Source organism: Chlorocebus sabaeus, chromosome X (assembly GCF_047675955.1).
Source record: "Chlorocebus sabaeus isolate Y175 chromosome X, mChlSab1.0.hap1, whole genome shotgun sequence".
Classification (NCBI taxonomy): domain Eukaryota; kingdom Metazoa; phylum Chordata; class Mammalia; order Primates; family Cercopithecidae; genus Chlorocebus; species Chlorocebus sabaeus.
In genome coordinates, this window is record NC_132933.1 from 110,873,405 (window position 1) to 111,450,120 (window position 576,716).

General features: G+C 40.7%; 4 protein-coding genes, 1 long non-coding RNA gene, 1 other non-coding gene and 3 pseudogenes across 23 annotated transcripts; 4 read left to right on the top strand and 5 right to left on the bottom strand.

The window, feature by feature from the left end:
* The first annotated feature begins 34,778 nt into the window (after positions 1-34,778).
* CASK (calcium/calmodulin dependent serine protein kinase) lies at positions 34,779-436,102 on the top strand. Of its 11 annotated transcripts, none has more exons than XM_037992948.2 (27): positions 34,779-35,448; positions 105,635-105,765; positions 166,714-166,819; positions 207,739-207,816; positions 213,938-214,010; positions 284,759-284,861; positions 291,460-291,635; positions 296,460-296,582; positions 315,874-315,957; positions 325,837-325,936; positions 330,557-330,574; positions 341,176-341,297; positions 362,530-362,607; positions 365,743-365,823; positions 373,379-373,567; positions 381,314-381,392; positions 389,436-389,521; positions 390,910-390,978; positions 393,654-393,722; positions 395,119-395,154; positions 396,833-397,029; positions 408,142-408,257; positions 415,944-416,024; positions 416,131-416,211; positions 419,701-419,903; positions 426,914-426,997; positions 430,492-436,102. In XM_037992948.2, the coding sequence occupies exons 1-27, from the start codon at positions 35,390-35,392 to the stop codon at positions 430,666-430,668; spliced, it is 2,799 nt and encodes a 932-aa protein (XP_037848876.1). In that variant the 5' UTR covers positions 34,779-35,389; the 3' UTR covers positions 430,669-436,102. The 11 variants fall into 11 exon arrangements, with proteins under 11 accessions (XP_037848876.1, XP_037848882.1, XP_037848878.1 ...); XM_037992950.2 differs by having other exon boundaries at positions 34,780-35,448; positions 105,635-105,747; XM_037992954.2 differs by lacking the exon at positions 395,119-395,154.
* On the top strand, positions 39,068-39,163 carry LOC119622049 (U6 spliceosomal RNA; annotated as a pseudogene).
* Positions 204,294-205,395, bottom strand: LOC140710791 (small ribosomal subunit protein uS8 pseudogene; annotated as a pseudogene).
* On the bottom strand, positions 224,196-227,904 carry GPR82 (G protein-coupled receptor 82). The gene has a single exon (XM_073013787.1). The coding sequence runs from the start codon at positions 226,863-226,865 to the stop codon at positions 225,855-225,857; it is 1,011 nt and encodes a 336-aa protein (XP_072869888.1). The 5' UTR covers positions 226,866-227,904; the 3' UTR covers positions 224,196-225,854.
* On the bottom strand, positions 260,643-269,157 carry GPR34 (G protein-coupled receptor 34). Of its 7 annotated transcripts, none has more exons than XM_007991447.3 (4): positions 268,861-269,157; positions 268,111-268,203; positions 266,685-266,772; positions 260,643-262,290 (listed from the first exon to the last, which is right to left on the bottom strand). In XM_007991447.3, the coding sequence occupies exon 4, from the start codon at positions 262,282-262,284 to the stop codon at positions 261,139-261,141; it is 1,146 nt and encodes a 381-aa protein (XP_007989638.1). In that variant the 5' UTR covers positions 262,285-262,290; positions 266,685-266,772; positions 268,111-268,203; positions 268,861-269,157; the 3' UTR covers positions 260,643-261,138. The 7 variants fall into 7 exon arrangements, with proteins under 7 accessions (XP_007989638.1, XP_037848889.1, XP_007989636.1 ...); XM_037992961.2 differs by having other exon boundaries at positions 260,643-262,363; positions 268,111-268,200; positions 268,861-269,154; XM_007991445.3 differs by having other exon boundaries at positions 260,643-262,363; positions 268,861-269,154.
* LOC119622038 (uncharacterized) lies at positions 291,642-331,990 on the bottom strand. Of its 2 annotated transcripts, XR_012092042.1 has the most exons (5): positions 331,519-331,990; positions 301,220-301,381; positions 298,201-300,158; positions 296,673-296,746; positions 291,642-295,638 (listed from the first exon to the last, which is right to left on the bottom strand). It is a non-coding gene; the product is annotated as an uncharacterized lncRNA (long non-coding RNA). The 2 variants fall into 2 exon arrangements; XR_012092041.1 differs by lacking the exon at positions 291,642-295,638 and having other exon boundaries at positions 296,589-296,746.
* Positions 380,164-380,270, top strand: LOC119622048 (U6 spliceosomal RNA). The gene has a single exon (XR_005238644.1). It is a non-coding gene; the product is annotated as a U6 spliceosomal RNA (small nuclear RNA).
* A 41,551-nt stretch (positions 436,103-477,653) lies between the features above and the next one.
* NYX (nyctalopin) lies at positions 477,654-479,210 on the bottom strand. The gene is made up of 2 exons (XM_073013117.1): positions 479,156-479,210; positions 477,654-479,062 (listed from the first exon to the last, which is right to left on the bottom strand). Exons 1-2 carry the CDS (start codon positions 479,208-479,210, stop codon positions 477,654-477,656), a joined length of 1,464 nt encoding a protein of 487 aa, XP_072869218.1.
* A 674-nt stretch (positions 479,211-479,884) lies between these two features.
* LOC103231824 (gem-associated protein 7-like) lies at positions 479,885-480,279 on the top strand (annotated as a pseudogene).
* Positions 480,280-576,716: the final 96,437 nt, after the last annotated feature.

The window sequence follows — 576,716 nt, forward strand, 5'->3', positions numbered from 1 at the left end:
AGTGATGATTTGGAAAGTTGTTAGTAGGCCTGATAGTCATAAATAAATCATCTTGCAGAGATAATTTAAATGATACATCATTGGTAATGATTATTCAGGTTTAATGAATTTAATTGATTACAAGAGAGTGGCTTTTTTTTTTTAAGATGATGTAGTAACTACCAGTGCTAGTTCACTGTTTCAAGTGCACACTGGTGGGAATGATTTAAAATTTTAAGGTATCTGATTTGCATTCATTGTGAAAGATATTTTAAAATATGTAAACAGGATTGATGCTCTCCCATAGCCCTGGATTGCCCTATCTGTCACTAAAAGATAAGGCTTTGGTTAATGCCCAAAAGCTCCTATTTTAAGGCAGTTATCTCAATCAAATTCACAAAATCCATTGTTACTGGTTCTTGTCTCCCCCAACCAAAGAGGGAAAAAAGAAGAAAGAAAAGAAAAGAGATCTTGCCACCAACCCCTCCTCAGTTAATTGAGGGCAGGCCTACAACCCCCAGACACAGTGAATTATTATGTAAGCCTGCCTTCCCTGTTCTTTCTTCCCCAGTCCACCATGGACCAATTTGGAGATCCGGGAGTAGTCAAAATAATAACCATAAAGTGAGTATATGTGGCAGTCATAGAGGTGTGCTGCTCAGATTGTCCTTCAAGAAGAAACTTGTCATTCAGCTGCAAGAAGCTCAGGCAGCTGACCACACCCAGATGTAATGTCTTCAGGATCTGCCTCAGCTCAGGCAATCCCAGCCAATGACGCATCATGGCAGAAGGACCAGGGACCGACCATTTCTGCTTAGTGCAGGACTCCTCTAATGGCAATCTTTGATCCATAGCTTATGGTTGGGTTGATTCTTATTCAACCCATGGTTGGGTTGATTCTTAGCTACATTTGCATAGCAATCTGTAGGTTTTCCCTACTCAATCCTGTTTCAACTCCCTTTTATCTTTCACAAGCTTTGCCCTCAATAAACCTACTGCCCTCCTAACTCCATCTCCACATTGACTTTGCAGAGGACCCAGCTGACATAGTACGATTTCACTTTTGGTTGCTCCCGTCTCTGTGACCAACACTATTTTCATAAAGACTTGTTAGACAGGAAAATAACTTGGATAAAAAAAGGCTTACAAAATCTTCCACTATTGATTTTAAGCCATAACTAACCCAATATTCTGGAGGTTTGAGTCTACTGGGACTCAAACGAGGAGACAGTTGCAAGCCTAGCTGGACGCAGGTGGGCATGCGCCAGGCCAAATAGCACTATCTGGCTTCTATGCTGTTCTGGATTCCTTGGATTTAAATGAATGCTCTACTTGGAAAAGATTCAAATTTTAGTCATTAGAATGGGAATATCATGGAGGAGGCAAAGGAACTGAAAAAGTCCAAACCCCGGGACTCCTCCAAACCTCTGAGTCCTCCCAGCTGGACAAATATGATGATTCCTCCAAACTCAGACCAAGCCTGAGATGCAGCTGGACTGGTTACAAGCAGGAGCCACTGAAGCTCATTCTATGTGTCAAGTACCAAGCTAGGCACTGAAGGTGCAGTAAGGGAGAAAAAGAAAAACCTTGCCTTCATGGAACATGCATTCTAGCAGGGTGTTGGGGGATGGAAACAGATAATAAAAAGGTCAAGTATATTATATGTTAAACAGTTATAAATGCTGTGGAAAAAATTAAGCCCAGAAGGGGGCTAGAAATGACTGGGAATAGGGCTTCAATTTTAAATAGGATGGCAGGGAAAGTCTCACTGAGGTGTCATTTGAGTAGAGGTAAGAAAGTGAGCCATGCATATATAGAGAGGAAAGGCATTCCAGGCAGAAAGAATCTGCACAGACCCTAAGATGGAAACATGCTTACCATAATTTAAGAAACATCCAGAGGCCAATGTGGCTACAGAGGAGTCTACAAGAGGGAGAGAGGTGGGATATGAGATCACAGAAGCAACTAAAGTCAGATCATGTAGGGCCTTGTAGGCCACAATGAAGACTTTGACTTTGACAAAAGTGAGGAGTCTGGGAGGGTTTTGATAAGAGGAGTAACATGATCTGGCTTATCAGGATCACTCTGGTTGCTCTGTGGATGGGGAGCTTGAGTGGAAGAAAGGAGGCCAGTGGCAGTTTGTTGCAACAGTCCAGGAGAGAAAGGTTAAAATTACATTGGTTTGAAGCAAATGGGGTAGCAGTGGAAGTGAGAAGAAGTAACTGGATTCTGGATATATTGTGAAGGTACAAATGATAGGATTTGCTGATTGATTGCATGTGTATGGTGTAGAAGAGAGGCATTAAGGATGACTCCAGGGGATTTGGCCTGAGCAACTGGAAAGACAGTTATTTCCTGAGTAAGGGACACTGCAGGAGGAGCAGGTTTAGAAGGAAGACTGGAAACTCCGTTTGGGACATGTTATGTGTAAGATGACAATTACACACCCAAGTGGACCTGTTAAGGAGGCTGTTGTATCATCAGAAAATTCTCAGGATCTGAAACAACACAGCAGACAGTCTAGCCAAGTAATTGCTAGGCTTCAATTCAAAGGATGCCAACCCTTGCCAGAAAGATACGTTTTGATGATGTATCTCCCTACAAGAGACTCCTTGCCAGTTTTCTTCCTCCAAAGCTGAACTTGCTCCAATGTTCTGTATCTCAGTAAGTGGCAACACCATCTATCCTGAAACCCAGGAGTCACTATCTTTTCCCTAAATATTCCTCTCACACATATCCAGTCAACCACCAAGCTCTATTTATTCTCCCTCCTCTACATGTCTTAAATTAATCTATGTTTTCATCATTGCTCCTATCTCTCTGATTCAAATACTGCCATTGTTCACCTGGACCACTGCAGGTAGTCTCCTGTGTTCTTTCACATCCCTTACATCCATTCTGGATTCTACTGAGAAAGGGAAAATTAACACACAAGTTTTCCCAGGAATACCCAGGATCCCACCCCACCTTGGACTCAAAATCTGGGATGAACAGTAGAAACTCAGATAGTTGTGTGAGAATCCAAGAATATCAGGAGTGGTGTTGGATGGTGGCAAATAATGATAATTGACATACTTTTGAATTGGGTAGTGACAAATAATGGTCATTGAATTTGGGGAAATATTTAATAAATTGGATCAAGCGTAGTGGAAAATGATAAAAACAAGTTATCTGCTTTAGCTAAAGTTTCCTTGATCTAGCTTGATATGGTTTGGCTCTGCATCCCCACCCAAATCTCATCTTGTAGCTCCCATAATTCCCATGTGCTGTGGGAGGGACCCTGTGGGAGATGATGGAATCGTGGGGGCAGGTCTTTCCCGTGCTGTTCTTGTGATAGTGAATGGGTCTCTCGAGATCTGATGGTTTTAAAAACAGGAGTTTCTCTGCAGAAGCTCTCTCTTTTTGCCTGCTGCCATCCCTGTAAGATGAGACTTGCTCCTCCTTGCCTTCCACCATGATCGTGAGGCCTCCCCAGCCATGTGGAACTGTGAGTCCAATTAAACCTCTTTCTTTTGTAAATTGCCCAACCGTGGGTATGTCTTTATCAAAAGTGTGCAAACAGACTAATACATAACTAAAGTTGAGTTTGATAACAAAAAAATGATGTTATATTTATTTGCACATTTATGCCATGATATGTGATGTGAACCTGGCTCAATGAACCATTATTACCTTCTTGTCTGTAAGACACACACCATTGCTTCTACACAAATGCTCCTTCCCCACTCCAAATGGATTGCTATTTATCTTTCATAGCTCAGCTTCAATGGCCCTTCCTCAAAGAAATATCCACCTCCAGGTTCAGTGGGTTCCCTTTCTACCCATTCTTAACACCTTCAGCATGTCCTTTCCAGTACTTACTACAAGTGTAACTGTATAATCATTTAAGTCACTCTTTCATATCTGTCTCCTCTAGAATGCAAGCACCTAAACAGAGATTGTACTTAACTTGTTTACAAATTGTATATTACAAGGGCATAGCACAGTACCTAGTATATAGTAGATACTCAATAACCATGTGTCAAATGAATAAGTGAATATGGATATTTTGCAATTTCGTAATTCCAAATTCATAATCTGGAATTTCTCCTTTTTTTTTTTTCATACACACCTTCAATCAGATAGCCAGCTCTGAACCTCAAGGTAGAGAGTGGAAAAAGCCTAGAAATCTTCCTGACTTTTGTTTTCTAAAAGCCTAACTCTTTTGGAAAAGATTTGTAGGTCTATATAGAGTTTCTTGAAGAAACATGTAAAGAAAAGAATTTCCCTCAGACTAGAAAGAGATTTCCTCAAACTGGCGGAAGTAAGGGCTCATGGGACCTTAGAGCAAAGGGATTGGTGCCCTGCTTCTCAGCAATGCCCTTGGGGAAGGAGCAACACCTAAGAAACTAATGACCACCACATAGTCAAGGTTAGAGTATGTCTCAGTGTGGACCAATCACAGAGCACCAGATGGACACTTTCACATACACAGTATATTGACTCGAGGTAGGATCCCAGCCATGGGAATTAAATAGGCTTTAGGGAAGGCAAACCCAAAAATGATGAAAGTGACATTTTAGAAAAATTTACAAAAGGTCATTTTTTGCACACATGGGTTTGTGGACTGACATTCATTAATGCTACATGCTTGCTTTACCAAAGAGGCATTTACATACAGTTTAGCTTTCATGCCATACATGGTTTATTTTAGCCCAATCATTTAAAACTGACCCCTTGCATATGGTGTTGAAAAAACCTTGTATTTACAATCACGTTTGTTTCTTACAATAATCCTGTGAGATAGAAAGGGTATGCATTATTTCCACCACTATCCCATTTTACAGGTGAAAAAAAAAAAACCAATTTGGAGAGGTCAAATGAATGGACAAATGTTATCCAGCTATCCCAGAAGCAGAGTTGATCTTCTGAACCATAATTGAATAAAATTCTTTATGTAATGCCATACTACCTTTATTAATCAAAATGTTGATTTACAAGAACATTCCATCTCCTGACCCTATTAGACAACTGTGAGTTTTCTGTATTTTGGATCAATTTTTCCCAACAAAGTTAACTTGCATTTTCCCACATTCAGTTACAATTTTCAAATATTCTTTATAGAACTGATGTCACATTATTTGTTAATTGTTGCTAAATTATTGAATATACTCGTCTGTTGGTACAACTAAACTTTTTTTCCCTTTTGGATGAGATACATTCTGCTAAAATTACCTGCTGTTGTTTGTGATTCTGGTGATGATGCTGCCAGCTGGAAAGAGGGACGACAGCTTGAGTGAAATTTTCATGTTTGATATCTTCAAAGTGAGGCCTACAATTACTTCTTTCCATTTTAAAACTTAAAACACGGTAGGGCTGCTCAAATTGCACAATGCGGTCCTGAGGTGTTCTGATGTTTCCTCAAATTCTAAGACTTGTTTTATAATCATGACTGTATAAAATCTCTCGGTGTCTCCAGCAGCAAACATGGCTACAAAGGAAGCTCACTTCATGAAATACTAGTGGAATAAAAAATATTTTCTTTGGTATTCAGCTATGTTGATGTTACGAGGACGATAATCCCACATCAGCCCTTCACCTTAAAATTGTGTATTGTTATAATAGCATTCCAGAGGCATTTGCCAAAAATAAAAATATGATAGACCACTTCATTTCTTTCTAACATCTTCACATAGATGAACAAAAGAGGGGACAAAGTCTTAACAAAAATGGTTTTGTAAACACAAACATTGATCAGTGACTATTATAACAATATGATAAAAACAGTATTATAAAAGGTCTGCTTTGTCTGGTTTTCTATTTTCACCCCCAAAGCAAGCATGTGGTTAATGATGAAAACTAGTTTCACTGGAAGTATGACTGCAAAGGCAGAAGTGCGATGGTGTGGAGCAGAGAATGCTGGGCTAGGAGAGCTGCCGTGAGGACCGGTTTTGTTGCTGGCTTGTCAGCAAATCATTAAACTCTTTATGTGTACGAGTCTTATTTGTGAAATGAAGATACTACCACCTGTTCTTAATCAAGTGTAAATGGATGTTAGGAGGATTAATTGTACAATCCCTTGAGCTCCAAAGGGAACAGTGAGGTACGTAGACAACAGTCGAAGTCTATTAACTAGATGCTAATAGACCACTATAGAAGCAGATGGCCTGTGCGTTGACATTTTCATTCTCTTATTTAGGAAAGATAAGCCATCAAAAACTAGTTTTTAAAGAATCAATAGCTTTAAGAATAAAGAATAACAAACATAAGCACCATCTATCATTGCCAGATACAGACATCTATGTTAGAAACTCCTAATCAGTTAATTCATCAAGTTAACAACCAGAAGTAGATGTGCCATCTAGAAATTTGCTCCCCCTCCCTTTTTTTTTTTTTTTTTTTGAACCCTCTGGAAGAGATAGAGATTATCCAAGGACACACGCACACCAAATCCTTTTTTAAGTCGTCCAAATAGCTCAGAGCATAAGGTTCCATGTTACCCTATGGACCCAGAATGCTAAATTGTAGATATAAAATTTCATACATTGTGCCCTAAAATGTAATCAGTTTTCAAAATTGGACAAAAATATCTGATTATTATATTGCTCTTATTAAATATATGTTTAATGAATAATAATTGTTTTAATTTTCTGGGGTTTAAAAAACCAGACTAAGGTGATAATTTGAAAAGTTAAGAAGTCTTAGCCAGCATACTTAAAACATTTATAGGATCTATCAGTTTTATCTTTCAGATAATTGTTTCTATATAATAGCTGGTCTTACACCCCTCATAAACTTTCAAATTAAGCTTCTACATGCTGTCCTGATTCATAATTTTGTTCTTATGGATACTACTGATATCAGTTGAAGTCTAGTCACCTAATGCCTTTCTCTTAAGAAAATGCACAACTAGCTGCTCATCTTACTTAGAATGAACAATTATGTTTGTAAGAGATAGAAAATGCACTAACAAATACAAAGTGAATAGATAATAAAGAACAATAACAAAATCAGAGCATGGAATCCTTAGCCTACTCTTTGACAGAGAGGGTTAGTTCTACCATCCCTGAATAATAGAATGAAACGTAGCAAAAATCACATCAGTGCATTTTAAGTCAGATTTTTGTCATTTGAAACACAGTACAGTTAACTTACAAATTAATCAAAAATTATGTTAAGAAAAAGAAAAGTAAAAAGAGTTTTCTTAGAAGCAAGCAATGGGCATTTAGTCAATGCAAGGCCCTAAAAATGTAAAAGGACTATTATGGTGCCATGCACATTCTTCTGCTTGGGGAAATTGGCTACTAGAAAGAAGATAATAAGCATTGAATCAACTGAAACACAAACTAAATGATGCTAATGTCATGTTAAAATACAGCAAATACTAGTTTTTGTTTTCCATGGCCTCTATTAAATCTCATCACTGGTTTATCTCCCAGACCCGGGATTCATATCATGTATTAGTGTTCTACTGCTGCACTGCAAATTACCACAGATTCAGTGGTTTCAAACAACACAAATATATTATCTCACAGTTCTGTAGGTTAAAGCCTGGGCACAGGGTACCTGGATTTTTCTGCTTACTGTCTCACCAGGCTGACATCAAGGAATTGGCCAGGGCTGTGGCTCTCATCTGGAGCTTGGGGTCCTCCTCCAGGATCACTGGCTGTTGGCAGGATTTATTTCCTTGCAGTTATATCATTTAGATCCCTGTTTTCTTGCTAACTGTTGGCTGGGGACGGTGCGCAGCTTCTGGAGGTTGCTCATAGTTCCTTGCCATATAGCCCCTAGGCACTTCATGTGGATGTTTGCTTTCTTCTGGGCCAGCCAGACAGTGTCACTCTGCCTTCCTCTTCTGTGACCATCTGGAGAAAACTCTTGGCTCTAAAAGGCTCACTGCACTAGGCCAGCCCCACTAAGGATAATCTCCCTTTCTTACAGTCAACTGTGTCATATAACATAAAGTAATCATGGGAGTGATATCCCATCACATATATAGCTCCCTCCCACTCTCAAGGGGAGATTATATAAAGGTATGAGCCATTGTGGGTCATCTTAAGAGTTCTGCCTATCATACATAGTCTACAAAACATTTCAATATAGTTATCATTTCACAATCTCAGAAACCCAATGCCTATTTTTAAAAATAAGAAAATCAAGATAGGAATAGGACAAAGAGGGGGAGGAACCATCAATTATGGAATTCCTACTGAATTCCAGGACAATACTGGGTGCTTCTTATGTAGTGCCTCTTAATTTTCACAAAGCTTTTGAGATGAGGACTTTATCCAGCTTTATACATGAGAAAAACTAGGTTCAGAGTAGATGAGTAATTTGCCCAGTGTTACAAGGCATGTAAGAAATATAGCTAAAACTTGCACCCAAGTCTTTTGATCCCAATTTCCTTTCTTCATTTTATTTTTAAATTGTTATTCATAATGAGAACAAAATATTTTGTGTGATGTGTGCTTGACAAAAAGAAGAAAAGAGTTACTGATGTAAGAGCGTCCTGGGTGTGGTAGTTGAAAAGAACATGGGCAAATGTGCAAGTGTGATTCAGACACAGTGATGGTGCTCAGAAGGCAATATAACACCAACAAATGGGAATAACTCTGTGAAAGACGATTGGACCACATCTACCCAAATTACAAAAGTATATGACCTTTTTTTTTGTTTTGTTTTCTGAGATGGAGTTTCGCTCTTGTTGCCCAGGCTGGAGTGCAATGGTGCAATCTCGGCTCACCGCAACCTCTGCCTCCTGGGTTCAAGCAATTCTCCTGCCTCAGCCTCCCGAGTAGCTGGGATTACAGGCATGTATCACCGCACCCGGCTGATTTTGTATTTTGTTTAGTAGAGACGGGGTTTCTCCATGTTGGTCAGGCTGGTCTCCACCTCCCAACCTCAGGTGATCCACCCACCTCGGCCTCCCAAAGTGCTGGGATTACAGGTGTGAGCCACCACCCCAGCCCAACAAAAGTATATGACCTTTAACCTAGCAATTCTACTTGTAAGAATGATTTCCTACTTCTAAAAGTAAAGTATGTGGTAATTCACAGTGCAGCACTAGAAAACTAATGCACGATATGAATCCTGTGTCTGTGAGATAAACCAGTGATGAGATTGAACAGAGGCCATGGAAAACAAAAACTAGTATTTCCTGTCTTTTAACCTGACACTAGCATCATTTAATTTGTGTTTCTACAGATAGATTTCCTCACGGAAAAAATGAAACACATACCAAGTTATACTTTTCAGTACTGTTTGTTTAAAAAAAAAGAATGGGGGCTGAGCATGGTGGCTCACACCTGTAATCCCAGCACTATGGAAGGCCAAGGAGAGCAGATCACCTGAGGTCAGGAGTTCAAAACCAGACTGGCCAACATGGTGAAAGTCCATCTCTACTAAAAATATTTTAAAAATTAGCAGGGCATGGTGGTGCATGCCTGTAATCCCAGCTACTTGGAAGGCTAAGGCAGGAGAATCACTTGAACCTGGGAGGCAGAGGCTGCAGTGAGCCAAGATCGTGCCACTGTACTCCAGCCTGGGCAACAGAGGGAGACTCCATCTCAGGAAGAAAACAAACAAACAAACAAATGGAAACATTTTAATTTTTCATCAGTAAGCGGCTGGTTAAATAAACCATGACACATCCATGCAATAAAGTGCTATAAATCCATAAAAAAGAATGAGGTGGCTCTTTATGCATTAAAATGGGATTATTTCACATTTTGTTAAGTGGAAAAAAGCGAGAGGCAGAGCAGTATGCATGGCACGTTACCATTTTTGTAAAAATGGGGGAAGAAACATAGATACATGTTGGTGTGTGTGTGTATAAAGTATATATGTGTGTGCATGTGACTTGTGTATGCTTGGTTATCTGGAAATACACACACACACACACACATACACACAAACTGCTAACATGATCACCTCCAGGCAGGAGAACCAAGTGGGTGAGAATAAGAATTAAAAGGAAACATTTTGCTATGTAGACTTGTGTATCTATTTGACTTCTGAACCATGTGGATAAGAATATATATATATACACACACACACACACAAGTAGGTGGTCTACTTGCATGGTGGAAGAATACAAGGGAAAGGGAAGAAGAGGCTCGAGCCATGGAAGATATTTGTATATAGAAATGTATTTATTTGACAAGGGACATGGAGGTGTTTCTGAAATTTTTGTTTGAGGGGCCAGTGTTGAAATTTATGATGTCACTGGCTATTAAGTTCAAAAAGCTAATAGCAAAGAAAAACAAAGGTGAATAGAAGCCACTAAGAGAAGTATGAGGCACAGAACATTTAGAATTTAAATAAATGAAGAATGAAGCAATGTAAGAAGTCTAATGGAACCAGGACTGGAAATATGAGAAAATCACTTTAATGAAAGAAGTTACTGCTTTCTGTCCATGCCAAGGAGGTAGAGTAGATTCAGTTTATTCTCCTGAAACTTGTCATTTCCTACGTAACTTACATCTTTATACTTTTAACTAAAACATAGTAAATAACCATCCTCTGTTTTCTTAACACAACTACAATTTTGGGAGCTGAATCAGGTGTGGATCCTGTCACAGACTTGGTGGCAGAACATGGGACAGAGAAAGAATTTAGGTATCAGTCATGATGCTCCACATGGGGTCTGTTTAGTGCCAAGGAAACCAAGTTTATCCTCAAACCTTCAACATAAAATTTTCAAAGCTTGTGGTTTCCAGACAGCATCTGCATTAAATGCTTCCAGGACTTACACCCAGAAACTTCTGCAGATCACAGTCCCTTTGATCCCCTCTCCTCCGAGGCAGCCTGGTGGTATTTAACACTACAGGGGAAGGGCCAGATGGGGGAGAAACTAAGCATAGAGAAAGGAGCAAGCCCAGAAGGTCAGATAAGACACTTCTCTTTCTCCTGCTTGCTCTGTCCTTAAAGGAATTGTTGCTTCCTTTCACAGTCAAGAAACTGGGAGATTCAACTGCAACTGGATTATGCCCTCTGTACCTAGACTGACACCAGAGAGTATCTAGCAAGCAACATTTCTTGTTCTGTTATGCCTATGCTGTCCTCATAACCCTGCATTTCCATTTTGCACCAGAACCAAGCCACCCAGTACACCTTCATGAATCGTCGGTGGTTAATTACCCTCCCCCAACATTTCCTTGAGAAGGTCTCCCTTTTAAATTTATTTTTCATTTGCAAATAAAAACTTTTCCTGTAGATGCTATGACAACAGTAGTTCAGGTCTGTTTGCTCCTGAAATTGTGTACATCCTTTTCACCTACTCTGTTTCTAAAGACCTCAATTTCTGAAACGTTCTGTTTATTTTTGGCCCTTCTCCCTCACAACCCTCAGGGGGTGGAAATTTAAGTAATTAAAATCTTAAAGAAAAAGTCTAATTTGCATTATAGCTTTAAAATGAAATTATTTTGCTGCAGAAAGTGCCACTGCACTATATCTAAAAATCATGATGTATAATGGAGCCTATAAAGTTTTGTTGAAACAAATTAACTCAACATATTGTCAACTCACAGTTCACAGGACAGTAGTAGCTTTATGAAATTCCATGTTTAATCAATTCACTAGGGACAAAGAAATCTTTTCAGTTTGGTCACTGACTGCTTATGTGATGGGTTTAAGTTTGGAGAATCCAAATGAACCCTAAATATTTGCACTCCCATTGCTTGGGCAGAATTAGCAAAAGAAAAGACCATAGCAAAAAAAAAAAAAAGCAGTCAGGTAAGGCCATAAAGGGTTGTAAAGATATAAAACTGGAGGCCATGTGTGCCAATTGTTGCATATTTTAAAATCTCAGAAGACAAAGGGCACAGACATCTGTCACATCCAGGATGCTAGAGGGAGAAAACACCACATTCAAATGAGACCAACAACCTCTACACTTCAGGGCAAGATTATTTTTGAGCTATGGAAGAATCAACAGCATTATGACTGTTCTCAAAAGTTTCCTTTAATCATTTGAAACTAAAATCACCAACGCTTATTATGAACTCTCTGAGTTTGAGAGACATTCGGAAAGTAAGCTCTTAGGAATCAACTCTACTATTGTTTCATGGATTGTAAATGGCAGAGATTATAAAAACAACATCTAGGAATAAGGGTTAGTTACAGGACAATTCATCAGGGTAAAATGTAGGCTAGGCATAGGCCTTAATTTGGGGTCCCTCCAAAGTAGACTCTGAGAAAAGAACTGGAGTACAAGTCATTTATTCGGAAGGCAAATGAAATACCCAAAAGCAGAGTGAAGAAGTAAAACAGGAAACGGAAAGGAGCCAATAAAACTGCCTGTTTTCACTGTTGGTGACTTGAATTCAGTTTCACTGAGGAATCCTGATAGCCAATGGAGCACATACACTGAGAGTTGTTTCACACAAGGGGCCAGAGAGCTGGGGTATTTATACACCAATTCCTGTTATTTATTGAATAAGCAATACTCCCAGGGAAGCATTAGTTTTCCTGTACTTCTGGCCTGCTATATGGATGGCAAAGTAGGCCCTAGAGGTCAGAGAAAACTTTCAGGCCAATGTGATTTAAGGTTGTAAGGGTGAGGGGATTCAGGCAGGGTACCATTAGCAACCGTTACCCTCTCTTATTGTACACTCCAATTTGCCACTGAAGTAGTGACTATAACTGTATTTATAAATCCTTAACAATGTGATTGCTAGCCTCCAAGTCCCAGCCTTTTGTACCATGCTGTTATGTGTAGTTCCTAAAACATATTGGTTGAATGAATCAACAAATGATTTATCCCATCCGTTATTATTATTATTGGTGCAATATTTAAACAGCAAAAGCTCATCACACAATTTGAAGATTCTTTCCAAATGTGCTCTACTCCAAAAATAGCATCTAAAAAACTAAGCAGCACAGCCAAATGTGTGAGGAAATAGCAATTTGCACACTGTTAGTGAGCGTGCAAATAGGAGCAAGCTTCTTGGAGGCCAATTTGTCAATATTTATCAAAATGTTAAATGTACATATTTTTGGACCCAACAAATACGCTAGTAGGAATTTATCTTACAGACATACTTGCATAAAGGTACAACAATATGTATATAAGATTTCTATTGCAACATTCTTTGTAATAGTGATAAACTAGAATATAAGTTAACTATCAACAGTGTAAAGATTAAATAAATTTAGTAAATCCATAGAATGAAATGCTGCACATAGCATGTAGGCATTAAAAGGAATGAGATATAGCCATATGGGCTGACAGAAAAAAAGTCCAAGATATATATTTTTTTCAAAACACCAAATTGCAAAACAGTATGTTCCGTATGATCCCATATGTGTAAAACAAAGGGAAGGCTGGATATTCACAACATAGGTATGCTTATTTGTGCCGATCAAATACCTAGAAATCAAACCACTGAGTTTCCAAATCCATGAGACATCATAGAATCTTTTGATTTAATCTGGCCCTTACCCTCCAACTAAATTGATTGGCTATTTTGACAACTATATATTATATATACTTCGCCCTTACCAAAAACTCCACAAGCTGGACAATAGCATCCTCTAGAGTAGTCACTGTCAGTGCCCTCTTCATATCCAATGACCCACCTCAGAGGTGACCTACAGAAAATTCCAGTACAGGCCCTGTTTCCTGCATCTCTTTGCCTGGGGACATTCCCTGGGTACAGGAACCTTCCGGACTTGCAGGAGGTGTGGGCTAGAAGTGCCAGGAAGAGACCCTCATCCAATGAGTGACAAGAGTTGGTGGATAAATACCCCAGCTTCCTTGGCTTTCACGGGCAATGTTTTCAAGGTGAGTGCTACACAGTCGCTTAGAATGTCCACAGTAAGATTGAGCCCCAGTTGCCCATAGCAGTAGCCTGCTCATCAACACACTCTCTATTGGCTTTCTCCTTTCCTTGTCTCACTTTCCCCACTCCTTCACTGGGTTTGCTGCAAAATTCTCCGAAACAAAATAATTGCACCTAAATCTTTGTCTCAGAGCCTACTGACCAAATGTTTATCTCAGGGTTCTTCGTAGGCTACAACATCACCATGTAATAGGTTAAGAAACTGAGACTCTGAATGGATGGGTAACACATACCACACCACATAGCTGCTAGGTTAAACTAAATGAAACTGTTGTTTCTGCAGGTCAAAATGGTCAAATATCAACAATTTTATCTGATTGAAACCAATAGTAAATATTAGAGTGCAGGTTTGAATCCAGATTGAGAACAAAGCTTGTGGGTTCAAAGTGGTTCTAATAGGTGTGGCCCAGGGTTGAATAAACTGTGCTTCAGTAGACAATAAAGGTTTGTTGTACACATTTAGCATGCTGGTTATAAGTATCAGCTTTGGATTGAGTCAGACCTAGGTTCAAATCCTGCCTCTTATTAGTGTGCAATGTTTAGCACATTCCCTAATCCCGCAGAACTTCCACTTCATCACATGTACAATTTAGCTCCCTCATAAATTTCCTGTGAAAACCATAAGAGATACCATGCAGCAAGTGCCTGGCACATAGTAAGTGTCCAATAAATAAATGGCTACTTGCTCAAAATGAAAGAAACAAAAATTTTGTTTTTCTTTTTTCTTTTTTAAAAATGTTATTTTTATGTTATGTTCCAGGGTACATGTGCAGGATGTGCAGGTTTGTTACACAGGTAAACGTGTGCCATAGTGGTTTGTGGCACTTATCAACCCATCACCTAGGCATTAAGCCCATCATGCATTAGTTGGTTTTCTTTTGCTTGCAATGGGCAGACACCCAATTCAAACAAGCAGACACCCAATTCAAACAAGCTTAAGCAGAAAGGGGTTTGTATTGGGCTATGGAACCAAACAAAGAACATAGGTAAGCTGGCCTCAGGTTACTGGATGCTGGGACTTTGGACACCCTCTTTCTGCCCATTGCTTCACTCTGCTTTGTTTTTTGAAACATTCGTCAGGTTTGGGGGCATGGCGGCTGGTAGAAAGAGGGCTTACTCCTTTCTCCCAGCTCCAGTTTGAAAAATCCCAAGGAAGGTGTCTGAGAGGTCTGGCTTTGACTCATATGATCTGGACCAATTCTTGTGACCAAAGAAGAGTGGCCAGGTCTGGGTCACTTAACCACTTACAGAGATGGGGAAAGGGGTCTGGCTACCAGCAGAAGTGTGGAAGAAGGAGCTCTTGGCAAACAAAAACAAAAACTGTTCCTATCAATTTTAGCAGTCATTAACATAGACAGAAACAGGGTTTGTTTATTTTTAAATTAATTTATTTTTAGAACAGTTAAAGGAAAATTGAGCAGAAAGTACAGAGAGATACTATATATTCCCTCTCTTCCCCTTCCATTTCCCCTATCTTGCATTAGTGTGGTACATTTGTTGCAACTGATGAATCAATATCGGTACATTATTATTTACTAAAGTCCATGGTTTACATTAGGGTTCACTCGTGGTTTTGTATATTCTATGGGTTTTGCCAAATGTATAATGGCTGTATTCACCATTACAGAATTATACAGAATAGTTTCACTGCCCTAAAAATCCTCTGTGCCCACCAGTCATCCTTTCCTTCCCTCCTCCCATCCCTGAAACCATTGATCTTTTTACTGTCTCTACAGTGTTGACTGAAACATTGTTTTGAACAAACACTTGTAAAGGATTTGAAAATGACATTCTATTTTATCAAAATTTCTATTGTTTTCAAAGGAAGAAATGGAGATTATTTTACAAACTGATAAACTTGCTTTTTTGAATTTGGCAACCTATATATCAGATCCTGTTGTGTTCTTGCAAATTTAGTCTTACCCCAATTTGTCTCTTCTTACTCTTGTGCACTTTAATACCCCTCTCCCTCTACTTCTGGCATCTTTTAAGCTGCAAACACATGGCATTTGGATTAATTTACTGTCTATTAACTGGAAATCAAATCTGGTGTACTTGGTATGATGTTAAATGATTGGGTAGGTACATTTTTGTGGCTTTAGGAGAGGGGTCTTCAGGAGGATGGTTGTAGGGGTGCTGTTTGGCACTTGCTTTGTTTTCTTTTGATTTTCCCTTCAATTTTATTCCCTAACCTAAATGCCATGGGAACTGATATAGCAGGTGTAACGTCACTCACAGCCTCTTGACGTTGCTCACAACTTGTTTATTTCTTTTCTTCATTGCTTCCTTCAGATCCTCCAACCTGATTTCTCTTCTAAAGCATCTTTTTCAAAAACAAACAAACAAAAATGTATTACAAGGAAAACCCACAGCTAAGAATTCATGCTGCATTCTTCATATTAAAAAAGCACTTTGGGGATCGCCTTCATTTCTATCAACAAATAAACATTTTCCCAAGGCTTAAACAAAGGCACTGCTTTAACAGTCTATAAAGAGACTGGCAAAGTCTGATACTATATTAAAATGCTGATGTTACCATGTTAAAAATTATACAGATAACACATAAAGATTATATTGGCTGAATAATTTGTTTAAAGATATTTCAGTACCACTTTATTACATTTTTCTTTATTGGTTGTATGTTTAACAATGTTAAAAATCTTCACAATGATTTTCATCGTATGATGCTCTGTGGCAGGGGAGAGAAAATCAAGAATAATACTGTTTTTTTAAGTCCATAGTAAACCGTTCAGTTCAAACAGCATTTATTGGGTGTGTACTGTGGCCTTAACAAGGTTTGGTTGTTAGTGATCAACACCTGTGAAAGGAATATGGGGGAATTGGGATTGAGCCGAGAGAGAAGTTGAAGTACAATCCAAGTCTGACAGTCTCTCCCAACCCAGCAGGGAGCTCTGGAGCAAGAATTGTCCATTGAAGTTGTTCCGAATCTGGCTGAACTGGGTGAGGCTGAATACCAGCAGCTTGATCAGTCATTGATTGTGGGCTGCCTAGGAAGGAACCCAGGGCAAGAGAACGCTACAGCAGAAATAGACCCTGAAGGGGCTGGCCATCCTCCCTGCAACTGGACAGCAAGTCCTCCCTCAAAGGAGGATCTGGGCAGTGCATCGCTGTGTCTATCATAGTATGGTGGAAAGGACATAACCCAAATATAATTCTAATCACAATATGGGGAAAGCTATGATAGAGCATGTGTAGGTTGCTATAGAAATACAGAGCAGAGTCTGGGCCAGAGAGCGGATCAAAAGATGACTTCTAGGCTGGGCACGGTGGCTCACACCTGTAATCCCAGCACTTTGGGAGGCTGAGGCAGGTGGATCACAAGGTCAGGAGATGAAGACCATCCTGGCTAACACGGTGAAACCCCATCTCTACTAAAAAATACAAAAAAAAAAAAAAAAATTTCTGGGTGTGGTGGCAGGCACCTGTAATCCCAGCTATTCGGGAGGCTGAGGCAAGAGAATGGCGTGAACCCGGGAGGTGGAGCTTGCAGTGAGTGGAGATCACGCCACTGCACTCCAGCCTGGGCAACAGAGTGAGACTCCGTCTCAAAAAAAAAAAAAAGGCTTCTAAAGAGAGGTACCCCTCAGCTAAAAAGTAGCCAGGGCTGAAGAAGTGGAAGAAGATTTGCATTTTCACAGCATATTTGATTTGAGACTCTCTAAGCATTGGCTTCATTTGGTTTCTCTCTGGATTGGGACTTTGAAGAATTTAATTATTTCCCTTTCACAGCGGGATGAAATAAGTTATTCAAAGTCATTTAAACACAGAGCCAGAAAGAAACTTCAGCAGTCTTAGGAGCTCATATTTTAACCACTAACTTGATGGCCAAGGTGTTTGTTAGTTGAAGAAGATAGTCCAATCTGTTGGCAGGCTTGGTAGGAGGCAATACCCTGAGGTTGAGTCTAGTTATTGAAGGTTGAGCACCCTTTGTTTGTTGCATAATATGAAGTATCTAGCTCTGGGGAAAGATCCAGGTAACTAACTGAATGTTTCACACTTTTGTTGTTGTTCGTTTTTTGTTGTTGTTGTTATTGTTGTTTTTCAAGACAGAGTCTCACTCTGTCACCCAGGCTGGAGTGCAGTGGTGCGATCTCGGCTCACTGCAACCTCCGCCTACTGGGTTCAAGCAATTCTCCTGCCTCAGCCTCCCAAGTAGCTGGTATCTGGGACTACAGGTGCCTGCCACCACGCCCAGCTAATTTTTATTGTTGTTGTTGTTATTATTATTATTATTATTATTGTGTGGTATTTTTAGTGGAGACGGGCTTTCAGTGTATTAGCCAGGATGGTCTCGATCTCCTGACCTTGTGATCCACCCACCTGGGCCTCCCAAAGTCCTGGGATTACAGGTGTGAGCCACCGCGCCCGGCCCTGAATGTTTCACATTTTTTATGAATTTTGGTGTCAGGTAGACACAGCCAAACTAGTAATTATTATCAAAATGGTACAAAGAAGAGGAAAATACCAAAAATTAGCAAAGGTAATTATTAAAGTTTGTTTCTCATCACTGAAATTTGCAAAACTTAGTTCCAGCTCTCAGATTTTGCCTAACGTAATGAATAAAACATTGTATCTATGTGTGACAGTAAATATAACCAGGGCTGGTTTCTTGGTCAGACCACCTATGCAGTCGAACAAGACCCTGCAATTAGAAGGGGCCCACACTTCATTTAATGCTCTGCTGTTGCTGACTTGAAATTCTTAATAATTTTTTTAACAAGGTTTCATTTTACACTGGGCCCCACAAATTGTGTGGTCGGTCCTGATTATAAACAACTGCTTAAACTATGAAGCAGGTCTGTTTTCTGGGTCTATGCAAAATCTAGTGTTAGTTGCTTTTAGGAAATTTGAATTTTAAGATCTGGAAACTGAAAATATTTTGTGTTTTTATTTTGTATTTTTTAAATTAGATAACTATGTTTATTGTAGAATATTTGGTAAGTACATAAAGCATAAACAAAATCACTCAGAAATATACCTTCCTCGTGCCCCATGTGACTGCAAAGATATTATTAATCATGTCATTGATTAATCTTTCTTTGATTGTTTCCTGCAACATTTAAAACGTTACTAGAGAAGTATGTCTTGTACCAGGTTCCAAAACTAAAGGGGATGAAGAAAAGAAGACCCATGCAAATTCTAATTAGCCAGGGTGCAGCGGCAGATGCCTGAAGTCCTCAGCAGACTCAGGTTGGAACATCACTTGAGCCCAGCAGTTCAAGCTTACAGTGAGCTATGATCATCCCACTGCACTACAGCCTGGGCAATGGAGGTAGACCTTGTCTCTCTCTCTCTCTCAAATTAAAAAGAAAAAAAAATGCTGAAATGATTAGGGTGGTGAGAACTTGAAGAGGAGATGTGTATTAAAACCCAGAGCTCACCTCCCATCCTTAGCACTCCCTGCCAAGAATAAGCACAGTGGGGAGGTTTCAGAGGGAATGAACATATTAGCAGTGTCTTGTTCACCACTGCACCTCCAAATCTAGCACTATACTCAGAAAATATTTGTTCAATTGCCATAGAATTGAAGGAAGATTTTGATACATGGAGAGGTAGTAGCAGAACACTTATGCAATAGGAGCAAATGAGGTGAATTTGGGTAAATGACGTATGTTTAGAATAGACAAATAGGAATGAATCTGGGGTAAGTCAAATAATGCCCTCTCTCCACCAAGATGTCTACATCCTTATCCCAGGAACCTATGAAGATGTTACCTTACATGGCAAAGGGGACTTTACAGATGTGATTAAGGGAAAGATCTTGAGACGGGGAGACTATCCTGGATTATCTGGGTGGGTCCCATGTAATCACAAGGGGTTTATAAGAGGGAGGGAGGAGGGTCACAGACACAGAAGACAATAGGCAATGTGATAATGGAAGGAGAGACAGAGAAACAGAGAGAGAGGGAGGGAAAGAAGATGCTACACTGTTGGCTTTCAATATAGAGGACGGGGCCGTGAGCAAACAATGCAGAAGTCAAGGAAGCTAGAAGTCAAGGAAACACATTGTTCCCTAGAACCTCCAAAAGAAACACCTCCTTGCCAACTCATTTGAGGACTTCTGACCTCCAGAACTGTAAGAGGGAAAAAAAAGTATGTTGTTTTAAGACACTAAATTTGTGGTAATTTGTTACCGCAGCAATAAGAAACCATTACAGAAGCTAAAGGTTAACTCAAGGAAATGGAGCAGATAATTCTGGAAAGATCAAGTTTTCAAGCAAATGAACATTTTTTATTCATCGTATAATGGCAAGCTAGTCTTAATCCCCATAGAAATCAGGAAGAGGCATAGATTTGTAACATCATTAGGCATTTTAATTCATCAAAGAAAATTGCGGTGTCTTCTTCAGAAGGAACTTAAACACTGGGGGAGTTTAATTTACCACTCTGGTATGGTTTAGGTGCAATCCAGCTGAAAGCAGAATCAACACCAAACATTTATGAGTTGCGCAGATCACAAGCGACCTTGCAGTAGATTTGCTTATATTTCTCTATGATTAGAAAGAGTTTAGGAGCAAAGCCCAGGGGATGCCACCAGGGAATACGTGTTACAAAAACAGGTAGAATAATTGGAGAAAATGTGTGCCTAGAATTTGGATCTAAAGTTATATGACTCACTTTCCTGTTAAGATATTCAACAACAGATTTATGGAAGGAGAAGACAAGCAAATTAAAAAGGAAAAAAACGGAGGGTTGAAGTGGAATTCCCAAATAGAACTTTTCCATCCCATCACTGTCATCTCCCTTTTGCTATTAGAATCTTGCTGCTTTTGAAAATCATGATTCCTGTAAATGACAATGAATGCAAATATTATTATTCTCAGCTAATTGTCCATGGCATTTATTTTGTTAGTAATAAAAACAGAAGTACTATTACTTTAATATTTTTATGCCTATAAATAATGTTTTTTATGATCAGCAAATCTGTTAACCTCCTAACTACATCTCTAATCTGTTCATTTCCCTTCATACCCTGCCACCACCTACATCACTGAAGGTACCAAGTGAAAACATGTGACACACTCAAATTAGGAGAATTGGAAAAAGGTTTATTTACAAAGGTGTGAGTGTAGAGAAACCACACCAAATAGAAAATATAGAAACCCTTGGCAACAAGAGCAAAGCTTTTACCACCCCCAGTCCTGAAGGGACCTGAGGAGGGAGCAGTTACAAGAGCCTGGAAAGAGAGTCATGTGTAGGAGGTAAATTTGAGAGGAATACATCTCTTGTTGAAGGACACAGCCAGCCAGACGCAGCCCAGGAGGAAAGGAACTGGGGAAATAAATACCCTGACCTCATTCTCTTCTACAGGGGCTTCCTGTTGGCCAAACTCAGTCAGAAGCCAGAGGGCACAGAATGCTGTTTCTGTAGTTCATACGGTTCAGCTTCCCAGGGCATAAAGCAGGATGAAGAAGGTGGAGAGCAAAACGCGGAGTGGGGGGGATGGAGAATGTCCAGCACAGCCCCCTCATACCATCGATCACCATCCCTCCACCACACGAAAGTCTAAATGCTTTCTCACCATCCATGCTGGCTGCCCTCCAGTATGTACTCCAAACTGCAGCTGAAGTGATCTTTCCAATATGCAAATCTGATTATGGTAAATCCCTGTTTAAAACCCATCAATGGCTTCTCCAAAAGGATCAAAATCCTCAGTATATCCCCAATCTCATCTTGGGTCTATTTTCTCCTCACTCCCGTTGTTCCTGTCACCACAGGCCTTCTTTCAGTTCTTACAATATGCCTTGCATCTTCCAGCCCCAGGGCCTTTGTACATGCTATTTTTTTCTGTCTGGACTTCCCCACTCCCCAACCCAACTCTTGGCCTAGTCCAACACCTCCTCTGGGGAAGGCTTACCTGACCTCCCACTGTTACATCCCCAGTTCTAGGTTAAGTTTCCGTTTTATATACAATGGTGTCTTTCCTGAGTGCAATCCTTTATCTATTTGGTGTGATCCTTTGATGAAGTTATCTTCCTCTGTTTTGTTATCCAATGTGTATCCTGTGCTGAGCACTGTGCTAGGAACTTAGCAGGCACGAAAAAAAAAAAAAAACAAAAGAACGAAAGACTAATATTAAATAGATTTTGTAAATGTAAAACAAGTCTAATATTAATAAATTACCTTGAAATTTAGTTAATTTCTTTGAATTCAAGCAGAAGCTAAAGTGGATATGAGAAAGAAAATTAGCTTTAAAATCCAGTTATAGAGGAACCTGCTAAAGAAAGCAGTTCTTTCCTTGCCAAAATGTGTTCCATCCCTTCATTTCTGAGAGCTATGATGCCTTCCATCATTCTCCTGCAACCATTTTCTCCAGCACAGCCTCAGCGCCTGGTCTCCCAGAGGAGGCAATGCTTCCCACAAGTGCCTGGTAAGGTACAATAAAACTGCCTCCGTGTTCTAGACATAAATGATGACTTAACCAGGAGCCTCTCCCTGCCTCCCTCCTCTGCATTTGTCCTACCTCTCAGGTCCTGAAGGAGAAGAATTCATGACTCAGGAAATTTCAACTTATAGACCAGCTGCAGTATTTATTCCTCTCAATCTAAAGGCTGATATAAAAAGAGATCATAGTACTTGGTGGTATAATTATTTGTGTGTATATTGATATTTAATGAATTTTAATGGTGGGTTTTATGACTTCCAATAACCCCAGGCTTAAAAAAATGACCCCCTATGTCTTAGAAGTCTGTAAATTCTAAACATTCAAGTTTAGCAGGTTTTCCACAAGCCTAGTACTAATTTAGTTTCTTAGGGGTTTTTTTGTTTTGGAAACAGAGTCTCACTCTGTCGACCTGGCTGGAGTGCAGTGGCACGATCTTGGCTCACTGCAGCCTCTGCCTCCTGGGTTCAAGCGATTCTCCTGCTTCAGCCTGGGCAGGAGGGATTACAGGTGCCCGCCACCACACCTAGCTAATTTTTGTATTTTTGGTAGAGCTGGGGTTTCACTATGTTGGCCAGGCTGGTCTTGAACTCCTGACCTCAGGTGATCCACTCACCTCAGCTTCCCAAAGTGCTGGGATTACAGGTGTGAGCCACCGTGCCCAGGCCAACTTAATTTCCTTAATTGAAATATTTATAAGGCAATGGGCATCATGTACTTTGGCTGGAGAGCCTCAACTTACTATTCCAAGTACTCCATATGATCTTTTGTGTGATAAATCTGCTCAAATGATGCCTTATCTCCTGAAAAAATTTATTCCAAACCATTGTGGATTCAGCATTCTTTTTAACATTTCTTACATTGCTTTCAGAAAAAGCAATTGTAAGGAAAATAGCTCACAGGCTAAAGGGAGGACAGTTTGCCCAGGTTTTTCTTCTTATTGAAAAGCATCACATTTGACAGAGAAGCTGTTTTATCGACACACCCAGATTCTTCTTCCAGCCATTTTTATATCCTCAAGTTCATGGCCCTAAAGAATTTCTAGAGATTTAGGCCTTCTGGGAATTAAGTTCTAACCTGCGTGTGCAATTGTGAACTCCATCTACCACCTCCATGTTACCCCAGTATTTGTGAGCTTATAGAGGAACGGCAGGACTACGTTCCTTCACTTGACCCAAGGTCTGTCCCTGTTTTGTCCCACTTAAGCCAGTAGCAGGTCCATCTCTCCCCAGCTCCATTCTTGACACCCACTGCCTGATCCCAGGCTGCCTGTCAGTATTTCTCCTTTGGCCTAAAGCACAGTCCTCCCAACAGCATCCATCAACCTTGCTCTGCTCAACAACTTTGTGTGAATGGCTTTTTCTTTTTGTTTTCATTTATTTATTTATTTATTTTTGAGATGGAGTTTTGCTCTTGTTGCCCAAGCTGGAGTGCAATGGCACAATCTCGGCTCACTGCAACCTCCACCTCCCGGATTCAAGTGATTCTCCCGCCTCAGCCTCCTGGGATTACAGGCAAACGCTACCACGCTCAGCTAATTTTTTGCATTTTTAGTAGAGATGGGGTTTCACCATGTTGGCCAGGCTGGTCTCAAACTCCTGACCTCAGGTGATTCGCCCACCTCGACCTCCCAAAGTGCTGGGATTATAGGCGTGAGCCACCGTGCCCGGGTGTGAATGGCTTTCTTTAATGTCACAGTAGCTTCGGCCTGAAGTGCTTCAGTAGCTCCAACAGGTCGTAACCCCCACACAGTCCCCATGATTATCCAGCCAGGGCATCTGCATTTTTTTTCTCTTTTCCCTGGGAGAACCGCTCTCCAGCTCACACCCACCAACTACCTTATTTAAGTGAAAGCAATCTGTGATTTAACCGGAACTCTGGCATGTAATCAAGGGCTTTGTCTTAGGAAGTCATGCCCTCAGTTGCCACTCTGCCCTGCCAACAACAGGCTTTTAAGGCAGCTACTCTACTTAAAAAAAAAAAAAATTCTAGGCTCTACCTTCACCAGCGTTTAAAAGTGTTATATCTTTGGTGCAGAAGGAAAGAAAGTTATTGGAATAACAACAAAGGAAACCAAAAAATGTTATCCTGATTCCCCACGTAGATGCATTTCTCATTGTTGGGGTAGGTAGAAGGACTGTCATTATTATTAGAGATAAACCTTTATGAGCACCCTTCATATCCACTGGTACCCATACTCTAAACTTGTTGCTCTGTGATCTCTTTAATGGCAGTGATTCAACCCAACAAGAGGTGGCTTTGTTCATTCATTTGACGGCCTGGTTATCTAAGCTGGGTAACAGTTTAGAGCATGAACGTTAAGCGCAGGAAATGGGCTCAAATTTTATCTTCACCCATGACTAATCATGTCACCTTGAGCAAGTGACTTGGTCTTTCTAAAACTGAGTTTGTTTTATAAAATGAACACAATAAAAAGCTCTCACAGAGTTGTTTAAAGATCAAAGGAGGTAACTATTTTAATTTTACATTTTAAATTTTTAAACAGCTTTTAATTGCAATAATTGCAATAAACCACATTTAAAATTTACCATCTTGGTGGGTTTTGTTTTTGTTTTTGTTTTTGTTTTGTTTTTTTCTGAGATAGGGTGTTGCTCTGTCACTCTGGCTGGAGTGTAGAGGCAAAAATCATGGTTCACTGCAGCCTTGAATTCCTAGGCTCAAGTGATCCTCCCACTTCAGCCTCCTGAGTAGTTAGGATTACAGGTGCATATCACCACACTGGGCTACTTTTTGTATTTTTTGTAAAGACAAGGTCTTACTATGTTGCCCAGGCTGATCTCCAACTCCTGGCCTCAAACGATTCTCTCGCCTCAGCCTCTCAAAGTGCTAGGATTATAGGCAGGAGCCAGTGGACTCGGTCATCATAACTATTTTTAATGTACAGTTCAGTAGTGTTAATTATATTCACATTTTGCAACAATCTCCAGAGCTTTTTTATTTTGCAAAATTGAAACTGTATACTGATTAAACAAGTCATTAAACAACTTCTCCTTTTTCCATCCCCCTAGCTTCTGTCAACCACCATCCTACTTTCTATGAATTTGACTTCTCTTGATGCCTCATATAAAGGAAACCATAAAGTGTTTGCCTTTTTGTGACTGGCCTCTTTCACTTACCATAATATCCTCAAGGTTCATCCATGTCATAGCATGTGTCAGAATGTCCTTCCTTTTTAAGGCTGAATAATATTTCATTGTATGTGTATACCACATTTTGTTTAACCATTCATCCGTCAATGGCCATTTGGGTTGCTTACACCTTTTGGCTATAGTGAATAATGCTGCTGTGAACATCTGTGTACAAATATCTCTTTGAGATCCTGATTTCAATTCTTTTAGATGTATACCCAGACGTGGTACTGCTGGATCATATGGTAATTCTATTTTTAACTTTTTGAGGCACCCACCGTACTGTTTGCCATAGCAATTGCACCATTTTACATCCCCACCAATAGTGCATAAGGGTTCCAATTTCTCCACATCCTCACCACACATTATTTTCTGTTTTTGTTGTTGTTGTTGTTTTGTTTTGTTTTGGAGAGCAGCCATCCTATTAGCATAAGGTGATATCTCATTGTGGTTTTGATTTGCATTTCCCTAATGTTGACCACCCTTTCATAAGCATTTTGGCCATTTGTTTATCTTCTTTGGAGAAATGAATATTCAAATCCATTTTTGATTGGATTATTTGGCATTTTGTGGTTGAGTTGTAACTCCTTATATATTCTGGATATTAACCACTTATCAGATATGTGATTTGCAAATATTTTCTCCCATTCTGTAGGTGGCCTTTTCACTGTGTTGATTACACAGAAATTTCACTCTTTTGATGTACAGAAGTTTTACTTTTGATGCAGTCCAATGTATCTGTTTTTGCTTTTGTTGCCTGTGCTTTTGGTGTCCTATTCAAGAGATCATTGAGAAATCTAATATCATGAAACTTTCCTCTATGTTTTCTTCTAATAGTTTTATAATTTTAGGTCTTAGATTTAGTTCTTTGATCCATTTTGAATTGATTTTTTAGTATGGTATGAGGTAAGGCTGGCTCCAACTTCATTCTTTTGCATGTGGATATCCAGTTTTCCCAATACCATTTGTTGGAAAGACTATCCTTCCACCGAGCGAATGGTCTTGGTACTCTTGCCAAAATAATTATACATTTATTTTTGTGATTATTTGATTAATGTCTGCCTCCCTCACTGAGCTATAAGCTCCAAGAGGGCAAGAATCTTGTTGATTTTACTCACTTTTGTACCTTTAGTCCCTAGTACATAATAAAGGTTCAATAAAGTTTTATTGAATGAGCCAATAAATTGCTTGAAAAACACTTAGCAGAGTGCCTGCCACTAAATTAAACTTCAATAGACAGGAATGATTATTGTCATTGCTTTTGTTATTCAACCTGTTGTACCTTTTGCCTGGGGCATACATTGCTTAATATGAAGAAAGTGAAGATAAGACTTACTGCCTCAGAGAAATACACAAAAGCCAAAGGCAGAGTGTACAATGATTCAGCCTTTGAGATCTGGCAGATTTGGTTCAAACATTGGTCCTATCTCTTTCTTGTTGTGTGATTCTTGGCATATTAATCAACCTCTCTCCAAGTCTCAGTTTCCTCATCTGTAAAATGAAAGTGATAATATTTATCTTATAAGTTTGTTATATGGGTTGAATGAAACATGTGTAATGTCTTTGCATAGTGTCCGGCATTTACAATAAGCCTCCAGTAAATGATCCTTCTGTTATTTCTTTACAAATCATTAGAATCTCTATCTTTTCCCCTCAGTTTGGTTTTGCTACCATCTCTAAAAATGCTACTTTCTTGGTTATTGTCTCCATTTATAAGACAATTTAAAAGCGATGACAAGGGTAAATAAGCCAGAATGGGAAATATTTGATTAGGACACTTAAGGTAAAATATTACTAAAGAGTTCCTAACAGACCTGGAAATTAGCACAAACAGCCTATGTATTTTTTTCTCTTGACCAAAATGGAAAACATCTCATTAGTGCAGATCCTGACATTATAGATTACCTCTGTGAATAAAGATTTTTCAGGAAGAGCGCCTCCATTTTTAAGAAGATATCATTTTATGAGAAAGTATGCTAAGAAGGAAATATCTCCTTAAGAGTTTTATAGACTCAAACTGCCAGAAAAGACCCCCTGAAAGGATCTGTTTCACTGAAGCCCCAAGGAGGGTAAATGATTAAACCTTCCAGTGTTGATAGGCTTGTATCTCATATTGGTGACTTATTAATTACTTGACCTTTTCCACAGTGCACTTAGCATAGCAAATTATACTCTTTTCTATTGGGACTTGGGTGACTTACATGACTCTTTGCAACTTACTCAGGGCTGGGCTCAATATAAGTCACCCAGTGAACATATTGTAGCTGATTGCATGTTTTTCCCATGTGGTGTGACAGTTTCATGGCAACTTGGAAAGAAAGCACCAAGAAATACAGATACAAGAATTTAAGGGAGAGATTTAATTTCTCACATTTACCTTTGCAATCTTTCATAGCTAAAAACAGAAGGAAAAATTCCAGTGATGTGTGAGATTTTGTTTTTCTACATAAAAGATAGCTAGTAGAACTATTTTCAATTAGTAGAAACAAGTCCTGTGCCCTCTTTCCTGTCTCTGTTCTCTTTGATACCTTTTTAGCTCTAATACTGTTGACTCTCCCCTCCCCTGAGAAAATCTTGTTTCTTCTGTTAGGCGTTTTCTCCCCAATAATTGAACCATTTTGTTTCTGTTGACTTCTCATTCTTTTCCTAAGTATGCATAATTATCTAATTCAGTAAATATATAGTAGTTTATTTCTTTACTGAATATATATGGAGTACCCACTATGCTTCAAACACTTTCTAGGAGTTGGTGGTGAAGGGAAAAAAAAAAAGGATATAAACAAAATGAATAAAAGGGAATTCCAAGAAGTGATAAGGGATATGAAGTCATCCATTCATTCCACATTCAACAAATGCCTTTAGAATGCTTACTACACATCAGGCGTTGTTCTAGATGCTGAGAATCCTCTCTCATGGACATGAATTGAGCCTCCCCGGGTGAGTAGGATAGGACAAGCAGTTGGAGGGAGAGGTCCAGTTAGTAAAGTGGAGTGACATTTTAGTATGGGTTGATGGGGAAGTGGATTGGGGTGGGGACTGAAGAAAGGGGAAAGAAAGGAGGATCTAAATGAAATTTTGAAACAACAAATTGACAGGGTGTGGTGACTAGCTGAACATGTAGAAAAAAATAGAGTGCTAAGAAAAAGCCAATACCAGTGTTTGGATGACTAGGAGAGTAGGGAGCCTTCCCACCACCCATTCTGCTCTTCTCCTGCTGAAAGTGTCTGGATTTTCCTTTGTGGATTTTTCCTATCCCCATTCCCACCCCCAGCTTAATAACTTAACCCTGATTGGTTAAGTTATTTAGTGATTCTCATTTCCCAGCTACGTTGATTCGTTCAGGGATAATCATGTGCCCCACTATCAAGCTGATGAAAGAAAGTGAATCCTAGAACATTGGCAGGATCTATTGGAGAAGACTCCTTTTCTCTTGTCCTAGATGTATAAGGAGATGAAGTCTGAAACAGTGGCAGCTGGTTTGCTGCCTCAAAGGGAGAGCCTGGAGCTCTGGGGGCTACGTTGCTGCACCTAAGTAAGGATAAAGCCAATACCACAGAATGCATAATGTTGAGACTGGGAGACGAAGTGGATCTTCAGTGATATTACTTGAGTCCTTGATCAAGCCTCACCTGAAGCTAGCCTACATCTCAATTTTCAATTATGTGAGCCAATAGATTATTTGTATTTTTAAGCTTGTTTAGGTTTTCTGTCACTTGCAACTCAAAGAATCTGACACTGTGCTGTTTCCAAAGGCAATGTTGTTTCCACTGTCAAAGTTTCCAGTGACTTGTTCATTGATATTAAAGAAAGAAGGGCAAAATGACTCATTTTTATTTGTATGGTACTAGTACAATTTGTTACACGGATACATCACATAGTGGCAGTGGGGAAGTCTGGGCTTTTAGCATAACCATCACCCGAGTAATGTACATTGTACTCATTAAGTAATTTCTCATCCCTGACCCCCTCCCACCCTTCTGAGTCTCCAATGTCTATTATTCTATATACCATGTCCATGTGCACACATTATTTAGATCTGACTTATAAGTGAAAACATGCAGTATTTGACTTTGTTTCTGAGTTGTTTCACGTAAGACAATGCTTTCCAGTTTCATCCATGTTGCTGCAAAAGACATGATTTCATTCTTTTTATGACTGAATAATATTCCATTGTGTGTGTATGCATATGTATGTATATATACCACACAAAATGAATCTTTAGACAGAGGTTTACAGGACTGGCACCAGAAGAAATTGGGAAGGAATCACATTTGTAGTCAGGTCCTCTTCTGCTCCCTGGAGTGTTCTTTTGTATTTCTTACATCTTCTCCACCCTAGTGATGAGGTCAACCCTGGATCCTTTTTTCCAGAGAGCTTATTCAGCAGCCAGTGTTAGGACAGTGGTTCTTAATTTTTAGGTGTACTAGACTTACTTGTGGAGCTCATAAAAATACAGATCCCTTGGGAGGGTGAGGCAGGAGAATTACTTGAACCTGGGAGGCGGAGGTTGCAGTGAGCCGAGATTGTGCCACTGCACTCCAGCCTGGGCAACGAGAGCAAAACTCCGTCTCAATAAATAAAAATAAATACAGATCCCTGCAACATGTTCCAGGAGATTCAGGTTCAGTATGTCTTGGGTGGGGCCCAGGAATCAACATTTTTAACATTTTTCATAAGCTTCCAGGTGATTCTGAGGCAGTTATCACTTGGAGAAACACCACTGTCTTAGAATGGATTCCCCAAAAGCTGATCCTGATAGGGTATTCATGAACAAGTGATTTAGTAAGGAAGTGCTCCCAGGAGAAACTTGGTAGGTAATGAGAGAAGTAGGAAAGGGAACCAAACAAGGGTCGGATTTCAGGGAAAACCCTAGGAAGGGTACCTTTAGCCTGATCCCAGGGAGGACTTCTGGAGTGTAAGTAACCCCTCAGAGTTGTCCTCTCTTCCCCACTCAAGGCTTTCATATTCTTGCACTATGGGTCATTGGCTAACAGCTAATCAACCTAAACTCCCAGGCACTTCTACGTGGGCAAAATGATTCCAGTAGCTTGCGGGAAGTCCTCTGGAGTCACAGGCACGGACTTTGGAAGCAAAAATACACTGAAGCTGGAGTAAGGCACACAGAAATGGTAAAGGGGATCTGAGGGAACTTGAGTGAAGCACCTACAGTGTCTGCTGAAACAATTTAGAGGATTTCATATTTACTACAAGGGTATCTGGATTTTTAAAAGTAAAGGAGAGAACAACATGCACCCAGTGCAAAGGGAATGATTACTTAAAAGTAGAATTCTGTTCATGCTTGGGATTTCAGGGTAACTCAGTCTACACATAAGACTTCAGTACCACTGAAATCTGTAATCTTTCAGTGAGTGAACTCTTTAAAATGGTAATTGATGCCTTTCAGTACCTGGCCCCTGCCTATTTCTCTAACTCCCTCTGGCCTCTTTCTTCCTATAGGCTATGATCTAGCCATGACCTACTTCTCCAAAAGAGCATGTTCTTCTTCTAGAAGAGCATATTCTTGCTCACCTCCAAGACTTCACAAATGCTGTTTTCTCTACTGAAAATCAACTGGCCCCTACTCCCTTCACCTGATTAATTTCTATATTTTCTTTAGTCTTGGTCTAAACATTTTTTCAACTGGGCCTTCCCCAAGCCATAAGTACTCTCAATATGTGTTCCCCGTACTTCCCAAACCCTAACAAATATCACTCTTCAGTGTAATTACTTGCCAACAACTTGTTTTCTTTTAGAATGAAGTTCAGAGAAGGCAGGAATCATTTGCAGCTATAGCCCCCATGGCTAACACAGACATTCATTGAATGAATACAAAATAAATAACTTGCAAAGTGATGTCAGAGTGTAAGTCTAATATATGTAGCTTTTTCTGGAGAGAGGGAGGATGTCTTTCATTTTAGCTTAGAACATCCTGTTTATACCATGAGGCAATAACTATTCCAGTTGAGAACAGTGTCATTCTTAATTTTATTCATTAATTCAGTAATAATTTATATCCTTAAACAATCATACTACAGAGTGAGGCTGAACTCTAAATTGCCTAAATTAGCCCTGTGCCACACTGACCTCTGTGTGTGGCCCTCATGCTATGATTTCTCTGGAGTGTGTTTTTCCCTTGTATATCTGTGTCATGCTGAAATGATGTGGGAGCCTGACAACCTGAGAATGTCTAGTGCAGTTGTGATGAAAGTCCAAGACCTCAAAGTCACTGAAAATTTGCACTGACATCTGAGAATCAAATTTGTTTAGCACCAACTCCATTCTTGTGGGGTTTTAGATGTTTCTACATTTTTTAAGGCCTATCAGTTATATACTAGAGGTATAGCTATATTATGATGAAGACGTAGTTCTGTTTTATTGGTAATTTTCCTAGCATTAGAAATTGGCCGGGCACAGTGACTCAAGCCTGTAATCCCAGCACTTTGGGAGGCCGAGGAGGGTGGATCCCTTGAGGTCAGGAGTTCAAGACTAGCCTGGCCAACATGGTGAAACCCTGCTTCTACTAAAAATACAAAAATTAGCCAGGTATGGTGTTAAGCGCCTGTAATCCCAGCTACTTGGGAGGCTGAAGCAGAAGAATCTCTTGAACCCAGGAGGTGGAGGTTGCAGTGAGCCAAGATTGTGCCACTGCACTCCAGCCTGCTGCCGAAGCCCATTTTCCCCCTACTTCTCCCTTGTCTACTTCCCAAGAGGAGGCAGGAGAAGACAAATACCTGTGTCCCCAGCTTCCCTTGCAGGTAAGTGTTGCTGCCTGTGACTCTGTCCTGACCCATGATTTGAGAAAAAGATATTTTCTTTCCCGAATAGATGAGAGAGGGAGCAGAAAGGCCTCTCCTGTCCTTACTGCCCTCCTTCTTCCTTCCTTTAATGTCTGAAATTGCAGCAGTCATCTCATAATGATGAGGCAACAAGCCTGAGGATGAGATGCTAACATTACAAGAATGGCAGAGTGGAACGAATAAACCTAGGTCACGATGATACAGTTGAATAGCTGATCAATGTTAGTAACCATACATCTCCAGGCTCCTTGCTGCTTTGAAAACAGCAACATGCCCCCTTGCATTTGTTTAAACCACTGTTAGCTGAATATTCAGTTACTAACATCTGAATACAATCTAATAGACGCACTTACTTTAACATTTTCTTTGTGGAAACGAAAACAGAACCAAATTATTGACACCTGACTCACTAATACGTGGGCTTAGTTGTTGGAACAGTATTGGATTTTTGGAAGACATCCAGAGAAAAATTAATTTAAAAGGTTTGGTTATTTTAGTCCCCGAAGCAGAGAGGATCTACCTCTAGCCATCATACATGGTACAACTTCTGAGGGATGTGTATTGCAGAGAATTTCTGTATGACTAAATATCACACTGGGAACTGGGAGATCTAAGTACAGATTAGGAAAAGAAGTCCTGAGCTTTGTGCTGATTGGCAGACCTCGAACCACTCAAAGCTTGTGGCCAGGGAGTGCCAAGAGCTGATTAAATTAGGCTTATGGCTGTAGGAAGGGGGCTGGATGTGTTAGTTTAATTAATCAGAGCCCACCTCTCCAGTTAAGATGGTTACAATCTCACCTCAAGCTCAGAGCTGCTACCCTATGGTGGGGGAGAGGGGTGGGATGGTTTTTGGGAGAGCAACCACTGCATTCTTCCATCTGTAAGTGAGGGAGGCTCTTTCCAGATCCAAACCAACTGTGATCCCATGAGCAGAGCGCTTACTTATTTTTGCAATCGTCTCTCTCTTTTATTCACCTGCACTTTCTTTTCTGTTTTACTTTATAATTGTCCTTTTCTACCTCTGAGCATAGGTCCCTGTGGAAGATAAGAAACCCCAAAATGAAGTCGACAAGGCTTGGTATAGCTCAGTCTTGGGCTGGGGAAAAGAAGTGAAGCTGACAAGGTGACTTGAGAGGGTCCCTGTGCACTTCAGGGCAGAATGGAGTGACGCCTTATTCATTAGACATGAGCTGGACATGCCAACTTGTGGTGAGTTACTCTTGTACCCTTAAAGGAGGCAATGTTTCTCAAGTTCTGAAGCCCCCATCTCTAGAGAATGCACAAGCTCTTTGAGAAAGGAGGAAAACCGTGTGCAATTACACTTGTCCTCTGGTCTGCATTTTTTTTGTTTTAAAGGTTTAGTACCCAAATCCTTAGCAGGCAAATCTCTCAGCCTTTTGAGGGAGTGGTCAAGGGTTTGCACGAAACGTTTCTGAAGAGAAAATAGGCTGTGAGTCTCCACATCACCCCCTCTACTTTGGTATTAATAAATACTTTTTTTAAAAAATTACCACACTGAGAAATTTACCAGACGATTTCTGGAAACTGACTTATGAACTAATTGGGCACTTTTGCTATGCGGAGGAACAAAGACTCTATTGGTCTTCAACTGAGGCATATACCTGTCTGATGGCGTTGGCTCATTCCGCACATGCTCAGTTGAACAGAAATCTTCATATTGAATGCAACCTAGCACAGCGGCAACACCCAGAACCTCACTCCCTGGCTGCTCCTGTGCCTGCACTGCCTCTAGTTGCATTTTGTTCCTGACAAGTCTAACATGTATAGGGAGTATACAGAGCAGAGTAGGTGCTGGGAGTTTGAGGGCAATATACAAAGGAGCTTAAAGTCGCGGTTCGTCCCTGTCTTCCTGGCTTCTCTCTAGGTTGGTCTCTAGTGAGGGTAGGCGCTGGATAGGTATTTGTTGAGTTTGGGGCAGAACGTGGGAGAAGCTGTCTCTATAGATGACCGTTTGCTGTCGCACACCTTCCTAGGCAGTTTTTGTTTAGTCCTTTTCTCGGACGACCTCCCATTGCCCCCAGCCCTCATCTTCATTAAGGAATGACAGGGTAGCACTAAAAGCATCCGCTGACAAGCACGGATTCAGTGACAACCTCTCTCCACCTCTCTTTTAGCTTTCTCATTCATTAGCACCCTATCCCTGCCTCTTTTCCCAGCAAAAAGCTGGGAAAGGCTCCCTGCGATTACAAAAGAAGGAAAGGGGAGCGGCCAGAGTTTCGAGCCTCTTGCGGGACAACGAACGTACAGCCGTGGACCTTTTGTCTCCAGCCCCTTTCGCGGCTTGGTCGCCGCTAGGCGCGGAGGCGACGACCCCAACCAGCCCCGCCTCGGCAGCTGCAGCCGGCGCGCCCCGCTCAACCCCCTGCGCCCTCTAGAATCCCGGTGCCCGCCCGTTCGCCCTGACGCGGCCCGCGCCGCGCGCATGCGCCGCTCAGCCCGCTCCCCTTTCCCTGGGCCACCGCCTCCCGACGGGCTAGAGTGGGCGGAGTCTGTGGTTCTGGAAGCCGCGCCGCCGACGGGGGAGGAGGGCGTGTCTGCGCGAGGCGGGTGCGCGGGGCTGGCTAGCCGGTCGGCTGCTGAGGCGGAGGGGCGGAGCAGAAGGCGGCGGCCGCGGCTCCCGCCCGCACAGAGCGCTAGTCCCGCGAAGCCCCCTCCCACTCCCGGGCGGGCGGTGGCGGCTGCGGGAGGAGGAGAAGGAGGAGGGAGCGTCTCTGCCACCGCCTCCTGGTCCCCAGCGCCGATCCGCCGCCGCCACCTCCCTCCGCGGCGATCCTCCCTCCATGGTCCTGCCGCGGCCCCCTCTGTAGCCCGAGCTGCTCCGCGACGCGACGGAGCCGGCCTCGGACAGAGGGAGCGGTCGCGGCCTCGCGGCCCGCGCGGGCTGACGAGCGGAGAGCACGACGCCGCGCGGTCCCCGAGGATCCGCACGCCGGGCAGCGCGGCCCGAGCAGCGCGAGGAGCAGCGGGCGGGCGGGCGGCGCCGGGCCCGGGCCGCCCTCGCTCCCGCGCCCCGGCCCCGCCGCCCGCGCCGGGGCGGTCGCCTGCAGAGGAAGGCGCCGCAGTCTCTGGGCCTCGCGGCCCCACTCGAGCGTCCTCGGCACCGAGGGCTCGCGGGTCCTGAGGGGAGGAGGCGATCCCGGGGCTGGGCACTGAGCTCTTGGGCGCCCCCACCCCCGTTTTCGAAGCCCTCCACGCTGCGGCCGCTATCCCCTCCGGACCATGGCCGACGACGACGTGCTGTTCGAGGATGTGTACGAGCTGTGCGAGGTGATCGGAAAGTGAGTCTCCACGCGAGGGAGCGGGAGTGTGGAAAAATGCATTTCAGTGATGCCCCGGTCTTCCCGCACCCGCTCCGGGCCTGCCCCCTGCCCTCCCTCCTTCCCCTCTTCCCCTCTTCCCCTCTTCCCCTCTCGTCCTTCTCATCTTGGAGTATTTATAGACGTGTACCTGGAGCTCCTGCCAGGCGGGGGCCTGGGGGTTCTCAGCGGTCCATTGAGGCCACCGAGCCGAGGCTGGCCACCCCGTAAGGCGTGGGACCGGCTGCCTGCATTTTATCTGACGGTTGCAAAGGGACGTGGCACAGCCGATTTTATAGTTGCTTCAGTTGGGGTTTTTGTTACCTTGCATGTGCCATAGACCATTTTTGAAAAGAGCAGCTTGCATTTCCTTTGCTTGTGTGGTGAGAGAGAGAGAGAGTGAGTCCAGGGTTTTAATTGTGGGGTGTGTGTCTATTGTGCGGGATATTAGACAGATGCCTTTGTGTACACCCCATGCCCGGATTGGAGGGGATCATTTAAGACGGGGTGCGTTCAGTTTCAGCACATTCCCTCCTGGTGTACATGAACGTGGAAAGAGTTGGGGGCATTCGAATTTTTAATGCTTCGTTATGCAATGACTGTTCAATCAGTGCTCGAGGCTCCCCTCGACTGTTGTTGGGATGGTGGTTAGCGTGGTAGAGCCGTCTGCTTTGAGTCACCGGGCTGGTCTAGAATATAGAACTGACAGTCCAAATGCTCATCCTTTCATCTGTGTTGTATAATTACGCTGGGGAAAAGCAGGGAATCAGATTAATCACAGTGCTGATTGAGAATTAAATCTGCAGTTCCTCATCTAATTGTCCATTCCTTAAATCTATTTTGAATAGTTTCCTTTTCATTCTTGTCAAACAGTATTCCAAGTGCACAATCCTGCTAATTTGCTTGTGAAGGAAATGCTGGCAATCTGAAGTTGATTTCCTAACACAGCGTGTATTCTGTGGCTTTAGAAGTTGAGGAGATAAGATTTAAGAGCAAATTTTTGCTTAATAAGGATCGCTAGAGCTACCATTGAAATATCTTACCTCTTTTTTTTTTTTTTTTTGGAAGCGGTGCTTTATTGTCTATTTTAAGGTCCACAGTTGGGAAATGAAACCAAGACCTTAGAGCAGTTGGCCCTATCTCTTTTAAGTTGTCTGCAGTACACGATTTCAATTTGAGTGCTAATTTGTTTCCTTTTCTTTCCATATTGAGGTATTACAGTGTTGCCTCACATGGTGAAATTGTGGGTAGAGCTTGCTACACACTTTACTCAGACCCAATTGATATGAGGACATGTTACTCCTTGCCCTATTGTTACATGACCAGCCAGACTGTTAAAAGGAAAGTATCCAAATGTGTCCTGTTAAAGTGGTTGTGAAGTGTTCTAGAACAGCACTGTCCAAAAGATATATTATGAGCCACATTTGTAATTTAAAATTTTCTAGTAGCCACATTTAATAAAAACATATAGGTGCAATTAATTTTACTAAAATATTTTATTTAACCCTGTAGATCCAAACTTAACACTTAAACATGTAATCAGTATGAAAAAATACTAATGAAGTATTTTACATCTTTTATGCTAAGCCTTTGAAATCCCAATGTGTATTTTACACTAACAGCACATCTCAATTCTGACACTAAGCTACATTTCTGATAAAAATCAGAAATACTTAATCTGTATTTAGGTTTCATAAAATGTGCATTTACAAAAGTAGATTCACATACCCAAGTTACCCAATATACATACCCAATATACATAAAAGTTTTCCAATAACTGAATCAAGTACGTTTTTCTAAATTTAAATTTTAATTAATTAAAATTAAATAAAATTCAAAATTCAGTTTCCCAGTCGGACCAGCCACGTTTCAGGTGCCTAGTAGCCACATGTGAATAGCACAGTTCTAGAGAGAAAAATGTATCAAAAATCTCCTTGGTTTCCTCATTCTTAGCAGCACCCAGTGAAGATAAATTAGGTGTTTCCCAAGAGCCTCCAAATGACCGTATGTGTGGGTGAATTACGTTTGTTGCATCTTAGTTATAGCTGATGTAAACGAACTAACAAAGTCATAATTGGAAAATGTGAGATTAAAATGTTAATTATATTGTGAAGATGGAAAATAGCCATCACTGAATCAGTTTTGGTAACCAGTTCTGATTCCTTAAGGTTTGGAAGGGCGATGATGTGATCTCTTTGGATATCAAAAAGAAATGGTCAGAATCACATTAACACAGTCAGTATTCCGCCGATTTGTAATTGATAGAATATTTTCAGGAAACACCCCTGGGAGAAGAAAATTCATCTTTTCTGGCTGTTTCAGAGCTGCATAAAGAGGGGCAGCAAGCTAATTTTGAGGTGATAGGTACTCTATGGCTACCTTAACTACCATGAACTGTGAAATCTCATTCATATTTGAAACCAATTCAAATCTGACTTGGTCAGTGCCAATTATAAAATGCCATTACGTGAAATAATGAATTCAAGCTAGCCTTATTGTTAAAGAATGTAATAATAGTGTTCCTCAACCTGAGTAAAGGTTGAAGGTTTCTCTAGTAAATCGTCTCAGTATATATTGATCTGGAAATTGAAATTAGCTTGAGATTTTCTTGCAGGGACCTTGACAGCATACATTTTTAACTCAGAATTTGTTCACCTCTGAATTTGAACAGAAAGCTCTTGAAGATGTTCACACGTACTGAAAACCTTTTTATTGATTTCTATCCAAGTTCTATGGAATTTTGTTTTCTTTTTCACCAAATTAGTATCACAAGTTGTTTTTCACCACTAGATCTTAATAGGTTTAAATTTTTACTAAGGTACTTTAAAATAGATTTCACTTTTCAAGACTAATTGACCTCCCACTCACTCCTCTACCTACGCAACCACCTACTCACTTACCCTCTGTGTACTTGGCCTTAATTGATGGCATAAATGAAAGTTCTCGTCTAATTTAGACCCTTCAGTGTGTTTTTTTCCCCTGTTGGTTGAGAAAGACAACTTCTAGAGTTAATGAGGTTTTGAAATATAAGATCATTATTTGGAATATGTTTTCTTTCCAGTGGCTGCAGCCTTTACCCTTGTTAAAGCTGTCTTTGAGGGAACATGTGCCCAATTTGTTACAAATATTGGAAGGATGTCGTTTCCCTTTTTAAAAATTAAAACTCTTTTCCCTGTGTTTCTCATTTTTGAAAATCTTGCAGAAACTCCTTTGAATGCTTGTTGGTTCTATAACATTTTCTACGTAACTATCTTTCAAATGACTGAAACAAATCTCCAATAATACGACCTTATCGTAGTCCCAAAACTTCTTGTCTTAGCAAATGTAGCAATTACTGGAAAGGAAAGGCGTTATGCAAATAAGGTTAATGACTAATTTTTATGTCATGATCATTTACTGTATCTTTTACAAGTATAAGTAAGTGTACAACCGGTAATACTACATGAAGGAAATTTAAGACAATTCATCCAAATTAAAACATAGAAAAATGCCTACTTTCTTGGTACAGCAGTGTCTATGAAAGAGAATAACAAAATACACACCATTTTTACCTTGTGTTGGTACCTTTGCCGTATTATTTAGTAACCTGTAGCTTCTGACTTTCCTGCTGTGATAGGACATACACTAAAATTGGAATGATGCAGCATGACCCTTGCTTAAGGATGACATGCAACTTTGTGAGGCATGCTGTATTTGCTTACACCTCGAGAGCACTTATATTTAATTACAGTTACTTATTTATGGATCTCTCTAGTTCACTAATAAGGAGCTTCTTGAGGGCAGGGAATGTTTCTTACACATCTTTCCCCATTAACACAGTGCTTGCAATGTAACAGCCTTTCATTAGCTGTGGAATGAATTGAGTAGTTTTAATAAAATCTCATTAAAAGGCAAAAAAGCATGTTTATCAACCTCAGAGCAATTATTGTCCCAAGAACCTGCATTAAAGTAGTGGTTCTCCACCTGGCTGCATATTAGAATCATCAGGAGAGCTTTTAAGAAAGATCAATTCCAGAGCCCTGTGTCAAAGCAGTGAAATCCGAGTTTCTGGGAGTGGGTCCTGGTCAGTGATATTTTTTAAAGCTCTCTGTGTGATTCTAATGTGCAGCTCTCATGGGGAGTCATTGGCTTAAAACTTAGATTATGTATGTAATATTTTGGGACTGGCTTTTCAGAGGCTTGCAATTCTTACAAAGTGGAATAAACTCTTTTTGGAAGGTATCGAATGAAGCTAAATGGCTAAAACATGGATTTTATCTTCTATGCACTTGTGTTTCTCAGCCTTATTGTGTAAGAATTTAGTTTTAGCTGGTGTTTGGCTTTGATTTCTTTGGCCTTTTAAGATCCACATTGATTTATGACACTCATCTAATGCTAACATGGCGATTGTCTGATGTTTGGAACAACACAGAACAAGGATTGCTTCAATAACAGTTGATGATGGTTTTCCACTATAATGGCTTGATTTAATATTAAGAAATTTATCAGTTTAGTATGGATTGTGTTTGTACATACACTCTATTAAAAGAGTATGGTTAAGTTGCTTGTATGCTTTAAATTACATACTTGTGATTCCGGTAATGCTATTAGCTGGAGAATTGAGTTAATGCAGTCTTTATGTAAATACTGGATTAATATGTAAAGTATATAATTCAGCATACAGAAAAATTCAGCTTTACTAATTTGTACTAATTACTATGACTTTCACATGTATTGATTCACGCAATGATTTGGGTTTCTAGTACCATGGGGAGAATGTCGCATTGTGTTGAAAAAATGTTTCCTGGAAATTTTAACTAGACTTTGTAGGTAAACTAGTTTTTAATGTTAGGAAAAGATCAAGTGTTTGCCTGAAGGAACCAAGAATTTTCCAGAAATGAGTAGATATTCCAAAAATACCGGTGATCGTGAAAGAAGTGCATGATCACAGTGACAGCCAAGTAACAAGGTAAAAGAAGTAATCAGCAGCTAAATTGTTGGTAGCCCAGAAAGAATGCAAGCCATGGGAGTTAAGCTGTACCTCTACAGAGGAAAAACCTTTTGAACTCAGGATGTGGATCCTACAGATAGCAGGCCTCAATGGGAGTAGGGAAGCAATATTGATTCCTGATGACGGAGTTTGATCCTAGGACCATTTGGAGGGAGAAGAGAGCTACTCCGTTGCTTTTCTGCATGTATACAACCTTCTCGAGTCTCTGCATGTCTGCTTTTTACAGATTGCTTTAGGGCATGTTATTTGAAGTTGTCTTCATAAATACTTCCTGTGGACTCCCTTAATTTTTATGACCGTAACACGCTTCTATGTACTTGACATAAGCAGTTCAGCTCCCTCCATTTTTTCCTTGTATCTGCAACAGTTTCACCTGATGAACTATGTCTCAAATGTCCCTAAATTGTGTTCCTGGATATTTCCTTTAAGCTGAAAATTCTTCTGTCTCCAGCTGTAGTTCTACTCAATACATTAAAGAAGCAGGTATACCTTGCTTCTTGAGATTATTCTTGAATTATTACGTTTTTGTAAACATTTTCACATTTTAAATGTGGTAGGAGTACTGACTGCATTTAAAGGAACTTTGACATAAGGTTGTTTAAAAAGCTTTTATAACTTAAAGCTTACTTTGTAAAGGGAATTGACATTTATCCCTCTAATGTTAGGCATTTTGGATGTATTATTTCATTTAATCGAACCCATTTTACAAAGAACACTGAGATTCAGAGGGGGTGATCAGTAATTCACCCAAGATCACATGGATTCCAACACGGTTCCATGGTTTTAAAGTCTATTCATTTCGTGCTGCATTCTGCTGCTAATTCAAGTTGTGAAAATACTGCGTTGGATTTTCTTAAAGACACATGTCTTCATTTTCAGAGTTTCTATACTGCAAATTTTAGTTGTTTGACTTTCTGGTTAAATTTCTTACCTCTTCAGTAGAGGTTCCATATACTATTATTTTTTCATCTGTTTCTTTTTTATTTTTGTCTTTCTCTTTAATAAAGCATCAGAATTTGTTACCAGACTAACTGGTAAATCTATGTATTGTTTAGCAATGAAAATATAGACTCTTGGCCATCTGTCCAAAATATAATTTGTTTTGGAACTTTCTCTACTCCTTTTACTCTCCAGATTTTTTCTTTCATTTCCCCTGCCCCAGCAGACAGGATAGTTGATTAATTACTCCTAACTTGCCAGACCAGAAGTAATAAGGTTTCAGAGGTAGATGTTTGTTGGGAGTTGGGTGGAGTGGTTTCCAAAGGATAGTTATTCCTGTATCCTGTGATAAAAATACGGAAATTGTTCTCTCTAATTCTGAAAACCATGTAGTGAGCTGCAGCTGCTGAGTCTGTGAGCTTCTAGCTGTTTGCCAGCACTGTACACCTTCAATAATCAAGAGACTGAGTTAACTATTGCAGAGCAGGTACCTGACCCCAGCCAACAAGCTGATGGGGTGTGCTGTTCTCACATTTTTTGGTTTTATTTTTTAGTTGCAAATGACAGTGAAGATTCTGGAACCACCAAATATGGCTCTGGATTTATGCTATAGGATTTAAGATGCTACAGAACTTGCTCTCCTTTCTTTCTGTCCTGGAGCCACTATGGTATTGGTTGTAGAGCCCAAGTCAGTATATAGTCTCTGACTTCTACCCTGGGAAAATTTCATTTCCGAAGCTAGTTTGTTTTGAAGTTAATATGTATTTCCAACATTTAGATTTAACAATTTTGTGTTACTTTTCTTTATTAATTAGTTTTTATACAGTAAATTATAAAAGTAATGATGCACATAGTAAGTTTTATTTTATTTATTTATTTTTTTTGAGATGGAGTCTCGCTCTGTCTTCCAGGCTGGAGTGCAGTGGCACGATCTCAGCTCACTACAACCTCCGCCTCCCGGGTTCAAGCGATTCTCTTGCCTCAGCCTCCCAACAAGCTGGGACTACAAGTGTGCACCACCGTGCCCAGCTAATTTTTTTATTTTTATTTTTGACGGAATCTCGCTCTGTTGCCCAGGGTGGAGTGCAGTGGCACAATCTTGACTCACTGCAAGCTCCGCCTCCTGGATTCATGCCATTCTCCTGCCTCAGCCTCCTGAATAGTGGCACCACAGGTGCCCGCCACGATGCCCAGCTAATGTTTTTGTTTTGTTTTGTTTTGTTTTTTGTATTTTTAGTAGAGACGGGATTTTACCATGTAAGCCAGGATGGTCTCGATCTCCTGACCTCGTGATCCGCCCGCCTCGGCCTCCCAAAGTGCTGGGATTACAGGCGTGAGCCACTGTGCCCGGCCTAATTTTTGTATTTTTAGTAGAGACGAGGTTTCACCAGGCTGGCCTCTAACTCCTGACGTCAGGTGATCCACCTGCCTTGGTCTCCCAAAGTGCTGGGATTACAGGCGTGAGCCACTGTACCCGGCTGTAAAATTTAAAATATAGGTGATACAAAGATAAGCAGTGAGTCTGTCTCAATTCTCCTGTCATCCATATCCCCATTCTCTAGAGGTAACCATTGTTCAGTTTCTTCTACATCTTTCTGGAAGCTTTTTGTTTAAAAGTGAGATCATATTTGAATACTACGCTGAAATATTGATTTTTCATTAATAATAGTATATACTTGATGATCTTGTCATATCCGTTAATGTATCTGTCTGTCTCTATCTCCTCTTTAACTGCTGCCCGGTATTCTGTCATATGGATTGTTACTTTGGCTTTGGATTGAGTGCAAGCCATTTGTAATTGTACATTGCTGGAAATGCTGAACTGGAATTTGGGTGAGAGGTATGGAATGGCAGTGAAGATTTGGGAGTCATCTGTGTGGAAGTAAAACTGAGTGAACAAATTCTTGGGGATTGACTGCTCTGGGGCTTGCGGTTTGGAGTATAACTCATAGAGTTAGAAGAATCAGGATAATGAACTGCACAGAAGTTTAAAAGTGAGGGGAGGATCAATAATGTAAAATGCCAATATTCTCTGAGGACTAAGAACACGCGTGGCTATAACGGAGAGACAATTTAAAGCACTTATCAAAATGAATATTATGTTTAATATTCGATTCATGATGTGTCTGAAAAGCGAGGTCTGGCTTCTTTTCTGTGAATACTAGTAATTTTATCCTCTCTCTCTGTAAATCTGTCTCAGAACCAACATATTTAGGGTAAAAACGAAGATTTCTTTTTCACTGTAACTGTGTTTTGCAGATTTCTGATGGCTGGCTTTTAGGTAAAATCATTTGGTTTTCCTAAGATTATGTCCTTTTCATTCCTGAGCTTGTGCGTGACTGTCAATTAAATGGAAGCCTTTCATGAAGTGACAAAGTAAATTTTAGATACTTTACATTTACTCTAAGTTCTTGGTATGTGTCAAACCACTGTTATTGTCTTGTGTCTTTCTACGATAGGAAACTGAATTATTTCTAGCCTCAAGAGTTTTTGTCCACGCTGGATGAGTGTAGTACTGTCCTTCTCTTTCACATTCCTCCTCCCGTCACCTCCTAACTAAATTTGTTTATTGGCTATTTTTGGTTGCCCACATCCATTCACAATAAGAAATGATTGCTTCATTGTACGTAAGCCAGTTTTTTGGTACCTAAGTGCATGTTATTTCACTTCAGCTTCTTGTATTCTATTTATTACTGGGCTGTTGTACATTGTTTTCCCCCCCAGTCTTTGTGATTTCTTTTAATATACTTTTTTTCCCCTTTTTGCTTTGTAATCATTGTTTTGAGTATTTGAATTATTTGCAGGTAAGAATGAGGATTGTTCTGTCTCTCATGCAGTTTAATAATATCCAAAATATACTATGTTCAGTCTGTATTTCAGGCTTTTAACTCTGAAGTTAGAGTATTTTGGTATATTTAAATCTAGGATAGAAGTACACTGTATTACCATTCACCTACATGCAGATTTTAATGTTTTCTTAAATTAAAGGATGATAATATTCATTCAGTTACAGAGGTCTCTCTATAGTCCTTCCATGGTGTGCAGATTACCATTATACTACTGCTATTTCATAGACTCTAATTTGTGTTTTTAGAAAACATCATTGATTCTCGGCCTTTTTTCTTACCCTTGGTATGTGATTTCCCCTAAACATATGGATTGCCGTTGCTCCGTGGCTTGTTAGGCAGCCCTTTTCTGATCTGGTAACCTTTGGGCACAGTGTGGCTCTTTTCTTCTTATTTATAAAAGGAATGATAGCTGCTTCACAAACCATTTGCATGGATTAGTGGATTGTAAAGTGCAGCATAAGTATTTTTTATTTCTAGAATGTCTCAGATACTCAAATTACTTTTGGCAGTTATGTACGTAAGTTTCAACAATTTCCAAATGTGCACATTCTCAGTGCTAAACACAGGCTCTATTACATAAATAATATGGTGAAATGAACATTCTTTTCTACCATGTGTGTAAAATTGTTAGTGGTGCTAACTTTTATTCATTGTTCGTTTTTGCATTCATTTCTAGCTGTGAGGCCCTGGGCAAGTTAGTTAGCCTCTCTGACCCTCAGTTTCTTTAGCTGTAAAATGTGGTTAATGGTATGTACCTTGTAAGGTTGTTGTGAGGATTGAATAGCATGATCTATGTGAAATGTCTAAAGGTTGTTATTATTTTAATTGCCATTGTCATTATTATTCACCAAACACTTGAGTTCTCTGGCCTCGAGGAGCTCAAATGACTTATTCACACACTCATGCACATATCCTCTGTATCACTTGGTAGCTGACAGACACATAGTAAAATATTTGGTCAGCAGTTGTTGAATGAGTGAGTACATTAACTGAGAAATCCAGAGACTGTGTGACCACCTAGTAGGAGAAGGAAGTTGGGGAAATCTTTACAGAGGAGGTGAGGCTTGAATGATTTGCCAGTCTTGTCCTTGGGTAACTCATGTTATCTTTGTAGGCCTGTTTCCTCATTTATAAAAAGGAGTAGAGGAATACAAGTAGGGAAAAATTAAAGAAATTTTAATAAAGTTATATATATAACTTTAAAAAAGTATGACTTTCATAAATTATATATATAAAAATTACTTGCGAGAGAGGGAGGGAGAGAGGGTCTCACTATGTTGCCCAAGCTGGTCTCAAACTCCTGGCCTCAGGCAGTCCTCCCGCCCCAACCTCCCAAAGTGCTGCGATTACAGGTGTGAACCACTGCACCCAGCCTAAGAAATATGTTGAAGAGTGTTTTGTGTCTTTTTAAAAACCATCCAGGCCCAGTGCAATGGCTCATGCCTGTAATCCCAGCACGTTGGAAGGCTGAGGCAGGTGGATCACTTGAGGTCAGGAGTTTGAGATCAGCCTGACTAACATGGTGAAACCCTGACTCTACTAAAAATACAAATATTAGCTGGGCGTGGTGGTGCATGCCTGTAATCCCAGCTACTTGGGAGGCTGAGGCAGGAGAATTGCTTGAACCCGGGAGGTGGAGGTTGCAGTGAGCCAAGATTGCGCCACTGCACTCCAGCTGGGGCAACAAGAGCAAAACTCGTCTCAAAAAACAAAAACGAAAACAGAAAACAAACAAACAAACAAACTGTTCAGTGAGCAGTAATCACTTCACTGCACTCCAACCGAGGCAACAGAGCAAGACGCTGTCTTAAAAAAATTCTTTTAAAACTGTCATTGCTCTCATTGTTCAACTCCCACTTATGAGTGAGAACATGCAGTATTTGGTTTTCTGTTCCTGTGTTTGTTTGCTGAGAATGATGGTTTCCAGCTTCGTCCATGAGAACATATGGGCACAGGGAAGGGAATATCACACAATGGGGCCTGTTGGGGGGTGGGGGGCAAGGGGAGGGATAGCATTAGGAGAAATACCTAATGTAGATGACGGGTTGATGGGTGCAGCAAACCACCATGGCACATGTATACCTATGTAACAAAGTATAATTTAAAAAAGTAAAAACAAAAACAAAAAAAAACAACAAAACTGTCATTGCCTCTTATGTACATAGAAAAGATAGTATTGAGTTATAGATTTTCATAATTTGTTTCCAAGTCTATTCTAGATTATAATTCTGTAGTGTTGTGAAAAACTCCCAAGATTATGTTAAAAGAAGGAATTTTTTATCACACTTCTTATGTTTGCGTTTAGACAATTGACAGATTAATTAATTGTTCATCGTGTGAAATTTCAAGACTGAAAAAAGGAAAATCCCAGAATATATATTTCAGAAACACCCATATATAGGATTTATGAGTATTATAGTGCTCCTTTATGTAACTTCCCCAAATTTTATTACAACAGCAATTTCTACATCTTAACAGTGAGCAAAATGAGGTGGAAAGATTCTGAAGTTGTAGTCTCTGACATGATTGGGCACTGAATCTAAATAACCTAAATCCACAGAACAGCATTTCATCTACTAATTCTTATTACATTGTCAGGTATAAGAATGATCATGTTGAAATTGAGTGGTTGGTCTGTTTAGATCACTTCTATGGAAATACTGCTTAGGTTGATTTCAGAAATCCTTGGACAGTATTATTTATATTGCATTATTTAGGTTAGAAATTTTTGCTGACTTCCATCTGAGTTATTAGTTCAAAAGCAGAATCATCAGTCTTTACTTATATAGAATCTCCGCTGGTCCTCATCGTAGGCTTAATATCTTCTTAACTGGCTTTTTGTTAGCAGTATAGTGTGGCATTAAATTTGAGACTATCTTTTTAATAAATTTTTTTAAATTTTGTCAGTTGTGGAATAATTAGATACTTGTAAAACAAGCAAGAAGCTGTTTTCACTGAGGACTTTCTTTAATTACATTTCATATAAATTTAAGAGAACCGTTACTAGAATATTAAAATCACAGGTTACAGTGAGAATGTATTTCACATAATCAACATACATAACATTTTTAAAAGCATGCTAAAGACAGAAAAAACCTTTACCAACCATACATTATAGGCAATGCTTTTAAAAAAAAAAAAGAAAGAAAGAAAGAAAACATTTTGCTCTTATGGATGTGAAAGTGAATCTGTGTAAGTGTGTATTCAAATGAAAATACTCATTATCATTGCAGAAGGAGTGTGGATATCTGGAGAGGGAGCATTCTAAGCTTGCTGCTCTACTTTTTGGATTATCTACATTAATATTTCTCCCACTGCTGAGTATTTCTGTTATACTGCTGGATCATCACACTTCCATAATCTATGACCCACTTGCTCTAATGGTAGAATGGGCTTTAAACTGGCATCTGATTAAAGTTCAGGCTTCTTAGTTAGACTTGCCTGGGTGGTTTCAGAATTAGGCCCACAAATATGAATATGGACTTGAAGATCTTACTAGAACAATATTTTCCCCGATGAAGACACATTCATAAACATGGTCCTAAAAAGATATGTGTAAGTTGGATTTGAAAAATGCAATTTAAGAGTTACTAGGAAAAAGGGATTTTAAGGAAAATTTTTAAATAATTTGCGTGATATCACCAGTTGATTTTTCTTCAGTTTCTTCATCTTGTAAAAGAAGGATAGTAATGGCTATATTATCTACCTCGTGAGATTCTCGTGCACATAAAATTGCATAATTCTTAAGTCTTAAACTACCTTACATATATTATTGTTTCAATTTTATTGAAATAAAACACTTTTTTTTTTTTTTTTTGAGACAGAGTCTCACTCTGTTGCCCAGGCTGGAGTGCAATGGTGCGATCTCTGCTCACTGCAACCTCTACCTCCTGGGTTCAAGCGATTCTCCTGCCTCAACCTCTCGAGTAGCTGGGACTACACACATGCACCACCACATCCGGCTTATTCTTGTATTTTTATTACTGACGGGGTTTTGCCATGTTGGCCAGGCTGATCTCAAACTTCTAACCTCAGGTGATCTGCCTGCCTCGGCCTCCCAAACTGCTGGGATTACAGGCATGAACCACCATGCCTGGCCCAAACTAAAACACTTCTAATGGACTTGTACTTTGGCCGGGCGCGGTGGCTCACACCTGTAATCCCTGCACTTTGGGAGGCCAGAGCAGGTGGATCACTTGAGGCCAGGAGTTCGAGACCAGCCCAGGCAACATGGTGAAACCTCATTTCTACTAAAAATGTCAAAAAATTAGCCGGGCATGGTGGTGCGTGCCTGTTATCCCACCTACTTGGGAGGCTGAGGCAGGAGAATAGCTTGAACCTGGGAGGCAGAGTTTGCAGTGAGCTGAGATCGTGCCACTGCACTCCAGCCTGGGCAATAAAGCGAGACTCCGTCTCAAAAAAGGAAAAATAAAAAGCAAGAACATGGGCTTTGTTGACTTTGATTTTCTAAGAATCATTTACATTTGCCTTTAAAACTGATTTTATTTTCTTGTTTGATTTATAAACATTAATACTTCTCAACTCCTTATAGGGCTTAGAACATGTTAGGTGAAAATATTGAATAAAGAGATTTGAGAATGAGTTATGTTTATTTTACTGGTGGGGCAATGATAAATTTACACTGAAGTCAAAGTAAAGAAAGACTCCTGAGTATTTTTTTCCCCCAGCTTCTTTTTAAATTGCTTAATTTTGTTGGAGCTTTGATGTTTGGGACTTACTACAAGTGAAAAATGTTTGTAGCCAATCAGATGGAACATTCTGTTCCATCTGATACTGAACATCCTGTTTAGTCAGTGAGGTTTAGATCAGTGGTTTTCAAAGTGTGGATCTTCTGACCAGTAGCAGCATCTGGAAACTTGTTAGAAATGCAGATTCTCAGGCCCTGCCCTGGCCCTACAGAATTAGAAGCCCTGGGGTTGGAGCACAACTATTTCTGTTGTAACAAGCCCTTCGAGGGAATTCTGAGGCACACTCAAGATTGAGAACCACTGTCTTAGAACTCTAGATCAGGGGTCAGTAAACTATGGTCCATGGGCCAAATCATCCTACTGCCTGTTTTTGTAAATAGTTATTTGGAACACAGCCACCGTCATTTATTTAAGTATCATCTGTGGTTGCTTTTATGCTATGGGGCAGAGTTGATTAGCTGTGACAGAGACCAAATGGTCCATACAGCCTCAACTATTTATCCGGCTTTTTACACAAAAAGCTTGCCAATCCCTACTCAAGATGAAGCCTTCATGCTGTTTTCTTTCCTTTAATTCTGAACTGTGAACCGCTAAAATCGTTAGGTAAACACTTGTGTTTGCCTTTACACCTGACCCTCCTATTTCTACAGGTCCATTCTTCTCTCTGATATCAAATTATTAATTCGGTAACTAGAGACTTGTAAATGAAAATAACATACTACTCTGCCCTTTCCTTTTCTGTTAGGTAATGGTGGTAGCCTGTTTAACAATTCTGTGACCTTTTCTCACTGATTTTGTGCTGGTGTCCTTGGTTTTTCTGTACTCTAGTGTAATCTAACTTAATCATGTATTATAATCTTCATTTTTCCCAATTTTTACTGCCTTTTTACTTCCTCAAGAGAAAACCCACCTTGTGACTCCTAAGTTTAGGGATTCATGTGAGCTGTTTGGTATGGGTTTTTTTTTTTTTTTTTTTTTTTTTTGAGACAGAGTCTTGTTCTGTCACCCAGGCTGGAGTGCAGTAGTAGTCTCAGCTCACTGCAACCTCCACCTCCCAGGTTCAAGCAATTCTCCCTGCCTCAGCCTCCCAAGTAGCTAGGATTACAGGCACCTGCCACCACGCCTGGCTAATTTTTCTAATTTTTGTATTTTTTAGTAGAGTTGGGGTTTTGCCGTGTTGGCCAGGCTGGTCTTGAACTCCTGACCTCAGGTGATCTGCCTCCCTCAGCCTCCCAAAGTGCTTGGTGTGTTCTAAGCCAGGGGTCCCCAACCCTTGGGCCTCTGACCAGTAATGGTTCATGACCTGTTAGAAACCAGGCCACACAACAGGAGGTGAGCAGCAGGCCAGCCAGCATTACCGCCTGAGCTCTGCCTCCTGTAAGATCAGTAGCGACATTAGATTCTCATAGAAGCACAAACCCTATTGTGAACTGCGCATGCGCGGGAACTGGGTTGCGTGTTCCTTACGAGTATCTAATGCCTGATGATCAGAGGTGGAACAGTCTCATCCCGAACCCTCCCACCCCCACCCCTGGTCCCCGTCGTCCATGGAGAAATTGTCTTCCACAAAACCAGTCCCTGGTGCCAAAAAGGTTGGGGACCACTGTTCTAAGCCATTGAAATAGTGCCATCCCTTCTGGAAAATTGTTACCCTTGTCCTAGAGTGCTGTAGTCACTGGTATTTCACCAGGATGTTAGTGAGCACATAGATATTGAATATTTTGGGCAATCTTAGACTGTTTACTGGGACAGTTTTAAAAGTTAGCCTTCCCACATCCATCCAAGGATGGCTATTTCTCTTTGTAGTTGGAATGTCATATTGTACTCTTGATTCTCCTTTGTACCTGCTCTCAGCCGTTAAGGTGATTGGTGGTCAACTTCGTGTAAAATACAACTGAATTTTACCATTGTTCTTGTTGATGCACTTGAATGTTTCTCTTTACGCATATCACTGAGGGAAGTATAATAGCCTTTGAAAGAAAGGCCTTCTTATAGTCTCCTGGCTCTGGTAGCAAGGTCAGGCAAAAGTGGTGTTTTTGCAGTTGTGACTCCATGGTTGTATTTTTCCTTATGTAACTGATGTTTTAAGTCGGAAAATATGACTTTGCCAAATGATGCTGAGCTATATTACTGGTGAGTTTGTTTGGTTCCTGATTGCTTTCAGTACATCTGGGTTGAATACTTTAGTAGTGGATGCCGGGGAAGATACAGGAAATAGTGAGCTGGAGACTGGAAATTATTGAGTTAGACATTTAATTTAGGCTTTCCCAATCAACTTACTTCATACCTTTTGCCCTGCTTACTCATCCTAGAGGTGAGGAACAATGAGAAGAGGGGTCAGGCAAAGGCCATCCCTCAAAGTGTGGTTACTTAGGTCTGTTACCAAAAACAACCTACCTACTGGAAAATTTGAGCTTTACGGTCTTCTGCAGTATAGTGTTGGAAATGCAGTATTTTAAAAATTAAATTGTTATTTATAGCAGTGAATAAAATGTGAACTCTTTAAAAGAGAGTAGTGTTACTGTCCCAGCTAGCGCAGTAGCCACCCACATGAATCATCTGAACAACCTCCTCATTTCTGTTTTATCTACCTGAAATAGGGGTCAGTGGTAGGTGATGATGAAAGTTTGGGAAATCATGCCATGCATTAGGCAAGAGAAATGCTCTGGTGACTCTTGCTGTGTTGTCCTCCCCTCATGTGCGTAGGAGTCTGGGGCAGCCCTAAGAGCTAGAGGTAAGCTTTAATAATTTCCCTGGGTTCCTTGGCAGCTGGCCATGCTTAGGAGCTGGGTGCTACTTCCAGAGTAGCAACTGCTGTAGAAAAGTTCTGCCAAATGTGTAGATTTTGAGCCATTTTAAAGGCTATAATGTATAGATTCAAATTTTTTAGTAGGCAGAGAATATTATTTAAGGGTAGTTTATGCTGCAGTATTGGATAAGGTTCATTGTGAAATAGATACTACAACAAGGCCTCCATGTGACATAAACCTATTGGAGCTTGTGTACTTTAAAAACCATATGTTTAATACATATTTTGAGCTTCATTAGGTCAGGATTCTTGGCTGTCATAGTCATTGTTGTATCTCTGCAACCTAGAGTAGTGTCTGGTACATAGTAGATGTTCAGTATATAGTTGAACCAGTTCAAACAAGGGGAAGAAGTGCCTGAACACGTTAGAAAAGATAAAATTTATGGCCTATAATGCACAAAGTCAGAAGTTCATATTTTCTTTTAGTGCTAATGTCTTGCTGCTTCAAAACCATTTAGTTCTCATAATGTTCTTTTGAAATAGGTTAGTAGACTTAGAATTGTATAGTATATGCCAAACATAGTAGTGGAATTCTGAGTAATACCTGGTTTCCCTAGTTGAGATCTGTAAGACCAACGCTCTGATTAAATCAGATGGAGAAAAGAAGTCTCTTAAGGTTGAAATGGAATGGAGAATTTTATAGTGAGTGAAATTACTAATGAGTGGCTTACTTGATCTATCTAAAACTGTTTCATTGTTTGTAAAATGGAGACAGTAGACTTTAACTGATAGTATTGTTATGAAGATTAAATAAGATACTGAGTATGAAGTCTTTGGAGCCTTGCAGGTGCGCAGTGAGCGTGAATTGTTTTCAACATCAACAGTAATTTTTTAGAGCTTCCTAATCAGTCACCTAGCTAGTCCCACCCAGCCTTGGGCAAAGTGAAGGGGCCATACGCCACATCCTGCGTCTGGTTTATATTGCAGCCACTAGCCAGATGTGGCTATTTCAAGTTAATTAAAATTAAAATTTAAAACTCACTGAACAGACATTTCTCCAAAAAATTTATAAATGACCAATAAATACACAAAAAGGTGCTCAATGTCGAGTCATTATGGAAGTGCAAATCAAGACCAAATGAGATACCACTTCACGTACACTAGGATGGCTAGAATCAAAAAGACAATAACAAGGGTTGGCAAGGATGTGGATAAATTGGATCTCTCATACATTGGTGGGAATGTAGAATGTTGCAGCCACCATGGAAAACACACTGGCAGTTCCTCAAAAAGTTAAATACAGAGTTTCCATATAGCCCAGCAATTCCATTCCTAGGTATGTGCCCAAGAGAATTAAAAATGTATATTTACACAGAAACTTACACATGAACATTCATAGCAGCATTTCATAATAGCCGAAAGGTGGAAACAACCCCAGTGTCCATCAGTGGATGAATGGATAAACAAAATGTGGTAGTTGCACAAAATGGAATATTATTTATAAAATTATTTATAAAATAAATTAAGATAAAGACACATGCATGTGTGTGTTCATCACAGCACTATTCATAATAGCAAAGGCATGTAATCAACCTAGATGCCTGTCAATGGTGGACTGGATAAAGAAAATGTGGTACATTTATACCGTGGAATACTATGTATGCAGCCATAAAAAAGAACAAGATTATATCCTTTGCAGCAACATAGATGGAGCTGGAGGCCATTATTCTGAGTGAAGTAACACAGGAACAGAAAACCAAATAGCGCATGTTCTTACTTACAAGTAAGAGATAAACATTGAGTCCACATGGACACAAAGAAGGGAACAATAGACACTGGGGCCTACTTGAGGGTGGAGCATTAGGATCGAAAAACTGTAGGATGCTGTGCTGATTACCTGGGTGACAAAATTATCTATACACCAAACCCCTGTGACATGCAATTTACCCATGTAATATGTGTCCCCTGAACCTAAAATAAAAGTTGGAAAGAGGAAAAAAGATCACCTTGGGAAGAATTAATAGCTTAAATTATTGCATCATCCAATATATGAACAAGGTATATCTCTATTATTTAGGTATTGTTTAATTTCTCTCAGCAGTGTTTTGTAGTTTTAAAAGTACAAGTCTTGTACATCTTTTGTCACATTCTTAAATATTTCATATTTTATGCTGTGGTAAATCTGTTTTTCATTTGAATTTCTGATTGTTGTTAGTATATAGAAATGTAATTTATTTTTTGTGTATTACTCTTGTGTCCTGCAACTTTGCTAGACTCACTTATTCTAGTAGAATGATGTATATTGCATTTGATAGTCTACATAGATGATCATATCATCTGTGAATAAAGACTTCCTTTCCCCCCAAAAAGAAATAAAGTACAGATACACGGTGCAACATACATTAACTTCAAAAACATTATGCTGAGTAAAAGGAGCCAGACACAAAAGACCACATATTGTATGATTTCATTTTTAAGAAATGGCCTCAGTAGGTAAATCTGTTGATATAGATGCTAGATTAGTAGTTACCAGGGACTGGGAGGAGGAGAGTGTGGGCAGTGACTACTGATAGGTATGGGGTTTCATTCTGAGGTTATGAAAATTTTAATGGAATTTAGGTAGTTCTTAGTGATCATGGCACAACTTTGTGAATATACTAAAACCCACCAGATTGTATACTTAAAAAGGGTAAATTTTATGGTATGAATTATATCTCAATAAATGTTATTTTTAAAAATTCAGTTCCTTAGTTACTTTAGCCACATTTCAGTTGCTCAGTAGCTACATGTGGCTAGTGACTGCATGGTAGACAGTGCAGATTTAGAACGTTTCCATCATCACAGAAAGTTCTGTTAGACAGCACTGATCTAAGAGTCTCAATCTGAGACCAAAAAATAAAGGAAGAAAAAACAGTCTAAAAAACACAGGGAATGGAGAACAGATTATGTTTTGAAGAAATGTTACTTTGGGGTAGTTTCACCCTTTGTTGCTCTTTGACTACTAGGAGCGCTCAACATTATTTTCATTTTATTCTCAAAACAAATGCATGTGGTAGGTACTGTTATACTCACATTTTATGAATGAATTAATTGAGGCTTTAATGAGTTTTAAGATATTTGTGTGGTAAGGTAGAACAAAATTTCTAACCTAGGTATATAATCTGTTACATTGTTTACCTCTGTTTATGGTATTTTATTTTCTTACCAACCATCCTCTACTCCCACTTTGTTGCTAACCCAATAGAGCTATTTTCAGTACCCTAAATGCACAGTTCTTTTTGTGCCATAGCAGGTGCTAGTCCTCCTTCCTCCTTCTGCCATCTCCCCACACTGGTATGTGCATGTGCACACATTTACTGGCCCCACTTAACCTGAAAGCATAGTGCACATCTCTCTTCCTTTGTGAAGCTATCTGATACCACAGTTTTAGGGGCTACTCTCTCACCTGGTTAAGGTTACATAATGTTGCAAGATATAAGCAAGAATGCTGACAGAATTCTTGTTGTGACACTATGACACATTGAGCCCAATTCATAGCTACTGTGTTGGTGACTCTAACAAGGAAATGGTCTTCTAGTCCAGGCCCTTGGCTCCCATTTATACATTATCTCCTTTCCACTCACAGCCTTCTTTAATCCCCACCCTCACTGCTACAGTACCTGACTGAACTTTGCCTTTCTTTGCCTCTTCATATGTTTTTCTGCTTAAGCTTTTTAAACTTGATGAAATACTGCCATGTTTTTGTATTTTTCTGCTCACAAAACTCTTAATGGTAAAGATACCTGACTGAATTCTGAAGTGTTTTCATGGCTTTGCCTGATTCTGAGGTCATATTTTGTAACTTTATGCTAACATCAGTTTACTCTCTTGTTTTATATGGAGCATGTATTCCTGTAGCTTCTGAAGAAAGGTTTAATGGGAAGCAAATTTTGAGACTCATGTAGTAGGCTAAATCATGGCCCACCAAAGATATACACATCTTAATTACTAGAACCTGTGAATATGTTACTTTACATGGTAAAAGGATCTTTGCAGATGTTATTAAATTTTGGATTTTGAGATGGGGGATTATCCCAGACTGTTTGGGTGGGCCCAATTTAATCACAAGGGTCCTTATAAGAGGAAGGCAGGAGGGCCAAAGTAAGTAAAAGGAGACACGACAATGGAATCAACCAGAGTTTGGAGTGATGCACTTTGAAGATGGAGGAAGAGGGCCATAAACCAGGGAATGCAGGCAGCTTCAAGTAGATGGAAAAGCTTCTCCCCTGAAGCCAACATCTTAATTTGAGATTTCTGATCTCTGATCAGAACTGTAAGAGAATAAATTTGTGTCATTTAAAGCCACTAAGTTTGTGGTAATTTATTATAACAGTAATAGGAAATTATGAATACACCATGTATGAAAATGTCATTATGCCCTTTGACTTGATTGATAGTTTATGTAGACCTAATGTATATGTACATATACTAGTCTCTATGGCTCCATGCTGCAGTGGACCCAGGACCCAGGCCCACCATCCATGGACTCAGGTTCCAAGCCCACCCCAGCAGACTTGGCCTCCAGACTCACCCTGGTGTATCTGGGCTCCAGGATCATCCCTAGTTGTCTCAGACTCCAGGCCTGCCCCTGCATTCCCAGTCTTCAGACCTACCTTCATGATCCCAAGCACCAAGCCTGCTTCCCTGAATCCAGGTGCCAGGCTCATTCTAGCACCAGGCTAGTCCCTTAGGACTCAGGCTCAAGGCCCAGTGCAGCACCAGGTTGAGCTTTATGGACCCAGGATTCACGCTGACCCCTGTGAATACAGGCTTTAGGCCTACCCTGCATGCCCAGTTGACAGGCTTACCTGAGTGGACCCTGGCACTAGGCTGGTCCCCATGCACACCAGGATTCAGATCCACCCCAGCAAACTCAAGCCGTAGGCCTGTCCTAATGGACCCAAGTTTCAGGATAGCCTACCTGAGAACTCCAGCAGCAATCCCACCTGCCAGACAGCCCTCCAGAATTTCTGGACAGGCTGACTGCTAAAAGGCTTTTCCTGCCAAAGCCAGTCTGTGAAGACTGCAGGTGCCTACTTCTTTTTTTTGTTTGTTTGTTCCTTTTTCTGAGACAGGGTCTCACTCTGTTGCCAAGGCTGAAGTGTAGTGGAGTGATCACAGCTCACTGCAGCCTTGACCTCCCAGGCTCAAGCAATCCTGCTGCCTCAGCCAGTCCTACTGCCTCAGCCTCCTGAGTAGTTGGGACCACAGGCAAGTGCTACCAGGCCTGGCTAATGTTTGTATTTTTTGTAGAGACAAGGTTTCTTCAAGTTGCCCAAGTTGGTCTGGAACTCCTGAGCTCAAGCAATCCACCCGCCTTGGCCTCTGAAAGTGCTGGGATTACACGCGTGAGCCACCATGCCCAGCCAAGTGCTGCTTTGTAAAATGTGCAGACACTCATGCAAGGCTGCAGGGATCACCAATAATCAGGGAAACATGACATCACCAGAGGAACAAAATGAAGCACCAGTAACCAGTCATAAAGAAATGGACATCTATGAATTGACTGATAAAGAATTCAAGGCCAGGTGCAGTGTCTCACATCTCTAATCCCAGCACTTTGGGAGGCCAAGGTGGGTGGATCACTTGAGGTCAGGAGTTTGAGACCAGCTTGACTAACATGGTGAAACCTCATCTCTACTAAAAATACAAAAATTAGCCAGGTATCATGGCATGCGCCTGTAATCCCAGCTACTCGGGAGGCTGAGTCAGGAGAATTGCTTGAACCCGGGAGGCAGAGGTCACAGAGAGCCAAGGTCATGCCACTCCCCTCCAACCTGAGTGACAGAGCAAGACTCTGTTTAAAAAAAAAAGAAAAAAAAGATTTCAAAATAATCAAATAATCGTCTTAAAAGAAGTTCAATGAGTTAAAAGAGAATCAAAATCAGGAAAACAATACACAAACAATATGAGAAGTTCAACAAGGAAACCTCAAAAAAAAAAAAAAAGAAAAAACCCAGAAATTCTAGAACTGAATAACAGTGTCTGAACTGAAAAATTCCATAGAAAGCTTCAATAGTAGACTTGAAGTAAAAGAAAAAATTAGTGAGCTCAAAGATGGGTCATTTGAAATTACCCAGTTAGAGGAAGAAAAAGACAAACAAATGAAAAAGAGTGAAGACAGCCTATGGGAGTTATGAGATACCATCGAACAAACCAATAAATACATATGAGATTTCCAGATGAAGCAGAGAAAGAAAAAGGGGAAGACAGCTTAAAGTAATAATGACAGAAAATGTCCCAAATCTGAAGACATGAATGAACATCGAGATCCATGAAGTCCAAAGAACCTCCAACTAGATTAAAGAGATCTTCACTGAGACACTTTATAACCAAATTCTCAAAAGTCAAAGATAATTTTGAAAGCATCAAGAGAAAAGCAAACCATCACCTACAAGGAAACCTCTATAAGACTGTCAGTGGATTTCTCAGCAGAAACTTTCCAGGCCCGGAGAGAATGGGATGATATATTCAAAGTGCTGAGAAAACAAAACAAAACAAAACCTGTCAACCATGTATTCTACACCTGGAAGGACTGTTTTTCAGAAATGAAGTAGAGATAAAGACTTCCCTGTGGGAGTTCATGTCCCACTAGACCTATTTTACAAGAAATGCTAAAGGCAGTTCTTCAAGTTGAAACAAAAGGACTCTAACAACACGAAAACATATGAAAGTATAAAACTCACTATACAAGTAAGAATATAGTTAAATTCAAAATACTCTAATGCTGTAATAATGGTGCATAAATCTCTCTTAATTCTAGCATAAAAGTTAAAAACAAATATTAAAAATGACTATAGTCACTATAATTTGTTGACATGCAGTATATACAAGATGTAAATTGTGACATCAATAATAGTGGGGCAGAGGAGAAAAAATGTCGTACTTTGTATGTGGTCGAAGTTATCAGCTTAAGATATTTTATAATTATAACATGGCTTATGTACACCTCATGGTAACCACAAAGAAAAAATCTGTAGTAGATTCACAAAAGATAAAGGAACAAAGCATACTCTTACAGAGAAATCATCAAATCAGAAAGGAAGGGAGCAAGAGAGGAAGAGTGGAACAAAGGAACTACAAAACAGAAAACAAGATATCAGTAGTGAGTTTTTACCCATCAATAATCACTTTAAATGGCTTAAATTCTTCAATCAGAAGACACAGAGTGAATGATTAGATAAAAAGAAATAAGATTCAACCATATGCTGCCTACAAGAAACTCACTTTAGTTTTAAGGACACACATAGGCTGGAAGTGAAGTGGAAAAAGATATTTTGTGCAAATGGTAACCAAAAGAAATAGAGGTGGCTATATTTATATAAAACAAGATAGACTATTAAGTCAAAAACCACCACAAGAGACAAGAAGGATAATTATATAATGATAAGGGGTCAATTCATCCAGATGATACAACAATTATAAATATATATGCACCCAACATCAGAACATTTACATATATAAAGCAAATATTAATAGAAGTGAAGGGAGAAGTAGATAGCAATACAATAATACTAGCAGATTTTAATACTCCACTTTCAACAATGCACAGAAAATCAATAAGGAAATAGCAGATTTGTACTACACTGTAGGCCAAATGGATCTAAGAGTCATCATCTACAGAATATCTTATCCAACAGTAGCAGAATACAATGTTCTTTTCAAGTGCGCATGGAACATTCTCTAGGATAGATCATATGTTAGGCTACAAAACAAGTCTTAACAAATTTAAGAAGGTTGAAATCATACCAAGTGTTTTTTTCTGACCACAGTGGTATAAAACTAGAAATCAAAAGAAAATGGAAAATTCATAGATATGTGGAAAGTAGACAACACACTCCTGAACAACCAGTGGATCAAAGAAGAAATTATAAGGGAAATAAAATCTTGAGGCAAATGAAAATGGAAACACAACATACCAAAACTTATGGGATGCCATGAAAGCAGTTCGAAGAGAGAAGTTTATAATGATAAATACCAATACATGAAGAAAAAAGAAAGATCTCAAATAGACAACCTAACTTTATACCTTGAGGAACTAGAAAAAGAACAAACTAAGCTCGAGGCCAAAAAGGAAGGAAATAATAAAGATCAAAGCAGAAATAAATGAAATAGAGACTAGAAAAACAATAGAAGTTATCAACAGAACTGAGTTGTTTTTTTGAAAAGTAAAATTGACAAATCTTTAGCTAGACTGAGAAAAAAGGAGACTCAAAATTATAAATAAAAGAGACATTACAACTTAAAGAAATACAAATGTTTATAAGAGACTGCTATGAACAATTATATACCAACAAATTTGATAGCCTAGAAGAAATTGACAAATTCCTAAAAATACAGCCTATCAAGACTGGATCATGAAGAAATAGAAAATCTAAACAGACCTATAATGAGAAAGGAGATTGACTTAGTAATCAAAAACCTCCCCCAAAAGAAAATCCCAGAACCTGTGGCATCACTGGTAAATTCTGTCAAACCTGTAAAGAGGAATTAATGCCAGTCCATTTTAAACTCTTCCAAAAAATTGAAGAAGAAGAAGGAATACTTCCAAACCCTTTTATGAAGCCAGCATTACCCTGACGCTACAGCTAGACAAGGACAGTACAAGAAAAGAAAATTACAGAAAATATAAGAAAAGAAAATTCCTGATGGATATAGATGCCAAAGTCCTCAATAAAATATTAGCAAGCCGAATTCAACAGCATATTAAAATCATGCATGCTTGGTACAACAAGTATATCTGAAGAGACTCTTTTCTCTATGGTTGGTTTCTTCTTGATTGTCACTATCTCTTAGTGTACAGGAAGCTCAAAATATTACTGTGTGACCTTAACAAAATAAATTTACTTCTCTGGTCTTTAGGTTTTTTTTCCAATGGGAAAATGGGAAGGTTGGCTCCAATAATTTCTAAAGTCCCTTTGAGCTCTGAAATGAGTAATTTTATAATTTCTAAGTGTTTAATTCATTAACTAGATGACTTTACCTTTTTTCTTCATTATCTGTCAAATTCACTTAAAAACTATTATCACACTTCATTTGCTTTCTAATACATTTCTGACAGCATGAATGGGAGAAAAAAGGGATTATATAACATGATCAAAGATGATTTATCCCTGGGATGCAAGGATGGTTCAACATATACAAATTGATAAATCACATTACCAGAATAAAGTACAAAAACCATATGATCATCTCAGTAGATGCAGAAAATAACATTTGACAAAATTCAAAATCTTTTCACGATAAAACTCTCAAGAAGTTAGGTGTAGAAAGAACATACCTCAACACAATAAAGGCTGTATATGACAGGCCCACAGCTAACATCACACTCAATACTGAAAAGCTGAAACCCTTTTCTCTAAGATTAGGAAGACAGGGATATCCACTCTCACCACTTATATTCAGTATAACATGGGAAGTCCATCCTAGCCAGAGTACACAAGAAAAATACATCCAAATCAGAAAGGAAGAAATAAAATTTTCGGTTTGCAGATAACTTAAAATTACATATAGAAAACTCTTAAAAACTCCACCAAAAAAACCTGTTAAAACTAATAAAATTCACTAAAGTGGCAGATACAAAATCAACCTACAAAAATTAATAATGGGGGAGGAGGGAGTAGAGATGGTTAATGGTCACCAGAATATAGTTAGATAGAATGAATAAAATCTAGTATTGGATAGCACAACAGGGTGATTACAGTCAACAGTAATTTATTGTACATTTGAAAATAACTAGAAGAGTATAATTGGAATATTTATAACACAGAGAAATGATAAGTGCTTGAGGTAATGGATATCCCATTTACTCTGATGTGATTATTGTGCCTCTATCAAAATATCTCACATACCCTATAAATCTCTACACCTACTATGTACCCATAAAAATTAAAAATTAAAAACAATAGCATTTGTATGCACTAGCAATGAACTAAGAAATCACGGAAGTCCCATCTACAATAGAATAAAAAATATATAATTCATTTCTAAGAGGTTTTTTTGTTCTCTTTTCCTTTTATATAGCTTCAAGATTTTGTTTCTTGTATGCTATGTCTAATGTCCTCCAAGAGAAAGAGAGGGAAATGGAATTAAAATTAATTTGACATTGTCTTTTCCCTATATTATCTGTTTTCTCTGATTTTTTTTTTTCCTGTTTTTTAGCTTTGGTACTTGTCTGTCTTTCATCTTAGAGGTATTTCTCAAGCATCTTTAGCTGTTTGTTGCTATTAAGGAAAAGTTTATTGGAAACTGTGTTCATGACTGTGGCTTGTTCAGTGATGGACCTCATGTGGTGACTGGGGGAAACCTGGGTGTTTATGGGGAACCTATCAGTTCTTTTTTCTTAAGCCACTCAGCTTTTCTAAATAGGATTTCTAAATTGAATCTCTTGTGGGAGGGAGTTTGGGAGTAATAAACTCACATCTAGAGCTGGATCCTTAATCACTGGCTGCAAAGACTTTTATTTAATCTTTGTTTTCAGTAAGGCATCCCATTTTTGTTCTCAGTTATGGCTGGTGTTCCTGAGTTCAGGGGCTCTGATTCAACCTCTCCAGTGAGTAACTTAGGTCCTCTGCTGTGTGGAGAAAAGGCAGTTGCCAGATGCTCTGGTTGGGGTGAGAGTATGTGAAAATCTTATCTTTTTAAAATAATTTTTCAACATCCCCCCACCACTTGCTTAAAAAAAGGATTATTTTCTTCAAATGTGCCCATAAGCTGCAATTCCTGAGCTTTTACCTTCTGTTCTTCCAGGGCGCTCAGGAGTAAACTGGCTTACTTGCCTCAATTTAGATTTCCCCACTGCAGGTACTTGGCACAAAGAAGAAAGATAACAATCAAGTCAGTTACCTCTTTCCCAAATGCTTTTCATTTTAAATTTTGTGGACATATCTCCTTTTCTGTCATCATCTCCCCACTCTCTTAATCTTGTTGGTTTATATCTTTTCCAATTCTTCAGTCTTTTGATTTGTAGAGGGAGTTAGATAAATGCTTGTATCTGATCAGTTATGTTTAAACAAAAGCCCCTCCCTCCCTTGACACCTTATCTTTTTCTTGGACTTCTGTTTCTTAGACTCTGTTTCCACCATTAGAATAAGAGCTTGTCAAGGGTAGGAACCAGGGTGTTTAATAGCTCCAGCATTTGTATAATGCCTGGAGTGTAGTAGGATTATTAAATCAATGAACATACCTTTATTTTCAATTATAGATTTCTCTGACTTGAAAAATAAATTCAAATAAAACAGTGAAGTCTCTCTTACGGATAAGTTAGGAAGCTCTCCTGTCTCCTTGATTCTTGCTTATTTTTATCCACAGTGCATCTCATGAAGGAAAAGAATGGATCATTCTTTCTTGGTTTTCTCATTGGTAAAGTATTTGGCTTTAAGAGCTATTCAAAGTAATGTGCAAAGTAAGAGTAAGTTGGATGTATTTCTAGCACTAAGTTGTTGAGGTTCTAGAAAGGTAGTTTTGTGCCTTCTAGATACCATGTCTACCTTTCCTAATGAGCCTGGTATGTACACTGTTCTGCCTACCATAACCAGGAGCATTAGGATAGAGAGGTGGGATATACGATTTCAAAGATTCACTGATGCTGCTTAGAAACAAAAATCTAAATGAAAACCAATGTCCATAAATTAGATAATTCACATATACCATTAGAAATTCCACTTAAAGTAAGTACTGGTAGAAACCTTGTCATTACCTTGCTTTAAATGCTAAGCGCTTTCTGGTTAATTCTTTTTCAGTTTATTTACCTGGGAGGTATTGGATCTAAACACCACCATCCCTGCCCCCACTTTTATCTCTTAATATTTACAGGTTTCTTCCTCTATGAAGCTCCCTACTGAATTCTGAATGACTTTGAACTTGGAATTGTTCTGGGTCTGCTTTTCACCTCCTTTCTCTACCTCCCACCCCTGACCTTCACTAATTTGCTTTGTTGTTGTTGTTGTTTTGTATTTGGGTGGTTTCTTCTTGCATTCTCTTTTTTCTATATGCTCCATGACAGCCTGGACCACATTTCTGTTACTCACTGCTGTATCCAGTGCTTGGTACATACTGGGCCTTAAGTCACTATTTATTGTAAAGAATAAATGGATTACTCGTTGACATTTTTAAAATTATGAATAACAAAAATTAGTGATCTAACTATATATTATCGATCTTTTGCTGTCTTATCTTACAGGTTTTCTTTCTGTTTTTCATACTGGATAGTCTCTATTGACCTAGCTTCAAGTTTGCTGATTTTTTTCTACTGTCAGCTTAAATTTACTGTTGAGTCCTTCTAGTGAATTTTTTGTCAATTATAGTACTTTTCAGCTCCTCAATTTCTATTTTTTTAAGAATTCTTTTTCTTTATTGATGTTCTGTATTTGGTAAGTCATTATCCTCATACTTAAAAAAATTTTTTTAAGTATAGTTTCCTTTAGTTCTTTGAATATATTTATAATAGCTAATTTAAAGTCTTTACTAAGTCTAACAGCTGAGCCCCTTCAGGAACAGTTTCTGTTGGTTGCTTTTTTTCTTCTGTATGGGCCATCTTTCTTTGACTGTCTCATAATTTTTCTGTTGTTGATAACTGAACATTTTAGATAATATATTGTAGCAACTCTGGATTCTGATTCACTCAGGTGGTGGTTATTGTTTTTACTTTTATTTTTCTATTGCTTAATGACTTGCCTGGACTAATTCTACAGAGGCTGTCTTGGCTGAAATGTGTGGCCACTGAAGTTTCTGCTAGGGTTTTTTGTTTTGTTTTATATTCTTGTTTTTATTTTTAAGCCTGGCTTCCTAGGGTTTTCCCCTTGGTCATCCAATGGTTGGCCACAAGTTTTCCTTAAACACTTAGAGCCAGTAAGCCTTCCATCTTTTGCTGAGGGAATCTCTGTGTGGGTTGGGGCATACATTGAAAGTTCAGACAGTTTAAAAGTCTGCCTTGGCTTTCACCTTCTGCTTGTGCAGGGCTTCACAGTCAACCAGGAGCAACATGCATGCATGCACACAGCCCTCCAAATGGACACAACCTTCCAGAACCCCCAAGTATGTCAGAGCTTTAAGCTTTCTACGGCTGTCTCATTCCCCACATCTTCCTTTTACATGTTTGGCTAATGTCTTGCTTACCCCAACCAGTATTGCAGATTTAAGCAGCTGTGATTGTTTGCTAATGATTGCCATTGTTTTTGACAGTGCCCCTGGCCATGGGGCTTTCTCTTGGAGCTCCAGATCAAATCAGCTTCCTTCAGTGGAACTGTCCACAAAGCTACAAGGCCAGCAAATTGTGGTAGAAGCGGACCCAAGTTAAAATGCCACAGATCCTGCTGGTCTTACCTAGGATCATTAGTAGCTGAGGTACTCACTCTGCCATTCCAGAAGTCCTGCCCCCCATCTCTGCCTTAGGTTTTCAATGTGTTTTTATAGCTGTTTATAATTTTGTGGCTTTTCATTTAGTATAAATATTTTCTCATGTTCTTGATAACTCATTATAACTAATTTCTACTGGCTCTCATCATTTGAATGTCTCATAATTGATTTGGTAATTTCTCCTATTGTTGGACTTCAGATAATCACTGGTGTAATTTGCCTTTCCCAACAGGCTGTAACCTGAATGAGGCCTGGGACTGCTTTGTTTACTACTTCATCCTCAGTGCCTGACACAGTAATTCTTGTTAAATAAAGTCACCCCACAATTTTTAAAATGTTATAAATAACACTTTGAGGTGGATTTTACTGCCAAAACTGTATTCAGATTTCAGATTTTTTTAAGAATGGAGTTTCAGAAATGGAATTGCTTGGTCAAAGGATATAGACATTTCTAAACCTCTTGACATAGGTTGCCAGATTTATTTCTTAAAAGGTCCTATCAAAATAGAACCTTTTGGCCGGGTGTGGTGGCTCACGCCTATAATCCCAGCACTTTGGGAGGTTGAGGCAGGTGGATCTCTTGAGGTCAAAAGTTCAAGACCATCCTGGCCAACATAGCGAAACCCTGTCTGTACTAAAAATACAAAAATGTAGCTGGGTGTGGTGGCACGTGCCTGTAGTCCCAGCTATGCGGCAGGCTGAGGCAGGAGAACCACCTGAACCCCAGAGGCAGAGGTTGCAGTGAGCCGAGACCACGCCACTGCACTCTAGCCTAGGTGACAGAGCCAGACTCTGTCTCTCCAAAAAAAAAAAAGAGAAAAGAAAATAGAACCTGTTTTCTCAGCAGCATCCCTATCTGTTGCATTGTATATTTGGCGACATCAAATGTGCTAGTTGCTCAAGCTTTATTGACCTTATTGGCAAAAAAAAAAAAAATTCTCGAACTATTTTGTGTCTTTTTTTGAGACAAGGTCTCACTCTGTCACCCAGGCTGGAGTGCAGTGGCATAATCACAGCTCACTGCAGCCTCAACCTCCTGGGCTCAAATAATCCTCCCATCTCAGCTTCTCAAACTGGGACCACAGGTGTGTGCCACCACACCCAGCTAAATTTTTTCTTGTTTTTGAAGAGATGGGGTCTCACCATGTTGCCCAGCCTGGTCTTGAACTCCTGGGCTCCAGCAGTCCTCCCACCTTGGCCTCCCGAAGTGCTGGGATTACAGGCGTGAGCCACCATGCCCAGCTTTTTTGTGTCTCTTTGATAACCAATAAAAGTATTCGATTTCCTCATGCTTTTTAAAAAAATTCTTTCTTTAAATTGGCCATTTGCTTTTCCCCCATTTTGCTCTTAGTTGCCTAATGTTTTTCTTGTTATTTATGTGAACTTTATATATCAAAGATATTTCTCTATTATTGTCTTTTATATATTTTTTAAATTTTTCATTTTGTTCCTGATGAGTTTGGATGTGCAGAAACTAAAAATCATACAGAAGAAGCCTCTTTATTTGATATGATTGGATCTTACAACTGGTCTGCTAAAGAGGGAGGAGTATAAAAAAAAGTCTACAGATATCTCTTCAATATTTTAACTTAAAGACAAAATATACATTAAGTAGCTAATCCTTTGATATTGTGTGACCCTTTTCTTTGAATAAGTCTAATTGATTAGAAACCTGCTCTATATTTCTTTTATATATCTCGTCCAAAACGCATCATCAACGATGTCCAGTTTTGATTTATTTAAAATGGAGTAATGACTTAATGAGCTGTAATCTGAGTGCAAAATCCTTTTGGATATTTTATAGATCCTTGCTCCCCCCACCCCCTCACCCAGTCTTTTGCAGCTTTGTCACCCACATTTAATTCAGTATCTCCTTTATCTGGTCTTTGCAGCCAGTTCTTCTCATTTATAGTCACATTCAATTGCTGTAACATATATGTAACATATAATTAAGAATTATAGGCCGGATGCAGTGCGTAACACCTGTAATCCCAGCACTTTGGGAGGCCGAGGCGGGCAGATCACTTGAGGTCAGGAGTTCAAGACCAGCTTGACCAACGTGGCAAAATTCCATCTCTACTAAAAATAAAAACAAATAACTGGACATGGTGGCACGCACCTGTAATACCAGCTGCTTGGGAGGCTGAGGCATGAGAATCTCTTGAACCTGGGAGGCGGAGGTTGCAGTGAGCCAAGGTTGCACCACTGCACTCCAGCCTGAGTGACAGAATGAGACTGTCCCCCCCCAAAAAAAAATTATAATAACACCTACACAACCAACATAAAGAGGTACACATTTGGGAACAAATACAAATAGCTCTTGGTAAGTAGACAACTTAATTTGAGGGATTCATGGGCTCATATATACTACACAGCACTCCGTCAGCATTGAGCAGTCAGCACGCAGCGGGCATTCATTAGGTTTCTACAGAGGGAATGGAGAATGGATCAGTCTGTGGAATTTGTTAAGTGGAGTTAATTAAGAGTGCTTCTACCATGGTCAGAATCTAATCAGTCTTTTTCTTTGTTGTTCCTGTGATTGTTTCCATGCTTAGAAAGTCCTTCCCTTCTTGAGAGTTATGTGAAAATTCACCTACATTTTTCTCTCTTTCTTTTGATTTATACATTTAACTCTTTGGTTCATCTGAAATTTATTTTGTTTTTTAGTAAGAAATAAGGATGTAAGCATCAAAATGGATTTTCCACCTTCAAATAACGTGCCGGTTTCTTTTTTCCCCCAGTATAGCAAGTGCGTCTTCAAAGGCAAAGATCAAAAATGTCTTGGGAGTGGAAGGTCAGTATGGTCCTTGGGATTGGGGAAGGGCAGGCAGAGCATAGAGTAGAATTTAAAACACACACACACACACACACACGCATGCACACACACATGATAAGGAGAAAAAGATAACTGAGAAATTGGGTAATAACAGAGCTCGTAGGAAGAAGATATTGTCCGAGGAGCCCTCTTTAGAATGCAGGCCCTTTCCAAAATGAAAATTTGAAGGGTACTTGGGCTCTATTTGATGAATTATAGTGAGGTGAAGTAGTTTATTAAGCATTTTAATAAACCTAAATAGTTAATAAGCTACTATTTATTAATAAAAGGTATGCCAACAAGGAAGTAATTATGCAAAGTTCTACAGAGCTGTCAAACTTGAAAGCATGTTTTTCCCCCACCAATTTTGCCAGTCTCTACTGGGAAATTATTTATGGTCATTCCCTCAGTCTTTTGAATAAGTCAACTTCTCTCAGTGCAATCATTGTTTTTTCCTGGGCCATAGCATTAGGTCAGTTAGTGAAATATTAGGCATAATACTCTTTAAGGCTATGAATGGCCTCGAAGTACTGTATGAAAAATATGAGATTAATATTAAGAAGCTGCTATGAAGCAAATGTTACCAGTGGAAAATTTTATTATACAGTGGTGTTTATGCTGATTTTAAGTTTTAAAACGTTTTATCTTTAAATGACCACTGTATAAATGTTACTTTCAAAATATTGTTTGGTGTTGATAGGTTCTATTCACTCTTTCCAACATTTATTTGTATTATGAGTTACTTCATACTGACTCACCAGCATTGCGTTAAAATAACCAATCACCATCAAAAAGTGGACTAAGGACATGAATAGACAATTCTCCAAAGAAGAAATACAAATGACCAATAAGCATATGAAAAAAATGCTCAACATCACTAATGATCAGGGAAATGCAAATCAAAACCACAATGCGATACCACCTCATTCCTGCAAGAATGGCCATAATCAAAAAATCAAAAAATAATAGATGTTGGCGTGGATTTGGTGAAAAGGGAACACTCTTACACTGTTGGTGGGAATGTAAATTAGTACAACCACTATGGAAAATAGTATGGCGATTCCTTAACATCTAAATAGATTTTCCACCCTCAAATAACGTGCCTTTTTTTTTTTCCAGTATAGCAGCTGTATTCTTCAAAGGGACAGATCAAAAATGTCATTTCTAGTTCTCAACAATTAGAATAGGGGTTGACCGTGCCTGAGTCTTCAGAGAGGAAAGTCAGAACTAAAAGTATATCTACTGTTTGATCCAGCAGTCCACTACTAGGTATCTACCCAGAGGAAAAGAAGTCATTGTATGAAGAAGATACTTGTACACGAATGTTTATAGCAGCACAATTTGCAATTGCAAAAATATGGAACCAGCCCAAATGCCCATCAATCAAGAGTGGATAAAGAAAATGTGTGTGTTTGTGTATATATATATATATATACACACACATATATATACACACACACACATATATACACATATATGCATATACACTCATATATACATATATACATACATATATATACATATATATACATATATGTGTATATATATATGATGGAATTGGAGACTGCTATTCTAAGTGAAGTAGCTCAGGAATGGAAAAGCAAACATTGTATGTTCTCATAAGTGGGAGCTAAGCTATGAGGATGCAAAGTCTCAAGAATGATACATTGGACTTTGGGGACTCAGGGGAAAGGGTGGGAGGGGGTGAGGAATAAAAGACTACACATTGGGTACAGTGTACACTGCTTGGGTGATGGGTGCACCAAAATCTCAGAAATAAAAAAATAAAAATAAATGAATCACCAACCAACAACCAACCAATATGGGAGATTTGTTTCAGCTGGAGGGCCTTAGTCTCTTAAAGTTGTTTTCTTCTCTTGCTCTGGAAAGTACTAATTCCAAGCCCTCTTTTCTCCTCCCAGTTGTAGGATATTGGGGATTCTTACTAGAAGGCATAGGCAGAGCACATGCAGCCAGTGTCCCCAAGTTTTTTAGACCATCTGGAGCTACCTGTGGCTGCCGTGTAGTCTAAAACTTCAGAGGACCTATGATCTATTGGCAGGTGGCTAAACTGGGATCTTTGTGTCAGGGTTTTATCTTATTTTTAAATTCCAGAATAGAAGAGAAAATGAAATGGAGAAAGAAGACATTGAAGGTTGTGGTATTTTCTTGACGTTCAAGAAATATTGACATTTCTCAGAAGAATATGACTATAGATGATGTTGTTACTGTTTGGGGTGTTTTGTTGGTCATGGTGGTAGTGGTGGATTGTTTTTTTAAGAGTCACATTTCTTCACCTAGAATTAGCTGAGGAAAAGTGGCATCTGTATTGATAGTTTTAATAGATATGATTTTATTGGTGGTGCCTTCAGAGGAGTGGCTTAGAGTAATTAGAAAGACATCATTGTTTTGTATAGGTCTTAAAAAGAATGTTATTAAACTTTTAATTCAATGTTAGCTGAGCCTGCTGTGCCTGATACATTAAAAGAAAAAAGTCTTACGATTTACTGAAAAGAGTAAAATGGTCCTGATCTCAGCTATTCCCTTCTACTCATGCACACTGTGTTGCTTACTGCCCTTTTTAAATCCAAGGTGATTCTTCAACCTCATACATTGTTTTAACATTTCACTATATGTCTAGGACATGTCTAGAATATTTAAGTGCCTTTTTCTTGGAAATAGTATAGATGTATCATACCCAGTTTTATTTGCTTAGATAGCAGATAAAGACTTCAGGAATATTCAATATTTGAGTATTTGGGTTGGAATTTGACACGTGTGTGTGTGTGGACTCAACTAGCCTAGAAGAAAGATAAATGCCTCTTAGAAGCTAGAGGGGAAAAAATCTATGAAAACTTAGTTTGGGATGTACCTGTGATGAAGAATTTGCCCTCTGATTTCTCTTCCATGTGACTGATTTTGAAGGTTGTGTAGTATTTTGTTTTTATGTTTTGATACAACTTTTTTTTTTTTTTGAGACCGAGTCTTGCTCTGTCGCCCAGGCTGGAGTGCAGTGGCCGGATCTCAGCTCACTGCAAGCTCCGCCTCCCGGGTTTACGCCATTCTCCTGCCTCAGCCTCCCCGAGTAGCTGGGACTACAGGCGTCCGCCACCTCGCCCGGCTAGTTTTTTGTATTTTTTAGTAGAGATGGGGTTTCACCGTGTTAGCCAGGATGGTCTCAATCTCCTGACCTCATGATCCGCCCGTCTCGGCCTCCCAAAGTGCTGGGATTACAGGCTTGAGCCACTGCGCCCGGCCTTGATACAACTTTTAATTCATGACCATTTTCCTCAGAAATTGGCACTTCCAGATTGGCAAAATCTAGTATCATTGTAGGTAGCTCTTTACAGATAAATTTGTACAGGAGAGTATGCAATATATTTTGAAACTTCTGTTTTTATGTGTACAAATCTCTAAATCAGCCCAGATGGTGACCATTATGGATAGTAATAGCAAGGAAGAAAGCTATTAATATCACAGCTTCTAGCATATATGTCTCCTGATTGTAGATATATATGCCTGGTGTCAAAGATATGCTACAGCATACCTATTATGGCTTTTAAAAAGTTACTAAGGCATTTCTATCCATATCAGCCAACTAGAAGGATGGATTAGACAACATGATATATGTAGTGCTTTTATCTCTGGCAGGTAGCTAAGTCTTTGAAAGAAGCTTTTATCTTCTCATCTGGCCGGAATGTTTTGATTTTAACTTGAAATTTCCTAACTCTTATGTGTTTATTTTTAAAACTATCCTTAGCATTTAGGCACATTCATTTATAGCACCTGTAGAGCAATCAGTTGCAATATCTGCATATGTGCCTTTTATTTTCTGTAGTTGAGATCTGTATTATACTTATATACTCAGTGTGTGAGTTACTATAAAAGTTATCTAGTCAAGCTTGACTTTAAAGATGTCTTTGTAACTTGTCTACATTGTTACTATTTCCTTCAGAAAGTTAAATTTCCAAGCTTCTTTAAGTTACATTCTAGACTTTCCGAGGGGTTCCAAAGTTTTGAAAAGGAAATTGAAGTAAGCTTTGGAATATGTTAATAAGCTTCAACTGGAAACATGTACGGTAGCAGCTGTTTTAAAGGCTGCTGATAGTGAGATGTTAATTGAGTGCTTTTTTTAATATATTACCCAACCTTCTCTAAGCACTGAAGCTTCCATTACATTTATCCTAGGCACTAAGACTTGAATCCAAAGGGGTTACTTCACTGCTCTTCTTGAGGTTGGGGGTCCTATGTTATTCACTATTGTAATAGCAACAGATTATAATACTTGGTAGGCAACCAAATGCTTGCTGATTTAATTAAACTTGCCTAGTTATTTTTACCTTGTTGTAAATTTTGGTCTATAGAGCTGAGGAGATTTCTCCCCTTTTCTTTGAATTAAGAAAAAGCCACATATGTGTGGTAAACTCCCCCTCACCATAATGAAACTACTTTTTCTTCATTGTTTGTAAACGATTAACCCAGTAGGGTAAAATCTGAATTCTTCCATGAATGGTGGTATTATTTCTATCTGGCAAAATTAAAGCAATGGAGACCATTAGGGTATAACCTTGAACTTTTTGTGCTCCCTCCACCCTGCTCTGTTTTATACCTTTGGTATAAAATCAGAATAATGAAATCTTAGTAGAGTTCTCATACCACTACACAAGACAATGTAACCATGCTCTTGAAATAGACTTAATTTTAGATGTTGAGTGTTCCTAATGGGTGGCAAATTGTTTTTGCTAATTGTGAGGGATAAATTACATATTATAGATTTATTAATAACTTACATGTTCATAGTAACTTAAGGTTCAAAGTTTGTTAACACTTATTTTATATATGACATTCACATCAACTGTATGAGGTAAGTAGATTTTTCTTTTTCCATCTCATAAATGAAAAAACAGTTTTTTTGTGAAAATGTGACTTATCCAAAGTTGTAGAATTAGATTTTTATAAACAGATCTGAGTTACTTAATATATGTAGAAATCTTTACTTGACAAATTTTTGACATTGTAAGGTTTGTAATTTTGTCTCAGAATCCTAGAATTCTAGAGCTGAGAGAAACTTAAGCTGATACAAATGGAAAATAGGTTCTTTATTGAGTGCCGGGTTAATATCAATTGTAGCTGTTGAGACTTGGAGTTGAGACATTTTTATTGACTTATTTCCAATTTATTGGCAGAGAGTGCCCTAATTGATTAACCATGCCTGAAGTGGACATGGGACAACATATAGATGACAAATATGTGGCAGTCAGACTCAGTAAACTTGGTATCGCATTTTGAAAGTAGCTGATATGGCTTTTTACAGATTCTGTCTAATGTGAGTGTCTATTAAATTTGGCAAATTCTTCAGTAAGTTACAGGATTCTGTATGTATCAAGAATTGAAATTTGCAATGTGGAACAGAAAACCCAAATAATAGTTGCTTAAGTAAATTTGGATTCATTTTTCTGTCATGAAATGAGAGAATTAAACATTCCAGGGTTGATAGAGTGCCTCCAGGATGTCATTAGGGCCCTAAGCACTGAACTTCTTCCCAGCCATCCTTGTTGTGTGCTCCTAGTTATAAGATGGCTCCTGAGGCTCCAGTCATCCCATTTGTGTTCCAGGCAGGTTAGAAGACAGGGAGGAGCAAAATGGTGCCTGCCAGCTCAGTGAGACCTCTTAAAAGAGCTTTGCTGTGAACCACATCTATTGAAGTTTGCTTTTATCTCATTGGCCAAGCTGTATCACATGACTGTCTCATCTACCACAAAGCTAGGACATGTGTTTTTACTTAAGCACATTGGAACCCAGCATCAATGGCCTTCTGACAGTAAAAAGAAGCAGATGGATGATTAATAATCTTTGCTACAGTACACCTCTTTAGCTATCCAGTCCTTACTCAAGTCATCTTCCCACATGCTTACCCCTTCCTTAATGGAAACACCCCAAAATCTTATCTAGTTACTATATCCAACTTTTAAGTCTTTGATTTCTTGGTGATGCACAGTCCTCTCAATTAGGTCTAGGTGTGGCTTCTTGTAGTCTGATGTCTCACAAACTGCCCCCTCCTTCATTGTTACATAGATAGAAAAAGAATAGGATAACTTTAGTAAAAGTTCCCACCCAACCAAAAAGGAGAGAGTAGGAAACATAGCATTTAGCAGATCCTACTGGACAGGAAAAGCAAAGACTGTCTGTCCTGGCTTCTTGGATGGCCCATCTGGCAGGCCCCAGCTCTGCTCTAGGGGAATTTCCTTTGCCTGGGAAAGAAATTTGTGAGGGGAGCCCCAGCATCCTTGAAGAGCTCTGTGATCAGTGAGAAATTAACAGCAGGAACTGCGGCCACCGATTGGGAAACCTTAATACAATGGGGGTTATTTGATCCCAGGATGGCAAGAACCAGTAGCACTTAATTGCCAAAGGAAGTGCAGGCATGGTTACTGAAATGGACAGCAGAGTCAAAGCAACAATTGGAATGAACTGACTAGTACAGGATGATTTCCTTTGCTCCAAGCAGGCCCCTGGCTGTTCTCTGGAGATTCTTTATTGTCCATTCTTCTCCATGGCCCTATCTGAAATGCTCTTTGGGGAGCTTATTTTTCTTGGGGACTACACGGCTTTCATAGCTGACATATTATTGTTGAGGTTTGGAGCCATGAATTATTTTAGAGATTTAATAGCTATTAGCTGCTGCAGGGCAGTTTTGGGGTTTCCATGACAATATCGTTCCCTCAAAAAATGTCGATATTTTTCTTTTTGTTTTTAGTAAGCTCCATGGGGAAGAAGCCACATCTAGACATAGTTTCTTAGCCTGAAAATTCTTCTACTTACTGGCCTCTGTGCTCTGCCCTTTTCTTTTTGCTTTTGAGTTAATAGCTAGCTGCCTCAAGGTAGTCAACACCCTTAATCTGATTTTTGCTGGCTAGTTTTCTTCCTTGTCCTGAAGGGAACTCTTAAAACAGCTTGGGGTTGGCCGGGCTCGGTGGCTCAAGCCTGTAATCCCAGCACTTTGGGAGGCCGAGACGGGCGGATCACGAGGTCAAGAGATCGAGACCATCCTGGATAATACGGTGAAACCCCGTCTCTACTAAAAAATACAAAAAAAACCTAGCCGGGCAAGGTGGCGGGCGCCTGTAGTCCCAGCTACTTGGGAGGCTGAGGCGGGAGAATGGCGTAAGCCCGGGAGGCGGAGCTTGCAGTGAGCTAAGATCCGGCCACTGCACTCCAGCCTGGGCTACAGAGCGAGACTCCGTCTCAAAAAAAAAAAAAAACAAAAAAAAAACAGCTTGGGGTTGTGGTTTCATCTCCTGCTAAGACAGCCACTTCTCTGAGTTACTGCTTATAATCACCTCAGTTTGAGAGTACAGGAGCTGTTGATGTTTGTAGTCCTCCAAAGCTTCAAATTATGTGACTTGCAGTTAATTTAGATTGAAGGCTGCAGGCACAGAATGGCTGGCTCAAGTTCTATTTGGTCTTTCCTAGGACTGGGCTCAAAAGCTGCAAGAGGAAACCATCATACATCCATATCCCGAAAATGTCCTACAGTTCCATAAACTATAGCCTCATTTGGTATATGGTATTACCAAATGTTTTGCCACTACCTAACAAGAGTAACCAGCTTTAAGAGTCACTGTGAATTGGTTAGAAACTGATGGGATTAGTTAAGACTATTTTTCCTTAAAGTCTTTCCTTTTCCTTGATATAGGTATATTCCAAGTGTTGATGGGCAGCTTGGGGTTTATTTACTTTTTAGACTTATAAATTGGGAGAAATTAGGACTAAGGGAAATGATTTTTTAAGGACATGAACATTTATAAAAGACAAGGAAAAAGTATGACAGAAGAAATATGTGAATGTAATTGCCAAGAAAGGAGTTCATCAATGATGGGGAAATGGTCAAGAAAAAATGGACAGTGTGATCTCCGTGTGATCCTGTTAATAGATATTGTGCCAGCCATTTTCCTATTTCAGCCACCAAATGATGCAGTTTACCCAGGGTCTGGGTTCCAGTCCTCAGTGAGAGCAACCATGGTTAAGAAGAAAGTGAACCTACAACCGGGATTTTATATGTTCTCCCATATTTACCCTTTGGATAGTGTCTAATCATTTTCTCCTCTAAATGAAAAGTATTACATTCTTTTGTGGCCAATTTCTCTAGTACTTATATATTCTTAAACTTACCTTTATGTAAATGTGCTCGATCAATTTTAGTAAGACTTAAACTCCTGAGCTCTACCTTTTAACAGCATGCTAGACTGAGAGTTAGTCTCAAAAGTCAAGTTATACAAGAGAATCCTTTATGCTATTTAACTTGAGATGTAGTGTTGTGACTTCTCTACATTTCAGTGTTTCTTGATTAGGATTCCTCAAGGTATTTCTTTTGTTTTTAATCTTTAAAAAATTAACATGTCAAAGAAGAGAATAAATAGTACCTGGCCTTTATTAGAATCTTATTTTCCATAATGTTTTAAATATTTTCATATCCTATGAGATATGAAGGGAAGAGTTATCAAACAATAAACATTTGAACACCAACAATCAGCCTTTTACCACACCGTAAGGCTTAATAATAGTAAATAGTAGTTGGTTTTCATTGAGTGCTTATTAAATACCAGGCACAGTGGTAAACATTTTACTTTATGTATATTCATTTTATCCTCACAACAATCCCAAGAGATAGGTGGTGTTATCTTCACTTTATGTATATATGTAAACCAAGGCTCAGAGAGATGTAAGCCATTTGCCCAGGGTTACCAGGCTGTTGAGTGGTAAAGCTAGGAGTCTAAGGAAGTTCAACTCCAAAGTCTGAACTGTGTAGCTACCTTGCTCTAATTGTAGATGTTCCCTGCCATTTGGGAACTTGGTTTAATAGAGGAAGTAAACACGGAAATAATAAATTGAATTATTTCCCTTTCTTAGTTTGGCCATAGTTGTTATGATCATTTTGTAATAATCATTTCTAGAAATATAAGTTGGCACATATGAAGCACCTTTGGTATGATGTCAGAATATCATTTTTGAAGTAGTAAACTAAAATGGTATGTCAGGTGACCCAAAATGTCGTGAAGCTTTTTGGAAACATTCAGTCTACGAAATTTATTGAATCATTATTATGGTCCAGGGTCTTCTGGGCCCAGAGGGTACAGTTGTGAATAATATAGAAGCTGTCCTTTCTGTCATGGGGCTTGCAAGTTAGAGAGGGAGAGACAGGTTAAATAATTCTACAAACAATTGTTTAAAATTCAATGGTGGTGAGTACTGTGAAGGAAGCCATGGAAGTGCTACAACAGAATCAAAAGGGAACTGAACCTACTTCAAGAGTAAGAATCAAGGCAGTGATTCATCTTCTGAGTAGAGCTGTCTTTCAAACTCCGTAACATATTTGAATATTTTATCAGTGAGTCTTGTAATTCTTGATCCGTTTTTCTTTCTACTAGTATACTGCAGTCTTATGCTTTGTGAGCACCAAGGGAAAGAGAGCTTAACTTGATCTGAGGGGAAATGAAAACAATTCTTAGATACTTAAGCTAAATCTTGAAGGGATAGTAGAGAGGAATTAGACCAGGGGAAGTGTATTCTAAGCAGGGGAAACAGTTTATATAAAGTTTACACAAAGGCATTGGGGGCAGATGAGAACATAATCCTTTAAAGATAATTATGGTTAGTATAGCTGGATGCAGTGTGTATCTAGATGGTATTGAGAGATGAGGCTGGAAAGATAGATAGAAGATGTGAAATATTTATGTAACCAAATCTGGTTTCTGTAGAGTTGGTCCATTAACCTTTTCCTGTATTTCAGAGGATCTAAGAGATGTGAGATTTTCTTTTCTCCCCCATATTTTAATTGTTAGCATTTTTAAGTAAAGTGTAAGGATTGGCTTAAATAGATGTATAGTGAGATATCTTATAGTTTTAAAATGTACGTAATGCAGTAATTATAAGGGTTGCAGTCAGATATCCAAAGCAAGGCAATTAATTAGTGAAATACATTTGGATCTCCTGGCTAGACTGAGGCTTGAGTGTTGTGGAAATACATATTACCACATGTGTATAAGATTGGGTCTGCCCGAAGAGAAGGTTTAAGTGTGGTGTTCCAGGTGTATTCCAAGGATGAGGCAGAATATTTTGTTAATGATCAAAGGAGAAATAACAGATCAAGTGGGAGGAAATTATTAACAGTGAAAGCAACATGGGCAGTTTGATGTAGAGCACTGAGAACTATGTAGGAGACACATGGCTTGCATCTGAGCTGGCCTCTACCACTGACCATAGGCAAGTCTCTGGGTACTTTGGAATCTGAATCCAAACTTCCTGTTGAAGTATAACATGGCATACAGAAGAGTATATAAATTATTATTAGTATGTAGCTTGATGAGCTTTTACAAACTGAACACATTCCTGTAACCAGCACCCAAGTCAAGAAACTAGAATGTTACCAGAAGCCCTCTGTGTGCTACCTGTACTTCCATTTGTTTAACCTTTAAAATAGGAGTAATAATGTCTTCTTCCCTTTTAGAAGTGCTGAGAAAATGACAAATTGAAAAGTACCTTGATCTCTCTCAGTGTTGTTATACAAGTGAAATGAGATGCTAGGAAGTAGGACCAGCTTCCAAAGTTGTAGAAGTACATAGAGCTTACTTATAGTATTATTAGTAAACCTATTAAATTGGGGATGCATACGGAGATCACTCTGAAAACCACAAAGCAAAGGACAAAACAGTTGTCTAAAATGAATCATAAGGATGCATGGGCATAGTATACGTGATGCCTTTTGTTCTTATAAGTTGTCATTCTTGGGATTCAGTAGAGCAACTTGTATATTTTTACCTGTTCAAAAAATGTGAAACAATTCTCATTATTTGAGGATGCTGGAGAAATGGTAGCTTCCTGAAATAAAAGTAAGTTCTGTTTTAAAAATAACCATAAGTCTTGAATCCACCAAATGTTTCTATTTGGGTTTCAAGAAGTCTGATGCTGAGTCTCTTTTTGTTAATCTGAATGCTTAGGAATACTTTTAGAATGGGAAGTCCTCCTTCATGTTCTTAATGCCATTAGCTAAATTGATTTTCTTCAAAGTAACAAAGTAATCATAAATGAAATTACATACAGTAGTCCCCCCTTATCCAAGGTTTTGCTTTCCATGGTTTGTTACATGTGTTCAACAGTAGTTCATAAATGTTAACAGTAGTTCAAAAATAAAGTATTTTGAGAGGGGGTAGCCACATTTAAGTAACTTTTATTACAGTATATTGTTGTAATTATTCTATGTTATTATTCGTTGTTAGTCTCTTACTGCGCCTAATTTATAAAATAAACTTTGTCATAGGTATGTATGTTTGTATCAGAAAAATCATAGTATATATGGGATTTGGTGCTATCCACAGTTTCAGGCATCCACTGGGGGTCTTGGAATGTATTCCACGTGGATAAGGGTAGGGGACTGCTGTACTCTTGTAGCACTTTTTGAAAAAGTTTCACATTTGTTTAGTATAATAACAGATTGATGCATACCATTTCTTACATGACAATAGCTCTAGTCACCACAATAATCTGCATTTTTCTATCAGGCCTATTTACTTTCCAATTCTCCATCATCTCCCTATACAGCTATCTATTAGATTCCCTTAAGATCTATTCTGTCATTTGCCTGTGTACAGTGAACTATGACTTTTAATTTCTATAAGGTAAGATCATTTTATTAGCATATTTTTGTCTTTGATATATAAAATTATCTTTGCTGAGCTCAAAAGGTTAGTAAATTTTTTGATTGATAATTTAAGGAAGTCTTTAACATAGGCAGTACAGTTCTAAGGGATAGACAAATAGAGCAGCTTTATTTATAATAAACGTTTGGCTCTTTTGCAGGATTTCCAGATTTTAAAATACACTGGGCCCAATGTATAGTCTTTTATCCCTCACCCCTCTCCCACCTGTCCCTCCCACCAGTCCCCAAAGTCCATTGTATCATTCTTAGAAACATTCTAAGAACCCCATGTTACAGTTCTGAAAACTGTTACATTTACACTTGTTGTGTTTCTGAAGACTTTGTTACATGAGAGTTACAAATGAATGAATTTGAGGGAAAAACTGACAAAACTCAGCTTGAAAAGGAACCCACAGTGATTTCTCTACAGTGAAGGATATTTTTTGAATATGTAAATAATTTATTGGCAGCTTGCTTTGCAAAAAATACACAAAAACCTATGGAAATAAAAAATTTTTTGAAAAGTCAGGAAAGACTGCAAAAACCGTGACCTTGCGCAAAGGCCATTGCCTTATACAAAAAAAAAAGAACACTTCTGTTGAGGACATCTGCCCAGCCTTGGACTGGTGTCACCCTTATTATTGATCCTTGAAGCCAAGGACAATGACCTAAAAACAATTATGTAATCCTTCTCATTTTTTCTTTGAAAACCTTTGTCTTCCTTTACTTCCCTGAATACACACATAGTTTACTGTGGCACACATATTTTCATTGCAATGCCCTAATCCTAAATAAATATCATTTTCTGTTTTTTTTTTTTTAAGAATGATTTGTGCAATTATGTGATTGATGTTGGTTAGTGCTATTAGTGAAGAAGTTGGTGCTTTAAAATGGAAGCACCAGAATCTACTTATTTCACTTAAAACACATGCTAGTTAATTTTTTAAAACATATCTTCACACCTCATGAAAATAAGAGGCATTGTGTCTAAAATGTGTATTTTTTTATTTCTTTCCCATTAAAAATTTAATTGTGGTAAAATTATATAACATGCAATTTGCCATTTTCACCATTTATAGGTGTACAATTTAGTGGCGTTCATTACATTTACAATGTTGTGTAACCATCACCACTATGTCTATACCTTTGTGCTTTTATTACCCTATGTAGATATGGGAAGAAGGAAGAACTCTTCCCGTAATATCTACAATGGTATAGAATTGTTAAATGATTTCTTAAGATAGTTTTATTATTTTAGAAGTGGATTAAGTAAATCCTTTGGTAAATGTTATAGTTGGATGTGATTGGCCAGAATTCAAACCAGCAAGTACGTTATTGAATAACTGCTTTTGTAGGCACAGGCATTCCAGTACCACAGGGTAATGAGTATTTCAAACAAAAGAGGATTAGAAATATGTCTAATATTTATTGCCATACCCTCACCCTCTGGGCTTTGATCTTTCTGGTGGTATTAAGTTACTACTATAGATTTCTTCCTTGCTCATCATGTCTATTTGGCAATGGGACTGAAATCTGGTAACTTCTATTGGGAACAAACCTTTCCTGTCCACTGTGGAATTGGCTGTTGTCTCCTAAGTATTCTCCCTCCTGCTCCCGATTGGTAATACTAAATCTTTGGGTAAATAAAGTTACTCATCCGTAAAAAAAGATTGGAGACCAGTCTCATTCCCCTATTTGAAGGAAGCCCCAGAGAGTTGGAACTAATAGTTAGTGATGCATTTAGAACTAGAACACACCTGTTCCAATCTCCAGTCAGAGAGGTTGATTGTCTTGTGGTGGTCGATGAAACAGAGAGGGATAGTCAGTAGAAAAACCTATGAATAAATCTCCCCTGCTTTATGGTTTTTCCTGAAGTCAGAATTTAGAGCTTGAAAAAATGAAAGTATTTATCTAGTTCTAACCCACTCAATTAAAAATGAGGAAACTGGCTCAGAGTGACTGTAACTTAAAAATATATAACCAGTTAGTTGCAAAGCTAGAACTGGATACCCATATATCTTGACTTTTGCCCTAGTGCCAAATATATGGAAGTGTGACTTTGTGCCTGCCTCGAATAGTTTATTTGACTACAAGATATTTAGTGGAATTGTCAGTGCCACATTACTGTAGAATTACTTCAAAAGAAATATTTTTGATATTCTAGTTTTGTATCACCTTCTAACCAATTAGGAACAAGATGTTTTTAGTGCCAATTAATAGTGCAGTCTTTCAGCAGAAAGGAATCTAAATCAATATGCAGTGTTAAATTCACTTTAATAAATGTGAAAATTGTTTTTAAAGTAAATATTGATTATAAAGAGAGATGCTTTCTATAAATTTTGATGGGTACATATACAGTATTTTTCTCATATAAGTGAATACTTGCTATATACTATTTTTTTAAAAGCCTAAAGTCCTACAGAACATAAACATATAAGGCAACTGAAATCTGTACACCTTCTCAATATATACAATAAGTGAATCTTCTAATGAAAGAGATAAAGATTAGATAACTTCAACAGGGGACCTTGGCATATGTCTGATAATAGGTATGAGACAAGGATAGCATATTGATTAAAAAAGTCATGGACTTTGGATCTGGAATTTTAGGATCCAGATTCTGACTGAACCAGTTACTTGCTCTGGGGCTACAGCCAAGTTATTTAACTTCTCTGAAACTCGATTTCCTTATCTGTAAAATGGGGATAAATATGCTACCTTAGAGAGTTATGAGAATTAAGTGAGTTAATACCAGTACCTCTTAGAAACATGACTGACATATAGTACTCAATAGCTGTAATAATAATAATATACCAATACATACTAATACTAATAAAGTACCTGTTACTAATAATTTTATCATTGCTACTGTTGCTCTTGTTGGAAGATTATGGTAAAGATGACATGTGAACAGGTAATCCTTTTATGTTTCTATGGCAAGTATAGGACTTTTGACCTGTGGATGCTTTTGACTACTTGGATTTAAATACAAATATTTTAATCATAATTAAACAACTATTAATGAAATTTTTTGTTAAGAAAATATTTCCCAGTCCAGATGGTTCCACTAAGCCAACTCTGTGATCAGTTTTCTGTACCATACAGTTAAACTATTTTTTCCATTTTCATGTTTATGCTCCTGAAAGTATATTCATTGGGATTACTTTTTTTCTGTTTAAATACTAAAACAAGACTTTTTAAAGTATCAAATTGTATTAATCATGGTTTCCACTATTTTAAGTCTACTTTAGTACTGGTATTGAAGTACATTATTTTTTTCTTTATCATTATACACTAATGTACTAACCAATATAGCTTTTTAAAAGAAGCGTTATTACACCTCCCTATTATGCTTCATTTAAAGTGTATTTTTGTTTCCCCTACAGTCCTCTCCACCAATCCCTACCCCCGACCTTCGTATTATTCTTAACATCACTTTCTTCAGTACTCTAGAGTGAGAGAGCATAAACAGTAGGTTGTGGGTGAAAGTGAAATGACCCTGTAGTGCTGTTTCTGATGATTAGAAGAGTAGCATGGCTGAGTCTTGGAGTACACCAAGATGTTCTGCATGGGAGGTTAAAGGTGGGAAAAGGAAGAAAGCTAAAATGATTTTGCAAATGTTCTACAGCATCTGAGTTATGAAGAGAGGCATTTCAACAGGAAAAGGAGGCCACAATGTTTAGTTAAGTGGTAAAGAAGACTCACTGAAACTTAAGGAAAAACCAAAGAGTATTTCCATGGTTATTTTCAAATATTTGTTCTCTCATCAATTCTACTCTAGGCAAAGATATAATGCAGGATTTCACTTTTTAAAGAACACATTATTGAAACTATTCTGCTAAGCAATGACTTCTTAGTTTAGGGTAGGACTCACCAAGATTTTAAAGCAATAAAAGCAGATTTGCTTTAATGACTTTAGTGTTATACACTGTGGTTGATAGTTTAATGTTTTGTTAAGTTTGATAAACATTAAGCGTTGTGTGTTTGAATCAACCACTAATCCAAACCAGTAAGCATCTGTTACCGTTCGTGATTGTCTGTTCTGTGAAAAGCAACATTATTGCAGAGCTAAGAGTATCTTGAGCAGTAATTGAAATAATAGCCTTTTGCTAACTGGACTGATCACTATAATTGTCTTTATTTTCTGATCATTATAATGCATTTTATGTACTAGAGTTGAGGTTTTAGCTGAGTGATCACTTTCAAAAAGAATGATTAGTCTTGATTAATAGTGTATTACCTATAGATGAGACTTTTAGCATAATGCAATTTCCTTAGCTAGTGTTGAGATCCATTTCATCTGTTCTGGAAATGAAAGCAGAAGATACATAGTACTTTGGATTGTTTGTATTGCAGATTAGCTAAATATTTGTGGGAAATCAAAGGTCTAAAACATGCTTAAAATTCTAGTCTGATATCTGGATAAAGAAAATGCAGTACATATACACGATGGAATACTATGCAGTCATAAAAAGGAACAAGATCATGTCATTTACAGGCACGTGGGTGGAAGCCATTATCCTCAGCAAACTAATACAGGAACAGAAGACCAAACACCGCATGTTCTAACATGTAAGTGGGAGCTAAACAATGAGAACATATGGACATGGAGGGGAACAACACACACTGGGGCCTGTGGCGGGGGAAGGAGAGCATTAGGAAAAATAACTAATGCATGCTGGACTTAATACCTAGGTGATGGGTTGATAGGTGCAACAAAACACCATGGCACACGTTTACCTATGTAGCTAACCTGCACGTCCTACGCTTGTACCCTAGAACTTAAAAGTAAAAAAAAAAAATCTAGTCTGTTATATGGTAGTAACAAACTATTAGGTTGGTGTAAAAGCAATTGTGGTTTTCGCCATTAAAAGTAATAGCAAAAACTGGCTGGGCGTGGTGGCTCACGCCTGTAATCCCAGCAATTTGGGAGGCCAAGGCAGGCGGATTGCCTGAGCTCAGGAGTTTGAAACCAGCCTGGGCAAAAACCCCGTCTCTACTAAAATACAAAAAATTAGCTGGGCGTTGTGGCGTGCGCCTATAGACCCAGTCACTCAGGAGGCTGAGGCAGGAGTATTGCTTGAACCCAGGAGGCGGAGGTTGCAGTGAGCTGAGATCGTGCCACTGCACTCCAGCCTGAGCAACAGAGCGAGACTCCATCTCCAAAAAAAACAGTAACAGCAAAAACCTCAATTACTTTTGCACCAACCTAATACAATCTCATTAAGCACAGTAACTCTGCATTGTATATTGTAGAAGCACCAGAATTTTCTCAGAAATGAAATGATAATGGCTTTTTTGATGTGTTCCCTAGAAATAATTGTGGTCCATCATCTTTTCAGTAGATATACTTTTTGTTATTTAGTGCTTTAGGTGTTATTTACTAATATTACAGCCAAAATAAAATAGGAATGTGCAGTGGAACTCATTTCTTCTCTGTTATAGCTGGCTCTTTGAAAGTTGTTTGAGGAAACTCTAATTGCCTACAACCCTGCAATGAATTGCATAACAAATATACTGTTTTAAAATCTTGATTCTTGCATGCATTTTTCATCTTTTACTTCAGTTTTAGTCTTTCATTTGGAGCACTTAATGTTAAGCAGTATAAATGTGTCTTTCTAGGTGACATAATTGGATTCTCTCTTTTTTTTTTTTTTTTTTTGTGAGGAAGAAAGCAAGGTCAGCATAGGCTTTGCATTTTCTCCCAGGTTGTTTTTCCTTGAATGGAGTCAGAGTTGAGTCAGAGTCAAAAATACTGACTACTACTGCTACTACTACTACTACTTCTTCTTTAGCTAAAATATAGTAGTAGAATGACTACATGTTTTTGATAAAAACCCATTCTGAAATTTTGCATTTTAGGTAATATTCAAATGACATCATTTTAGTCCTTTTGTTTGTTATTACTTCTGACAAAAGCCCTTTTCTGTAAGCTTTTCCTTTCTTTTACTCTTCAGTCATGAAGTATTTGATTATATGAGGACACAGGAAGAAACTAGGAGTAGCCCATGGTCTCAGCTAATGTGTTAGACATCTTATACAGGATTAATGCTAGATTAGTTCCATGAGGTGATTTGAACTGTCAAGGTCATCAAAAACAAGGTAAGTCTGAGAAACTGTCACAGCCAAGAGGGGCTGAAGGAGAATGATGACTAAATGTAATTTGGTATGCTGGACGGGATCCTGGAGCAGAAAAAGGGCATTTAGGTAAAAACTAAGGAAATCCAAATAAAGAATGGACTTGAGTTAATGCTGATTTATCAGTATTGGTCCATTAATTATAGCAAATGTACCATTCTAATGGAAGATGTTAATAATAGGGCAACTAGATTCAGGGTATATGGAAGTCTCTGTACTATCTTTGTAAATTTTTTTTGATAATCTAAAACTATTCTGAAAAATAAAGTTTATTGTTTTAAAAGAACAGCATCATAAGAGGTGGTCTGACTTTCTGTTTAGATGACCTCTTGGTAATGAGGTATAGGATAAATGTTTAACAAAAGCACCAGGAGCATAGGTAGGGTTATGCCATGAGATGTAGAATTTGATAATCCTGGTAGTGCAGTATCAATTCTTGGACAAGTGCAATTCTAAGTATAATTGACATGCTGAATTCACTTGAAGAAAAATTGAAGAGGTAGGAAACATAGTCATTTAGCATAACCTGAAACCTTTACTCCAAATGCATTATGTAACTGAGATTAAAACTTGTTGGGAACATCTAAGTGAGGGGTGGACAACCTTGTTTCTGTGAAGTGCCAGACAGTAAATATTTTAGTCCTTGCAGGCCATACCATTTTTGTCACAACCACTCAACTCTGCTGTAGCACAAAAGCAGTCATACACGTAAGCAAATGAGTGTGGCTGTACTCCAATAAAACTGTATTTACAGAAACAGGCAGCAGTCTGGATTTGTCCTGTGGTCTGTAGTTTGCTGACCCCTGATCTAAGTGATCATACTGCCCAGCTCCATCAGGTGTACTATAATATCTGTTTCAAAAAGGAATGCAATCTGAGCAAGATAGAATGATACTGCCTTCCCTCTGTTTTCAAGGAGAGTAGAAATGGCAGCAGTGGAGGGATAGAAGTACATGGTTTACTTGTACATACGGTCATTGTGCCTCTGGAAACGCTAAGATCCGTGTATCTGAACTCAGAGCAATTTATTAACCACACTCTTTTTAGATTTAGTCTGATTATGGTCTTTTTGTTTATTTATTCTTTTTTTATATACTTTAAGTTCTAGGGTACATGTGCACAATGTGCAGGTTTGTTACATATGTATACATGTGCCATGTTGGTGTGCTGCATCCATTAACTCGTCATTTACAGTAGGTATATCTCCTAATGCTATCCCTCCTCCCTCCCCCCTCCCCACAATAGGCCCCGGTGTGTGATGTTTATTTGTTTATTCTTAACTGATTTTACTATGACACAGTATTCAGAATCCTCATACCACTTCTCTTTCCAACCAAATTTCGAACCAGGGCTTAAAGTAATATTTTCCCAAGTGCACGACAGGTATTGTGGTAGGCTGTGTTTTTAGGTGGTACCCCAATAAGTCATTAAATAAACATTAATAAGCAGAATTATCTATAGTCTTCTTTCAGTCTTTAATATTAATATGTTTGAGAAAATTTAGTTTTAATATAGCATAAACAACCAACATAGCCTCTGTTTTTTGTTTTTGTGTAAGTGAGAATAGCCGTCAAGGTCACAGCATTTGGAAAGGAACAATACTTTGCTGGACTTTTGTAGTGCTATTGTTTTAGTTTGTTCTATTTCTTTTTAAGGTTACCTTCTGTTTATGGCAAGTGATACTGTTTCCTGTTAATGAAAGTGGTATAATTAAAAAAATATATATCTAAGTAAAGAGAGTCAACTTAAAGGACATTTCCTGAAGAAAGAGATTCAAATTATGAGAAGAAATTGGTATGAGAGAGATTCTCCATTGCTGGCTTGAAGATGGAAGGGGCTGTGGCACGAACTGAGTGGCCCCTGGCTGATAGCCAACAAGGAAATGGACCTTTAGTCCTACAGCTGCCAACAACTTGAATGAGCTTGGAAGTGGATTCTTCCCTACAACCTGTAGATAAGAGCCCAGCCCAAGTAACACCTTGATTTCAGCGTTGTGAGACCCTAAGCAAACAACCTAGCTGAGACACCTGGACTCCTGACCTACAGAAACTGCTAGATAATAAATGTGTGTTTTAAGCTGGTAGATTTGTAGTGATTTGCTGTGCAACAGTCAAAAACTAATGCAGCCTATAGGCTTTATTCTTAATGCTCTTAAAACAGAGACCATGCCCTCCTCCCCCAACGCCACTGCTTCCCCCAAGACAAAGAGACTGAGGAGTCTTTCTGTGCCTGGCTTATTTCACGTAACATAATGTAAGACTTAGTTAACTTTAAAATCTTATACAATACCCCATAGTTAATACACTGCAGAGCTACGGTTTCAACAGGAAATCGGCATAGCCATAAGGTCTGTGAACTCTCCGCTATCCATGCTGCATCTTGTGCCAGCCACTATTGCCAAGAATGAGAAAAAGTGAATTTAGAAGAATTTAAAGATTCCACAAATGGTCAGTAGATGCTGTTTGACACATTAAAGACACTCAACATGCATTTGGCTGGCTGAGGATTCATAGAGGAGATTTTTATGATCAAGGACAAGCTACAAAAAAAATGCAGAAAGAACAGGGTCTACAGACTAGAGTGGTAAGCCACTGCTCAGGCCTTTTCAACAACTATACCTCCTGTCACCTTTTTGGTCTTTCTCTTCCCTTGCATTGGTTTGTTGAACTAACTTCTCCAGGCATGGTGATTGGTTCCAAGAAATTCCTATGCAATGTCTTATCCTGTCAAGCTACCCATGCTATACCCAGAGAAAAGAGATCTCCCTGCTACCACACCAGGAGTACCCTTGAAGACCTATGATTAGACCACTACTGATCCACTTGTTTTTCCCAAAACTCGAGGAGGCATCACATAGAAATTTCTTGGAACCAATCACCATGGCTGGAGAAGTTAGTTTAACTTCCATTTCCTAGACTTTAAATTTTTGTTATCTGGGGAAAATCACCCAGCATACAAGAAGCAGCTTAGAGAAAGGGAATGAGACAGGAAAACACAGTATTGCCTGCAGATTAAGAAAAGCTCAGATTTTAGATATACATAGGATGATATACTCAAAGAAAAGAACCATTACAAACCAACTTTAAGATTTAAAATTCCTTGGACCACCAGATAAAGGAGAGGCAGGCTCCAAGTCCATGCAAGGCCAGGTTTGTTTTGGGTTCACCTCCACCCTAGGCGTAGCCTTTCAGAAGAAATCACAATAAGGTAGGGGTTGGTTTATCAAATGGACTGTAGGTCTTCACTCACTCATTCCTGTGAGGCCCTCTGAGCCCTATGGGGCAGCTGCTTCCTAGGGGTGGAGAATTGCCCTCCAGGCAAAAGTAGTTTTATGTGATTGAACTCACTACTGTGAGTTCCCTTTTTCTACTAGATCTTCAACTGGCGAAATTTAAGTACCTTATGTTTGATACTTTCAAAAAAACGATGGAGGGGGGAGGTTTTGTTTTGTTTTTCAGTAGGAAGGCTAGTCCAGGTTATCTATTTCATGATCATTGGAAGCAGAACTCTCTCTGATTCTTCCTTGATTCTTTGTTTTGGTAGCGAAAGGGTACCCTTTTAGTATGGGAGACATGATACTTTTTAGGGGAGAAGTAATGAAGAAGTACTTGTACAATAGCAGATCAGCCCCAGAAGTCTCCTGTTGTTGGTATGCGCCAGACACAACCCTTTATGCCTTGTTATTTCCTGTACTGCTGAGAACCCTCTAAAGTAGCTATTATCTCCATTTCACAGTGTAAATAAAGTAGCCCCAGAGAGATTGAATAACTGGCCTCTCATTATAGTTAGTAATGAGTAATGGGCACATCCAGGATGCAGCCCCAGGTCTTTTGAGCTATCAAGCCCTTGCTCTGTTTATGTTGTGGTGGCTTTGATTCCAAGAGGAAAAAGTTAGTCTATCAGAGGCTAAAGTGCATTCTCTCAAGGGGACTTTCCCATAATTATGGGATGTTTGCAGCTGGAGTGTCTGTACTTCCAGGTTGCCTGGGCTTGCCAAAAGGAAGTTGTAGGTTCATTGTAAAATATTAATGTGCAGGGATTCTTGGTTAATAGAATAAATTATTTTTTCTTTAAAAAGTTCAGTTGTCTCTCAGTGGAGCTGCCTTAAAAAATTTATGTTAAAACATCTTGTTCTTTTATATGATCTCAAGCCATCTGTTTGCATCTGTGATAGATGTTCTTCATGCTTCATTCCTTATTTTTTCCCTACTGGTTGATATAAAATAAAGGATTCCATTAAAGGACAGGGCATAATAATTGCATATGTCTTGATTTTTAATGAATTGATAAAGTCTCTCAGCATTTGCTTGTTTGTAAAGGATTTTATTTCTCCTTCACTTAAGAAACTTAGTTTGGCTGGATATGAAATTCTGGGTTGAAAATTCTTTTCTTTAAGAATGTTGAATATTGGCCCCCACTCTCTTCTGGCTTGTAGAGTTTCTGCCAAGAGATCCGCTGTTAGTCTGATGGGCTTCCCTTTGTGGGTAACCCGACCTTTCTCTCTGGCTGCCTTAACATTTTTTCCTTCATTTCAACTTTGGTGAATCTGACAATTATGTGTCTTGGAGTTGCTCTTCTCAAGGAGTATCTTTGTGGGGTTCTCTGTATTTCCTGAATTTGAATGTTGGCCTGCCTTGCTAGGTTGGGGAAGTTCTCCTGGATAATATCCTGCAGAGTGTTTTCCAACTTGGTTCCATTTTCCCCGTCACTTTCAGGTACACTAATCAGATGTAGATTTGGTCTTTTCACATAGTCCCATATTTCTTGGAGGCTTTGTTCATTTCTTTCTATTCTTTTTTCTCTAAACTTCTCTTCTCGCTTCATTTCATTCATTTGATCTTCAATCACTGATACCCTTTCTTCCAGTTGATTGAATCGGTTACTGAAGCTTGTGCATTTGTCACGTAGTTCTCGTGCCATGGTTTTCAGCTCTATCAGGTCATTTAAGGACTTCTCTGCATTGGTTATTCTAGTTAGCCATTCGTCTAATCTTTTTTCAAGGTTTTTACCTTCTTTGCAATGGGTTTGAACTTCCTCCTTTAACTCGGAGAAATTTGATCATCTGAAGCTAAACAGTCATTGGCCAAAATATTTCTAATTTTATGATCTCACCCTGTGTCTATTTACTGGTTTAAATTTGTGCTCAAAATTGTCAGTCTTCAGTCCAGCATTAATTAGGAACCATGAAGTTTTCTTTGTCGTCTGAGTCTTAATTGAGTTTATATACCTCTAACTTCACAAAAAAGTGATCATATGGATAATATAAGTAGTTTATTTCCATTTAATGGTATTTTCTGGTGGTAAGCTATTATAGTGATTGAGTGTCATATTTCATCTTGCCAGATGATACAAACTGAAATTTTTTAGCAAACTATTAAAACATCCAAGCCAACAAAAAGCTTGAATTAATTTTGAGCTAATCATTGTCACAGCTGATTTTGTAAACCTTTAGGTTGAAAAGCTTTTTGAATTTTAGGAGCTATGTTCGGTTCAGTTCTCTGCTATTATAAAATACTATTTTGTAAAATGCCTCAAGTTTATAAGGCCTATTTTAAATCATTAAGTATTTAAGAATAGATGTTATTACATGGTAAAAGTTAAAAAGTCTACTTTTTGAGTCTTAGTTATGGTATCACTGGAAGGATTTTGAATTGGCAATGAACATCTCTAGTAAAACAAAATTGTTTTTGAAGATGTGTTTAAAAAATAGTTAACATGTTATATGATTTTATAGCATTTGTTTACCTTTCAGTAATTGGCATTGACAAATCAACATTTTTATTTGTATTAGATAAGTGAAAATCTCCCCCAAGGTATCTAAGAGCTGTAACTTCAAATTAACTTAAATATAACTATACTAATGTAAGTGTCTGGAAGATGGCACCCATGTTTGTATATCCTAAAATGGATTTATTTATTTGTCCATCTAGTAGCATTTACTGGGTCTTCGTTAGCACAGTGTCAGGCACAGTTCCATATGCTAGAGACACAGGATGGATAAGAGAAAATTCCTGCCTTCAAAGAACTAGTTTAGTCAACTCGTAGGTCCTTTATTAAGAGCTGACCTTCAGTTATGCATAACCGTGTTTGTGTAGAATACTGTAACCCCTAACTTTCCTATTTGTGTAATATGGAAGGCCAAGTGATGAAATTGTTATTAAAAACACCAATTCCCAAATAGTGTGCCGTGACTTTTATATGCTAAATAGACTGTGGCAATGTTAGATTTCCTTTTCAACTCAGAAAGACTGTGAGGGTGAGTGAGTGAGGATGTATATGTGTGTGCATGAGGAGACAACAGAGCAGAACCCCTAGTCTAGTATGCTTTGGTTAGTTGGTATTCATCAAACCCCAAAAGATTGAGAAACATCAGTTGTTTGAGACCCTAAAATTCTAAAGTAGAGCCAGGAATCCTGAAAGACTACATTATGGACCTGATGAGTTTAATGCCTGCCATTTTTAACTGAGTATGTTGATCGTAAAAGAACTGTAGCTTGTACTCTCATTTTAAATAGAATGGACTCCTTCTGTAAAAGGGATTGTCAACAACAACAACAAAAAGAATGGACTCCTAATGCTAGCCAGAATAAAATAGGTTGAAAATGCACAGATTTCCATTTCCAGAACAAAAAGGCGTAGACTTACTTTTCACTGCCCCTTCCTTCCTCTATAAATATAACTAAATGTCCTGGAAATTATTCAACTGACGGCAATAAAGGGATTCTGAAAGTTAGGAAGAAAGCAGAGTAGCTAGGAACCTCAGGACTAGAGGTTTGAGGACAATGAGTGCAAGTTCACTGGGTTTTCTTTTAATCTCCCATTTTCTCCTAGACTGGGTGCTGGAGATACCTGCAACCCAGAATCACCAGTGGGCAAAGAAAACAGAACAAAAAGCCTGCTTTTTCTGGCCAAAGGACCAGGAAAGGGAAAGCCCAACAAAGAACTATGTGGGAGTACTGATCCCCACTGTTTCACAGTGGGTACTCTGATCTGTCCCTATTATGGCCCCAGTTGCTGCAGGAGCAGCAAAGCCCCTGGCCCTCCCACTCACTGCTCTACAACTGGGGCCATGACGGGTGGTTTGTTCTGCCAACTATGCTGAAGACCAGGCCATTTCAGCCCCTATGGTCTGCTCTGTAGACAGCAGCAGCAACAGCAAAGCCCAGGCTATACTGCCTTTGCTCCCAACTGGCCCTAGCAGGTGGTTTCTTCTGTAGGGAGCAGTAAGCAGCTGCAACAGCAGTGAAACCATGTGTCTTCCTGTCCTCCACCTCATGGCTTATGGAGACCCAGGCCCCAGTAGGTGACCCCCTCCCCTTCAAGGTTTCCCAGCAATAGCAAGTGGCCCTGGGAAGTACCTTTTGTCCCTGCAGATGGCATCAGCAGGGATTGAGTGGGAGTCCCAACATCACCAGGAGAATGAAGCACACCAAAATAGCATTGTGAGGGCTCAGAAAACTAAACTATCATTGGAACTGAAGCCCACAAAAGTAGTCTAGAACCTACACACTAAACCTAAGCAGGGTTACCACCCTGCTAAAATAGAAGATCTTGTCATCAAGTCTCCTAACAATAAGCAAAACATCCAGAATACAATTGAAAACCACTTGTCATAGCAAGCATCACAAACTATCTAGGATACAATATGAATGAAAAAAGACATCAACTGATTCCAATACCCATTTGAATCAGATATGGGAATTTGATGAGGTTTTTAATTCAGCTGTCATACAGTTTATCCAACAGTCAGTTGCAAATTTTCTTGAAACAAATGAAAAGACAGAAGATCTCAGAAAAGTAGAGCTAAGAGCATTTCCTAATGAACTAGAATGTCAGAGAAAAAAAAGGGTCAAGAATGGTGCCATAATTTTTGGGTAAGCTGTCAGAAGGAAATTCGGAGTTGCCTTCAACTGAGATAGCGAGAGGAGAGATTAGAAAGTTCAGTTCACTCAGATGTTTTGGGGGGTATGATTGCCCTTTCTCTTCTTGTCTTCCATGCCTTATTGATTAGCAGGAATCATTACAGAGACTGAGAGGTTGGTCCGTCCATGGGAAACTGGTTAAAAGTGAGCATTACTAACTTGCATACTCACATGCATGGACTTTGGTTTCTTACCTAACTTGAAAAATTCCCCAAGTGTTTAGATATTTGATTTTACTATGTTGCCTAAACAGTTACATCCGCTATACTCTTATTTTCAGATTTTTTTTTCCCTAAAGCAATTATTTTCCAGATCATCTACTTTGTCTTTAGACCTAGAAACTGATTACTACAATTATGATTCAAAACCTATTTTCTGCTGCCCTGCACTGAGCTGAGTAATTCGGTGTAAATGGTTATTTACTTTGCATGCTTTGCCTTTGTGTTAAGTGTTTTTTGGTTAAAAGACCAGAGGTTGCATTATTGCCTGCTGAATATGCTTATATTAACCATTGTAAAAAAATAAATTACTTTTGGGAGTATTAATGAATAGGCATTTAAATTGCATAGGTAAATCTTTTCCATCCTTTACTAAGCAAACAATTGGATTACCCCCCATAAGAATTTAATTGACAATTTCCATGCCACATTTGGGTAGGGAATATTTGTTACAGAAAAAAACTTTCAATTTCATAATTTGTATTTGTGTTGTTGTTATAAATACTAAAATTTAGATTATCATGTCTAAAGTCCACTGATAATAAATGCTACATGGGCAATGGGGTGGAGTGTGACAGAAGAGAGAGGTTTCTTAACCACAAGACTGGACTGCTAAGGTGTAATATGAGTATGGGGGCAAGAGGTAGGTATTTTATATGGTTTTTCCCAAACTTACTTGAACGAGAAACTTTCATTCTTTAAGGACTCCACAAGATGCCAATTTGGGAAACCCTGACTTAGAGTGTTAGGTAATTACATTTTTGTTTCTGTTTTACAGTGTAATTTTGTATACTCCTGATGCAACTGAAATGAATAAAGAGAAGCATATTGGTGGCTTTAAGATATCTTTCACTAGCTTATTTAAATTAGATAATTTAATTTTATTTAATTTAGAAGTAGGTTTACCTGGTTATGGAGATCTTTAAAACATGGTTTTAAATGAGAATAGATTAACAGTATTCCACAGAAGTGTCACTGAAATAAAAATCTGTTAAGGAGGATAACAACTTCAGAGTGCAGATATTAACCTCCGCCCCCTAGTTGCAGAGTTGTGATTAATGGCTTGTAACAATACTATTATAGGATAATGTAGCATTTGGAAAACAACCTATGTTAGTGGCATATTAACAGAGCACACCCCTTAGAAATATGATTTTCAGTGTAACTTCAGACTTCCATAATTATTAGTTTCCATTTACAAAGTGTGGATTATGCACAGAGAATTTGACAATTGTGATAATGCTAGGTACTAGTTAAAAGTAATTAGGTTTATGAACACTAGTAGAGAAGGAGGAGTGAAGAGGAGGAGAAAAAGGTCAGTAGTGAGTTTCAAAAAAGTTGTTTCTCCACTAAATATTTTCATTGGGCCAATTTCTGATGTATAGGCCCACATTTAGAAAATAACAAAATGTGAATGTATAGCTATTAACATAAAAATGAAAGTTATGGTTTTCTTGCACCAGCCTTAAGAGGAGTGTTCCTATTTAGGGCAGACCCTGCTAGGCCTTCCTGTTTGTTATTTCCACAAGATATGGTACCCTAAGAGCTTGCCTTTAGCACTTTTTCTTTTTCCTTTCTGGGCTTCTTATAGTCTTTCTATGGGAATGTGTCCAGCAGTCCCTTGGGGAGGGGTTTGGGAATATATTCATGTTTTCTGGGGTCTGTCCTCTTTATTCTTAAGTGCTGTCATTAACAGCAATGGCTTCAATTACCTCTCATTCACTCATGCTACCTAGGGAGTATAGAGGTTAAGAATTTAGATTTCGAAGTTCCATATGTTTAGGCTCCAGCCCTAGCTCTAACTTCCACTGTTTGACCACAGACAACCTCTGAGCCTCAGTTTCCTATCTATAAAATGAGGCTGGTATTGTATTAGCTATGATGACAAATAAATTATGATAAATAACGAGAATCTATGTAAACTTCTTGGCAGCATGCTTGCTGCTGACATGTTATATTATAAATGACAGTTGTTGGATGTCTTCATTATCATGACCCCTTCCTTGAACTTTATACTGCTATCTGTATGCCCTCTATAAATCTGTGCCTGGATATTCCGTGGAAACCAATATTTTCCAAACATAGCCATGTGCTTTGTTTCTTTCTCAGCCTTTTGTCAGTTCTTTCTCTTGTAATTTCTTTCTCATTTGGTGGTATCATTCACCCAGTAACTGTTGCCAGTAATTTGTAAGTTTTCTTACGACTCAACCCCAACCACCCTCTAGCTAATCATTCACTGTGTTATCTTGTGAATTTGTTTTCTTAAGTATCTGTCTGTCGCCTTTACTTTATCACCTCTTGCTTGGGCTAACGCGGTAACTTCCTGAGTGGCTCCCACCCACTCCACAACGTCTCTCACTCTCTGTCATAGTGATCTTTGGCCCTCTTTTCCCTTTCCAGCCACTTCTCACCCTCCAGTTTTTCATGCTAGCAGTACCAAATAGCTTAAAGTGCCCAGCACACACTGTGGGTTTTGTTTTGTTTTGTTTTCTGAGACGGAGCCTTGCTCTGTTGCCCAGGCTGGAGTGCAGTGGCATGATCTCTGCTCACTGCAACCTCCACCTCCCGGGTTCAAGCGATTCCCCTTCCTTAGCCTCCCAAGTAGCCGGGATTACAGGCGTGAACCACCATGCCTAGCTAATTTTTGTATTTTTAGTAGAGACAGAGTTTCACAATGTTGGCCAGGCTGGTCTCGAACTCCTGACCTCAAGTGGTATGCCCGCCTCAGCCTCCCAAAGTGCTAGAGTTACAGGCATGAGCCACTGTGCCCTGCCAGGGCCCAAAACACTGCGCCCTGTGTTTTGACTTGGCTGTAGGCTGTTGCACAGGCTATTACTTAGCTCTGGAATCCTTTCCTTTCCCTGCTTAGCCCAAAAAACTCCTATTCATTGTTCCAAGCCCTCCAGGATGTCCGTATGTCATAGAGGCCTTCTCTGAGTACCATGCTATCCATAGATTTTGTACATATATATACAGTATATACACATATATACTGTATGTATACATGTATCTATATATGTATATGTATATTTATATATAATTATATGTACATGCATTCTATATACATACACATTATATAATGCATATATACATATATACATTATATAATGTATGCATATATATACACAATATATTATATATAATACTATATATTATATTGTACTATATTATATGTATATATACATATATGTATGTATGCATACATTATATATACATTATATATACATATATGTATATATACATTATATATGTGTGTATATATACGCGCACACACATATGTCAACAGCAGCCTACTAGATTGGAAGTTCCCTGAGGACAAGAATTGCTTTATTAATCTTTTTTCTTGTTTATTCTTTATAGTCTTTGTCTTATTTTCATTGGGGAAATGAGGTAAATAAGATAAAATGCAAATGTCAGTAGAATTTTTAAAATCTTAGTGCTTTAATATGTATTTGTGATTTAGCTAAGATTGCTTAAAGTGTGTAACCAAGTGAGAATTCTCACTTTTGTAATGTGTTTATCTTCATATATTTTATATATTTTCTTGCTTGTTTCTTTCCATCCATGTCTAATCTCCTTCTTCACATTTCTTATGTTATAAAAAATCTTTTTTATCCTGTTATTAATAGTTATTGATATATCCTCCATCAAGTATGAGCTAACAAAGACCTAGAATCAATGTCCCTCTACATTGGCTCTAACCCCAGCCTTTTTCACACACGCATTCACACACACACACACACACACAAGTCAAATTTTCCAGAACCTTTACTTTGAGAAGAAATTGGCTTATGTGACCAGCAGTCCTCTCATAAAAGTAGTAAATGATGAGTGTGTTATAGGTAGACTCAGACCAGAAGATGGTGTGCTACATGAAATCTAAAGTGAGGTCTGCTAAACTTCACTGAAGTATCAAGGTGTGACAGAGGTACTAATTATGTCAATATAAGTACTGAGTTAGTAAATGCTAGTCGTAACTCTGAATTGTTCAGCTTTGACAGGTGAGCTAGATTTGTTCTGTTAGCTTATTGGAGATTCATTGCTAGCTGTTTCAAATAAGCCTCCCCCTTCTATTTTCAAGGAATGATCTGAATCATACTGCGCTTAATTCCTTTGTCAGGTCTTCAATTGTTAACATTTAGGCAACAGTTCCTGAGACTTTTATTTTCATAATTTTCCATTTCATGTGTGTTTTTTGCAGTAGCAATGAGTAGGAAAATTTTTTTTCTTTGGTTTAATCACTGTACCTAAAGCAACTCAGCTTGGTGAATGTATGTAAGCACATGTGTTGGAGCCTGGGGATGGGTACCAGAAGTGTTAAAAAGTGTCAGGACAGCATCTCTGTTCCCTTACCGCTATCACATTGATTACCACGATAATCATTGTCACAGCTGATTTTGTAAACCTTTAGGTTGAAAAGCTTTCACAAAACTATCACAGAGCACAGGAAGACAAGGAGAGGATTTATTGATGAAATTATATGCATAAGCTCTTCTTTAGTGGCAATGACTACCCTAAATAGTGTTGAAATAAGAGGGAACACACCATCGTTATCTTTCATTGGTATAGTTTTTATATAAATTTATGTATGTCTATAGTTTTCAAGATTTTATTCTTACTGCTAATGTTGTCATTTATAGTTATTTTATTTTAGCTTTGTTTCCTTTTTACCTACCCATCATCAATGTTCCTCAATTCTTAATGTCAGAACTGTGTAAAAAGTAGTAGGAAGATACAGATTTAGAAAATGGGTAGAGAAATATCTAGAAGCACCATGATTTCTCAAAACTTTATATACTTACATAAAATTGTTATTTAATAAATATATCAATGGCTTATTCTTTTCTAGTTTGTCATTTTTCTTACATCATTCACCAAATATTTTTTGAGGGCCTAGTATGTACTGGGCACTCATTAAGTTTATATTTTAATATGAATACACACACATAAATATAACATTGCATATTATAAGTATATATGAAATAATATAAATGCATGTATGTGTGTGTATATATGTGACTACACACAGTTTATTTTCATTATTCATGGTAGTTGTGTTCTTTAAAGTTACCATGAATGCTGAATGAACCAATACTGAACCATTGCTCCTAGGGGAAATACAGGGTTGGGTTCCTTCAAACCTCTGGTCACAACATTTTCATCAGCTGATCAATATATAACCTTGTTTTATGTGTGCTTCTGTTTAAAGATACTGCATGTAATATATACTGTTGATTCATTAACATTGAACTCACAGCCAACATTGTTATAACTCATGCCTGAAGGAAGCTTCTCTAACTCACATATTTTCCCCGTAAGACACATCACAGCCTTCTTGTGCTTAGGAACACTAGACAGTCCCTTCAGCACTATGCTTGGCGACCATCTTAAACAGCAAAATCACCAAGAAAAAGCACAAAATGCAAAAAATGCTCTAAATAGATTTTGAAAAGATCACTTGTTGATGGCATGAGAGCTGAAACAAGAAGGCAGAGCATCATCTTGTTTGCCTTCAGCTGGCATCATGCACATTGGGTGACTCAAATTTTTCACCGTTACATGCGTGTCTGTAAATGACTGAAAGTGCCATGACTATTGATTTGAGGGTTATAAGTAAATTTTACCAAGTAGGTGAATTTACAAACATGCATTGTGCAATGTAATGAGGATCAGCTGTATATCAGCTTTGTGTCTGTGTTGTGTGTATATGTGTGTAAAAACTTGTTCTTGGCCTTCACTTTCCCTATCTTTGTCTTTTCTTTTTTAAATCATTCACGGTTTTCCTACGTATCTTGTGGTACATTGCACAATTAATTATAAATGTAATGGGGCTTCTAGGCTTGTGTTATGGACGGAAATTTCACCACGTTTATTAAACGTTTCCTGAGACATGATGTGTTTTTGTTTATAGACCTCTCATAGGGTGAAAATTTAACATGTAACTCCAAAGTTTACGTGTTGCAACTCAAAGTATTATTTTAAGTTTATTACAATTAGATATAAAATTATAACTGACAATTCATATTGACTTTATTATGTTTGAGATGCAGTGTTTTTTTGAAGTGCCCTCAAAAGCCCTTTGTGCTCTTCCCCAATCGCAACTCCCTCCCCCTCAAACCACTATCCTGCCTTTTATATTAATCTTTTAAAATTCTCTTTATAGCTTTACCCCCTATGTTTGTATCTCTAAGGAGTATATTGTTTAATCTTTTAGAACTGAGTAGCAAACACAAACTTATCTGGGTAAAGAAAGGACAATATTACTACTATTGTATGAAGACTTAGGAGAAGAGAAGCTGAACAAGCTCTTGTTCACAGTCTGGCTTCAGATGTTCTGAGAGTGGTTAGGAGCCCATTCTGGGAAGTCGGTTGGCACATGCACAAATAAATCCCAAGGTCATGCACAAATAAATCCCAAGACAAGGGGCTCTTCACAGGCAGGACATTTCCGCTGTAGTGCAGGATAGGGGGAGGTACTGAGCACCCAGCAGGAATGTGGTGGGGGGGCAATGGTTGCCCTCCATTTCCTGCTCTTCAGCTTCCTGATGCCTGCCTCCCATTCTCAGGAATAGATCAAAGCAGGCACTGCTGTAGGGTTAAATTAGAGTTCTCTGCTAGTCTAGGCAGCAGAAAAGGGCAGAAATCTCCTCAACCCATTGTCAGGAAAAGAAAAATGGAAGAATCTGGATCCGGCTCACCTAACTATTCTGTTTTCAGTTTTAAAAGGTGGCCCGTGGCAGTGGGAAACTTATGGCTTTCAGTCTGGACTGGTTGTCCTCTGTGCCTGAGGCACAGCTGTCAGCCCGAGATTTCCCTTCCTTGTATTCTTGGGGATTCCCTTCATCTCTCTTCTGTGTTGGATCTCCTATTTGCTGTCTCCAGGCATGCTTTTTACTGGTCTACTCTTATTTTAGCAAACACATCCTACAATAATTTCTTCAGAAAGTATGCATGGCAAGTAATTTATTGAGCTTTTTTGTGTCTGGAAATGTCCTTACGGTTATTGATGGTCTGGCTGGATGTTGAATTCAAGATTAGAAATCATTTTCCTTCATGATTATGATGGTGTTGCTCTATTGTCTTCTAGTGTTGCCATTGAGAGATCCAAAGCTTTTCTGGGTGAATTGTGTCATCCTTCCTCGCTGCACATCTTTACCCCCACTTCTGGAAACCTGACAATCTCCTTGTCCACAGTGATTTTAAATCTCACAGTAGTGTGTGTATGGATATGGGTCATTTATTTTGCTGAGTACTTGGTGGGTCCTTTTAACTTGAGCTCCTCATGATTTAAATTCTGGGAAGTTTTCTTGGATTATTCCTTTAATTTCTTCCCCTTCATTTTCTTTGTTATTTATGCTCTGCTTTTCCCAAGTTTATCGGCCAACGCTTCTATTGATAAATTTCTCTGTGTGTTTTTCAAGGGCTCTTTTGTTTTCTGAAAGTTTTGGTTTTTGTTTCAGAATTGTGATATCTTTCTGAGGATATTAATGGTAATTTGAAGTCTTATTGTATAGTGTGTTTCCTCTAAGTTGCTCTTTTTGTTTGTTTTTGGTTCTATCTTCCAAATTAGAGACTCTTCAGATGTCTTAGGAGCCTTAGTTGTTGTATACTCATGATTAGGAATAGAACAGTGGTTCTCAATTGGGGGCAATTTGAACCTTCCCCACCCCAGGAGGATATTTGGCAATATCTGGAGACCTTTTTGGTGGTTAAAGTTGGAGGGGGTGCTATGCTACTAGTATCTAGTAAGTAGAGGCTAGGAATGTTGCTTAGCATCCTACAATGCATAGGACATCCCTGTGCAACAAAAAATTAGCTAGCTCAACATGTTAATAGTGCTGATATTGGAAACTCTATAATAGAGGGCCTCAAAGCTGATTAAGAGAGCTCCGAAGGTGCAAGTGAACCTGTTGACTTTGGATTTTGCTGGAGGATGATCTAGTTGAGTGGCTTGGAGAACCTCTTCATTATCTTTAGGTCTTTTTTTCTGAGCTAGTCATATCTCTTGCCTTAAAGGTAAAGATCTGGCTTCCAATATTCTCCCATTAGTCAAAAAGGGACTCGGGCTGTCTATGTTTAGTGTATATGTGACCACATAATACCCTTGCTTTTCATATAATACCCACTTCCTCAACAGCCTTGTGTTTCCAGTTCTGAGATCCTTTTTTTTTTTTTTTTTTTTTTTTTTTTTTTTTTGAGACAGAGTCTCACTCTGTCACCCAGGCTGGAGTGCAGTGGCTCCATCTTGGCTCACTGCAAGCTCCGCCTCCCGGGTTCACACCATTCTCCTGCCTCAGCCTCCCAAGTAGCTGGGACTACAGGTGCCCGCCACCACGCCTGGCTAATTTTTTTCTGAGACCCTATGTTTTATTTACTCTTTCCAGAGAATTAACTTGTTGGGATGAGGGAGCGGCAGTTATCCATGGTATGGAGTACAGGAGACCACCTAGGGCTCTAACTGCTTCTCTAACACGTTTCATTCAAACCTTGCTATTTTAACTCTACCCTCTCTTCACTTCCAGTTCCAGAGTTATCTGGAACCCATTCATGAGTTTCTTGAGGATTCTACAGTATAGATGGGTTTGGTTCTGAATTTTCCTTATTTTCTCTTTGCAGTTCAGCTTTCCCAGGTCTGCTAAGTCAATTACCACTCTCCATCTGCTTTCTTGAATTCCAAATTTAATTATTACTATCATCTCCTCTCTTGTTCTCCCAATCCTTTTTTAAAACCCCTTTGGTATCATTTTAGTGGAGTTTGGATAGGGAAATAAATTAGATACATTGTGCTCAATCTATCCCATGATCCTGGAAACCAACATATTATATACTAGCATAATTTCATTTAATTCTGGTCTTATTTTGGTGTATTTACCTTTGTTATCAGAATTATTTCCTAGACTTCGGTTTTCTTCACATAAATGAAAACTAGAGGATATTATTCTGTGTCTGCATAGGGACACAGTTGAATTCTTTTCAAAACCTTAGGGGATATTATAGTGATATTCACTTCTAACATATTCTGATTTAATTGACGTTTTTGCTTAAAAACATAGACTGCTGTAAGCAGCCATCTGCCTCAAGTAGAACCTTGTGTTACCATCCCAGTCAATATTCAGAGTTTGTAAAAAGTTGAATAAAGAATATATATTTCATTAAATCTGGATTGCTGTCAATTATCTTATTCCATTTTTATTAATACTGTGGTTATAATTAGTGGAAATATGAGAAAGATAGTTGTTTATGATGATGGCTTATAACTATCTCTACCAGTATTTTCCCCCACATAAATATTCAAGAATTGACTATACCTTAGATTTAAATTTTTAAGGGTGAAATTTCGAACATCAATAAAAGGTACAGGGCAGACTGAAACCTATACCTCCTGAATTTTTGCTGTTCTCTAAGCTGTCATCGAAGCATAAGTAATAAGGGTAATATAGTAGGTGTGTCACACTACTTTATCACTCCTCCCTTTTTAAGATGGGAAACTAAGCCAAATTTTAGATTTTTTATCAGTTTCTGCTGAGTTTCCAGTTAATGGGTTAAATCACAAAAACCTCAAAATATATTTTGGTATCTTTTTAGGGTGTTAAATTTGATTAACTCCCTGGATGTCATTGACGGACAGACCTTTAAAATGCTTTACTTGTAACCTGTCTTCAGGTCTTCAGTAGTTCATAGATATAATTATTTTCTTTGCCTCATATTACAAAATTAAAGAATTGGGGATTTGATATGGTTTTTATTCACAGATTTTTAAAAGTTTGTGTTTTGTTGTCTAAGTGTTCTCTTTTCTCCCTAGCTCTATTAATTTTATTGTTACTAAAAGGGGGTAGAAGCTATGCTTTCTTCCTCACCTTTGTTCAAGCAGGAAAAAGTAAAGAATTGACTCAATTGACCGTGAACAATCAACCCCACGTACAGGTCTTGGGAAGTTTCCAAAAAGATATAGTGAATTGAAGCAGACTACACAAATGTATACAGAAATAGAGTCCCAAGGGTTTATTTGTGGACAAAAACCAATTATGCGAAGCATTTCCTGAAATTGCTTGCTATTGTCAGGGTAAGTAATCACAAGTAAGACATCAGGTTGAGAATGAAAACGTTTGTCCCTAGCTTTGTAATATTGTCTTCTCACAGAGGAAAATCTTTGAACAGTTTTGAGAGATTATCAAAAGGATCCTCTTTCTGTAGAGTTCTGAAAGATACATTATATTACCATTTCTTTTCCTCCCAGGTTAGCTTATTTCAGTTGCTTGAAAAGAGAGATTTGAAGCTGTTGTATAGTTGATGTCCTCATAATGGCATTAATGTCATCTTGGATAAATGTTTAAGTCTAAGATTAAATTTAGTAGTTTGTCCCGTAGTTGAAAGAAGAAGGACAAACTTTAAGGCCAGCAGTATCACAAGTATTGTACTGTATATGAAGAACTTTTCTCTGCTAATTGAGCACATGCATCTAGGTGTACTGTTCGTACCTGTAATAAGCCAATGAAGGTGGTTTTTTTGTTTGTTTGCCTTCTCCCCAGGAGGGGAAAAATACACACATGTATACATGTACACATGTATTTAATGACCACCATATTAACCTTCAAATAAACCAATCACATTGCTATTGCATTCTGTATTTTATAGTCATTCAAACACACACAAATCTATCTTTGGATTATCTTAATTGAGTTCAGATATTTCTTTTATAACTGTTAACCACAAGGAACCATGTATGTGTGTGCATGTGCGTGTTCCCTGGGCTGGGGTATTGGCATCTTTAAATCATCTCAGCTGATTCAACTGTGAGGTCTGGGTCAGCAAATAGCTAGACCAGTGGCTCTGCTCGTAGAAATTACTTCCCTTCCTCTGGTAATTTCAAACAATTGTAATTTGAAGTTTGAGGAAAATTAAGGATTTCTCTGATTTCAGGTGAAACTGGAGAGGTAGTTGGAGACCAAATCATGCAGGCCTTTCTCTTTGTGAAGTGTTTGTTCAAGTCTTTGCCCAGATTTTATTGGAGTGTGTGTGTGTGTGTGTGTGTGTGTGTGTGTGTGTGTGTGTTTCTTGTTGTATTTAGAAGTTACTTATATATTTTGGTTCTTGACTTGGACTGTGTATTGCAAATACTTTCTGTCTCTCTGGTGTTTTAAACAGAGATATCATATCAGATTTTCATTTAAATATCATTACAAGAATGAATGGGAGAAACAAGTTTTTCAGTAGTTCTAGTAGAAGATGGTAGGATGTGGGACATGGAGAGAAGAGGACAGGTTCAAGAGATATTTGAGATAAACTCAGTAGAATTTGTTAGTGAAGATAAGGTAAATGGTGGGTAAGATGAGAGGGAAGTGTCAAGAATGGCTTCAGTTTCTGGTTCCTAAGAATACCACCATTACTATGGACTTCACTTATTTTGTTTAAGATGTTGATAATCTATATAGAATTATACAGTCATTATTTGCCTTAAGCATAAGACTACTATTCAGAATTTTTAAAAAATTATTGCAAATTGCAAATTTATTGGTCATTTTATGGTTTAGTAATCTTTTTAAATTGTTACCTCATGGATTATAAAAAATATGTTGCAAGTTATATTACTTAAATTTTATTTTGAAAACTGTGTTCAATTTGGAGTCTAAAGTAGAATGGCTTCGTGGTTATATAATATGGCTCTAGTAGATGATGAAACAGTAAGACATTAATGGGAAATAAGAACTTAAGAAAATCAATGAATTAAAATTGACTTTTTGTTTTATAGGGGTCCCTTCAGTGTTGTACGACGATGTATCAACAGAGAAACTGGGCAACAATTTGCTGTAAAAATTGTTGATGTAGCCAAGTTCACATCAAGTCCAGGGTTAAGTACAGAAGGTAAGAGATGGATTTCAAGTAAGTTATTTGATGTCTGGCTTTATTTCATCTCCAAAATCCATTTACCAACCTAACCTTCATCTGGGGATGGGGAAGCAGAGGGTGTGATGTAGAGGGAAGTGGGTGGAGACAGTTTAAACTCTATTCTAGTTTGTCAGAATTCTAGGACATAGTATTTGAAAGACAGGGTAATTTACAGAGTTATAAAATCATCTAGGATTTCTATGGGCCTGTGTTTTTTGACTAGGAAGAAAGCAAAAAAATAAATGTATTTTTTAGGGTCTAATTTTGAATTCTATGACATGGGTCATGGAATGGGAAAGGAGAGAGGTGAAATAATGGCAAGGATGATAATTGAAGATTCAGAAGAAACTTAGTTACCTCAAAATGCATCGCTTACTACCCTTAGGATTATGATTTAGTGGAATTAAAACATTCGTATCTCACATTTGGCTTAAGTCACATATGATATATGTGTAAAACTTTGAAAGATCAGTACTGTTAGGACTTTCAGGACTTAAAATTTTGTTTCAACACATTATTATGGATAATCATATTTATATGTATATTTATAAACAGTAGATAAACATTTTAAAGTTTTTTTTTGTTTTTTAAGCCATAGTTTCATGTAACTATGATGTACATGCTCATACTTCACATGGCACAATTGATCATGATATTAATTTTTCTAATTAGCCCATTACTAACTTTTCACTTTTCCACAGTTCAGTAAAAAAATGAATCCTTCTTTAGTCCTTCCCTTTTTAATCCCAAGAGCAATACAGTTGATAATTTAGATTGGAAAATCTAGGGCAGTGTAGCCTATTTATATTTTGTCCAGTTATTTTACCTTGGGAAGTAGAAGCCCACATAATTGTGAGTTAATCTGTTCCTGGAGATCTTTTTTTCTTTTAAATACTTCTGTGACCCTTTGAATTATTATTATTCATATAATGATTATGGAAGATTCTTAGAAGTTGCTACTCACAAAGAATAACTAACTGATTTGTTTTTAGTGCTTTAATATTTAAAATATTATGGTAAGATTTAGAGATTTTTTATTTTATGGTTTTATACTCTGGAATTGGCTATTATTGCTTTTGAATATAAATTATTTTATAAATCTAGCAACATTTAAAATTGACCTTTAAGTAGAGTTTAGAACAAAATTATATTTCCTTACACTTTTAACTGCCTTTAAGATTAATATTCTGTGTTTGATTTTTCTGTACCTCTGTTGTCTGAGCAAATACTGAGGTGATTTTGTATAAACCTAATTCATTAGACATATGTTCTGATGCTGTTTATAAACTTAGTAAGATTCCAATTTTAAATCACAAGTCTAAGTCAGTTACTCAATTACCAATATTAAATTGGAATAATATAAGCCAAATTCTCATAAGCATTGTTATAAATAATTAAAATAAATATTAATAGCTTCTTTTTCAACCCAAAATTATCAATACCAGAGTTTTGACTTACCTCATTGTTGTACCAAATTCTAATTCTCTCCAGGCTAAAGATATTTTTTCAGGAAACAATTACTTACCTTCTCATTGGCTGAGATTGTTTATTGACAGATTTCTTCAGCCAGATCTCTTGAGCTACAGACTCAGAATGCCAAGCGAACCTCTGTCTCTTGTCACTTGGTCAGGGGGTCAAATTCCAAATTTACGAAAGGGGAGAGGACTTAGTATATAGTTCATATACCTGATATTAAGTCCTGACTTCATTTAATATAATATGTGGGAGTCTATCGCTGAAGTTATAGCTCACTCCTTCATTGCTTTGCCATTGCTTTGGCTATATAAATGTCTTCAAGTCCTATTCTGAAGACAAAGCCAGCCATTCTATTGATCCCTCATACTGTTAAGCCTCCTTGAACTTAATAGAATCCTGTGCTCTTTTCATATTCTTCCTATATGGTAGGACCACAACGTATAGATATTAAATGATATCCAGTTGGATTCGGGATATTACTCATGACTTTATCTGATTTTGGTCAGAGTTCAGTGGTATTCAAGTGAAAATAGGCAATTGGCCCTTTATATTTATGGCACCAGAATTAAGTTTTTCCATCGTCTTTAGCATAACCACTCAGTACTCAGTATAAAGTTAGGAAACAATCAAAATTCCATCTCCACCACCTCCACCTTTTTTTTTTTGCAATGGGATTCCCATACCCTCTATTGCTCATGTTCATACTAGCTGTCTTGATTCTAACTTGGACACATTTTATTATAAGATGTATAATATATGTAATAAATAGTAAATTATTTCATTATATAAAGTCTCTATGAACAGGGCTTCCCTCCCTCAACTTCTTTCAACCCTTTTCCAGTCACTATGGGCAACACATCTTAACTCCTCTGCTCTTCTAGTCCATTTACAAATTGTTAGGGTCCAAAAATGACGTCGTTCATGGCTTAGCATAGAAGGAGATGCTACATAAGAAGACACATATTTTGAAGTAAAATTTAACACAGTAAAAAGGAATCCGTAAGTTCAAATAATATCTAGAAATATCTATATTTACTGTTACATTCTTTCCCAAATAAACTTATCTCTTAAGCAACAGATAATTTAAAATCTATTTTATCTTTATTCTTTCCTTTTTGTTTCATTTTATTATTTTATTTTTGGCTTAGTGGTTTGTTTGCTCTTTGTTATTATCTCAATATTTTTTCTTGTTTTCCTAGTGTACTTGTATTCAAATACATTATTGAGTGAAGTAGGTCTTTAAAGGGTTATCTAAGAATCTACCATATGCTATTTATTTGAATAGGTCATTATAATACAAACGATAAATAAAAAGAGCCCCCAGCCTTAAGGGACCTGTGTTTTAATAGTCTCCAATCATTGTTTATAACATGGTTTTTATTAGGAAAACAATGTGTAATAAATTTGAAGTAAATCATTTACAAATTAATTTTTTTTGAGATGGGATCTCTCTCTTGCCCAGGCCAGAGTGCAGTGGTGCAATCATGGCTCATTGCAGCCTCGACCTCCCTGAGCTCAGGTTATCCTCCCCTGAACCTCAGCCTCCTGAATAGCTGGGACTACAGGCATGCGCCACCACACACAGCTGATTTTTTGTATTTTTTGTAGAGATGAGGTTTTGCCATGTTGTTCAGGCTGATCTCAAACTCCTGAGCTCAAGTGATCTACCCACCTTGGCCTCCCAAAGTGTTGGGATTACAAGCATGAGCCTCCACTCCCAGCCCACAAATTTACTTTTGAAATGAAATATGTTGATTTGTTGGAGACCACCTGTACATGTTTTAATATTTTAAATTCTCATTGCTCTAATGAAGATGAGATATTATAATTGATGAGGCTAAAGATGAGATATTTCATAAAAGATGAGATTTTTTGAATATCTGTTCTCTATCTTTGCCATCAAAATCATGATTTTTATTTTATAGGACTTCTTAACTTGCAGGTTGCCGAGTATTCAATAATCCCTTGAAATTGTAAGCAGAATTATGTTTATTTTTTTTAGAGTCCATAGCTCTCATTAGATTCCTAAAAAGGTATATTATTCCTAAATGATTTAGAATTTCTCCTTTCACATATATGGGAAAATGAAATTCATGGTTATGAACATGAGATGAATAAGAAGTTTCTACTAAATCAAGGCTGGATGAATTTATATTAGGATATGACTTCTGATGGGGGACTTTTTATACTTACATATACAGCTTCCATTAATGAATTTCCTAGGTTATTATCTTGAACTTTTAATTAATATACTTTTTGTCTCTTATTCTACTGAGCCACTAATTAAATTAGACTTTTTGTTTTAAAAATAGGTATCAAAACTAATTCAGACAAATTATAATAAGGAAACTAAAGGAAAGTAAGATATATAGAATTGGAAACTAAATTATCAAAGTTCTGAGTTCTTGATAGGACTCAGTTCTTTATGGTTTATTATAAAAGTCCAAAATTAACAATTTCTATTTGGGAGTATTATACGTTGTGTTCTAGAAAGAGTGTATTTTGGGTTCTAGTTTGCTTAGTGTTCAAGAATGTCTCATTCTAAAGTCTTAGATAGTAGGTGGTATCAGTGAAATTGAAGAAGTGAGGACCTTGACAATTCTCATTTTAATTTTTAAAAAAGAGAAAACTGACAGAAATGTCAGACTCAACTTGTTCGGGGCTCTGGAGATTGACCAAAGGCTTACAGCTATGCAGGAATAATTTATTCAAGAAAACTGACTGATTCTTGGTAAGAACAGTGAACTTCATAGCATTGTATAATAATTTGTCCCATTCACTTCCCCCTTTCTTCCAGTTCTGTAGTAACCTTGAAAACAAACAGTTCACAATCACGATGAAAACCAGCAACTTGACAGCCATCAAAGGAGGCTGAATGGGGATGGAGCTCCTCCAAGGCCGCATTCCCATAATATTGTCATTTTTTTACTTGTCTGGTAGTTCCCTGGAAGACTTCTCAGTACATTTGTGTTTTTATAAAGGAATACCAGAGAGTGGGTAATTTATAAAGAAAAGAGGTTTATTTGGCTCATGGTTCTGCAGGCTGTACAAGAAGCATGACACCAGCGTCTGCTTCTGGTGAGGGCTTCAGGAAACTTCCAATCCCAGTAGAAGGGGAAGGGGAGCCGGTGTGTACAGAGATCACCTGGCAAGAGAGGAAGCAAGAGAGAGATGAGAGGTACTAGGTTGTTTTTAACAACCAGCTCTCATGATAACTAACAGAGTGAGAACTCGTTACTGCCAGGATGGCACCAAGGCATTCATGAAGGATCCACCCCCATGACTCAGACAGTTCCATTGGGCCCCTACCTTCAACATTGGGGATCAGTCTTCAACATGAGGTTTCAGGGGACAGACATCCCAACTATAGCAACCCTTCTTGCAAGACTGTCTTTAATTGGCCTGACTCAGAGATCACCCAGTGCAAAAAAAAAGTTTCCTCTGGGGGCATTTGCCAAAAACCTTTAGAGGTAGTTATTTAATTTCATTGCTGCCTGAGGCATAGATAACAGCTGGGCAAACAAAAAGCTAACCTAAAACCTTAAAACAAAAAGCTAGGGAATGAGATGCCCATAGAGGCTTTGAAAAAGCTACAACGTATTCTCTAGAAAATATTATGTTAAGAAAGTCATGCACATATATAAGACTGTGAACAAGCTCAGGAAAAATCTAAGAAGGACTTAATTTCTCACCTCTAGCTGACTTTCAGGCTATGCAAACAGGAATTGAATGATAAGGTAGACATGTGATCTCCCTGAGTGAGTGTTGAAGGTATGCCCTATGCATCCACAAAACCCTTGAGCAAAGACTAAGCTAAACAAGCAGAGACATAAAAAAGAATACAGACAGCAGAATGTGTTCCCCCAAAAAAATCACTAAGCAAAGAGCAGGAGTAACAATAAACAGCAACAACAAATCCTGCAGAAAAGGAGATTCTGATTTTTAGAGTTGACACATAATATTATTTAAGACACCCAGTTTTTAACAAAAAATTATGAGGCATGCAAAGAAACAAGGGGGGAAAGCAATCCATAGAAACTGTTCCTGAGCAAACCCAGATGCCCAGATGTTGGACTTACAAGAAAAAGAGTTATCAAATAGAAAGTATCAAAAATGAGATAGAATCTATAAAAAATGAAAAGAGAAAATCAAATCAAAATTCTGGAATTGAAAAATACAATAACTAAAGAGGCTCAGCAGCATATATGAGCAGGCAGAATAAAGAATCAGAACCAGAAGACATGAAGATAGGTTCAGTGTAATTATCTAGTCTCCACAACTGAAAGATAAAAGAATGAGCTAAATGAGCCCTCAGAGACCTCTGGGGGATACCATCAAGAATACCAACATATGCATAATGAGAACTTCAAAAGGAAAGGAGAGAAAGGAGTAGAAAGAATATTTGAAGAAATAATGGCCCAAAACTTCTTAAATTTGATGAAAACATAAATCCACACAACCAATAAGTTCACCAAACTCCAAGTAGGATAAATGCAAAAAAACACCATAATCAAGCTGTCAAAAGCTACGGACAAGGGGAGTATCTTGAAAACAGCAAGGGAGAACTGAAAAGTCACTTACAAGGGATCTATAAAAATATTAACAGCAGATTTCTCTCAAAAACCAAGGATACTGAAAGGCAACAGGGTAACATTCAAAGTGCTGAAAGAAAAATAGTATCTACCAAGAATTCTTTATCTAGCAAAAACATACTTCAAGCGTGTAGGATAAATGAAGATATTTTCAGGTAAACAAAAACTGGTAGAATTTGTCACTAGCTTCCTTGCCCTACAAGGAATACTAAAAGTCGTTATTTATGCTAAAAAGAAAAAAACTAATTTTTTTAATTTTTAATTTTTATGGGTATATAGTAGATATATATATTTATAGGTTACATGAGATATTTTGATACAGGCATGCAATCACATCAGGGTAAGTGGGTTATTCATCACTTCAAACATTTAACCTTTGTGTTACAAACAATCCAGTTATATTCTTTCAGTTATTTTTAAATGTACAATTAAATTATTAAATTATTTTTCACTATAGTCACCCTGTTGTGCTAGCAAATACTAGGTCTTATTCATTCTTTCTATTTTTTGTACCCATTAACCATCCCTACTTTCCCCACCTCCCACCAGTCCCCCTGCCAACTACCCTTTCCAGTCTCTGGTAAGCACTCTTCTACCTGTATCCTCCTGACTTCAATTATTTTAATATTTAGCTCCCACAAATAAGCGAAACATGCAATGTTTGTCTTCCTGTGCCTGGCTTATTTCATTTAACATAATGGCCTCCAGTCCTATCCATGTTGTTGCAGATGACAGAATCTCATTCTTCCTTATGGCTGAATAGTACCCCATTGTGTATATGTACCACATTTTCTTTATCCATTCATCTGTTGATGGACACTTAGGTTGATTCCAAGTCTTGGCTATTGTGAATAGTGCTGCAGTAAACATGGGAGTGCAGATACCGCTTAGATATACTGATTTCCTTTCTTTTGGGTATATACCTAGGAGTGGGTTTGCTAGATTGTATGATGGCTCTATTTTTAGTTTTTTGGGGAACCTCCAAACTGTTCTCCATGGTAGTTGTACTAATTTACATTCTCACCAACAGTGTATGAGGGTTACCTTTTCTCTACATCCTTGCCAGCATTTGTTACTGCCTAACATTTAGATAATAGCCATTCTAAGTATAGTAAAAGGAAGTATAGTAAAAGTATAGTAAAAGGAATGACAAGAAATCAAAGTGGAACACCATAAAATATCTATTTAACACAAAAGGAGGCAGTATTGGAGGAATACAGGAACAAAAAAGACAGAAAACCAGTAGTAAAATTACAAACATAAATTGTACCTTTTCAATAATAATATTAAATACAAATGAATTAAACACTCCAATTACAAGGCAGACATTGGGAACATGGATGAAAAACAGGTGAGATGGTATCTCATGTAGTTTTTTGCTGTCTACAAGAGACATACTTCAGATTTTAAAAATACATGTAAGTTGAAAGTAAATGAGTAGAAAAAGATATACTGTGCAAACAGTAACCAAAAGAACTCTGAAGTGGCTATTACTGATATCAGATGAAATAGACTTTAATAATTAAATCAGAAATTTAATAATCAAACAGAAATTGTTACTAGAGATAAAGAAGGACATTTTATAATAATAGCAGCATTAATCCATCAAGAAGATTTAGCAATTATAAACATATATGCACCTAAGAACAAAGCTCCAAAATACATGAAACAGAAAAAGACAATTGGAGGGAGAAATAGAGAATTCAGCAATAATAGTTGGAGACTTCAATACCTGACTTAATAATGGATTCAACAACTAAACAGAAGATCATTAAAGAAAGGGAAGGTGGATTTGGGCATCACTAGAAACCAACAAGACCTAACAGACATCTGTATAACACTCCACTCAACAACAGGAGACTATACATTCTTCTCAAGTACACATAGAACATTATCTAGGATAGACTGCATTAGCCCGTCAAATATGTCTCAATCAATTTAAAAATATCTGAAATCATACAAAGTATCTTCTCTGGCCACAATGGAATGAAACCAGAAATCAATAACAGAAACAAATTTGGGAAATTCACAAAGATGTGGAAATTAACATAGTAGCCAGTGGGTCAAAGAAGAAATTACAAGAATACTTAAAAAATACTCTGAGATGAATGAAAACAAAAATATAACATATCAATATTTATGAGATGCAGCAAAAGCAGTGATTGGGGGAAGTTTATTATTGTAAATGCCTATATTGAAAAGTAAGAAAGAGCTCAAATCAATAATTTAACCTTCCACTTTAAGAAACTGGAAAAGAATACTAAACTTCACAGGCAAAAATAAGGAAGTAATAAGGATTATAGGAGACATAGAGACGAGAAAAAACAATGGAAGAAGTCAATAAAACCAAAAATTGTTTCTTTGAAAAGGTAAAAATAAAAATTGAGTATACTTCTTGAGTAAAACTGACTCAAGAAGAAATAGAAGATCTGAGTAAACCTGTGATGAGAATAGACTGATATTTTTTTTTTTGTTTTTTTTTTATTTTTTTTTATTATTATACTTTGAGTTCTAGGGTACATGTGCATAACGTGCAGGTTTGTTATGTATACTTGTGCCATGTTGGTGTGCTGCACCCATCAACTCGTCAGCACCCATCAACTCGTCATTTACATCAGGTATAACTCCCAGTGCAATCCCTCCCCCCTCCCCCCTCCCCGTGATAGGCCCCAGTGTGTGATATTCCCCTTCCCGAGTCCAAGTGATCTCATTGTTCAGTTCCCACCTATGAGTGAGAACATGCAGTGTTTGGTTTTCTGTTCTTGTGATAGTTTGCTAAGAATGATGGTTTCCAGCTGCATCCATGTCCCTACAAAGGACACGAACTCATCCTTTTTTATGGCTGCATAGTATTCCATGGTGTATATGTGCCACATTTTCTTAATCCAGTCTGTCACTGATGGACATTTGGGTTGATTCCAAGTCTTTGCTATTGTGAATAGTGCCGCAATAAACATACGTGTGCTTGTGTCTTTATAGCAGCATGATTTAGAATCCTTTGGGTATATACCCAGTAATGGGATGGCTGGGTCATATGGTACATCTAGTTCTAGATCCTTGATGAATCGCCATACTGTTTTCCATAATGGTTGAACCAGTTTACAACCCCACCAACAGTGTAAAAGTGTTCCTATTTCTCCACATCCTCTCCAGCACCTGTTGTTTCCTGACTTTTTAATGATTGCCATTCTAACTGGTGTAAGATGGTATCTCCATTTAGGGATGAAAAAGTTTCTAAAATGAAAAAAACACTGGAAGAGTTTATTATCATATTAGACACACAAGAAGAAGAAAAACAAATAGCAAATTTTAAGTCATAGTTTTTGAAACATTCCGAATGAAGTACACAGATGGAAAGTGACTCAGTGACTTTGGGGAAATTATCAAGCACACCCAGAAAAACAGAAGAGAACCCAGGGAACTAGAAACAACATATTTCTAAATTTAATAACTGTAACTCTTGATATAAGAAGCTCAGTGAAACCAAAGTCAAAGTAAGATTACAAAATTACATCCAGAGGTATCATAATAAAATGGTTAAAAGGGATTGATAGGCCAGGTAGGGTGGCTCACACCTGTAATCCCAGTACTTTAGGAGGCCGAGGAGGGCGGACCACCAGAGGTCAGAAGTTCAAGACCAGCCTGGCCAACATGGTGAAACCCGTCTCTACTAAAAATACAAAATTAGCTGGGCGTGGTAACATACACTTGTATTCCCAGCCCCTAGGGAGGCTGAGGCAAGAGAATCCCTTGAGTCCGGGAGATGGAGTTTGCAGTGAGCCAAGGTTGTGCCACTGCACTACACAGCCTGGGCGACAAGAGCGAGACTCTGTCTCAAAAGAAAGGAGTCGGGGGGAGCAGGGGGATTGATAAAGAGAAAATTTTGAAACATCTATTGAAGGAAGACATATTTTGTACCAAGAAACTAAGATAGAAATTATAGCAAATTTCCCATCTAAAATTATGCAAGCCAGAAAACAATGGAATAACATCTTAAAATACTGCAAGGAAATAAATGTCAGCCTGCACTTTTAGCTAATAAAGATATTCCAAAAATGAGGAACATAAAGATTGTTCAGAAAAAAAAAAAAATAGACTGATATGTACTCAAAATTTTCCCATAACGGAAAGCCCAGGCCCAGATAGCTTAATGGTGAATTCTACTACATGTTTATAGAATTCATATCATTCCTTCACACATATTTCTGAAAAATAAGAGAGGGAACACTTCTCAACTTTTTCTGTAAGGCCTGCAATACCCTGATACCAAAACCAGACAAAGACACTGCAGGAAAGGACCAATATCCCTTATGAATATAAACACACACATTCTCAAGAAAATACTATCAAACTGAGTTTAGCAATTTAAAAAATGTTCTATAGTTCTTCAGAAAGTTAAATCTAAGGTTATATGACCCAGCCATTTCACTGCTAGGCATATGCCTAAGAGAAATGAAACATATATCCAGATAAATCTTGTATATGAATGTTCATAGCAGCATTATTCATAATAGCTGAAAGATAGAACCCAAATGTCTACCAACTGATGAATGTATAGACTAAATATGGTATATCCATACAATGGAATGATTTTTTCAGCCATAAAAAGGAATGACATACTGATACAAGCTACAACATGAATGTATCTTGAATACATTGTGCTAAGTGAAAGAAGCAAGTCACATGAGATTACATATGTTCTATTCATGTGAAATTTCCAGAATAGGCGAATGTGTCAGAACAGAAGGAAGTAAATTAGTGGTTGCCCAGGGTATGGAGAGAGATGAGATAGGGAGTGTCTGGTAATGGGTATGGGATTTCTTTTTGAAGTGATTAAATGTTCAAAATTTGAACACAGTAATGGTTGCATGACTGTGAATATACTAAAATCCATTAAATTGTATACTTTGTGGACAAATTGTATGATAAGTTGAATAAGGATTTTTTAAGTACCACGAGTAAGTAGAATTATAACAGAAATTCAAGCTTGTTTAAACATTTAAAATCATTGTAGTACACCTTATTAATAGAAAAATGAACAACAGTCCACATGATCATCTCAACAGACAAAAAGCATTTACAAAATTCAACCCCCTTTCATGATAAAAACACTCAACAACCTACAAATAGAAGGAAACTTCTTTAACCTTTTAAAAGGCATCTAAGAAAAACCAAAGTCTAACTTTATATTTAATGTTGTAAGATAATTCTTTCTTCTGAAGATCAGGAATAAGATAAGAATATCTGTTCTCAATATGTTTATTCAACATTGTACTAGAAATTTTAGCCAGGGCAATTATGCAAGAAATAGAAATAAAAAGCATCCAGATTGAAAAGGTAGACTTAAAATGCCCTCTATTGGCATATAACATTATCATGTATATATGAAAATCCAAAGAAATTCACAAAAAGACTTAGATGTAATAAGTGAGCTTAGCAAGGTTGCAGGATACAAGATCAATATACAAAAACCAATTGTATTTCTATACACAAGCAGTGAAAAATCTAAAAATGAAGTTAAGAAAGCAATTCCATTTACCATAGCATCAAAGAGAATAAAATCCTTAGGAAGATACTTAACCAAGGAAGTGCAAGGCTTATAAATGGAAAACTATAAATATTGTTGAGAAAAATTAAGGAAGTCCTAAGTAAATGGTAAGATCTCTCATGTTTGTCTACTAGAAGACTTAATATTAAAGTGAAAATATTTCCCAAATTGATCTATGGATTCAAAATCCCTACTGGCACTTTTTGTAAAAATTGGCAAACTGATCTAAAAATTTCCATGGCAAAACAAGGTACCCTGAATAGCCTTAACAATCCTGAAAAACAACGGACAAAGTCAAATTTTTCAATTTCAGAATTTTTTTTTTTTCTGGAGATGGAGTTTCGCTCTTGTCATCCAGGCTAGAGTGCAATCTCGGCTCACTGCAACCTTCGCCTCCTGAGTTCAAGTGATTCTCATGCCTCAGCCTCCCGAGTAGCTGGGATTACAGGTGTGTGCCACCACACCTGGCTATTTTTTTTGTATTGTTATTAGAGACAGGGTTTTGCCATGTTGGCCAGGCTGGTCTTAAACTCCTGACCTCAGATGATCCACCTGCCTCGACCTCCCAGGGTGCTGAGATTATAGGCATGAGCCACTGCTCCTGGCCCAGAATTTTTTATAAGCTACATCAATACACATAGTGTAATCCTGGCATAAGGATAGACATATAGGTTGATGAAATTGAATTAACAATCCAGTAGTAAATCCACATATTCACAGTCAAATAATTTTCAACTGTGGTGCCAAGATTGTTCAATGGAGAAAGAATAGTTTCTTCAAAACAGTAGTATTGGGACAACTGGATGCTGACATGCAAAAAATTGAAGATGGACCTCTACCCCTCACCATATACAAAAATTAACTCAAAGTAGATCAAAGATTTAAATGTATGAGTTAATACCATGAAATTTTTAGAGAAAACATAGACATAAATCTTTATGACCTTGGATTAAGTAATGGTTTCTTCATTATTACACCTAAAGCACAAGCAACCGAAGAAAAAAAAATAGATAATGGGATTCATCATAATTTAAAATTTTTATGCTTCAATAGACACTATCAAGAAAGTAAAAAGAGGCTAGGTGCGGTGGCTCATGCCCATAATCTCAGCACTTTGGAAGGCTGAGGCATGCAGATCACTTGAGGTCAAGAGTTCGAGACCAGCCTGGCCAACATGGCAAAACCCTGTTTCTACTAAAAATACAAAAGTTAGCCGGGGATGGTGGTGCATGCCTGTAATCCCAGCTTCCCAGCTACTCAGGAGGCTGAGGCATGAGAATTGCCTGAACTCAAGAGGCAGAGGTTGCAGTGAGCCAAGATCATGCCACTGCAGTCCAGCCTGGGTGACAGAGTGAGACTGTCGCCCCCACCCCCACCCCAAAAAAAAGAAAGAAAAAGATAATACACAGCATTGGGGGAACTATTTGCAAATCATATATTTGATAATCTAGTATCTCAGATATACAGAGAACTCTTTAAAAGTCAACAATAAATAAAAACAGATAACCTGATTAAAATGATAATGGATTTGAATAGACATTTCTTCAAATAATATTTACAAATGGTCAATAAACACATGAAAAGACATTCGGTGTCATTGGCTTTTAGGAAAATAGAAATCCAAACCATAATGAGATACCACTTCACACCCACTAAAATGGCTGTAGTACAACAAAACAAAACAAAACAAAAAAAAACAAAAACAAACAGTAACATGTGTTGGCAAGGATTTGGAGAATTTGGAACCATCGTACATTGCTATTGGGAATATAAAATGATGTAACCGCTCTTGAAAAGTGTGGCAGTTCCTCAAAAGTTGAACTTAGAGCACCCTATGACCTAGCAATTCTCCTCCTAGGTATATACCCAAAAGCATTGAAAACATAGGTAGACACGAAAACTGGTACATGAATAGTCATTGCAGCATTATTTGTAGCAGGCAAATGTGGAAACAAACCAAACGTTCATCAACTGATGAATGGGTAAACAAAATGAATATGACATACAATAGAATATTTATTGTTCAGCCTTAAAAAGGAATTAAAGGTATGCAAAACTGGTTCAACATTTGAAAATCAATGTAATCCATCACGTCAACAAGCTAAAGAAGAAAAATTACTTGGTCATATTAGTAGATGGAGAAAAGGCAGTTGACAAAATCCAGCACCCTCAACTTGATAACGAACGTCTACAAAAAAAACCCTACAGCTAACATCTTACTTAATGATGAGAAACTAGATGTTTTTCCCCTAAAATTGGGAACAAGACCAGAATGTTCCTGTTCTCTACTCCTGTTCAACATCCTACCAGAAACCCTTGCTAATGCAATAAGACATAAGGAAACAAAAGCTATACGGATTGGGGGAAAAGAAGTAAAACTATCTTTGTTCTGAGATGACATGATTGTCTATGTAGAAAGTCCCAAAAATCCCAGAGAATCAACAACAACAAACTCCTGGAACAAATAAGGGATTATAGCAGGTTGCAGGTTACAAGGTTAACATATAAAAAGTCTATCGCTTTCTTACATGCCAGCAATGTGCAAGTGGAATTTGAAATTTAAAATGTAACACATTATATTAACACCAAAATATTGAACTGCTTATGTATAAACATAACAAAATATATACAAGATACATACAAAGGAAATTTCTAAACTTTGATGAAAGAAATCAAAAAAGATCTAAATAAATAGATATTCCATGTTCGTGGATAACAAGACTCAATGTTGTTAAGAATCAGTTCTTACCAACTTGATCTGTAGATTCAGTGCAATCCCAAGCATTATTTCAAGAAGTGACTTTGTGGATATTGACAAACTGATCTAAATTTTATATGGAAAGGCAAAAGATTCAGAATAGACACCATATTATTGAAGAATAAGAACGAAGTTGGAGAACTGACACTACCTGACTTCAGTACTTGACTTCAATACTTTAAGACTACAGTAATCATGACAGTGTGGTATTGGTGAAGGAATAAGCAAATAGATCCATAGAATAGAATAGAGACCCTAGAAGTAGATCCACACAAATATTGTCAATAGATCTTTGACAAAGTAGCAAAGGCAAACCAATGGAAAAAAGATAGTCTTCTCAAGAAGTGGTGCCGGAACAACTGGACATCCACATGAATAAAAATGAATTTAGACATAGACCTTACATTTTTCCAATAAGTTTTTTCATAATACTTTTCCCCTTAGACCAGGAATAAGGCAAAGTTGATCACTTTTCACCATTCTTCTTCAACATATTTCTGGAAGCTACCACAGTAAGGGAAGAAAGGTAAATATAAGCATGTAGATTGGAACGGAAGAAATGAAACTGCCCCTGTTTGCTGATGATGTGACAGTCTACATAGAAACATGAAAAGGAATCTACAAATAAAAAAAGAAACTCCTAGAATTAGTGAGCGAGTTTGTCAAGGATATGAGATAAACATACCAAAAATCAGCTATTTCTCTATACTCTCAAAGAACACCTGGAAACCATAGTTAAAAGCATAATACCATTTGCAGTTGCTTAAAATAAAATGAAGTGCTTAGGTATAAATCCCACAAAACATACACAAACCTTGTATGGTGAAAACTACTGAACTCTGGTGAAAGAAATTAAAGATCTAAATAAATGAAGAGATGTACTCTGTTCAGGGATTGGAAGACTCAACATAGTAAATATATAATTTCTCCCCAAATTTATCTCTAGATTTGACCCAATTTCAATTAAAATCCTAGGAAGATTTTTTATGGATATAGAAAGCTTATCCTAAAATATTTCTGGAAAGGAAAAAGAGTAAGAATAGTTAAAATAATTTTGAAAAACTATGATAAAGCGGGAGGAATCATTCTACCCACTATATAGATTTATATAGCTATAGGAATTAATATAGGGTAGTACTGGCAGAGAGATAGACACGTAGCTTGATGGAACAGATTAGATTACCCATGAGTACCCCCACACAAGTACAGCCAAATAGTTTTTGAGAAAGATTCAAACCCAATTCAATGAAGAAAGGGTAATTTTTTTCTACAAATGGTGGGGAGCAATTGGACATCCATAGGCCAAAAATGAACCTCAATTTAAACCTCATGCCCTATAAAAAATTAACTCAAAATAGATCATAGATTTAAATATAAAACATAAAGCTACATAGCTTTTTTTTTTTTTTTTTTTTTTAAGACAGAGTCTCACTCTGTCGCCGAGGCTGGAGTTCAGTGGCGCGATCTTGGCTCACTGCAACCTCCCCCTCCCGGGTTCAAGTGATTGTTGTGCCTCAACCTCCTGAGTAGCTAGCTAGCTGGGGCTACATGAACATACCACTATGCCTGGCTAATTACTGGTATTTTTAGTACAGACGGGGTTTCACCATGTTGGCCAGGCTGGTCTCAAATTCCTGACCTCAGGTGATCCACCTGCCTTGGCCTGCCAAAGTGCTGGGATTACTGGCATGAGCCACCACGCCCGGCCGAAATACATAACTTTTGAAAGAAAATGTACCCTAATATCATTAGGACATGGAGGGAGATGAAGAATTCTTAGACATGACACTAAATGCACAATTCGTAGATGAAAAAAGAAATTAAAAAAAAAACCTCAACAGTAAAAAAAAAAACAAATAGTCCAATTGGATAATGGTTAAAAGACATGAACATTTTTCCCAAAAAGGGTTATACAGGTTCTAAACAATTACATGAAAATATGTTCAACATCATTATCCATTAGGGAAATGCAAATTAAAGCCACAATAAGATATCGCTCCACACTTAATAGAACAACTACAATAAAAAGGTGAGGCCAGGGGCAGTGGTTCACACCTGTAATTCCAGCACTTTCACAGGCTGAGGTGGGAGGATTGCTTGAGCCCAGGAGTTCAAGACCAGTCTGTGCAACGTGGGGAGACCCTGTCTCTTAAAACAAATAAATAACAATAATGACAATACCATATTCTGGCAAGGATGCAGAGAACTGGATCTTTCATGTATCTGGTGTAAATATAAAGTGGTACAGTCACTCCAGAAAAGAGTTAGGCAGCTTCTTTAAAATTCTAAAACATACATTTGCCATACAACCCAGCAGTTATACTCCTGGGAAATGTACATAAGTACATTCCTAAGGAAATGAAAACTTATGTTCACAGTAAGACCTGTAATCAAGTTTTTATAGCAGCTATACTCATCATAGCTAAAATTTGGAAAGTACCAAAATATCCTACAACGGGTTAATGGTTAAATGAATTGTGGTACATCTATACCATGGAATCCTACTGAGCAATAAAAATGAAAAATCTGATGCATGCAACTACTTGGATAGATCTCAAGAAATTCTACTTCATTTAAAAAAACTTATCTCTTAACTGTCGTGTACTGTATGATTTCCTTTATATAAGTTTCAAAGTGATAAAATTATAGAACTGGAGAACAGATTAGTGATTGTCAGGTGTGGGACTCTGCAAAGTTTAGGTGAGGATTGTGAGATGGGTGAGTGGGTGTGACTAGAAAGGGTTATCACATGGGGTTTTTGTGGGAGATCATTATGTAGCAGTTCTATATCTCTATTTTGGTGGTGACTACTTGAATTTACACACAGTGATAAAATTGAATAGCTCTGCACATAGACACGTGAGTGCGTGTAAAACTATTGAAATCAAAATAAAGTCTGTTGGTTGTATCATTAGTCAGTTTCCTGGTTTTGATATTGTACTACTGTTCTATGCTAGTATGGGGGAAAATGCGTTAAAGGTACACAAAATCTCTGTACTACTTTTGCAACTTTCTGTTAATGTACAATTATTTTAAAATTTTAAAAAATTGTAAAGTTTCCCTTATAAACTGTTTGCTCTTCCATGAAAGAGATAATTAGCCCACAAATATTTGGGAGTATAGGTAAAAACATTTTAACTAAAGGTTTTGATTTCCAAACAATCCAAATTGTTCTGTACAGGCAAACCCTGACTGATGTAACTGATAGCATCATCAAAAACTATCACTTGTTCTCCTCAAGAAACATGAATATTTAATAGATTTCATTTACATGGGGAATTTATATTCATTTTGTGGAATAATTACTGGTTTAGTTAATAAATCTATATACCTTCCTTTGCATGCAGAAATCATTTGCCAAAACCTTTTATTCACAGTTGTATTTTCTTAGTGTCATCATTTGCTTGACTATGGCTTGCAGTTGATATTGTTAGAAGTAATCCAGCAAATTTCAAGATATTAAGGCTTATACTTTTGTTTAATTTTGTCATGCAAAATACTATAGAATATGCTTCCAGAACAGTTTGATCATGTATTTTTTAATTCCAGTCCCATATTTAATATATCAAATTATAGTTTGTAAATTTAATATTTAAAATGAAAAGACTAATTCTTTGAAACATTAATGAATTATGTTCATTATGTGATATAATGAATATGTCACATAATATAAATGTGCAATATTTTATTTTTGAGTTGTCAGATAATCATTTTGAGCATTGGTATTGTTATAGATTCTTAAGGATGATGAAATCCTTAAACGTTAATTGTGGTTCTGTGGAGAGAAGGGTTTTGTATTTCATGGAATAGTTTGAGCAAAACTGGTAGAGAACAGCTTCTAGCCGCTGTAATAATTTTCAACGAAACACCTCCTTTTCACAGTTCCCGATTATAATAGTAATTTAATTATTGTTTTGCTCATTGGCTAGTTTTTCCTAAAGGGGATTTCCCTTAGGTTTTTTTTGTTTTTCTTTACTTTTAAAGCAAATTTTCTTTGTATAGAATTTCATGTATTTCTGTAGACCTTATATCTTTTTTTTCTACAGGGCAATTTCTATCTGTAGACCTTAGACAATAAGTTATGAGTACTGTTTTAGCAAACTGCACATCTTTGGCTGTTTTTCCTAATGGTTTTGTGTATGCGTGCCTGTTTTGAATATTTTCAGGCTAATGAGAGTCAACTTTAAATACGTCTGTTTCTTAATGATTAATTTTGCTGTATTATGACAAGCATTTCTGGATAACTGTATTTAAAATGAGATACAAATATTACAAATGTAAAATTTATACTTGTCTTGCTAATCAGATCCTGCTATTCTAGTGAAAAACTGCTGATGAATCTCTAAACCTGAGACAATTTATAGTGATTATGCCTGAGATCAACTGCATGGGAAAAGAAAACTTATTTCTTTCATCTTGTTTTTTGCCTTTTAGAAAACAGTGTAGATTACCTACTTCTGAAAGTATGTGGCTATTTGTTAACTAAAATGACTCGAACTTGTTCAATATAATTCTAGGTGTAAACATGGCTTGATATTACATGTAACATGTTGGCCATAATCCCCAATATCAACATTTTATTTGCAAATGTCTCTTAACCTGAATTTCTCATCTCATATGACTTCAGTATGTTGATGAGGAGGCTCGTGTTTATGTAACAGAGCTCTCAAAGCTCATTGGCTCACATATTCAATTTATCTTAGTATTATCTTAATGTTACATTCAGGAAATGTAGCAATATGAAAAAAAAAACTGTGAGATGAGTTTCTCTGCTCATTTTTTATTCTAAAATAAAGCAGCTTTTTAAAAATGTTTTTCCAGGCCGGGCACAGTGGCCAGGCATGGTGGCTCATGCCTGTAATCCCAGCACTTTGAGAGGCCGAGGTGGGTGGATCACCTGAGGTCAGGAGTTCAAGACTAGCCTGACCAACATGGTGAAACCCTGTCTCTACTAAAAATATTTATTTTTAATGTTTTTCCTCTACTATATGTGGAATTTGTGTTTCACAAGTTAAAAAGTGCTTTTTATCATTGTTGTTCTCTTTTTCTATACAAATAGCTACCTATTTTCTTTCAAATCTGCATTTTGCTAGCTTTTACATTATGTGACGTAGAGAATTCCTTAGGAAGCTGTGGGAATAGAAAATAGATGAAGACAGAGAATTTGGTGGGTTGACATAACCCTTGATAGATGGGCTACAGTAGCTGGAAAATTCAGTCTATACACTAGATACAAGATGAATTTTGCAGTATACTTGCTAATTAAAATTTGAGTCTGAAGAATTAGATGAGGGGTGTTCTTAGATGTATTGAATTAAGTTACCATTATCCCATCTATGTGAAGAGCCTTTGGAAATAACCTAAGAAGTGTCTTTTGTTATTAAGTTTCCTCTGTAAGAAATTTGTATTACACAATTAAATAATACATGTCAGATAGAAAATATAATAAATTCCAACTTAGGAGACAGTTTATTCAAAAGAATTATTGCAAGGGGGAGAGAGAAACTATTGCAATAGGGTCTATTTTAATAGAGAGAACACTCTCACCGTAAGATCTATGAGTATCTCAAGGGTTAGGCAAAAAATATTTTTCTTTTATGGGAGGAATAAACAAGATTAGAAAGAACTTGGTAGGAGGAAGTGGGAAGGCCTGGGGGAAGGAGAGAAGCTTAACCAGTCTGATTAACAAGCAACTTCAGACTGGGTGCAAGAGCTCCTAATTGTTCACAAAATCTTCTATACAATATCAAGCACGAATAATTTTAAGGGAACCACTTTTCAAATTCTTACTTCTATATATACTCTTCATAAAGTTGATATACTTAAGAAAATGTCTGTAACGGACATAGAAGTTCTCCTTTCTCATATCCCCTTTCACAAATTTTTCTTCTCTCATTTTACTATCGTCCTTCCTCTTACCCATCCAGAATCTTAATTGTGGTGTGTTACAAGATCTGTTGTAATATGTATCAAAACTTCCAGGGCGCCAAACGAAAGGACAGTTTGAAAATTGACATCATTGTTGAGAAAGTGAATAACTCTGAAAGACCAATAACATACTTTTTCAAGTTAGGTCTATTCTTGCTTTGCTTTCAACAAAATTGATGGATGACCTTATCAATTTGTAAGTTGATGGATTATTAAGAGTAATTTTTGTGGCTCACTCCTATAATCCCAGCACTTGGGGAGGCAGAGGTGGGCAGATCACCTGAGCCTAGGAGTTCAAGACCACCCTGGGCACAACATAGTAAAACCCCATCTCTACAAAAAATACAAAAAATTAGCTGGGCATGGTGGCATGTGCCTGTAGTCTCAGCTACCTAGGAGGCTGAGGTGGGAGGATCGCCTGAGCCCGGGAAATCGAAGCTGCAGTGAGCTGTGATTGTGCCACTGCACTCCAGCCTGGGCAACACGGTAAGATCCTTTCTCAAAAAAAGCATAATTTTTATTAAGTCATTATAATTCATGGTATATAACTCAAAAAGAGATTGCTTTAACAGAACTCCATCTATTCCTATATACTTGGTTTTTTTTTCAAATAGGTTTATTGAGATATAATTCACACACCATAAAACACTCCTTTAAGTTGTATAACTCAGTGGATTTTAGTATATTAAGAGTTGTGCAACTGTCTTTGCTACCTATTTTCAGAACATTTTCATCTCCCCCAAAAGAAACCCTATACCTTTTCATAGACACCCACTATTTTCCCCCCTCCTGGTCTCTGGCAATTACCAGTCTACTTTCTATTTCTATGTATTTGCCTTTTTTGGACATTTCGTATAAATGGAAACATACAATATGTGTTGCATCTGGCTTCTTTCGCCTTACATATTTTCAAGGTTCATCCATGTAGTAGCAGGTGTCAGTACTTTATTCCTTCTTATGACTGATTAATATTCCATTGTGTAGATGTATATCAATTCATTGGTTGATGTACATTTGGGTTGTATCAGTTTTTTAGCTGTTAGGTATAATCCTGATATGAATATTCATGTGTAGTTGATCCTCGTTATTCAAGGATTCTTTATTTAAAAATTCACCTAATTGATAATATTTATAACCCCCAAACTCATACTCTTGGCGTCACGCACAGACATGTGCAAAGTGATGACAAATTTGAATCATTCAACATGCACATTCCCAGCTAAGGTCAGACAAGGCAACACTCTTCTATCTTGTTGTTTAGGCTCTCATACCATAAATGAGTTCCCTTTTCTATGTCTACTTAGTTCCACATTTTCACCCTTTTGTGTTTTTTGCTGATGATTTTGCTTCTTAAAGTGGCCCCCAAGCATAGTGTTGAGTGCTGTCTAGTGTTCCTAAGTGTGAGAAGGGTGTGATGTGCCTTACAGAGAAAATACATATATTAGACAAGTGTCATTCAGGCATGAGTTATAAGGCTGTTGGCCATGGGTTCAGTGTTAATAAATCAACAATATATATGAAATAACATGTCTTTAAACTGAAACACACATATAGTAAGGTTATGTAATGATCTGTGGACAAATATGGTGCAACCAGAGATTCACAGTAACCTGTATTTTCCCGAAGGAACAGTGTTTCTGTGTTTCCTCATTCAGTGTTTGTGTTGACTTTATAGAATATAAGTACTGCAAATAATGAAGATTGACTGTATATGGTTTCATGTAACATACAGTTTCAATTCTCTTGGGTGTATACCCAGGAATAGAATTGCTAGGTCATATGATAACATTGCTTGTTTTGTGAACAAGGGTTCTTAGTGTTTACATCTATATAAGTGAAAATAGGAATAGAATTTGTATTGAGCGCTGTCTTATTCTACCAGATGCAAGAAAGTGAGATCCTTGGTGGGCTGGTGTGGAACTGGCCCCATGACACACAGGAGTGTCACCTTTTGTGCCACTTCCATAGACATAACTTCCAAGGACCCCTGAAGAGACATGTCCAAGTGGAAGAAATCACCACATTCAGGAAAGTCCAAAGCTGTTCAATTATAATTTTCCTAGAGTAGACTGTTTTCTTTGTTCATTATACCAGCTTTCCACCATCTGTCTCACTTTCCTCTTTCCCAGTTCCTAGATGGCTGGTTTATGAGATTGAATCTAGAGAGTATAAGCCTTACATAGAAAGTTGATGAGCCTACAAGTGGGTTGAAGCTTAGTGTTTTATTTTTTTTTAAGTTTTGTGTTTTTTAAAAAGCATTTTCATATGAACTGTTGCTTATTTATTTATTTATTTATTTATTTATTTATTTTGAGGCAGAGTCTCACTCTGTCACCCAAGCTGGAGTGCAGTGGTGCTATCTCAGCTCACTGCAACCTCCGTCTCCTGGGTTCAGGCGATTCTCCTGCCTCAGTCTCCCGAGTAGCTGGGATTACAGGCGTGTACCACAATGCCCGGCTAATTTTTTTGTATTTTTAGTAGAGACAGGGTTTCACCATGTTGGCCAAGCTGGTCTCGAACTCCTGACCTCAGGTGATCAGCCCTCCTCGGCCTCCCAACATGCTGGGATTACAGGCATGAGCCACCACGCCTGGGTGAACTTTTGCTTTATAATATCTCAATTGTTTACTTCTTTGATAGCATGAATAATTTACTATATGATTAAAAGACTTTAGTGATCGTACATCAAAAAGAGTAGTATCTACAAACAGAAGCAGTTTTGTGCTTGTTTGTAGTAAAGACTGTGTCTATAACTGAGTCAGTAAGCATATTCTCCTTTTTAATTACTGCCATGTACTAATCAAACACTATTTAAAATGCCAGGCATGTTGCTAGGTACTGTTCATATCTGTTGTCTTATCTTCAGAGAAACCTTGCAAAAAAATACTTTATCTACATTTTGCAATTGATTAAAGAAGTTAAATAACTTTTGGATTGATGTACAGGAAGTGGTAGAGCCAGGTGAATCCAAGTTGGTCTGTTTTTTGGACTCCAAAAGCTATATTTTTCCCACATCTCAGGCTGTTAACCCTCACCCTTTATATCCTAGTGCCCAGCTACTTTATGTGTCCTGCACCCCCAAACCCAAAAGTGGTGCTTGTGTGAAGTGAAGGTAGAGAGTTTTGTTTTTCTGGATTTGTTTTTTCACAGCTTTACTCTGACCATCTAGAACTATGCCTGGCACAATATAGGTAATACTTATTGAGTGAATGAAGGAATGCCATGTAAGTTTTGTGAATTTACTGAGGAGTCTCGGGATGGTGCAGTAAGGGAACAGTGTGACAGTTGATGAACAAAGGAAAGTTTCTGCTTTTTGGCAAAGATTACATCTGTAAAAGGTAAATAGGCTGAGTAACACTTTCATGATCAGGACTCCAAAGCTGGGCTATAAAAACACATTATTCTAATCCATGTTTATCTATCACTTCTTACCTGGCTGGCATGCTAGTTTATCCAAACTACTTTATTGTACATGCTTGTTGTGCAGCTTGCTATTAATATAATGAGGTCATATAATTAGTTATGGTAGTAGATGGTGACCCTTCTCAAACTATGAGGAAGATGTTTAGGTATCCTCAAAGTAAATTCTGCAGAGATCCCAGAGACAGATTAGGAAGTCTCATAGATGGACAAAAGACTTGAAAGATTTCAGAGGCTGGACACGGTGGCTCATGTCTTTAATTCCAACACTTTGGAAGGCCGAGGCAGGAGGATCACTTGCGTCCAGGAGTTCAAGACCAGTCTGGGCAACATAGTGAGACCCGATCTCTACAAAAAATAAAAAATTAGCCAGGCATGGTGATGTGTGCCTGTAGTCCTAGCTACTTGGGAGGGTAAGGTGGGAGGATTGTTTGGGCCTGGGAGGCTGAGGCTGCAAAGTGAGACCCTATCTCAAAAAAAAAAAGAAAAAAAAAGATATTTCAGAAAAAAATGTATCCACATAAACAGTAAACAATGCACAACTCCATTAGTCATCAGAGAAATGCAAATTAAAACCTCAGATACCACTGCATTCCTAACAGAATGGCTAAAAAATGAAAATGACAGTTCCAAAGTGGCAGTGAGGATGGAGAGCCACCAAAACTCTTACTGCTAATAGTGATGCAAATTAGTTTAACCACTTTGATAAACTGTTTGGGAATATCTACCAAAGCTGACATATATATTTATCTTGTGACCTACCATTTGCATCCCTGGGTATATACACAACAGAAATGTCTTAACATATGTTCACCAAAAAAACCAAAACAAAAACAAAAACAGGTACAAGAATGCTTTTAGCAGAATTCTTCATAATAGCCCTAAATTAGAAACAACCCAAATGTCCAACAGTAGTGAAATGACATAAATAAATACCACTGTATTCATACAGTGGAGCACAACAAAGCAGTGAGAATGGATGGACCTTTGTTACACAAAAAAACACAGATGAATCTCACAAGCATAATGATAAGTGAAAGAAGCCAGGCTTAAAAAACTACCTACTCTATGATTCCATTTATATAAAGTACAAAGGCAGTGTAACTAATGTATGAAGTTTGAGGTCAAAGTAGTGGTTACCGGAGCGGGAAAGTAGTGACCTGGAGGGGACATGGTGGGAGCTATGGAGGTGCTGGTCATGTTCTGTTTCTTGATCTGGACGCTGGTTAAGTTCGCTGAAAATTCATCAAGCTGTACATTTATGATATTTGTGTGAAGGATGGGTATACATTGTCCAAAGGGAAAGAGTGGAGCAGTTTTATTTTGTCAGCTCATGTGGTCTGGCATAACGATCTGTCTGGGCTATTTAAATATTTATATTTTGCATAATGGGGATCTGACTTGTTCACAAAAGCACTCATTCAGTCTTGGGGAGAAAAGGGTGATGCAATACCTGTTCTGTGCCAAATGCTAAGTACTGGGATATGTAAAAATAGAAAGAAAACATAGGTATCTTTAACTCTAGTAATCCAGACATAAGATGCTCTTCCTCAATAGTAATGCTAAAGAGACAGAGTGACTCAGGGTACAGGTGAATCTGCTTTGTTATCCTTATTGGTTACTTTAAAAATAATGACAAAAGGCATTGGTGCAAAATGTATCTAAAGTTACAACGTAAGTGCCATTTCTAAAGCGTTTTGGAAAAAATTCCACTAGTCTATTTGAATTGGCCTTGTGTTGTCTGTGGTGTTTGGCTTTCTCTTGGGTAGCTTAAATTTCCTCCCCATCAGTATAGTAGATTTTATCTATTTTGTTTACTCTTCAGAAATAACTGCCAGGAGATTTTTAAGGCTACTGATTGAGGAATGATTGCCAAATTACCCATTTTTAGTGTAAAGTCAGTAAGCAATGCCAGCTTTCTGAGGAGCTTCACCAATTTGTCTCTATAATGTGTAGTATTTCTTAACAGTTTTAATATATGAATGAAAATACTACCAAGTTTCTCCTGGATCCCCACCCTTGTTCATTCAGTGATTTTTTTTGCTGAGCTTTGGAAATGAACCTTTTGTCTTTTTAGTATGATCCTCTTCCCTCGTGTTATTTGAAAATACCCATCTCTTGCACGGGACTAAGTACAATGCTGTCCTGTTGAGTTCTTGTAAAATCCAAAGAAAATGTAAGTACTAAGTGGATGATAGTTAAAGGGTTTACAGCTTTTCTTACAGATCCACCAAAGTAGGAAAATCATGAGAAGAGTTGGAGTCAGACATGCCAGACGTTCCAAATCTGCCCTGTAGTTCCATAAACCTCAGCTTTCCTAGTTGTCAAATGAGGAGAATGATACTGTCCTCATGGGGCTGGTGCAGGGATTAAGGGTGATGATATCTGTGAAGCATCTCAGCTTAGTGCTTAGCACACTGTAGGTGGTCAGTAATTTTCCTGTTCTCTGTTGTGATTTATCCTCTATTAATTCTGGAGTTATCTTTATCTTGCCTACCTCAATCCATTCTCTACAATTTCCATTTGTTTATTTTAACTATTTTGTCTTCCTCTTACTTTTTTTCCTAAATAAAGCTACCGGAGAGTAGTTTTTGTGGACTCTGACAGGACGTACATTTTTCTTCTTTTAATAATGTTAAAACAGATGTCCAAAAAAACCTTTAAATAAAAAACCAAACGTGTTCAAGGAAGTTACTGTGTTTTCTAAACTCTGTCACCAGGGTGGCTGATAATATTAATTTTCTACTCATTAGTCTGAGATGCTTATTGAAGACTGCTGATTTAGGAAGTATGGACCTGCTATGGTCTGCATGTTTATGTCCCCCACCCCAAATTTATATGTTGAATCCTAATTGTCGAGGTGATGGTATTAGAAGATGGTGCCTTTGGAAGGGCTCTGCCCTTGTGAATCGGATTAGTGCTCTTATAAAAGATGCCCAAGAGAGATCCCTTGCCTCCTCTACCATGTGAGGACACAGTGAGAAGATGCCACCTGTGAACCAGAGAGCAGCCTGCATTAGATAACAGATCTGCTGGCACCTTGATCTTGAACTTCCCAGTCTCTAGACCCATGAGAAATAAATTACTGTTGTTTATAGACCACCTAGTCTATGGTATTTTGTTATAGCTAGCCCAGACAGACTAAGACAGGGCCCTTTTATGTTCTGGCTTACCATATTTAACTATGGCTATTTTACTAGTCAGAACCCCTCTTTTCTCTAGTGTATGTTTCTGTGACTTAGATTTAGTTTGAGGGCATTTTCATGTTTACCTTTTTCTTAAAAATTTTCTCAAGATTATTAACAGATGCCAAGTGAATTTCCCTCGCCCATTTCAATTTTATATGGTATCTCTTTTAGATCTTTCTCTTAAAGTAAATGCATTACATTGTATTTTTAAAACACTTTTTGCCTTAATAAACTGCTAACACTTCAGTTAAGAGGAGTTAATAACAGTTTCACCAGTGCACATTGAAAATGATGGAAATTATTCAGGAGATTCCATTAGTCAATAATTATTAAAATTAAGCCAAAAATAATGAAAGGGATACAATTACACTAAAGTGATATTTATGTCTTATAAAGATTTCTCTTAAGTGAAAATTGACAATTATTAGACTAGCCATACACAAAATCTGGTATTTTAAAATTAATCTTGGCTGGGTGTGGTGGCTCACACCCATAATCCCAGCACTTTGGGAAGTCGAGGTGGGCAGATCACTTGAGGTCAGTTCGAGACCAGCCTGGCCAACCAACATGGTGAAGCCCTGTCTTTACCAAAATACAAAAATTAGCCAGACATGGTGGTATGGACCTGTAGTCCCAGCTACTCAGGACGCTAAGGTGGGAGAATTGCTTGAACCCAGGAGGCAGAGTTGCAGTGAGCCAAGATGACGCCACTGCACTCCAGCCTGGGCAGCAGAGTGAGACCCTGTCTCAAAAACAAAACAAAACAAAAAATTAAACCAAGGGCCAAAGTGGTGTGGTGACAGGGAAATATTTTCTATTTTCCCTTATAAAAGAGACTCCAGAGTGCTGACTCACCCCTTTCACCTACCATGTGAGAACGCAGTGATTACCATTGATTAATGTCTAAGAATATATTGAAGAAAATACTCCATCAGCCTAACAGGGAAACTGGCACAGTTTCGTTTCCACTATATTTTAGTGGTTAGAGAAGTCACAGAGCCCACCTGGTTGGAAGGAGAAAGGATGTAGATCCCACCTCTGGATGGGAGAGATGACAAAAAAATTTCTGCCCATCTTTAATCTGCCACATCAAGTAATTTTAAAGTTAAACTTTGTTGCCTTAATGTTTGAGTGAGATTGTAGTAGTTGATGCTACTCCATTCCAAAGCAGTACTAAAATCCTACCAGAGGATCAAATGTCCTCATTAAGTCCCAATTCAGGATACATATGACAGCAGTGAATAATTTGTCACTCCGAATAGGAGACTAAAATAAGGACATATCATGTTCCACAATTACAGACTATTTAAAATCCAGTCTGGCACTGTTTGTTAAAACAGAATTTTAATGTTTTTGTAATCAAAAGATAGGGAAATTATTTCAGGCAGGCTGTTTTTATAATTTCGTTTTGTCATTCTTAAGAGTGAATAATATAAGGAAACAGGTAGTGATTGCTTTTTGAACTATAAAGTGCTTTTCATTTTTAGTAAGAGGTTTATGTCTATAAAATAATCTGAAAAGATAGATCATCTGCCAACCAGTGGTAGAGTATCTATTGGAAGGCTCAGGACTCCTAAAACACATCATAAAATTGTCATGTAATTCTTAGAGCTGAGGGCAGAGCTAGTTTGATTTCATCACAATAGGCAGATATTGATGGATTAACTTTGAGCATTTCATGAAATAAAACATACTTTGCTGTTTTTGGTTTATAATACATTTTAAAACATTTGATTCTGAAACAAAAATTCTAAAGCTGGTATTTGTCTTTCCTTTGATTCTATATGTGACCAGTTTAATTTTTATAATTCAGGGCAATCAAAGAATTTGCTGGGTATCTAGAGTGACTATTTTATCACTTTAGATAATCTAGTCCAATCAAAGGCCTCTTAAGCCCAGTAATAACAGTTTTGGTTATTTTTTTTCCTAGGTGGGATAGTGTATCAATCAGGGTCCAGTTAGGAGACAGAAACCAAACAGTAATTTAATGTGTTTCTTCTGACTTTTAAAAAATTTTTGTTGGTACAGAGTAGGAGTGTATATTTATGGGGTACATGAGATGTTTTGATACAGGCATGCAATGTGTATTCATCACATCATGGAAAATGGGGTATCTGTTCCCTCAAGCATTTATCCTTTATGTTGCAAAAAAATCCAATAATACTCTTACAGTTATTTTAAAATGTACCATTAAATTATTATCTGCTATAGTCACCCTGTTGTGATTTCAAATACTAGGTCTTTTTCAGTAGTGATTTAATTTGAACAAGCAGGGTTTAGCATAAGGAATTATTGCCAAGTGGTTGGGGTAATTGGCTAGTAAGAATTAGAGAACTGTGAAAAATACAGGCATAAGGAACAGCTGCTATTCCAATGGCTGAGATAGAATGCTCAAGGAAAAGGTTTGGCCTTCCTCCTGGCAGCACTAAGATCTGAACCTTGTTGAAGAGAATATGGCCATGGCTCACCAGATCACAGTGAGGTTCACTGAGACACCATGCTAGTGGAACTCATTGGAAATCTGCCCTCTGGAGTCCAGGGGAAGCCATCCTTAGGGACAGACTTCTGAACATACAGCAAGCTCCCTGAGGGGCTGCTGGGGGAAGTCAGTAACAAGGAGAGTACCTTACCAGCAGCACACTGCTGCATAGGCACCTGAAAGGAGTTCCAAGAGAAGCTGCGCATGGAATGGTGCATGCTTCTGGCCACTGTGCACTGCAGATAAACTGCACACACTGCAGGAGCCTGATGAGAAAAACGCTGGAACCGGGACAATAGAACCCTTTCTCCTTCGGTGCCCATCCAGTGCCCTTTATGGACAAAGCTTAATGTTGTGCCAGCTGGAAAAATATTCACAGTCAATCTCCAGTAGTGCAGAGCAGGCAATGAAGTGTGGATTTGGAGCTGACAGACAATAGATTGATAAGTGGCATGAGGAGTGGAGAGATTGTGTATATGACAGTGAGTATAGTTTTGATGACATGTATCAAGCAACCCCATTCATTATTCTTGGCAATGTTTTTATTTCATTTTGCTTTTTTTTTTCTCCTTTAAGGAGACTCATTCAATACAACTTAGTGGTATAGGGCTTAAGGAAGGAAATGCCCACATTTTTGCTTCATATGACTAATTGGATAGTGGTGCTACTTAATTTCATTCAAATGGATACTATCAAAGCGTCAGGGAGAATAAATGAATTTTTGACATCTTGCATCTCAGTAACTTTTGAAATATAAATGTTGATCAGTTAAATATTTTAGTCTAAAATTTAGGACCACAGTCTGAACAAAAGAGAAAAGATTTGAAAATCTTCATCATTTGGGTAATAGATGAAACTTCAGAGACACCTATGATTGCTTAAAGAAAGTGCATTAAAAGGCCACAATGAAAAAAAAAAGGTCATGAGGAACCATTTTTGGTCATGAAAAATGGTCATGAGGAATGATCCTGAGGAATACCTAAATGTAAAGAAAGGATGGAAAGAAACAGAAGAAACCAGGAGGGGGAAAGAGAAGTAAAGAATTATCATCAGAGAATGCTGTCATAGACGCTGAGATCAAAAATATTTTCTGTGTTGTCAAATGCTATAGAGAAGCCAAATGAGGGAATGACTGTAATGTCTATGGAATTTGGCAACATGGAAACAAGTGTGAAGCTTGGCCAGAGCAATTTCGGTGTTGCACTGGGGACAAAAGCAAGATTGTAGTAGGCAGAGGAAGGAATGGGGAGTGAGGAAGCAGAAAAATAAATATAGGATAATTTTCAAATGGCTAGACTGACAAGAGGAGAGAGAAACAGTCATAGATGGAGGGGCATGTGGAGCAGGGGTAGAGATTAAAATGGGAAGGATTCCAGTATCATTTTTTTTCCTTTTTTGCCGAAAGAGAACGCTAAGAGGAAAGAAAAGGGTGCATTGATGGACTGAGATCTTTGATAGGCAGCAGGTGGAGGGTGGGCAACTCTTCCACCAAGACCTAAAGAAAGTCAAGGTACTAATAGAGCTAGGCCTGCAGGCAGGAGAAGGAACCAGAGGATGTCCCTCAGCTGATGGCCTGATTTTCAGCAGGTGGGAGGCAGAGCCACCTACTGAGAGTAGGCATGGTGGTAGAGAGTAGAGAGATAAGAGAGTTAGTAATAGCACCTTAGAGGTTAAGAGAGATAAGAAAAATTGCTAGGCTGCCTCAAGGCCCCTCCCCCCCCCCACCTCCCTTAGGCTAAATGCAAGGAATTTGTAGCAGTGCTTATCAACATGCAGATATGATTTCTCTCAGCAGTACTAAATAGCCTATAATTGAGGAAAGGAAAATTGTATGGAAAGGAAAATAGCCTATAATTGAGGAAAGGAAGATTGTGCTAGAGTGAGAAGTATTACACACAGCAGACATGATGGACGAAGGAATCAAGAGAGATGAAAGTAATAGTAATAGCAAGAGAAAAGACCATGGAGCTGGATGGGGAGGAAGATTTTAGAGGTGTATCAAACATGTTATAGTTGGTCAGTCTCCTCACCAGTCACAGTAGTTGTCACGACATCACCGTAAGAGGGACAATAGTGTGGTGAGTAAGAAAATGAAGTTAATTTCAGGAGACTTGGGTTCAAATAATGATCCTGCCATTTATTTATTTTGACCTTATGAAAGTTACCTAACTTCTAAGCAAGCCTGCATTTTTTTTCTTTTTCTTTTTCTTTTTCTTTAGGAGACAAAGTCTCCCTCTGTCGCCAAGGCTGGAGTGCAGTGGTGCCATCTCGGCTCACTGCAACCTCTGCCTCCCAGCTTCAAATGATTCTGCTGCCTCAGCCTCCCAAGCAGCCTCCCAAGTGGTGCACGCCGCCACGCCCAGCTAATCTTTTGTGTTTAGTAGAGACGGGGTTTCACCATGTTGCCCGGCTGGTCTCAAACTCCTGAGCTCAGGCATTCCACCCGCCTCAGCCTCCCAAAGTGCTAGGATTATAGATGTGAGCCATCACACCCGGCCGCCTGAATTTTTATACATAGTAAATGCTCAACAAATATTTAATATGGAGTGATAATTTCAAGAAAAAAGAAGGTGCAATACAACATATTAGAGATGCCATTCTGGCACAAAGAAACAAGTCAGTGCCCACTCTAATTTTAATTTAAGATTACAATAGCCAGTTTTGATTAGAATATTTTGCTTCACCACATGGTGTTCAAGGTACTGTGGCTGCATAACAAATTACCCCAAAACTTAGTGTCATAAAGCAACTATTTAATATACTACAGCTTCTGGGACTCTGCAATTTAGACAGGGCAAATCTGGGGCGTGAGCTAGAAGACTCGAGGGCTAGGGCAGGAATCTTCTAAAGGCTCACTAACTCACATCTGGCCATTGATGCTGGCTGTTGACTGAGAGACTTTAACTGGGAACTTTGGCTACACTTGATGTGACTTCTCTATGTGAAAAGTCTTCCTCATAGCATGGCAGCTGAGTTCCAAGGGCAAATATTGAGAGAGAGATCCTTTTGCTCAGAATAATGGTCTTGAGATTCATCCCCATGTCTGTTGTATTAGTACTTTTTAAATTGGTTAGTAATGTTCCATTTCTTGCATATACCAAAGTTTTTAAATCCGTTTTCTTATTCTTAGAAATATAGGTTGTTTCCAGTTTGGGGATTAGTAAAGCTGCTTTGAATGTTTGAATGTAAATCTTTTGAGTTGGACATATTGTCACTTCTCTCACATAAATGCAGGAGTGCAGTTACTAGGTCATTAAGAAACTGCCAAACTATTTTCCCTAGTGGTTGCACTATTTTATGTTACTGCTGGTAATGTGTGAGAGTTACAGCTTTTCCACATCCTTGCCAATACTTGGTATTGCCATCCTTTTTAATTTTAGCCATTCTGGTGGGTGTGTCATGATATTTCTTGTGGTTTTTATTTGCATTTACCTTATGACTAAAAATGTTGTACTTATTAGCCATTCATATATCTTTGTTGAACTATATCTTCAGATCTTACACCTATGTCTATTTTTCATTGAGGTGTGTGTCTTTTGTATTAAGTGGAGTTCTTTATATATTCTGGATACACTTCCTTGGTCAAATATATATATTGCAAATATGTTCTCCCAGTTTGTAACTTTCCCTTTTATATTCTTAATGGAATCTTTAAAAGAGTAGAAGTTTTTCATTTTGATGAAGTCCAGTTTACAGTTTTTTTCCTTCATGGTTCATAATTTTTATGACCTAAGAAAATTTCACCTACATCAAATTTGTGAAAATTTTCTTTATGTTTTCTTGTATAATTGTAGTTTTGGCTAGGTTTGTGATCCACTTTAGCATAAGAGTTGTATATCATGTGAAGTGTGAGGGTTGAGATTCATGGGTAGCCATCCGCTCCAGCACTCTTTGTTGAAATAACCCTATTGAGTTATTTTAGCACCTTTATCAAAAATAATGTGTTGATCTATTTTCTGCACTTTCTATTCTGATCTGTATGTCTATCCTTATATCAGATTCACACTGTCTAGATTGTTCTATATTAAGTCTTAAAATCCAGTAGCCAAAATCCTACAATTAGGATTTTGTGTTTAGGCTATTCTAGGTTACTTACATTTTCATAAACAATTTAGAGTAAATTTGTCAATTTCTGCAATGAAGCATGAGATTTTGATTGGCATTCCTTTTTTTTTAAAAAAAAAAGGAGTCTTGCTCTGTCGCCCAGGCTGGAGTGCAGTGGCCCGATCTCAGCTCACTGCAAGCTGCACCTCCCAGGTTTACGCCATTCTCCTGCCTCGGCCTCTCGAGTAGCTGGGACGACAGGCGCCCACCACCGCACCTGGCTAGTTTTTTCTATTTTTTAGTAGAGACGGAGTTTCACCGTGTTAGCCAGGATGGTCTTGATCTCCTGACTTCATGATCCGCCCGTCTCGGCCTCCCAAAGTGGTGGGATTATAGGCTTGAGTCACCGCGCCTGGCTGGCGTTACTTTTAATCTATATATTAATTTGGGGAGAATGGAAATCGTAACCATATTGAGTCCTCAATCCATAAACACTACTCCATTTATGTAGATCTTTTCTACATTCTCCCAGAAAATATCTTTGTAGTTTTAAGAGTAGATATTTTATTCATATTTCATTACATTTATTGTTAGGGCCTTATATTTTTGATGCTATGGTAAATAGTATTATTTTTCAATTTTTAATTTAATGATTATTGATAGTATATAGAAACACAGTTGATTCTTGTATATTGATCTCATATTTGGCAACCTTGCTAAATTTACTTATTCTAGTGGCTTACAAGAAATCCTTAAGATTTTCTATTTGAGCAATTGTGTTATTTGATTTCTTTCCATTCTGTATGCCTTTTATTTCTTTTTCTTACCTTAATGCCCTAGCTAGGACATTCAATTCAGTGACCTTATATTGATCTCGTATTTGGCAACCTTGCTAAATTCACTTATTCTAGTGGCTTTTAAAAAATCCTTAAGATTTTCTATTTGAAAAATTGTGTTATTTTATTTCTTTCCATTCTGTATGACTTTTGTTTCTTCTTCTTACCTTAATGCCCTAGTTAGGACATTCGATTCAATGATCTTAGGGAGCAAACCAGTGTTTTACCATTAAGTATTGTCTGCAGATTTTTCTTAAATGCCCTTTATTAGATTCAAGAATTTGTTTTCTTGTCCTAATTTGTTTAATTTTTATTATAGATAAGGGTTGAATTTCTTAGAATGCTTTTTTTCTGAATTGAGTTTTTCACATAGTTCTCCTTTATTCTGTTATTTACATTGAATTTTGAATGCTAAAGTAACCTTGCATTCCTGGGATAAACCCTACTTGGTCATGGTTTATTAAGTTTTTTATATACCCATGTGGTAAAAATACTAATATTTTAAAAGATTTTTGCATCAGTGGTTGTGATGGTTATTGCTTTCTAGTTTTCTTTTTAAAGTTTCTACTGGCTTTGGTATCAGTAGAGTCGGGTTTATTGGTCTCATATAATTAGCTCATTATTTTCTCAAAATGTTTGTATTGGATTGGTATTACTTTTTCTTAGTGTATTGTGGAATTCACTAATGTCGCTATCTCCTGGGCCTGGGATTTTCTTTGTGGGAATTTAAATTATACATGTAATTTCTGTAATAAATTTAGGGCTATTCAGATTTTCTATTTTTTCTTGTGATAGTTCTTATAATTTATTTCAAGGAATTTGTCAGTTTCATTTTATTTGTTGGATATATTGGTATATCTTTATTTCTTACAATTTTCTTGTCTGACATATCTGTAGTGATGTTTCCCCTTTCACTGCTGATCAACTTTTGTCTTCTCTCATTTTCCTTGATCATTAAAATCTTTCCAATGGAATCTTTCAAAAGAGCGGAAGTTCTTAATATTGACAAACTCCAGTTTACCATTTTTAGCTAGAGGTTTATTATTTTCATTGATCATACACTGAACCAGGTTTTGGTATCATTAACTTTATTGTTTGTTCATTTTCTGGGTCATTTCTGTCACTGTTTATAAAGTCCAGTTTGTCAATGTATTGTTTTATGAATTGTACTTTCAGTGCTCCTTCTAAGAAATCTTTGCCTAATCCAAGGTTGGAAAGCTTTTCTCCTTTTTAAAATAGAAGCTTAATAGTTTTAGGTTTTACATTTAGGTCTTTGGTCCATTTTGAGTTAATTTTTAGATATTTTGTGAAGTCTGGATACAAGTTTTTTTTGTTTTTTTTTGGTTTTTTTTTTTTTTAGTCTTGTCCTTTTTTTTCCATATATATAGTTGTTCCAGCATCATTTGTTGAAAAGATTATATTTTCTCCATTGAATTTCCCCTTGCAATTTTGTTAAAATTTGATTGTACATACCTGTGTGGGTATATTTCAAAACTCTATATTGTTTCATAGACCTATTGATCTGTCTTTAGGGTAATACCACACTATCTTGATTACTGTAATTTTATGTGTCTTTAGATTTTTTAAAAAATAGAGATAGGCATGAAGCTGAATGTGTTTTGGATAGGACTGGGGACCATTCTGTTCCAACACTCTCAGCAGCCTGCCAATGTGCCTGAGGGCAAACATTTAAAGGAGCAAGAAGATTTATCCCCATTTTACTTTTATGCTAAGTAAACAAATTCTTTTTATAAGAATTCCTGGCCAGGCACAATGGCTCACATTTGTAATCCCAGCACTTTGGGAGGCCAAAGTGGGAGGATCACTTGAGTGCAGGAGTTCGAGACCAGCCTGGGCCACATAGTGAGAACCTATCTCTATTTAAAAAAAAAAAAAAAATTAATTAAAAAAAGAATTCCCATCTACTAAAGTACAATAAAGCCACCAGTGATTTCATGGTAAAAAAAAAAAAAAAAAAAAATAGAGATAGGGTATCGCTCTGTTGCCCAGGCTGGAGTGCAGTGGGGTGATCTCAGCTCACTGTAACCTTGACCCCTCGGGTTCAATCGATCTTCCCACCTCAACCTTCCGAGTAACTGGATCTACAGGCGTGCACTGTCACATATGTTTTGTAGAGATGGGGTTTTGCCATGTTGCCCAGGCTGATCTTGAACTCCTGGGCTCAAACAATCCACCCACCTCAGCCTCCCAAAGTGCTGGGATTACAAGTGTGAGCCACCACACCCAACCCTGTAGTTTTATACATCTTGAAATCAGGTGTCAGTGTCCCAACTTTGTTCTACTTTATCAAAATTGTTTGCAGTTTTCTAGGTCCTTTTCATATGAATTTTAGAATTAGTTTGTCCATTTCAGCAAACACACACATACACACACACACACACACACACGCACACACACACGAGGCCTCCTGGGATTTTTATTGGGATTATGTTGAATACAGGTAGTCCTCACCTTGCATGGTACTATGTTAAACGTGCATATTGAAACCAAGGCCTCACCGTGCACAGTTCCAATAAGCACGTTTCAGTTAACACAGTACTAGTACTGTGCGAAGTAAGTATGGCCTATATGTAGAATAATTTGGGGGAGAACTGACATATTAATGATACTGAGTCTTCCAACCCATCAATCCAATATCTTTCTTTTATTTGTCTCTCTCATATACCTCTCAGCAGCATTTTATAGTTTTTAGTATGCATATTTTTTCAACCTTTTGTAAGAATTTTTCTGTGTATTTCATATATTTGATGCTATTGTAAAATTTTTCTAGTTTTAATGTCCTTTTTTTTAAACTTCTGGGATATATAAATACAACCAATATACAATTGTGTATCAGTGTTGTATTCTACAGTCTTACTAAACTCAGAACACATTGAGCTCGCTAGTCCAAAAATTCAGAATGCTCCAAAATCTGAAACTTTTTGAGTACCTGTATGACATCACAACTGGAATACTCCATAGCTAATACCTAAATCCAAAGCACTTCTTGTCCCAAGGACTTTGGATAAGAGATATTCAACCTGTAGTTCTAATAGCTTTTCTGTAGATTCTCTCTGATTTTCTTCATGGATGATTATATGTCAGTTATGTCATCTTGAATACAATCAGCGTTAATTACATCTTCCTTTCCAATCTGGATTCCTCATTTGGTTTTCTGGCCTTATTGCATTGACTGGCTAGACGTCTCCTCCAGTATAATGTTGAATAAAAGTCATGACAGCAAATGTTTTCTTATTCCTTATCTTAGAGAAAAAACATTAGATCTTTTACCATTAAGTGTTAATATTAGCTGTAGGTTTTTGTGGATGACCTTTTTCAGGTCGAAGAAGTTTCTTTCTATTCCAAGTTTGCTGAGAATTTTCATTAGGAATGGATGTTGGATTTTGCCAAATGCTTTTTCTGCATTTATTGAGATGACCTTTTTAGTTTATTGACATTGTGAATTATATTGATTAATTTTGTAGTGATCAACCAACCTGTATTCTAAAAACTGCGTATTGGCCTCTAGTTTTCTTTTGCTATAATGTCTTTAACTGGTTTTGATATCAAGGTAATGCTGAGCTCATAGAGCGAATTAGAAAATGTTCCTTTTCAGTTTTGGGGGAAAGGTTTGTGTAGATGTGGTATTATTTCTTCATGTTTGGTAGAGTTCATCTTGGCCTGAAGTTTTCTTGAAGGGGTGATTTTACACTAAAAATCGTATTTTTCATAGTTATAGGAATATTCCGTTTATTTCGTCTTAAGTGAGGTTTGGTTGTTTGTTTCATGAAATTTGTCTGTTTTACCTAAGTGGGTAAATTTATTGGCATGGAGTTGTTTGTAATATTTATTATTATTAGTATATCTGTAAAACCTTTAGTGATGTTACCTTTCTTTGTCCTTAATATTATTAGTTCATGTCTTTTCTCTCTCTGTCTCTCTTTTTTTTTTTTTTCCTGAGCAGCCTGGCTAGAGGTTTATCAATTCATTGATCTATTTCAAGAATCCGTTTTTTGTTTCATTTATTTTTTCTGTTGATTTACTTTTTCCTATTTTATTTATTTCAACTTTGGTCTTTATCTTTTCCTTTCATGGGCTTATTTTGCTTTAATTTTCTCATCTTCTAGTTTATTAAGTTGGAGACCAAGATCAAGTTAGTTAATAGTATTGTACAACTTTCCTATATCCTCATTGATTTTCTGCCTACTTGTTTTATCAATTATAATTTTGGATTTGTCTGTTCATATACTTTTATCACTTTTATCTTTTATGTATTTTGAAGTTCTCTTATTAGATACTTACGCACTTAGGATTATTATGTCCTTTTGATGAGTTGACAATGTTATTATCATGAACTGATCTTTTTTCTTTGTTCTTCCTTTATGCAGTGTGACCTTTTCTCTGAATTAAAAAATTTTGTTTTTTGGCTGCGCACAGTGGCTCATGCCTTTAATCCTAGCTGTTTGGGAGGACGAGGTGGGTGGATTACTTAAGCTCAAGACCAGCCTGGGCAACATGGCAAAACCCTGTCTCTACAAAAATACAAAAATAAGCCAGGCATGGTGGTGTGCACCTGTAATCCCAGCTACCTGGGAAGCTGAGGTGGGAGGATCACTTGAGTGTGGGAGGCGGAGATTGCAGTGAGCTGACATTATACCACTGTACTCCATACTGGGCAACAGTGCCAGATCCTGTCTCAAAAAAAAATTTGTCTTTATCACTGGTTTTATGTAATGGTTGATAATCTGCCTTAGTGCCTTTTTTATTTGTATTTTAATTTGCTTGAGATTCTTTGAGCTTCTTATATCTGTGGGCTTATAGTTTACATAACATTTGAAAATTTTTTGTACTTTATTTCTTCAGGATATTTTTCTTCTCCCTTTGTCTCTCCTCTCCTTTGAAGGGCTCCAGTTACATGTATGTTAGACCCCTTAATATTGTCCCACGTGTCATTAAGCTTCTGTATTTTAATTTCATACTTTTTCATGCATTGTCTAACCTGTTTAGTTCATCCAGTGACTTTTTCATTTGAGATAATGTATTTTTTTAATTCTAGAAGCTCCATTTTGTTCCTATCTATTTTTTGTATTTCTTTTCTCATTATGTCCATGCTTTCTTTTAAATCTTTGAGCATATTCGCAAGCTATTTTGAAATTCCTGCCTTTTAATGCCTACATAGCTATCATTTATAGGTCTATTTGTATTGACTAGTTTTTCTTTTGGTTATATTTTACAATTTGCTGCTTTTTTTATGAGTCTATTTCTAGAATAGCCATTATTTTAGTGCCTAATTTAGTTCCACTACTTAGGTGTGAGTTATCCTTAGCATTTCAGTGAGGTCTCTCTACCGTGTCTGGTTAGAACTCCAGTATCTCCCAGCTCTTTTTGACCAGCCTCATGGAGTTTCAAGTTATGCAAGGACAAATTATTATTAAAGTATTGTTGGGACTTTTTTTATACCTCAGTCCCTTCTTTTCAGTACCCTCTCCTGAACATTCCATCTCCCTCATCCTCCCCAAACCATAATCTCTTGTTTTCTCTACTCAAGTGACACTGCATGCACTGCTTTGCTTCCCCTCCCTGTGCTGCATACTGGAAATTGCTTCCAGGAAGAAGCCAGGCTCTAATTTGGTATTCATTCCATTCATTTCCCTTTCCATAGGAATCACAAATCTTTTACTGCCTGTTGTCTCAGTGCCTGATAATATTTGTTTCATATATCTTATTCAATTTTCTAGTTCAATGGGTAAAGAAAGTCCTATTCCAATTAAATTTGCATGATTAGAAGCTCTTATCATGAGTTTTAATATGATTTTAAAGAATCTTAATTCTAATGATATTACTTTCAAATAGAGACAGACTATTGCAGAGTTTTGTCTGACAAAGCTAACATTTATTTAGCATTTCGGTGATGTGAGACACCTTGCTAAGAGGTTTCTCAGTTCCCATTATAATCCTATTATAAAGGTGCCATATTATGCCTATTTTACAGAAGGAAGGACTAAAGCTTGAAAACAGTTAAGTGACTTGTTCAAGCTCACATGTCGAGTAAATGGCAAAACCTAGATTCAAACTCAGTCTTGTCAAACTGCCAAGGCCTTGCTTATCATCACCGTGTGCTATGGTCTGGATGTCCCTACCAAAACTCATGTTGAAATTTAATTGCCTTTGTAACAGTATTGGGTGCTGGATCCTTTAAGAGGTGATTGGCCTGGCACGGTGGCTCACACCTGTAATCCCGGCACTTTGGGAGGCCAAGGCGGGTGGATCACCTGAGGTCAGGAGTTCGAGACCAGCCTGGACAACATGGTGAAACCCCATCTCTACCAAAAATACAAAAATTAACTGAGCATGGTAGCAGACACCTGTAATCCCAGCTACTTGGGAGGCTGAGGCAGGAGAATCTCTTGAACCTAGGAGTTGGAGGTTGCAGTGAACTGAGATCTTGCCACTGCACTCTAGCCTGAGCGATAAGAGCGAAACTCCGTCTCAAATAAATAAATACATAAATACATAAAGAGGTGATTAGGTCACGAGGAATCTTCCCTCATGAATGGATTGATGTTGTTGTCACAAGAGTGGGCTAGTTATTGCAGGAGTGGGCTCCTGATAAAAGAATGAGCTTGGGCTCATTTTCTCTCTCTGTCTTGTGCTTGGTTGCCCTTCTGCAATGGGATGAGCCTCGCTAGATGCTCGTGCCATGCTCTTGAACTCCTTGGCCTCCAGAATAGTGAACCAAATAAACCTGTTGTTTATAAATTTCCCAGTCTGTGGGTTTCTGTTATAACAGCAGAAAACAGACTAAGATAGCATAGTATGCTGCTTTGAAGTGGGTGGGCAGCTGGGACAATTAAGGAATCAGCTTCAGTACTAAGTGTCTGGGATGCAATAGTTTGGGGGCCCATTTTCAATTTTGTACAGCAGTCTTTCTTGGGTCACATTTTCACTGCTCTTTACTTCAAAAGGTCAAGTCAGGCATCTTTTAAGCAACATTTATGGGTAGATTCTGATGGCGTCTTCCTTATATCTGTATATGATTGGAAATCTAAGAGCATTTGGGAACCTTGTCACTGACCATCATTTTTAATGTAACTCTGCATTGAAGTGGGGGTTTTTGTTGTTGTTGTTGTTGTTGTTGTTGTTGTTGTTGTTTGAGAATGATAACGTACCATGGGAGCAGAATTACATTACTGGAAAAGTGGTGGCTAGGTTTATAAAAGCAAAACAGTCAATGATGTTCTCAGTCTCAAATTATTTCAAAATCAAAAGATTTTTAAGAAAAATTTACCTAAAATAATTATTCTCTTTTCTGTTTAGCCACCAGCTTCCTATATTCTTAGAATGTTTTATTTTTATTTTGGGGGATTTTTTATTGTGATTTAATTTTTTATAATCATGTAAAACATTTACATGGTTCCAAAGGCAAACTATAAAAGAAAGCATATTCAAGAAAGTATGTTTTCTATCCCTGTTCCCACCCTCCTCCATAAGTAATCATTTTCATTAGCTTTCAGTTTATACTCATTGTCTTTGCTTTAAATTTGTAAATATTGTATCTGTGTGTGTTTTTACATACACATACGTACACACACATTTCCCTCTTTCTTGGATAAAAGGTGGCATATTCTACACACTATTCTACATCTTCTTGTTTTATTAAGCTAAGATACTCTGGAGTTCACTCAATAGCAGGGTATTAAGATTGTCCTTTTTTCTTTTTAAAGCTCCAGGATATTCCACTGGATTTAAATTTTAAAGTCTCATTTGATAAACATTTATTGTCTACTGTGTGTGTCATCTGTCAAGGGTAGTGCATAGCATTGTAGGGTAAACAGAAATGAACAACATATAGTCTTCACCCTCAAGAAACTCACAGAATTTTAAAATACTTTTAAAAATGTGTTCCTCTCCCTGATATACAGTAGCTGATCCAGTAATAATTATTTTTACCCATCTTCTTTTTAGAGAACAGAGTAAACATTTTTTGCCATCTATTGTTTCTATTGTCTTTAATGTCATGTCAGTAGTATTTATAAGCATTCTAGGAACACATCCCAACATTTAAAATACTTAGATATATGATTGTAAAGTGTGAGACAGAGAAGTATATCATCTGAATGTATGCTATTTCTAAATATTTGCTATTAATTTTAGTCCCTCTAAATTCAGAATATACCAGACAGTCTGAATTACTATAATTATACCATCCTTTAAAAAACTTGGCACCTCTTTATTCCCAATATTACTCCAACCATTATCATTGTAACATCTTCTGTACCTCACTCACATCTCTGTACTCTTCTCCAGTATTCCTTACTTCTTTAACATCCGTACCTCATAAGGTGCTGAACTTTTCTTTGAAGACTTAGGCATTGGGGCTATGGGAGTACTAGCCTAGCCTTATTGAAAGCAGCTCACCTATGGTACTTTGTCACAGGAGTGGGTATATCTGTGCTTACTAGATACTGTCCTTCCTATCTCTTTGTTGGCTCTTAGGGGCACTCCATCTCTCAGGGTCTTGAGTCTGACTTTGCATCTTTGAATATGGTGTCTCTCCTTAAAGTCATCTTGATTACACCTTGGGTTTTCCTATCCTCCAGTAGTGGCCCTGAAGTCTATCCATGTTATCGTTTGGCTACTCCTGGCTCTTCCATCCTGGACCTGTTAACCTAGTTGCTCTTGAACTCTGCATATAATGCCCCCCTCCCTTTCTCTTTCCCATATCCCCAGTTGCTCTCTAGGTTTTCTAATTTCTTTCCACACACTATGTGTGGCTTTAGTCAAGTGTAACCCTTGTCCCTAAATCCACAAATATAAAGCTAGGACACGTTACTTGTCTAGTTTTCCTAGAGAAGGAAACCTCTCAGGTCTTTGTATGCTTCCTCCTACAATTGTAGGTTGCATCTAGGTTAAATGGCTGAAAAGCAGTGAAGGAACATGCTCAAGAAGTTTCGTATGATTTCACTACATGAATGTAGATGTGGTAATCTAGCACCTACTACACTACTTAAAGCATTTCCTATAGTGAAGGCTTCTGAGAAAATGAATACTATTCCTGAATTAGCCTCACAAAAAAACCTTTTTTAATTCAGAAAATTGATTCCATGTTCACTAAGTCAGCATTTTCTCTCTGCAGGCATCGCAGCTAATGACATTAATGAGAACCATGCTATATTTTTTAAAACAAAGGATTAAAATGGGCAAAACTGAGAATTTTAAAAGGGAGTTATTTCCAGTGGTCTGTTTGAACATTGTAATTAACCAAGAAATAAAACAAGAAAAGGCCATTTTAATTGTGTTTTTAGTACTCTATTAACAATGCATCAAGCTCCTTATGAATTGAGACAGCTTAAAATGAGTGCTTATGTTAAAGTAGGAAAGCCATCAGTCTGCAGTACAGAACCTTGTGTTTATTAGAGTATCCCAGACCTGAATGAGTATTACCACCATTAGATAATGCTTAAGTGTCTATTTTAACAAAAGGGTTTTTTGTTTTGTTTTGTTTTTTTGATGTTATAGAGAACAAACACTAAATTGACTGAATAAATGAAGTTTAAACAAGAAATAAAACAGATAGAAATTGTTTGCTTTTGTTGGTGGTGATAGGCTCTTGCAGCCGCAGCAAATTACATCAGCATTGTTACCCTCGACAAGGAGCTTTATAATTTGTAGCATGTAAAATAACCCTTCCCAAAAAAGAAGAGAGCCAGGACCTGTGTTGAACTACTTACAAAGCAAGCATGTCCCTGGTGTCACCTTAGTAGTTTTAGTGAGAAAGATGGGGTTTCTAAGGGCACTAGTTCACAGTTGTGCTCTCTCTCTTTTCTGTCTTTCATGCTTTAAGGTTTTTTTGCTCTCTTATTTTAATGTGTGTGTCTCTATGTATGCGCATGTAAATAAATATACATATGGTGGCACCTATGTAAGAAAATGTTTGAACCCAGCCCCAATTTCAGAGCTGAATATGTCATGGGGAATTCTTGGGAGAATGTGACCAATTGAAGGTTGTTTGTTTGTTTTTTGTTTTTAAGATGGAATCTCCCTCCGTCACCCAGGCTGGAGTGCAGTGGCATGATCTTGGCTCACTGCAACCTCTGCCTCCTGGATTCAAGTAATTATCATGCCTCAGCTTCCCGAGTAGCTGGGACCACAGGTGCCCGCCACCACACCTGGCTAATTTTTGTATCTTTAGTAGAGACAGGGTTTCACCGTGTTGGCCAGGCTGGTCTCGTATTCCTGACCTCAAATGATCCACCCATCTCAGCCTCCCAAAGTGCTAGGATTGCGGGCATGAGTCACCGTACCTAGCCAATTATCATAAATATATGCTTTTTAATGGACCATATAGAAAGTTATATTCTGGTTCTTTATATGGTTGGGTTTTACTTTTAAGTAATGTAAGTACATGGTTTTAAAAGTCAAATCATGCTACTTCTGACAACAACAAAAAAGCAGTGTCTCTCCTAATTTGTTCCAACTCCGCCACTTTAAGCATTTTTGCTGTTTCTTCTGTAACTAACAACATATATTTATATTACTATTTCTTGATTTAATAGTTTCAGATATCATCAGTTATTGCCTTTCTGCTATGAAAAATGTAGCTCTTTTATGTTGCTACCCTCCCACCCCACTTCCTGGTTCCTACTTACTTTCCCTTCCCCACTTTTATAATATTCATATTTTGGTTATTCATATAATATGATTGTATTTCTTGTGTAATTTATTGTTATATCTGGGGTGAATCATTGACTCATTTATTTGATCACTTAGTTTTTTGTTGTTGTTTTTGACACAGAGTCTCGTTCTGTTGCCCAGGCTGGAGTGCAATGGCATGATCTCGGTTCACTGCAGCCTCCACCTCCTGGGTTCAAGCGATTATCCTGCCTCTGCCTCCCAAGTAGCTGGGATTACAGGAGCATGTCACCATACCCGGCTAATTTTTTTTATATTTTTAGTAGAGATGGAGTTTCACTATGTTGGCCATGCTGATCTTAAACTCCTGACCTCATGATGTGCCCACCTCTGCCTCCCAAGGTGCTGGGATTACAAGCGTGAGCCACCGTGCCCAGCCCGATTGCTTGTTTTTTTATGTATTATTGCTAATTTATCCATAGGCTGTCCCACTAAGCTGTGTAACTTTCCTCAGTACTTTCAACCCCATTGGATAATTTATCACATTCTTTGGTTTTCTTGGTGACAGAGGGCCCCCTCCCTGTGAGCCTTTCATCTGTTTCATTCTAAGTTGGTTGCTGTCCTGGCCTACTGGGCTTATCATGAGAATTCCTTTTGCTTTTCATCTGTGCTAGAGTCTTTGTTCCCTAGGTTTCTTGTTTTTTTGCTTTTTTGGTTTTTTTGGCTTCCTTCTTCATTTTGTTAAAGTATGCCCTCTAGTAACTTTCTGAGAAGAGGTACTTTTTTGAGATACCTGAAAATGTCTTTATATTACTCTACAGTTTGATAGTTTGGCTGGGTGTACAAACTATTCTAGGTGACAATTTTGAAAATATATAGCATATGGATAAAAGCTTTTATGATGCAACCATACTACTTGGGTTCATATCATACTTAACCAGCTGTGTGTGACATGGACACATCACATAACCCCTCTGTGCTTAAGTTTTCTCATCTAAAAATCAGGCATAATATCTTGCCTACCCTTACAGTTATTGAGAGGATTAATTGAATAATGTATGTAAAGCACTTAGGGCAGTGCCTTTTTTTTCTCCAAAAGCTTTAATGATATTCTCTTTATCACAGTACCCTAAAATTTTACAATGATGTGCTTTACTGTGGGCCTTTTTAAAAGTCATTATACTGAGTGCTTAGAAATTTAGTTCAGAAATTTTTAAAAATGTTTCTTAGATAACATCCTTTTCTCCAGTTTCTTTGTTCTTCTTTTCAGGAGTTGCTGTGATTCAAATAACATAAGGGCTTATAAGATAGGGCTTCATCTCTAACCTTTTATTTCCTGTTCCTCTTTCTTTATCTTTTTGCTCTACTTTGAGAGATTTCTTCAACTTGATCTTCTAACCCTTCTGTTTGAGTCTCCTGGTTTAGCTCTCATTTTTTATTTTCAAGGACTTTTTTCTGAATGTTTTTCTTTTAAACTATTATATAGTTTCATGCTCTTGTCTTCATAGGTTTCATATTCTTATCTATCTCAAAGTAGTATATTTTTGAAATTTTCTTTGCCTTATACAGGAAACAGTTTCCTCAGAAAAATATTAAGAGGGAAGTGTTAAATAGGTGCCTGGGAACACTTTGTATATGGGTAAATTCATTATCGGTGATCAGGCAAAGACTAGGCCATTTTTTGAGAGCCTTATGGATATCCGTTATCTGTAGATCTTTTATTCTTAAGCAGGTCAGTTTGACAGAAGAATCTTCTGATCTTCTGCCTTGGGCTGGGGGTATGTGTGTTAGGGGGAGAAAGGGTATGTGGGGGCATCTAAGTCTGACTGCAGTGGTTCTGAGAGATAAAGGCTAAGGGTCTTTAACATGTTTAATACATGAAACTTTCCAGTTAATCCTCTTGTTTAAGTACAGCAGTTCAGTTTGACATGAGCTAGGGGTCTGGTGACCAAAGTCTCCAAAAAGTGGGGGAAGGATAATTTGTTTGGTCAAAGATATCGAAGGTCATACTGCTTCTATAAAGGTTCAGCCAGTCCTCCTGTTATCTGCTCTACCATGCAACCCTGCCCTCAAAGATACCTGGTGCTTCCTATTCCTAAACCTTCCTGGGGAACATTTTGACAGGCATATCAGCGTGCTTCTTACTGGCTCGCCTTATTGAAAGCTTGTGTGCAGGTTCTACAGAAAGCTTGTGTTCAGCTTCTACAAAAAGATGTCAAGAAGGGATTTGATGTGCAAGAAATTTATTGAGAGTGAAAATGAATGGGTAGGGAGCTGGAGGAGGCTGGGACAACCATCACAGGTTATGCAGGTCTGACCCCGTTGGAGGAAAAAGGGAAGAAAAGGAGGAGGATTGGGTAGGAAAATTATTTGACTAAGGTGCAGTTTCAAGGATGTTTTGGTAAGTCCTATTGGGAGTCCTTGAGCCAAAGGTGACCATCAGAGACCCATATCTCACAGGAATTAGTCTGCTTGAGTATTCCTGCTGCTGTCATTCACCAGCTAAGAGTATTTATAATAGCTGCTTTGAAATCTTTTCTGCCAATTCCAACATCTGGGCTCCCTCAAAGGCAGTTTCTATTTTCTGCTTTTCTTTCCCCTCCTTTGTAAAGGTCACACTTTTCTGCTTTTTGCATGTCTCCTAACACTTTGTTATAGCAACTGTGGATACTGACACCTTCCTCCACTCCAGGGTTGTTCTTTTTTAGCAACTTGCTGGACCTAGTTCATTGCAACCTCTGATGTCCCTCTTCAGGACAGGTGTGGTTCTCATCCATGCATTTCTCTGCTACCTCTATTGGTGTTAAACTTAACCAATCGATAGATGATTGCTCCCTTCTTTTTGACAATGCCCTGTGGTATAAATTACTCCATAGTCTGATCCAATTAAAATTGTGTCCCTTGTCAGAGACAAGTTTTTCTAGTCTTTGAGACTTGCTATACACTTTCCTGAGCAGAATCTCTGCACTATAGAGCAGGAGCTGGGGAAAATGGGGAACTCACTCCTCATTGGCTGTTCCACCCCCTGCAGCAGGGTTTTTGTGTTGCCGGGAAGGAAGAAGTATGAACTGTGCCTCCTTTTGCCTCTGCTGCTGCTCGGTATGGATCTTCCACAGCCCAAAACCAGGGAGTATGATATCTGTCAGTGTTCACCAGGTGCTGAATGTACTCAGAATAGTTCTTTCACCCTACAAAGTTGAAGGAGATGGGAGCTGCCAGTCAGCTGCCAAACACACCTCTGTAGCTCTCTTGACAACACAGAGCTGTGTGGGCAGGGGGGACTGCACTCTACCAGCTTCCTCACCTGATTCCTCTGTTTTTAGCTGGAATTTAGGGTAAAGAAATGACTACTGCCATCAGCTTCTGCCGCTTGCTCTATATAGGCCTTCCACAGCATGGAGCCATGGAAAATGGGATCTGCCAATGTTTACTAGCTGCCAAATCTACCCTGAGTAGCTTTTCCACCTCAAGGAGCGGATCTGCCCTTAGCTGCTGAACTCCTTAAAACAGTTCTTTGGCGAAACAGAGCTGTGGGGGGACAGGTGCAGTCCCTGTGCGGTCCCTATCTCAAATGCTACAAACTCTTATTGTTCCTATCGAATTTCTGTAGATTCTATTGAATAAATGCTTCTCAATTTGTTGTAAGCCCTTTGATCAGTCTCCAAGGACTTTGAATGATTGTGATTTTGGACCAGCTAAGTATATGTCTCTCCAGGGGAGAGATATCCCTGAGCTCCTTTATACAGCCATTCCAGAAGCCCCATCTAGTTATTGTGGGGTTTTTTTGGGATTTTTTGAGACAGAGTCTTGCTCTGTCACCCAGGCTGGAGTGCAGTGGCGTGATCTCGGCTCACTGCAACCTCTGCCTCCCGGGTTCAAGTGAGTCCCCTGCCTCAGCCTCCCGAGTAGCTGGGATTACAGGTGCATGCCACCACGCCCAGCTAATTTTTGTATTTTTAGTAGAGAAAGAGTTTTACCATGTTGACCAGGGTGGTTTTGAACTCCTGGCCTCAAGTGATCTGCCTGCCTCAGCCTCCCAAAGTGCTGGGATTACAGGTGTGAGCCACTGCGCCTGGCTGTCATTGTGTTTTTAATGATTCTGTCTTAATAGAAAACTAGTTTTATACAAATACTATCAAGTGACTTCAACTGAAAGGACTAAGATTGAAAACTGAATTGAAATTGAAAATTGAATTGAAATTGAAACCTTAGGTTTTTTGAAAGGTATGATTTTATTACGGAAGTTTGCTTGATTGAGCTTTATTTTAATCAAGACTTTATATATCCATTTTTAGAAGTAATTCAGAGAAATAGCTAACCTATAAAGTTCATATTCAGAATTGAGTCGTTGTAGACCTAAGAAGTGGTATAGTAGAGTTATTTAGAGCATAGGTTCTGGGGCCAGACTACCTAGGTTCCAATCTCTTTGCTTTGCAGCTTGTTAGTTCTTTTTATTTTTATTTTTGAGACAGTGTCTTGCTCTGTCACCTAGGCTGGAGTGCAGTGGCATGATCTCAGCTCACTGCACCCTCCACCTCCCAAGTTCAAGCAATTCTCCTGCCTCAGCCTCCCAAGTAACTGGGATTACAGGCATATGCCACCACACCCAGCTGATTTTTGTATTTTTAGTGGAGACGGGGTTTCACCATGTTGTCCAGACTGGTCTCAAACTCCTGACCTCAGGTGATCCACCTGCCTCAGCCTCCTAAAGTGCTGGGATTACAGGCACGAGCCACCATGCCTGGCCACAGCTTATTAGTTCTGTGAGTGAGTTACTTAACTGCGCTCTGTCTGTTCATATATAACATGAACATCATCTGCCTCTTAGAATTATTGTGAGGTTAAATGGATCAGCACATCTAAAATAGAGCCTGACTCATATTTAGTACTCAGTAAATGTTAGCTGATGGTTATTGTTGTTAGATATGTTAAAGGCAAATAGTCATCTCATCTTTGTATTTTATTATTGAGACCAATAATATTGTTTAAAGCCAGAGACGTTGGTGAAATGCTGGGTGCCCAACTAGCTATAATATGATCTTTAGTTCCCTCTAGTGGAAGAAAATTAGATAGGCTCTTTGCATAAACATGCTGCTTTTGGAATTGTGGTCATTTAACCTGATAAAATTACCCCTGAATAATTAACCAAAGACAATATCCACATACATAAATGGATTTAAGAAATTGTTAAAACTTACAATTTTACATATTCTTTCCAAATGAAACTTTTTTGGGGACATGTAATTTATAATATTAAGTAATACAGTATATAAACCAACCAGTGACATAAAAAGTTAGGCATATATTACTTTTGTTTAAAGCAAGTACATTCAGTAGTAGTAGTACCTTGAAGTTTTCCATTTTAACATTCATACCCAGTTATCTGCAAGTAGATGGCATTTCTTGATCATTCTCGGAGAAGTCTTTAATCATTATGATATACCACCTGGAGTAGATTTCCTTGAAGTTTCGGCATTTTTAGCGTCCTCTTCCGCATAGCATATGTGGTAACAGAAAGATTGCTAGATTGGGAATCTGAGACCTGGGTTCATCTTCCACTTCTGCTGTGAACTATCTGTGTGACTTTGAGTGTGTCTTACTAGGGCCTCATTTTCCTTCAGAGTAAAATTTGAGGATAGAGAGGAGCTTGTAATGATGGCTCTCTTGACTGTCACTTCTGTTTCTAACATTCTCTGATTCAGTGATACATACACTTTGACGTGAGACGGGAGATGTGTAATAGATGTTGAGTCCAAGTTGCGTAAATCGGTCCTGTATGCTTGATGTTGCCTTCTAGCAGGATTCGCAGGCATGGAAATCACCAGCAGTGGAATAATTTGGTAAATGCCAAGATCTTGAGGCATCTATGGGGGCAGTTGCTAGATTGCAGCAGGGTATGCCTCCCTTAGCTTGGGAGATTGTTAAAGAGAACTTTGAGGCAACGTCTAAGTGGGATCTTGGTGAACGAGTAGGGGTTTACCAGGCAGAGAAGGAAGCAAGCACATGGAATATCATACAGAGGGAACAGCATTTGTTAGGGGACAGAGAGCAGGGGGCTGGTGCACAAGCTGCGGGTGGTTCAGGATTGGGGTCAGGGATGCTGAAGGAAGAAGCTAATGGAAAGGAATGTATAAATGTGTGACTTCAAAAAAAGAAAAGCAAAAGCTAAATTGTTTGACTAAGAAGCAGGAGAGCTAGCTTCTATTTCCAGTTATGCTGTTAAATAGGTCTGTGAACCCTAGTTAAGTTGTTGGACTTAAAAGATTTTTTGGAAGGCTTTCAAAGCCATGCTGAGGGATTATAATGTCTTGCTGTATGGAATGGAGCTCAGTGAAGGTTTTGGAATAATATAATAATATCTGTTTTAGAGCAAAACTATGATGACACTTTAATGAGTCTAAAGAGAAGAAACTAGAGGCAAAGAAACCCATTTAAAGATCTTTGCTGTGATCCAGTCAAGAATTGGTGAGGGCTGAAACTAGGGTAACCGCAGTAAGAGAAAGATAGTTTTGACAGGTGTTGCAGAAATAGAATGGACAGGTTTTGGCAGCTGCATATAGGAAGTAGAAGAGAAGTGGTAGATGGTGTGAAGATGACTCCAAGGGCTGTCTGGAAGATTAACAATTTTGGTAATCAGTAGGCCACACACATACAGCTACGTGGGTTCTGTTTTACTTTTCTTAACTAGTGTGCTTATTATTAAATATTTTGAGTGTGTCTATTTCTTTCCCCAAATAATCCTACGGTCAACTTGAGGTTTTTTATGAAATACATGATTTCCCAAAAAACTGTAGATGAAAAACTGCAAGGTTAAAGTAGGCATAGAATTACACTATATATAGCAGTGTGGTTTACTAATAGATGTTCACATTGCTGCCTTCTTGGCGTCAAACTTGGTTTGATTAACATTTGTTAAATATAGGAAAGAATGATTTCTACCAAAAATGGTGAAAGGAAAAGAAAACAAAACTTACTGTGCATGTGCACCATGGCAAGCACTTTCACATACTTTATTAATCATCCAGGCCTAACTACAACCCTGTATAGGAGTTGTTATCTTACTCTTTCTATTTTACAAATGAGGAAACAGATGATCTAAGGTTATACAGCTACTAAGTGATGAAGACAGGAAAGACAGGCCTTTTCACTACAAGTCTATTGCCCTATCTATTATATCATAACTGCCTGCCAGCAGAATGTATTAGTGCTTAAAAGGATAGATGCCAGATCTGTGGAAGTAGGGTGACCAGTCATCTTGGTTTGCCTGGGAATGTGGGCGAGTTCTCAGAACCCAGGGCTTTCAACCTGGATAGATCTTCAGTGCCACAACTGAGAAAGTTCCAGGCAAACCAGGACAGGTTGGTACCCTATCCAGAAAAGTCACTTATATGAAATAAACCATTATCTAGAATGACTTAAATAAGGTATTTACTGTATTTCTTTCCCATAATATTGTGTCATCAATGCTAAGTGACAAATGATTCCTAAGTGAAGAGGAGTTAAGGCCCTGCCTTCCTTCCATCTGTTTGTTTTCACTGGCTCTGAGCATCCTGCCTTGCTGCAGTTACACTCAACTGTGTGTGAATCAGATACTAGAAGCCTTTGCTTCTAAGTCAGTTTTATTTTATTTTTTATTTTTATTTATTTGTTTGTTTATTTTTAGACAGGGTCTCACTCTCTCTCCCAGGCTGGAGTGCAGTGGCATGATCTTGGCTCACTGCAACCTCCACCTCCCGGGCTCAGGTGATCCTCCCACCCCAGTCTCCTGATTAGCTGGGAATACAGGCACACGTCACCATACCCAGCTAATTTTTGTATTTTTTGTAGAAACAGCGTTTCGCCATGTTGCCCACGCAGGTCCCAAACTCCCAGGCTCAAGCGATTCACCTGCCTCAGCCTCCCAAACTGCTAGTACAATTACAGGCATGAGCTACCGCGCCTGGTCTCTAACTCAGTTTTTAAGGAAACTTATGCTTTGCCCATTCCAAATTTGATGAAATGGCAGAAGAGCTATTCAGGGAAAAATCAAGCAGGGCTGTCAGTATCTGTGATTTCAAAGTATTTATCAAAACAATTAACTCATTTTTCTTGGTCCTTTTACAAATAAGTGTCACATATTGGTAGGGTTTTTTATGATAAATTTGTTTTATACTATTTTTATGAGACTTTGTTGATAAAAGGATTCTGTAGCTGGATGGGGAGACCCATATTATTAAAAAAAAAAAAAAACCTCAGATAATCATTTCACTATGCTGTACAGAATTTTTACCTCAGTCATTCCTTTTTTACATATTGAAACAGACCACAAATTGCTTTCTGGGAAAACTTTTGGCCCTGCTGTCAGTATTTCCTGGGCTGGCCCCATCCTGGAAGGAGATTTGGGGGAGAAGTGGGTGGTAAGGAAATCTATCCTGTCAGCATGTCCTTGTTGAGCTCCTCAGCTATCAGTTAATAAATATAGAAAGTAAATTATAGATAACACAATTATGAAAGTATAAAGCACAGGTATGTGAAGAACATTTTTTTGCTTTGATATATTAGTTGAATTCCCATTTTATTTCAGTAACTTCTCTTTGCTTTTTAAATTTTATTGAAGAACATATGCACAATAAAATGAACCCATCTAATTGTACACTTCAGTGAGTTTTGACAAATGTATGCGTTCTGTCATCCCACAAAGTTCCTTCGGGCTCTAACATGTATGATTTTTAAGACTTTAATAATGAGAAGTAATTGAGTTATGAACTGATATTTCTCTAATTTTCTTTTATAAAGTAAGGAATACCATGTTGAAATAGATGTCTGGTTTTTCTAATAGTAAAATGCCCTGATCTTCCCCTCTTTGGTTTACATTTGCCAAAATGAAAAGCAACACAGCATTTGCACCTTTTAGACAAATTTAGAGCAACGTATTTCTATTTTTGTCATATACAAATTTGTTACACTTATCAGAACTGAAAACTCTTTGGGAAATATATTACCAAAACCCCATTAATTTGTAAATGCTTAATACAGTTAAGATTGATTTCTAATTAATACACATTTGCCTATTTAAGAAAATTTTCACATTAGTCAAACATTGAATTAATGATGTGCTGCTTCCTTTCTTTATTCACCTGATTATGATATTTGGGGCCACAGGAATTTTTTTTCTATGAGCAAGAATTCAAAGAAATTAGAAGCTGCTTGAATTTCTCTTTGTGTGTGTGAAAAAAGACAACAAAATGTTTAGAGCTAGTAGTGAAACATGTGAAAAAAAAAAATCAGAGAAATTATGAGTTTGCAGTTGACCCAGATTTCTATGGGAGCCTGTCTAGTCCTCTACTCTTCACTAGCTGAGGTCAGCTTTCCTAAAGGTCAATGAGGAAGATAGCCTCATTAAAGCCAGCCTGACCTGTGTTGTTGCCAAAGGCAGCTGTGATCTTTATTCTTCAACTTGGTTATTAGATAAAGGTAGAACCCAGCAGCAGAAATTGACTTTGCTACTATAATCCTTCCAAGGTTCTGCTTGGATTCCTTTCTTAAAATATCATTTGGTCATTAATTTCAGTACACTAAGGAAAAATAAGTTGAGTCAATAATGACTTTCATTTACTTATTTTGTTATTAATATTTATTGAAATGAACACATTAATACTTGTCCTAGTTCTTTCTGTGATTAGATTAGAATAGTCTTTATTTTGATTTTGAGTTCAGGTCAGCTCTTAGCGAATTTTGTTTAACTGTTGAATTTCTAACACACTCTAGACATTGTTTGGAAATTAACGAGAATACTTATATATTTGTTAGGAAAAGAGCAGTATCTAGTTTCTGACTATCACTAGTTACAGTGCAGCTGAAATAAACCAGTTCTGTAACAGTCTTGATAGCCTGTCATTCAAGTCAGTGTTACCATATTAGCACTATTGTGTGATTGGATCTTAGGATGTGTAAAAACTATGCTGACCCAGGAGGCACTGTGGTGTGATGTAAAGAGCAAAGGACTTTGGTTATTAGTCCTGCTTCCTCCACTTACTAGCTGTGTGATTTATATCATTGGGCCCTGTACCTCAGTTTCTACCTCTGTAAAATGGGGAGATATATGTGCATATATATGTATGTGTATATGTATATGTATGTCATGCAGGGTTATTACAATAACAATTAAATGAGGACTTATAGAGGGACACTTTAAAGTCTCAAAGGTTGTGTTAGGTTAACGATAGTGAAGAAATTCCAGATTTAGTTATTAAATGATGGATTTGGGTTATTAAAAGAAGCTATAGGATTTCCTTTTGTGAAAGTATTTATTAAAAACACATCTGTTTGAGTTTAGATTCTTTTCGGAATGACTGACATTATAAATATCTGTAAGAATTACAGAAGAACTCACAATCAGGAGAGGATAAGAATTAAAGCAAGTCAACTTATCTAGAGTGGCACCATTCCAATTTGGTAGACACTAGCCACATGTAGTTATTGAGCACTTAAAATGTGACCAGACCAAATTGAGATTTGCTGTAAGTGTAAAAATACATGCTAGATCTCAAAGACATAGTACAAAAAAAGAATGTAACTTATTTTATTAATTTTAGTATGACTATATATTGAAATAATACTTTGTATACATTTAATTGGATAAAATATGTTATTAAAATGAATTTTACCTGTTTCTTTTTACTTTTTTAATGTGGCTACTGGAAAATTTAAAATTATATACATGGCTTACATTATACTTCAGTCGGATGGTGCTGATCAAAATCTTTATTGAGCTGGGTGCAGTGACTCACACCTGTAATCCTAACACTTTGGAAGTCCAAGGCAGAAAGATTGATTGAGGCCAGGAATTCAAGATCAACCTGGGCAACATAGCAAGACTCTGTCTCTATAAACTATTTAAAAATCAGCTGGGCATGGTGGCACGTGCCTGTAGCCCAGCTGCTCAGGAGGCTGAGGTGGGAGCATCCCTTGAGCCCAGGAGTTCGAGGTTACAGTGAGCTATGATCACGCCACTGCACTCCAGCCTGAGCAACAGAATGAGACCCTAGCTCCAAAAAAAAATCCTTACTGAATGCTCTTGAGCAAACAAAATCTTAAATTTAGATCTTTTAAGTTCAGATAAAGATAGAATGAAAAATTCTCCTAGTTCTTTAAGAAAAGTAGTAGTAAAATAGTACTTTACAGGAAAATTATTTTTGAAACAGACCACTTGAACCAGCTTCCCTAACTTTCCCTTACTTGAGGACCAGCGATAGGCAGACTCTGGTGGGATACTTGCTTTACTATTGTTGAAGAGCCCAAACTTTTTAGGAAATTAATAGTAGTTCTAATGCCATATGGCAGGTTGATTTCATTTAAGTTTCTAATTTGAGTTAGAAAATTAAATATTGCTATCTGTATTACTAGTTCCCCTTTTAAAGGGAAATAAATTGATAAAATAAATATAGGCACATAGTTAAATATAAGGACACTAAACACAGAAATAGATTAGTTTAAAATATTTTTAAAATTTCCTGAGAAATTACAAAAAAGAAAGTACAACTTAGCCATAAAAAGGAATGAAATAATGCCATTCACAGCAAGCTGGATGGAGTTGGAGACCATTCTTCTTCTTCTTCTTTTTTTTTTTTTTTTTTTTAAATCTGAGACAGAGTCTCGCTCTGTTGCCCTGGCTGGAATGCAGTGGCGTGATCTCGGCTCACTGCAACCTTCGCCTCCCAGGTTCAAGCAATTCTCCTGTCTCAGCCTCCTGAGTAGCTGGGACTACAGATGCACGTCACTACACTCAGCTAATTTTTGTATTTTTAGTAGAGACGGGGTTTCACCATATTTGTCAGGCTGGTCTCGAACTCCTAACCTCAGGTGATCCACCTGCCTCGGCCTCCCAAAGTGCTGGGATTACAGGTGTGAACCACTGCACCCAGCTGGAGACCATTATTCTAAGTGAAGTAATTCAGGAACGGAAAACCAAACATTGTATATTCTCATTCGTATGTGAGAACTGAGCTACGGGGATGCAGAGGCATAAGAATGACACGATGGACTTTGGGGGAAGGGCGGGAGGGAGGTGAGGGATAAAGGCTACACACTGGGTACAGTATACACTGCTTGAGTGACAGATGCACCAGAATCTCAGAAATCACCACTAAAGAACTTTTCCATGCAACTAAACACCACCTGTTCCACAAAAACTATTGAAATAAAAAAATCTACTCATTAAAAAAAAGAAAGTACAAAGGAGAGTAAAGAGAGGTACCAGTTACTAGTCTGTAAACAAAACAATACTCCAAAATAGAGATGGTAACCCTGGGTCATGTCATTCACAGGTACATTCTGTGCTAACACCTGTAAGCAGTCAGATAATCACAACTTTAAATCATATTTTTATCACCTGCTTTCAAATTCCTTCCTACTTTGCCTCTAGAGTTGATTTGTAGGCAAATAGTGTTTTTAGTTTGCTATATCAGCGTAGACTTAATAGCACTTAATACATATATCTTTAATTCACATTCATATTTAGAAACAAACATTTTGAGTTTAATATTCGTGGAATCTACAGTTGGAAAGGATATATAATGTATTTGTGTTTTTAATTGTGCTTTCTATTTGAGCTATTTAATTTATGCTTGGATTCAGGAAAACATGACCACAATTTTTCTAGATCATTGCCCTTATCATTTGAAATATATTTTTATGTTGTTAGTTTCATACTGTCCAATCAGTGTTCTGATTTTAGTTCTGAAATGTCAGATCCAGTGACATTTAAATTGCTTTGAAGGCTGGTCCCCCAGCAATTCTGCCTTTATTTTGAGAGTGGGTAGGTGATAAGAGACTAGACCAAGGACTTTTGGTTTACCAAATCAAAATGTGTGGCTCAAATGGAGGTGTCTAAAGAGCATCCATTTCTGCTTACAAACTTTCAGTATAACCAATATATCACACAGCAAATGGTGAATGTGGAGATAAAAATATAATTTAGACTGGGCACGGTGGCTGACACCTGTAATCCCAGCACTTTGAGAGGCCGAGACGGTTGGATCACTTGGGGTCAGGACTTCAAGACCAGCCTGGCCAACAGTGTAAAACCCCATCTCCAGGTGCTAACGTTGAACGAACTGATGGATAGGAACCACCAGTCCAAGAATCTGTTTAAAGTTCAGACTTATAATAGTGGCAAATAAAAAATCCTCATTTGTGATGGTTTGCTTCTGAAAGAAAAAAAAAAAAAGTCTCTACTAAAATGCAAAACATTAGCCAGGCATGGTGATGCACACCTGTAATCCCAGCTACTCAGGAGGCTGAGGCAGGAGAATCTCTTGAACCTGGGAGGTGGAGGCTACAGTGAGCCATGATCACGCCACTGCACTCCAGCCTGGGCGACGGAGCGAGACTCTGTCTCAAAAAAGGAAAAATACAATTTAGTTACATGAAAGAGGCAAAATAGAAAATAAACTGGAAAGAAGAGAAAAGATCCGTTTTAATTGTGGCAAACGCCAATCTGTTTATTTCATGACTCCAGTGTCATAGGATAGAGTTAAAATCAGGCTTTTGATTAGAATAGAGAGGAATGGAAAAAGAAAAACTTAAGTTGAAAACAGAAGATATGAAAGGGTGAGTTCTAATAAAAATGGGAAACTAGAGATAAACATAAAAATGAGTATTAAAAATTTTAAGCTTTTCCTAGAAACAGAAGGCAGAACACTCTTGGAGAGGAAAAATCTGTGCAGGCATGTGATTGATGTTGTCTGGCTCAGCCTGGCCCTCCAGCACATTTGTTAAAAGCTTTCCTCATGGTTATGACTTCCCAGCACAAACCCCACAGCTGCTTCACATCCTCCCCTCCTGTGGGGCCTTCCTAACTACTTTTGGAGATGGAGGCATCTTTCCTGTGCCTCTGATCTCTTCCTTTGCAGTAAACACTGAGCCCCCAGCCCTGCTGTGCTTGGCTCCACACATCCAGCTTCTCATTAGAATCTTAACACTGCCCTTTCAAACTGATTTGGTAGACTCTGCAGGTACTACATCACCTGTCACTGCCCCATTTCATTGACTCTAAGGGAGTCATTTGTAGAAGTTAGCAGTCAGCCTGCAGATGGTAGGACAAAGGCAGGACCAGCACCATATTTTCTGACTCCAGATCCTATAGGCTTTTCATCACTACCACTTACAAACACAGAGTGCTTCCTTTAAAAAAACAAACAAGTAAAACCTTCTCTTGACCCCACTATTTCTTTGCTACTGCCAGATTCTTCTAATATGATTGTGCTCAAACCCAGCATGGCATAATGGAAGGACTGCTGACTTTGGAATTGGGCAGACCAGGGTTCATAAACCTACCTTTACGATAGCTGTGTGATCTTGAACACATTTCTAAGTCTCAGTTTCTCCATCCATAAAATACCTACCTCACAGGGTAGTTGGGACATCAAGTGACAGTGACTGTATTAAGTACTTAGTCCAATGAGAGGTGTGATCATTTTAATTGATTATTGCATAATTGTCTCCTGCATACTGACTTCAACCCTGACTCCTCCCCAAAAGTTGATCTTGCCCAGAATTCTCGTGACCTTTTCTGGCTGAATCTTATGGTCTTTTCTCAGCTTTCAGCCTTCTCCAGCTACTTACAGCTTAATTTCCTCTATTCTCTTGATTTTCTTAATATTATTGATTCTTCCTTTCCTTGTGGCTTCTCTTTTGTCAAATTTTCTGACTTCTTTTTCTCATTCTACCCTTATGTAAGTCAATCTTCTAAGGTTCCATCTACGATCATTGCTCTGTGGACAAGACTAAGTTGAATTAATAAATCAGAAAGGAGATAATGTTATCTATTTTGCTTTGTGCAGTACATCCTTAGCCTTGGTTCTTCCTTACCTATCTCCCTTCTACTTTCTAATATAAAAATGTCACATTGGATTTTAGTCATCAGCAAACAGGTAAAGCCCCAGCGCTATTAGCACTGGATGGCTTTCATTATTCTATTCCATGTAGACATGGCAAGCGATTTCCATGCCCAAACTGTTTTATATGATGATGATGATGATGATGATGATGATGATGATGATATTAACAACTTTGTTTTCCAAATAGTATTATAGAGCTTACACAGTAGTCTTACATACATTATTTGGATTTGTTCTTCAAAGTAACATTGTGAGGTAGGTAAAGTTTGGAATTATCCAACACTTTTTTTTTTTGAGACAGAGTTTCACTCTTGCTGCCCAGGCTGGAGTGCAGTGACACGATCTTGGCTCACTGCAACGTCTGCCTCCCGGGTTCAAGTGATTCTCCTGCCTCAGCCTCCCAAGTAGCAGGGATTACAGGCACCTGCCACCATGCCTGGCTAATATTTTGCATTTTTAGTAGAGATGGGATTTCGCCATGTTGGCCAGGCTGGTCTCAAACTTCTGACCTGAAGTGATCTATCTGTCTCGGCCTCCCAAAGTGCTGGGATTACAGGTGCGAGCCACCACACCTGACCCCAGCACATTTTATAAATGATATTTTAAAAATTCTGACTTTGACTCTAGGAGTAGTGCCTTTTCTGTTTAAACCATACTATTTTTGTTCCCTATTCCATATAACTTCCCTGATAGGTCTATAAATGCTAGATTTTAGGCTAAAGAATAGACAACATGTTTTTATTTAGGGAAAACTAAGAAAAAGAGATAAAAATCAAAACAGTAAATTGAGTTATTAGTTTATTAGCAGATCAAGGAAGAGTTACAAATTTGGAGGCTGAGATTTGATTAAAAGAGTTGGGGAAAGTGTTTATTTGTGTATTTATTTTGCTTCGGGGGAAAGTATTTATATTAAGAAATGTATACTTTTTTATTAAGAGCTCACTCTATACTGCATATAGATTTAAGCTTGCAAAAAAATATGAAAAGCTATATTGTCAAAGACTTTAAAGGGTATAAAGTTAAGCTAAGTTTAAATGGGGGATTTCATCTCTCTAGTTAGAGAAGTATCCATGTTACCATAGATCACATCCATTCATTCATCATTCACTCTAATTGTCTTTTGTTCCTACCTAATGAAGTATGCTGTATGTTTGTTTTACAGATCTAAAGCGGGAAGCCAGTATCTGTCATATGCTGAAACATCCACACATTGTAGAGTTATTGGAGACATATAGCTCAGATGGAATGCTTTACATGGTTTTCGAATTGTGAGTGTGTATTTTAATTCTTAAAGGGTAAAACTTTAAGCAGTTTTGGTGTTGGATAATGCTAACACTTTTCTCTTGAAGTTTAACAGTAGTTGTGAACTTCTCTGTTCAGAAAGACCTAAAGTCATAAGACAAAAGGATTATGTCATCATAAGGTTTACAGTGGCAAAGGAAGCAAAAGCTGGGCATGTTCAGTTACTCTCATGCTTTCAGCATGCTTCAGAGAAGAGACTCCAAAAGGAAATCGAGTTCAGAGGGATAAGACCGCAAAATATAAACTTCTGACCAGTAGAAGTCTTAGTGAAGAAGAGTAGGATGAAAGTGGAGGCGTCCATGTAGCAAGACTCTTGGCAACTAAAAACAAGTAATGACAGACTTAGTTTCCTCTTTTGATATAATCACCGTATGGCATATAAGGGCAATTTTATAGATCACAGTGTATCTTGATTTCAGTAAGTCACTTGATATGTTTGTCACAGACTTTTTGTTGGTAAGATAGAGAATTGTGAGCTAAGGATAGTACAACTGGATCATCCAGCTCTGGTCGGATGATTGTGTCCAAGAAGATTGTATAACGCTTTATAGGACAGCATCCTGCAGGGTTTTATCTTTGATCCCACTCTGTTCAAAATTGTAATCAGGCCGGGAGTGGTGACTGATGCCTGTAATCTCAGTGCTTTGAGAGTCTGAAGCAGGGAGGATTGCTTGAGGCCAGGAGTTCGAGACCAGCCTGGGAAACATACCAAAATCTCTCTTTTTTTCTTTAAAAAAAAAAAAAAAAAGTTGTGATCAGTGACTTTGATTAGGAAAAAAAAAAAAACGGAAGATACTAAATATTCAAAAGATACCAAGGTCAGAGGATATATTCATTACCTATTGCTTCATAACAAATGCCCCAAAACATAATGGCTTAAAACAACATACATTTATTATCTCAGTCTCTGTGCATCAGGAATGTGTGTTCCAACTTAGCAGGGTCCTCTGGCTCTGGGTCTCTCACAAGGTGATAATAAAGCTGTTGGCCAGAGCTGAAGTCATTTTGACACTCCACTACAATGTGGATCTGCTTCCAAGCTCACTCACATGATTATTGGCAGTCTTGCCTTCCTCACAGGCTACTGGACTGAGGGCCACAATTCCGTAAGAGCTGTTGGCCCAAGCCTCCCTTGGTTCCTTATCCATTGGGCCTCTCTATAGAGCAGCTTACAGCACGGCAGCTGGCTTCATCAGAGCAAGCAAGAGGATAAGTGAGAGTATGAGCAAGACAGAAGTCACAGTCTCGTAACCTAATCTCCAGAATTACACACCATCACTTCTGCAGTTAGAAATGATTCACTAAATCCAGCCCATACACAAGGGGGATGGGATTATACCAGGGCCTGAATATCAGGAGGTGAGGATCACTGGTAGGCATTTCACAAGTTGCTCCCTACAAAGGACTAGCTAACGCATTGACTGTCTACATCAAAATTCAAAAATATTTTTACAAGTTTGTAGCAAAGGAGCTGAAATAAAGAAGGTGAAATTTAAGACCAGTTAATGTTAACTCCTTCATTCAAACATGAATAAGTGCAAGATCAGTGTGAATTTAGTTGTGATTATGTGAAAAAAGATGTAAACATTTTAGTTGTTTGCAACAGCTTAAAAAGCCCTGAATGGAAGGTTATGCTACATTAATTAGGAGTATATAGTATTCAGAACAAAGCCATACTCCCCCGATTCACCCTGGACCATTCATAGTAAGCAGGACACTGGAATGTCTGCAGAATAGGATAACCAGAATGGAAAGGAGCCTGGAAATTGTGTCATAGAGACACAGCCTTCAAAATCTTTTCTGGCAAACCTGCTAAAAGAATTTTGAGGCCAGGCATGATGGCTCATGCCTATAATCCCAGCACCTTGGGAGGGCAAGGCAGGTGGATTGCTTGAGCTCAGGAGTTCAAGACCAGCCTGGGCAACATGGCCAAACCCTGTCTCTATAAAAAATACAAAAACTAGGTGGCTGTGGTGGCACACACCTGTAGTCCCAGTTACTTGGGAGACTGAGGTTGGAGAATCACCTGAGCCTGGGAAGTCAAGGCTTTAGTGAGCCATGATTGCACCACTGTACTCTAGTCTGGGCAACAGAACAAGACCCTGCCTCAAAAAAACAACAACAACAACAAAAAAGAATTTTGAAAAACGTATGTACCCCTTCACGTATTTTTTAGGTTGATATATAAAAATTTTCATTGTGAGAATATAATTCTCAGTATCTTGAATATTCTTTTAAATATGTTTTGTTTGTTTTTTTTTAAACAGAGTCTCACTCTGTCACCCAGACTGGAGTGCAGTGGCGCAATCTAAGCTCACTGCAACCTCCACCTCCTGGGTTCAAGCGATTCTCCTGACTCAGCCTCCTGAATAGCTGGGACTACAGGCATGCGCCACCATGCCCAGCTAATTTTTGTATTATTTAGTAGAGATGGGGTTTCACCAAGTTGGCCAGGCTGCTCAAACTCCTGACCTCGTGATCTGCCATACTCGGCCTCCCAAAGTGCTGGGATTACAGGCGGGAGCCACCGCGCCCAGCCTTAAATATATTTTCTACACAACTGTAGAATTGCCTGTTTATCTCATTCACTGTGTGGAAAATGTCTGCTATGTGACCTACATGACAGTGCTAGTCCTTATTGTCAAATCAGTCAGCCAAATCAGACTCATTTTCTGTCAGGGAAAAAAAAATCTGACTTCATTTTTCAAATAAAATTAAAGTGTTAAATGAACATCCCTGTGACACTCATCTTAGTATTGATTATGAATTCTAAAACAGCTCACCATGAATATATTGTCTGGTTCGAGTAAGGTGGCACCTCCCTTTTTTTCTCAAACTCACTTTGTTTTGCTTTCAAGGGTCTCTCCCTCCCTCAGGGGCTTTGCTTTTCCCAGCCATCTCTTTGAAGTTAGACTTTTTGGGATGGAGCAGTAGTTTGCATTTTGGATGGGTAACTGGAGATGTGGAGATGGGTGATTGTAGATGTGGAGATGTAAAAGAAAAGCAGACCACAGACTTGTTTACAGACAGACAAAATTATGAAAAATGAAGATATGGAAATTGATTGCCTTAAAAATATTCTACTTCATGTGGCTCCTGGAAGGACTTTGGGTATTCCCAGAGATACCCAAATCCTAGGTCGAAGACCACTGGCGTGGAAGAGCTTTTGAAAAGACTGGGAGGCTTTAGTTATCCACAAATGTATTCATTTTATTCTTCTGCTAGAAGAGTCCCCAAAGCAGAAGCCCATAGATAGAACATAATCAATGTCCACAGTTATTTGAAAGATTGTCATATATAAAACTATATGCTTATTCAAGTGTAGCATCAGAGGCAGTAACTAGAATCAACAAGTGGCGGACGTCACCTCTAACTAAAGAAGACCTTTTTGATGATTAGATTTACTCCATGAATGAAGCAGACTGTCTCACAAACTATGCAGTTTCTCACTAGAAGCACTCAAGTTGAAGCTGGATCCTTCCAAGGGGCCTGAAGATAAGGTTTTAATTTTGGACTAGAGCTGGCTTCTAACATCCCTTCTAATTTTAAGATATTATAATTCTTTTTTTTTTTTTTTTTTTTTTTTTTTGAGACAGTGTCTTGCTCTGTTGTCCAGGCTAGCGTGCAGCGGCACAATCTTGGCTCACTGCAACCTCCGTCTCCCAGCTTCATGCAATTCTCCTCCCTCAGGCACACATCACCATGCCTGGCTAATTTTTGTATTTTTAGTAGAGACAGGGTTTCACCATGTTGGCCAGACTAGTCTCGAACTCCTGACCTTAGGTAATCTGCTTGCCTCGGCCTCCCAAAGTGCTGGGATTACAGGTGTGAGCCACTGTGCCTGGCCAAGATATTATAATTCTTTTAAAATTACTTTTCTGGTTTAATTTTATTCTTTATTCAAGAAATCTATTTCTGTCTATATGTATATTTTCTGAGAAAACTAAAAGCAAGTTGGGTTTGTTTTTTGTTGTTGTTTTTGTTTTTAACCGTCTCACTTTGTCGCCCAGGCTGGAGTGCAGTGGCGCCATCTCGGCTCACTTCAGCCTCCACCTCCCAAGTTCAGGCGATTCTTTGCCTCAGCTTCCCATGTAGCTGGGTCTACAGGCGCATGCCACCACGCCTGGCTAATTTTTGTATTTTTTGAAGAGACAGGGTTTCATCATGTTGTCCAGGCTGGTCTCACACCCCTGGCCTCAGGTGATCCACCCTCCTCAACCTCCCAAAGTTCTGGGATTACAGGTGTGAGCCACCACGCCCAGCCTCCTAAAAAGCAAGTTTTATATACTATATAAAGTAATGATCACAGAAAGCAAATTTTAAAAATTCACCTAAATTTCACCATGTATACTAATTGTATCAAAGGGGACTTAGTGACAATGTAGTAGAAAAAAGATCTTTGGTTTCATAAAACCTGGGTTAGCATCCCAGCTCTGTCAGTTTTACTAATTATGTGAGGTTGGCCAAGTCTTGTAAGTTCCCTGAGCCTCAGTTTGCTTGCCTTCAGAATCTTCCTAAGATTATGAGAACTAGATGAGAAACTGTATGTGACTTCCCTTTGTAAATGGTGAAGTGCTTTATAACTGTAAAGTATTATTTCCAGTGGCTTTAACAGGATAGTTTTAGTCCCTCATTGTTGAAGTAGTCTGTATGGGATTTTATGTGACTAATTTTGTATGACTTAGTTGTGATAGAAATAATTAATGGTTGGCTGTATATCGAGATGAGACTTGCTTAAATTGAATATTTTCCAGTGACCTGATCCCGTTGTTAACCCAAATCACTAGAACATGGCCTTATGTTTTCTTTTCTTTTCTTTTTTTTATTTTTTAACAGTGTAATTGTGGAAAATTTCAAATGAAAAGAGAGAATAGTATAATAAACCCCAGCATACTGGTCACCAAGCTTCAATAGTTATCAAAACGTTTTTCCTTTCCTATTCTGTTCTTCCTGATGTCTTTTTCTCCCCTGGAGATTTCTAAAGCACTGTCATTTCACCTATAAATACTCTCGTTTGTATTTCTAACAGATAATGATTTTTTAAATGACCATATTATTACTATACCTAACAAAATCAACAATAATTCCATAATATCACATCATGATCAGTTGATACTCAATTTTACCTGATTGAACATGAATTTTAACTGACAGATTTCTATATTTAGAATTGTTTTATTAGCTCTAGGGACCTGGAAGTAGATTATAAATTCAGTTAAAATAACTTAGTTATTTCTCAAAAGGCCCACAAACAAAATAGAAATAGAAAATTGTTGTTTTGTATCATTGTTTTGTAAATTCACCTCAACAATTGACCTTACCTAGTTTTTTGCATCCTCCTTATCTCCTGGGTTTCGAACAAACCAAAAATATCAATTACTGTAAGATTTAAAGTCATGTGGATCAAAAAGCAAAGCCAATGCACTTGTGTATAGTTCCACCTACTGGCTAGGTGAGAGATTGCTTCTATAGCTTCAGTGTAGACTAAGCTACTCCAATTACTTCCATGTTTCTGGCAATAGATGTAATTGCCCCTGGTATTTAGGGGCTCATTGCTCAGGTTATGGGTTATCTGGATCCTTTTTACAGTTTTTGTAACATGACACCCATACAGTGTAGACAATGAAAGTAAAAAAATAAAATAAAATTAGGTCAGTTAGTTTTGTTGTTTGTTGGCTACTTAGAAACAGCATTTATCATTTTGGTGGAGAAAAGGCTAGACAAAACAATATATTTGGATTATCAGTGAGTTTCTTAATGTGGTGTCCATATCTGTCTTTGCCACAGACTATGTATAACCAACACTCCTTTTTTTCTTCCTAAACTGAAGTCACAAAATTATATGGCCCAAGAATGTTGTTTATCATGTTAGAAAATGTCTAGTTGATGGCTGGGCTCAGTAGCTTACGCCTATAATCCCAGCAGTTTGGGAGGCCGAGGCAGGAGGATCTCTTGAGCTCAGGGATTTGAGACCAGCCTGGGCAATATAGTGAGACCTCGTCTTTACAAAAAAATTTTTAAAATTAGCCAAGCATGGTGGCACACACCTGTAGTCCCAGCTACTTGGGAGGCTGAGGTAGGAGAATTACTTGAGCCAGGGAGGCAGAAGCTGCAGTGAACCAAAATCATGCCACTGTATTCCAGTGTGGGCAATAAAGTGAGACCCTGTCTCAAAAATAATAAGCCAGACTTGGTGGCTTGCACCTGTAATTCCAGCACTTTGGGAGGCTGAGGTGGGCAGATCACTTGAGGTCAGGAGTTTGAGACCAGCCACCCCGTCTCTACTAAAAATACAAAAATTAGCCAGGTGTGGTGGCACACACCTGTAATCCCAGCTACTTGGAAGACTGAGGCAGGAGAATCGCTTGAACCCAGAAGACAGAGGTTGCAGTGAGCCAACATAATGCCACTGCACTCCAGCCTGGGTGACAGAGCAAGACTCTGTCTCTAAAAATAATAATAATAATAATAATAATAATAATAGTTCATATCTACTTAATCACAAATGGTTTATAAGTTTAAAGCATGCTTAAGTACAGAGACTCACAAAACCAGAATTTTAGATATGGAAAAGATTAGATTAGTAAATTTCAAATTTTAGGTTAGAAAATCCAGTATAAAACTTGTTAAACAAGCAGGTACCCAGGTCCCACCCCTAGACATTCACTTTTGCAGATATGAGTTCTGATGGGGCAGGTCAAGAGATGATTGACCTTTAAAATAGGGGTAATACAAGGTAAAGGCTATATCGTCATTGTTCCAACACACACAGTAGTTTTGTAGGCATTTGCATATGTTTGCACATCCATTGCTTTGGGATTACACTTAAAAATTTGAACCTGTCTGTAGCAATTTGCTGAAATGTATTTTAAATACAGGTTCAGTTTTGAAGACAGGCTGAGTTGGGTTATCCCCACAAATTAAATATTTATTTCTAAGAAACACATTTGGGCTTGTCTTTAGTAGTGTCTGGTACTTGAGTTAAGCTGTAAATCCTAAATTGGCTGGCCAAGGAATTTTAATTACCTTATTACAGAGTGATTACATATACCACAGGGAGACTTTTACAGTAATTAAATATGGATTTAAAACACATCTGACATGAAAACAATAGTTTGTATCTTTTAAAATAATATTAGGAGTTTGTTTTTGTAGCTCACAAAGGCGATAAACTGAAAGCTCTTTTTTAATTTAATTTAATTTTATTTTGTTTTATTTTTGGTCTAGTATTTATGCCTAGGGAAAGGAGCGTTTGTGAAATTTATTTATACTGATAGAGTGGAACTGATTACTACTTACCAGCAAACTTGCTGCTTAAGGGAAAATATGTTTGTCTCATACCAAGCAATAAATATCTGTACTGTAACATTTTAATCTATTTGAAGATTTGTACATATTTTCATAGCTAGTCTTATATAATAATCTATTTTGATTTTTTTCTTTTTATGTGTGATGATATAAATTGCTATTTGTTCTTTCAGCAAAGTAAACATTTCTTTTGACTCACAGTATCAAAATGTTTAGTTGATTTTAGTTTTACAAACTATGTGTCAGGGATCCCCAAGACTACTCCCAGGCTTGATGATTCACTAAGAAAACTCAGAGGACTCAGCATATAGTCATATTCACAGCTATGGTTTATTATAGCTAAAGGATATAAAGAGAAATCAGCAAAAGGAAAAGATACATTAGTTGAAGTCCAGGGGAAACCAGGCACAAGCTTTCAAGGGTCCTCTTCCAGCAATGAGTTGTGACAACACGTGTGAAATGGTGCCAACCAGGGAAGCTTATTAGAGACTCAGTGCCCTGGATTTTTACTGGGGGCTGGTCACATAGGCATCTTCCACTTGGCACTTAACCAAATTCCAGACTCCCAGAAAGAAAGCAGGTGTTCAGGATAAATCATATTGTTAGCACAAACAATTTAGACACAGTGAGTCACTCTTTTCAGTTAGGAATGTAGAGGACCCTCCTGAAATCCAAGTTCCCAGATACGCCTCTCAAGGGCCAACCTTAGTAGGCCTTTCAAGCCTTTCACGAGATAGTAGTTTAGGCCTGCTATGTTAACTCTTCTGCACAAACTAAAATAGAGATAAATAGAAGAAGCGTTTTAAAAGAGTTGATATAAACTCTTGGATCTGCAAACAAAATATAATTGCCTGTAAAGATAATGACAGGGTTTGGCATTTTGGGTTTTTTTTGTTTTGTTTTGTTTTGTTTTAACTGTAAATACAGCATCATTTTTACATCTGTTAAAAAAAATTTAGGTGGTCAGATATTTGTATAAAACAAATCCTGGATTGGGATGTTACAGTGTAGAACAGATTTTAAGCTTTGAATGTTATATTAGAAGATAGACTGTATTCAGATGCTACTGTCTTAGAAATACATTTGAAATTGTCACTCTGATAACTTTTCGTCTATGAAAACTAATCTTCAAGCCACTAAAATAATTTTGAATAAATTTGGGTACATATAAAATATGAAGAAAATTCAGTTAATTTTCTGTTATTTAGAAGAAGTATAGTTTGTTCATTTAAAAATACAAATATTGGCTGGGCATGGTGGCTCACGCCTGTCATCCCAGCACTTTGGGAGGCCAGGGTGGGCGGATCACTTGAGGTCAGAAGTTCGAGACCAGCCTGGTCAACATGGTGAAACCCCATCTCTACTAAAAATACAAAAATTAGCGGGCACCTGTAATCCCAGCTACTCGGGAGGCTGAGGCAGGAGAATCACTTGAACCTGGGAGGCAGAGGTTGCAGTGAGCCGAGATCGCACCCCTGCACTCCAGCCTGGTCGATAGAATGAGACTCAGTCTCCAAAAAAAAAAAAAAAAATTCTTAGTGTACAACCTTTGCCATATACATAACTTGTAAAAATTTAGAAATTACAGAAAATTTTGACAAAAAGTAAATAATGTCATAATTTTGTTATAAAAATTGTGACAAAAATAAATGTCATTCACAAACATTTTGGACCATTTCCTTTTATTGGAAGCATTTTGCTATACCATTAAATATTTTTTGGATACAGTATTTTAATGACTTCATTAAGACATCTAAATGTGTGCATGTGCCATGTTTAATTTAATAATTTCCCTATAGTTGAACATTAACATTGTTTTTCCCTATTAGAAATAGTACATAATTACTTGTTCATGCCCCTTGATTGCTTTGTTTCCTCAGAATACATTTCTGAAAGTAGAATAACTGGGTAAAAGAGTATATGAATATATACAAATACATACATCATACTTAGATTTAACCTTTTTCTCAATACAATGCATCACATTTTGAAAAATACATTCACATAAATATACAACTTAAAGAATTATTGTAGAAGTGAACAACCATGTAACTACAACCCAAGTCAAGAGATTTTAAAACTGCCAGTACCTCAACAGCCCCTGAATTCCCCTTTCTCATCATAATCCCCTTCTTCTCTCAGAAATAACTAATCTGTACTTCACTTCTGTGCTTTTATATCCCTAGCATCAAAATAGGAATTCTCAAATAATAAAGTTCAGTGTTGTCTGCTAAAATCTTTTTTTTTTTTTTTTTTTTTTTTTTTTTGAGACGGTGTCTTGCTCTGTCATCTAGGCTGGAGTGCAATGCTATATCAGCTCACTGCAACCTCCACCCCCTGGGTTCAAGCAATTCTCGTGCCTCAGCCTCCCGAGTAGCTGGGACTACAGGCACGCACCACCACGCCCGGCTGATTTTTGTATTTTTAGTAGAGACAGGGTTTCACCATGTTGGCCAGGCTGATCTCAAACTCCTGACCTCAAGTGATCCACCTGCCCTGGCCTCCCAAAGTGCTGGGATTACAGGCATGAGCCACCACACCCAGCCTAAAATCTTTATTTGAATGGAATCCTACAGTATATACTCTATTTTTGGTCTCTGAGATTCATCTGGTTGCTTTGTGCAGCTGTTCCTTTATTTTATTGCTGTGTAGTATTGCAGTGAACAAACTTGCACTATTTATTCATTTTAATGTTAATGAGTATTTGGGTGATTCCCAGATTTGACTGTTTTGTAGAGCAGATCCTTCCACGTTGTTCTTCTTCAGCCATGTTTTAAGGGATGTACTTGTCTGCATTTCTCATATACATTTTAGAATGAGGTTGTCAATTTCCACCAAAACAAAAAAACTATTGAGATTTTTGTCTTGAATTACTGTATCAAATCTTGATAGCAATTTGAGAATAATTGACATGTTTACAGTGTTGAATCATCCAATTCATGAGCATAGTGTCTATCTTCCCATTTATTTAGCTCTTTGAGTTCTCACAATAAAGTTTTATATTTTCCTCTGTAGAGGTTGTGTACATGTGTATTAGATTTATGTGTTGTCAGATTTATTCTTAGATATTTTGTTTTTAGGGTAAGTCAGTTTCTCTAACTCTCCCTTCTCTTTCCCTTTCCTTGTGCTAACTTTGTATTTGTGTTCCTTTCTATTCATCAGGCTTAATTAATTCCAACAATTAATCTGTAGAATCATTTGGATTTTCTCCATACATAATCATATCATCTGTGTATAAAGAGGATTTTGTTTGCCCTTTACAATTTTTTTACCTCTTTTCTTGCCTTTATTACAGTGGATAAAACATTCAGGGCAATGGTGATGGCAGTTATCTTTGCTTATGTCTGATCTGAGAGTTTGCTAAGCATGAATGGATCATGAATTTTATCAAATGCTTTTTTTCTGCATATGCAGTCATGCATCCTATAATGATATTTCAGTCAACAACAGACCGCATATACGTGGGTGCTCTGTAAGAGTATAATGGAGCCGAAAAATTCCTATTGACTAGTGATATCATAGCTGTCATAACATTATAGCTCAGCACATCACTCACATATTTGTGGTGATGCTGCTGTGAACAAACCTGTGCTAGCAGTCATATAAATGTATAACACATACAATTATATACAGCACACAATACTTGATAATGATAATAAACAACTAACTATGTTATTAGTTTATGTATTTACTATACTTTTATTGTTAGTTTAGAGTATGCTACTACTTTTTTTTTTTTTTTTTTTTTTTTTTTGAGTTAACTGTAAAACATCCTCAGGCAGGTCCTTCAGGAGGCATTCCAAAAGAAGGCATTGTCATTATAAGAGATGATAGCTTCATATGTGTTATTGTCCCTGAAGACCTTCCAGTGGGACAAGATGTGGAAGTGCAAGACAGTGATATTGATGATCTTGACCCTGTGTAGGCCTAGGCTAATGTGTCTGCTTTTGTTTTTTAACAAAAAAGTATAAAAAATAAAATAAAAAATTTCAAAAATAGAAAAAGCCTATAGAATAAGGATATAAAGAAAGAAAATATTTTTGTACAGCTGTACAATGTGTTTTAAGCGAAGTGTTATTACAAGAGTCAAAAAGGTTTTAAAATTTTTAACGTTTATTATATTAAAAATTTATGGTAAGCTAAGATTTATTATTGAAGAAAGAAAAATACTTTTATATAAATTTAGTGTAGCCTAAGTGTACAGTGTCTAGAAAGTCTACAATAGTGGAAAGTAATGTCCTGGGTCTTCTCATTCATTCACCACTTACTGACTCACACAGCGCAACTTCCCGTGAATGCAAGTTCCATTCATGGTAAGTGCCGTATACCAGTGTACCATTTTTTATATTTTATGCTATATTTTGATTGTACCCTTTCTGTGTTTAGATACCCAAATATGTATTACAGTTGCCTACAGCATTCAGTACAGTCACATGCTATGTAGGTTTGTAGCCTAGGAACCATAGGCTACACCATGTAGCCTAGGTGTGTAGTGGGATATCCCGTCCAGGTTTGTGTAAGTATACTCTATGATGGTTGTACAGGAACGAAATCCCCTAACTATGCATTTACCAGACTATATCCCCATCGTTAGCAACACATGACTATACTGAAATAATTGTATAATACTTCAGTCTATTGCTGTAATGAGTTGCATTAATTCTTGGGTTAACCAAACCTGGTCATGATTTATAATCTTCATAATCCTTTTTACATATTGTTGGGTTTGGTTTAGGCTTTCTATGTCTCTGTTTTTTAATTTATTTTTACTTTTTTTTTTTTTTTTTGAGACAGGGTCTCATTCTGTCACCCAGGCCCTAGGGCAGTGACACCATCACAGCTCACTGCAACCTCAACCTCCTGGGCTCAGTTATTCCTCCTACCTCAGCCCCTTACTGAGTAGCTGGAACCACAGGCGTGCCATCATGCCTGGATAATTTTGTAGAGATGAGGTTTTGCCATGTTGCCCAGGCTGGTCTCAGACTACTGGGCTCAAGTGAACTGTCCGCCCAGCTTCTCAAAGTGCCGGCATTATAGGTATGAACCACTGTGCCTTCCTGGTTTTCATACCTGGATTACACTAGCCTCATAAAATGAATTGGGGCGTGTTCTCTGGATTTTTTTGTTGTTACTATTATTCTATTGATTGATTGAGATGGAGTTTTGCTCTTGTCACCTAGGCTGGAGTGCAGTGGTGCAATATCGGCTCACTGCAACCTCGGCCTCCTGGGTTCAAGCAGTTCTCCTGCCTCAGCCTCCCGAGTAGCTGGAACTACAGGCGTGCACCACCACGCCTGGCTAATTTTTTGTATTTTTAGTAGAGACAGGGTTTCACCATGTTAACCAAGCTGGTCTCGAACTCCTTACCTCAGGTGATCCACCTGCCTGGGCCTCCCAAAGTGCTGGAACTACAGGCGTGAACCACCACACCTGGCCTTTGTTGTTCTCTTTATGTGATTTGTAGAACTCACCTCTAAATCCATCCAGGCCAGAGTTTTCAATCTTGGTTCAATTCCTTAAATATTTATAGGAATATTCAGGGTTTTTATTCATTACTATGTCACTTTTAGTAAACTGTATTTTGCTAAGAATGAGTGCATTTTATCTAAATTTTAAACAGTTTTGGCATAAAGTTCATAATATCGCTGCAGGTTCTATAGTCATATCTTCTTTTCATTCTTGATACTGGTAGTTTGTGCCTTCTCTTTTTCTTTCTCAGCCTTGCCAGACATTTACCAGTTTTATTATTCTTTTCAGTGACAACTGTAGCTTTGTAATTCCTTTTTTTTCTTTTCTTTTCTTTTTCTTTTCTTTTTTTTTTTTTTTTTTTTTTTTTTTTGGACAGAGTCTCACTCTGTTGCCCAGGTTGGAGCGGTGTGATCTCAACTCACTGCAACCTCCACCTCCCAGGTTCAAGTGATTCTCCCACCTCAGCCTCCCGAGTAGCTGGGATTACAGGTGCCTGCCACCATGCCAGGCTAATTTTTATATTTTTAGTAGAGACGGAGTTTCACCATGTTGGCCAGACTGGTCTCAAACTCCTGACCTCAAGTGACCTGCCTGCCTTGGCCTCTCAAAGTGCTGGGATTACAGGCATGAGCTGCCATGCCCAGCCTGTAATTTCTTTTTATTCTGTGTTGTTTTCTATTTTGGTAATTTCTACTTGCTGTTATTTCCATCCTTTTATTTTGGGTTTAATTTTCTGGGGGCTTTTTCCCTTTTAGTTTCAACCGTTTTGTATCCTTGAGTTTTAGTTGTGTCTTGCTAAAGGCATATAGTTGTGTTTTATTCCAGCCTCTTAATCTTTGTCTTTTACTTGGATCATCTGGTCCATTTACATTTAATTATATTTTAGTATATTTTGAGTTACATCTATAGTCTTATGTGTTCTCTATTTGCACCACCTATTCCATGTTTTTTTTTCTCTTGAAAAAATAATTTCTTGATTTATTTTAGTCAAATGAATATTTTTATCATTCTATTTTCCCTCTGTTAATTTTGAAGTTTAAACACTCTTTTCTTTTATCTTAGAGTGTATCCCAGAAATTACAGCATGCTTCCTAACACATCAAATTCTGATATTGACACCATTATTATCCTCCTGAACAGTGCAAGTGCTGTAGAACATGCTAATTTTATATAATGCCTTCCTTGACTTTTAGGCTGTGTTTTTCATGTATTTAAATTATATTTGTGTGTATAAAAGCATAAATCCTATGTATTTCTATCATCTCCTATTTCTTATATTATTTGTATTGACTTGGATTTACCCACACACTTATCCTTTGCTTGTTCTGTATTCTTTCAGCATCTCTAAGGTTTTATCTGGGTTCGTTTTCCTTGTGTCAGTCTGCTGGATGCAAACTTTCCATTTTTCTTAGTTTCAGAATTATTTCTTATATCCCCTTCAGTCATGAAGGATATTCACTGGGTAGGGAATTGTAGATTGGCATTTTCTTTCCGTTAGATATCATTCTACTATGTTCTGTCATCCATTGATGTGGAGAATTCAGCTAGCAGGGGCTATAACTTCTCTGAAGGTAATGTCATTTTTTCTCAGGTTATTAAAAATTATTTCATCATCTTTTGTTTTCTGTAGTTTGTGATGTGTCTTAAGAGTGTGCTTATGTGTGTTTGAACCTTGCCTTAGGTTCTTTGTTTTTTCAGTCAGTGTATTGATATTATTCATGGTTTTGGAAAATTCTCAGCCATTATTTCTTCAAATCTTGCCTCTGCCCCTTTATCTCTTTCGTCACCTTTGTGACCAAATTAAATATTGGTAGAGGTATACCTTGTGGTATTTTCTATGTCTCCTACCTTCTTTTCTGTATTTTGCATGTTTTTTTTCTCCATGCTTTGGTCTTTTGTTTCTTCTGTCCTCTCTTACTGGTGTCTTTCTCTTCAGTACTGTTTAGTCTGATGTTAATCTAGTCACTAATTTTTAAATGTTAATTATATTTTTCAGTTTTATAGTTTCTATTTCCTTTTTAAAATCTACTGTATATAATTTTTTGACTGGGCGTGGTGGCTCACACCTGTAATCCCAGCACTTTGGGAGGCCGAGAGAGGCAGATCACCTGAGGTCAGGAGTTCGAGACTAGCCTGGCCAACATGGTGAAACCCCGTCTCTACTAAAAATACAAAAAAATTAGCTGGACGTGGTGGCAGGCACCTGTAATTCCAGCTACTCGGGAGGCTGAGGCAGGAGAATCGCTTGAACCCGGGAGATGGAGTGAGCCAATCAGCCTGGGCAACAAGAGCAAAACTCCATCTCAAAAAATAGATAGATAGACAGACAGATAGATAGATAGATAGATAGATAGATAGATAGATAGATAGATAGACTGTAATATTTTTTGCTTTTATTCTCTTGCAAAAAAATAAAAAAGCTCAGCTTTTATGTTCTAGGACACAGTAAGCTTCATTATTTGATAATCTGTGCTAGATAATCTCAGTATATGAAGTCCCTGTGGGTTTGCTTTTATTGTCTGTTATTTTTGCTGGTAATTGGTCACGATCTCTTATCCCTTCATGTACTTTATTCATTTTGATCTTGTGCTAGAAATTATGTTGAAAATTATTGGTCTAAGATGATGCTTTCTTTCTCCAAAGAGGAATTTTTGTTGTTGTTGTTGAGACAGGGTCTCACTCTGTTGCCCAGGCTGAAATGCAGTGGCTCAATCACAGCTCACTGAGCTTCTTCCTCCCAGGCTCAAGTGATCTTCCTGCCTCAGCCTCCTGAGTAGCTGGGACGACAGGCACATGCTACCACAGCTGCTTAATTTTTTTTTTAATTTTTAGTAAAGACATAGTCTCACTGTGTTTCCCAGGCTGGTCTTGAACTCCTGGGCTCAAGGAATCATCCTGCCTCTGCCCCTCAAAGTGCTAGGATTACAGGCATGAACCACCATGCCTGGCCCAAAGAAGATTTGTATTTGCTTCTTCTACTGCGAACCTTCAGGCACTAGCTGTTTAAGACTTTCTTACTCAAGATTCAAGGCTTAGATTTTCAGTGCCATCTAGATGTAAAGCCAGGTTGCAAGTCTGTGAAGGGGCTGATTGCTTCTAGTTCACTCCTAGCTCTTTAGGGCACCAGCTCAGTGCTGGAGAGTAGAGTTTATCAGATTCTCTTGAATTCTGACTCATTTTCCCTTTTGAGCCCAGGAATTAGAGACCAGCCTGGGAAATATAGTGAGACCTCATCTCTACAAAAGTTTAAAAATTAGCCAAGCATGGTGGTGTGCACCTATAGTCCCAGCTACTCAGGAGACTGAGGCGGGAGGATCACTTGGGCACAGGAGGTGGAGGCTACAATGAGCCAAGATAATGGGAGACATCATCTAGTCTACCATTACAAGAAGCAGAACTCTAGCAATGCATTTAAAACTCTTTTAATGTAGTTTTCATATTACTCTCCATAAAGACTTACTAATTTATATTCACACATGGTAAATGAATGTATCTATGTTTACATTTTGATAGGTCAAAAGGATGTTTTGGTTTAATTTGCATTTATTTTGTCATTAGTGTGGTCAAATATTTTAAAAGTATGTTTACCCATTTCTTTTACATCTAGTCACTTTCATTAGTTGTTTAGTTTTCTTTAGTTGTTTTAGTTGTAAGAATTCTTTTTTGTTTGTTTGTTTTTGTTTTTTGTTTTTAATAAAGATGGGCTTTCCCTTGCTTGCCTAGGCTGGTTCTGAACTCCTGGGCTCAAGCAGTCCTCCCACATTGGCCTCCCAAAGTGCAGGGATTACAGGCATGAGCCACCATACCTGGCGAAGAATTCTTTATTTGCTAAGGATATTTACCTTTTTCATATATTTGTAAATATTTTCCCCAAATCTGCCTGTTTTATTTTGTTTATTGATATTTTAAAAAGGAAGAATATTAAAATTCTGTCAGAAAATTACAGATAAGCAATAAGCAATAGGGAAGGCTAGAATGAACTCTTAGCTACTAGATTAGAGTTGAAGACAGCAATATAATCTCATATTGAATTTATTATATGTACACACACATGCACACATACACATACATGTACAGATATATACAGAAATCATCATAAATTATATGTGCATACATGAATTACTACACATACATTCCTAACTCGGTCCACTTAAAGAGCCTAAAGCATACCCACACCTAGATTTTTATTTCTGAATGTCCTCCTTTAATTTAAGCAGCCAGGGATCCTTGGAGAAATGATTATAAATTCTAGGGCTGGAACAGAGAAAGTATAAGATAAACATGAAGCATCTTAGAGTGCCTGAAGGTAAGGAAGTATTCAAAAAGATGGGGGCATATCAGAGAGACATAGGAACCAACCTGAAAGCACTTCCAGTGGCCAAAACTGAAACAATTTGAGCAAAAAAAACCATAGAATTAGATTACAATCCAAAGTATAAAATAAATACATATAAGTGCATAGTGATATAAAGAAATAATTAGATGAACAATTGAGAGAGAAAAAAGAATTCCAAGTGTTCGGTATAGATAATTTCCCTCCACCCTTGAGTGTAGGGTGGACTTAGTAACTCACTTTCAAAGAATTATGGAGAGGGAAATAGTAACTTTAGAGTAGAGAGAACTAACAGATTATCTTCACCAAGTGATCAAATTAGCATTACCAGTGATAATTCCTGTGTATATCATCTGCTCCTTGATACGATGTCATGAGAAGGGCGTTTCACCTCTGATATTCTTCCCAAGAAACCCATAACACTGACCTAGGCAAGAGGAAGACATCAGACAAACCCAAATGAGGAACACTCTATAAAATACTTGGCCAGCATGCTTTAAAACTATCAAGGTCATGAAAAACAAGTAAAGACTAAGAAACTGTCACCAACCGGAGACTAAGGAATCTAGACGGCTAAATGCAACGTGGAATCCTAAATGGGATCCTGCAAGAGAAAAAGTATATAGTTGACAAACTGATGAAGTCCAGGTAAAGTCTGGAGTTTAGTTAATAGAAATGTACCAGAGTTAACTCTTAGCTTTCACAAGTGTACTATAGTTACCTAAGACGATAACACTAGAGGAAGTTTGTTTAGTGGTATACAGGAGCTCTCTGTACAATCATTCCTCAGTATATATGCAGGGGATTGGTTCCTGGAACCTCACGTGTACTAAAATCCACGCATCGGGCCAGGCGCAGTGGCTCAAGCCTGTAATCCCAGCACTTTGGGAGGCCGAGACGGGCAGATCACAAGGTCAGGAGATCGAGACCATCCTGGCTAACATGGTGAAACCCCGTCTCTACTAAAAAATACAAAAAACTAGCCGGGTGAGGTGGCGGGCGCCTGTAGTCCCAGCTACTAGGGAGGCTGAGGCAGGAGAATGGCATGAACCCGGGAGGTGGAGCTTGCAGTGAGCTGAGATCCGGCCACTGCACTCCAGCTTGGGTGACAGAGCGAGACTCCGTCTCAAAAAAAATAAAAAAAAATAAAAAAAATAAAATAAAATCCACGCATCTCAAGCTCTGCAGTCAGCCCTGTGGAACCCATATATAGGAAGTCGGCCTTCTGTATAGGCAGGTTTCGCATTTGGCAAATACTGTATTTTTGATCTGCATTTGGTTGAAAACATTCTGCATATAAGTGGACCCACACAGTTCAGACCTGTGTTGTTAAAGGATCAACTGTACTATCTTTACAACTTTTACGTAAATCTAAAATTATTCTAAAATAAAAAGTTTTCTTTACTCTAAACAAACAAAAAAGAAACCATGAGTTTACACCATTTCCAGTTTAAAATAGCAATTACAGATTTTTATTTGCAAGACAGTTATTAAATAATAAGGAATTATTATAAGTAATTCTGGTATTATATAACAAAAAAGAGTTCTTACCTTTTGGAGATAAGTACTGAAATATTTATGCATAATGCTTTTGTGTTTGTTTTTTTGAGACAGGGTCTCACTCTATTGCCCCAGCTGGAATGTAGTAGCCCCATCTCGGCTCACTGCAACCTCCACCTCCCAGGTTCAAGCGATCCTCCTGCCTAAGCCCCCCAAGTAGCTGGGACTACAGGTGCGCGTCACCATGCCCAACTAATTTTTGTATTTTTTGTAGAGACGGCATTTCGTCATGTTGGCCAGGGTGGTCTCAAACTCTTGAGCTCAAGTGATTCACCTGCCTCTGCCTCCCAAAGCGCTAGGGTTACAGGCATGAGCCAGTGCACCCAGTCATTTATGCATAATGTTTTATTGATGTCCGGGATTTGCCTCAAAATCAAGCAGTAGGTAGGCAGTGGGTACTGTGTTGGAATACAGGTGAAACAAGATTGGCCGATGCGTTGTTAATTGTTAGAGCAGTATAATGAAGGTATGAAACTCTGTAATTTCTACTTTTGAAATTTTCCATAATATAAAGTTTTTTTAAGTGAGAAAGAAATTACAGTTTTTTAACTTTTTAAGTTTTGTATTTATATATCTTATCTCTGAAAATCTGGGTTCCCTGCCACATTAATATACTTATTTGCTTCATCCTACTAGTTTAAATATGCAATAAAAATAAGACTACTGAATGCAGATTAGGATTTCTTTGCACTTCTTTTCATCTGAAGGGTGTATCCCACAGGAATGCACAATCAAAACGCTGGGTTTTAAAGAAATTTTAAATAACTCTTCTCATTGTGATTATGCCACAAGCTTGATATAGATAGATTTAAATTTGTTTGTTTCCGTTTGTTTGTTTTTTTTATTTAAATAGTTTTTATTACAGTTTTAGATTCACATATAGCTATAAGAAATATAGATCCTTGTAGACTTTGCCCAGTTCTTCCCAACATTAACATTCTGTAAAACTATTGTGTTACAGCCAGGATAATGACATTGATACAATCCACTAATCTTATTCAGATATCTGCATCAGTTTGTTTTAATTTTTATAATTGTCTTTTTTTCTTCTTGCTTTAATTTTGTTTTTAGATTATGAAAAGCATGTGTATGATTACACAAAGTCAAACCTGTGAATAGGATTCATTCAGAAAAGTCTGGTTTGTATCCCTGTCCCCATTCACTTTCTTGCCCTAAAGAAAACTATTTTTAAAAATTAGTTATTTTATTTTTCCATTATTTTTATTTGAAAATATGAAAAGATATGTATATGATTTTGTGCCACCCCCCTTCTTACACACTTCCATATATTCTCTTCTAAACCTTGATTTTTAAAAAATTTTAATATGAAAACACTGGGGATCACTCCATGGCAGTAAGTAGACATCTTCTTTCCCGTTTATGCCTGCTGAATACTCCATTATGGTATAGAATTGTTTATTAAACCATTCCCCTAATGATGGACTTCGGGATTATTTTCAGCCTTCTTTTACTACATGAATAACCTTGTGCATACGTTATTTCATAGTGTTGCTAATGTCAAATTCCTTCCTTAAATGTTGTGTCATTTTGCAGTGCCACCAGCACTGTGTGAGAGTTGTAGGCTTTAATTTTAAATTGTGATTTAAAGGACTAAGCTAATCTCTGTCATATCAATTAGTATATGTCTTACTTCATTAAAAAACTGTACTCATATGTATAAGGCTAGACAAAGAGAGTCATAGATAAATTCTGATTTATTTTATGGCCCTCATTCATATCTGTGGACTTGACCAGAATGCTTTTAACTAGAGTGGGTCTCTTACCATTGTAAGGTCACTAGGTCTAAGAAAATTTGTAATACTCAGGAATAGAGAGAAGGTCATCTGTCCCTCTGCCATTTATTTACTTTAGATAGTAGACAGAGTCATTGAATCTTATTAGGAAATATAAAAAACATACTTGCTCTTTTTGCCAGACTCAAAAAAGTACTAAAACTATTCATATTTCTTATACACACCATTGAGAGCTCAAGAGGTTCACAGGAAATAAAGGCAAGATTTTGATGGGACTTTTAAGACATGGCAAGGATGTGGGGTTTATCTTGAAGATGTGGAAGATGTGGATGCCATCCTAAGGCATATGATCAGATCACCATTTTTAAAGGTTTTTTTTTTTTTTTTTTTTTTTTTGGCTACAGTATGGCTATAGTGTAGGAAGGAACATATTTGGATGTGGGGATAATTGGGAGGCCATTGCCATTGTTCAGTATGGATATTGATGGCTAGGATAGATCATTGTCAGCAGAGAGCAACAGAAGTGAATTAGGAATTAGAAAGGATAGCGTTTGATGGTTAGATAAAGGAAATAAAGGAGGAAGAGAAGTCAAAGCTGACTTGCCATCTCTGGCTTGGGCACCTGATATATGATGGTGCCATTGACTAACTTGGGCAACCCTGGAAGCAGATGATGCAATATACTTTGGACATGTTGAGTTTGAAGTCTGTAAGATATCTGAATGAAATGATTAAATAGAAAGTTAGGTATGTGAATTAGGAGCACAGAGAGAGATCTTGGGTAGATACAGAGATTTGGGAATGATTGCTACTTAGATGATTTAGAAGAGTATATAGAGGGAGAAGAAAAAAGGATTTGAGGACTGAGGTTCTTCCAAATTTTGAAGGTTGTAAAGCAGAAGGAATAGCTAGCAAATGAGATAGAGAAGGAATAGCTGAAGAGATTGAAAATCATGACAGCAAGGAGTTGCAGAAGCCAGGAAAAAAAAAGTATATCAGGAACAATATTATAGGAAAATGAAGGGTTTCGGTACTTTTTAGTTCCATCCTTTACAATATTATAGGAAAATGAAGGGTTTGGGTAATTCTTAGTTCCATCCTTTACTGAATTCCTGTATTCTTCAACTAGTTTCCAGTGTTCATGCTCTGCACAGCTCCCATTCGGCCTCATTTCTGAGATGTGCTGCCTTTTTGGTGTCTATTGGTATCTCTTTGCTGCCATTTGGTATCCCTATCTGATATCTCATTTCCTTAGTGAGGGACATAGTGAGTGAAAGAACATTAGAGGATAAATGGAAAGGCCTATTCTGTTGTCCTAGCTCTGTCACCAACTTTATTTAGTAATTTTGTTTCTTTATGCCTATTTGTGAGATATAGCTAGAATATCAGGACAGAGATGGCTACACATGGAAACAATTACAATGAGAGGTAAGGAGAGAGAGGAAGAGAAAGAGCCATCACAGAGGAGGTGATACTGAGACTTGAAGGATGACCAGGAGTTTGCCAAGTGGGACTGGCAAGGATGAAACTAGACAAAAGTAGTAAATATATTATAAAGATACAGAAATATCATAAAACTTTCTTTTTGAGACAGGGTCCCACTCTGTCTCCCAGACTGGAGTGCAGTAGCACAATCATGGCTCACTGCAGCCTCGACCTCCTGGGCCCAAGCAGTCCTCACACCTCAGCCTCCAAGTAGCTGGGACTACAGGTACACGCTACCACACCCGGATACTTTTTGTATTTTTTTGTAGAGACGGAGTTTTGCCATGTTGCCCGGGTTGGTCTCAATTTCCTGGGCTCAAGCGATCCACCCACCTCCGCCTCCCAAAGTGCTAGGATTACAGACATGAGTCACCACACCTGGCAAAATAATAAAATTTAAAGAAAGAAAATAGAATGAAGCCAGGCCTCATAGGAACTAGGAAAAAAAATATCAGGAACCCAAGTTATTGCTCTCTTCATTCCTTAGGGTTTTGCATCTACTTTGCTCTGGAAGAACCAGCTTTCTCCATTTATTCAAGCGCCTGCACATGACCCCAAAACAAGCACCCCAGTTTCCAAAATTTGTATGGCCTTGAAACCCAAGTAATTTCTTTCTGCTTTTCTTACTTCACATTCCGGATAGAGAAAAAATAAACTGAATGAGTGAATGTATCTCTCTCATTATCTCAGTTTACCCCCCTTTTTTCTACAACTGAGTGGCCTAAGTTGTTGACCTAACCCCCCTATAAATAACCTTCTTTTGAATCAGGGATCTGTTTTATGTCCAACCAGCGGCAAACAAGCCCACTGCTGTTTCCATGCTTGGGCTGGGGCTCTAGGTGGGAGAGTTTAATAGAATATAGATGGCAAATCGACTATATGAGTGGGAAAAGAGAGAGGCATTACAGGCAGGCAAAGAGCATGTGGAATGAACGGCCAGAAATATGAGCCAGTTTGTGTGGTTGGGGCACCACTAATAGTGATGGGCTATGACTTTGGAGCAAGATGCAAGATGAGAGAATAGAGATTAGTTTGGATGTGTAAAAATAAAACCATTGGTAAGTATGAAAGAGAAGCTGAGAGTCATGGAGGCCAGTTGAGAATATCCAACACACATAAACAGGAATTCTAGAAGTAGAGCATAGAGGGAATTGTGAAGAAAAGAGACCTTATTCAAAAAGATAATAGCCCAAAACTTTCCCAAATTGAAAAAACATTGTAATCTCAGATAGATGTAAGGTTTGGAGAAGAAAATTGCTAATTTTCTTGGATCATCTGAGTTTATGGTGGTTGTAGGACACCCACCTGTAGGTTTCTACTCCAGACTGCCTGAGTCTGGCCCCCAGGAGGAGAACCTAGGCTAGCAATAAGAGTTTAGGAGGCATTACCATTAGCACAGGGTCCATTTCACTTCTTGGCACCTCAGTTTCTACCCTAGCAACTTTTGAGGATGAAATGAAGTATAAAAGTACTCTGATAATCACAACACTACATAGTTTTACCATTGTCTTCATTTTCATTGTCATTAATTCTATTTAGTATAGAGCCTCAGTATTAGAGAAGAGCTAAGGAATCTGGAGCCAGATTGCCTATGTTCAAATCCTGGCTCTGTTACTTTGTAACCGTGTGACCTTGGACAAGTTATATAACATTTGTCTTAAGCCTCAGTTTCCTCATCTGTGAAAGAGTACCTATCTCCTAGTATTTTTATGAGGATTAAATAAGTTATTACTTGTAAAGCACTTTAAATGGCACTTGGCATGTAGTTAAATGGGCAGTAAATCTTTGCTATTAGCTATTAACGTACCTGCATTTAACAGGAATCTTCAGTGTCTTATTCCAGAGGAGTGACTAATGTAAAAATCATAGTCTATGAGGATAATAAATTTAGGTATCTGTGTCTTCGTGTAATACTCAAAGGATCAGTTTAGTTAACTGCTGCCTTTTGTCTATGTAAAGAGTTTTGTGGCTGTTTGCAAATTGCTCATGATATTATTTGAACACTCAAGGACTTCTATTTTTTTCTTGGTAATGTCTGAAACTTGGAAATAATTCATGGGCATATGGGATATTCTCCTGAGAACACAATAATGGTTCCATTTTTCTTGCTAAGTTGAAACAATTTAATCTTGAGCAAATACCTATGCTTATGCTTCTGTTTTTGTTTATATCTGTATACATCTATAGTTTTACAAATGCCAATATTGACATTTTCATTTTAGCCAAGAACTTGCCTAAAAGTAGATTACATGAGCTAGTTTGATTTCAGAGTGCAAATGGCAGTAAAATGAAAGCAGAAAATCAAAAATTAACGGTATGATTATCTTGTAATCCCCGGTATGTTTGTTCAAGATGAGATCATTTTCCAGATTCATCCTTCACCTGTACCACCTTCCTGATCTGCAAGGCCATATCAGGACTGGCATGGTTATTTACAGTTATTTAGATGTTCTGTGAGACAGACAAACAGAAGACATGACACAAGTAGAACTGTCAAAAAAAATGACCCAAAATCCTTGAATTCCACAAGCAACTAGAAGGAATTTGTTGTGGTTTTCATATCTACATCATTTGAAAAGGGCACTCCCTCTCCTAGAGATCAGGAACTTTACTATTAGTGGTGGCAGGGGCTGCACTGATACACCTGCCTCTGAATGAAGAGAAGGTTTTGAGGAGCAAGAGGGAGAACTTATTTCTAGAGAGAAGAATGGAAATAAGGGCTAGTGAGACTTAGGAACAATCACAGATACTCATCCATCCCACAGTTACAAGAACTTACACAACAGGATAGCAGGCAAACTGATGCAGCGGTTATGATTGCTTTGGTTTGGGGTGGCAGAGGATCCATCCCAGCTTCTACCTGCAAAAGTAAGTGGGACTAGGTCAAAGGTCTAAGAAACTTAAAACAAAAATGTGTTTAAACTAGCTGAGCTAATACATCCGGTAGATAAAGAATTGCACATAAGGTATTTGTATAATAATTATTTTTTTGAAATAATGAAGTTAAAAAATTTGGGGAGGGAGGGCTGGATAGAAAAGAGAGAGGCTCGAGAACTTGGGCCTTTAGACACTACAAGCATAACTGGGGCCATTTAACTAACCAATGTCCTAGTTGAACAGAGCTCATTTTGAGTATAGAAACAATAGTAGCTTGGAAACTTAGTTCTACCTATAACACCATGAAACCCGGTCTGTCTCCTGGTCAGTTGGGAAAGAACTTGTGAGGATTTCAGTAATTAAAAAAATAATCCCCTTGAAGAATTAGAATGTCACTGTTCTCTCCATAACCCCCATAAGTCCAAGTTAAGGCAATAGCAACCTCCTCCTTCAAAAAGGTAAACAGGAAGCATGGAGTTATACAGCGGGCTGAGAATCAAGAGACTGAGGTTCTAGTCCTATCTGCTATTAATTAGTTACTAACCTAAAGCAAGTCTCTTAAAATTCCAGTTCTAAGATTCTGTGATGTAACTCATCGTGATTTATATCTGGAGGTTCCTCCCCCTCACTTTAGTATTAGAGGTTAGGGAGGTGGGTATTTAGCTGTGAGAATTAGTGAGTACACTGAGGACTAACAGTAAAGTTCCTACATGGTAGAAGCTAGAACAGAATAGGGGCTATTGCTCTCATCTGCCTTGCTTTTTTTCTGAAAATTATTAGAAAACCATACAGATATGTATGTTAACGTAAACAACAAATCCAGAGGTCATCTTAGAATTATTTGCTATCCTTTGTAGCTGGAGTTTCCTTATCCACTAGGAGGCACCATCACCATTGTCAAACAACATTGATTAGGGGTCAAGAGCTCTCGATCCTTTAAGCAATTGGAGAGGAAAAATGTCTAGAAAGAAGGAAAAGTAGGTAAATATAGGACCCTGGAAATTGTGACAAATCAATCTTTGATATCTAGATGGACACTAGAACAGTTCTCAGTTTCTAAAATTCGATAAACAGTATTTCAGACTACATGTCAATTTTATAAGTGGCAAAATCTTTCAAGGCAGTCTTTTTTTCAAAGAAACAAATCTGTAGGATATGAAAAAAGACTTTAAAAATTACTAGGCCAAATCCCATCTTTATTGAGGAGTCATGGTCAACCCAGAAAGGTTAAGTATCATGATCAAGATCTGCCAGGCAGTTAAAAGGTAGACTTGAGTCTAGAACCAATGTGTAGGGGAGCATTTCTCATTGATTTTGGCCATCCCAACACCTGAACTCTCTTCAAGTATTTGGAGAATCCCTCATTTTAAGAGTCTTGATAGGGGAAAAAATCCCATATTCTACTATAAAAGCTAAAAATGGCAGATATTTGCACTACTAAACATTTAGACCCACAGAGCTACCACAGGCCACACTTGGCATCAGATTCACTTAGAAGGATACAGGACGGGGGAAAGGAAAAACAACTTTTTAGTCAGGCAGCACTAGGCATTCCTCTTCAGTAGGAGTCCTTTCAGTAGTATATACAATAAAGTTCAGTAAATATAACAGAGAAAAGAAGGATTTTTAAATAGTGTCGAGAAAACAACAATTCAGAAATCAATTTAGATTCACCCTTCCCTACACACGTACACATACAACAAAAAAACTACAAACAAAATAGAGTTAATAGAAGCTAATCAAATCATAGCAAAGCTAGCAAAAGATAAAATTATTTAACAGATCTTTAGAGAGCTTTTAAAACTTCAAAAAACTGGGATCCACAAAGAAAAAAAGCATCAATAGATTTAACAAAAATTGAAAAAAATAGAAAATTAATTTGCTTCAATCTTGACATAAAAGGTTTACATTCTATTGAACATAAAGAGTTCACCCCAATGAAAGGGAAGATATTAAGCTTCATACACAAACAGGCAAGGACAGGAATAGACAGCTTCCACCAAAAGAACTACAATTGGTAAAGAGGCATTTGGGGATATGCTCAGTCATTTTGATGTCTTTGACAGTATATCAGAATTGCTTTATTAAACAGTGAATATTCCCTTTCTCCATTGAAAAGGTGAAGGTTTCTATCTACTTGCATATCTTGATTAACAATCCTGAATAAGCACCATTCATATTGAAAAAATATGATTATATCCTATTTACAGTATCAATGCAAGAGGAAGCCTTAACTCCAGTTATAGCACCTCAGGCATTCCCAACCCCAAACCCACCTACTATGTTGGCACATTTCCTGGTGCTCCAGGCCTTATTGTTGTTTGTCGGAAGAAATGCCTTGAAATGCTGCTATCCTCTTAACTACCATGTAGTCACCACCACTCCCCCATGCTGTCACCCTTGCTTCTTGAGGACCTATCTCAGAGGCTGACTACTCCATGAAGACTTTCTTTTTCTTTTTTTTTTGAGACAAAATCTTGCTCTTGTCACCCAGGCTGGAGTGCAATGGCGCGATCTTGGCTCGTTGCAACCTCTGCCTCCCGGGTTCAAGCAATTCTACTTCCTCAGCCTCCCGAGTAGCTGGGATTACAGACACCTGCCACCACACCTGGCTAATTTTCGTATTTTTAGTAGAGACGGGGTTTCACCATGTTGGCCAGGCTGGTCTCAAACTCCTGACCTCAGGCGATCCGTCCGCTTGGGCCTCCCAAAGTGCTGGGATTACAGGTGTGAGCCACCGCGCCCAGCCCATGAAGACTTTCTTAATCTCTCCTGTAATGTAGGCTCTTAGAAGATGGAATCTTCATATAACTGGTCCTTCTATCCTCTACAAATAATAGATGTTTAATGATTGAATACTGAATGGAACATAATCCCCCCACAACTACGGAATAGTTTAGATGGGGATAGGGTGAAAAAGATTGTGTGTACATGACTCCTTTCTTTCAGAAATGAATTCACCACCAACAAATATTTGTAAATACTCATCAGTATGTGGGATAGTATGCTGAAGATAAAATACCTGTTTATGCTCTCTATTTGTCTATAGACAATTGTACAGACCAGAAGGCACCTACCCATGAAATAAATAATAATAACTGCCAGGCGCAGTGGCTCACCCCTGTAATCACAACACTTTGAGAGGATGAGGTGGGAGGATCACTTGAGACCAGCCTGGGCAATATAACAAGATTCTATCTCTAGAAAAAAATTTAAAAATTAGCCAGACATGGTAACACTACTTGGGAGGCTGAGGCAGGAGAATCAGTTGAACCTGGGAGTTCAAGGTTACAGTGAGCTGTGATTGCACCACTGCACTTCAGCCTGGGTGACAGAGCAAGACTGCCATTCTTGACTTATAAATAAATACATACGTACACACAAACAAACAACTTGTAGTATGGGTCTAAATGACCATAGAGAGGCACAGATTCTTAGGGCCTCATAAGTTCATTGGAAGAAACAGGAGCTAGAATAGGCAGGCAGGCTTGTAAGAAGTTGATAAAGGGCATCAACACCAGTCAGATGGGTGGAAAGGTGAAGAAAGGACATCCCAGGCATAAGCATAAAGAATGCAAAAGTGTTGGGAAAATGGTAGTTATGGGACATTTGTGAAGATGTCAAAACCATACCACAAACAAAGCCCTGAATTAGAAAAAAAAATAGAATTAAAGTATTGTTCTTTTAAAAAAAAAAAAAAGACTGATTTGTATATGCAAAGATTACAGCATTTATCAACAAACTTACTACATATAGGCAATTCATTTAAACTAAATCAATAATATAGTATTCATATGTATCATCTGGAAAGATTGGGGACACAGGCTCAGCAATTTGAAAATCCCCCTGGATGGTTCTGGAACATGGGGCCCCCATAATAGGCATGAAAATGGATTTCATATACAGAGCCTTTCTTTACATTATGATTTTACCTACTTAGTTGTAATCCCTTGTCTTCCATTAAGTAACTGAAAGCGTGGAGCAGAAGTGAGGAGGTTTCCCTCTTTGTAAACTGAGCACTTTGTGGAGGATAATGCATGGACTCTAAGTCAGCTTCCCTGAGTTGGAATCCAGGCTCTACCCCTTACAAGCTGTGTGATCTCTTGGTCAAGTTACTTAACCTTTGCTGTTTCTCAGTTTTCTCCTAAGTAAAATAGGGGAGGTAGTCATAATACCTATCTTGTAGACTTCTCGTGTAAACATTGAATGAGTTAATGCATGTAAGGGACTTAGAAAATACCATTCATGGGGAGAGGGGAGAGATAGCATTAGGAGATATACCTAATGTAAATGACGAGTTAATGGGTGCAGCACACCAACATGACACATGTATACATATGTAACAAACCTGCACATTGTGCACATGTACCCTAGAACTTAAAGTATAATTTAAAAAAAAAAACTCCAAAAAAAAAAGAAAAAACAAAATACCATTCACGTAGTAAGCACTCAATGAATGCTAGCGTTAGTTATTTATTACAGCAAAATAAGGTTACTTCTGTCTTTGAACTGTATGTAAAATAAACCAAGCAGTTTAGCTTTGGCTACATCTGCTTCACTCAGTATTTTATCTGCAGGATTCGCCATATTCCTTTGTGTAGCTGTAATTAATTTCCTTTCATTGCTATGCAGTATTCTATTGTGTGACTATACCCATTTTATCTATTCTACTATTGATGGACATTGGGTTGTTGATAGTTTGTGACCGTTGTGAACAATGCTGCTATGAACATTCAGGTACACATATCCTGGTCCATATAAGCACACATTTCTTTGAAGAGACTGTGTTTGCCCAGTATCCTCCTTCATCATAAATCAAGCGTCTCCATATGTATAGATCTGTTTCTAGGCTCTCTGTTATGCTCTATTGTGCTATCTGTCCTAGTGTCAATGTCATACACTTAATTACTGAGGTTTATAGGACATCCTGTACACGGTAGCTGTGGACATGGGGGTGGAGGCTAAATTTTGAAATCAAGTACAGCAAAAACTCCAGGAGGTGTTATTCTTCCAGAATATCTTGAGTCTCCTTGGCCTTCTGCAATTCTGTATACATTTTAGATTCTGCTTTAGAGTTTCCACAAAACCTGTTGGGATTTTCATTCAAAGTCTGTTAAATCTGTGCTTCAACTTGGAAGAGATCGGCTGTTTACAATATTGAGTCTTCTTGTCCGTGAACAGGATAATTTTCTCTCCATTTATTTCATTTGTTTAATTTCTCTTTAAAAAATCATACTTTTCTCCACAGAGATCCTATACACCTTTCTTTTAGATTTATTTCTACATTGTTAAAGAAATACTCTTTTAGAATTTCACATAACTTACAAAGATTTTGCTAAACTCTGATTAGTTCTAATTTTAACTTAGATTATTTTGGATATTCTGTATATACCATCTGTAATTAATGACTGTTTCTTCCTTTTCTATTCTTACATATTTTATTTCTTTATCTTGCCTTACTGCCCTGGCTAGGACCTCCAGAGTAATGTTGAGTTTAAGTTAGAGTGGACTTATCTTGACTTGTTCCTGATCTAAGAGTTTTTTAAGTTTTTTAATCACAAATACATAGTTTTAAGTGTTTTGATGTTTATTGACATGATCACATAATTTTTCATCTTTAATCTATCAATGTACACAATTTTATTAATTCCAAATGTTAAAAGTTTTGCATTGCTGAGGTAAACCCAATTTGGACCTGGTGTAATTCTTATATATTACTTGATTTGGATTGTTAAACTTTTGTTTACGTTACTTGCATCAATGTTCTTAATGAGGTTGTCTTTGAATTATCTCATACTGTCCATAGTAGGTTTTAGTATAATATAGATTGAACAATTTTCATAAAGTGAGTTGGAAACTGTTCCTGCTTTTTATTCATTTTATTTCTCCTTGGAATGTTCAATAGAACTTGTCAGAAATGGACTGGGCACAATGGCTAACGCCTGTAATCCCAGCACTTTGGGAGGCCGAGGCAGGCAGATCACGAGGTCAAGAAATCGAGACCATCCTGGCCAACATGGTAAAACCCCGTCTCTACTAAAAATACAAAAATTAGCTGGGTGTGGTGGCACACGCCTATAGTCCCAGCTATTGAGGAGGCTGAGGCAGGAGAATCTCTTGAACCCGGGAGGCGGAGATTGCAGTGAGCCGAGATGGCACCACTGCACTCCTGCCTGGCGACAGAGTGAGACTCCATCTCAAAAAACAAAAAAACTTGTCAGAAATGGCATCTAGGCCTAGAGTTTTCTGTCTCAGAAGATTAAATTACTGATTCAATTCCTTGAATCAGTAAAGGATTATTCAGGTTTTCTAATTCTTTTTGTTAATTTTGGTTAGTTTTATTTTTCTGAGAATTTGTCAGTTTCATATACATTTTTAAATTTGTGACATAAAGTTTCAGTATCATCTTTCATTTCTGCAGCATATGAAATGATGTCTCCTTCTTCATTCTTTTTTTTTTTTTTTTTTTTTTTTTGAGACGGAGTCTTGCTCTGTGCCCAGGCTGGAGTGCAGTGGCCGGATCTCAGCTCACTGCAAGCTCCGCCTCCCGGGTTCACGCCATTCTCCTGCCTCAGCCTCCCGAGTAGTTGGGACTACAGGCGCCCGCCACCGCGCCCGGCTAGTTTTTTGTATTTTTTAGTAGAGACGGGGTTTCACGGTGTTAGCCAGGATGGTCTCGATCTCCTGACCTCGTGATCCGCCCGTCTCGGCCTCCCAAAGTGCTGGGATTACAGGCTTGAGCCACCGCGCCCGGCTCTCCTTCTTCATTCTTAATACTGGGTGCTATATGTCTTTTCTCTTTTCTTTTTGTTATCAGTCTTGCCAGAGATTCATCATTTCACAGGGAACAACTTTTAGCTTTGTCACTTCCTTTAATATGTTTGTCTTCCATGTCATTAATTTCTGCTTCTATTTCCTTTCATCTAATTTGTTTGAATTTAGTTTGATGATCTTTATGTAACTTACACCGGTAGATGTTTAGTTCTTTAATGTTTAGCCTTTCTCTTTTTTTGAGATAGGGTCTCACTATGTTGTTCAAGCTGGAGTGTAGTGGTGTAGTGATGGCTCACTGCAGCCTTGACCTCCCAGGCTCAAGCAGTTCGGCTGTCTCAGCCTCCTGAGTAGCTGAGACTACAGGCCCCACCATGCCCAGCTAATTTTATTATTATTATTATTTGAAGAGGTGGGAGTCTCACTGTGTTGCCCAGGCTGGTCTCGAACTTCTGGGCTCAAGTGATCCTCCCACCTCAGCCTCCCAGAGTGCTGGGATTACAGGTGTGAGGCACTGCACTTGGCCAGCCTTTCTTTTCTAATATGTACATCTATAGCAGTATAAATTTCCCTCTAAGTACTGTTTTACCTACATTTTACAAGTTTTGATATATTTACTGTTATTATTATTCAATTTAAAATATTTTCTAATGATTTATTCTGAGATCTATGTAATAAAAGTATATTGTCTAGTTTCTAAATGTTAGGAATTTTCTAGATTTACTAATCGTTTTAAAATTTATTTATTTAGTTTTTTAGAGATGAGGTCTTGCTCCATAGCCCAGGTTGGAGTGCAGTGGTGCGATCATAGCTCACTGCCGCCTCAAACTCCTGGATTCAATCAAGCCTTCCACCTCTGCCTCCAGAGTATCTGGGACTACAGGCATATGCTACCATGCCCAGCTAATTTTTAAATTTTTAGTAGAGAAGGAGTCTCACTGTGTTGCCGAGGCTGATCTCAAACTCCTGGCCTCAAGTGAGCCTCTCACCTCGGCCTCCCAAAGTGCTGGGATTATAGGCATGAGCCACTGCACCTGGCCTTTATTAATCATTTCAAAAAATCTATTTGTTGCTTTGTTTTTTCTCTATTTTGTTTTTTTACTTCATTAATTTCTGCTTATTATTTCCTTCTGCCTTCATTGGGTTTAATTTGCTGTTTTTTAAAACATGTCTCATGATGAGATGTCACTGACTTAGTAACTTTTCATATTTTCTAATATTTTAAGTCAGCATTCAGAATGTTTCTGTTAAATTTCTAATTAAAGTTTTAAAACAAGTTTATGGATACAAACTACTTTGTAAGTGCCGTTTCCTCTGCATTCTGCTTTTTTTTTTAACAGAACTGATTTCCTATGACAAAAGTATAGTGCCTATTCATTTTTTTAAAAAGTAAAGGTAAAAATAAGAAAACAAAAAATTTCAAATATAATTCTACCCAGTCTTTAACACCCCATTTTAATACCAAAGCCTTCACGCTGCATCTTATACATAAATATGCATGTATATATTTATACATGTTAATGTATTATGAACATCTGTCAATAAATGTATATCTATAACATCATTTAATGGCAATATAATATTCTACTCTAGTTACCCCAGTTTATGTAACCATTCTTCTACTGTTGGGCATTTAGGTTGTTTCTAATTTCTCCCTATTATAAATAGCTGTGATAAACTCTTCTCATTAAAACTTGACCAATATTCCTAATTATTTCCCTTGGAAGGAAATAATTGAGTCAAAGGACATGTACATGTGTAAAGTTTTTGTCACGCATTATAAAATTGCCCTTCAGAAAATTGTATTGGTGTATTTTTCTATCAACAGTGGATTACCTAATTTAAGCAAGGTTTCTCCAATGCCAAGTTGTGTTTGTAACATGGATCACCAACTTCTTAAACTGTAAGATTGGACCTATGCCCCTCCTCCTTTCAGCCATTTTTCTATATTTGTGGTCTATTAATGGCAAAACCATGATCTTGAAATGTAATGCACCAATCCTGTACAAGTTCTTTTCATTGTCATTGTTAGGAATATGTTTTGCTAGGCACGGTGGCTCACGCCTATAACCCCAGCACTTTGGGAGGCCAAGGCAGAGGGGATCACTTGAAGCCAGGAACTCAAGACCAGTCTGGCCAACGTAGAGAAACCCTATCTCTACTAAAAATACAGAAATTAGCTGGACGTGAGGTGCGTGCCTGTAATCTCAGCTACTCCAGAGGCTGACGCAGGAGAATAACTTGACCCTGGGAGGTGGAGGCTGCAGTGAGCCAAGATCATGCCATTGTACTCCAGCCTGGGCAACAAACAAGACCCTGTCTCTAAAAAAAGAAAAAACAAAAGTTCTAATTTTCATTATGATGATTTCTCATTTGATTAATTGGTTATTTAGCATGATTTCTCAATGTCCAAGCATTTAAGGTTTTCTAGTTATTTTGTTAATTTATTTCTAACATAACTACTTTGTGGTTAGGAAACATACTCTGAGTGCTTGTTTCTTGCTGAAGTTTTTAGGCTGAGCTTTTGTCTCCATGATAAGCATTGAGGTTTTGGGTTTTGTTTTTTTTTTTAACTTTTTTTGGTGGGAGGGGATGGGGTCTTGCTCTGTTGCCCAGGCTGGAGTGTACTGACAGAGTCATGGCTCACTGCAACCTCGATCTCCTGGGCTCAAGTGATCCTCCCACCTCAACCTCTCAAGTAGCTGGGACCATAGGTATGCATCACCACACCCAGCTAATTTTTTTTATTTTTTGTAGAGACGACATCTCACTCTTTTGCCCAGGCTGGTTTTGAACTTTTGTGCTCAAGCAATCTGCCTGCCTCAGCCTCCCAAAGTGCTGGGATTATAGGCCTAAGCCACCACCATGCCCAACCAGCACTGAGGTTTTTCTGTGCTACCAACATAACATACCAGAATATATTCTGTACCCCAGTTTTCATGGTGCAGCTCTATGGTCCCAGCCAGGAGCAAAGGGTGTTTCATCAGAGCCTTAACATCTTAGATCACCCTAGTGCAAAAGCAGCTGGACCCTGTCATTCTCCATCTGACCACCCCACCCGCTCCTACCTCTCCAGAGTTCCTAAAAGTGCCCCTCCTTTCCAAAACCCACGTTCTTCCCCTAGGGCAGAAGCAGCTCTTGTTGACGTCTTTGAGCTGTAATCCCTTCTCTGTTCTCAGGACTAGATTTTCACTCACTATACTGTTAATTCTCAGAAGCTTTAACAAAAACTTTTTGTTTGGGCACAGTGGCTCATACCTGTAATCCCAGCACTTTTAAGATGAGAGGCCCAAGCAAAAAGATCGTTTGAGCCCGGGAATTCCAGACCAGCCTGGGCAACACAGCCAGATCCTGTCCCTACAAAAATTTAAAATAAAAAAATTAGCCAGGTATGGTGGTGCATGCCTGTAGTCCCAGCTACTTCAGAGGTTGAGGCAGGAGGATCACCTGAGCCCAGGCATTCCAGGCTGCAGTGAGCCATGATTGTGCCCCTGCAGTCCAGCTTTAGGTGACAAAACGAGACCCTGTCTCCATTTAAAAAATAAATAAATAATTTTAAACATTTCATACAGTTTTTGTAGTTGGCGTTTTTGTCACCCTCAGAAAAAATGCTGGTTGGAAAAATCCAGATTTGATCTGTACAACAGTGTTCTTCAAGGATATTTGCAGATAAATGCCAATCTGTCACCAGTCTGCCATGAGATACGTACAGAAATTGAGAGTAAACATTTAGAAACTGTTATCGCAATTTGACATTGCTGTGAAATCATAGCACGTGATTTTGTGCCTTCAACTGCAGATAATCCTGATGCCAAAGCAGCATATTTTGGAGTCGCATATTCTGATCTCCCTCAATATGTAGCCAGTAATACCTTGTGCCTCAAGACGTGTGATCTGTTTTGTTTGTTTGATGAATTTGGTCTTGGATAATTTCTTAATTATATAAATAATGCATGTTTATTATAAATTTTAAAAATTCAGATGGGTGAAAAGGAGAGACAGCTAAGCTCATTCGTAATCCCGCTACTTTTCACAATTCAGACTAAACTGCCCTTAATTTCTCTCTGCATACAGTATAGAAGTCCACCTCCCCCATACTCTTCCGTAGAAGGGTTTCTTTTCCCTCTCCTTTCATTCCCTCAGAATGGAGCCAACTAGGAAAATTCAGAATGTGTTCTTTGGGGGTTCTTGACAGCCCCAGAAGCACCCCAAGATGGGAAGCCAAAGAGAAAAGCAATAAAAGATGCCTTGTCAGTTTGTAGAATCATTATATTATCAAATAAAGTTTATCAAAGAATTGAGTCATCAATTTTGTTCAGAAGGTTCAAGGTTAGGATATCAGGATGGTGTGTATTCTGAATATGTGTATTTTAAATTTCTTTGAATAAAGTTTACATAAATAACAGTATTTTTAGTTTTTATTTCTGTATCTCATGAAATTTAAAATTAGTGGATTGCTTCTGTTACTTTAATGTCAATTAATATTATAAATAAATAGCTTTAATAATAGAAAAATATTTTCACAGTGATGCCTCTCTTTCAGAATAACCCTTCAAAGAATGTGCCTGTATATTTACTAAGTTGCACAGGTGATTTTGTTTGATATCCGTGGTTACGAAGCATTGAATTTAAAAAAATATATAATGGCTGAAAGATCCCATTTATAATAGCAACTAAAATATAAAATGTATAGGGAAAAAACCTAGTAATAAATATTTTAAACCAATATAAAGAAAATCATCAAACTATAACTTAGAGACATGAAAGGAAGTGGAGAGACATATCATGTTCATTGATGAGAATATTAGAAAAATGTTAATTTCTAGAAGTTAATGTATAAATTTACCATCTGAATCAAAATATAAAAATTTTTTAGGCCGGGCGCGGTGGCTCAAGCCTGTAATCCCAGCATTTTGGGAGGCCGAGATGGGCGGATCATGAGGTCAGGAGATCGAGACCATCCTGGCTAACACGTTGAAACCCCGTCTCTACTAAAAAAAAAAAAAATACAAAAAACTAGCCGGGCGAGGTGGCGGGCGCCTGTAGTCCCAGCTACTCGGGAGGCTGAGGCAGGAGAATGGCATAAACCCGGGAGGTGGAGCTTGCAGTGAGCTGAGATCCGGCCACTGCACTCCAGCCTGGGCGACAGAGCCAGACTCCGTCTCAAAAAAAAAAAAAAAAAAAAAAAAAATTTATAGCTTGACAAAATGATTTTAAAGGTCAACTGGGAAGAAAAAAATCATAAGAAAATGTTAGTGAAGGCCAGTTGCAGTGGCTTGTGCCTGTAATCCCAGCACTTTGGGAGGCCAAGGCCGGCAAATCACTTGAGGTCAGGAGTTCAAGACCAGCCTGGCCAACACGGTGAAATCCTGTCTTTACGAAAAAAATTCAAAAATTAGCCGGGCATGGTGGCAAGCACCTGTAGTCCCAGCTACTTGGGAGGCTGAGGCAGGAGACTTACTTGAACCTGGGAAGCAGAGGTTGCAGTGAGCCAAGATGGCACCACTACACTCCAGCCTGCGTGACAGAGCAAGACTCTGTTTCAAAAAAAAAAAAAAGTTGGTGAAGAATAATGAGATTTATTTTGCCAAATATTAAAATCTGCTACTACAGTATTTTATTTTGTCTGTCCGTGTTTTTGTTTTTGTTTTGAGATAGAGTCTCGCCCTGTTGGCTGGAGTGAAGTGGTGCCATCTCAGCTCACTGCAACCTCTGCCTCCCTGGTTCAAGTGATTCTCCTGCCTCAGCCTCCAGAGTAGCTGGGACTACAGGTGCTGGCCACCACACCTGGCTAATTTTTTTGTATTTTTTTAGTAGAGACATGGTTTCACCGTGTTGGCCAGGCTGGTCTCGAACTCCTGGCCTCAAGCTATCCACCCGCCTCGGCCTCCCGAAGCACTGAGATTACAGGTGTGAGCCACCACGTCTGACCCTACAGTATTTTAAATGGTATGGAACTTGATGCAAGAATAGGCAAGTCAGTGGAAGAAAGTAGAAACCTAAAAATACCCCTATGTGTGTATGCACATGGGTAGATATTGTCATTTCAAGTACTAGTATTTCAGATATGACCAGACAAAATGGATTGATCCATGCTGGTAATTATAGCACAGGGCAATAAATAATTTCCAAGTATTTCTCACTGACTGGTTCCCTCCTTAGGCTTTATACTTCTCACCACTTTGCTGCCTCCTCCCCAGGCCCCGTCTTTTCCCTCATCCCTTCTAGGCCCCTCCAGAAAGTCCTCTAGCTCTCAGAACATCTTCCAAATTCTTTTTGGAAACACCAGAGTCCATTGAGGCATTTTATTTGTAAGTATGTATTACATTCCTAGAAAAAGAATTCCAGGATTTTCCCTCCTGTGTGTTTTCATCTTGCTTCTTCATGGTCCATGATGCCAGATGAGGTCATTAATACAGTGAATCCAAACTGGTAGGATGGGAACAGGTTATTCTGCCGTTTTACTAGATCTTTGGGTTGCACATCAAATCTGGGGCTGATCACTCCACACTTGTTTAACCTGCCTGAGGTTCACAACAGTTTTCCCAGCTCTATGATCATCAGTGATTTCAAATTCACCAATGTAACCATGCTTCATCATCACAGTTAGAAACCAGACAGTAACTTTGGAGCACAACCTAGTAAGAACCTAGTGTTTGCCTCTTTTTGGTATTGTTAATGCTCTGGATAGCATCGGCCAGGACATTCATGCACACCATTATGGCAGCCTGGAGAGATGGCAGAAAGAACCTAAATTCTTATTGCTTCATTAGGCAATCAGTTTAGCTCTCTCCTTTTCCTAACCCCTCTCTCATCTAAGTTGAATAGTGCTTACCCTCATATATCACAATAAAGGAAAAAGCCTAAGCAAAACTGATTCCTTCACTATGAGATGTTTTTTAGTCCTCATAGATCAACCAACCAGCTTAAACTACAGCCAGTTTTTAAAATAGCGTTTCTTTTCTCCCCATGGGACAAAGAAATGAAAAATATTTATTCTCTCTAGTAATCAAGGAAATGCAAATTAAAGCAATCATGAATGACTTTTTTCCTCTTATCTAATTGGCAAAGATGAAAAAAAATAATCTTTATCCTAGTAGAGCAAGGGACACATTCACACTTGGTAGTGGGAGTATAAATTGTTAAACTGTTTCTGGTGTTGTGTGTGTATCAAAAGTGTTATTGTAGGCCGGGTGCGGTGGCTCACGCCTGTAATCCCAGCACTTTGGGAGGCCAAGGTGGGCAGATCACGAGGTCAGGAGATCGAGACCATCCTGGCTAACATGGTGAAACCCCATCTCTACTAAAAAAATACAAAAAGTTAGCCGGGCGTGGTGGCGGGTGCCTGTAGTCCCAGCTACTCGGGAGGCTGAGGCAGGAGAATGGCGTGAACCTGGGAGGCGGAGCTTGCAGTGAGGTAAGATTATACCACTGCACTCCAGCCTGGGCGACAGAGCAAGATTCCGTCTCAAAAAAAAAAAAAAAAAAAAAAGTGTTATTGTATATACCCCTTGTCCTAGCAACTCAGCTTGTAGGAATTTTACCATACAGATGATCAAAGTTGTTCACCAAGATTCATGATCACTTTCATCTAGGCTTTATTTCTGTTGGTGAAAAATGAGTGCTGCCATACTAGGGAGTAGACTAGGCCTTTATAGTAATGTTTGTAATAGACTAGGCCACTGTAAACATTATTTTGGAGAAGAATCCTATTTAACATTGGAAAATGTTCCTTAGGTGTGAAGTGGAAACTTGGTAAAGTTTTTAGAGCCTGTATAAATGTGAAAGTATTTTCATTCATTTATATAAAACCACACCAAGATCCAAATAATAGAATCAACTGTTCATTAGGTGTCTACAGTGTGCTCAGTCTTCTGCTGGGTATTAGGTAGTATAAATATATTTTTTCTTGTTCTTTAGGACTTTATACTATCATGGAACTGTTGTAGGGCTTAAAGATGTGCATTTGTTCCTTGCACACCCAGTAGGTATAGCTATAATCAATGGGAAGAGCACACACAGGACATAGCTAGACAGGGATTTCAATCCTGTCCCTATCACATACTTGTCCACTCACTTAGACAAATTATTTGAAAATGATGCTGACCTCATGGGGTGGTTATAAGTATGAGGGGAGGCATAACAAGGACTGCTTCCTGTGATGCCTCATGAATAGGAAGTATGTTAGCTCCTTTACTTTCCCTTCCAGAAGTTTCTATTTCCTCAGTATAATGTCTGCAGCAGTTATACTGGAAACTGAACTACTGAATGAATGAATGAGATACTGCATTTGAAAATATGTTATAAGCCTTAAAGCATTATGAAAATGTTAGCTATTAATATTTGAATAGTTTAATATGTATAATATGGCAAAATTCATGTATACATATATAGGTATACGTGGGGGGAGGGGGAGGTGTTTGTATGTAAGTGCTAAATGTTATGGACCATATAGGGTTGTTATAGAATGAAAAGCAAAGGAAGACATTAATATGGCTGGTAATCATTGAGGGGGCTTCTGGGGAAGGTAGGTTTGGAATGAACCCTTGAATTAAGGTAGGTTTTGAAAATGAAAAGCAATATATACAAAAAGTAAAAAAGAAAATGGTGTACTCGGGGAGTGATAATAAGACCATTCTGCCTAGAGAGGAAGATTTTCTTGAAACATCAGTGGACAGGGTAGGTAGAAGAGGCAAGGTGTGGCCAAGACAACAAGAGGCATTACTTATCTGGTGAGAAGTAGATAACGACTGTAAGTTCTAAGACAATATCATGACACTGTGTTACCAACACATCTGTGTGTTACAATATGTTTGTAGCAATGAACTTTGGGGATGGCAGTGTAAACAAAAATACATTTTATTTTATATATAAGTCATTGTTTTTTCCTTCCACAGCATATAGCCTGAATTTTTCCATTTGGTGGTAATAACAATAGCAAGATGTTTTTTTAAATCCTTGTATGCTACATAACTGAATATTTTTGGAATTTGACTTTAAAATATGCACACAACCCTAGCATTGCTATTTTCTGATGCTTCTTTTTGTGAAAACCTAAACAAAATTTATAGTCAATTTTATATACTCATATTATTTGATATTACTGTTAGCCTGTTCTTCCTGTTTCTTTCCCTGCAGATTTTCAATGTGAAGATGACTATCATGCCCTTTGTAATTTATGTCTATATTTCATTGAAAGAAAGGAGATTTAAATAACATAATCCTTAGCAGTAAACCAACTAATAACTTAGTTACAATGTATTCACTTTCAGTGTTGTCTTCCTGGAATTTCCTCTTTTCTTATGTTCTTTTTCACATTTCTTTACAGTATGGATGGAGCAGATCTGTGTTTTGAAATCGTAAAGCGAGCGGATGCTGGTTTTGTGTACAGTGAAGCTGTAGCCAGGTATGTAGTGTATATCTAATCCCCAGAGGTCAAGGTGAAAGTAAAAAAAGAAAATGACAAAGACATCACATGACAAACTGATGAAGAGCGTACTGCTGCTCTTTGCTACAAAGAACATCTCTGTTTTAGTATGTGTTAGTAGAATTGATAGTCACTGGAAATGCAAAATACCGAACAATGAGTTTATTAACATGGGTTTATAGGGGCCGGGCACGGTGACTCACACCTGTAATCCCAGCACTTTGGGAGGCTGAGGCGGGGGGATCACAAGGTCAAGAGATCGAGATCATCCTGGCCAACATGGTGAAATCCCTTCTCTACTAAAAATACAAAAATTAGTTGGGCGTGGTGGCATGCGCATGTCGTCCCAGCTACTCGGGAGGCTGATGCAGGAGAATCGCTTGAACCCAGGAGGCGGAGGTTACAGTGAGCTGAGATCGCGCCACTGCACTCCAACCTGGCCACAGAGAGGAGGTTGCAGTGAGCCGAGATTGCGCCATTGCACTCCAGCTTGGGCAACAAGAGCAAAACTCCATCTCAAAAATAAATAAATAAAATAAAAACATGGGTTTATAATACAAGCTTACATTTTCAGTACTGCTATCTTTCCCATTTGTGATGATTTTTGTACAAGAAGCGGGGATCTAATAGCTCAGGAACTATGTAGAATTTTACTTGGGTTTTTTTTATTTTTGTTTTAGCAAATCTGCCTCATTAGTTCTTCATTTTGCCTTTTAGTGATATCAAATTATCTCACAATAATTAACGAAAAATAAAGAACAGTAAAAGGAAGAGAAATAGAAGCACCATTTTAAAAAATATATTTGCTTCAGGCCAGTGTGAGACCTACCAATCAAATGGCAGCTGTTTGTTCTAAGTGGAGAAGTTGTTGTAAAGACCTAATGACTCAAAATAAGAAGTAAATATGAAAAATCGCAGGAGCCATGCACGTGCTGGGCCACTTGCTTATAAATTTAGAGCAACACAGCTTTCTGTTTTGGTTACATTCAATTATATCATAATTACCCACTGCTGTAGGTTGCCTTTTTAATACATGGAATACAGCATCCCTCCTTAGTCACCAGGCATAATACGTTGAAGGGTTCAAACTCACAAACATATTAACTTTTTTGGGTGGGGGAGGGGGGACAGAGTCTCACTCTGTCGCCCAGGCTGGAGTGCAGTGGCATGATCTCAACTCACTGCAACCTCTGCCTCCCAGGTTCAAGTGATTCTCCTGCCTCAGCCTCCCAAGTAGCTGAGAATACAGTCATGCACCGCCTTGCCCGGCTAATTTTTGTATTTCTTTTAATAGAGATGGGGTTTCACCATGTTGGCCAGGCTGATCTCGAACTCCTGATCTCAAGTGATCCGCATGCCTCGACCTCCCAAAGTGCTTGGATTATAGGCATGAACTCCCGTTCCTAGCCTAGGATTTATGAAAACTTTCTATCATTTGAAAAACAGTTATATTAAATGATTTCCTCTGTCTTATCATTTCTTTTATAATTATAGCATCTTAGACAAACATAGCTGGAAACAACTTGGAGACCACCTTAATACAGCTTTGAGCTCAGCATGACTTGAATGTCTTCAAATTCATTGCCCTGACTCCTTCTGGCTGAAGAGCAAGGGACCTAGTCTCAGGGATGGAGCAGCCATGGCTATAGCACAAAATAAAGAATATGCTCAATGTGTGGTCGCTGTGTTTTTGTACTGCTGGGGCTAGGGCGAAGGAGCAAATGAAAGTTTATGTGTGTTCTTTAGGCTTCTGATCTATACATGGTAGAACTGAAGCTAAATATCCTCTTTTCTTTTGTGCCATGTTCTCTAAAGCACATTGTAGGTTTTTTTTTTAAATCCTATCTTCTATTATTTTGAGTTTTTATTACAATTTTAAATTTTTATTCTTCCTTGTCCCTCAAAATTTTAAAGCATTCTTTCATACCAAAAATAGTCAATACTAGTGAAACTCAGTGAAAGAAGGGGATTTTTTTCCTTCTTGAACCACAATAACACTGAGATACCTGGCAGGTATGCTGACAGGATTGATGTGAAACCAGTACCACTTTTACTCTGGTCCCCAGTCATCTATATTGCTTTTTCTTAACTTCAAGCCTATCTCTGCCACTGGGCTATGTGTCAGGATAGGCAGGATGGTAGTGTGAAGAGATGATGTCATACAATGACATGACTTGTGGTCTCTCCTAATCTTGAGATTTATAGAAAAGGTAGATGTTTATACACATCAAAATGAAAGCCTATTGATTTTTAAATCCACCTGTATAAGCTGTTAAAATGGTGAAACGAACTTTCCAGAGTGGACCAAAAAAGAGTAGCATTGACACCAGTAGGTGACGTTGCAAAGAGAGAGGTTTGGAGGCAGTTTATTAAAGGTTCTTCCTCTGAACAATAAAAAAAGTAGGCGGAGACTCAGAAAGTATTATTATGTGTGTTTCCTATTGCAGAGGATCAATGACCATGCAACAAGTGCGCATAGATTCCTCCATTGGTTTAATGACAGATGACTTCTAATCTTTTTTCATCCTCGCTGATTCTGTGATTTATTGTTAGGAAATTTAGCTTGTATCAGTATTCTAGTGAGACCGACTGCAAGAAGACTTTGAGACACCAAGTAATCAAATTGATAATATTGTTTTTCTCCAGCTGGCTGAGCTTCAAGAGGAGCAGCAAAGCATGGCATAAAGTAAAACTGTATTCAGTCCTTAATGCAACCCAATTAGTGATTACCTCCATCCTTTCAGGGGTGATGAGTTGTGGAGTGAGCTAACACACAAGATCATATTATCAAATCAAACTCTCAGAGATCTTCTTAACTAGTACCAAGCTTTACTAAATAATTTCAAGGATACAGGCAATCAGAAGGCTCAAGTGAAGCAGAGAGAAGGGAAGGGCAGCCCCCCACGTCACTTCTTACTGCCTCACAAATGCACCTCTGGCCCAAAATAGATGAGGTTTATACTGGGATTTGTGAGTTTCCACACACAAACGGGAGCATTGCAAATATCTTTATTTTACACCCCAGAGATTTGGATAGCTCCATGACATTCTCCAGGAAGCCATCTGTGCCTCAGAGATCCCATGTTCTACTTACCATAGTAATCCTTAGCCAGAGATATCCTGTTAAGGGCATTTCAGAGATAAGGTCTCTTCTGCCTAGCAAATAGCATTAGGCTTTGTCACCTGCATTGACAAGAAGAGCAGACTGAATCACCTCTCTTCTACCATGCTGCACCCCTGAAATGCCTCCTTCCAAAGGCAGTAAATGCATTGCTGGCCAGCTCTTTTCTTCCATGGAGTTATCTTGCTGATCGTTAGGAAAGATAAACAAATATATTGCTGAATTTCTCTGAAAGCACAGGTCCCTGTGATGCTTCATGAAGTGAAATCTTTTGATTAAAAGTTTAGTCAGCAACTTTCTAGAACATTTGGGCAGATTTTAGTTCTTATTTTATTCTGCTTGCACACTTTGACATGCATTGCCTCCCAGGATCATGATTGGGAGGGTGGAGAAAGATAGTTCAGTTCTGTTATAACTTGGGGAGAAAAATAGTTCTACTTGGCCGGGCGCGGTGGCTCAAGCCTGTAATCCCAGCACTTTGGGAGGCCGAGATGGGTGGATCACGAGGTCAGGAGATCGAGACCATCCTGGTTAACACGGTGAAACCCCATCTCTACTAAAAATACAAAAAAATTAGCCGGGCATGGTGGCAGGCGCCTGTAGTCCCAGCTACTCGGGAGGCTGAGGCAGGAGAATGGCGTGAACCCAGGAGGCGGAGCTTGCAGTGAGCCGAGATAGTGCCACTGCACTCCAGCCTGGGCGACAGAGCGAGACTCCGCCTCAAAAAAAAAAAAAAAAAGAAAAAAAGAAAAATAGTTCTACTGTCTCCACACACACCGCAAAGATTCTGCTGTGTACGTATGTTTGGGTCAAATAATTGAGTGTTCTCATATGCAAATGAAAAAATCCTCATTCATTGAGTTTTGTTTTGTGTTATGAGACTTTGAGATAGGAATTTTCTTTAGGTTAAAGATAATTTAGGTGGCTGTCTCAGTGCTTTGTATCCCAAATAGTTCATTCTGTAGGTACAAGCTATGTCCACTTTAACTAATTTTAATTTACCCATTATTTCCATGTTGACATCTAGATGGGCAAATAAGCTGTTCCTAAACCTTTGACTGAACTTAACAATAATAATATTGTAATAATAATGACTCAACCTTTGTAGCATGGTTTAGTTTACAAAGCACTTTGACAGGTGTAGTGTCTTAGCCATTTCAAGGGGTTACAGATCCTCCAAAGCCTGATTTGAACCAGTAATGGGCCACAACACCAAGTTAACCCCTCATTTAAACAAAACTTATGGCCAGGCATGGTGGCTCATGCCTGTAATCCCAGCACTTTGGGAGGCTGAGGCGGGCTGATCACTTCAGGTCAGGAGTTTGAGACCATCCTGGCCAACATGGTGAAACCCTGTCTCTACTCAAAATAGAAAAACTAGCAGGGCGTGGTGGCCCGTGTCTGTAATCACAGCTACTTGGGAGGCCGAGGCAGGAAAATCGCTTGAACCCAGGCGGCAGAGGTTGCAGTGAGCCGAGATCGTACCACTTCACTCCAGGCTGGGAGACAAGAGGGAAACTCCATCTCAAAAAATAAAAATAAAAAATAAACAAAACTTAATTACAGGCTACAATGGCCCAAGCAAAGAGTATATGAGCACAACCCCTTATATGTGCATTTGCAAAGTAAGATAAATTAAACATCAGAAGTAATGATTACATGAGCCTAGCTCTCTGGCTTAAAGCCCAGTTGTAAGGAGCCTGTGATTAGTACAGGAACAAGGCTTGGGTTTGTTTTTGTTTTTGTTTTTTTCTCCTACATTTCATTTTTAAAATGGAACCCTTCCAATTAGTTGTAATACATGAAATAATGCATATGCTAACTAGAGGAATACTCCTGTGAGCTTGATTAGATGGTATCATGCCAAAGAGGGAACTTGATGGAAATGTCTTTTAATTGTAAAGCCAGAATAGGGATTTTTTTTTTTATTTTTCCCGAGTCACATACACATGTTCAAGGTCACTTGTATCAGAAATGTAAGATCTGGAAACAAAACAAAATTCTATAAATATTATACAATGAACAGTGTTAAGTCTGTTGCATTTCTGTCATGCTGGTTGGGAAGGAAAAGGAAAAAAATGAGAAAAGAAGGGATAATAGGAAGAAAAGAGAAAGACAAATATAGAGGGAATAAAATACAGAAAATGAAACAGATACTCAGAGAAAGAGTAATAGGGCAATTATAGAAGAACTTTAGAAATAGGAGGCGGTCCTAAAGTAGTACTGAATCAACTGTTCTTGTCACACATGGTTGCTAGTTAACCCCGTTACCATTTTTTAATGCCTGTTCTTTAAAATGCTTACCATTTTTTAATGCCTGTTCTTTAAAATGCTGATTTCTTCTTTGTTCTCACCTGTCCTCCAGGAGGGATCCTCAGCTGGCCATGTAAGGAGTCAGGCTTTCTAGGACATGTGCCTAGAACTAACTCCACTTAGTTCAAGGGAGCCCCAACTAAAACTTGATTATGTTACAAAAGGAAATTGTCTGATAAGGGCCGTTCTTCCCTCATTTGTCCTCACAGCTAAATGGAAGTAAGATGGAGAGCATCTTATTATTTGCTGGCAGATAAAAGGCTCCCACCGCTCTAGTCTGAATCCTTGGGGCAGCCCTGAGCACTGTTTACATAACAGCAGTCCAGTTTAAGTAGAATTACCTGAGTATTGGGGAAAAAAATTGTCATGTTTTAAGCTTGAATTTTTAGTTTGCAAAGCAAATTTACTTATGAACGGTGTGTAATTATTTTGACTTAGATAGCTTAGAAAATATAGAGCATACTGTTTCTTCATGAAGCCCATAAACTTGTGAGTCTGCCAACATTTTCATTATTAAGCCTCACTTTACATCCATCTTGTCTGCTCAAATAAAATGTGGCCATGGACAGCTAATATGAGAGTGGGAGTTATAAACTAGGAGCACTGTATATTAAGTTTTAAAATAAAAATTGTTTACGGTTTTTAGATTTCTTTTGTTTTTTACAGCCATTATATGAGACAGATACTGGAAGCTCTACGCTACTGCCATGATAACAACATAATTCACAGGGATGTGAAGGTAAGTCATTTGTTATCACTAACTTTAATGTTTGTGAAAAAATGCTGATATAGCAGTGATAATCAAGAATTCTTTAATATTATCATGAAGAACATCTTAATTTTGATTATAAGTAAAAATGTATTGAACTGCTTTGTATTTGGGAAGTCATTGTACTAATTCTTAACTAGGAACACTATAATTTCAATTTATTTATTTTTACTAAAGTATTCATGCAATCTAAAATTGTATTATTTCTCTTTTGCCATTGTGTGTGTGAGAGAAATGAAAAATCCAATAAATAGGAAAAACCAAACAATACCCTATACTGAGTTAATTGGGGGAAAAATTAGAATTTGGTTTATATAGTAAAAGTTAATCATACGCATATTTTCATAATATTGCAATGCAGAATAGTCAGCATTTTTTTTTGCAGATAGTTTTTAAATATAGTATGAAATCATAATTATACATATAATACGATTTTATGCTTGGAATACCAATATTATCATTATTCAGTCTTTCTGCCTATTTGATCCCAGTATCGGGTTAATGAGAATTCTCAGTTCCTGGTTTTTTAACGGTGTCAAGCCAAACATAGAGGGAGGCAAGAAACGAGACCAATAGGCCTTCCTCCTGATCCCTAGCTTCCCCCAAGGCCCAGAATCACTAGGGAGCCCCTGAGGTCCCTTTGGCCCTGGGCTACACTTTTAAGCTCTGATATTTTGTCACTGGTCTTTCTCTAACCTCCGGCATGTGCAGACATAGTGTTCCTTCCCTCGAGATATATTATTAAAGGCCTGGCTTCTTCAATGTATTTAATACTTTAAATGATTAAGAAAATTAAGCAGAGTTTAATTAAAGTGTCTATAATGTTTGGAAAATTTTCACAGAAATCCTTGTAGTTAAAAGCTGAGGGAAAGCATGAGCAATTCCAAAACCATCTAGTAAAATATTTTAATAGCAAATGAAAATCACTGGAGAAATGTACAAAATACACATTAGTGTAAATTAGTTGTAAAATATCTCATTCATCCTTTTCGGATGTGTTAAGAAAATGATATTGTTATTATCAAAACTCAACACCGAGCATGTCAATGGGTCCCCCTTTATGAAAAAGTATTCTGGCCAAGCTCGGTGGCTCATGCCTGTAATCCCAGCACTTTGGGAGGCCAAGGCGGGTGGATCACCTGTGGTCAGGAGTTCAAGACCAGCCTGGCCAACATGGTGAAACTCCCATCTCTACTAAAAATACAAAAATTAGCCGGGCATGGTGGCGCATGCCTGTAGTCCCAGCTGCTTGGGAGGCTGAGGCAGGAGAATCGCTTGAACCCAGGAGGCGCAGGTTGCAGCCAGCCGAGATTGTGCCACTGCACTCCAGCCTGGGTGACAGCAAGACTCCGTCTCAAAAAAAAAAAAAAAAAGTATTCTTCAGTTATCCAAAGAGAAATAAAAGTGTGGAAAGGTAAAAGGTGGGAAATTGTCAACTGTAGTAGCTTGCTGTGCAATTAGTTTGCATTAATTAATGTAAGAAAGTTCATATGTAGAGAGTAAAATATATCTCTTTGTATATATTCTAAAATATATACAAGAAAAAAATAGTAATTTAAAAACCTAAAATGTGTTCATGTAATAGCATTATGTTAAGAACTGTTTTGCTCAAGAGGCAATTTTATTTTGAATCAATTATTCTCGAAAGATAATTATATCAGCATCATACAATAAACAATGATTTACAGCATATTATACTGTAATACTTTCAATAATATAGTCAGCTTTTGATTAGCAATGGTATTTGATATGACAACCTAAAAGTAAATATTATCCAAAAGTAGATAATTTGACCTCACCTTTTAATTTACCTTCTGATTTATTTATTTAACAAATATTTGAGTGCCTATTTTTTACAGATTACTGTGCTTGAAGCCCTAAAAGTATTATGGTCTCAGTAGGGAGATAAGGCTGGGCATCTCTTATCTACGGCAGCAGATCAACACATGCTAAAACATAGTGACTTCAATCAATAACTGCTGCTTAGTTGCTCACAATTCTGCAGTTTGGGCAGAGCTTGATAGGGACTGCTCAATTCTGTTTCACAGGACGTTGATGACGTAGCATGGCTAGTTTCCACATAGACTTCACTCATTTTTCTGGCATTTCAACTGAAGGGAGTAGAACAGCTGGGAGCTGGCTGGGCACTCTTTGCAGTCTCTCATTCAAAACCTCTCTCTGTCTCTCCACGTGGCCCTATGTCCAGCAAGACAGTGTGTTAGGGCTCCAAAAGAGCAAAAATGGAAGGTGTTAGGCCTCCTGAAGCAAACTGACACTGTGTCACATCTTATGCATTTCATTAGTTGAAACATACATCACAAAAAGGTCACAAGGCTAGTCTGAGTTAAAGGGGAAGAAACATAGGTTCATATTTTGATTGATGGAGTGCCAGATATATACAAGGATGGGAGAACTTGTTGGTGGCCACCTTTAGACAGACATAATTATTATGCAAGGTAGAAGGTAATAAGTATCATTAAAAGATGAGGTCAGAGAAATTTCCTGGGGGAGGTCACATTGGAGCTTGGTCTTGAATCATGGGGTAGTTATATGGAGACAAAAAGACATTTCAGGCAGAAGGAATTTGGGCAAAGGCCCAAAAGTAGTCTTACATTGGAGTGTATTCGATTAGTTTATTATTTCTAAAGTACGTGCTGGCCAGGCGCGGTGGCTCAAGCCTGTAATCCCAGCACTTTGGGAGGCCAAGACGGGCGGATCACGAGGTCAGGAGATCGAGACCATCCTGGCTAACACAGTGAAACCCCGTCTCTACTAAAAAATACAAAAAACTAGCCGGGCGAGGTGGCGGGCGCCTGTAGTCCCAGCTACTCAGGAGGCTGAGGCAGGAGAATGGCATAAATCCGGGAGGCGGAGCTTGCAGTGAGCCGAGATCCGGCCACTGCACTCCAGCCTGGGCAACAGAGCGAGACTCTGCCTCAAAAAAAATAAAAATAAAAAAAAAATAAAGTACATGCTAAATAATTTAGGGGAAGCACGTAGAAACATGCCAAAGAATGAAAAAGAAATAATTCTCAAACTGCAAATTAGTAAGAAGAAACCACCCCAAAAATTGCCATTGTTCAGTTGGGAGACACACTCAACACAGAGCACACGTTAATGTTGATTTTTTATTTTATTTTATTTTTTTCCTTTTTTTGAGACAGGGACTCGCTCTGTCACCCAGGCTGGAGTACAGTGGTGCAATCTCTGCTCACTGCAACCTCTGCCTCCTAGGCTCAAGCAATTCTCATGCCTCAGCCTCCAGAGTAGCTGGGACTATAGGTGTGCGCCACCACACCTGGCTAAATTTTTTTTGTATTTTTTTGTAGAGGTAAGGTTTCACCTGTTGCCCAGGCTGGTCTTGAACTCCTGGGCTTAAGCATTCTTCTTACCTTGGCCTCCCAAAGTGCTGGGATTACAGGCGTGAGCCACCGCGCCCGGTCTTTATATTTCAGAAGCTGAAATCCACACATTTTTACATGGGTGAATAAAATACTCACATTTAGTTAACTGAAAATTTTTAATTTTGGTGTATTTTTCTTAAGACATTCATCCAAAAGATACTTATTGAGTGCCTACTGTGTGGCAGGCACTGTCCTAGGAACTGGAGCTACGTCAGTGAAGAAAACGGACAAAAATCACTGCCCTCATGGAGCTGACATTCTAGTTCAGGGAGACAATACTCAGTAAACAGAAATGAACTACGTAGTAGGCTAGAATGTGAAAAGTATCACAGAAAAAACTAGAGTAGTCAGAAGGTTAGGGAGTGTCCAGAGAAGGGCTTGCTTTTGTAAATACGGTGGTCAAAGCAGGCCACATTGAGATGATGATATCTGAGCAAGGACTTGGAAGAGAGGAAGTGGGCTAATCTGATAGCTGAGGAAAGAGCATTTTGGGTAAAAGAAACAGCCAGTGCAAAGACCGAAAGACAGGAACACAAGTAGCCTGCTTGAGGAACAGCAAGGAGGCCGGTGTGGCTGAGGTAAAATGTGCAAAGGGGAGAGTAAAAAGGAGACAGGAGATGATCCTGCCTGGCTCAGACCAGAGTAGTAGCAGTGGAGGTAGTAAAAAAATAAAAAATTAGTTAGATTCCTGATATATTTTGAAGATTATGTCAATAGGATTTCCTAATATAACTTTGGTAAACTAGGTAAAACTTAGTTTTATTCAAGACCTTGTTACAGGGGTATTCCAACATAGCGGTCATTGTGAAACTTCAAGAACAATACATTTCACATGCTAATAATGTAAATTTTCACTTGGTTTGATTTGTTAATATTTTTGCCAATAAAGCAACCTATGAGCTTTCCTTTCCATTCAGATATATATTCAGTGACTTATCTGTATGTAGGTTTTTGTTTCTGCAGTTAAGTTTTTGTCTAAGTTTTCTTCCCTTATATTTAATAAAGAAAATAGAAGAGCATTGCAATGTTTTATTTCTCTAAGAAAAATTTATTTTATCATCTGTTTCATCTAGCCAAGAATATTCTCATTCTCTCTCTCTCTTTTTCTCTCTCATAATTCTTGGCATATGATCCAAAAGCATTACATTTCCCAAGGATCCTATTATTATATTTACTAATACGTTTTTCTTTACTTTTTTACTAAAGGCATTTCCTTTTGTAGTCATTGTAACTGAGTACTTAAAAGGATTGTTTGGCTAGATTTGAGTATATGGTACCATGTGATCTGTTTTTGGGAACTGCTTGCTCTGAAGAAGCAATTTCACATAAAATAAAAAGCAATCATATAATCCTTTGAAATTCGAGAGATCTGTGAACATAGTGCTGGGCCTCCCCACAGCCATACTTATTGACATTTTGGGCTATATTCTTTGCTGTGGGAGGCTGTCCTGGGAATTGTAGGATGCTGCTAAGCATCCTTCACCCACTAGATGCCAGTAGCATCTCCCCCTAGTTGTGACAACCAAAAATGTCTCCAAACATTGCTAAATGTCCCCTGGGGCACAAAAATTGTCCCTGGTTAAGGCCTGCTGTCATAATAGACTTATAATTCTCAAGATTTGCCTCCCTACAGGTATTAAGGCATGCATATAAATTTATATTTTTTTCCGTCATCTTCTTCCCTTTAATTCTACTTTTTCTTGTGAAAGAATGTGAAAACTTTCGTTGTTTCTGGTACTTTTTTTCTTCCTCTCACCCTTGAATTAAAAGTACTTTAGAAAGAAATAGCACAGTTGTCAAGGTAAATGCAACTCCTGGCTCTTTGCCTTCTTTCATGGGCTTTACTAAGCACTGAGAGTTCGTGGAAGTTTCTCCTCTCTCCTAACTCCTGCAGGCAGGCTTACATCATGAGGGTATGGGGAGACTTAGTTTTAGACCTTTCTGTCACTCTGACCTACTCATGTATAATTCTAATAACTGAAGTTGAAGTGAAACAGTTTCTCTGAGAATGCAAATTGCTACACACAATCACTTTCTATTCTAAATGGTGCCTTTGCCCAGAAGGTCTGGGTGCTGTTTTTAGTTCTCAGAACTGTGCAAACCCCAGTCACACAAACACTCAGCCAGAGGCCAGAGTGTTTCTGAGTGTGCTTCCTTTAAATGGTTTTCCTTGCTAACCTGTGTGAACACGCCTGGCTGCTTTTTGGTTCCCTTCTGGTCTCAGTTCTCCTTTTACCTGTTTAGAGCCAGACTATGACAAATTTGTGTTCATCACAGAACACTGGTTGGCATGACATTGTGGATTTCTTAAAGCATTCCGTAGTCTCTTGTTCTCCCTTACTGATGTTTCTTTCTTTTTTTTTTTTTTTGAGATGGAGCCTGTCGCCCAGGCTGGAGTGTAGTGGCGTGATCTCGGCTCACTGCAAGCTCCGCCTCCCGGGTTCACGCCATTCTCCTGCCTCAGCCTCCTGAGTAGCTGGGACTACAGGTGCCCGCCACCTCGCCCGGCTAGTTTTTTGTATTTTTTAGTAGAGACGGGGTTTCACCGTGTTAGCCAGGATAGTCTAGATCTCCTGACCTCGTGATCCGCCCATCTTGTCCTCCCAAAGTGCTGGGATTACAGGCTTGAGCCACTGCGCCCGGCCTACTGATGTTTCTTTTACATCTGATACCACAACTCCCCAAAGTTTATCATGTTGTATAGAGAAATTTAAACTCTCATAAAACAAAAACGTATTTATTGTTTTTTATTATTATTTATTTTATTTTTATTTATTAATTTTTTTTTTTTTGAGACAGAGTCTCACTCTGTCGCCCAGGCTGGAGTGCAGTGGCGCGATCTCGGCTCACTGCAAGCTCCGCCTCCCGGGTCCACGCCATTCTCCTGCCTCAGCCTCCCGAGTAGCTGGGACTACAGGCACCCGCCACCACGCCCAGCTAATTTTTTTGTATTTTTACTAGAGACGGAGTTTCACCATGTTAGCCAGAATGGTTTCTATCTCCTGACCTCGTGATCCGCCCGCCTCAGCCTCCCAAAGTGCTGGGATTACAGGTGTGAGCCACTGCGCCCGGCCACTATTCTTTATTATTATATTAACACTGGTTAATCTGCATTTCTTTTGTAAGATTTTTGAACATAATGTGCACGTTCAGTTTGAATGTGGCATTTTAATAATTGTACTTAGGAAGATCTCATGGATTACATGATCATCATAAATTTATCTTGTGTTTCTAACTGCTATACTTTTCTTCGCCCAGCCTACTCCTACAAAAAAAAAAGAAATCAACTCTTTAGTTTTAAGTTTCTCAGCCTGAGCAACATGGTAAGACCCTATCTCTCTCTCTCTCTTTCTCTTTTTTTGAAACGGAATCTCGCTCTGTTGCCCAGGTTGGAGTGTAGTGGCGCGGTCTCGGCTCACTGCAACCTCCACCTCCCGCATTCAAGCAATTCTCCTGCCTCAGCCTCCCAAGTAGCTGAGATTACAGGTGCCTGCCACTACGCCCGGCTAATTTTTTTAGTAGAGACAGGGTTTCACCGTGTTGGCCAGGCTGATCTCGAACTCCTGACCTCGTGAGACACCACGCCTGGCCATTAAGACCCTATCTCTACCAAAAAATAAAAATTAGCCAGGTGTGGTGGCACACACCTGTGGTCCTAGCTACTCGGGAGGCTGAGGCAGGAGGATTGCTTGAGCCCAGGACATTGAAACTGTAATGAGCTGTGATTGTATCACTGCACTCCAGCCTGGGCAACAGAGTGAGACTCCATCTCCAAAAAAAAAAAAAAAAAATTCTTTTGCTTGTTAGAAGTGAATCTTTTACTTTTCCTCTCCTTCTGAGCCAGGAGTAGCATGTATGATATAGCCAGAGGTTTTTCTGTCAGGTATAACTATAGCTGTAGTAACTCTTTCCAGTGTTATCAATTCCATTTGAGTGTAGGGCCCGTCAGAGGAAGGTTCGTGGCATTAGGCTGCTCGATTGAAATGCTTAGCAGATTACCAGTGTTCCCTCTGTTCTCCATTTGTGGTTTGCCAGCAGGATTTCCTTTCACCTTGTCTTCCCAGATTTGCCCATAACTCCCACCTGACAGAGCACAAGGCCAGGGATAGGCCCAGAGTCCTCAGCAAATTGAACAGAATGGGCCATCTTCCTCTTCTATCCAGGGAGTAGAAACTTACTTCCCTGTTATTTATCCTAAATTTTGTTTGTCTAGTCTTAATGGTTTGTGTTCCTGATTATAGTTTGAAAGCTGCCTTAATGAAAGTATGTGTATGCCTGTTTTCTACAGTTTAAGATAAAACCTTGTTGGCCTTTGAGTCAAAATTTGAGATTTCTGAAACCCCAAATTTGTGTTTAACTGTAACTCACACAAACATATTAAAAACACTGTTTTTTTTGAAATCCAAACTTTAAAATAGGGTAAGTTTTGAAGGTAATTTTAAAACCAGGCACAGTGGCTTGCTCCTATAATCTCAGCACTTTGGGAGGCTGAAGCGGGAGGATCGCTTGAGCCCAGGAGTTCAAGACCAGCCTGGGCAACATAGCAAGAGCACATCTCTACCAAAAAAAAAAAATTAGTCAGGCATGGTGGCACACACCTTTTGTCCTAGCTACTCAGGAGGCTGAGGTGGTGAGATACCTGAGCCCAAGAGTTTGAGGCTGCAGTGAGCTATGATCACCACTGTACTCTAGCCTGGACGACATAGACAGACCCTGTCTCCAAAAACAAAAGTGATATTTTAAATAAAATATTTACTATGCCATTAAACAGCCAGTCCTTAAATTGCATAAAAAATTCAACATGATTTAAAATCACCTGTTTAGGAAAGCATCTATGGTGTAAAGATATCCATGATGATAATGAGCTGAGTATATACTTCATTCTTCAGTATAGGAAATTAAAATGTGAGTTTATCAGAATGAGTAACTTAAAGAGAAATTGCGTATCTCTTCTCCTGTCTTTTTAAATGTAAGAATCTCTAGAAATATTTTTTGTTTAAAGTAGTGGTAGAGCTGTAAAGTGATTGTTTTTTAAATAATTATTTTTAGAAGTTATATTTTTGGGTCTTTTTTTTTTTTTTTTTTTTTGAGACAGGGTCTCACTTTGTCACCCAGGCAGGAATATAGTGGCGCAATCATGGCTCACTTCAGCCTCAACCTCCTGGACTCAACAGAACCTCCTGGGCTCAACAGATCCTCCCACCTCAGCCTCCCAAGTAGCTAGGACTAGAGACATGTGCCACCATGTCCAGCTAATTTTTCTATTTCTTGTAGAAACATGGTCTCACTATGTTGATCAGGCTGGTCTCGAAGTCCTGGGCTCAAGTGATCTCCCCACCTCAGCCCCATAAAGTGCTGGGATTACAGGCATGAGCCACTGTACCTGACCAGAAGTTATATTTTTTTTAAACTCCTAAGTCCAATGAGATTATTAAATGCAGTATAGCTTATGTTAAGCAAACATTACTGTCTTAGTCTGATGAGTTTTGGTCTCAAAACTCACATAAGAATAAAATTACTTAGGCTGGGCACAATGGCTTACCCCAGTAATCCCAACACTTTGGGAGGCCAAGATGGGCAGATTGCTTGAGCTCAGGAATTCGAGACCAGCCTGAGTAACATGACGAAATCCCATCTCTACAAAAAAATAACAAAAATTAGCCGGGCATGGTGGTGGGCACCTGTGGTCCCAGCCATTCGGGAGGCTGAGGTGGGAGAATCACTTGACCCTGGGGGACGGAGGTTGCACGCCACTGCACTCCAGCTTGGGTGATAGAGTGAGACCCCATCTCAAAAAATAAAAAGAATAAAACTACTTTTGTAACTGTGGAGAAATCTGTGCATCTCAGAAACTCTCCCTGATGAACTTTGAGTTACTCTGTGGTTTACATGTCTAGGAAGTCACTAGATTGGACACTTCCATTTACAGCTAGCATTCAGGGAGGTCACCTCAAGTTCCCAAGTCTCCTTTGTCTCTGCACATTAATGAGCCAAAAATCCAGTTACTACTCTAAACGAATTAATACTCACTATAAGTATTTGAAGCCAGAACATGTTCAGATTTTTCTCAGAACATTTTCATGTCTCAGTTAAGCATTGAAGTAGAAAAGGAAAAAAACAAAATTTGCTGGGTTGTTTTGTGTTTTTGTTTGTTTGTTTTCCCCTCAGAATAAGCTCTAGTGATTTTTGAACACATGGCTCGTGGGCAATGTACTGTGAATTGCTTTTACAGCTCTAATTCAGGAACAAAACATGCTATGAGATTAAAGGCTTGGAAGGATTATGTGAATTTACTTTAAACTTCATTTTGGACACTGAAGGAATTACTGTGTGAAGAAAAAAATGAGCCTTTAAGCAGTCTCTAACAAAGTGGCAAGTTACTATTAATGGTTGGTTTTATTCAGCTGTTTTTGTTTGGTTACCTGAGAAGAGAATACCAGTGCCATGGAAGTAGAAATAGACAAGAAGTTTATAGCTCCAAAGTGCTTATGATCTCTTTGGGCAGACAGAACACGCTTTTTTTTTAATCGTAATGTATGTACTTATTACAGAATATAGTCACCATCATTTGTCTACTGACAAGATTACATAGAAAAAAGAAATTAACATTAAGAAATGCTTATCTTTAAATGTTCACTTAGATATTGGAAAAAATTGGGGTGATTTACTTAACTATGCACATATATATATATATATATACATATATATCCTTTTTTTTTTTTTTTTTTTGAGACAGTGTCTTACTCTGTCACCCAGGCGGGAGTGCAATGGCAGGATCGTGGCTCACTGCAACCTCCGCCTCCTGAGTTCTAGTGATTCTCCTGCCTCGGCCTCCCAAGTAGCTGGGACTGCAGGCACAAACCACCACGCCCAGCTAATTTTTGTATTTTTAGTAGAGGTGTGTTTCGCCATGTTGGCCAGGCTGGTCTTGAACTCCTGACCTCAGGTGATCTGCCCACCTTGGCCTCCCAGAGTGCTGGGATTACAGGCGTGAGCCACCGCACCCAGCCCACTTCAATATTTTCATCAGTAAATTAGTACACTTTAGAGTTGTAGTGATTAAAATAATAGATATACAGCATATAAGTAGCATGCTTGGCAAACAGCAAGTGCTTACTAAGCAATGGCTACTCATAATAGTAACAGCTGATTTAATAATAGGATCTGTGAATAAGATAGTATTTTCTGCTCTACACATGAAGAAATTAATACTTGCAGAGGATAAGTAATTTGCCTAAGATTGTCCAGCTAAATAAAAAGTAGAGTCAGACTGAACCCAAGAAGTATAATTTCAGAGACCAATCCCTTAACCATAATACTATTACACTCCCTTATTATTCATTCATTTATTTCACAAAAAATTAACTGCCAGGTACTGTTTGTCACTAATAACATTATTTATATTGAAGACAGAAGAAAATATGCACAATGCAATGAAGATGGGCTTATAATGACATAGCTTTTTACTTTGACAAAGCCTAATCCAGATATTTAAGCATTTGCATAAGTAACATCTGCTTTAAAAATATAGAGTCAATGAATATTGCTTCTCCCAATAACATGAGCCAGATAATTTCAAATAAATAATGTGTTTATAAAACCTTGGATTTTTTTCACTGTATTATTCATGCATTTGGATAAGACTTGAGTGAGGATATTTCTAATTTTTTTTTTTTTAACGTATTTTTATTTTTTTGTTTTGTTTTTTTGAGACGGAGTCTCGCTCTGCCTCCCAGGCTGTAATGCAGTGGCGCGATCTCTGCTCACTGCAACCTCCATCCCAGGCTCAAGCGATTCTCCTGTCTCAGCCTCCCGAGTAGCTGGGATTACAGGCGCCCACCACCATGTCTGGCTAATTTTTGTATTTTTAGTAGAGATGGGGTTTCACCCTGTTGCCCAGGCTGGTCTTGAACTCCTGACCTCAAAGTGATCCACCCAACTCAGCCTCCCAAAGTGCTGGGACTACAGGCGTGAGCCACTGAGCCCAGCTACTTATTTTTAAAGATTTTTAAATTACCAATAAACACTGGTCATAGATTGACCCTTGTATTCTAACTACCAGAAAGCAGGCAAGTCATAAACCATTTGCTTCTTTATCCTAGTCATGAAATAACGTGTTCTGAACAGAAGCACTCACAGTTGAGTTTAAACAGCCTGTTAGTTTCATATGAGTGGGATCCTTTCAGTATGCTTGATTTTTGCTTCTGAAAGTTTCTGCCATCTCAACTTTCAGTATAAGTAGAACTGTTTTTTGAGTTTTATGAATATATATTTATTTATTTTTAAAAACCAAAGAGATTTTCTTGGTGATTATTGTCAACCAAGCTGTGACATGTTAATGATGTAGTTTAGTGTCCCTAATAAAGTCACATGAATGCTTTTCTATATTGTGGGGTTTTCCATTCAAAAGTCAACCATATGATTGCATGTGTGCTGCATTAGACTTTGTAAAGAGATTATATAATGTCTTCTTGAATGTTTTATCTAATAAAAGAAATATAATGGGGTCTGTGCTACTTCTGGCCGAAGCAAGACAGGTGAGGATGTTTTTTGTTTCTATTAAATAATTCAGTTGCTGACAGTTATCTCTTTGATGTAGAGCATAAAAAATGGGTTTAAAAATACTATAAGGAAGGAAGCAAACTATTAGTAGAATCTGGATGACCAAAAGATGTCTTTTCACAGAACTGTAAGTCAAATCTTTCTCCATAATGGACGTACAGGTTCTTATTTTTCTCAGATGGCTTACAAAAGAGTAGTATGATGTTAGTACTACTAAAAAGGAAAATCCAATAAATGTGGTTCCAATGAGACCTGCAATCTGAGAGATCATGGCTCCTAATTCCATCTGCCGATTGTAGCATAGGCTTTCTTCTCCTTCTGTAGCCTCTATGACTGAGTAGTATATAGTAACTGGAATAATTATGCCCAGTACAACTCCCCATATGTAAATGCATAGTTTTCTAGCAAAGTTGGGCTGGCGAAATTTTTTCAGTAAATGGCCATAAAATATTTTCTCATAGCACGAAGTAGTCTCTTGCAAGGAATCCTTTTGCATTAAGGTAGCGTAGCGGCTTACGGCAATCCAACTTAAAATTAAGAGGCTGACAAACATACTTACATGCATGGATAGAGTTCCCAGAAAATTGACCACTCTGCATTGAGCAGATTGATATTCCCATTGGAAACCTTTCAGGAAATAGATACTCATGAAAGGCATGGCGCTGCACACAAGTAAGTTTGCAGTCACAAGGTGTGACAGGTAGATGTGCGTTGATGTTTTTTTACCTATTTTTGTTAAAAATATCCATTGAGAGAGAGAGTTTCCAAAAACACCAACAATACAAAGGAGGATGTAAATTATTGGTAAAGCCATGGAAGAGATCATAGATGGTTGAATACATGTTGTGTTGTTGTTCATTTATGTCAGATTTTCTTGAATTTTGTCACGGGAGCTAGAACAGAATTGCAGATATTTAATATTAAAATTATTTTTGGTACAGTATTTAAGCTGAATAGGTTTGTTTTTTTTTTTAAAGCATTGAATTAAATAAAATAGTAACAAAAATGTGTTGGATGGAACGGGAAAGTGTAGATGGCTTCTTACCTTTTCCAGTCACAATTGTCCGGTTGAAATAAAGACAAAAAGTTACTTATTGTGATGGATAATGCCTTTGTCTAAAAAACAAAATTTGATGTAAATAGTTACATGCCTGGGATTTATAATTTTACTTAGAGAAATGGATAGTTCTTAGATTGTAAAACAATTTGTAAGTGATGATTGATTTTGCCTAGAAATATAATTTAAAAATTTTTAAGGCACATGAAACCAATACATGTTGGCCAAAGTATTACAGAAGTATTTTGTGGCCACAATAATAGAGAATTGACTGGTTTTTAATTACCACATTACTTATATATAGTTTTCAAAATGGTGTCTTTTTGTGTCTAGGCTAAAACACTCCTTTATAACCTAATACTATTAGAAGAGTCTCTTTTCATATTTCAGAAGTTGCCTCAATTCCACGTGAGCAAAATTTCAGGCAAAATCCTGAACTGAATAGAAGAAAAGTGTAGCAACCAAGGACAGACTCCAAAATCCCAGGGTCATTACCAAAGAATATTTAAAATGTCATTTCAAATATTCAATGTTAAACTGTCATACTTCAATAAAAGTTTACACATGTATGTCAAAACTGTAGTTACAGCCAGATGTGGTGGCTCTGCACCTGTAATGTCAGCACTCTGGGAAGCCAATGTGGGACGATTGCTTGAGACCAGGATTTCAAGAACACCCTGCGCAATGTAGCGAGACCCTGTCTCTATAAAAAAATATAAAAACTAGACTGAGTATGGTGGCTCATGCCTATTATCCCAGCACTTTGGGAGGCCACGGCCAGCCTGGGCAACATGGTGAAACCATGTCTCTACAAAAAATTAGCCACGCATCCTGACATGTGCCTGGAGTCCCAGCTACTTGGGAGGCTGAGGTTGGAGGATCAGTTGAGCCTAGAAGTTCAAGGCTGCAGCAAGCTATGATCATTCTACTGCACTCCAGCCTAGGTAACAGAAAGAGACCCTGTCTCAAAAACAAAAACAAAAAAACTGTAGCTGCTATGCTTGTTGGTTAGAGTATCCTTGTGTGTAAATTGGTATCTGAGTTTTTCAGAGGATTTTTTTTTTAAAGGATATGATGTTTTAATCACAACATAAATGCTGGTTTTTACTTTTTTGTGTCTTATATTTAAATCTTTCTCACTTCAAAGGGTACATGTGAAGTGCTGAAGAATCATATACAAATTTCTTTTATTCTTATTTTTCTCCTTATTTCCTCACTTCTTTCAGGTGAGAATAACAAAAGTTACTGGATTCTGGTCAAATAAGAACCATGATCTCTATTCAGAATGTGCCATATTCTCTGTGTCCTTTACCATAGCCTTCTGGGCACCACATTCTCCACTCTTTCATGATCTAGAGCAAGGTTTCTCCATCTTTTTTTTAATCATGTTCTCTTTTGATAAACATAAAAATTGTACCATACACAGCCCTTGGAAATTCTTATATCCCCCCAGCCCCTCAGGGCAATTTTACTCTCTACCCCCTTCAGAATTATGGTTTGATTTATTTTCTGTATCTTGGATTACAGAATTTGGGTTTTTTCCTCAAAATAATATTATAATTTTGTAATAACTTTTTAAACCAATCCACACCCAAAGTCTTGAAAACTTGAGGACTGTGCATTGTGTGTGGGTTTAAATACTGAGATTCTTAATTAATGTCTACCAGTGTCTTTATAATTTTGTTTCTTTGCTATTTGTATTTAGAAAACAGTCCATATGCTTCATTGTAAGTTTGTATCTGAATCTAGTGCAACCTGATGAATTATAATCTGGTTGCAGTTAGTGTAGACCCTGGCATAAATATATAAAACCTAATCTGTAACTTCACCAGTTCAAAAATCAGGCAGATGGAGTGTGAAATGAGCCGGTTTATTTAAGAAAAAAAATTATCTGCTCACAGTAGATTTTGATTTTACATAAGGAATGGAGCTTCCTTTTATGATGCTGTTAAAGAAAAGCATTAGCTCCTGCCTTGTGCAGATAATGCATAGTATACTAAAAACTGCAAAGGTAATGGTGCTTCTGTATGAATAGTAAATGCTTCCAAACAAAAAGGAGATAAAATATACTTCTGCAGAGGCTAGCTTTATCAGACAGAAGTTGAGTCTCTATAGGACTCTCACTATAGCAATCAACAACTAGGTTACCATCTTTACCTTCCCAAACTTGTATCTACTATGTACATCTCCTTCAAAAATAAACTTTGATCATAAAACTACTTGATAACTATTTTCCAAAATTTGGAAAGTACTGTTGAACTTAAGAAATGAAATAAAAATTACATGTTACAGATGCAAAACTGGTCTTTAGAAAATGTCTGTAAGTCTATATTCCTCTCAGGAGAATGTCTATCTCAAGTCACTCGTGCATATATTTTGTCTCTGCTAATTTGACAAATGAAAAAAGTTCTACAACTCTTAACTTCAGTTACTAATGACTATCTACATAATTATATGCTGACTGCCTTTCTTAAGGATCAGCTTTCAAAATTTAAACCATTAGGTCCTGTTTATTTTTATAGAGTTTAATTTTTAAGCTAAAAATGAATAATAATCACTCTTACCTGTATGAGTAGTTTATGCCAACTAAGGTTATATTGTTCAGGGCAGTGATGCCAAATTTCAGACTTAAAATTCTCTGATCTTCGCTCTTCCAATATCTTTAGTCAGTGTAAATAGACTCTTGTATGACACCAACTACAGTGGGAGGAAAAGGGGAAATTAAACAGAGTATTGAAGAAATTCAATAGTTATGGTCAATGTGGTAACTACCTCCTCAAAAAACCCTCATTTCTCTATTTCTGTAGCGGGAGGAAGTTGGTGGACAATATACATATTATACTTCCTTATGATTATTTCATGAACTAGTTACACCCCAGTAAGCTTTGTTTGCACGATTGACTGAAGTTCACAGATTTAATCCCCCATGGCTAGTTTTATATGACACAGCGATAGAAGGAGCCACTCTGTTAGTAACCCAATACAAATATTGGTACAAATTTGTCTGTAAAATTGTTTGTGGATGGCTTATTTGCAATCCATCTTTATCAAAAATAGAAACAAAACTCAAAGTTTTCTTATAACTTACTAGAATCAAATATTATAGAGATAAAATAGAACTTCATGATCATCTATGGATTGAGACCCTTTGTTTTAAAGTTGAAGAAGCTGAGGCCCAGAAGAACTCACTGTAAGCACAGACTGCACCCAGGGTTGGGTCCCAGTTTGGTTACTAATGAGTTAACCCACTCTGTTTCTGATTGCCCTGCACTACCTCCATTTATCAACATAATACACTGTTTGGGGCATTTCATAATAGATTTGGCAAATCCTGGGAGTGCCAAGTATGCCTCAGATCAAATGAATAGTTATATTAATAAAGAATTGTGAAACCATGACTAGTCTAAAACAATAAAAATTTTAAAAATAGAATTGTGAAACCAATTTTTTGTACAAGATTGTCGAATCAGCCTGTGACCTACTAACTGAATGAAAGCTAAGTGTGTACATCTGGGGCGGAAGACTTGCATCAAGCACTCCCTCTCATCCTTGAGTAGTTAAACCAGTGGGAGTCTGAAAAAGAGAACAGAAATCTAATTTCATCAAACTTGAGCACTTTAGTTTTGGTAAATCTTCACTTAAAATTAACAGAGGTACCTTGCCATTTCTCATAAACCCCTGATGCTTACCTTATTTCATTTTTATTTCATAAATTCTCTCTGATGTTTGCTAATATTTCTCTCTAAAACAAAAGTGAGAACTGCCTAAAGTGTCCGGATTGTGTTCTGCTGCTGTTCATCTTTGCCTTGCCACCATTTACTTAAGAACAGTGACTCATCCAGGGTTTCATGGCCATTCATTACAGAGTAATTTGGCTTTTAGAATTCTTATCACTTTTACTTCAGTAATGTATCATGTTCTGGGAAGGAATTACATAGAACAAAAAACAGTTTTAAGTAATTTAGAGAAGAACAGAAATGGAATGCTGTTTCTAAGTGATTGAAAAATAGTTGTAATATTATCTGTTCAGGCATAATCATCTTTGGTCCGAAGAAAGAACACTCTTGTGTTCCTCCATTGTCTCCAAACTCAGTAAATGATACCATCACTCCTTCAGTTATTCAAGCCAAAAACTTAGGAATCATCCTTAATTTCTCTTTCTTTCACATCTCACATCTATCTAATCAATTGCTGGTACTACAGCTTCTACTATCACTACCATCATTCATTAGCCACATTTCATGAGAGCTTACTATGTGCCAGATATCTTGCTATGTGCCTTACATTCAAGTCTTATTTGGTTTTCACAACACCCTGTGAAATGTCTCATTTTAAAGGTGAGGAAAACTGAAACTCAGAAAGATCTCATAAGTTGCCCAAGGTCACATAGCCATCTGTCCTCACAGGATGGTGATTGGCTCACCTCAAAGCAAGTAATTCAAGAACAAGTCCATAGCTGCAATGCCTTTTTGTGATCTAGCCTCTGAAGCCAACACTGTCATTTCTACAGTATTCTATTGGTCACACAGAGCCAGCCCTGGATCAGTGTGGGAGGGGTAAATATCAGGAGGTGAGGATCACTGGGAGCCATATTGGAAACTGGCTACCACAGATGTCAATCAACCATTGAAACAAAGAAAGAGTCAGAAGTACTGCTTAAAAACCGTTATCAGTCCACTGGTTGTTTATTGGGCAAGCATACCTGGATAGGTGTAAGTTTTGCCAGTTCTTACACTATTTTGGTTTTTAGGTCTATTTTTGTTAAACAGTGTAATTCATTCAACAAATATTTATTGGAGTTTCTACTATGTTCCTAGCAGCATGTGGAGGTCACAGAAGTAGGATGTTTAGTCACAAGCTAATTGAGGGTCTCTGGAAATTGAACAGATTCCACAAGCAAGCCAAGAATTTAGATTAATATGTGATATGTGATACAGATTTCAAATGCTCTGTGAATTAGAGAAGGGCAGAAACAGTGACTCAAAACCACTCAAAGTGGTTCTGAAAGGCTTTGTGAAAGCATATGGAAGGAAGGAGAGGAGAACATAGCCTAGTGAGTGACAGTTCTGTGCCAGGTATGGGACAGAGCATTTTATGCCTAAGAACCCTAGAGATGTGTGGTGGGAGTCCCATTTTACAGGGGAGGAAACTCAAAGAGGTTAAATAGCTTGCCTAGAGAAATACAATTAGTAAATTCGCTTTAAAATGACCTCATTCTCTGCCTTAGAAAGAAATTATTGGTTGTTCTTGCAGGTCAATAAGGGTACCTTATGGTACTCACGATAGGGTCATGTTTTAAGTATTTTTAACTTTGTTCAGAAAGGGTTTCCTGTTTGATTTATGTATTTGTGTATCGTGTTCTAGACTTGAGGTAGCAGAAACTGACTATGGAAGAAATCAAGTCCCGTTTTTTTCTATCTTTGAAAACTCTGGACTTTGTTAAGCAAACTGTTATTCCAACAATGTCAGTATAAATTCTTTAGGATTCAGTGATTTTGAGTTCCCCAGTTGAAATATAGGTGAATTTTATTTTCATTCTTCTAAGAAATTAGGAAATACTGTTACAATTGGTAAAAAGAGTAAATGTCAGGGAATACTAGATTAATAAAGTATGTTACAAGTATTCTGTAAAGTGGCCCCTTTGGACTTTTCTCATTCAAATCACCAGTAGTTTTCTTTGGTTCTCATTCATCTTGCCCATCCGTCTCTTCAAGGTTCCCCTTCTATTGTCCAAGTCCAAATGCACTTGACCTAACAGTTCTAGTTGCTTCCTATATCATCTGCCAAATATTGATCTCCTAAGTGTTCTGCTCTCACCCTTAGGATTTACTTCCTTGAGGTGTTAGAGTTATGTCCTACAATTGAAGTTCTGTCTTGTATTAATTTTCCTGCTTTTGAGATGGATTTGTGTATCAAGTGTGTTTTTTAATTTGGCCCCAAAATTCATTTGGAGTGGTTCAGTGAGAGTGTTTCAAAGGGCAGGCACATACTTACTTGGCAGAGGAGATACCATAATCAAAGGGCAGGCATGCGGACATTTATTTTGGCAATCCGTGGTGGGCTGTACATAGCAGGGGGACATGAGAGCTTTCCTGACTCACATGGATTGTTGAGGTTAGAATTAGGGCCCCTTATCAATTTCCCTCAGAGCCAGAACCCAGAGGACACAGGACAGCTTAGTCATTCCTGAAGCCATGTGCTTCATCTAGAAATTATTTTAGGCTATCCAAACTAGTGTTTAAACTGGCTGCAATTGGCCTTTTAAGTACTCTCACTAACCAATCAGGAGCTCAGGGCATTGGGAGGCTGGTATGCAGAAAGAAAAGACATGACTAATCTATACACATTAGACTATCGTATTCAAAAGATAATTATTTCTTTAAATCAGGAACAGTAGTAAGTAAGCCTTGTCCAGTTCAACATATACCCAAGCCAGTGGTTATCTTTAGGAGGAGTGAGGCACAGTGCAGTTACCCAAAGCTATGGTTTGTTCAAGGCTCACTGAGCCCCCTGTCCTCTCCAGGAAGTGGTATCTGGCCACAGCCTTGTTTCCAGTCACACTGTTCTCAGGCCCTCCCCGCCTGCCACAAGTAGCTCTGATCGTGGGTGTCCCACCCTTAATTAGAGTATGAAGAAAAACCTCTCCTTGTTCTGAAGAGCTGGTTTCTCAGCAAGCAATGGGAACATTTCTCTCAAGAATTACTTTTAAAAACAGCAGAAAATACAATCTGAAGTTTGTAAATTTATAATAACACAGAAAAGTTATCAGCTTTTGTAAAAAGTAAAATAGAGGTTCTTCTTCAAAGACCTTCCTCTCCATTTAATTAGGAATAAATAGTAACTTCTCTTAGAAGCAAAATTTATTCAAAGACCTGTGCTAACATTCTTAAATATCTGCTAGCCATAATAAATAAATCAGTGTACTTTATGTTCTTAGCTCCCACAATTTGGCCCAAATATTTGCCCTGGCATGCTTATACTGGTCCAAGCAAACATTGGGTCATAGCCTGTTCCTCTTCCTTATTTGAAGGTGTTTTTTACCCTTCTCAGCATTCCACAAGTTACTTCCTCCTTCCTTTGTTCTCCTCTGCCTTTGCCTCTTTTAAAAAGTTCTAAGTTGCTAACCAATCAAGACAAATACAGAATGTGAGCTCCCGTTCCAGCCAATGGAAACCGGACACAGCAGTAAGGTGGACGCATCAGGTTATAAATGACCCTGTCTCCTTTGTTCGGTGTCCTCTTGTGGCAAAACTGCTGGCGAGTGTACCCTTTCTGCAGGAAGTAAAAATGGCCTTGCTGAGTAAATTAAATTTATGCTCAAGTGCTATTTCTTTATGGCACCGGGGAACAAGCATTTCAAACACTTTTAAGAAAAGACTAATGACAAAACAAAAATGGACTTTGTGAGTTGAAAAACACACATACACAAACTCAAAGGGCATTTTCTTATTAGTTTGCATTTCCTTATGCATCCAGTGAACCAACTCCCCAGTAGTTGGATCCATCTCTAAATTCCGCTAGTAACTTCACCTTCAGTAACCGATTGCAGCACAGCTGCTGCTCCAAACTGTGGGTGACCACCCAGGAATTAAAGGTTCCTCATCTCCCAGCCCTTTCATTCTTTGTCTTACCAAACCACGTTTCTGTGAACCTGAACCAGGGCCATTCCAACAAACCCTACTTCATTGACACTGAGACAGAGTAGAGACAGGCTTGGCTTCAGCTCACCTCCACTAGAGCACTGATCACAAAACCCACACCACTACCTCAAATGCTAATAGTTCTTAAAGAATTCCAGGAATTGGCCTTATGAGATAATTAAGATTGCCTCAGGAAGGAATGCTGAACAATTGATTTACAGCCTTGTTGCCACAGGCCAGACCACCAGGTGGCCCATTACTCAAGATAACCATAGCAACCAGATCTGCTGACCTGCTTTGCTCAGCCCAGCCTGCATACCCTTCCCCTGTTACTAGTTCCTGCACTTTGCCTAATAAAAAAGCCCTATGACTCTTTTCAGGAGGAAGCCGGGAATTCTCTCTCTCTTGTGCTGCCTCCCTTTTGTTTGGGCATAAGCTCCAGTGAAGCTTTGTCTATGAAAGCGCTTTTGGCCTCATATCAATTTCTGTTGCATTGAGAACCCAAGAACCCATGATCGGTAACAATGCCAATTGAGGGTAGAAAAAAGAAAAACAAAATCACACACAAACTCAAAGTGCTTTTTCTATTCTCTCATTCAACAAGAGTCTAAACAGATTACCTCTGTGACCAAATGTGTGGGGATTTCTCCCAATGAACAAGCAAGAAAGCAATTCAGTGGACACCAGCTGGGTGTCCTCTAATTCAGTTCTATTCTGACACTATCTACCTGGAGATAGCATCAGATCCCACAGGTTGAAGGCTGAGTCCCCAAGACTTCTTTCCACCTTCAGATGCCAATGGCAAACCTCAGGTTGCTTCACCTGTGCTTCTGACCCACAGGCTATATAAATCAAAGATCCCACAGCCCCCTCTTTGGGCCCAATTAATTTGCTAGAGCAGCTCACATAATTCAGGGAAATATGTTTACCGATTTATTATAAAGTATATTACAAAGGATACAGTTGAAGAGATGCATATAGTGAGGTGTGGGGGAAGAGAGGGATGCGGAGCTTCCATGCCCTCCCTGGGCGTGTCACCCTCCAGGAACCTCCACATGTACAGCTATCCAGAAGCTCCTTGAATCCTGTTATTTTGGGGTTTTATGGGGGCCTCCTTACACAGCCATGATTGATTGAAGCACTGGCTACTGTTGATTACCTTAACCTTCAGCCCCTCTCCCCTCTCTGGAGGGTTTAGAGTAGGGCTAAATGTTCCAACCTTGTCATCCTGCCTTGGTCTTTCTTGTGACCAGCCCCATCCTGAAGCTACCTAGAGACTGCCAGACAGCAGTCACCTCATTAGCATATAAAAAGACATCACTTTGGAGTTTTTGAGGATTTTAGGAGTTGTATGCCAGACAACAGACCAAAGACCAAATATATATTTCATAGTATCCAGTCCACCCTCTGTCTTGGATCCCTCACATCAAAAGGATGTACAACTCAAAAGATACAGCCAAATTACTAGAATCTCATTCAATTGGTAATAATCAGTCCAGCTCATCATAGTGTATGAATGTCTCCCAAGGCGAGGCCACTCAGGTTTGCAGGCTTCCATTCAGTCTTGTCAGAGTGCTCTCGGTGAACATATAGCTTCACCCTTTACAGCAGCTGATATAATTGAGCTAGGAGACAAGATATCATCTCTTGCTCTAAGCCTCTTTTGAGGTATTAATATAATACTAGATTTCTTTCAATTCATAACCCATTTATTCTTTACTCTCACTACTATTTTTCCTTATCTACATAAACTCCCAAACTTTTCCACCTTTGGATGGGATAGTAGAATCAGCCACTGTGCTTGTCTAGATCAGGAAACAATACTAGTATAGCAAGTGCTGCCCCCTCAGTCCACTCCCGTTTATGTTAGAAATAAATTTTTGGTGCCACAAAGAAGAATCAGCACTCCTGCAAAAAGTTTTCTCAGCAAGGCAAATTAACTTCTATAGAAGGGTGCATCTCACGGATGGAGCAATGGTGAGAGCACACAGAACAAAGGAAAGCAGGGGTTTTTATTCCTAATACAATGGGTTTCTACTACTGTGTCCTGTCTCCATTGGCTGGAGCTGGACTGCACAATCGAAACTAGTCCTGGTTGGCTAATTTGAAGTGTGCAGGGAGGGGGTTACACTGGCAGGAAGGGCAGTTTTGGGGGTAAGAGCTGTTATGGCAGGAGGGGTAATTTGCAGAGTGAGTTACTAAGGGCAACAAGCAAGAAACAGCTGTGGACTATAGATTAGGACTGGCAGAAAGGTTGTTTACTGCAGTCAGGGGCAAGGAGACATGAAGAACAAGGAAGTTGAGTTTGAGGACAAAGAACAAGGGAGTTAACATGCCAAACTTTTGAAGAGAACCTGACTGTATCTGACTTTCAGAAAGGGTAAGGTTCCATAGGTGCAGCAGAACGAGTGGGCTGTTTTTACCACCAGGGAGTATAGCTGCATTAATTGTTAGCCCTAATTTTGTCAGATGGGATAGGGCACAAGCCACTCCTTAGGAGTCCACCCCACTGTCAGACCCTTAGGAATTCTGACTCAAAGTTTGAAAACATAGTTACAGTTTCTTACTCAGGAATCACCTTCCTTTCAGCACTTATAGTCGCAGCCCTGGTCCTAGGACCAATGCATCAGGTAGAGGAAACGTAAAAAAAAAGTTGAGGTGATATGGGAAAGAAAAATAAAGTATGCTCATTATACCAATGTACTCCTCCCTTGGCAAGAAATGCATAGTCATACCAGCATCCTTCCACACCCCCCGTTCCCGGATACCTCAGAAAAGCAGAGGAATCTACTGAGTGGGGAACTTCCCTTGGCCCCACTCATGTTGAATGTGAGCACACACTTGCAAAGGCAAATAAGGCAGCTCTTCGTGCTTTCATCTCCCTCTGTTTTAGACAACCAGTGTTTTCATTGCCTGTTCCACTCTCTATCAAACTGTCACTCTGAGGAAGATGTCTCTCTGCCCATTGCTGAACATTATAGGCTATATAATGTGTTCCTGGGCCTGAAGAAGTGACAGCCATCCAAAGCTGTGCAATATCTTCTGCTCTAGCTTTTATGGCACTCTGAGCAAACTATTACTGAGAAGAATATCTCTGCCCACTGCTGGAACATTATAGGCTGTGCCATGTGTTCTTTGACCTGAAGAAATGGTGTTCAGCTCTCCGAATCTGTGCAGTATCTTCTGTCCTAGCTTTTTTATGGCATTCTCATAATTCACATCTTCCACCGGGCAAGCAAAGCCCAGTCCAGAATCAGTGTCTACTCTTGTCCAAACTCATTTGTGGCCTCCCAGGGCTACCAGCATCAGCCTCACTTGCCAACTTCTTCAGGGCTTTCCCACCAGGGAAATCTGCCCCACAGCCATGGGCAGTGTCTGTCTCTTTTGCTGGCAGACAGAATAGTTCTTACTGGCATTTTGTACCTGAGATGGTACAAAAGAGACATGTCTAAATGCAGCCCATCTCTGCACTGTTGCAGTATCCGTTTATCCACTCATTTCATGGACCCAGGTGGCCACTTCAAGGGAGCACGCAGGGTTCTCTGCTTGTTGATATCAATCACTTTCTGAACCAGGATCCTTTTTTTTTTTTTTTTCAAGTCAGAGTTTTGCTCTTGTCTCCCAAGCTGGAGTGCAATGGCACGTTCTCGGCTCGCTGCAACCTCCGCCTCCTGGGTTCAAGTGATTCTCTTGCCTCAGCCTCCCAAGTAGCTGGGATTACAGGTGTGTGCCACCACGTCCAGCTAATTTTTTTGTATTTTTAGTAGAGACGGGGTTTCACCATGTTGGCCAGGCTGGTCTCGAACTCCTGACCTCAGGTGATCCACCCACTGTGGCCTCCCAAAGTGCTGGGATTACAGGCGTGAACCACCACACCCAGCCAAGAAAGGAGCTCTTCTGATGGCCATTGACATATTCTACTTTAATGCACTCCTCAAATTTCCATAGGGCCATTCTCCATATGGGCATCCCTTTAATAAATAGACCAGGTTTCCACTGTCCTGCCTGACCACTGAGTCAGTAAAAAAATCAAACACAGGGGCTTTTGCTATTGTTCATTTCTTCAGAATGCAATTCAGCCGCCAAGCTAATTTGATCTTACCTTCTTTGATCAAGAGTGGCATCCTTCCAAACAGGATTGTTCACCTTGGAACTGTCATCCACACACCAGGCAGCTCTTTGCTGGTCAGTTGAGAGCTGTTTACGGGGCACCGTCCAAGGGTCAGTAGAATCCCACAGTTCCTCACACAGTTCCAGAGTCAGCCCTAGGGAAAAAGAGGCTCCCTGCTTGAGAGTATTTCCTCCTTGCACTTCCCAGGGAGGATGCTCCTGTATAAACCATTTCCATTTTATTATGGAACTATTCTGGGCACTGCTATCCCCATTTGAATGTTTCTCTGACATCATGTGAGAAAGCATGGGTATTTCAGGTGTCAAGATCATTTTATGTCCTTCAGTCATAGGGGTTAGCTTCAATTAATGCCCCCAAGTGGAAAGTCTCTAGTGTAAAGTCCCAGTAGTTGTCACTGGGAGATGCTCACAGACTTTTGAGTAAGACCCAGTAAACGCTCACAAAGGGCTAGCAAATGGAGAACTTGTCCCTACTGATATTCCAGCTTCTATTCTACACATTGTAGGCTTGGGTAATCTTACTGGTTCCCATTTAGCATGTTCAATTAATGTTGCTACAAGGGTATTTTACAATACGAGGTAAGGGAAACATTCCCCAGTCAGACACAATATCCCCATAATACAGTCAAGTAAAAGAGACCCAACCACTTCATGTAAAATGTGTTCAAATGTACCAACTTACCTTACTTTTCTCAATGCTTACTTTCCTAACTGTAGCCTCTATTACGACTTTACCAACAGGTTTTGAGTTTGCAATACTAGGTAGGGGAAGTGTTCCCTGCCGAGACCGGCTCGATCAGGGAGACCCTAACCCAGCAGCGCTAGAGGAAGACACACACACAGAAATATAGAGGTGTAAAGTAGGAAATTAGGGATCTCACAGTCTTCAGAGCTGACATCCCCAACAGAGATTTACACACATATTTATTAACAGCAAACCAGTCATTAGCATTGTTTCTATAGATATTAAATTAACTAAAAGTGTCCCTTAAGGGAAAGGAAGGGATGGACCGAATTAATTGCAGCAGGAACACGCCCTTAAGACACAGATCGCTCAGGCTTTTGTTTGTGGCTTAAGAATGCCTTTAAGCGGTTTTCCGCCCTGGGCGGGCCAGGTGTTCCTTGCCCTCATTCCCATAAACTGACAACCTTCAAGCTTGGGTGTTAGAGCTATTATGGACATATCACAGTGCTGCAGAAATTTTGTTTATGGCCAGTTTTGGGGCCAGTTTATGGCCAGACTTTGGGGGGCTTGCTCCCAACAAGTCTCCCTTCTTTGATTTGCAAAGAGATAAAAGGGCAGCTTTGTCACAGTGAGCTACTTCTCGCAGCAGTCGGGATCCGCTTCTGCAGACTATACAAAGGCAAACAACATAGATTAAAAACACAATCATCATTGAAATCACAGAGTTTCCAAGTGTTTTTATGCATTTTAATGGGTTACTAGCTGCTAATTTGTCTGCAGCTCCTTTAAGTACTCCAGTTCCTGGCATTAAGGTCAGGTGTGCCTGGGATGCTTTAAATATTTGTTCTTTTAATTTTGCTATATCCAAAAACAAATTTGTAGAGTGTCCTCCTAGATGCTTTTTTTATTCTTTCCCAAATTTTGATCTTATTAAGAGCATGTAATAGTTTCCACAAATCCTTATGTTTAGCTCCTAGAGCGGGCCATATCATTTGAGGTTGAGGTGCCACTGTACCTCCATGGTTCCAGATAATAGGAACTTTTGCCGTACTTCTTATCATTTCTACCATCTGACCGTTTTGTTCAGATCATCTGAACATAGTGTGGCTGTGGCACGCAGCCTGAGAGGTGCAATTCAAGCTAAACATCCCCTTAGGGGACCAATTAATAATGATTCCGTAGGAATCATTGTGCAGCACCTCTGCGTGTTCTGCAAAGCAATCTTCCTACACAAGTATGTTCAGTTTTTCTAACTGGGTCCAATTCTGTGGTTTTTGAGGGCGGTATGCCTCAATTATAAGAGTAGATTTATTATGGTAAATACTGAAATCAGAAAGCATGCGTAACTGTGTCATAGAGTGATTGCAGCCAGGCATTATTACCAGCCCTTATCAAAGGAATACTCACGGCAGTGGTGATAACTGCTATCATAGCTACCATTATTCATTGTGACTGGTTGTCCCGCTTTCCTCAGGTTTTCTTCTGCCATCTGTGACAGTTTCTTGACCTGTCCCCAGGTGGGTGGCTGTGTTCGACGGGTGTTGCTCATGACAGTTGGGGTCCTCCTCAGCGTCAGCCTCAACACGGCTGCAACTGGGGCATCCTCGGCATCCTCCCGGAGTCTCTTCTCGGCATCTGGCTCATGATAAGGTTTCAGGTGTCTTGATGGTATCCAGATTGGCTGTTGATTTTGGCCTGGAGAAATACAAGCATAACCTCTACCCCAAGTTATTATTTTACCTATTTCCCAACTTTTTGTTATTGGATCTCTCCACCAAATAATGCTAGATTCAATTGCCTATGGGCTGTCCTGTAATCCCTATTTCTCCTTTTTTGTTTTTGTCATCAGTTGTTCTTCTGTATGAAATCGTAACTGAGCATTTTCAGTTAACTGTGTGGAATGAACAATGTATGAAGAATCAGAAATCACATTAATAGGCATATCAAAAGCAGTCAATACCTCAATTACAGCTACAAGCTCCGCTGTTTGAGCTGAAGTACAGGGTGTCTGAAAAACTTTACTTTTTGAGCCAGAATAAGAAGCTTTACCATTACTAGACCCATCTGTAAAACAATGAAAACGCTCAGCAGGATGCAGGTTTTTTACTGCAGGAATTGTAAATGCAAACCGTTCACAGTCTTGCTCGCTAAAGGGATAGTAAAGAAACAGTCTTTTAAATCTATGACTATTAAAGGTCAATTTTTTGCAACTATAGCAGGAGAAGGCAATCCTGGCTGCAATGCTCCCATAGGTTGTATAACTGAGTTGACGGCTCTTAAGTCAGTTAACATTCTCCATTTACCTGATTTTTTCTTAATTACGAAAACTAGAGAATTCCAAGGAGAAAATGTTGGAGCTATGTGCCCATTTTCTAATTGTTCAGCAACTAATTTCTCTAAAGCCTCCAGTTTCTCTTTACTTAGCGGCCATTGTTCTATCCAAATTGGCTTATCTGTTAACCATTTTAAAGGTATAGGTTCTGGAGGCTTAACAATGGCCGCCATCAAAAATTTTTTCCTAATCTTTGGCGGGAACTGTTTTTCTGCTAGAAGCAGTTCTTTCAAACCTTGCAAGTTTTTTTTAGTCCCATACCAGGGACATACCCCATTTCAGGAATTGTATGTTGATTTTGAGGGCTATATCATTGTTCTGGAATTAGAACTTGTGCTCCCCATTGTTGTACTAAATCTCTTCCCCATAAATTTATAGGTACATAAGTTATAATTGGTTGAATAGTCCCAGGTTGTCCATCGGGCCCCTCACAATGCAAAATATAACTACTTTGATATATTTCAGCGGCTTTACCAACTCCAACTACGTTAAATTGAGTGGGTTGAATTGGCCACGTGGACGGCCAGTGCTGTAGAGAAATGGTTGAAATATCCACTCCTGTATCTACCAAACCTTCAAATTTCTTTCCTTGAATAGTTATTTCACAGGTAGGACGTTTATCAGTAATTTGATTTACCCAATAAGCTGCTTTGCCTTGTTTGTTTGTGCTTCCAAATCCTCCTGTTCGTTTAATTTCACTTTTTCCCATCCCCACATACGGCACAATCAGGAGCTGTGCTATGCGATCTCCTGGCTCTGCTTTCCAGGGAACAGAAGTAGATATAACAATTTGAATTTCTCCATGATAATCTGAATCAATGACTCCTGTATGTGTTTGTACGCCTTTTAAACTTACACTAGACCTTCCTAAAAGTAATCCTATTGTCCCTGCCGGCAAGGGTCCACAGACTCCTGTTGAGACCTTTTGCGGGGGTTCCCCAGGCAGAAGGTTCACAGCTTTTGTGCAGCATAAATCTACTGCAGCACTACCGGCTGTGGCCGAGGACAGACATTGTACAGGGGTGAGGGAATGGCCTGAGCTGGAAATGCCCCGGTTTAGAACGGGGCCCGGGACGGGCCCCTCATGGCGTTTCCCGAAATCAAGTTCCCATCTATATCAAACTTAGGGTGACACTGACTAGCCCTGTGTTTTCCTTTTTTTACATTTTGGACATATTTCAGGATCAGCAGTTTTCTTTTTTCCCCTATCTGGCGGCCTGACTCGCTGATTTTTTTCTACATTCTTCTTTAGTATGAATAACTTGTTTAAACTCTGAGTAATTTAAAAGGAAAAGGCTCAAGTGTAGCTATAATATTTCCCTCTTGATCTGGGGAGTGTATTCTAACAGGTAACTGCCAATCACCCTCTCTTCTAGCTTGCTGAATTCCTGCCTGAATAGAACTAAGATTGTTCGCTGAAGGCGCTGCTCAGTCACTGGGACAACTACTTTTTGCCCAGTATCCTCCGGAAAAGAAAGATCTGGGGGGTCATTTTCTTCAAAATAATAAGGAGGGGGTGCATAAGGGTAGGGATGAACCTCTCCTTCCTTTGCCGCTTTAGCTTCAGCTGGCAAATAAACATGCTCTGTAACCTCTTCTATTACTTTGCTATACGCTTGTTCCTCCTCGTCATCAGTGTGAAAAAGTTCCAAGGTGAAACGAACCAGACCCCCTGTCCCATTGTTACCCTGACGCTTCCGAGCTCGCCTTCTTACTCACCACCGGGATGGCTTTAAGAGTACTCGGGTGTCCTCCAGCTAGTTTTCCATTCCAACCATCGCTCCGGCGACCCTTTGACCTGGATCCAAGCCCCCACGAATGGACGCCACTTGCCAAGACCAGCTCAGTCGGGGAGACCCTAACCCAGCAGCGCTGGAGGAATTAAAGACACACACACAGAAATATAGAGGTGTGAAGTGGGAAATCAGGGGTCTCACAGCCTTCAGAGCTGAGAGCCCCGAACAGAAATTTACCCACATATTTATTAACAGCAAACCAGCCATTAGCATTGTTTCTACAGATATTAAATTAACTAAAAGTGTCCCTTAAGGGAAACGAAGGGATGGGCCGAATTAATTGCAGCAGGAACACGCCCTTAAGACACAGATCGCTCAGACTTTTGTTTGTGGCTTAAGAATGTCTTTAAGCGGTTTTCCGCCCTGGGCGGGCCAGGTGTTCCTTGCCCTCATTCCCGTAAACCCACAACCTTCCAGCTTGGGCGTTAGGTCCACTATGGACAAATCACAGTGCTGCAGAGATTTTGTTTATGGCCAGTTTTGGGGCCAGTTTATGGCCAGACTTTGGGAGGCTTGCCCGCAACAGTTCCCCACCCACATATAATATCCAGTTCCATCAAACATTCAGTTAAAGGAGACATAACTTCTTTACATAAAGCCTGTTTATAAACATTCTAAATCTCTTATTCCTACCAACCCTTACTTTCTGTCCCAGTCCCAGAATTTCTCTTCTTCACTCCCAGACCAATTTACCGTTTTCTCCTTAGAAAAAAGCTTTGAATCCCCAGCAGACAGTTGAGCCAAGGGACCTTGGCCCTTTTGTCAATCTTTGTCTTGATTAACCTGCCTCGACATTGCCCCAAGTAATTGTTGGCCAGCTTTCTCATTGTAATCTCTTCCTCTGATTTTTTCAATTTCTCCTAATTGAGGTAAATACAGCAAACCTGTTTGAAACCCCTTACCGTTAGGAGAACAGCAGAATCTCCCTACCAGCCTTCTATAGTGAAGGCCTTTGTTTTAACCCCATCAATTTCCACTTTATTCATCCCATTTTTTTAATAGCCCTCTAAAGACTCTACCCTGCTTAGATGAGTCCCATGACTCTCCTTTCTTTTTCCTCAGTTTCACCCCATCAATATTTTCTTCATTCACCTTATTTCTCAATAACCATTTAAACTTTCCACCTTCCTGGAATGAGTCCTGTGACTCTCCCCTCTGCCTTTCCCCAGTCTCTTGTTAATTATGCTCATGTTTTCATTGGTGCCCATACAAAAGAGGCTCCCTTACCCACAGCATTTGCCATGACTTGGGTAATAGGCATATTCAGTCATCATAAAGCCAGTTCCACATGGTCTACATAGGAAGCAAATGAGCTGCTGCTTCAGGGTATTCCACTTGGCATATATAGGTGAAATTGGACAGTCCCCTTCTCAGGGTAAACACATCCAGTCCACCATGCTGGCCATTCCCTTGAAAATAACCTCCTGTGTGTCTGGAAATCTACCTTTCCATCTGTGATTGTTCAATAATGAACTCCAGGTCCTCCCTCAACCAAATATGCTCTTCCATTGTTGCACATTTAAAACCAAAGAAACTGCTCTAACAGTTCCTTCATAGTATACCCTCCAGTTTCAATAGTTTATCGGTTTTACCCTTTCCCTACATTGACCACCCTTCTTGATAACCACAGGTTGTGTAACTGCCCAGTGGGTTCATCTTGCCCGCTGTCTAGACAGAGCTGATTTATCAATACAGGGAAATTGCAATAGAAAAAAAGTAATTCACCCAGAACCAGCTGTGCGGGAGACCGGAGTTTTATTATTACTCACATCAGTCTCCCAGAAGACTCGGGGATCAGAGTTTTTAAGGATAATTTGGTGGGTAGTGGGCCAGTGAATCGGGAGTGCTGATTGGTTGATTCGGGGATGAAATCATAGGGAGTCAAAGCTGTCCTCTCATGCTGATTCAGTTCCTGGGTGGGAGGCACAGAACTGGTTGGCAGGTCCAGATTGGGCCATCCAGTTGTTGGAAATACAAATACCTGAAAAGACATCTCAAAAGGCCCATGTTAGGTTCACGATAGTGATGTAAGTTGCAAATCTTATGACCTCCAGAATAATGGCTGGTAACATTTAGATTTCCAGCCCCTCTCATCAGTACTTGGTGGCTGGTGGCCTTTCATTCGTTTTACAAGAACAGTTTAGCTTTTGGGAAGGGCTGTTATTTAAACTGTAAGTTCCTTCCCAAGGCTAGTTTGGCCTATGCCCAGTAATGGACAAGGACAGTTTAGAGGTTAGAAGCAAGATGGAGTTGGTTAGGTCTGATATTTTTCACTGTCATAATTTCCTTAGTTATAATTTTGCAAAGGCAGTTTCAGTCGTAGGGGTACTTCATTGTCCTTGCATAATTTTTTCCTTGGGGGTCAGCTTTGAAAGCTAGTAGCCTGGGCTTAGACAAAGTCTAACCTAGCACTCTCCTTTAATTTCATTTAGCTGTTAGAGATAAACACCAAAGAATTAAATATTTCACTTTTTCATATTAGTTTGCATACCCTTATGCAACCAGTGAACCAACTGCCCGGGAGTTGCATCTATCTCTGAATTCCACCAGTAACTTTTACCTTTAGTAGCTGATTGCAGCACAGCTGCAGCTCAAAATAGTGAGAAACCACGTGGCCACCCAGGAATCAAAGATTCCTCATCTCCCACCTTTTTGACACAGGATTTTTCTTGGCCACTTTGCCAATCAGGGACCTCCACGGCCAGCAACGCCCCCCTACCTGACCTTTGCTTGGCCATGGGCCTGCTGAGGCGTCAGGCCCACTCAGCCCACCAGTGCTATGGCTTGTACCTGCGTTCAGCAGTTCCTAAGCTCCTGTCCTCATCCAAGAAGAATGAAGATACGCTGACAATTTGAAGGGTGAGGATGGTAGGGAAGAATTTTATTGAGCAGCAGAACAGCTTTCAGCAGAGAGGGGGCACAGGGATGGCCCCCCCACCCCTGCAGTCATATGGTTTGTATCTCTCAGTGTGGCTGGGTCCAGCGTATTTTATGGATTCAGAATGGGGCGTGTGTGCTGATTGGTTTGTGAGTATGCAGAAAAGGTTAAAGTGAAGACACCACTCAAAGGTGGGCACAGCAGTGTAGAAAACCAATTAGGGAAGGGTAGGTATATGTAAAATAGGTGAGGGGTGATCAATCAGAGGAAAGTGCACCGAACAGGAAGACAGGTTCTCAATCTGGTCCATGGATTTACCCGGGACATGTAGCTAGGCTTTAAACTGTCTTCAGCTTGAAAATTGGTTTCACTGAGGACTCGCCCCTATCTGTCTAGGCATTTTGTCTGCCTTCTACTGCTGTCACTTTCATTCTTTCTCTTCCCAAACCACGTGTTTCTGTGAGCCAAGGCCATTCTAGCAAACCCTACCTCATTGAAACCAATTCATAGTTTGGAAAGAAAACAAAACTCACAAAGTGCTTTTCTACTCTTTAAACAACAATTAACACAGATGATTTATGTGACTAGATGTGTGGGGATTTCTCCCCAACCAACAAGCAAGCAAGCAGTTCTGCAGTGGACACCAGTTAGGCGTCCTCTAATTCAGTTATGTTCTGACACTATATACCTAGAGATAGCATCAGATCCCACAGGTTGAGGGCTTAGTCCCCAAGACTGGCCCCCACCTTCAGATGCCAATGGCTAGCCCCAGGTTGTGTCACCTGTGCTTCTGACTGACTGGCTATAAATCAGGGATCCCACAGCTCCCTCTTTGGGCCCAATTAATTTGCTAGAGCGCCTCACAGAACTCGGAAACAGTTACATGTACTCGTTTATTATAAAGGATACAGATGAAAAGATGCGTAATGCTGGGGCACGGAGCTTTCCTGACCTCTCTGGACAGAGGCACCACCATCTGGGAAACTCCACAAGTTCAGCTATCCAGAAACTCTCTGAACACTGTCCTTTTGAGTTTTTATGGAGGCTTCATTGTGTAGGCATGATTGGTTAAACGATTGGCCATTGGTGATTAATTTAACCTTCAGCCCTTCTCCCCTCCTTGGAGGTTGGGGATGGGGCTTAATGTCCCAACCCTCCAATCCTGCCTAGTCTTTCAAGGCTACCAGCCCCATCCTGAAACTACCTAAGGGTTCCAGCCGTCAGTCAACAATTAGCATACAAAAAGACATCATTCTGGAGTTTCTAAGGATTTTAGCGATTGTATGCCTGGAAAGAGGGTTGAAGACCAGATATATATTTTACAGTATCACAGACCTGAACATCAAAGTTTCACTATCCTTCAGCTTTGGCTCGTTGGCTTTTCATATAAGCTTGAGTGTGCTGGCTAAACATTGTCTTTTAGGAATGCACAGCATAGCGACTTCAGTGGCAGTCATAAGAATTGGAATCATTTCAGGGGTGGTAGTTGAAAAGCAGACAGGAAATTAGCAGATTTAGAATAGGGGAGAAACTTTAGCATTGAATTAGATGAGGCAAAAATATCTTTGAGGGACAAATTTTGAATTTTAACATCTTCATATCAGTCAAATTTGGTTCATATTATGCTTCAGAACTAACCATTCTTTTCTGTAGATTCTTTAAAAAGCCAAAAGTAGATAAAGATTTCTAAGAATGAAACAGTTGAGGATAGAATTCCAAAAATAATGCTGTTCCGTTGTATCGCCCCAGTTACAAAACACACACACACACACGCGCACACACACACACAGAGGCACACAAAATCTATACCCTGGGAAACAGTGACTTGGATTGCAGTGAGATTTAGGGAATTTAAAGGGCATCATATATCAGTGCCCAGAATTCTCCTCTCCACTATCTCTGTCTCTTTCTGGGACCAACGTGTCCTGGCCATTTTATTACCAATCACTTCTTTGACTTTCTAGATACAATTGTCTTAAGGTGAAGTCCCCTGCTCCATGTAACTTCCTGTCCTTAATCAAGGGGAGAAAAAGAGAGAGAGATGTCAAGGGAGGAGAAAGAAGAATTGAATATCTCATGTCTTCCCTCCTATACCCGTTAGTGTCTATATTCATTTTCTCTTAAGAGCCCCAAGCGTTGAAGTCACAGATTTCTCTGAGAACCACATTTAGAAAATTAATAATAATAAATGATAGCCACTGTATATATATTCATATAATTTTAGAAATATCTCTGAGATAGATTCTATTATTACTATCACTTTATAGATGATGGATGTAGATCCACAGAGGATAACTTGCCTACAGTGATAGAACTGCTATATTATAAGGTCTAGATTTGAACCCAGATAGTCTGACTTTAGAGCCCACATTCTTTAGCTACTGTTTTGTATGGACTCTCATAATATATGATAATACTCAATAGAATCTAGTTTATTGCTTTAAATAAGGAGACCAGCTATCCCCAATGACCAAAAATATATCTCATTTATATACTTGTTTCCAATTTTCAATCTCAAGATTTATTAACTCCTGCCAACTGTAAAGGTACCCTGTTTTCATTGTAATTGATAAGTAATCTGAAGGTCATATTTTCAGACTCTATGAATATACTGTGTTTCCCTTTCACCCACTGGATTTTAACATTCTTCGATGATTCTTTTGTTGCCCAAATCAGCTGTTTCCTTGGTGGTAGCATCTTGGTAATCTTTTGGTGAATGGATATATTAGATTTGAAGTTGTCCTTTTAAGACATCTTTTGGTGAATGGACATATTCGATTTGAAGTAGTCCTTTTAAGACATCACTCTAAACAAATCTTGTTTTATATTATTTCTCAAACAGCACTGTATGTGGCATACTTTCTAATATTTTCATGTTGCCTCTTCTTCCCTTTCCTCTTATCGAAAGCCAGCCTAAAAATGTATGGTTTTAATAAACCTACACATAAAGTATTGAATCTGGGAAGTATAAGTTCTCTAGAGTTCCAGAAATATCTGGAGAGAAAAAAAAAAAAAAACTGGAAAGAAGAAACCTGTGTTAAATTTTATAATAACACTGAGAAAAGTCTTTAAGAGGCTCACTTTTTTAATGGTGCCTTGGCCAGCAGAGGGCAATATATTACCAGCCCTAGTTAAACCTCTTTTGCTGACACATAAACTGCCCACATTGCACTATTTTCCAGCTAGAAACGTAAAACAATAGAAAAGTTTGGGGATTTTTTGAAGCTCTAATACAACAATAAGTTTCTTTTAGTAGTTGAAAACCACTTTACACATGATAGAAAAAAAAATTGTATAGACAATGGGTTTCTGTCCTTAAGATGAAAGCCCAGTGCCACTCATCAGCCTTTAATAGGATCTGTCCTTTAGGGATAGGTTTTGTTTTGTACTAGTGATTATCACAAGAGTTACTTTTATAAAATATTCACAACTACAGTTATCCTAGTGGTAGAAAGAAAGTCTTACATTTTAGTGTGTGAAAGTTTTTATTACTGTATCTTTTAGTTTTTCTTTAACTCTTTTTGATCATAGAAATTGATGGACAGTTTTAAAAGTCAAATATCACTGAAAAGCTTGTAATAAAAACATGTTATGTCTATTAATAAATGTAATTTAAAGTATTTTCACCTAATGAAGACAGTATAGGAGAAATCACCGCTATCCTCGACTATAGTCACTTCCTCTTGTCAGTTTAACAACTTATGCTGCATATTCCTTCCACTTAAGTGATTTTTTTTTTTTTTTGGAGATGGAGTCTCGCTCTGTCACCAGGCTGGACTGCAGTGGCGCGATCTCAGCTCACTGCAACCTCCGACTCCCTGGTTCAAGAGATTCTCCTGCCTCAGCCTCCCAAGTAGCTGGGATTACAGGCACGCGCCACCATGCCCAGCTAATTTTTGTATTTTTAGTAGAGATGGGGTTTCACTATGTTGGCCAGGATGGTCTCAATCTCCTGACCTCGTGATCTGCCCATCTCAGCCTCCCAAAGTGAAGAGATAGCTTATAATAACCGTTGCCTCTTTATTCAGCGCTCTTCATCAGGGGAAGCATGTACTTGTTTTTATCTCTGAGAACACATGGTTTGTTACTAAATCTTCAGCAGCTCCACCACTCCCTGCCCTTAATTGGTTTGGAAGGTACATTCTCTCTCTCTCTCTTTCTCTCTCTCTCTCTCTCTCTCTCTCTCTCTCTCTCGCTCTCCCTCTCTCGCACACACACACAAAGCTTTCAAGTAAAATAACTCGAGGCATTGTCTTTTTTGTTAAAGAAATTACTATATTTGTTGTCATCTTTTTAGAAATCAGTGCTACACATATTCTTCATTTATATTTTTTATGCATCATTTATCTATTGCTGCATACTAAACTACCCCCAGACTTAGTGGCTTAACACAAGAACCATTTATTCACTCTCAATTCTGCAATTTGTTCCGGACTCAGCTGGGTAGTTCTGTTTGTCTCACCTGGTGGTCATTCATGCAGTTTAGTCATCTGGCAGCTCAGCTGAGGCTAGCTGGTTCAATGTGGCCTCACTCACGTGTCTGGAGCATCACCTGGAAGAGTTGAGCAGGCCGTGCCCCTCTCTCCATGTGATCTTTCATCCTGGGCTTATTTACAATGTGATGGTCTCAGGTTCCAAGAGGCAAAACTGGAAGCTGCAAGGTCTCCTAAGGCCTTATTCAAATATCATACAATGTCTACCACATTTTATTGGTCAAAGCAAGTCTTAATACCTGCCCAGATTCAACTGGGAAAGTAGACTCCACCTCTGGATGAGAAGAGTGGCCAGGAATTGGGGGCAGTTTTTAACACATTTCTTTGGATGTGCTTGCAACTTTAATGTTCTAACTAGACTTGTTATATTTTCTCCTTGCAGTGCAGTGAATTGGCTCTTTCTTTAGGGATTACTATAGTATGTGTATCTCAAAGTTCATAGTTTCCTGGGTAATATTCCTAAAAGAAAAGGAAATTCTACTTCGTGAGAGATACCCACTGTGTCCCACTTTGGTCTTGGAGCTATCATGTTGTTTTGGTTGTTTCTTGTATTAAAAGGTATATTCAGTGTGCCATGAATCCAGCTGGGTGCAGTGGCACTTGCCTGTGGTCCCTACTACATGGAGGGCTGAGGCAGGAAAATTGCTTAAGCCCAGGAGTTTGAGGCTACAGTGAACTATGATTGCGACAGTGCACTTCAGCCTAGGTGACAGAGTGGGACTCTGTCTCTAAAAAAAAGTATATGTATATATATAAAATATGCCATTAATCCATGGTGTTTCCTTTGTACTTTTTATCTTCTATAAATCCTCTCCCTTTACCTTCTCTTTCCAGAATGTTAATCTAACTTTTCAGTAAAACCAGAAGAAAAGTCTGTTGCTCTTGCTTCCCAATAGCTGGTTTGATCCTGAGAAGTGGATAAGTTCATTGACATCTTCAATACCAGAGCTTAAAAGGATGTAGAAAGATGATTAGTCTAGCATGGTGGGGTAGCTTTCCCTCCTACCATGCTGGGTTGTACTCATTACTCAAGGTTTCATTATTTTCGGGATCATAAATGTCAAACTACTGGGCCATGAGACTCACATTTACTTACTTAGCTGCATCCTCTCCCTACTTGTCACATCTTTTTGGAACTCTGTAGTCAGTCCCCACAAGAGCTGACCCTGTGTGTTCCTGTGTTTTTCAAGTTTCACTAGCCACAAAGGGGAACTGAATATGAACATGCATGCAAACCTCACCAGTTCCCTTTGCAGCCAGCTGAAAGTTGTTTTTCATATAGAGGAAACAGCGTTTTTCTTCTGAGTACAAACTGAATTTCCACACAAATATGAAGCATTTCATCTTCTGACAGTTCAGAGGACCCAAGAGAAGAGGGCACCAAATTGTGAGAAAGGCCATTAAAAGAGAAAGTAGGAAAACAAAGAGACAAACTGAATTGGGGAAGAGAGAGGTGCTGCTGAGTACAGGAAAGGAAAAAAGCAGACCACGAGGAGGGGCACCGGGGTGCTAGAAAGTCTCAATACGTAATGGCACACAGGACGAGGCAGGAAATGTAGAAAGGAACTGTCTGCAAAGGGCCTATAATAGCTATGCCAGCAGTATTAATGGAAGGCATTAAGAACTTTTGGTTTAGAAATTTGCTGTTGGACAAAATTTCAAAATATACCACATTTGCGTGATTACTAGGCCTGCCTGAGTTCATGCTATGGAGCCAGGTTTAGATGAAGGTGCCTTGTCCTCACTTCAGAATGCAATATGGTGACCGTTTGCCATCTCTTATTACACGGAGAAAAACCAAGAATCAGATATGTATTAACATCTCTTCTTTTTTTTCTTTTTTTGAGAAGATCTCTGTCACCCAGGCTTGAGTGCAGTAACATGATCGTAATTCACTGTAGCCTCAAACTCCTGGGCTCAAGTGATCCTCCCACCCCAGTCTCCTGAGTAGCTGGGACTATAGGCACATGCCACCATGCCCAGCTAATTTTTTAATATTTTGTGGAGACTGCTTCGCTATGTTGCCCAGGCTCGTCTGGAACTCCTGAGCTCAAGCAATCCTCTCGCCTCAGCCTCCCAGAATGCTGGCATTACAGGCATGAACCACTGTGCCTGGCCCAACATTTCTTCTACTGGCATCCTGCCAGGTGCCCTCACACTCTCCTCCTTACTTGCTCAAGTTTCAGAGTATGGTTCTGATTAGCATAAAATACAGTGGATCTGTTACCTCTCCTGTCCTGGACATCACTATTATTAGTGAAAGCTGAGGCTAAATAAAATTACTCTTTCTGAGTTACTTCCCCCACCTCACTTGATCCAGATCAACTTCCACTATATATCTTCCTAGTTCTGATGTTTACCCTCAGCTTCTAGCCATTCCATTTTATGTATTTTCTCTGCCTTTCCCTTGGCATTTGGGTATTTGGATACCATATATTGTATGTTTTTACTTGCCAGGTACATTTATTCACTCATTGAGTCCTCATAACAACCCTATGAGTTAGGTACTACTATTATTCCTGTTTTCTCAGTAGAGGAAATAGGGCTTGTCCAATGTTACATTGTAAGTGATGGCAGCAGAAATAACTTAGGCAGCCTGCATCATTCACCCTTTTAACCAGTCTTTTATGCTGCCTTTCAGTTTGTTATTTAATAATGCTTAATATTATTGGGATAAGAAAACCTATTGGATTCAGCCTTACCATAATTCTTGCCATGGCCTTAACAATGGGATCATAATAATCCATATACATTGGCCAAGATCAATCCCCTGAACTGTGTTGGATGGGCAATACCAACATTTTTCTAGCACTTTTTTTTCTTCTACTTTTCCCTCATCCCCTAGTGAATGGCCAATTCTTTCTTTAGATATGCTAATGCATTTAATCAGTTCATCTTCTGGTCTAAGAGACTTTCTGTCTCTAAAGTTGTTTTACATATTTCTACTCAGGTATATGGATTTTGTAGTTGAATTCTTAGAAAACATTTCTATTTTCATGTTCTCAGGGAACATCTGATTTCGACTCCTCTATACTATTTATAACTGAAATACCAAGCTATCTAATTGTAAGATAATTTCATCTGCAAGTTCTTTAGCTTGGTCCTTGAGGAATGCATCAGGGCCAGTGTTTATTTAGATTTATTGATCAGAAAATGTTTTAAGTTTGTTTGTAGTGTCTGACAAAAGAAACCATAAGCAAAGTAAAAGACAAGTGCATAGTGTTAGAAGTTATTTGCAAACTATATAAATAACAAAGGATTTAGAACCCAGAATATGTAAACAACTACTTCAACAATTTTTTAAAAAGAAAAAGGAAAAAAAAAGATAAGCAACTCATTAGGGGAAAAGGGAGGGGGAGGGGTATAGATATGAATAGGCCATTCATCCAAGAAGAAGCCTGAATGAGCAAAAAGTATATGAAATGATGCTTCATTTCACTAGTAGTCAGGGAAGTGCAAATTAAAACCACAATAAGATACCATTTCACACCTACCAAATTGGCAAAAATTAGTAAATCTGATAAAACCAAGTGTTGGTAAGGATGTGGGTAAACAGGAACTCATTTCTGCCTTGTAGTGGGATGGGCATATAAATTGGTAAAATCACTTTGGAAAGCAATTTGTCGAAAATGAGATAAGCTGAAAATGTACATACCCTTACAACCAAGCATTTCTGCTTTTAGGTGTCAGCCATAAACTTCACACATGGGCACTGGGTATACAAAAGACTTCACTTGAGCATGGTTTCAGTTAGTGGAAAAAGTGGAAACCACCAAATTGCCCAGTGTATATGGAGAAATGAACTGTTGTTTATTCATGCAGTAAAACACTACGTCAGTGAAAATGAATGAACAAGACCTACATGAATCTACATAAACATAATTTGAGTGAAAAGAGTTACAAAGAATGTAATAGTAAGACACCATTTGTGTAAATTTTTAAAAGAGTGCATATTGTTATGCATATGTATGTTGTAAAAGCACAAAAATATACATCAGAGTGATATGCACCAACTTCAGGAAAGAGGTTTCCTCAGGGAAGGATGTGAAGTGAGCTTTAATATATCTAACTTTTTGGATGTTATATATGGGTACAAAAAAACTTTTAAGTAAAACCAAAACATTAACATCTGTTCAATTGGGGTGATGGGTATTTAGCTGCCTGTTATGTTGTGTTTTTCCATTTTTGTATGTTTGAAATGTTTTATAACTAAAAACTATTTATATGTGAAATTACCAAAAAAGAGTATAAGTGTAACAGTTAACTGTTGCTCCCAAAAAACTTGCGTGACTTATTAAAGCAAAAAGAGATTCCATGTATCATCAACACCTGTATCCAAACCATAATTAGAAGGCTTTTCCATCTTCTGATGGTTCTTTATGCATTTTATGGGCCAGAAGCAAAACTAATTAAAGGGTAGGATGCTCTAATTTGATTCCATTTTTTTTCTTCTATTTAACCTGTGTGAGTTTGTTCTGGATTATCATACATGTTTCAGAGAGAGCTTCCAGAGTATACAAATGTGTGATGATTAGAAGACTAGTCTTAAAGATTGTTTTTTGTTTTTGTTTTGAGACAGAGTCTCACTCTTTGGTCAGGCGGGAGTGCAGTGGTGCAATCTCGGCTCACTGCAACCTCCACCTGCCAGGTTCAAGCACTTCTCCTGCCTCAGCCTTCTGAGTAGCTAGGACTACAGGTGCGTGCCACCACACCCAGCTAATTTTTGTATTTTTAGTAGAGACGGTGTTTCACCATGTTGGCCAGGATGGTGACGATCTCTTGACCTCGTGATCCGCCCGCGTTGGCCTCCCAAAGTGCTGGGATTACAGATGTGAGCCAGCGCACCCAGCAAAGATTTTGTTTTTTTGACATCACACAATTTTGATGAGTGGTAAGCATAGATTTTTGCCCCAATACATATTAATGGAAATGTATGTTTTTTAAAATAAAAGACATCTCAGCAATCACCATTGTGCTTGGACAGAATTAAACAAAAGTGAAAAGCGTTAGCAGAGACAATGTCAGTAGAATGGAAGTCTACCAACTTGCATCCCTACATATGTAAAATACAGTTGCTGCTTACATCACAACGCCATGGAGATTAACTAATGATAATGCATGGGAAGCACCTAGAACAGTGAAGGGTGCATAAATAAACAAATGTTACTTTGCTTCCTAATCCCTTGCATGTGAACTTGAAGTGGGGAAATAAAAGGAAAAATAGAAGTTTCGAACAAACTTACTACCTCCTTTCCAGTTCTGCACTCACTGTTACCATCCCCAACCAGCTCTCCAAGTCTTCATCTGGAAACATGGACTGAACTGAGGCACTATGGCAGCCACTCAGCTGGGCCATGTAGCTATGACAGAGGACACTACATCATCCAACATGGAAATGCCCCATAGTTTATCTCTTGTCTGAGTTTACTTAATTCAGATTATATTCTGAGTTTAAAATCTTTTCTTCCGATTAAAAATACCCCTACAAGTGTCTTTACAAGGGAACTTTGTTTGTTGGTGGCTGAAATAAAAGACTCTCCAGTAAATGTTATATCTGTTGTGAATATTTTTCCTACTTTGTACTTTTGCTTCAGTTTTTATGGTTTGGGACAAAGAATCTAAATTTTTAAGTCAAAGCTATGAATTTTTCCCTATAGTTATTTCTATTATTTTGTTTAAAAGTTCTTTCCCATCTACAGATGAGTTAGTCATTTTTTGATCTTTTATGGTCTCATTATTTACACTTAATTCTTGAGTGTGCTTATAAATTTTGGGGTATGAATAAAGGTAAGGCTGGCCTTTTATTTTAAATAGGCACAGCACTATTATTTATTAATCCATCCCTTCCCTTCCTGATGCTTTTTGTGATGTTTCCTTTATTTGCAGTGATTTTCTCTGAGGGAGGAGAATGTATGGGGGTCACCTGAGCTTTGCATAAATACACTTAACCCCACCTTTTTTTTTTTTTTGAGACAGAGTCTCACTCTGTCGCCCAGGCTGGAGTGCAGTGGTGCGATCTCAGTGTGGCACGTTGGCTCATGCCTGTAATCCCAGCACTTTGGAAGGCAAAGGCAGGCGGATTACCTGAGGTCAGGAGTTCCAGACCAGCCTGGCCTACATGGCAAAACCCTGTCTCTACTAAAAATACAAAAATTAGCCAGGCTTGATGGCACGCACCTGTAATCCCAGCTACTCCAAAGGCTGAGGCAGGAGAATTGCTTGAACCCAGGAGGCAGAGATTGCAGTGAGCTGAGATTGCACCACTACACTCCAACCTGAGTGACAGAGTGAGACCCTGTCTCAAAAAAAAAAAAAAAGTCATATACCTATTTTGTACTTTTCTCATATATCATCATATCATCTAGGATCTGCTTAGACATGTGTATTCAGTTCCACAGATTTATCCTTGTGTCTGATCCCCACTGTTATCCTTACTGAAGGATAAGAATATATTTTAATATCTGATAAAGTATTATATTTTGAAAACATAAAAAATAATTAGCCCATTAACATGTTGCTGCAGCATCCAGGCTGCTTGTTGAGAGAACTCTTTTCATATTGCTTTTCTCTTGTGGGATAACTTTTAGTAAGGCTTTTGTTCAAATAGTTATATTACCTATACTTTTATGTCAGCAGGAATAAATAATCCATTTTTTAAAGTTGAAAATAAAACTGTACTGGAAGAGAATTGTCTTTTTCTACTGACCTAATCTTAGAAATTCAACCACCATCAAACCTGGCTCTAAAACTAACAGCAATATTAATATTAACTAATAACAACACTGAGATCTCACTCTGACAGCCAGACAATTCATTTTGCCGGCGTTTGGTTTTGCATATATGAGATGTTATTTAGAAACCTGTTCTGAAGGTCTTTGCAAGGTAAAGATATGTATATACTTCTGAATTTCCTTTTTCTGTATGCTTCTAAAACTAAACCTTGGGTTAGGATAGGTAGGAACTGTTTCCTGCTTGCAAATACTAATGGCTCAGTAAGAAATAAAAGATTGTATGTCGTAAGTAGCCTTAACTTTGGTAAGTCAGTAGCATATTTTTTCTAAAAATTTAGAAACCTTCTCAGGATTCAAGTTACTCTAAGGCATGTTATCAGATTTCTCTCAGTAAGCAATCTGTTATAAATAGATTGATTTATATCAAAATGTATTTTATTGCAAATAATATAGCAAGAATTAATTGAGTATACTTTAAAACTTTCTTAAGAATGCCATTGTGCAGAGCTTTATAGTAATCATCTTATCTAGTATAATGAGACAGCTTCTAGAACTATGAGTGTATTTATATTCATTTTAATGTTCCTTAAAAGTGATAATCATTGATAATATAATTTCACCGAACTGTATACAATGAGATATGTAAGATGTTTACCAGTAATGTAAAATAAAATTTTAAATTTGAGGACATGAAGGAAAATAGAAGTTTTCATAACTTAAAACCATACAAACAGAAATGCTAAATTTCATTTAGATGGTATGTGTTAACATTGTCAGGGCAAAGTAATTAATTTTGTCACCTTTTTCTGACCCTCTAATTTTTCTGCAAATTTCAGTATTTATCCTCAAATATTACTTATTTTTAAAATATACTTTTGCTTTGACTTATTCTTTATTCAATTAATTATGGGCACTTATTGAAATTAGTTAACTGGCCTGGCGCAGTGGCTCGTGCCTGTAATCCCAGCAGTTTGGGAGGCCGAGGTGGGTGGATCACCTGAGGTCAGGAGTTCGAGACCAGCCTGGCCAACATGATGAAACCCCATCCCTACTAAAAATACAAAACTTAGCCAGGCATAGTGGTGGGTGCCTGTAATCCTAGCTACCCAGAAGGCTGAAGCAGGAGAATCACTTGAACCTGGGAGGCATAGGTTGCAGTGAGCTAAGATCATGCCACTGTACTCCAACCTAGGCAACAGAGCGAGACTCCATCTCAAAAAATATATCTATATATAGTTAACTGAGCACTGTATACAAGACAAATCTCATTAAAATAAACTCAGTTCTGATCAAAATCTTCATGCTCATTCAGATTGATTTCTCAGCCAATGGCCTACCTTCAGTTTTAAGAAGTATTCTGACTATAAAAAATTTGTATACACCATGATAGAAACTTTCAGCTGAGTCCTTGGAGTTTGTTCTAAGAGGCTTTTACATATTCAGTCAATAACATTCAGGTTCTGTGTATGACCAAAGAACTGGACAAATGTTGGCCAAACTTTCAAGAATGTTTGCCTAATGACACCCCCTAGATTGCAACTGTATGGTGTTCTATACAGCTATATTCAAATGGACTAGGATAAAAGCTAATTACACCCAACTTTTTTTCTTGTAAGCACTCCTTCCTTCCCTTTCTCCCTATCTTATTCATCTGTTCATTCTTGTTAATTATTCAACAAATGTATATTGATCTCCTATAGCCAAGAAATGTACTAAACTCCAGGGAGGCAATGGCAAACAAGGCTAAGACCCCTTTCTTTTAGAGCTTACTGTCCTGTTATTTTTGAATGTGCATGAAAATTGCAGAGTTTGCTCCTTTTAATTCTAATTTACAGATTTTATTGTTGTAAAGTATTTCAAATACCCAGGAATTTACCAAAAATAATATAATCACGTACCTGCTACGTAGATTTAAGACATTAACATTTTGCCATATTTGCTTCAAATTTCTCCAGATATAACCATTAACTTTAAGTTGGTATATATCTTGTATATATTACCATGCATATTTTGTATCTTTATTGTATATGTACTGATCCATAAGAATGTGGTATTGTTTTCTACCAGGCGTGGTGGCTCACACTGGTAATCCCAGCACTTTGGGAGGCCGAGGCGAGTGGATCACCCTGAGGTCAGGAGTTCGATACCAGCCTGGCCAACATGATGAAACCCCGTCTCTACTAAAAATACAAAAAAATTAGCCGGGCGTGGTGGCGGGCACCTGTAGTCCCAGCTACTCAGGGGGCTGAGACAGGAGAATTGCTTGAACCTGGGAGGTGGAGGTTGTAGTGAGCCAAGATCGCGCCACTGCACTCCAGCCTGGGCAGTAAGAGCAAAACTCTGTCTCAAAAAAAAAAAAAAAAGAATGTGGTATTGTTTTATGTTTTTATATTTTACGTAAATGATTTCATGCAGTACATACCCTTTTGCAATTTTGCGGGGTTTTTTTACTCAACATTATATATGAGATATACTCATGTTGATGCATGTGAATGTAGTTCATTTCATTGCAGTGCTATATCATATTCCATTTTGTGAGTAAACCAGTCCACTTCTCCATGCCTTTGCTGATATGTACTTATTTCCAATTGTTTCATATTATGAATGGTAGTTCACTGAGCATCATTACATGTTTCTTGTGTACATATCTGAGTGATTCTGTAAGATGTATACCTTGTAGATGACTTGCTGGATCACAGAATAGGCATGTTCAATGTTACTGTATCAAAATGTGTCTGAAATGACCCTATTGTTTATAAACCTGTTTTAAGTAAGGTGTGGTTTTAAGACCTATTGCTAGGCTTTTGAATCGTTAGCTTATCTGTTAATTTTTACTGTACAGTATTTAAATTCTTTCCCTTTTTATCTAAGCAGTGATAGATAGTGGGTGATCTCATTTTTTAATTAGGATTTTATTAATTATCTTCTCATCTATTATAGAGATTTAGGCATAAATGAACACAGTGGCAAATTATACAAGATTTTAAAATGATAAATGAACATATATTTTCTGACACATTGTCAGTTCCCAAATCATTTACTTTTAAACACACTTTAAATTAGTATCAAGTGCTTGATTTTAATAACTACTTTAGTGACATGAGAAACAATGGCACTTTAATTATTTTGCTGTTAAAGTCATAAATTTCACTAACTTCATAATCTATGTTAAGAGTATTAGCTTAAAAATGTATTTTGAAAAGACTTTACATAGAGATTTAAAAGATAGTACCTTGAAATGATTTACAGTTAAGCAAATGAAATATCACAGTTACAAGCACAGCTTTGAGATCTGACTTTTGTAAATGCTAGAACTTTGTTTCCTAATTTTTTTAGTTCTTCAAAGAATTAAAAGGCTGTATTATATAATTCATTTTAGTATGTTTACCTCAAGTACTTTTAGAACTAGACTGTATTTTGGCTGCCACAGATGTATCATGCAGGGAGTATCCTGGTTTAAATTCCGAAGTGCTTTCACTCCTACTTGGTTCACCTTGAAATCGTCTAAAAAGAAGTTGGCACATTATTTTGCGAATGTTACTAGACATCAGGAAATACATGACTGGATCTAAGCAACTATTGAAAGATGAGAGAACCAGCATGATCTCATTGGTTTTGTGAACAATTTCTTTCCAGTAGCAAGACGATACATTTAGCTGTGAAGAAATGTAGATGAATCGAAAGGCATGATAGGGAACAAAACATATAGTAAAAATAATAAGTACAATAAAGGAGTTCCGGGCTGTAGTGGCATATTTACCAGAATTAGGAAATTTTGACCTCCTTTTAGAAATCCTCAATAGATTCTTCCCAATCTTAATATATGAAAGGATTATTAGTAAGAAAATTAGCCAGAACATTACCACAAGAATGAAGTTAAAAATGGCTTCTCCTTTTGCATTATGCTTATCTCTATAATGGAAACACATTGTGGAATTATGCCCCCCTTTCTTAAGTGTTAAAATAATCATAGTTAGGAATCCACCAAGAGCAAGCATCCATACTATACAACAGACATAAATACTTTGTTTGGTTGTTATTGCCTTCCGTTGCTGTATAGACCGATTAATTTTTATATAGCGATCCAAACTGATGAATCCAAGCAAAATAATGCTAATGTACATGTTCATATAAAATAGTGTTCCCACAACCTTGCACAGAATCACACCTAGTGTCCACTTGTTTTGGTTAATGTGATACATTATTCGGAAAGGGAGGCAGAAGATGAGTAGGAGGTCTGCAATGACTACATTAAGTAGATAAATTTGAATGGAATTTCTTTTGCGGTGAATACCCAGAAATACATAGAGGGCGATTATGTTCCCAACCAGTCCCACAATGAAAATAACAGAGTAAGATGTTGTTAACACAGTAGATAGTAATTTTTCATCCATGGGACAGGTAGTAACATTTGGTGTTCCTGAGAAGTTTTGTGGCGGTTGGTCGCTATGACTGGTTATAAAGCGCATTCTGTGGGAGGAGTAAGGCCAGCTGCTGACTGAAGTTGTCGTCATTGTTATGGTGTGACTTCTCATTGTCTTCTGTGGAGATCAAAAAGTGAAAGTTCTAAATGACATATTCCTCATGTGTAGTTCTCATGTCTTCAGATTTTTCCTATAACAGAATGCCGAACATTGAGTCATTTGCTATTTTAATAACAGTTACTTTAACTAAAAGTGTAAATAATAGGCTGGGCCTCCCAGCACACGCCTATGGTCCTAGCTACTCGGGAGGCTACAGCAGGAGGATTGCTTGAATCCAGTAGTTCAAGGCTGTAGTGAGCTATAATTGTGCCACTGCACTCCAGCCTGGCAACAGAACAAGACCCCATCTCTTTAAAAAAAAAAAAAAAAAAGACAGTGTAAGTAATGAATGATTTATTTTCAGACATTGTGAGAAACTTTACTTTTATCCTACTTTATCTAGTAACATTATTGTATCATTAAACAAGCAGCACATAGTGTGGTATCTCATAGAGTTTCATGCTCTAACCTTTCTTGTGGCCATGGCCTACATTCAAGGTCTGTTTCATGTATTATATTAAAACAACTCAATTTATGAAATCATCTTCTCTTAGGGAAGTTCTTGTGGGAATAGAGATGCTAGTGAAGAGAAATGACAGCTCATATTTCTCAAAGATGAGCATCAGTTTCTCTAAAGGTATGTACAGCCATAAGAGAGCTGGGCCCACTGCTGGCCCTGCCCAGCTTCAGAACCACTTCCTGCCTTGACTTTTCCCCTCGTATGTGGCATTCATTCATTTTGACATGTATTGCTACATGGCGTGTGACTTACTGTGGCAGTCTCATTCTGTAAGTGGGAATAAAGAAGAGGATCCTAAATTTCTTTTCAGCCTGAGACCAAGGTAGGGATCTTAGGGCATGCAATTAACATAATAGACTAAGAGAACACAGCACCTGCAAGGTTACACAGACTCTTGTATCAGTGGACAGGAGAAAAAAGTAACCAAACAAAACCAAGTCAACTGGCAGCTGCTGGTTAGCCACTCCTAACCTAGAAGCATAGAGTGATAACGTAGATGGGAAACAGCATGTGCAATCTAAGATTTTGAAAGTAACCTGACCAAAGCTTAAATGTGCTGCTAGAACCTTCGAAGAGATAGTGTTTGAATTCTACTTGTTTGTGGCAGCAGAGAATATTTGCAAAGCTACTTATTATTGGCCCAATGACTGCTGTGAAGAGCTTAGTCTGAGAGCTTGTCACAACAAGTAAAGAAAGCGTTTCTGGAGGTCTCATCACATTTCTCTCTTAGAATGACTGCCCTATTTCTCTACAGCAGCCACTTAGCAGGGTTAACATAAAGATGCCCAGAGCAAGGTTTTCAAAATCAGACCCAACTAACTTGTGACCAAGGGCAAATAACTTAATCTTTTCTATGCCTTAGTTTTCTCATTTGTGAAAATGAAAAATGCATAAGAAGAACTTAATCCTGGCACATAGTGATTGCTTAATAAAAGTTAGCTTTAATAAACACCTCTTGATTAATCTCATTTTAGTAAATATCTCACACTTGGCTAAGTACTGTGTGGGAAAGGAAGGCAATAAGACAGAGACCCTATTAGTAAACATTTTGGAGAAGTGGACATTCAAACCCTGACTGCTACCATGTAAAGTGGATTTGAATTATATAAATTAAGTCCCTGATTTGATCTTATACACAGAGAAAAATAGCCTTTCTTAAAGCTCTACCCATAATTTGATTAAAAACAAAGCATTTTTGTAGAGGGTAACATTAAGGTTTAAAATGTTGTAAAGTTGGGGAGCATTGATTCCACAGAAGAGGAACTGGCTGGTGAAGAGGAAGTTATGTAATCCCTGGTAAGAGCCTGTTTCCAGAATTCAGGAAAGTGGAGGGAGAAAGGAAGGGAGCGGGGAAGGACTGAGTCTAGTCTGTCGTGTGTCTCAACTTCAGGAAGACAAATTTCAGAAAGTTTATAGAAAGATATAGGCATGTTTCTTGTGATCTAGATTCTGGTTTTTTTGTTTGTTTGATTTGATTTGTTTTGTTTTGTTTTGTTTTGTTTTTGAGACAGAGTTTTGCTCTTGTCACCCAGGCTAGAGTGCAATGGCGCTATCTCAGCTCACTGCAACCTCTGCCTCCTGGGTTTAAGCGATTCTCCTGCCTCAGCCTCCCGAGTAGCTGGGATTACAGGCGCCCACCACCATGCCCGGCTAATTTTTGTATTTTTAGTAGAGATGGGGTTTCACCATGTTGGCCAGGCTGGTCTTGAACTCCTGATCTCAGGTGATCCTCCCACTTTGGCCTCCCAAAGTGCTGGGATTACAGGTGTAAACCACCATGCCCAGCCTGTGATCTAAGATTCTAAAAGGAAAGGGCAATCTAGAAAGAATGTCAGGCTGCCAAAAATGAAACTAATAATGCAACCTGCATTACCAGGAAATGGGTGTCTGTAGAGGGACCACCTATATTGTGTGGTTATCTAGGGAGCTCTCATAGGTTCAGGGAATTGAGGCACAGGAAGTGATGTGATTTTGAGAGCTCAAGTAGCTGAAATGACATGAAAAACTCACCTGTAAGTAGTTATTTTGGATTTTTTTTCTTCTCTCATGCTAGATTTTAAGTTCCATTAGGATTAAGAACCAAATCAATTTTGTTTGGCTCTCTGTACCTAATGCTTAGCACAATAAATAATACTAAATCAAAGAGGGAATTTATTAGAAATACATATGAAGCTCTACATGTGGATATTAAAAGCAGCTTTACAAGTACAGGAAGAGCTTTAGCTGCATTAACAAACACAATTGCAATTGCTCTATCAGTAGTGTAGTGTGGTGGCAACGAAAAACCCATCTTTAATTGAATTCCTAGATATGTGGTGTCTGAAATGAAAATTGTTACTACTAAACTGCTTCCATCCCAAGCTGGTAGGATCTCCCCTTTAATGTAGTGTTTGATCCACAGCAGTACACTTAGAAAAGGCCATGGACAAAATGGAGAGAAGAACTCAAATCATGTCATAGAAGCAAATTGAAGGAAATAGGCACCTTACCTTGAAGATGAGAATGCTTTACAAAGCCATAGAGAAAAGGGTTTCACTTTGTTATATGTGTCTTCGCAAAGCAAAACAAGAACCAATGATAGAAATTGCAGAGACAGATGTTGCCTCCTTTTAAGGAAATCATTTTTTTCTAATGAAATGATCTCTCTTGGGAGGCAATATAAGGATCTTACCACCGGAGATTTTTGAGACTACCACCAATTGGAGTCTTTGTAGAAGGGATTATCAGTGGTTCTCAATCCTGGCTACATATTAGAATCCTCTTGAGGGCTTTTTAAAGATACCAGTGCTTGGCTCCTTCCCCAGATACTCTGATTTAATTGGTCTGGAATGGTTTTCAGGCACTGGTTTCCTTTAAAAGCTCCTCAGGGGATTTTAATGTACAGTCAGAATTGAACCCTTAAGCTAGATGGCCAAACCATTAACTAATATTTATTTAGTACTTTCTGTGTACCAGACATTGTGTTAAACCCATTTATGTTACTTCCTTTGCATAATCCTTGCAATATCTGTGAGGTAGGTATCACAAAAGAGGTAACGAAAGATCAAGAGGTTGACCAGGTACAGTGTAGCTTACGCCTGTAATCCCAACACTTTGGGAGGCTGAGGCTGGAGGATCACTTGAGACCAGGAGTTCAAGACCAGCCTGCCAGCCAAGGCAACATAGCAAGAACCTGTCTCTAAAATAAAAAAAAAAAAAAGGAGGAAAGAAAGAAAGTTCAAGAGGTTATGATCTTTACTCTTGGCCACACAACTCTTTTTTTTTTTTTTAGATGGAGTCTCACTCTGTCACCCAGGCTGGAGTTCAAATGGCGTGGTCTCAGCTCACTGCAACCTCCGCCTCCTGGGTTCAAGCAATTCTCCTGCCTCAGCCTCCCAAGTAGCTGGGACTACAGGCATGTGCCACCACACCCAGCTAATTTTTGTATTTTTAGTAGAGACGGAGTTTCACTGTGTTGGCCAGGCTGGTCTTGAACTCCTGACCTCATGATCCACCCACCTCTGCCTCCTAAAGTGCTGGGATTACAGGAATGAGCCACCGCACCTGGCAAGCCACACAATTCTTAAATGACAGTGCCCAAGGTGGGACTCAGATCTGACTTTTAGAGCCCATGATGCTTTTCACCAAACCTCACTCCTTTTCACATAAGATCAGCATTTTCTTGATTAATATTGAGTTCTATCAGCAGTATTTTGACATGATTCCTTTAACATACACTTTAACAATTTTAAGAACAGATTATGCCATCTGGCTTTACTTCTTTAGAAAGGGTGTTAATCTTCTTATTTGCTATGTCCATTATTATAAGGAAGTAAATCTAGAGTTTACAGAATCACAAGTCATTCATCAGAATGATTGCCACTACCCGCAGAGCATATCTTTTTAAACTTACTTCTAGACCCGATAGCCATAATCAGGATGTCTCCAGAAAGCTGTTAGCACAAAGCACATATCCTGAAACCATTTGCCTCAGCTCTAATCTGCAAGTAAAATAAGTAATAGTTGGATGGTCTGTCAGTAAGCGTTTCTGGTTTTGCTTTAGTCTTCAGTTTAAAGAGAATAAAGCAAAGCCAATGCATTTGTTTACATTATAATAGTGGCCATCATTTACAACATCATTACAATGTTTTAGACAGCTTGCATACAATTATTGATTCACAAATTGACAGCTGGGCACCATGGTTCATGCCTGTGATCCCAGCACTTTGGGAGGCTGAAGCAGGAGGATCACTTGAGTTCAGGAGTTCTAGACCAGCCTGGGCAAGATAGTGAAACCCTGTCTCTACAAAAAATATAAAAATTAGCTGGGTATGGTGACATGTGCCTGTGGTCCCAGCTACTCCCAGCTACTCAAGAGCCTGAGGTGGGAGGATCGCTTGAGCCTGGGAAGCAGAGGTTGCAGTGATCCAAGATCACTCCACTGTGCTTCAGCCTGGGTGACAGAGTAAGACCTTGTCTCAAAAAAATAAAAAAAGAATATTAAAAAAAAAAAAATTGGCTGGGCGCAGTGGCTCATTCCTGTAATTCCAGCACTTTGGGAGGCCGAGGCAGGCAAATCACTGGAGGCCAGGAATTCAAGACCAGCCTGGCCAACATAGCGAAACCCCACCTCTACTAACAATACCAAAAAAAAAAAAAAAATTAGCAGGGCGTGGTGGCACGCACCTGTAGTCCCAGCTACTCCACAGGCTGAGGTTGGAGAATTGCTTGAACCCGGGAGACAGAGGCTGCGGTGAGCTGTGCATGCCACTGCACTCTAGCCTGGGCAACAGAATGAGAGTCTGTCTCAAAAAAAAAATTTTTTTTTAATTAAAAATCACAATTAGATTCTGTTTTAAACTTGGTGACTGGTTTTTTTTTTCTCCTTTGAAGTTGGTTGGTACATTACAATGTCATTCACTATATAAGGCTTTTTATTGATACTTTTAAATTTACTTGTTTGATATGTTAAGAATTGCTTGTGAAATAAGAAACAAACCACTGTGTTTACATAGGGGATTAATTTCCCAGTGGACATTGCTTGTGACCCATGTGCTATATTGAAGTGGTCACAATAGTTTTGTAATAGTGGATAATGTTTTTTAAATGTTGTTACGTGGCAAATCCTATTCACAAGTTCAAAAACATAGTTCAGCGCATTGTACCCTCGCACCACCACCTACTCCTGCAGTTTTTTTTTCAACTGGCTCATGTAGGAGTACTGGACCCAGAGGGCAGGACCCAACAGATTCCACTGTGACTCCACATGAGCAGAAGCTTTTAAAATGCAGTTTGGGTATGTTTGTGAAAATATCACATTGCTATGTTGAAATACATACCTATTTGGTAATAGTCGCAACCTTTCACCGTTTTTAGTTTGACTTGATAATGACTGAATCTATTCAGGGCATGCTTCAAAATTGCATTAACTGCTGTATACAAAATGAAAATTGAAAACATATTACTTTAGAAATAATACTATTAGTAATGTGTTAGGTTTTGTTACAAATTTAACTGTGTCCATAAAAAACACATTTTTAAAAATTATTATTTGAACTAAAGCATATTTTGCTTTCTCTCTTATCTAATATTCACCTTATTTACTTCTGAAACACCAAACTTAAATGTTATATGGTTTGGTAATACTATAAAGTAGTAATAATATAATAAAGAAAAGACAGTAATAGAAAATAGGGAGACAGCATAACTTAATAAAGTCAATAAGTTTTAATTTATAATACATTAGAAATAAAATGTATTGCATATGAAAATAACTTTTAATTCATGCAAGTACATCTGCAAATCTTGATGGCAGTATCCAAATGCAGTATCAACAATGTGACTATATTGACAGTAGGAGCTTAAATACCTTGAATGTCTTAAAGTACTTAAAATAACTAAAAAGGCAGTCTCATTTGAAATCAAGGCAGAGGCGTCATTCAAGCAATTTACTCAGTAGTTCTAAAAGCAAAGAACTGCTGACATTACAGTAGCCTTATCACCATGAATCACGTTTCACTTTGAATGTTCAGATAATCAAATTTTAGCTGAAATAAAGGTTCATTTATAGAGCTGAAATCAATACTCACAGTTCAGGTTCGCCTGAAGTAAAAGGAGCTGAACCCTAAGCTTCCCTAGACACTGAGACTCGTCTTGGTTGTGTCAGCTGGGCTCTTCCATCCGGTCGTGGTGCAATTGGTTGGGGTTCTCTTCTTTTTTATGTTCACATGTGGTGGTAGGGTTTTTTTTTTCCCCTTATTTTTTTTGTTTCTTTTTTCATTATGACAACTCTCAGATTCCTTTTGAAAATATTAAAAACCCTGCCACCATGGAACAACTTTAAGCTCAAGCAACACTGAACTTTAGGAAATTATTTATATCTTTTTTATGAATACCTTCCAACTTGATAACTGTGGAAAGTTTTCCTCCCCCACCCAAAATTTAAAAGCTTTATAAATTCTAAGCAGAAATATGTATTTTCTATTTTTTGTAAGAAATGATACATAATATTGCTATATGGACTTTCAAAGCACAAGCACTGAATTTCTGTTTCTTTTTGGATTTGTTTTAGAAATTAAGTTATTCAGATAAAGTGGCATTCCTTTATTGAATTATAATAACATTAGTGATGAATTATTTTACTCTTTTTAAGTTTTACTTCATTTGTACATTATTTTAGCATATTTCCATGTATTGCTTTAAGACCTTTGCTAAAACAGTCTTGTATTATTAGGACTAGATGAGATTTCTGATGGTGGTCTCCCCTTTTTATCACTATGATAAACTCTCCCAAGCAAATTAAAACATCACCTGTATTTTAAGCAAAATAATGATGGGATTCTGCAGTTTTGGTTTTGATGCTAGTCCAAAATTTAACCACTATCTGTCCATCTATGTAACTGCTGGCTGTGCAGTTTAGTGTTATTTCCCTTTTTTTGTTGCCATTTGAAATGAAGAAGAGTTAGTTTTCATTCTCCCCATAAGTGTTGTCCTGCGGCTTTGTTTACACTAAATATTTGACTCATTGGGCTGTATCTAACATTCTAATTATTTCTGGGTACACTCTTCTGAACATTATATTCTCCAGAGCTTTTTGTTTGTTGTAAATATGATATATGGGACAGGATATTTTTAAATTGCTAGAATAAAAATGTTTTGTAGCTCTTACTTCCCCTTAGAACCTCTGAGAAGGAAGGTGGTTACTGTATTGGTCTGGCAGGATTTTCTTTTATTGTGGTACAATATGTAACGTTAGATTTACCGTCTTAACCTTTTTTTTTTTTTTTTTTTTTGAGACGGAGTTTCGCTCTCGTCGCCCAGGCTGGAGTACAGTGGCACGATCTCAGCTCACTACAACCTCTGCCTCCTAGGTTCCAGCTATTCTTCTGCCTCAGCCTCCTGAGTAGCTGGGATTACAGACATGCACCACCATCCCTGGCTAATTTTTGTATTTTTAATAGAGACGGGGTTTTGCCATGTTGGTCAGGCTAGTCTTGAACTCCTGACCTCAAATGATCCACCCACATCAGCCTCCCAAAGTGCTGTGATTACAGGCAAGAGCCATCGTGCCCAGCCCCGTCTTAACCATTTTTAAGTGTACAATTCAATAGTGTTAAGTATATTCACATTGTTGTGCAACAGTTTCTAGAAGTTTTTCGTCTTGCACAACTAAAACCCTTTACCACTAAACTATTTCTCTCCTCTTCCACTGCCCTTAAAATCATGATTTGTGTTTCATTGATTTTGACTATTTTGGATACTTCCTATGAGTGGAATCACACAGTATTTGTCCTTTTGTGACAGGTTTATTTCACTTAGTGTCATATCCTCGAGGTTCATCTGTGTTGCAGCATGTTACAGGATTTCTTTTATCAAACTGCATTATATTCCACTGTATATGCACCACATTTTCCTTATGCATTCATCTGTTGATGGAGTTTTTGGTTGCTTCCACCTCTTGACTAATGTGAATAATGCTGCAGTGAACATGAGTATGCATATATCTCTTCAAGATCCTATCAGGAATTTTTTAATGACTAAATAGGCATTTACCTATGTGCATTCTATTTCATATAATCTAGTATGAATATATTTTTTTCTATATTATTTTCCTACACCTAAGCCAACCCTTTTCAAAATACTAATTGTTTTAATCTTCAGTTTCCTCATATTGTGACCACATTTTCTCCTCAATGTGAGTCAACACAGCTACCACCAGATTTGAGTATAATCTTTTTCTAGCTATTTCTTTATATACGCTTTTTCCTGTTCATTCTGGATTTTCGGGTTTGTCTCTGTGTTCTTAGCTCATTTTCGATATGTCCTTTTCCCTTCACGCTTCCTCTTTCTTTTGTTGAGATTGTAAGGTATTTATTTATATAAAGATAGAAGTAGAAAAGAATAAATGTATACGCTTGTTTGGTGCCATCTATTACGGATATCACCGTTCTCTTTAAATCCCAACCCCGGTTAAATTCAGCTCACCACCTACTTCAGGCCTGAACCTTGCCATCTAAAATGAAGACTGCTGGATACAAACAATCAATGATGCTGATTGGTCTCGCTTCAAATTCATGACTACAAACCTCAAGTGGGCCCCTGGGCTGCCAACAATCCTGGTATATTTCCTTAGTCCAGTGGTTCTCAAAACAGGTCCCAAACGAGTTGCATCAACATCACTCAGAAGCTTGTTAGAAATGTATGTTCTTAGCTAGGCATGGTGGCGCACGCCTGTAGTTCCAGCTACTTGGGAGGCTGAGATGGGAGGAGTACTTGAGCCTAAGAGTTTGAGTCTAGCCTGGGCAACATAGCAAAACCTTGCCCCTAAAAAAAAAAAAAAAGAAAAAAAAAGGCTGAGTGTAGTGGCTCACGCCTGTAATCCCAGCACTTTGGGAGGCCAAGGTGGGCAGATCACCTCAGGTCAGGAGTTCAAGACCAGCCTGACCAACATGGTGCAACCCCATCTCTACTAAAAATACAAAAATTAGCCGGGTGTGGCGGCACGCACCTGTAATCCCAGTTACTCAGGAGACTGAGGCAGGAGAATCGCTTGAACCTGGGAGGCAGAGGTTGCAGTGAGCTGAGATCGCACCATTGCACTCCAGCCTGGGTGACAGATCGAGACTCCATCTCAAAAAACAAAAAAGAAAAAAATGCATATTCCTGACCTCATCCCAGACCTGTGAGCCAGAAATTCTGGGGATGGGGCTCAGCAACCGGTGTGATTCTGATGCTAAGGTTTGAGGACCACTGTTTAATCAGTTCATTCTCCTATTCCTTGAAAATACTTTTTCACACCTGTACTCTTCTCAGACTGCCAGGAACCCCCCTCCTTCCTCACTCCCACCTGGTGACCATTTTTTATTTCACCAAGAAAATAGAAGCACTCAGAAGAGAACTTTATTGTCTTCCAGTGTCCACCTCTGCTAGTATATACAAATGTCTCTCTTTAAGAAACAAAAGCCGGGCACAGTGCTTCATGCTTGTAATCCCAGCACTTTGGCCAGCTGAGGTGGGCAGATCCCTTGAGCTCAGGAGTTCGAGACTAGCCTGGGCAACATGGCGAAACCCTGTCTTTACAAAAAACCACAAAAATTAGCCGGGTGTGGTGGCACGTACCTGTAGTCCCAGCTACTCAGGAGGTTGAGGCAAGAGGGTGGCTTAAGCCCCAGGAGTTGGAGGCTGCAGTGAGCCATGATCATGCCACTGCACTCCAGCCTGGGCGACATAGTGAGACCCTGTCTCAAAATAAATAAAATTAAAAATTTAGAAACCTCCACAAAAAAGCTCTAGGTACTGCAATGGAATTACCTATAGAATATATTGTTATGTGGAAATTTTGAATATTTGTGCGTATTTTCTTATTTTAAAAAAATTGAAGGATAAACTGAAAACTGATAAAAGTAGTTACCAGTGGTGAAGAAAAGATTGGGAGTGGGGGAAGAGTGCAAAAGCTAGACCTTTCTGAATAGTATGTTTTACAGTTTGTACTTTAGAACGTATGTACATGTTTTATATAATTAAAACACCAAATTAAGGCAAAATCTAATGAAAACAAAAGAACTTTGCTCTATTGCAAAGTGAACGCATAACCACAAGGAGTTATTTTTAGTAACTTTAAAATAGTTACTATTTTTAGTAACTTTAAAATAGGGTAGGGGTTTTTGTTTTGTTTTTACATAATTTTAGACTTACAGAAAAGTTATGAGAACAAGTACGAGGATTCTAGATACCTTTTACTCAGACTCTCTATGTTAACATTTTTTTTTCATTTGTTTAATCCTTCTCAATCTCTCACTCTTATCCATTTACATATTTCCTAAAAATAAGGAATTCTTTTACATAGCTGCAGTACAGTTATCAAAATTAGATAATTTATATTGACCTAATATCATTATGTATTCTACAGACCTTGTTTCAATTTCATCAGTTGTCCTAGTAATATCCTTTATAACAAATAAAAACAAACCGGGCACAGTGGCTCACACCTGTAATCCCAGCACTTTCGGAGGATGAGGCGGGCAGATCACTTGAGGCCAGGAGTTCGAGACCAGCCTGGCCAACATGCCAAAACGCTGTCTCTACCAAAAATGCAAAAAAATTAGTCCGGCATGGTGGCGCACTCCTGTAACCCCAGCTACTTGGGAGGCTGAGGCACGAGAATCGCCTGAACTCAGGAGGTGGAGGTTGCAGTGAGCAGAGATCATGCCACTGCACTCCAGCCTGGGTGACAGAGTGAGACCCTGTCTCAAAAAATATATATATATTAAAAACAAGATCGGCCGGGCACGGTGGCTCACGCCTGTAATCCCAGCACTTTGGGAGGCCGAGGTGGGTGGATCACGAGGTCGGGAGATCGAGACCATCCTGGCTAACATGGTGAAACCCCGTCTCTACTAAAAATACAAAAAATTAGCCAGGCGAGGTGGCGGGCGCCTGTAGTCCCAGCTACTCGGAGGCTGAGGCAGGAGAATGGCGTGAACCCGGGAGGCGGAGCTTGCAGTGAGCCGAGATCGCGCCACTGCACTCCAGCCTGGGTGACAAAGCGAGACTCCGTCTCAAAAAAAAAAAAAAAAAAAAAAAAAACAAGATCTATCTTTTCAGTCTCCTTTAATCACTTTAACCTGGAACTGTATTTGAAGAATATAGGCCAGTTACTTTCTAGAACGTCCCTCTTTGGGTTTGCCCAGTGTTCCTTCATGATTAGATCTGGTTATGTACTTTGGCAGGAATACCACAGCAGTGTTGCCAAGTTCTCAATGCATCATATCAGGAAGCACATGCTATCAATCAGTCCCATTAGAAGCAGTGTTAACTTTGCTAGTTTCTGCTGGGTTTCTCCCCTGTAAAATTACTAGTTTCCCATTTGTAATCAATAAGTATCCTATAGGGAGATATTTAGAGATTACATAAATATCTTACCACTCTTCAAACTTTCACCCACAAGTCAGCATCCTTGATGATTCTTACCTGAATCAGTTATGATATTGAAAACTGCCAGATTCCAGCATTTCTTCTACATTTGATTTTCTACTTAAAACTTTTCCTCCTTCCCCATTCATTTATTTGTTTATTTATTTACATCAGCATAGACTCATGGATTCTTACTTTACTCAGTAGTAAAAGGGTATTTTGACTGGGCATATCTAGTGTGATATATCTTAAGGACAAAAAGAACCACAAAATCTTAAACAGCATTCAGTGGTGGTGTTATTGATAATGTAGGTATTACTATTATTTTAAAACTCACACACACACACACACACACACACACACACATTCTGAAGCACAAAGCAAATGAGTAATTATGTTAGTATCATTAGGTACCAAGATTACAGTTGACCCTTGAACAACATGGGGGTTTGGGGTACTGATCCCTGCACAGTTGAAAATCCATGCATAACTTTTGACTCCCCCAAAACCTAACTACTCCTGGAAGCTTTACCAATAACATAGTTGATTAACACATATTTTGTGTTATATGCATCAAGGGAGCCTCAAGTGATCCTCCCACCTCGACCTTCCAAAGCACTGGGATCATAGGCATGAGCCACCACTCCCAGTCGGTTTGATAATTATAGAAAGAGGTTTGGCTTTTAAAATGTCAAGATGTCGGGCCAGGCGCGGTGGCTCAAGCCTGTCATCCCAGCACTTTGGAAGCCGAGGCGGGAGGATCACGAGGCCAGGAGATCGAGACCATCCTGGCTAACATGGTGAAACCCCGTCTCTACAAAAAATACAAAAAAATTAGCCGGGCATGGTGGCGGGCGCCTGTAGTCCCATCTACTCGGGTGACTGTGGCAGAAGAATGGCGTAAACCCGGGAGGCGGAGCTTGCAGTGAGCCGAGATTGCGCCACTGCACTCCAGCCTGGGCGACAGAGCAAGACTCCATCTCAAAAAAAAAAAAAAAAAAAAAAAGTCTAGATGTCAGGATACAGTGGCACATGCCTGTAGTCCCAGCTACTCAGGAATCTGAGGCAAGAGGTTCGCTTGAGCCCAGGAGTTCTGGGATGTGGTGCATTATCCCAATTAGGTGTCCACATGAAGTTTGGCATCAATATGATCTCCCAGGAGGGGGGTACCACCAACTTGCTTAAGGAGGAGTGTGAACTGGCCCAGGTTGTCAGCGGAGCAGGTCAAAACTCCTGTGCTGATCAGTAGTGGGATTGTGCCTGTGAATAGCCACTGTGCTCCAGCCTGGGCAACAGGGTGAGACCCCTACCTGTGAAAATAAATTAAAATTAAATAATGTCAACATAACAGGAGGATCAGTTTTTGTCAACAAAGAGGCAGCAGATGAGTTCTCAGATGCCATTCAGAAAATTATTGAAGAGGAACAATATCTGCCTGAACAGGCTGTTAATATGGATGAAAAGTGCCCTATTCTGGGGGGAAAAAATGCCACAAAAGATATCTATTAATAAGGAACAGAAGCAAGCACCAAGATTTAAGGTAGGAAGGGATACGCTAACTCTAATAAGCATAGTCGTGATATAATTCCAGCTGCATTTGCACAAAACAGTAGAGTCAGCCTATCTGCCTCACTTGAGGCCAGGAGTTTGAGATGACCCTGGGCAACATAATGAGACACTCTACCCAAAAAAAAAAAAAAAAAAAAAGTTTTTAATTAGCTAGGCATGGTGGCACACACCTGTAGTGCCAGCTTCTGTGGTGACTGAGGCAGGAGGATCGCTTGAGCCCAGGAGTTCAAGGCTACAGTAAGCTATGATTGCACCACTGCACTCCAGCCTGGGTGACAGAGTGAGACCCTGTCTCTTAAAAAAAAAAAAAAAAAAAAAAATTATCAAACCGTCTTTTGCCATCATTGCATTCTCCAGCTTTTAGATCCTTCACTTTTTTTTTTTTTTTTTCCTGAGACAGTCTCGTTCTGTCACCCAGGCTAGAGTGTAGTGTCAGCCTCTTTGGTTTAAGCAATTTTCCTGCCTCAGCCTCCTGAGTAGCTGGAACTACAGGCACGCGCTACCATGCTGGGCTAATTTTTGTATTTGTAGTAGAGATAAGGTTTCACCGTGCTGCCCATGCTGGTCTCAAAGTCCTCGACTCAAGTAATCTGCCCACCGCAGCCTCCCAAAGTACTGGGATTATAGGCATGAGCCACCACACCTGACCCCTTCACCTTCTTTTTGCTTTAAGTTGCCATTTCGCTTTTTCTCAAATTATGTTAGAATCTATAGATATACCTTTCTTATATCAATCCTGCACCCACATAAAAGCTGCATTTTCAGTACTACTTAAAAAGGTATTTCACAAAAAGTGCAAGATTTTAGCACCTACTGGTGTAGCTGCAGGAGCAGCTTCATGAATTTCCTTTTTTTTTTTTTATTACAATGGTCCTTATGTTGGATTCATTTATCTTGAGATGGCAGCCAATTGCAGTTGCAGACCTCAGTCTACAGTACGTATCAAGCAATTCACCTTTTTCTTTTTTTCTTTTTTTTTTTTTTTGAGATGGAGTCTCACTCTTATCACCCAGGCTGGAGTGCAGTGGCGTGATCTCGGCTCACTGCAACCTCCACCTCCCAGGTTCAAGCAGTTCTCCCACCTCAGCCTACTGAGTAGCTGGGATTTACAGGCACCTGCCACCATGCCCGGCTAATTTTTATACTTTTAGTAGAGATGGGGTTTCACCATGTTGGCCAGGCTGGTCTCGAACTCCTGACCTCAGCCACAGCCTACCTTTTCTTGTAATGTCATGACTTTCCTCTGTTTCTTAGGAGCACTTCTAGCATCACCAGTGGCACTTTGTATGGATCCTATGGTTTAGGGTATTGCACTAAACACAATGAAAATAATGTGAGAACTGTGAGAACACTTTTACTGTGATAACGCAATTTATTGGAGAGATGAACTGCTCAAGCAGAGATAAGTAGCATCACACAACATATTAGGTGAATACTCGCAAGACTTGAGCTCACTGCAATAGCAATAGGAGGGAGCTGTGAAATTATTACGGTAGTATAATACGTACTACAGTTAATTTTATGGTTATGATTTAATATTGCATCTTTGCATTTGTTCACATTTGACTGTGAATGGCACCATTTACAGTCTGTGTAGGTGTAAGCTTTGATACATTTTAACTCTTTATAATAGATTTGTGTACCTTTTTATGGTACTAAATAATAAATTAGTATCTAAATATATTTTATGCGTTTATGATACAGCTTTTTCTTAATTTTTTATTCCAGAAGTCATCCTTCACCTTTTTCTTAATTTTTAAAATAGTTCTAGGCAACATGGTTGGTCCACGAGTTTTTTTTCAAATTGTTACAAATCTCCAAAAAAAAATTCAATATATTTTATTGAAAACAATCCATGCGTAAGTGGACCCACACAATTCAAATCCATGTTCAATGGTCAACTGTACTTGCCAAATCAAAGAATTAAAGTAAAAACGCTATAATTGAATAGGAAGAAATACCAGTATGAACTTGTGGTTGGTTGATTGGTTTGTTTGTTTGTTTATTTGTTTATTTATTGAGACAGAGTTTCGCTCTTGTTGCCCAAGCTAGAGTGCAATGGCATGATCTTGGCTCACCACAACCTCTGCCTCCCGGATTCAAGCAATTCTCCTGCCTCGGCCTCCTGAGTAGCTGGGATTACGGGCATGCACCACCGCAGCCAGCTAATTTTGGTTTTTTAGTAGAGATGGAGTTTCTCCATGTTGGTCAGGCTGGTTTTGAGCTCCCAACCTCAGGTGATCCTCCCACCTCAGCCTCCCAAATTGCTGAGATTACAGACGTGAGCCACCACACCCGGCATGGTTTATTTTTCTCCTAAAAAAATGCATTCTTTTTTCAGCACTGTCCACTGAAAAGCCAAAGTAATAATAACCCAGTAAAAATAATATGCCTAGTACCCACATCATGGATTTACTTATATTTTTTATTTTATTTTTATTTTTATTATTTTTTTGAGACAGAGTCTTGCTCTGTCGCCAGGCTGGAGTGCAGTGGCGCGATCTTGGCTCACTGCAACCTCCGCCTCCCAGGTTCAAGCGATTCTCCTGCCTCAGCCTCCCGAGTAGCTGGGACTACAGGTGCATGCCACCACGCCAGCTAATTTTTGTATTTTTGGTAGGGACAAGGTTGGCCGGCCTGGTCTTGAACTCCTGACCTCAAGTTATCCACCCGCCTCGGCCTCCCAAAGTGCTGGGATTACAGGCATGAGCCACCGCGCCCAGCCCACATCATGGATTTAAATCCTTTTTCGCACTAAAAAGAAGAAACAGGGCTACTTAAGAGAAATGGCTGATTCCAGATCTGGGCAAGAAATGGACATGACAAGCCTGGAACATCCTCTTGTGACTGAAAGCAAGGAAGTTATCAGACTCCTGGAGTCTTACAAAAATACAAAAGAACTGACTTAAAAGGGCTCCCACTGGCCTAAAATGGGACAATTTGAGCACAAAAATTTGTAAAGGCAGCAATTGATTAAAACACATTAAATATATAAAAATCTATAAGTTCATAAAAAAAAAAAAAAAGGAAAAACCTGATCAGTCACCTTTGGAGGTTGCCTAGAAACTAACTTGGTATTCTGGAAATAAATTATAACAGCTTTATTCATAATATCCAAAAACTAGAAATAGCCCAAATGTCTGTCAACAGGAGAATGGACAAACTGATATATTCGTACAATGGAATACTTATGCAATAGTAAAAAGAAATGAACTACTGATCACAACAAAGTGGATGAATCTCAGAACATGCTGAGTGATAGAAGCCTTACATAAAAGAATACATACTTATGGTTTTGTGTCTATCAAGGTCTAATATAGGCAAAACAAACCTATGGTGAAAAAATATCAGAGTAGTGGTTTGCACTGGGGGAGATGGCAGCAGAGATTGAATGGGAAGGGGATGAGAGAGGGAGGTTTGTGGGACAATGAATTTTTTTAGGGATTTGGGTTACACAAATGTATGCAGTTCATCAAAACCCTAATGGTACGCTTTTGTGCATTTCACAGTATATACATTTTTTACCTTAAACATAACTTTACTTTTTTTTAACTTTTTATAGAAGTTTTAAGAGACAGGGTCTTGCTGTCACCCAGGCAGGGGTGCAGTGGCACAACTGCAGTTCACTGCAATCTTAAGCTCCCAGGCTCCAGTGATCCTCCTTCCTCAGCCTCCCAACTTACTGGGACCACAGGTGCACACCACCAAACCTGGCTATTTTTTTTTTAAGTAGAGGCATAATTTTAAACAAATATTACATTTCAGTGATATGTGTGCTAAGGTGTAGTAAAAAGTAAGATGGATAGAAGGATAAAGAGACATTTGATAAAGCAAATGTAACAATATTTAATTGTAGAATCTAGGTGACTCTTTACAATATAATTCTTTCTATTTTCTATATGTTTGATAGTTTTCATAACAAAATGTTGAAGAAAACCTCCATCTTGGAACCTCTAATTATGGGTCTAGGCATCAACATCCACTAACATCACTGAGTGAAAAGTTGATGGTGAATCTTATAATGATGGGCCAGCCAGGCAACACCTGAACCCACTGCTCAATCCTGTCACTAAAAGTAGGATAGCCAGGTTCTATGTTCTTCCTGATGCAATACAATAGATATATCACCTGTGAAGTATTAGTGCATAAAACTAAAATTGAATCTGAATCTAATCAAGATTCTAGATCTAACTACAAATTTACAGGAAATACAGGAGAGTAAAGAACATTAAATAATACCATGTGGTACCATTAGCCAAGTACAGATTGTAGGGGATTCCACAGGAAAAATTACCTAGTATCTTAACAAATCAATGGCATGAACATTGAAAAAGAAAAAGCATAAGGAAGGGGATCTGTTACAGAGTAAGAGACACTCACAAGACATAGTCATCAAATGCAATGTATAGACCTTGGATCCTGTCAAGAACTAACCAACCGTAATAAGACTTTTCTTCTTTTTTTAGTCTCTTCTACTTCTTCAAGTTATTGGTAGAGAAAAGACATTTTTGAGACAGTCAAGGAAAACTGAATGTGGACTGGGTATTAGATGATACTAAAGAAGTATTGCTCATTTTTTTGGATTTAATAATGATATTATGGGTTTTGGGGGGTTTTTTGGGGGTTTTTTTTGTGTTTTTTTTTGAGATGGAGTCTCACTCTGTCACCCAGGCTGGAGTGCAGTGGCACAATCTCGGCTCACTGCAAGCTCCACCTCCCGGGTTCACGCCATTCTCCTGCCTCAGCCTCCCAAGTAGCTGGGACTACAGGTGCCCACCACCACATCCGGCTAATTTTTTTGTATTTTTAGTAGAGACGGGGTTTCACTGTGTTAGCCAGGATGGTCTCGATCTCCTGACCTTGTGATCCGCCTGCCTCGGCCGCCCAAAGTGCTGGGATTACAGGTGTGAGCCACTGCGCCCGGCCCGATATTATGATTATTTTTAAGTCCTGTGTTAGACATACTGAACTATTAACAGGTTAAATTACATTTATGTTAAAATACTTCTGCGGACAAAAAGTAAACAGTTGGGGATAGGTGAAGCAAAAATGAAAGAATGTCTTTGTTTTGGGGTTTTTCATTTGTTTATTTTTGTTTTATTTTTGCCTGGAGATGGGCAAGCTGCCCATACATCCCAGCGGGCCAGGGGAGGAGCTGAAAGAATGTCAATAATTGCCAAAGCTGGGTGATAGATACATGGAAGTTTATTAATCTATTTTCTCCATTTGTAAATGTTAAAAAGAAGCATCCTCAGCTTCACACTTTCTTCTACATCCCATTTCTCCATTTTTACTACAGGAAGACTGTGAAAGATATCTGTGTTTACTGTCGCTACATTATCTCCTCTCATTCTCTCCTGAACCTAGTCCAATGGGGATTTTTGCCTCCATCATGCCACCAAAACCACTCTTATCAAGGTCACCAGTGACTTCCAAATTGCCAAATCTAATGGTCAGTTCTCAGTTCTCATTTTAAATGACCTTAGTAACATTGATTACTACTAACCATTCCTACCTGAAAAAGTTTCTTTGCTCGATTTCAGGATACCAAACTGATTTTCCTCCTGCTTCACTGTCTAGACCTTGTTTTCTTTTCTAGATTTTTTCATCTTCTGACCCTTCAAATATTGGTGTGCACCAGGACTCAATCCTCTGACTCTTCTCTATGACTTCCTAAGCAATTTCATTCATTACCTTGGCTGTAAATATCATCTATGTACTGTTGATTCCCAAATTTACACCTCTAACCCCAGACTCCCCTTAATCTCATCTTATAAAATCTCACACTCAATATGTATGAAACCAAATTCTTTTTTTTTTTTTTTTTTCATTTTTTATAAAATAGAGTTGGGATTTTGCCATGTTGCCCAGGCTGGTCTGAAACTCCTGGGCTCAAGCAGTCTTCCTGCCTTGGCTTCCCAAAGTGCTAGGATTACAGGTGTTAGCCACCGCACCCAACCTGAAACCAAATTCTTGATCCACCTTACAAACCCCTCCCTCAGTGTTCCCCGTTTCAGTAAATGGCATCTTCATTTTCACTCAGTTGCTCAGACCAGAAGCGTAATTGTTATAATTGACTTGTGTCTTTCTCTCACGCTCATATTCAATAGCAATTCCTGTCAGCTTTACCTTTAGAACATAAACTGAATTTGACTACTTCTCATCATCTCTGCTTCTGTCACTCTAGTCTAGTCCAAGTCACCATCTTCTCTTGCCTGGGCAACTGCAGTAGCCTCTTAATTGGTCTCCTTTTTCCGTTTCTTCACAATCTCTTCACACAGCAGCCAGAGTGATCCTTTTAAAACCTAAAACTGATGACAGTACTCCCCTTTTCAAAACCTTATGGTGATTTCCCATCTCGCTCAACATAAAACCCAGAGTTCTCACCACAGTTTCAAGGCCCTATATCTTTGATCATCCCTCAGATCACATTTCCCACCACTCTGCCCCTTGCTCTCATGCCTTTCCAGACACACCGGCTTCTTTCTTCTTCTCCAAACAACCCTCCTTATTCCTGTGGGCCTTTGTATTGGCTGTTCTTCTCACCTGGAACTTGCTTCCATGTGGCTTGCTTTTTCACTTCATTCTGGTCTCTGTTCAGATATTACCCATTAGAGATGCCTTCTCTGACCCTAACTAAACTAGCAGTTCCCTAGTCCCCATGCCTATAACACCTCCTTACCAGCTTAATTTTACTTCCTAACCAGTAATACTACCTGGCTTTACATTCTATTAATTTGCATTTTTGGCTCTATTTTCTTTTTCGTTTTGTTTTGTTTTGTTTCGAGACAGAGTCTCGCTCTGTCGCCCAGGCTGGAGTGCAGTGGCCGGATCTCAGTTCACTGCAAGCTCCGCCTCCCGGGTTTATGCCATTCTCCTGCCTCAGCCTTCCAAGTAGCTGGGACTACAGGTGCCGCCACCTCGCCCGGCTAGTTTTTTTTTTTTTTTTTTTTTTTTGTATTTTTTAGTAGACATGGGGTTTCACCATGTTAGCCAGGATGGTCTTGATCTCCTGACCTCGTGATCCGCCCGTCTCGGCCTCCCAAAGTGCTGGGATTACAGGCTTGAGTCACCGCGCCCGGCCTATGGCTCTATTTTCTTTCTTAAATTCAACTCTTTAGGCCAGGCACAGTGGCTCATGCCTGTAATCTGGGCACTTTGGGAGGCCAAGGTGAGAGGATCACTTGAGGCCAGGAGTTCAAGACCAGCCTAGGCAACATAGCAAGACCCCATCTCTTTTTAAACATAAATTAACTTAACTTAATTAAGTTCAAATTTTATAACTTGTCTTATTTAAGGATTTGAGAATGACTGAATCTACACAGAGGAGAATTATATAGATTCCCTTGTAACATTAACTTAAGCATAAACATCATCAACACACTATTAAGGGTATACATACTTTGGAGTTCTGATTTAAGCTTCTACTACTCCTTCCTAAGGTGATAACACTTACACAGGCATGGCCAGAAGACCCTGTTGGAGTCTAGTTTGCATTTGTTTCTTCTGTTTCATGTTCATTCTTTTCTAGGCTTGCTCACTTGCTGTATCCCGTACTAGAATCATGCTAGGGGTATTGCCATCTTAGTCTGTTATCATTGTTCTCTCTTTGAACCAACAGAAAGTTCTAACTGACAGCAGTCTATCAGTTGATTTCTATAGAGGTTTGCCTGCTCTCCCATAGACTATTCTTGCTACTCTGTGTCATGCTGTGGTTTGCTCACTATTTATTTGTATACTTGCCTTCCTTCTTTCTCTGGCTCTCACATACACACTTATATTTCCTGGCTTATCTCTCTTTGTGCTAGACTATTGTAAAAGTCTTTAAACTTCTTTGGACAGAAAGAATAACTTCCAAAGTAGAATTCTGATGCTTTCATTGGGCAGAGTAAGGATTCCTCCCACCTGTGTGTCATCATCAAATGCAGGTGTACCAGCTCAGTATGATTGCATTTTTTTTCATACCTATTATGTTGGCTAAAACTTAACTAAAACTGTGTCCTTTTATGAATGAGAAAATATAGGAGATAATTTTTAAAAACCTTTTGTCTTCCATGACTAAAGAGACTTGCCTTTTTTACTAGCCCCTGTTTTGAGAGCCGGTCAGATGTAGTTTTAGTCATATTGGGGAGCACAGTATTTGAGCAGAGACCAGAGTGCTCCATGATGAAATTCTTTCCTTACACCAGCCCCAACTAGGTCCCAGTAAGAAATAGATGCAGAGGACAACATGCTACAAAGAAACCCTCATTGTTATCACAAAACATATGATATAAGGGAGCCCTGGTCAAGTAGGATACCCCTTGGGGAGAGGATGTCTTTGCTCTGGACTAGGAATCAGGCAAGTGGTTTCCTTTCCCCTTCTTCTTTCTCACCTCCCACCCCCACAGAGAGGAAAAGCACGTCCAGAGAAGACATGCCCAGGAAGAGCGTTGAAGTCCCTGGGAACAAGGCTTAATTAAAATCATTCAGTCTGACCCATCCATGTAGTACTCCTTGACTTAAGGGTGGAATGAATAAAGCAAAGAAAAGAGGACTGGGCAGGCTGGAGAAAGAAAGGGCCATGACTATCCCCTGAAAACCAAGATACAATGGCTCTGTAGGTAAAATCAGAGGTTTCAAGAAACATTTTTGAAAGAAGTGTAAAATATATTTTTTCTTAAAGAAATCTAGACTGTCACTCAAAGGAAGACAATATTGCATAGTAAGGCAAAAAAATGTATCTGTGTTTCTTGAACATCCATGCTTCCTTAGTGATTCCTAGCACTGTACTCTAACCTTACAAGCAAATAATTCCTAAAGAACATTGGATGGAACAGGTATATATTTGGAGAAATCAGCCAGGCATGACAAATAATTCAAGCATCCAAAATAATTCAAAAGTTTTTAAAGTGTTTCTCTATTATCATGTTATCTAGTTTTATGTAAACTGAATTGTTCATCTTCAATTAATCCTTATCTTCGGGTTTGTTTTTTGTTTGTTTGTTCGTCTGTTTTTCTTTTCAGCCCCACTGTGTTCTCCTCGCCTCAAAAGAAAACTCGGCACCTGTTAAACTTGGAGGCTTTGGGGTAGCTATTCAATTAGGGGAGTCTGGACTTGTAGCTGGAGGTAAGACTGCTTTACAAAAAATTTTTCTTCAAAACCTGGTCACTTCAGGCTGGTATAAAATTTTCAAGCTACATATTAGCTCAACCTCAGTGTTTCATACCTCATTCCACACCACCCCAACCCCCAAAAAGCATCATCAGATAGTTTTGAATTTAATAACTGTAGTCATAACTAGAATTTTAGTCCCTTAAGAATAGACTCTTTTCTCTTTGTACCTCCAGTACTTAAAAGACTGTAAGAGTTTAAAACAGTGTTCAAAGAAAATAAGTTTGAAGCATAGTGCCTTTTAAAGTTGAACTGGCCAAATGAAGTCAAATCTAAAATGTGTAGATTAGCCACTTCCAGGTTTACACTGATGGCTAATTTTTAATTTCATACTGTTTTCTTTTTTCCATTTATCAAAGAATCCTGCTCAAGCCATCAGTCTGTATATTAGCAAAGAATAAGCAGATATGAATGCACACTGATTTTATTATTAGCCAAAGCAAAACATAATTTTTAAATTCCCATGCCAGAATAAAAAGAAAAAAGTTACAAATTGTAAATATCAAAAATAATCTTACACAGCACATTTCATATAACTCAGTTCATTATAGCTAGAACTTCAAGCAGTAACAACATAGACCATCTTCAGAAAAATGAGCCATTGGTCATAGTTGTAATTTTTTTTTTTATTCCGGACAAGGTCTTGCTCTGTCACCCAGGCTGGAGCACACAGTGGCATGATCATGGCACCCTGCACTGCACCCTTGACCTTCCAGGCTCAAGTGATCCTCCCACCTCAACCTCCCAAGTAGCTAGGATCATAGGCATATGCCACCATACCTGGCAAACTTTTTTTATTTTTAGTAGAGGCAAGGTCTCACTACATTGCCCAGGCTGGTTTCAAACTCCTGGGCTTAAGCAATCCTCCTGCCTCAACCTCCCAAAGTGCTGGGATTACAGGTGTGAGCCACTGCACCCAGCCCATAGTTGTATTCTTTAAATAATTTTTTCACGACATTGCCTTCTAAAATTAAATTACATTCAAATTTTCTTTTAGTTTCACATTCTTTTCCAGTTAATCATTTCCAATAATGTGCAAAACTGCAAGCTGAGTATAGTTTCAAAGAATGCTAATTTTTTCCCCTAATTTAAAACTTTCTGATAGTGATTGGAAGACTGACCAAAGGGTAAGGCACAGTTTAATCATAGAATCTCAGCACTCCAAAGGGCCTCAACTTCTCCAGTCTTATATCTAATGATTGAATTCTTCCATAATATTCCCAAGAAAAGATTGAGTTCTAGTATTAAACTCAGAGAGCAAAGTAGTCACTACATCCCAGGACAGTTCATTTAATTTTTGGACAACTCCTTAAGTATTAAAAAGCTCATCTTTGCATCTTTCTGTAACTTCTACCCAGTCATCCTAATCCTGACTTTTGAAACCACTCTGAACAATTTTCATCCTTCCATATGGTAACCGTTCATCTGTTTGTAGACAACTACCATGTCCACCTAGGTCTTATCCAAGTTAACTTCCCTATGGTGATTTGGCCATTCTTCATATAAACTGGTTCAAAATCTCTTCAGTATCGGCAAAGTACAGGGCCTGAACTGAACACTGTAACTACTGGTGGTACAGTACAGCTGATCAGTGGACAATAGCATTGGGCTATCACTTTTTTGTGTTCTGGGCCTTAAATTTCTCTCAGGTTTCCCAAATTGCATTAGCTTTTTGGACAACTACATAGCACTGATGGTTCATATTGATCTTGTAATCAAGTGAAAATCCTAAATTATTTTTTAAACAATTGTTGCTGTTAAGCTGACTCTCTCAATTCTGGTACTTATACAGATAATTTCTATGTTAAGACTATGTAATTATAACAAATAATTTCTGATGATTATATTCCCAAGGTTAATGGGATGAAATGAAATGAATTTATTTTATATGTTATATACTGGCCATATATAATTACTTTGTTTCTGTTGCTCTGGATCTACATCCTGTTAGTATTCAGAATGTCATGGGCTTCGTATTTTATTGTACATCTTGATTGAAGGGGAAAAATAGATGCATTACATTTACCTGGACATTTTCTCCATATTAATCTTTTTCTAAAGTCCATGAACCTTTCACCTAAATTGTTTATTTTTAAAGCTAATTTTGAACCCCCACCCCCACCACCCCGTGGTGTGTCAGTATTCAAAATTTATTTTTCTCCATGCTTCTAGAATTAAAATACTTCCTGATGGTCAAAATATTGTCATTTCTTAGCACACCTGTTTTGTATTCTTGAAATAACTGTGAATGTTACGGGGTTTTTTTGTTTTTTTGTTTTTTTGTTTTTTGAGACAGAGTCTCGCTCTGCCGCCCAGGCTGGAGGTGCAGTGGTGCGATCTCGGCTCACTGCAAGCTCCGCCTCCCGGGTTCACGCCATTCTCCTGCCTCAGCCTCCCGAGTAGCTGGGACTACAGGCGCCCGCCACCTCGCCCGGCTAGTTTTTTTTTTATTTTTTGGTAGAGACGGGGTTTCACCGTGTTAGCCAGGATGGTCTTGATCTGCTGACCTCGTGATCCACCCATCTCGGCCTCCCAAAGTGCTGGGATTACAGGCTTGAGCCACCACGCCCAGCCGAATGTTACATTTAAAAAAATAGAATATGAATAAAAGATAAATTATTTCTCTTAGAAAAAGCTTTTCTGCTGTTTAAGGTACTTTTGAAATTTTGCTAATTAAGGTTGGGCACAGTGCCTCACGCCTCTAATTCCAGCACTTTGGGAGACTGTGGCGGACAAATTGATCCCAGGAGTTCAAGACCAGCCTGGGCAACATGGCGAAACCCCATCTCTCCAAAAAGATGCAAAAATTAGCCAGGCATGGTGGCAAGAGTCTTTGCCCCAGCTATGCGGGAGGATCGCTTGAACCCGGGAGGCAGAGGCTGCAGTGAGTTGAGATCCTGCCACTGCCCTCCAGCCTGAGCAACAGAGCAAGACTCTATCTCAAAAAAAAAAAGAAAAAGAAAAAAATTCTGCCAATCATTTAATTATTTATCAACTTTAAAGCAGAAAGCCATTTTCCTGTCAGTTTGAAATCCCAATCCCTAGTCCTCCAAATAGAAAGGAATTCATTTATTTATATGTTGCATATAATAAAAATCATTTAAACATATTTACTCTCCCCCTACCTGAAACTCAGCTATTTAGGAAACTTACTTATCCAGAATACAACTAGAAACCTAGAAAATAACTATAATAGCAGCAAAATTATTCCTACCCTTAAAAATCCACTCATGCTCCTCACAATTGAGCACCTAAAGACACTAAGGCTGACTTGCTCCCATGTTTTAAAAAGTTGTATAGATTCGTGTTCCTTCATACGTTGCACATGCTATTCCTTCTAGTTGGAGTGCCTTTTGTCATTTTATCTATCTGGTTAACTCCTATTGTTCTGGAAGGCTGAGCTAACAATTGTCTCCTCTTTAAAGCAGGCTTATCTTCACCATCCTGAGTTGGAAAGCCCTATTCCTTCTCTTCTATATTCCCATAACTATCTGGGCTACATACCTTCATGTAGCATTGGATGCAGGGACTTACATCAAAGACTGTGATTTGTAAGAGTAAGGGGGACTGTAGCTGAGGGTATCTAGGACCTAGCAAGCACTTAGGAAATTGCTATTAAATGAAGGAATCTGGGCCGGGCGCGGTGGCTCAAGCCTGTAATCCCAGCACTTTGGGAGGCCGAGATGGGCGGATCACGAGGTCAGAAGATCAAGACCATCCTGGCTAACACGTTGAAACCCCGTCTCTATTAAAACTACAAAAAAACTAGCCGGGCGAGGTGGCGGGCGCCTGTAGTCCCAGCTACTCGGGAGGCTGAGGCAGGAGAATGGCATGAACCCGGGAGGCGGAGCTTGCAGTGAGCTGAGATCCGGCCACTGCACTCCAGCCTGGGCGACAGAACGAGACTCCGTCTCAAAAAAAAAAAAAAAAAGAAGGAATCTGGTTGCTAGTCAGGTTCTGTTTAATAGGAGATTATAAAAGCTACAAATTAGGAGAACGCAGAACTAAAGCATAGTGAGAGAAAAGAAATAAAAGTCTAACAAAAATATATATGATATATACTGAGCAGACACCAAAACTTGGAAAGCGCAACAGCCTTTTAATATGAAAGAAATCAACTCTTGCATGCCTCTGAAGTTCCTGAGGGTGCTTTCTGTTCTATAGCATAGTTCTTTAATCAATATCTACAATGACAACTCTGAGTCATCAAGAAAAGGTTAAATTATGAGCAGTATTCTGTGTAAAAGAAGTCAGGAAATTGTAGAAAGCCATACAACATTATTTAACTAAGGCGGGCACAGTGACTCACACCTGTAATCTCAGCTACTTGAGAGGCCAAGGCAGAAGGATCACTTGAGCCCAGGAGTTTGGGACTAGCCTGGGGAAAATAGAATCTCCAAAAAAATGATTAAAGCGAAAAGGATTGTGTGCATAAAGATTCAAATCACAATGTATTTTCAAATGTAGCTATTCAGAACAATTCTCCCTCTGAGATTCTAGGTAGGAAGGTTTTATCGTATTGTCAAAATATATAACATTTAAGTATTTGTCCAAAATATCTCAAACTGCCATTTAATTTAGTTTGCTAATTTGTTTCCTTTTCTTAAAATTTTGTGGTCTAAGTCCTAAAAGTCAAATGGTCACTGAAGAAGTATCAGCAAAAACAAGGATTTTTAGGAAGTTGGTATATATTAAAGATTAACTCCAGTCCTTTTTACCTTCTACTGATTTACATGAAATAAAAGAGCATTCCTCTACATTCTTTCTACTGTGGTTTTCCCCCATCATCTATGAGCAAATTATTGAACCAAAAGACAGGCATCTTCCCGAAGATTGAACATTAATTCTCCAGAATTGGCTAGTCTTCGTCTAGCTAAAGGGAAAGAACCTTCTCAGGATGGCTGGGACTGGCCATGGTCGCTCTGATTATTCCCAGGGTAAGGCCCCCATTTTGAGTGGCTTGGCCCAGGAAGTGATAGGAGTCAAGTTGAGTTTCAAAGCATCATCCAAACTGTCAGCAGGTACCTGACTGGTACCCTGGTACCAGTACCCTGAATGATACTGGTTTCCCCTATTCCTGCTAGCTCTTGTCCATCAGAACAAGGCTAATTCTCCAGCGGCCCCTCCCTGTCCAGGCTATTAATGAAGTATAAAAGGCTTAGCTTCTTCATGTTACTTGAGGAAGCAAAATGGGACAATACAGAAATAAAAGTATTTCTCTAGCCAGGTCCTTCAGCCAATAGTTTTCACTGATCTATCGTACATTTTAAATGAAAATATTTTCACTACTGGAACCCTGAACTTAATCTTTTCTATTATGGGGAGAGGAAGGGAAACCGTATGATCTGCAGCAAAGGTACATCCTGATACACAAGCTAAGAGCTCTTTTATCTTTCTGCATCCAACTGAGTTTGATAATCATGAACAGAAGTTGATATATTCTCTCTAGCTGAACCAGAAGATCTCTAAGGTCTTTTAAAATCACAGTTCTGAGTTCTAGATAAAGTATTGCACAATCTTCAAACTAAAAATTATCCTGAACTCAGTATGATGAAAGAGAGAGAGACAGAGGGAGGAAGGGCGGTCACTGGGCTTGCATACATCTAGAAGAGCTGCCAAGTCTAGTGGGCAGCGCCCCATCCCACAGTGATCTTCCAACAGGGTACAAGCCTTTCATTCCACAATAGAAGACTTCTTTTGGGATACTGAGTTAAAGATAGTTATGAATGTGCAAACAGCTGATATCAGATTCCTTACAGAAAGCTAATTTTTGATAGAGAAATAAAACCGTTTAAAAAAAATGAAAGTCAAAGAGGATTGAATGGGAGGAGCTTCATAATTTTGCTTTTGTTTATGCCATATAATATTTGCTTTCATTCTCTTCATATGTTAATGTTAGGAGGAAGCTAAAAACTCCTACTATAACAAAATATTACTAACTATTGTTAATTGCTATAATTAACCCATAAAATCAACTGAACAGAATTTCAGAGTCAAATTCATATTTCAAATAACAGTTCTCAGCATTAGGTTTCATTGGGGAATTTCCATTTGGCAGTCAAGTCATCTTTTTTCCACAGATTTTTTTTCATACCTTTCTCCATCCTCCACTCCTTTCCCCTGCCTCTGCCTCTGCCCAGGGCAGGCCTCCCAGCTCTTTCCTGGACAGCTACAGGCTCTGCCTGTTGACTCTTTCACCTGCCTCTGCTCTATATATTTAGTGACTTTCAACCATGTGAGAATTAGAAAATTTAAACTTCTTCATGAGGTAAGAACCACATAAATACTTACTATGTAGCATGCAGAATTCAATAGGGAGTGCCAATGTTATAAGACAGAATACCTATTCTGGGCTCAATATTTTCAGGAAACGATTAGATAAGTAATTTTTTTCACCTGTGTGAACTTGATTTTATGCAGAGGGGGAGAAGTAGTGAGAGTATATGTATTGGTAAACTTTTTATTTGGATTGTTATTGTTCTATTATTTTTAGTTTTCATATGAAAATCTTATTTTACGTAAACATTTTTCCTTAATGTTGTTTTAAATGTAGGACGTGTTGGAACACCTCATTTTATGGCACCAGAAGTGGTCAAAAGAGAGCCTTACGGAAAGCCTGTAGACGTCTGGGGGTGCGGTGTGATCCTTTTTATCCTGCTCAGTGGTTGTTTGCCTTTTTACGGAACCAAGGAAAGATTGTTTGAAGGCATTATTAAAGGAAAATATAAGGTAATGCATCATGAACATTTTCTTTTTCCACTGAGATTAATTTATCCTGAAAAATGTTTCTTTGAAGTTACTGTCTGTCTTTGCCCACTGATTGACTGCCAGGTAGTTACCCCATCAGAGAAAAGGTCTTTGCTTACATCATTGATCCAGTGGCCTTGGTAGGCAACATAGGCCTCAGGTAAATTTCTGGGTCACTGTCAGCTGAGCTGTCACCCTGGTGAAGAAAACATTTATGACCCTTCTTTGTCTAATTTGAAAAAGAGGCTACATTTTTAAAGCTTTCTGCTTAATTTGTAAAGTTAAAATAGAATTTCATCCAGGTGTAATTTTAGTCCTTCTTTATCTTAATTTTAAATTTAGGCCAGCACAGCTCAAAACATTTGCCATTTACATTCCAGGATAAACTGAAATGCCAGGATGACAACTGCATTTCATGATACAATATAGAGGTATTTCAGTGTGGCTTAAACATTCCTATTCTTCTTTAGTTACTAGGTGTTGGCAGCCTCATGTACTATCACAGGCTTGTGATTAGTAAATCATTACTTTAGTAAAAAATTGAAAATTCATTACTGACATTATGAATAGCTATATCACAAACACCTAAGGACTTCTTGGAAATAAGTAGGCTTAAGGTTGATTTCACCACCCCAGCTTTTAGACTCCTTTGCCCTGTCCCCAGGGTACAGCTGACAGTGACTAGGAGGCTGGGCATGGGAAGCATGGGGGAGTGTGTGTCTGGATATCAGGTTAAGGCTGTTTAAGTTGGGGAAATTCTTTTTCCTCTCATTATTACTGAAACTCATACTTTCTATTCAACCTCATCACTGTTTCATTTTCAGCCATGACTGACAACATAAAACCAAAAACATGTGTATGTAACACTGGACTCTGGAACTGTGAGGCCCCTAAAGTTTTCTCTTCAATTCCTCAGTAATGTTAGAATTTTATATGGAACTTGGAAGCATAAAATTTAAAAAGAAGAAAAGTAAAGTAGTTCCAGAGTTACAGTCCTGTCCTTTTAAGCCATAACTGAAGTTTATGGAGATGAGAATGGTGTATACTTTTGTTGGTTTATTTACCTCGCTCACCATCAGTTTATGAGTGCATGTAAGTTTGTCTTTTGTTTTAGTTAGTTTAAGATATATACCAAAACTCTGTTAACAGAGAAAGATGTTTTAAGTATAGCATTTTCTGCTCCTCCTAGAGTCAGTTGGCCACTGGGGAATAAAATCATTACTTATCGGGTAACTAAATGTCTCAGGAAACTGCTTGTAAGTAGTCATCCCTCTTCAATCCAGGGAAGTTGTAAGTTGCTCTCAGGAATGCACAGCCAGATTCTGGTTGAATTTAGCCAAGTGAAATCACGGATACTAACATTTTAAAAGAAACATGATTAGTGATACATCAGCATAATAATAATACTACCAATAATGATAGCTAACTCAGGCATAGCACATAGCATAGCATACTTTACATAAGTAAAGTGCTTAGAACAGTTTAATTCATTTAACCCTCACAGCAACTTGTGAGGTAGGTACCATATAATAATCCCCCACCTGTGTTTTTGAGTTATAGGCATTTGCTAATAATAGAATTCTTCCTTTGTGTTTGTTCAGTTGTTAACTTCCTAGTTTCCAAGGCAATGTGCTTCATTCCAACAGACTCTGGTATTTTATTTCGTCTATTTTTAAAACATTGAATAGTTATTTTTGTTTCTTGGTAAAAAGACTTAGACTATTCACACATGTGCAAAAATTAAGTCATTTAAAAATTCCCTCTTCCTAGTATTATAGTAAGTCAGATGGATGGTGGCAGCTATATCATAATTTTTTTTGTACCTGGGGTTTGAAGCTTTGAGGTTAATCATTTATTTAGTATTTTACTTGGCTAACCTCACCTCTCATTTATCTTCAGGACTTTCCTTACAAAAACCCTAGGTTTTCACCACCTTAGTTTGAAGTATAGATCCATCTCTACCATCTATGATGAATCTCGGCCTTTTTCTTTTGGTATACTGTGATATGATTCTGTCAGCATTTATTTTTCTATCTTTTATTATCAAAAATTTCAAACAAAAATAGCAGAGAGAATAGTATAATGAGCTCCCAGCTTCAATAACACAGACAATCTTGTTTTATCTGTATTCTACATATTATTATGTTATTTTAAAGCAGATCTCAGCTGGACTCACTTGAGCTCAGGAGCTCAAGACTGGCCTGGGCAACATAGGGAGACCTGGTCTCTACAAAAAGTACAAAAATTAGCCAAGTGTGGTGGCACACACTTGTAATCTCAGCTACTTGAAAGGCTGGGGGGGCAGGATTACCTAAGCCTGGGAGGTCAAGGCTGCAATGAGCCATGATCACACCACTGTACTTCAGCCTGGGCAGCAGAGCGAGACCCCGTCTTCTCCCCCCCCAAAAAAAATTAGATTTCAAAAAAATTATTTCATCACCCTGGTGGTTCTTTTTTGAGACAGAGTCTTGCTCTGTCGCCCAGGCTGGAGTGCAGTGGCAAGATCTTGGTTCACTGCAACCTCCCCCTCCCAAGTTCAAGTGATTCTCATGCCTCAGCCTCCCGAGTAGCTAGGATTACAGGTGTGTGCGCCACGACGCCTAGCTAATTTTTGTATTTTTAGTAGAGATGGGGGTTTCACCATGTTGGCCAAGCTGGTCTCAAACTCCTGGATCAAGTGATCTGACTGCCTCGGCCTCCTAAAGTGCTGGAATTACAGCTGTGAGCCACCGCGCCCGACCTCATTTCATCACCCTAATGGTTCTGAGCAAAAGAACTATTAACAAAATTATTGATCTCTATGGATATTTTCAAGAAAAGTTTGAAGACACCTTTTAAATGTAGTACTTTTTTTTTTCTTTTTTTACCTCCAGCACTTGCAAATGTGAGACCGTTAAATATAGTACATTTCAATTGTCATAGTTTATAAACTGCTACTGGTCTTAAGTGATTTTAATTTGACTTTTAAATTATCATTTGCTAGGTTATTTGATCTTTTAAAGTAGCTATTAGAAAATACTGTTTAACTGGAATATATGCTAACACTTAACCTCAATTAACTTCTTTATAAAGGGCAAAAATATATTTCCCAAACTATATATAAAAGGTGTAATGTCATATCATTATTACAGGTAACCAGTTAGTATATACACAGCAAGATTCTAAGCTGCTATGGGTTAGGTATTCAAATAAGTAAGATTGTTTTATAGCTTATTTTGTTCCCCCTTATAGACTCAACCTCCCAAATTTATTTTAGCTACTCATCTCAGCTGAAGGAATAGAAAATCCTATATTGGACTCTCTTGTAAAAAGGACAAGGGAGTATCCTTCTAAACCTCTCCTCATTTCAGAAATCTTACCACCCCTTTCAGATGATTTCTCAACCCCTTTGTCAAGGAAAAATTATTCAGACTTTAAAGAACACATTCGCTCCAGGATAGGGAGAGGAAACAAGTCTACCCAAGCCCTGTCTAATCACTTCCCTCATTTCGAACTGGTCAGTTGACCACAATTTCACTAGGATGAAAAGTGTGGGATTTCATCCCTCCCCAAGTGTGGGATTACAGGCATGAGCCACTGTGCCCGGCCAGATAATGATAATTAAACAGCATACTTATGACATTAGTCTTAATGGGATTTGACAAGCAGAAGTGGCTACTATTTGAAATTCTGCCTGTTAGGGGGGAAAATGAAGCATACTTCAATCTTAAGGACTTTCTCCAACATAAAGACACTTTTCACTCCCCGTCTTCAAGTACAAAGTCTCACATTAGTCAGAGCTAATGCTAGCCCTTGCTCAAATTGCAATGATTCATTTATACTGCAGTGCAAGTGCTGCAGTTTCACTTGGCTTTAAAATGTTGTGGAGTTTATTCTTCATCTTTCTTCCTTAGAAGGTGATGTAGGTCTCTGCCTGTTGAAGCCATGGCTTTGCTTGAAGGTCCTGGCACTGGGTAGCTCACATAAGCTCACCCCATCAGTAAACCTGTTGATGTTGAACAAGGAATGAGACCCTACTCTGTCTCTGCCTCCTTTCCCCACTTGCCTTCTCAACCCCGTGGCCTAACCACTCTGAGTTTTTTTTTATGATTCTGGGTCTCAGACATATCCCTTTTCCCTGGAGCCTTCTAGCACTCGGCTTACAGATCCATAGCCTTTCTCATAAGCCCTGTGTCTTTTCAACAATTCATAATTATTTTTGTGTGATTTTAGTCAATATACCATGTGGCTTAGTGGTCTCATCTCTAAAAGAGACAAAAGTAACTTCACTGAGGACAATATTCAAACAAATCAGTTATTCTGTGGGACCTACGGTAGTAGAATACTTTTTCCTAAACACTGAAATTGATATGCAGTGACCAAAATATCCTATTAATAACTTTGCATAGTTCACAATTATTGCTAACCTCAATTTTTAAAAACATATATTAAAAATATTTCTTTAAAAATTTTAAGTTTTATTTTAGTTCTTTCTGGATCAATGTATTCTAGTCTCCCTAGCTAAGGATCTAAAGATAGAAACTGGAATAATGAACATTCTAGTCTTCGATTATTGAAAATATTATGACTTACATAACAAGAATTTGTGTATGGAGTATTTAATAGCACAAATTCTTATATAGTAAAGAACAACAGAAGAATTGCATTTGTCCTTTTCTTCCTTAGAATGCAAGGCTTTAGAATCAAATTTCTGTTCTTTGCACTCAGAATTTTATTCACATTGAAACAGTATAGGAATATTAAATAATAGTGAATGTTAATGTCTCACTTAAGGTAACTATGTAGTTTTCCTTTCCTCCTCCTCAGATGAATCCAAGGCAGTGGAGCCATATCTCTGAAAGTGCCAAAGACCTAGTACGTCGCATGCTGATGCTGGATCCAGCTGAAAGGATTACTGTTTATGAAGCCCTGAATCACCCATGGCTTAAGGTACATGAGCATTCACAGGTCACCTTCTACACTTTGTCTGAACACTTCCAGTGACAGGAATGCATTGCTTTATAAGATGCTCCTTTTTACCTTTTCTTTTTTCTGAGCAGTTTTCATTAGTTTTTTCATCTTGTTTGCTGTTCCTGCACATCATCTGTGAACATCTGAATAAAAGACATACCATTTGAGTGTCATGCAGCTATCAGAGGTAAAAAACAGGATTAAGACAGAATACATCAGGGGAAGGCCTCTTTGTTCTCTGCCAACATGTGTTCCAAAGATATGCAACATCAACAACTGAAATAATACCATGTTATAATAAACCAATTATCTTTATTTTGGGTGTGACTGTGTGCTTTATAGCATTAACTGTTTTTCAGTAGATACTAGATATGAATTTACTGTCTTGGGAAAACGGCAGGTTTTTTTTTTTCTTTTTTTAGACAAGGTCTGACAACATCACCGAGGCTGGAGTACAGTGGCACCATCTCTACTCACTGCAACCTCTGCTCTTGGGCTCAAGCGATCCTCCCACTTTAACCTCCCTAGTAGCTGGGACCACAGGCATGCAGCACCACACCTGGCTAATTTTTGTATTTTTTGTAGAGATGGGGTTTCACCATGTTGCCCAGGCTTGTCTGAAACTCCTGGACTCAAGTGATCTGCCCGCCTCAGCCTCCCGAAGTGCTGGAATTACAAGCATGAACTACTGTGCCCAGCCAAAAGGCAGATTTTAAAAGTTCATTTTATGTCCCATCTTGCCAGTGAGTTTTAAGGAAAATTATAACTTGGGACAGCAATGAAACAGTACTTTTTGATTAAGACATTATACAGCCCAATAATTCCAGGCAGTTTTCACTTTAGAGGTTGGAAAACTAATGCTTGGAGAGGTTAAGAATTTGCACCAAGTTGGCCGGGCACGGTGGCTTATGCCTGTAATCCCAGCACTCTGGGAGGCCAAGGCGGGCGGATAACAAGGTCAGGAGTTTGAGACCAACCTGGCCAATATGGTGAAACCCCATCTCTACTAAAAATATAAAAATTAGCCGAGCGTGGTGGCGGACACCTGTAGCCCCAGCTACTCAGGAGGCTGAAGCAGGAGAATCACTTGAACCCGGGAGGTGGAGGTTGCAGTGAGCCAAGATCATGCCACTATACTTCAGCCTGGGTGACAGAGCGAGACTCTGTCTCCAAAAAAAAAAAAAGAGAGAGAGAGAATTTGCACCAAGTCACAGAAGTCAGTGGTGGAACCAGGATTCTAATTCAGCCTGCCACTACCCTTTCATCTGTCCACTAGATCCTATCCCTTTTTATTTGACCACATTGACCCAACAACTTCCCTTCCTACATCATCAGAGTTCTCTCTCTGTTGGATTTAACATGCTATAGTTTATTTGTATTATACACACACTTATATAGACATATACCTTCTCCTGACCCTACAACCCCCTCCAGCTTTTGCCCCTATTCTTTGCCTCCCTTGACAGCAATTCCTGAAAAGAGTTGTATAGACTACTCACATTGTCCAATTTCCCATTCCTTTCCCATGAACCCAGTCTAGTCAATATCACAATCTTACTTATTGCACTAAAACAGCTCTTGTCAAGTCACTACTGACCTTCATATTGCTAAGTCCAGTGTTCAAATCCCAGGGCTTGTTCTTGGCCTGTCAGCAACATTTGGCATCCATCCTTCTGAAACACTGTCTTCTCTGGGCTTCTGGGACACCTGCTCTCTTGGTTGTCCTTCTACCTCTCTGGCTGCTCCTTCTCAGATCCTGCTGATTCTTCCTCATCTCGCCTCTCCCACCTCTTCACACTGGAATGCCATAGGCCTCCATCCTTGCTCCTCCTCTTTTTCTCTATTGAAACTGAAAAAACTCAAACTACTCTCACACCACACAGCAACAATCAGTACAGAAGACTTCTGTGACCCGAGGTGTGGAGATTTCTCCCCACCAACAAGCAAGCAATCAACTCTGCAGCAGACGGCAGCTGGGTGTCCTCCCAACTAAATTCAAACACTATCTACCTGGAGATAGCATCAGATCACACAGATTGAGGGCTCAGTCCCACAACCCTCACCTCTTCAGACACCAGTCATAAGTCCAGGCCGCTGAAACTTCTGCCATCCAACTACAAATTGGGGACACCACAGCCTCTTCCTCTTTGGGGTGGTTAATTTGCTGCAGCAGCTCACAGAACTCAGGGAAACATTTACTTATGTTTACCAGTTTGTTACAAGGGATATTACAAAGAATATAAATACAGAGATGCATAGGACAAGTTATAGGAGAGGAGGGGAGCAGAGCTCATACCCTGCCTCAGGCACAACACCTTCCAGGAACCTCCATGTGTACAGCTATTCAAAAGCTCCCCAAATCCTGTCCTTTTGGGGTTTTATGGAGGCTTTATTACTATAGGCATAATTGATTAAACCATCGGCCATTGGTGATAACTTAACCTTTGGTACCTCTCCCCTCCCCGGAGATTGAGGAATAGGGCTGAAAGTCCCAACCCTCTAATCCTGCCTGGGTCTTTGTGACCCCATCCTGAGGCTGCCTAGAGGCTGCCAGCCATCAGACATCTTTGGAGTTTCTAAGGATTTTAGGAGTTGTATGCCAGGAAATGAGCTAGAGTACCAAATATATATTTCACAGTATACCTCTGGTCTTCGAACCTGGACTCCTTACATTAAAAGAACATAGGCCAACATGGTGAAACCCCATCTCTACTAAAAATATATAAATTAGCTGGATGTGGTGGCGGGTGCCTGTAATCCCAGCTACTTGGGAGGCTGAGGCAGGAGAATCGCTCGAACCCAGGAGGCAGAGGTTGCAGTGAACCAAGATCACACCATTGCACTCCAGCCTGGGCTACAAAAGCGAAACTCTGTCTCAAACAAACAAACAAAAGAAATATAAAAGAATATATAACTCAAAAGACACTGCCACATTACTACAATCTCAGTCAAGCATTAATAATTAGTTCAGTCCCTCATCATAATGGATGAATAGGTCTCCCAGCATGAGGCCACTCAGGGTTGCAGGCTTTCCATTGATCTTGTCAGGTTCTAAAAGCAGGAATGGTCTTGGTTTCACCCTTTCAGAAACCTGATATAATTGAGCTAAGAGACAGTAACCTTTCTTGCTTTGAGTCTCTTTCAAGGTGTTAATGTAATGTAATAATGGATTTCCCTGAATTCATAACCTATTTATTTATTCCTTTACTCTCAGCTGTTAATTTTTTTTCCTCACTTTATTAATAACCTTTGGAAGAAACATTAGAATCAACACAGTGCTGGTCTAGATGGCAGGCAGCAATATTAGTCTAGTAATTACCTCCTCCTTAGTCCAGTCCCATGCAGGGAGACTAAGGTTACATAGGTGCCAATTTAGTGGACCGTTCTTACTACCAGGCAATGTAGCTGCATTCATGATTAACCCATTTTGCACAACTTACCCCCATCAGGTCCTTAGGAATTCTGACACGAGGTTTAAAAACATAGTTACAATTTCTTGTTTAGGAATCATCCCTGGTTCTAACACTGGTAGTTATGGCTCTGGTCCTAGAACCACTGCATAGGGAGGGTCGGGGGGAGTTTAGGTAATATGGAAAAGAAGGAAAGAAAAGAAGTATAGTCATTATATCAGCATATTCCCCTCTTGTCAAGAATTGCATAGTCATACCAGCATCCTCCACCACCCTCTCTTCCCCAGATTGATCAGAAAAACAAAAGAATATCTAGTGGGGACACTCCTTTAACCCCACTCATGTTGAGTGTGAGTACACACTGGTAAAGACAAGTAAGCCAGCCCTTCTTGCTTTCATCTCCCCCTGTTTTAGACAACCAATGTTTTCACTGCCCATTTTAGTCTCTATCAAACTATTACTCTGAGAAGAATATCTCTGCCCACTGCCAGAACATTATGGGCTGTACTGTGTGTTCTTTGGCCTGAAGAAATGGTGTTCAGCTCTCCAAATCTGTGCAATATCTTCTGTCCTGGCTTTTTTATGGCATTCTCATAATTCACATCTTCCACTGGGCAAGCAAAGCCCAGTCCAGAATCAGTGTCCACTCCTGTCAAAACCGATTTGTGGCCTCCCAGGGCTACCAGCATCAACCTCACTTGCCAACTTGTTCCGGGCTTTCCCATCAGGAAATCTGCCCCACAGCCATGGGCAGTGTCTGTCTCTTTTGCTGGAAGACAGAACAGTTCTTACTGGCATTTTGTGCCTGAGATGGTGCAAAAGAAACCTGTCTAGATGCAGGCCATCTCTGCACTGTTGCAGTACCCATTTATCCACTCATTTCATGGACCCAGGTGGCCACTTCAAGGGAGCACACAGGGTTCTCTGCTTGTCAGTGTCAATCAATGTCAATCCAAACCCAGAAAGAGGCTCTTCTGATGGGCATCAACATATTCTACTTATTGCACCCCTCAAATTTCCACATAGCCATTCTCCATATGGGTATCCCTTTAATAAATAGACCAGGTTTCCACTGCCCTTCTGCTTGACCTTGTGACCAGGCCACTGGTGACTGTCCATGAGTCAGCAAAAAACCAAACATGGGAGCTTTTGCTATTGTACATTTCTTCAGAATGCAATTCAGCCGCCAAGCTAATTTGATCTTACCTTCTTTGATCAAGAGTGGCATCCTTCCAAACAGGATGTTCACCTTGGAACTGTCATCCACACACCAGGCAGCTCTTTGCTGGTCAGTTGAGAGCTGTTTACGGGGCACTGTCCAAGGGTCAGTAGAATCCCACAGTTCCTCACACAGTTCCAGAGTCAGTCCTAGGGAAAAAGAGGCTCCCTGCTTGAGAGTATTTCCTCCTTGCACTTCCCAGGGAGGATGCTCCTGTATAAACCATTTCCATTTTATTATGGAACTATTCTGGGCACTGCCATCCCCATTTGAATGTTTCTCTGACATCATGTGAGAAAGCATGGGTATTTCAGCTGTCAAGATCATTTTATGTCCTTCAGTCATAGGGGTAGTTTCAGTTAATGTCCCATAGCAAGGTAGTAAATGCCCCCAAGTGGAAATTCTCTAGTGCAAACTCCCAGCAGTTGTCACTGGGAGATGCTCACAGACTTTGGCCATAAGCCCCAGTAAACACCCTGCAAAGGGTGAGCAGATGGAGAATTTGTCCCTACTAGCACTCCAGCTTCTCTACTCCACACTGTGTGAGCGCAAGCAATCTTACTGGTGCCTAGTTAGCATGTCCAATTAATATTTGCTTGAAGTGCAGATTTATATTTCTTCTGTTTTACAATACTGAGTAGGGGAAGTGTTCCCCACCCAGTCATAGTTATCCAGTTCCATAAAATATTTAGGTAAAGGAGACATAACTTATTTATGTATATCCCATTTAAACATTCCAAATCTCATACTCCTATCAACCCTTACTTTTACCCTTTTCTTTTTTAAAAAAAAAAAAAAAAAAAAAAAAAGCATTGAGTCCCCAACAGCGGGTTGAGCCGAGGGACCTTGCTCCTTTTGTCAATCTTTGTCTTGATTAACCTGCCTCAGCATTACCCCAAGTAATTGTTGGTCAGCTTTCTCACTGTAATCTCTGCCTTCTGACTTTTTCAATTTCTCCAAACTGGGGTGAATACAGCAAACCTGTTTGGAACCCCTTAACATTGGGAGAACAGCAGAGGCTCCCTACCAACCTTTGATAGTATTATATTGAGATCTTTGTTTTAACCCCATCGATTTCCACTTTATTCATCCCATTTCTTTTTATTTATTTATTTATTTATTTATTTAATTTTTTTGAGACAAGAGTCTTGCCCTGTCACCCAGGCTGGAGTACAGTGGCGCAATCTCAGCTCACTGCAACCTCCGCCTCCCAGGTTCAAGCAATTCTCCTGCCTCAGCTTCCCGAGTAGCTGGGATTACAGGTGCCCACCCTCATGCCCGGCTAATTTTTTTGTATTTTCAGTAGAGATGGGGTTCCACTATGTTTGCCAGGATGGTCTCAAATTCCTGACCTTAGGTGATCCACCCGTCTCGGCCTCCCAAAGTGCTGGGATTACAGGTGTGAGCCACTGCATCCGGCCCTATTCTTCCCATTTCTTAATAGCCCTCTAAAGATTCCACCCTGCTGGGATGAGTCCCATGATTCTCCTCTTTCTTTTTTCTCTTAGTTTCACCCAATCAATGTTTTCTTCATTCACCTTATTTCTTAATAACCATTTAAACTTTCCACCTTCCTGGGATGAGTCCTGTGACTCTCCCCTCTGCCTTTCCCCGGTCTTTTGTTAATTACAGTCATGTTTTCATTGGTGCCCATACAAAAGAGGCTCCCTTAGCCATAGCATTTACTACAACCAGAGCAATGGATGTATTCAGTGAGTAAATATCCCAGTCATCATAAAGCCAGTCCTGCATGGCCTGCATAGGAACCAAATGAGCTGCTTCACCTGGGGTTCTCCATTTGGTATTTATAGGTAGAGTTGGACAGTCTCTACCTTCTCAGGGTGTACAGACCTTACAGTGGCTTTTATTCCATTCACTAGGCTGACTGTTCCCTCTGGAATAACTTCCTATGTGTATGGATCACATTATACCCATTGTGATTGTTCAATAGTGAGCTGTGGGTCCTGCATCAACCCAAACATGCCTGTCCACTCTGCGGCATTTAAAACCAAAGAAAGTGCCCTAAATGAGTTACTCTCACAATCCATTTTAATAAAGGATTTTCAGTAAACTGATTATACCAATCTATGAAATGAGACAATTTCTTCACACTGTACCGTCTGGTTTCAATAGTTTCTTGGTTTTGCCCTTCTCTCACATGAACTACCATCATGGTAACCACAGGTAGTAGAGGTACTGTCATCCCTGTATCATTTTTCCTTTGGGGGTCAGCTTGGAGACTAGTGGCCTGGGCTCAGACAGACTGAAAGCTGAGCTTAGTCTAGCATCAAGGCCTCATCCAGAATTTGTTTTATTTCCGTTCAGCTATTACAGACAACCACCACCAAGGGATTGAATACTTCACCTTTTTCTTTCTAGTTTGCATATCCTTATACATCCAGTGAACCAACTCCCTGAGTTGGATCCATCTCTAAATTCCACTGGTAACTTTTACCTTTAGTAATTGATTGCAGCACAGTTGCAGCTCCAAACCATGGAAGATCACGTCGTCTACCCAGGAGTCAAAGGTTCCTCATCTCCCACCCTTTCATTCTTTCTCTTCCCAAACCACATATTTCTGTGAGCCAGGGCTGTTCTAGCAAACCCTACTTCACTGACACTAACTGAAGGTGGAAAAACTCAGAACTGTTTTCCTCTGTTCTCGCACCACACAGCAACAACAATCAACACGCAAGACTTCTTTCACCAAATGTGTGGGAATTTCTCCCCATTAAGAAGCAAGTAATCAGCCCTGCTGCTGGGTATTCCCTAATTCAATTCTGACACTATAGTATCACATCCCACAGGTTGAGGGCTTGGTCCCCAGGGCCTCCCCTTCCCGCCCTTTCAGACACCAGTCACAAGTCCAGGCCTCCAGAACGTCAGACTGACTGGCTACAAATCAGAGATCCTACACCTGCTCTTTGAGTTCCATTAATTTGTTAGATCAGCTCACAGAAGTCAGGGAAACACTTTTACCATTGTGTTATAAAGAAAATTACAAAGGATACAGATGAAGAGATGCATTGATGGAGGTGTAGGGGCGAAGTGGGAAGCTTCCATGCCCTCTGTGGATGCACTGCCCTCCAAGAACCTCCATGTGTGCAGCTATCCGGAAACTCCCTGAACCCTGTCCTTTTGGGTTTCTACGGAGGCTTCATTACCATTGGCCATTGGTGGTCAACTCAACCTTCAGCCCCTCTCCCCTCCCTGGAGGTTGGGGGTGGGGCCAAAAGTCCCAACTCTCTCATCCCTCCTTGGTCTTTCCTGTGACCAGCCCTTATCCTGCAACTGCCTAGGGGCTGCCAGCCATCAGTTAATTATTAGCATACAAAAAGATAGCCCTTACACCATTCTAAGGATTTTAGGAATTGCATTCCAGGAAACGGGAGTTGTAGACCAAATATATATTTCACAATATCACATCCATCTACACTCCCTGCCCTTGGAGAGCTCATCTAGTTTTGATGGCTTTAAATGCTATCTGTACAACAATGACTCCTGAATCCAGGCCTCTCCCTCTAGGTATTCTTTCTTAATTCTCTATACAGTTTGGCTTCCTGACACTTGACTCATTTCACCCCTTCCTACTCTCCCTTCTTACTCCATTGCCATCATACCGGCCTCCTTGCTGTTCTTCAGACTGCAGGCACATTTCACCTCAGCACCTTTGCATGACCCTTCCCTAGAATACTCTTCCCTCAGATATCATGGCTTGTTCCCTCACCATCTTCAGGTCTTAGCTTAGGTATCAGCTTCTTAGTAAGACCTTCCCTGACCACCCTATTTAAAATGTAGGGGAAGGAATGCCACCAGTATTCCCTGTCCCCCTTCTCCTGCCTTATTTTTCTCTATAGCATCTGTCACCCTAAGACATACCCATATGTTACTTATATGTTTATTGTCTGTCTAACTCATAAAATATAAGCTGCGTAAGTGTAGGGATTTTTGGCTCTTAGTTCACTTCTGTCTAGCACCTAGAATGTATCTGGCATGCAGTAGGTGCTCAATGAATATTAGTGATTTATCAATGAATGAATGTTCATTTTATTATACCATGCTACTTCCTCATATTATGCAAAACAATAAAATATTTTAAAAGTAGACTAATAATGTATTTTAAGGCAATGACATGGAATAGTATTACAGGACAATTTTGAGATTTCAGTGGATCTTGATTCTCCTTAAGAATATTACTTCTCAGCCTGGGAAACATAGGGAAATCCCGTCTCTACAAAAATAAAAATAAAAAATTAACCAAGCTTGGTGGTGTGCACCTGTAGTCCCAGCGACTCAGGAGCCTGAGGTAGGAGGATTGCTACTTCTAAAATATGCATTCACCCCTCTGATACTCAGTGCTAGTTATTCCTGATTTCCCCCAGAAAAGAGTAGTGAATAATTTTTAGATACTTTCTTTGTTTTGTTTTGTTTTTTGTTTGTTTGTTTTGCCCTCCCAGATACATAATGAACAGTTTAGAGATAATTCCTATTTCTCCTTTACTTTTCTCACTTTCTCCATAACCGGGATCTTTTGTTCATTCAAAGCTAGTTTAAATGCCAAATAACAATGAAAATGGCAGCCATTTTAGTCATTTTTCAAATCTTTTGGAAGATAGTTTTAACATTATACAGTACCTACTTACAGTGACTTTCAAAGCTTATCTTGGCTAATAGCATATTTATTTTGTTCCTACCAATGATTATAGTTCTTGTTCTAAGTAATTTGAGCTTGATGCATAATAAATTTCTAGCGTGAAAAAGACAAAAAAAGTCAGTAAACTTAAATGAAAAAGTTTAAGACGGCTCTTTGAGCTGAGTATCACATGCCATGTCTAAACAACAGTTTAACTTCACTACTTATGTCATCTGAAGATGAAAAACTCAATTAGAATGTTATCCAGCTGGTATGAGCAGGCTTATGTTATATTTCAGTATCTGTCCATGTGTATTTGTAAATCATTACTGTGGATGTAAGAGGGATTTTTTTAGAATGGTTGAAATTTAAATATGAAAAACTCCTAGATAACTTGCAAGTTGAAGAAATAAAATGATACTGGTTGCAGTGGCTTGAGCCTGTAGTCCCAGCTACTTGGGAGGCTGAGTAATTACTGAGTAATTACTCTAAGTAATTAGAGTAAGGTGGGAGGATTACTTGAGCCCAGGAGTGAAAGGCTGCAGTGAGCTACAACCATGCCACTGTACTCCACTCTGGGATATAAGAGCAATACCCCGTATCCACAAAAAAAAAAAAAGGAAATAACATAAAGAAAAACTTAGCAATGAAGGCTCCCCAAAGTCATAATACCATTGCTTTGTGTCAGAAAAAACCCAAAAAAACAAAAAACAAAAACCAGGCATGATGCTGTGCACCTATAGTCCCAGCTATATAATTTTTTAAAGTTCACAACCACTGCAAAAGCATGCCAAATTGTAAAGACCATCGATACTAGGAAGAAACTGCATCAACTAACGAGCAAAATAACCAGCTAACATCATAATGACAGGATCAAATTCACGCATAACAATATTAACCTTAAATGTAAATGGGCTAAATGCCCCAATTAAAAGACACAGACTGGCAAATTGGATGAAGAGTCAAGACCCATCAGTGTGCTATATTCAGGAGACCCATCTCACGTGCAGAGACACACATAGGCTCAAAATAAAGGGATGGAGGAAGATCTACCAAGCAAATGGAAAACAAACAAAAGCAAGGGTTGCAATCCTAGTCTCTGATAAAACAGACTTTAAACCAACAAAGATCAAAAGAGACAAAGAAGGCTGTTACATAATGGTAAAGGGATCAATTGAACAAGAAGAGCTAACTATCCTAAATATATATGTACCCAATACAGGAGCACCCAGATTCATAAAGCAAGTCCTTAGAGATCTACAAAGAGACTTAGACTCCCACACAATAATAATGGGAGACTGTCAATATCAGACAGATCAACAAGACAAAGTTAACAAAGATATCCAAAAATTGAACTCAGCTCTGCACCAAGCAGACCAAATAGACATCTACAGAACTGTCCACCCCAAATCAACAGAATATACATTCTTCTCAGCACCACATCACACTTATTCCAAAATTGACCACATAGTTGGAAGTAAAGCACTCCTCAGCAAATGTAAAAGAACAGAAATTATAACAAACTGTCTCTCAGACCAATGCAATCAAACTAGAACTCAGGATTAAGAAACTCACTCAAAACCGCTCAACTACATGGAAACTGAATAACCTGCTCCTGAATGACTACTGGGTACATAACGAAATGAAGGCAGAAATAAAGATGTTTTTTGAAACCAATGAGAACAAAGACACAACATACCAGAATCTCTGGGACACATTTAAAGCAGTGCGTAGAGGGAAATTTATAGCACTAAATGCCCAAAAGAGAAAGCAGGAAAGATCTAAAATTGACACCCTAGCATCACAATTAAAAGAACTAGAGAAGCAAGAGCAAACACATTCAAAAGCTAGCAGAAGGCAAGAAATAACTAAGATCAGAGCAGAACTGAAGGAGATAGAGACACAAAAAACCGTTCAAAACATCAATGGATCCAGGAGCTGGCTTTTTGAAAAGATTGACAAAATTCATAGACCGCTAGCAAGACTAATGAAGAAAAGAGAGAAGAATCAAATAGATGCAATAAAAAATGATAAAGGGGGATATCACCACAAATCTCACAGAAATACAAACTACCATCAGAGAATACTATAAACACCTCTACGCAAATAAACTAGAATATCTAGAAGAACTGGATAAATTCCTGGACACATACACCCTCCCAAGACTAAACCAGGAAGAAGTTGAATCCCTGAATAGACACATAACAGGCTGTGAAATTGAGGCAATAATTAATAGCTTACCAACCAAAAAAAAGTCCAGGACCAGACAGATTCACAGCCGAATTCTACCAGAAGTACAAAGAGGAGCTGGTACCATTCCTTCTGAAACTGTTCCAATCAATAGAAAAAGAGGAAATCCTCCCTAACTCATTTTATGACACCAGCATCATCCTGATACCAAAGCCTGGCAGAGACACAACAAAAAAAGAGAATTTTACACCAATATCCCTGATGAACATTGATGCAGAAATCCTCAATAAAATACTGGCAAACCGAATCCAGCACCAGCAGCACATCAAAAAGCTTATCCACCACGATCAAGTCAGCTTCATCCCTGGGATGCAAGGCTGGTTCAACATACACAAATCAATAAACGTAATCCATCATTTAAACAGAACCAAAGACAAAAACCACATGATTATCTCAATAGATGCAGAAAAGGCCTTCGACAAAATTCAACAGCCTTCCTACTAAAAACTCTCAATAAACTAGGTATTGATGGGACGTATCTCAAAATAATCAGAGCTATTTATGACAAACCCACAGCCAATATCATACTGAATGGGCAAAAACTGAAGCATTCCCTTTGAAAACTGGCACAAGACAGAGATGCCCTCTCTCACCATTCCTATTCAACATACGGTTGGAAGTTCTGGCCAGGGCAATCAGGCAGGAGAAAGAAATAAAGGGTATTCATTTAGGAAAAGAGGAAGTCAAATTGTCTTTGTTTGTAGATGACATGATCGTATATTTAGAAAACTCCATCGTCTCAGCCCAAAATCTCCTTAAGCTGATAAGCAACTTCAGCAAAGTGTCAGGATACAAAGTCAATGTGCAAAAATCACAAGCATTCCTATGCACCAATAACAGACCAACAGAGAACCAAATCATGAGGGAACTCCCATTCACAATAGCTTCAAAGAGAATAAAATACCTAGGAATCCAACTTACAAGGGATGTGAAGGATCTCTTCAAGGAGAACTACAAACCACTGCTCAACGAAATAAAAGAGGACACAAACGAATGGAAGAATGTTCCATGCTCATGGATAGGAAGAATCAATATCGTGAAAATGGCCATACTGCCCAAGGTAATTTATAGATTCAATGCCATCCCCATCAGGCTACCAATGACTTTCTTCACAGAATTGGAAAAAACTACTTTAAAGTTCATATGGAACCAAAAAAGAGCCTGTATTGCCAAGACAATCCTAAGCCAAAAGAACAAAGCTGGAGGCACCACACTACCTGACTTCAAACTATACTACAAGGCTATGGTAACCAAAACAGCATGGTACTCATACCAAAACAGAGATATAGACCAATGGAAAAAGAACAGAGCCCTCAGAAATAATACCACACATCTCCAACCATCTGATCTTTGACAAACCTGACAAAAACAAGAAATGGGGAAAGGATTCCCTATTTAATAAATGGTGCTGGGAAAACTGGCTAGCCATATGTAGAAAGCTGAAACTGGATCCCTTCCTTACACCTTATACAAAAATTAATTCAAGATGGATTAAAGACTTAAATTTTAGACCTAAAACCATAAAAACCCTAGAAGAAAACCTAGGCAGTACCATTCAGGACCTAGGGGTGGGCAAGGGCTTCATGACTAAAACACCAAAAGCAGTGGCAACAAAAGCCAAAATTGACAAATGGGATCTAATTAAACTAAAGAGCTTCTGCACAGCAAAAGAAACTACCATCAGAGTGAACAGGCAACCTACAGAATGGGAGAAAATTTTTGCAATCTACCTATCTCTGACAAAGGGCTAATATTCAGAATCTACCAATAACTCAAACAAATTTACAAGAAAAAATCAAGCAACCCCTTAAAAAAGTGGGTGAAGGATATGAACAGACACTTCTCAAAAGAAGACATCTATGCAGCTAACAGACACATGAAAAAATGCTCGTCATCACTGACCGTCAGAGAAGTGCAAATCAAAACCACAATGAGATGCCATCTCACACCAGTTAGAATGGCAATCATTAAAAAGTCAGGAAACAACATGTGCTGGAGAGGATGTGGAGAAATAGGAACACTTTTACACTGTTGGTGGGACTGTAAACTAGTTCAACCACTGTGGAAGGCAGTGTGGCAATTCCTCAAGGATCTGTAACTAGAAATACCGTTTGACCCAACCAGCCTGTTACTGGGGATATACCCAAAGGATTCTAAATCATGCTGCTATAAAGACACATGCACACGTATGTTTATTGCGGCACTATTCACAATAGCAAAGACTTGGAACCAACCCAGATGTCCGTCAATGATAGACTGGTTTAAGAAAATGTGGCACATATACACCATGGAATACTATGCAGCCATAAAAAAAGATGCGTTCATGTCCTTTGTAGGACATGGATGAAGCTGGAAACCATCATTCTGAGCACACTATCGCAAGGACAGAAAGCCAAACACCACATGTTCTCACTCACAGGTGGGAATTGAACAACGAGAACACTTCAACACAGGTTGGGGAACATCACACACCAGGACCTGTCATGGGGTGGGGTGGGGGAGGGATGGCATTAGGAGCTATACCTAATGTAAATGACGAGTTAATGGGTGCAGCACACCAACATGGCACATGTATACTTATGTAACAAACCTGCACGTTGTGCACATGTACCCTAGAACTTAAAGTATAATAATAAAAAAAGAAAATGTATAACATGAAAAAGTAAATAAAAGTAAAGCTCTTTTAGGCCGGGCGCGGTGGCTCACACCTGTAATCACAGCACTTTGGGAGGCCGAGGCAGACTGATCATGAGGTCAGGAAATCGAGACCATCCTGGCTAACATGGTGAAACCCCCATCTCTACTAAAAATACAAAAAAAATTAGCAGGGCATGGTGGTGGGTGCCTGTAGTCCCAGCTACTTGAGAAGCTGAGGTAGGAGAATGGCGTGAACCCAGGAGGTGGAGTTTGCAGTGAGCCGAGATTGTGCCACTGCACTCCAGCCTGGGTGAAAGAGCGACACTCTGTCTCAAAAAAAAAAAAAGTAAAGTTTTTTAATTAAATAAAACAGGAATTATTTCCTTGATAAAACCACCAAAGAAGGTTCTGTTCACTTATTTCACATCAAAAAAGAATTTGAGTATTAGACCAAGGAATATGTTAATGTCTTATGACTGTTAAATGATATCTATTTAACACCTTTATCTCTCTGAATTAATGATACTTGGTGTGAATGTTTATTCCAACAAAGTAGAGCATCTAAGAGTATATTTTCCTCACAGATGGTTGAGCTCTTCTCACACCCTCTGTAGCCTTAATATATAGACTGTAAAGTATATTGTCATTAAAAAAAAATAAAAAAGTGAAAAGGATATTTATATCAGGCTAATCAATTTGAATTTTGGGAAATGAACACACCAATTACATGTATTTTCCAAATCTTATATGCACAAGGGACTATGAATCATGTACTTCATTAAAGTGCAAGGCACATTACTATTGAATTTTTTCTGAATTCATATTATGTTATTATTATTAGTGTCAGGAGGTACTATTTAATTCAGAAACAACAGCCTGGCCAACATGGTAAAATTCCATCTCTACTAAAAATACAAAAATTAGCTGGGTGTGGTAGCACATGCCTGTAATCCCAGCTACTTGGGAGGCTGAGGCATGAGAATAGCTTGAACCAAGAACACAGAGGTTGCAGTGAGCCAAGATCATGCCACTGCACTCCAGCCTGGGCAACAAGAGTGAGTCTCTGTCTCAAAAAAAAAAAAAAAAAAAAAAGGACAAGAGACACCTTAACAGACTTTTTTTTTAATCTTGTGATTTTACTAGCTTAGAAAATAATTGATATCATAATTGAAGCATAATTTTATTTAAAAAAATACATTTTGACTCTGTCCTTACCTGTCTTTCCACATCACCTTAGTGAATGGTGAGCAGAAAAGGTGTTTGCTAAAAATAGAGTTCACAGTCAGATATGTAGTAAACTTAAACATATTTGCAATATGTAAAGAATCCTCAGAACTCAATAATGAGAAAACATACAAACAACCCAATTCAAAATGAGAAAAGATTTGAACAGATACTTCAACATAGAACATATATAGATGGCAGATAAGCACAGGCAAAGATGTTCATCATTAGTCATTAGGGAAACTCAAATTAGTGCCACAATGAGATACCTGTACACATGTATTGGAGTGGCTAAAATAAAAAAGACTGACCATACCAAGTGTTGACAAAGATATAGAACAATGGAAACTCATACACTGTTAGTAGGAATGTGAAATGGTATAACCACTTTGGAAAACAGTTTGGCAGTTTCTTAAAAGTTAAACATACTCCTACCATATAGCCCAGCCATTCTACTCCTTAGTATTTACCTAAGAAAAATGAAACATGTCTTCATACAAAGACATTAATGTTCATAGCAACTTTATGTGTAATAGCCAAAAAATGGAAACAACTCAGGGTCCATCAGCAAGTGAAAGGATAAATTATGGTACATGCATACAATGGAATACCACTCAGCATTAAAAAGGAATGAACTATTGATACATGCAACAACATGGATAGATTCAAAATCATTATGCTATATGAAAGAAGCTGGACAATAATAAGCACATACTATATTATTCAATTTATATAAAAGTCTAGAAAATGCAAACTAAGTGACAGAAAGTAGATCAGTGGCTGACTGGGGATGGGGATGGGGGCTACAGAAGGGCATGAAGATACTTTTGAGCATGATGGATGTGTTCATTATCTTGATCACGGTAATGGTTTTATGGTTGTAAATGTATGTCAAAACTTATCAAATTGTACATTTTAAACATTTGCAGCTTATTGTATGTAATTATACCTCAGTAAAGCTTTTTGGAGAAAACAAAAAATATATATTCAGAGTCTATCTCTCTTTCACCCTTTTTATTATTTCCAACTGGTTTCATCCACCATCATCTTTCACCTGGATTACTGCAAAAGCCTCCTGACTGGTCTTCCTGCCTTATTATTTTTTTTTTTTTAAAACCCTCATCTCCTTCCAATCTATTCTTGGCACAGCCACTAATGTTTCTTTAAAGTTGAAGGTTGAAGGCCGGGCGTGGTGGCTCACGCCTGTAATCCCAGCACTTTGGGAGTCCAAGGCGGGCAGATCAGGAGGCCAAGAGATCAAGACCATCCTGCCCAACATGGTGAAACCTCGTCTCTACTAAAAATACAAAAGTTAGCTGGATGTGGTGGTGTGCCCCTGTAGTCCCAGCTACTTGGGAGGCTGAGGCAGGAGATTCACTTGAACCTGGGAAGCGGAGGTTGCAGTGAGCCAAGACTGCGCCACTGCATTCCAGCCTGGCGACAGAGCCGGACTCCACCTAAAAAAATAAAATAAAATAAAAGTTGAGGGTTGAAAACTTACCTATTAGTTCTCTAATTGCTCTGGCTTGGACATCTTGTACTATGTTGAATAAAAGTGAGGGAAAAAAAGAAAAATTACCTATTGAATACAGTGTTCACTATTTGAGTGATGGGTACACTAGAAGCCCAAACCTCACCATTATGCAATATAACCATGTAGCAAACCTGCATGTGTAACCCCAGAATCTATAAAAATAAAGTCAGATCATGTCACTCTAGCTCAAGACCCTCCACTGGCTTCCTCTCCTACTCAGAATAAAAGCCAAAGGCCCGCATGGCCTACCCCAGCCTCGTCATCTCTCTGATCTGATCCACTATTCTCCTTGACCCCTTCACATCACTTCACATACATTAGTCTCCTGGCTACTTCTTGAAAATTCCAGACATACTCCCTCCCTTGGGCCTTTGCATTGATTATTTTCTCTGCCTAGACCACTCCCTCACCTCTTCTAAATGTCACTTTCTCAATTGGGCCTACTCTGACCACCCAATTTGTTTTTGTTTTTTAGAAATGAGGTCATGCTCTGTTGCCCAGGCTGGAGTGCAGTTGCAGTCATGGCTCACTGCAGCCCTGACCTCATGGGTTGAAGCAATCCTCAGCCTCCCAAGTAGCTGAGATGACAGGTGCATGCCGCCACACCTGGCTAATTTTTTAATTTTTTCATAGAGACAGGTTCTTGCTAGATCTTGAAATCTTGGCCTCAAGTGATCCTCCCATCTCAGCCCCTCAAAGTGCTGGGATTATAGACATGAGCCACCACACCCAGCCAACCACCCTATTTTAAATTTCAATGTACCCAATCCCTCCTACCTGCTTTACTTTTTTGCCTTATTCCATAGTACTTTTGACATACTCTATAATTTACCTTTTTTGTGTTTTCTCACCTTCTTGCACTAGAATATGATCTACCATGAGGGCTGGAATCTTTGTTGGATTTCCTTGTGTATGCCAAATGCATAGGACAATGCTTGGCATATAATCAGCTCTTGAAATATTTGTGAAATTAATAAGTACTTATAGCATATGAATCCTCAAGATACATTGGCAAATTAGAGTAGGACCAAAGTGAGGAGAAGAGTAAGAAGAGATTTAAAATATACATGAGGGGCCAGTCACAGTGACTCACATCTGTAATCCCAGCACTCTGGGAGGCCAAGGTGGGAGGAACCCACGTGAGTCCAGGAGTTCAAGACCAGCCTGGGCAACATGGCAAAACCCCATCTCTACAAAATATACAAAACTTAGCCAGGCATGGTGGCACTTGCCTGTAGTCCCAGCTACTCGGGAGGCTGAGGTGGGAGGATTGCCTGAGCCAGGGAGATTGAGGCAGTGGTGAGCCAGGATCTCTCACTGCACTCCAGCCTGGGTGACAGAATGAGACCCTGTCTCTAAAAATATATAAATAAATAATGGGGGATTCATTTATTTTTGAAACAGGGTCTTATGCTGTCACCTAAGCTGCAGTATAGTGGTGAGATCCTAGCTCACCACAGCCTCAACCTCCCAGGCTCCAACAGTCTTCCTGCCTCAGCCTCCCAAAGTACTGGGATTACAGGTGTGAGCCACCACACCTGGCTTGCAGTGAGCTATGATTAGACCACTACACTGCAGCCTGGGCAACAGAGGAAGACCCTGTCTCAAAAAACAAACAAACAAACAAAAAAACAAAATAAGTGTGTCCTAATTAGAAGAGTCTGTAATTGTTATAGTCCATGACAATGTAGAATGCTGAATCAGTTGTGGAATTGATTTTTCAAATGCTTGTTTTACCTGGCAAATACATCAAAGGTAACTTGAGGCCAGGCACAGTGGCTCACACCTGTAAATCCCAGCATTCTGGGAGGCCGAGGCGGAAGGATCACTTGAGCTCAGGAGTTTGAGACCAACCTGGGCAACATAGCAATACTCCTTCTCTATTAAAAAAAAAAAAAAAAAAAAAAAAAAGATTAGCCAGGCATGGTGCACTTATATCCCAGCTACTCAGGAGGCTGAGGTGGGAGGATCACTTTGAGCCCAGGGGTTCAAGGTTGCAGTGAGGTATGATTGTGCTATTGCACTCCAGCCTGGGCGACAGAGTAAAACCCTGTCTCAAAAAAAAAAAGTAACAATGCCTTTATAATAATTACGATTTGTTATTTTAGCCATATGTATGAAATTTATGTGACCTATTATTTCAGCCCTTTATTGCAGAAAATGAAATATTATTTTATTACTATCAGTTTAACTTTAATGTCCCTCATTTCAGATTGCTTACCAGTATCATGGAATAAAATCTCCAATCTAAAATTCAATCTGAGTTTTCTATTTAAGAATTTTAGCTTTATTATTTGTTTTAGATTAAGCTTTTGCACTTTTGTAAACAGTTATATATGTTCATTATCTTTCGTCTTACATAGGAGCGGGATCGTTATGCCTACAAGATTCATCTTCCAGAAACAGTAGAGCAACTGAGGAAATTCAATGCAAGGAGGAAACTAAAGGTAAATTGAACAAATCAGCAAAGCCAAGCAGATATAGTTAATGATCATGTTTTTATTCTGTTTTGGTGCCCATAAATATGTACTAATCCTGGCCATTGTTTTTATTATAGCTAAATTCTCATTTCCAAAAATTACCACCACTTCAATAAGATTTTGGCTTTTTAAATTATTTAAGGTAGTATGTCAGTATGAGTCTAAACAATAAATTATAATAGAAGATTCGTTGTATTTTAGATTTGTCTTAAATTTATAGCAGAGATATAGTTATATTATTATCCATTATTATTGAATATAAATCTAGACCATGTTTTTTCAAACTTAAATATTTTGACAAATGTATGTTTAGTTCAATGGAAATAACTTTGAATTAGAATTGGAACTAGGGGCCGGGTGCGGTGGCTCATGCCTGTAATCCCAGAACTTTGGGAGGCCAAGGTGGGTGGATTGCCTGAGGTCAGGAGTTCGAGACCAGCCTGGCTAACATGGTGAAACCCCATCTCTACTAAAAATACAAAAATTAGCCGGGCGTGGTGGCGGGCATCTGTAATTAATCCCAGCTACTCGGGAGGCTGAGGCAGGAGAATAGCTTGAACTTGGGAGGTGGAGGTTGCAGTGAGCTGAGATAGTGCCATTGCACTCCAACCTGGGCAACAAGAGTGAGACTTCATCTCAAAAAAAAAAAAAAAAAAGAATTGGAACTAAGATTGAACAACTATCAGAAAGCAGTAAATAAAATCTTACACTACCTTGATCTACTAGAAAATATTTACAGCTCAGATCACTTTTCTCACCTTCTTTATTCTTCCCAGGTGTCTTTCTCCCTCTTACCACTCTCCCTATCCTCCACCTCACAAAAAAAAAAAGAAAGAAGAAAACTGGTAATCACCCCATATGGGGAGTCCATTTGACTTTAAAAGGTTCTGAAAAGGACCAAACATCAAATAATGGACTCTTTTCAGCACTGAGAGAAAATGCTATGAGAGAGCCAACCCTCCAGAGTAACAAAGAAAAATTGATTATCTTAACTTCTTAAAATTAATTTATGTTTGACTTACTTTTGGTACTGAAAAATGTTAACTGTTCTCTAAGTGGTTGATTGGATAGTAGTCTTCCTTAGTCACATGACTCCTGCCAACTATAAAACTTTTCTTCTTAAGTATTTTCAGATATGCCATAAATTCTAATAATACTATGAATTTATTTTTCAACCCCTGAAGTTAGTGAATTATTATGTATAACTCTAGAGTTATAAAAACATTTATATGAATTTTGAGGAAACTATTAGGCCACAGTATTATCCTATAGACCTGAAACTTTTAACATGGTCCCCACTAGCCACATGCAGCTATTTAAATTAATTAAAATTAAATGAAAGGTCAGTTTCCCAGTCACACTAGCACATTTCAAGTGCTCAATAACCACATTTGGCTAGTGGCTACTATATTAGACAGCACAAATGTAGGACATTTCCATCATTACAGAAGGGTCTATTCAACCGTGCTCCTATAGAACAAGGGAAATATTAACATATCATTGTTGGTGTTGATTATTCCCATTTTAACTTTTCTCCTCACTGATTTTGCAGTCAAGGGTTTAAACTGACTCTTCTCTATTTGCTTTAACAGTGGTTGGCCAAAATAATTATTAATGATAAGCCATTATTGAGGTGGTACCCAAGGAAGTTTCCCAAAACTTTTATTCTTTTTGCCTTGATATCCACCTAAACCTGTGTAACCTACAAATAAAAAACTCTTATTTTCCATGGTGAAATTTGGTCAACTGTTTTTGAAGTTAGTTTCCTCCCCAAAGGAACTATTATTATACTTTTTTGTCAACTCTTCTGTAAGTCCTTCTAAACCTAATGCTGCTTTGGCCTCATGTGACATTACACTGTATGGGGTTGAACCTTTCATTGCCCAAATACAGACATTTCACCAGAGGGCTTGGGCTTGCCCCATCACAAGAAACACATGCCGTACTTCTCCCAGGGCCACAGAATCAGACTTGGGCCTAAAATAGCCAAAGTGGTGACTAAGATTCGTTTGGACAGGGCCAAGCTGTCAAAACAGAGGGATCATGTGGATTTACCACATCCCTTTGCAGGGCTATTTAAAGTTTTAAGACCCACCAAACAACCTAGAACTAGGAACATCAGCAGGGTCATTAGTGAACATGTTTGGCTTCTGATAAGGCTGTATTCTTTTGAGTAGTTCAGCCACCTTGTTAAAACATGTTACACCTACCATCCTCAAGGAACTAATTCTCATTCTGCCTCTTCAGTGGACTTCTAGAACAGAGATTGCAACTTCTTTGGCTTTCAGAGTTCACCACACACTTTATTTTCACACAACTAGGTGCTCATCCTACCCAGACACTATTCTTAACCTTCTCAATGGTGGGTGACAGTTGAATTTGTAATGACTCCCTTGGAAATGATTAAAAGGGAGTTCACAGAAAGCAGTAGAAAATTACTTTTGTGGCCAGGCACAGTGGCTCACACCTGTAATCCTAGTACTTTTGGAGGCCAACGCGGGCAAATCGCTTGAGCTCAGGAGTTCAAGACCAGCCTGGGCAACATGGTGAAACCCCATCTCTACAAAATATACAGAAATTAAGCAGGTGTGGTGGCCATGCATGCCTGTAATCCCAGCTACTTGGGGGCCTGAGGCAAGAGGATCGCTTGAGCCTGGGAGGTGGAGGTTGCAGTGAGCCAGGATCGCACCACTGCACTCCAGCCTGGGTGACAAAGTGAGACCTTGTCTCAAAAAAAAAAAAAAAAGAAGAAGAAAATTACCTTGGTAACCTAGTCATGATGGAATGATGATGGAAAAATGTATTTTCCCCATTTTGGTTACCACACGTTTCATGTGTCGAGTTTTTTCCTCCTAATTCATACTAAGCTCTGGAATTGTAATACTTCAGTTAAAAAAAAAAAAGAATCCTCTAGATAACAATACTTTCTTTAATAAACTACATAGTTCTGAGCACAGAACTGAATATGAGTATCATATTTTCTCAAACTGAATATTAGGATACATGAGACAGACTGCATGATCTCCAGGCTCTGTGGAAAATTTGTGCTCTGTGGTCGGGGCTCTTAAGGAGGCACACCTGTACTCTAACCCTGGCTGTCATCTACTGAAGGAGGTACTAAGGAAAGTGGTAACTGTGGGTATCTGAGGATGTCTATTCAGAGAAGACACACGAGGGAATGTATTCTGAAGTCATCCCCATTGCTTCTTCAATTATTTCTACCCCTAGAAAGCAAATTCCCCACAGTAAAGTAGGCTGAAGAAATTCTATACAAATAGAAGCAATATTCTGTGTTAGGGTAAGTTTATTGCAGTCCATTTAAGAAATGGTGAGTTGAGTCCACGTGATCCAGTTAAGAGGATAAAATCATTTATTTCCTATATATACAGAAAGCAAGGGTTTCTAATAACTTTCTACAGTTTTTCTTTATTATTATTGTTTGGTTTTTTTTGTTTTTGTGTTTTTGTTTTTTTTTTTTGAGACAGAGTCTCACTCCGTCAGCCAGGCTGGAGTGCAGTGGTGTAATCTCGGCTCACTGTAGCCTCCGCCTACCAGGTTCAAGCGATTATCCTGCCTCAGCCTCCCAAGTAGCTGGGACTACAGGCACCACCACATCCAGCTAATTTTTGTATTTTTAGTAGAGATGGGATTTCACCATATTGGCCAGGCTGGTTTTGTACTCCTGACCTCAAGTGATCCGCCCGCCTCAGTACCTCCCAAAGTGCTGGGATTACAAACATAAGCCACCGTGCCTGGCCTTTATTAATTTTGCAAATTGCAAAAGTATTCTCTGACTTACTGATTGGTCTCTTGTGCTCCTGAACTACGCATAACTATAAAAGGTTTGTTTAGGAGTGCCATTTTCTAGTACTGTATAGAGCTGTACTATCCAGTACAGTAGTAAATAGCCATATGTAACTATTTACATTTCAATGTTAATAAATTAATATTAAATAAAATGTAAAATTTAGTTGCTCCGTTGCGCTAGCCACCTTTCAAATGCTCAATACCTCGTGTGGCTGATGGCTACTGTATTAGGCAGCACAGGTTTAGAAAATTTCCTTCATCGCAGATAGTTCTATTGTACGGTATTGCTATGGAGTCTTGGTACCTGCAGAGTAATACTTATACACTAAGCAGCACTTTTTGACAGGTCAACCAGGAAGCTATAATAGATACTTTTTGGCAATCTTCTTTCTGTTAATTCAACAAAAACTAACTTAAAGATTTATCAAAGACCTTTGTGCCTTAATGAAACCCAGCATTTACATACAGTCCTCTCTGTAGTAAGGGTTTGTACAAAGGCAGTAAATTGAGATAGCAATCGTTGTGGGCTTCTGCTAATCAGAGCATTAAATCTGGTATCCAAAAGATAATCTTTGAGCCTGAGCAACATAAGGAGACCCCCGGCTCTACAAAACATAAAAAATTAACTGGGTGTAGTTGCACACACCTGTGGTCCCAGCTACTTGGAAGGCTGAGATGGGAGGATCACTTGAGCCTGGGAGGTCAAGGCTGCAGTGAGCTGTGATCCCACCACTGTACTCCAGCCTAAGTGACAGAGTAAGACTCTGTCTCAAAAATTAGCGGGGTGGGGACCTTAATTCTAAAAACTGAAAACTGTTATTCTGGTATGAACAGTTCCACAAATATTCTGGTATGAACAATTCCAAAAATAATAAGTGAAGTGATTTTGATCTTATATATTGATTTTACAAATCAGTTAATTTGTGATTTTTTTTTTTTTTTTAAGAAATACATATATAGGCCGGGCGCGGTAGGTCACGTCTGTAATCCCAGCACTTTGGGAGGTTGAGGCGGGCGGATCACCTGAGGTTGGGAGTTTGAGACCAGCCTGACCAACATGGAGAAACGCCATCTCTATTGAAAAAAATACAAAATTAGCCGGGCATGGTGGCACATGTTTGTAATCCCAGCTACTCGGGAGGCTGAGACAGGAAAATTGCTTGAACCTGGGAGTTGGAGGTTGTGGTGAGCCAAGTTTGCACCATTGCACTCCAGCCTGGGCAACAAGAACGAAATTCCATCTTAAAAAAAAAAAAGAAAAGAAAAGAAATACATATATAGATATATGTTGTTTTTTCTTTTTTAATTGAGACAGGGTCTCACTCTGTTGCCCAGGCTGGTCTCAAACTCCTGGACTGAAGCAGTCCTCCCACCTTGGCCTCCCAAAATGCTGGGATTACAAGTATGAGCCACCAACCAGTTTATGATTCTGAAATGTAGAATTTATTACTTCCTGTTGGGCAATAGATTTTGAAAATTATGTACATTTAAGACCATCTTTATAAAATACTTTTACATAGACCCAAAAGAATTTCTAAGATATCTATTCTGTGCAATTACTCTTAAATATAGCCATATCTAGTACACTTACAAGTGTCATTTTTCATTTTCTCTAGAGAAAATACTGCAGCCTCTTTTAGTCATACATCCTGACTGAATATTATGAAATTCCAGGTTATACCAATAACCTATGTTTAGGTTATGTTTGAGTATTATATATGTATAGACTATGCAGACTAAACTGAATGATAACTTTGGTTGTGACTATATGGAGACATATCAAAAGTTCTGATTTAATTAATCATGTCACCTAATTATCATCTAGGACCTAATTCTTAAGTATAATCAACCCAAATTCTTTAACATCTCTACCTTGAAATGATTTTCTTGACTTTTGCTCGTCTCTGTTCAGCCTCAACCTCTCCAAATTCTCCACCCTTTTTAAGGCTTTTGAGTTCAGTCGTCTGAATTCTAATAGGATGATTATCTTTCAAATTTTTTGTCACATTCCTCTTGGTATGTTCTGGTGATACACTTTCCCCCCTCAGTATATTTCCCTGTTCACTCAGGAATATGACTATATATTACCTTGTTATTTAGGTACAAAGCCAATTATTCTGTATCTGATACTTGTATATTTTGTATTTAGATGTTTTAAAATGTACCCTCCTGTCATGACTGTGTATTACCTTGCTATTTGGGTACAAAACCAATTATTTTATATCCAATGCTTGTGTGTTTTGTATTTAGTGTTTAAAAATGTACCCTTCTGCCATTGTGCCTATCAAACTTCATGATGCATGTTTCTGAGCTCAGGAAATACCAAAAAGGGAGTATTCAGTTTTTGGCTTTTGTCTTCAGGTCAGCAATACATCTTTGTTCAGCTCTTGTGTTCCTCAATCTTTTTTCCCCCATTAAGTGCATTCAGTAGTTTAACTTAGCAGAAATCTGACCTAACCATTTTCTTGTTTTCCACTTCCTTAAATGCCACACAGAATCATCTAGCCAGAAGCATTCCGTTTTGATGTTTGACATATTGACATTTCAAGAAAACTATAATTATGATTAAGAATTCTTTCTGGTTCTTAACTACAAATTAAAAACTTGTGGTGCTCTTTTTCTCTGAATTTATAATCTGCCTTCTCCTTTCTAGGTTAATTTGCTTGATAGAAAAGTACCTTAATATTATTTATCTTAACAGATTGTCAATAGTCTAATTAACTCAAAAGTATTATGTTTCACCCTTAAAAGATACTAAATTATACCTTCTAAATTAAAGCAGGTAGAAAACTTCTTTGTCAAGGGTTTAATAAACCAGAAAGTTTGAAGAACTACTTGTATAAAATCTGATTTTTTTATTGTTGTATTACATTATTGCTGTCGATGAGCAATATTACATTATTGCCAACCCCTGTATTCATTATTGCTTATCAGTAGCAATAATGTAATACAGGGGTTGGCAAACTATGACCTGGGAGTCAAATCCAACCCATTGCCTATTCTTTTATATAAAGTTTTATTAGAACACAGCAAAGTACATTAATTTGCATATTGTCTATGGCTGCTTTCACACTACAATGCAGGAATTGAGTAGTTGCAAAAGAGACCATATGACCTTTAGAGCCTAAAATACTTACTGTCTGGTTATTTACAGAAAAAAAATTGCTGACCCCTAGTATAGTAGAAATCCTTGAACTGGGGAGAGTAGTCATTGGATGTCAATTATGTCTACTCTTCATTGTGTCTCTAAATTGACAGAGACCTTAACAGGTTGCTAAGCCTCTCTGGACCTCAGTTTTCTCATCTGCAAAATGAGTCTCTTAAAATCAATAATCTCTAAGGTTGATTCTCAAACTCTAATAAAATTCTATGAATCCATGACCTATTTCAGAACGATGTTGCTGTTTTACACAATGGCTTACATTGAATATTTAAACCACCTATAGTCACTGGGTTCAGACAACTAAATATTAGGTAAGGCACCATGGCTTACACCTGTAATCCCAGCACTTTGGGAGGCTGAGGCCGGAAGAGTGCTTGAGCACCAGAGTTTGAGACCAGCCTGGGCAATATAGTGAGACTCAGTTTCTATTATTTAAAAAAAAAAAAAAAAAAAAAACTACATAAACAAAACTGCTAGTCATAAGATAGATACTTTTAAAACATACTACTATTGTTTCAAAAGCATTTACATCTCAGGGCTCTTTTAAATAGTGTTTTCCTAGTAGTATAGGTATTTATTATAGATCTTTGACTATAGCAGTAGCAAGAACAGGCCTTGAAGCATATAACTAACATCTTAAGAAATACAGTTGTACTTCATTGAAAATAAAAATAAAGCATCTCTAAAAGCCTAATTTCAGTGTGTGGGAAACACGATTTGATATATAAAAATTCCATTCCCCCCCAGCTTTTAGGAAACATGTATAATACGTAAAGTGAAATAAGTTTCTAGAGAAAGAAGAACTCAACATTCACTACTGTTTTTTCAACATGGCAGCTATAATTCTGCATAAGAACCTTTCATGCGTAACTTTAGACTTTTGGAAATCTCAAAAGTTACCTGGAATGTTAACATCAGTATCACCTCTCTCTTTTTGCTCTTCCCTTTCTACAGTAAGTAAACTTTGTGGAAATATATTTTATTAATGTTTTCTGGCCAGGCACAGTGGCTCACGCCTGTAATCCCAGCACTTTGGGAGGCCGAGGCGGGTGGATCGCTTGAGAGCAGGAGTTCAAGACCAGCCTGGGCAACATGGTGAAACCCCATCTCTACAAAAAAATACAAAAGTTAGCCAGGCATGATGGCACAGGCCTGTAGTCCCAGCTACTTGGGAGACTGAGATGGGAGGATCGCTTGAGCGTGAGAGGTTGAGACTGCAGAGAGCCAAGATTATGCCACTGCACTCCAGCCTGGGCAACAGAGCGAGACACTGTCTCAAAAAAATAGTAATAATGTTCTCATATTAGCAGATACCTAAACACACACAAGTTTTATCTTTCCAGAAAAATTCAAGAGTTAATATTTAAAATGTAAACTTAGACTACTTAGGTGATTTGATAAACTAACTAAATGAGTGATTCTAGATAGACCAGCAAAAGGCTGTGCTCACGTTCTAGTTCTTTATTAGCAGAGTTAGTAATGATATACACTTACAAAATGCTTTACAATTCGCAAAGCACTTTCATGAATACATTATGACTTTTGCCAATCCTGTAAGATAAGTCCGTTTTAATATTCTTTTTTTTTTTTTTTGAGACGGAGTTTCGCTTTTGTTGCCCAGGCTGGAGTACAATGGCACGATCTCGGCTCACCGCAACTTTTGCCTCCCAGGTTCAAGCGATTCTCCTGCCTCAGCCTCCCGAGTAGCTGGGATTACAGGCATGCGCCACCACGCCTGGCTAACTTTTTGTATTTTTAGTAGAGACAGGGTTTCTCCATGTTGGTCAGGCTGATCTCAAACTCCTGACCTCAGGCGATCTGCCCGCCTTGGCCTCCCAAAGTGCTGGGATTACAGGCATGAGCCACTGCGCCCGGCCCGTTTTCATATTCTTACTTTACAGATAAGAAAGCCTAGAGAGGTTAAATGATTTACTCCCAAATACCACATGTTCTCCCTTGTAAGTGGGAAGTAAGCTGTGGGTACATAGAGGCATGCAGAGTAGTATAATGGACACTAGAGACTCGAGGGGCAAGGGATAGAAAATCACCTGTTGGGTACACCGTACACTACTCAGAAGACAGATTCACTAAAAGCCCACACTTGACTACTGTACCGTTTATCCATGTAACCAAAAACCACTTGTACCCTTAAAGCTGTTTAAATAAAAAATAATAATAAATATGATTTACTGAAGCAGTAACTCCCAACATTTTTCCACTCAACAGTCCTAAGGGATGTCATGCACTCAAATGGCAGTGATTTCCAACTAGGAATGAGGGGAGGCTATGCATATAGCTTAAAAGAGTCATATGTAGTTGATTCTGTTGTGTGGCCTGATGGATAATTACTACACAAAAGTAACACATTTTCATTGTTAAAACTAAAAGAGGGAAAAAAGATTTTAAAAAGAAAAATGACTCATAATCCTACCACCCAGAGATAATTAATGCTATTAACATTCTGGTGTATATGCAGTCTTTTATATCCATATTAACTTTTTTACCCAAAAATGAGATTATAATATACATTGATTTTAAACCTTCTTCATGTAATTAATCACAGACATCTTTTCATTCCACTAAATACCTTTCTACAACATCAATTTATAATAACTGCAGAATATTCCATTCTGTGTTGCATGTTTGAATTCAAGATGTGATTTCATATACTTTTCCAATTCCCAATTAGTGTTATTCCGGTATATGCATATGTAATTTATTTAAAGGAATCTGAAATAATTTAAAAGCTACCTCTCTTCTAGCCATCATCTCCTATATATTTGACTTAATGGATAATCCTTAAGATAGATAATTTGTTAAATAACTTATTTATATTTGTGTATTTAATAATCAATTTTTTCATCTCTTTGCTTTAGGGTGCAGTACTAGCCGCTGTGTCAAGTCACAAATTCAACTCATTCTATGGGGATCCCCCTGAAGAGTTGCCAGATTTCTCCGAAGACCCTACCTCCTCAGGTAACTGGATAATTCACTTATTCACCTGTGTGAGTCATTTGGTATTTACATCCATTCTTTCCTATTGTGAATAAACTTTTTCTGTGCATTTAGTTAAATCCTCCAACGGATTCTAAGGAAGTTTGTCAGCAACCAAATCCTGTCTACATATGTCTTGTTCCTTTTCATTTTAATACCAAAGTTGCTTTCTCCTGTGGCTCCAAAACCAACATTTCACTTTTTTTTCTTTTTACCTCAGTAATACGTCCTCCCCTTTCCACACCCTTGACCCAGCATTGCATTCCATCCAATCCGACATCCTAGTCATTCTTTTGGGATCTTTCTGATTACCTTCTCTCTCAACAAAAACTTCTGATATAAGCTTTTCCCCAGGTCAGTCGTATTAGATCAGACTGTGGAGCAGCACTGCTTTGAATGGAATCTTTCAATGTAGAGCTGTCATGTGAATTATCTCCTGAAACAGTTACCAAGTTCTTCTCCATATATAAAAATCCATAACATGGCCAGGCATGGTGGCTCACACTTGTAATCCCAGCACTTTGGGAGGCCAAGGCAGGCAGATCACCTCAGGTCAGGAGTTCGAGACCAGCCTGGCCAACAGGGCAAAACCCCGCCTCTGCAAAAATACAAAAAAAAAAAAAAAAAAAAATTAGCCAGGCATAGTGGCCTGCGCCTGTAGTCCCAGCTACTTGGGAGGCTGAAGCAGGAGAATCACTTGAACCCAGGAGGCGGAGTTGCAGTGATCTGTGATCCGAGATCATGACACTGCACTACAATGTGGGTGATAATGCGAGACTCCGTCTCAAAAAAAAAAAAAAAAAAAAAAAAATCTGTGACACTTGCATACAAGTATCCAAGGTGGAAGAAAATAGAAGAGTTATTTGTTTTGATGAACTGTATATAGGTACCCATGAAACAACCTGCCAGTGTTCACAAAATCATTTTATAAGCCAGTGCAGTGGTGTGCATGTGCAGTCATAGCTACTCAGGAGGCTGAGGCACCCGGCTCAGGAGGATCACCTGAGCCCAGGAGTTTGAGGATGCAGTGAGCTGCGATCACACCACTGCTCTCCAACCTGGACAACAAAATGAGACCTCGCCTCTTAATTAAGAGATAAAAGGCCGGGCGCGGTGGCTCACGCCTGTAATCCCAGCACTTTGGGAGGCTTAGATGGGCAGATCACGAGGTCAGGAGATCAAGACCATCCTGGCTAACACGGTGAAACCCCGTCTCTACTAAAAATACAAAAAAATTAGCCGGGCGTGGTGGGGGACGCCTGTAGTCCCAGCTACTCGGGAGGCTGAGGCGGGAGAATGGCGTGAACCTGGGAGGCGGAGCTTGCAGTGAGCCAAGATCGCACGGCTGCACTCCATCCTGGGCCACAGAGCGAGACTCCGTCTCAAAAAAAAAAAAAAAAAAGAGATAAAAAAAATTAAAAACCGAAACCATTTTATAAAATGCTCAGATTTCCATCTTACCAGTGTGATATTCTCAAGGATCATTTATTAAAAGCCCATAGGGTCCTTTTATATGTATATGTAAATGTGTATGTGCGTGTGTGTGTGCTAAATTTTTATTTATGCATTTTTTTATTTTACTTAACTCCTGAATCATGTGTCCTTTGGCCTCAGCTTTTTTTCTTTCTTTCGTTAGAGCCACTCCATATTTGTCATGTTTGATTTTGTGCTGACTTTGATTTTTGTACTCTGGTGCTAGCTTCATCAATATTCATATATTACCACTGGGACTGAGGCCCTGGGCCCTTCCTAGAGCCTGAGGTTTTTGTCCCACAGCAATATAGGAAGAATGAATGTACTAATGCTTCTTCCCTATTGGTACCATGAGCATCTGTCAGTATTTGTGCTTCTCCTCTCCTCTTTTTATACATGTGTGTGCACCTACACAATCACATACACGCACACAGAATTTCTTACCAATTAGTATGTGCTTGTACCTTGTGCAAAATGACAAGATCTTGAGGTGATGGATACCCCATTTATCATGCTGTAATCATTATGCATTATATGCCCATATCAAAATATCTCCTGTACCCCATAGATATATACTAGGTACCCATAAAAATTTAAAACATTTTTAAAATGACAAGATCAAGTTTCCCATTCCAGCAGTTTTACAGTTCCTCATTTTGACCTTTACCAATTGGGATGTGAATCTTCCTCTTTTGAATGAAGGTGATTTCCAAAAACATTCAGAAATGGGAATCTTAGAGAAGAGATTCTGAGGAGAAAGCCTTGCCATTTTTCTCTTGTGCTGACTTGGTCATTATCCAGAGCCCTTCCCACAAGAAAGGCAGGGGTCTGGTTGTGTTTATAGGTGGTCCCCAGTTCTGCTTATTGCTTCATGTCTCTCTTTTCTTCCATTCCATTTTGTTCCCTCCACCTGTAACTTCTTGTGTTAGCTGAAACCTCTCTCTTCCCTCCTCACACTCAGATTACAGTGGACCCTATTTAAGGGAAGTGGATCCAGTAATGGTTTGTATTGTCATACTGTGACAATATGATATAATCACATGCTTATAATATATTTAGGATAAATCTCTTTGAGATTTTAGGTCAAGATCTCTACTACCATTTTCATCTTTAGAAATGGGGCTAAAACCTGGGCATGGTGACTCATGCCTGTAATCCCAACACTTTGGGATGCCGAGGTGGGTATCAAGACCAGCCTGGGCAACATAGTCAGACCCTGTCTCTACAAGATTAAAAAAAGCTAGCTGGGCCATGTACAGTGGCTCACACCTGTAATCCTAGCACTTTGGGAGGCCAAGGTGGGTGGATTGTTTGAGCTCAGGAGTTTCAGAACAGCCTGGGCAACATGACAAAACCCCATGTCTACCAAAAATACAAAAATTGACCAGGTGTGGTGGCATGTGCCTGTTTGTCCCAGCTACTTAGAAGGCTGAGATGGGAAGATTGTTTGAGCCTGGGAGGCGGAGGTTGCAGTGAGCCGAGATGGCACCACTGCATTCCAGCCTAGGTGACAGAGCCAGACCCTGTACCCCCAACAACAATAACAACAAAATTAGCCGGGTGTGGTGGCACACACCTGTAGTCCTACCTTCTTGGGAGGTAGGACTACCTCCTTGGGAGGCTGAGGCAGGAGGATCACTTGAGCCCAGGAGTTTGAGGCTGCAGTGAGCTATGATTTTGCCACTCCAGCCTGGACAACAGAACAAGACTCTGTCTCAAAAAAAAAAAAAAAAAAAAAAAAAATAGAACCAGGCATGATGGCCCATGCCTGTAATCCCAACAGTTTCAGAAGCCAAGGCAGGAGGATTGCTTGAGTCTAAGAGTTTGTGACCAGCCTGGGCAACATACGGAGACCCTCTACTTTGTAAGAAGTCAAAATATTAGCCAAGCGTGATAGCACACACCTGTGGTCCCAGCTACTAGGGAGGCTGAGGCGGGAGAATCACTTGAGACCAAGAGGTCAAGGCTGCAGTAAGCTGTGAGTACATCACTGCACTCAAGCCTGGATGACAGAACAAAACCCTGTCTCAAAAAAAAGAAAAGGGGCCAGAAACAGTGGCTCACGCCTGTAATCCCAGTACTTTGGGAGGCTAAGGTGGGTGGATTACTTGAGGTCAGGAGTTCGAGACCAGCCTGGCCAACATGGTGAAACCCCCATCTCTACTAAAAATACAAAAATTAGCCAGGCATGGTGGCCACGTGCCTGTAATCCACCTGAGGCAAGAGAATTGCTTGAACCCAGGACATGGAGGTTGCAATGAGCTGAGATTGTGCCACTGCACTCCAGTCTGGGCGACAGAGCAAGACTCCATTTCAAAAAAAAAAAAAAAAAAAAAAGGAAAGGAAAATAAAGAGAGTAATACTCTATGCATTTAGGAAAATATGAATATATAAAATAACAGTTTAAAAACTTGTCATCTAATGAAAAGTCATACATGTTTAGGTATATTGTTTATGATGTAAAACAATTTTTCTGTAAATGATAATTTTCTATTTTGATTATTGAAATGCATACATTATGCATTTACTAGAATTCATTTAATCTTATGATAAACTGTGTGTTGCTTGAAGTGAGGCTGGGCATGGTGGTTCAGGCCTGTAATCCCAATACTTTGGGAGGTGGAGGTGGGTGGATCACTTGAGGTCAGGGGTTCGAGGCCAGCCTGGCCAACATGGCAAAACCCCGGCTCTACTAAAAATACAAAAATTAGCTGGGCATGATGACATGTGCCTGTAGTCCTAGCTACCAGGAGGGGAGGGAGCTGGGCTGAGGTAGGAGGATCACTTGAGCCCAGGAGGCAGAGGTTGCAATGAGCTGAGATTGTGCCACTGTACTGCAGCCTGGGTGGTAGAATGAGACCCCATCTCAAAAAAAAAAAAAATTCAAAGTAGAAATATTCTTTTCTCATATTTCAAATCAAATAATTCAGAATCAGAACCCAGTGTTTGATGTCTGAAATCCCAAACAGGTCCAGTGATTGTACTCATGGAACATAAGGGCTCACTTTGGGGTCGGCTGGGGGACCGTGCTTCTGGTGGCTCATGTAGTGGGCCAAACTGTGGCTTGATAACCTGCTTGTTCTAAAATCATACTGTTTGTTGTTTGTCCATATGCTGCATTCCTCCTAGGACTTCTAGCAGCAGAAAGTAGGTATCCTTTGTTTTCCTTTAAGGTGTATCTTTTATGCAAAAGTGTTTGGCTTTGCATGGTTCGTAATCAGCTTGACTTTTTCCTTGGCTGTTTGTGTGTGGATGTTTAAGTATTAATTTTAACACTGCCTAGTCATAAAACTAAAACTTGGATATATTGATTTTTGAGGCGTCGTTACACAAACAATACTAACTTCTCACTTCTTTCTTAAGAGGAAAAAAGGCAGTGTTAAAATTTCAACCGCACTTAATACTTCACATCTGAATTTCACATACGAATACATTAATTCTGGGGAAAGGGTAACATTTGTTTTATAGTTTGCTTTCAAGAAAACTTTCAGGGTAAGTGAATTTTTCTTTGACAATTACATCACCTATAAGTGGTCTTTATTGCTTCCTGTTACTGAGTCCATTTTCAGTTTGTTTGGAGCTGTGAAATAAATTCTGAAATCTTGTCTCTTAACAACTTTTACCATCAGATAGAACATTTATAAGGAATAATGTAATGGCTAGATTTTAATTACAAAGGGGCATAATTTGAGTATGGGAGAAAATTAAAATGTAAGAAATGTACACACAGTTGAGTACCTGTAAAACTGAGGCAATCTGAATAAGATGGGTGGATTGTATCAATGTCAGTATTCTGGTTATGATAATATACTATAGTTTTGTAAAATGTTACCAATGGAGGAACTGAGCAAAGAATACAAGGGATCTCTCTGTATTATTTCTTACGAATGCATGTGAATCTACAATTATCTCAACAAAAATTCTAATTAAAAAAATAAACCTTTACCTCAAAGATAAATGAGAAAGCCTGGGTACTAATGATTGAATTCATTTTCACATTTTCTTACGTTAGTTATCTGTAGCTCAAATTGCAGCTGATTTAATATAAATCTCACAGTATATTAGTTACCTATTGTTGGGTAATGAATTACCTTAAAGTAGCAGTTGTCATCTCACAGTTTCTTTGGGTCAGGAATCTGGGCGTGGCTTAGCTGTGTGCCTCTGGCTCAGGATCTCTCCTGAGATTGTAGTCCAGTGCTGCTATCTCACCGGAAGGAAGGCACGACTGCAGGACGAATCCTCTTCCAAGCTCACTCACGTGGTTGTTGCCGGGCTTCAGTTCCTCACTGGCTGTGGTCCTCTTCACAGGGCTGGCTGTTCACAGCCTGGCAGCTCACTTCACAGCATGAAACATAAAAGAGGGGGCAAAAGTGAGAGAGAGTGCCCAAGACTGAAGACACAGTCTTTACAGCCTAATCTCATAGTGACATCTTACCACTTCTGCTCTATTCTGTTCATTAGAAATGAGTCAGTAAGTCCAGCCTGCACTCCAGGGAAGGGGACTGATTACACAAGGGTGGAAATACCAGGAGACCAGGTTACTGGGGCCCATCTTAGAGGCTGCCCACCACGTGTAAATTAATAACTATTAAAATGTAAGATTCTTTGCATCTAGATTTAGCATTCCTTTTTTTTTTTTTTTTTAATCAGCCAACCTGTCATGTTATTTGAGAATGGGCATCTTGAATGTATCAGTAGTGATTTTCCTTAGTTGTAAAGCTTTACACGAGTGGGTACTTAACAGTAGAATGTTATTAAAGTACTTTGAAAAATTTGTGCTCGAAGATGTTTCTGTTTGAAAGCATAGACTATTTTAATAATCATAATGGCATTAGAGATTATAACATCTATATGCTGACAGAATACATATGCAGAATTTACTTCCTTTAATAAATTTCAAAGTATCTGTACCATAATCTACATATGGAGAATCTAAAGCATGTATCACCATATGTAAGTTTTCATAACTTGAGTTGGATATGGCACAGATGCTTATATCCAAAATATAGTTTCCATTACAAGATTCATTATTGCTTATATCTTGATTGATAACAAAGAATTTGCTTTGTACAGTGGGAATAAAAGGTATTGAACAGGGTGTGGTGATAGAGGGAAGAGATTGGCTGCAAAGGGACAAGAGAGAACTTTTTTGAAGTGATGACAGTGTACACTTAAATGGCGAATTTTAACTTAAAACACTATACCTTAGTAAGCAGATTAAAAAAAAAAAGTATTGTGCTTGCAAGGAGGGGCTTTGATTGAGTAGGTGACAATAATGTGTATGTGTAGTAATATAATGTATTAATTGATCACTAATATAATAGGAAAGAAAAGGTATTGATTACTCTTAGAGGAAGCTAGGCTAGATTCAGATTCTAGATTTGCTCAGTGATGCTGAGTTTCATAGCTATACATTATAAATTAAGAAATACACACACACTGAGAATTTAATGTGTTATTTTGTGAAAATCTGAGAAGCAGGAATGGGATTTAATAATCTCAACTGTCATCCATCTGAAAAACCTAACTTGTGATTTTAAATAAGATGGCATACTGCCTTCCACCATTCCCTTTTAAAAACAGGAAATGTCCCTGCTTTTATCTTTATGTTTTATTTATGAATAAAGTTTGTACTATTTTTTTAAAAAAGAAATACACACACAAATCTTTATTGAAACAATTACAGTGAAAACCTGGGTATATCAAAACTCATTGAATGGTGCACTTAAGATTTGTGTATTTCATTCTATGTAAATTTTACCTCAGAGAGAAAAATAAACATTGCAATCTTTGCTGAAGTCTTTAAGGGTGAAGTCTACTAATGCTGGCCACTCTGCCATTTAATTTGAAATGAATGAAAAATACGTGAACTGATGGATAGATGGGTAGACATGTGATAAAGCAAATACAGCAAACTGTCAACATATGTAGGATCTAGGTGGTGGCCACGATTCTTTCAAACTTTCTGTATGTTTGAAGCTTTTCGTAGTAAAATGTAAGGGGAAAAACTTTTAAGACATGCTCAGCCTACTTTAACACTGAGAACTTTTTAGTCTAAACATTTGACTGTTTATTTTTCTGTCCTCCTTTTGGGTTATTTTTATTTGGTCAACCTTTTTATGAGACTTCCACTCTTGTAATGAAATTATTCTGGACTCAAAGCTTTTATTGACCTTAAAAGCGTATTCCTCTCTAAAGAAATAGACTTAGAAACATTTTTTAAACAGTTGACATATTTATGCTTTTTTTGACTATTATTTCATAATAGTAGCAGAAAACTTTTGAAAAACTTGTTTGTACTGGTGAGATTATTTGAAAAGGTAGAAGTGTTCAAAGTTAAAATGTGCAGGCCAGACATGGTGGCTCAGGCCTTGCCAGCTCTTTGAGAGGCTGGGATGGGAGGATTGCTTGAGGCCAGGAGATTGAGATCAGTCTGCACAACATAGTGAGACTCCATCTCTATTTAAAAAACAAACCAAAAAAAAAAGTATGATTATAAACCTGATTTTTAGATATAAACTTTATTGCCAAATGAATTATGAAAACAAAATACTATTCTGAAGGCAGGGCATTATAATATCTAATAAGTTCATGAATGTGGAAGTTTGGACTGAGGGCTAGTACAAAACCTTATATGGTAAATCAAATTGAGATTAAAGAGAGAATAGAAATTGGACATCACGCCTGTAATCCCAGCACTTTGGGAGGCCGAGGCGGGTGGATCACAAGGTCAGGAGATCAAGACCATCCTGGCTAACACGGTGAAACCCCCTCTGTACTAAAAATACAAAAAAAAAAAAAAAAAAAATTAGCCAGGTGTGGTGGCGGGTTCCTGTAGTCCCAGCTACTCGGGAGGCTGAGGCAGGAGAATGGCATGAACCCGGGAGGCGGAGCTTGCAATGAGCCGAGATCGCGCTACTGCACTCCAGCCTGGACGACAGAGTGAGACTCTGTCTCAAAAAAAAAAAAAAAAAAAAAAAGCAAAAGAAATTGGACATCACCTCATTACCAAATGCAAATCATTCTGGTGCATTGCTGAGGATAAAACATGATTTTGGGGGTGGGGGACAGTCTGTTATGGAAGGAACACTGAATTAGGAGTCACAGACCTGGATTCTAGGATTTGATCTTCTGCTCATTGCCTGTGGCCCTTGGAAAGGTTATGTAACCCTACTGAGCCTCTGGTTTTTCAAATATAAAAACACTTGCTGACCAAGCACAGTGGCTCAATGCCTATAATCCCAGCACTTAGGGCGGCTGAGGCGGGAGGATTGCTTGAGCCCAGGAATTTGAGAATAGCCTGGGCAACAGAGAGAGACCCCCATCTCTACAAAAAACTTTTAAAAAATTAGCCAGGCATGGTAGCATGCCTGTAGTCCCAACTGTTTGGAAGGCTGAGGTGGAAGGATTGCTCAAGCCCGGAAGGTCGAGGCTGCAGTGAACCAAGATCACACCACTACACTCCAGCCTAGGCGACAGAGCAAGATCCTGTCTCAAAACAAAACAAAAAAGCAAAAAACACTTGCCTGCAGAGACAGGGTTATTGTGGAATCACATAAGGTAGTGAGTGTAAAAGCACTTTGGAAATTATAAGCTGTTAATACAAATATAAGTATGAAAATAATTTCAACTGTGGCTTTAAGAAAACAGTACTATAAAAGGAATTGTTTTCTGTGGTTAAGTCTTTCTCATACTTTGTTTTCAGTTCTTCAGAATTTACTCAGAAAAACATCATTTTAATCAAGGGCCATTTTATGAAGTGTCTTTTGGTACAAAGCACTTTGCAAAGTACACCCCAGAATACAGAGGTGAATAGAATACCTAGAGTCCTACCATTAAATCAACTGCCCTCTGAGGTGAACTTGTATACTTTTTATTGATTGATTTTGTTTTCAAGATAGTTACAAGTTTATTCAGAGGTTTTATAGGAAAAACAGCCTTTTTAGTCTTTGAGAAAAATAAATAGCTCTTTTATATGTGACAGTATTGATCTACAAAATGAAAACTAGTAAGAGTTTAGTTAGCATATGCTGCATGTGTTATATTAATAATCACTAGTGCCTCGGGGTTTAAAATCTAAAACAATAGCAATGGAAAAGCCCACGAAGTGTCTTTGTGTCTATTTATATCTTACAATGAATTGAAACACCATGGGACTTTTAGATGGTTGGTACTGAACTACGGATATCAATTATACACAAATCTATCCAACCAAGAATGTGTTCTGTTGTTCTGTTTGTCATACCCAAAGAAAGAAATAACGGAACTAGAACAGGTATTAATGGAAGGTGTTAAAATGATCAAGGGTGAAGACAGATTTTGAGGTTAAGCCAAAAATATGTATTTATTCCATTTGAAAAGATGAAGGAGAAATGGAATAAAAACTCTATAATTTTTCTACCTAATTACAGAAACTTAAAAATGGGGGCACTTTTCAGAGCTTAAAATAGACAACTTGAGTACAACTAGGGAAATGCTTCTTTTCATGATTGAGAACCCATCAAGTTAATCATATTTGGGTACAAGATAAGACTATAAATCAGTTCAGAAGAGGTGACAGATCCAAGGAGGTTTAATAGACCTGTTGTAATTGTGGTTCTTGCCTACTCTAAATGCCTGCTAATAGATACCTTTGTGCTTTCCAGCAAAGCATCTGCTGGTTCTGTCAACACAGCTTTGATCCTGTGTGGGGGTGGTGAATTCCTGCTCATCCACCTCCTCTCTGCAGCTCCACAACTCCTCCCTAGGCAACCTGTGTGTCAGTTTGTCTTTACCTCTTTTATATCGTTTACTTCAGGATATAATATGCCTACTTCACACATCAGTCTGAGAGCCCCTTCCTCAGGGCCAGGGATCACATCTCTGATTTCTCTGAAGCCCCTGTCTAGTACCTAGCAAAAAGCAGGAATATTCAATAAAGATTTTGGGGCCAGGAGCTGTGGGTCATGCCAGTAATCCCAACACTTTTGGAGGCCGAGGTGGGCGGATCACCCGAGGTCAGGAGTTCAAGACCAGCCTGGCCAACATGGTGAAACCCCGTCTCTACTAAAAACAAAAAATTAGCTGGATGTGGTGGTGTGTGCCTGTAATCCCAGCTACTTGGAAGGCTGAGGCAGGAGAATTGCTTGAACCAAGGAGGCGGAGGTTGCAATGAGCTGAAATCATGCCACCGTACTCCAGCCAGGGCAACTCAGTGAAACTCTGTCTCAGGAAAAAAATAAAAATAAATATTTTGGTTATTGTCTGACCCAATAGGGCATTGTTCAAGTTCTTTTCCAACCTCCATATTCATGCATAAACCACACAATTTGCTGTTGAAGGTTTCTCGTATGTTTCCTAGCAAAGCCTATTAGTGTAGTAAGTTAGGCAAAGCATAGACTTTGAAGCCAGACAAACCCAGGTTTGAGTCCTGGCTCCACCATTTACTAGCTATGGCCTTCCATGACCCTTCTGAAGCTCAGTTCCCTATCTAGAAGGTGGGATAATATATCTGCCTTACCATGTTGTCCTGAGGATGTTCCTGGAACATAATAAACACTCAAGAATTGGGAGCTGCTGTTAGTGTTTCCTTAAGTGCTTAATTCAGTGCATACTTTATAGATATTATAAAATGAATAAAATAAAGAGCTGCCTTAAGGACCTTACAGCTCAGGGGAAAAAAGGGTGAACAAGCACACGCATAAGTAACCCATGGAGTGCGCTGGTGGTACAGGAATGGCATGGAGCACTTGGGAAGTTCACAGACCAACAAATGATACATCCCTGGTCTGATACAGCCAAAATTGCTTCCCAGTCTTGAGACTGACCATCTTAGTATTCACTTGATAAAAGGTTGTTTTTGCTTTAATCTTATATTATTAATAAACTGCTACGTATAGACTATATACCAGCACGAGCAATGCTGGTAAGAGACCGGGCACAGTGGCTTACGCCCGTAGTCCCGGCAATTTGGAAGGCTGAGGCAGGTGGATCTCTTGAGCCCAGGAGTTCAAGACCAGCCTGGCCGACATGATGAAACCCCATCTCTACTAAAAATACAAAAATTAGCTGGGTATGGTAGCCTGTAGTCCCAGCTGCTTGGGTGGCTGAGGCACGAGAATCGCTTGAACCCAGGAGGCAGAGGTTGCAGTGAGCTGAGGTCATGCCATTGCACTCCAGTGTGGGTGACACAGTGAGACTCTGTCTCAAAATAAAATAAAATAAGATTACACTAAGATAACTGAGTGAAGATGATAATTAGGTTTCTGTGGTATCAGTGGATTTTTTTAATATACAAAAAAAGCACTTGATTAGTATTTTTGTTATTGTGGTTTCATAAGTCCAGAAGTTTAGAACTGGCTTTAGTAACTTGATAAACATAGCATCATTCAATTCTGTTGTTGATGACGTGCTGGGGTCAGGGGTTCAGTGGGACATTTGTGACTAATTTCTTCACATCATCTCTTGCTTTCCAAGGCTTTCAATAAGGGATGAAGAGAAAATTGGCTTTTAACTAATTTCCAGATTTTTTGAGGGAGGGGGGCACTCTGAACAAAGTAAAAATCCTGAGAAGATCAGGTAGAAGGAAGTAGATTAGGTTAATACCTCTTTAGGAATAAGAGGGGAGATGAGGACTGATTTCTGCCATTTATCTCTTTTATCCCACTTAATATCCACTTAATGTTTTCAGTGAAAGGATACCAATAGCCTGGCAGGCATAATTCAAAATTTAATATTATCCAGCCGGACGTGGTGGCTCATGCCAGTAATCCCAGCACTTGGGGAGCTCAAAGCAGAAGGATCGCTTTAGCTCAGGAGTCCGAGACCAGCCTGGGCAACATGGCAGAACCCCATCTCTACAAAAAATACAAAACAGCTGAGTATGGTGGCGCGTACCTGTAGTCCCAGCTACTCAGGGGGCTGAGGTGGGAGGGTCACTTGAGTGCGGGAGGTGGAGGTTGCAGTGAGCCGAGATTGTGTCACTGCACTCCAACCTGGGCAACAGAGCAAGACTCTGCCTCAAAAAAAAAAAAAAAAAAAAATTATCCAGGCCAGGCGCGGTAGCTCATGCCTGTAATCCCAGCACTTTGGGAGGCCAACGCGGGCGGATCACAAGGTCAGGAGTTCGAGACCAACCTGACCAACATGGTGAAACCCCATCTCTACTAAAAATACAAAATTAACTGGGGGTGTTGGCACGCACCTGTAATCCCAGCTACTCAGGATGCTGAGGCAGGAGAATCACTTGAACCTGGGAGGCAGAGGTTGCAGTGAGCCAAGATCACGCCACTACACTCCAGCCTGGGCAACAGAACAAGACTGTGTCTCAAAAAGAAAAAAATTACCCATGGTTCCTTCAACAGACGAATGGTCAAACAAACTGGTACATCCACGCAACAACCTGGATGAAGCCCCAGAGAATTATGCTAGGTGAAAAAATGCAGTCCCAAAAGGTTACATACTGTATGATTTCATTTATTCTTTTTATTTTATTTTATTTTTTAATTTTTAGAGGGACTCCTCCTTGCAGACCAGGGCTTCCCCATAGGCAGTATGCCCAGAATAGGAGCCTCATTTATTATCAGAATGACAAAATTGTAGAAATGGAGAACAGTTTAGTAGTTGCCACAGGTTAGGAGGGGATAGAGTAGGAGGGGAATGAGAATGGCTATGAAAAGGCAATATGAGGAATCCTTGTGGTAATGGAATGTTTTATAGCTTGACTGTATCAATGTCAATATCCAGGTTGTGATATTATACTACAGTTTTGCAAGATGTTACTATTGGAGGAAACTGGGTAAAGGGTACATGAGACCTTTGTGTTATATTCTTTTACAACTACATGTGAATCTACAATTATCTCAAAATAAAAAGTCAAATTTTAAAAAATAACTACAATAATTTCCATGTGGACAACCACACAGTATGTGGCTTAAGACCCAAATCTTTAACATAATTAAATAGAGCTACAAAAATCAGTAGCTTATATAGCAATTTATTTATTTATTTATTTATTTGCTATTGTAGAAAAACTTGGAAAGTATAGACAAGAACAGAATGAAATAGAAATAAGACAGTAAAGATAACTACTGTAACACTTTTGCTGTGTTTCATTCTGTTTTTTGTTTTTCCTGAGTTTGTATATATGTTTTGTTTGTTTTTTTATCATAACTTGGAATATAGAGTTTATTTAGTTTTGCATTCTGCTTTCTTGAATTCTATATCATGAAGATTTTTCTATGTCTTTGGAATTCTTCAAAAACAATTTTCATTTGGCTACATATTCCATTATATGGATATTCTATAACCTATGTAATCATCCTCTATTAGATTTATTTTCCATTTTGTATGATAATATCATTATATATAAATCTTCCATTTTTTTCCTTAAGGTGGATTTTCATAAATGGGATTACTAAATCGAAGTGCATGAACATTTTTAAGGCTTTTTGATATATGTTACCAGATTGCTTTCTGGAAAAGTGGTACTGATATATATCCTCACCAATAATTGCATGAGAATGGATGAGGTCTAAGACAGGAAGAATTAGAAACACAGTTCTGGAGCATGAAGATTTTTATCTTAATCAAAAGTCGAATTTCTCAACCACAGCACTACTGACATTTTGGATCAGATAATTCTTTGTTGTGGGGGCTGTCCTGGGTATTGTAGGATATTTAGCAGCATCCCTGACCTCTACCCACTAGATAGCAATAGCCGCCCTCCAGCTGTAGCTGTAACAACCAAAAATAACTCCAAACATTGGGAAACGTCCACCTGAGTAACAAAATTGCGCCTGGTTGAGAACCGCTTATCCAAAGACTTAAATGTGCAATGAGGCACTTATTCTTAGAGTTTCTCTACTGTGTACTAATGTTCTGAAGCTTAGCTCCTTGGGGCTCTGTTTTTGTGGAGTATGTATGTGTATTCTGCATATTGCCTGCAGTGTAAAAGAGGCTGATCATTTTTTTAAGGCTGTGTAAAATGGCTTTGTTACTCCTCATTATGTATCTTTCCCTACTGACATCTGCCTGATTTCCTGGTTATGAGAAGAAACTTGTGATGGCACTTCCATTTGCTTTGCCCTACAAAAATGATTTGCCTTGAAATTTAATGTGGTATTTGGAAGTGTCAGTGTACCTACACTTTGTCTTTATCTTCTGAATAAGAAGGGTAAGAGTAAGACAGAATGAGAATGATTTTGGGTCTCTTAAGTCTGTATGTAAAGGGAAAAAAAGGAGTGGACTGGGATTTTTGTTAACTCAAGTTTGAGTCTTAAAATGTAAGAAGCCTATTTTAGGCAGCAGGAGCTCCCAGTTGAAGATCTGTTCCCTGTATCTACAGCTGGCTTTACCGTCGGTTCTTGATGGAATGCACCTGGGTAAAAGGCCAATCTTGTTTCTATAATATTTCAAAACATCTTGGAGTCCTCAAACCCATACTCTCTTCCTGACATAAAACTTGCTGTGTCCAGATCTTCTAGTGCTTCAGTTATACTTGATAAACTTCATTAATTCAAATAAGATAAGCTGCAGTTTCCTTTGAAAAATGAAGAGCACACAAATGCATTGGTAAGAACATGAACTCTCTGAAAATGCTCTGTCCTTAAATGATATGAAACTCATTTAAGTCTATCCTTCAGTAAAGACACTAGCCTTTGAAGTTCTGATATGAATTCATTGTTCTTAAATGTAACATTTAGGTTACAAAAGTTAGTCTGACATTGACTTTCTGTACTGGCTGTTTCTTTTCTGTTTGTCCCCCTTAGGAGCAGTCTCACAGGTGCTGGACAGCCTGGAAGAGATTCACGCACTTACAGACTGCAGTGAAAAGGACCTAGATTTTCTACACAGTGTTTTCCAGGATCAGCATCTTCACACACTACTAGATGTAAGTCTGTTTTTTTATTATTCTTGTTTTTTAGTAAATTTAATACTGGCCGGGCACGGTGGCTCACGCCTGTAGTCCCAGCACTTTGGGAGGCGAGGCGGGTGTATCAGGAGGTCAGGAGATCGAGACCATCCTGGCCAATATGGTGAAACCCTGTCTCTACTAAAAATACAAAAATTGGCCGGGCGTGGTGGCGCATGCCTGTAGTCCCAGTTAGGACTGAGCTGAGGAGGCGGAGCCACAAGAATCACTTGAACCCAGGAGGCGGAGGCTGCACTGAGCCGAGATTACACCACTGCACTCCAGCCTGGGTGACAAAGCGAGACTCTGTCTCAAAAAAAAAAAATTGAATATTTAGCATACCTTTTTACTTTACATGAATTCTCAAATGTCTATCATAACAATCCTTTTCAGTTGCCTTAAGTCTATGAGAAATGTGGGAAATCATCCATCAAAAATTCATGATTGAAATATAGTATATGGCCGGGCACAGTGGCTCATGCCTGTAATCCCAGCACTTTGGGAGGCCAAGGTGGGTGAATCACCTGAGGTCAGGAGTTCGAGACCAGACTGACCAACATGGGGAAACCCCGTCTCTACTTAAAATACAAAATTAGCCAGTTGTGGTGGTGCATGCCTGTAATCCTAGCTACTTGGGAGGCTGAGGCAAGAGAATCATTTGAACCCAGGAGGTGGAGATTGCGGTGAGCCAAGATTGCTCCATTGTACTCCAGCCTGGGCAACAAGAGTGAAACTCCATCTCAAAAAAAAAAGAAAAAAGAAATACAGTATATGTACAGTACAAATACAACAGAGCCTAGCAGGCTTCAATGGGGAAAAAATTATATATCTTTATAAATTATATGTACATAATGCATGCAAGTGATATGTTAGTTTTTAAAAACAGTAGAGTACAAACCTGCTTTACTGAATTATCTTATATTTCTATTAGAAGAATCCATTGAGGTTAGCTGTGATTACTTTTTATTGCTTTGCACATTACTTTAAAACATACCTCCAGCATGAGTATAGGAGAGAGAAAAGCAAATGAGATACTGTACAATAGGCTGTATTCCCACACACATTTAATATTTAACATGGTTTTGTTCCACAGACTCAAGGTCTTCTCCTTAAAACATAAGCGTATATTCCGTCTTTAAATATTACAGGCTCCACTGACAGCAGACTGGGATACAAAGGAAAAAACAGAAGCTGATCATTTTCATTTCAGTCACATTTTAAGTAAAATACCTTTCTTAGAGAACTTGGTTCACTTCAACAGTGAAAACTCTTGGGTGGTTTTGATGGTATTTGAACATGTTAGTCTTTTTACAAGAAAAACCTTCCCTTAATGAGAGAATCATACTTGTTTTGGGGTGCCTAGAACTGTTTGGTGCTGAATAATTCACCATATGATGTAAATGAAACTAAAGCAAAATTTCCCAGAATGTGTTCCACAGTACATTGCTCTGGGAGGTGGCTATGGGTGTTGCCATGGTGGGAAGGGGAAGTAGATCTTAAATTTAGTGGTTAAATTATTTATTGACTAAATAAGTTTGGGAAATGCTACATTCTTTAGTCTTTTTATACAGATGCACAGTGGGCATTGGTATATTGACAGCTGAGATGATCTAAAGGAAAGAAGCCTTTTTAATTTTGTTTAACAGCATTTCTCAAACTAATTTAGGCACAGAACTTTTATTCACAATCCTGTTGAGTTCTGTTTTGATGAGGACCAGTTTGGGAAAAGCTCGACTAAGAGTGTTTGTTGCATTATGCTTCAGCTTCACACTAAATGCAGCCGTAGGTATCTAACAGTTGCTTCTTTCCCCACATGTGGTCAGTTCAAATTAATTATCAGATTTTCATACCGAGTTTGGCCTTTGTATATAGTGTACATATTAATTAGGGCTGACTAACCATTATAACATGTGATTCTAAAATTTGAGTGGCTTAACAGAATAAAAATTTACTTCTTGCTCACTTCACAGTCCAGTGCAGGTAGATGAAGGAGGTCTTTTCCACTAGGTCACATGGCTATTTCCCAGGGTCTTGGAATCGTCTACTGTATCCTTTGTACCTAGCCAGCAAATGAGAGAAGAGAGAACATGGAGAATCTTGCAGGGTCAAGCTTGGAAATGGGTTTATCTCACCTTCCTTGGCAACTGCTAGTCACGTGCCCACCTGGATGTGAGAGCTGGGGAACATAGTTTAGAAATGTGCTCAGGAAGATAAGGAATTGGGTCTTCTCTTTAGTGTAATTTATCTTAAGTAGTATCTGTTCACTGTCATCGCTGCAGAAAGTTTTCACAATTGTGAATTTCCCACAGAAGTTTATACCCTTTACTAGAACTAGTTAGTGAAATATTTAGAAAAGGCTGCAGCAGTGTGTGGAGATTTTGTTTATTTCAGTGTGGTCAGTGGTTAGGTCATTGCCAGGTAGATTTACTGACCTTTTGAATCAAGGACTTTTTGTAACAAAGACTTTTTGTAATTTAAACACTAAGAGAAGCCCAAATTGGTTTCAAAGTTGTATTTTTTCTTATTGATATAACAAGGTATCTGAGCACATCAAGCTTGAGATTGTAGGGGAGAAGCAGGAACATTACTGGCTTACACAAAGAAAGGGGCAGCTATTCAGACACAAACTGGACTTTCAGACTGAGCCAGGCTGCCACTCACTCCCCAGTGGTGAACATCTCGGACCTCACAGAAAGCATTCATTTGGAATAACTGCTGCACTGTTTGGTATAAATTGTCACAATTTCAGAGGAGATTCTTAGATGTTAGTGAGAAAAACATACTTAACTTTCCTTTGTATTTGTTTACATTATAAACCTAAAGAAGTATCTGCCTTATTGGTACCTGTCCTGTCAGTGCAGGTCAATTTGAAAGAGGAGCTGTTGAACTGGAAATGAACCATGCCTGTTAAAAAGATGCAGTATAAGACCAGGAGCAGTGGCTCACACCTGTAATCCCAGCACTTTGGGAGATCAATGTGGGAAGATCACTTGAGCCCAGGAGCTCAAGACCAGCCCGGGCAACAAAGCAAGACCCCATCTCTACAAAAAATTTAAAAAGTAGCTGGGCATGGTGATGTATGCCTGTGGTCCCAGCTACTCCAGAGGCTGAGACTGGAGGATCACCTGAGCCCAGGAATTCAAGGCTGCAGTAAGCTATGATCACACCACTGCACTCCAACCTGGGCAACAAAGTGAGACCCTATCTCTAAAAAAAAAAAAAAAGGTGCAGTATCTTCTGAATTTTGGAAGCAGGTGCCATATACGAACTCCAGTCAAATTAATGACTGTGAGGCCAAGCCCTGGACAATATTTGCATGCATGTGGTTCTGAATCTCCAAACTGAGCTATTTCTAAATGAAAGTTTAGGCTAGGTACAGTGACTCACGCCTGTAATCCCAGCACTTTGGGAGGCCAAGGCGGACGGATCACCTGAGGTCAGGAGTTCAAGACCAGCCTGGCCAACACGGTGAAACCCGTCTCTACTAAAAATACAAAAATGTGGTGGGTACCCATCATCCCAGGTACTTAGGAGGCTGAGGCAGGAGAATCACTTGAGCCCAGGAGGTGGAGATTGCAGTGAGCTGAGATCGTGCCACTGCACTCTAGCCTGGTCAACAGAGCGAGACTCCATCTCAAAAATGAATGAATGAATGAATGAATGAATGAATGAATGAAAGCTTATTCATCATGAATGAAATAAACCATCATTAGAATGTGCCCTCATACCCTACATCCCATAAATAAGGCTTATTAAGCCCATTTCACGGCTAACAGGCTACATTTTAATAATATAATCAATGAAGAATTCAACTGACTGCCATATAGAGAAATCTAATCATTTAAAAATTTTTAATATTTAAATGTTTATGGTATACATTAAGGAAGGAACATAGCTATGACCAACTCTTGACAAGCAGCTGTTAAAACTTTGGAGTTTCAGGCTGGGCGCGGTGGCTCACTCCTATAATCCCAGCACTTTGGGAGGCCGAGGCAGGAGGATCACTTGAGGTCAGGAGTTTGAGACCAGCCTGGCCAACATGGTAAAACCCTGTCTTTACTAAAAATACAAAAATTAGCTAGGCATGGTGGCGCACACCTGTAGTCTCAGCTACTTGGGAGGCCGAGGCAGGAGGATCGCTTGAACCCAGGGGTGGACGTAGCAGTGAGCTAAGATCATACCACTGCATAGTAGCCTGGGAGACAGAGCAAGACTCTGTGTCAAAAAAAAAAAAAAAAAAAATTTGGCCTTTCATTTTTCTTTCTTCCTATGTTCCACATACCATGGTTGATTTGGAATTGTTTTGTTTTGTAGAATCAACATGAATTCTTCTGCCTTTTGTGTTTGTTTTTTCTTTCTTGTTTAAGACAGGCTCTCGTTCTGTCTCCCAGGCTGGCTCACTGTAGCCTCGACCTTGTGAGCTCAAGCACCTTCCTACCTCAGCCACCCAAGTATCTGGACCGCAGGTGTACCACCACACCCAGCTTTTTTTTTGAAGAGACAGGTCTTACCATGTTGCCCAGGCTTGTCTTAAACTCCTGGGCTCAATCAGTTCTCCTGCCTCGGCCTCCCAAAGTGCTGAGATTACAGGCATGAGTCACTGCCCCTGGCATGAATTCCTTTTTAAGGATTCCAAGTAGGGACACCCAGGGGGCATAGTTTTATGGGCCATGGATTAATTAAGGCTAATTAATCCCACTGAGCCATTTTAGGAAATATCTTTACTATATTTATGTTATTCCTGTTAACTCAATAACATTGTAAACAGCTAGGTATGAAGCCATAATTTTAAGACTGACAAAAAGAAACAGAATTAAGTTCCCAAGAAAAACTAAAGATTATCTAGGACTTTATTTTTTCTAGTCATGTTCTTAAAATAATAACAAGCTCAAAATTTGAAGAAGCATTATTAGAATTTGTTTAGAGGAAACAAAACTGCCAAACTGAAACATTTACTTTAAAATGGAGAAGTACTGTGATTCTACTGAAAGGGAAATGCTTTCTGAAAGTTTTTGAATTTGAGTAAAACACATTTAGTTAAATCTGTAGTTAGAAACTGATACAGAAAACTCTAAATATTTGCTATCCAAGTAGTTCCAACCTGGCACACATAGGTAGCTTCTCATTTTGTGGGAAGAAATACAGAGGCATGAGTAACTGCTTTGTCCAGCTTGTTGCAGTATGCCTGTATTTAAAAATTAAAAGCACTGGTGCTAAGATGATCTTCATATGAAATGTATAGATCAATTAGTAAAGTACAATTTGGCATTAGTTTGCTAGGACTGCCATAACAAAGTACCACAAGTTGCGTGGCTTAAAACAACAGAAATTGATTCTCTCATAGTTCTGGAGGCTGGAAAGTCCTAAATCAAGGAGTTGGCAGGGGCATGCTCCCTCCAAAGGATCCAGGGAAGAATCCTTCCTTGTCTCTTCCAGTTTCTGGTGGTTGCCTGCAATCCTTGGCGTTCCTTGACTCATAGATGCATCATTCCAGTCTCTGCTTCCGTCATCACATGTCATTCTCTGTGCGTGTGTGTCTGTGTATTTACATGACCTTCTTAGAAGGACACCAGTCATTGGACACCCTAATCCAGTATGACATCTTCATAATTAATTACATCTCCAAAGACACTTATTTCCAAACAAGGTCACATTCTGCAGTTCTGGGTAAACATAAATTTTGAGTGAAGGACAATATTCAACCCAGTACAGCATGGAAAACTGATTTAACCCTGAATTAATTTTTTACATGTGAGTGCAAATTACACAAATCTAATATAAAATAATGAAATGTTACCCTGTCATCCATTAATTATGCTTTCTTGGAAATTGGTGTGTTAAAGTGTTATTTATGTCTTGTAATGATACTTTGAATCAGAGTTGGAATTTGTATGTGATACATTGAAAGGTCAGTGGGTGGGTGAGTTTTTGATGGACTAAAAAACCACGTTTTTCAGATAAAAAGCATTTCGCAAATATTATTTGGTAGTAGTTTTCAGTCTTCTCAGTTTCTAGTATAAATTTTCCTATTAAAAGAATAACTATTTAGTTTGTAAATCACCAGTGTTACAAAGCATTGTTAAATGACACATCTCTCCGCCAAACTTTGACAACTAAGTTTTAAACATTAACTGGCCATCTGTCATACCTCTGAACAGCTGTTAGCATTTGTTACTCACTGCTGTTTCCATAGTAAATGCCCCACCTAATTAAGATTATTTTTGTGGGAAGTCTCAAAATTATGGTTTCTGAAAATATAATGGGTAATTAGATTAATATAGCAATTTATTGATGGATTTTTTAAATTGCAGTAGCAATTAATTTAGAAGTCTTTATAATATTAATTTATAAGTAGACTTTTATAATAGACTTAGTAGCTTTTAAATATTTCATTAGCAATTAACTGATACTTGGAACCTTTCATATTTTGTATGGCCAACATCTTTATTATAATTTTTTACTGTTTAGGGAGAGTTAGCATTTTTCCCTCTGGCCTGGAGTTAGCCATGGAAAACTACAATTCTTGATTTACTATTTTGCTTTTTTGAGATGACATTAAATTAGTAGCCATATTTAGAAGAGCTTATTTTTAGAACTCAGAAGTTTCCTAAAGGAAAAAGGTGGAACTTCTACAATAATCTGGTGATAATGTTTTTGAGCAATTTGGGGTCTGAGAAGTAAGTTAAATACAATGTTAGGTTTGGATATTTAAAAAGATTGCCAATCAGGAAATGCCAATGCTAAGTTTCCCAAGAATTTGTAGTCCAGTCAATTTGCATTTAAATGTCTAGAATAATAAAGCCTATCTGAGGACCTTCAGAGGATGAGCTACTAGTAATTTCTCAGGGCCCCATCCAGTCTCAAGAGTCAGCTTTGGCAATTATGAAACCAGCTGCATAGTGGGCCCCAGCCCAGTTGTGGTGGTCTTTGTGCTTCTTGCCTCCTGGGGCTGTAGACTGAAGTGCATTGCTGCTTACTTTAAATTTGAGTGTCTCTCCACTGTTTTCTAACTGGATGGGCAAAACCTCCCATATCTGTTTCCCTCCGTGTTTTGAAGTATTATTGTCAGTGTAAAAGTACTACATGAAACAAAATATCTGAAAGCTAGAAATACCATATGTTGTGAATATTCTCAAAGTATTTTTTCTTCTTTCTTAACGTAAGTAAATGTCAATAAGCTTAGCAAAAAAAAAAAAAAGCCACTAAGCATATGGTTCTTTGTTAAGCAGCAATAGAAAACTGATACAACCAGGAACAAGATGAGGATTGTCCACTCCCCACTTCTATTCACCATTGTCCCAGAGACTCTGGCCAGGGCAGTTAAGACAAGAAAAAGAAATTCAAGGCATGAAGATTGGAAACGAAGAAGTAAAATCATCCTTTCCCAGAGATGTTATCTTGCATGTAGAAAATACTAAGGAATCCACAAAAAATCTAATAGCATTGTAGGCAAGCTTAGCAAGGTCACAAGATACAAGATGAATATACACACGTTATCTAAATTTCTATATGTGAGCAAAAAATAACCCAAAAATAAACAAATATTCACAATATTATAAAAAGAATAAAATAGGAATAAATCAAACAAATAATATAGAATTTGTATACTGAAAACTAAAAAAAGCTGCGAAAGAAAGATCTAAATAAATGAACAGAAATATACTGTTGGAATGGAGGACTTAATATTGTTAAGATGGTACTTTTCTCCACATTGATCTATAGATTCAGTGCAGTCCCTAGCAACATCCCAGTAGGATTTCTTTGTAGAAGTCAACAAGGTGATCCTACAATTTATATGGAAATGCCAAAACAATTTTGTAAAAGAAAACAATTGGATAACTGATTTCAAAACTTCCTATAAGGCTACAATAATCAAAATAGTATGGTGTTGGCATAAGGATAGATATACAGATCACTGAAACAGGAAAGAGTCCAGAAATGAACCCTCATATTTATGGTCAATTTTTTTCCAACAAGATTGCCAATGCAATTACATGGAAAAGGGGATAGTCGTTTTTTTTCAAATGGTCCTGGAGCAGTTGGAGATCCATACGCAAAAAATGAACTTAGACCCTGTCTCATACCATACACAAAAGAAAATTGCCTCAAAATGGATCATAGATTCACTTTAAGAGCTTAAAACTATAAAACTTTTAAAAGAATATAGGAGTAAATCTTCATTACCTTGGGTTAGGCAAAGAGTTCTTAGATGTGACACAAGGGAATTTGGGGGGATTAAGGAAATGTTCTAAAACTGGATTGAGATGGTGGTTGTACAACTATATGAATTTACTATCATCCCACTAGATTTCACAGGGCCATTACACTAAATTAAAATTTAGCTTTGTGGCTAAGAATTTACCACGGATTCAAAAATACTAAATATGGATTTTTCTCCCAAGAACTGTTTTATTAACCAGCGTGTAGTTGTGCCTTATGGAAGAAGTCCAAATTGTGATTTTTGTTTGAAAATGTTATGAATTACATAATTTTATGTATTTTCAATATGGAAGACACCTCAGAGCAACTTATTTTAGTTCATTCCTTCTACATTCAAGTACATATTTGCCATTTCCAAAAATTCACAGCTTTTTGACACTTTTTTAACATCAATTTTTGGTCTTTTTTATTGTGGTAAAGTACATATAACATAAAATTTGCCACTTGAACCATGTTTAAGTGTACAGTTCAATGACATTAAGTATATTCACATTGTTATACGACCATCAGCACTATCCACCTCCAGAACTCTTTCATCTTCCCCGACTAAATGTCTGTACCCATTAAATACTAACTCCCATTCACCCCTCTCCTTAGTCCCTGGCAACCACCCTTCTACTTTCTGTCTCTATGAATTTGACTACTCTAAGTACCACGTATATAAGTGAAATCTGGCTTATTTCATTTAGCATGGTATCTTCAGGGTTCATCCATGTTGTAGCATGTGTTAGAATTTTCTTCCTTTTTAAGGCTGAGTAATATTCCATCGTGCGTGTATACCACATTTTGTTTGTCTACTCATCCAATATTGATGTTTTGTGGTTGGTAATTATGTGCTAGGAAAAACCAAATTCTCAGAATAAGGCTGTCTAATAGTAGGGAATTCTGCCTCGTTCCATCTCCACACAATTACTCTTTCTAGGTTGCAAGTTAGGTCTTACGCTGTACATCTATGTGAAGGAATGTGTGATTTCCACTGAAAGTATTAATGACTACGGGAGTCTTTCCAGTTCCCTTATTTGTTCAGATAAATTACTTCTTAAAGCGGGGTTTAGAATTTACTCTAGAATACCAAGAATAATGAATCAGCTTGTCACCAGTACCAGTGTTACCCACTGAGTGCCATTCTCTTTTTATGACACCATGATCAACTTTACCAAAAGGCAAAGGAATTTGCAGAAAGCCTTCAAAGTACAACAAGCACTGATTCTTCTTTATGCTATTCTCAAGGAAAGGAGGGGTTTCCCCCTAGAAAGGAATGTGATAAGCTCAGTTAAAGAATGTTCAATGGAGTGGCTTGCAGCATTCATAATCCAAGAACATAGCTGTTTTCTTCTCTTTGTGGCCCTTCAAACATTATCTCATAAGACTCTTCTGCCAGACTGCCTTTGTGTTATTCTCTTTAAATTTTTCATGACAGAAATTCATTTTTGCCACAGCTACACCAAGTACAAATGCTTGGTGTTTACCTATGCAAAATAAAAATGCTAGCAAAAGCCAAAAATCATTAAATAAAATATTATCTGACACACCTAATGTAACATAAATGTTATCTTTTAAAGCAGCACATTAATAATGGTATGTTCATTTAATGTAAATATCATTTAACTCTTGTAGTTGCTTAAGAAGAGCCAAGCTAGGAAATGTGATTTTAACACTTTAAAAAAATAGAAAGGAAATTAATATCATAGTGAAAATTTCTCATAGTTGGGCAAGCTCTTGTATCTGATACTAAAAAGTACCGTATTTCAGATTTTATTAAAACAAAATAAAATCTGCCTGTATTATATCATATAACTGGTTTTTTTTTCCTCATGCTTTCTTTTGCTCAAGAATAGGCATTATGATTTGTGTTTTACAGGGCTTAATTTTAGAGTTATTTGCCCACTTGAAAAAGGCATAGAGAACAGTCAAGCTAGGTCATCTGAGGCGAGTGTTTTGAGTTTCTCAGAAATAGCTGCCACTGACCAGAAATCTGCCACACTGGCCTATGTTGTTAGGCCACCAAAGGCACAGTCTTCTTGGATTGAACTAGGAGGTCAAGCAAGTCTTAATTTCTTGAATTCAAAAATAAATCCCTGTAAGTGCAATGTTCTAATAAGATTAGAACAAAAGCAGCCCTGTATACAGACAAATAAAACCTAAACAAAACAAGGGCCTCCTTAGAGGTTCTTTTGCTGTCAAGATCCAAAGGATTTTTGCAGCTTTTTCAGGAAATCTTGTATTGGCCCAGATGTACTGATTTTTTAATTGCCTTTTTTGCTGACAGAAGAAAACGTTAATAATGGATTTAGAGCAGCATATTACTAGGCCAGCTGCACTCCTTCTTGCACCTTCAAGTAAGGATATATTCTCCGTCATGATTTTACTAAAACTTGATTTAAGCTAGCATTTCACTGCTAAGCTATTAAACTAAAGCTGGAACACCAAACTCAAGAGCATCCAGGAACATTCTTACTGGCCACTAAATACAGTAAGCAGTTGTCCATTACACGTCCATCTTCAACTTGAGTTATGTAGTACAAACTGGGCCATGGTATTGGGAGCAGCCCTGAACCTTAGTCCAGGGAAAATCTAAATTCCAGGGTGGAACTCTTGCTCCTTGATTTCAGTGACTAGATTTAGGAATTTACACACTTTTTAAGATGAGAAACAAATTTAGTTTAAGATTTATGAAATCTTCAAAATGAATGAAATGAATCTTCAAATGAATTACCTTCAAATAAATGGAGTTTGCTATCTCCATGCAGATAGTCATCTGTATGACTATTATTTGAGTGCTTGCAACTATTTAAAATAAACTAATTTTTAGAAATTTTGTAGAATATAAAATTTCAAGAAAAACAATTTTTGGTGCAGGTAGAAGAGGCATTCTTTGTACCTCAAAAAAGAAAAATGGCCTGAGTGATTTTGATTTCTTTTTGTAACTTGTAATATCCCAGTGGTACAAAATTGTGTTTAGATTTGTAAGAAAAACAGGTTATAGAAGTTCTTCCAGCCAGGTGCCGTGGCTCACGCCTGTAATCCTAACACTTTGGGAGGCCGAGGTGGGTGGATCACCTGAGGTCAGGAGTTCAAGACCAGCCTGTCCAACATGGTGAAACCCCGTCTCTACTAAAAAAATAAAATAAAATAAAATACAAAAATTAGCCGGGAGTGGTGGTGCGTGCCTGTAATCCCATCTACTCAGAAGGCTAAGACAGGAGAATCACTTGAACCCCGGAGGCAGAGGTTGCAGTAAGCCAAGATCGCGCCATTGCACTCCATCCTAGGTGACAGAGCGAGACTCTGTCTCAAAAAAAAAAACAAAAAGAAAGAAAAAAAGTTCTGCCTAGTGTTTAATTGTAGCTCCTTAAGTTTTTGAAAATGCCATTTTAAATTTTGCAATGTTTCTTTCACGCTTACGTTGCCCATCATGCATGCAATCTTTAGGCCCCTGCTAAATACACTGCTGTTCTCCAAGCTTGAACTACATCTTTAATGATGTGCAGCTTCGACCTTCCAGGCTCAGGCAATCCTCCCACCTCAGCCCCCCAAGTAGCTGGGTTTATAGGAGTGCGCCACCACGCCTGGCTAATTTTTGTATTTTTTGTAGAGACGAGGTTTCCACATGTGGCCCAGACTGGTCTCAAACGCCTATCCTCAAGCTATCTGCCCACCTCGGCCTCCCAAGGTGCTGGGATGACAGATGCAAGCCACTGCACCTGGCCTCAACAAGTTTATATGTAAACTTGAGCAAGAAAAATAGATTTTTAGATCTTACAAAGTTTTCTGTGATCTCCAACTTCAGAAAATCAGCTCCAGTACAGTAATTGAATATCAGTTCCCTGTGTTTCAATATTAAATCAGCTTTCCCTAATATTTTGCTGGATTTCAAATGTATATGAGAAAATACCTGTTATGTATTGATGGCTGATCTGCTCAGTTCACTGAAAAGATGTGACATTGGAACTTTGTTCCTATTTATCCACATAATTCACAGAAACTGTGAAGAAAGTTCTTAATAAGATAGTCTGTGTTTCCAGAAGAAGTTATTTCAGTGTTCATTATTGCTACACAGTGTAATTCTGTGCACACTGTTATTATCTGTTTTATTAGGATCATCACAGACACATGCATTAAATACTTTGCAGCTAAATATTTGACTCTTGCAAACTTTAATTCTTTTCCAGCAGGAAACTTCTTCAGTATCTATAAGTGATAAGATGATGGTTGCTAGTGAACACCAGTGTTCTTTGCAACCCTACAAGCCTATGCCTACAGTATAGTTGCAAAAGTTATAAACTTGTCCAAACCAATATACATTCTGGTCCTTAGATTTGGTTTTCTCTGTGCAAAAAAAAGTGGGACATACAACTCAATGATAATTTTTTTTTTTTTGAGACGGAGTCTCGCTCTGTGGCCCAGGCTGGGGTGCAGTGGCCGGATCTCAGCTCACTGCAAGCTCCGCCTCCTGGGTTCACGCCATTCTCCTGCCTCAGCCTCCAGAGTAGCTGGGACTACGGGTGCCTGCCACCTCGCCCGGCTAGTTTTTTGTATTTTTAGTAGAGACGGGGTTTCACCGTGTTAGCCAGGATGATCTCGATCTCCTGACCTCGTGATCCACCCGCCTCAGCCTCCCAAAGTGCTGGGATTACAGAATGATAATTATTTTATAGCTTCTTACCATGCATTTCATTTTAAATGTTGATCTTGATAAATACTGCACATAAACTATGAGCCAAACAAAGGTTTCTATTTGAGAACTAAGAAATCAGAAGATAATGTGATATAATGGAGTATGATAAAAAGTGAAACTTGATTTAGTGCTTTGAATGTAAATAAAAGGTGACATATTAACCGATTTCATCATTCTTATGTTTGAAAGTACAGTCTCAGGAGATTTGAATTTAATATCACCACCAAGTTTATTCTGCTTCATTTGAAACAACCCATGTCAAATGTAGAATGTGGTCTCTTTACGGAACTGTGGCAACACTTCCTAAGACAGAAAGATGAATGAAGCGTGTCAGCGTAGCTATGTGTGGTCATATCTGACTCAGTGCCAGAGATTTGCAGAGAGCAGGCCTATCTGTGAGTGAGACAATATGAGACAGTCTGTTTCCCTTGCAGCTGTTCACATTTCCTTATTTTGCCCTGGTGTTGTATGTGTGTGGTTTTTTGTTTTTGTTTTTGTTTTTGTTTTTTTAAATAAAAAGAGCTGAATTTGCATAATGGTAATTTCATTAGAAAAAGAGAGTAAACAAGGCTGGGCGCAGTGGCTCAGGCCTGTAATCCCAGCACTTTGGGAGGCCAAGACAGGTGGATCATGAGGTCAGGAGATTGAGACCATCCTGCCTAACACGGCAAAACTCCGTCTTTACTAAAAATACGAAAAAAAAAAATTAGCCAGGCCTGGTGGTGGGCGCCTGTAGTCCCAGCTACTCAGGAGGCTGAGGCAGGAGAATGGCATGAACCCATGAGGTGGAGGTTGCAGTGAGCCGAGATCGCGCCACTGCACTCCAGCCTGGGTGACAGAGCGAGACTCTGTCTCAAAAAAAAAAAGAAAAAGAAAAGAAAAAGAAAGTAAACAGTAACAGATTCATTCTTGTTTTCCCTCTGGGGATAATTTATTAACATTCTTCCTTCTCTCTTCCTCCCCCTTCACACCTCAGCTTTACAAATATACTTGATATCTTCAAATTTCAGGAAAGCAAATAGCAAGAGGAAATACATTTTGTCATTCCAATATACCTTGAATTTAAAAGCTTCTAGAGCAGGCATTCACAAACTATGACTCTTGGGCCAAATCCAGCTGGCCACCTGTTTTTTGTAAATAAAGTTTTATTGGAACACTGCCATGCTCATTCATTTATGGATTATTAACAGCCGCCCTCACACAACACAACAGGGTTTAGTGGCTGTGACAGAGACCATATGGCCTGCAAAGCCTAAAATATTTCCTATCTTGCCAGGATAGGATTAGGATCCTGACATTCTATTTTTTTCTTTTTTTTTTTTTTTTTCTTGAGACAGTCTCTCTCTGTTGCCCAGGCTGGAGTGCAATGGCATGATCTCGGCTCACTGCAACCTCCGCCTCTCAGGTTCAAGCGATCCTCTCGCCTCAGCTACCCTAGTAGCTGGGACTACAGGCGTGCACCACCACACCCGGCTAAGTTTTGTATTTTTAGTAGAGAGGGGTTTCATCATGTTGGCCAGGCTAGTCTCGAACTCTTCACCTCAGGTGAGAATCCTGACATTCTTTAACATGGCAAGGCTTGTAATTGATTAGCTAATAGTTTTCAAATCATATTGAGTGTATTTTTTCCCTACAGCCTATAAATAGAATTTTATACAGCTTTTTTCCCAAGTATTTGCCAAAGATCTCTCCCTGGCACAAGGTACTGTGTATTACTGAATTCTAGTAACAAGCTGAGGAGATCTGGATGAGAGAAAGGACAGCATATCAGCAGGGCAGGGTCAGGTCCCTGCTACTCTGGCTGTATGACCCTGACCATGACACTTCACCTGACTGGAACTCAGCTTTTGACTTTTTAAAATGGAGGAGTTGAATCATGTTGACACCTAAGGTCTCCTCTTTTTTTTTTTTTTTTTTTTTTTGTACCCCAAACAGAGTCTCATTCTGTCACCCAGGCTGGAGTGCAGTGGCACAATCACAGTTCACTCATCCTGGGCTCAGGGAATCCGCCCACCTCCCCCTCTTGAGTAGCTGGGACTACAGGCAGTCACCACCACACCCAGCAAAGTTTTTTATTTTTTGTAGAGGCAGTCTCATTATCTTGCCGAGGTTGGTGTTGAATTCCTGGGCTTAAGTGATCTTCCTACCTCGTATGGCCTCCCCAAGTGCCAGGATTACAGGCATGAACCACCACATCTAGCCCTAAGGTCTCTTTTACCTTGAAAATTGTATAAAGTAAGTCAGACTTGAAAGATACAAAAGAAAGAATTAAATATAGTCAAAACATATTTCTTAATTTTGAGGGAAAGTTTTTAACTGCACATGTAGGATCGAAGAGAAATAATATCTGGTTCCTAAAGAAACAAGCTGAAATAAATACTCCTGATGTGTTTATTTTGTTATTCTGAATTTTTTAAAAATCTGCTTACAATTTCTATGTACTAGTCCAAATATAATACTTGTTTTTTCTAGAGGAAGCATTTCTTAAACACTGCTGTGTACTCAGCCTCATGCTAGGGGCTGTTACCTAATGTCAGAGAACCCGAGTCTGGTCGTGGGAAAGAAAAAGAACCACTTAAACAGCATGTTCTATAATAATGTACCTCAGACATTCAGTTCCCTCTTGGCTGTTGATGCCCTTGGGGTGGCAGACACCCCGGGGTTGGCTCTGTCCTGAGTTGCAGACGTGTGGTTTCTGCATCGCCAGTATACTCAGCACCTGGTCTCAGAAACATGTTCTCGTCGCCTGACCCCAGGGGTTACCACATAGCTTTTTACTTCTGAGTCCTCTTGTCCTCCTGGGCAGGGCTGCATCCAGATGGCTCCAGCCAGGCTGCCTTGTGCAGTGTCTCCTTGACTCATGGGAAACACACACATGCTTAACTCAACATATGCTACAAGCATGGTCTGCCCCAGGTGGCCTCCAGCCATGAAAGAGGCAGGCACCAGTCTCTTTTTGCTTAGGACCCCAAATGCTACATGTCAAGCTGTCCCAAGGACTCTCTCACACACAGAGATCCTTCCTAGTGTACCAAAGTTGGCCTATAAGTTGCTACAACTCAGTAAGCATCCCTCCAGAGAATGAGATAGTGAGCTCTTCTGGCTGGCACCTCCAGTGTCTAATGTGTGGTTCTTTTGGGGCATCTACCATCCTTCACTTTGTATGAGGGAGGGTGCAATCCCCTCTCCTTTCTTCCCCAACAAGAATGAGAAGGAAATAATCAAATACTTGCTCTTCTTAGTCCTGTGACTCCTACAAATCCCAGACTCCTGCCTCTATAGGCAGAATGAGGGGTCCTGGGGTGAATGTGGAAAGGCCATTTTGACTGCCTTTCAGCAAGCCCTGGAGAAGTGGTCTAGCAGCTTCATAGCAGGTTCAGTGCCATTTACTTCTTCTTGGCCTTAGCTTTGGGCTTTAGTTGAAAGTCCAAGACTACTGTTAAGGTCCCAAGTAACATTTTATATATTCTTTATATATGATGGAATGGGGGGTGGGTAAAGGGTAAGAAAGACAAGCTGCAGTCTTCCTTTGTTCTCAAAATCCAGCTACCTCTCATTTGCCCCAGACCTTGGCAAAACTCTACCTAGATTTGAAATTTGAGTCCTGCATATCCTTGCAGGCAGCATATAGTATGCAGATGACCCACGAGAATGAGAAATCCAAAAGCACTATGTTTCTAACTACTGTTTTTAAACACTTTAATGTTACATCGCATTCGAACTTTTTTCCATTGATGACTTTATTTACCTGCTTTGCCATATTTCTCAAATGCTTTGTATATGCTATGGATATCACTAAAGTATTTTAAGTCTCTAAGACAAAAATATAGAAGTTGGTGGGGAGAAATGAAGGTTGACATATTATGCATATACATCAAGATAGTCTCCAACTTCGGGTTGCCCACTGAGATCATTGCCAGTTGATAATTGCTGGTGACCAAACTACTTACTCTCAGGTCTCCAAAGGGATGAATCCTTCATACATTTCTGGGCCTTTGGTTATACAGATTTTTGGAATTTGTGAGCTCTTTGAAGACAGGAACTCTCATCTTTTTCATCTCTGTATCCCTAGTACATAGAACCCCACATTTTAGTACATAGTAAGACTTCAATAAATACTGAGTGGATAGGTATGTGAATGAACCAACAAAGGGTCACTTCTCTCTGACAGTGACAAAATAAGCCCATTCCTCACTCCCTCCTCCTTCAGTTCTTGCTTGCCCTTTTGGTTGATGAACCGACAGCTGAGATTCACAGTGTATTCTTTGCCACATGGACACCATCCTCTCTATCCTGTGGCTGGCTTGACAGGTGCAGTTTCTAGGACTTGAGAGCTGCAGTTTTCAGAAGAAGCAGAGCCCAATGCCCCCACCTCAGGTAGAAGCCCCATCTTTTAATTCCTTCCCATTGTATCTGCCTTTCAGATTAAGCATCCCACCTCCCCCTTACTCCCCCCTGCCACTACTTCCACTGAACTTTAGGTGAATTTAATTTAATTTAGGTGATTCAACTGGATCAGACCAGACCAAATGTATGGAATAAAATTTGGTCTGAACATATTCCTTGGAGCAGTGCCTTAAAAGAGATTCCAGGCACTTGTGTGCCATCTATGAAGTTGTACGGATAGAACAGCAGTTCTCACTTGACCACTCTGTGCCTCATTTTTCTCATCTTAAAGTGGGGTAACCAACTGCATAGGATTGTTTGAAGTTAAATGAATGAGTATATGTTAAGAGCTTAGACTAGTAACGATCATCTAGTAAGTGCTCAGTAAAAGTAGTAATTACCATTGTTGCTATTAAGTAGTAGTACTATTAGTACTCTCAAAAGTTAGCACTGGACATAAGATTTTCAAATACCTAAGGAGTTTATTAAAGCACAGATTTCTGGACCTCCTTCTTAAATTCTGATGTAGTAGGTCTGAAGGGGAGTCCAGGAATCTATGTTTCATAAGTACTACATCTGATTCTGCCACACATTCTTAAGAAATTACAGATATAAGACCTAAGCAACTGTATTTGACATAGTAAGACCAGGCCAAAAATTGTCTCCAATTTGGGGAGTTGTGGGATTATTTTTTCTTTATGAGAAAAATTGATGTCCATTTATTAAATGTTTAAATAGAAACAAACCATAATCATAGTTGAAAATGTTGAAGATAGTAGTCCTTGATCAAGAAAAAGGCAAAACTTAGTTTATCATGGAATTAGATATTATAAAGTGATAGTGCTATCAACTTGTAAAGCCTCAAATTAAATTTGCTTTCTTTTCCTCAAACATGTTTGAGATTTTTTTTTATTTTAATTTTTTTCGAGACAAAGTCTTGCTCTGTCACGCAGGCTAGAGTGCAGTGATGCGATCATAGCTCACTGTAGCCTTGACCTTCTGAGCTCAAGCAATCCTCCTGCCTCAGCCTCCCGAGTAGCTGGGAATACAGGCATATGCCACCATGCCTGGCTAATTTTTGTATTTCTTTTGCAGAGACAGGGTTTTGCCATGCTGCCCGGGCTGTTCTCCAACTCCTGGGCTCAAGCAGTCTGCCTGCCTCAGCCTCCCAAAGTGCTGGGATTACAGGTGTGAGCCACTGCACCCAGCCGGGTTTGAGATTTTATAAAAATATTGTTATGTATTCACTTAGATTATTTAAACTTTCCTTGATAATTAATATTATGACACATCAGGTGATGACTAAATGTGTTTTTAAAGTGTTATGTATTTTTTTAATTGTGATAACAACACTTAACAGGAGCTCTACCCTCTCAACAAATTTTGAAGTGCACAATACAGTATTGTTGGCCGGGCACGGTGGCTCTAGCCTGTAATCCCAACACTTTGGGAGGCCGAGGCGGGCAGATCACAAGGTTAGGAGTTAGAGACCAGCCTGGCCAACATGGTGAAACGCCATCTCTACTTAAAATACAAAAAAATTAGCCGGGCATGGTGGCACGTGCCTGTAATCCCAGCTACTCAGGAGCCTGAGGCAGGAGAATCACTTGAACCCAGGAAGCAGAGGCTGCAGTGAGCCGAGATTGAACCACTGCACTCCAGCCTGGGAGACAAAGCAAGACTCCATCTCAAGAAAAAAAAAAAAAAACAAAGTGCACAATACAGTATTGTTAATGATAGACACAATGTTGTACAGCAGATCACTAGAACGTACTCATCTTGCAAATGTAATGTAGTGTGTGTGTGTGTGTGTTTCATGGTTTCCTAGTTTTTTTTGGTTTTGCATTTTGTTTGGGTTTGGGTGGTGATTTTTTGTTGTTTTACTATTTTTATTGCATGCGTGCAGTGCAATTCATTTTTATAGGCTAGTCTGGAAACCTAATCACTATTTATAACATTATTTTTGTGGGAAAATATGATCCCAATTACAACATTGACATTTCTTTAGAGATGGAAAGCATTCAGAAGATGGAGACTGCCCACATATATTTTACAGGGATTTGGGCAAACTTTAGTGGACCAGCCACAAATCACCAGTTCCCTAAAATGTTAATATAATGTTTTAAATAGAGCAGCATTTTGCTAGTCTACTTATACTATTTATTTAATCTCTGATTTAGTAGTGCTTTCTTAATTAATACATCATTTAAAAAATTGTCCCTGCTCTATCTTCACATTGCTTTTGTTAGGCATTTTTATGTATGATGTGGCCCAAATATTTACAAGTCATAAAAACTTATCTTGCATCAGTATAAACAAATCTGACTGTAATCTGAAGAATGTTTACAGTCAGTATTTCACTTCTCAACTAGCATTGGTGTACAGAGTAGGTGAAGAAAAAAAAAAAAAAGAACAAAACTGACAACAAAAATCTCCACCTATTTTAGAGAAGTTAGGAAATAGAAGTGTTCACACCAGCTGAGGTCATCTTTAACTTTTCACTTTTCAAAGCAGACTGTTGACTATGAAACATTTTATTTGAGGTAGAAATTAATATTTTAATTGTATTTCTAAACTACAGAGATTTTTCTCTAAAGAATTAAATGGGCCGGGCGCGGTGGCTCACGCCTGTAATCCCAGCACTTTGGGAGGCTGAGGCGGGCGGATCACAAGGTCAAGAGATCGAGACCATTGTGAAACCCCGTCTCTACTAAAAATACAAAAAATTAGCCGGGCGCGGTGGCGGGCGCCTGTAGTCCCAGCTACTTGGAGGCTGAGGCAGGAGAATGGCGTGAACCCGGGAGGCGGAGCTTGCAGTGAGCCGAGATCGCGCCACTGCACTCCAGCCTGGGCGACAGAGCGACTCTGTCTCAAAAAAAATAAAATAAAATAAGAATTAAATGTATGTTCTTCAGAAAGCTGAACTTTGGATCATTTAGGTTTGTGGAATTTTAGAAATATATTTAGGTTTGTGGAATTTTAGAAATATATTTAGTTTCTTTTTTTTTTTTTTGGAGACAGAGTCTTGCTCTGTTGCCCAGGCGGGAGTGCAATGGGGTGATCTCGGCTCACTGCAACCTCTACGCCTCAGGTTCAAATGATTCTCCTGCCTCAGCCTCCCGAGTAGTTGGAGTTACAGGCGCCCACCACCACGCCTGGCAATTTTTTTTGTATTTTTAGTAGAGACGGGGTTTCGCCATGTTGATCAGGCTGGTCTCGAACTCCTGACCTCAGGTGATCCGCCCACTTTGGCCTCCCAAAGTTCTGAGATTATAGGCATGAGCCATCGCGCCCAGCGTATATTTACTCTCTTTTCAGCGTCTTCTCCACCCTGACGTTGCAGAGTCAAAAGAAAAAAAGTTTATGTCCTTGACTTCCTGCTGAAGGATACCACTGATTCTGTTAATGAACAGCCCTAGTAAAACAACCATAAACCTTTGTGAGAACATTCCTTCCTAGAAGGAGTTGGGTTTGCCCTTTCCCAAGATTTAGGTTTCTGTGAAAATTCTTCCAGACGTGCCTTGGCCAGAAAGCATTCTTTCATTTTACTCCGTATAGACGTGCCTTGGCCAGAAAGCATTCTTTCATTTTACTCCGTATTCAGGCTATTGAAAATTCCTTCTGTCAGATGAAACAAACTCTGTGATTGAGGAAATATTGACGAATTTTAAATGACAAGGAAATTGCCACATTGACAGAATTTTGGTCCATCTATTTAAAGGCGATTTTTTGAAAAGATATGCATGAGACTCATATTCTGACAAGTTTCACGGAACAATTCAGAGGTTATTACCAAGAGGATCCCACTGAAATCATCAGCCTGCCTTTTTAAAAGGAAAATATTGTTTAGTGAAATAATAAATACGAAGCTCTGAATTTTAGCAAAGAATTGTGAGTGTTTACTGGATTTCCTTCTTTGCTTTTTAGCTGTATGACAAAATAAACACAAAGTCTTCACCACAAATCAGGAATCCTCCAAGTGATGCAGTACAGAGAGCCAAAGAGGTAAGTGATGTATTTTATAGAAGTATTTGGCGTCATCATATTTGCTACCTTTATTGAAGACATTTCTGTTGCGCATTAAGAGGCAGTTTCCCTGGAGTCACAATTTGACTCATTATATTCAGATTTAGTATTTCTAAGTTTATTACTGAACATACAGAAAAGAAAAAAAGATCTCTGCAGCAATATTGCCTAGATTTCTAGTTCTGGTTCTGCAATGTAAACTTGAATACATTACCATCAATTTTACTTCTCTTTTTCTGTTTTTTAAAAAAGAAAGTTATTTTACAACACTTGGTGGAAATAGACATGCTATAAAAATTTGAGTTGCTTTTTGAAGGTGGTAATGTTTGAAAGTTAATTAAATTTCTGTAGCAATTAAATATACTGAGTTTAAAGAAGTCATTTTTGTAAATTGTCAATGTATGTGGCTATATCTGTCACAAAGTTTTAAAAACCTATTTATGATAGAAACATGACATTGCAGAAAGTTTGGAAAATAAAAATAGATCCATAATCTCATCACCCTAACACAGTAGTTTCCATTTTTATATATCGTTTTCCAGTCACTCTCGATTTGCATATAAATTTTTTATAGTTGTAATCAAAATGTGTCTTTTTTTAACCTACCGTTATATAATAAGCATATTTCCATGTTTCTACTTGATCTTTACAAATATAACTTCTAATGACTGTAATATTTTTCTTTGCTGTTATTAAAGTATAACATATTAGCAATTCTCCCATTGTTAGACACATAGGTTTTTTTTTCTTTTCATTTTTTGATCATGTCAGTCTTTGTGCAAATAAACATTTTTCTTTTAGAAAAATTATTTCTTATAAAGTGAAATTAAGTGAAAGACTATGAAGGACACAGTCCCTTCCCTACCAGATTTTAAACACAAAGTCTGTACTGGAACATAGTGTATGTTTACTGAGAAATGAGACCCAGGCAGTGGAGGCCGCCCGGCCTGCCCACTTGGTCAGGACTAGCTTGGAGGAATTGTCTCTGACTTCGCCTCCGAGGGCTCATAGAAGGAAATTAAGGTATCACTGATAGAGGCATGAATCACCACCCTGTCTTCACAGTACGCGGATAGAAACAGAGACTCTGGGGACAATTCTTTGGCTCAAATGGACAATGAAAACCTGCTGGTTTTCCCCTAGCCCTGCTTATGTGGAAATACCACACCTCTGTATTTAAAAATAAACTAGGAGAGGAGCAAGGACCCAGAGAGAGTGTGTGGTTTCGTCCTCTCATTTCACTAGTAGAAAAACTCAGAGCCTAAAATACACCAAGGGTAATTGGTTTATCATCTTGAAACAATATGAATTAACAGCATAACCAGCACTCTAATGAACAGGGTATTTGGATAAGAAAGTTCTGTCATTTTTGCTTGTTTGTTTTTTCTTCCCTGAGGCAGTAGTTGAATAGCACAGAACATTCTAGTTATGATGCTAAAATCTAAGGCTCGGGCCATGTGACCTCACAACATCCCCTCCTGCCCCAGTAGGAAGCTTTTGTATGGTTTTCACAGGTTGAGGTGAGAGTCCTCCTGGATGAGTGGTGGTATGCTCCTGCCATCCAGTTGTGCTGAAGCAATCCTTGATTGGCTTGATGGTTGGAATTCAGTTGAGTGTAATGCAAACCTCTCTGAATCCAGCCGTCTGCAGTTAGAATAGCAGCAGGTGTTTACTCAGAAAAAGAACAGAGGCTTTTTCATGGGTTCGTGTCCCATAAATAAACAGGTAAACTCCATCCTGGTGGTAAAGGAGAACTTTTGAAAACAATTTTATTTGAACACAACCATTTTTACCTGTGCAGAAAAATGTTAATAACTAATTAGTGAAGAAAATTTGAGTGGAAAGAAAAAATAAGGCTTTAAAAAATTGTTCTCTTAGGCTCCCTGGCATTTAACCCTAAGAGCCATTAGCAGAGGCATGGCTTTCTCTATGTGGGCAGATGACTATGGGGAATAACATTGATCTGGCAGGCATTTTTGCATTTTCTACATTACTTAAAGAAAAATTACTTGTGTATTCTTAATTAAGTAGTCTAATTAATTAGTACTGTTCTTGAAATCATTTTTATTTGTGCCAGTGTCATTTTGACATTTCTAAAGGGAACTGGCAGTGCTGTTAATATAAAAGAAAACTTCTTTTTTTTTTTTTTTTTGAGACGGAGTCTCGCTCTGTCGCCCAGGCTGGAGTGCAGTGGCGCAATCTCGGCTCACTGCAAGCTCCGCCTCCCGGGTTCACGCCATTCTCCTGCCTCAGCCTCCCGAGTAGCTGGGACTACAGGCGCCCGCCACTGCGCCCGGCTAATTTTTTTTTTGTATTTTTAGTAGAGACGGGGTTTCACCATGGTCTCGATCTCCTGACCTTGTGATCCGCCCGCCTCGGCCTCCCAAAGTGCTGGGATTACAGGCGTGAGCCACCGCGCCCGGCAAGAAAACTTCTTATTAACTTTTTGTCCATATTGATTTTTATGGTGAGTTTGGAAAAAGATATTCAGAGATATTCTTCCGTTAAGTTTCATAAATCTGTAATAAATATATGTTGCAGGCTTGTCATTTTGTATTTTTCAATAACCTTTTAGGTTATAGTTGACAGACCTAAAACAATTTGCTTCATTTTTATTACCATCAATACTGTTCTTCTATGTATTAATGACATTTGAATAAAATGAAAAGTTTTTCAAAATAATTGTTTTGCCTGCCATAAAAATCCATTCATAATTTTTAACTTAAAAGAATTTAACATTATGTAAATCTTTTTTTTTTTTTTTTTTTTTTTTTGAGGCGGAGTTTCGCTCTGTCGCCCAGGCTGGAGTGCAGTGGCCGGATCTCAGCTCACTGCAAGCTCCGCCTCCCGGGTTCACGCCATTCTCCTGCCTCAGCCTCCCGAGTAGCTGGGACTACAGGCGCCCGCCACCTCGCCCGGCTAGATTTTTGTATTTTTTAGTAGAGACGGGGTTTCACCGGGTTAGCCAGGATGGTCTTGATCTCCTGACCTCGTGATCCGCCCGTCTCGGCCTCCCAAAGTGCTGGGATTACAGGCTTGAGCCACCGCGCCCGGCCCACATTATGTAAATCTTGTATCATGTTTGTAATATTACATATCTTGTTTATTTTTTAGGTATTGGAAGAAATTTCATGTTATCCTGAGAATAACGACGCAAAGGAACTAAAGCGTATTTTAACACAACCTCATTTCATGGTAAGTAATAATTAAACTTCCATAGAACTGAAACCTCACTTTCAAAAGAAGTTTTTAAACTACCCTCATAAAATGTAGCCAGCTTCATCTCATACATTTTTATCCATATCATATGAGACTACTAAGATTACAATACCAGGTAATACCAAATATTTTAAGATTCTTTTGTTTACTTTGTGTCACAACCGTAAAGATACTCTTGGTGAAGTGGCTTTTCAGGGACTATACTCATCAGACAAGGGATTTTCTTTCTTATGGGATAGTCCTTTAGTCACTGGAATTGTTTATGTTACTTAAACCACAAAGAACTAAAATTAGAGACAGTTTTCAATAATAAAGAATTGTCGGCCGGGCGCGGTGGCTCAAGCCTGTAATCCCAGCACTTTGGGAGGCCTAGACGGGCGGATCACGAGGTCAGGAGATCGAGACCATCCTGGCTAACACAGTGAAACCCTGTCTCTACTAAAAAATACAAAAAACTAGCCGGGCGAGGTGGCGGGCGCCTGTAGTCCCAGCTACTCGGGAGGCTGAGGCAGGAGAATGGCGTAAATCCGGGAGGCGGAGCTTGCAGTAAGCCGAGATCTGGCCACTGCACTCCAGTCTGGGCGACAGAGCGAGACTCCGCCTCAAAAAAAAAGAAAAAAAGAAAAAAAAAAAGAATTGTCTGAATCTAGGTGATTATGAGAAGAATTACATCTCTTTTGACAATGCAAAACTGCTGCACTTTCTTGGTTCATTTCTACTATATGGAAAATGGGGATAACACCTGTATTTAGCCAAATTTAAAGCTAAATAACTAAACAAAGCTCAAAATAGATAAGATACTTTTCTGTGGAAAAAGGTCCATGCTTATCTACCTAACTGCAATACAAAAACACAATTACAGATGGAAATTCATGTTGAATATACCATTTTAAAAGCATTAACCACATCAGTTTATGTGGAAAAATATGTGAAAAGTGGAAAATTTACCTCACTGCCCTTTGGGAGAAAATCTGACTTAAAAGCCTTGTTCTTATTACTACTATTGCAGATGATACTTTGAATTTTTATTTATGTATTTACTTTTGAGATAGAGTCTCACCCTGTCACCCAGGATGAAGTGCAGTGGCGCGATCTCAGCTCACTGCAGTCTCTGCCTCCCAGGTTCAAGCAGTTCTCCTGCCTAAGCCTCCCGAGTAGCTCGGATTGCAGGCATGCACCACAACACCTGGATAATTGTTGTATTTTTAGTAGAGACGGGGTTTTACCATGTTGGCCAGGTTGGTCTAGAGCTCCTGACCTTACCTCCGACCTCAGCCTCCCAAAGTTCTGGGATTACAGGCATGAGCCACCATGCCTGGCCACAGGTGACACTTCTAAAATAATAGTAACAGTATAATATGTGTATCAAAGCAATTGCCTGTGAGTTATTATATATATGCTATTTTATGATAGTGTTTCTAAACCTTTAACCAAGTTATTGAAATAATTTTTTTTTCCTCAAAGTAACTACCTGGAAAGAAGGAATCACCATATTCATCCTTCCTAACTCTCCCACCCAAGCATTAAAGGCTGAATTCAAGTATAATCCCTGAGAGTATTTGACTTTATCCTATGATAACAGCACTGTCCAATGAATTACCATTAGGATACAGGTTCTAATGCCTGTGGATGAGTGCATTTTTACAACCTAGGTGCATAAAAACAGAACTTCGTTCAAATCTCACCTCTGTTGTCAAGATCTCTTGTAACCTCTCTACACTTCTCTTGGACTTTCTCTTCTCTAACTGTTTTCCACTTGTTTGTATTCACCTGCATAACATTCTCATGCTTTCTGGCCTGCCAGAGCAGGTCCCTTCCTGGTGAATGAGCCAGGGCAATTTTTCTTTGTCCTTCCATATCCCGGCCCAATTTTGTTGTTCTCATTGAGCTTATGATCTCATTTAGTCATTGTGATTATCTCTATTTCACAGAGCAGGAAAATAAAGAAACTATGTGCTTTGTTAATAATCCTCAAATTTGATGAATCACAAATATCTGCAGTAAAATTACCGTTAATATTATCTTGTTCACTGTTCCATGCGTATGTGCTGTGTTTCCCCAGATTATAATTCATTCCCTTTTAAACAGCAAGTCTTCTATAGTAGGGGTCTCCAACCCCTGGGCCACTACCAGTACCCATCCGTGGCCTGTTAGGAACCAGGCCGCACAACAGGAGGTGAGCAGCAGGCCAGCAAGCATTACCACCTGTGTCCCCCTCCTGTCAGATCAGCCTAGGCATTAGATTCTCATAGAAGCGGGAACCCTATAGTGAACTGTGCATGCGAGGGATCTAGGTCGCATACTCCTTATGAGAATGTAATGCCTGATGATCTGAGGTAGAACAGTTTCATCCCAAAACCATCCCCTGACCTCTGTCCCCCACCCCCACCCACCCTGCCACCATCTGTGGAAAAATTATCTTCCACAAAATGGGTCCCTGGTGCCAAAAAGGTTGGAGACCACTGTTCTATAGTATAAAAGTGGTTAAAGCTGTGAATTCAGATGACCTGGGGTTGAACTCCATCCTTGCCACCCTAACTTTATGAACTCTGACTCGTGGAGTCAGAATAAGAATTAAGTAGCTGATATATCTACTGTGCGTAGCACAATGCTTGACATATGCTTAATGCCTAATAGATGTTATCTAATACCTATTATTAGTTGCTCCATAGTATCTATCATTTATAGGGCACATAGTAAGTTATCAGTAAAACCTTGAATGGATTAGGAACTTGCCCATTTTCAGATAGGTTAGCCTCTCCTTGGCTAACTGCTCTGTGCAGTGTTCCATAGCTAGAAACAGATATATAATAAATTTTGGACCAGGCACAGTGGCTTATGCCTGTAATCCCAGCATTTTGGAAGGCCAAGGCAGGAGGACTGCTTGAACCCAAGAGTTAAAGACCAGCCTGGGCAACATAGGGAGACCCTATCTCTACAAAAAATTAAAAATAAACTAGCCAGACATGGTGGCACATGCCTGTAGTCCCAGCTATTTAGGAGGCTGAGGTGGGAGGATCACATGAGCCTGGGAGGTCAGGGCTGAAGTGAGCCATGGTGGCACCACTGCACTTCAGCCTGAGCAACAGAGCAAGACCCTGTCTCAAAAAATAAAAAATAAAAAATGTCAGGCACTGTGACTCATGCTTATAATCCCAGCACTTTGGGAGGCTGAGGAATGAGAGTCATTTGAGGTCAGGAGTTCGAGACCAGCCTGGCCAACATGGTGAAACCTGTCTCTACTAAAAATACAAAAATTAGCCAGGCATGGTGGCGGGTGCCTGTAGTCCCAGCGACTCAGGAGGCTGAGGCAGGAGAATCTCCTGAACGCAGGAGGCAGAGGTTGCGGTGAACTGGGATTGCACCACTGCAGTCCAGCCTGGGAGACAGAGTGAGACTCCATCTAAATAAAAAATAAAAATAAATAAAAGCCTTCCAGGCCAGGCCATTGTAGGGAGTCTACAGTTTTCTCCTGATTGCAGTGGGATGACACTAAGTGATGGCACACAGGAAAATATCTGATCTGTGCTTTGCTGGAGCTGATGTGTAGAGAACGGACTGTAGCGGGGATAAGAGTTTAGGGAGACCAATCGGAAGGCTGTTGTGAGAGGTGATAGAGGCTTGGAGAAAGGTGAGGATGGTAGAACATGGGCAGATGGGGTTTCTGTGTTGGAGATGGTTACATACAAGAGGACTTGCTTATGGTTGGGATATAAGCTGGTGTGATTAAACCCATTTCACAATTCAGAGAGGAAATTGTGCCCTAACAAGGTAAAGAGACTTGCTTAAGGTCACTCACCTAGTCAGTGGCCTCAGTGAGGTTCAAGCCAGATCTTGCTGGCGCCAAAGCCCATGCTCTTAAAAGTCAGTTGATTTAATGCTAATCAGTTTTGTAATAAATTTAAGTTGAGCTCATTGGTCATTCCCAAATAAGCTTATGTGTGGATAATATCTTATGTGGGAAATATAATTCTGAGAGATATATATATACACTATGCTATGTTAAATGAGCTTTTAAATGCTGAGGCTTTCTATCTTATAAGCATTTTTTTAATCATAGTTTCAAAATCTTGGTATTTTTAAAGAAATATTAATAGCTAAGGGGAAATATGTTAATACTTATAATTTTTTTATTATGCCAAGGTTTGGGAGTTATTCTTGGCATATTTATAATTTCAGACTTATTTGCTCAGTCATCCGAATTTTTCTTTGCTTTCTGATTATTATAACATGAGGATTTAACATTGAATTGCCCAACACTGAAAATGCAGCTACTTGTAAATATTTACAGTAACTAAAGGGAGAGGAAATAAGGGTAAATTTAAACAACTTTAAAACTCTGTTTTTTTTGTTTTTGTTTTTGTTTTTTAAGAGACAGGGTCTTGCTCTATTGCCCAGACAGGAGTGCAGTGACACCTTCTTAGCTCACCGTAGCCTTCCTGGGCAAAGCAATCCTCCTGCCTCAGCTTCCCAAGTAGCTGGGACTACAGGCATGCACCACCATGCCTATCTACTTTTTTTTATTTTTTGTAGAGACTGGGGTCTCACTTTGTTGTCCAGACTGGTCTTGAACTCCTGAGCTCAAACAGTCATCCTTCCATGGCCTCCCAAAATGTTGGGATTACAGGCATGAGCTACCACACCTGGCCTAAAATCTGTATCTTTAGAGGTCATCATAAAAGAATATTATCTCACTGATTCCTTTTTTAGTTGTTCCATTTGAAAGGCTGACTTTTTAAAAAGAACATTCCCTTTTCTTGTTGCAGTTGTAAAATATGAAATATTAAATAGTCAGATTTTTTCACTCTAGTCTGATGTTGTTAGTTGTCTTATACATATCCTTACTATAGTACAAAAAGTGAAAGTGTTTTTTTCCTATTACGTGATTGTTACGTATTTAAAACTGACAGCTATTTCAGCTTAGTAACAACTGCTCACTCATATGTCTTAACATATTTGAAGAAAAATGTTCAAATTTTGGTTTCTCTATTTTTTATTTTACATACTCTTTTAAGCTTTTAAAAAGATAGTCTGTAAGTGGCCCCCTTTTTCTGTTTGGATATGAATTAGAACTTTAGGTTAAGTTTCATTTTATGGTAGCAATCATTTACAGTGCCAAATTGTGGTTAATATTGAGTATGACCTTATTTGGTGACATCATTTGAGCATATTTCTTTTAAAGTCCAGTTTGGGTATTATTTTATTATTGTGGGCTTATCCTTCCTTGTAAATAATGCATTAAATACAAATGTTTGCTTATATAATTTAAAAGAATGAGTAGAGGCCTGTAATCCCAGCACTTTGGGAGGCTGGGGTAGGTGAATTGCATGAGCTCAGGAGTTCAAGATCAGCCTGGGCAACATGGCAAAACCCTGTGTCTACAAAAAATACAACAATTATCTGGGTGTGGTAACACATGGCTGTGGTACCAGCTACTCGGGAGGCTGAGGTGGGAGGTTCACTTGAGCCCAAGAGGTCAAGGCTGCAGTGATATGACAAACATAATTTTAGCAAATGAAATGTTCCAGTTTTTATGTTACCGATTTTTGCTTTTTGTCCTAAATCTTAGTTTCTTACGTGACCACAATTAAATCAGAAAAAGAAGGATTTGCCCACATAGCATAGCCTCTATACTTGGGCTCAGGAGTACCAGTACAGGGTGCAGTCAGGGTACTGGTGAGGAAGCCAAGGTCCCCAGGGCCGTCACGGAGCCCTACTTTCAAGCTATGTATTGCTTAGTGCCCCTTGGTGCTCCTCACCCAAATCCCAATTTAGACCAGTCTTCTGAGATTGTGTAAAATATCTGCCATTTCCATTAAAAACCCAACTGTGTATAATATTCAAGGCATATTCTTTACTGGTGACAAATCAGCATTATCTTCTTTATGATTTTACCAGATTGTTAACCATTTTTTTGCCCAGTATGCATGCCTTTAAAATTAAAATAGCCAAGTCATGACTTTTTTAAGCCTTTTAATAACTTAATTTCAGATGCTATGAGTTATATTTTTAAAGCAACTTTAATTGCATTTCATTATCTGCAGATATCTCATTACCACACAGATCACAAATTAAAATAGAACCAAATTTATAGTTAGCACACAAGAAAATATAATCTGTGTAAAGCTCCAGACATTCCGATAGCTATAGATTCTCTTTGAAATAGAAATGTTCAAATATTTATGCTTATTAAAAAGGGTTTATTATGATGGCACAAAAAGTGTGGTCAGTAGAAGGACATTCTTTTTCAGGGAAACAAGGGACATTTTATTGTTGAAGTTCACTAAGCTGACAAATAGAGATGTCAGTACAAAGAAATCACTTTCTCTTTGTTAATAGGCTTTGCAAAAAGAAGTCATAATAATAATTCTCAACTTATTTTTTATTTAAACAAGTGCTCCAAAAAATATAATGAACAAAACAATTTAACATGTTTAGAGTTTGAGTTCCATATCATATGTGATATTTTGGAAGATTACATTTTTAAGGTACATCTGTATATATATTTTTTCTTTTTCTAAATCATATGCTATAAATTATTTTCATCCTTTGAGTTATATAAAAGTGTCATTGTAAGTGCTTTGATGAAAGATATTTGCTCAATACTCCAATTATTGCACCATTTCTTTTTAAATTTGTTTCAATTCCAAGCCCCAGCACAAATTTGCCAACTCTATTTATAGATGATTCTTTTGGCTAATTTTTTTTTTTTTTTTTTGAGACGGAGTCTCTCGCTGTCGCCCAGGCTGGAGTGCAGTGGCCGGATCTCAGCTCACTGCAAGCTCCGCCTCCCGGGTTTGCGCCATTCTCCTGCCTCAGCCTCCCGAGTAGCTGGGACTACAGGCGCCCGCCACCTCGCCCGGCTAGTTTTTTGTATGTTTTAGTAGAGACGGGGTTTCACTGTGTTAGCCAGGATGGTCTCGATCTCCTGACCTCATGATCCGCCCGTCTAGGCCTCCCAAAGTGCTGGGATTACAGGCTTGAGCCACCGCGCCCGGCCCTTTTGGCTAAATTATTTGAAATTGTACCGTCTGCTTTCATTTGAACAAGTTAGTTGATAACACTTCTGACCCAGATAGTCATCAAACACATCTCTTCATTGATTCACTCATTTATTCACTCATGTTTTAAAAAATCTATTTATCATGATTATTTGTCACAAAGAAATTGAGATATAGTTGTATGTCGATATTACATACTTTATGTTCTCTTTAGATGAGTGATACCTTTGAGAGGAAAAGAATGAGATATGTTTATATAATAAATTTGTCGGCCCCATGTCTACAAAAAAAACTTTTAAGAATTAGCCGGGTGTGGTGGCATGCACCTGTGGTCCCAGCTACACAGAATGCTGCAGAGGAAGGATCGCTTGAGCCCAGGAGATGAAGCCTGCAGTGAGCTGAGATCTCACCACTGCACTCCACCCTGGGTGACAGAGTGAGATCCTGTCTCAAAATAAATAAATAACTAAAAATAAATTTCTACTGAAATAGTAATGTTATTAATTTTTTTTTTCTTCATAAAACACTAGGCCTTACTTCAGACACACGACGTAGTGGCACATGAAGTTTACAGTGATGAAGCATTGAGGGTCACACCTCCTCCCACCTCTCCCTACTTAAACGGCGATTCTCCAGAAAGTGCTAACGGAGACATGGATATGGAGAATGTGACCAGAGTTCGGCTGGTACAGTTCCAAAAGAACACAGATGAACCAATGGTAAGTAGGAAAAGAAAATTTTCAATACTCTCATAAAATCCCAGCATGGGTTAGATCAGCTAACTTCAACCTATGCTACTAGGAGTTGGGGAGGGAGGGAAGACATGAATAGTTTTAAAGAAATGTTTCCAGATCTTCAGTTCCCCCCTGCCCTTCTTTTCTAGACTTGTTCTGCCTGACACTGTGTCTTAGGCATGCTGGTTCTCTTTCTCACCTCTCCTTTCACAATTGCCCTTCAACCAAAAAAAGGGGAACATACTGTAACATTCCTCCAGAGTGTAAAAACCTCTGGGGCAGCAAAGAAAGGGACAATTTGACGTATTTGTATTGGTATTGAGAAAGTGAATGTCTAGTAACATTGTAAAAATCATCCTTTTATAAATCTTATAGTTTTCAGATCTTTTGCCGTCAACAAAATTAGATGAAGATTAATTCATGGGGCATTCAAAGAATTGAGTAACATTGCTGAAATGAAATTTCTTCCATTCCCACCTACCCACTTAATATGAATCAGTTTACTCAGTGCTTGGGAGTAGAGCTGGAATAGAATTGATGCTGAACCTTGCCTCATCATTCTCATAGAATTCTCATGGACTGAGAAGATCAAGGAAAGGCTCCTTGATGTTAACTGAACAGAGCAAGGGGAGTGAGGGGAAGCAGGGGGATACCATTCAGGCAAACCAGATAGCACATGTGTAAACCTGGTAAAGGCTCTTATCATAGCTTCCCAATGGAAAGAAGGCACCATGGCTGAACTGCAGACAGCAAGGTGAGTGGCTGGAACAGAATCATACAAGTGTTGGAACACATGTTAAGGATTCTGTTCATTATCTTAAAAACAATGGGAGGCTATTGAAGACTTTCAAGCAGGCTGATAATATCAGATTTTCATTTTAAAAATATCACTCTAAAGAATGTATGAGAGGGGTCAAGAGTGGATGTACAGAAACCAGTTAAGAGGCTGTTACTGCAGTAGCGCAGGGCAGATATGATGGAACTCTGAACTTGAGGGATGGATGTCAAGATGGAAAGAAGTGAACACATTTAAGAAATAATGAAAGAGTAAGTAAAATCAGTAAGCCTTAACAATGGATTGACAATGGGACTGAGGGAGAAGCAAGGATCAAGGACAGCCCTTAAGCTTTAGGTTTCTAAAACTGAATGGACGTTGAGACAGGGAACATCGGATAAGTTCCAAGTTGGAGGAGAAACCATATCTTTACAAGAGGAAAAAAATTCAAATTTACGCATTCATATCTTTTTCCTCAGAGCATAGAAAAGGGATATTAGGATATAGAAAAACAAATTTACCTACTTCTAAAAGTTGCCTTTTAGATTAAGGGAAAAGTTATAAAGCAGTGATTCTATGACCACAATTTTTGGAGAGCCCTCAGCTTAGACATTTCTTGTCCTAATTCTCATTTAGTAATCTTTGCCCGTTATACAGTATTATCTTGCAGCACATGGGGGCATGCAGATCACTTCACCCCTTATGGTACTATCCAGGCAACTCTTTGGCTTAAGAGAGCATAGGCTACAGCAGGTTTTGGGTGTCTTGGGCAAATCACTTCATGTCAGTGGGCCTCAGCTGGCTCATCTCTAAAAGCATAGTTGACTAAATGAATGATCCCCAGGATCCCACCTAGCTCTGAAAGTCTCTGTTTCAAAAAAAAAAAAAGAAAAAAGAAAAAAGAAAGGAAACATAGACTGAATAAAAGCATAAAGCTACATCCCTGAGTTACTTTTCAGAAAGCATAAAATGGTCTTGAGTCTCCCCTGAAAGTCTCCTTCCAAAAGCTCTTCTGCCTTTACTGATCCTAGTGAAGAGGTATATTTCTTCTCCTTTTGATGAGTTTCCATGAAAACAGGAATTATTTTATGTGAAATGTAAAATATATATTTTCAATAATAGAATATAAATCTCTAATACACTTAATACAACTTTATTTGCTTTCTTAGTTGTCTTATTCAAAGCATTATGTTACTGTGCAGGATATTCCTATGTGATGTATTTTGTTTTTCAGACCCTCTACAATGTGTCCATTCCCCAAGGGTGATATACTCCTGTTACACACCTCTGTTTTCCCATTTGTAGCGTCATACTCATAATTATTTTTTTTATTGATTGGGATTCCCATAGTTGCAAGTGACAAAAACCAAGCTTGAACTAGCTTACAAAATCGAGGAAAGGCTTATATAAACAGGGAAAGGCCAGGAGTATAACCTTCCTAATATCCCCCCTCAAGCTGGTAGGTTCAGGAGTAGGCACCTAACCCACGCTATGCCAATCCCTTCCCTAGAATTTGTTAACTTGGGAACAGAGAGAACATGAATCAGCTCCTCTCTACAGAGAAATATTTGGGACCTACAGAATAATAAATGTTAACTACAGTTGGTTTGAGGTGAACTTCCCCTGGCCATGAGAGACCCTTTTTGTCTCATTTGCTACTGTACCTAGCAGAGTGCCTGCCTCATAGTAAGTTCACGTTAATGTTAGTTGAATGAATACATAAATCTATTAGTTTCAAGGGTGGAACCTCTATTGTACTATCATTTCCCTTATGAAATTAGATTTGACTTACACACTAATTCACAGCATTTTTCCAGGAACACTTCTCTTAGTAGCCATACAAGCTGATTGAATATACAAGTTGGAAATGAAACTTGAATATTACAATTGAATCTTAGGACTGGAAACATTTTGATAAACCAGTTTTTCACGTTGCTCGCCTACCACTTCTGAAAACTGCAAAATAGGAACCATGCAAAGTTATAGTTTGTGGAATGGTACAAATTAAGTTTAGAGTATAAAGTCTCAGATATTTTTATCAAGCTTTCCGACAGTGTTATTTTCTAGTGAAAAATAAAAGACACAGTCCCTACCCTTAACTGTCTCAAATTCAAGGCCACTTTTCAGCAAGGGAGCCTGTTAAAAAGTACAGATTTCTGGGCTGCATTCCAGGCCTCCTGAGCTTACATCTAAAGAATGGGTTTAAGAGTCAGCATTATTTAAAATTTCCCTGTGTGATTCTTAGGATTAACCAGATCTAGTGCAAAAAATATGCTTATGAATGCTTGTTTTTTTAAATAGTGGATTATCAGAAAACAAAAAGTGATCTACTCTGTAGAATAGTATTCTGGCATTAAACGTGACTGTAGAACTTTCATTTCTGGCCAAGATAGAGTAACTGGGACCAGATTTATCCTCTCATTTGAAACAACCCAAAATATAAAAAACAAAATCTCATGAAAGAACAGTTTTCAAGACAGTAGACATCAGGCAACTAAGGACAGTGATCTCTTATGAGACAGGAAACAAGGTGACCCATATGAATGCCCCACCATGCTGCCTTCAGAGAGTTTCCAGGCCATAGCACAGGGAGGGGAACTAAGGCAGAGTAGGCAGACTCCCTGAATTGAGGGGACACAGTTGTGAGTCTGGGGAGACCAAAGCAACTAGAGTTCATAGGACAGAGTACTGAAGAGGAGAGAGCTGCACACAGAGAGGACCTCAGATCTGTAGAGGATCTCCCTCAAGTATTCAGCAGAGTATCGATCATTGCATGTCTGATAGGAAACTCCCCAACACTGAGAAACTCCCCAACACTCTCCACTTTGAATGGAGAATAAAAAACATCCAAAAGGATTGGAAGGAACAGCACCTGACACTATCTGTTCCCACCAGTCAGACTAGAAAAATTTCTAATTCGTGGCACATTGTGTAGAGTGCTCAGGGAAATCTTATCTCTGTCATGAGAAGTAATTAGCCACAAACTGACAACTGCTCCAAACCTGCCTAATGGATCATGAAAGCAAGACCTAAAGGATCAAACTATGTCCAAGTAACTGATCTAAGTCTCAGAACAAAACAGAAGAATATTTTTAGGAATACAAAAACATCAAGTATGCAACAAATTCACAATGTCTGACATCTAATCAAAGGTTACTAGGCATGTAAAAAGACCAAAAAGTGTGACCTATAATATGGAGAATAATCAATCAAAAATGACATAGAACTGACAGATAATAGAATTAGCAGGAAAATACACTATGAGATTAATGGCAGATTAGACATTTCAGAAGAGATTAGTGAACTCAAAGACAGAGCAATAAAAACTATCCAAAAGGAAATACAGCAAGAAAAAGAATTTTTAAAGATTAAAAGAGCATGGCTGAGCTGTGGGACAACTTCAGTCAGCCTCATACATGGTTAATTGGAGTTCATGAAGAAGAGAGAGAGGAAAAGAAAGAAGAAATGTTTGAAGAAATAATGACTAAAAACATTCCAAACTTGATGAAAACTATAAACCCACAGATCCAAACACCATGGTAAACCCCAAGCACAAGAAACATGAAGAAAACAATACCAAGGTACGTCATAATCAGACTGCTTAGAACCTATGAAAAAGAGAAAATCTGAGAAACAGAGCAAAAAAAGAAAGAAAGAAAAGAAATTGGGAGACTGAGGTAGGAGAATGGCTTGAGGCTGGTAGGCAGAGGTTGGAGTGAGCCAAGACATCATGCCACCACACTCCAGCCTGGGTGACAGAGCGAGACTCCATCTCAAAAAAAAAAAAAAAAGAAATTTTACACAAAGAGGAACAAACATAAGGATGACATCAGTGTCTTATCAGAAGCAGTACAAACAAGAACAGTGTCATAAAGTACTGAAAACAAACATTTCTCAACTTAGAATTCTAAACCAAGCAAAGGTATCTTTCAAGAATAAAGGCAAAATAAAAATGTCATCAGACGTACCAAAGCTGAAAGAATTCAGCCAACCCACACTGGAAGACTCACAGTATATTTAGGACATTCTTCAGGCAGAAGGAAAATGATAACAGATTAAAATCTGAGTCTACAAAAAGGGAATAAAGAGCACTGGAAATGATAGCTACGTGGGTAAATCTATAAGTTCTTTTTCTTATTACTTCAATCTCTTATAATTGGCAATTTAAACAAAAACAGCAGTGTGTTTTAGAGTTTATAGTATATGGAAAAATAAAATGTATGACAACAGTAGCACAAAGGTCAGGAAGAAAGACATAGAAGTACTATATACTATTGTAAGGCTCTTATACTATATGTGAAGTGGTATAATATCACTTGAAGGTACACTGACAAGTTGAAGATAGATGCTATAAACCCCAGTGCAACCACTAAAACAATAAAATGAAGAGTTGTGAGAGAAAACACAGGAGAGAAAGCAGAATAAAAAATAATACAAAGAAGGGCAGAAAAAGATAACATAGAACAGGTGGAACAAATAGAAGTCAAATAGCAAGAATATATATTTATACCAGACTGTATCAATCATCATGTTGTACTTGTAAAACATGCACTTTATACACAAAGAATAGTTTCAAAGTAAAAAGGTAGAAGCCAGGTTTGGTGGTGCATGCCTGTAGTTCCAGCTACTTGGGAGGCTGAGGCAGGAGGATCACCTGAGCCCAGGAGTTCGAGGATGCAGTGGGCTACGATCGCACCACTGTGCTCCAGCCTGGGTGACAATGTGAGACTTCATCTCTTTAAAAAAAAAAAAAAAAAGTAAGAAGATAGAAAAAGATATACTATGATAACATTAATCAAAAGGAAGCTAGAGTAGCTTTATTGATATCAAAGTATATTCTCAGACCACACTGGGATTAAATTAGACATGAATAACAGAGAGAAATCACCAATTACTTGAAAACTAAATAACACAATTCTAAGTAACCCATGGACTAAAGAGGAAATCAAAAGGGAAATTAAAAAGCATTTTGTAATGAATTAAAATGAACCACAGTATATCAGAATTTGCAGGATACCACTAAAGCAGTACTTAGGGAGAAATATGTACCATTAAACACCTATATTAGAAAAGCAGAAACATCTCAAATCAATGACTTCAGCTTATACCTTAAAAGTAACTAGGGCAAAAAGGAGTAAATTAAACCCAAAATGAGTAGAAGAGAAGAAATAATAAAGATCGAAGTAGAAATTAATGAAATAGAAAACAGAAAGCAATAGAGTATCAATAAAACAAAAAATACTTTTTCTTTGGAAAGATCAGACTGATCAGGAAAAATAACTATACGATCGGGGGAAAAAAACATGAATTACCAATATCAGGCATGAGAGAAGGGGCATCACTACAGAGTCTACAGATACAAAAAGATGATAAGGAAATAAACAGATTTGTGCCAGTAAATTCAACAACTTAGATAAAATGGAAAAATTCCCTGGGAGACAGAAACTACTAAAGCTCATTTAAGAAGGAATAAACTGAATTGCCCAATACTATTTGAAAATTGAATATGTAGTTAAAAACTATTCCTCAAAGAAAACTCCAGGTCAAGATGGCTTCACTGATAAATTCTATCAAACATACAATAGAGAAATAATACCAATTCTATACAAACTCTTTCCAAAACATTGAAAAAGAAGGAATTTTTCCCAGCTCATTCTAGAAAGCCAGCATTACCCTGATACCAAAACCAGACAAGACATTACAAAGAAAGAAAACTATAGACTAGTATCCCTCATGAATGTAGATGTAAAAATTCTAAACAAAATCTTAGCAAAGCAAATCCAACAATATACAAAAAGGTTAATATGTGCTCACTTCAGCAGCATATATACTAAAATATAAACAGTAAAGAAAATATTATTATGGCCTCTGTATAAGGATGACATATGAATGCATGAAGTGTTCCAGATCTTAAATATATATATATGTTATGAGCAAATGGTGATTAACCCAGGAATACAGCTTCACTTATAATAGCCCAAACCAGAAAACAATTCAGTGGGTGAGTAGATAAACTGATACGTCCATACAATGGAATACCACTTAGCAAGAACAAGGAACAAACTACTGATACATGCAACAGCATGGTGGAATCTCAAAATAATTATGCTGAGAGAAAAAAGCAACAAAAAAGAGTTCATACTGTATGATTTCATTTATGTACAGTGCAAACATCTGTAGTCAGCAAAAGTTGACTGTATCAGCATTTGACTGGTCGACAACTATATTATCAGCTTTTTGATTGTCATATTAGTAGTTGCTTAGGGATGTGGTGGGGAGGGTATGGAGGGATGGGAAAATATTATCAACAAGCATGAGGAAACTTTTGGGAATGATAGATATATCACTATCCTGATTGTGGCCATAGTTTCATACATATGTCAAACTTATCAAATTGTACACTTTAAATATGTATATGTCAATAATATGTCAATAAAAACTGTTTTTAAAAATAATAGGCAACATTAAAAATAGAGCAACAGGGAAAATAATCATAATTAGAACATTTAAAAGCACTATCGGCCAGGCATGGTGGCTCGCACCTGTAATACCAGCACTTTGGGAGGCCAAAGCAGATGGATCACTTGAGGTCAGCAGTTTGAAACCAGCCTGGCCAACATAGTGAACCATCTCTTTCCTTACCCTCATCTCTACTAAAAATACAAAAACTAGCTTGGCATGGTGGCAGGCACCTTTAATCCCAGCTACTCAGGAGGCTGAAGCAGAAGAATCACTTGAACCCTGGAGGTGGCGGTAGCAGTAAGCTGCAGTCATGCCACTGCACGTGACAGAATGAGACTCTTGTCTCAAAAAAAAAGAAAAGAAAATTGTGTGTTAAAAGCATTATATAAAATGTATGTATTCTATTATAGCCTACCGCAAAATCATAAATATTAAGAGAAGTACTATCATAGTAATTCTACTTTTACTGAACTTTTTATTTTTTTTTTTTACAGGGAATCACTTTAAAAATGAATGAACTAAATCATTGTATTGTTGCAAGAATTATGCATGGGGGCATGATTCACAGGCAAGGTAAGTTTCATATATATTTCTTTCTTTGCCTTCCTTAATTTTTTTTCCCTGTAGCCTAGTGAAGAAAATGGTTTTGTTTGGTTTGTTTTTGAGATGGGGTCTCACTATGTTGCCCAGACTGACCTTGAACTCCTAAGTGCAAGCAGTCCTCCCATCTCAGCTTTCCACAGGTGCATGTCATCACACCCAGCTAAGAAAGTATAAAGGATACATATAAAGGATCTTTTAAAATCATCTTTGATTTTAATCATTATTGGCCTCCATTGTTTCTTATTTATCTGCACATGCTCCAGCATGTAGATAATGAAGGGACAGTATATTAGAGTTCTGTTAGCCGGAGCATCTTTGTATCACTGTTAGATTACAACTTATGGGGACCACGGGAGATAAAGCAAATTATTACACTGGGCCTCAAGATGTAGGAGAGACATCTGTTCTAGAGTACAAGATATATGTAAATAAATAACCATTTAAGAACTGTTATCTCATTCATTTAGGAATTAGATATGCTATTTATAAATTAGGACATCATAGAGTTAAATAATATAAAAATTAAATGGTAAGAGATGTCAAATCAATGATTAAATTATTAATACCTGCCATAGTGAGTACAGTCATTCTGTAGAGAGAATTCACTAAGAACTGGAATAGACAAAGAATGATGTGGGGTTTTTTCTTTCGGAGACAAAGTCTGGCTCAGTCACCCAGGCTGTGCAATGGCACAATCTTGGCCCACTGCAACCTCTCCTCCCGGGCTCAAGCAATCCTCCTACCTCAACCTCTTGAGTAGCTGGGACCACAGGCGCACACCACCATGCCCGGCTAACTTTTGATATTTTTGTAGAAATGGGGTTTTACCATGTTGCCCAGTCTGGTCTCCAGTTCTTGAACTCAAGCAATCCGTCTGCCTCCTCCCAAAGTGCTGGGATTATAGGCATGAGCTACCCTGCCCAGCTCGAACAATGATTTTTTAAGAAGGTGCATCTTCAGTTAACTCTCAAGGATGGGCAGGGTTTGGACGTGTGGATTTAGGCTTTTCTTTGAAAGGACTGAGTTATATGCACTAGTATTTAGAGGATGTTCCAAAAATGATTCTTCTGGCAGATGCTCTGTCTTTGAGATAGGGTTATTTTTGTACTTAACACCTCTTTCCTTACCCCGGAGAGCAAGAAGTAACACTCTAAGCATTTTAGTGCCTTATTCTCCTCTTGAGAATAAGAGGAGACCACTGTGTACGCAACATGATGTCTGGCATCATTGCTGCTTTCGGAGGAATCTTTATAGGTGTGGAGAGTGTACAGCACTCCCACAGGAGGATATGTGGTTTTAGATTCCAGTACGTATTTTTTGTTTGCTATTTTTAATAATTTTTTATATGTTCAGTAAAACCACAGCATCATTATTTCTTTTTTTTTTCTTTTCTTTTTTGTTTTTTATTATACTTTAAGTTCTGGGGTACATGTGTACAACGTGCAGGTTTGATACATAGGTATACATGTGCCATGTTGGTTTGCTGCACCCATCAACTCATCATTTACATTAGGTATTTCTCTTAATGCTATCCCTCCCCCAGTCCCCCACCCCCAAACAGGCCCCGATGTGTGATGTTCCCCACCCTGTGTCCAAGTGATTTCATTGTTCAGTTCCCACCTATGAGTGAGAACATGCGGTGTTTGGTTTTCTGTCCTTGTGATAGTTGGCTGAGAATGATGGTTTCCAGCTTCATCCATGTCCCTGCAAAGGACATGAACTCATCGTTTTTTATGGCTGCATAGTATTCCATGGTGTATATGTGCCACATTTTCTTAATCCAGTCTATCATTGATAGACATTTGGGTTGGTTCCAAGTCTTTGCTATTGTGAATAATGCCACAATAAACATAAGTGTGCATGTGTCTTTATAGTAGCATGATTTATAATCCTTTGGGTATATACACAGTAATGGGATTGCTGGATCAAATGGTAATTCTAGTTCTAGATCCTTGAGGAATCGCCACACTGTCTTCCACAATGGTTGAACCAATTTACTCTCCCTCCAACAGTGTAAAAGTGTTGCTATTTCTCCACATCCTCTCCAGCATCTGTTGTTTCCTGACTTTTTAATTATTGCCATTCTAACTGGTGTGAGATAGTATCTCATTGTGGTTTTGATTTGCATTTCTCTGATGACCAGTGATGATGAGCAGTTTTTCATGTGTCTGTTGGCTGCATAGATGTCTTCTTTTGAGAAGTGTCTGTTCAAATCCTTTGCCCACTTTTGGAGGGAGTTGTTTGTTTTTTCTTGTAAATTTGTTTGAGTTCTTTGTAGGTTCTGGATATTAGCCCTTTGTCAGATGGGTAGATTGCAAAAATTTTCTCCCATTCTGTAGGTTGCCTGTTCACTCTGATGGTAGTTTCCTTTGCCATGCAGAAGCTCTTCAGTTTAATTAGATCCCATTTGCTTATTTTGGCTTTTGTTGCCATTGCTTTTGGTGTTTTAGTCATGAAGTCCTTGCCCATCCCTAGGTCCTGAATGGTATTACTCCTAGGCTTTCTTCCAGGGGTTTTAGGTCTAACATTTAAGTCTTTAATCTATCTTGAATTAATTTTTATATAAGGTATAAGGAAGGGATCCAGTTTCAGCTTTCTACATGTGGCTAGCCAGTTTTCCCAGCACCATTTATTAAATAGGGAATCCTTTCCCCATTTCTTGTTTTTGTCAGGTTTGTCAAAGATCAGATGGTTGTAGATGTGTGGCATTATTTCTGAGGGCTCTGTTCTGTTCTACTGGTCTATATATCTGTTTTGGTACCAGTACCATGCTGTTTTGGTTACTGTAGCCTTGTAGTATAGTTTGAAGTCAGGTAGTGTGATGCCTCCAGCTTTGTTCTTTTGGCTTAGGATTGTCTTGGCAATGCAGGCTCTTTTTTGGTTCCATATGAACTTTAAAGTAGTTTTTTCCAGTTCTGTGAAGAAAGTCATTGGTAGCTTGATGGGGATGGCATTGAATCTATAAATTACTTTGGGCAGTATGGCCATTTTCACAATATTGATTCCTCCTATCCATGAGCTTGGACTATTCTTCCATTCGTTTGTGTCCTCTTTTATTTCGTTGAGCAGTGGTTTGTAGTTCTCCTTGAAGAGATCCTTCACATCCCTTGTAAGTTGGATTCCTAGGTATTTTATTCTCTTTGAAGCTATTGTGAATGGGAGTTCACTCATGATTTGGCTCTCTGTCTGTTATTGGTGTATAGGAATGCTTGTGATTTTTGCACATTGACTTTGTATCCTGACACTTTGCTGAAGTTGCTTATCAGCTTAAGGAAATTTTGGGCTGAGACGATGGGGTTTTCTAAATACACAATCATGTCATCTACAAACAAGGACAATTTGACTTCCTCTTTTCCTAAATGAATACCCTTTATTTCTTTCTCCTGCCTGATTGCCCTGGCCAGAACTTCCAACCGTATGTTGAATAGGAATGGTGAGAGAGGGCATCTCTGTCTTGTGCCAGTTTTCAAAGGGAATGCTTCAGTTTTTGCCCATTCAGTATGATATTGGCTGTGGGTTTGTCATAAATAGCTTATTATTTTGAGATACATTCCATCAATACCTAACTTATTGATAGTTTTTAGTATGAATGGCCATTGAATTTTGTCAAAGGCCTTTTCTGCATCTATTGAGATAATCAAGTGGTTTTTGTCTTTGGTTCCGTTTATATGATGGATCACATTTATTGATTTGTGTATGTTGAACCAGCCTTGCATCCCAGGGATGAAGCTGACTTGATCGTGGTGGATAAGCTTTTTGATATGCTGCTGGATTTGGTTTGCCAGTATTTTATTGAGGATTTTTGCATCAACGTTCATCAGGGATATTGGTGTAAAATTCTCTTTTTTTTGTTGTGTCTCTGCCAGGCTTTGGCATCAGGATGATGTTGGTCTCATAAATGAGTTAGAGAGTATTCCCTCTTTTTCTATTGATTGGAATAGTTTCAGAAGGAATGGTACCAGCTCCTCTTTATACCTCTGGTAGAATTCGGCTGTGAATCCGTCTGGTCCTGGACTTTTTTTGGTTGATAAGCTATTAATTATTGCCTCAATTTCACAGCCAACATATTGGTCTATTCAGAGATTCAACTTCTTCCTCGTTTAGTCTTGGGAGAGCGTAGGTGTGCAGGAATTTATCCATTTTTTCTAGATTTTCTAGTTTCTTTGCGTAGTGTTGTTTATAGTATTCTCTGATGGTAGTTTGTATTTCTGTGGGATCGGTGGTGATATCCCCTTTATCATTTTTTATTGTGTCTATTTTATTCTTCTCCCTTTTCTTCTTTATTAGTCTTGCTAGCGGTCTGTCAATTTTGTTGGTCTTTTCAAAAAACCAGCTCCTGGATTCATTGATTTTTTGAAGGGTTTTTTGTGTCTCTATCTCTTTCAGTTCTGCTCTGATCTTAGTTATTTCTTGTCTTCTGCTAGCTTTTGAGTTTGTTTGCTCTTGCTTCTCTAGTTCTTTTAATTGCGATGTTAGGGTGTCGATTTTAGATCTTTCTTGCTTTCTCTTATGGGCATTTAGTGTTATAAATTTCCCTCTACACACTGCTTTAAATGTGTCCCAGAGATTCTGGTATGTTGTCTCTTTGTTCTCATTGGTTTCAAAGAACATCTTTATTTCTGCCTTCATTTTGTTATTTACCCCGTAGTCATTCAGGAGCAAGTTGTTCAGTTTCCATGTAGTTGTGTGGTTTTGAGTGAGTTTCTTAATCCCGAGTTCTAATTTGATTGTACTCTGGTCTGAGACACAGTTTGTTGTGATTTCTGTTCTTTTACATTTGCTGAGGAGTGCTTTACTTCCAACTATGTGGTCAGTTTTAGAATAAGTGCGATGTGGTGTTGAGAAGAATGTATATTCTGTTAATTTCGGGTGGAGAGTTCTGTAGATGTCTATTAGGTCTGCTTGTTGCAGAGCTGAGTTCAGGTCCTGGATATCCTTGTTAACCTTCTGTCTCGTTGATCTGTCTGATATTGACAGTGGGGAACATCATTATTTCTTTAACTTCTCTTTGTTATGTTACTGCACTGGCTGGGACCTGCAGTCTTTCAAGGAGTGGTATAGTAGACATCCTGTCATATTCTTATTTTTAAAAGGAATTTAAAATTAGCCGGGCATGGTGGTGCTCGCCTCTTGTCCCAACTACTCAGGAAGCTGAAGTGGGAGGATTGCTTGAGCCCAGGAGTTTGAGGCTGTAGTGAGCTGTGATCACGCCACTCCAGCCTGGGTGTCAGAGAGAGACCTTGTCTCTAGGGAAAAAAAAAATGTTTTTTTAAAAAACCTTTCCAATATTTATTCATTAAGAATAATGTAGATTTTTAGTACATACCTTTTAATGGGGCTAAAGAAGTTCCTTTATATTCGTAGTTGCTGAGCATTTTAAATGGGAATGGGTTTTGAATTTAATCAAATGCTCTTTCAGTATCTGCTGAGATGATCATTTGTTTTTTTCCTTTTATCTGTTAATGTGGTGAATGTCTTTTAAAGATTTCCTAATGATAAACCACCCTTGCATTTCTCAGATAAACTCAGCTTAGTCATTACATATTATCTTTTTTATGTACTGCCTGACCGTGTGCTAATGTTTTGTTTATAAGATCTCACTATTTGCATTTATGAGTAAGACTGGCCCGTAGTTAATTTTCCTCTCTTATATATCTCTGCCTGATTTTAGTTTCAAAGTTATATCTACCTCATACAGTGACTTGGAGAGTATTCCCTCTTCAGTTCTCTGAAAGACTTTATATAATATTGGAATGATTTGTATCTTGAAAGTTTGGTAGGACTTGCCTATAAAAGTATCAGAGCCTGGCGTTTTGGTTTTTAGTTTTAAGAAAGTTTTGTTTTTGTTTTTTAACAACTGCTTCAATTTCTTTAACATTAAAAGGCCATCCAGGCTTTCTATTTCTTGAGTGAGTTTTGGTAAATTACATTTTCCTTAAAAAAATCTAAGTTTTAAAATATTATTGCAGAGAGCTTCTTCATAGTATTCTCTCACCTTTTTATTCTCTGCCGTCTTTGTCATTATGTGCCCTGTTCATTTCTAGTATTGTTTATTTGTGCCTACTCTTTTTTTCTTGATCAACCTTGCCAGAGGTTTGTTCAGAAACCCACTCTGGGTTTGGTTCATTCTCTTCATTGTATGTTTATTTTCTGTTTCATTGTTTTATGACCTAATTTTTATTATCTCCTTTTTTTTAACTTTCTATTAGTTTTAGCTAACTTTACAAATTTGACACATAGTTCATTTATTTCCAGTCTTTCTTTCTTTCTTTTTTTTTTTTGTTTTGAGACAGGGTCTCGCTCCATCAGCTGCTGGAATGCAGTAGCATAATCATAGCTCACTGCAACCTCCTTAAACTCCTGGGCTCAAGTAATCCTCCTGTCTCAGATTCCTGAGTTAGGACTACAAGCAACCACACCCAGCTAATTTTTTTAATACTTTGTAGAGATAGAGTCTTGCTTTATTGCACAGGTTGGTCTCAAACTCCTGGCCTCTAGTGATCTTCTCACCTCAGCCTCCCAAAACACTGAGGTTATACACATGAGCCGCCATGCCCAGCCTTCTTTTCTTTTTCTTTTTTTTTTTTTTTTTTTTTCTGAGATGGAGTCTCGCTCTGTCGCCCAGGCTGGAGTGCAATGGTGCGACCTGTGCTCACTGCAACCTCTGCTTCCGGGTTCAAGCGATTCTCCTGCCTCAGCCTCCCAAGTAGCTGGGATTACAGGTGCCCACCACCACACATGACTAATTTTTATATTTTAGTAGAGACGGGGTTTCACCATATTGACCAGGCTGGTCTCGAACTCCTGACCTTGTGAGCCGCCCACTTCGGCCTCCCAAAGTGCTGGGATTGCAAGTGTGAGCCACCGTGCCTGGCCCAGCCTTCTTTTCTAATATGTGTATTTAAGACTAAACTCTCCCTGTAAATACTGTCTTAATGTATCCCACCAGTTTTGATATGAAGCATTTTTATAACTCAATTCTAAGTATTTTTACATTTCTATTATGATACTTTTCATTGACCTATAAGTTATTTATAATTGTCTGTTACTTTTCACACTTACGGGATTTTCTGTATATCTTTTTGTAATTTACTTCTAACTTAATTGCATTGTGGTTGGAGAATGTAGTCTGTATGACACCATTTCTTTGAGGTTTGTCGAGACTTGCTTTATAGCATAGCACTTTAATCATTTTTATAAATGGCCCATGTGTACTTAAGATGAATGTTTATTCTTTAATTGTTGCATGCGGAGTTATCTTTTTGTAATGAAGCCAGGTCAGTATGTAAATTTGTGCACGATTTATAAATAAGGAAGCAAAATTGTAAATAACACTCTACGCATTGGTTCTTGGTCATTTCTTTCTAGCTGAAGTATTACAAGATGCTGAAATGCCAACCAAAGATTAAATTATGTTTAACGGAACTTGCTGTTATGTAGATATTATCATGTCACAACTCTTGGAAAATTAACAACCTTCGTATCATATCTGGCAGATAACGATAGCAGGAAACACTGACATGGTGCTTGGTATGCGCCAAGAACAGTTCTAAGCCTTCTGCATATATTAAATTTGTTTAGCTCTTAAAACAATCCATGAGATGGGTACTGTTTTCATCTCCACTTTACAAATGTAAAAACTGAGATATGGAGAGTTCCAGTAATTTACCCAAGATCTTAAAGCTAGTAAGCAAGGAAGCGGGAATTTGAACCCAGGCAGTCTGGATCCAGAAGCCATACTTTTAAACCACTATACATACCACCTCTCTCAGAAAAATAAACAGATTTCTGCAGCCATCCATCAAAACTGTGCCTTCCATAAGTAGATATATCTGTTTTGATGAGGTTACTACATGAGTTAAATAATTCTGCTGCAAGCAAACTTGTGTCTGTCTCTGAAATATTGGCCCTCAATATTCAACTTAGTTTTTAAAAATTACATTAATGCCTCTGGATTTTGTTACTATAAAAGCATATATCATTTCATGTTTATAATGTTATATAATTTCTTAGGTACACTTCACGTTGGTGATGAAATTCGAGAAATCAATGGCATCAGTGTGGCTAACCAAACAGTAGAACAGCTGCAAAAAATGCTTGTAAGTAAATGAAAGTTTTTCCTTTCTGAAAATTGACTTTTACTCTGTTAGCTTGTTTTTAAATACACAAATGAGGAGTATTCTGTAATCAGAGAATTTCTGGTACCATATTTATGTGGACTTGAACTTATATAACATTCACAAAACTGACAACTAGAAAAATGTTGAAATACAATAGAGTTTACAAACATTTTGCCTGTCTTTAGCAATGTGGGCTTTAACACTCTCCTTTTATCCTTTATCTCCTGTTTCTTACTAAGCAGATGTTTAAAGAAAACCTTTTCAGCGTTTATACATGTGAACTAGTTTCTCACTGACCTCAACTCTCCTGACATCAGCAGTGTCAGAAACCTCTTTCCTGTTGAGCTGAGTCATAGCCAGCTGTCGTGGATTTCTCTACAGCATAGAAGGGAGGAAAGCCACGGTAGACCAGGCCATTTTTGACCATACATATTCAAAATCTGTATTCGAATTAGGCTTTGGATTTTTAAAAAAGGCAAAATGACAGCCTTTGCCTGTGTTGATTGTCATAGCAAGCAGACAGAGGTGTTTTGGGCCTCTGGTCCCTTTTCCCACTGCAGTGTAGTAGCCCCCAGGTTATGAATACCTATTAAGTATGAAATAAACTTTACAGACTCACCAAAAAAAATTTTTAAAGCCAAAATTAGTGAGCAAAAAGTGGCTGGGTGCGGTGGCTCACGCCTGTAATCCCAGCACTTTGAGAGGCCAAGGTGGGCGAATCACCTGAAGTTGGGAGTTCAAGACCAGCCTGGCCAACATGGTGAAACCCCGTCTCTACTAAAAATATAAACATTAGCAAGGCGTGGTGGCACATGACTATAATTCCAGCTACCTGGGAGGCTGAGGCAGGACAATCACCAGAACCTGGGAGGCAGAGGTTGCAGTGAGCCGAGATGCTGCCACTGCACTCTAGCCTGGATGACAGAGCAAGACTCTCTCAAAATAAATAAATAAAAATTTTTTAAAAGTAAAAAGCATATTCTATGGGGTATACCATTATAATGTGGCATACTCAATATAATTTTTATGTAATTACCTAGTTTATTATCTAATTCAATGTATATTCACTTTTGAAAGGCATGTCACTTAGAAAGTTTTGTATTCATGTCTATAAAAAGGTGACCATTGAAGATCTGTGAGACCATTGCTGTATGAGTAAGGCAATCGGCTGCTGGGCTTTTCCCAGGAACTTCCTCCACTGTTAACTCGAGCAGTCCCTGCTTCATGACTAGGTTTCATTGTCAGGCTATGTGCTCTCAGATGGCTTGTGCTAATTGCCCCCACATATTTTGAATGGCTTCTTACATGGTTTTGCGAACATTTGTTTGTAAGAAAACTTTTCTTTCTTTTTTTTTCCCCCTCTCCAGAGGGAAATGCGGGGGAGTATTACCTTCAAGATTGTGCCAAGTTACCGTACTCAGTCTTCATCCTGTGAGGTAATGACTCTAACAAACCACCCCCATCTCCTCTGAGTTCTTAACTAACTGTCTGCTGATGGCTGTATGTTTTTGCTTTCTGGGAGATTGTTTCTGCCTGTGCTGTTAGATCACTGCACACCAATTTTACAACAAAGATAACGGAACAGAGTAGGTCCCATCCACCTACTCAGCCCTGCTTCCATGTGGATCTCCTCAGCACTTGAACTTTTTGCAGGCTGAAATCTGAGCAAAATGTAGAGAAGTTATAAATAATGACATAAGGCTTAATAAGGAAAAAACGGAGAGTCTGAGGGAAAAAAACTAAAGGCCATAATTGCAATAATATTTCCAGGAAGTTCATTCACTTCCCTTGTTAAGAAATCACATAGATAGTTCTTCTTTCCAAGAATCTGAGAAGTGATCTATTTCTGTTGAGATAGAGTTGTTCATATAATTGCCACAGGTCTCTAGATGGAAGTTAAGTCTGCAATGAATTGATAATTGACTTCACTAGAGGGAAATAGGCTTTTGCAACCTTTTGTAAGATTGTGTAAATTTAGAATGGTATGTCATCTGTAAACAAGTAAGTTTTCTAGAGTAATACAGCCCCAAAGTTTCTTTCTTAAAATAGGTTTATCCTATAGAAATTATAGTTCTTCTAACCTATATTATTCAGTTTCGTGTTGGTTATTAAATGAGATTCAAAAATCTATTCTTTTTATATTGGAAATATAAACGGGCATAAATGGTATCATCCTTTGGTCATTGCACATTCAGCTCGAGTGTTATTTATTGAAGCTTGTTCTTTCATGTGCATCTTCTAAGAATGTGTGCATCAATATGAAGTACACATTTCCTAAAGTTAATTTTTAGGACTGACAGGTAACTTATTGGATTTGTACTTAGAAGAACCTGAGAGGGAAATTGTAATACTTTTAGTCTCTAGTGATGGTGTAAATTTTATAAGAAAAATCAGGCTTCATATTTTTTTAAAACCTATTGAAGATACATATTAAAATGTGTAGTTTTGTCAAGTGTATTTTTGGTGAGCCATGGCAGTTGAGGTGTCCGTTATAACGGGTCTTGAGCTCCTCTTGGTGGCTTTTTGTGGAACTTCAATTAATAGTATATTTCAAAAGAAAATGCAGAATTGCTTCTGTTCCAGGATTCAGAGCATTGAAATTTGTTACCTAGAGCACAAACTTTGCTGGGAAACAAAGAATGTCACACTTAACATTTTATGTAAATAATTTTAATATTCTAGAATTACAGATGTCCTTATATCATTTCTCATTTGTTGAAGAAATTTAGTAAATACAATTGATTTTTGTCTTTTTGGCTAACTAACCAGAAGGTACTGTTAGTTATTAATATAACGTAAGTTTCTCTTTTGTTTTTTAAGTGGTCGAACTAGTTTGGGGTGGAACCAGTATCATAGATGTAAATTCTATGTTCTTGAGTAAAAAGAACCCCTCTTACCTTCTTTGCCTTTGAATAGTAGGAAAAATAATGATACTTCTCTCCTAGCTCTATCCCCAGCCTTTTTGGCCCTCCTGTTCCCTGGCAGAATTCAAGCTAGTGGTTGGACTCTTCCCAGCTAGGGCAATATTTCAAAAAAAAAAAAGAAGGCTCTCTGGCCACCTGCATCTGCATCCCCCAGGTCCTTGGTTAAAGAGTAGACCCCTGCCCCTCACCCTGGCTCTACTGACTTGAGTCTCTGCGGGTGGCACCTGGAGATCAGTCTTGCTCACTAACATATGAGAATGCTCTTCTAAGGGATCTCATTACCTTTAAGGCTAACAGGTTCTAGAAATGCTCTTAAGTCATCTAGGGAAAAAAACAAATGTCTTTTAAAGAGACATGCACATTTCTAAGGCTTAAAAGAACTCTACAGAAGCAAAAATTTAAAAGTACTTATTTCCTACCTCTCCTTGTTCTTATCGTTAAAGTTGATTTAGACACTAAGGGAATGGAGCCTGGAAAATATTTTGAGTGTGTAGAATAGTAGAGAGAAAGCAAGCGATGGAGGAGCCTGGATATAGGAAGAGTGGCTGTGGCTCCTAGGATCTTTGCCGGAAGTGTAATATTATTATAGGCTTGAGATTATTATTTTAATCAATCTACTAAAATGGTCTTTAAAAAGAGTTCTTCTCTGATGTATATCTCTTTTACCCTTACTAGTAATAATATTTATTCTATAATAGAAAGATTCTGAAGGAATTATAACATGTGAAATCTTAGGTTTGTTTCTCTTCAGATTGGGTCAGTTAGTAACTCTTGACACTGAGGTACTAACAATTGTTAAATACTTTTTAAACCTAATCTTTAATAAAAATTAGGCAGTTGGGATCTTCAGCACAATAATTTTATAGTAATATTTGTCATCTTGATAGGGTTTAATATCAAGTCACTCTTCTAGGTCTCATTAAAAGAAAGAAAAGGTATAGAATGTTAGAGATAGGAAAGAATTGATTAAAATGAATGACACGGTCATCACTCATAATATGTGAGCCTTCGAACTGCAAAATTTTTTTCATACTTCTGTGAAATCATGCAAGCAAGTCAGTATGGCACTTATGCAGCTCAAACCTCAAAGGAAATGGTTGTCAGACTGTGGTTGTTACTTTTGATGTAAATATCTCTGTGTTTCTGTGCTGGTGTTCTGTGTTAATGAACCTTGTGTCTTATTTCAGAGAGATTCCCCTTCCACTTCCAGACAGTCCCCAGCTAATGGTCATAGCAGCACTAACAATTCTGTTTCGGTAAGAACTTTAGCTCCACACAGCAAAGTGTGACAATTTTGTTGGTGCTCACCTGCCATGAGTGTTCTAGTTACATGTGTTCAGTGGAAATAGTGTCTTCTGCTGATATACAAGGCTACTACAGCTACAATGCACTTTACTCCTGGAAAATCTTTTTTAACATTTCCTTCTCATTAAAAATTCCCTTCAGCAGTTAAATTTGAAGAAATGTAGTTCAATACTGCTTTAGTCATTCTAAAAATATTTCTATGCCACCCCACTTGTATGTATTTCTTTGCTCAAACCTATACAAACGATGTAAATGGAAATTTGTTTAAACTTCTAAATATTTTTTAATTTGAAAAAGATAAATGTAAAAATTTTGCAGAGTAGGCATTTGGGTATTCTTGGGCTTTGTAGTTTTCTATTCTGAGTGATATCAGCAACATGTTTTAGTTTCCGCTATCTAAGTTTACGAATTGGTGTGCCCTCTGTTATTGTGGTACGTGCACATATTTTTGTGAATTATAAGCCTTGCCTGGATATGAAAAGCAAAAAGAACTGGCTTCAAACTGCACTTAAGCCACGCTGTTATCACATCTTTAACACAAAGTACTTTATATTTGACTTGAACTTGGAGTTTTAAATTTTTTCAGAACTATCCATTTTGGAATATAGAAAGAATTGTTTTTAACTTATTTAAACAAATGGAAGCACTTAACAGGTGCAGGTTGGCAATATTTTTGTTGCTAATACTGCTGTTTATCACCCAGTTAAAATTATTGAGAGTTCTAATAATGCAGCAGTATTCTTCTATCCTGACTTTTAATTTGCCGTTTGAGAATGTATCAACTTTTTTATCAGGTAAAATTGTAAATAATTTAGAAATTATCTCAAATGGAATGATATTCTAAGTATATCAGTAAGAGAAATTATGAAAGAAAATTTTCTACGACTTTATTTTCAACTTTAAAATAGGCTACCAAAGGCATTCATTCGTAACAGTTAACATTTAATGCTTTTAAGATGAAAAGCCATATAGCCATTGAATTTTTCAAAATCTAAATGGTTGCAGTGACTAAGTTGAAAAGGGCAACAGCTCCTTTTATTTATTTATTTTTTTTTAATAGGCTGTTTCACTTGCAGTGGCTTTTGTGTTGAAGATGCTGAGTTGTTTCTTAAGAACACATTATCTCTCTGCTTAAACTTACCTGCTTTCTTCAGCTTGCTGCTAAATGGCCTGGGTTTGATTTTTTTGATAACTCAACATTTCTGAGAAATGGAATAATGTATATTATCTCTTTACAACTTAAATCTAGCTCATTTTTTTAACCATATTGTAACAGAACACACAAATTACTTTGTACTCTTGAAAAATAAATGAAAATTTTTCTCCTGGGTTGGCTTTATTCTACAGGACTTGCCATCAACTACCCAACCAAAAGGACGACAGGTGAATAGATATCCTCTATAGAAACTTCTCTAAACTGAGCTGCTAATAGCCAATCCTTTATTAACCCTTTCCATCCCATAATGTTTGCATTTTGGACCATAACATTTGAGCATTGAGAGCTTGTACCATTTCATTTTAACACATTACACATGACTAATTCTCTATAAAGAATTTTTCCTCACATCTTTGTAGCTGTGATGGTTATTGTAATTTCAACCTGATAATTTTATATTAACGGTTAAGAATTCATCCTTCGGGGGGGCCTATGGGCCTGCCTCTGGCATGCAAAAGAATTTTAAAGGTTATAACATTCTTAGAATTCTAAGAATAACTAAAAAGTACCTGCTGATGAACATTTTTAAGCAACAGTTTTCTGAAGTTGAAAGCTTTTTCTTAAGTTTGTATTTGCATGCGTATTTCTAAAAGCCATTTGCAATGAAAAATAAGAAAAGAATATAAATTATCTTGGCTTTACATCCTGATATGCCTGTGCTAGTTCAAACATGAAAAGTTAAGTGCTGCCTAATACTGGCAAGCAACTTTCAAATTGCCAGCACTTTAGAGGTATAGATTTTAAATGCAGATGCAGAGACTTGTTAATTTTATAGGCTGGATTGCTGAAAATAAACAGAAAAAATCACACAGTGGTTCCAAAGTCTTCAGGTTGGTTTTACAGTGACTTAAACATTAATATTCAATTTTAATTTCAAGAGATAGAATTTTTATGGGATTTTTATCTTGAAATCTAGTATTTAAAAAATCAGATTTAGTGTTAAGATATGTATAAATTAGTACCTGATAGAATTCACCCATAATTTTGTCTTAAGACTGTATAATTGATGCAACATGGGATATGAATTACCTTATCTTAAAGCATTTAAAAATCAAATAATTCATAAAATGCTGCCATATAATAAACCCTTGAATGCTAATCTATTTCCTAAGTAAATTCACATATCATAAAACTCAGAACCTGGAACTATGCATGTCTTGAAGCTCTGTGCTGATTTCAAGTGTTACATTGGGGAAACAAGGGTTCAAATTCATTTTTATTCTCTCAGAAGAGTAAAATACAAACCTAAAACCTAAATTAGAAAAAAATAAAGCTGTTTTTTTAACTTTTAAAAAAATCGTTTGAGTTACACTTAACTCTATCAGCAGTGTGTAGACACACTGCCAGTTGTCATATAAGCATTTTACAGCAGGATACCAACCCAGAGTTCTTGCTAGTTTTAATTCATGTGCTGCTTTAGGGTTAAAACCTATCCTGACTGCTAGTATTTATGGCTTAAAGGCTGCCACACAGTCATGACAACTTATCCATGATGCCAGCATCACCAATGCAGGTTTAAAAAAGAGCGAGCATACTTTTCTATAATTATAGGCCTATTCTGTTATAGTAAAAGCATAAATTAAGTCTTTATTCTTATTAAACAAGTATTTCAAGTATTCCTTCCAAATAAAAACAGCAAAGTTTTGAAGCTATACACATCAAAGATTACTAGTACATTGTTTCTAGCGGTAGAAGTTTTTTGTGTCGTATTTCCATGCATCGTTTTTGCTTTCACCATCTGATGTCCTGTTAGTATTGTAAGTGTTGCTGTGTGGTTATGACATTAGAGCTAACTTCTCTTTCACATCACTATGGCATCCTTTCTTACAAACTCCTGTTTTATAGATCTATGTAAGAGCACAATTTGAATATGATCCAGCCAAGGATGACCTCATCCCCTGCAAAGAAGCTGGCATTCGATTCAGAGTTGGTGACATCATCCAGATTATTAGTAAGGATGATCATAATTGGTGGCAGGGTAAACTGGAAAACTCCAAAAATGGAACCGCGGGTCTCATTCCTTCTCCTGAACTTCAGGAATGGTATGTTTTTATGCGTGTTTTATTTTGCTTGATTATAAAAACTAAGCCCTGACCATCCATTTTCCAATTTTATATTATTTTAGAGTGTAAAACCTGTTTGATATATTCCTTCCTTTACGAGCCAAACAAAATTTAAATTAGTCATCCAAGAATTCTGTATCTTCAGTATCTAGTGAGATCCCAGTTACAGAGTCAGGGCTTCATTTTACACACAAAGAAAGGAAGGTCTGGAAAGAGATTCGTTGACCAGCCCTGAGCCAAGTCATGGTCTCAGAGCAGAGCCTTCCACTCCTATATGCTGTTGCAATTGTTTTAGAATGGTATTTTTAAAAGGTACCTTCTCCTTGCCCTTCTATATGCTTTCATGCCCATCCCATCCCACCAGCAGCAAAAAACGTAGGTGCAGCACTTCAGTGTCACTCAGAGTATTTGAAGATAAAATGTATTTCACTGTTAGAAGAAAAGGGTAGTCAGAAGCTTTGTTCTTTACCTTGCCAGTCGTTTAAAAATACCTTTTCTGCTAGAAAGTTTAAGGCCTAAAAGCAGGCTAAAGTTAGGGGTTTTAGGCACTGTTTTTAACTGAGAGAAGAGGAGTCACAGATCACTGTATATTTTGATAAAATCTATTTCTGCTATTATTATTACAGTTTCCTTAGTTGAACTGTCTTTTGGAAAATATTGATGGTTTTACCTTTGTTGGTACTTGGGCGATATACCAGATTATTTCTAGCACAAAAGAGATAATGTCTGAGTTTTGTTTCATGTGGCAAAAATAACAGCCGTTAAGCATTCTGCCAGTTCCTCCTAAAATATTTGAACCCAGCTAAAAGAGACTGAAGACATCGAGTCCATAGAAATTTCTTCCTGCTTTTATCTATTTTTCTCACTAGTTAAGAGATCTCTCAGTTAATCTCTTTTGCCTGATCGCCTCTTTCAGCTATCCCATGTTTCCCCAAAAACTAGTATTAAATTTAGAATGTTGGAGCTGATGAGGACTTCAGATACCATCATTTTATACATAAGGAAACGTGGGCCCAAATGGAGAAGCAGCAGACTTCCATCTGGCATTGTCTTCCAGTCTGATCTTCGCGAAACAGTTTAAGCATAAGCAGGAGGAAAGCAATCTCTAGGTCGTTGTCATGATGATGCCATTATATTCTTACTGATATTTACATTTTACAAAATGTCTTCTTTAGTGTTACCATATATTATGAGCATTTATTGAAAATAATTGTGTAGATTCCAGACCTCTTCTGCCTAGTCAGATCATCTATATAAACGTTTTACCGGTGTCTAGAACTCTGAGTCCTCTGGAGGAATCCTGAGTGATGGCAGTACAAAAAGCAGATTTGCTTCCTATTTCCCATAATGATGGATGAGATTATTTGGATAAATCCTCCGGATGAAAAAACAATGAAGGCCGGGCGCGGTGGCTCAAGCCTGTAATCCCAGCACTTTGGGAGGCCGAGACGGGCGGATCACGAGGTCAGGAGATCGAGACCATCCTGGCTAATACGGTGAAACCCCGTCTCTACTAAAAATACAAAAAACTAGCCGGGTGAGTTGGCGGGCGCCTGTAGTCCCAGCTACTCCGGAGGCTGAGGCAGGAGAATGGCGTAAACCCGGGAGGCGGAGCTTGCAGTGAGCTGAGATCCGGCCACTGCACTCCAGCCTGGGCGACAGAGCGAGACTTCGTCTCAAAAAAAAGAAGAAAAAAAAAAAAAAGAAAAAACAATGAAAAGTGCTGCAGAAAATATGTTTTTAAAATGACCTTGAAAGCACTGAATAGCTGAAAAGGTATCAGGGGCCAGGCAAGGTGACTCGCAGCTGTAATCCTAGCACTTCCGGACGCCGAGGCAGGCGGATCACTTGAGGTCAGGAGTTCGAAGATAGCCTGACTAACATGATGAAACCCCGTCTATACTCGAAATACGAAAAAAAAAAAAAAATTAGCCAGGTGTGTTGGCAGGCACCTGTAATCCCAGCTACTTGGGAGGCTGAGGCAGGAGAATTGCTTGAGCCTGAGAAGCAGAGGTTGCAGTGAGCCGTGATCGCGCCACTGCACTCTGGCCTGGGCAACAGAGTGAGAGTCCGTCTCGGGGGAATAAAAAGAAGTATTGGGGAGCTCAGTGACCAATTTTTTTTTTTTTTTTTTTTTTTTTGAGACGGAGTCTCGCCCTGTCGCCCAGACTACAGTGCAATGGCACAATCTCGGGTCACTGCAACCTCCACCTCCCAGGTTCAAACGATTCTCCTGCCTCAGCCTCCCAAGTAGCTGTGATTACAGGCACCCGCCACCACATATTTTTAGTAGAGACAGGGTTTCACCATGTTGGCCAGGCTGGTCTTGAACTCCTGACCTCATGATCCGTCCGCCTCGGCCTCCCAAAGTGCTGGGATTACAGGCGTGAGCCACCGCACCAGGCCTCAGTGACCAATTTTTATATGAAAGCCTTTAATCAGAATGATAAGTGGAATATCAGAGTTACCACATGGCCCATTTTGCAAACAGGGCATTTGTCATTACTGAACACTTCTGTGCCAGAGAACCAAGGTTAAGATCTAAGGTCAGTACAAGTTGGGAAATCTGTTAGAAGACACTCCTCATTGTTAGGAGTGCAAAAGGCAATCCCCCCAGGATAAAAGGAGACAGATAAGCATGCCCTTATTTCCCTTCAACACCGGAAGACTATAGAGAAAGCTGCCTTGTCACTGAGCAAAGCAAGAGATGAGGAAATTGGGAACAAACTTCCCCTGAAAAAATTGCGGCCACCAGTCCACCTTGAATGGATTTTCACCCAGGTACACATAGCCTGGGGCAGCCAGGGGAGCTGAAGCCATGTACTTGATTTGAAGTTTCCCCTTCCTTTACTAATAATTTCAGATGTATGGTGTAAACAAAAAGAAAGTCTCTGAAGGCAAACACTTTTTTTTTTTTTTTTTTTTTTTGAGACGGAGTCTCGCTTTGTGGCCCAGGCTGGAGCACAGTGGAGTGATTTTGGCTCACTGCAAGCTCCGCCTCCTGGGTTCATATGAAGGCAAACACTTTTATCCTAACCCCCACTAACTTCATCCTATCCACCCGACATAAACTTTTTCCAGGGCAGTAGCCAGCAAGTCAAAATTATCAGACACACAAGGAAACAAGTAAGACCCAACAGAAATGACAGATAGTAGAAACAAATCCAAACCTACTGCAGGTATTGGAATTAAGAGACAAAGATTTTTAAAATAAGCTTACCAGGTTGGTTGGTTTGTTTTTGAGACAAGGTCTTGTGCTGTCACCCAGGCTGGAGTGCAATGGCATGATCACAGCTCACTGCAGCCTCGACCTCCTGCACCCAAGCAATCCACCCACCTCAGCCTTCCTAGTACCTGGGACAACAGGTGCGCACCACCACACCCAGCTAATTTTTTTCTTTTTCTTTTTTTTTTTTTTTTGTAGAGATGAGGTCTCACTGTGTTGCCCAAGCTGATCTCCAACTCCTAGGCTCAAGTGATCCTTCTACCTTAGCTTCTCAAAGTGCTGGGATTGCAAGCATGAGCTACCGCGCCTAGCCCAGGTTTTTACAAATCAATAATAAGCTTGTAAAATATTTTCAGAGAGCAGAAAAAATTTCTAATGACATAGCAGATTTTAAAAAGAACCAAAAGAACATCCAGGGGAAAACATCCTGTAACAAAATTAAAATCTCAGTGGTCACACCTATTAGAATGGCTAAAATTTTTTTGAAGTTTCATCACTAGGTGAATAGATCAATAAATCGTGACATATCCATACAATGGAATGCCACTCAGCAATAAAAAGGATCAAACTATTGATATCTGCAGCAATATGGATGAAACACAAGATCATTATGCTGAGTGAAAGAAGCCAGGCAAAAAAGAGAACACGCTATATGATTCCATTTACATAAACTTCTGGAAAATGCAAACTTATCTATAATGACAGTTGCCTAGGGATGAGGGTAGAGGGAGGGAGGAATTACAGAGAAGCATGAGGAAATTCTGGGGGTAATGAATATGTTTTTCTTTTTTTGGAGATGGAGTCTCATCCCGTCGCCCAGGCTGGAGTGCAGTGGCGCAATCTCAGCTCACTGTAACCTCCACCTCCCCGGTTCAAGTGATCCTCCTGCCTCAGCCTCCCAAGTCGCTGGGTTTACAGGCACCTGCCACCACACCTGGCTAGTTTTTTGTATTTTTAGTAGAGACAGGGTTTCACCGTATTGGCCAGGCTGGTCTTGAGCTCCTGACCTCAAGTGATCTGCCTGCCTCGGCCTCCCAAAGTGCTAGGATTACAGGTGTGAGCCACCATGCCAAGCCATTTTTATTTTTTATTTTTTATTCTTCTAAAGTCAAGGTATTTCTCTGTCTCCCAGGCTGGAGTGCCGTGGTGCAATCTTGGCTCCTTGCAGCCTGGAACTCCTGGACTCAAGCGATCCTCCTGTCTCAGCCTCCCAAGTAGCTGGGATTACAGGTGCCCGCCACCACGCCCGGCTAATTTTTTAATTTTCAGTAGAGATGAGGTCTCACTATGTTGGCCAGGCTGGTCTTGAACTCCTGACCTCAGGTGGTCTGCCCACCTCGACCTCCTAAAGTGTTGGGATTATGGGTGTGAGCCACCGCACCTGGCTATGAATATGTTTTTCTTGATTGTAGTGATAGTTTCATGGGATGTATACAGATATCAAAACTGATAAATTTCTATGCTTTAAATATGTTCAATATATTGCCAAAAAGCTGAACTGTTAAAGTTGCAAAACATATATAGAGAGAAAGGGATTTTAACTGGGATGATAAGAAAGAGGCCCACTGGTCAGTGTGTACCCCAAGACCTGAGTGAGCTATTCCTGGCAGAAGAGAAAGATCAGTTTTCCTTTGCTTAGAAACTGAATTGATCTCTGGGATGTCAGTGGGCATGCAATACTAACAAGAAAGATTTGAAACAATTTTATCAGCCAGACCCCCAAAACTTTGTTCAAATGTGTTGCTACCAAGTCACATTCTTCACATTTTCTAGATGAGAAATCAGTTTTTTTGGACCCAAATGCCTTACTCTAGGCACATCAATCTAGTCCTTCGATATATTTTAGCTCCCGGGCTCTGTCATCCCTCCCCTTGTCTTGCCTACAAGATCCTGATCTAAGCCATCAATAAATTGTTAAGCATGTGTTTGAAATTTCCTTCCAGGTTGACCTTAACCCTAACACGGTTTCCATGCACTTACTGAGCTAAAAGAGATAATGTTTATTTCTGGAGTGTCTGGTAAAAATCAATTTCATTCCTCTGTCATCACAGCACATGAGACAATGCCACAAATTTTTCCTGGGAACGTGTATTTTTATGTTTTAAGCTTAAAAACATTTATTATAAGATACTCTCTACATTGTAACATAAGCTTCACAAGGTCACGATTTTGTGCCTTAACCTGTCAAAAAATTCCTCAATTCTGTTTGTTTCCAAAGATCTTATGCCTTTTAGTTCTGACTAATAGCACATACTGACTTGCACCAGAAGAATCCCCAAAGCAAGCCTTCATCAGCCTCCTCTGTATGCCACATAGGTAATATATGAAGATGGACTTTGATACTATTACTGAGAGTTCGCAGTATTTTCCAATAAATGTCTTTCCCCCAACCAAAAATAAATACATAAAAACTTCAGTGAACAAGAGTGGGTAAGAGACATGGAAGGCAGCCTCCTTAAGAAAATAGAAAATAACACTTCCCAAATCATTTTATGATGTCAACGTTACCCTGATACCAAAATTCAGTAAAGGCAGTTCAAGAAAAGGAAACTACATACCAGTATCTGTCATGAACACAGAAGTAAAACTCCTCAGCAAAATATTAGCAAATTGAATCCAGCAATATATTAAAAAGATGATATATTATGAGCCAGTGGAGTTTGTACTAGGAATGCATGGCTGGTTCAGCATTTCTAAACCAATCAGCCGATCCACTAGATTAACAGACTAAAGAAGAAAATCCGCATAGTCATATCAGTAGATGCAGAAAAAGCGTTTGGTAAAATTCAAAACCCAATCAGATTAAAAGTCTCATAAACTGTGAATTGAGGGGAACTTAACCTGATAAAGGACATGTATAGTAAACCTACAACTAACATTACTAGAAAGGAAAAAAATTTGCAGATGATATGATTCTGTGTGTAGAAGTCAAAGGAATCTGTAGACAATTAGAATTAGTAGCAAGGTTTAGAAAGTTTGCTGATTAAAATCAATATACGAAAACCAACTATATTTATAAGCCACAAACAGAAAATAAAACTTTTAAAGGGTACCATACGTAACACCACTTGAAACACGATAATATTATAAAATGTTCTTGCACACACACAAAACAAAACTGGATCTGATTAGGCCTCTAGATTTTATTACCTATTTGCAGGAAATACAAAGGACAGAGAGACATACTAAAGATACCACAGGTACACAGTCAGAAAAATCCAGACTCTACAGAAACTAAGGGACAAACAACCAGTTTCTACAACAAACAAATTGTAAGAAAAGAAAGAGGAGGGAGAGGGAACCTATAGATTTTAAAGGGATTTCAGAAGAAAACTATATTCTTGGATTTGTTCCAAAATAATCTAGGATAAGGTTGTATAAATGAAATAAGGTCAGGTGCGGTGGCTCACGCTTGTAATCCAGCACTTTGGGAGGACGAGACAGGTGGATCACCTGAGGTCAGGAGTTCGAGACCAGTCTGGCCAACATGGGGAAACCCCAGCTCTACTAAAAATACCAAAAAAATTAGCTGGGCATGGTGGCGGGTGTCTGTAATCGCAGCTACTTAGAAGGCCAAGACAGGAGAATCGCTGGAACCCTGGAGGCGGAGGTTGCAGTGAGCCGAGATCGTGCCACTGCACTCCAACCTGGGCAACAGAGTGAGACTCTGTCTCAAAAATAAATAAATAAAAAATAATAAAAAAATAAACTATGACTAATAATTGTCAAAGCTGGGTTGTAGATAGCTGGGTTTCATTACACTATATCCTTGTATGTGTCTGAAATTTTTAGTATTACAAAGTGTTTCTTAAAATACCATTTACAAAGCCTTTATTAAAAAATGGCCAGATGTGGTGACTCGCGCCTGTAATCCCTGCACTTTGGGAGGCTGAGGTGGGCGGATCACTTGAGACCAGGAGTTCAAGACCAGACTGGCCGGCTGGGCGTGGTGGCTCAAGCCTGTAATCCCAGCACTTTGGGAGGCCGAGACGGGCGGATCACGAGGTCAGGAGATCGAGACCTTCCTGGCTAACACAGTGAAACCCCGTCTCTACTAAAAAGAATACAAAAAACTAGCCGGGCGAGGGAGGTGGCGGGCGCCTGTAGTCCCAGCTACTCGGGAGGCTGAGGCAGGAGAATGGCGTGAACCCGGGAGGCGGAGCTTGCAGTGAGCCCAGATCGCACCATTGCACTCCAGCCTGGGCAACAGAGCGAGACTCTGTCTCAAAAAAAAAAAGAGAAAAAAAAGACCAGACTGGCCAACATGGCAAAACCCCATCTCTACTAAAAGAAAAAATATATATACAACAATTAGCTGGGTGTAGTGGTGCACACCTGTAGTCCCAGCTACTCAAGAGGCTGAGGCATGAGAATATGTCAAGCCTGGAAGGTGGAGATTGCAGTGAGCCAAAATTGTGCCACTGCACTCCAGTCTGGGCGGCAGAGAGAGACTCTGTCTCAAAAAATAAAATAACCTAGGAATAAATCTAACAAAGATGTCAAGACATTTACAGAATAAATTATAAAATTTATTGAGACCAGGTACAATGGCTCATGCCTGTAATCCCAGCACTTTTGGAGGCCAAAGCAGGCAGATTACTAGAGCCCAGAAGTTTGAGACTGTCCTGAGTAACAGAGCAAGATCCAGTCTCTACAAAAATACAAAAATTAGGCCAGGCCCGGTGGCTCACACCTGTAATCTCAGCACTTTGGGAGGCCGAGGCAGGCAGATCACCTGAGGTCAGGAGTTTGAGACCAGCCTGGCCAACATGGCGAATCCCCATCTCTACTAAAAATACAAAAATTAGCTGGGCGTGGTGGCGGGCACCTGTAATCCCAGCTACTTGGGAGGCTGAGGCAGGGAGAATCACTTGAACCGGGGAGGACGGAGGTTGCAGTGAGCTGAGATCGTGCCACTCCACTCCATCCTGGGCGACAGAGCGACACTTTGTCTCAAGAAAAAAAAAAAATTAGGTGGCATGCACCTGTAGTCCGCTACTTAGGAACCTGAAGCGGAAGGATTGCTTGCACCCAGGAGGTCAAAGTAACAGTGAGCCAAGATTGTACCACTGCACTCCAGCTTGGGCGACAGAGCAAGACTCCGTCTCGGGGAAAAAACAACAACAACAACAACAACCAAAAAAAGATATATATATATATAAACATTTAAAAAGATATGAGTAAATGGAGAGACATACTGTGTTCAAGGACTGGAAGACTCAGTATTATAGAGATGTCTATTCCTCCTAGATAGATTTCATAGATAAGAGGCAATCCCAACAGTTTTGAAATTGACAAGCTAATTTTAAAGTCTACATGGAAATGCACAAGGTCAGGAATAGCCAAGATGCTCTTGAAGAACAAGGAAGGAGGTCTTGCTCTACCAGATACCAAGACTTGTTATAAAGCTATAGTAAACAAGATAATAAGTTATGGGTTTAGAGATAATTAGGTATGCTCAAATAGACCACAAAGGAATAGAGAACCTGAAAACACTCCCATACATAAGTGGACACTTGATGTACACAGCAATGAGGAATGGACAGGCTTTTCAATAATGTGGGACAATTGGGTATCCATTAGGAAGAAAAAAGGAATTGGACCCCTCCTTTACACCATAAGCAAAAATCAGTTCTAAGCCGGGCACAGTGGCTCACGCCTGTAATCCCAGCATTTTGGGAGGCCAAGGCAAGTGGATCGCATGAAGTCAGGAGTTCAAGACCAGCCTGGCCAACATGGTGAAACCCCATCTCTACTAAAAAAATACAAAAATTAGCCAGGCATGGTGGCACACGCCTGTAATCCCACCTACTCAGGAGGCTGAGGCATGAGAATCGCTTGAACCTAGGAAGCAGAGGTTACAGTGAGCCGAGATTGCACCACTGCCCTCCAGCCTGGGCATCACAAGGAGACTCTGTCTCAAAAACAAACAGAAAAAACAGCAGTACTAGTACATTGATAGCCGAAATGTAAAAGACAAAACTATAAACTTTGAGAGGGTAATATTGGAGAATATCTTCTGGGACAAGGAAGGATTTCTTTTTATTTTTATTTATTTTTCTAAAGTCAGGGTCTCTGTCTCCCAGGCTGGAGTGCAGTGGTGTAGTCTTGGCTGACTGCAGCTTGGAACTCCTGTACTCAAGTGATCCTGCTTCAGCCTCCCTAGTAGCTGGGACTACAGGCACATAACATCACACCAGCAAATTTTTTTTTTTTTTTTTTTTGTAGAGATAGGGTCTTGCTATGTTTCTCAGGCTGGTCTCAAACTCCTGGCCTCAAGTGAGCCTCCCTCCTTGGCCTCCCAAAGTGTTGGGAAATCCCCTGCTAAGAATTTCATTTTTGGTTTTTTTAACACAAGGTCTCGCTCAGTTGCCCAGGCTAGAATGCACTGGCATGATCTCAAATCACTGCAACCTCCACCTCTCAGGCTCAAGTAATTCTCCTGTCTCAGCATCTGGAGTAGCTGGGACTATAGGCACATGCCACCGCACCTGGCTAATTTTTGTATTTTTAGTAGAGATGGGGTTTCAAAATGTTGCCCAGGCTGGTGTGAACTCCTGAGCTCAGGTGATCTACCTGCCTCAGCCTCCCAGAGTGCTGGGATTACAGGCATGAGCCATCGCACCTGGCTGAGGATTTCTTAAGATATCAAAAATACTTCCCATTAAAGAAAAGACTGATAAATTTGACTAAATTAAAACTAATAAGTTATGCTCATCAAATGATACCATAAAGAGAGCAAAAAGGCAAGCCACAGAGTAGAAGAAGATATCTGCAACACATATATTAATAACTAACAAAAGCATAATATCCAGACTATATAAAGAATTTCTACAAATCTATGAGAAAAAGACAACTGAATAGAAGAATGGTCAAAAGACTTGAACAGACACTTTACAAAAGAGGAAATTCAGTAGCCAATAAACATATGAAAAAATGATCAATCTTACTAATGAGTGAAACGTAAACTAAAATGTAAATTAAAAACACAGTGGTATTCCATTATTCATCCACCATGATGGCTAAAGTTAAAGATGGATAATACCAAGTGTTGCCAAGGAAGTGGAACAGTAGGAATGTTCATACACTGCTGGTGGGAGTGTAAATCAGTACAATGTCATTGGAAAGTAACTTGCCATTTACAATAGCACCATATGGCATTCCAATCGTGATTTTGGACTCTTATATGTGAGTCACTTGGGGACCCTTGTTTAGCCCCCATGAGCAAAATCATTAAGAGAGCAAAGTCTTCTGTGGCAGTATCCTGAAAAGTAAGTATTTGCTTAGACTGAACCTAAAAGAGCAACTTTTTAACATCATCTTTGTTTATATTACCAATGCTGGATGTTATAGATCAAAATTATAATGTCCTGATTGTGGTTATAACTGTGAATTTAATCAGAGCACACTTTTTATATCTTATATTAGAATCTCCATGTAGCAGTAGTACCATTTATTAAGCTGTTGTTAGAAAGATTAAAGGAGTTAATATATGTAAAGTTCCTAGAAAAGTGTCTAACATTAAGTGCTCAGTACCAGCTAACAAGTGACAAAGCCAGAATTCACACCAGGCCTGTGTTGAAACATTCTACTGTGTCTCATGGCCACATGTTTAGGCATCTAATCTGTGTTGTCAGTATATGTTCAAGGAGTACCATGCCATTTTAATATAAGCCTATATTTTAAAAACATTTCTAGGAAATTGTCATGAAAACCAAAGAATAGCCTTTGTCCAAATTTTTTGAAAGATTAGGATGAGTATGGTTATGCTGTTTTATGTAAATTCTTCAAATGGATGATTCTTCTATTTTATCAACCAGAACTATAAATTCATTTTATTTTATTTTTATTTTTGTGTGTGCTAGGCGAGTAGCTTGCATTGCCATGGAGAAGACCAAACAGGAGCAGCAGGCCAGCTGTACTTGGTTTGGCAAGAAAAAGAAGCAGTACAAAGATAAATATTTGGCAAAGCACAATGCAGGTAGGGAAAGCACGACTGTTACTGAGACTGGGTTAAGCATCTCTAAGACCTAAAGAGATGTAATATTTTAATTCAGTCTTCAATGTTCTCTATCCAAAAAATTCTACCATATGAGATCGTCATCAACTTTCAAAACCTTTAAGAAACCCCTACCTCCAATTAATATGTTGGTTATTTGCTAGATATTTTACAGAGCTATACTTTATAGGACAAAAATGTTATTTTGAAATAGTATCCTCTGGAATGAAAAGAATCCAACATGTTAAGTCCTCCCCTGAGAAATGAAAGCCTGAGGGTTTGCTCAGTAGCCAGGATTCTTATCTCCTTGGCTGGGATTGGTCTTGAACAGATCTCCTCCCCTCTGGCTCCTGCCTGGCCCTTGGGTGTGGCCCTGTGATAAACATCTAAGGGTAGAGGTGTGCTCTTATCAGAGAACTGTGTCACAAATGGTTCTGTGGTTGGTTTGAAAGAGTACAAATGACATGGACACTAACTTGGTTTTGTCCATTTCTGTGAGTAGTCTTCTTCCCTCATGATATTTCCAAGCTCCCACAAGAGCAAGAATCTTACCTTGGCCTTCCCTTTATAGTATGTATGTTTGCCCATATGGAAGTTTGTATTCAACTTAAGTCAAAATGTACACTTGTCTTGTTAAAAACAGAAATTAATACCAAAAAGGCATGATCTGTTGTTGCAATAGAATATCCAGAAGATTCACAGGATGCGACTTAAGCTAAAGAAAATGCATAGTGGTATACAGGAGTGCTAACGTAAGAAGTTATTTTCAATAACTTCTTAATATGACTCCTTTTATAAGGAACTTTTTCTGAGGAATTGAAAGTCCTGACTGGCATTAGGTTAGTTCCCAAGGTTTCAGAAATAGCTCCAAAAATTAGAAATGTGGCCAAAAAAATCAAGTGAATCCAGTCATGCATACCCAGATTGATGGCATAATGTTTCTGACAAGTATGAAATGCATTTTTCTCTGTAAATGTTATAACATACTCTGAATTGTTCATTTCTCAATCAGAAATTAAAAGTAAACATTTCAAACTGCTGTATAATGTGGAATGAATGTGAGTGGCCACATGGGTTAAGTTTAAACAGCTCAGTTAAATAAGGAATCATTCCCTTCTCGTTAGTTACATTGTACCACATTTTTATTTCCAAAAACAGTATAATTTCTGATTATGTGCTACTACAGAGCAGCAGTTTCATAATGGCGTTTTTGGTTTTATGAAGGGAAGAAATAGTTAAAGCAGACTAGTTACACAAAATATAGCAACTATTAAGTAAATGCTCAAGTATACTATTTGAAGAAATGCACTGCAGAGCCAGTCACGGTGGTGGTGCCTGTAATCCCAGCTACTTAGGAGGCTGAGGCAGGAAGATTGCCTGAGCCCAGGAGTTTGAGGCCAGCCTGGGCAACATAGCAATACCCTATCTATACAAAATAAAAATGAAATAAATAGAAATGCACAGCGGTATCAGCAGAATGTTGCTTCACACAAAACGTCAGTGGTTATTAGCAAGTCTCCTTAGTTGCCCTTATTTCTGTCAACTTCTAACAGTCTAACACAATCTAATAGGCTGACAAGGAGATGTGTTGACATATAACTTGAGAAATGTATGCATCTCACCTTATAATTTTTGCAACACTGTTAAATGATACATAGATATAGATGGCATTGAAAGTAACTTACACCTAGAAAAGCGAAGAAATGCCTGGTTCAGGCTGTCAGTTCATCATTAGATTTATGCTGTACTAATAGAGGGTATGTAAACATGAGTATTCAGTTTACCAGTATTCTTTAATTCAGCCCTGAGGAAAGTAAGAAATTAATTCATTGAAAAACTAGAATTCTCTAAATACTGTCAAAGAATCAATTTAATCATTCATTTAAGAATTTTGCCAGAGAATCAGCATTCAGTCTGGCAGCCAGTGTTTTCACTTTTGTGTGTGTGTGTGTGTTTTCACTTTTTCCACTCTTTCGCCACCAGGGCATCACTGGTCTTCTTCCATTGTTCCCATTCTCTGATTCCCGTTAGGTGGTGCACAGTGGTCCTGCAAACACGGCTGTAAGCTTAATAGGCAGCTGGAGATAGGACCAGGAATTAGCACACCTGAGTGTGCAATTTGGGCAAATCACTTCGCCTCTGCGGGCCTTGAAATGAGGGAATTAGGTTAATCAAGGATATCTTTTCTAATTCTAAAGATCAGTGGGTCTCAGGTTCTTTCATCACTGGGCCTGACAAATGGCAATCATTCAATGAAGCCAAGTATTCTTGTACTGTCTATCTCAGGCTCTTGCTCTCTGGTAGACATTGCCTATCCAGGTTGAAAGCTATTACCCTTGACATAGAAGGCAGGAGCCTAATAGGGGTAGAATAGAATTGTTTTTTCCTCTGTCTTTTGACACTTACCTCCTATCCCAAACCATTGACCTCTCTAAGTTCTTGTCAGCTTAGAATGAAGAAAGGAGGGGTTGAGAGGACAGGGGAGCCTACTGCCACCACCTGTTTGGTATCATCAGTATTTTCCTAACCAGCGGTCTTCTGGGCATCAGAACCTTCCTTGCCATGCTTGAGGGGTTGTTCTACATGTCAGTGTGTCTCTGTGTATAAGGCCCTCCTTTGAAAGAAAGTCTGAGCTTCTTGGATGGTCCTTGCAGAGACCCTTAAGTGTCTCTGTAGAACTTTGTGTTTAGGCCTATTTGTGATTCTCTAGTCGGGATATCATTGTTAGGCTTCCCTCGCCTGCAAAATAATCACTGTGAGCTCTCTTTTTAGTTTCTCTTTCTGGGAGAAGATTCCCAACTTTTTTCCTGGACTTTCTGAAATACACTGCCTGCAAAGCCTAGCGTTCCTTTCTGTCACCATCTCTTCAGGTTTCTTCTGCATCATCAACCAACTCTTCCATTTTGTTCTTTAGAAAGTCCAGAAGAGCCATTTGCTTAGTATTACCTTTGCTTTACAAGAGATCAAATTGTCAAGTATTTAATCAGCTGTTCTGCTTTTAGCTATGATGAAAGATCATCCCAATGTACAGAAGTGTCCTTATAAAGAATTGCTCTAAAAGACTGAGAAACAAATACTATTGACCTCCATTGGTGAGGCAGTTGCTTTGAGAAATATCATAGCCTTTCATACCAAACTAGATGGGCTCATGGGCCACAGATCAAACAAGATCTCAAAAGGATTTTTCTGGCTTCTTTAGAAGTTGATGGTAAAATACAGTACTCTGTTCGTCTGCTACTACTCAGTTAATTAAAATAAAGGCCGTATGTTTTGTTTCCTGCTTCAAATCTTTGAGAATTCATCATATATTGATGGCAAGATCCAAACCTTATCAAATTCTGGCATTATTTGTATTTGTGGTACAAATGAAGGTTGGGAATTTTGTCATTATCTAGAACTGGTGGGAATGATAACACTAGAATTATTTCCATTTTTGTCACTAGGAAATTCTACATAGCTTGTTAAAGTGGAATTCTGTTCAGACTGTGTTACCTACAATTCTCATCATAAAGTGACAGCCTATTCGCTGAATTTGACCCATGAGTAAATTTTATCCCTCTAACTCCCACACACACAGTGTTTAAAATAAATTTTAATAAGTCATCACATGTGAAAGTCAGGATATTTAACATAAACATTTGGGTTTCAGAGTTCCCTTAGAAGAACAAGGAATGCAGCAATACCAGGCCCACTTTCTCTCGCAGTAACTCTGGGTGGTTAATGTGGCCTTTGAATGGTCACTCATTCTCCAGCACACGCTGTCCACACCACTCCCTGTTTTTGCACCTGGCCCACTTCATTCAACCACATTAGCTACCTGACCCCTGCGGGCATTCAAGTATCTACTTCTTAACCCAATGCTACCAGTGTGCAATGCTCTTTTGAATTGGAGGTCTTTATAGTATTTGAAGATCTTGATAGCATTTCCAACTGAGACAAGGATTCAACGGAAATGACTTTTTTATGGAAAAAATTCAACCTGGAAAGTAGTTACATAAATACTTAAAAGAAGTGTCTGGAATGTTAAGTAGTTTAGCAGGAAATCAGGGTAATATGAGCAAACTGTGCCAGACAGTATTTCTGAATCCTTGGGAATAGATTTGATTATGGTGTGTGTAGCTTTTACAGCAAATACATTTTCTGTAACACATAAAAGGTTTCTAGCCATGTATACTTGGTGCAAAAAGCATTGTGGTGTGGCTAGAACAACTGAACTCTAGAGGCATTGAGATTCCTCAGCCCCCAGGACTTCCAAAAGTCATTTTAGATCAAGTTACTAATGTAAACTTTTTAAAAATTTAGGAAGTTTTCATTAATTTGTTTTCTTAAATGTTAGAGCCCCGAAATGTTTACATACACATATTTGAACATAGGGGATTTCTACAGTACCATTCATAGGTGTGTTTAAATTATGCTTAATACCACAAGTTAGTACTATTGACTTTAAAAGCTATTCTTTTTTTTCTGGAATACAAGCAACTCTAAAGGAAATGAAAAGTAACCCATAATCTCACTCACTGCCCTGTTGGCATTAAAAATAATAATAGGCTGTGTGCAGTGGCTCATGCGTAATCCCAGCACTTTGGGAGGCCAAGGTGGGCAGATCACTTGAGGCCAGGAGTTCGAGACCAGCCTGACCAACATGGCAAAACCCCATCTCTACTAAAAATACAAAACTTAGATGGGTATGGTGGTGCACGCCTGTAATCCCAGCTACTTGGGAGGCTGAGGCAGGAGAATCACTTGAACCCGGGAGGCAGAGGCTGCAGTGAGCCAAGATCCCACCACTGCACTCCAACCTGGGTGAAGGAGTGAGACCCTGTCTCAATAATAATAATAATAAAAGTAATAGGCACACATGGTTAGAAATTACACATGGTACAGGACAGTACAAAGTGAAAAGCAAAAGGCTTCCATGTCTACACTCTCTGAAGAGGTTTTCTTGTAACTATTCTCAATACAATGTCTATGCTAGTATATAAGATCCACTGGCTTTTATATAAGGTTATTGTTGAATTTCTATTAAATGAGTTTGTTTCTTAATGTGATTTATTTGCCTTGTGTTTAGAATATTGCATGATAAAGTTTATTTTGTACATATTATACTTTTATTTTACTAATATATGAAAAGCCATATTTCAATGACCCCTGTACATTTTTCATGCTGTCTCACTCCCAATGGCCTCTGTGCATGTAAGTAACCTGTTGAATGACTATGCCTCTGTGTTTTTGATGATTTTCTTTTAAGTCCTTTTTTTTAATCAGCAAGCAACTTAAAACCTTTAAAAGTTCATTCTTTAAGTGCTTTCCTAATATTCTTTGTATCTCTTATTTTAAAATACCCTTTTTTTATTGTTTCTCAACCCTATGACCGTGTGGCAATTTCATTTAGACCAGAGTAACCTCTTCATGCTGCTCCTTTATGGTTAAGATATTGATGTTTAACATATCTGTTTCATTTCATTTTCATAACATACCTGTTTGTGGTTTTGATTGTTGACATCTAACTCATTCTTACATGTTTTTTTAAAAAAATGACAAGTCTTAATTTGGTAGGATTAGAGTTAGGGCTCTATAGAGGGATAGGTGTGTGTATATACCATTGAGAAAGCTTGTGTCATCATCATCATCTTGCTCTTTCGTGAGATGCTTGCTTATTTTTATTAAAATATATTAAAACATATCTGCTTGTCAATGCACTTCTTTCGTAAGCATACTTTTTCTTGATGGAAATATCACCCAGAAGGCAATAGGTCTAAAAAATAATGCCATCAGCACTCCTGCTTTTATTTTTGCAACTCTCATCACTCCATTACTACTGCAGTATAACTAACTAGCCCTACCACAGAGGGACTCATGTTCATTTTAATTTTGTGAGTCTGCCATTCTGAACACAGAAAACATTTCTGGCTTTTTAGCTATTGCTAGAGGATATGCTTTAAAGACTTTCAATCAACCTTTATAAATCAAGTTATCGAAAGAAAACAAATGCGCAAATACCCATTAATATACACTAACCTCTATTTTAATATATTGTATTTCTTTATATATTGTGATAATGGTGCTGTTTGTTTGTTTCTGATCTATTCTATTCCCAAGTATCTTGTTTTGCATTTTAAGTGATTGAGCAAATCACAAATGTTAAGAATTAAGGTGATATTCACAATCATTTGGCCATATTGTTTCAAGGAGTAGAAGGTTCTCTTAATGAATGATTGGCTAAAGTAGCGCAGATTTCGGCCGGGTGCAATGGTTCACACCTGTAATCCCAACACTTCGGGAGGTCAAGACCAGCGAATCACCTGAGGTCAGGAGTTAAAGACCAGCCTGGCCAACATGGTGAAACCCCGTCTCTACAGAAATACAAAAATTGACTGGGCATAATGGCGGGTGCCTGTAACTCAGGAAGCTGAGGCAGGAGAATCGCTTGAACCTGGGAGGCAGAGGTTGCAGTAAGCCGAGATCGCACCACTGCACTCCAGCCTGGGCAGCAGAGCGAGAGTCCATCTCAAAAATAAATAAATAAATAAATAAATAAAGCAGCCCAAATTCCTTTATTACATCATTGAATCGATTTTACTGAATTTATTTTAACCCCTCTAAAATCCAGGGTTTATTCAATATTCTTTAAAAAAAGAAATGTCAGTATGTAACTGACAGCATTTGGGTATGACCATACAAAAATTACAGGAAACACAGACATACAATTTTAGCCCTTTGTGAGAATTTCCAAATGTGTGTGAGAATTGGACCACGTTGAATTTCAACAGGAATGGGCATCTGCTCAGGAAAGTTTCATACATTGCTTGAAATTGCTTTTATGATAGTGTTAAGAGGCAGGTTTCAGAAAATATTTGTTAAAATATTTCTCCTCAGTCTGTAGTGATTAGAGAACTCCACTTTTGCAAAGGTTTCGGAGCTCAGACTCTGCTTCATGATTCTTTCCATCCTGATCCACCACATGCAGACTGCCCATGTAATGGTCGACAAGTTTTCAGGCCCAGGAAAGCATGTAACTCTCCTTACATATTCAAGACTCTCCATTGAATGGATATCTGGGTTACAGTAAAGCTTGTGAGATGCTCATTGATAAGCTTATGAAATAGTTACAGAACTTGCCATAGAATCTAGCATGCCACCTTCATCAACTCTGTTGAAAGAAAGAACCATGAAGTTAAAGACCAGCTGCCCATGCATTTCTCATCCATCTTTAGAAACGTTCTAGCTGGCCCCTCTCCTGGTTAACTTTAGTTGCATTCATGCTATATTCATGTTGGTCACTGTCTGTAGACTTTTTCTTTTTAGTATTACTGACTTCTTAGAATTGGAAAAATATGAACAGCATGTGGTTTCAAATGAATTCATATAATTTGTTGGATACTGCATGAAAAGATATATAACATCTTTTAGATTTGGACATTTTAATGCATGTGTTCAGCATCTTTGGATGCCCCTAGTTCTAAAGTTCATTTTCATGGGCTTAAAAATGAAAATTTCTCCCTAGATGCTATATGACTTAAACTACATATAAGCCATATATCATAAGTTAGATTCGTATTTTTAAGACATGGTTTTAATATAACTGTAGTTTTACAGTAAAATTATAATTTATGTACATGAAATAGTCATTCCACAAATTCACCTTTCTTCTAAATCTTTGCGTTTTAGTGTTTGATCAATTAGATCTTGTCACATATGAAGAAGTAGTAAAACTGCCAGCATTCAAAAGGAAAACACTAGTCTTATTAGGTAAGTTTGATTGTATAAGTGGATTGCTTATTCTCTCTTTCAAAACATTTTGTGAACATTATTAAGAGTTGTCAATTTTAACATTCTTTTTTCCTAAATGACATAGGCGCACATGGTGTTGGGAGAAGACACATAAAAAACACTCTCATCACAAAGCACCCAGACCGGTTTGCGTACCCTATTCCACGTAAGCAATGTCTCAATCTCTTTTCATTATATTTTTCCTATCACTTTTTTAACTCTATAATGTGTGTATTTTTTTCTGATTACATGAGGTATAACTGTTCATTGTAGGAAATTCGTAAAATCCAAAAAAGAACAAGGAGGAAAATGAGTTAACAATAATCCCAACCCCTCTTTCCCTATAATAAATGCTATAAATATTTTGTTGTATACCCTTCTAGGCTTCTCTGCTGTATACCCTTCTAGGCTTGTCTTAGTACAGATATGTGTATAGAGTGTGTGTGTGTGTGTGTGTGTGTGTGTGTGTGTGTGTGTGTGTGTGTGTGTTTTTCAAATAAATTTAGGTTCATCCATTCTGTTTGTAACAATTTTTCTAACAACATGTCATACACATTACCTAGACAAATTATTCTTCGGAAAAATAAGTTTTCATAGTTGTAAAGTTTCTGATATGACAATTTTTCCCTTAATTAATATTTAAATTGTTGATTTCTTATCACTTTTTAAACCCAATCAATATGCTAACAGTTGTTTCCGTAAAGATTTTCAAATCTGTAAGATTTTTAATTCTCCTTTATTTTCTGTATCTTATTCTTAACCTCTTGCCCTTTTCATTTTCTCAATTGTAAAATGAAGTAATTCCAGGATTGCAGAGGGGATTTGAGATCATGTGTACGAAGCGCTTAGCAGATGATGGATGAGTAGAAGCTATCTACCACTATCGTTTCATTATTATCATCATTATTCTAAAGTTTAAAATTTTAGGCAAGGCGCAGTGGCTCATGCCTGTAATCCCAGCACTTTGGGAGGCTGAGGTGGGCGAATCACCTGAGGTCAGGAGTTTGAGACCAGCCTGACCAACATGGAAAAACCCCATCTCTACTAAAAATACAAAATTAGCTAGGCATGGTGGTGCATGCCTGTAATCCCAGCTACTCAGGAGGCTGAGGCAGGAGAATCACTTAAACCAGAGGTGGAGGTTGTGATGAGCCAAGATCGCACCATTGCACTCCAGCCTAGGCAACAAGAGTGAAACTCCGTCTCAAAAAAATAAAATAAAATAAAATTTTCATCCCAGAAGCTTTCTAGCAGTTCAGGGTTGGAAGAGCTAAAGGAGAATGATTTTTTAAGAGCAACAGGAGAAAATGTGAAGATTGGCTCCATTCTATAGGGCCTTCACATGCCTTCCTGAAGCAATGTCACCACCACTTACAGTTATCTGTACACCTCAGAGAGCCAGGAGGCTTCATGAGACAACCTTCATCCCAAAACCCTGTCTGATTTACACAAGAAATTTATCCAATAGTGCCTCATTTGGCACTACTGGGGTGTTCTAGTAAAACACTTTGAAGTGTTCTTTTAATTCTCCTTATGTCTAGATCATGAGTACAGCAATCTTACCTAACATTTAGCTTCTTCTTAACCATGTAACAATTGAACTTCCATGTTATTAAATGGCCAGTTAACTAGTTTGGTTTTAAAACTTACCTTTGATTACATCAATCATGACTAGTCTTTGAAATATTTGACCCCGTATGTGTATGTAACATGTATCTAACTACTAAGACGACTAAAGATAGTACAACATCAATATGTTATGTCAGTTCTTTGCCGGGCGCGGTGGCTCACGCCTATAATCCCAGCACTTTGGGAGGCCGAGATGGGTGGATCACATGAGGCCAGGAGTTTGAGACCAGCCTGGCCAACGTGGTGAAACCCTATCTCTACTAAAAATACAAAAGTTAGCCAGGCATGGTGGCATGCACCTGTAGTCCCAGCTACTAGCGTGGCTGAGGCATGAGAATCACTTGAACCCGGGAGATGGAAGTTGCAGTGAACTGAGATCTTGCCACTGCACTCCAACCTGGGCAGCAGAGCGAGACCCTGTCTCAATAAATAAATAGTAATGCCGGTTCTTCAGCTTTTGAGAGAAAGGGCTTCTCTTAAAATGTCCACATTTTGATGACCACAAGCACTTGATGTTCTAACAGGCTAGCAGGAAAGGGGGAATTCCCCATTAGTTTAGGCTCATGTACACAGGAGAGAGTAGCATAAATTTGTTCTTTCTCAAGGAAAGAAGGAAGCGAGGAAATTGGGAGAGAGAGGGAAAAAAGGGGAAGGAAGGGAAAAGAGAAAGGGTGGTAGGAAGAGAGAGAGAGAATATTAAAACCAGTGTTCCTAGCTCATCTAGAAAAACATTTCCTAAAGTGTGTTTTGCAGGATACTGGTCCTATTAGTATCCACAGAACTAGAGCTTATTGGCGTATACTTCAGTTACACTCACTCAGGTGAGGGGTGGGCAAACCTTTTCTGTAAAGGACCAAATAGTACACATTTGAGGCTTTAAGGCCATACAGTCTGTCACAAGCACTTAGCTCTGCTGTTATCTCATGAAAACAACCATAGACAATATGTAAACAAAAGCACATGGCTGTGTTCCAATAAAACTTTGTTTACAAAAACAGACAGTAGGTGGCCGGGTGCAGTGGCTCACACCTGTAATCCCAGCACTTTGGGAGACTGAGGCAGGCAGATCACCTAAGGTCAGGAGTTTGAGACCAGTCTGGCCAACATGGTGAAACCCCATCTCTATTGAAAATACAAAAAAATAGCTGGGCATAGTGGTACATGCCTATAATCCCAGCTACTCAGGAGGCTGAGGGCACAAGAATCTCTTGAACACAAGACACGGAAGTTGCAGTGAGCTGAGATCGCGCCACTGTACTCCAGCCTGGGCTACAGAGTGGGACTCTGTCTCCAAAGTAAAAGAATAAATAAAAGACAGTAGGCCATATTTGGCCCATAAACCAGTTTGTCACCTCCTGATTGAGGTCTTCCATAATAATTATGGCTATGTCTGGCCACAGTCATTGTGTTTTCAGTGTAATGTGCCTTTTGCTATATCCTAACATTCTCCTTTTGCAAGATGTTATAGACCATCACTTTTCTATAGAACTTTCTGTGACAATGACAGTACTTGATGTCTGCACAGTCCAGTACAGTGGCCATTAACCACACGTTGTTATTGAATCCTTGAAATGCCGCTAGTGAGACTGAGAAACTAAAATTTGAATTTTATTTAATTTTGGCTTATTTAATTTAACCATATGCAGTTTTCCATTTTTTTATTATCCTGTTTTCCTTCTACACAAGACTCAACTGCAGTAAGGCACACAGCGAGTTATATCCGTCTTGGACCATTTCATGTCTTCCTCCTGTGGTGATTCATGAAGGGATAAAATACATCTCACCTGAACACTGAAAGATTCACCAAACCAGACAACTCACTGGCTACTGTGGTGTGATGTACACAGATAAATATGGTTTCTAGAATTTAGTTCTGCAAAGCCACTGGGGGTGAGAACGGGATATGAGATATATGCTAAAGAATCCACAGCTTTTAGGAAGAGACTGGGTTTGAGTAAATCTGTTGGGAGCGTAGTAAGCTCATCAGCTCCGCCTTTTAAACCTCTTGTGCCATGCGGCTTTGCAGACACAACCAGACCTCCAAAGAAAGATGAAGAAAATGGAAAGAATTATTACTTTGTATCTCATGACCAAATGATGCAAGACATCTCTAATAACGAGTACTTGGAGTACGGCAGCCACGAGGATGCAATGTATGGGACAAAACTGGAGACCATCCGGAAGATCCACGAGCAGGGGCTGATTGCAATACTGGACGTGGAGCCTCAGGTAATGCCCAGCCTCCCCGAATGTCTGACATCCTGCCTGCATGCCAATAAGCACAGATTCTGAAATCAAAAATACCATCAGAAAGTCACAGGTCACATAATTTCATAAACTACGGAAAAGTGTCAGTAATGGAGGCATTGGGGGTTCACAGTCTAGAATGCCAGCTGACTAATCGTTGGACTCAGTGCACACACCAGGTATTTAAGAAGCAGACATTATTCTCTTAAGAGGTTTATTATATGCAGAAGCTCAATAAGGTTCCTGATTGGGTCTACGACTACCAGAAATCCTACAATCATCTGACCTCAGGATGAGGCTCTGGCACTTTGTTATCACAACAGCCACCTTCCCTCTCTGGGTACAGCTCATGCTGGACCATCAGAGCCTCTGCCAGCACATTATGTTCATCTCCAGTGAGAAACTGATCCTGGGGCCTGGGTCTAAAACACAGCACTAGCTTTATGAAAGCAAGCATGAGTGAGCCCAGATGTCAAAGACAGCAGGGATGGAAACCCATGGTGTCTCTCAGCCTCTGCCATTTCCTTACCTGAGCACAATGCCTGACCCTGAGCGAAAAGTCGGAGAGGGATAAAGACTTGGAAGAGAACTCAAAAGAGAGCCAGACACAGAGATGATGAAATGGTTTCTAGATATGTCTTGCAATAGGAATTATTAAACTTGGAAAAGAGAAAGCTGAAGGCTTTACATCAAAAATGCTGACAAGCTCTTTTTTCATCTCTGAGTTCAAACCAAGTAGACATGGGAGGTAAAGCACAGTAGGAAGGATTTGGGAGTTGTAGACATCAAGGTGGGTTACAGGAGAGGCTTGTGGGTGCCCATGTGACTCCGAGTCTGCCATTTCTCGGACTGACCTGTACCAAATCTCCTTTAACACTTAGAAATAGAACCAGTATGCTACCTGCTGAAATAGTAGACCAGCTTCCCTCAAGCAGGCTGTGTTTCATCAGGAGGCTTACCTGGCTATCCTAGGCAGAGCGAATCCCTGTTCAAGGGCCACTGTGAGACTTGGTCCCCTAACCATCCCTAAAGCAAGGACAGAACCTGTATAGCCAGAGTCTGTGTGACGTGGGACCTGACAGCTCAGTTTCTGGGCTCCAGGATCCTAATTTGTGGCCAGTGGGTTCACCCATTTCCGTTTACAACACCTGATGGCGTTCTTGAACTTGGAACTTTGGAAACCACAAAAGGATCTGTTTAAGGGGCTAGGGAGGAAAGCAGCAGTAGGGTGAACACTGCCATTTACTTAACAATTAACTTGGACCTATATAGAACTAAATATATGATGTGTACCACAGATTGATTTTTGTTTAACTGCTAATCCCTCCTTACTAGGGATTGGAAAAATCTTCTGGCCAGGGGTGGCTAGAGGCAAAGTCTCAATCCTGGTCCTGGTCTTCGACATCCTCTCCTTGGGTTCCACACTGGTCTTCACCTGAACGTCGTTTTCTGCTGGTAGTAATGTCTCTAGCAGTATGCTGGCTGCAGGGCTCCTCAGACTCCCTCTGCATTACCTAAGTCCACTTTCGAGGGCTTTCTGCCTTACCTGCCTCCGCTGCTGCCGCCGCCACCGCCACTGCTCCTGCTGCCGCTGCTGCTGCTGCTCCACCCGTAGCGTCCAGCTCTCCCTGTCTCCTTGCCCTTGCACAGCCATGCATTGCTCTGCACTGCTGAATGGGAGACACTTCTCTCAGCCTCCTCAGGACACCCACAGCAGTTACTTTTACCCATTGCACTTGGCCCCAAAGCACCTCCTCACCCCGGCTGGGCACTCTCCTCTGCTCCCCTGAGTGCTGGATGAGCTCACCTGCACTCTTCTCTCCTGCTTCCTGGGTCCCTGCATCTCAGAACTGTGATCTCTCAGATCCACCTAGCCCCGAGGGTCGGCCATAGGCATCCTGGCTGCCTGAGCCTCTTTGGGCCAGCGGCCCTGGGGATAGGGATTGCCCAGGTCCTGCCCCTCCCGTTGGTCTGGTTGACTACACTCGTCCCAGGCCCTGCTGCCCAGGCCAGCCTCATGCCAGTCCTGGTCTCACAATGACCGCTGCATACCACAGTACAGCTGAGGATGCCCGCAATCTGCGCCGCCTGGGCTTCACTCTTGGGCTTCTCTGCCCTCAGCCCAGTCTCTCCTTGTCTGGGCAAGGTCTTCATCCTGCCTTCAGGATGCCTGTGACCATGAACAACTTGCTTTCAGGCAGAGCCTCATTGCTCCAGGGAGGCTCTCTCCTTAGGACATTTTTTTCCACCCCCCTTTCCCACTCCAGCTTCTTAGATGACCCCTCTACAGTATCTCACAGACAGTTCAATCCAACAAACTTGTATTAAGCACTTATATGCCAAGCAGAGGGTCAGGAGCTAAGAATACAATTCAGAAGACAAGATGGTGAGGATGAAATTCCTTCCTCATTGTACATCCAAAACTGTCCATAACAGAAGGACCTTGTGGCATTTTTTTAAATCCTCTCACTTCTGCCAAACTACATGTGGACCATAGGAAAACCACCTAACACATGTCCAACTCTTTTAGTGCCGGTCTAATACTGTATGCCATCTTATTTCAGACAACTGAGGCCCAATTGAGCACGTCTAATAACACTATATGATAAGATGTTGTGGTCCAACTTTAAAGCTAGAGGATGATGGTAAAGACATTAAACTAGAAAGAAATTAATAACCTGGCTTCTCATGAAATAGTAATAGATTATGTTCTTAAAGTGCTATATATTTTGCCAGGCATTATGGCTCCTTACCTTATCCTTGTAACCCTATGAGCTGGAGATTAGTATCTACTTTTGTAGATGGAGAAACCAAGGCTTAACATACTTGTGACTCGATTAAGGCTTTACAGTCAATTGAAAGTGAGGTGTGAAGTTGAACTATGTTGATTTTTAAATTTTTATTCTTTTACAATAAATCCCCACTTCCTTTCACTATACTACCCTAGAAGAGGTAACCCTGGGAATCCTTAAGATGGTTCACCTTATCCATAGTAGTACAATTTAAAGCCTCCTTTTCTTTTTTAATGTTCAGAAAAATCTGTAATTCAGTCAAACCTAAGAAAAACTGCAGAATTTATTTCTCATGAAAATAAAGCTATGGCTCAGAAAATAATCTGTGCCTCTAAAGCTGAAACTGTCATAGCCCCATTGTGTAATCAGAGCTTAATGTGATGGTTTTAGATTTTAACTTTATTCTGATGTATCCATTTGTAGCATGAAAAAGTTAATAATAGCAGAATATTTGTAGTTTTGCTTTTGCCCACAGAGGAAGAGGTCATCATCAAGAGGTAGCGTACAGTCTTGTTAGGAATCCATACTTTAAAACAAGAGCCAGGTTCTGAACCAGAGACTATTTTGTGAAATCGGTTAGCTCTCTTGAGATGGGTTCGGGGGTCACTGCACTCTTCCTAAACCCTTAGATTTTTGTACCAAATGACTCAGATGCGTGCCCCTGTGTGCCTTTTAAGCTTGCAAACCAGAATAGATATCTGCATCTTATACACTTGGGTCAAATGAGTTTCTATTCCTTGAAGATAATAACCTGAAATTAATTATTGGCCATAGCCAAGCCATAAAATCAATTTATCTCCACAAATATTAATGTTACTTTGACTATCTGAATCTAGCATGCTTTCAGTGATCTTTCTAGAGCATGCTCTTTCTCTCCCTGTCCATATCTGTCCCTGTTTCTCCTCTCTCTCTCTCTCTTTCACACACACACACTCATACTCTCTCTCTGTCTCTGTCTCTCTCTCTCTCTCTCTCTCTCCCTCCCTCTTTCTCTTTCTTCCTCTCTCTCCCTTTCTGTCTCTCTCTCTCTGTCCCTGTCTCTCTCTCCGAATCCCAGAGAGATTCAGAGAGAAATATTTGCCCATGAACATTAAAAAATTTGTGCCTCATCCTGAGTCAGAAAGGAAGAGGGCTTAGAGTTCATCTTTAAGTCACCTGTTAACTGCCTGGGAGAGGGGAATCCTTGTGAGCAATTCCATTTCCTATCCCTGAAGTAACTCTGAACCTCAGTCAGGCTGCCACAGCACCAAAAGTGGCACTCACTTGAGACCCATAAGTAGTGCAGAGTATGGCACAAAGACCTTCAAGAACAAGTGAGGAAATGTGTGGTGAGTCTGCTGAAAATACAAGGCTGACTAGACAGGAAAATCTCAATCAGGATTTGAGGCATCTTAGAATTTTTGAAAGTACAATAATAAAGTACAGGAATAGAAAAAGCCACAAAAAGGAGGAGAGAGCAAATATGCTAACCACAGGGCTACTTTAGTTACTGTGATAAATATTAAATTTGGCTCTGAACTTCCTGACAACCAGGGCAAAAAAAAAGGAAATCAAGGAATATAACCTGATTCGTAGACATGAGAGGCATCTGGCAATGTGAGGAACATGGCCACCATTGATGGTTTTATGCAGTAAGTGCAGTCTATGGATACAGACCAAGGACATGAATGCAGTGCAGAGATGGGCAATCTGCAGAAAGCTAAACTAATGTTCCAAACAGTTTGTTTTCTGCTGTTGTAATGTGATAGCTGGAATGGAAAACATGAGAAGGATTGGGTACCTGGCAGGCTGGGCCACTGAGTGGAGAAAAAAACCATTTCATGCCCAGGGTGTCATTCTCTACTTCATCCGTGAGTTCTGTTCAGCCTCCAGGCTGGGTGGACTTCCATCTAGAACTCAGAGTAGCTTTGGAGATAGAAGCAAATAGGGTTCTTTCCCATCTCAGTTGCCCAGAAGCAGGCTATGGGATGGGTATATGTGTGTGACCAGGAGTAGGGGTGATGAGAAAACCTTGTCTCACCTGACCCTGTATTCACCTGATCTATGAGTATAGGAAGGAAGGAAAAAAGGCCTAAGATAATACTGACATAAAGGATATTTCTAAGTGAAGATCCCTGTTAGCTTGCTTGACCTATATATGGACTTCATCATAATGTTTGTTCCTTGCTAAAGTCTTCAGTCATAAAAGGACTGGCAAAGAAATTGCCAGTTACCTCTTTCAAAAATTAACATATATGCAAGCTTAAAGAGCTTTCTTACCAGAGGAATCAGAGCCTAGGACTTTAAGAATTAAAGAACTTTGATGGATAAATACAATGTACCAGTCTCCCTCAACCCACAAGAAAATGCTGTGTGACTAAAATTCAGAAATATAATCAATCCTAGTGAAAGTCAACCTTGCACTAAAAAAAGAAAGAAGCTTTCATGTCAAATTTGTCTCTTACATGCCTATATACACAAAGAGGCTAAGAGAGTCCCTTTGGCCAAGAGAGTGGAGTGCTCTGTAGATGAACCTGCCTTAAAAGACAAAATAAATTCTGTGCAAATTATATCTACTATTTTTACATTTTAATTTTTTTATAAGGGCAGTTTATGCTGGGTACCATATTGGCCATGAGTGAGACAACTGAAGAAGACACAGTCCCTGCCCTGAAGGAGGGTACCCGCTAGTCCCTGGGGTCTTGGGTTTCCCATGTGATGGGTACTTCAGGAGCACATGGGAGGGTCTCAGAGCCCACAAAGGACTTCCCAGAGAAAAGAGCATCAGTGCTGAGTTCTGAAGGATTACTCAGCCAAGCAAAAGGACGAGTGGGGAAGGGGAAGAGAGGATGGGAGGTCCAGGCAGAGGGAGTAGTAAGTCAAAAGGCCGGAAAGCCAGAAGAGAGTCTGGCCCTTTCTGGAACTGAAAGTAGTTCAGGACGGCTGGCCCATGGAGGCAAAGGGGCAGAGAAAAAGGCTGAAGAGGTTAAGCACAGGCATGCTTATGAGGGAGAGAGGTGACATTCATGCTGAGGAGTATACATTTTATCCTGAGGCCAAGAGGGAACTGTTGAATTCTGAGCAGGAGAGCCATGGGTTTTGAATTTCAGAAAGATCATTCCAGTAGCAGGGTAGAGTGTCGATTGGAAAGCAGCAAAACCAGAGGCAGGGCAACCAGTCTGATTACTATGACAATAAGCCGGGCAAAAGATGGAGCAATAGGAATAGCACGAAGCAAGCAAATTTAAAGACCATTTAGAAAGCAAAATATGTAGGGAGCAGGATAGTTAAGTTCTTGTGTAAATGACAGCAAGATATTTACCCCAGCGCATATGAATTAATCACATGTCAGTCACTTGTGAATTGGGTATCTGTATGTGTTGGGTTTTGTTCCTTGGAAGGGAGTTTGTAACCTCCAAGATAATCATATCCTCCTGGGGAGGAGCTGAAACAGTAATCCCTTAGCAGAATTAACTCCCGCAGCATCTGATTGCAGCATTGCAGTATATCTATCCAAACTAGTAGCTTGCAGTTAGAGGTTTTCAGTGCCTTGGAAGGGAACTGAAAGGGATCTCAGAGGCCCTTCTCTCTTGAATGCAGCGATTTCTCATGGGCCTACACATTGCCCACAGCCACGCAGTGTCTTTAGCGACAGGACTAAGACACAAAGTCTAGGGCTCCTAACTCCAGCCCTGGGCAAGCTTCCCCCTTCCCCAGGAGTCCCGGGGGCTTTTCAGCAGAGCAACGCACAGTTACAGTGGACAGATTTGCTAGCAGTCCTTGGCTAGCGATTTGAAATTTGAAATGTGAGGGAGTGGCCTCCAGATTAGTGGTAAAACCAGCCTGCAGGTCCAAGTCTCTCCTTAAATGCATTTCCTGTGGATTAAAATTCAGGCTACAACTAATAGCCAGGTTTAAATGGACATTAACCAACATAATCAGTATTAACTTTTATGAAGAAAAAGAGATTGATTCATGAGTCATAAGAAAAATGTCCAGTTTGCCAACTTTTATTGTCTGATGGCTATTGTCCATCCTTTAGAAAAAAAGTAATATAAGTTATGTATAAAGTTGGTAAATTTAATAATACCTTGCCAAAAATTTGAGCCAAGGGCTTGAAATTTTCAGTTGTATAAAAATTTTTATAGACTCATTTGAAAGTTACATTAGTTATTTCTTCTTTTAAGTCGGGATTTTTCTTTTTTTTTTTTCTTAACACAGGCACTGAAGGTCCTGAGAACTGCAGAGTTTGCTCCTTTTGTTGTTTTCATTGCTGCACCAACTATTACTCCAGGTTTAAATGAGGTAAGAATCAATCTGTTTTTCCGCAAATAAGCCGTAAGGATCAAGCCTTAGTCCCCAGCACAGTCAGAAGCGTGTCAACCTACATTTGCAGCAAGGCTGCTCTGATGAAATGGGATGTGGAGTAGAATGCTACATGGGACAGCCTTATCAGTAAGTTGACTTCTAAAATCTGAGGACAAACCCCCTCACTCCCACCAGGACCAAGGCATCCCAGGTGTCTCACAACCTCCAGGGCTGCCAGCCTACTCCCTACCCAGTTACGGATTGTGCGGCCCGTGGAGTGGAACCTTTGTGGAATTTCTCTCCAGGCCCCTGGAGACTACCAAACCTAGAAATCAGCTCTGTCCACTGTCAAGCCAGCTCAAGTCAGAAACTGCCACAGACGTGGTACTCATGAGAGTTGGCTGCCGACTTTTAGAAGGTTTTCCATTGCTGAGCAGATACAAAGGGTAGTTACAATGTGTCTGCTAAGTGTAGCAGTGCCTATCTGCTGTAGGTTCCTTAGTTAAGGGGAGACTCTTATACAAAGTTATCCTGAAGACAGTTGCTTTCAGGTTCTAGAAATCATCAGAGGATTCGACTCTGTTCAGTCAGCACTGACCTAAACTCACCCAAGCTTAAAATCTAGTTAAATCTACTCGGGAGGCTGAGGCAGGAGAATGGCGAAAACCCGGGAGGCGGAGCTTGCAGTGAGCTGAGATCCGGCCACTGCACTCCAGCCTGGGTGACAGAGCGAGACTCCGTCTCCAAAAAAAAAAAAAAAAAAAAAAAAATCTAGTTAAATCAAGGCTTGGAAATTTTCCCTTTGTGTACCTTTAAGGAAGATTCAGGATTTTGATTTATCTATGTTACTCATATTTTCCGTCATGCTTTTGTCATTTCATCTGCAAGAGGTATATTCCTTTGTAAAATTCTACTTTCCCATCTTTTTTAATACACAAGCATGTTTGAAACTCCACATTGTGGTTAGCTTTTATCCTTAAGTTGCCATGTATTTTTCTTGAATCATCATCTTTGCTTTGTTTTTGTTTTGCCTGTTTTCCTGCCCTTTTACTAATTTTCCATAGCTGCCAAAATGGTGCAGAAAATTGCCTGTAAGTACCAGCTAGGAGTTAGTGAAATACAGCCTTGTTTCTTTTAATAGATTTAGAATGTAGATACTTTGTTCCCACAAATCCTTGCTTTTGCTGTTAGAATAAAGGCATTTTGTTTTCACTGAGTTAAACCCTGCTCACGTGTGAGTCAAGCACACAGACAAGCTGTTGTCGAGGAAGAGACTGACAAATATAGCTTCATCTTAAAAGATTCTTAAGAGGGAGCTTTATTTTTCTGTAAAGAGACCTACATTAAAAATGCAATACTTTCAGCCATACATTTTCTTGAATATTTTCATCAGCCCAGCTTGCTGAGCAAGTCATAAACTCTGCTAGTGGCTTCTGAAGCTCAGGACTACATATTCAAATAGAATCCCGTGTGCCAGACAGTGATGTTGTAGGAACTGTTCCTTTTCATCCTGGTAGGAAGCACTCCTGTCTTTGGGTGAATGCACGTTTGCTAAAATGGCGGTTTTTGTTGTTGTTGTTGTTTTTTGCATTGTGTTGGTTATTAAGTAAAGCCACAGTGAAAATACTATGCTTTTTAAGTGCAAGCAGAACTAGAAGGTGATGATTAACTGGGGTCTTAGCTACACTGTAGTACTTAACACTCTCATTCAAAGCATGCCCTGTCCTGCTTTGAAATGCCTGTAAAAGAGGACAAAACAGGTAGGACATTCTTGGTTCAGAGTGCCCTGAGAGAAAAGATTGAGTTCCCGTCTGCTGTGGTGTCTGTGCATGCCCACTGCAGGGCCAGGACAGAATCAAGCAAGTCTCTTTATCTTACTTCTAGTCCCCTTTCTTGAGAGCTGTACCCAGAGAGCTGAGGCTTGCCTGGACCTCCCAGCAGCCTCACCAGGAAGGGTCTCTTGCCAATAACAGAGGGGCCTTAGAGAAGAGGAGGGGAGGGGCCCTAAGCCAGTACTGGGCACTACGGCTCCTAGGTCCTTGAAGATACTGCATCTTTTATTTTCTCTGGAGATCTTTCTCTGTCACCTGGGGCCCCCATTTCTGGGAAGAATTGCTCAGTCTCTTGATTTTAGATTTAATACTTGTAAAACCCTATAATGACTGGCACTAGTCAGACAAGTGCTTGTTCTTTTGACAGCATTTATTAAGCACTTACTATGTGTAAGGCACTATGCCTAATGCTGGGGCACAGCAATTACAGGGCACACAAGACAGGTTTATAGCTGGAGACAGAGCCACTCATCAAATAAAGAGGTATTTCATTATCTCTATGTATATTTAAGACTCAGCCCAAGAGCTCACCCACCTAGTGTTTGGCAGGTAGGGGGTGGTTAATTTGACTCACAAAGTTTCCTAGTGTCAAGGTTGAACTTGCCCTTTGGGAGTTCAGCATGACAAATTTGACTCATGAAGATATAGAGGCAGACTTCTTTCTGGTGGCTCTTAAGAGACCCCTGTCTTGAAAGAACTGCCACTCTGTAGCGGAAGCTACACTTGCATGACAAAGCTGGGACCTAAACTCCCTCCTCCTGTTGGATCCCTCTTGCGAGAGTTCTTAAAATCTGTGGCAAGCTGCAGCTTAGGGAACATCCTTTGTTGCAGCAAACCTCTCTAGAGTTCAGCAGCTTCTCTTCCTTTGGTTTTTTTCATAAGAGATACGAGGACCTGTGAACAGTGACATTTGTCCAGCCATTTCTAATGCAGACCAATTTGGGGGGATTCATCAGATGCCAGGTGCTGTTTGTTGGGGAAACAGCCTTATTCCGGCCATTATTTGTAACACTCAAAGAGCTTTTGCCTCTGGCATCAGCTGCTATTGAGTGAGGGCCATTATATGTCATTGAATTCCTGGAAAGGTGGCACCTTTAAGTACAAGAGGAAAAAATACAACTTAATTTGTCATCCAAGGGCAGGGACTTGCTGGTGCAAACCCAGCTGGGCCCTGAGGCCTGGCTCCAGTGAGTGTGGAGGACCAAGGGGAGGGGGGCAAAGAGCTCCGGCCTTGCCACCATAGACCTCTCCCAATTGGGAGAGTGGCTTGAGGCTAGGGCGGGGGGCTTCCTGTGGGCATGTTTGGGCCACCATAGCCACTCTAACCCACATCTGGCATGGCCCTGCCAAGCCTGACTCTGGGGACAGGCATAGCTAGGCCTGAGTAGGGGTGGCGTGTTTCCTGAAGAGTGTCTGTTTTCTCTGGTTCGTCTGCTTTGTCATGGACCCTCTGTTGCATGTTGAGCAATCACTATCTCCTCTGTCATGGAGCGGACTTGGCCTCATGCTGGAATACGGCATGTCAGGGTCTGGCCTTGACTGTTTCTGACACTGGGATGAACAAAAATGTGAAAAGAAAATGAATCCAACTGACTTCTCTCTTCTGTTTGCTTTTCCTCCTCTCATGCCCACCCCTACCTCCATCTCATCACCATTTAGGATGAATCTCTTCAGCGTCTGCAGAAGGAGTCTGACATCTTACAGAGAACATATGCACACTACTTCGATCTCACAATTATCAACAATGAAATTGATGAGACAATCAGACATCTGGAGGAAGCTGTTGAGCTCGTGTGCACAGCCCCACAGTGGGTCCCTGTCTCCTGGGTCTATTAGGCCTCTCCCCAGATATCTGAGCATAACTGGGAGCACCTCATACGTGGAAAAGCCTCTTTGTTATCGGCCTTGTGTCAGCAGGTCATGGTCCCTAGAGACTACCTAGTTGTAGTGTGACCTACATTTATAATTATTGTCATGTCCGAATAGATAGGAGGAGAAAAAAAATTACACACTAATTTAAAGAGACAGTATCTTTTTTAATCAGTTCTCCTAAACTTTAATAAAATGTATCTTTAAATGTATGTATTATTCAATCCTTTGGAATGTTATATTTTTGGAAATCATAGCTTTTTATTTCCAAGGCCCCTAAAAACTGCACAAAATAGATGCTGCTTTCTATAATCTATTTTAATAATAATAAACAATGATTCTGTTACCTTGACTGGGGGTGGAACACTACATTCTTTTTAGAGTCTGATTTTATGGATTGGAATATCTTTCTTTCCTTTATTTATTTGAAATAATTAGTGTAGTGATTACAAAACAGTCATAAATTTTTAAAGGCCTTTTTTCTCTTTTTTTTTTTTTTTTAGAATAGTATTTTTTTTTTAAGTCCTTTATGTAACATCCAGATAATGTGATACTGTCTCTTTGAAGCACCCTGTAAACCTTTTAGAGATTTGAAGTTGGGTCTTGACTCTTAATGCATGTGGACAGTCGCGAGCGTTTATGCTGTCGGTGTGTCTGTGTTGGACAAAACAATCTGTAATCTACAGCAAAGTACATTCTACATTCCGTTCATGGGGCACACCCAGGGGAATAAGAATAAAATGCTATTATGACTAAGTTGTAAACCTATGCACATCCCTTGCATTTTGGGCAACTTTATAAAAAAAAAAAGAAACTGATTTTTATTAATAATAATCATGTAGTGAAATGTGTTTGTAATTTTGTCTCAATTTAATTTGTTGTAAGGTGGGGGGGAATTGCTGGTTTCACCATTTCAGATCTGTGTTGTCTAAGAGTATTAACGTTTTAATTAAGCAAAGAAATGAGGATTTTTAATCTGTATGTAATTGTTTTAAAGCGCCCATTTTAAGAGAAAATACTGTGCAATGAAGAAACCAGTTTAGGCATTTGCTATAAACTGAAATATTCCAAAAGAATAATCTATAACAGCCCTGTAAATTCCTTTAAAATGATAACAGGACAGTTTGACCAATTTTTTTTAAATATACTTCCTTTTATGTGTTCAATAATTAAAATGCCTTTGGGTCCTTCATTTCATTATAGATTTGTTCAGGCTTCCAAGCTGATAATCTTTTCAATTGTATAATTTGTTAGATGCTCATCGAACCTTTGAAGGCCCAGGAGTGAGTATCAGTTGGCAGGGCGACAAAGGAGCCTGCCAGAGCACAGCTGGACCGCGTCTGACTCGCACAGAGCCATGCGCCCAAGGGCCACGGGTGTACTGGAGGCCACCTGTGGTCTCTTCTTCCTCTTGCTGTATCCCTTGGCACAGGGGAATCATCTGTCCTTGTTGCTTTAGAGACATTAACCATCTCATAACCCTTCCATGAAGTCACATTCTTCCAATATAGGAGATTTGGACTGGGGTTCTCAGACTCTTTGCCAGAGGTCAGTAGAATGGTTTTCATTAGCGTGTGAGGGTGTGAAGTACTTATATTAACCTGTGATCCTTGAAAACATACCATCGTTTTTTGCTTCTTGTAGGTTAGATGGCCTTGTCACTTTGTGCCTTGGCAGGATATGCAGGGTGTTTTCTGAGCCGAACAGCTCCTCTTAAAGGACCAAACAGAGAAGGAATTAGTATACTTCTTTTACGTTGTCAGCACCCTACCCGCCTCCGCCCCCACTGCCTATTATGAAATGATGACGATTTTTTTTTTCTGATGTTGTTCTTTGTCAGTGACCAGATGAGTCTGCAACTTACTAACAAGGTATTGAGTGAACTACTTCTATTTGGGCCCCACGGTGGGGTGACCAAGCCACCAAACCAGAGACAAGCTCAACAATGGTCTCACGCTAGATGGAGAGAGAAACTTTCAAAGAGTTGGTTAGGGCTGTGTTAGGACTGATTCAAATCTGACAGATGCCACGGCCAGACAGTCATTCCTGGTATGGTACTGACCACAATTTGGGCTCTTAGTGTGAAGGTGCCCACTCTACCTCTTTTCTGGTGAAGCACAAAGACAACTACAACTAACACATGGGAAACAGAAACTTCCCTCCCTCTAGTGGAAACCCCCACGCCCCCACTTGCCCTTTGAGCCCACATCTCCAGAGATGCTGACGATGCCTGTCTTAAGCCATCTGCCATGTTTATAAAGGTGGATTAAGCAGAGGAAGAGAAAAGCAATGCCAACTTAAATGTCTGTGGCCCCAGAATTCACAGGCACTGTAGCCCTCTTCCTCAGTGGCTTTATACATCCTCTGAGAAGCACCCAGGCAGGCATCATTCTTGCCATCATTCCGATGGTGAAATCCCTGCATGCAGAACTCATTGACTTCTCAAAGAGGTTATCTGTTCCATTCCACTAATACATGTCTTCTCTAAAGCAGTGTCTTTATGACCTAGCTGCATATACTTAAATTTCTGAATTCAGAGTAATTTCAGTACATTGCTGCTGCTGCTACTGCTACCTTACAATTGTCCACTAAGCAATCAGAGAAAATTGCTAAAAAGCTTCTTTACTGCTTCCATTCCATCAGCAGAACCTCCCCCGCTCCTTTTAAAGACCAGAACGAATGATTAGAGTACTAAATCTTATTAGTGGTCAGTTGAAGTACTGGAGAGCCATATTTTGAAGGTTCTCTCCCCCACCCAACTCCATTCCCCACAGCAAGAAAGGGAGTGTTTTTATATGTTGAATTCTTTGTTAAACAGATGAAATGTCCTGATTTTCCAATCACAAGACAGTAATTACTTTCCACATGCAGCATATCCCATTTTAACGCTGAAAAGGGAAATGTCACTGGATTTAATTCATCTGGAAGTTTCCCAGTGTCAAGATAACATTGTAGCCTTTTTAAATGCAATTAAATGTATCTCTTGTCAGGTGAGATGATTTAAAATATTTGCTCAGAGAGTAAAAGAAATGGTTGACCTACTTCTTGCTGTTTGCATTCAGAAGGCATCGTCCCAGCCCATCCTATTGGTGGCGGAATATCTGAAGATGTCGCAAAGTCCCCCACTGCAGGAGAAATGCAGGAGGTGTTTTGTTCCCCGTCCAATTCCTTCTTAGGCTGCTAGAGCCAGCCAGTGGGCCAAGCCTTCCTCTGTGCTCCAGGCAGGCCTGGGCTGCAGCTACTATTATCTTTTTACAGCCTTTGATCTGATCGCTGCAGAGTTCTTTTGTTTTTAAATCACTTGTATTTGTCTCTTCATTAAGGCTTCAAGTTTGTTTCTTGAAAAAGTTTAGTCAATTGAACCACCCTCCAGGAAGATTCCCAGCGTGGAAACTGCCCTTGAAAAACAAGTCAACCTAAAACCAGCTCTCTTTTGTCCCCCACTGATGTCATGTCCTTTTTTTTTTTTTTTTTTTTTTTAATTTCAGGCCAGTTTCTTAACTTGGGGCAAAGAGAATCTGTGTTGCTAAAGCTACCAAGAAAACTGCTTGATTAACAAATTCTTAATAGAAATGCCTCCCACGCTGTCTCTTTGGAAAGAGAAGGCACCTTGGAATCGGCATTCCAAAACCAAGCTCCTTGTCGTCCTCATCCCTCCTCCTTCTTGCTTCCTATTATCAAACTCGTGTGTGTTTCTTGTTTTCTCAGAACTGAACACAGCCTCCTCATTCCATCCTCTTGACTAGGGCTTACAATACTGAGAGCGATTACAGCCTGTAATAGGTTAAAGGCCCCTGAGCGTGGCTCTCTTGCTCTGCGCCTCAAATTCTTCTATTAAAAGATGCTTTCCTTTCTCACTGCAGCTTACAGAAAGGCTACAAACTTTAATCACAGATCATTTCATTTGCCAGAGCCTTTCCTTTTCTAACTCCTTTAGAAATAAGAGTTCCCTCTCTGTTTGGAATATCTGGATACAGGACTCTCCTCCAAGCTCGTGGCTTGATTGGCTTTGCCTGTGCACACATCAGTTTGCCTTAAACTTGGAGCTATGGGGAGTCCCAGATTTTCCAGCTTAGTGGGTGAAGTTTAACTGTCACATACATCCAGGAAGTGGGAGAAAAGGGAAAAGAAGAGGATATTCCCTACCATGTTCCCATCTGGTTTTTCCCCTGCCTTGCTTTGTGCAGCAGGTGGGCAGACAGAGCCCACAGAAACAGAAGTAGAAAGAGGGCCGCACCATCTCTGGGGCCAGCACTCCCAAGTCTTAGCTCTTTGTGGGGATAGAAAATCCTGAGCTCCCACCACCTCTCATCTGACCCTCCATCAACTCCCTTGAACCTGTGCAAATGGACTGAGCAAAAGAAAATGGAAAGAGACGTTTGTCACCACACAGGAGACCTCCTTTCTGGCCCCAAGCACAGCTCAATCTCTGTGCACGCTCAGAAACTCAAAATTTAGCTACTATTTATGTGTTAGCTCCATTCTCTCCGGTGTGTGACTGAGAGAACACGCCAGTGTTCTTACTGACAGAGGCTTGGGGTGACCCTCTCTGGACCCGGAGGAAGTACAGCCTCTGTAGCAGGAGTTGTCCTTGGGAACAGAAATAAGCATTCCTCCACAATGAGTGGCTCCCCCTATTTTTTTTTATTTGGAAGAGACCAAGAATTGGGAGAATTGATTTCCAGTCTTAGCTGTTTCCCGGAATGTCATCTGTGCAGGCAGGTAGGCGGCTGCCGGGTGCAGCAGGCAGCATGACTGATGTGAAGGCCACACAACCCTCACGTGCTGAGACCCGAGTATCGTGTTTAATTGCAGTGTAGGCGCGTCCCCATTCAAACTCAGTTCTGGGGTGGTTTTGCATAAAGTTTTGCCAACGTGTTCTTTTTTCTGTATGTATTATTGCCTTTTTATAAAAGGTGTTGAAGTATTGTCTCAGTGATAAAAAGAGAGAGATGTTAATGGTTGTTGTATATTTCACCGTATCCAATTTTAAGTATTTGCAGGGTACAGCAGAGCCTTAGCTTGCAAGAGCGTTTGTGCAGGAGGTGTCCCTCAACACCCAGGAGCTGAAGGGATTGGAAAGGTTTGGATTCTTTGTAAATGTCCTGCTTTTCTTTCTCTCTGTGTGTATCTATTTACATGCCTTAGCACACGCCCTCCCATCCTGATTCCTTTGCCCTGTCGCCGGAACAACCAGAATGCTGGTGCGCTGCCGGCACAGTACAAATTGATGAAACCCTAATCAGTTATCTTGTGTGACAGGGGAAGAAGAGAAACTCCATAGTATTCCTTGTAGAATATACATACCTGTAGGATGCTGTGTAATGGGAAACCATAGAATTGGGCTTTTGTCATTTCAAAGTTGGAGAAATGTATGAATAAAATGTATAAAACATGAAAAGGCAGTTGTCTCCTCAGATTGCAGGTCAAACAGCTTGGGGACAAACAACAGAGGGTTAAAAGAAGAGGGATGGCCTGATTTCTAAAGGCCCCTGCAGAGTTCATCCACACAGTTAGGCCTCAGACACTTTCCCGCAATGGTTGGGGTGGGGTGGGGGTGTTGCAGAGGGACAGCTCCCGCCCCTGTAGAGGAGCACAACCCAGGCTCCTGGTGCCCATCCTGCAGGTTTCAGTCTTCAGCCATGGCTGTTAACAGACGGCATCCTGCAAGCAGTTCCAGCTCAGTTGCTTGCATTTGGATGCAGGCTTAAAATAACTTCATCTTTAAAAAAAAAAAAAAAACAGAAAGAAAGAAAGAAAAAAGAAAAAGTCTAAGTTGTGACATCTCCTAGAAATAGAAGTCTAAATTGATTTTGGTGGTGTAGGTGCCGCAGCATGGAAAATGTGGCCCTTGGTTGACATTTGCATCAAGAGCCGTGGGAGGACGCCTGCTCCGGCACTGCCGCTCCACGCAGTGCCTTTGTGATTTCATGGTTTGATTTGGTCTCTGGCTGGAGTCTGGGATGTGCTTCCTGGCGTGCCTCACTAACCTGGTTTACACACGATTCCTTCCCTGCCCTTGCCCTATGCTTTGCCAAAGCAAGGAATCATGGTGGCTTCAGAGGCAACACTTGTATGTGTCACACACACCCCAGGAAGAGCCCAGGCCTGAATGAGCTTACCTGGCTCACTTTCAGAAGACCCATATGAAGGAAACATAACCTACCAGTGATTATTTGCTTTACTCAAATAAATATCACGCTACAAAAATTGTATAGAAGAGTGTAGGCCACATTCAGACGCAAAATATGAGCCCCTGGCCTTTCAGTTCAGAAAATCCCGTTACCTTTTTACAGACTTCTTACCCTAGATACACAGAGGACAGAAAGCAAAATGCTACCGTAAAGCTCATTTTTTGAACTTCATGGTATTTAAAACACATCCAACATGTCAATATTAAGCTGGTAGAAAAATATAAACATGTCTTTTCTGTGTTTTTGCCCAGTTTGCTATAATATGATAAGCTGAAGATCATTCCATGAACCACCATGAACAGCACATCATGCAAAAAGAATGCAATGAGATTAGTGCAGAGTACTAGACAGAGTTCAAGGTCACTGAGGGTAGCAAGCCCTATGAAAGGTCAATGTTGTAGTGCAAGTGAGTTACCTAGTCACTAAAGGAAGGGATGCTCTGGGAGAGAATGTTCCAGAAAGTGGTATGTGACTTTATCAACAAGTGAGCACACACACAAGGCATGGGGCCTGCAGATAAAATCCCATGGCTGTGGCACTGTCGGAAATACTGCACCCACCACACGTATTCCCTACTCTCCTCACCCATCATTACCTTTCAAGCCAGGTGCAGTGGCTCTCAACTGTAATCCCAGCACTTTGCGAGGCCAAAGCTGGCGGATCATTTGAGGTCAGGAGTTCGAGACCAGCCTGGCCAACATGGTGAAACCCCATCTCTACTAAAAATACAAACATTAGCTGGGCGTAGTGGCAGGTGTCTGTAATCCCAGCCACTCGGAAGGCTGAAGCAAGAGAACCCCTTGAACCCGGGAGGCAGAGGTTGCAGTGAGCCGAGATTGTGCCACTGCACTCCAGCCTGGGTGATAGAGCAAGACTCCATCGCAAAAAAATTTAAAAAATAAACCTTTCAGGGAGTGGTGCCCAGAAACGTTTTTGCCATAGATGCATTCTTAGGCAGGACCTCGAAAAGCTTCAATCCACTGCTGTTGCCCTCTTCACTCCTCCAAAGGCAGCTTTATAGCCCCTCCCCATGGCCACTTGCCCTGCAGAGAATCTGGCTCCCTTCTGCCACCAGAGTGGTCTGATGAACAACTTGAGAGTGACAGAGCAGCCTGCTGGGACCTCAAAAGTGGCTTCAGGCCGGGCGTGGTGGCTCATGCCTGTAATCCCAGCACTTTGGGAGGCCAAGGTGGGCAGATCACCTGAGGTCGGGAATTTAAGACCAGCCTGGCCAACATGGAGAAACCCTGTCTCTACTAAAAATGCAAAATTAGCCAGGCGTGGTGGCACGTGCCTGTAATCCCAGCTACTCGGGAGGCTGAGGCAGGAGAATCGCTTGAACCCGGGAGGTGGAGGTTGTGGTGAGCGGAGATCGCGCCAGTGCACTCCAGCCTGGGCGACGAGAGAAATTCAAAAAAAAAAAAAAAAAAAAAAAAGTGGCTTCAGGCCTGTAGGATGTTAAACTGAGGCCGGAGATGGGGAAATGGAGACCATGTACAAAGCAGGTGGCAGCAGCTTAGCCACATAAATCAACAGCTTACCACAGAATTTTCCCCAGAACTTTCTGGGGGTGGTGGAAATGTTCACTTCTTGTTTTCAGTGGCGGTTGCATGGGTGTATACAATGGTCAAAACACATCAGACTGAACACCTAGGATCTGTGCATTTTATTTTCTGTAAAATATATCTCAGTTACAAAAAGGAAACGAGGAAAACCATGATCATCTTTGCAGCTGCCAAAAAAAAAAAAAAAAATTCACTTCACACATTTCAACACCCAGTTCTAATTTAAAAACAAACAAAAAATCCTTAAAATTAAGATACGACATATTCTTAACATATACAGAATAACTGTTTCAACCCACAGCCAACATAATCCACCTAGAAGTGACACAACAAAGGCATTAAAGTTGCCATTATTTAAAAATTACATAACACGTGATCATCATAGAACGATTAGAAAATATGGATAAACAAACAAAAAAAAGGTAGATTCAACCACATTCTGCTACGCAGAGCCAACTGCTATAAACATATCTATGTATATCTGTCAGGCTAGCAGGCTAGTGTAAATTTATATATGTGTGTGTCTGTATGTATATATATACACATACTAAATATATATATACTAAATATATATATACACACACACACACACACATATGTTTTGCTTTTTTTTTTTTTCGTTTTTGAGACAGGTTTTTACTCTGTTGCCCAGGCTGGAGTGCAGTAGCATAATCACAGCTCACTGTAGCCTCAACCTCCCGGACTCAAGTGATCCTCCCATCCCAGCCTCCCCAGTAGCTGGGACTACAGGCGTGCGCCACCATGCCAGGCTAATTTTTGTATTTTTTGTAGAGATGGGGTTTCGCCATGTCACCCAGGCTGATCTCAGACACCTGGACTCAAGTAGTCCTCCCACCTGGGCCCCCAAAGTGCTGGGATTACAGATGTGAGCCACCCCACCTGGCCCTGTACATATTTTTAACACAGTCAGAAAGTCATACTAAACACATTGTTCTATTACATAACATATCTGCCTCCATCATAATTATTTACTATTGCTTTTATTTATATTTTTAATTTATATTTTTATTTTTAGTGTCCCACTCTGTCACCCAGACTGCAGTGCAGTGGTGTGATCACAGCTCACTACAGCCTCAAACTTGGGCTCAAGGGATCCTCCCACCTCATCACCCCATGTAGCTGGGACTACAGGCACCACCATGCCCGGCTAATTTTTGTATTTTGTTATTATAGAGACAAGGTTTTGCCATGTTGCCCAGGCTGGTCTCAAACTCCTGGGCTCAAGCGACCTGCCAGTCTCAGACTCCCGAAGTGCTACTATTGCTTTTAAAGCATTTCTCAACAACAGAACAAAGTATAACCATTGGAAAAGACACAAAATGATCCATATTTGCTAATAATATCATTGTATACCTTGAAACACAAAAAAGGACAACTAGACAACCATTTGAGTTACAGAGCAGCTACTCAGGAGGCTGAGACAAAAAACTCACTTGAGCCCGGGAGGTGGAGGTTTCAGTGAGCTGAGATTGCACCATTATACTCCAGCCTGGGTGACACAGCAAGACCCTGTCTCAAAAAATAAATAATAAATAATAAACAGCAGATACAAAAACACCCAGAAATCAATAGTATTCTTATATATTCACAATAAAGTTAGAAAATTTAATGGGGAAAGGATGCCATTCTCAACTGCTACAAGTGTTTTCAAACTAACAAATCCATGGGATCGATATGAGAAAAGGGCAAAGCTGCATTGAGAATATAAAAGATGCAGATAAACAGAGAAATGTTTTTGGATGAAAGAATTAAATATTTTAATGGCATCAGTTATTTCCAAATTAATGTGTAAGTTTAATATAATACCAAACCAAACACCACACAATGATTTTTCTGGATCTTTATAAAATGACTGTTCATTGGCCAGGCGCGGTCGCTCACGCCTGTAATCCCAGCACTTTGGGAGGCCGAGGGGGGTGGATCACGAGGTCAGGAGATCGAGACCATCCTGGCTAACACGGTAAAATCCCGTCTTACTAAAAAATACAAAAAATTAGCCAGGCGTCGTGGCGGGCGCCTATAGTCCCAGCTACTCGGCAGGCTGAGGCAGGAGAATGGCATGAACCCGGGAGGCGGAGCTTGCAGTGAGCGGAGATCGGGCCACTGCACTCCAGCCTGGACGACAGAGCGAGACTCCCTCTCAACAAAAAAAAAGATTGTTCATCTAGAATAATAAACAGAAAATTACAGGAAATTCTAAAGGAAAAAAGAATAAATGAAGGATGAGTAGCCTTTTCTGATGTTAATTTATTCTCAAGCTAAAACAATTAAGATATACACCAGGCTGAGTGCGGTGGCTCACACCTGTAATCCCAGCACTTTGGGAGGCTGAGGCAGACGGATCATCTGAGGCCAGGAGTTCGAGACCAGCCTGGCCAACATGGTGAAAGCCCATCTCTACTAAAAGAGAAATACAAAAATAAGCCGGGTGTGGCAGGGCACGCCTATAATTCCAGCTGCTCGGGAGGCTGAGGCAGGAGAATTACTTGAACCCGGGAGGCGGAGGTTGCAGTTAGCTGAGATTGCACTATTGCACTCCAGCCTGGGAGACAGAGCAAGACTCCGTCTCAAAAAAAAAAAAAAAATTATATATATGTATACGTATATATGTGTGTGTGTGTATGTGTGTATATATATACACATACACATACACACCAAAATTAGTTTCAGCCCAATTAAAGGGTTAAATACTAAAATTCAGTGCTAGAAAATGAAAACAGATAGAATGAGTAGTCAGTAAAACTCTGGAAGAGGGTAACCTTTTAAGCTTATGCAGGAGGAAAAAGTCAGAAAGCAATAGAAAGATTTCACCCCATGAAACCATTACAGCATTTTTTTTCTTTTTTCTTTTTTTTTTTCTTTTTGAGGCGGAGTTTTGCTCTTGTTGCCCAGGTCGGAGTGCAGTGGCATGATCTCAGCTCACTGCAACCTCCGCTTTCTGGTTTCAAGCGATTCTCCTGCCTCAGCCTCCAGAGTAGCTGGGATTACAGGTGCCCATCATCACACCCGGCTAATTTTTGTATTTTTAGTAGAGATAGGTTTTCACCATGTTGGCCAGGCTGGTCTCGAACTCCTGACCTGGTGATCCGCCCGCCTCGGCCTCCCAAAATGCTGGGATTACAGGAGTGAGCCACCACGCCTGGCCGAAACCATTACAGCTTTGATATGAAAACTTGTAGACCACAAACAGAAAGGCAAGGCATTTTACAGCAAATATAATATACAAAGAGTTAATATATTTATTATACAATGAAGTTATATAAAGTGGTTAAAAATGCTAACATTCCAACAAATGAACAAAGAACATGATGAACATTTCACAGACTACACAGAGAGCTACTATTAAAAACATTGAAAAATATCTCAATGATCAAGAAAATATAAGTGGCACAGTGGCTGGCACCTGTAATCCTAGCACTTTTGGCAGCTGAGGCAGGTGAATTGCTTGAGCCCAGGAGTTCGAGACCAGCCTGGGCAACATGTCGAAACCCCATTTCTACAAAAAGTACCAAAATTAGCCAGGTGTGGTGGTGTGCACCTGTAGTCCCAGCTACTCAGAAGGCTGAGGCGGGAGGATCGCTTGAACCCAGGAAGCAGAGGTTGCAGTGAGCTGAGATCCTGCCACTGCACTCCATCCTGGGTGACAGAATGAGACTCTGTCTGAAAATAAATAAGTATATAAAATAAAAATAAAAATAATAAAGGCAAACTGGACATGGTGGCACACACCTGTGGTCCCAGCTACTCAGAAGGCTGGGGCAGGAGGTCGAGGCTGTAGAGAGCCATGATTGTGCCACTGCACTCCAGCCTGGGTGACAGAACAAAACCCTGTCTCTAAATAAACAAATAAAAATAAAGGCAATCAAGCTGGGTGTGGTGGCTCACGCCTGTAATCCCAGCTAGACAGGAGGATTGCTTGAGGCCAGGAGTTTGTGACCAGCCTGAGCAACATAACAAAACCCTGATTAAAAAATTTTTGTAAAAAGGCAATCAGTACCATTGACTGAGCCGTCACTCTGAGGTTCCAGTCACTGAGTGCTTTGCATGCCTCAGCATACCTCCATCCTCAGTCCTCTGACCTGAGGGCTCTTAACCATAAACATTAATAAATATCCCCAAATTTAAACAGTGCTTTATGATAGGATAATCAATGAAGTTTTTCTTTATTTTACAAGTCTACTTGTAATATTTTATTTTTTATTATTTATTTATGTATGTATGTATTTATTTATTTATTTATTTTGAGATGGAGTCTGACTCTGTCACCCAGGCTGGAGTGCAGTGGTGTGATCTCAGCTCACTGCAACCTCCACCTCCCAGGTTCAAGTGATTCTCCTGCCTCAGCCTCCCGAGTAGCTGGGATTACAGGCACCTGTCACCACGCCCTACTAATTTTTGTATTTTTGGTAGAGATGGGTTTTTGCCATGTAGCCCAGGGTGGTCTCGAACTGCTGACCTCAAGTGATCTGCCCACCATGGCCTCCCAAAATGCTGGGATTACAAGTGTGAGCCACCGCACTGGGCCTACTTGTAATATTTTACATATAATTTTTTTTTTTTTTTTTTTTTTGAGACAAGGTCTTGATTTGTCACCCACACTGGAGTGCAGTGATGCAAACACAGCTCACTGCAGCCTCAACCTCTCGGCTCAAGCCATCCTCCCACCTCAGCCCCCCAAGTAGCTGGGACTACAGCCTTATTCTGTCACCCAGGGTGGAGTGCAGTGGTGAGATCATGGCTCACTGCATCCTCAACCTCCTGGGCTCAAGCAATCCTCCCATCTCAGCCTCCCAAGTAGCTGGGACTACAGGCGTGTACCACCACACTTGCCTAAATTTTGTATTTTTTGTAGAGATGCGGTTTTGCAACCTTGCCCAGGATGGTCTCGAACTCCTGGGCTCAAGCAATCCACCTGCCTCGGCCTCCCAAATTGCTGAGATTACAGGCTTAAGTACACTTTTTTTTTTTTTTTTTTTGAGACGGAGTCTCGCTCTGTCGCCCAGGCTGGAGTGCAGTGGCCAGATCTCAGCTCACTGCAAGCTCCGCCTCTCGGGTTTACGCCATTCTCCTGCCTCAGCCTCCGGAGTAGCTGGGACTACAGGCGCCCACCACTTCGCCCGGCTAGTTTTTTGTATTTTTTTTAGTAGAGACGGGGTTTCACCGTGTTAGCCAGGATGGTCTCGATCTCCTGACCTTGTGATCCGCCCATCTCGGCCTCCCAAAGTGCTGGGATTACAGGCTTGAGCCACCGCGCCCGGCCCGAAAATGGTGATTTTATAGGTATCATTGCTCAAGTGAAGCAAAGGTAGGGGAGCTCTATGTTTTTATTTGGGTTTTCGTTTTGTGTTTTGTTTTGTTTTGTTTTGAGACAGGGTCTTACTCTATCGCCCAGGCTGGAGTGCAGTGGCACGATCTCGGCTCACTGCAACCTCTGCCTACCAGGCTCAAATGATCTTTTGCCTCAGCCTCCTGAGTAGCTGGGACTACAGGCCTGCACCACCATGCCAGGCTAATTTTTTGTATTTTTAGTAGAGACAGGGTTTTGTGATGTTGGCCAGGCCGGTATTGAATTCCTGGACTCAGGTGATCTGCCCGCCTCGGCCTCCCAAAGGGCTGGGATTACAGGCCTGACCCACGGTGCCCAGTCTCTGTACAGTTTTTAAAGTGAATCAACCTGAGTGCTTCTTTTATGGCAGCCTGATGTGAGTGTAGCAGAGAGCATGGCCTGGGAATGGCTGACACCAGCCACTCTCCGGATCCGCTTTCACCCTGTCACTAGGCCTGGCTGCCACCATCAGGAGCCTGCGAACATTTCTGCTTTCCTGCGAGGACACCCTTCTCCAGCCAGCCAGACCTGAGAAGTGGAGGCTCACAGAGTGGCAAAGAGGAAAAGGGACGAAGTCAAAGGACACCTCATAGCAAGACATGAAATTCAGTCCGAATAATTTATTCACCCCAGTAAGTGCTTTGGATTTCTGCCTAAGAACTCAAGCTGTCAGTTTTCCGCTAAGTGAGCTACACAGGTTATTCATCTAAACAAACTGCAATGGGGGAGTTGTACTAGGCTGAAAAGAATAAACATCTTAAGGGCAGAGTTGCCCAATCAGAGAAGAAAATATATTAGCGAGCTTAAGTGAAGTAGTGAACGCAGTGTGCAGGGCCCTAGGAACAGAATAGAGATCCCAGAAACAGAGCCCGGGCAGATGAAAAACTGAAGATGACAAAGATGAGACTTCAGGCCGGGCGCTGTGGCTCACGTCTGTAATCCCAGCACTTTGGGAAGCCGAGGTGGGTGGATCACCTGAGGTCAGGAGTTCAAGACCAGCCTGGCCAACGTGGTGAAACCCCATCTCTACTAAAAACACAAAAAATTAGCCAGGCGTGGTGGTGCACGCCTGTAATCCCAGCTACTAGGGAGGCCGAGACAGCAGAATCGCTTGAACCCGGGAGGCTGACGTTGCAGTGAGCCGAGATTGCGCCACTGCACTCCAGAGCGAGACTTCATCTCAAAAAAAGAAAAGAAAAAGATGGGACTTCAATGCAGTGGTAAAATCATGAACTCTTCGAGAAGTATTCATATGGAAAAAATAAAATTAGATCCCTACCTCATGATACATAAAAAATAAAATTTTAGATGACTAAAAGATCTGTGAAAATCTTAAAATATTGCATACACATACACACACATACATATTGGGCTATATATATATATATACATATATATATGTAAAATATGTTATAAAATATTTTTCATGACCACAGGATAAGAAAGGATTTCTTTGGGTGGTTTTTTTTTTTTTCCTTTTTTATTTTTTGAGACAAGGTATCATTCCGTCTCCCAGCAGGAGCTCAGTGGGACAATCATGGCTCGCTGCAGCCTCGACCTGCTAGGCTCAAGTGATCTTACCCCCGGTAGCTGGAACTACAAGAGAGCACCACGACACACCTGGCAAATTTTTAAAAAGTTTTTTGTAGAGACAGGGTCTCACATCATTGCCCAGGTTGGTCTTGAACGCCTGGCCTCAAGCAATTACTCCTGCCATAGCCTCCAAAAGAGCTGGAATTACAGGTGTGAGCCACCAGGCCTGGTAAATTTCTTAAATAAAACTCAAAATGTGCCAGACACAGTGGCTCATGCCTTTAATTCCAGCTACTTGGGAGGCTGAGGTGGAAGGATTGCTTGAGCTCAGGAGTTCGAGACCAGCCTGGCCAATATAGAGAGACACCTATCTCAACGAGAGCAATTTTTAAAAACCCACAAAATGTGTAAGTTATGAAAGAAAAGGACTGATAAAGTTGAATGTCTTGAAATTGAAAACTGAGAAGTTTTATTTGCAAAAATCTGCATAAACAAGTTAGGTGCTCCCAGCACTTTGGGAGGCTGCGGCAGGAGAGTGGCCTGAGTCCAGCAGTTGGAGGCTGCAGTGAACTATAGATTGCACCACTGCACTCCAGCCTGGGCCACAGAGTGAGACCCTGTCTCTTAAAAAAAAAAAAAGGAAAATCCCATAAACAAACTAAAATAAAAAGATAAACCACAGGCCTGAAGATACTAGCAGTACATGGAACTGCCATCCAGAATTTATAAAGAACTTCTAAAATTCACTTTTCAGGTGTGGTGGTACGCGCCTGTAATCCCAGCTACTCGGGAGGCTCAGGCAGGAGGATCGCTTGAGTCCAGGAGTTCAAGACCCGCCTGGGTGACATAGCAAGACTCAATCTCCAAAATTAAAAAAAAAAAAAATCTTAATAAGGGATTTATATTTCATGAATAGCACACTATGTAATTTGGACCCAACCCTCGTTCTTAAGACAACTAAAACAGCTGATTAAAATATTAAAAACACCTGTTTGGAAACTTTTGCAAACTAACAAGATAGTTAGTTTGGGCCAGGATCTGGGAGAAAACTGATGTCCAAGGGAAGGAGAGAGCACTGAAGGCCACTTCTCCTCAGGTGCCATTTGCCCGCTCCAGAGGAGGCAGCCTAGAAGCCAGCCAGCACAGGGGTTGGGGGAAGGAGCTGGAGTCGGGTGCGTCTGCTGCAGTGAGAGGGGCTAGCGCACTTCTCTCACTTTCAGTGAGGACCCTGAAAGTTTGCCTCCTAGGAGGAAGGGTGACCTCAAACAGGTCCTCACAGCGACTGCTCACCTTCAGAGCTTCTCAAGCTAGCCCTGACATTTGATTGAAGTGATCCCAGCTTGGTTGTGTCCTGGGTGCTTCCCAGAAGAAAATGTCATTCATCCCTGGAGGAAGTTAACATACTCCTAGGTCTTAAATAATGTCTACAATTTAGCAGATACAGTGAGACAAATGACACAAAATAATTAGGCACAGGAGGAGAAAACAGGTAAACAGATGGATACATGTGTATAAACAAATAGCAATCGGATCTTTTGGATTTTAAATATACATAGGATTAGGCCAGGCGCAGTGGCTCATGCCTGTAATCCCAGCACTTTGGGAAGCCGAGGTGGGTGGATCACCTGAGGTCAGGAGTTCGAGACCAGCCCGGCCGACATGGTGAAACCCCATCTCTACCAAAAACACAAAAATTAGTGCACATGGTGTCACGTGCCTGAAATCCCAGCTACTCGGGAGGCTGAGGCAGGAGAATCCCTTGAACCCGGGAGGTGGAGATTGCAGTGAGCTAAGATCGCACCACTGCACTCCAGCCTGGACGACAGGGTGAGACTCTGTCTCAAAAAATAAATAAATAAGTAAATAAATAAATAAACATAGAATTAAAATACATGTCACACCTTTAATCCCAGCACTTTGGGAGGCCAAGGCAGGGGGATCCTGGCTTGAGGCCAGGAGTTCGAGACCAGCATGGGCAACATAGTGAGACACTGTCTCTACTAAAAATAATAAAATAAAACTAGCCAGGCACGGTAGCACACACCTATAGTCCCAGCTACTCAGGAGGCTGAGGTGGGAGGATTGCTTGAGCCGAGGAAGTCGAGGCTACAGTGAGCCATGATTGTGCCACTGCACTCCAGCCTGGGCAACGGAGTGAGACTCTGTCTCAAAAAAAAAAAAAATTAAAATACATGATAACTCTGACATATAAGTTACAAAGGAGGTAAATAGAGTTAACATGTCTTAAGGTCTTTACATTGTCAAGGGAGAAGGGATTAGGATTAATTAATTTGACTAGTCAAGGATGCAAGCTTAAAGCAACCACTAAAAGAAAAATAAGAATGTATAACTTCTAAGCTAAATTAAACAGGACACAAAAGCGCAAACCATAAAGAAAGAGATTAATAAATTGGACAAATAAATTTAAGATGTTAAGAATTAAGACCTATTCATCAAAAGATATAATAAAAAGCTGAAAAGGCAGCCTTAGCAACATAGCGAGATCCCGTCTCTACAAAAAATAAAATTAAGCAGGCATGGCTGTGTGTGTCTGTGGCTCCAGTTACTCAGGAGGCTGAGGAAGGAGGATTGCTTGAGCCCAGGAGGTCGAGGCTACAGTGAGCTGTGATCATGCCACTGTGCTCCAGCCTGGGCCACAGAGCATGACCCTCTCTCAAAAAATAAAAATAAAAATAAAAAAAAGAAGAAGAAGAAGCTGAAAAGGAAAACCACAGAATGGGCCTGGCATCTTTTGAACAACTTCTGAAATTTGGAATTTCCTACATTATAAATAAATCTCCTCAAAGTAGAGCCACAGGCTCTGTTTCTCAGCTTCCCTTGCAGCTGACAACCAGGCATGTGTGTGATCTAGGTTCCACCCCTGTAAGGCACCTGGATTCAGAAGAAAGCAACATGAGGAGCAAGTGTCCAAAGAGGAGCTTTATAATCAGGGTGGCAGTGGTGGCACCTGGCTGTCAGGGGCAGAGGTGACAGAGGTTCTGACCTCCACGTTCAGCAGCAATGGCCATGGGGTTTCACCAGAGGAACCCCTCAAGATAGTTTGAATTTTCTTTCTTTTTTTAATTTTTCTTCACTATTGAATTTCTGGTCCACGCCAGAATTCCTTTTTTTTTTTTCTTAAAGAGGGAATCTCGCTATATTGCCCAGGTTGGTCTCAAACTCCTGGGCTCAACCGATTCTCCTACCTCAGCTTCCTAGTAGCTGGGACTACAGGTGCAAGCCACCATGCCCAGCTCACCCCAGGATTCTTTGATCTACCCTAATACTTTTTTAAATTCTAAATTTAAAAAATTAAACTTGAAATACTTTGAAACAAAAAAGTTCCAAATATAGGTGGGGCACAGTGGCTTACATCTGTAATCCCAGGAGTTTATGAGGCCAAGGCAGGAGGATTGTTTGACGCTGAGAGTTCAAGACCAGCCTGGGCAACATAGTAAGACACAAAAATAAATGAATTTTTTTTTTTTTGATATAGAGTTTCACTTTTGTTGCCCAGGTTGGAATACAATGATGCTATCCCAGTTCACTGCAACCTCCACCTCCCAGTTTCAAGTGATTCTTCTGCCTCAGCCTCCTGAGTAGCTGAGATTACAGGTGCACGCCACCACACCTGGCTAACTTTTGTATTTTTAGTAGAGACAAGGTTTCACCATGTTGGTCAGGCTGGTCTCAAACTCCTGAGCTCAGGTGATCCACCTGCCTTGGCCTCCCAAAGTGCTGGGATTACAGGCATAAGCCACTGTGCCAGGCCTGACTATTTTTTTAAAAAAAGAAGAGTCGCAAATATAGTACAAAGAATTTCCATATACTCAGACTCCCTAAATGTTAATATTTTATATAACAGTACAGGGCCGGGCGTGGTGGTGCACACCTGTAATCCCAGCACTTTGGGAGGCCAGGACAGGTGGATCAAGAGGTCAAGAGATCAAGACCATCCCGGCCAACATGGTGAAACCCTGTCTCTACTAAAAATACAAAAATTAGCTGGGCGTGGTGGTGTGCACCTGTAATCCCAGCTACTCAGGAGGCTGAGGCAGGAGAATCGCTTGAACCCAGGAGGTGGAGGTTGCAGTGAGCCAAGATCACGCTATTGCACTCCAGCCTGGGTGACAGAGTAAGACTCCATCTCAAAAAAACAAAACAAAACAAACAAAAAAACAGTAAAGGCAGGGCACAGTGGCTCACGCCTGTAATCCCAGCACTTTGGGAGGCTGAGGTGGGTGGATCACCTGAGGTCAGGAGTTCAAGACCAGCCTGGCCAACATGGTGAAACTGCATCTCTACTAAAAATTCAAAAATTAGCTGGGTGTGGTGGTAGGCACCTGTAGTTCCCAGCTACTCAGGAGGCTGAGGCACAAGAATTGCTTGAACCCAGGAGGCAGAGGTTGCAGTGAGCCAAGATCATACCACTGCACTCCAGCCTGGGTGACAGAGTGAGACTCCGTCTAAAAAAAAAAAAAAAGTGTATATATGTATATATATATATATATATATGTAAAAATATAACAGTACAAAGATGAAAATTAAGAAATTAATACTAATACATTACTGTAATCTAATATAGGGACTTTATTCAAATTTTACCAATTGCCCCACTAATGTCCTTTTTCTGCTCCAGGATCACACGTCATCCTAGTCATCATGTCTCCTTCAATCTGGGCTAGTTCTTGAGTCTTCCTTTGTCTTTCATGACCTTCACACTTTTGAAGCATACCAGTTATTTGTTAAACATTCCTCAATTCTGGCATCTCTGACGTTTCCTCATGATTAAATTCAGGTATGCATTTCTGTAAGAATACCACAAAAGTGATAGTGTGTCCTTCTTAGTGCATTGTATCAGGAGGCACAAGTTGTCAATTTGTCTGATTTCTGGTGATGTGAACATTGATCACTTTATTAAGGTGGTGCCTACCAGGTTTCTCCCCTATTAAGTTACTGATTTCCCCCTTTGTAATTAAAAGGTACCTTGTGTAGACCTAATAACTTTTAATACATTCCTTCTGTACTTAAACTAGCTAGAATGATTCTTGATTCTAGAATGCTGACTTATTTTCTATTCCTAGTTTGTCAAGAACGTTTATCAGGAAAGTGTTTTGAACATTATCAAATAATTTCTTTGGCTATTATTGAGATAATTATATGGATTTTCCCCTATTAAGGTAGTGAACTGCCAGGCATGGCAGCTCGTGCCTGTAATCCCAATACTTTGGGAGGCCAACATGGAAGGATTGCTTGAGCCCAGGAGTTTGAGACTAGCCTAGGAAACATGGTGAAACCTTGTCTCTATAAAAAATACAAAAATTATCCAGGCATAGTGGCATGTGCCTGTAGTCCCAGCTACTCAAGAGGCTGAGGTGGGAAGATGGTTTGAGCCTGGGAGACAGAGGTGAGCCAAAATCATATCACTGCACTCCAGCATGGGCAACATAGCAGACCTTATTTCAAAAAAAGAAAAAAAAAAGGTAGTGAACCATCCTTGCATTCTGGGGGACACTCTAATAGTCCTGAGAGTTCCTCATAATATCCAGATAATCAATACAAGAAAAAGATCAATAAAAGTGAATCCACTTGAAATAGGGAGTGAGATTGTGGTAAGTAATAAAGAAAAAGTCCTGATTAAAAACTCTTAACTTGGGAATGAAACCTAAAATTTATGAAGATGAATATATTTGATCTTATACCCTCAAAAATATGGCATAATTGGCCAGGGGCAGTGGCTCATGCCTGTAATCCCAGCACTTTAGGAGGCTGAGGCGTATGGATCATCTGAGGTCAGGAACTCAAGACCAGTCTGACCAACATGGAGAAACCCCATCTTTACTAAAAATACAAAATTAGCTGGGTATGGTGGCACATCCCTGTAATCCCAGCTACTCGGGAGGCTGAGGCAGAAGAATTGCTTGAATCTGGGAGGTGGAGGATGTGGTGAGCCAAGATCGCACATTGCACTCCAGACTGGGCAATAAGAGTGAAATTCTGTCTCAAAAAAAAAAAAAAGGGCATAATTGCAACTGTGCTGTGATACTTAGAAAAAGTAATGGATTAAATTTTTTATATATTTTTGTACAAAATTGTATGATGGAATATATTATGCCTTTTACTTTATGATTGACTTTTGGAGCAGAAAGATAATCATTTCAGTAAAAGGTTCTGGGGCTTCACTGATTTTCCCAAAGGTCTTTCTCAATCTTTTGCTTATCACATGTCTTAGTCTGTTTTCTGCTGCTGTAACAGAATACCACAGACTGGGTAATTTATAAGGAAAGCAAATGTATTTGGCTCACGGTTCTGGAGGCTGGGAAGTCCAAGATCAAGGGGGCCATATCTGGTGAGGGTCTTCTTGTTGTATCATAGCATATCAGAAGGTATCACATGGCTAAAGAGGGCAAGAGAACACGAGGCAGAGTAAAAGGGAGCCAGACTCTCAAGATAACTAACCTACTCCTGAAATAACAACATTAATCCATTCATAAAGAGGGGCCTCGGTCCAGCCCAGGTTGCTGCTGGGATGTGATCATTGGCAGGGATGACATTGACGGGGACAGTCAGCTGGAGAGGACAAGGACAGGGCATGGACTATGGTGGTGATGGCCACAGGCTTACCACAGGATGGGAGGGAAAGGCTTCCAGTCCCACTCGTAAGGGCTACCTGTCATTCCATAGCCACTGTCTCCTCTCTTGTGGATGGGAAGATGGTGGCACCTTCCTAACCAGTGTGCGGGGAGGACTAGATGGGAGAGGCCTCCTAGTGCGGAGGCTTACAGCCCTTGCTCAGCCACTGGGAGCTGTCGCCTCCTGCACTATCCTCCTGCCACAGGTGTCTGGGGGCAAGGAGAGAGTTCTGCCAAAGCCAGAGATAGGGTTGGACCCCCAGGGCTCCTTGGTTGGCACCTAGAGGGAGAGTGGCATGTTTGCCCCATGGTCCTGGTGGCCCAGCTCTGCCCGTTGCCTTCGGGGTCAGAGGCTTTTCATCCTGGGTGGCAGCTGCTGCCCAACTCTCTGGCTGGAGCTGGTGCCTCTTAGATAGTATCACCATCTGCAGAGGAAAATAGAAGTGCTGACTAATATTTGATGAAGGCCTACTATGATGGCAGCATTTGATGCGGCCAGGTGAAGTCCTGGGGGCAACGGCTGAGGCTCCCTGTTCTCCAGTGTCCCTGTCCATGAGATGGGCGTGTCTAACTCCTGGGATGACTTTGAGGATAAGATGCTTCCTGCAGGTGCTTGGACCAGTATCTGGCATGGGGCAGGTGCTCAATGAAAGTTGGATATTAATCGCTGCACTTTTCACTATTGGAAGTAACCCAGTGTGTTCGTTTGGTGGTTGCACAAGCACTGTGGGAGAAGGTGGTGTATCTGTTCACCCCTGGGTCCCCAATGGCTAAGGCAAAGCCAGCCGCGTAGGAGGCATTCAACACGTATATTGGACGGAAGATTGAATTGCATAATAAAAGATATTAAAGATTTCCAACGTGAAGGAGTGAGGAGGTCAACAAACCCTCTCCCCAAAATGCACCTGTAAATCTGAATGAAAGCCAGAAACAACCATTTCAGTGCTTTGGAATTTAACCAAAGGCAAACAACAAAACAAGGAGTGTTTATTCATTAAAGAGCCAGGTGCTGTGGTTCCAGCTACTCGGGAAGCTGAGGCAGGAGGATCACTTGAGCCCAGGAGTTCAAAGCTTCAGTGAATTATGATCGCACCACTGCTCTCCAGCCTGGGCAACAGACAGAGACCCCATCTCTAAAAAGAAAAAAAACCTGAACTTTAGGACAAAACCCAAAATCATTTGGCATAAGTGAACCAGGAAAATATCAATTTAAATGGAAAACAACAGTCAGTAAATGCTAACACCGAGATAGCACAGACTCTGGGATTTGTAAAAAAGGCACCAACACGCAGTTGTAAGCCTTTTAAATCAAGCGACGGACAGTGAGCGTTTGACAAAATTTAGCATGCATTCACGATGAACCTCTCAGCAAAGTAGGAACAGAAAATAACTTCTTCAATCTAAGAAAGACCTCTGACGAAGTACAGCCAGTGCTGTACTGAGGTGAGAGAATCCTTTTCCCAGGACCAGAAGCAGGATGAGGACGTCCACTCTTGCGCCTATTATCAACATCTACTGGCCAGGCATGGTGGCTCACGCCTGTAATCCCAGCACTTTGGGAGGCCAAGGCAGGTGGATCACTAGAGGTCAGGAGTTCAAGACCATCCTGGCCAACATGGTGAAACCCCATCTCTACTTCAAACAAACAAAACAAAAAAAAAAACAGGTGTGGTGGTGGGCGCCTGTAGTCCCAGCTACTCAGGAGGCTGAGACAGGAGAATCACTTGAACCCGGGAGGCAGAGGTTGCAGTGAGCCAAGATCGCACCACTGCACTCCAGCCTGGGTGACAGAGCAAGACTCTGTCTCAAAATAAACAAACAAGAAAAAAAAATCTGCCAGAAGTCTTAGCAAGTAAAATAAAACAACAGAAACAAATTACAGGAATACAGATTTAAAATGAAGAAATAAATCTGTCCCAATTCCCAGACAACATTGTTGTCTATGTAGAAAATCCCAAGGAATCTACAAAAAAGCAAATTCAATGAAATTCAATGAGTGGGGTTAGCAAGATTGCAAGATACAAAGTCAACATGCAAAAATCCATTGTATTTGACATGGTTTGTCTCTGTGTCCCCACCCAAATCTCATGTTGAATTGTGATTCCCAGTGTTGGAGGTGGGGCCCGGTGGGAGGTGACTGGGGCATGGGGGTGGTTTCTAATGGTTTAGCACCTCCCCTGAGTGCTGTCTGGTGATAGAGTTTCCCCTAGACCTGGTGGTTTGAAAGTGTATAGCACTTCTCCCTTCACTCTCTCTCCTGCTACCACATGAAGACATGCTTATTTCCCCTTTGCCTTCTGCCATGGTTGTGGATTTCCTGAGGCCTCCTGTACAGCTTGCAGAACTGCGAGGCAATTAAACCTATTTTCTTTATAAATTAAGAAAAAAAAAAAGGCAGGGCCTCAAGACCTAATCACATCTTTTTTTTTTTTTTTTTTTTGAGACAGAGTCTCGCTGTGTCCCCCAGGCTGGAGTGCAGTGGCGCGATCTCGGCTCACTGCGAGCTTCGCCTCCTGGGTTCACGCCATTCTCCTGCCTCAGCCTCCTGAGTAGCTGGGACTACAGGCACTCGCCACCTCGCCCGGCCAGTTTTTTGTATTTTTAGTAGAGACAGGGTTTCACCGTGGTCTCGATCTCCTGACCTTGTGATCCGCCCGCCTCGGCCTCCCAAAGTACTGGGATTACAGGCGTAAGCCACCGCGCCCGGCCCCTAATCACATCTTGAAGGCCCCACCTCCTAATACCACTACACTGGCAATTAAATTTCAACATGCGTCTCAGAGGGGACATTCAAACTGTAGCATTATGCTCTTTTGATGTTCCCATCATCACCATCGTCAATTTATTCTCCATTTGCTACTTGGTATCACTACCAGAGGCTCATTTGTCAAGAGCTTTGCAATGTAGTTCGGCATCATTTTCATTGACATTATAAAATCTGCATCTTTTTGCAACATTTGTAATTTCCGTTTGTAATCAAGTGCGTAGTACTGTTTAGCACTGTTTAATTAGGTATCACAACATCAGACAATCATCAGGAGACTGATGACAAAGACATGGAAGCAGAGGCCAGGCGGGGCTTCTGAGACAGAGGAGAGTTTAAATGGGACTAATTTCATAAACGATCAGTTTATTAGTGTATAGTTAGAGGCTATGATGATCTTTGCTTTCTGGAACAAAACTCACAAATAGCAGGAACCCGGATACCGTCTACTTGGAAAATAAAGATACTTATGTTATTCTTTTAATTTTTTCATCTTTTCCTTATTGCAAAACAGTTATTTTTTCCCTTTATCTTATCCCAGAACAAATTTTGAGGGGATTATTTGCACAATTGCTTTGAATAATCGCTGAATATCTCCATCTTTCTGTCCCTCTCTCAAGATTGAGAGACTCAGACAGATGCATCCATTTGGGGGTGCCTTAATCACGCCCCCACCTGCCAGAGAGGGAGAGGAAAGAATATTTGCCTCTCTTCAGCATTTAAAGTGGAAAGTAGGGCTCCACCTCCCCACCTATCTTGAAATATCCCCCCAAATAGGAATCATGTTCCGATGCTTGACCCCCAACATTGAGAGAAAGAGTTGGGGAAGAATATTATTTGTTCTGGTTGCAAAATGACATTCAACAGCTCAAAACCAAACTCATTACTTCCCTCTTGCTTCTACCCAAACTTGCTTCTCCTCTGTCTTCTTCCACTTCAGAATGAATCTACCCATCACTCAAGACACAAATTGAAATGTGTTCTAGGCTGGGTGTGGTTGCTTACGACTATAATCCCAGCACTTTGGGAGGTCGAGGTGGGTGGATCACCTGAGGTCAGGAGTTCGAGACCAGCCTGGCCAACGTGATGAAATCCTGTCTCTACTAAAAATAAAAATAAAAGTAAACTAGCTGGGCATGGAGGCAGATGCCTGTAATCCCAGCTGCTCGGGAGGCTGAGGCAGGGAAAATTGCTTGAACTTAGGAGGCAGAGGTTGAAGTAAGCCGAGATCATGCCACTGCACTCTAGCCTGGGCGACAGAGCAAGACTCCGACTCAAACAAACAAACAAACAAATGTGTTATAGATGTTTCCCATTTCCTCCCTCACTTCCCACATCCAAACCATGGCCAAGTCAAGTCACTTTCGCCTTCTAAACGTCTCTCCAATGTGTCCCCTCATCTCTGCCTCCCGTCCTAGATTTTCCAGTCTTTGGGCTTTCCTTTGAATGGAAGGACAACGTGTCTTTTTAGTGCTCTGCAGCGGTGATTTCACATTGTTTTACTACCCTTCCTATATGGGGAGATCATCCCAAGACGCGGGAGAGACAAAGCCCCTCCCCACTTTGAAAGCCTTCATCCTTTCTTATGGAGGCCATGGAAATGGCATCCTAACTGATTTCTCATCTCCTCACTCACCAAAATAATATTTCTAAATCACAACTGTTACTCCACTTCTTCTTTGCTTAAAAACTTCCAAGTGGATAAAGAAACCATGGCATATATACACAATGGAATACTATTCAGCAATAAAAAGAATAAAATAATGTGTTTTGCAGCAACATGGATGGAATTGGAGGTCATTATCATCAGTGAAACAAGCCAGGCACAGAAAGACAAATATTACACGTTCTCACTCATGAGTGGGTGCTAGAAAAGGTGTAGACATGGATGTAGACAGTGGAGTGATAGACAACGGAAACTCAGAAGGGTGAGGGGAGGACGAGAGGGATGAATGATGAGAAATTATTTAATGGGTACAAGGTATATTATTTGGGTGTTCGATACGCTAAAAGCCCTGATTTGACCACTATGCAATCTATGTGGGTAATGAAATTGCACACAAAGGAAAGACAAAAAGAAAGAAAGCTAGCTAGCTTTCAAAACCCCTCTAATGCCAGCAGGAAAACATCTTACTGTTTAAGAGACTAGACCCTGGTGTCCAACAGACTTAGTTCAAGTCCTAGCCCTACTGAGTCCTTGTTATGCAATCTTTGTCAATATGCCTAACCTCTCCGAGTCTCAATGCACTCATCTGTAAAATGGGAATAATAATAACACCTCCCTCACAGCGTCACTATGAAATTTCAACCAGACAATATCTATAAAGTATTTAGCACAGTGCCAGGGTCATTGTGAGTGCGAGAAAGATTTCCAATCTTCTTCTGCCTCCACTCCAGCTTCATTTCCCATCATCTCTCACCACGCACCCATGGCCCCAGCCATCTTGCCATTGGTTACCCTGGGCCACATTCTTCCAAGCTTCTCTGGCTTTGCTCGCGCTGTGCCCTCAGCTGGGAATGTCCTTCCTCCTTGTCCAGCCAGGGACCCTGCTCACCTCAGACCACAGTTCAAGCAACGTTTCCTCTGTGAAGTCTTCTCTAATGCCTGTTCGCACAGGCCCATCCCGCCTTCACTGCCCTGCGCTACATCTCCATATTAAGCCCCTGCATCTTTTTTTTTTTTTTATGAGACAGGGTCTCCCCCTGTTGCCAGGCTAGAGTGCAGTGGTGCAATTACGGCTCACCGCAACCTCCATCTGCCAGGCTCAAGTGATCCTCCCACCTCAGCCTCCCAAGTAGTTGAAACCACAGGCGTGAACCACCACGCCTGGCTAATTTTTGTATTTTTTGTAGAGACGAGGTCTCCCTATGTTGTCCAGGCTGGTCTCGAACTCCTGGGCTCAAGTGATCCACCCACCTCAGCCTCCCAAAGTGCTGGGATTACAGGCGTGAGTCATCATGCCCGGGCTAAGTAGTTTTGTTCAAGGTCACTTGATTTGTCATATGTGGATGCTTGATATAGATGTTGAACCACCAGGTTCTAGAGAGAAGGAATCCCAGCTCCCATCCCCTGCATGTTTTCAGAAACTGCTCGACGTCTCCCATATGGGACAGCAGGTGGCCATAGGAACAGGAGAAGTAGTGGCTGTGAGAGCAGTTTTCCCTTCTGGGACCTGGGGAGTGTTCAAGGGGCGCTGCTGCAGCTGCAGGGCCAGGCTGAAAGCAGGCAGGTAACCCGGGCAAACGAGGAATCCCTCAGAGCAGGGAGATGAGAACGCTAAGGGCAGCAAGGACATGTGCTTGTCCTTACCTTCAGTCATGCCAAGGCGGGGAAAACCTCCCAAGGACCTGGGACAGGGCTAAGGGTGAGTTCTCCCAAGGGTGGGGGTTCCTACTTTCAGGCCAGTTGCAACCCAGAGTTGGCTTGATATGAAAGGCACACTGTGCATATTTTTGTCGCCACGATCAAAGTCTGTTGGCGGCCGGACTCAGTGACTCACACCTGTAATCCCAGCACTTTGGAAAGCCAAGGCAGGTGGATCGTCTGAGGTCAGGAGTTTGAGACCAGCCTGGCCAACATGGTGAAACCCTGTCTCTACTAAAAATACAAAAAATTAGCCTGGTGTGGTAGCAGACACCTGTAATCTTAGCTACTCGGGAGGCTGAGGTGGGAGAATCGCTTGTACCCGAGAGGCAGAGGTTGCAGTGAGCTGAGATCACACCATTGCACTTGAGCCTGGGCAACAAGAGCAAAACTCCCTCTCAAAAAACAAAAACAAAAAACGGCCTGGCCCGGTGGCTCACGCCGGTAATCCTAGCACTTTGGGAGGCCAAGGCAGGAGGATCACGAGGTTAAGAGATCGAGACCATCCTGGCCAACATGGTGAAACCCCATCTCTACTAAAAATACAAAAATTAGCTGGGCGTGGTGGCAGGCGCCTGCAGTCCCAGCTACTCGGGAGGCTGAGGCAGGAGAATAGCTTGAACCCGGGAGATGGAGGCTGCAGTGAGCTGAGATCGTGCCACTACACTCCAGCCTGACGACAGCGCGAGACTCCGTCTCAAAAAAAAAAATAAAACACAAAGTCTGTTGGCAAATGGTACAATCTTCCCATAGGTCACCGGTGGAAGTTACAGAACAGGCCTCTACTTTCCTACAGCACTAACCAAGTTGTGGCAATCTCCCTTTTTCCTGTAATTTCCCTTTTTTAAAAGTAGCAGAACCCCCATTATTTATTTATTACTTTTAAGAGAGAGGGTCTTCCTCTGTTGCCCAGGCTGGAGTGCAGTGGTGTGATCACAGCCCTCCTGGGCTCAAGCAATCCTCCTGCCTCAGCCTCCTGAGTAGCTGGGACCACAGGTGTGTGTCACCACACCCAGCTAATTTTTCTTTTTTTTTGTAGAGACAGAGTTCTGCTATGTTCCCCAGGCTGGTCTTGAACACCTGGGCTTGAGTGGTCTTCCCACCTCAGCCTCCCAAAGTGTTGGGATTATAGGCGTGAGCCATTGCACCCAGTCCAAATTTCCATTATTTAGTTGGGTACATGACCAAATAGAATAACAATTACATTTCCCAGCCTCCCATTCATGTTGACTTGGTCACGTGACTAAGGTTTGCTTTTTTTTTTTTTTTTTTTTTTTTTTTGAGACAGAGTCTCACTCCATCGCCCAGGCTGGAGTGCAGTGGCCTCCTGGGTTCAAGTGATTCTCATGCCTCAGCCACCCGAGCAGCTGGGACCACAAGTGCACACCACCACCACTATTTTAGTATGTTTAGTAGAGACGGGGTTTCGCCATGTTGGCCAGGCTGGTCTCGAACTCCTGGCCTCAGGTGATCTGATGGTCTCAGCCTCCCAAAGTGCTGGGAGTAAAGGTGTAAGCCACTGTGCCCAGCCTAGTTATTTATTTTTAATTGACAAAAAGTGTAAGCCGGGTGCTGTGGCTCACACCTGTAATCTCAGTGCTTTCGGAGGCCCAGGTGGGAGGATCATTTGAGATCCTCAACATAGTGAGACCGCCCATCTCTACAAAAAAAAAATTTTTTTTAAGTAGCGGGGTGTGGTGGCACATCCCTGTAGTCTTACCTACTCAGGAAGCTGAAACAGGAGGATCACTTGAACCCAGGAGTTGGAGGTTGATATGAGCTATGATAACGCCACTGCACTCCTGCCTGGGCCACAGAGTGACACCCTCTGTCTAAAAAATAAAAATAAAAAATAAAAAGTATATATATTTATGGTGTACAACATGTTTCAATATATGTATACATTGCGGAATGGCTAAATCAAGCTAATTAACATATCATCCATTACCTCACATCATTGTTTTCTGGCATATTTAAAAATCTACTCTCGGCCGGGCGCAGTGGCTCAAGCCTGTAATCCCAGCACTTTGGGAGGCCGAGACGGGCGGATCACGAGGTCAGGAGATCGAGACCATCCTGGCTAACATGGTGAAACGCCGTCTCTACTAAAAATACAAAAAACTAGCCGGGCAAGGTGGCGGACGCCTGTAGTCCCAGCTACTCAGGAGGCTGAGGCAGGAGAATGGCATAAACCCGGGAGGCGGAGCTTGCAGTGAGCTGAGATCCGGCCACTGCACTCCAGCCTGGGCGACAGAGCTAGACTCCGTCTCAAAAAAAAAAAAAAAAAAAAAAATCTACTCTCAGGCCAGGTGTGGCGGCTCACGCCTGTAATCCCAGCACTTTGGGAGGCCGAAGTGGGCGGATCACCTGAGGTCGGGAGTTTAAGACCAGCCTGACCAACATGGAGAAACCCCGTCTCTACTAAAAATACAAAATTAGCCAGGCGTGGTGGCGCATGCCTGTAATCCCAGTTACTTGGGAAGCTGAGGGCAAGAGAATCGCTTGAACCTGGGAGGTGGAGGTTGCGGTGAGCCGAGATCGTGCCCTTGCACTCCAGCCTGGGCAACAAGAGCAAAACTCTGTCTCGAAAAAAAAAAAAAAAAAAATCTACTTTCTGGCCTGCTACGGTGACTAGTGCCTGTAATCCCAGCACTTTGGGAGGCCGAGGTGGCAGATCACTTGAGGCCAGGAGTTAGAGACCACCCTGGCCCACATGGTGAAACCTCGTCTCTACCAAAAATACAGAAATTAGCCAGGCATGGTGGCGCACGCCTGTAGTCCCAGCTACTCGGGAGCCTGAGGCACAAGGCAGAGGTTGTAGTGAACTGAGATTGTGCCACTGCACTCCAGGCTGGATGACAGAGTGAGACTGTCTCAAAAAAAAAGAAAGAAAGAAAAAAGAAAAGAAAAAAAAAATCTACTCTCTTAGCAATTTTCAAGTATACAATACATTGTTATTAACTATAGTCACCTTTTTTTTTTTTTCTTGAGACAGAGTCTCATTCTTGTTGCCCAGGCTGGAGTACAACGGCATAATCTCAGCTCACTGCAACCTCCGCTTCTCGGGTTCAAGTCATTCTCCTGCCTCAACCTGCCAAGTAGCTGGGATTACAGGCATGCGCCACCACGTGTGGCTAATTTTTTTGTATTTTTAGTAGAGAAGGGGTTTCTCCATGTTCGTCAGGCTGGTCTTGAACTTCTGACCTCAGGTGATCTGCCCGCCTCGGCCTCCCAAAGTGCTGGGATTACAGGCGTGAGCCACCGCTCCCGGCAGTCATCATTTTTAGTAATAGATCTCTTGAAGTACAAATTTTTTACCCTTTGACCAACATCTCCCCAAGCCCTGCTGCCCAGCCCCTGGTAACCACCACTCCGCTCCACTCTTCCAGTTTGTCTCGTTTAGATTCCACATATAAGTGAGATCATGCAGTGTTTGTCCTTCTGTGACTAGTTAATTTCACTTGCATAATGTGCTCCACGATCATCCATGTTGTCACACTCCTGCACTTTATTACGAAAGAGGAATAAACTTCTACCTCGTTTAAGCCACTGGTATTTCAGGGTTTATGTTACTCACAGCTGAGCCCAATCCTACTTGAGACCCAAGTGATGACTCACATTTCCTTGGCTGGTGTGAAGTGCTTCCCAGCTATTTCTGCTTCTCATTCTTCACGATAGCTCTTTGAGGTAAAAGGAATGTTCCTAATGAGGAAAGGGAAGCTTCAGCACTCCGAGGAGAGGTGAGACAAATGATGCCGGTTTTGTCTTTCCAGAAGGCTGTTCCTGCAGCTGCCGCCTAAATCACAAGGAGTAAGCCCTGTGATGTCAGCTATGTGCCAGAGAAACCAGAAAGCACACGCCGTTCCTCGTCAGCCATCACCTGAAATTACTAAAGTGCTGTATTGGGTTCGTTCATCTAGAGACCAGCTCCTAACCACAGGATGCTGTTGTACAAGGTCAAAAACATGCCAGGCAAACCCGCAATGCCACCGCTCAGCTTGAGAGAAAAGTTTTACATCCCTGGGAGGAGCTTCGGATGATACGATTCACAATGTTCTGTTTTACTGATGAATGTATTTAATTTTTTTATGTTTTAATTTTAATTCTTAATTTTTGTGGGTACATAGTAGGTGTATACTTGATGGATGTATTTTAAAACTAGAGAAGAACAAAACTAAAACAATAAAGAAAAATAAACAAAACTAGAGAAATCAAAAAATCTACAAAAAAAAGTTTAAAGAAAAAAAGAGAAAGCAAAAAAATTATAAATTAAAATTACTAGTGGGGAGCAGGGGAAAGCCAAAAAAAATGATACCAGAGTTTGTTTCTTTTTCTGTCTTTCTTTCTTTCTTTTTTCTTTTTGAGACGAAGTCTTGCTCTTGTCACCCAGCCTGGAGTGCAATGGCACGATCTCGGCTCTCTGCAACCTCCACCTCCCAGGTTCAAGCAATTCTTTTGCCTCAGCCTCCCAAGTAGCTGGGATTACAGGCGCCTGCCACCATGCCCAGCTAATTTTTGTATTTTTACTAGAGACAGGGTTTCAGCATGTTGGCCAGGCTGGTCTCGAACTCCTGACCTCAAGTGATCCACCCACCTCGGCCTCCCAAAGTGCTGGGATTACAGGTGTGAGCCACTGCGCCCAGCCCAGAGTTTGTTTAACCAGTCACCCATTGAAGGATATCTGAGCTGGTTTCACTTTTTAGCTATTACGAATAAAACTGCTGTAAACACTCATGTACAGGCTTTTCTGTAAACATGTTTTTGTTTCTCTGGGGTGAACGGCCAGGAGTGCAATTGCTAGATCATAGGGCAGTTGGATGTTTAATTTTGTAAGAAACTGAAAAACTTTTTCCAGAATGACTATACCCTTGTACATTGCCACCAGTCATCTATGAGTGATCCAGTTTGTCCCTATCCTTGCCAGCATTTGACGTTGTCACGATTTTTTATCCTTGTGTGGTGTTATCTCACTATGGTTTGAATTTGCATTTTTCTGATGGCCAGTGATGCTGAGCCTCTTTTCGTGTGCTTAATTACCGTCTGTGTATCCTTTTCAGTGAAATATCTATTGTAATTTATGCCCATTTTCTAATTGCATTGTTGCCTTTTTTACCGTGAAGTTTTGAGATTCCTTTGTGGGATATGCGGTTTGCAAGTATTTTCTTCCAGGCCATACCTTGTCTTTCCATCCTACTTACATGGGCTTTTGCAGAACAACATTTTTAAATTTTGATGAGATAGAATTTGTCAATTTTTCCTCAATGCTAAGAACTATTTTCTATTTTTCTATTTTTTCTTAAGGTTTTATAATTTGTATTTTACATTTAATTTCTCTTTTTTTGAAACGGAGTCTTGCTCTGTCACCCAGTCTGGAGTGCAGTGGTGTGATCTCAGCTCACTGCAAGCTCTGCCTCCCAGGTTCACACCATTCTCCTGCCTCAGCCTCCCGAGTAGCTGGGACTACAGGTGCCCACCACCACACCCGGCTAATTTTTTTGCAGTTTTTAGTAGAGACAGGGTTTCACCGTGTTAGCCAGGATGGTCTCGATCTCCTGACCTCATGATCCACCCACCTCAGCCTCCCAAAGTGCTGGGATTACAGGCGTGAGCCACTGCACCCGGCCCTATATTTAATTTCATGATTCATTTTGAGTTAATTCTTATCTAAGGGGTGAGTTTGGGAAGGTTCACTTTTTTGCGTATGGATGTTCAATTGTTCCAGCACCATTTGCTGAAAAGGCTCTCATTTCTCCATTGATTTACCTTTTTTTTTTTTTTTTTTGAGATGGAGTCTTGCTCTAACACCCAGGCTGGAGTGCAGTGGTGCCATCTCAGCTCACTGCAACGTCCACCTCCCAGGTTCAAGCGATTCTCCTGCCTTAGCCTCCTGAGTAGCTGGGACCACAGGCACACGCCACCATGCCTGGCTAATTTTTGTAATTTTAGTAGAGACAGGATTTTACCATGTTGGCCAGGTTGGTCTCAAACTGAACTACTCAAGTGATCCGCCAGCCTCAGCTTCCCAAAGTGCTGGGACTACAGGTGTGAGCCACCACACCCAGCCTCCATTGATTTACTTTTGCACCTTTGTCAAAAGTCAGCTGGGCATATTTGTGTGGCTCTATTTCTAGATTCTCTACTCTGTTCTGTTGTTCCGTTGTCTGTCCCTCTACCAGTACCGCAGAGCCTTAATTACGTAGCTAGATGATGTCTTAAAATCCTGTTTTTGCACTTTTGTCAAAAATTGGCTGAGCATATTTGCATTGGTCTATGTCTGGGTTTTCTTAAATTTTTTTTTTTGAGACAAGGTCTCACTGAATTGCCCAGCCTAGAGTGCACTGGCACAATAATAGCTCACTGCAGCCTCGATCTCCCAGGCTCAAGAGATCCTCCCAACTCAGTCTCCCAAATAGCTGGGACTACAGGCACATGCCACTATGCCCAGCTAATTTATTTTTATTTTTACTTTTAGTAGAGACGAGGTCTCACTATGTTGCCCAGACTGGTTTTGAACTCCTAAGCTCAAGCAATTCTCCTGCCTCTGCCTCCCAAAGTGCTGGGATTACAGGTGTGAAGCACTGCACGTGGACATATGTCTGGGTTTTCTATTCTGTTCAATGATCTATGTTTCTATGCTCCTATCTCTCTGACCATACCACACTGTCATGATTACTATAGTTATATAGTTAGACTTAGTATCATGTAGAGTGATTCCTCTCACTTTATTCTTCTCCGTGAAGATTGCTTTAGCTGTTCTAGGGACTATGTCTTTCCATATACATTTTATTTTTTTTTTTTATTTATTTTTTTTTTTTTTGAGACGGAGTCTCGCTCTGTCGCCCAGGCTGGAGTGCAGTGGCCAGATCTCAGCTCACTGCAAGCTCCGCCTCCCGGGTTTACGCCATTCTCCTGCCTCAGCCTCCGGAGTAGCTGGGACTACAGGCGCCCGCCACCTCGCCTGGCTAGTTTTTTGTATTTTTAGTAGAGACGGGGTTTCACCGTGTTAGCCAGGATGGTCTCGATCTCCTGACCTTGTGATCCGCCCGTCTCGGCCTCCCACAGTGCTGGGATTACAGGCTTGAGCCACCGCGCCCGGCCCCATATACATTTTAGAATGAGCCTGTCTATGTCTACAAATAACCTTGCTGAAACTGTGATAGGAATTGCATTACTCCTCTAGAACCTTTTGGAGAGAACTGACATCTTTACTATGTTGATTCTTCCAGTCCCTGAGCACACTATGTCTCTTTGTTTATTTAGGTTTTCTTTTATTTCTTTTTTTTTTTCTCCCCCGAGACGGAGTCTTGCTCTGTCACCCAGGCTGGAGTGCAGTGGCGCCATCTTGGCTCACTGCAACCTCTGCCTCCCGCATTCAAGCAATTCTCCTGCCTCAGCCTCCCAAGTAGCTGGGATTACAGGTGCCTGCCACCATGCCCAGCTAATTTTTGTATTTTTAGTGGAGACGAGATTTCACCATGTTGGCCAGGCTGGCCTCGAACTCCTGACCTCGTGATCTGCCTGCCTCGACCTCCCAAAGTGCTGGGATTATAGGCATGAACCATGGCACCCGGTCTTCTTTAATTTCTTTCATCAGCATTTTGAACAGATCCTGTACATGTTTTGTTAAATGCATACCTAGGTATTTCATTTTCCTTGGAGTGATTGTAAATGATGTTGTGTTTTGAATTTCAGTTTCCATGTGTTCACTGTGTGAACCCTCAAAATCAGACAGGTCTCAGTTAATTTAGAAAGTTTATTTTGCCAAGGTTGAGGACATGCACCCACGACACAGCCTCAGGAGGTCCTGACAACATGTGGCCAAGGTGCTCAGAGCACAGTTTGGTTTTACACATTTTAGGGAGACATAAGACATCAATCAACACATGTAAGATGAACACTGGTTGGGTCTGGAAAAGCGTGACAACTCGAAGGTAGAAGGGGGCTTCCAGGTCATAGGTAGATAAGAGACAAATGGTTGCATTCTTTTGAGTTTCTGATTAGCCTCTCCAAAGGAGGCAATCAGATATTCATTTATCTCAGTGAGCAGAGGGGTGACTTTGAATACAATGGAAGGCAGGTTTACCTTAAGCAGTTCTCAGCTTGACTTCTCCCTTTAGCTTAGTGATTTTGGGGGTGCAAGATAGTTTCCTTTCAGAACTGTTAATGTATAGAAATGCGGTTGATTTTTGTGTATTGATCTTGCATCCTGTGACCTTACTGAACACACTTCTTAGTTGTAGGAATTTTGGGGTAGATTATTTGGAATTTCCTATATGGAAAATTGGGTTATTTGCAAATAAGGAGAGTTTTATTTCTTCCTTTCAACTCTGTATGTCTTTTTCCTTTTTCTTGCTTTATTGCTCTGGCTAGAACTTCCAGTACTACATTAAATAAAAGTGGTAAAAGTAGACATCCTGGCCAGGTGCGGTGGCTCACACCTGTAATCTCAGCACTTTGGGAGGCCCAGCCAGGTGGATTGCCTGAGGTCAGGAGTTTGAGACCAACCTGGCTAACATGGTGAAACCCTCGCCTCTACTAAAAATACAAAAATTAGCTGGGCATGATGACTCATGCCTGTAGTCCCAGCTACTTGGGAAGCTGAGGCAGAAGAATCATTTCAACCTGGGAGGCAGAGGTTGCAATGAGCCTGGATCATGCCACTGCACTCCAGCCTGCACAACAGAGCAAGACTCCATCTCAAAAAAAAAGAGTGGACATCCTCACCTCATTTTGAGACCCTGCCTCAAAGAAAAAAAGCATTCAGTCTTTCACCAGTAAGTATGGTATTTGCTATCGGTTTCTTGGTTTTGTTTCCTTGTTGGTTTTTTGTTTTAGAGACAGGGTCTGCTCTGTTGCTCAGTCAGGAGTGCAGTGCATGCTGATGCTGATCCCAGCTCACTGCAACCTTGACCTCCTGGGCTCAAGGGATCCTCCCATTTCAGCCTCCCAAGTAGCTGGGACTACAGGTGTGTGCCACCACGCCCAGCTAATATTAGTAATATTAGGTTGGTGCAAAAGTAATTGTGGTTTTTGACATTACTGTTTTTTTTATTGTTGTTGTTTGTTTGTTTGTTTGTTTGTTTTGAGACAGAGTTTCACTCTTGTTGCCCAGGCTGGAGTGCAATGGTGCAATCCTCCCAGGTTCAAGCGATTCTCTTGCCTCAGCCTCCCAAGTAGCTGGGATTACAGGCATGCACCACTACGTCGGGCTAATTTTGTATTTTTAGTAGAGGTGGGGTTTCTCCATGTTGATCAGGCTGGTCTTGAACTCCAACCTCAGGTGATCTGCCTGTCTCGGCCTCCCAAAGTGCGGGGATTACAGGTGTGAGCCACTTCGCCTGGCCCTTTGCCATTACTTTCAATGGGAAAAACCACAATTACTTTTGCACCAACGTGATAGGTTTCTTGTAAATGCTATCAAGTTGAAATCATTCCCCTCTAACTTGCTGAGCATTTTTTATCATGAATGGGTACTGGATTTTGTTAACTGCTTTTCCTGCACCAGTTGGCATGATCATATGATTTTCCTTCATTAGCCTGTTAACATGATAAGTTACATTAATTTTCAAACGTTGAACCAGCCTTGCATACCTGGAATAAATCTCACTTGGTCATGGTGTATAATTCTTTTGGAATTTTTAAAAGTAATTTCTTCTGAACTTCAACTATTAGCCCCAGAAGAGAAATGTCACCTTATTATCTAGAGATAGGGATGTTTACTCCGGGTCTGGAGCTTCTGGAACTTAAAAGACCCGGATTCACAACCCAGTTTTGTCATTTACTAGCTCTGGGCCTTTGGCAAGTCACTTAATTCTCTAAACTTTAGTTTCCACACCTGCAAAATGAGGATGACAAAACTTATGTCAGAGGATTGTTAAAGGAACTAAATGAGAGAATAAGGTGATTCCGCATTGACTACCTGCCTGGCAGTCAATCATGGTAACCATTTGATTTCCAGAGCAACAACCATTTTGGAGTAGAAATTGGAGAATTTTGGAAAGGCAGTTAGATACAGTATTAGGAACAGGACACAGAGCTGACATGATGGGATTTATCCTAAATGATCACAACCTCTGTAATCATTTATCCTTGGGTGGTTGGGTGGGGTTTTTTCTTCATGTTATTGAGTGCTTTAATAAGTATCACTACAAGACACCAAGAAGGTCATTCAAAGGCATTCTCATCAATAGTTATTATTAACATATTGAACGAAACAGAATTGCACTGCAGGAGTTCAGCACTCATTAGTGGCCTGCTCTGCACATAAAAATTCACCCTGCCTTTTCAGGCTGAAGAATCCTTCAGTTACATTATTTTTACCATTGAAAGTAATGGCAAAAACCACAATTACTTTTGCACCAACCTAATAACTCCTGACTGCCCAGGTGACCTTCAAAACTCCCTGTCTTACTTCTTTGGATCTAACTATGTCTTTAAACATGGTATAAATAAGGCAAGTCCACTTTGTGGTGGTGGTACAGGAAAATAAATTGGCCGGGAGACAAATAAGCAACAAATGAAATGGAGTACTACTGCACTTTACCTTCAATCCCATGCTCCTTGAAAACAAATAAGGAATCAAACTGACCTGTGACACCGACTTTGTTTCTTTTTTTTTTTTTTTTTTTTGAGACGGAGTCTCGCTCTGTCGCCCAGGCTGGAGTGCAGTGGCCGGATCTCGGCTCACTGCAAGCTCCGCCTCCCAGGTTTACGCCATTCTCCTGCCTCAGCCTCCCGAGTAGCTGGGACTACAGGCGCCCGCCACCTCGCCCGGCTAGTTTTTTTTTTTTTGTATTTTTGTAGAGACGGGGTTTCACTGTGTTCCAGGATGGTCTCGATCTCCTGACCTCGTGATCCGCCCGTCTCGGCCTCCCAAAGTGCTGGGATTACAGGCTTGAGCCACCGCGCCCGGCCTTTTTTTTTTTTTTTTTTTTTTTTTGAGATGGAGTCTTGCTCTGTCGCCCAGGCTGGAGTGCAGTGGTACAATCTCAGCTCACTGCAACCTCCACCTCCTGGATTCAAGCGATTCTCCTGCCTCAGCCTCGAGTAGCTGGGATTGACAGGGGTGTGCCACCCCCAGCTAATTCTTTTTTTTTTTTTTAGACAGGGTCTTACTCTGTCGCCCAGGCTGGAGTGCAGTGGCATGCGATCTTGGCTCACTGCAACCTCTGCCTCCTGGATTCCAACAATTCTCCCACCTCATCCTCCTGAGTAGCTGGGAGTACAGGCACGCCACCATGCCCGGCTAATTTTTGTAATTTTTTTTTTTTTAGTAGAGACGGGGTTTTACCATGTTGGCCAGGCTGGTCTGGAACTCCTGGCCTCAAGTGATCCACCCACCTCGGCCTCCCAAAGTGCTGGGATTACAGGCATAAGCCACCACACCCAGCCGACACTGACTTTCAAATATGATCGTGACTGACAGAAAAATATGCTTTTTTTTTTTCGTTTTGAGACTGAGTTTTGCTCTTGTTGCCCAGGCTGCAGTGTAATGGCATAGTCTCAGCTCACTGCAACCTCCACCTCCTGGGTTCAAGCGATTCTCCTGCCTCAGCCTCCCAAGTAGCTGGGATTACAGGCTCCTGCCACCATGACTGGCTAATTTTTGTATTTTTAGTAGAGATGGGGTTTCACCATGTTGGCCAGGCTGGTTTCGAACTCCTGACCTCAGGTGATCCGCCCGCCTCGGGCTTCCAAAGTGCTGGGATTACAGGCATGAGCCACTGCACTGGCCACTTTTTTTTTTTTCTGAGACAGTGTCTCACTCTATTGCCCAAGCTGGAGTGCAGTGGCACCATCACGGCTCATTGCAGCCTCTAGCGATCAAGCGAGCCTCCCACCCCAGCTTCCCGAGTAGCTGGGACTACAGGCAGGCACCACCACACGCGGCTAATTTTTTTTTATTTTTAGTAGAGACGAGGTTTCACTGTGTTGCTCAGGCTGCTCTCAAACTCCTGAGTTCAAGCAATCCTCCTGCCTCAGCTTCCTGAAGTGCTGGGATTGCAGGCATGAGTCACCCAGCTGAAAGATGCATTTTTGTATTGTAATCTGGTGTACACACACACACACACACGCACACACATAACTGAAGCAAACGTTTAATGAAGTAGTACTTATCTTACTACCTGTGATGCATGTGGAAATTTCCCCATCTACTTTGTTACTATTATTTTGTATTGCAGCTTGTAACTAATGATGCCACAGTCCACGTGACCTGCTACTGGATGGCAAGTGAGCCACAAGCTGGCGTAGGCCCGAGGTGATGTAGGCCCATTAGGGAACTCCTGCTAGGCAAATGGGAACCACGAAGGAAAGACCTCCACGGGCTTCCCTACAGGTTGGTGTTTCAGTGAGTCCGCCTGTGAACAAAAACTCCTTTTCTCCTCTTGGGATCACAGTTGTAAAAGTCAGCAAAATGTCAAGGGAACTCCCTTGAAGATTGCGTGTTTGTCTAAGGGCTTCTACATTTCCTCTGCCTGCAACATACATAGAAGGAATAGAAATAACATTCATTCAGGAACTGAAGTTGACTGGGAGAGGCTGCACTTCATCCCTGTCTGTACCCCAGACCACAGTGAGGGCAGACACCAAAGTGCTGGGTGCCCCTGCCTATACCCGAGACCACAGTGGGGACAGACACCAAAGACCAGGGGCTGCTTGAGACCAGAGAGAGGAGAATTAGACAGAAGACTCCTCAAATCAGCCCAGTCCTGTGAGAGACCTGGACTTGACTGCTCCTTTCGGCAGCTCTGATGGCCCACACAGTAGGACTATGTGTGACATCCTGTGGGGAGTGCTGCTGAGGACAAAGCGGGCCATGACCTGGAGAGCAGAGTTTCCCGTGTGGGGCTGGTGAGGTGGGCTTTAGGCTGGGGGACAAAAAAATCTTCCCTGAGAATTTGGCCTCAGAAACAGAGGGAGGCCTTAGCATTCCCAGTGCGTGTGGGTAGGGAGGGAAGTTAGGCCAGCTGCAGGGGCCTCTGAGGGGGTTGGGGGCTAACAGTTCTGCCAACAGCCCCGTCCAGTGTTAGTCAGTGGCCTCTTCACTTCCCTTCTATTCTAACCAACCCTTTGGAGAAGTCTCATTCACCTCCCAGCCTGGTGTTCTCTTCTGGGCTGTGAAGCAAGGGCCTAAACCATCTTTGGGCCTGAGGATCAAAGAGGACTAGGGTTCCCTTCCTTGAGGTCAGGTTGAGGATGGCAGAAGGGACAGCCAGCCAAGGACAGCTGTGCCCAGCAGACATTGTCCTCTAGAGGGCGGCACTGTGGTAGATGAACAAAGGTGGGTGGGTGTGGGGGCTGTTGACCTCAGTTGTGAAACCGCCACAGAGGAGCCTCTCGGAAAGAGCCAGAGGGCTAAGGGGGAATATTTTCCAAAGATCAAGCTTCTGGGGAGTTGAATACGGTAAGTTGAGTATTTGTAAGGAAAACATTTTTTAAAGGAAAAATATGAGCCTTTTGTCTCTGTATTTTCTGTTCCCTTAACTTGAAAGAACCCATACAAAGAGGCCATAGCATTCCTATTGGCTAAATACAGTGTCCAGAAGTCTAGCCGGGGGCTAGTGGATTGCTCACCAGATTTCCCCCTCGAGTCTCTCTTCCTTTTGACAGTTCTGAAAAGTACAGGTTTTTATTTGTTTTTTAGAGACGGAGCCTCACTCTGTCACCCAGGCTGGAATGCAGTACCGTGATTGTTAGCAGTGGTGAATCCGCCCGGGTCTGCAGCAAATTCAATCCTTGCCTCTGCAGAGGAAAGAATTTGTCTAAGGGGCATAAGGCAGAGTGAGAGACCAAGGCAAGTTTTAAAGCAGGAGTGAGAGTTGACTAAAAAGTTTTAGAGCAGGAACAAAAGGAAGTAAAGTAGACTTGGAAGAGGGCCAAGCAGGCAACTTGAGAGATTCAAGTGCATGGTGTGACCTTTGACTTGGGGTTTTCTATGTTGGCGTGCTTTCGGGGTTGCTTTACTTCTCCCCTGAGTCTTCCCTTGGGGTCAGCTGCCTGCATGCACAGTGCATTTACTGGAGTCGTACGCATGCTCACTTGAGGCATTCTTCCCTTACCAATCCAGTGTTCCTAGAGGAAGGTTAAACTCCACCATTTTGCCATTTTGTGTGCATGTCTGAGTCCACTCGGCCAACTCCTGAGATCTTATGAGGAAGCTGCTGATCACCAGTTTCAGGTGTTTTCTATCTTTTGGCAGCCTGCCTTTCCCTGATACCAGCTGCAACAAATTATTATTTGAGTGGGACACCTTAACAACTGCCTGCCCATCACCTGATGGTCGCCTGACATTCCTGGTTGGGGGAGAGCCCTCTCCTGCTCTGCTCATGCCTGACTACCTACTCTAACATTATCATAGCTGCCTGCATCCTTGAACTCCTGGACTCAAGTGATCCTCCCACCCCAGCCTCCCTAGTAGCTGGGACTACAAGCACGTGCCACCACAACTGGCTTTTTTTTTTTTTTTTTTTTGTATAGACGGGTTCTCGCTGTGTTGCCCAGGCTACTCTAAAACGCCTGGTCTCAAGTGATCCTCCTGCCTCAGCCTCCTGAAGTGCTGGGGTTACAGGAATGAGCCACCACACCCAGCCTGGAGCACTACTAGTGTTCACTAATATTCCCAGTTCCCTTCTCCTGGGTTCATAGGGGAATCATGTTTCCATTTTTCAGTGAAGTTAAGTCTGGCTATGTGACCTTTTTGGTCAATGAGATTTGAGCAGCAACGTGTGTCACATCTGGGTGGAAGCATTTAACAGTGATGCACAGGGCAGGTGCAGTGGCTCACGCCTGTAATCCCAGCACTTTGGGAGGTGGGCAGATCACTTGAGGTCAGGAGTTCAAGACCAGCCTGGCCAACATGGTGACACCCTGTCTCTACAAAAACACAAAAATTAGCTGGGCATGATGGCAGGTGCCCTCCCAGCTACTTGGGAGGCTGAGGTGGAAGAATTGCTTGAACCCGGGAGGGAGAGGTTGCAGTGAGCCTAGATGGCACCATTGCACTCCAGCCTGGGTGACAGACAGACTCCATATCAAAAGAAAAAAGAAAAAAGAAAAAAAGTGATACACAACTCTCCCAAGCTCTCCTCTTCTGTGGCAAACCCTAGAGCTTCGTGTTTAATAACAATGTCCTAAGATGGTGTATCCTTTGTCAGCCTGGGTCCCTGAATGGCTACAATGAGCAGAGCCCCACTAATGATCCTACAATGGACAGGTAGCATGAGCAAGAAATAAACCTCTGTAAGCCACTGAGCTTTGGGAGTTACCTGTTACTGCAGCATAGCATGGCCCATCCTGACTGATACACATAGTTTTGCTTAACAGAATCTATAGTACCTACTATTTACTTAAGGTACCATGTAGCCAGTGATGGGGTGAGAGCCTAAATGAACTCAAAATGGAAACTCTTCATTCCCTGTTTTCTCACGAGAGCTCATGATGGCCACAAATTCACTGGGAACTCATTCCAAGCAACTCTGGGTCTGTTTGGCAGTAAGTAGCTCCCACGTTCCCAGAGTTCTACTGGGCTGGGTAGCTCTATAAAAACCTGTTTCCCTGGAGGCTATTTTAATGCTGATACTCCTTCAAAAACATTCAGCCAAGCAAATGTCCATTAAAAAGCTGGCCATCTAACCACCCAGGCAGAACCGGAGCAGCATTTTGAGGCTGACTCTCACAAACCCGCTCCAAATGAAAGGAAGGACATTCCTCTCAAGGCAGCACCTTGTTCCTCAGTAACCCAGGCTGCATGTCTGCCATGGACTTCCCTGGATACCTCAATGCAGAAATCTGGTCTCCAGGATTCTCGTGACCTTCACTCAGTTACCATGGCCACGACACTCGGTTTGAGCAAACAACAATTCTGCCCTCATCTGATTCTCGCTTTTCAAAAGTAAGACATTTGGAGAACAAATTCACTTTGAAACAGTACAATCAATCAACAGGTTTCCAGCTTTGAATATTGTGACTAAACCAAAGCAAGCCATGACCTAGAAACCTCTTTAGCCCATAGAAAAAAAATGACTGCTTAATAATTTTGATAACTGTAACTTAATAATTTTGATAACTGTAAATTTCAATATAGAGTGAATCTTTTTTTTTTTTTTTTTTTTTTTTTTTTTTAAGAGAAGACGTCTTATTCTGTTGCCCAGGCTGGAGCACAGTGGCGCAATCATAGCTCACTGTAACCTCAAGCTCCTGGGCGCAAAAGGTCATGATGTTTGCAACCAACTCAAACTGTTAGTAAGAAATAATAATAATACGGAGAGAGAGAAAAAGCAAATATGGTAAAACGTTAACAATTGGGAAACCTAGGTGAATGGCCAAAGTGTTCATTCTTGCAACTTTTCTGTAGGTTTGAAAAAATCACACATGCTCCAGATTAGTGGCTTTCAAATTTTAAACATAACCCACAATAAAATATAAATTGTACACAGTAACCCAGTACACACACACGTACATGTATAATTTAACAAATGCATATATATTAAATAAAAAGTTTCACCGGGTGTGGTGCTCACACCTGTAATCCCAGTACTTTGGGAGGCTGAGGCAGGCGAATCACGAGATCAGGAGTTCGAGACCAGCCTGGCCAACACAGTGAAACCCCATCTGTACTAAAACTACAAAAATTAGCCAGGCACGGTGGGGCAGTGTCTGTAGTCCCAGCTACTCTGGAGGCTGAGGCAGTAGAATCGCTTGAACCCAGGAAGCGGAGGTTGCAGTGAGCCGAGATCATGCCATTGCACTCCAGTCTGGGTGACACAGCGAGACTTCGTCTCAAAAAAAAAAAAAAAAGGTTTCACAAAACAATACTTAGTCTTATAATATTACGTGATACTCTGTGACTTTTCTATTCTATATTTTTTTTCTTTTTTTTTCCAGACAGGGCCTTGCTCTGTCACCCAGGCTGGAGTGCAGTGGTATGAACACAGCTCACCACAGCCTTAACTTCCTGGGCTCAAGACATCCTCCCACATGAGTCTCCTGCATAGCTGGGACTATTGGTGCTCGACACCATGCTCAGGTAATTTTTTATTTTTTTTGTAGAGATGGGGTCTCACTATGTTGCCCACACTGGTCTCAAACTACTGAGTTCAAGCGATCCTCCTGGCTCAGCTTCCCAAAGTGCTGGGATTATAGCCATGAGTCACTGTGCCAAGTCTGGTTTTTTAAAAATTTAAAACCCATTGAGTTAATGACCATTAATGGTTGAAACATTTGAATACACCTGTCCTCAGCAGTACTTTGTGCGACATTTCCAATACTTAGTATTACACAGAGACACAGGAGTGTCCCCATGAAGAAGTGACAGCCTGGCCGGGCATGGGGGCTCACACCTGTAATCCCAGCAGTTTGGGAGGCTGAGGCAGGCGGATCACCTGAGGTCAGGAGTTCGAGACCAGCCTGACCAACATGGAGCTAAAAATACAAAATTAGCCAGGTGTGGTGGCGCATGCCTGTAATCCCAGCTACTTGGGAGGCTGAAGCAGGAGAATCGCTTGAATCCAGGAAGCAGAGATTGTGGTGAGCCATGATCGTGCCACTGTACTCCAACCTGGGCAACAAGAATGAAATTCCGTCTCAAAAAAAAAAAACAAAAGTGACAGCTTGGTGCACCCTGATTTCATGTGTTTTCTTACTTCTTCTTTTTTTTTTTTTTGAGACGGAGTCTTGCTCTGTTGCCCAGGCTGGAGTGTAGTAGTGCAATCTTGGCTCACCACAACCTCTGCCTCCCAGGTTCAAGCGATTCTCCTGCCTCAGGCTCCCAAGTAGCTGGAACTACAGGTGCATGCCACAATGCCTGGCTAATTTTTGTATTTTTAGTAGAGATGGGGTTTCACTTTGTTGGCCAGGCTGGTCTCGAACTCCTGACCTCGTGATCCACCTGCCTCAGCCTCCCAAAGTGCTGGGATTACAGGTGTGAGCCACCACGCCCAGCCTTCATGTGGGTTTTCAAAACCCACCTCTTCAAATACAGAGAGGACATTAGAAAGATTACAATTTCCAGAATGTTGACAAATGCAGTCACAGCATGCAGTGTGGAGAACAGCTTGGGTTCCTGGGTGAGTGGTGAGCAGCATATGCACTTTTCTTGACTTGACTGCCTTATAGTCTGTCAGGAATCTCTGCCTGTTGTGACCAGCTTAGGGTAGTTCTGCTGCAAACCACAGAGATGGGCACGGCAGGCCAGCAGAGCCAGCATTTGCAACTCAGCCTGCAAAGCCTTATTCTTGCAGCCTATGCTAAACGAGCTGCTGATGCTGAGGCAGACAGAACAGTCAAACACCATTTGTTCCCACGGCAACCCTGAGAAAAGCTGGGTTTGGTAGGGCCCCTAGGTGGGATTTGGTAGCCCCACCCTCAGACACAGCATACCCAAGCCATGCATGCTTGCTGCAGGCCTGGCTGGCCTTTGCCCTTGCAGTCAAGCCTGGGGGAATATAGTTGGCCAACTCCCAACCTGAGAAATCTCTAAATCCCCTTTCCCAGCTACTGGCTGCCTCCTTCCCTCTTGGCCGTTAGTCAGCCCTGAAGTGTGCAGCCCATAATAATTTCCACACCTAATGGAATCATCCAAGCTGGAGCCTCCCTGCCCGGCTCTCTGTGTCTTCCGGACATTCTTCCCACAAAACGCTAAGAAAAAAGGATTGTGTGGCCTCCTGGGAGATTCACAATGAATGTTAGCATATGAAAGACTATGCTATGAAAGACTCTGAAAAGTCCAGCAGTACAGAAACCGGTTTAACCTTTTTTTTTTTTAATCCTCGGACTTTACAAATTTATTTGTCCACAAACACACCCCCTGCTGCCCCTTTTTTCCCTACCCTGCCCTAAAGTTCCTTTGTGGCTAGGGCCAGCCCTGGGAATAACTGTGGAGTAAATGAACTGGATCTTTGTTTTAAACGCCTCCTAAAACATCTCAGACCCCAGGAACCACCGCCACCCTTTGTCTTAAGTCTCTCTCCCATCTCCTTTCTCTCACGTCCTGCCCCTCACGTCCTGCCCACCTTCCTGAATCCTAGTGTTTCCAGGTCCCTGGAGAGGAGGAGGAGGATTGTGGTAGAAAACAAAAGGCTTGGGTATAATGGGTTACCCCGCCAGGAGAACTGGGACGGCTCTTAACTACTTAGCCAATGGAAGTCTCTCTAATTCAGGCCTTGCAGGCACTGTTGCCTGGAAGATGGTGGGGTGGGGTGGGGTGGGATGGGGTGGGGAGGAGAGGGGAGGGGAGGGGAGGGGAGGGGAGGGGAGGGGAGGGGAGGGGAGGGGAGGGGAGGGGATGTGAAGCCCTAGAAGCTTCCGATTCCTAGTCTTCCCACCCGAGGGCCCACGTTCTTTTCCAATGGATGCCCGTGTGACAAGAGCAGAAATACATACCATCTTCCCCCTCGAGTGGCATGTCCCTGTGTTCTCCCTGGGGCCATCTCTGGAGGGAAACGGTTCATTTCACCCTCCACTGGGATTTTCACCTCTGCCCCCCATCCCGTCTCCTCTCCCCTTTCCACAAACACTCTCAAGCCCAGTTAAGCAAACTTTGCCCCTCTGGCCAGTCAGTCCATCTGCAGGCCAAACACCACGTGCTGGGCCACGCTGGGCAGGAGACAAGAGGTGAAGAGAAACCAGGGCTGCCGGCCAGCGCCTCCCACCCCACGGGAGGAGAGGCTGTAGGACAGGGAGGCGTTGGCCAGCCCCCCAGTGGTGTTGGCCTCCTCCTCCACCAGGACCCTCGGGGCCAGCAGCTTGGAGAGGAGGCTGCTGAACCTGCTCACGGTGGTGGCCGCTGGTTCTGGGGACGGGCCTGGACTGGACGTGGTGAGGTTCAGCTCCTCGGGGTCCACACAGAGGCCATTGGAGGAGCGCCCGAAGGTCACCCGGCTGAGGTCCAGGCCGGCCACGGAGCCCGGGGAGGCGCACGGCACGTCGGTGACACGCCCGGAGCCCTCCATCCAGTCCCGCAGCCACTCCAGGCGGCAGTCGCAGCACCACGGGTTGCGGAAGAGGAAGAGGCGGCCCAGGAAGAAGCCGGGCTGGAAGGCGGCCCAGGCGAGCACGGTGAGGCGGTTGCCGTTGAGGTGCAGGGCGAGGAGGCCCGAGAGGTTCTGGAAGGCGCCCTCCTCCACGAAGGCGATGCTGTTGCGGTCCAGGTAGAGCAGCTCGAGCTCGGCCAAGTCAACGAACCAGGCGCGCGCCACGCGGTCCAGTGCGTTGCCACCCAGGTTGAGCGTGCGCAGGCGCCGCAGGCCGCGGAAGGCGTCCGCTGGGAGCTCGGCCAGCAGGTTGTCGTTGAGCAGCAGATGCTCCAGGACGCCACAGTCACCGAAGGCGCCAGCGTGCACGGCACGGACGCGGTTGGCCTGCAGGCTGAGCGAGCGCAGGCGGCGCAGGCCCTGTAGCGAGCTGGAGGCCACCGCCTCGATGCGGCCGCGCTCCAGGTGCGCGTGCGTCAGGTTGGCCAGGCCCCGTAGCGCACCCGGCACGCGGCGGAACAGGTTGTCGAAGGCGGCTAGCTCGCGCAGGGCCGGCAGTTCGGCCAGGAGGCGCTCGGGCACGCTGAAGAGGCGGCAGGCGGCTAGGTCCAGGCGGCGCAGGCGGCCGAGCGCCGCGAAGGTGCGCGCGTGCAGGTACCGTAGATCGCCGTTGTGCGCCAGGCGCAGCTCAGCCAGGCGCGGCAGGCCCTTGAAGGCGCCGGGCGTGATGAAGGACAGGTTGTTGTGGCGCAGCGACAGGCGGCGCAGGGACGGCAGCGTGCCAAAGGCCCGCTCGCCCAGGAAGCGCAGGCCGTTCCGGTCCAAGTCGATGGAGACTGCCTCGCACGGGAAGTCGGCCGGCACCCGCAGGAGGCCCGCGCGGTCGCAGCGCACTGAGCAGCCGCGCTCCACAGTGCTGCAGGCGCAGGCGGCGGGACAAGCCCGAGCGCAGGCCCCCACGGCCCGGGCTCTGGGCAGGCCGAGGACCACCACTGCGGGGACAGGGTGGTGGGGGGTCGGGAAGGAGGAGAAAAGAGAAAAAAGGAGCAACAGTCAGCCAAAGGTCACCCCAGGAAAAATCCTGCCTGCCCGGGCAGCAGGATGCAGGCCCTCCACCGAGTTATCCTGTGTCCGGCGCATGGCGTCTTCCCACCTCCGCGGCCTCACACGGGTTTATCCACCTAAGACACCCGCTCCTTTGCTTTCCAGTTACCTTAATCAGCAAAACCCAGCTGCAATCCCTGCAGCTGACCCCAATCTAAACTCCCTCCTGCCTGTACCACCACTCGTGTGCTCCCAGTGTGGCAGGCCAGGTTTCACTAACGCAGGCCTCCATAACAACTGTTTCAGCACTGACTGAATGGTTAAGTATTAAAAGCTGGCCGGTCGCAGTGGCTCACGCCTGTAATCCCAGCACTTTGGGAGGCCGAGGCGGGTGGATCACCTGAGCTCAGGAGTTCACACCAGCCTGAGCAACATGGTGAAACTCCGTCTCTACTAAAAATACAAAAATTAGCCGGGCGTGGTGATGGGCGCCTGTAATCCCACCTACTCGGGAGGCTGAAGCACGAGAATCCCTTGAACCCGGGAGGCGGAGGTTCCAGTGAGCTGAGATCACACCACTGCACTCTAGCCCGGGCGACAGAGTGAGACTCCGTATCAAAACTAAATAAATAATATTGCCCGCGACCACGTGTGTTGGTGGCGGTGGCGCGGGCAGAACCCAGGCTCTGCGGCTCGGGGCCTGCCGGGGCCTCTACTGCGGGGCGCCGGCAGAAGTGGGGGCGCCAGTAGTCACGGACCTCACCAAGACAATGCAGGCTGCAGTGACCTTTCCCGTGCCTGTGCTCCAGCTGCCCCAAGGCCCTGATGGCCTCAGCCGTGGCTTTGCCCCTGATGGACGCAAAGACCCCCTGAAGCCAGAGGTTCCTGAAATCCAGGAGTGTCCCGTAGCTCAAGACTCCCTGGAATCCCAGGAGCCGCGGGCCTGAGCCGCCCTTCTGGAGCGTTACCTCTGCAGCCTGCTGGCCATGGTGAATCGTAAGGTGAGCTTCACGTTGCACGAGGGTGTGCGTGTGGCCACCCACTTTGGAGCCACTGACCTGGATGTGGCCAACTTCTATGTGTCACAGCTACAGACTTCATAGATATGCAAGCAGAGGCGCTGCTCTGATGTAGTGACATTATTTCATATACCTTCAAGCCATAAAGATATTGTTCACCTTTCTGCTTGAGGCTAAGCCACTGTATCCCAGGTCTCCCAGTGTTCCGGAGCCAGGAACTCTGGGTCCCATGGAGTTATGAGCTCCCTTGGAATTTTGAGCCAAGCTTTAAGCAAGTCTGGACTCCTGAGACCTCCTGAATCTAGTCAGTAAAATTCTGCAACTCTAAGAATTCTAAGATCCCATTGGAAGGAATGCTCTACCTTGCAGAACTCTGAATTCTACAGAAATATGGGCCTGATGCCATTTCCTGAAGACTGGGGCATCGGGGTGTGGTGATAGAGGAGGACAGACTTTACAGGGGGAAGTTGTTTATTAAAGAGGTTGCAAAGTTCAGCCACCCTGAAGATACTCCCCAGTGCTCCCCTCCTTCTAAAGAACCAGTTACCCCAGGAAAAAAAAAAAAAATATATATATATATATATATATATATATATATATATATATATAAAATCCAGTGCCCTTATACAAAGACTGGAAGGTAACAAAGGCCCAAAAAGAGTTTTGCCCAGGCCTTTCCTGGGCCTTAAAGCATGACAAGATAATGAAATAATTCTTAACAGGACCCATTTAGGATTAAACAAGTTTTACTGGGGGTCTAAACTCCCCAGACCTCCACAAACAAGTTTATTGGGGGTCTGAAGGAACTCCCCAAAGCTCCATGATTTAGCAGGAGACAAGATAAGGGTAGTCACCCCAGCACCTGGACCCATCTAGATTAAGTAAATTTACTGAGGCTCCAGAGGAAGGTCTTCAAAACTCAAGATTTTAGTTATAGATTAAAAGAAGTTAATCACTTATGCCTTCAGATGAATGCACACTTACACGTGGACATATAGCTTAGAAGGTATATAAACTCTGGGTCAGGTGCGGTGGCTCACGCCTGTAATCCCAGTACTTCGAGAGGCCAAGGTGGGCAGATCACCTGAGGTCAGGAGTTCGAGACTAGCCTGGCCAACATGGTGAAACTCCGTCTGTACTAAAAGTACAAAAATGAGCCAGGCATGGTGGCGGGCACCTGTAATCCCAGCTACTCAGAAGGCTGAGGCAGGAGAATTGCTTGAACCTGGGAAGCGGAGGTTGCAGTGAGCTGAGATAGTGCCATTGCACTCCAGCCTGGGTGACAAGAGTGAAACTCCATCTCAAAAAAAAAAAAAAAAAAAAAAAAAAAAACACAGTATATAAGCTTTGGAAAACTTTGTAATTTTGAGTTGGTCTGGAGATATTTTCCAGGCCTTTTCCATGTAACCAGTTACAGAAATAATAACTCCCTCCTTTCCCAGTTCATTTGCATCTCATTATTGGGCTGTGAGCAATAGCAACCCCACCCTCAGTTTGGTCAGGAAACACTAGAATGTGGCCTTGAGGGTTTATTGTCTGCAGGCCCTGGGGGATCTCTGAGGGCATTGCTGTAGCCTACACTCTAGACCTGCACTGCCCAATACAGTAGCCACTAGCCCCATGGGCTACTGAGCATTTGAAATGTGGCTAACCCAAATTGAGATGTGCTATGCATATAGAAGACACACCAGATCTCAAAGACTTAAAAAGAGTAAAATACTGCATCAGTGATTTTTTTTTTTTTTGAGACTGAGTCCTCATTCTGTCGCCAGGCTAGAGTACAATGGCGCTATCTCGGCTCACTGCAACCTCCACCTCCCAGGTTCAAGTGATTCTTCTGCCTCAGCCACCCAAGTAGCTGGGATTACAGGTATGTGCCACCACACCCAGCTAATTGGGTTTTGCCATGTTGGCCAGGCTGGTCTCAAACTCCTGACCTCAGTTGATCCGCCCACCTCGGTCTCCCAAAGTGCTGGGATTATAGGTGTGAGCCACCGCACCCAGCTGCATCAATGATTTTTATACTGATTACATGTTACAATGGTATTTTAGATATATTGGGTTAAATAAAATATTAAACTTAATGTTAACTGTTTCTTTTTACCTTTTTTTAATGTGACTGCTCAGAATTTTTAAACATGTGGCTTGTGTTATATTTCTGTTGGTGCTACTGTAGTTCCTCTCACCAGAAGAATTCAATTCCTGAACATCCCCATTGAGTAAATTATGCCTCAAGGAGGAGGGAGAATTAAGGAGCAGGAGATTGGGAATGAAAGAAAAGCCTATCAATTAATTTTTTTTCTTTAACAGTCACTAAAATTAAGCCAAAAGGACAGCATACTAAATAAAATCAATGACCTTCTTGCACATCTCAAAAGAATTAATTATAGACACTCTGCGGTTAAGTTCTGTTCACCAGTCCTTGCCTGCTAGAACCTTTTTTACATCATCATGGGAGAGTAAGTTGTTTATAAATTACTTTCGTTCTGAGCATTTGAATGGAGGGTCAGATAAAGACTTCAAAAGCCCACCAGTAGGCTTGCCACCTGCAACAAAGTAGAATGTCATGAGGCTGGGCATAGTGGCTCACGCCTGTGATCCCAGCACTTTGGGAAGCAGAGGCAGGTGGATCACCTAAGGTCAGGTGTTCGAGACTAGCCTGGCCAACATGGTGAAACCCTGTCTCTACTAAAAGTACAAAAATTAGCCGGGTGTGGTGGCATGCACCTGTAATCCCAGCTACTTGGGAGGCTGAGGAAGCAGAATTGCTTGAACCCGGGAGGAAGAGGTTGCAGTGAGCTGAGATTGCACCACTACACTCTAGCCTGGGTGACAGAGTAAGACTCCGTCTCAAAAAAAAAAAAAAAGTAGAATATCGTGGCCTGCTACCCTGTGGAAGCCAGAGGCCCCATGCCCAATCTTGAGGACCAATGGAAAAGGCAGCATGGTACATGCACAATGTTTATTTCGTGATCGGGGCAGCTCTATCTGAAATTCCTGCAGGAGAGCAAACAGTACCCCTCAGGAGGCTGAGGCAGGAGGATTACTTGAGCCCAGGAGTTCAAGGTTACAGAGAGCTATGATTGGACCACTGAACTCCAGCCTGGACAACAGAAAAAGACCTTGTCCCCCCAAAAAATAATAAATTAAGTCGCCGGGCACAGTGGCTCGCGCCTGTAATCCCAGCACTTTGGGAGGCAGAGGCGGACAGATCACCTGAGGTCAGGAGTTCGAGACCAGCCTGGCCAACATGGTGAAACCCTGTCTGTACTAAAAATACAAAAATTAGCCAGATGCAGTGGCGCATGCCTGTAACCCCAGCTACTTGGGAGGCTGATGCACAAGAATCGCTTGAACCCAGGAGGCAGAGGTTGCAGTGAGCCAAGATTGCGCCACTGCACTCCAGCCTGGGTGATAGAGCAAGACTCCATCTAAAATAATAAATAATAATAATAATAAATTAAGTCAAGTAAATTATCAGAACTGACATCAAAACTGTATTGGTTTGTTCAGTATGAAGACTAAGTATATGTTTAGTGAGCCAGAAAAGCAAGGCACCAAAAAAAAATTCTTTTAATAATAATATATGTGGATGAGTTATACTGCGATCATGGCAGAGTAGCTTCTATCAGACTAACATTCCCACTGCTATCTATGGTAGACTCTGGACAAAATATGTTATTTTTAAATTGTTTTAGCTGGGCGTGGTGGTTCACGCCTGTAATCCCAGCAGTTTGGGAGGCTGAAGTGGGCGGATCACTTGAGGTCAGGAGTTCAAGACTAGTCTGGTCAGCTGGGTGTGGTGGCTCCCACCTGTAATCCCAGCACTTTGGGAGGCCAAGGCAGGCGGATCACCTGAGGTCAGGAGTTCAAGACCAGTCTGGCCAACATGGCAAAACCCTGTCTCTACTAAAACTACAAAAAAAAAAAAAAAAAAAAATTAGCTGGGCATGGTGGCGGGCACCTGTAATCTCAGCTACTCAGGAGGTTGAGGCAGGAAAATTGCTTGAACCTGGAAGGCAGAGGTTGCAGTGAGCCAGGATAGTGCCATTGCACTGCAGCCTGGGCTACAAAAGTGAAACTCTGTCTCAAAAAAAAAAAAATTGTTTTAAAGCCCCAGAGAACAACCAAAACAGGCAATCAGAGTTGATGCAACCCTTCAAAGAAGAGACACAAACTAAGTGAGATGTGCATCTAACTGATTTTTCCTCTCAAGACATTTTCTTTTTCTTTTTTCTTTTTTTTTTTTTTTTTTTTTTTTTTTTTGAGACAGGGTCTCTTCTCTCTGTTGCCCACGCTGGAGTGCAGTGGTGCAATCTCGGTTCACCACAGCCTTGACCTCCCTGGGCTAGGGTAATCCTCTCACCTGAGCCTCCCAAGTAGCTGGGACTACAAGTATGTATCACCATGCCCAGCTAATGTTTTGTAGAGACAAGGTGTCACTATGTTGCCGAGGCTGGTCTTGAACTCCTGACCTCAAGAGATCCTCCTGCCTCAGCCTCCCAAAGTGCTGGGATCACAGGCGTCAGCCTCTGGGCCTGGCTCTCTCAGGGCATTTTCAAGTCCACACAGCACATGGGGAGTGAAGCTAAAGCAGAAAGCGAGCTGACAGCTTAGAGATCAGCATTTATAGCTGCCACAGTGGCTGGAAATTGAGGAGGGAAAACATGGAAAATAGGGAGCCTCAAAAGAGGAGCCACAAAGTTGGTATACAGGTTCCCCTTATGTCTTTGGCTGAGTTCTGAAGGGCATATGTGTGGGATGCCTCCAAGGAGCCCAAGGGGAAAGCAAGAACTAAACACCAAAAGACCTAAACACAGATTTTAGCAATTGCCCAGTGACAGGAGGCAGTTTAAGAGTTCAAGGTCCTGGCTGGGCGTGGTGGTTCAGGCCTATAATCCCAGAACTTTGGGAGGGCAAGGCAGGCAGATCACTTGAGGTCAGGAGTTTGAGACCAGCCTGGCCAACATGGTAAAACCTCATCGTTACTAAAAATGCAAAAAAAATTAGCCAGGTGTGGTGACGGGCACCTGTAGTCCCAGCTACTCAGTGGGCAGGTAGTTGGGACTACAGGTAGAGTTGCAGTGAGCTGAGATCATGCCACTGCACTCCAGACTGGGCAACAGAGCAAGGCTCTGTCTTAAAAAAAAAAAAAAGAGTTCAAGTTCAAGGTACGCCAAGTTAGAGGAGCTTGTCAAATACCTTGAGCTTTCCACTGAAACCCCAAAGGACCATGCTTCAGGAGTGAAGACCATTTCCCAGGACTAAGGGCAAAACTCAAGTAGGCCTACCCTTAAAAAGCCTAAAACCAAGCCTTTCAGGGAACAAGGTGATCTGCCAGTAATTTAACTGAATGCCAGAACAAAATTCTACACTCTTCAACAGAAGACAAGAGAATCCAGAGTTTCTACCACTGCCATCCACAGTATCCAGTATACAACCAAATACTACTAGACATGTGAAGAAGCAGCAAACATGACACTTATCAAGAAGAAAAAAAAAACAGCAGAAGCAGATTCACAGACAACCCGCATGTTGGAATTACCAAGCAAAGACTTGCTATAAATATGTTAAGGAATTTATAGGAAAAGATGAGTATCATGGGCAACGACATAGGGAATCTGAATTTTAGAAGAGGTATGGAAACTCTAAAAAGGAACCCAGTAGAAATCTTAGTACTGAAATAAGACAATGGCTGAAATTTTAAAAATTATTGAATAAGATAAATAGCAGATTAGACACTGCAGAAGAAAATCTTCATAAACTTGAAGAGAGGCCAATAGTTATTAACCAAAGTGAAGCACAGAGAGAAAAAAAAAAAAAAGACGGGGGGAAAAAATTATCAGAGCCTCAATGACCTGTGGAACAATATCAAGCAATTAGACTAATATACATGTATGTGGAGTCTCAGAGGAGAGAAGGTACAGAATATGGCTAAAAGATCATTGATGACAGTTTCCAAATTTGATTAAAACAAGAAGCTTAGCAAGCCCCAAGTAACATAAAAAACATACACACACACACACACACACACACACACACACGGCCCATCATAGCCAAACTGCTGAGAAACAAAGATAGAAAATTTTTAAAAGTATCCAAAACAAAAAGACATGTTACATAGGGTAAAAAACAGCAAAAGAGAATCACAGTTGTGGTCTGAATGTTTATATCCGCCTTCTAAATTTATGTGTTGAAATCCTAACCCCCAAAGTGATGGTATTAGGAGATGGAGACTTTCAGAGGTGCTTAGGTCATGAGAGTGGATGATCAAGAATGGGATTAGTGGCTGGGCACAGTGGCCCATGCCTGTAATTCTAGTACTTTCAGAGGCCGAGGTGGGTGGATCGCTTGAGCCCAGGAGTTTGAGACCAGTCTGGGCAACATGGCAAAACCCTGTCTCTACCAAAAAATACAAAAATTAGCTATGTGTGGTGGCATGTGCCTATAGTCCCAGCTACTTGGGAGGCTGAGGTGGGAGGATCACTTGAGCCCAGGATACAGAGGTTGCAGTAAGTGGAGATCATGCCACTGAATTCCTGCCTGGGCCACAGAGCCAGACCTTGTCTTTAAAAAAAAAAGGGGGGGGGGGGGGGATTAGTGCCCTTTAAGCACTGAATGAAAAGCAAAATCTGGCAACCTAGAATTCTGTCTCTCTCCAGTGAAAATATCTTCAGAAATGAAGGGCAATAGAGATACTTTCAGATAAACAAAATCTGAGAAAATTCTTCTCCAGCAGATCTTCTGCACAAAAAATGAAGACATTCTTCAGTCTGAAGGAAAATGCTGGTAGATGAAAATTAGGTCTACAGGAAGGAATAAAGAGTGATGAAAAAGCAATGGAAATGGTAAGTATGCTACTAAATATAAAAGACTACTGGCTGGGCATGGTGGCTCACCCCTGTAATCCCAGCATTTTGGGAGGCCAGGGCAGGCGGATCACGAGGTCAGGAGATCAAGACCATCCTAGCTAACAAGGTGAAACCCTGTCTCTACTAAAACTACAAAAATTAGCTGGGCATGGTGGTGGGCGCCTGTAGTCCCAGCTACTTGGGAGGCTGAGGCAGGAGAATGGCGTGAACCCGGGAGGTGGAGCTTGCAGTGAGCCAAGACTGCGCCACTGCACTCTAGCCTGGGCAACAGAGTGAGACTCCATCTCAAAAACAAAAACAAAAAAAAAGAGTTGAATGGGCAAACAAATGATATAGCCATACAATGGAATATCACTCAGCAATCAAAAGGAATGACTATTGGACAGTTCGCAAAAAAAGATGTACAAATGGTCAAGAAACATGAAAAAATGCTTGGCCAGGCACGGAGGCTCACGCCTGTAATCCCAGCACTTTGGGAGGATGAAGCGGGTGGATCACAAGATCAGGAGTTCAAGACCAGCCTGGCCAACATGGTGAAACCCTGTCTCTAATGAAAATACAAAAATTAGTCAGGCGTGGTGGCCTGTACCTGTAATCCCAGCTACTTGGGAGACTGAGGCAGGAGAATTGCTTGAACCCAGGAGGCAGAGGTTGCAGTGAGCTGAGATCGCACTACTGCACTCCAGCCTGGATGACAGAGTGAGACTCTGTCTCAGGAAAAAAAGAAAAAAGAAACAATGTTCAACATCACTAATGATCAGGGAAATGCAAATCAAAACCATAATGCAAAACCACCTTGCTCCTGCAAGAATGGCCATAATCAATAAATCAAAAAATAGTAGATGTTGGTGTGGATGTGGTGAACAGGTAACACTTCTACACTGCTGGTGGGAATGTAAACTAGTACAACCACTATGGAAAACAGTGTGGAGATTCCTTAAATAACTAAAAGTAGAACCATTTGATCCAGCAATCCCACTACTGGGTGTCTACCCAGAGGAAAAGAAGTCATTATATGAAAAAGATACTTGCACACACGTTTATAGCAGCATAATTCGCAATTGCACAAATATGGAACCAGCCCAAATGTCCATCAGTTAACAAGTGGATAAAGAAACTGTGGTATATATATGTGATGGAATACTACTCCGCCATAAAAAGGAATAAATTAATGGCATTCACAGCAACCTGGATGGGATTGGAGACTATTATTCTAAGTGAAGTAACTGAGAAATGGAAAACCGAACACCATATGTTCTCACTCATAAGTGAGAGCTAAGCTATGAGGATGCAAAGGCATGAGAATGATACAATGGATTTTGGGGACTCGGAGGGAAAGGGTGGGAGGGGGGTGAGGGATAAGACTATAATTTGGGGCCAGGCGCGGTGGCTCAAGCCTGTAATCCCAGCACTTTGGGAGGCCGAGATGGGTGGATCACGAGGTCAGGAGATCGAGACCATCCTGGCTAACACGGTGAAACCCCATCTCTACTAAAAATACAAAAAAATTAGCCGGGCGTGGTGGCAGGCGCCTGTAGTCCCAGCTACTCGGGAGGCTGAGGCAGGAGAAAGGCGTGAACCCAGGAGGCGGAGCTTGCAGTGAGCCGAGATAGTGCCACTGTACTCCAGCCTGGGCGACAGAGCAAGACTCCGCCTCAAAAAAAAAAAAAAAAAAAAAAAAAGACTATAATTTGGTTTCAGTGTTTGTTGCTCAGGTGATGAGTGCACCAAAATATCACAAATCACCACTAAAGAACTTCCTCATGTAACCAAATACCACCTGTTCCCAAAAAACCTATGGAAATTTTAAAAAATGAAAGAGAAAAAAATAATGTTAAAATTGCCAAAAAAAGGAATGACTATTGATACCTGCAACATGGATGAATCGTGATAATTCTGCCGAGTGAAAGGAGCCAGACCAAAAAAAGAAAGAGTATATACTGTGTGATTCCACTTACATAAAATTCTAGAAACTGCAAACTAATCTATAGTAACAGAATGATCAGGGGTCGCCTGGGGATGAGTAGGGAGGCAGAGAAGGGTAGGAGGGAGAGGTTATAATGGGGCATGATTCTTGGGGGTGATGGATATGTTCATTATCTTGATTGTGGCATGAGGATACACTTTAAATATGAATTGTATGTATGTAGGTATGTCTTATATATATGACTATACAGAATGTAAAAATAACTCCTACAAATGAATAATGAAAAGACAATTAAGTAAAAATGGGTGATTGCTTTCACTTTGCCAGTGAAGAAGAAAAATAAAATTTTTAAAAATTTATTTTAAAAAATGGATAAAAGACTTGAATGCTTGACAAAAGAATAGGCTGGGTGTGGTGGCTCACGCCTGTAATCCCAGTACTTTGGGAGGCCGAGGTGGGCAGATCACCTGAGGTCAGGGGTTCGAGAATAGCCCCGCCAACATGGCAAAACCCCATCTCTGCTAAAAATACAAAAATTAGCCAGACGTGGTAGAGGGTGCCTGTAATCCCAGCTACTCAGGAGACTGAGGCAGGAGAATCACTTGAACCCAGGAGGCAGAGGCCGCAGTGAGCTGAGATGCCACCATCGCACTCCATCCTGGGTGACAGAGTGAAACCTTGTCTCGAAAAAAAAAAAAAAAAAAAGAATATATTACATGGCCATTAAGCACATGAAAAGGGGCTCAGCGTCATTAGCCATCAGAGAAATGCAAATTAAAACTACAGTGAGATTTCCCTACACATTCACTAGAATGCTAAAATTCAAAAGACTGATAACCCCAGATGTTGATGAGGATGGAGAACAACTAGATTCTTTCGCATAGTTGATGGGAGTGTAAAATAGTTCCATAGCTTTGTAAAACTTTGGCAATATCTATTAAAGCTAAACATATGCCTGTCATGTGACTCAGCAATTCCACTCCTAGGTATTTGCCCAAGAAAAATGAAAAAAAAAAAAAAGGCCACAAAGAGACTATAGAAGAATGTTCATAAAGGCTAATTTATAATTGATAAAAAGTAGAAATTACCCAACAGTAGAATGGAGAAATAAATTATAATTTATCTGTAGAGTAGAATACTACTCAGCAATAAAAGGAACAAACTACAAGCAATAAAAACATGTTAAAAGAAACTTGACACAAAAGAAACATACTATACAATGACTTTTTTTTTTCTTTTTTTTTCTTTTTTTTTCTTTTTTTTTTTTTTTTTTCCAAAGATGGAGTATCACTCTGTCACCCAGGTTGGAGTATAGTGGTGCAATCTCACCTCACTGCAACCTCTGCCTCCTGGGTTCAAGCAATTCTCCTGCCTCGGCCTCCCGAGTAGCTGGGATTACAGGCACACACCACCATGCCTGGCTGATTTTTGTACTCTTAGTAGAGACGAGGTTTCACCATGTTGGCCAGCCTGGTCTCAAACACCTGACCTCATGATCCACCCTCCTCAGCCTCCCGAAGTGCTGGGATTACAGGTGTGAGCCACCGCACCTGACACTTTTTCGTTTTGTTTTTTTTTTGAGACGGAGTTTTGCTCTTGTCCGGGCTAGAGTGCAATGGCATGATCTCGGCTCGGCTCGCTGCAACCTCCACCTCCCGAGTTCAAGTGATTCTTCTGCCTCAGCCTCCCGAATAGCTGGGATTACAGGCACCCACCACCACACCCAGATAATTTTTGTATTTTTAGTAGAGATGGGGTTTCACCATGTTGGTCAGGCTGGTCTCGAATTCCTGACCTCAGGAGATCTACCTGCCTCGGCCTCTCAAAGTGCCGGGATTACAGGCATAAGCCACTGCACACAGCCTATATGATAACATTTATGTGCAGTCCTAGAACAGAGCTGCTGGGAGTGACTCGGGGCAGCTCAACAGAACAAGACCTACAGATGGAAGCAACCCCAAATGACAGCAAATATCTACAGGACGTAGTTTAGGTACTGTGGTAACATATGTTATCTGGGTAATAAGAACATGTATAATACTACTCAAATTAATTAAATTGTATGGGTTTCTTTTGCTCTTATAACAATGAGCTTTTTGTTGTCGTTGGTGGTGGTGGTGTTTTTTGAGATGGAGTCTCGCTCTGTTGCCCATGCTGGGGTGCAGTGGCGCCATCTTGGCTCACTGCAACCTCCACCTCTTGGGTTCAAGTGATTCTCCTGCCTCAGCCTTCCAAGTAGCTGGGACTACAGGCACCTGCCACCACACCCGGCTAATTTTTTTGTATTTTTGGTAGAGGCGGGGTTTCACCATGTTGGCCAGGCTAGTCTTGAACACCTGACTTCAGGTGATCTGCCCACTTTGGTCTCCCAAAGTCCTGGATTACAGGCGTGAGCCGCCGCACCTGGCCAACAACCAGCTTTTTTTTTTTTTTTATATGGAGTCTCGCTCTGTCACCCAGGCTGGAGTGCAGTGGCGCGATCTCAGCTCACTGCAAGCTCCGCCTCCCAGGTTCACGCCATTCTCCTGCCTCAGCCTCCCAAGTAGCTGGGACTACAGGCGCCCGCCACCACGCCCGGCTAATTTTTTATATTTTTAGTAGAGACGGGGTTTCACCATGTCAGCCAGGATGGTCTCAATCTCCTGACCTCATGAGCCACCCGCCTCGGCCTCCCAAAGTGCTGGGATTACAGGTGTGAGCCACCGCGCCCGGCCCAACAACCAGCTTTTAATAAGAATTTGCTTAGGGCCGGGCGTGGTGGCTCATGCCTATAATCCCAGCACTTTGGGAGGCTGAGGTGGGTGGATCTCTTGAGGTCAGGAGTTTGAGACCAGCCTGGCCAACATGGTGAAACCCCATCTCTACTAAAAATACAAAAATTAGTTGGGCATGGTGGCATGCACCTGTAGTCCCAGCTCCTTGCAGGGAGGGGGACTGAGGCAGGAGAATCACTTGAATCCGGGTGGCAGAGGCTGCAGTGAGCCAAGATCATGCAACTGCACTCCAGCCTGGGCAATAGAGTGAGACTCCATCTCAAAAAGAATTTGCTCAGGGCTGAGCTTGCTATGGACATTATTCCATTTAATATGACAGCCATACAAGATAAGGATTATTCTTCTCTTCTCATGAAAGAGGAAACTGAGGTTCAGGGCGGTTAAATGATGCCAACCTTTGTTTGTTTTTCACTATACTGTACTATCTCACACCCCACACACCTAGCCTTTCTGAACTTTCATTGCTTTAACTGTAAACTGAAGAAACTGCATACTATGGTTTGAATATGTCCTCCTGAGTTCACGTGTTGGAGACTTAAACCCCACTGCAATCATGTTGAGAGGTGGGCTCTTTAAGAGGTGGTTAGGTCGTGAGGCCTCTGCTCTCATGAATGGATTAATGTCATTATTGCAAAAGTAGATTTGTTATAAAAGCAGGTTCAGCCCCCTCTTGCTCTCTCACACTTCCACCTTCCGCCATGGGATGGCGCCGCATGAAGGCTTTTACTTGATGTGAGCCCCTCAATCCTAGACTTCCCAATCTCCAGAACTGTAAGAAGTAAGTATCTGTTCTTTATAAATTGCCCAGTCTCTAGTACTGTTACAGCAGCATGAAATAGACTAAGACACTGCACATTCTGGTCTTTGAGAGCCCTTGTAGCTTTCATTTGCCACGGTCTGACAGCAGGTGTTGCCAACCACTGCCTCTAAGAAAAAATACCCCACTCAGAGTTCCATGTGTCTCTGCCACCTCCTCCCAGCCACAGCTGTTTGCACCACAGATGAACACTTTGACCTAAACAGAGCTAATTAGATTCATTCCTTCTCTGTGAAAATGGAATAGGCACTGAATGACTGGTCAGTATGGTCATGTGAGCACCAACCTGTCTAGTTTTGGGGCTGGGGTTTGTACCAAAGCCATGTGCGGGTCAAAGTTATGGGGGAGCAGGAGCAAAGGGCAAGGTGAAGAAGCTGGTGTATTATCTTAATCAGTTCAGGCTGCCGTAACACACTACCGTAGACTTGGTGGCTTACAAACAACAGAAATTGATTTCTCACAGTTCTGGAGGCTGGAAAATCCAAGAGCAAGGCAGATTCTGTGTCTGCCGAGGGCCCACCTCTTGGCTTATAGACAGTTGTCTTCTCACTGTGTCCTCACATGGTGGAGCTCTCTGAAACCTTTTTTTTTTTTTTTTTTTTTTGAGACGGAGTTTCATTCTTGTTGCCCAAGCTAGAGGGCAATGGCATGATCTCGGCTCACTGCAACCTCCGCCTCCCGGGTTCAAGTGATTCTCCTGCCTCAGCCTCTTGAGTAGCTGGGATTACAGGCATGCGCCACCATGCCCAGCTAATTTTGTATTTTTAATAGAGACGGGGTTTCACCATGTTGCCCAGGCTGGTGTGAACTCCTGAGCTCAGGTGATCTGCCCACCTCAGCCTCCCAAAGTGCTGGGATTACTGGTATGAGCCACCGAGCCCGGCCTCTGAGGCCTCTTTTATGAGGGCACTAATTCCATTTGTGAGGGTTACACTCTCAGGACCTAATCCCCTCCTAAAGGCCCCACCTCCTAATACCATCATCTTGGAGAGTTGGATTCAATATATGAATTGGGTGGGGAATGAGGGTCACAAACATTCAGACCATAGCATGTGTTCTGGCTCCCCAGCACCATTTAAGCACTCTTTCTACATTTAGGGAATTTCCAACATCGTAAGTCCTGCCTCCTCACGATGGAAGCCAGAAACTTTCTTTCTCAACTCCCTTTGCAGTTAGGGCTCAGGCATGTGACATAGCCTTGTCAATCAGACCCCCAGTGAGACTTGGATTCAGAAGTAGGTACCAGGCAGAAACCAATGTCTGGCCAGAATGGTGGCAGGGGCTTTTAGGCTTGCATTTCTGGCACCCAGTACCTAACATGATTCCCTGGAGCTGCCAGGTATGGCCACCAATGGCAGTGACCACAGGGTTTTTGCTGGAGCTGGGCACTTCTTGGTTTGGGCATTGCTCTGGGCAGTGTGGCCTCTAGTAGGAAGCCTGAGAATACTTAATGTCCCTAAGTAAACTCCTTGACTTCGACGACCTAGAGTAGATGCTTTGCAACAAGAGTCCTGAGCAATATCCTGAATCAGACAGGCTCCCTTAATCTCTCTAGAACCATCTCCCTCTTCCTGGCCTCTCCTCTTTTCCTGAAGAACCACGTGATGCAATGGCAGGATCTTGGCTCACTGCAACCTCCACCTCCCGGGTTCAAGCGATTCTCCTGCCTAGTCTCGCAAGTAGCTGGAACTACTGGCATGCACCACCATGCCCAACTAATTTTTGTATCTGTAGTAGAGACGGGGTTCCACCATGTTGACCAGGCTGGTCTTGAACCATCTGGTCAAGTGATCTGCTCTCCTCAGCTTCCCAAAGTGCTGGGATTACAGGCGTGAGCCACTGCACCCGGCCAGTGACCTCTTCACCTTAGCAGAGAAAACAACTCAAATTCAGGACCATGCAGCACCCCTCAACCAAAAGGAAACTGCTCCCCATTCACTGACAGGAAATACATAACATCAAATCAAACACTGTTTAGGACATCCCTGGTTTTGCTGAATCCAAATGAAAAAATAGCCTCTCCCGGAATCAGCAGTGAGCATTCCAAAAACAAGTCTCCTTGGCTATTCAGAGCTGAGTTCCATGGGAATACCTTGGCCAGAAAAACATTTACCAAATTAAAAATAAAGATTACAGTTTGTGAAAAGAGAAGGTGAAACTCATTTGGCAGTTGCTTAGCAATTTCTCTTCTTGCACCGGTATTTTGGGTAAGGATCCATCTGGAAATTGGAAAAAGGCTTCAGTGCTTTTTATCCCAGTGTGAGGTAGGGAGGGGAAGATGAGAAACAAATGTAGCAGGACTGCCCTGGGCTCATGACAGGTCCCTACTCAGCCAGCCTCTGTCATCACTCCGGGATTCACATGCAAGGCTTTCCAGAACATTGGGTCTTAAAATACTCACCCCGAGGGCACAGCCTCTTGACCTAGTTCTCTCATAAACTCTGAGGATACTAACTCTCATCCCTGTTCTCTTATACTGCTATAAAAAAAAAAAAAAAAAAAAGAAAAATCCTCAGGCTGGGCGCAGTGACTCACGTCTGTAATCCCAGCACTTTGGGAGGCTGAGGCAGGTGGATCACCTGAGGTCAGGAGTTCGAGACCAGCCTGACCAACATGGTGAAACCCTGTCTTCACTAAAAATACAAAAAATTAGCCGGGTGTGGTGGTGGTCGCCTGTAATCCCAGCTACTCGGGAGGCTGAGGCAGGAGAATCACTTGAACCCAGGAGGTAGAGGTTGTAGTGAGCCACGATCGCACCACTGCACTCCAACCTGAGCGACAGAGTGAAACTCTGTCTCAAAAAAACAAAAAACAAACAAACAAACAAAACTCAGACAACCTCTCTCAGTTTCCTCATCTGTAATGTGTAGACAGTTATGGGGGACAGATGTGTCTTGTTGCTTGACACAGCTGTGAAAACACTGGCCCAAGCTAGGTGTGGGCTCTATGAACCATTCTTGTCACAGGATTAAACCTCATCAAGGCACAAATCCTTCAAAGACCATGCGGAGGCCAGGTGCAGTGGGCTCATGCCTGTGATCCCAGCACTTTGGGAAGCCAAGGTGGGAGGATCACTTGAGCCCAGAAGTTCAAGATGGGCCTGGGCAACATGGCAAGACCTCATCTCTACAAAAAATACGAACATTAGCCAGGTATGGTGATGCACACCTGTACTCCTAGCTACTTAGGAGGCTGAGGTGGGAAGATTGCTTGAGCTGGGGAGGTCGAGGCTGCGGTGAGCTGTACCTGTGACACTGCACTCCAACCTAGGCGACGGAGTGAGATCCCGTCTTTAAAAAAAGGATCGGCTGGGCATGGTGGCTCACACCTGTAATCCCAGCACTTTGGGAGGCCGAGGTGGGCGGATCACAAGGTAAGGAGTTCAAGACCAGCCTGGCCAATATGGTGAACCCTGTCTCTACTGAAAATACAAAAATTATTCAGGTGTGGTGGCGTGCACCTGTAGTCCCAGCTACTCGGGAGGCTGAGGCAGAAGAATCGCTTGAACCTGGGAGGCGGAGGTTGCAGTGAGCTGAGATCGCACCACTGCACTCCAGCCTGGGCGACAGAGACTCCATCTCAAAAAAAAAAAAAAAAAAAAAAAGGACTATGTGGAAATCTGCCCTAGAATGGAAAGCATGACACCTATTGTCAGAATACTGAAGTTATTACTCGGGGTAGGCTGCAAAGAGGAGTCTGGAGTCTAGCATGGTTCATTTCCAAGGCTGAACTGTAGAATCGCCTTGTGGAGCTTTGAAAACTCACAGCACCCAGGCCATACATCAGATCAATTACATCAGAATCTTCAGGGGTGGGATCAGGCATTGGTATGTTTAAAGCTCCACAGGTGATTACAATATGCAGCCAAAGTCAAAAATCAAGGGTCTAGATGCACCAATTTTATAAAAATGGGATTCATCTGTGTGATATAAAGAATCACAAAGTGTAATGTAGAGTTACTATATGACCTAGCAATTCCATGCCTAGGCATATACCTAGAGGACTTGACAGCAAGGTCTCAAAGAGACAGTTGCACATGCATGTTCACAGCAGCATTATTCACAAAAGCCCAAGGTAGAAACAGTAAATGTCCATCAGTCAATGGATGGATAAGCAAATGTGACATAGCTATACAACGGAGTATTATTTGGCCTTAAAAAGGAATGAAGGCCTGGCACAGTGGCTCATGCCTATAATCTCAACACTTTGAGAGGCCAAGGTAGGCAGATTGCTTGAGTCCAGGAGTTCAAGACCAACCTGGGCAACATGGTGAAACTCCATCTCTACTAAAAATATAAAAATTAGCTGGGCTTGGTGGAGAAGCGTGCCTGTAGTCTCAGCCACTTGGGGGGTTGAGGCAGGAGAATCTCTTGAGCCTGGGAGGTCCAGGCTGCAGTGAGCTGTGATTATGGCACCGCACTCCAGCTTGGGTGACAAAGCGAGACCCTGTCTCAAAAACAAACAAAAAAAAGGAATGAAGGACTGACACATGCTACAACATAGATGGACCTCCAAAACATGCTGAGTGACAAGCCAGTCATACAAGGCCACATACTTTATGATTCCCTTTATAGGAAATGTCCAGAATATGCCAATCCATAAAGACACAAAGTAGATTCATGGTTGTCAGGGGCTGAGGAGAGGGAAGAATGGGGAGTGACTGCTTAATAGACATGGGGTTTCCTTTTGGGGAGACTAAAATGTCTTGGAACTAGGTAGAGGCGATGGTTGCACAACATTGAGAATGTGCTAGATGCCACCAAATTGTACACTTTAAGATGGTTAATGGGCTGGGTGCAGTGGCCCATGCCTATAATCCCAGCACTTTGGGAGGCCAAGGCGGGTGGATCACCTGAGGTCAGGAGTTTGAGACCACCCTGGCCAACATGGTGAAACCCTGTCTCTACTCAAAATAAAAAAATTAGCTGGGCGTGGTGGTGCGTGCCTGTAGTTCCAGCTACTTGGGAGGCTGAGGCAGGAGAATAGCTTGAACCTGGGAGGTGGAGGTTGCAGTGAGCAGAGAATGTGCCACTGCACTCCAGCCTGGGCGACAGAGCAAGACTCCATCTCAAAAAAAAAAAAAAAGAAGAAGAAGAAGAAGAAAATAAGATAGTTAACAGTTAATTTTATCTTGTGTGAATTTTGCTTCAGTTTTTTAAAAATGTTACAAGGTGTCCCTGAATCTGGGAAAATAAACACCAGAAATGGCTCCCTGCTTGTGTGTCCTTTTCGGGTGTCCTGGCCAGCCCCTGAGCTGCAAGGAGGCAGGGATGGCCAGCCTCAGGCACCGCATAATGAAGTCTAATGCAGACCAGCTGAGCAGTTTCTCTTTCCTAAGCCCTCGGCTTTTCAAATATGTGCTTTCCCACCTTGAGGTTTGCTAGGAGAACAGTTACTTGGTGTTTCCAACCACAGACTGAGGTTGGAATGTTTCTTTATTCTCATTGTTTTAAAAGAACTTGTTCCTCATGAAACCAAAAATAGCAAGGGAAAATATGGTCAAATTTCTGGTTTCAGCAAAATCTATTTAGCTACCTTGGCTCTAGAAATCATTCTCCTTCCATTCTTGGCAAATGCTACCAAGTAGCTCCTCGGACCAAAACCCAATGCTGGATCTTCAAAACAAGACTGGCTGGAGGAAACAGAAGTGCAGTAGCGGAGACCATGCCGTGGCCTTTGGCCTCCTGTGACCCCAGAACTTGGTTTGCACCCCATGCAGGTACCTTTTGTGACACGAAAGAAAGGATTTGAGCTGCAGTTTTGCTGGTTAACGTAAGTCATAAGGGATGGAGAAATCAATGTTTCCAGAGGGGTAGTCTGCTGTTGGCCTCACAGGTCTGGTGAAACGTGGAGATGAACATCTGTCCCATCTAAGGAGAAGAACGCAAGGCCCCAGAAAGTCCTCCAGGCCTAAGTAATAACAATCACCTCAAACTGGAAACAAATGCCCAACAATAGGGGAATGGATAAACTAACCAGTCAGTCTGTACAAATGAATATTACTAGGCAATCAAAAGGAAAAAACTACTCTAATCCACATAATAACAATGATGAATCTCACATACATATTGCCTGATACACCACAGTGCCTGACACACCACAGTGCCTGACTGTGGACAGTGAAGGATTTTTTCTGCTTCTGGTACAGCCACTCTCTCCCTCCAGCCTTCTTTCTTTCTTTTAAATCAAGTTGATTAAGGTATACTTTACTTACAATAAAATGTACCCATTTTAAGTGTGCAGTTCAGTAAGTATAATAAATGTATACATGCCTGTGTAACCACCACCCCAATCAAGACTTAGAACATGTCTGGATGGGCACCCAGCACTTTGGGAGGCCGAGGCAGGAAAATTGCTTGAGGTCAGGAGTTCAAAACCAGCCAGGGCAACATGGCGAAACCCCATCTCTACAACAGAAAAACAAAAATTAGCCAGGCATGGTGGTGCACGTTTAGTCCCAGCTACTCGGGAAGCTGAGGTGGGAGGATGCTTTGAGCCCAGGAGGTTGAGGCTGCAGTGAGCCATAATCGCACCACTGCACTCCAGCCTGGGCAACAGAGCAAGACCCTGTCTCAGAACAACAACAACAGCAACAGCAACAGCAAAAAGACTTAAAACATTTCTACCACCCAGAAAGTTTCCTCAGGCTCCTTTGACTTCAGTCCTTTCTCCACCTCTGGCTCCAGGCAACCACGGATCTGCTTTCTGAACTACAGATTAGTTTTGCCTGTTTTAGAACTTCACAGAAATGAAATCAAGGCCGGGTGCAGTGGCTCACACCTGCAATCCCAGCACTTTGGGAGGCTGAGACAGGTGGATCACCTGAGGTCAGGAGTTCAAAAACAGCCTGGCCAACATGGCAAAACCCCGTATCTATTAAAAATACAAAAATTAGCAGAGCATGGTGGGGAGCACCTGTAATCCCAGCTACTCGGGAGGCTGAGGCACGAGAATCGCGTGAACCTGGGAGGCAGAGGTTGCAGTGAGCCGAGATAGTACCACTACACTTCAGCCTGGTCAACAGAGTGAGACCCTATCTCAAAAAAAAACAAAAAACAAAACAAAACATGTAGGCATTCTAGTTGTATGAGTGGCATCTCATTGTGATTCTATTTCCTATAGACTTCCTTTAAAATGCAAATCTTGGTGGGGCACGGTGGCTCACACCTGTAATCCCAGCACTTTGGAATGCCAAGGCAGGCAGATCACTTGAGGCCATGAGTTCAAGACCAGCCTGGCCAACATGGTGAAACCCCATCTCTACTAAAAATACAAAAATTAGCCGGGTGTAGTGGTGGCGCATGCCTATAATCCCAGCTACTTCGGAGACTGAGGCACGAGAATCACTTGAACCCGGGGGGCAGAGGTTGCAGTGAGCCGAGATCGTGCCACTCCACTCCAGCCTGGGCAACAGAGTGAGACCCTGTCTCAAAAGAAACACACACACAAAAACACAAACACACAACCCCTGACCCTCTTTGAAGACTCAGTGTAGAGGAAGTCACATGTGAAAGACCCTGTAAAGCAAGTTAAGGGGTTCAGATATTATGCTGTGAACAGCGGGAAGACCCCAAGGGTTAACATGGGGGGAGGAGGTGGAGGTATTTGCACTTATGCATCTGAGAAGTGGGGCACTTCCAGGAGCCCTGTGTGTCCAGAGGAGAATTTCTCTTGCCCCAAATTTCCCTGTTGCGAGCCACTTCTGATTTTCCCAAGGTCTTGTTTTGTGAGGCTCACTTAGTCATTTTTTTTCTGGCCAAGGAGGTAGAGCACTATCCCTGCCTGCTTCTCAGGAACATATTGTCCGTATTGCTTGTGACTCGCAGTCAGAGAAATATTCTCTGTGCTTGCTAGAGTGTGTTTTAAATTAAAGTGCCAGGGGATGTGGAGATGGTCATTAATTTTAAGTGCATCTATTGTTAGCAAATGATGTCACCGCTGAGCTCTCCAACTTGTCACAAGAAGTCTGGATATATTTCGGGTTTCTGTAGCAGGGACAGTTCCTGTTTTGCAGTGTGCGGGCTATGAATACTGTCTGCTTTCTGTGAGGAACGATAGAGCTTTCGGTGCACGTTTAAAATGATACTGGCTGTTGGAAGCAAATGGTCTGTCCCAATGAGTCAATCAAATTTCATATTTTTTCAAGGTAGGAGGAATGGCAAGAAGTTGGCTGTTAGTAATTATATAAATATCAACCTCCGTTCTTTAGAGCCTCCTCGAGGTAGGAAGTCATGTCCTATTTATCACAGTGTTCCATGTGCCTTGCTCCAATTTTTTTTTATTGCTTATTTATTGAATCTCTTATAAAAGAATTTTCTCAAGGACAAAGACCATGCTATTATATCCCTCATAAATATCCCTTGAGCGTATTGAAGGCACACAGTGTATGCCTGTTGGGTGACTGAACAGAGCAAGTTCTGGTTTTTGAAAAGGTGGAATAAAGAAGAAGAAAACTCCATTACTCCCGTTTTAGAATGAGCCGGTAAAATGTTCTCTACCAGCATCGCATACAGAAGTCTATTACATAGATCATATCTCAAAGAATTAAATTCACTCGAGGGTTAGAAAAAAAACAGATTCTTTGTGTAGAATCATTTACTGAAGAATTTAAAGGATTTTTCCTCAGGCTATCTCAGTCAGATTGGAACAGCTAGAGCCGGGCAAAATATTTCATAACAAGTCTTCTTGGTATATTAAAGTGCACATAGCAGAGCGAGAAACTTTGACAAATAACTTCAATATCCCATAATCCCACAATTCTAAGACATTTTTCATTTTTTCTTTTTCCTTTAGGAAGATGGTTTTTTTTAAGGGACTTTTGTTTTTAACTAAATGAGTTTAAAATAATGTGATTAGAAACCACTGTAGGCCGGGCATGGTGGTTCACGCCTGTAATCCCAGCACTTTGGGAGGCCAAGGCAGGCGGATCACCTGAGGTCAAGAGTTCAAGACCAGCCTGGGCAACATGGCGAAACCCCGTCTTTACTAACAATACAAAAAATTAGTTGGGCGTGGTGGCAGGTGCCTGTAGTTCCAGCTACTCAGGAGGCTGAGGCACAAGAATCACTTGAACCTGGGAGGCAGAGGTTGCAGTGAGCCAAGAGCCATGTCACCGCACCCCAGCCTGGGTGACAGAGCGAGACTCCATCTCAAAAAAAAAGAAAGGAAAAGAAAAGAAAAAAACACTGTAGAACTGTATCTTTTGGTTATTACACCAATGAATTCATATCTGAAATTAGAATAAGAAAATCACCAAGAGGACTGTTTCATATATTCGGCTCAGGAGTTTTGTTTTAAGCAAAGAAAAACCCCCACCAGCTGCTGTTTTCTTGCTTTCTCTATCCCCTCCCCCTCAATCACAGGGTCAGTGAAACCTGATCAGAAGTGTCCAGATACAGCTGTCCCAGAAGCCACTTTAAAGACTCCTTGGGCAGAAATTCTGTGGCTTCCATGCCTCTTCCCCACCCCTGCACCCACCAGCAGGAGTACTCACCATGCAGAAGCAGGACCAACATCCCTCGGCCTTTCATCCACCCGGTGGCTTAGGACCAGCCAGCCGTGGGATCCCTACCTGAGGGGAGAAAGGACAGGTCACCTAGTGCCCGGGAGGGCCCTGTGAGAACCCTCCCACGCCTCCACACTTCCTCCTGAATGCCCTGCCTTTCTTTCTTCCTCACATTCCTTCCTTCCTAATGACCCTGGTGTTGGGCTAAGACAAACCAGTAACAACAGGCACTCAGCAGCTCCCCGCAAATGGGCAGCTTGGATCCATTAGGAAACCCTTCGCCAGGCTACAGCCCTGACAGCAACTCAGATGGCATCACTGACAACCCAGCAAGGAAATGGATGGAGAGGAAACCCCTGCAGAGAAGCATTAATGAATGGTACTCAAACGTTGCTTACCGTCTTGGGAGTCTGTCTGGCCCCGCTCCTCTGAGGTGCCCCTCCACTCCCCCAGCCCATCCATCTCCCAAGTCAGGCAGTCACAAATGCTAAAAATGGTCTGAGAGAGAAGTGAAGGTGGGGGTCGGGGGGCGGGAGCAAGGGGTGAAGAGGCATAGTTGCTTGTGCAGGTTTGAGTGCTTATTTTTCTTTCTCCAGATTTAATGGCAGGAAAATCCTCTGTATCAGATGAGGATTAACAGAGATGAAAGAATGTGTCTGCCTTTCGAATCACTAAAGCCAGTGACAGATTTTGCTGACATACCAATCGGCTTTATCCCCGGGCCTTGACCACCCTGGCCCTCCCGTCCTCTCTCCATCTGCCTGGCCGCTTTCTCTCCTTAAACCCTCCCCAGACCCTGCCCTCTTCCCTGACCCCAGCCCCAGCCCCAAGCAATATGTAGCCCAACATTGGCTTCCTGCCACCCAAATAGCATTATCAGCATTTTCAACAAGGATGCATTATATAACTTGGAGAGCTGGAGAAGGGACAGGACAGCTTAAAACGTTTCCCCGAAATGCAGGCTGCTGATTTCCTTTCTTTGAAGTGGCTGATGGTGAATGATCCAAAAACGGACTGGAGAGAGAGTCCTTCCACTATAGGCAGGCTACAGGTTCCCACTGGAGTTAAGGCTGGTAGTGGTGGCCTAAGGCAGTGGGTCCAGGAATCGGGACCTTCGGAATCTGACTGAGGTTTCTGAAACCCACCAGGACTCAGTTTAGGTCCTGGCTACTCAGTGTGGCCGGTGGGCCAGCAGCAGTACCTGAGAGCTGGTTAGGAAAACACGATCTCAGCACCTTCTGCCCCTGCCCCAGACCTGTTGAATCAGCATCTCCATTTTTTTTTTTTTTTTTTTTGAGACGGAGTCTCACTCTGTTGCCCAGGCTGGAATGCAGTGGTGCGATCTTGGCTCACTGCAAGCTCCACCTCCCGGATTTAAGCGATTCCCTTTCCTCAGCTTCCTGAGTAACTGTGACTACACTATGCCCAGCTAATTTTTTGTATTTTTAGTAGAGACGGGGTTTCACTATGTTGGCCAGGATGGTCTTGATCTCTTGACCTTGTGATTCACCCGCCTCGGCCTCCCAAAGTGCTGGGATTACAGGCGTGAGCCACCACGCCCGGCCAGTAATAGCATTTTAACCAGGTCGGTGGAGAGGGGGATTCCTGTGCCCAGTAAAGTTTGGAAAGCCCTTTTTTAGGAGACTGGTGGAGGGGGTCTGATCAAAATGAGGGTGGCAGGGGGGCCTGTTTAGCCCTTCTGGCCAGCAGCTCAGGTGCCCCCACATTCTCCTGGCCCCAGCAAGCCTCTGCTGTCTGCTGGGACAGCACTTCCAGGTATCCATGGCAACCTGCCAAGTTCTGGCCACGCAGGACTTGGTGAGCCAGGGCTGATGAGAGGAAGCCAGGAGTTCCCTGCCCACAAAAAGGGTTCCGGATGTGAATCTAGACATCTCAGGCCACGGTGCCCTAGGGAATTTTTGTTTTCTTCCATTTGAGCCTTGAAAGCCAAAATGTGGCTGAACTTGTCTAACCTGCTGGAAAGAAGAGAATACGAGGGATGGGGTAGGGATGTGGGTGGGGGAGGCCTCTCAAATGACATCTCTGTCCCCAGGGTTGGACTCCCCCGCTTATTAGATGAGAGCGATGGGCAGCCCTCTCATTGTGACCACCAGTGTCGGAGGTGTCCCTGTAGCCATCACGCCAAGCTTTGGCCCAGCGAAGCCCCCACTCTCCCAGCAGCAGTCCAGAGGCTGAATCTCGACTGTAAAAGCCAACCTGTCTGCACCCACAACCTTTGTTCGCAGCTTATTGGGTCCACCTTGCCTTCAATCTTCTCCAGGACAGTGGGCCTGGTGCTCTGGCACTGGGATACCACTAAGGAAGACCTTCTTCTCCACCTGTGAACTGAAACATTTCTCCCAAGTGGAAAATAAGGAGGCATCAGAGACTCTTGGCATAAAAAGGAAGGAGCCCATCCACCAAGTGAGCTGGTACCACCGAGTTGGGAGGATAAACAGCCCTTAATCAAAACCTTGCTCCAGGGAGAAAAGCAGGTGGCCCAGGGTTATTACAGGAAATGTGATTGACTGACGTCCCCTGGGAGAGAAACTTTAAGCTCAAGATGGGAGAAAGACCTGCCCTTTCAGAGCCTACTCCAGCCACTCGTGGGCTGCTAGGGGAGAGATTTTTTTGTTTTTGTTTTTGAGACGGAGCCTCACTCTGTCCCCCAGGCTGGAGTGCAGTACAACCTCTGCCTCCTGGGTTCAAGCAATTCTCCTGCCTCAGCCTTCTGAGTAGCTGGGACAATAGGTGAGTACCACCACGCCTGGCTAATTTTTTTTTTTTTTTTTTTTTTGTATTTTTAGTAAAGATGGGGTTTCACCATGCTAGCCAGGTTGGTCTCGAACTCCTGACATCAAATGATCCACTCGCCTCGGCCTCCCGAAGTGTTGGTATTACAGGCGTGAGCCACTGTACCCGGCCCTCCTGGGGTAGTTTTGTGCCCATGCTAGCTCTCACTCATCATGCAGTTGGTAGCCCATAAAAGGAGCCGGAGGAGGGAGGACGGGTGTGTAAGTGACCTTGAGAAATAGTGATGGCCCAAGATGCATGATTTTGCCAACCTCCGCCTCCTGGGTTCAAGCAATTCTCCTGCCTCAGCCTCCCAAGTAGCTGGAATTACAGGCGCCGGCCACCATGCCTGGCTAATTTTTGTATTTTTAGCAGAGATGGGGTTTTGCCATTTTGGCCAGGCTTCCCCACCTTGGAATTGGTAAGAATTACCGATTAATTAAGGCAGCTGGCGACTACTGGAGGCTTTGCCTGCTATCTGGAGGACACAGATTTGCCCTCCAGCTTTTCTGCCCTGTAGTGACAATTCATAGACACCCCACCCCTGGGTAGCCCTGGGCCTTTGCTTTGCTCCTTTCTTTCCCCACTTCTCCACCTGCTGAAATCTCAATCCACCTGCTATGCTTAGCATAAGCGCTACCACCTCTAAGAAACGAATCCCCTCCCAGTGCCCTCCCTTCTCACTTGCAGGCATCTGCCTTGAAGTTCGGTGTTTGTTTGTTTGTTTGTTTTGAGACTGAGTCTCGCTCTGTCACCCAGGCTGGAGTCCAGTGGTGCGCTCTTGGCTCACAGCAACCTCTGCCTCCTGGGTTCAAACAATTCTCCTGCTTCAGCCTCCGGAGTAGCTGGGATTACAGGCATGCGCCACCATGCCTGGCTAATTTTTGTATTTTTAGTAGACACTGGGTTTCACCACATTGTCTAGGCTGGTCTCAAACTCCTGACCTCAAGTCATCCACCCACCTCAGCCTCCCAAAGTGCTGAGATTACAGGCGCGGGCCACCGCGTCCAGCCTGAGCCACTGCACCCAGCCAAAGTTCACAGTGTTTGGATGAATGGCCTCCTTGGAGGGGCTGTGCCTGATCCAAGTCTGCACCCCACAATGTCTGGCTGGTGTCGTCTTCAGACGGGGCAAGAGGCAGGGAGACACAGGGCAAGGAGTCACTGGGCCCAAGACACTTGCCCACCCAGAACCATGTCCTGGATACCTGCGACCTGGGGATTCCCTGCCAACAGGTTCTGAACCCACTTCTCTAGGTCCAGTCTCCTGAAGGTGGATGGTCTCACCAATGTGCACACTCGAGAGGTGACCCTTTAGGGGGCAGACATTTGCAGAGATGGGGACAGAGCTTGGATATGAGGACGTGAAAGATCCCTCATAGCATGGGATGGATCCGGCCTGGGAATAGAAGGAAGCCACGCCATGGCCTTAAGCTGGGGCCACTCTCTGTGCCATCACACCTAGAATGCTGAGCAATGCAAGAATTGCAAACTTGAACTTGACCTTCCAGATTGTTATGAAGGTGTATCTGCTCAGATAGGAGGATAAAACATGTTTTATTTAACAGTTTGTTAGCTTGATGTGTAGCTTTTAAATATTCAGACATACAGTGTGTGGTCCTCCGTGCGTACTGTTGCCCCAGGCCCCAGAAACGTTGGGCCTGAGCCTGTGTTTGGCACACAGGCGGAAGTACACAATTGTTTGCTGAAGGGAATTGAAGCCCATGTGAGAATTTGTAAGGGAGCTATAGAAAGAGAACCGGGTGAGTGACAGCCTGGGCCTCTGACCCTTCCTTTTTCTCTGACTTACTGGATGGTGTTTCAGTTCTTAGGCCTCAGATAGTACTCCAAACATATTCCACAATCTTATCCAGACCCCTCATTCTTCAAGTGAGGAAACTGAGGCCCAGAGAGGTTAAGTGACCTGCTCCCTAGTGTGACAGGTGAAGGTGGAGCTGGGACCCAGTGGGTACCCAGTCCTCCTGCCTCCCAGTCCCTAGGTTTTTCTCAGGCCCTAATAAGGACACACACAGCCCCTATGCCACCCGCCCCCCACGCATGCCTCAGATCAGGATGGGGGAGGGGTAGCCACTCCCCTCTTGCTGGGCACCTCTAAACGAACTTGGCTGAACCTATTCTGTGGCTAAAGCACCCAACTCCCTTGTTCTTTATTCGCAAAGTATCCTACTTCTGTCATTTCCCATCTGCCCTTCCAATCCAAACCCCAGCTCGGTGGGGGGCTGGTTAGACCAGCCTGGGCTGCCGGGCCTCACTTCTGGAATTGAAGGAAGAGAGGCGAGAGTGCCCTCATTCCACTGACTCCCAGTGTAGACAGTGACGTCGCCCCGACGGCAGGCCCGGATGCAGTCGGGGTGCGGGCTCGTGCCCCATCTGGTGCCCCGGGCGCAGGGCGCGCCGCCGCGGTCCTGGAGGGCCAGAAGGCAGCGAGTCACTGGGCTGGACGTTTCCGCTCAGGCTCCTCCTTCTGCGGGCTTCGGAAAACTAGTTCAGCTCGCTGGCCCCGGCTGGCAACCATGCGTGACACAGTGCTTTTTTTCCCATAAAGGTCACGTCCTTGCGAAACCTCTACAGCCTCTGCCGGTAATCACCACCCCGGCCCCACCCTAGGGAGAAGGGGCGGAGCCTCCGGGGCGAGCCACGCCCCCGATGAGCCCCGTCCCGCCCAGCGTGGCCACCAGAGGGCGCCGCGGTTCGGGAGTCGGGGTGGGGCGGCCCCGGGCCCCTGCCTGCTCCCGGCTGCGGCACCCGCACCCACTCGATGGGGGCGGAGGCCAGGCTGGGGAAAGTCCCAGGGCGTGCCTGGTGCCGGAAACGTTCCTGGAGTCGCAGAATGCCCGGGCTGGAAGGGATGCCAGGGTGGGGACCTAACCTGCCAAAGGTCACACCCTGGGGAAGGTCTCCCAGTGCCGTGTCCCCCTGACCAGGCCGCGTAGCTCAGATGGCCTGTTTGTCACCTGTAAATGAAGGGTTAGCTCACCAACAAGCTCTGCTCACTGCCCACAAATACACCTTCCTGGGACCTCTTCTGAAATCATTGCTCTTTATATTGCATTCAAAGTAGGTTTCTCTCCCATTGCAGCAGATGTCAAACAAAAAACAAAGTAGGTCTCTCCATTTCCCAATACAGTTGACCCTTGAACAATATGGGTTTAAACTTCGCGGATCCACTTCTACTTGGATTTTTTTTTTTTTCCAATAAAAGTTACAAGGGCCGGGCGTAGTATTTTTAGTAGAGATGGGATTTCACCATCTTGGCCAGGCTGGTCTTGAACTCCTGACCTGGTGATCCACCTGCCTCAGCCTCCCAAAGTGCTGGGATTACGGGCGTGAGCCACGGTGCCTGTCCAGTTATTGTTTGTGTGTGTGTGTTGAGGTTTTTTTTTCTTTTTTTTGAGACAGAGTCTCACTCTGTGGCCCAGGCTAGAGTGCAGTGTTGATCTCAGCTCACTGCAATCTCCACCTTCCGGGTTCAAGAGATTCTCCTGCCTCAACCTCCCGAGTAGCTGGGACTACAGGCATACGCCACCACACCCGGCTAATTTTTGTATTGTTAGTAGAGACGGGGTTTCATCATGTTGTCCAGGCTAGGCTCGAACTCCCGGCCTCAAGTGATCCATCCACCATGGCCTCCCAAAGTGCTGAGATTACAGGTGTGAGCCACCTCGCCCGGCCTGGTTATTGTTCACAATACCCAGAACAAGAAACAGAACATTACCATTGTGCCACGCCCTATTTCAGACACTACCTCCCCAAGAGTAGTCGCTATCCTGACTTTTCACAGTAAGGAATAGTTTCACCTGGTTTTGTGCTTTATGTAAATGGAATCATACAACACGTACGATTGTGGATCTGGCTTTTCTTTTTCCCCCTCAACAATCTGTGAGATTCATTCAGTTATTGCATGTAGTTGCAGTTCGTTCATTCTCATTGCTCCGTAGCCCAGGTCAGCAAGGCCAGATGGTAAATATTTTAGGCTTGGGGGCCATGTGATTTCTAGCACAATTACTTAACCCTGCAATTGTAGGGTGACAGCAGTCATAGACAATACATAAACAAATGAGTGCAGCTGTGTTCCAATAAAACTTTATTTACAAAAAACAGGCAGCAGGCTGGAATTTGCCTGCAGGCCATAGAATGCTGACCCCTGCATATTCTATTGTGTGACTATCCACAATTTCTTGCTCCATTCTACTGCTGACATGCATTGGAATAACTATTCAGTTTGGGGCTATTAGGAACAGTGCTGCTGCTATGAATATTCAAGTACATGAATTTCTCTTGGGTGTATGCCCAGGAGTGGAATAGATACTGCCAAACAGCTTTCCAACATGATTGTACCAATGTACACTCCCAGCAACCGTGTATAGGAGTGTTGGTTATTCCAAATACTTGTCAACACTTGGTATTGTCTTTTTTAATTTGAGCCATTCTGGTGGGTGTGAAGTGGTATTGCATTGTGGTTTTACTTTACAACTCCCTGATGATTAATGACATGGAGCAACTTTACATGAGCCTGATGGCCATTCAAACACCCTCTTTTTTGAAGTGTGCATTCAGGTCATTCATTCCTTTGTACTTACAATCAGTGCGTGTCTGCAATTTTTCTTGTTTCTTTTACTTTATATTATTTTGTATGAACATTGTATTAGTCTGTTTTCAAGCTGCTGATAAAGACATACCTGAGACCGGGCAATTTACAAAAGAAAGAGGTTTAATTGGACTTACAGTCCCACGTGGCCGAGGAAGGTCTCACAATCATGGCGGAGGGCAAAAGGCACTTCTTACATGGTGACAGCAACAGAGAATGAGGAGGAAGCAAAAGCAGAAACCCCTGATAAACCCATCAGATCTCATGACATTTATTCACTATCATGAGAATAGATGGGAAAGACCGGTCCCCATGATTCAATTACCTCCCTCGGGATCCCTCCCATAACATGTGGGAACTCTCGGAGATATAATTCAAGTTGAGATTTGGGTGGGCGCACAGTCAAAACATATCAAACATTTTCATGTTTGTACATGGTACCCACATGTCATTATAATTTTTTTCTTAGTTGTCATTCATATTGTAGTATATCATGTTATTTTCATAATTTATTATTATCAGTAGCCTGCTATGGATGCTTTTGTTCAATATAGTTTGTATGTGTGTGTGTATGTGGTGGTGGTGGAGAGTTCTTCTTTGGGTTATATTCTCCAGAATAAAATTATTGTGACAAAGAGTTGGAATACTTTTATAGTTCTTGTTATATATAATTGTATATGCTGTATTCTGTTTTCATTGTTTTAAAAACAGGCTGGGCGAGGTGGCTCATACCTGTAATCCCAGCACTTTGAGAGGCCAAGGTGGATGTATCATCTGAGGTCAGGAGTTCGAGACCAGCCTGACCAACATGGTGAAACCCCATCTCTACCAAAAGTACAAAATTAGCCAGGCATGGTGGCACATGCCTGTAATCCCAGCTACTTGGGAGGCTGAGGCAGGAGAATCACTTGAACCCAGGAGGTGGAGGTTGCAGTAAGCCAAGATCACACGATGGCACTCTAGCCTGGGCAACAAAAGTGAAATTCCATCTCAAAACAAACAAGCAAACAAATATTCTCTGCTGGGTACAGTGGCTCATGCCTATAATCCCAGCACTTTGGGAGGCTAAGGGAGGAGGATAGTTTGAGTTCAGGAGTTCAAGACCAGCCTGAGCAACATAGTGAGACCCTGTGTCTACAAAAAAAAATTTTAATTTAACCAGGCATGGTGGTACATGCCTGTAGTCCCACAACTCAGGAGGCTGAAGTGAGAGGATCAGTTGTGCACAGGAGGTTGAAGCTGCAGTGAGCCGAGACCGTGCCACTGCACTCCAGCCTGGGTGACAGAGTAAGACTCTGTCTCTCTCTCTCTCTATATATATATATATATAGAATATATAAACTATATATAGAATATACATATAGAATATATAAATATATATAGAATATATATAGAATATATATATTCTCTTACAAAGTTGTGTTAGCTGACTCTTAATTACAAGGTATAAGTATCTAACTCAAAACAAGTTAGATACTTGTTTTAAGCTCAAAAGTGAATTTCCTGGGGAGAGGGAAGAATCAGGAGTTTTTTTTAATGGGTATAGAGCTTCAGTGTGAGATGAGGGAAGCATTCTAGAGAAGGATAGTGGTGATGGTTGCACAACAATGTAAGTGTACCTAATGCTACTAAATTGTCCTTTTTTTTTTTGAGCCTCACTCTATCACCCAGACTGGAGTGCAGTGGTGGGATCTCAGCTCACTGCAACTTCCACCTCCCGGGTTCAAGCAATTCTCTTGCCTCAGCCTCCCACTCAGAGGCTGGGATTACAGGCGTGCATCACCACACCCAGCTAATTTTTGTCTTTTTAGTAGAGATGGGGTTTCACCATGTTGGTCAGGCTGGTCTCAAACTCCTGACCTCAGGTGATCTGCCTACCTCGGCCTCCCAAAGTGCTGGGATTACAGGCATGAGCCACTGAGCCCCGCTGGCTTTTTTTTTTTTTAATTTTATTGCCATGTGGTTTGACCATTTGGCGGATGGTATTTCTACCTTTCTGTGAATATCAAAACAACCTAATACATTGAATAAACTGGTTAATGTGTGCTAAACTAATGAAATAATGAATCTTTATTGTCCAATATAGGATCTTAGTTTTTTTATATGTTTGTTTGCAGATGGTATGATCTATGTGCACTTGAAAAGTGACAATATTAACTTGTCCCATCTCTACTCTCTGCATAGGTCTGTTAAATTCATATTGTTCATGGACTTGTCTTCTAGCATGTAGCACAGACTTAAAACCTAGTGAGCCCTGAAAACAGTTTTTTGAATGAATTATTCAATTATACAATATTTTTCAATTTAGTTTTTGTCTAGTTTTTCCAGAAATGGAATACTGAGGATTCTAGTTGAAATCATATTTGTGTTTACTTCTTCTTGCCTTTTTGTCTATTTTCTTTTATGGATTTGTTACAATGGTTTTTAACACATACATTCGGTATTTTCAATTTTCATAATGCAATATACATTTCAGCATTATGTAATGACCTGATTTATTTGTTGTACTGCCTTTTGCTGACATGACATCTGCCTTATCTGCTACTAAAATAGTAATCCCAGCTTTTCTTCTGTTCACACGGGAATATCCTCCAACACTGTTACTCTCTTGATGATTTTGGTGTGTGTGTCTCTTGTTTGCAACAAGTTGTTAGATTTCATTGTAGGCAGTCGGTAGGCTGCCGTTTTTTAATAGGAGATTCAGTCGGTTTACATTTAATTCTTTAATTGGTAAAATTTTACCATACCCTGTTTCCTTTTAGGTTTAATTTTTATTCATTATTTCCCTTTCAATTTATGGAGTTTATGTAGATTACTAAACTTTTTGTTTCCGGCTGGGCCTGATGGCTCAGGCCTACAATCCAAGCACTTTGGGAGGCCGAGGCAGGCAGATCACCTGAGGTCAGGAGTTCGAGACCAGTCTGACCAACGTGGTGAAACCCCGTCTCTACTAAAGACAAATAAAACAAAAAAAAAATTAGCTGGGCATGGTAGCGCACGCCTGTAATCCCAGCTACTTGGGAGGCTGAGACAGGAGAATCCCTTGAACCCGGGAAGTGGAGGTTGCGGTGAGCCAAGACTGGGCCACTGCACTCCAGCCTGGACAACAGAGTAAGACTCCGTCTCAAAAAACAAACAAACAAACAAACAAACAAACCTTTTTGTTTCCTTTTCTTTTCTTTTGAGACAGAGTCTCACTCTGTTTCTCAGGTTGGAGTGCAGTGGTGTGATCTCAGCTCACTGCAAACTCCACCTTCCAGGTTCAAGTGATTCTCCTGTCTCAGCCTCCCGAGTAGCTCGGGCTACAGATGTGTGCCACTACACCTGGCTAATTTTTGTATTTTTAGTAGAGATGAGGTTTTGCCATGTCAGCCAGGCTGGTCTCAAACTCCTGACCTCAAGTGATCCACCCGCCTCGTCCTTCCAAAGTGCTGGGATTACAGGCGTAAGGCGTAAGCCACTGTGCCCAGCCTTTGTTTCCTTTTAAATGACATCAGAAGATAACCTTAACTAATTTTTTTTTCTTTTCTTTTTTTTTTTTTTTTTTGAGACAGCCTCACTCTGTCCCCCAGGCTGGAGTGCAGTGGTACTATCTCAGTCCACTACAACCTCCACCTCCTGAGTTCAAGCAATTCTCGTGCCTCAGCCTTTTAAGTAGCTGGGATTACAGGCATGAGCCACCACACCTGGCTAATTTTTGTATTTTTAGTAGAGACAGGATTTCACCATGTTGGCCAGGCTGGTCTCGAACTCCTGACCTCAAGTGATCCACCCGCCTTGCCCTCCCAAAGTGCTGGGATTACAGGCATGAGCCACCGCACCCGGCCTAATTTTTGTTTTTCTAAACTTTCTATTTATTAGGTTTTTACACAACTGTTTTGTTCCAGTATTTCTGTTCTTAGGATACTTTGAATTCTCATGTGGGGATGTTAAACATATAGTTTTAAAACTTTATCCTCTGTTTCTTTGTTCTCTGCCCACTCCCATCATCTATGATTACTAGATAATCTCACTGAAATTCAACCTGTACCAATTATTTCTAAAAAATTGTTACCGATTTATTTTACTTTTTCTTGTGAAGCTTGTCCTTTATTAATGTTAGAGTGTACTGATCTCTCATTTGCATCTTGCTGTTTGCAAACATCTATTGTCTTGAAATTTTACTTTTGGCTGAAGCTGGACCATCAAAGAGCTGTGTACCTGTGCTTGATCAGGGTGAGCATTTGCGGTATAACATTTATGGAAACTTGCCTTGGCATTATGCCCCCCACCTATGTTGAAGATGTTAATAAGTAGTCCGATTTAGCTCCTTATTTATTATAGAGATGGGTTTCAAAGTTTGTTTTTGGTTTTTTAAACATCACAATGCCTCTATTATGTATGTGTGTGGGCCTGGGAGACAAAATTTTCCTTAGAAACAGTGGAATTGTGTATTAATTGCATTTCCGTCTTTTAAGTGGCTGCTGGCTGTTAAGCATCAAATTTGAAATTCATCTCTGTTAAATACAATTTATGGAGGCCACTGATTAGACTGAGCTCCTGCACAAAGCCCCAACAGACCAACCCAAAATGGAGTCACTCATGCTGTTTCCATGTCACCAAACCAAAGCCTAAGCTGTTCACTTGTCAGATAGGGCCATTCAAGAAATCAGAGAGGGTACCACCCTCATGAATAGATTAATGCCATTATAAAAAGGGCTTGTGGCAGTAGGTTCACTCTCTCCTGCTCTTCTGCCATGTGAAGACACAGAGGTTATCCCTCTCTTGCCCTTCTGCCTTCTGCCATGCCAGGATGCAGCAGGAAAGCCCTTGTTAAGGTGCTTTGATTTTGGAATTGCCAGCCTCTAGAACTGTGAGAAATAAATTTCTGGTTTTTGTTAATTACCCGGTCTGAAACTGCCTTAGTCTGTTTTCTGTTGCTATAACAGAATATCTGAGACATCATGATGATGATGATGATGATGATGATGATGACGATTTGAGATGGAGTTTCGCTCTTGTGGTCCAGGCTGGAGTGCAATGGCACCATCTCAGCTCACTGCAGCCTCTGCCTCCCGGGTTCAAGTGATTCTCCTGCCTCAGCTCCTGGGCTCAGATGACCCACCCGCCTTGGCCTCCCGAAGTGCTGGGATTACAAATGTGAGCCACTGCATCCGGCCAAGACTAGATTATTTATAAAGAATAGAAATTAATTTCTTCACAGTCCTGAAGGCTGAGAAGTCCATCTGGTCAGCTTCTGGTGAGGGCCTTGTGCTGTGTTCATAACATGGCAGAAGACATCATAGGGTGAGAGGGGCTCTGAGAGCCCAGCTGTCTTTTACAACAGATCCAGTCTTGTGATAACCCATCAGTCCATTAATCCAACCACCTCTTAAAGGCCCCACCTGTTTTTTTTTTTTCCAGACATGATCTTACTCTGCCGCCCAGGCTGGAGTGCAGTGGCGCAATCTCAGTTCACTGCAACCTCTGCTTCCTGGGTTCAGGCAATTTTTGTGCCTCAGCATCCCTAGTAACTGGGTCTATAGGTGCATGCCACCACACCTGGCTAATTTTTGTATTTTTTAGTAGAGATGGGGTTTCACCATGTTGACCAGGCTTGTTTCAAACTCCTGGCCTCAAGTGATCCACCTGACTCGGCCTCCCAAAGTGCTGGGATTACAGGCGTGAGCCACTGCGCCCGGCTAAGTCCCCACTTCTTAATACTGTCGCATTAGAAATTAAGATTCAACATGAGTTTCAGAGAGGACAAGTATTCAAACCATAGCACAAGTATTCTGTTATAGCAGCACAAAATGGACGAAGGCATCCCTTCTGCTTTAACCCGCACAAGTAAAGTAACCTGAAGTAACCCGATGTTAACCAATACGATTTTGCATTATGTTGTTTCCTTTTTCCTGCTGGGTCTGCCTTACAAAAGCTGGTCAGTCTGCCAAGACCAGCAAAGCTCCTTCTATTTTGTACACAGGATATTACCCAATTCATGAATCGCGAATAAAAACCAATTAGATCTTTACAACTCAGTTTCTTGAAACTTTGTTCTTTGACACCTCTAAAAACAGTACATGTCCACCATCCTCCGCAAACTAACACAGGAACAGAAAACCAAACACCGCATGTTCTCACTCATCAGTGGGAGTTGAACATTGAAAACACATGGACACAAAGAGGGGAACAACACACACCAGGGCCTGTTGAGGGGTAGGCGGTAAGGGGAGGGAACTTACAGGATGGGTGGTTAGGTGCAGAAAACCACCATAGCACATGTATACCTATGTAACAAACCTGCATGTTCTGTACATGTTCCGTTTTCTTTTTTTAGAAGACATTAAAAAAAAAGCTCATCCCCCCCCCCAAAAAAAAAAAAAAGTTCTCTTAAAATGTCAAATCCCAAGGTTGTAGTTTTTGTTTTGTTTTGTTTTGTTTGAGATGGAGTTTCACTCTTGTTGCCCAGACTGGAGTGCAATGGCACGATCTCGGCTCACCGCAACCTCCGCCTCCTGGGTTCAAGCGATTCTCCTGTCTCAGCCTCCCCAGCAGCTGGGATTACAGGTGCCTTCCACCATACCTGTCTAATTTTGTATTTTTTTAGTAGAGACAGAGTTTGTTCATATTGATCGGACTGGTCTCGAACTCCCGACCTCAGGTGTTCTGCCGGCCTTGGCATCCCAAAGTGCTGGGATTACAGGCGTGAGTTACTGCACCCAGCCAAAGTTGTAGTTTTGACTTGGGATTTAACCAGCAAGATATTTATGACAATCAAACTCAAATGAAACATACTTCATAGCAATGAAAAATTTAAAAACAAACAAACAAACGAACAATACATGTTAGCCAGGCGCTGTGGCTCATGCCTGTAATCCCAGCACTTTGGGGGGCTGAGGTGGGTGGATCACTTGAGGCAAGGCGTTTGAGACCAGCCTGGGCAACATGGCAAAACTCTGTCTCTACAAAACATACAAAAATTAGCTGGGCATGGTGGCCTGCACCTAGAGTCCCAGCTACTCGGGAGGCTGAGGTGGGAGGATTGCTTGAGTTCAGGAGGCAGAGGTTGCAGTGAGCTGGGATGGCGCCACTGCACTCCAGCCTGGATGACAGAATGAGACCCTGTCTCAAACAACAAAAACCCAAAAAACCCACTCTATGCTATGTCATGAATTTTAGACACTAACCTAGGCTTCATTCTATTTTTCCTGTCCTCTTTTCCTTCCTGTCCAATTTCTTCACTTGGTTAGAAAAAAGTTGATTTTAAAAAATCTTACCGTAGATGTCCAATTTATTTTGTTTTATTTTTGTGTTGTATGCGACTAGACTTTCTTTTGGTATAAGTTTCAAATAATAATACTTGGCCGGCCACGGTGGCTCACACCTGTAATCCTAGCACTTTAGGAGGCCAAGGCAAGTGGATCACCTGAGGTCAGGAGTGTGAGACCAGACTGGCCGACATGGCGAAACCCCGTCTCTACTAAAAATACAAAAATTAGCAGGGCATGGTGGCGGGTGCCTATACTCCCAGCTACTCAGGAGGTTGAGGCAGGAGAATCACTTGAACCCGGGTGGGTGGAGGTTGCAGTGAACCGAGATCGTACCACTTCACTCCAGCCTGTGAAAGAGCGAAACTGTCTCAAAATAATAATAATAATACTCTTATTTATATGTACCAAGACTGCTCAATGAATGTTTCCTGAAAGATTGAGTAAGCGTTTTCAGATTTGTGGCTCATCATCTTTGGACACTCATTGCACTGCAATTATGTGGAGTCATAGCTTTGCTTGATAATCCACTTAAGTGAAATGATATTCTTTAATCTTTATGATAATCTTTAGCATGGAGTTCTGTTGTCTCCACAAAAATCTTACATCCAAGGAAACCACAGAAAACTCTTTTCTGATAAGATATTCATAAAATGACCTTAGAGATGGCCTTGAGAATCTATATGATGAAGGATTTTCACATTCAATTTAATGTTCATTTTAATGTTTGAAAAATAGCGGCTGGGTGCAGTGGCTCACACCTGTAATCCCAGCACTTTGGGAGGCTGAGCCGGGCGGATCACCTGAGGTCAGGAGTTCAAGACCAGCCTGACCAACATGAAGAAACCCTGTCTCTATTAAAAATACAAAATTAGCTGGCGTGGTGGCACATGCCTGTAATCCCAGTTACTCGGGAGGCTGAGGCAGGAAAATCGCTTGAACCCGGGAGGCAGAGGCTGCAGTAGCCAAGATAGTGCCATTGCACTCCAGCCTGGGCAACGAGTGAAACTCCATCTCAAAAAAAAAAAGGCAATGCTTTTCTACACTTTCACCCCACTTGGTGGATCAAGTTGACCAGGGATTTCTACGAGAACATTTTTACTAGAAATCCCAAGCCTCATGTCTGAGGTTCTGCCAGTGGTCAATTTCGCATTCTGCTTCCTTATTGTGGATAAAGGTGTAGGAGGAGAAATCTTTATTAGTTTAAGAGCTGGAGGTGGCACTGTTTGTTGCTTACCACAGAGCCAATCACCCATCTACATGGCTAACAGCATCCTGATTTTATTTGGGCAAACCTGTGCCCAGCTCCAGTGGATGAAGAAGGCTGGGTTTCAGCCTACCATAGGCATCTTGCTTTTGCTAGAGATTTGCCTCCCTATCTTCCTTTGCAGTTGAGAGTAGCCATATGGACCCATCAGGGCCAAAAATGTTCAAGGAGAAGTCTGCTGGAGTACTTCTGGAAAAAAATTTCTCTTCCTGGTAAGAAACAGAACGATGAAGAGAAAGTTACAGCCTCCCTGGATACAGCTTCTTCCTCCTTCCTTTGAATATATGCTTCAAAGACAGAATGTCTGGAGCTGTGGCTGCCATCTTGCAACAAGCATGAAGCTGAAACGCCAACATGCAGTGATGGGCGAATGGAAGGTAGGAAAGCACCTGGGGAGATTATAACCCAAACCAACCCGGAGCCACCTACCTCAGACCTCTTATCAATACACAATTAATGTCTGTATGTTTTAAGATAGTAGTTCTCAAAGGGTATTCTGGAGATCTGTGGGGATCCCTAAAACCCTTTAAGGGATCCCACAAGGACAAAATATTTTCATGATTTTATATATATACACATGTATATGTATATGTGTGTACATATACACATATATATGTGTATGTATATATGTATATACATACAAACATATATATATATAATGTGTGTGTATATATATATTTTTTGAAATGGGTCTCACTATGTTGCCCAGGCTGGTCTTGAACTCCTGAGCTCAAGAGATCTGCCTGCCACCACCTCCGCAAGTGCTGGGATTACAGGTGTGAGCCACTGTGCCTGGCTTTATTTTCATAATATTAGGACATTATTTTTTTAGCCTCATTCTCTCACAAGTATACTGTAGAGTTTTCCAGAGGCTACATGTTTGATAGCTCTTCAATAGACAGAAGCAGATAGAGAATCCAGCTGTCTTCTATTAAGTCAGACATGAAAGAGATTTGCAAAAAGGTAAAACAATGTCATTCTTTTCGCTAATTTTTTTGTTTTGGAAATTTTTTCATAGAAATGTATTATTGAGCTTATTAATGTTATTTTTAAATGAATTAATGGGCTGGGTGCAGTGGCTCATGCCTGTAATCCCAGCACTGTGGGAGGCCGAGGCAAGTGAATCACTTGAGACCAGGAGTTCAAGACCAGCCTGGCCAACATGACGAAATCCCGTCTCTACTAAAAATACAAAAATTAGTTAAGCGTGGTGGTGCACAATGGCACACACCTGTAATCCCAGCTACTGAGGAGGCTGAGGCACAAGAATTGCTTGAACCTGGAAAGCAGAGGTTGCAGTAAGCTCAGATGGTACCACTGCACTCCAACCTGGGTAGCAGAGCGAGACAAGGTCTCAAAAAAAAAAAAACAAAAAAAACAAAAAAAAACACTTAAAGTGAATTAATGAATACTTATTTTTAAATTTTCTCAATTTAAATTGGTAATACAGTAAATATTGATAGATATAACTCTCACAAAACAAAAGTTCTTTGGGCGCCTCAGTAATTTTTTTTTTCTGTAATTGATACCCAAAGATCCTCAATAATTAAGACCGTCAAGGAGTCCTGAGACTAAAAAAGTTTCAAAGCTGCTAATTTAAGCCATCATTAGGTAGGTTTTTCTGTCAATTACTGCCCAAAGCATTGCTGAATGACAAAAAAGAATTCTTCTTGGGGGATAATTGTCTTTGTTAGAAAAGCAAACTGTTGGACCATTGTGGTTGTAGCAGAGCTGAGGGGACCTGGGACTGAGGCGGAGAGAGAGCTAGACTGCTCAGCATAAGAAAACAATGAAAAATTGAGGCCTGGCATGATAGCTCTTGCCTGTAATCCCAGCACTTTGGGAGGCCCAGGTGAGAGGATCGCTTGAGATCAGGAGCTCAAGACCAACCTGGGCAACACAGTGAGACTGCATCTTTATTTATTTATTTATTTATTTGAGATGGAGTCTCACTCTGTTGCCCAGGCTGGAGTGCAGTGGCATGATCTCAGCTCACAGCAACCTCCGCCTCCCAGGTTCAAGTGATTCTTGCGCCTCAGCCTCCCAAGTATCTGAGACTACAGGCGCCTGCCACCATGGCCTGCGAATTTTTGTATTTTTAGGAGAGACGGAGTTTCACCACGTTGTCCAGTCTGGTCTTGAACTCCTGGCCTCAAATGATCCCGCTGCCTCAGCCTCCCAAAGTACTGGGATTACAAGTGTGAGCCACTGCATCTGGCCTGCATCTTAAAAAAATAAAAATAAAAAGTTAGCTGGGCATGCTGGAGCTTGCCTGTAGTCCCAGCTACTTGAGAGGCTGAGGTGAGAGGATCATTTGAGCCCGGGAGTTCAAGGCTGCATTGAGCAGTGATCACACCACTGCATTCCAGCCTGGGTGACCCCTTGTCTCAAAAAAATAGAGAGGGAGACCCTGTCTCAAAAAAATAATAAAATTAAAAATTAAAAAAATTTAAAAGAAAAAAATTGAGGTATTTGGGGTGAAGGAGAGGGAGATGGCTTCGCAATGTGGCTAGAGGCAGAGCTGAATAGAAGAGATGCCCGGTGAAGGGTCCCTGGTGGGAATGGAGGGGGGGGGGGAGATGGATGGATGGCTGATGGCGATCTACTCTTCTGTTTTAAACTCTCCCTGGTGCTCTTCTCTGAGGCCGCTCTCCATTGCTGCCTCCAAATCCTCACTGACAGTCTGCTAGACACTCGCATCAGCTTTGGTGAGTGGTGTGTAGGGAAATCAAGGAAAGGGAGCTTTATTCATGTCAGGGTTGACATGGAGTGGAGAGAAAACAAGAGGTGAAATGTGGATGACAGAGAGTTCTGAGCAAGCTGGAAGTCACTGGGTGAAATGTAAGTTTCTCCTGTGCCCCATCCCACTATCCAAGCAGAATATCTGTAGATTCTGGAAAAGGGAACAGGGTTTCCCACTGCAAGGGATTTGAGCTCACTGTATTCAAATTTCAAACAGCTTCATTCCTATAGCTGAAGTCTAGATTGTCAAGGTGCTGGTCAGCTACTTTCCAGAAGGCTTGGCATTTAATGGCTGGAAAATTGCCCATCAGGTGCCAGGGGAGAGGAAACTTGTAGCTCCTTACCTCCTGGTGAGGACTTCAAAGACAAGTACAGGTCTCTGAGAGTCTTTGGAGAAAGTCACATTGAGTTTTCCAAAAACGCAGTCTCAGCATTTTATTTCATGACTGCTGCCCTCTGGGTTTTTGGTAGGCTTACCAAAAGTATGGCCACTTTTAATGATCATTTACTCCATTCACAAAGCAAAAAGATTCTCTCCACAGGCTTTCACTCAGATATGGGGAGTTTGTCCTTATTTGGTATGTTTTAAAAGCCTAATCAGGAGTTAGTAAGCATTTGGAAACTTTACAGCATTCAGGATGAAAGCAGCAATGGTGATGACATCATTACTGTTAATTACCCCTTTGCAAAATCTGCTTGAATGGCAAAGAAGTGGGTGTGTCTATGTGGGTATTTAATGTGATGATTAAAATATATTAATGATAGTTTTCACTTCTCTAGCATCGTACATCTTAGGATCTTCTTTAAAAGTGCTACCACAGGCTTTAATTAGGAAGTAAAACAGCCCCATTTTACAAAAGAGGAAAATGAAATGCTAGAAGGATCTTGGGGGAAAGGCTTTTGGGAGAAGAAAGCTGCCTCCCCACAGCTCAACAGTGAGCTGAACCTTTCTCCTTCCCTTCGACCAAGAACTGACATTTAAAGGCTTTAAATAAAGAACACGAATTTGTTCCCACCTTGATACTTTGGACATCTGAGCCAAAACTAGCACATTTTAGGGTCCATAAGAAATTGCTTATGATGAGCCATCTCCTAAGATTATCTTAACAAACAAGAAGAACAATTGCTAATTCCACTTTTTATAGGTCATTTTCACTTTCAGATGAAGGAAATACAGGAAAGTTGATAGGAATGCATGGGAAGAAATGCAGAGAAAAGCAGAACATTTTCTTTGCGCCAAATATATTTAGTTATATATCTGAAAGGGACCAAATGAGAGGCATGTTTCGCTCTTGTTGCCCAGGCTAGAGTGCAATGGTGCGATTTTGGCTCACCGCAACCTCCGCCTCCCGGATTCAAGCGATTGTCCTGCCTCAGTCCCCTGAGTAGCTGGGATTACAGGCATGCACCACCACGCCCGGCTAATTTTGTATTTTTAATAGAAATGGGGTTTCTCCATGTTGATCAGGGTGGTCTCGAACTCCCAACCTCAGTTGATCCACCTGCCTCGGCCTCCCAAAGTGCTGGGATTACAGGCATGAGCCACCGAGCCCGGTCAGAGGGGCATACTCTTTAAAAGCTATTATGAAATATTTCAAGCATACACAAAAGTGGAGAGACGTCATGTATTCATCACCCAGTTTCCACTGCGTGCTATTCTTGTTTCAATTCTCCCCTGCCACTCATTTCATCAGGGCATTTTAAAGTAAATTCCAGACATCATTTCACTATAAATACTTTGTGTTTTTTCCTAGTGGATAAGAACTTTAAAAACAGAACCATAATAACATGATCATGCCCAACAGAAAATCGATTCTTTAATGTTATCTTATAATGATTATAATCAGTGTATATTTTGTTTCTACTGTTTCAAAATTGTCCAAAAATGGCACTGATTGATGTCTCTTAAGGCTTTTTTACTTGACAAGTCCCCCTTCCTCCTCCTCTCCCCCATTCCATTAATTTGTTGGAGAAACTGGATCATTTACCCTGTAGAACTTTCCAGTCTACATTTAGCTGATGGTATCTTTGGTGTTTTTTTGTTTTTGCCTTTTTTTTTTTTTTTTTTTTTTGAGAAAGAGTTTTGCTCTTGTCACCCAGGCTAGAGTGCAATGGTGTGATCTCGGCTCACTGCGACCTCCGCCTCCTGGATTCAAGTGATTCTTGCCTCAGCCTCCCTAGAAGCTGGGATTACAGGCTCCCGCCACCACACCCAGCTAATTTTTGTATTTTTTTTTTAGTAGAGATGGGATTTCACCATGTTAGCCAGGCTGGTCTTGAACTCCTGACCTTAGGTAATCTGCCTGCCTCGGCCTCCCAAAGTGCTGGGATTACAAGTGTGGGCACCATTCCCGCCCCTCATATTTTTTTAAATGGTAGTTAGGTCTGGAGGTTTGATTAGCCTTGGGGTCTTTCTGTTTTGCTATTTATTTATTTATTTATTTATTTATTTATTTATTTATTTATTTTTGAGACGGAGTCTCGCTCTGTCGCCCAGGCTGGAGTGCAGTAGCGCGATCTCGGCTCACTGCAAGCTCCGCCTCCCGGGTTCACGCCATTCTCCTGCCTCAGCCTCCCAAGTAGCTGGGACTATAGGCGCCCACCACCATGCCCAGCTAATTTTTTTGTAGTTTTAGTAGAGACGGGGTTTCACTATGTTAGCCAGGATGGTCTCGATCTCCTGACCTCGTGATCCACCCGCCTCGGCCTCCCAAAGTGCTGTGATTACAGGCGTGAGCCACCACGCCTGGCTCTGTTCGGCTTTTTTAGAATTTTGTTTGTTTGTTTTTTTATTTTTTTGAGACGGAGTTTCACTCTCTTTGCCCAGGCTGGAGTGCAATGTCGCAATCGCGGCTCACCGCAACTTCTGCCTCCTGGATTCAAGCGATTATCTTACCTTAGCCTCCCGAATAGCTGGGATTACAGGCATGCGCCACCACGCCCAACTAATTATGTATTTTTAGTAGAGAAAGGGTTTCTCCATGTTGGTCAGGCTGGTCTTGAACTCCCGACCTCAGGTGATCTGCCCGCCTCGGCCTCCCAAAATGCTGGGATTACAGGTGTGAGGGACCGTGCCTGGCCGTTTTGCTTTTTTAAAAATATGAATACTTCTGGCGGGGCGCGGTGGCTCGCGCCTGTAATCCCAGCACTTTGGGAGGCCAAGACGGGCGGATCACCAGATCAGGAGATCCAGACCATCCTGGCTAACACCATGAAACCCCGTCTCTACTAAAAATTCAAAAATTAGGCAGGCCTGGTGGCACATGCCTGTAGTCCCAGCTACTCGGGAGGCTGAGGCAGGAGAATGGCGTCAACCCGGGAGGCGGAGCTTGCAGTGAGCAGAGATGGTACCACTGCACTCCAGCCTGGGCGACAGAGTGAGACTCCCTCTCAAAAAAAAAAAAAATATATATATATATATATATATATATATGTATATATATGTATATATGTATATAAATACTTCTCCAGTAGTGGTGCTCTGTACTTTCTATCGATTGCCATCCCACAGGGCGCACATGATGTCTGGTTGTGCCATTTTGGGGCCATGTTAAGATTAATTGGTACAGCTGGCTGCAGTGGTGCCTGTCTGTAGTCCCTGCTACTTTGGAGGCTGAGATGCATGGTGGTGCATGCCTGTGGTCCCAGCTACTCAAGAGGCTTAGGTGAGAGGATCACTTGAGCCCAGGAGGTCGAGGCTGCAGTGAGCTATGATTGAACCACTACATTCCAGCCTGAGTGACAAACCGAGACCCTGTTTTAAAAAAAGAACAAGCCGAGCGCAGTGGCTCACACCTGTAATTCTAGCACTTTGGGAGGCCAAGGAGCTCACGAGGTCAGGAGTTTGAGACCAACCTGGCCAATATGGTGAAATCTTGTCTCTAATAAAAATACTAAAAATACAAAAATTAGCCGGGTGTGGTGGTGTGCGCCTGTAGTGCCAGCTACTCGGGAGGCTGAAGCAGGAGAATTGCTTGAACCCGGGAGGCGGAGGTTGCAGTGAGGCGAGATCACGCCACTGTACTCCAGCCTGGGCAAAAGAGCGAGACTCCGTCTCAAAAAAAAAAACTTTCCTGTATCAACTACTGTATTTTATTACCCTGAAATACAGTCCATAAAGCAAAGGCAAGATACACGTGTGAATATTTTCCTTTAGTTAGTACTTTTCAGAATAATGCCCTAGTAACCCTCAGAGTCTACCAATGAGTGTTTGCCTTTTTAAGGTATCATTATAAATTCATGGACTTAAAAAATAAATTTATTTGATGCATTTCAATTCATTACAGTCACTATTCTTTTTCTTTTTAGTTATTTGTAGAGACAAGGTCTTGCTATGTTGCCCACGCTGGTCTCGAACTCCTGAACTCGAGCAATCCTCTCTCCTCAGCCTCCTGGGATCACTGCACTGAACCTACAGTCACTGCTCTTTTTTTTTTTTTTTTTTTTTTTTTTTTTGATATGGAGTCTCACTCTGTTGCCCAGGCTGGAGTGCAGTGGCACATCTTGGCTCACTGCAACCTCTGCCTCCCAGGTTCACACCACTCTCCTGCCTCAGCCTCCCTAGTAGCTGGGACAATAGGCACCCGCCACCACGCCCGGCTAATTTTTTGTATTTTTAGTGGAGATGGGATTTCACTGTGTTAGCCAGGATGGTCTCCATCTCCTGACCTCATGATTCACCCACCTCGGCCTCCCAAAGTGCTGGGATTACAGGCGTGAACCACCGCACCTGGCCCCTTATTAGATACAATATTCTTATAATAAAGTAAGCTAGAGAAAAGAAAATGTTATTAAGAAAATCATAAGGAAGAGAAAATATATTTACTACTCATCAAGTGGAAGTGGATCATCATAAAGGGCTTCATCCTCATTGTCTTCGCATTGAGTAGGCTGAGACTCCGTCTCAAAAAACAAACAAAAAAACCCAAAAGCCAAGCGGTGGGCCTCTGATACGTGTATTATATTTTTCTGTACTATGTTACACTTCATAAAAAGTGTCAAAAGTGACTCAAAGTGGAAATTTTTGAAAAAGCTACATACTCTAAATGCAAATACTAGCTCACACTGTATCCTGGACCAAAAAAATCACATTAATGGAAAAACTGGGAAAATCTGGCCAGTCCATTGTTTGATTAATAGTAATGTGCCAGGCTGGGCATGGTGTAATCACAGCACTTTGGGAGGCCGAGGTGGGAGGATCACCTGAGGTCAGGAGTTCGAGACCTGCCTGGCCAACATGGTGAAACCCCGTCTCTACTAAAAATACAAAAATTAGCTGGATATGGTGGCGCATGCCTGTAGTCCCAGCTACTTGGGAGGCTGAGGCAGGAAAATCGCTTCAACCCAGGAGGTGGAGGTTACAGTGAGCCGAGATTGTGGCACTGCACTCCAGCCTGGATGACAGAGCAAGACTCTGTCTCAAAAAAGAAAAAAAAAACAGTAATGTTCCAATTGTTGGCTCCTTAATTTCAATGAATGTACCATGTATACTGTGCAGGATGCTAACATTAGGGGAAGCACAATCAGGGCTATACAGCAACTCTACTATCATTACAGCTTCTCTGTAGATTTTAAGTTTTTCCAAAAAAAACCCTTTTAACTATATAGCTAGCAGTAGTTCACAAATGTTTTGGTCTCAGGATCCCTTTACGCTCTGAAAAATAATTGATGATCCCAAAGAGGTTTGTTATGTGGGTTGTGTCTATCAATATTTACTGTATTCGAAATTCAAACAGAAATTTTGAAATATATATTCATGGTCAGGTATGATGGCTCATGCCTATAATGCCAGCACTTTGGGAGCCTGAGGCAGGTGGGTCACCTGAGGTCAGGAGTTCGAGACCAGCCTGGCCAACATGGTGAAGCCCCCACCTCTACTAAAAATACAAAAATTAGCCAGACATGCGGGAGTGCGCCTGTAATCCCAGCCACTCAGGAGGCTGAGGCAGGATAATTGCTTGAACCCGGGAGGCGGAAGTTGCAGTGAGCCAAGATTGTGCCATTGTACTCCAGCCTGGGCAACAGAGCAAGACTCCGTCAAATAAAATAAAATAAAATAAAATAATGTATTCATTAATTCATTTAAAGTAAGAATATGCCAGGTACAGTGGCTCATGCCTCTAATCCCAGCACTTTGGGAGGCCAAAGAGGGCGGATCTCTTGAGCCCAGCCAGGAGTTTGAGACCAGCCTGGGCAACATTGCAGGACTCTGTCTCTACAACAACAAAATTAGCCAGGTGCAGTGTTGTGTGCCTGTAGTCCTAGCTCCTTGAGAGGCTGAGGCAGTAGGATCACTTGAACCCAGGAGTTGGAGGCTGCAGTGAGCTATGATCATGCCACCGCACTCCAGCCTGGGCAACAGAGCAAGACCCAGTCTCAAAAAAATAAATAAGAATAATAAATCTATTATATATTAACAAAAAAATATTTTTATGAAAAAATATGTTCTCCAAACCAAAAGTAATTAGCCAGAAGAGTGGCACTGTTTTTGATTTTTGCAAATCTCTCATATCTGGCTTAATAGAAGACAGCTGGATTCTCTCTGTGCATCTCCCTTCAGTCTGTTGTGATAGGAAACATCATACTGCCCCTGGAAAATGCCACCGTATACTGGAGGGAGAATGACTGTGAAAAAGGCAAACGATATCTTAGTATTATTATGAAAGTAGTTTTAACCTCATGGGACCCCCAAAAGGGTCTCAGGAGTCCCCAAAGCTTCATGAACCACACTTTAGAGCCACTGCTATATAGAAATGGATTAAACAACAAGATTGTATTTCATTAGATTCTTTGTTACAGAAAATTGCTTAAATAACTTTTTCGAATGTTAAAAATGAAACCACCTTCTGCAGGAAGCTAATTAAGCCTGTCTGCCAAGAAGCCAGCAGCTCCTGTTCGAACTTGCACTTCTGCATCTTGCCTGCAATAGAAAGACACTGCTGTCCTGGCTGCCAAGGAGGCCCTGTCCCCACTGGAAAGCCCTGCTCACCACTTCGGGTTCCAGGAGATATCAGTGCAGTTTTGTTTTTTTTTTTAACGCAATGCTAAGCCGCAGACGCTAAGGTCATGCATGTGAGGGGAGCGTACCCTGCTCGGGTTTTATTTGGGAGCTCATACCAGGGCTTTGAGCTTTTGGAGCTTCAGTGCAAAAAAAAAAATTGTGCCCAGGCCTGCCCTGCTTGGAGGTTGCAGGGCATGGGGGTTGGGGAGCTGCTGCCAACAGGGCACCATTAGGCTGGGACAACATAGGCACCCACCAGCCTGCCCCAGCTCTGCCCAGCACCACCAGCACAACCTAGCCAATGGCCACCTTCTATTTGTTTATTCTTTATATTAACTGGACTTGGTTTTGAACTTTTTGTTGAAGTGCAATCTGGATAGGGAAAAGGGCACACATCATAAGATACAGCTCCATGAATTTCTGCAAAATAAGCACGACCCATGGGGCCCTAACCCCAAAAGCCCCTGTGTCCCCCACCAGTGGACCCCATTCCCATCAAATCCCACCCAGTCCCTTAGATAATCACAATCCTGACTTCCAACACCACAAATTAGTTTCCCAGTTTCTATACATAAATAGAATAAACTGTACATCTTGGCTGGGCGCGGTGGCTCACTCCTGTAATCCCAGCACTTTGGGAGGCCGAGACGGGCGGATCACAAGGTCAGAAGATCGAGACCATCCTGGCTAACATGGTGAAACCCCGTCTCTACTAAAAAATAGAAAAAATTAGCTGGGTGTGGTGGCGGGCGCCTGTAGTCCCAGCTACTTGGGAGGCTGAGGCAGGAGAATGGTGTGAACTCGGGAGGCGGAACTTGCAGTGAACCGAGATCATGCCACTGCCCTCCAGCCTGGGCGATAGAGGGAGACTCCGTCTCAAAAAAACAAAACAAAACAAAAAAAGTACATCTTCTTTTGTGGATGGTTTATTTTGCTCAGGGTTACATCTGTGTGATTATCCATGCTGTTGGCATGTAGTTTGTTCATTCTTATTGCTGAATAGCGAGTATTCCACTGTATGAATTCCTCTGTATGAATTCCTCTGTATGATATATCCATATTCACATGATAGGGTGTTCATATTATTCATATTCACACACACAGTATTCTATTGTGTGATTCCCCTGTATGAATAGACCACAGTTTGTTTATCTAGTCTCCTGTAGATGGATACTTGAGCTATTTTCATTTTTTGTTTTTTTGAGACAGAATCTCATTCTGTCACCCAGGCTGGAGTGCAATGGCGCGATCTCAGCTCACTGCAACTTCCACCTCCAGGGTTCAAGCGATTCTCCCACCTCAGCCTCCCGAGTAGCTGGGACTACAGGTGCGTGCCACCACGCCTAATTTTTTGTATTTTTAGTGGAGACAGGGTTTCACTGTGTTAGCCAGGATGGTCTTGATCTCCTGATCTTATGATCTGCCCGTCTTGATCTCCCAAAGTGCTGGGATTACAGGCATGAGCCACCATGCTCAGCCAAACTAAGAGAGTTTTAATTTGCATTTATTTAGTTAGGAATTGTATCTAGCATCTTATCACATATTTATTAGTCTCTTGTATTTCATTATTTTGTAAACTACTGGTCCCTGACTTTTGCCCATTTTCTGCCGGATTATGTTCCTTTTTCTCATTAAGAGAGCTCTACTGGGCGTGCTGACTCAGGCCTGTAATCCCAGCACTTTGGGAGGTTGAGGTGGGCAGATCACTTGAGGTCAGGAGTTCAAGACCAGCTTGGCCAACATGGCAAAACCCCATCTCCATAAAAAAGACAAAAATTAGCCGGGCATGGTGGCAGGTGCCTGTAATCCCAGCTACTCAGGAGACTAAGACAGGAGAATCGCTTGAACCCAGGAGGCAGAGGTTGCAATGAGCCGAGACTGGGCTACTGCATTACAGCCTGGGAGACAGAGAGAGACTCCATCTCAAAAAAAAAAAAAAAAAAAAGAAAGAGCTCCTTGTATACTCAGGAAACTAATCTATATACTACCATGTGTATTTCAAAGGTTGTTTTGTTTTCTTTCTGATCTGTATTTATCTTTTGTCTTTAGGGTACTTTTAGTCATATAGACATTTTAAATTTTGTATAATCAAAACTACCAATTTGGCCGGGCGCGGTGGCTCAAGCCTGTAATCCCAGCACTTAGGGAGGCTGAGACGGGCGGATCACGAGGTCAGGAGATCGAGACCATCCTGGCTAACACGGTGAAACCCCGTCTCTACTAAAAATACAAAAAACTAGCCGGGCGAGGTGGCGGGCGCCTGTAGTCCCAGCTACTCCGGAGGCTGAAGCAGGAGAATGGCGTGAACCCGGGAGGCGGAGCTTGCAGTGAGCTGAGATCCGGCCACTGCACTCCAGCCCGGGCTACAGAGCAAGACTCCGTCTCAAAAAAAAAAAAAAAAAAAAAAAACTACCAATTTTTTGCTTTGTGGATTCTGAGTTTTGAAACTTGTTTTAAAAGGCTTTCCATATATACACACATATATATGTGTGTGTGTATATATATATACGTGTGTGTGTGTATATATATACACACACGTATATATCCTCTGTGTTTCTAAAACTTTTCTATTCCTCCCTCTTGAGGGGAGCTCCTCCTCCCAAAAGACAGGGTTGGTGTTACTGAAAATAAGTTTCTTACAGAAAGGGATGAGTAAATACTGAAACAAACTCTTCAATTATCTTGCATCTGAATTGCCCCCAGACACATGCATGTTGAGCTTTAAAACTCTTTTCCTAAATTCACTCAATTCTTTCTCCGGGAAAATACCATTACTGGCCTAATTGCAGAGATTTCACTTGGAAAAAATTGATCTGGGTCAGCAGGAGTTGTTTCTGCCTTGTCTTCCAGCCTTGCTTCCTGCACGCAGACACCATAATTATAGGCGAATTCAGCTGAGTTGACATAACAAGCAAATGGATGTCACAAAACTGGCAAGATAAAAGGACGACCAAGAAAATTGAAGATGACTACTTTGTATTCCACTTTTCCTAAGACTGGGAACTTCAGAAATCCACAAACTAAAACACAGGCTATCTAAACTTAAGTAGAAGAAGCAAAAGGGGATGGAAATCTATATTCTCATGTATACATGAAAGTGACACTTTTCTGGTTTAAACTATAATAATAGTTTTTTTATTGAATTAGGTAAGATGAAATCTTCTAGAATTTTTCATTTTTGTTTCCATTCATATGCCTCTGAAGCACAGACTTTCGATTTGTACAATACATTTTATTTGGATGTTTATTTAATCTCCAGAGTTAGGTAATCTAAAATCTAGAGTGTTCCTAGCAAAATCCTGACATGTGTGCGCTAGGATACACGTTCAGAAACAGTCATGGTAGGGCCGGGTGCGGTGGTCACCCCTGTAATCCCAGCACCTTAGGAGGCTGAGGCAAGTAGATCATTTCAGATCAGGAGTTCAAGACCAGCCTAGCCAACAAGGTGAAACCCCATCTCTACTAAAAATACGAAAATTAACATGGCAGTGGTGGGGCATGCCTGTAATCTCAGCTACTCAGGAGGCTGAGGCAGGAGAATCGCTTGAGCCTGGGAGGCAGAAGTTGTGGTGAGCTGAGGTCGCACCACTGCACTCCAGTCTGGGTGACAAGAGTGAGACTCCATCTCAAAAAAAAAAAAAAAAGTCATGAGTCATAGTAGCATTATTTATAGGTGTTCCAAAGTGGAAATACCTTAACTGTCCAACAGAAGAAAGGATCAATAAATTATGTAATATCTGCTGGATGAGGTGGTGTGCACCTGCAGTCCAAGCTACTCAGGAGGCTGAGGAAGGAGGATTGCTTGAGCCTGGGATTTCAAGGCTGTAGTGAGCTATAATCACGACATTGCACTCCAGCCTGAGTGATAGAGCAAGATCTTGTCTCTTGGCAGTATCCATAACATGGAATGCTATACTACAATGAGAGTGAACAAATTAGAGCTACAAGACGCAACATATAGTGTTTAGACCTCCCCAAAAAGCCAAAAAATGCATACAGTATGACTTACTTCTCTAAAACTCAAACACAAAGAATGCACGCATGAGTGGTTAAAGTATAAAAGTCAAGAGATGCTGGGCCCAGTGGCTCATGCCTGTAATCCTAAGGTGAGTGGATTACCTGAGGTCAGGAGTTCGAGATCAGCCTGACCAACATGGAGAAACCCTGTCTCCACTAAAAAATACAAAATTAGTCGGGCACGGTGGCAGGCACCTGTAATCCCAGCTACTCGGGAGACTGAGGCAGGAGAATCCCTTGGACCCAGGAGGCGGAGGTTGTGGTGAGCCAAGATCACACCATTGCACTCCAGCCTGGGCAACGAGAGCAAGACTCAGTTTCAAAAATAAAAATAAAAATAAAAAAAGTCAAGAGAGGGATTATTTTTAGAGGAAAGATGGGAACTGTGATCAAGAGGGACTCCTGGGGCATTTCCAAGGAGTGAGCGATGTATTTCTTGGTTTGGATGTTGCTGATGTGGGTGCTCACTCTAGAAACATCTGTTAAACCACCCATGTAAGTTTTAGACAATTCTCTCTTTTATACTTTGCAATGAAGAAGACTAAAAGAAAACTCTATCAGGTTACACAAAGTTGAATTACAGTAAGAATTCTCAGCCCATGAGGGCAGACTGCAGGCAAGTCTGCTCCTTATATTTGAAGAATCCGGGTAAGATTTCCAGATAAATTCGAGGATGCCCAGTAAATTTGAATTTCAGATAAGTAACTTTTTAGTGTGTTTCAAATATTGCATGAAACATGCTAACACTAGAAAAGTTATGCCTTGTTTATTTGAAATTCAAATTTAACTGGACATCTATATTTTTATTTGCTCAATTTGGCAACTTTAAACTGTCCAGGACAGGAATACAAAAGGAGGCCCCTTTTACCCATATATCTAAAGTTTGTTTGTTTGTTTGTTTGTTTTTTTGACGGAGTTTCGCTCTTGTTGTCCAGGCTAAGTGCAGTGGCACAATCTCGGCTCACTGCAAACTCCACCTCCCAGGTTCAAGTGATTCTCCCACCTCAGCCTCCTGAGTAGCTGGGATTACAGGCGCCTGCCACAACACCTGGCTTATTTTTGTGTTTTTAGTAGAGACGGGGGTTTCACCGTGTTGGCCAGGCTGGTCTCAAACTCCTGACCTCAAGTGATCTGCCCCCCTCGGGCTCCCAAACTGCTGGGATTACAGGCGTGAGCCACCGCGCCCCATGAGTTCTTTTTAATTAATTTATTTTTTGAGACAGAGTCTCACTCTGTGGCCCAGGCTGGAATGCAGTGGTGCAATCTCAGCTCATTGCAACCTTCGCCTCCCAGGTTCAAGCGATTCTCCTGCCTCAGCATCCCAAGTAGCTGGGATTACAGGTGCCTGCCACCACGCCCGGCTAATTGTTGTATTTTTAATAGAGACGGGGTTTCATCACATTGGCCAGGCTGGTCTCGAACTCCTGGTCTCAAGTGATCTACCCGCCTCAGCCTCTCAAAGTGCTGAGATTGCAGGCAGGAGCCACCACGCCCCACCTTAAAGATTTTAAGATTATACACCAAACTAACAAACTTTTAAATAAATAAAACGTGTTCTATTCTCATATCTTGACAAATAAATACACCTCCACAATGACTGACTGAAAGTCAGTAAAATATCAAAGACTACTGGAATCAGTTATGTTTGTGCATGTCTGTGTATTCTAGAAGTTTGGGTGAGTAATAAAATAAAGATACACCTAATTCATATATTAGCATATGTAGTCCATAAAGCTTATTTTATTGTCTTTATTTTACACAATCACAAATTATGCTACTACAATAAAAAATTTCACATGATTTCTGATCTGGTCATAGTAATTATCTAAAGGATTTTAAAATAAAATTTAGATTTTATTAAAATTGGACACATTTTAAATATATTTACATCAAAAATTTAATCTAAAGCAGGTAGGGGTTGGACAAGGTGGCTCACGCCTGTAATCCTAGCACTTTGGGAGGCCAAGGTGGGCGGTTCGCCTGAGATCAGGAGTTTGAGACCAGCCTGGGCAACATGGCGAAACCCCATCTCTACTAAAAATACAAAAATAAGCTGGACGTGGTGGCACGTGCCTGTAGTCCCAGCTATTCAGGTGGCTAAGGCATGAGAATCGCTTGAACCCGGGAGGCAGAGGTTGTAGTGAGCCGAGATCGTGCTACTGCACTCCAGCCTGGGCAACAGAGCAAGACTCTGTCTCAAAAAAAAAAAAACACACACAAAAAAAACCCCAAATAATAATAATAATAAAGCAAGTAGGAAAAATCAAAATATTTAAATTATTTATGTTGCAAAAATATTTTTGGCTCAGTGTGGTGACTCATGCCTGTAATTCTAGCACTTTGGGAGACTGAGAAGGGAGGATCACTTGATGCCATGAGTTTGAGACCAGCCTGGGCAACATAGCAAGAGGAAACTTTAAAAATTAGCCTGGCATAGTGGTGCTGCCTGTAGTCCCAGCTACTTGGGAGGCTGAGGTGGGAGGATCACTTGAGCCTGAGAGGTGGCGGCTGCACTGAGCTGTGACCATGCCACTGCACTCAGCCAGGGTGACAGAGCAAGACCTTGTCTCAAAAAACAAAATTCCCTTTGAAAATATTCAAAATAGGCTGGGTGCGGTGGCTCACGCCTGTAATCCCAACACTTTGGGAGGCCAAGGTGGGCGGATCATGAGGACAGGAGTTCCAGACCAGCCTGGCCAATATGGTGAAACCCCATCTCTACTAAAAATACAAAAATTAGCTGGATGTGGTGGCACACTCCTGTAGTCCCAGCTACTCGGGAGGCAGAGGTAGAAGAATCGCTTGAACCCAAGAGGCAGAGGTTGCAATGAGCCGAGATTGCACCATTGCACTCCGGCCTGGGTGACACAACAAAACTCCATCTCAAAAAAAAAAAAAGAAAATATTCAAAATTATGTATTAAAAGTAAATGGTAGTGGTTTCCAGGGGCTGAGGGTAGGGGAAATGAGGAGTTATTGTCTATTGCAGCAGTCCCCGAATTTTTGGCACCAGGGACCGTTTTCATGGAAGACAAATTTCCCACAAATGGGTTGAGGGATGGTTTAGGGATGAGACTGTTGCACCGCAGATCATCAGGCATTAGATTCTCATAAGGAGTGTGCAACCTAGATCCCTCACATGTGCAGTTCACAGTAGGGTTTGTGTGCAGTTCACAGTAGAGTTTGCAGTCCTATGAGAATCTAATGTTGCTGCTGATCTGAAAGGAATCAGAGCAGTAATGCTCGATCACCAGCTGTTCACCTCCTCCTATGCTGCCCAATTCCTACCAGGCCACAGACTGGTACTGGTTTGTGGCCCAGGGGTTCGGACCCTTGGTCTCATGGGTACAGAGTTTCACTGTTGCCAGATGGAAAGAGTTCTAGAGATTGATGGTGCAGATGGTTGCACACAAGTGTATTTAACACCATTAAACTGTACACTTAAAATGATTAAGATGGTAAATCTTACGTGTATCTTATTACAATAAAAAATTATAATTAAATAGCAAATATAAAACATCAAATTTTTATCTAAATTATTTAAATAAAGCTGACTTTATTTATTTATTTATTTATTTATTTATTTAGAGATAAAATCTCACTCTGTTGCCCAGGCTGGAGTGCAGTGGCCTGATCTCAGCTCACTGCAATCTCCATCTCCCAGGTTCAGGCGATTCTCCTGCCTCGGCCTCCCGAGTAGCTAGGATTACAGGCATGTGCCACCAGGCCTGGCTAATTTTTGAATTTTTGTATTTTTTCGCCATGTTGGTCAGGCTGGTCTCAAACTCCAGACCTCTAGTGATCCACCTGCTTTGGCCTCGCAAAGAGCTGGGATTACAGGCGTGAGTCACTGTGCCCAGCACATTTTAAATTTATTTTTAATGTAATTCTTATTAAGTATTTTGTAACAATAAAACAATATTAAAAACTGGTCTCACCTTTCACACATTAGGTCCAGATCTACATATATACCAAAGCTAGAGTAACATAAATTGTTTAAATTGTTTAATATTACCAAATATTCCTGAGCGGCCATGTTGGAAAAATCATTCTAATTTATGAGTACTTCCGGAACCATGAATTGAGATTCTCTTTTTTTTTTTGAGATGGAATCTCACTCTGTTGCCCAGGCTGGAGTGCAGTGATGCCATCTCAGCTCACTGCAACCTCCGCCTCCCAGGTTCAAGTGATTCTCCTGCCTCAGCCTCCTGAGTAGCTGGGACTACAGGAGTGCACCACCACGTCCGGCTCATTTTTGTATTTTTAGTATAGACGGAGTTTCACAATGTTGGCCAGGCTGGTCTTGAACTTCTGACCTCTAGTGATCCACCTCCCTTGGCCTCCCAAAGTGCTGGGATTACAGGCATGAGCCACCACGCCCAGCCCATGAATTTTGAGATTCTAAAAGAAGCGAGAAAATGGACCCTCAGAACCACTGGGAGAAGCCCCAACCAAAGATCTGAGAGGAAGGAGCTGACAGGGTCAATGTTGTCTTTTCTCTGACCAAGCACTTTCATTTCTCAGAAACTCCTCCTCACACTGTAAAGTGTTGTCTACCTCTGACCTCTTCACCAGCGCAATTCACAAATCTCCACATTATCTGGCCATGGTTACCTTTTGCTTGAAGGGCATAGAACAAGACCTGTGGAGAAGTGTTTCCCTGGGGCCTAAACAGTCATGGGCCAGGCTGGGCCAACGCAGACTACTTTCTCCTGAGACTAGAATGCCCACGTGTTCGTCTATAAATGCATTTTTGTGTATGTTTGTGACATGTGGGGCTCTTTGAAATGCGTGACCTGGCCTCTTGCCCAGATCTAAGATGGATACTGGCTATGGGATCTTGATCATGTCAAAATGAATTCAAGGTCGGGCGCGGCGGCTCACGCCTGTACTCCCAACACTTTGGGAGGCCGAGGCCGGTGGATCACCTGAGCTCAGGAGCTCAAGGCCAGCCTGGCCAACATGGAGAAACTCCATCTCTACTAAAAATACAAAAAACTAGGCCGGGCATGGTGGCTCATGCCTGTAATGCCAGCACTTTGGGAGGCCGAGGCGGGGGGATCACCTGAGGTTGGAAGTTCGAGACCAGCCTGACCAACATGGAGAAACCTGTCTCTACTAAAAATACAAAAATTAGCTGGGCGTGATGGCGCATGCCTGTAATCCCAACTACTCGGGCGGCTGAGGCAGGAGAATCGATTGAACCCGGGAGGCGGAAGTTGTGATGAGCCGAGATCACACCATTGCACACCAGCCCAGGCAACAAGAGCGAAACTCCATCTCAAAACAAAACAAAACAAAACAAAAATTAACTGGGCGTGGTGGTGGGCACCTGTAATGCCAGCTACTTGGGAGGCTGAGGCAGGAGGATCACTTGAACCCAGGAGGTGGAGAGTGCAGTGAGTCGAGACTGTGCCATTGCACTCCAGCCTGGGCAACAAGAGTGAGACTCTGTCTCAAAATATTAAATTAAATTAAAATTAAAAGACAAAAAATTAGCCAGGTGTGGCGGTGGGCACCCAGTTACTTGGGAGGCTGAGGCAGCAGAATTGCTTGAACCTGGGAGGCGGAGGTTGCAGTAAGCCAAGATTGCGCCATTACACTCCAGCCTGGGCCACAGAGCGAGACTCAAAAAAAAAAAAAAAAAAAAAAAAAAAAAAAAAAAAAAAAAATTCAAAAAGCAAGTAAGCATCCAGAACTTTGGCAAGAGTAAGTTTACCAAGTTTGCCCCGGTTTTACAAACATGAGGAAAAATCAGTGCTTGCGTGGGAAGTACCACCATGGCTACAGCTGAATGTCAACCAGGAAACAGCTAATGATAGCTTAGTCAAACCTGACCCAAAGCCTGCAGGAAAGTAGCAAGGCACCCATCTTTGAGACCTTCCTTGTCTCTTTCCTGCCAGGTAGGGGCAGAGAGGGCGTTGCTAACCTTGGCCTGACTGAATAACATCATTTCCCACTCCTCCAACAGAAAAGACGCTCTCTCTTCAATTTGAGACCATTTTACTAAATATTAAAGTTTAGAATGCCAAGGCTAGCAGTTTGGCAGCTGGCCAGGAAAGGGCATTGGGCTTGGACTGAACTTTGTTCTTCCTGCTAGCCAGGTGTCTCCACCCTCCCTGTCCTTTTCAGCTCTGAATTCTATTCTATTTCAGCAGCTGGCAAGTTCTCTGCTTCATCTAGAACCTTCTCTGTGCAAGAAGCTGAGATTGCCTACCAATGCAAAATCTGCAGAGGACTTCTCACTTAGGGAAGGTGACCCTTGGTCTTCTACCCCTGCGAGCCTGTGAATTAAGCTGATTTTGATTATTCTTGAAGTTGTTTTGTTTTGTTTTGTTTTTGAGACGGTGTCTTGATCTGCTGCCCAGTCTGAAGTGTAGTGGTGTGATCTCGGCTCACTGTAACCTCCATTTCCCAGGTTCAAGCGATTCTTGTGCCTCAGCCTCCCAAGTAGCTGGGATTACAGGTGCGTGCTATGACACCCGGCTAATTTTTGTATTTTTAATAGAGATGGGGTTACACCATGTTGGCCAGGCTGGTCTCAAATTCCTGGCCTCAAGTGATCCACCGGCCTCGGCCTCCCAAAGTGCTGGGATTACAGGCGTGAGCCACTGCACCCAACTTCTTGAAGCTTTTCTTTTTTTTTCTTTTCTTTTTTTATTTTAGATGCAGTCTTGCTCTGTCACTCAAGCTGGAGTGCAGTGGCATGATCTCGGCTCACTGAAACCTCTGCCTCCTGGATGCAAGCAATTCTCCTGCCTCAGCCTCCCTAGTAGTTGGGGTTACAGTTGTGCACTACCATGCCAGGCTAATTTTTGGTTTTTTGTTTGTTTGCTTGTTTGTTTTAGTAGAGATGGGGTTTCATCATGTTGACCAGGCTGATCTTGAATTCCTGACCTCAGGTGATCCACCCACCTCAGCCTCCCAAAGAGCTGGGATTACAGGCGTGAGCCACTGCGCCTAGCCCGAAGCTTTTCTTAAATGTATTTTTAAACACAAGTATTCCTATTGAAACCACCTTCGTAAAATTATGACTGAGATAGTGAAAGAGATCTAACTTAACCGACTCCATCTTGCTTCTAACCTCCATGCTGTCTTTGTTCATTCCTGGGCGTAGGCTGAACTAACTTTGGGAGAAACTTAGTTTGTAGTTTATAAACTGGCTCATCAGATCCTGTGGTCCCCACCCAGGAACTGACTCAGTGCAAGAAGACAGCCTCGACTCCCTATGATTTCATCCCCGACCAATCAGCACTCCTGGCTCACTGTCTCCCCACCTACCCACCAAGTTAGCCTTAAAAACTCTGCTCCCGGCCCGACCGGGCGCAGTGGCTCACGCCTGTAATCCCAGCACTTTGGGAGACCGAGGCGGGCAGATCACCTGAGGTCAGGAGTTCGAGACCAGCCTGACCAACATGGAGAAACCCCGTCTCTACTAAAAATACAAAACTAGCCAGGCGTGGTGGCACATGCCTGTAATCCCAGCTACTCTGGAGGCCGAGGCAGGAGAATCACTTGAATCTAGGAGGCAGAGGTTGCGGTGAGCCAAGATCGTGCCATTGCACTCCAGCCTGGGCAACAAAAGCTAAACTCTGTCTCAAAAAAAAAAAACAAAAAAAAAAACAAAAAACAAACAAACAAACAAAAAAAACAACCAGAACAAACAAACAAAACCAAAAAAAACCTCTGCTCCCCAAAGGCTTAGGGAGACTGATTTGAACAATAATAAAACTGGGGTCTCCCACACAGCTGGCTCTGCGTGAATTACTCTTTCTCTATTGCAATTCCCCTGCCTTGATAAATAGGCTCTGTCTAGGCAGCAGGCAGAGTGAACCCCTTGGGCAGTTAGTTACACTATGTCCCAGAAACCTATTTCAAAAATTATTCCATTTCATTGTAATATTACTAATTATCCATTTAAAATGTAGTTCGTTGCATAAACTTATGTACAACATACTGAAATTGTTTCATAGGTAGTGAGACTTAGGTATAAGACAAAATAAACTAATCCCAAATCAATTCAGAGTTGAATCTACCTCCCATTCCTGCTTCTCCTCATTCCCAACCATCTTCCCTTTGGCTTCATCCTACAGTCCTCTCTGGATGTTTTTCGGATAGAATTATAAATATTTTATTTCAGAGAATTAAAGCTTTGCTGCTGTCACCCCAGCTCCCAGAAATGTGCCTAGCACTTTGCAGGCACTCAGTAAATAGTCATTGAACGACTGGATCAATTCTCTTAAAATGTATTGGGGTTCATATGAATCAGACTCCCAACCAAGAAGAGTTATAAACAGTAGAAAGTTTTTAGGATTGTAATTAATCAAGTAATCTGTGTTCATAATAGCAATATCGGCAGAAAAGAAGAAAGGAGGAAACAGTGGCATTCTCAAAGTAGAATGGCTAGACTGAGCCTTGAGCTTTAAAGAAAGCATTTGAAATTATCCAGGTCTGGTTGGGCGAGGTGGCTCACACCTGTAATCCCCGCCTTGGGAGCCCGAGGCGGACGGATCACCTGAGGTCAGGAGTTCGAGACCAGGCTGGCCAACATGATGAAACCCTTTCTCTACTAAAAATACAAAACATTAGCCGGGCGTGGTGGTGAGCGCCTGTAATCAATCCCAGCTACTCAGGAGGCCAAGGCAGGAGAATCACTTGGACCTGGGAGGCAGAGGTTGCAGTGAGCCTAGAGTGCCCCACTGCACTCCAGCCTGGGCAACAAGAGTGAAACACAAAGAAAGGAAGGAAGGAAGAAAGGAAGGAAGGAAGGGAGGGAGGGAGGGAGGGAGGGAGGGAGGAAGGAAGAAAGAAAGAAAAGAAAGAAAGAGAAATTATCCAGGGCTGTCTTACAGCTTGGAGCACAAGGTCAAGGTCTGACCCAGCCCCCACATTTGCAAGGCCCCATTTAATATCTGACTACTTAAAATGTATACCTCAGAATTTAAAGTCAAAATGACCTAAATCAAGCTGAAATTTTATTTAGCTATTTGAAAATGTAATTAAATCTTGTTACATGTTTTTATAAATATAGAAAGTTTTGCATTTATCAGTGTTCAACGTCCATTCAGATTCCATTGTAAAGAACTGATACCATGCTCCCTGTATATTAGCAGCGTGTGTGTGTGTATAACATGCACATACATACATCTAAGAAATATGAAATGTTTAATGTCTTATAGTGTTGCTTAGCTACCATGTGGTACCTCCAGAACCACAAAATTGGAACACAAATAGAAGCAAAAATATGGACACACAGCATCAGTGGGAAATGGCATTTGGTTACGTGTGAATCTCTCACATTCATGCTATCTGAAAGGAAGAGTTTGACAACTTAATTTGTCTTTCCTTTCACCTAAGCCTTCTGCAGCTGAAATCCTCCTCCACACTCTGAATTATGGGTCATCTCCAAGATCTGCAGAGGCACAGCCCACAAACCTTCACAGCATCCATAAATAGCTGCCTTTTGTTTCAAGAACATAAGGCAACTGCTGTGCAGAAGTATTTCCCTGGGGTCTGAGCAATGTTAGTTATAGAAGTGGCTATCCCGAGAAGGGCATAGCTCAGGGTTATAGGGAAAACTGACCACTGGATCCCAAAATAGCAGAGGTGCCCAGGCAATCTCTACCACACGTATTCCGCATGCTTTTGTGGCATGTGGCTGCCTCCAAAGCATGGGGCCCAGGGCAGGGCCCTTTAGCCTTAGGCCTAGGGCAATAGTGGATTTGGAGCTTCCTTTGCCGCCTGGGGAAGCCCATGTTGTAGGCCCACCCAGGCCAGGGGAGGAAAAGACTACAATAAAGAACCTTCTGGACAGTCACCGGCGCTTCCCGAGATCCAGGCTCACTTTCGAAGCAACTTGCCAGAGGCAATACTACTGCTGGCATAGATAGTTCTTTTGTGGGAAGACAGGCCCCATCCCCAGACGGGGTCTTCAGCATCTTTTGCGGAGAGAGTCTGGCTTCTTCCTCTACAACCTTACTGAAGCCAGCCAGAGGTGGGAATGAAGTTAGGAGACCGTGACTCGGGGCAAGGTCTCCTGGGCCCTGAGGTTATCCCTGGACATGCCAAGTATGGGGCAGGGCCACCAGGAGGGAGTTCTAGGAAAGAAGTGGGGCATGCTGGGAGCCTATTGACCAAGCTGAAGAAGCAGATGCCACCGCAGCCATGGAGAGGTAAATATGCACCAGCCCCATCCACAAGGTTTCTGGGGAAAAGCCATGGATGAACTGTTGAGGTGATCAAGTCAAGTTTGCCAGCCCTCCTTTTCTTTTTGTTTTTTGTTATTGTTGAGACAGAGTCTCACTCTGTTGCCTAGGCTGGGGTGCAGCGGCACGATCTCAGCTCACTGCAACCTCTGCCTCCCGGATTCAAGAGATCCTCCCTCCTCAGCTTCCCGAGTAGCTGGGGACTACAGGCGCATGCCACCATGCCTGGCTAATTTTTATTGTATTTTTAGTAGAGACAGGGTTTTGCCATGTTGGCCAAGCTGATCTCGAGCTCCTGACCTCAAGTGATCCGCCCGCCTCGGCCTCCCAAAGTGCTGGGATTACAGGCGTGAGCCACCGCGCCTGGCCCCTCCTTTTCATAGCCAAAATCTCCCGCAATGGAGGTCAGAGGAACATGGCTGAACCGCACATGGCTATGAATCAGTCACAGCCAGACTACGGGAAACCCTACAGGACAAAGTGGCTCAGACGCTTTGACAGTTCAGTTGTAGAGAAAAGAAGAGATGGGAACTGGAGAGGAATAGGTTAAAAGTGACTTAAAAGACATTTAAATAAAAACTTAAAAGGCAGCAGGATGCGGTGGCTCACCAGTCTGTCACCACCACTCTGTCACCCAGTCTAGGTGACAGAGAGCCAGACTCTCGCTTCAAAAAATTAAAAAAAAAAAAAAAAAGAAAAAAAAAAAGAAAGAAAGAGGGGCGGGGGACAAGGGGAGGGAGGGCATTAGAACAAATACCTAATGCATGTGGGGCTTAAAACCTAGATGACGGGTTGATAGGGGCAGCAAACCACCATGGCATATGTATACCTATGTAACAAACCTGCACGTTCTACACATGTATCCTGGAACTTAAAGTAAAATTTTAAAAAATGTAAAAAAATAAAAATAAAATAGGCCGGGCGCAGTGGCTCACGCCTGTAATCCCAGCACTTTGGGAGGCTGAAGTGGGTGGATCACTTGAGGTCAGGAGTTCAAGACCAGCCTGACCAATATGGTGAAATCCCATCTCTACTAAAAATACAAAAATTAGCTGGGCATGGTGGCAGGCACCTGTAGTCCCAGCTACTCAGGAGGCTGAGACAGGAGAATTGCTTGAGGAGGCGGAGGTTGCAGTGAGCCAAGATCATGCCATTGCACTCCAACCTGGGCGATAGAACAATCTCTGTCTCAAAAAAAAAACCAGAAAGAAAGAAGGAAAGAAGAAAGAAAAAGAGAAAGAAGAAAGAGAGAAAGAGAAAAAAAGAAGAAAGAAAGAAAGAAAGAAAGAAAGAAAGAAAGAAAGAAAGAAAGAAAGAAAGAAAGAAAGAAAGAAAGAAGAAAGACGGAAAGAAAGAGAGAAAGAAAGAAAAGCAAGGCAAGTCCAAGGGGCAGAAGCTGGAAGGGACTGCAGTGGGCATGTGTGTGGCAGTGGTGGCTTTCCTTATTGGCCACCAATAAGAGTGGTTCGTTCTTTCTTTCTTTCTTTCTTTCTTTCTTTCTTTCTTTCTCTCTCTCTCTCTTTTTCTTTCTTTCTTTCTTTTCTTTCCTTTCTGAGATGGAGTCTCACTCTGCCGCCCAGGCTGGAGTTCAGTGGCATGATCTCGGTTCACTGCAATCTCCGCCTTCTGGGTTCAAGCAATCCTCCTGTCTCAGCCTCCCGAGTAGCTGGGATTACAGGCGAGAGCCACCACACTCAGCTAATTTGTGTGTGTGTGTGTGTTTTCAGTAGAGATGGAGTTTTACTATGTTGGCCAGGTTGGTCTCGAACTCCTGACCTCAAGTGATCCACCTGCCTCGGCCTCCCAAAGTGCTGGGATTACCGGCGTGAGCCACTGCACCCAGCCAAGAGTGTTTTTTTGTTTGTTTGGATGGTTTTTTTGAGACGGAGTTTCACTCTCATTGCCCAGGCTGAAGTGCAATGGCGCGATCTTGGCTCACCACAACCTCCGCCTCCCGGATTCAAGCGATTCTCCTCCCTCAGTCTCCTGAGTAGCTGGGATTATAGGCATGCGCCACCATGCCAGCTAATTTTGTATTTTTTAGTAGAGACAGGGTTTCTCCATGTTGGTCAGGCTGGTCTCGAACTCCCAACCTCAGGTGATTTGCCCGCCTCGGCCTCCCAAAGTGCTGGGATTACAGATGTGAGCCACCATGTCTGGCCTTAGAGTGGTTTAAGAGCAACTCCTACCCTTGGTTTAAAAGCAACCCCCACCACTCTGTCTGCTCCCACCTAGGCAGCTGGACAGGGCAAGGCAGAATCAGAGCTGCTCTGAATTTGTCAAAGAGAAGATCTTTGCCTTTTCCTGAGAAGGAAGGCAGGTTTCCTCAAGAATTTTTTTTTTTTTTTTTTTTTTTGAGACAGAGTCTCACTCTGTTGCCCAGGCTGGAGTGCAGTGGCCGGATCTCAGCTCACTGCAAGCTCCGCCTCCCGGGTTTACGCCATTCTCCTGCCTCAGCCTCCTGAGTAGCTGGGACTACAGGCGCCCACCACCTCGGCCGGCTAGTTTTTTTTTTTAATTTTTTATTTTTTAGTAGAGACGGGGTTTCACCATGTTAGCCAGGATGGTCTTGATCTTCTGACCTCGTGATCCGCCCGTCTTGGCCTCCCAAAGTGCTGGGATTACAGGCTTGAGCCACCGTGCCCAGCCTCCTCAAGATTTTTCTGGTCCATCTCATCTTCCCACATTAGATAGAGCTAGCCAGGGCCTCTGCCATAACTGAGTACCTCCTTCCCCATGTTCTCTTGCTTCCTATTTCTGGTGGTTGGGCTACAGTGGTAGGGAGGTATGGTAATCCCCAGAACCTGTGACTATATTACCTTACACGACAAAAGGGACTTTGCAGATGTGATTAAGTTAAGGAACTTGCAATGAAGAGATCATCCTGGATTACCTGGCTAGGCCCAGCATAATTACAGTCTTTCTGAGAGGGAGGCAAGAGGGCCAGAGTCAGAGGTGATGTCATAGTGGAAATAGAGGTCCAAGAGAGAAATAGAAAGAGATTTGAAGGCACTATGCTGCTGGCTTTGAAGATGGAGGGAGGGGCCATCAACCAAAGAATGCAGAATGCAGGTAGTATCTAACTGGAAAAAGCAAGGAAATGGATTATCCCCTACAGCCTCCAGAAAGAGGAACACAGCCTACTAGGACTTCTAACCTCCCAAACTGTAAGATAATAAATGGATATCTTTTTTGGTTTTTCTTTCTTGTCTTTTTTTTTTTTTTTTTTTTTTGTAGTGACAGGGTCTCTCTGTTACCCAGGCTGGTCTCAAACTCCTTGCCTCAAGTGATTTTCCTGCCTCAGCCTCCCAAAATGTGGGGATCACAGGCATGAGCCACTGCACCCAACCTATTGTTTTAAGTCACTAAAAGTGCGGTAATTTGTTTGTTTGTTTGTTTGTTTTTGAGGCAGAGTCTCCCACTGTTTCCCGGGCTGGTGTGCAGTTGCACGATCTCGGCTCACTGCAACGTCCGCCTCCTGGGTTCAAGCGATTCTCCTGCCTCAGCCTCCTGAGTAGCTGGCATGACAGGTACCCACCAGCACACTCAGCTAATTTTTTGTATTTTTAGTAGAGACGGGGTTTCACCATGTTGGCCAAGCTGGTCTCAAACTCCTGACCTCCTGATTCACCCGCCTTGGCCTCCCAAAGTGATGGGATTACAGGCGTGAGCCACCGCGCCCGACCATGTGTGGCAATTTGTTACAGCAGCAATAGGAAACTCAGATATCAGGAAATGGGGCTGGCTGGAGATGAGCAAGGATGGTAGATGTTGTTGGGACAGAGATCAATGACAATGTAATTTCATGCACTGATTAAGCCTGTGACCTTGCATGAGCCGAGAAGTAGACTTGATTTTCAACTGGGAGAGCTGAAGCAGTTGGGGGCAGAGGGAAAAGAACCTTGGGCTCTTTTCTCTGACTCTGTTCCTTGGGGCCTAACATCTGTTGGCTATATTGTAGGGTATCCCACAGGCCTCCCTTAAAGCTGAAGTGGGCTGTTAAAGGCCGTGCATGGTGGCCTCACGCCTGTAATCCCAGCACTTTGGGAGGCCAAGATGGGTGGAACACCTGAGGTCAGGAGTTTGAGACCAGCCTGGCCAACATGGTGAAACCTCTACTAAAAATACAAAAATTAGCCAGGTGTGGTGGCATGCACCTGTTGTCCCAGCTACTCGGGAGGCTGAAGCAGGAGAATCGCTTGAACCCAGGAGGCAGAGGTTGCAGTGAGCTGAGATCGCGCCACTGCACTCTAGCCTGGGTGACAGAGTGAGACTCCATCTCAAAAAAAAGAAAAAGAAAAAAAAAGAAAAAGCTGAAGTGGGCTGTGTCCTACTAGGGCAAGGAGAAGCCTTGCTAGATATTAACAGGCAGCTGGCATTATGATGGGGCACAGTGGGAATAAAGATGGAAGCTCTAGTGTCCAAGGAATGGAATGCTATGGATACAGGGAGGCAGATTTACAGCTGGCCTGTTCGGGGATGATGGCTTTGTGTGGGGCCAGGTGAGTCATTCAGTCTAGCTGTTGGGCACGAATTGGAAAACTGTGGTAACTACTGTCCAGTGATAGAAATTCTAGAAGCTTCTGTTCCCTCATCTGTGAAATGAGATGAACATAATACCTACTTCACAGGGTTTTAATTAGGCATAAGGAGATTATCTGTGCAAAATGCTTAGTGCAGTGCCTGGCACACAGAAAATACTCAGTGAAGGCTGTAATTATATAAAACTGCAGCCTCCATTGGAAATCCGATAGAGTGGCCTGTGGAGGAAGAAAGGCTCTTAGATAAACAGGGCGGGTGGCAGTCTGTTGAGCACAGGTAGTGAGGCATATCAGATGTCACTGTGGCACTAGGATGGGACAGGTCCATCAGAAAGTCCAGCAGACGGCTCTCCACAGAGGCTCGGTGGTCAAAAGCAGATGTCCAGGACCTAAGAGCTGCCCAAGCCTCTCCTCGGCTTGGGCACATACTTGCAGGGGGATGATGGTGTGTACCCCCAACAAGGGCAGGCCCTGGGACCTGACAACCATCTCTTCTCTATCCCTGTAATGGAGGGCATGTCCCTGGCACCTCTGTTTCCGTGACAAGTGGCCAGACAATTCATTGCTGGGGATTCCATCCTCAGCCAGGACAGTGCAGAGCACCTGCAAGATGCGGCTGGAACAGAGTGAGCCAGGGGCAAGGCCAAGTCAGCTGAGCCCGGTGAGCCCAGGACCGAGGTAGCTGGGATCATTCGAGGAGACCAAAGGGGAAGAGCAGGACCAGACTTGAGAGAGAAAACCCAGCATCAGGAGCCAGAACGCAGAGGAGACAAGTCGAGTGGGAGGCAGGGAGGCATGGGGTGACTCCCCACCAACCGAAGGCCTGGGGGCCTATGGAATGCTTCCACTGGCTGTCCTGGTTGGGGTATGTGTGAGTGAGTCTGGCTAAATTTGTCAACGGTTCCAGGTTGTCTGAAGAGTTCAGGGAAAACATTTTAAATGCAATTTTTATTTTGCTATCAAAATGAGTACAAAAGGTATGAGAAGAACATGTAGTTTTACAAAGTTGACCGTACGCCATTTTGTACTCAGTGGAAAAGTGGGATAAATCTTTTTTAAAGCAGGAAATCAGACTTTATGAACAAAACCATCAGTTCCGCCAGTTCTGTGGCTTCTATTGTGTGTGAAGATTTTCATGAAATTCTTCTGTTAAAGTGGAAGAGTACTTTTCTAATCAGAAAAAGTTATCTTTTAGACAGCTCACATCATTATCTAACACAACCATGGTTTCAGATTGTATTAAACATCAATTTTCACATAGTTAAAACTTGTGTTTTTTCATCAGCACCAACAAAAAGTAGAACAACTCTGGAAACATTTTGTTCCGAAACTGCAAAAGAATTAAGGAATGGTGTTGGGTGAAACTTTCTCTCTTATATAGATTTATCTAAATTCAAACATAAAAAGTTGCTCCTGTCATTACTACAATGTGTCATGAAAATGTTATAGTTAACATGAAAGCTCTTGGACTTTACATTCTACTGTGGAAATTAACTGACTGATTAGATTAATATTTTCACTGCTGTGAGCCACAAAGGACATGCCACTAAGACCGCTGGCATGTGTGTTCAAAATATGAATACTAGGTCAGGCACAGTGGCTCACGCCTGTAATCCCAGCACATTAAGACGTCCAGGTGGGAGAATCGCTTGAGTCCAGGAGTTCGAGATTAGCCTAGGCAACACGGCGAGATGCCCTCCCAACCCCGTCCCTACAAAAAACTTTAAAAATTAACCAAGTACAGGCCAGGTGCAATGGCTTATGCCTGTAATAGCAACATTTTGGGAAGCCAAGGCAGGCCGATCACTTGAGGTCAGGAGTTTGAGACTAGCCTGGCCAACATGGTGAAACCCCTTCTCTACTAAAAATAACAAAAATTAGCTGGGCATAGTGGCACGTGCCTGTAATCTCAGCTGCTCTGGAGGCTGAGGCAGGATAATTGCTTGAACCCAGGAAGTGAAGGTTGCAGTGAGACAAGATCATGCCACTGCACTCCAGCCTGGGTGACAGAGCGAGACTCCATCTCAAAAATAAATAAATAAATAAATTTAACCAAGTACAGTGGCACGTGTCTATGGTCCCATCTACATGAGAGCCTGAGGCAGGAAGATCATTTGAGCCCAGGAGATCGAGGCTGCAGTGAGCTATAACTGCACCACTGCACTCTAACCTGGGCAACAGAGTGAGCCCCTGTCTCAAGAGAAAATGAATACAGATTTTGGAGAAGCAAAAATTAAGAGTTGTAGAAGAGTTTAAAAGAAAGGAAAAACTTCTGAATTTTGTTGCTCCTGGAAAGAAAATTGTAAGAGACAATTGCTAATGACAGTATAGACAAATTCTGAGAGCATCTATTGACTATTCTAATTTCAATAGGGAAAATAAAAAGGGTCCTGAAAGGGGTGATCTGAGGAAAGCATGGAATCTTTTAAAAATCCCTCTCCTAGCCGGGCGCCGTGGCTCACGCCTGTAATCCCAGCACTCTGGGAGGCCAAGGCGGGTGGATCACTTGAAACCAGGAGTTTGAGACCGGCCTGGCCAACCCCATCTCTACTAAAAATACAAAAAATTAGCTGGATGTGGGATTACACGTGTAATCCCAGCTACTGGGGAGGCTGGGACATAAGGATCGCTTGAACCCAGGAAGCTGAAGTTGCAGTGAGCCAAGATTGTGCCACTGCACTCCAGACTGGGTGACAGGGTGAGATTCTGTCTCAAAATAAATAAATAAATAAATATTCCTCTCCCTTCTTTATCGTAGTGTGGCATCACCCTTCTGCTATTCCTCAATGAGAACAGTAGTCAAAAAGAATACTTAAATGTAAAACTCAAAACTATAAAAACTCTAGAAGAAAATCTAGACACTACCATTCAGGCCATAGGCAAAGGCAAAGATTTCATGACAAAAATTGCCAAAAGCAATTGCAACAAAAGCAAAAATTGACAAATGGTATCTAATTAAACTAAAGAGCACAGCAAAAGAAACTACCATCAGAGTGAACAGGCAACCTACAGAGTGGGAGAAAACTTTTGCAATCTATCCATCTGACAAAGGTCTAATATCCAGAATCTACAAGGAACTTAAACAAATTTATGAGACACAACAATCCCATTAAAAAGTGGGCAAAGGACATGAACAGACACTTCTCAAAAGAAGACATTCATGTGGCCAACAAGCATGTGAAATAAAGCTCAACATCACCGATCATTAGAGAAATGCAAATCAAAACCACAATGAGATACCATCTCACTCCAGTCAGAATGATGATTACTAAAAAGTCAAGAAACAGCAGATGCTGGTGAGGTTGCAGAGAAATAGGAATGCTTTTACACTGTTGGTGGGAATGTAAATTAGTTCAACTATTGTGGAAGATGGTGTGACGATTCCTCAAAGATCTAGAACCAGGCCGGGCGCGGTGGCTCAAGCCTGTAATCCCAGCACTTTGGGAGGCCGAGACGGGCAGATCACGAGGTCAGGAGATCGAGACCATCCTAGCTAACACGGTGAAACCCCATCTCTACTAAAAAATACCAAAAAACTAGCCCGGTGAGGTGGCGGGCGCCTGTAGTCCCAGCTACCCGGGAGGCTGAGGCAGGAGAATGGCGTAAACCCGGGAGGCGGAGCTTGCAGTGAGCTGAGATCCAGCCACTGCACTCCAGCCTGGGCGACAGAGCGAGACTCTGTCTCAAAAAAAAAAAAAAAAAAAAACAAATAAACATAAACATAAAAATAAAAGATCTAGAACCAGAAATACCGTTTGACCCAGCAATCCCATTACTGGTTATATAACCAAAGGAATATAAATCATTCTATTACAACAATACATGCATGTGTATGTTCATTGCAGCACTATTCACAATAGCAAAGACATGGAATCAACTCAAATGCCCATCAATGAAAGATTGGATAAAAAAAATGTAGTACATATACACCATGGAATACTATGCAGCCATAAAAAGGAACAAGAACATGTCCTTTGCAGAGACATGGATGGAGCTGGAATCCATTACCCTCAGCAAACTAACGCAGGAACAGAAAACAAAACACTGCATGTTCTCACTTACAAGTGGGAGCTGAACAATGAGAACACATGGACACATGGAGGGGAACAACACACACTGGGGCCTCTTAGGGAGTGGGGTAGGGGGAGGGAGTGCATTAGAAAAAATATCTAATGCATGCTGGGCTTAATACCTAGGTGATGGGTTGACAGGTACAGCAAACCACCATGTCACACGTTTACCTATGTAACAAACCTGCACGTCCTGCACACATACTCCAGAACTTAAAATAAAAAAGGGCCGGGCGTGGTGGCTCACGCCTGTAATCCCAGCACTGAAAGAGGCAGAAGTGGGTGGATCACGAGGTCAGGAGATCCAGACCATCTGGCTAAAACGGCGAAACCCCGTCTCTACTAAAAATACAAAAAAATTAGCCGAGCGTGGTTGCACGCACCTATAGTCCCAGCTACTCGGGATGCTGAGGCAGGAGAATCACTTGAACCCGGGAGGTGGAGGTTGCAGTGAGCTGAGATCGTGCCACTGCACTCCAGCCTGGGTGACAGAGCGAGACTCCATCTCAAAATAATTTAATTCAATTAATTAATAAAATAAAATAAAATTGAATTAAATTAAATTAAAAAGGAACACACAGCATCATCTCCAAGTCAGGAATGGTTGAACATATGTAAAGACATTCATTATGAGAACACGAGGATATTGGCCTCCTTACTTTCAGGGAAGTGAGACTGTTTTGTTGATTATCCAGTTTGAGGGATTAGAATAGTAATTGACCATTGAAAATCTCTCCTAAGAATTCAAATTAATTACTCAGAGACAGGCCAAGACATTTTTGAAATTGTAAAGAATAGGCCGGGCGCGGTGGCTCAAGCCTGTAATCCCAGCACTTTGGGAGGTCGAGACGGGCGGATCACGAGGTCAGGAGATCGAGACCAGCCTGGCTAACATGGTGAAACCCCGTCTCTACTAAAAAATACAAAAAAACTAGCCGGGCGAGGTGGCAGGCGCCTGTAGTCCCAGCTACTCGGGAGGCTGAGGCAGGAGAATGGCGTAAACCCGGGAGGCGGAGCTTGCAGTGAGCTGAGATCCGGCCACTGCACCCCAGCCTGGGCCACAGAGCCAGACTCAGACTCCCTCTCAAAAAAAAAAAAAAAAAAAAAAAAAAAAAAAAAAGAAATTGTAAAGAATAAATAATTGTTGAGCGAGCTGAGTTCTTCAAAGATGTAGAGAGATCTACATGATTTTCTCTTCACCTCATAATGGTAAATGGCAAAAATGACAACATGAATAATGTACTATTTAGCATGTGTTTTGTTGCTGAATTTCATATACATTTTAATTATTTCATATGCATTTAATTTTTCATTTCACTGTAGGTCATATATTAAATATATAACTGAATTTGATTTTATTCATAAGACTTTTCTTTTCTTTTTTTGAGACAGAGTTTCTCTCTTGTTGCCCAGGCTACATTGCAATGGCGCGATCTTGGCTCACCGCAACCTCCACCTCCCGAGTTCAAGTGGTTCTCCTGCCTCAGCCTCCCGAGTAGCTGGGCATGTGCCACCACACGTGGCTAATTTTGTATTTTTTGTAGAGACAGGGTTTCTCCATGTTGGTCAGGCTGGTCTCAAACTCCCGACCTCAGGTGATGCGCCCATCTCAGCCTCCCAAAGTGCTGGGATTACAGGTGTGAGCCACCGCGCTCGGCCAAGACTTTTCATATAAACACAGGACCCAGGAGACTAACACACGTCAAACACCAATAATGAACTAAGTGCTTTATTTCATTCAATCCTGACAACCCTAGGAGATGAGCATTATCATCCTGATTGATTTTACAGATGAAGAAACTCAAGACTCAAACTAGGAAGTAATCTGCTTTCACAGCTGCTATGAGAGACAGATATATATACATATATATAATATTTAAAAATATATATATATATTTAAAACCAAATGACGGAGTGAGGGTTTGAACATCAAGCCAACTTGCTAAAGTCACAAATTAAATATGAAAATGCTTGTCAGATTTCGTGACCAGATTTCACATTTGGAAAGCAGAACCACTGTCGTTATAGATGATGCTGAATACGTACAGGATATAAATCATGGGGAAGCATGAGGGATTTCCCATGAGGAGGGGTCAGATCAGCAGATCTGAGGTTAACCAATAGTTTAGACAGTCTTCTTTGAGGTTGGGCTATCAATGATAGATAATTGAAAGTGAGGGGTTCTGGTTTAAAGTGGCAACCACACACATTCCCCTCTTCTTATCCAAATCCCACTAAGATGGTTGGCAAAGGCTTTTTTTTCTTTATTTATTTATTTCTTTTTTTTTTGAGATGGAGTCTTGCTCTGTCACCCAGGCTGGAGTGCAGTGGTGCCATCTCGGTTGACCACAACCTCTGCCTCCCAGGTTCAAGTGATTCTCCTGTCTCAGCCTCCCGAGTAGCTCTGGTGTGCGACACCATGCCTGGCAAATTTTTGTATTTTTAGTAGAGGCGGGATTTCACTATGTTGGTCAGGCTGGTCTCGAACTCCTGACCTCAGGTGATCTCGTCTCAGCCTTCCAAAATGCTGGGATTACAGGAGTGAGCCACAGTGCCCGCCCTGCAAAGGCTTTTAAAGGAATTAACCCGGCCGGGCGCGGGAGTCTGTAGTCCCAGCTACTTGGGAGGCTGAGGCAGGAGAACGGCATGAACCCAGGAGACGGAGCTTGCAGTGAGCAGAGATGGCACCACTGCACTCCAGCCTGAGCAACAGAGTGAGACTCCATCTCAAAAACAGAAAAAAAAAAAAAAGGAATTAACCCAAAGGAAAAAGGGAATGGGCAAGTCTATAACAACAAAGGATAGGTGTTGATGATAGAAGAAAAATGGAAAGCAGATGATGGAAGAGCAATTGACCTGACAGGTAGAGAATGCTACAAGCAAGCGGGCCAGCAAAGGGGGATGCCATCATGAGTTGGACCAGTCATATTGAGTTCCAGGCTCAGGACCGGGGTCTGCAAGGTCACTATTTAAAGGTCGAAAACAGGGACATTAGCTCAAAGTCTGTGTACTGAGCAGTTTGTCCAGACACCTGGGTTCCTTTGATCACCCCACACAGCCAGGAGATTCTTCCTTCCTCCCCATCATCTCCTTCGAAGAACCTTCCCAGAGACAAGACCTAACACAGACTTTCAGAGATCCCCGAATAAAACAGGACGCTTTCTGGTGACCACCTTCAGTGAAGCCTACGCACTGGGAAGCCCCACCCCACAGCCAGCACTTCCAGTCAGCGTTTTAGTGCTTTGCTCCTAAATATCAACAAACAGCCAAGATCACTACACGTTTCAAAAAAGTCTCCACTGTGAAAAAGAGAGATTAAAATGGTAATGGAAAAAAATTGATCAACAGAAAGAAGAACCCAGAGAAAACAATGACAATGCAAGAAGCAATATTCAAAAATTGTTTTTTAATATTCTCGGAGAAATAACAGAAGATATTGTAATTGATCATAATTCATCATAACTGAAAGTGGAGAGTTTTAGTTTAAAAGTGGAGCTTGGGCTGGGCATGGTGGCTCACGCCTGTAATCCCAGCACTTTGGGAGGCCAAGGTGGGCGGATCACAAAGTCAGGAGTTCAAGACCAACCTGGCCAACATGGTAAAACCCCATCTCTACGAAGAAAATACAAAAATTAGCGGGGCATGGTGGCATGCACCTGTAATCCCAGCTTCTCGGGAGGCTGAGGCAGGAGAATTGCTTGAACCCAGGAGGAAGAGGTTGCAGTGAACCACTGCACTCCAGCCTGGGCGACAGATCAAGACTCTGTCTCAAAAAAAAAAAAAACAAAAAAAGTGGACTTGAAAACCCATGCCCCTTTTCTCTTTTTCAGCAAAACCCACTACAGTTTTTGCAAGAAAAATTTAAGGACATTAGTCCTAAGGACAATGAGAACAGGAGAGGCTTCAATAATAACACAAGAACAGAATGCCACGGGAAAGGAACAATCAAAAACAGAAAAGAGATCTTGGAAATTTAAAACTGGTTATCAGAAAAATAGAAATTAATTAAAACTCAACAGAATACTTCGAAGATAGAGTTGAGGAAATCTTTCAAAAGTAGAACAAGAACACAAAGATGAAAAAGATGATTATCAATCCAGAAATTTCAGCATCCAATCTTATGATTTTCATTCCATGGAAGAAAAGAAATTATCAAAAAACTAATATAGCAGTTCTTGAAACTGCAGTCTCCAGATTGAAAGGGCCTTTCAAGTATCAATCCAATAAATGGGGCAGAGGGGGGAAGACCTATGGGAATGTATATCGCCAATACATTTTAGAATACTGAGGACAAAAAAAGAAGATCCTAAGTCTAATATAAGGTGCTAGAGCTATCATACAAAGGAACAGGAATTGAGGCCGGATGTGGTGGCACACTCCTGTAATCCCAGCAATTTGGGAGGCCAAGGCAGGTGGATCACTTGAGGTCGGGAGTTTGAGATCAGCCTGGCCAACATGGTAAAACCCCGTCTCTACTAAATATATGAAAATTAGCCAGGCATGGTGGCATGCACCTGTAATCCCAGCTACCCGGGAGGCTGAGGCAGGAGAATCAACCCAGGAGGCAGAAATTGCAGTGAGCCAAGATCAAGCCACTGCACTCCAGCCTGGGTGACAGAGTGAGACTCCATCTCAAAAAAATAAATACATAAATAAAATAGTGAGCACTGGTGTTGCCAGGCACAGCCCTGCAGGCAATGTGGGTTTGACCTGGGCCCTAAGGAATGAATGGTGTTTCAGGAGACAGCAAGAAGGAGTGCCAGGTAAAATAATTAAGAAAAACAAAGTCATTAATGTAGGAAAGATCTTTACCTACAAAGAGTTCTTTTTTTTTTTTTTTTTTTTGACAGAGTCTCACTCTGTCACCCAGGCTAGAGTGCAGTGGTGCGACCTCGGCTCACTGCAATCTCCACCTCCCGGGTTGCAGCAATTCTCCTGCCTCAGTCTCCCGGGTAGCTGGAACTACAGTGCACACCACCACACCCAGCTAATTTGTGTGTGTGTGTGTGTGTGTGTGAGAGAGAGAGAGAGAGAGAAAGAGAGAGAGAGAGAGAGATGGAGTTTCCCTCTTATTGCCCAGACTGGAGTGCAATGGCATGATCTTGGCTCACTGCAACCTCTGCCTCCCAGGTTCAAGCAATTCTCCTGCCTCAGCCTTCCAAGTAGCTGGGATTACAAGCGTCCACCACCATGCCCAGCTAATTTTTGTATTTTTAGTGGAGACAAGGTTTCGCCATGTTGGCCAGGTTGATCTTGAACTCCTGATCTCAGGTGATCCACCCACCTTGGCCTCCCAAAGTGCTGGGATTACAGGCATGAGCCACTGCGCCCGGCCAGAGCTCTTCTAGTTATTAAGGAAATAAAAAGGAGAAAAAGACCAAAAACCCAGTAGAAGAAGGAGCACAGATTCAGGCAAGGTGGCTCATACCTGTAATCCCGGCATTTTGACAGGCAGAGGTAAGAGGATCGATTGAGCCCAGGAGTTCGACACCAGCCTGGGCAACAGAGCTAGAGCTTGTCTCATTAAAAATGGAAAAATTAGCTGGGTGTGGTGGCGTTCTCTTGTAGTCCAAGCTACTTGGGAGGCTGAGGGGGGAGATCAAAGCTGCAGTGAGCTGTGACAGCACCACTGCACTCCAGCCTGGGTGACAGAGCAAGATCCTGTCTCAAAAAAAAAAAAAAAGAAAAGTGGGTAGCAAAGAATATATGCAGATATCATTAACCAAATAATCAGAGTGCAAATAGGTCTTAAATATAAAATAAGATTCACAGACATAATAAGAGAAATACTCAATAAGTTCAGTTTTCGGTCAGGTACAGTGGCTCACACCTGTAATCCCAACACTTTGGGAGGCTGAGACGGGCGGATCACCTGAGGTCAGGAGTTCGAGATCAGCCTGGCCAAGAGGATGAAACCCGGTCTCTACTAAAAATACAAAAATTAGTCGGGTGTGGTGGCACACACCTGTAGTCTCAGCTACTTAGGAGGCTGAGGCAGGAGAATCACTGGAACCCAGGAGGTGGAGGTTGCAGTGAGCCAAGATCACACCACTGTACTCCAGCCTGGGCAACAAGAGGGAAACTCTGTTTCAAAAAAAAAAAGTTCTGTTATCATCTTTCACATTAGCAAAGATCAAAAAGTTTGATAACATTGTGTGTACTAGGCAAAATTCTAAGATGGGCCCCTAAATTCCCACTGCCTGGTGTACAGACACCTTTTCCCAGTTACTCACCCAAACATTAATCCGGGTGGTGCTGCAAAGGGATCTTGCAGATGTGATTAATTCCCAAATCAGGTGACTTTAAGATTATCCAAGTGGGCCTGACTTCATTATATGGACTCCTTAAATCTGGGCCTAGATGTTGGAGACTGGGAAGTCAGAAATCCAAAGCACAAGAAGGAGTGCTGTTGTCTTCTTAAGGATGGGAGGGTCTCACGTGGCAAGGAATGGAATGTGGCTGTCTCTGGGAGCTAAGAGCAGGCCCCTGGCTAACAGCCAGCAAGGAGAGCCAGACAATAGTCCTACAACCATAAGGAACTGAATTCCACTAACATCAAAAACACGTTTAGGGCCAGGTGCGGTGGCTCACGCCTGTAATCCCAGCACTTTGAGAGGCCAAGGCAGGCGGATCACTTGAGATCAGGAGTTCGAGACTAGCCTGGGCAACATGGTGAAACCCCGTCTCTACAAAAAATACAAAAATTAGCCAAACATGATGGTGCGTGTCTGTGATCCCAGCTACTTGGGAGACCGAGGTGGGAGGATGGCTTGAACCCTGGAGGCTAAGGTTGCAGTAAGCTGAGATTGTACCACTGCACTCTAGCCTGGGTAATAGAGCCAGACTTTGTCTCAAACAAACAAACAAACAAACAAAAAAACACACAAAAGCAAACAAACCAAAAACAAGCTTGGAAGCCTCCAAACAAGACCTCAGCCTGGTAACACCTTGATTTTATCCTTATGATACTCTGAGCAAAGGACCCAGTCATGCCATGCCAGACTTCTGACCTCCCAAACTGGGAGCTTATAAATGGGTGTGTTGTTTTAAGCCACTGAGTTTGTGGTTGTTATGTAGCAATAGAAATCTAATTTGCTGTGTTTTAAAGGGTGTGGAGAAACCAGCACATTCATTTATTGCATTTAAATGATTACATGAATTTTGGGGCATGTAAATAGATATGACCTCCATGGAGGGCAAATTGGCAATATCTATGAAAATTCAAGTTGCTCGCCAGGCGCAGGGGCTCATGCCTGTAATCCCAGAACTTTGGGAAGCCAAGGCGGGTGGATCACTTGAGGTCAGGAGTTCAAGACCTGCCTGGCCAACATGGTGAAACCCCATCTCTACTACAAATACAAAACTTAGCCCGGTGTGGTGGCGTGTGCCTGTAGTCCCAGCTACTTGGGAGGCTGAGGCAGGAGAATCGCTTGAACCCAGGACGTGGAGGTTGCAGTGAGCAGAGATCATGCCACTGCACTCCAGCCTGGGTGACAGAGCAAGACTCCGTCTCAAAAATAATAAATAAATAAATAAATAGCTATCAATAGTAGGCTAGCCAAATACATGATGGTGTGACCCTCATAATGAGGCCACTCCAGAGATATTGAAACAGAAAATTCTCCAGGAATTGCTTATAGGCAAAACTGTAAGGTTTAGGATAGTGTATAGAATGCTATTTATATGGGGCAAAAAAGAAAAATGTCATCAGATATGTTGGTGAAGACACAGGAGATGTCTGGAAGATAAACAAAAAACTGGTCCTGACAGCTGCCTTTGGGGAGGGACCCAGGAAGGAGAGACACTGTTTCCAGGTTATCTTTGTTCTCATCTGAGAACAGAGAAGATGCATGTTTTACCTGTTCAGAACAATGCACGCACAAAATACAAGAGTAGTTCTGCCCCTGTGGATACTTGAAGAGAATGTAGTTTCTTTTTTTTTTTTTTTCTTTTTTTTTTTTGAGATGGAGTCTCGCTCTGTCACCCAGGCTGGAGTGCAGTGATGCCATCTCAGTTCACTGCAACCTCTGCCTCCTGGGTTCAAGTGTGCCTGCCTCAGCCTCCCAAGTAGCTGGGATTACAGGAGTGCACCACCACGTCTGGCTAATTTTTGTATTTTTGGTAGAGACGGGGTTTCGCCATGTTGACCAGGCTGGTCTCAAATCCCTGACCTCAGGTGATCTGCCCACCTCATCCTCTCAAAGAGCTGTGATTAGAGGCATGAGCCACTGCGCCCGGCCAAGAATGTAGTTTCTTTAAAGAAAGGAAGGAGGCCTGGCAGGGTGGCTCACACCTGTCATCCCAGCACATTGGGAGGCCAAGGTGAGAGGATCACTTAAGTTCAGGAGTTCAAGACCAGCCTGGGCAACATAGCAAGACCCCATCTCTACAAAAAAATAAAATAATTGGCAGGGCGTGGTGGTGCATGCCTGTAGTCCCAGCTACTCAGGAGGCTGAGGTAGGAAGATGGCTTGAGCCGGGAGGCAAAGGATGCAGTGAGCCGAGATCATGCTACTGCATTCCAGCCTGGCCAACAGAGCAATACACCGTCTCAAAAACTAATAATAACAAAGGAAGGGAGGAGGGAAAGAGAGGGAAAGAAGTGAGGGAGAGAGAAACGAGGAGAGAGGAAGGGAGCAAGATGGAAAAGGGTAGAGCAAGATTTACTGCCATTTCCCCTCTGTTCAGCTGAATCTTTCTCTTCTACTTGGTATCAACATATGGCTCATTTCCAGGCAAATGTCCACTTGCAGACAGGCACAGAGACACCCCCTGTGAGAACGACTCCCTGCTGGCTTCTGGTGCTGCCTGTACACCCACCTGGTGCACACTAGGTGCCCCATCGATATTTGCTGCTGTCTATGCAAAGGACTGACTGATGATGCAATCGTGTTCTTCTCCTCGCCAAGTTAGGGTGGAAATGTGAGTTTTTTTTAATGTTTGTTGAAGATTTCTAAACTTTCATTTAAAAGTTGGCATTTCCAGGCCAGGCATGGTGGCTCACGCCTGTAATCCTAGCACTTTGGGAGGCTAAGGTGGGCAGATCAGTTGAGGCCAGGAGTTTGTGGCCAGCCTGGCCAACGTGGTGAAACACGGTCTGTACTAAAAATACAAACATTAGCCAGGCATGGTGGCACGCGCCTGTAATCCCAGCTACTCGGGAGGCTGAGGCAGGAGAATCACTTGAACCCGGGAGGTGGAGGTTACAATGAGCCGAGATCCCGCCACTTTACTCAAGCCTGGGCGACAGAGCGAGACTCTGATTCAGAAATAAATAAATAAATATAAGTTGGCATTTCCAGCCTGTGCAACATGGCAAAACCCCGTCTCTACAAAAAAATACAAAAATTAGCCAGGCGTGGTAGCACATACCTATAGTCCCAGCTACTTGAGGATGAGGTGGGAGGATTGCTTGGGCCCAGGGAGGTCGAGGCTACAGGGAGCTGTGATCACACCACCTGTACTCCAGCCTTGGCAACAGGAAGAGACGCTATCTCAAAACAACAACAGGCCAGGAGCAGTGGCTCACACCTGTAATCCCAACACTCTGGGAGGCCGAGGTGGGTGGATCACCTGAGGTCAGGAGAACAGCCTGGCTAGCATGGTGAAACTCTGTATCTCCTAAAAGTACAAAAATTAGCCAGGAGTGGCGGTGTGCGCCTGTAATCCCAGCTACTGGGGAGGCTGAGGCAGGAGAATCGCTTGAACCCAGGAGGCAGAGGTTGCAGTGAGACGAGATCACACCACTGCATTCCAGCCTAGGCGACAGAGCAAGACTCCGTCACACACACAAAAAAAAACCAGAACAGAATCTGGCGCTGGGCGCAGTGGCTCATGCCTGTAATCCCACCACTTTGGGAGGCTGAGGTGGGTGGATCACTTGAGGCCAGGAGTTGGAGACCAGCCTGGCCAACATGGCAACCCCCCCATCTCTACTAAGAATACAAAAATTAGCTGGGTGTAGTAGCAGGTACCTGTAGTCCCAGCTACTCGGGAAGCTGAGGTGAAAGGATCACTTGAACCAGGGAGGCAGAGGTTGTAGTGAGCCAGGATTTTGCCACTGCACTCCAGCCTGGGTGACGGAGTGACGTTCCATCTCAAAAATATATATATATAAATTTAAAAAATAGAATATGGCATGGACTCCAGACCTAGCTGCATGGAAGATCCGGCCCTGCCCACCCTGACAATGGTTGGGGTTGTATTAATACCCTGCAGTCTGGCCCTTCAGAACTGTGTGCCATTCTGCACTATTTCTCACACCCGCCCGCCCTTCCCTTTTGTAGGTACCTCCCCCTGGAACCTAATCCCTCCTCCCTCTTTTGTGCCTGACCAACTCAGGCTTCACATCTGATTTGGTTCAAGGCTTTCTGTTTGGTAAAAAGCTTGTTGTTTGCTAAAACATGATCCAGCCAGTCTGGGTTGGAGGCCATTCCCCTGTGCTCCCAGAGCCCCCATGCACATCTCGACTGTCTTAGTTTGCATTCCCCCAAAAGCAAATGCTGACACAAGGACTTGGGTGCAGGTGGTTTATTTGGGATACGATCTCAGGAGTCAGATGTGAGAGAGCAGGGGAGGTGAGACAGGGCAAGGAGAAAACCAATGGTGCTTACGAGCTGGTAACCCCTGTGGGCAACTGGTTTGCAATCCCCTGCTGGGGATAGCTGGGGAGACTGAGTGGAGCACACTTCAAAATTATCCCAGGCATGGTAGCTCACGCCTGTAATCCCAGCACTTTGGGAGGCTAAGGCGGTCGGATCACCTGAGGCCGGGAGTTCGAGAACAGCCTGGCCAAGATGGAGAAACCCCATCGCTACTGAAAATACAGAATTGGCTGGGCGCAGTGGCTCATGCCTGTAATCCCAGCACTTTGGGAGGCCGAGGCGGGCAGATCACCTGAGGTCAGGAGTTCGAGACCAGCCTGACCAACATGGAGAAACCCCATCTCTACTAAAAATACTAAATTAGCCGGGCATGGTGGCACATGTCTGTAGTAATCCCAGCTACTTGGGAGGCTGAGGCAGAAGAATCGCTTGAACCCAGGAGGTGGAGGTTGTGGTGAGCCGAGATCATTCCATTGTACTGTAGCCTGGGCAACAAGAGTGAAACTCCATCTCAAAAAAAACCAAAAAAAACAAAAAAAAAACAAAAACGAAATTAGCCAGGCATGGTGGTGCATGCCTACCCGGGAGGCTGAGGCAGGAGAATCACTTGAATGCGGGAGGCGGAGGTTGCAGTGAGCCAAGATTACACCATTGTACTCCAGCCGGGGCAACAAGAGCGAAACTCCATCTTAAAAAACAACAACAACAACAATAGCAATAAAAACTGGTAAGATGGTCAATTTGGGGCACAGTGGCTCACACCCGTCATCCCAGCACTTTGGGAAACCAAGGCTGGAGAACCGCTTGAGGCCAGGAGTTTGAAATGAGCCTGGTCAACATAGTGAGACCCCATATCTACAAAAAAAAAAAAAGTTATCCAGGCACGGTGGCTCAAGCCTGTAATCCCAGCACTTTGGGAAGCCAAAGTGGGCAGATCACCTGAGGTCAGGAGTTGGAGACCAGCCTGGCCAACATGGTGAAACCCCGTCTCTACTAAAAATACAAAAAATTAGCCAGGCGTGGTGGCACACACCTGTAATCCCAGCTACTTAGGAGGCTAAAGCAAGAGAATCGCTTGAACCCGGAAGGTGGAGGTTGCAGTGAGCCGAGATGGTGCCACCCCACTCCAGCCTGAGCAACAGAGTGAGACTTCGTCTCAAAAAAAACCAGAAAAACAAGGCCGGGCGCGGTGGCTCAAGCCTGTAATCCCAGCACTTTGGGAGGCCGAGATGGGTGGATCACGAGGTCAGGAGATCGAGACCATCCTGGCTAACACAGTGAAACTCCGTCTCTACTAAAAAAAATACAAAAAACTAGCCAGGCGAGGTGGCGGGCGCCTGTAGTCCCAGCTACTTGGGAGGCTGAGGCAGGAGAATGGCGTAAACCCGGGAGGCAGAGCTTTCAGTGAGCTGAGATCCGGCCACTGCACTCCAGCCTGGACGACAGAGCGAGACTCCGTCTCAACAACAACAACAAAAAAAGAAAAACAAACAAAAATTATCCATGCATAGTGGTGAGCGCCTGTAGTCCTAGATACTCTGGACTCTAATTCCTCATTTTCCCCTCCCCACTAGCTCCTGTCAACCACCATTCTACTTTCTGCTGTCTCAATGTGTGTGATTCTTCCAGGAACCTCAGATAAGTGGACTCATACAATGTGTGCCCTTTTGTGTCTGGCTTCTTTCCCTTAGGAAAACATCTTCAAGGTTCATCCATGTTGTAGCCTGTGTCAGAATTTCCTTCCAGGCCAGGCATGGTGGCTCACACCTGTAATCCCAGCACTTTGGAAGGTCGAGCTGGAAAGATCACTTAAGGTCAGGAGTTCGAGACCAGCCTGGTCAACATGGTAAAACCTGGTCTCCACTAAAAATGCAAAACTTAGTCGGGCATGGTGGCACACATCTGTAATCCCAGCTACTCGGGAGGCTGAGGCAGGAGAATCACTTGAACCCGGGGGGTGGAGGTTGCAGTGAGCTGAGATAGTGCCACTGCACTCCAGCTGGAGCGACAGAGCAAGACTCTCTCAAAAAAAAAAAAAAAAAAGAATTTCCTTCCTACAAAATTTATGTCCCACAAAAAATAAGATAAAATAAAAATTAGCCAGGCATGGTGGCACACACCTGTACTCCCAGCTGCTTGAGTGGCTGAGGCTGGAGCCTCACTTGAGCCCGGGAGTTTAAGGATATAATGAGCTATGATTGCACCACTGCACTCTAGCCTGGGTGATGGTGACAGAGCGAGACCCTGACTAAAAAAAAAAAAAAAAAAAAAAAGATGGTCAATTTTATGTTAGATGTTTTTTACCGCAATTGAGAAAAAAAAAAAAAAAAAAACAACGCCTCATTGGAGGACAGGAAAGCTGGGACTTTTCTTCATCAACTCCCATCTCCAACTGCTAACTCCCTCCTCACCTACAATTCAAGGTTACCCCTCCAGTGGCTCTCAAGAGAAACTGAGAGAGGCAGGCGCTTGAGGTAGGATATGAGGTGGTCACCTGCCTGCCACAGCTACAGGTAAGCTCAGGTGGGCCCAGGTACCATGGGGCAGGCCACAGACAACATCTGTGACATCTATCATAACACTTTCACAGCAAATTGAAGTTTTGTTTGTATTTCCTCCTCCACTCCAACAGACTATATTTTCTTTACTTTTTTTTTTTTTTTTTTGAGATGGAGTTTCACCCTTGTTGCCCAAGCTGGAGTGCAATGGCACAATCTCGGCTCACTGCAACCTCCACCTCCAGGGTTCAAGCAACTCTCCTGCCTCAGCCTCCCGAGTAGCAGGGATTATAGGCACACACCACCACGCCTGGCTAATTTTTTGTATTTTTAGTAGAAACGAGGTTTCACCATGTTAACCAGGCTGATCTCAAACTCCTGACCTCAGGTGATCTGCCCATCTTGGCCTTCCCAAGTGCTAGGATTACAGGTGTGGGCCACCGCGCACAACCTAGACTATATTTTCATGTCTGTATCCGGTTTCAAGCAATACAGTGGTACACACTGACTGCTCAAAAGCAATTTACTGAATGAATGAATGGATGGATGAATAAATGAATGAATGAACAAACCCGGAGTTTCTGTTACCGAGTACTGACAGAGCAGGTAGATTTTGTGGGTACTAGGATCCAGTTGCAGCGGCTTGGATGCCAGAGTGAGTTGTCAACTTTAATAATTTGTGGGGAACTTTCACACAGAGAAATTGACAGAAAACACGGGAGTTTCAAATCATAAAAGTCTCAAAACAACTTGGTAAATGAGATGGTTCCATATCCACCTCGGGTCACAAGGATGAATGTAGCACCGAGAGCCATAGGAAGTGACTTCCTCAGCATCCTCTTCTCAACAAGGGATCCGTCCTCAAACTTCCCTGTGAGTCCAAACAGAGGGGCTGTTTCTTTTGAGTTTCCTTTTTAAGCCTAAATGCTATTGAAAGTAACAACCAGGGCAAAACTAAGGTTACCCCAGACAGGAAGAACAAGTAGCAACAAGTCATGTGGAAATCAGGTGTTGTGTGCACAGCGACAACTATCCTCACTTAATTGCCCAACACACCCTTCTGGCCCAGTTCATAAATCTGGATGGGGCAGGCCTGGCCATGCGAGTGACTTGCCCACCGCCCTTAGGCCGGTGGGTGTGCCCGTCTGAGCACTCCCACGGCCTCTGCCACGCTGGCACCTGGATCCGGCCACTCCACCCAGGTTGCCATGGAAGTGGAAGGAGATTGAGTTGCTCCCATGCCCTCTGGCCTGGAGTCAGGAACTGGGCTCCCTGCTACCAGGGAGAGCTCCCCTGGGCTACTGAAGCCCCCAGCTCACCCACTCTACCTACAACTGGTGTGGCTTTAGCAGGGACCCTGCCAGTAAGGGCCTGGGTGGCTCACAGAATGGGGACCTACTTTCCTGTCAGCCTGGGATCCAACAGGACTGCTCCAGGGCCTGCAGAAAAGAGTATGTTTAAGTGCTGGGGGATTCTGCTTACCCACCTGGAAATGTAAGGAGAGCAAGGTGCTCGGCAGCATAGGAGGAACACAGCCCTTTCCACGGAGATTAGCCTAGTGCTTAGGGAACATCCTTGAAGCTCTTGCCTCCCGGAGCTGCTTTGACACAGTACTTTTGTTACAGGACTGGGGTCCCAATCCAGACCCCAAGAGAGGGTTCTTGGATCTTGTGCAAGAAAGAATTCAGGGTGCCAGGCGTGGTGGCTCATGCCTATAATCCCAGCAGTTTGGGAGGCCGAGGTGGGGGGATCACGAGGTCAGGAGTTTGAGACCAGCCTGACCAACATGATGAAACCCTGTCTCTACTGAAAATACAAAAATTGGCCGGGTGTGGGGGTGCGGCTGTAATCTCAGGTACTTGGGAGGCTGAGGCAGGAGAATCACTTGAACCCGGGAGGCGGAGGTTTCAGTGAGCCAAGATCGCGCCACTGCACTCCAGCCTGGGCAACGGAGCGAGACTCCATCTCAAAAAAAACAAAAAACAAAAAAGAATTCAGGGCGAGTCCACAGACTAAAGTGAAAGCAAGTTTATTAGGAAAGTAAAAGAATAAAAGAATGGCTACTCCACAGACAGAACAGCCCAGAGGGCTGCTGGTTGCCCATTTATATGGTTATTTCTTGATGATATGCTAAATGAGGCGTATTATTCATGTCTCCCCTTTGTAGGTCATATAGGGTAACTTCCTGATGTTGCCATGGCATTTGTAAACTGTCATGGTGCTGGTGGGAGTATAGCAGTGAGGAGGACCAGAGTTCACTCTCATCGCCATCTTTGTTTTGGTGGGTTTTAGTCCGTTTCTTTGCTGCAACCTGTTTTATCAGCAAGGTGTTTATGACCTGTATCTTTTATTATTATTATTATTATTTTTCTATTGCCAGGCTAGAGTGCAGTGGCGCAACCTTGGCTCACTACAATCTCCATCTCCCGGGTTCAAGCGATTCTCCTGCCTCAGCCCCCCGAGTAGTTGGGGCTACAGGCGCGCACCACCATGCCCGGCAAATTTTTTGTATTTTAGTAGAGACAGGGTTTCACCATGTTGGCCAGGATGGTCTTGTCTCCTGACCTTGTGATCCGCCCGCCTCGGTCTCCCAAAGTGCTGGGATTAGAGGCGTGAGCCACCGTGCCTGGCCATGACCTGTATCTTGTGCTGATCTTCTATCTCATCCTGTAACTTAGAATGCCTTACCTTCTGGGAATGCAGCTCAGTAGGTCTCAACTTCATTTTACCCAGCTCCTATTCAAGATGGAGTTGCTCTGGTTCACATGCCTCTGACACTTTCCCAGTTCTCCTGCTGCATTTCAGGTCTCTGAAGCACCTCCTTGTTTCTCATCCTCTCCTCGACTGTGGATGCTCCCCGGCTTCTGTCCCAGTCTTCCCTAATTACACCCTCCCCACCCTGCTCATCAGTGAGCTCACCAAGCTTGGCTTCAAAGATCATTCCTTGAGAGCTCCAACTGTAATTCAACCTTGCACCACTCTCTCTGTTTCCCAGGGCACAGCTTTCTAGGGGCTCAACAGACATTGCTGACTCAATATCTACCTGTAGCCTGAACTCCCTCTTTGCTGAAATCCAGCCAGAACAGAACTTTCTGTCCAGGCCACGCAGCACCACAGGACAACTCTGGACAGCAGCTCCCCCCGCCCTCCTCTGTCTGTCCTGCACCTCCAAGATGCTCCATGTGGCCCCCAGGTTGGGGAGTGGGGGGGGGGTGGTGGCAGTGTGGGACACAATCTCCTCTCAGGGTCCCAGATTTGAATCTAGCCAGAGACCTTGGTTTCTGGTTTCCCTTTCCATTTACTCAACTTTCTACCCTTTCTCTGGCCATAAGCCCAGAAAAGTGACCTTGGGACCCACCGCCACACCTCTCCTGGTCCTGTCTCCATGTTTCTGCCTACAAGTCCTGGGAACCGGAAGGGATGACTTTTGGGCTTTCAGTTTCTGCAGGTCATATCCTCCTACTAAAAGGCAACAAGTCTCACGGCCTGACTGAGGTTGGCATAGGGGTATCTTCTTTCTCTCATGGAAGAGACATTGTGATCTGAGTTCTTTAGGATTTATATTTAATTTGCTCAAGAACTTTGGAAAAACCTTCCCTGTTCCCAAGCAGATGGCTACAGGCTGCCCAGGGAAAAGGTGGCCTGTATGGAACTACAAGAGAGGAAAGCACATTTGCATTCTTCCTGGTGTTTCTGCTGTTCCACATGGATTTTCTCGGATATTGTCAGGACAACCTAGGAGGTAGTCACCACTGTTCTTTAATGTTTACAATTGGGAAGATTAAAGCACAGAAAGGTCACATAGCCCATGCCTGTAGTGCCAGCTACTCAGGAGGCTGAGGTGGGAGGATGGCTTGAGCCCAGGAGGCGGAGATTGCAGTGACCCGAGATTGCACCACCACACTCCAGCTTGGGCAATAGAGCGAGACCTAGTCACAAAAAAAAAAAAAAAAAAAAAAAAGAAAGAAAGAAAGAAAGAACAAACTGAAGATAACATCTTGATATATATCCCTGAGCTGTTTTTCGGAAACTCCGGCCCCCATCACACCGATCAGCTGGCATGTAAACCTCAGATAACGGGGAACTGAGGGCTGAACTCTGACCTCTGCTCTAAATGTATTTTTGAGGGACCCAGAGGAGGTCATGCCTACGAGCAAGAGCTAACATTCCTTTCTGTTGATCTCAAAGTTTTCGACAAAGCTTCACCTCCTTAACTAATCGCTAATCAGAAAATCTCTGAATCCTGGCTGGGCCCGGTGGCTCACGCCTGTAATCCTAGCACTGTGGAAGGCCAAGGCGGGTGGATCACTTGAGGTCAGGAGTTTGAGACCAGCCTGGCCAACATGGTGAAACCCCCATCTCTACTAAAAATACAAAAATTAGCCGGGCGTGATGGCGTGAGACCTGTAATCCCAGCTGCTCAGGAGGTTGAGGCACGAGAATCACTTGAACCCGGGAGGCGGAGGTTACAGTGAGCTAAGAACACGCCACTGCACTCTAGCCTGTGCAACAGATGGAGACTCTGTCTCAAAAAAAAAAAAAACAGAAAAACTCTGAATCCGTCTATGACCTGTGCCCCCACCCCCACAATCGCAGGACTTCAGGATGTCCCACCTTGGTTTATGACTTTGCCTGTAATCTCTACCTCTTTGCCTTTAAAAACCCTTACCTGTACGGCATCATGGAGTTCCAGTCTCAAGCGTTAGCTGGCCAATTCTCCTGGCTTGGTGTCCTGCAATGAATGTCTCACTTTCACTGCTACCCCGATGTCAGTGTTTGACTTTGCTGCTCCGGGCAAGTGGGCCCTAGCTCGGTTCACTAACGTGACCATGTAATCTGGTGCCAGTTTCCTCTTTAGACTGTAAATTGGATCTTCTCTCTCCAGTTCCCTGTCAAGCCTTTGGCCTAGACCCTCATCATTTCATTTCTGGATTCCTGCCCCAGATTCTCAATCAGCCTTTTATTGCTAGTCATTGCTTCTGAGACATTTTTCCATAAATGCCAGGCTATTCCTTCTCAAACTCTACTTTCTTCACGTCGTGGCAATGGCCTTTGGCTCCATATCCCCTGCCGCAATGCTCCTGGATTTTTTGTTTGTTTGTTTGTTTGTTTGAGACAGAGTCTAGTTCTGTCCCCCAGGCTGGAGTGCAATGGCACCATCTCGACTCACTGCAACCTCCACCTGCCGGGTTCAAGTGATTCTCCTGCCTCAGCCTCCCAAGCAGCTGGGATTGCAGGTGTGAGCCACCATGCCTGGCCACCGTGCCTGGCTATTCTGGACATTTTATATAAATGGAATCCCACAATATACAATATGTGACCTTTGTATCCATAAACTTAACATGTCTTCAAGTTTCACCAGTGTTATGGCATGTATCAGTACTTCATTCCTTTTCATTGATGAATCATATTCTATTGTTTGGATATACCACATTTGTTTATCCATTTGTCACTTGATGGTGTCAACCTAAAAGGAAGAAGCTGAGGCAAAATTAATATACATGGAGAGTTTATTTGGGTCAAGCTTTAAAATTGCTATCTGAGAGCACAGATTCAGGTTGCCCTGAACATACATTCTGCCTAGCAGCAGTTATAGGTGGATTTTCTTTCTTTCTTTTTTTTTTTTTTTTTTTTTTGAGACTAAGTTTTGCTCTGTTGCCCAGGCTGGAGTGCAGTGCGTGATCTTGGCTCACTGCAACCTCCGCCTCCCTCCCAGGTTCAAGCGATTTTCTTGACTCAGCCTCCTGAGTAGCTGGGATTACAGGCACGTGCCAACATGCCCAGCTAATTTTCGTATTTTTAGTAGAGACGGGGTTTTGCCATGTTTGGCCAGGCTAGTCTGGAACTCCTGGCCTCAAGTGATCCACCTGCCTAGGCCTCCCGAACTGCTGGGATTACATGCGTGAGCCACCGTGCCAGGCCTACAAGTGGATTTTTAAAGTAAAAGAAGTGGTAGTTCATGAGTTGTTTACCATGAATGTACATTAAAATAACATAAACTGGCCAGGTGCGGTGGCTTACGCCTGTAACCCCAGCACTTTGGGAGGGAGGCCGAGGTGGGTGGATCACAAGGTCAGGAGTTCAATACCAACCTGGCCAAGATGGTGAAACCCCGTCTTTACTAAAAATACAAAAAAATTAGCTGAGTGTGGTGGCGGATGCCTGCAATCCCACCTATTCAGGAGGCTGAGGCAGAGAATTGCTTGAACCCAAGAGGCAGAGGTTGCAGTGAGCCGAGATCATGCCACTGCACTCCAGCCTGGGCAATAGAGTGAGATTCCATCTCAAAAAAAAAAAAAAAAAAAAAAGCTATCGGTTGGCATTTGTCTTTATATCACAAATCCCAGGTACATGAAGATAATAGGTGAGCCAGCTAGTCAGGAACAAAGTGACTTTAAACAATTGTCCCCAGGCATGCGGTGGGGGCTGGGGAGGTGATAACTGAAGTCCCGTATTCATGTCTCTCTGGGCCTGCTCTGAGCTATTTTTCTTTTCTCAGTAGACAATTGGGTTGTTTCCAGTTTGGGGCTATTATGAATAATGCTGCTAGGAACACTCGTGTAGGAGTTTTATGCGTATATACGTCTCATTTCTCTTGGGTAGATACCTAGCGTGAAACAAAAATGGAAACTCGGAACTCCAACTCCCTATGCCAAAGGGAAAGTTAAGCTTGGGAACTGAGTCATGCAAAAACTGCTTTCCTTTCATTCCCAAACAGATAGCTGTAATTTCACATGCTTACTTTATCTTATGTAAAATGCAGATTTACTGAGCAGGGGAGGAATGCATAGTTGACTCCCTCCCCTTCCCCTTTCTTTTCACATGTAAAACGTAGATTCACTGTCTCATTAGAATGTAACCAGGTGCCTCATTGCCTACCCACCTTGTTTTTTTTTTTTTCTTCCCCTCCTGCTTGCTCTTTCCCCTTTATTTTATTTATTGTTATTATTATTTTTTGAGACGGAGTCTTCCTCTGTCACCCAGGCTGGAGTGCAGTAGTGCAATCTTGGCTCACTGCAACCGCTGCTTCCCGGGTTCAAGCAACTCTCGCACCTCAGCCTCCCGAGTAGCTGGAATTACAGGCGTGTACCACCATGCCCGTCTAATTTTTGTATTTTTAGTAGAGACGGGGTATGACCATGTTGGCCAGGCTGGTCTTGAACTCCTGACCTCAAGTGATCTGCTGGCCTAGGTCTCCCAAAGTGCTGGGATTACAAGTGTGAGCCACCCACCACGCCTGGCCCTTTCCCCTTTATTTTTCATTTATTTTTATTTTTATTTGTTTATTTATTTATTTTGAGACAGGCTCTCATTCTGTTGCCCAGGCTGGAATGCAGTGGCATGATCTTGGCTCACTGCAACCTCCACCACGTGGGCTCAGGTGATCCTCCCACCTCAGCTTCCTGAGCAGCTGGGACCACAGGCACACATCACCATGCCCAGCTAATTTTTTTTTTTTTTTTTTTGAGATGGAGTCTCACTCTGTCACCCAGGATGGAGTGCAGCGCCGTCTTGGCTCACTGCAACCTCCACTCCCCACCCCCCACCCAGTTCAAGCAATTCTCCTCCCTCAGCCTCCCAAGTAACTGGGATTACAGGTGCCTGCACCCACACCCAGCTAATTTTTGTATTTTTAGTAGAGACAGGGTTTCACCATCTTGGCCAGACTGATCTTGAACTCCTGATCTCATGATCCACCCTCCTCGGCCTCCCAAAGTGCTGGGATTACAGGCATGAGCCACCATGCCCGGCCAATTTTTGTATTTTTAGTAGAGAGGAGGTTTCGCCATGTTGCCCTGGCTGGTCTTGGACTCCTGAGCTTAAGCGATCCTCCTGCCTTGGCCTCCCAAAGTGCTGGGATTACAGGTGTGAGCCACCACACCCAGCTGTTCTTTGAAAAAAGCACAGGACACAGATCTACTGTGACTTGTGTTTTTTTTTCCCCCTCAGACATGTCCTCAACCTTGACTAAATAAACCTCTAAATTCATTGAAACCTGCCTCAGTCGTTTGTTCCTGTTGTTGTTTTTGAGAGAGTCTCATTCTGTCGCAGGCTGTAGTACAGTAACACCATCTTGGCTCACTGCAGCCTCTGCCTCCCGGGCTCAAAAAATTCTCTTGCCTCAGCCTCACAAATAGCTGGAATTGCACGTGTGAGCCACCATACCCGGCTAATTTTGTATTTTTAGTAGAGATGGGGTTTCGCCATGTTGCCCAGGCTGGTCTCAAACTCCTGGCCTCAAGTGATCCGCCCGCCTCAGCCTCCCAAAGTGCTGGGATTACAGGCGTGAGTCACCGAGGCCTGCCATCAGCAGTCATTTTTTGATTTACACTAAAAGTGGAATTGCTGGGGCGTATGATAACTCTATGTTTAACCTTTTGAGGAACCACCAAACTATTTTTCAAAGCGGCTGCAACATTTAGCAATCCCTCCCACAATGCGTGAGGGATCCAGTCTCTCCACATCTTTGGCATGTGTATTTCTGCCTTTCTTCACAGGTGTGAACAAGATCAAGCATCCCTGTGCTGAGCTCGGAAGCCCTGTCAACCATCCTGAGAATTACCTGGGACTGCTCGGAGATGTTAGGTGGCCCTGGATTACATCATCTTCCCCAGAGAGCCCTAGGGTGGGGAGGGTGGAAATGGCATACTTATGGGTGTGAACATTGCTGAAGGAATTAATCAGGGCAGTCCCAGTGCTAAAATTAAAGGTCCAAGAAACTGAGTGATTAGAGATATTTAGGAGGAACTAGCTGGGGTGGGGGCAGGGCCTGAGAGCAAGCCAGGTCCTGACTCAGCCTCTGAGCTCCTACTTGACTGTGATTGCATCATTTACCCTCCCCAGCGCAACTCTGATATGGTTAAAAAAAAAAAAAAAAAAAAAAGCCAAACGCAGTGGTTCATGCCTGTAAGCCCAACACTTTGGGAGGCCGAGGCAGGTGGATCACCTGAGATCGAGAGTTCGAGACCAGCTGGACCAGCTGGACCAACGTGGTGAAACCCCTTCTCTACTAAAAAGAAAATTTGCCGGGTATGGTGGCGTGTACCGGTAATCCCAGCTACTCAGGAGGCTGAGGCAAGAAAATCACTTGAACCTGGGAGATGGAGTTTGCAGTGAGCCAAGATCGTACCACTGCACTCCAGCCAGGGCGACAGAGCAAGACTCCGCCTCAAAAAAAAAAGATGATTGTATCTACTCCCTCCTATTCCCATCCGCAGAAGGATGCTGTGAAGTTAAAATGAGCCTGCTGACAGCATCTGGTGCCAGTTGTGGGCAACTCATATATTCTCATGGTATTATCTCTTGTCCTTGGGAGCGGGAGGGCATGGTTGATGGGACAGGCGGTGCCACAATCTTCTGTACTGATCCAGCAGTTTTGATTCTTAACGAAAGTAACAGCCACGGCTTCCATCTCTGCTCCCTCTCCACCCCCAGGCTGAAGGGACTAAAATAAACAGGAAGTTTCCATTTCACCCAGATCACATGTAGCTGTGTGACTTTTGCTGTCCGGTATCTTATCTCTCTGGAAGGAACCTTTCAGCCTGAGGTGTAGCTACCTTTGTACTCGGTGCAATGCTTCACCTGTTTTTCTTTTTTCTTTTTTGCCTAAATAACTTCCTGTCTAGAAGTGGTTACAGCTTCCCACCCCCACCCCACTTTTACAACACAGCAGGGACAGACAGGTGCTGAAATCAAAGGGTTAGAATTCATATCAAAGCCCAGCATCCAGGATCTTGTTGCAAATCGAGACTGAGCTGTGTGTGTGGGCAGAGGCCGACAGTTGTTGCTCAGAAGCTCAGTTCCGGGGAACAGAAGGAGGGTTTTTTTTGTTTTTGTTTTACCAGAGTGCGTGAAATCTTAGTCCCTTGAGATTTCCATGTAAAAATCGCAAAGCTTGTTTATTTGCCCTGTCCCTAACGGGCACCCTTTGGGGATAGGTCAGAATAGAGACTGGTTTTCTTTTTTTTTTTTTTGAGACGGAGTCTCGCTCTGTGGCCCAGGTTGGAGTGCAGTGGTTGATCTCGGCTCACTGCAACCTCCGCCTCCTGGGTTCAAGCAATTATCTGCCTCAGCCTCCTGAGTAGCTGGGATTACAGGCACCTGCCACCATGCCTGGCTAATTTTTGTATTTTTAGTAGAGATGGGGTTTCACCATCTTGGCCTGGCTGGTCTTCAACTCCTGACCTCGTGATCCACCCACCTCGGCCTCCCCAAGTTCTGGGATTACAGGTGTGAGCCACCGTGCCCGGCCGCAGAGACTGGTTTTCTTTGTCCCTGGGCTTGTCACCGAGTCCCAGCAAAGACTGAGCTTGGGCCACCATGTGTCCCTGGCCTGATGTTAGCCAAAAAGCAGAAGAGAGAACGGGGTGACTGGTGTACATAGGAATTTCTGTTTGGGGTTTTTTTCTGCCATGTTTTAAAGAATAGCAAATCCCCGAAATGGGTCTATGGGTCCATGTGGAACTATTCATTGAGAATAAACAGCTATTCACCTTGGAGAGCCGTCACATCCTTCTTGGCCACCGCAGGTCACCCTCTCCTACGTCCTGGAATTGGACTCTTAGGCTGAGAGACGAGCCAATGGTGTAGGCTCATTTGTGGCTTTGGAATTAAGGCTTTTTATTTTTATTTTTTTTTATTGAGACAGAGTTTCACTCTTGCCGCCCAGGCTGGAGTGCAATGGCGTGATCTTGGGTTCAAGCGATTCTCCTGCCTCAGCCTCCAGAGCAGCTGGGATTACAGGTGCACGCCACCACACCTGGCTAATTTTTGTATTTTTAGTGGAGACGAGGTTTCACCATTTTGGCCAGGCTGGTCTCCAGCTCCTGACCTCAGGTGATCTGCCCGCTTTGGCCTCCCAAAGTGCTGGGATTAGAGGTGTGAGCCGCTCGGCCGGCTTTTTGTTTGTTTGGTTTTTGGTTTTTTGGGTTTTTATGTTTTTGTTTTTGTTTTTGTTTTTGTTTTTGTTTTGAGAAGGAGTCTCACTCTGTGGCCCAGGCTGGAGTGCAGTGGCCGGATCTCTGCTCACTGCAAGCTCCGCCTCCCAGGTTCACGCCATTCTCCTGCCTCAGCCTCCCGAGTAGCTGGGACTACAGGCGCCCGCCACCACGCCCGGCTAATTTTTTGTATTTTTAGTAGAGACGGGGTTTCATCGTGTTAGCCAGGATGGTCTCGATCTCCTGACCTCATGATCTGCCCACCTCGGCCTCGCAAAGTGCTGGGATTACAGGCGTGAGCCATGGCGCCCGGGTATTTTTTGTTTTTAATAGAAAAACTAAAGGCTTCTTCATGGGCTGCTGCCCAAGTCTTTGCTAAATTTTGTTAAGCCCTTATGTTTATCATGTCATCTCATCCAGACCTCAGTCATAAACATGCCCATCTGAACTTCTGATCCTCTCTTTTCCAGAAATGGGATGAGTCACCCAGTTGGTCAGCCTTCCTCTTTCAGAAGCCAGTGAGAGTGTGGCTAGAGGGGACTCTGCCCCGAGGGAACACCAGGCAGTGGCCTCTGACCCAGGCCTGCCCTGTAGTACTCAGCTTTCCAGAACAAGGACTTCCAGTCCCAGTGGGGGATGGGGGCCTTTGTTCATGACTGGGAGAGTCAAGAGAACTTCCTAAGAGGGCCCAGAAATTTCCCAGAGCTCTGAGCAAAGTGAAGAAGGGCATCCTTGCTCCAGATGAACCCATCAGGTCGCCCCTACAGAAAAAAGGCCACGCGGCCAGACGTGGTGACTCAAGCCTGTAATTCCACCTCTTTGGGAGGCAGAGGAGGGCGAATCACAAGGTCAGGAGTTTGAGACCAACCTGGCCAACATGGTGTAACCCCGGCCCTACTAAAACTACAAAAAATTAGCTGGGCTAGTGGCGGGCGCCTGTAACCCCAGCTGCTCGGGGGGCAGAGGCAGGAGAATTCCTTGAACTCAGGAGGCGGAGGTTGCAGTGAGGCGAGATCACGCCACTGCACTCCAGCCGGGGCGACAGAGTGAGACTCCGTCTCAAAAAAAAAAAAAAAAAAAAAAGGCCGGGCACGGTGGCTCACGCCTATAATCCCAGCACAATGGGAGGCCAAGGCGGGCAGATCACCTGAGGTCGGGAGTTCAAGACCAGCCTGACTAACCTAGAGAAACCCCATCTCTACTAAAAATACAAAAGTAGCCGGGCATGGTGGCTCATTCCTGTAATCCCAGCTACTCAGGAGGCTGAGGCAGGAGAATCGCTTGAACCCGGGAGGCGGAGGTTGTGGTGAGTCGAGATCACGCCATTGCACTCCAGCCTCAGCAACAAGAGCGAAACTCCGTCTTGGAAAAAAAAAAAAGAGAGAGAGAGAAAGAAAAGAGACCACAAGGGATTCTGGCCTCGCCCCCAGGGCCATGTCCTGGGGATGCAGTCAGTTTGAGAAAGGGCTTGGAAATGGAGGGAGAAGACCTCACGAAAGCCCAATGTGCACCTTGTATTTGCTCTGGGCTTGCCTTGAGGTCAGCCCTCAAACCTCACCCAGGCCCAGGCCGGGACTGGGGGCGGTGAGAATCGAACCCCGAGTGCGCTCACACTGAGCCGCCCCTGAAGCTTCAGCATGAGGCCCACACAGGCCTCATTCCCTTGCAGCATCTGCCTGTTTCTCACAGGAGCCCAGCCCACCCAGTTGGGCTGGTTGGTGGCCACTCCCTCTCCAAGGGCAGTTTCTCACAGACACTAGCATCCCTCACCTGGCACTGCCAACCCTCAGACTCCAGGGCATTGTCCGGAATGGTGATAGTTGGGAGATAGCTCTGGAAAATAACTGGAGTTTAAAAATAACTAGCCAGGGCCAGGCGCAGTGGCTCATACCTGTAATCCCAGCACTTTGGGGGGCCAAGGCGGGCAGATCACTTAATGTCAGGAGTTTGAGACCAGTCTGGCCAACATGGTGAAACCCCATCTCTACTAAAAATACAAAAAAATTTGCCAGGTACGGTGGTGCGCGCCTGTAGTCCCAGCTACTCAGGAGGCTGAGGCAGGAGAATCGCTTGAACCCAGGAGGTAGAGTTTGTAGTGTGCCAAGATCGCTCCACTGCACTCCAGCCTGGGCAACAGAGACTGTCTCAAAAAATAA

Excerpts from the sequence above, each read along its gene's own strand:
- NYX (XM_073013117.1), bottom strand. The coding sequence starts at position 479,210 with ATGCGCCGGACACAGGATAACTCGGTGGAGGGCCTGCATCCTGCTGCC. Across the intron at positions 479,063-479,155 it reads GCATCCTGCTGCCCGGGCAG|TGGTGGTCCTCGGCCTGCCC; the intron begins GCAGGATTTTTC and ends CTGTCCCCGCAG.
- GPR34 (XM_007991449.3), bottom strand. The coding sequence starts at position 262,284 with ATGAGAAGTCACACCATAACAATGACGACAACTTCAGTCAGCAGCTGG.
- GPR82 (XM_073013787.1), bottom strand. The coding sequence starts at position 226,865 with ATGAACAACAACACAACATGTATTCAACCATCTATGATCTCTTCCATG.
- CASK (XM_037992948.2), top strand. The coding sequence starts at position 35,390 with ATGGCCGACGACGACGTGCTGTTCGAGGATGTGTACGAGCTGTGCGAG. Across the intron at positions 389,522-390,909 it reads AACAGCTGCAAAAAATGCTT|AGGGAAATGCGGGGGAGTAT; the intron begins GTAAGTAAATGA and ends CCCCCTCTCCAG. Across the intron at positions 395,155-396,832 it reads CCCAACCAAAAGGACGACAG|ATCTATGTAAGAGCACAATT; the intron begins GTGAATAGATAT and ends CCTGTTTTATAG.